Source organism: Rhinolophus hipposideros (assembly GCF_964194185.1).
Source record: "Rhinolophus hipposideros genome assembly, chromosome: 6".
NCBI lineage: Eukaryota > Metazoa > Chordata > Mammalia > Chiroptera > Rhinolophidae > Rhinolophus > Rhinolophus hipposideros.
Genome location: NC_138052.1, coordinates 52,540,740 through 53,117,455, shown reverse-complemented (window position 1 = coordinate 53,117,455; position 576,716 = coordinate 52,540,740). Strand labels below are relative to the sequence as shown.

General features: G+C 38.7%; 6 protein-coding genes across 38 annotated transcripts in view; 4 read left to right on the top strand and 2 right to left on the bottom strand.

Annotated features, from left to right (window-relative positions):
• PDE11A (phosphodiesterase 11A) overlaps positions 1-197,488 on the top strand; it is a gene marked incomplete at its 5' end in the record, with an annotated part of 327,465 nt that extends 129,977 nt beyond the window's left edge. Inside the window, 16 exons of one of the 3 annotated variants that reach the window (XM_081051499.1) lie at positions 4,563-4,627; positions 31,513-31,645; positions 44,407-44,482; positions 48,143-48,210; positions 49,150-49,242; positions 57,532-57,582; positions 101,873-102,019; positions 102,279-102,386; positions 116,882-116,991; positions 125,294-125,384; positions 128,915-129,015; positions 144,840-144,917; positions 150,431-150,494; positions 157,017-157,091; positions 161,619-161,702; positions 191,867-197,488. In XM_081051499.1, coding sequence (XP_080907625.1) covers positions 4,563-4,627; positions 31,513-31,645; positions 44,407-44,482; positions 48,143-48,210; positions 49,150-49,242; positions 57,532-57,582; positions 101,873-102,019; positions 102,279-102,386; positions 116,882-116,991; positions 125,294-125,384; positions 128,915-129,015; positions 144,840-144,917; positions 150,431-150,494; positions 157,017-157,091; positions 161,619-161,702; positions 191,867-192,013 — 1,491 coding nt within the window. In that variant the 3' untranslated portion in view covers positions 192,014-197,488. The remainder of the gene's footprint in view (positions 1-4,562; positions 4,628-31,512; positions 31,646-44,406; positions 44,483-48,142; positions 48,211-49,149; positions 49,243-57,531; positions 57,583-101,872; positions 102,020-102,278; positions 102,387-116,881; positions 116,992-125,293; positions 125,385-128,914; positions 129,016-144,839; positions 144,918-150,430; positions 150,495-157,016; positions 157,092-161,618; positions 161,703-191,866) is intronic. The other 2 variants (XM_081051501.1, XM_081051500.1) reach the window with 2 other exon arrangements.
• Positions 197,489-202,746: 5,258 nt separating this feature from the next.
• Positions 202,747-209,679, top strand: LOC308498817 (intraflagellar transport protein 70A). Its single transcript, XM_081051502.1, has one exon. The coding sequence runs from the start codon at positions 202,759-202,761 to the stop codon at positions 204,754-204,756; it is 1,998 nt and encodes a 665-aa protein (XP_080907628.1). The 5' UTR covers positions 202,747-202,758; the 3' UTR covers positions 204,757-209,679.
• A 40,846-nt stretch (positions 209,680-250,525) lies between these two features.
• On the top strand, positions 250,526-255,111 carry IFT70B (intraflagellar transport 70B). The gene has a single exon (XM_081051604.1). It carries the CDS (start codon positions 250,703-250,705, stop codon positions 252,698-252,700), a length of 1,998 nt encoding a protein of 665 aa, XP_080907730.1. The 5' UTR covers positions 250,526-250,702; the 3' UTR covers positions 252,701-255,111.
• A 3,735-nt stretch (positions 255,112-258,846) lies between these two features.
• AGPS (alkylglycerone phosphate synthase) lies at positions 258,847-382,925 on the bottom strand. Of its 3 annotated transcripts, XR_013993492.1 has the most exons (21): positions 382,572-382,924; positions 360,711-360,800; positions 351,034-351,124; positions 348,854-348,974; positions 348,684-348,758; positions 344,113-344,184; positions 342,494-342,573; positions 339,114-339,194; positions 327,552-327,677; positions 325,371-325,479; positions 312,715-312,842; positions 303,068-303,119; positions 298,667-298,743; positions 296,708-296,820; positions 291,870-291,939; positions 289,420-289,481; positions 285,835-285,924; positions 280,532-280,631; positions 278,312-278,369; positions 262,123-264,517; positions 258,847-260,410 (listed from the first exon to the last, which is right to left on the bottom strand). XR_013993492.1 is itself a non-coding variant. In XM_081050971.1 (20 exons), exons 1-20 carry the CDS (start codon positions 382,901-382,903, stop codon positions 264,396-264,398), a joined length of 2,049 nt encoding a protein of 682 aa, XP_080907097.1. In that variant the 5' UTR covers positions 382,904-382,925; the 3' UTR covers positions 260,657-264,395. The 3 variants fall into 3 exon arrangements, 2 of the variants coding, with proteins under 2 accessions (XP_080907097.1, XP_080907096.1); XM_081050971.1 differs by lacking the exon at positions 258,847-260,410 and having other exon boundaries at positions 260,657-264,517; positions 382,572-382,925; XM_081050970.1 differs by lacking the exons at positions 258,847-260,410; positions 262,123-264,517; positions 278,312-278,369; positions 280,532-280,631 and adding an exon at positions 285,303-285,474.
• On the top strand, positions 382,921-510,080 carry NFE2L2 (NFE2 like bZIP transcription factor 2). 22 transcript variants are annotated; one of them, XM_081050983.1, is made up of 8 exons: positions 382,921-383,044; positions 385,307-385,388; positions 420,083-420,206; positions 462,182-462,262; positions 506,067-506,333; positions 506,960-507,049; positions 507,770-507,961; positions 508,351-510,080. In XM_081050983.1, exons 4-8 carry the CDS (start codon positions 462,248-462,250, stop codon positions 509,578-509,580), a joined length of 1,794 nt encoding a protein of 597 aa, XP_080907109.1. In that variant the 5' UTR covers positions 382,921-383,044; positions 385,307-385,388; positions 420,083-420,206; positions 462,182-462,247; the 3' UTR covers positions 509,581-510,080. The 22 variants fall into 22 exon arrangements, with proteins under 22 accessions (XP_080907109.1, XP_080907115.1, XP_080907104.1 ...); XM_081050989.1 differs by lacking the exon at positions 462,182-462,262; XM_081050978.1 differs by lacking the exon at positions 506,960-507,049.
• A 5,437-nt stretch (positions 510,081-515,517) lies between these two features.
• Positions 515,518-524,643, bottom strand: HNRNPA3 (heterogeneous nuclear ribonucleoprotein A3). 8 transcript variants are annotated; one of them, XR_013993493.1, is made up of 12 exons: positions 524,473-524,643; positions 522,397-522,519; positions 522,163-522,309; positions 521,853-522,063; positions 521,450-521,539; positions 521,271-521,366; positions 521,103-521,180; positions 520,471-520,620; positions 519,469-519,591; positions 519,308-519,377; positions 516,633-519,215; positions 515,518-516,549 (listed from the first exon to the last, which is right to left on the bottom strand). XR_013993493.1 is itself a non-coding variant. In XM_081050995.1 (11 exons), the coding sequence occupies exons 1-10, from the start codon at positions 524,542-524,544 to the stop codon at positions 519,325-519,327; spliced, it is 1,143 nt and encodes a 380-aa protein (XP_080907121.1). In that variant the 5' UTR covers positions 524,545-524,643; the 3' UTR covers positions 515,518-519,215; positions 519,308-519,324. The 8 variants fall into 8 exon arrangements, 6 of the variants coding, with proteins under 6 accessions (XP_080907121.1, XP_080907122.1, XP_080907123.1 ...); XR_013993494.1 differs by lacking the exon at positions 515,518-516,549 and having other exon boundaries at positions 518,077-518,304; positions 518,352-519,215; XM_081050995.1 differs by having other exon boundaries at positions 515,518-519,215.
• Between the last annotated feature and the right edge of the window lie 52,073 nt (positions 524,644-576,716).

Genomic DNA, 576,716 nt, shown 5'->3' with positions numbered 1-576,716 from the left:
GAGTAAAAGTTCTAACATTTTAGAAAAAAGTGTTTCTTCCTTTTGGTAGTTTTTAAAGTGCTTTTATATTTCAAGCGTTTAAACATTCTGACATTTCATCAAGAAGTACTTGTTTATCTATCCATTTTTTTTTTTTTATGATTCTAGAGCTGCAAGTTTTATAGCTTTAAACTTCCGGGATTCTCTGGTCCACTTCCTTTCTTCTTGTAAGCCACAATCCCTCAGCAGCTTTTAAATATATATATATATATATATATATATATATATATATATATATATATATATATATATATATATATAAAAGATATTTATTCTCTTTTCATCTCTGAATATGTCCGACATTTGTTTTCTTAAGATGTGAAAAACAGTTCATGTATTATTTCAGGGCGCATTACTTTTGAGAAGCCAGGACAAATTAAGCTCCCTATTATAAGCTCCATGCATGTAGGTTGCTGTTGTTGTTTTTCTTTTACCTCCACATATGTAGCCCCAGTGCCTATTGCACTACTTGACACATATAAACACTTGGTACATATTTGTTGTGTCAAAAAACAGTTTTCCAAAAGTTAAAACCCTAACCCTTGCACAAATCTAAAGCAAAGCATGTATCAAAGATGTATTTAACTCAATAAAGAGAGAAGCCAGCCAGGTGGGAAGGTTAGCTCTAAAACAGGCGCTGAAAAAAATGCTGGCAAAAGATTGCTGGGTTAGATTTTAAAAATGGTTATTATCATGGAGCACAACAAAAGAATCTTTTCTACTAAACTGAAATCATTTGCATTTCTCCTTAGATAAAAATCCATTTGCATTGTGATAGGACAGAAATCATTTGTGTAATGGAATTTGTGTAATGTCAGGCTCCAAGAACAGCCTCTTGCCTCAGTGGCTCCAAGTGCTGGCAATCACCCTGCTTGTTTTGTACTTTTACTTAATTATTACCCATTTCTGGGTGCCTATCCCCAAACATGTGTGTTCAAGTGATAAGCCTCATGATGACTTCCTTATTTTACCCCTTCTCTTTCTTCCCTTTGATCCAGTTACGTTCAAATCACCCCATGATAATGCTCCCTGAGTGCCACAAGCTACCATTCCCATCACCCTCAAAGAAGGCATTAACCTATGGGTCCTTGCTTTGCTCTTTTCCTGCCTACAATGACCAAACTTTGGGCTGTGGGTGATTGTGTGCCTCTCTGGGCATGCCGTGCCCCCTCTCTAGGACCTGTGAGTATAATAAATCTTTTAATTCCACATGGCTTTTTGAGTGTAATTCCTGTGGCCATGTTAGAGTGATCCTTAAAGACCTCACAAGGGGAACGTATTCCCCCCTCACCCCCATTTACAACCCAACTTGCTTGCTATCACTTTTTCAGAAATTAACATCTATATTTTCAGAGTTGTAAAGTATTCAAATCAATAGTAAAAAGTAAGCCAAATGAAGTATTCTCAGTAATATGGGAGAGTCTAATCTCATCTATCAGGTCAGGAAATTAAAACATTTGTCCTTGATTTCTAAATACAGAAACAATAATAGCTTGTTTGGTTTTATATCACACCAAGTGTTTTGCTTCAAGTAACTTTTAGCCTATGTTTATTAAAATTCAGGCATGTAGTAGGTACTCAATAAATATTTGTAGAACTAGTAAGTAATGGCAGAGTTTATCTAACTATTCTGGCTTTGAAGGAGTTATGTCCAAATAATTTTCTGTTGCAATACCACCTGCTCATGCTTCTGAAAGCAGTGAGTAGTAGGAAAACTGGGGGCTGTGGAATCAGACGAACACGGTTCAAATCCCAATTCTGCAATATATTGGTTGTATAGTTTTCAGGAAACCACTTAATGCCTCTAAGCCTTAATTTTCTTTTAACGAAATAGAGGTAATAATATATACCTTGCTGGGATGTTGTAAGCGTTGATACATATGCAAAGAATTAGTCATAATGTGTGCAAAACGCCTCATATACATTTGTGGTAAACTGGTAGGATACAGTTGTCAGCTCAAAGTGCTATAACAAATCATCATAGACGGGGTGCTAAAACAACAAACACGTATTTCTCATAATTCTGGACTAAGAATTAGTCGGACTAAGAAGTCCAACATGAAGACACTGGCACGTCTAATGTCTGGTGAGAGAACTCGTCCTGGTTTGCAGATGGCCATCTGCTCACGTATCCTTACATAGCAGAGAAGAGAAGGAGAAGAAGCAAGTTCTCTCCATTTCTTCTTATAGAAGTACTAATCTCTTTATGAAGCTTCACATTCACAACCTAAAGCTCCCAGAAACCCTGTCTTGAAACGCCTTCACCTTGGGATTTAGGGATTCAACATATGAATTCATTCAGTCCATAGCAACAGCTTAACATATGATAAAAATAAGAGAAGAATTTACTGTCATCTAACAAAATAATGGAAAAAAATCACAAATGATGAGAGATCAAAGTGGAGATATAAGACAAACTCCCTCTTAAAATCTGTAACAATTTCCCATTCTATAAACATAAACAAAATCCTTCTACTTTTTATCCTATTATTGTTGTAATTTTAAGAATAATTAGGGTATAGTTTGAGGGATTTCTTATTTGGTGAGACCTAAGAATATTGCAGCTGATTCAAGATTTCTAAGTGATTGATTTCTGGTTAAGTCCTCAAGATAAGTGTTCCAGTTATTTTGCTGTGTAAAAAATAAACTTAAAACTTGGAGGCTTACACCAACCATATATGCTCACAGATCCTATAGAGCAGTAATTTGGAGAGGGTACAGAAAGGATGACTTACGTCTTTCTAGGATATCTGGGGCCACAGTTGGAAAAACATGGCAATCAGGGAGACGTAATGGTTGGGAATCAGAATCACCTGAAGGTTTGTTTCCTCATTGTCTGGTGCCTGGGCTGGGATAGCTTAAAGATTGGAGCTACTGAACAGAGCATCTACATGTGGCCTGTCTTTATGGTTTGGCTCCTTTTCAACATAATGTCCCCAGGGTAGTTGGACTTCTTACATGGTGGCTCAAGGCTCCAGGCACAGCTGTTCTATCAGATGAGGCAAGCTGCACTGCCTTTTGTGACCACCTCGAAAGGCACATAGCATCTCTTCCATCTACACTATTGGTCACAGTGGTCAGAAGCCCACCTAGATTCAGGAGAGAGAACATACGCCTACCACCTGGTAGGAGGGTGGCAGGGCCATATTGTAGAGAAGGATGTGGAATAGGAGATATTGTTGTGGCCATCTTCGGAACATAAAATTTGCCACAATGAGTTGAGGCTTAGTGCATATTAGAATATGAAATGAAATATGTTCTATAGTTGTCAAGAGTATTTCCTTGCAGCTGAGCTATTGTTACTACCCTGCATTCAGCTAGTCACACACACTTTCCTTTGTGATGGGCTTTGCTTCTATTTCCTAATGTTTCATTTTCTTAGTTTGGGTTCATTACCTCACTGATAAAGCTGTTTTAATGTTTAATCTATTTCCAAATCATTTTCTGTGGTGCCCATCAATTCCTTGTAAATAGTTAATTTAAAAGGCTTTTGAAGCATGACTGCATCTGGCTAAGGCAAATCTAAATGTCAACTTTGGAAGCAGCCAGTGACATTCAGATGACTCCTTTCAGTATAAGGAACTCGTCTATCTGTCAGGTAGCAAATCTTGTCAAAAGAGGGCCAGAAATGATGTCTTTCCTACCCAACATTTTTAGTGTTGCTGAAAGAGCTGGTGTTCTAGAATCATGCAGACTTACTTTAATCCCAGTTGCCCTATTTATTTGTGTGAAATTGAGTAATTTACTTAAAAATTATGGATTAATTTTCTCATTTTTGTACTAAGGATAAAAATCCCTACTTTGCAGAATTGTAATAAGTAAATTGAATAGTCCAAGAAGCTTCTGATGTAGGGCCTGCCTGGTTTATAGTAAGAACTCAATAGTAGCTAATACTATGAATAACTACTTTTACGTTTTCTGTGCCCATAAATTTCCTTTCAACATAATAAGTCTTGATCAGGCTCTTGCACTTGGTATGCTGGTTTCACTGGACAGGTAAGGGAGGAAGTGTCCACACTGGGCGTGATCTTTGAAAAAGGCAGCCTCCGCTTCTTTACCCTTTGGTCTGTGGCAACAAAAACGTTCACTTGAGAACAATGATAAGCCAGCCAGGGAAGGTAATGTCAGGAGCCTGGGATTGATGGAGGGCATCCTTTCTGAAGGGTGGTTTGTCTCCATGGACGGAGACTGGGTTTTTCAAAGGACAGTAAAAAAATATACTGTATTCAAATGAGATGCCCCTTTGCCTGACCACCACAGGCTAGTACACACCTCATGGTAAAAATATATACGTATTTAGTAAGATGTAATAAAACATTGGCAATGTGTGCTATGCGGGAAAAGATGCAAAATGTAGGATAGAATGTTCTTCTTTTGTCCCTTGGGATTTCTTCACTTAAAATCCCTCTTTAATCTCCAATTATTGTAATAGCCATTATAAAGATGAAAATTGTTGATTGCGCTGTTTTAAACTGTGAGAAAGCCTTAATTAACGTGGATTTATTATCTTTTTTGTGTGGCAGGTGGTGAAGTTTACCAAATCCTTTGAATTGATGTCCCCAAAGTGCAGTGCCGATGCTGAGAACAGGTAGGGCTTGTGAGTTTCAGGTTTGTCTTTCGGTCCTGTCTCCAGTCCTTTGTGTTGCCAGCATTGCATGTATTCTTTGAGGATAGTTGTTCTTTCTTTAGACCAGCAAGTGCAGCCAAATATCATCACTCTTCTGTATTTCAGGGCTCAAGTAAAAACTGTAATTTAAAAATATCTGTATATACATCTAACACTGCTAATGAATAAAGTCAATTTTTAGATATTTGCTACCTATATAGACAGCTTAATTTTCTGCTTTATTCTGGCCCTTCATTTCTCTTCTTCTGTTTTGTTTACTTACATCCGACCATTAACATCCTCTTGGGAAAAAAGAGTGAGAGTCCAGTAATTCATTTTTGTCCCCATTGGTAACTTGGAGACTATAAAAGGGTAAAAGTGAGGGTTAGGAACAATCAGTGAATTTCTGTTAGCTTTGCACTGCTCTGAATAAATAGCTAGGCTTCTATAAAAATGGATTCTCTTTGCTTTGGCCATCTCTAGAGGAAAGGCTAAAAATAGTGAAATTGACCAAAATGCAGAAATATGGAGAAAGACCAGTAAAGTGCTCAGGACAGCCTGCGGATGCTGGCAATTATGATGCTGATACCAGTGCTAGCAAGATGAACAGCTTCTGTTCACTGAGAGCTAAGTGTGCCAGGTTCTATGTGCATTTAATCCCCAGAAGAGTCCTATGAAGTAGGCATCGCACGCCTGCATAATAGAGCATAAAACCAAGATTCAGTGAGTGTAATTGACTTGTCCAAGGCCCTGCAGCCAGTAAGTGGTGGCCATATACAAGGACGAGATCACTTAGATAAGACTCCTTTCCCAGTCTCTGAACTTTGATCCCATCCCCACACATAATTTACAATCTGGTAGTTGATCTCATAGAGTGAATATCTATTGGGTTAACATTTCCCATCAGAATCTAGCTTGGAGAACTTGGTAAAAACTGAATTCCCAGGACCCACACAGAGAGATTTTGATTCAATACATTAAAAGTGAAGTCCTAGAAATCTATGTATTCAAAAGGCTCCCTGGGTAATACCTGTTTCAAGATGTGATATTCAAGGGTAATTTGATTATATATACCATTGCCAGAAAATAGAAATCAGTACATTAACATGACACTTTATTTAGTTACATTTTACCAAGTGCATGAAGCTTAAAAGAGGTTACATACTGTATAATTCCTTTTATAGGACATTCTTGAAAAGGTAAAATATAAGAACAGAAAGCAGATCAGCAGGTGTTAGACTATGGAAATGGAGAGAGAGGTTTAGTCCAAAAGGGTCCAGGGGAATTTTGGGTTGTGATGAAACTATTCTGTATTTTGTTTGTGGTAGTGGTTGTACAACTGCATTTGTCAAACTTGCAGAACTGTACATTTAAAAGGGTAAATTTTACTGTCTGTAAATCATACCTTAAAATAGGAAAAAAGAGACCTTTGTAAGAGGTTTTTGTTTTTATGCAAATGTATATATGCCCATGTCTATATCTAATGTTAACTAATCTATATTTTAAAAAGATATTTAGACATAGAAAATTACTAGTGGTGTACTCACAATTTTCCTAAAAATTTTAGGTAAAATTACATGAAATACATTAGAAAAAAATATCCATTCATGCTCGCTCCTTCAGCTCATCCTGGCCTCATATAAGTTACCTGTCTCACATATGAAGGGGAAAAGCTTTATGGCATTATTAAAACACAACCTTTGAAATCCTATTACTTCAATATTGTTCTTTTCTATACTGCTGAATGTGTATTCATGGTCACTGCAGAGTTAAATATTTCTGGCCTTTTGGTTATTTTTAATGCTGAAAGGACTTCCATGTCAAAATGAAATGGCCCAAGGCCCAGACTGCCCTTGGCAAACCCTCTGATAATAAAGAAAGAAAGGTCAGATTTTCTTTAAAGAGACATTTGAAAAGTGACTTTGAACTTTGACACTATGAGATAGTCCTCTTCATCATTCTATTTATGGCATTTAAATTAATGTAATGTGTTCATTTATCTCAGAAGAACCTTTCCTGCATTGTCTAGGAATTTTCCTCTTGTAGACGTGGGGTCCTTCCATCATTGATGGGAAGTTAAAGGAACAAAGACGAGTGGCTGTAGCATTTACTTCGCCAGGGGCCATGGAAGAGACATTGAAACAAGCTATGAGTCTACAAATCACAGCCTGCTCTCAACACCTAGTAAATTCTTTTCCTTTCGCCTTTCATCACTTCGTATTTTCACTATAGATAATGTCCATTGGATAGCTTAGTCCTCTGGGCATCCCTCAGAGTGATAATAGGATCGCCTGTGAAGATAATGTCTATGGCTTTGTGCAAAAATGTTTCAGGGTTCTATTTTAGTTCTGAGGAACTCTGGTTTAAGGCTTGCTGATTTTTACAGACAGTTCTTGAAGACTTTATTACATACCGATTTTGTGGCTGACTCATCATTTCTGCTTATTGTTTTATGTGGCTAACTTCTTTGTCATGGCCAGTCTCCTCTTGATCTCCATGTAATTAATATGAAACAATTTGAGAGTTGGAAATGATATGATCCCTCTCGCTCCATGAGGTGTGTTCCTCTTCTGTGATGCCCTTGACAACTCCTCCAGTGATAAGATTTTCCCTATTATGAAGGGCTACTTCCACTGAGAGGAGCTCCAATTGTTAGAAAGCTATGTTAGAAAGGCATTTGAATATATTCGTATAACTTCCACCAATTTGTTCTAAATTTGTTTGTTGCAGATATTCTTTGACTAACTTGATTTCTTCATTCAATAGCCATATATGCAGTACCTACTCTGCTGGATTCTCTAATAGGTAACAGGGCTACAGAGATTTTATTAAAAATCAATAGTCTCAGCCCTCAAGGCTCTCAAGGCCAGCAGTATGTGTAAGTTAAGAATATAACCATAACCAGCTTTCACCAGGCCTCCAGACCATGGCTATAAATAGAGTCCAATTAACAGTGCTAATTTATACTTTGTGGCTTGGTCATTTTTCCCTTGTAGTGTAAGACCCATGGCCCGTTGCAAAAGCCACTCTTTAAGTAGTTCTGAGAACCCCCAAGATTTAAAAACAAAAAACAAACAACGACAAAAACCCCAACCCATTTTCTTGCTAACTCATCGTTTCTCCCAAGTGCTCACCCCTAAATCCTCCTCCTCTAGACGTGGCAGAGCAGCAACTGCTGGACATGGGCTTCCTGGGCCGTTTCAGAATTCCTGTGGGCGTAACTGGACTCCTCACCAGTGCTGTGCACCAGCTCCCCACGCCCCCACACACTGTCTCAGGTGCACTGATGCCCTTTCCAAACCTGAGCAAGCCTGGGTAATTTGTGCAGAAGCGGGAAGAAAGCTCACTTTTCCTACCAGGTATTATCAATTGTGGCCTGGCCACTACACAGGCCTGCATGTTCCTCATTTTTCATAAGCCTTTTAGTTCCTCAAGCTTTTGTCGGCAGCCTTTCCTTCCCCACAGGACTCAGATTTAGTCCATGAAGCCAGGCTTAGGAACCAGACCCCAGGCTGAGAGCCAGCCACTCAGTTTTCTCTTGATTTCCCCAACTTTCTTCCATCGTAGCTACCAGGCCTAGATATTCAAAATCTCCTCCTCACAATCCCCTCCCCTCCATGCACATCAATTCATGCAAATAAATGCCGCCTCATGTATAGATGTGTCTCAGGTTAGGCCCATATGTCCTGCTATCAAGTAAATCAATGACTACAAAGCAATTCAATACTTGCTGTAAAAGGTTTGTGCTGGGTGGGATTTTATCGATTGGGGGCAGGGACACTTATTAACTCATCTGAGGATAAATGGAAGGTAATCCTTTGGGAAAGTTTTCAGAGGTGGTAAGGTTTCAGTTAGGTCCTATACGATGATGGGAAGTTATGGACTACCTCCTGGGGAGACGAAACATCGTAAAAGAGGCATAGAGGTGAGAGAGTGAACATGGCGTGTTTCAGGAACTGTAATGAGGGCTGTGAGTTGTCACAAGTGTCATCATAATGATGGTGATTGCCCTTAACTCTTCCTGAGGGCATCCAGCTGCCCAGAATGTCATCTGATTGGGGTAAGGTACCTCAAATATGCTCAAACTCTTTATTGGCCTGGAGACTGGCTACATGTCTGCTTGCTTATAGGGGAGTAATGACAGTTAGTGACATATTGAGATTTGTGTATTAAAAAATCATCTGGGCAGTAGTGTGGAAAAAGGACAAGGAATGGCAAACTAAAATCTATTGCCTCACAGCATGGCAATGGTTCAGTACTGGAAGACTGCCACAGAGCCACTCTTCTTACCTTTCCCAGGTCAGTAACTGCTATTCTTAGACTGTTTTCATATTTCATGGTACCCAAACTCTTCACCACCCTTTTTATTCTCCCCTGACATGCCCCAGCTTGCCAGAGTACTTCTTAAAGTGGCGTTTCCCAGAATGGAACATGATTTTTCATTTTTTTCCAGAATCAAAACAGATTAGAAAGAGACATGTATCTCTCTTTTTCCAAATATAATACTGTTAATGCCTTGATTATTTGTAATCATCGTAGGTTGTCAATACTGGCTTTTTTAAAAAAAATTAAGATTTAATGTGATCCATTTGACTCTCCACCTCTTTTCGGACCTTTCCTAAGAAGACTAATTTAAGAATATTTGGTGAATCAGCCTGAAAAAATTTTCTTTTATAATCATATATACTTTGAATAATCATATATACTTAGAAGGTAGTTTGAATAATCGTATATATTTAGAAATGGAAAAGAACGTTTATGGATTTCTTAATAGTTAGAAAATTTTCTTTAGTTTAAAATATATTTGACCAGAATCTGTTGATATAGCTCCAAGTACAAATATGAATACTTCAGAAATTGTACTTTCTCAGCTTTTCTACTTATGGTGAAAAAAAAGCCAAATGTGTATAATTTCTAGATGGTAACACTTGACTAAAGGAATTTTTCACATAATCATTAAATGGAATGTAGTGGAAATGTTGTTATTTAAAACCCAAGCTCTGTAACCATGTCAGCCTTCTGGGAATACAGGAGTTGAGGGGACAAAATTCATTTCAGTGGGAAACAATCTTTTTTTAACTTAAAGTTTACACTGTATTTTTTAGTTTGTTTTGGTTGGAAAGGGAAGGGGGAAACTAAAGCTAGAAATCTCAGAACAGCTCAAGAACAAGACCCTTTGTTTAAGAGTTTTTGAGCATGCAGGTCAGTCTGGAGGGTGAAGACCTAAAATGTTCTGCTTAAAAAGATGAGGGTATATGGTAAGCAGGAAAATGCCTACACACACACACACACACACACACACACACACACACACACACACACACACACACATACCTCAAGATATCCGTATTCTAATCCATGGAACCTGGGAACATTGCACAGCACAATGGACTTTGCAGATCTGATTAAGAATGTTGAAATGGGGAGATAATCCTGGATTATCTGATGGTCCAATGTAATTATAAGGGTCTTTATAAATTGAGGAGGTGTGATGACATAAGCAGAGAGGAGAGGGATGCAGTTTGAAAAAGACCTGCCAGTGCTGGCTTTGAAGGTGGGGGAATAAGGCCATGAGCCAAGGAATATGGTTAGCCTCCACAGGCTGGAAAAGACAAGGAAATGGATTTGCCCGTGGAGAATTGTCAGAATGTTAAGATTGTTACCAAACCAAAGTCCATGTGTCTGATGGTTCAGAAGGCCAAAAGTCAAAATGTCAAGAGTTTGGAGTACAGAAATGTTTATTGATCAAGAAGGCGTGGACCAAGACAATGGGAGACTTACTGGTGCCTGAAATCCATGTTACTCACTGCACTAGGATAAGGCTTTCTAAAAGGTAGCGAGGAACAGGTATGTGGAATTGCTAGTGGGAAAGGTTTTAATTGGAGGACATTGGAACTTGGTCATTTATGGCAAAGAAGCGTCCACAGCGGATCTTGCTGGACAATGGATCCTTAGCTTCTGAAAGGGTTCTGGTGTTCAAATTCCAGTTATGTCCTGGTCCTTTGGTTCCATGTGGGTGGGGGGCAGGGAGGAGGAGGCGAGACTGGTTCTGGGTGCAGCTGGATGTCAAAGTTCTCTCCACTGCACATGCTTCAGCTGCATTACTTGGTTTTGGTCTGTTGTCTCTGAAAAACAGCTCAGTGTCTCATTAAACTGGATAGGACCATTTTGAGCTGGTTCTGCAGTTACAAGATAACAACTTTATGCCATTTAAAGCCACTAAATTTATGGTAATGTGTTATAGCAGAAATAGGAAACTACATAGGTGTTTGAATTTAAAAGTAGTCCAAGAAGAGATTTCAGGAAAAAATGAAGGCATAAGAAGAGGCAAACAAAGTCTTCAAGGACCAAGGGGGGCAAGAAACATGCATAGAGGCTGAAAGTTGTGGGAAAAACATGGCCAGTGGGAAATTCCTGGGAATGGGGAGCTAAGGATTTGTATGAACTGTAAGTTATACTCAGTTTTAAATTATACTGGCTTTGTCCTTTGCGTGATATTCTGCTTGCTATCTTCAGTTGCTACTGGAGCTCTGATCTATTCCAAAGGCTTCTCTGTGCAGCCACTCAGAAGTGACTTGTACCTCACAAAACCAAAAATTCATGTTTTTATAGGGTACTTCTGAGAATATGCAGATAGAGAAAATTAAAGATCTTTTAAGACTCAAATAGGCATATTTAAGATTAGAAATTTGTTCTATTTTAAATGTTATTTCAGTAAAACCTGATTCTCCATGTACTGGGTTGAGCAGTGTCTCCTCAAAATGTATGTTCATTTGGAACCTCAGAATGGGACCTTATTTGGAGATACAGTCTTCATGTGTAACTAATTAAGGATCTGGAGATGAAATCATGCTGGATATAGGCTGAGCAGCAAATCCAAGAATGGGTATCCTCATAGGGAGAGGAGAGGACATAGAAAAACACAGAGGGGAAGACCAGGTGAAGACAGAGACAGAGACTACAGTGAGGTATCTACAATCCCAGGAACACTAGGAGCCACCAAAAGCTGGAAAAGGCAAGAAAAAGTTCTCCCCTAGCCCTTCTGGAGAGAGTATGGCTCTGCCAATACCTTGATTTTGATCTTCTGCCTCCAGAATTGTGAGAGAATAAATTTCTGTTGTAAACCACCAAGTTTGTGGTAATTTGTAATAGCAGCCCTAGGAGACTAATATACTTGGTTATTAAATGAGGAAGATAAAACTGATGATGTCTACTAAATGTCTTTTCCAGAAACAAAGTTTCAGGAAGCTCTGATTCTGTGACTCCACTATTGTACATTACAGTGATTTCTTATTTAATTAGGAAAAGAGAATTAACTGCTATTGAAAGTCTAGTATCTGTCAGATGTATGTTGTCTTATTTATCTCACAGATGTTACAGTCTGAGAGCAATACTTCCTGCCTTCCTGAAAGATTATGCTGGGAGGAAATTCTCTTTGCCATCCAAGGTTCAGTCTCTTAAGACCAAGGTCTTAATAGGGTTTAGATGCTGTTTAACGTCTTCAGCAACATTTTACTATGATCGGCATTGAAATGTAAAGTTATTGTTTTGCAAAAAACGCGGAAATAAGAGGTGGAGTATAAATTTGATATTAGTGATAAAAATATTTATTGTTGGAAAACTGACCACATATCTGTATATTCTTGCAAAGCAATAACCAAGGAAGAAACTCACAAGTAGATGAAGTTGTGCCATATATGTGTGTGTGTGTGTATATATATATATATATATATATATATAGTGTATATTCATATAAATACATATATAGTACATATTCATATATATTCACATATATACATATATATGTGAATATATACAAAAGAATCACCTACAATATGCAAAGATGCAGGTAAAGACAGGAAAAATTTCCAAAGCTCTCACAGGAAATGAAAGAAATTTCAAAAACAATAAGAGCCTGGTGTAACCAAATTCATGCATTATGCAGTACTGTTATTAAAGTGAAATGTCAATTTGTCAGAAACTTGCAATGTATTGCAATCTGCTTAACTTCTAGTGACAAGTGATCCAACTGAGGGGAAAAAAAAGGAAACTATGAATTTAGTCAAATAGAAAATGCTGAGAAAATCCCAATGTCTTTTGACATGCTTGTCAATGTCAAGGGTGCTGAAATGGTTGACATCAAGAACGTAGGTTACAAAATGTAGCATTCCAACATGATGACATGCATAATATGAAATGGTTAAAATTTGCCACCATCTTTAACTTAAACAACAAAATCAAACTAAATGATGTAGACAGAATTTTGGCCCCCATGATCTTCATCCTCTGCTGTCATGTCTATGACTATGGTACATTATATGGCCAAAGAGACTTTGCAAATGTAATTAAGGTTATTAATTAATTGGTGTTAAAATAGGGAAATTATTCTGGATTATCTAGGCAGGCCCAATGTAATCCAAGACCTTAAACATGGTTTCTCCCAGGTGAAGACAAAAAGGAAGTCAGAGACGTGGCAGAAGGGGGAAGTCAGAGAGGTTCAGAGCAGGAGCAGGATTCGACACATAATGCTGGCTTAAGTATAAAGTGTGCCACGTGTCAAGGAAACCAGGACCTCAGTGTTTTAACTACAGCAATTGAATTCTTCAAACAACCTGAATGACCTTGATTCTTCCCCAGAGCGCCCTGAAGGGAATGCAGTTCTGTCAATGCCATGATTTTGGCTTTGTGAGCTCCTGAGCAGTAAATCCAACTACTCCATGACAAACTTCTGATCTCCAGAATTGTGAGAATATAAACAGCTGTTGTTTTGCGCTGCTAACTTTGTAGTGGTTTCTTATGAAGAAATAGGAAACTAATACAATTATTAGTGTGTGAACCCAATCTCATTTGAGGATGAGATTGAACTCAATAATGTTACTGTATATGTGTGTGCACACACACACGACTGACAACTGAGCTGATGAATGAGCAATGTACAGCGTGTGGAAGAGCTGTCCAGGAGCCCTGAGTAAACTTCCTAGTTAGGTTAGGTCTTGACGCAGTTTTTAGACATGAATCTGCACAATTAAAGAATTGATGTTGACATGACTGGACAATAGCAACCCCTTAAAGTCTCTGTCAACAAACCAAGTACCACTTGATGAAAGGAATATGAGTCTGGTCGTTATCTAAAAAAAAATTGGAAGCAATGACACTGCCTACTAAGTTCAATAGATTGTTAGCATCAAAACTTGTAGGAGGACAGGCAGCTTGGAAGAGAGTCCTGGAGATGAGAGCAGAGTACTCTTCTAAGAAATGCTGCATCTTCAGTATCCTGATGGCTCAGAGGATATCTGCAAACATCCATGATGATTCTATATCAAAAAGTGGTTCAACAACATGGATGGATCTAGAGAACATTATGTTAAGTGAAATAAGTCAGAAAGAGAAAGACAAGTACCATATGATCTCACTTATATGCGAAATCTAAAGAAAATAATATGTGTATGAACTAATCAGAAACAGTTTTGGGGACACAAAAAACTGAGAGTTGTTAGATGGGCGGGGGGTGAGGGGGTTGGGGATGGGGGGAAAGGTGAAGGGATTGGAGGGCGGCTGGTGACCACAGGATGGCCTCAGGGTTTTTTGAGAATTACTTTGGGGAACTTACTCAATAGTGTTTGGGGATTTTGTTGGGTGTCCGATGGACATGTGTCCTGTTTGGGAGACCACCTCAGGGATGCTGTGGATGCTTGGTCATGGCATTGTACACCAGAGACTGGACATTAATGAATGCCAACTATAATTTTATATGTATAATGTGATGGCTCGGTGTGAGGTCGGGGTGGTGGTAGATGGGGGGAGGGGGGTTCACGGTGTGAGGGATGTAAAAATAAAATAAAATAAAATAAAACTATAAAAAAAAAAGAAAGAAAAACTGAGGCAAAGCACAAAAAAAAAAGTGGTTAGGACGAGTGGCACTGAATTGCAAGAAATTTTAGAAATGTTTTTTAGTCAATTTATTTCGTTTACAATTTTTCCTTTCATTATAATCACTTGTATAGTCTAAATTTTCCTTCAAGAATAGTATGTGATAAAATTTTTGTCTAATCTAAAAGATCTATTGAAATATTTAAGTGATAAGAACACATTGCCTCATAGCACCTTTTTTTTCTCTTTTTTTAGTGGTTCAAAAATAACAGTGCATCTTACAATCAGTGGTCTTGTGGATTCAATGAAATAATATCACCCTTCCACACATTGTTTTTCCTGTGGCTTTTCTCCCTCTTAGTTCATCTATGTTTACGCCTGAGAGAATATATATCTCAGCTTTGAGAAACACCTAGGAGACCTTAGGGTTTCTTTCAATTTTAAGATTGGACAGCTCTGTGATTCTTTTCATTACATATTTAGGTCAGAATACTGAGACTTATATTTCAGTAACTTATTGATTTTTTTTCCCTTTATAATTCTTTGTGGAATCTAGTTTTACAAACAAATGACTCCTTCCAGCAATGGTTTGCAACAATTGCTCACTTCTCTGTAACTCTTTCCTTTAGGCTTCTAGCACCCATGGCCCAAATCTGGCCATTTTTAAAAGGGGAACTGACTTCCTGAAATGTGACTACAATGAGAGAAAACTACAGGATGAGCTTTATTGTTTGTTCAAGAGTCTGTAAACAAGACTCCCAGAGATGCTCTTTGTTCTTATTCAGCAGCAATGATATATTCAGGAATAAAGTTGGAATCGACAGTGTTAGACTGGAGAGACTAAGTGTAACAAGTGAGGATTTTGTTTATTCGCAATTTACTGTGATTGTACCCTGCAATAATATTGTACATTTTAGAACTTTGAGATGTACCTGGTGATATCCAGCACTTATACAGATTATAAATGTGATTCTGGGCTCATGCTCCCAGAAAGTGGAACATGACTCACCTTCACTTGGTCGTTACCACTCAAGGTGTGAAATCTGGATGAGGCTTTTGGCAATCAGACACTCTGCTCCTAGCTTGGAAAATGTTGCCAAATATCCTTACTATTAATCCTAACTGTGCCAACTTTGTTGTTTATCCCTGAGTTCATGACTTTCAATCCTTTTTTATTGCAACCTACCACAAAACAATGCATTTTATCTCCAAACCTAGTCAATGTATATAAATTTAAACACAAATGCACATTCATATATCTAAACAAGTTTCATGAAACTATACTTACTTTTACTATGTATTTATATTCTGAGATTTATTCTATTCTTTCAAAAACAGAGTGTCCTGCCCCACAAACTTGATTTCATGATTCACTACTTTGTTGTGACCCAAGCATTCCAGAACTTTCTCAGTGAAATACATTTTGTACTTCCGATTAGGCACCTTGCTCAGGAAGTGGTTTATTTGTGTGTTTTACAATCATTTAGTACAAGTGAATGAAATGTGTTACATAATCTGATTTTGGAATCCTGGGACACATGGAAAAATGATGTCCCCGTGCTCTTTTTGCTATAGAGCAGACACATTCAGTCATACCAGGGCCTTTTAGCTACGTTCCTCAAATCTTGTACTAGTCATTCTTAGATGTACCTTAGTGGGTCAGTGCTTCTCCTCTACCTGTGTATATCCAGTTGCCTTTGTATCATTGCTTGAAAGGACTGTTCTTTCATCATTGAATTTTCTTGTCACCCTTGTGAAATCAATTGACTGTAGAGTTTATTTCCGGACTCTCAATTCTATTCCTTTGATATATGTGTCTATCCTTATGCCAGTACCACATTGTCTTGATTACTGTAGCTTTGAAATAAGCTACAACATATTCTTGTTTCAACTTTGTTCTTTTTAAAATTGCTTTAGCTATTCTGGATCTCTTGCATTTCCATATTAGTTTTAGTATCTGATTTTCAGTCTCTACAAAAATGGGAGCTGAGATTTTGATAGGAATTACATTAAACATGTCATTCAGTTTGGTGAGTATTGTAATCTTAATATGCCAATGCATGTATATAGGATGTCTGTCTATTTTTTAGGTTTTTTAAAATTACTTTCAATAATATTTTGTAGTTTTTAGTGTAAAAGTCTTGCATTTTTGTTAAATTTATTCCTATGTACTTTATTCTTTTTGATGCTATTTTAAATGAAATTATTTTCTTCATTTCGCTCTTGGATTGTTTGATGTTACTGTGTAGAAATACAAGTGATTTTTGTATATTGTTATCTTATCCCGTAATTTTGTTGAACTTATTTATTATATCTAATAGTTTTTTGAGGGTTTTGTGTGTAAGTGTGTAAGTGTGTAAGTGTTTCTTTTTCTTACCTAATTGTTTTGGCTAGAACCTCTAATACAATGTTAAATAGAAATGGCAAGAGTGAACATTCTTGTCTCATTCTTGATTTTAGAGGGAAAGCTTTCAGTCTTTCACTGTTAAATGTGATGCAAGCTATGGATTTTACATAAATGCCCTTTTTCAGTTTGAGTAAGTTCCCTTCTATGCCTAGTTTGTTGAGAGTTTTTGTCATGAAAGGGTATTGGATTTTGTCAAAGGTTTTTTCTGTGTCTATTGAGGTGACTGTGATTTCTTTTTTTGTCCTTTATTCTATCAATATGGTGTATTACATTAATTGATTATTGAATGTCAAACAAATCTTACATTATGGGTAAACCCCAGTTGGTCATTGTACATAATCCTTTTTAAGAGTTGTTGGATTAAGTCTATTAGTATTTTGTTGAGAATCTTTGCATATATATTTATAAGGGAGATTGGTCTGTAGTTTTCTTTCATTGTGATATCTTTATCAGTTTTGGTATCAAGGTAACAATGTACCTTAGGAAGTATTTCCTTCTACGTTTTAGATATGAAGGATTGGTTTTTAAAGGAAGATTTTTAAACAAAATTCCACCAAATGTTTATATTTTGTAGAACTCACCAATAAAGCCATCTAGTCTTGAGCATGTCTTTGTGGAAGATTTTTAATTATTAATTTAACCTCTTTACTTGTTACAGCTCTGTTTAGATCTTTTAATTCTTCCTGAGTCCATTTCAGTAGTCTGTGTCTTTCTAGAAATTTGTCGATTTTATCTAGGTTATCAACAACATTATTCATAGTATTTCCTTATCATCTTATTTTTAAAAAGTTGAGTAATGCACCCTTTTATTCCTGAGCTTAGTGATTTGAGTTTTCTCTCGTTTTTTTCTTGGTAAGATTCACTAAAGATTTATCAATTTTGTTGATCTTTTCAAAGAATGAATGAGTATTTGCTTTTGTCTATTTACTCTATTGTTTTTCTTTCTGTATTTTGTTTATTCCTCTTCTACTCTTTATTATGTCCTTCCTTCTGCTTGCTTTACATTTAGTTTACTATTATTTTTCTGGTATCTTAAGGTGGAAGGTGAGGTTATTGATTTGATATCTTTTTTCTATTTTAATGTAGGCATTTATAGCTATAAATTTCCTCCTAAGCATTGCTTTAGCGGCATCCAATGTATTGTGGTATTCTGGGTTTTGTTTTCATTCATCTCAAAATATCTTCTAATTTCCCTGTGATTTTTTCTTTGATTCATTGGTTCTTTTGGAGTCTATTGTTTTATTTCTAAATATTTATGAATTTCCCAAACTTCTTTCTGTTATTCAATTCTAATTTCATTTTATTGTTGTTGGAGAATACTTTTTATGTTATCAATCTTTTAAATTTATTGATATTTGTTTTATGACGTAATATGTACGTCGTACAGAATGCTCTATGTGCACTTGAGAAGAATGGTTTTCTTCTGTTGTTGAGTGGAGTTTTCTCTAGATGTCTATTATGTCTAGTCAGTGTATACTGTTATTCAAGTCTTTTACTTCTTTATTAATCTTCTGTGTAGTTGTTCTATCTGTTATTGAAAGTAAGATGTTAAATACTACAACCATAATTGCTGAAGTATCTATTTCTCCCTTCAGTTCTCTCAGTTTTTGTTTCATATATTTGGGGGCTCTGTTGTTAGGTATAATTTGTTTATAACTGTTGTATTTTCTTGATGATTTGATCCTTTTACCATTATAAAATATACTTCTTTGTCTTCAGTAACTGTTTTTTTTTTTTTAGTCTATTTTGTCTGATATTAATATAGCCAGTCCAACTCTCTTTTGGTTACTGTTTGCTTGGTATATAATTTTTCATCTTTTTTACTTTTAACCCATTTGTGTCTTTGGCCCTAAAGTGTGTCTCTTGTAGACAGCACACATATAGTTGAATCATGTTATTTTATCCATTCTGCCAATCTCTGGCTTTTAATTGCAGTTTTTAATCCATTTATATTTAATATAATTGCTCAAAAGGTAGGATTTTCATCTGCCTTGTTATTTGTTTTCCATGTCTTTTGTCTTTTTATCCCTCTTTCCCTCCATTACCACCTTCTTTTGTGTTAAACAGATATTTTCTAATATATTATTTTAATGATCTTGTCATTTCTTTTACCATATATATTTTCAGTGATATTCTTAGTAATTACCCTGGAGATTATAGTTAATATCTTAATTTGTAACAATCTAATTTGGATTAAGACCAATTTAATTTCTATAGTATACAAAAATTTTGCTTCTGTATAGTTGTTCCCTTCCCCCTCATTTGTATTATTGTTGTCTTACAAACTACATCTTTTTACATCATAAGCCCATCAACACAGTTCTATAATTGTTGCATTATGCAATTGTCTTTTAAATGAGATAGCACGAGAAAAGTGTTATAAATATAAAAGACATTACTGTCTTTTATATTTGCCTATAGAGTTAATTTTATCAGCGCTTTTTATTCCTTTGTGTGGATTCAAATTACTCTCTAATGCCCTTTCACTTCAGGTTTACTTGAGGTTTACAATGAATGTAGGTTTACAACGGCAACTTGAGGTTGGCAATGAATTTTCTCAGTTTTTGTTTATCTGAGGATGTCTTAATTTTGTCTTCATTTTTAAAGTGTAATTTTTCTGGGTATATAATTCTTGGTTGACAGTCTTTCTTTAGCTCTTTGAATCTGTCACTCAGCTGCTTTCTGGCCTCCCTGGTTTCTGATCATGGAGCTTTTAATCTTATTGAAGATCATTTGTACATGATGAATTAAGTCTCTCCTGTTGCTTTCAAGATTCTTTCTTTTTCACTGGATTTCAAAAGTTTGATCAAGATATGCCTAGGTGTAGATCCCTTTGAGTTTATCCTACATGAAGTTTGTTGAGCTCTTGAATATATAAATTTTAATCAATATGGGAAATTTTCAGTCATTATTTGTTCAAATATTCTTTCTGTCCCTTGTCCCTCTCTTTTCTCCTTCTGAGACTCCTATTGTGCACATTGTTCATATACCTGATGGAATCTTATATGTCTCTGAGACTCTATTCATTTTTGTTTGCTCTTTTTTCTTCCTGTTCCTAAAGCTAGCTATTCTCAATTAACCTATCTTCAAGTTTGGTGATTCTTGCTGTTGAACCCGCTCAGTGAAATTTTCATTTCACTGATTGTGCTTTTCAATTCCAGAACTATTATTTGGTTCTTTTATATAATTTTTATCTTTTTATTAATATTCTATATTGAGTGAGACATTGTTTTCATATTTTCCTTTAGTTCTTTAGGTATGGTTTTCTTTAGTATTTTTAACATGTTTATAAAAGCTCTTTTAAAGTCTGTGTCTTTTAGGTCCAACATCTGGGCTTATTCAGGGACAGTTTCTATTGACTACTCCCCCTTTGCCCTCCGTCCCCCCATGGGAAAAAAGTGTTTATTGACTGCTTTTCTTTCCTGTGTACTTTTCCGTTTCTTTGTATGTCTCATTATTTTTTGTTGCAAACTGAATATTTTAAATAACATAATGTGGAAGTTCTGGAAATCAGATCTACTCCTCACTCACTCCAACTAGGAATTGTTATTGTTTCTATTTGTTGCTATTATTGTTGTTTTTGCTGTTTGTTGTTTAATTCCTGAACTATTTGTTGTATGTGGCAATTGAATTCTCTTCTTGGTTAGCTTAATTGTCAGCTAATGATGTGATTAAGATTTCCTTGAAAGCCTTGAACCAGTAAGTCTCCCAGTCTTACTGAGAGGAACTATATGCATCTGGGGAATACCTTAAATTCTGACAAGAAGTTTACTTAGCTTTCACTTTCTGCTTACAGAACTTCAAGGTCAGAACTTTCCTGGACATACATACAATTCCACAAGTATGTATGTACAAGTACTTCTAGGTTTCCCAGAATATGTCAGAGTTTATCAAAGCCCCCTAAGAATATTTCATTCCTATGCTTCTCCTTTTAAGTTTTCTTGTCAGCTGCAATTGTTATCCCCCTAAGGCAGTTGCAATGTTAAGTAAGCAATTGCTGCTGGTTTTTTTCCACAAATGCCCAAGGGTAAAGGCTGTTCTTAGTGAGCAGGCTCCAAGCCATGTCAAATAAAGACAAGCTCTGCAAGTGGAGATTTTCATGGAGCTGCCAAACAGGTCAAATAATGACAGTTCTCTGGGGATAGGACTTGGGGGAAGCTCCATATTTGGTTTTTGTTGTTGTTGTTTGTTTGTTTGTATATTTGTTTTTCCTGCCAATGAGTGCTAAGCTGCAGTTTTTCACAGCTAACATGATTGTGAGGCTGTTAGTTTTCACAGCTACCCTATAGTTGGGGAGAGAGAAACTGGAATAAGTAAATTAAAATGCCACAAAACTTGCTGTCTTCACACAGATTCAACTGTTTTTCTTGAATAAACACTCCTTGGAATTTTGTAAGCCTTTCCTTAATTTCCAGAGTTGTCAAAAAGTTGATTTGGACAATTTTTGCTAGTGTTCCCACTACTTTTACGAAGGAACAGATTTTCAGTGGTTCTTACTCTGCCAATTTGGAAGGTTTCTCCTCTTCTTTTTACCTACTTTTTAATTTCTCTATCATCTAGAACAATAGGGAATGTTAGGCAATCCTATACACTGATGTAATATAGAATATTTCCACAGTATATCATGAATATATCTTCTTTCTTCTACTTTATTCTTCATGGATTTTCCTTCTTCTACTGTGCTAGGGAGGATATGCTAGGAAACATGTGGTGGGTGTTTTATACTGTGTTTCCCCGAAAATAAGACCTAGCCGGACCATCAGCTCTAATACATCTTTTGGAGCAAAAATTAATATAAGACCCTGTCTTCTTTTACTATAAGACTGGGTATTATATAATGTAATATAATATAATATAATATAATATGATATGATATGATATGATATGATATGATATATATAATATGATATAATATAAACTGGGTCTTATATTAATTTTTGCTCCAAAAGACGCATTAGAGCTGATGGTCTGGCTAGGTCTTATTTTCAGGGAAACATGGTATAAATAAAAATGTAATAACTTCTGATTTCAAGGAAATGAATAAAACATTTGAAACATTAAAAATTAAAATAGCTCCGTCATCACTACCACCAGTCATCTTGGAACACAAGCAAGATTTATTCTCCTATGTAACTTTAAGAAAGAACCTTAGAACATTCTTTTTAACTGTCCAGGGCCTAGCAAAGTCAGGGCTACTGAGCCTCCTTACGACAATATTTAATGTTACTAACTGAAGAAAAGAGATCCAGATGGCTCCGGAGGTTCATTTCTACCCTCTTTAATTTGTTTAGCAAGGAAGTGTCTCAGCAGGTCTGAGTTAGCTCAATACAAGACTAAACTAGTACCAGAGACTGAGCTCTGAGGCTCCCTCTTGGTATCAAGGCTACTTCTTTACCATGAAGTTCCATTGTACATAGTCACCTGGATATTTTCTGTCCCCAGAAATACACAATGTTATGAAGTTACGATGTTTCCATTGAATCACTTTACAGGTAACCTAAGCATACCTCTCAGGGAACCATGTCACTTTCAATACTTCCGGGCTTGCATGCTTTCCCCTGTAATAACTGCATTCTATAAATACCTTCCATTACACTTGTGGTGTGTGTGTCTATGCCCCATTTGTATGATGCTAATGATAAAAATTAAACATCAATGAAGGAGAGGAAATATTTGTAATGAAGTTATGTACCTTCCAAACTCTTAAGAAACTCAAGCATACATATTTCCCAAGCATCTAACCTTTACCTCGTAAACATATATAGTTTCTGGTTTTTTTTCTTTTTCCTGTCTTTGCACATGAAAACTCAAGTGAAAGAAAACCTTCTCATTATTTTTGTTTATTTCAGATCAGTGGGCTTGTCACTCTGGTAAAACTGTCACAGAGGAGAATGAAAGCTATAAAAGCATTCCATGAACAAGAAGACACATGAATAAGTACCGAGATCAAACATAATAAAGTAGCCTATGTAGGTCAGCTGTCCCTTGGATTGATGCTATGCAGTAAATAGAATTATGGCAACTCAAAAGCCTTAACAATTGGCTTTTATATTTGACTCTCTTACTTTTGTATGTCTCTCATTTAACATGCTTTAGTTAATATTTTAACACATTGAGTCTACTACTCCTTTCTTGCTATCTAGACAGATGCCCAGGACTCACTGGGACGGTATGCTGTCAATCCAGAACAGATGGATGGAGGTCACAAAACTCCCAAAGAGAGACTGTAGAGGGGCTATTTGAGCTATCTAACAGGGTAGAATTTTAACCGTGTGTTCTATTACCAACAATTTTGCCAACTAGCACATTTTCTCCTCAGCACCTTTCCAAATCCGACAATGATGGCACAGTCAAAAACAGTAACATCTCTGCTGCCTCAGGAAATAAGCAATTAAGCAAAGCATGTCTTCCCTTAACGTCTTTAATAAAAGAAATATCTTTGTGATATAAGGAACTGATATTTATTAAGAGGTTTCTATGTGCTGTGCCTTCTTCAACATTATTTTATGGTATCCTTAAAACAGCCCTGTAAACGAGTTTTATTTCCCCTATTTTTCCATTATGGAAACGGAGCATCAGAGTTATTAAAGCTTTATCTGTCATTTCATAGCTAAGAAATGTTTGACCAAGATACGAAAACAGAAGCAAACACAGAAAAATACCCTCTAGATTTGCTTGACTGTAAAAACAAGCAGTTGTCACTACATGATGCAAAATTGTAGACGCCAACCACTCACAACAATGCCGTTTGACACCCATCATACAGTCACTTTCCCAAAGTGACACCAACTCCTTGGGGTGAAAAATCTCATCCTAATTGTATAACTCGAGGAAATCCAGGATAGAAAATGTGTTCTTTGGTCCTTATGTCTTAATTTCTGGAAACATAGGATGCTTAAACTGAGAGAAATAAGAGGACGATGAAGTTTCCTCAGGCAAGACTTTAAAGGCAAATCTATTAATAGGTCCTGATAAGCTTCAGGGACTTCTGCAAGTTAGAGCACCTTCCTCTCTTACCATAGAGTAAGAAGTGACCAGCTGGTTCCGCTTGCTAATTACATGTTCCCTCATTACTTTTTATGACTAAAGACTTATTTGGTAATCTTCAAAGATATACGGAAGCCAGTAGGAGATTATTAATGCCCCAGTGCTGCGTGTTTGAGACTCTCCTGCTGGCGCCCTAGCTTTGAGTCCCACTGCTATTGACTTAGTTCCTTAATCTCTTAATTGAAAGATAACTTCAAATAATGTTGCACAAGCTTCAGGACAGGCTCAGGGATAGACAGGTTTACCTGAGAAGAAAAAGTAAGAAATGGAGTTTCTCTTTGTGAACCAAAGTTCAAACAGACCTCTAGTCAATGAAGCAAAACAGCAAATAGTGCCAAGCACAACCTATAGATCAAAACATCAGTTTTTATTTGCAAAGTGTAAAAAATGTCTGTCCTAAAGAGTTATTGGGCTTTCTGACTCTTCGCGTCTCTGAATCCTCCCCCAACGGGATAATACTCAAGCTGTCAGAGGGGGATTAACAATCGTTGCTCGACACTGACAACACAGATTGTGTCTACGTACAAGTATGTAGAAACTTCTATTCCTAATCCAACGATCTCTTTTTAGTTAATAGTAACAATTTTTATTAATGATTGTTAGCACATCAAGGAAAGTGTGTTAGTTCATTCGTGAAAATGTTGAATTTGAGGTGCCTGGGGATAATCAAGAGGAATGTCCAGAAAGTGCTCGGATATGTGTATGTAGGGAACTTGGGACTCAATGGGCTGCGGCTATGGATGTGGGTATCATCAGTATATATGTGGTTACAGATACAAACTATGTGCACGGACCCACGTAATGTATTGGTTGGCCCTTTCTATTGTAGCTTTACTCGTCACTTCCACCATGTTTCCTAAGTTTTAGCTCAACTATTTATCTTATCAATACAGAAAAAAACCTCACACTTGTAAAGCTTTACTCATGTGTGGTTACGTCTGAATTGTTTTTACTTTCTCTGCCAGATGAATTCTTACTAATGCTACAAAGACCAGTTTAGACCAACTTCCTTTGTGAAGTGTTTCCCCAAATGCCACTCCCAACCCAAACAGAACTGACCCTTCTTTTCTCTGTTCCAATAATATCTTGTACATCCTTCCATCAGGGTATTAATCACAATACATTCTCATTGTTAGGGAGCTCATTGAAGATATGGGCCTTTAGTTTCTGCCTGTACCTCTTTCTTTACAGGTAAGTGCAGGACTGAGCTGACCATCCGCATATAGATGGGTTCCCATGTGTCAACTCCTTTCAGCAAAAAGTCAAAACCCTTATTGATCACTTTATGGAAGAGTCATCCCCCTACTGTCTAGCATGTAGTAGGGGTCCAACCAATGCTCAGTCTTGAAAGAGTAAAGTCTTAGGAGTCTCTAGTGAAGACTAGAGTAAACTCTACTGTTGAGAACAAAAATGTCGATACAGACACCGTCAAATGATTAATGTCACTTCATTCAGATCTTTTGTTTTTCAATTTGGAGACTCGTTTTGAGAATTCTAAACAGTAATTTAAAGTTTATTTTCATGCAGTTCTCTGTGTTTGAACCTTTAGCTAAGACAGTTTTTTTTCAGACAGTTGAAGATGGTGAAGTTACTTGTCCTGAGGTATTTTATTTTGTCTTTTTGTTTTACTTGTATCGATTTTTGTACTATCCCACTCTGCAACTTGTCGACTCCGAGGTTTATATCTACTTCACTGACCCTCACTTCAGGGACAGCCACATTTCAGGAATTATGTGTTTTCTGTAATAGGGCAATTCTCTTTTATCCCTTCACCGTCAGTAAATTTGAGCTCATGAAACTCTGCTTGAAGTCAGTGTGTGTCTCACACTTGGAAGCAAGATGCCCCTGAAGGAGAATCTAAACTGCAGCCTTTTATAGGAAACTCACTTAAAAACTTACATCTTCTTATGCACCTGGTTCTAGTAAAATACAAGCTAAAGGATTTCTTTACAATTCATTTGTTATTTTAAATGAATCTGGATCTTAGGGAGTCTACTTCTTTAAGAGTTAAAAATAAGCTAAATGGTTAATTTTGCTTTTTAAGGAAGTTTCACTGAAGTTTACATGACCATTATATTTATTTTACTTTTCTCAGACTCTTATTTCAAGGATTTTTTTTTCTGATGTGTTTTCTTTTTTTCATTCAATCGCGTTAAAAAAAAAAAATATCCTCACAAGGGCCAAAATAGCAAATATTAAAACGGACATAAATGGACAGATATAAATGGACAGATATTAAAACAGACAAACTTTGGAAATATTTTAATGGTTTCTCAACCAACCTTTGGTTTCCATCAGCAAATGAATGTTGTCAAGAATTCTAAGCCATTTGTCCCTCTCTCTCTAGTGCTCTGGTGTGCAATAGCTTAGCAACATACATGCATACCTACCAACACTCACACCAGACGTCCACATGCATCAGATGACTGATAAGCATTTTTTTCTTTCTGCTGAGAGAAAGAGTTGGCCCACAGGAGCCCATCTGTACATAGACGGTCAGCTCACCCCTACCCCCTACCTATACAGAGAGGGCTATGGGCAGAAGCTAAAGGGGCTGTTTAATGAGGAAACTTGTGACAATGTAGACCACCAGGGGCCTAAATACTCTGTAGAGCTTGGGAACCAGTGCCTTGCCTCCCTCAGGTGGATTCGAAGCAGTGAGCTTTGACAAGGTGCCTCAAATGAAAGGAAGTCTCCCTATAGACTGGGGGTGAGGAGAGGACTTGGATGTGTCTATGGTCTTGCAGGGATGTGCATGGTAGCTGAGATCCACTGAGTTGACACGACTTCATTTGTACCCACAAGCTGCAGAGTAATCAAATCATTGATGTGTTTCCAAACTGTGGTGACTCTCCTTATCTTGGTTCTGGCACAAAATGAAAATCTCACTGTTGGATTTGTTGGTCTTTGTTATCTCTGGTCAGATTTGGGGAGCTCTACAAAGTTGGTTACTGCAATTTTGGATATTAATTTAAGCTTCCAAAAGCCTATTAAAAACATAAGACCTATTAGGAACTGTCAAGCCTGACCCTTTTAATTGGAAAGAAAATATACAGAATAAAAGGGCCCTCATAAGTCAGAAAGAGTTGACCTATAGGGTCAACTATAGGGTTAAGAAATAGCTGGTCCTTGAAGCCAGATGGGTCCCTCATAAGGAAGAAATAATTTGGACCCTTTCCTTTGTGATTAAATTCACAACACTACATTGATGAAATGTACAAAGGGATACTGTCACATGCAGAATTTACCTTAAAAGTTGTTAAAAACTTGATTCTTTAAAAAAATGTTTACTATGAGCTAGCTACCATGTTTCCCTGAAAATAAGACCTAGCTGGACAATCAACTCTAATGCGTCTTTTGGAGCAAAAATCAATTTAAGACCCAGTATTATATTATATTATATTATATTATATTATATTATATTATATTATATTATATTATATTATATTATTACTGGGTCTTATATTATAGTAAAATAAGAGTGGGTCTTATATTAATTTTTGCTCCAAAAGATGCATTAGAGTTGATTGTCCAGCTAGGTCTTATTTTCAGGGAAACACTTGCGTAAATTATTACCTTAATCTGCACGATATCTAAGTAGTAATGTTATACTTATGTTAAGATGGCATGTAAGTAACTTGTCTGAGATCATTTTGCTTGGAAGTGCCAAAATAGACATTTGAATCAGGTATATCTGACTCTAAAACTCATAGTCTTAATCATAAAACAAGATACTTTATTTTTTTAAGAAAAGAAGCAAGGTTTTGAAAGCTCTAACTCAGTGTCATGATTTGACATTACAATAAAACATTAGGATTTGGAATGTTGAACTGGTGCAAAAGCCAGAATGTAATATAAATACTAAAATGACAACTCAACCTTCCTGACTCTCTCTCTGAGCATTCTGTCACCCTGGGCCTTAATTTACGTGCCTGTGCAACATTCAGCAGAAGAAACGGAGAAGTGGTGTTCAGAACGTCTGTTTGCATTGTTGCAGGTACAGGTCGGTTCGTATCTCGCCTCCTCTGTGAAGCCCTGGCTAGATTACCACACCTCAAGTGGTTTCTTTCTCCCTGTACTGATTCCTCATTCATATTGGTACAGTTGACCTGGCAACTAGTCAACTAGCCATGTGACAACTAGCCGTGTGACAAATTTTTTATTTGAAAGTTGAACTAGGCATTTACATTGCACATTGTTTAAATGTCAGTATGTTTATCTCTCATCTCCCCATCCAGGTGGCCATCTCCATGAGAGCAGAGACGATAGCTTATGCTTTCTAGAAACCACCTCAATAGTGCCTGTGTGCAGTGCCTTGCATAGTTGGTCCTCTTACACTGTCCAACAATTTTCTAATGATATCTATATAAATGCAGCCTACACTAAACTAGATTCTAAGCATGTTTTACATTTAGAATGAGGCGTTCAGGAGCCCCTGCTCAGTGAGTATTCTCATCATCATCTTTTTTGGGAATTAAAGCTCTGGATTATTAAATCCAATGTATTTTCCTCCCTCTTCCTTTGACTGCAGTCTCAGACTGAAGTGTTTATTATCTGCAGCATCTCCCTGAAACTCTCTGTGATGTTTACTGGCCCTTCCTCCTATTCCTTCCTACTATTTTTGCTGTTCTCCTACCCATTAACTCTTTCCCTGAGAGGCAACAGGATAAACAGAAAAATCTGGGGCTTTGGAGTCACACTTAGCTGAAAACCCTATCTCCACTTAAGAAAATTATTTAGCATCTCTGAATCTCAGTTTGCTGATCTGTAACATGTAGAGAACTGTACCCATCTCAGGACTTATGTGAGTGAGGACAAAAAAATTAGGTAAAAGATTTAGTCTGACCCTTGGCCCACCATAGGTGATGATAAGTTTGTTTTTCCTTTTTTCCTTCTTCTCTATATCCTCTCTCCCTTTGTTACTGCTTTTCTTCTCCTTCCTTCTCCTATAGATTTCCCTGTACATTCTCTGAGCGATCTCATCAATTTTATTCTCCCAGAAGATAATCCTAACTCTGTATTAATATTTACAGTCTGAAAGACTTGCTATGGGTTCTGGTCCTGGATTTTTCACCATGAATAATGAGTTCTAGGCTGACAGAATATCTGTTATATTTCCTCATCTCCCTGCTCCTCAAAACAAGTCACTTCTGCTGATAATTCACAGGCATGCAGGAGCAAAATGTCAGCCACTGCTGCTTGCCCACCAACCCCTGCGGAATCTTCTGTGGTACCTTCTGAGTGGTCAGCGGCTCAGCTTCAGTGGTATAGAAGAACCTCTCCCACCTTTAGTCTCTCTTAACCAGTTCTTCTTGCTCTTTGTTCCTGGATAAGCTTCCTAAAATAACAGCTGGAATTGTGTTGCTTCCCTGCTCAGCACTCTTAAGTGGCTCCCCATTGCCTGTCACTAAGGTCTCAGCTCCTTGGTTACAGCCTTTACTTTTAAGCCCTGAACTCCTTTTCTGTCTTATTCGCCCACAGTATGTATCCTGTGCTGTCATCAAAGGGGATTACTCAGTGTCCCAAGAACACACCATTGTTCTCTGCTGCCTTTGTGTCTTTTGTTTCCGCTATTTTATCCTCCATCGGTGCTTTCCTCCTCACCCCTCCAATCCTTCTTGCTGAACTCTTGCCCATCCTGAAAGAACCGGTTTAAAGGTTTTTGACACTTGTTGGTAAAACTGGTTCCTTCTTTGCTCCCCCTTTGGAGGGCCTCTGCCTCCCCTTACCAAAACCCTTTCTCAGGTTCCTTCGCTGGCTCGTCCCCAGGTCCCGCTGCAGCTCTTCCTCCCACCACACACTAGGTCAGCATTTTGCACACTATTTTGTCACAGAACACTTTTCAAAAATGGTAGTGTGGAATAAAGTACACAGACAGCACAGAGTGAATTGACAGACCAATTCATTGCTGCAAGACATGATCAACATTCAATCCCACGCTTTTATAAACTCAGAAATGACTCCATTAAGTTGGATCCTCATATCAGGTGCATTCTCACGTTTCTTCCTCTATTTTGCTTTCACTGCAGCACGACATAAAGTTTCACTTGTCACAGGTATAATATAGCGAAGAGAAAATGAAACATGGACATTTTTCTTGCTACTTGTTTTTTCCAGAAAATACAAGCTTCATCTTATCTTTGAAGTCCTCGGTCTTTTTACTTCTTTGATTTAGACACCATCAGAGAAAGACAAGACTCAGCTTTTTATTAAAACTTCCATTTTTCAGGCAGTGATACATAGAGAATAAGTTTATGTGCTAGTAATGTTTAATATGCAATAAAGGATGAATAACACCACCAATATATGTTGAATTTAGCAGATACAGACCGCTGATCATTACAAATGAGATATATTAATGATGGCAAATAATGCCTCTTCTTCCCGCTCATTAATGCATCTGGTGGCTTCTCCATGCCAGTGCCTGGCATTCTCAGTGGGGCACAAATTCCTCATAGGCACATTATTGCATAACAACAATGACTCTGTACAGTGTTTAGTGTTTTTCTTACATATAATGCAGTTTGGATTTAAAAGCCAGAAGAGTTGTTGTTATTACTGCTGCTGTAGCATAGTTATTAACACCATCTCCTGGAATCCAGGGTTCCACAGAGTGTACTTTGGGAAACATTGCCCTGGTATTCTTGCATTCATTTACATAATTTTGGTTACTGCCTTGTAAGCCACAAATCTAATGTCCTCCATGAAAATTTACCTTGATACTGCTAATTTGCATTTCTACAACTCCTGGCGGTGTGTACCTAGGGCAGAAACAAAGTAAGGGAGAGAAGCAGTAGGGAATCCTACCAATTGTTACAATATTTCTGAAATTTGGTGTTCGTAGTGAAGGTGATACAAGGGCAAATTCACAAAATCATTTAGCATAAAATTCCTTGTTCAATCAAATGTGAATATAATTTGAATTATTAATGTCAGGGGTCAGTAGACTTAAAACAGGTTTCTAGTGAGATTTTATAAGTAGGAAATGATTGGGGTTTTTTTTATTGTTAAGAAACATGCTCTGACACTACCAAAATCAGTTAACATAATTTTAAGATTACACATCATCTAGATGTACTCTTTTGCTACATTTAAAAGTTTGTAAATTCTCAATTTATTTTCTGATTTTCCCCCCATTCTTGAGTTTAATTTTTCTGGGTGCCAGACATCTAGTCTGCTCAGTTACGGGGGGTGGGCTGGGGAGGCCAGTGGAACTTATGCCACTGCATTGACGTGCTCTTGTCAACTCCGATTATCTACTTTGTGTCTGCCTGCTTTGGGCCTAAACACAACCTAGAGCTGTTCTCTGGATCATAGACAATCTATCGTTTCTGCCCAGGTCTTTGATTATATTACACTATAGCAGGTGAGTCTTTTTGAAATAGCTACTGATAATTACCTCACTGTTGTTTTGTGACTGAAGTCACTTACCTCTTCTTAATGAGGATAGATAATCCTGCTCTGAGTGTAGTTGTATAGGGTTTGCTTTCAAACAGACTTATGTTTCTCTCTTTTCTTCCGGCCGGTGTTGGTGTTCTGACAGTTTCAAAGAAAGCATGGAGAAGTCCTCCTACTCTGACTGGCTGATAAACAACAGCGTTGCCGAGCTTGTGGCTTCTACAGGCCTCCCAGTGAATATCAGTGATGCCTACCAGGACCCTCGCTTTGATGCTGAGGTAAGAGGAGTCCTTTTGTACAGGAGCCTAAGGGTTCAGTTATCACCCTGTTGAGGGTCTGCTGGTTGGAACAAAAAAGGGACATCATACAGGTTAACAGTCCGAGTTGACTGGCAATTCTTTCACATCATTCCCCTGTGAGCTGATTTTTTGCACTGCCCACTGTTGACTGACTGAAAAAGTTCTTCTCTTTGTCTTACTTTATGGCAGAATGGCTATCTATTAGGTATTAGTCTGATGCTTTTTTACAATTGGGTACATGTAACATACAATGTACCCATAGACATGGACCTATGCATTAAATGTACCATGTACATTTTATATTTAACATAGTTTATATTAAACTATGAAATAGCTAATAATAATAAAAAGTGTATATAACATAGTTATTTCCCAATAGATGCTAGGACAACTACCATATTTTTCAAAATTGCTCCTGAGAAATAATAAGTTGGTTTCTTATTGTTTAATGTTAGTTATATAGGTACATTGTGCTGATATACAGAGTATATTAAAACAACATAGATTCTGACTTGCAGAAGTTTAAATTCTAGGGTAGAATAGAGTATCATGCAGATAAATGTACATGAACTTATAAAATATCTCTAATTGTCTGTGTGCACATATGTTCAATAAATTACAAGTTTCTTATTCTAGATTGCCAAGCTAATATCTAAAAAGTAACAGGAGTTTTATGGTGAGGAAGGGAAAGGAGACATCTGTTCAGGCCAAGCTGAGAGAGCATGGGGAGCTGGGGAACTAAGATGTGTTAATGTGGCTGAAAGGCCCGCTAGATGAGGCTGGAGAGGGAAGCAAGGGCCAGATCACTCAAAGACTTTGAAAGCCATGTTTAGCGGTTAGGAATCGATTGATTTTGGGGCAATGGGGATCTAGTAGTTGAGTTTTAAATAGGGGAGAAGCAGGAGTTGTATTTTAGAAAAGAAGATGACACTGGCTACAGAACAGAGGATAGATTAGTAATAACTGAACATTTAATCCTAAATGAGAGCTGGTCTAAGACTCTGGAGGCAGACATGGAGTCAGTCCTAGCCTCAGATTCCACAGCCCTTACTTTTAATCGTGCACTGTGCTGTCTCCAATGTCTGGTGTGGGACACAATGATGGTGAGGAGGCTGGAATCAAAGTCTGATACAAACTTCAGTCAGATCATCTTTGCAGATCTCTGCAGGGAAATTTTAAATTCCCAAATCTCAACCCCTCTCAAACTGCCTGGAAGTTTTCCCCCCCAGGCTACATCCTCGATGTATTTTCATTGTGACTTCTTCTCTATATTCCTACTTATAGGAGTTCTATTCAGCCAATCTTCAGGTGGTTCTCAAAGGTAGTTTTTCTATAATTTTGCTGTAATTTTGATGTGGTCATGAGAGGAGTCAGGCATAGCATTTACCTATTCTGCCATCTTGACCAGAAGTTACTCTATTCATTTTGAGCATCAGGCTGAGAGTCTCCTGTCTTGGAAATACTGTCATGAACTCCCAGTCTAGGTTGGGCATATCTCCAGTGTGTGCCTTTAGGTGTCCCAACGCTGACCACCCTCTAGCGCTCCTCAGTTCTGATACACGATTTCTGAACTTTAGTTACCTTCCTGGGAAAGCGCACCGTCCAAAGCTTCTTCAGCTCTCCTGAACACTACCACCTGAGTTCTGTGACTGACAGAGTGAAAATGATTTATAGATGTCAATAGTCATACACTTTAGCATTACGATTGTGTTAGGACTGATTTTATGAAGTTTTCCTTTTGCTATGTTTCATGCCTCCTTGATTTGAAAGGGAGAATACTGAAGAACAGATCTCTAGGCATACAGTTTTATGGAGAAGTGCTCTCAGTCCTCTATTATTAACATCGGTAATGACTGGAAAAACTGAAAGGCTTGCTATGCAGACAAATCATTAATTTCCAATTCATTGTTACAAAGTCAACCTATTCGATGAGATGTCAAGAGATCATGGTTGATTCCTACCCCAAGTTATAGGGCTAAATTTGGTATGGATTTCTAGTATCCTGTTCTTAGCTTTCGACCGTAGAGTCAAATTCTGGGGAAGCAAAAAGAATCAACAAATTATACCATTTAAAAAAGTTGTTTAATATGACACACGTAAAGGTATAATGAAACATAATGCAGTGAACATCCACCATCCAATTTAAGAAAAGGATTATGATCATTACTTTTGTATTAATCTTCCTTAATCCCATCTCCTTTATTTTCCACAGAGGTAACTACTATCCAATTTGAATTTAGCATTCCTTTGCTTTCTAGATAGTTTCACCACATATGTTTGAATCTCTGCCAAATATATTGTTATAGTTTGTGTGTCTCTGAAGTTTATATAAATTAATTATACTGTATGTATTCTCCTGTGGCTATATACATACTCGTGTATTCCTGAGTCACATGAATTTGTAATTCATTCATTTATTTTCACTGCTGCAGAGTATCCCATTGCATGAATAAGCCTCATTTTATTTATCCACTATAGTGTTGATGGATATTTGTATTAAATGTTTTGCTGTGACATACATAACTGCCAATGGCATTCTTGTGTATGGCTGTAAGTGCACAGGTGCAAGAGTTTTTCTGGCATCTATGCTTAGGACAATGACATGCTGGTCATAGGCTATAAGTATTTTCAACTTTATAAGAAATGGGAAATTACTTTCCAATCATTGCTTTTATTTTTAGCAGTACATGTAGCAAGCATGCTTAATAGCTCAAGACTACTTCTTGGTAATACCATATCGTGAGCTTGAATATACCATATCTTTATGTCTATGAGCAGACTCTTACTTCTTCTCTTCCTCAGTAGTGATACAGCCATTTTACATTTTTTTTCACACTCATAGTCTATTCCAATAATGCAGTCTGCCCCACTGATCATAAAAAGAACAGTGTGGACTCTCGAGCAAAAATGCAACAGTTATTTCTGTGGGATTGGGCATAAAAATTTCATGCCCTGATCCAGTAGTTAGAAGCAATGATGTCTGAAGACAGTAAACTGTGGTAGGTTAAGCAGTAACGGTTTCGTGAAATCACTTTTCTACCCTATGATAAAATAAAGCATGTATTTAGACCATCATTATTTCTTGACTTTCCATCTAAGTGCTTTCAATCTGCCACACAGCTAATATTGGATTTTAAATGCAAATTGAAGATGCATTATCCTGTGATTTTTACACATTTTCTTTGCGTGGTACTAGAATTTAAAGTTATGTTTTTCTTCTTATGCTGAGGGGTAAAAAAAGTTGTAAAGGAATTAATACAAATGGAGATGAGAGAAGGGGAGAGAAAAAGAGAGAGATCTTCCTGTATAAAAGCATTTAGTAGATAGTATGTTCACAAATGTGTGTGTATGTTGTGTGTGTGTGTGTTGTGTTGTGTATCACACCAGGAAAAGCAAAATTATTTATCTGATTATGCTTCTTCCCTTCTCAAGTATATTTTGCCTCAGTAACAATGTCAACTATTTATGTTAATAATGAAAGAAGCAGATATCAGACTGAGCCACAACACTCCCCCAAGAGGCTAAGAGGCTGGCAGCTTCTCCCCACAAAACCTGAGGGAAGATGGTGTAGGTCATAAAATAAAGGCAACCATTTTGAATATTTTTTATTAATGTATTATTTCCCTGAAAATTATAACATGTCAAAATGGAATTGCTTCATTCTTTCACTAAAGGTAATTCTAGAATCATCCTAGAGACAGAGGGTACCTTTTAGAACTGTGTTGTCTTCCTGCAAAGATTTGAATCCTCTCTTCTTGTGTCTGGTATATGGATCCATATTTTTTCCCAGTAATCATAACGGAGTCGTTATTTATCAGTGGTAAAATATAAGGGAACAGTTGTTTTTTAATACAGGATTAATGACTAATTGTTATCTCCACTGGGAAAAATGCTTGCTTTTTTTGTTCTCTGCACTCAGTGACTTCCCTGAATAGTTTGAGGTTGGTTAACAAAAATGATACTTTGGCAGAGGTAGCATGGGGAAACCTTTAAAAGCGTTTCTTATTTTTCCTACAGACTTTTCTCAACATAAGTCTACATAATGGATTTTAAAATGCCAGAAACACAATTACCCTAAACACTGGTATCTATGCTAAATTTCTCAATGGCTCAAAGGTGAATTCGGGCAACCTGAATTTTCTTTACTGAGTAGGAATAAGGACTCTAATTTATCAGACAATGTAGTGACCTAGGATAAAACACTCAAAAGTGGATTGGTCTTATTCTGAGACTTCATACTATAGATATGTCAACTTTCAGTTAATAGAAATATTAGAGATTTCTTTGATTTACAGATGAAAAAACCAGAGACTCAGAGAGCTGAAGTAACTTCTCTAAGGCCACACAGCTTTCTTGGGGCAGGGCGCAGAACAGACTCTGGACCTTCTAATTCTGAATTCAAGTCTCTCTCCCTGAGTGGCCTCTGAGGAGTGGGGGGTGGCGGACGCTGCTGAGGGGTTGCCTGGGCAATGGAGTGACCACCCCTTCCTTCCTCTCTCCATATGGGAAAATGGACTTACGGCCTGCAGACCTACCATTGTGTCCTGTCTGCTCCACTGCTTACACAAAGGTATATTATAACGTGTAAAATTCTGCATCAATGTTTTGTAAATCATACGGTCCCGTATAAATATCAGGTGAAGATATTCGTTTGATTGAGGACTAGTTTTTTTGTTCCAGGGAGGTACCAAAGGCAAATCCTTTTCTCTACATGAGGGGACCTTTACAGAGAGCTGCAGACCAGCAGATCTTGGATTGTGGACAAGCCACATTCAATGTCCCCTTCCTTCAAAGGCACAAAGGGCAAGGAAAAGGAAAGTCTCTACCCAGAGAGGGCCGTTAAGGGTGATGGTTTGTTGACAGTAAAGAAGAGATGTTGGCAATAATCTGACAACACATAAGTATTCGGGAAAGCCAGATCTTTCCTTCTCTGATCAGAGGAGGAGTGATAGCAGGCGTCAGCAGGTAGTGAAGGCTGGTATGTCCTGTGGCCGAGGGCTGCCCTGGGGAGATGGTCACCAGATCCTACCTTATAGGGGTGAGCAGTAGATTTCCAATTTCTGTGACTTCCCTGCCATGTCACAACATCTGGGAACTCCTCTGAAACTCTGCCCAAAGTTACACAGCCAGAGAATGATCTCAATTTCATAATCTGTTTTGAAATTGTTGGTCTTCTTTTTGATAGAAGCTACAAAGGGATGGTTTTAATGTGATATAAGGCTCATCCCAGGTGCTGTCAGGGGCTTGCTGCGAGGGCTATGGGGCAAGTAATCATAGTTGCCCACATGCTGGGTGTTCTCTCTGTGATTGTGTTAAATATTTAATGGTGTTCCCTCCTTGTGGTGAGCAGAGTGACTTAGCGGGCAGCCACAGTGATTACTTGCCTTCTGTCTGCCTATTTAAGTTGACTCTTAGGAGTGGTGCCTGCTGGGCTTGATAGTATGCCTGGTTTTATGGTCAAATTCATTGGTTCACGGGTGGAAAATTATGACAGAATAATATATAAGATAGTCACAGGGCCAGAACTAAATTTCTGAGCTTTAACTTTTGTAATCTTATGAAGATCAGGATATGTTTATTCTGCTACATGACTATGATCTTTGAAAAGGATGGAAGATGGAAATGACCCATTAAATATGACTGATTATGTTTATTTATAGTGGTTCAAGAAACACTCATGTACATGGGTTATCATGTTAGTGGGTTTAGTAATTTTGTTAGTCATTTGCTCCTTGGGACGTGGGGAATCCATGCTCGTTTCCTGAAGACATCGACAGGAATACCATGTATATTAATTTTCTGTTGCTGTATCACAAAACCCCACAAGTTCAACAGCTTAGGACAGACACCCACTTATTATCCCCTAGCTTCTGTAGGTCAGAAGTCAGGGCATGATATAACTGGGTTTTCCACTCAAGGTCTCACAAGGCTGAAATCAAGGTATAGGCTAGGTGGCGTTCTCATTTGGTTCTTGGTGTTCTTTCCAAAGCTCATTCAAGTTGTTGGCGGAATTGAATCCCTTGCAGTTGTAGACTGAGGTTCTTACTGGCTGTTGACCAAAGGTCTCCCTCCACCCCTAGAGATTGCCCTCAGGTCCTAGCCGCATGGCCTTCTCACAACATGCCAGCTTACTTTTTCAAAGCCAGCAAGAGAATCTGACTCCAGTTGGCTATGACAGGGGCTTACATAACGTCAGGAGTGACTTACAAAATCAAAATCACAGGAGTGGCGGTCCCAATACCTTTGCATATAATATAACCTAGACAAAGAAGTAGCCATCTTATTGCAGGTTTTGCTCATACTCAGTGGTGGGGGCTGGTATTATACAAGCCTTGTATAAAGTGGAGGGTGGGAATCTTAGAGGCCATTAGAATTTTGCCTAGCACATTATAATACTCAAATTGAGCCTATACAAAATGTCTCTATCCCATGAGATAATCTATATGTCCTGATAAGAAAAAATATCCACAAGAAAAAAAAAAGCCACAGAGAAGTATGTTTAGAATAATGTGTAGAAGTATGCATAGAATAATATCTGTGGGTATATATACATATATAGGCATATTTTTCTAATAGACATTTCAAACTTAACATTTCTGAAACAGAGCTCACAATCTTTTTTCCTCCCAAACCTGCTCTTCTCTCTGTTTCCCTATCTCTATTAAAGCAATTCAATCCTTCCTGATACCTATGCCAAAATTTTTACAGGCATGATTCTCTAATGTAGCACATCTAATTCAGCAGCATGTCCAAATGGCTCTACCTGCAAAATTCATCCAGAATCTGACCGCTTCTCACCCCTCAACTGCTACCACGTAGGTTTAAGCCACCATCATCGCTGTGCTATTTCATGGCCGTAACTTCTTCATCTCTCTCTGCTCCGTCTCTTCCCCTCTATACTCTGTTCTCAATACAATCGCCAGAGGCTTTTAAATTTTAAATCACATCATATCTCAAGTCTGCTCACAAATTCTTCAAAGTCTCCTTATTTCACTTAAAAGCCAAACTTGCAGTTTTTTTCAAGGGTTTACAATGTCCTTCACAATCTCATATCTCATTATCTACCCCCAGCTCTCACTCATACTTCTCCAGCCACACTGGTTTCCTTGTTATTCCTAACGCATGCCACTCACATACCTACCTCAGGGCCTTTGCACTGGCTACTCCCTCAGGTAAAATACTCTTCCTCCAATAGCTGCATGGCTCACAGCCTCACCTTTTTAAGGTGATCATGCAGATGTTACCTGTTAGTAAGGCCTGGCACACTTGGTATTCTTAATCCCCTTTATCTTGTTCTATTTTTTCTGCCTAATTCCTAACCCCTTCTAATAAATAATTTATTTATGTGTTTTTGTGTGGGGGGGGGGATATTGTTTACCATCTGTCTTCTCTCACTAGGATGTAAGTTCAGTGAAGGGGACGATTTTGCCAGTTTTGTTCACTGATGTATACCCAAAAATGAGAACAATGTTTAGTACACAATAGACATTATTTTGGAATATTATTCAGTATTGTTGAACATATTATCTATGTTATTTATAAATATATTAAATACTATTAAATATATTATAAACTGATGTGTGAATATATTATATATTTGTAGGAAAAGATCAGGAATAACTTAATAGTTGTTGTCTCTAGAGATGTCAAAATTAGAGCTTTCGATTTTATTTTTACTTAAAAATTTCACATGTGTTTATATTATTTTTGGAATCAGGCAACATTACAAAGATATTAAAATTTTTTAGACCCTTTATATTTTCTATTAAATTATACTTTACCAAGCTATTGTGAGCCCTCTAAAAACTATAAACCATTACTCAAAACCAGAATTGAAATAATGAAAGACCTAAGTAAATTAACTTGCCTAAGTGTATCTTTGGGGAATTCAGATGGATTATTTTCTATCGCCCTTGTCAGCATGGAGTGTTGCTTGGATTTTATTTTAAAGTCCTTGTCTGAAACTGCCCCAACAGTATGTACATAAACTGCATTTACAAATGACCTGCCACTGTATCAGGTAGCTTCTTGGAATGCATACACTGTTTACAAATACCTTCACCATGGAGCAATTATTCTGGCCTTGCTTCAGTTGGCATTGTACTTATGAATTCAACTCCCCATAGTTAATTGCACTGTAGTACATTGTCTGTGAAGCATCCTGCCCTTTATTTTCAACTAGATTCAAAAGGACACCTTGAAACAAATACACTAATGCACAAAAAGCCATTAGTTAGTCAACTCAAGATATAATATTCTATTGCTTTATTTGATATTTCCTTCCATTTGTATAGTTATGGGGCGAACTTGGATCCATTACATGCAAGGTTTGTTTTCTGGCTGCAACAGGAACAAACAATTGGACTCAACATTTAAATTGGGAAGGTTCCCCAAGGGGAATACAGAAAGTAACAAAAAAGTAGGGCAGGCCATACTCATGGATGGTTTGTGGTCTATGTATTTGTTACAAATTCAGGAGTGGTGGGAAATCCATCAGCACCCAGATCTCCTCCACCATGGGTGGGCGATGGTCAGAGTTACACAGTTAAATCTGTTTCCTAATCCTAAATCTGTCGTTCTTTAATCCCATGCCGTTCTGCCATATGAAGTTCTTTGTCTGTTTGTTTGTTTTTTGTTGTTGTTGTTGTTAAATTAAAGCCTATTATGGACAACTCAATAATTCTTACCCTTGTCATGTAGCACTTAAGGATAATAGGGCTCCAGGCTCTGAGATCCTTTGATGTAGAACATTAAAACCCGTTTTGCTTGTCAGATCTTAATAGCAAAACAATCCTGCAATCTGGGATGCTAAGTGCTAGCCTGGCAGGACAATTCGTTGTCTTTTCTCTATAATGCCTTCTATCAGCTATGCTTCTGTTAGAAAGAAGAAAGTGCAAAATTGAAACCATGAAAAGTTAGAGCTCTGTGGATCTGCTGAAGTGCGTTTGCTGCCAGTAATCTCTCAGTTGCTAATACTTAGGGTAAACCAATTGGAGATGATTTCTGGAGAGTAGCATTTGGTGGAGAAGACCGTACAGTGGGTATAATCCGATGACCAGGAGCGTAAGGAAGGTTAGGAGGACCACAAAGACGAGTAAGATACAGAAGGGAGGAGCTCTGAGTAGTGAAGAGAAGTGGTGATTTTACCCACTCAGTGAACACCAGAGGCTGATGACTTCAAGATTGTTATCTCTAGTCCCCCCTTTCTCTCTCCAGTTGCCATCTCAGTTGTAACGTGTGCCAGCTTGGACTCAGTATTGTTTTCCTCAAACGTCCTGTGTTCCCTGCCTCAAGGAACCCCACGACCCTTACTCAAACCAGAAACTTCAAGGTTATCCTGCATGGGAATGGGAGAACACATACTCCCACCTGCCCAGGATAAAAAATTATTTTGGGAAACTGCAACCATTTGAGGAGGGGAAAACATCTCTTTCATTTCACTGACAAATAGCCAAAGCTTTCTTTTTCTCTACCAGCCTCTCAAGCTATCTCTCTCCTTGTTTGTCTCACTCACTGCTTGTTCCCTTTCTTCTTGCACTGTGACTTCTTTCCCTACCTGCTTCAGATTTCCTGGGAGAGGTTAGACAGAGACTATGGGTGTCCCACCGTTGGCAGAGGTAATTGTGCCTACTGCTCAGTGCTGGTTCAGGATCACGACCATTGTATATGAGCCTCAGCAACAAAACCGACTCCACCATTCCGGTGCTGCTCTGGCTTGCCCAAGTCTGTAGATTATACCCCCCCGGAACGCCCTCACACCGACTTCCTTCTCTTCATGCTCACTAGCATTGCTAGAAGTTAGACATTATCCTTAGGGAGACGAAGAAAACCACTTTGTTCTTTTGGAAGATAACGTTGATGGATATGTTTGTCACTGTCTGGCTTCCTTTAAGCCAGTCTCTCCCTGGTCAAGGTATTCTCTCTACGTGTTACCTGATAAGGGAGGATATTAACAGTACCTATCTTAAATGGTTGTTTTAATGCGTATGTGACGTAATACACCTGGAAGCTCTGAAGAGGAGCCTGACAGGGAGTGAACATCCAGAAACATTAGATTATTATCATTATTGTCATCTTCTTCTTTGAAGACCCACTTTTAAGGATCTAAAGCTGCTCTTGATTTCTCTAAACACAGTCAGTTGCTGGCATTTCTATAGTGTTTTGAACATTCTTGAGTTGAGCACTTCTTTTATCTTAACCATTTCTATCTTTACTAGACTATGAGTGCCCCAAGGGTAATAACTGTTTGAATTCATTTTTATGTCCTTGACACCCAGCAATGTGTCTGGTACATTGGAGACGGTGAATACATACATGTTGGAAGAGTGCAGTGGATAGTGATTTATGCTCATGTTTTTGGTTTTGTTTGTTTGTGTATTGAATTCTCAAAAACCAATCAATATAATTCATCCTGTTAACAAAGAAAAAGAGGGGGGAAATCACATGATTAAAAGACATAAAATTTAAGTGTAACATGACATATGATGTGCCTAGAAAATTCCAAACACTACAGACGAGATATTAAAGTTAATAATTGAATTTAGCAAGATTGATGAATGCAAGTTCAGTATACAAAAACCAATTATATTTTTATATACCAATTGAAAACATTAGAAAATAAATTACTAACACCATTTACAATAACATGAACTTTTAAAACACCAAGTACAAATAGAACAAATTATGTGTAAGACTTCTGCATAGAAAACTATAAAAGTTTGCTTAGAGAAATTTTAAGAACCCTAAAGAGAGGGATGTTTATGGATTTAAAGACTCAATTTTGTAAAGATGTCAGTTCTTTCCCAAATTGATTGATAGATTCAATAGAATACCAATAAAAATCTCAGCCGTATATGTGTGTGTCTGTATCTGTGTTAAGTTCAAGTTGATTCTAAAATTAATATGGAAATGCCAATGGTCTTTCCATATTACCAGAAATCAGTGGTGAAAACAGTCTTAAAGAAGGACAAAGTTGGAAGATTTATACTACCTGATACCAAGATTTATTATAAGACTTTGTTATTTAAGGTAGTATGGCATTGGCATAAAAATAGACATATAGAGGGCTGCCAGTTGGCTCAGTGGTTAGAGCATGGTGCTCATAACACTAAGGTCGCTGGTTTGAGTCCCACATGGACCAGTGAGAAGCAACAGCTTGAGCTTGGAGCCAGTGGGCAGCCGGTTGCTCAGTGGTTAGAGCACGATGCTCATAACATCACGGTCGCCAGTTTGGGTCCCGCACAGGCCAAAGAGCTGCACCCTCCACAACTAGATTGAAAACAGTGATTTGACTTGGAGCTGAGCTGCGCCCCCTACAACTAAATTGAAGGACAACAACTTGACATGGAGCTGATGGGTCCTGGAAAAACCCACTGTTCCCCAATATTCTCCAATAAAAAAATTTTAAAAAAGATAGACACATAGATCAGTAAAGTAGAATAGAGAGTCGAGAAACAGATCCAAACATACGTGAACACTTGATTAATGAAAAGAGTGGTACTGCAGAGTGGCAGAGAGAGGTACACCTCCCACCCCAAATGGTGCTGGCTCAATTGGGTATCTACTAAAAAAAATAGAATCTTGACTCTTAGCTCACTCTATACCCCCAAAGCATCATCAGTTGGATTGTAGATTTAAATGGAAATGTTAAAAGCTAAAAAAGAAAGATTCTAGGAAAAGAATAAGAGAATATCTTTATGCGCTAGTAGCAGAGAAAGAGTAGTTGAACAAGACCAAAAAAGGAAAGTACTAAAAGAAACTAACATGCTGGTATCAAGACTAGAAGACATCTGAAAATTAATTTCTCAGAGAAAAACAACAACAGAAAGAAATATATAATTTAAGTATGTAAATTAACTTCCAATTTCAAATTGCTAAAATATGCAACTCTTTATTTCTACAATGAATATTTAAAAATATAATAATATCTTTTTATCCTGATTATCATGATCCAAAACCTTGATATATTATTTTTTCTCCTATAATATTGGGATGGCAGGTTTACCTTTTTCACTAGAAATCAAGGTCACATTAACTCACTGACACCCTTTCAGTCTTTAGTAGCTTTTATCTCATAGTTCAAATGTGAACAATTGGTTTTTAATATTAAGTGGAGCCTGCTATTGAACGATGTTTGTTTGATACAGAAAATTATACCTTCATATTTTAAATATATCATCTCCTGACAATCAGGGTACCGAAGAAAGATTTTTGAACTTCTACATTTATGTTATATTTTGCAACTTCAATTTTTTATATGATTTTACTACATACACAATAAATTAGTAATGTTAAAAATATAGAGTATTTAAAGTAAATATACATATGGCAGCATTACAGACTCAAGAGATGTGTTTAATCAAAGAGAAATATTGACCACTGGTTTTGTTAAAATGCTTTAAATATTCAGAACAGAAACTGTTGCCTGAATTCTTGTGTGATGGTGTGATCATGATCAAGACAGTTTTACATCCAGCTCTCTGTGGCTGCAGGGATTAGGGAGGTAGTGTTGGTGTGGGGTGTTTGGCTGATTCATACCTGGTTAGGGCTTAATTTTTCTGGACTGTTCGTTGTGATGTTTTAAACTAGCAGGGATAGGTGAGTATATGCAGTAAAAATGAAGTTATAATGTGTCTTTTTAAACTTTTTAAAAAATGTGTTTATTATGAAGAGTAGTAAGATATAAGTCAGAAATGGGTAGATAATATTTGATTTTAATAAACTACTTTTTTATATCCTAGGCTGACCAGATATCTGGTTTTCACATAAGATCGGTTCTCTGTGTGCCTATTTGGAATAGCAACCACCAAATAATTGGTAAGATATTACCTAAATGTTCAAACATCTTTTTTAAAGAAATACAAATTTACTTTAAAATACACTCATAACTTTTTTATCTGTCCCCCTTTTTATGCCTAGTACTCATCAACCTATGTCTCGTACTCTTGTATAATCTCAACGGTGCAGACTCCTGATAAATCAACAGGAATCAGAATAATGAGCAAATATTTATTCCTTTAAATAAGAACCAATAATTTTGAAGTGATAAGGGATCTCAAAAAGCAGCTAATAGAATTATCTTATTGCACCTGGTGGAAATTGAAGGGGGGTGGGGAGAGAAAACAAAATCAAAGAGTGAGTTTCTTGCAAGGTCAGGACTAAAACTCAGGCCTCCTGACTCCTAGTACAAACTTTCCCACTACATCTTCTATATTTACAACTATGCATTAACCATGGATTAAATACAAAGGAAGAAAGAACATGCATTATTAACATATACCAAACATACATCTTTCTGCCTGGATGGTTCTGAAATAGGCTACACTTTCTCCAGAATAGGGGAATTATGGGCCAAAGCAGCTTACAGTTTTTCTCTCCTTCCCTGTTTCTTTCACTACCCTCAAAAACTGAGTCAGGAAAATATCAAACCTAAGAAGTCTAAGCAAGAATAGATCAGTGGTTGAAGTAAAGAAGTCACGAAGGATGGAGGTATTAGTTAAAATTATTGAAACACAATGAAAATGTGTTGTTTTTCTAAGAGGCATAAGGTAACTAATGCATCTATTTGCCTCCCCCAATGTTGCCTCTTAAACTCTAAAACACTGCTACTTAATCAACGATTTAGTATTCTGTAAATTGTCAAGACTTGAATTTTAAGAGAACAGTTTTTTATCAGTTTGCTTAATTTGCAGAAATACATTGGTACATTATTGAACGTAAAGAATTTCTAAGATATGGGAATTTGAGCCCCTACCACAAAGCATTAAATTACATGTACAGTGTTTTAAATATGTGTAAGTTGAAAGAGAAGAGAAAGTTCATAAGAAATACCAGGTGTTATCTGTCGGTGTCCAATGGCAATCTCACATACAGACTTACATTTCATTCCTAACAGTAAACACTTATTGTTCTTTCAAAATTAAGACTGTACTTTGCCTGTTACATGCTAAAAGATTTGCGTTTCGTTATATATGTCTTATAACATATCATGACTTACCTCTCTGGTGGGAAATCGGGTGTTTTAAAAAATAATGACCATGCTTTAGAATTACAGCTATTTTTCGTTTGTATTAAATGGGTCATGAGAATGGTTTTTAAGATTGTTGAGTTTTTCTGGTTAAATTTGTGTGTTTTGATAGTCATGCCCAAAAGCAGCTAGTATAATGCTGGAAACGAACTTTGGAAAGAGGAGGCACAAGAAAATTAAGCTTGTTAGAACTATATGTAGTCCATGGGTAGCAGGCAACAGAACGAACCTTTCTTTGAACGTTAACTGTATCATAATTTTGGACATTTCTTGAATGTTCACTCCATGTGGAGCAATATGTTTTACATTCAAATATTATCTCATTTAACCTTCATAACCCTCTGAGATAGTTAACATTTTAACCCCTGTTTTACAGATGAGGAAATTCAGTACTAAAAAAAGTGCATAACTTTCTTAAGGTAACATCACTGATGGTGGAGTTGAAATTTGAACCAAGAGTCTAATTCCAGAGCCGATTTTCTTAATCACTATCTCATACTGCCTCACTGAAACGTCACGCTTCAGGGAATTGAAAAAACTTAAAAAATTATATATGTGTGCATGTCTCTCTCTCTCTCTCTCTCTCTCTCTCTCTGTATATATATACATATATACGTATATATATATATACATATACATATATGTATATGTATATGTATATATATATATATACACATATATGTATATATATGTATATATATATGAGGTGTGATCAAAAACTATGGTGAATGTTTACATAAGAAAATTTATTACAATAAAAGACACATTGCCATTAATCCCCCTCAAAATACTCCCCCTTGTTTCAAACACACTTATCCCATTGTTCTTGCCACTTTCTGAAGCAGTTCTGGAAGTCCTCTTTCATGAGTGTCTTTACTTCATCCTCCATCATGACAACGTTTCGTGTCATGCATCACTTCTGGTACGGCAATTTCTGTCAAGTAAAAACATTGCAGCATGTCCTCATCCACCTTATTCACCGAATCTGGCACCGTGTGACTTCTGGCTCTTCCCCAAAGTCAAAATGACCATGAAAGATAAACATTTTGAATCAATTCAGGACATCGAGGCAGCCACGGCAGTGCAACTAAAAACCCTCAGGAAAGAGGACTTCCAGGGGCCGGCCAGGTGGCTCAGGCAGTTAGAGCTCCATGCTCCTAACTCCGAAGGCTGCCGTTTGGATTCCCACATGGGCCAGTGGGCTCTCAACCACAAGGTTGCCGGTTGGACTCCTCGAGTCCCCCAAGGGATGGTGGGCAGCGCCCCCTGCAACTAAAATTGAACACAGCACCTTGAGCTGAGCTGCCACTGAGCTCCTGGATGACTCAGTTGGTTTGAGTGCGTTCTCTCAACCACAAGGTTGCCGGTTCAACTCCCGCCAGGGATGGTGGGCTGTGACCCCTGCAACTAGAAACAGCAACTGGACCTGGAGCTGAGCTGCGCCCTCCACAACTAAGACTGAAAGTTCAACAACTTGAAGCTGAACGGCACCCTCCACAACTAAGATTGAAAGGACAACAACTTGACTTGGAAAAAAGGCCTGGAAGTACACACTGTTCCCCAATAAAATCCTGTTCCCCTTGCCCAATAAAAATGTTTAAAAGAAAAAAAAAGAAAAAAGAGGACTTCCAGAACTGCTTCAGAAAGTGGCAAGAATGATGGGATAAGTGTGTTCGAAGAGAGGGGGGAGTAATTTGAGGGGGATTAATAGCAATGTGTCTTTTACTGTAATAACTTTTTTTTAATTTAAACCTTCACCGCATTTTTTGGTCACTCCTCATTTGTATATACATATATATATATATATATATATATATATATATATATATATATATATATATATATATATACACACAGAGGGTACCAAAAAAAGTGTACACATTTTAAGAAAGGAAAAAAACTATTAAAATTGTAATACTATATATCGATAACAAAAGATGAATACAACTCACGTTTGACTTCTGCAATTACAAGTGGTACTCACAATGGTTACCATCAGTGTCCAGACACTTCTGATTACAGCAAACTACTGTTTGAGCAACGTTGACCAAAGTGTCCATTTGTATACATTTTTTGGCACCCGCAGTACATATAGAGACACACAGTTATACATATTCAATTATATGTATGTGTGTGCATATAATGCCAGATTTATCAGAGTTATTGTGCACTCTGTCTCTTGAAAACCATTTTCAGAAATCAGACTTATGCTTGGTAGAACTCCAGGCTTCACTGAGACTACTCTGGATATCACAGCCTGAAAAGTAGAGGGCATTTCTGTTCACCTCAGATTTGCTGTCATGGAGACAGCAGGTACTAGAGAGACCAGAGATTAAACTGAGTATCTCAAGTTACCTAAAGGAGGTATAATGCTAGCTGGGTTTTACTATATTGTAGTAACACAGCATCCAGGGCTGAAAATGACCCTATATGCCCAACTCTTCCCACAGGAGTGGCCCAAGTGTTAAATAGACTTGATGGAAAACCTTTTGATGACGCAGATCAACGACTTTTTGAGGTAAGGTAATAAATGTGTGAAGCAAGGGTTATAGCTGAGACATGGTTGTAGCTTGCCCAAATTTCTAAGGATCAATAATTATTAATTAATTATCATTATACTTAAACAGTATGACAGAATTTAAAGGAAGATTTAAAGAATGTATTGATAATTAGGTAAGATTTGATTCTCTTTATCACTAGTTAGATTATTTTGTGACAATTGATTATTTTTATCCTGACTTTATTACAAAACTGAATAGCCCACTCTTCTCTCCAAAGTGTTAATTGTCTTATCCTTGTCTTGTATGGGTGTGTTCAGAGTCGTGAAAACTCACATCAGCTCGGCCAGGCATGGTGTCCTCACCTTTCTTACGTTTACAAGCTTCCTTTTACTCCAGTCTGCCCTCTAGCGAGAAAGGTTGGCCCTGCACAGGCTTCCTCACAGACCTCACACTAGTGACCACCTGAAAACCCCATGATTATTTTCCTCTAGCCAAGAATACCTCACAGCTTCTTTACTAACTGATTCTAAAACAGTCCTCCTTTCCCCTAAATATTTAATTTATGGGTACACTCACTTGACTTCTTTACCAAAATATTTTATAGGCTAGCTACTGAAAGAGGTTGCTTTTGGTTAAATGGAATGGAATTACCAAAATCAGTCCACAACCGAAATAAATTAAGAACACATTTAAACAGACTGTAAGCATGGTTTTAAATGTATGAAGTCGTTTCTTCACAATGACATTAAATTAACAATTTTTTCTGATGTGATGTGCAATGTGAGCTATAAAGCTGTTACATGACAATAGTAATTAAGAATTTTAATGTGCATATTTCCCCAAGGCCTAGCTCTGTGCACAATGAAATTACATTTTCAGGTCCATCCCTGATGACTGCCTGATTTCTTTCAGATGAGTTATTGCAATTTTTAATTAGTGGGCTTTCTCTTTATTAGGCTTTTGTCATCTTTTGTGGCCTTGGCATCAACAATACAATTATGTACGATCAAGTGAAGAAGTCCTGGGCCAAGCAATCTGTGGCTCTTGATGTAAGTACAGTATTTATGTCAGAATTGTATGCTTAAAAGCCCTAATTTTAGGAGGAGACAAAATCCTTGTTGTGGGGCTTAGTTTTTCAATTTTAGATTATCTATTCAATGGGTCTTAATCATTTTAGAGTCATAGGTTTGAATTTGATGAAAGCTGTAGCCCATCTCTATGAGAATGCACATATGCGCACAATTTTATACATAATTTCAGGGAGTTCACAGATTCCCTGAAGGCCATCCATATATGTTGTATGGTTAGATATAGATTTTAAATATTAGGTAATTAAAAGTGATAATACAAAAAATAATTTCTCAGAATTTTAAGTGGATTATAAGCTTATTTTGAATACATATAGATATTCTGGAAATTCACAACCTTTTTTTACCATTAGAGAAATCCTCACCATGAAGATATGTGACCCAGATAGGGGAAGCTGCTCCATCATTATCCAACTCCCCCTACGCCCCCAACACACATACCACCAGGAACTCTGACCTGTTTCCCCTATCTGTACCACATCTCCTCTCAAACCCACTAAGTCCTAAAAGACAGTTCTTATCTCCCATGAATCCCAGCTGGTTTTGACCCAAGACCTATTTTTTCCTGCACTGTAGCTATTATCAATGATTTTGTTTATATCTATGAAATACTTATTAAATAGGGCAGGTAAAATGTCGGAGTCGACATAACATTCTATAGAGCAGTGTGATATAATACATACCCAATCTTTAGAAGAGTCTGTCTACCATGTAAGTTATTGGTAGAAAGAGAAAACCAAGGGAGAGAATAAATAGTTGAGTACTCTGTAGTACTCTGTTTTGGGTTTGCAGGACATAAAATTATAGTTATCTATCTATTATATATATACTATTTTTCTCCATGGGACTGTGGACTCTACTGGCACAGAGATTTTTATCTTTTTTGCAGTCTTATTCCCAGTGCCTAGCAGGGTGCTTAGCACAGAGGACATATTTATTGAGTGGTTTTTTGGAGAGGGAGGGAGGACAAGAAGGAGGAAGGAAAAAATGGAAGAAGGGATTGTTTTTGCTCTTTCTCTGAGCGAGTCCTGCTTTCTTTATATGTAACATCTTTACAGTAAGGACTAAAAACAGTATCTACAGGATGAGTTAATACATAGGTGAATTGTAAACATGCAACTAGTTGACAAGCATCACTAGTGGACCACTAAGGTCTATGTACAGACTCTATTCAAATCCTGGCTCTGTCACCTACCTCAGTTATGACAATTAAATGAGATGATACATGTGAAGAGTTTAATATGCAGGCAATAAAACTATAGTAATAAGAATGATACTATATTATTACCTGTAGTAGTATATTTGTTACTGAGAAATCACCGTGGATTGGGAGAAAGAGCAAAAGACAGGAATTTGGAACAGCAAATGTTGAGTCATGCCTCTTCTCCATCATCAAATTCTGATCTCCACACAGTTGCCTCACCCATTGTTTCTGAGTTTCTGCAAATATGAAAAGGAGGACACACTATATACTAGCCCCTCCTATACCTTACTTCATATCTCCACAGTATAATTCACACAACACACACACACACACACACAGAACATCCCACATCTACCCATATTCTCCCTCCTCACCTCCCTCCTAGTGGATCTTTCTCCTGTTGAGAAGGGGCGAGTATAACTGCGTTGAAGCATGAATGGTCATTTACCAATGAAAGTTAGCATTCTCACTGGCACCACTTCCTCATCCCACCCCCGCCCAAGGAGCCACAAATCCCGTTACCTAGAAAGTACTAATCTAGTCACAGTTTCCCCATCCATGAATTGCTCAGTTGGGTTCATAGTTAACACCCTCTTTTTTGTGTAACTCAGATACTTTCTGTCCTTAGACAAAAATTATTACTGACACGTCCAAATTTCCAGCATGACTCTGAGTCTTGTGACAACCTCACCCTTTCAAAAGTTAACATATATGTATGGACCTATATGTCCTGTGAGCTTTATTTTGTGCCAGCGTCAAAAGTGGCATTCCTAGTCAGAATTCTGGCGTTGCCATGTCAGTTTTGTCCCTGCCACCTCCATTCAACCCCTACCTCAGCAGACATCAAATTGTTGGTTTAAGGATCAGGTGGCATCCACACCACCTCCCCTCTAACCCAGGAATCCATATGCAAGAATATCTGGAAAGATTTCTTATCTCAGGACTTTGTGAAGAAAAAAATGATTTGTTGAGAGCTATTAAACCCAAACTCTGGAATGAGATCCACATATACTGTAGTAACATTAACTTCTGAATGAATATACATACATATATAACATATATATATAATTTATGTATTTATAAATATTATACATGAACATGAATAATATATTTATGTAAATATTTCTATTAAAAGTATGATTTTATATCTATGTATTTGTAACCAACCTAGTCTAGTAAGGGACATAGGATATTTTATAGGAATATAAGTGATCCAGCAAATTTTTTTAAAGGGAAAATAACAACAACAACAACAGAGTTGAGAGAGAGAGAGAGCTTGCAAGTCAGTGGGGACAGAACCACGTACAATGCTATCCTTGTATCATCCCCATCACTCCCCTCAAAGACTTGAGATAACCTTCTCCCCTTTTGCACTGTGGCTAAGGGAAGATTCCCCACTGGGATCTGACAGGTTCTTCTCCTTGTTGTGTGTCTCATTTTTGTGTATTTTCTTCAGTTTTTGTGCTACTTGATCTTGCTCAAGATCTATGTCTAAATATAACTTTTTCATTCCCATTGTCTTATTGCAATGTCCTTTTTTCAGTTGGCAGCACAAGTACCCCCTGGCCCCAAGTGACAATAACCACCCTAGAAGCCTTCACGGCCTGGAGAGGTGATGTGAACACATTTCTTCTGCGTGTTCATGAGACTCTTGAGAGACAGCACAACATTCTCTTCTGTTTTAAAAATTCTTTCCCCTAGGCATTTTAAATAAAAATACCCCCTTGGTGCATTCTCTGTATGTAAATATTCTCCAGATAAATCCTTTCGGAAAGTTCATCCTCACAAATTCTGGTCAAAATGCTCAGAGCCCACTGGAAGTACACATTTAATGCAGGCCTCGCTTCCTTCACGGCAATAACCCCCGCAGAAGGAGGCTGCTGGCTTTATCCAAGAGTAAGGCTGTGCAGGGACAAGATTTGAAGCCTTGTCTTTTTGGTAGTCGTCTAATAAGTCTGGTTAGGATTAAATCCTGGTTGAGTAGTGTTGATCTTGGTCAAGCTACTTAACCTCTCACTCTCAGTCTTTTCATATAGTTAAATGGGTATGATAAGAAAGGTGTTTAAACAGTTAAATAAAATAATGCAGGGGAAGTGTTGAAAGAGTGTTTAGTTACAGTTAACACTTCATAAAAGTCAGCTGACCTATTAACCAGAGCACTGGCTGTCCTTCATTTGTACTGAGTCTGTCTGCTCAGCCCAAGATTTGCTGTGAAACTGGGCTAATTGAGGGGCTAGGAAGGAGATGTCATTTTTTCCTCTTTTATCAGGAAGATCATTTCCTACTTGAAGTTTGAGCTGTTCTAGTTCCTAGACACACCCTGTCTTACACCACTGAGCATCCCAGCAGAATTACAACCACAGCTGCTGTGCTCCAGCCCACGACGGCTCACTACTGTTCATTCAGTGTCACCCTGTTGTCTGGAGCCCATATTATCCTATGTGTTTCTGCAGAAAAGTCCAGGGCATGGAAATACAAAACGGCCCATGTCAAAAACAGCCATGCAGTTCTTCCACAGCCAGCCATCTCATGGGCCACACCTCCCAGAAGAGATTTGCCATGCTGGGGGAAGGGGGGTCCCTTCTCTGTTGCCGCATACTGGCAACCTCAATTCATTTTAGCCTAATCCGCAAACGGTAAAAAACAGAAATATAAAGATAAAACTATTTTCTACTATTCTGGCCTTTAAAAAAATGAAGTGACTAATACACTATCTGGATTTTGTTTAACCACTGAATTATAAACCATTATTTTTTTTTTTATTAGTTTCAGGTGTACAAGATAAGGTAATACTTAGACGTTCATCATTTATATCCCTCACACTGTGAACCCCCCTCCCCCCATCCATTATCCCTCCTACCTCACACCGAGCCATCACATTATATATATAAAATTATAGTTGGCATTCATTAATGTTTAGCTTCTGGTGTACAATGCCATGATCAGGCATCCACATTATCTCTGAGGTGGTCTCCCAAATATAAACCATTATTTTGATGATTGCTTTTCTTAATTTCTCATGATTTAGTTATGTAGTCCTATTGTTAAAGTCCTTTTTTCTAGCTATATAAAAACTAATACTCTAAGGCTCTTAGAAAGCGAGATGATCTTAAAACTAAATACTAGACCAATGAAAGAAATTCACTATCATTTTAATAACTTTAATTTTATGATCTTGATTTCCATTCTGCATGAGCAGCCCAGAGCTTCAATGAGAAATATACTAATGTTGAATATAAAGGGGAAGAACTTTTCCTGTAAGTCCAGAATACAGAGAAAATACAGTACGAGTGTTGATGTATAATATGACTTCTTCATTTTGAACATCAAGAATTGTCCTTTGGGTGTCTTTCATAGATATTACAAATGAAGCCTTACTTAATACTGATGAGAAATTTTCCAGGAAATATAACTCAGTGTATTAAGGGACACCTTACACACCTTTATGATCAGAAGAGGGAAGGACTGAGGGTCAAACAGAGAGTGTGGAAAGGGCATATGCAATCAGTATCCAAGCCCCATTTATTCTACCTCCCCAAAGCCTCTCCCATCCATTTTCTTCTTTCCCATTGCCACAGCAACCATCCTGCTCAAGGGCTTCATTACCTTTTGCAGTTTTAATAGCCTTCTATTTGTTCTTCCTAAGCCATAATTTAGATTGTTTCATTCATCCACTCATAGACCTTAAATTATTCCCCCATTACCTATCAGACTGCAAACTTCCTGGCCTTTGGGACCCTTAGACATCCCATACCAAACCATCTTCCTACCCCTCGCTTTCATTTATCTTCTCAAAGTATTCTATGCTACTTACAAACTCAACTACAGCTTGGTCTACAAATCAGCTTCCTGCTTCTCTACCATCTGATCTTCACTCTAACATTCTCTCCACTTCAGTTATTCTCTATTTCAATTATGGCGTCTCCCCTCAAAATTCTGCCATCATTCAAAACTTGATTTCAATGTTATCTTCTCTCTAAAGCTCTTAATCCTGTAGTTATCTGTTCCTCTCTTTGCCCTATATTGTAGTTATTGAGAGTCTGTGTGTTTTCCTCTGCTGGAAAAAAGTGGAGGTAGTATTTTCAAAATATATATTTAACAGAGGACTTGTATCTAAAATATACAAAGAATTACAACTCAATAACAATAAAACAAAAGAAAATTTTAAATGGGAATTAAGTCAATCTGTAATTGTCTGCTTCACTGATTCAAATACTTTCAATTTAGTGGCTTTAAGAGCTTTTTTTGTTTATTTAAATAATAAAGGAAGTGGTAAAAGTCAATTTAAACAAGGGGGGGTAGTATGCCTTCGATACCAAAAACCAGACTAAGCACCACCTGAGATTTTGAATTTCAACTTGAGTTTTCGTGGAAATTTTTATTAAGTAAATTATATCAATTTCTAACGATAAATTATGAAGATTGAATCAGCAATCTTCTACTTGTAAACAGTAATACATTTTAATAAGATGACAACCAAATTAAAGTTTACCATAGTAAAACTGAACCTAAAGAACAAAATCTATTCAGTTATTTTTGCAGTGAAAATACTCTGCCAAATATTTATATGGTATATTTGTAATTGAATATTAATTAATACAATAAAAATAAATTGATTTTTTTGTGTGCTGGGTATTGAACATATATTATTGTACTTAATCTTTCTAAGAACTATGTGAAGTACAGGCTCACACCACAGAATTTTCCCAGCAAAAATATCTCTTGGTTTTTGTTTACATTGGGAAGAATCATGTTTATGTCCCCAAAATTCTGTATAATTTTTTTGTAAAAAAATGAGATATGGGCTAAGTTTGATTTACATTCCAGATTAAATTGATCTAAATAACACTTAAATCATGTGTAGATATTTTGAGAACCACACGGAATTTAACAGTGAGGGTACACATCTGGACCTAAGAAAGGCAGCTTGTCCTGAATGTGTCACCACTATGCCTCTAATATTTAGCTCTTGCTTTTACTTAGTATTTGACAATGAGTCCCCGCCCAAAGATGAAAAAGTGTTGAGAAAGCTATGGGAAAAGAAGTGTGTGAGTACAGTATTTAAATGGAAGAGAACACACTACTGAATATAAAGAAACTTTTTATTAAGAACTATATTGGGTATAGAGTCAGCCTTTGATTATAACAAAACATCACTTTTTGTTCATACATACATATGAATTTTACTTTATTTCTGTAAGTTTTAAGAAGTGGTTTCAGGTCTTACAATACATTATAATTTTTCCTATTAAAAATAATGGGAAACAGGCTCCCTGTTGCTGTTTTAAGGTGGAACCTCTGATTTTCAAGAATAGATTACTGATATTAAGCAGGAAATACCTGTACAATGTTACTACTATACCATTTTAAAAATGAGACTTAACGAGATCAAAGCACTTGTCCAAAGTCCAGCAGCTGGGAAGTGTTGGAACTCTGGTAGGCTGGCTCTAGGGGCTGTGTTCTAACCACTGTGAGACACTGATTCCATGGTGGCCCTCTTTCTCTCACACGGATAGTACATGCTTTGGGTCAGTGTTTCTCAAAGTTCTTGGTGTATAGGCTATTAGGTTGGAAGATTAATATGTCACCTAAAATGGATTAATACTAGATTAATATGTCACCTAAAAGGGAGTTCTGTGGCAATTAGATTTGGGAAATGCTGAGTTTAACCAAATAAAACCTGTTACTTTACTTTTCAGAGCCAAATGCATACTGCAGTTCTCTAAAGTTGGTAATTGAAGAGGGATTTAACATGTTCCAGACTTATTTGTTTGAGATTTGTATAGATTAAGAGTGGGATTAGTAGCATAAAACATATAGTATGTATACATTATGTATGTGTGTGCATATGTAGGTATATGTCTTATAACATACAAATACTGACTTAAGCAAATGTGTGTTCATTTGTCGTGTATTACAAGAAGTCTGGGGCTGGGCAGTCCAGGACCAGTGTAATTTTTCTTTCCCTTTCTCCTCTACTATCCATAACAAGCTGTCATTCATACTCGTGGTTGTCGCCTCATAGACACCAGATTTTGCTGTATCTCCAGGCCTTACAGCTGTTTTCCAGGGAGGGAGAGAAAGGAAAGAGGCAACCCCAACACTCCCACTTATATTTCATTGACCAGAGCATTGTCACCTGGCCACCCCATATGACCACTCCTAGCTGTAGGCAGCCTTTGAACCGGGTTTTTGAGTTTTAATCCTCTGTCTCAGTAAGTTATGATGTGGTGATAAAACCCAAAGGTTGATTTCTTGCTCACATGACATGTCATCAGATGCACGTCAGCTGTGGCTCTGCTCAATGCATTGTCTTCATTTTGGGGCTCAGACTGAGTGAGCCACCCCCTCGGAGCCATGTAGTCCCCATGGTAGAGGGGAAACAGGAGGCAGAACCACATGATGGCTCTTAAAGACTGCTCAAAAGTGGCATCCGTCACTTTCCCCCACATTCCATTGGCTAAAACCAGACATATACTAAGGCATATATGACATCAGTCATATACTAATGTCAATAGGAGAGAGAAATACAATCCTCTTACAAAAAGCATTGCAGATGGTTGGGCGTAACAATATAATCTTTCCTATGCAATAAAAGCATGCAAGTGAGAATAGACCAGAGATGGAAATTGAGTCATCAGTCTAGTGTCTGCCACAGGACACACACACACATATACACACCACCTCCACCACCACCTTTTTATTTATTTATGTTCCAGAGCATTTCACATCCTTTGGGAACTGTGGTCTTGAGCCACATCATCACCGTTTGATAAAACAACTACCTATGAAAACATCCTGGTTAAAATACTTAGCCTATAATGTGGACTGTAGTCCCATTCATCATTATAATAGATTCCACTGTAATTGCACAGATGACAATCTGTGTCACAGATTGTTACCAGAAATTTTTTGTCACACATTAAAATCCACTATTTTGTCAAGGTGATATACAGGAGCAATGTTTATTTTTAAGCCATGAGAATTTCAGAACATAGAGTTGTGTCTGGTTATTAAAGTTCTTTTTTTCTTTTCTTCTGAATCAGGTGCTATCATACCATGCGACATGTTCAAAAGCTGAAGTTGACAAGTTTAAGGTAAGGAAGCAAGTGGTACCCTATTGGGGCATAAAGATAAACTTTACATGGCTTTCTGACCCTTTGTCACTTGCCTCTGTACAATCAGTCCTGCCCACTAGCTGTGTTTGTATGTTTTAGTCTAAGAGTGGAAGAGAGACATATACAACTGAGTAGTCCCTTCATGATCATTTGAATGGTTCGGTATTTGTTTCTTTCCAATTGTTCAATAGGAGGATATCAGAAAAAAAAAAAACTGAGTAATATGATGAGAATCAGCATGCCTGCTTTTGGCATTGGTTTTAGCTCTCACTTTCTTTTTTTGTTGTTCTGTTTTGTTTTGTTAATTAAAGTTTATTGGGGTGACAATTGTTAGGAAAGTTACATAGGTTTCAGGTGTACAATTCCATAATACATCATCTATATATCACATTGTGTGTTCACCACCCAGAGTCAGTTCTCCTTCCATCACCATATATTTGACCCCATTTATCCTCATCTAACACCTCCTTCCCTCTCACCCTCCCACTACATTACTGTCTATGTCTATGAGTTTTTGTCTCTTCATTTGTTTGTCTTGTTCCTTTGTTATTTTCAGTTTTATATACCACATATCAGTGAAATCATATTACCTCTAACTTTTTAATCTTAGGGCCTATATCTAATCTTAGGGCCTATATCTTCATCTGTAACATAGATGAAGAAGTTAGGATAATTATAGGTAACATTTACTAAGAGTTTACTATGGACCCGGCATAATATAAAGCATTTTACCTGTATTAATTCATTTGAGTGTCATTATCCTATGAAGTACATACTATTTTACAGGTGAGTAAACTGAGGCACAGAGATGCTGAGTAGACAGGCCAAGGTCAAATGATTGTAAGGAGTGTAGCCGTGTAAGTCTGGCCCCAGAACTGGAGTTCTTCACTGCCAGGTTTAACCGCTCAGCATGACCTGCTTCCATCTGCAAAGGCCTATGAGGCTGTGAATGAGTCTTAGATATTCTTTTTCACCTCAGTCACCACTATTCCCTTAAAGCCAGCTCAGAATTCTTGCTCGTCTCTCAGCACTTCTACAGGTCATGGTCAAAACCTGGGAGTATGAAGAACCTGATTTTTCTCCCTTTTGAAAGTTTTGGTGTCTGCCTTTTTAAGTTTTTGTGGAGGTTCACAGAATTATCAAGCAAGCTACCGCAACTGTAAGGAAAATAACGTATTGTAATATTTGTATGTAATAACACTTAATGATGACTACACTTCTAAGAGTTTCATTTGCATGTAGCTGCATTTGTCTGCGCAGGAGTAATGGCACAGAGACCTTTGGGCCCGATAATTGAATCAGATCATTATAATTGAGTCACACTTTCATGAAGAAAGGAGACAAGGGAAGACCCCAAACTCACAGTAGTGATGAAGGAATTGCTCGGAAGGGCAGTGAGCATACAGTGGGCATAGGTGAGCTGTTGGGGCTCCATCCAGGGGTGTGGCTTCACATTGGCTTAGAAAGATACTTAGGAAAGACCTGCGGTGGTGATCCAGATCACAAGGAGAGGCGTGGTGCCAGCAGGAGGTGACACCTAACAATAGAGGAAGGAGACAGAACAACCAAAACCCAGGAGTCAGGGCTTATTTGTTGTGGAGATAAACATCCTAAACACATCCAGATTGTGAGTGCTGTCAGCGCAGCACTATTTGTATGTTTTCCCACTGCCCTATCGCTACTGTCTTTTCTACTACCTTTCATAGTTCTTGGGACATAGTAGCACTCAGTAAATAACTTGTTGAATGGATGAATGAGTGAATGAATGAATGGCTAAATAAATCCAAAAAACATCGGTGTTCCACAACTCAAAACAATTGTTCATTAAGAAAATGTTAAAACTGTGACTGCATATATTTATATTTTTAATATCTTACATATATTTTATTATTATTTTCATAAAAATATTTACAGCTCTTTTACTTTTATAAAGTTCAGTTACCTAGAAACTCTCTTCATGGAAATAACTTTCCATAATTAGTTTACTGTTTTATATTTTTACTGTTACTATGATTATCATCATGGCTAAAAGAGGGAACGGGCAGACAGGGAGAAAGATAGCAAAGCTCACAATGGACTAAATATGACCTTGAAAGCTATTTGATGGGACACGTCCAGAGCTTTAGCAGGGCAATATCAATAGCTGTCTACTCTATAAGGTATTGCCCTGTGTTCAGGCTTAACTCTTTGCTAAAGTAACACTATTGTCTTGGATTCTACCATGCTTTTCTATTGTTAGCTCCCAAACATACTAAAAATATGAAGTATTTAAATTTGAGAACAAAGGTTATTTCATCTTAAAATTATCAAGATTATTAGCTTAACTAATTTATTCCAGATTTTATCCTGAAAGATATTAGCTAGTATCTTATTACAGTATAATTGAGATATAGTAGATAATTTTAACCTAATGGCTTTTTTCTTGATATATAAAGTAAATAAAATATTATCATAATTGGTAGCTGATGTCTTATAATTGTAGCAATAACATTAAAATGTAGTGAGCTTAAAATAATCCTGTACAGACACTGAAAAGTATTTACTGAAATTTCATGCTAGAGTATGTGCAATGGCAGTTTCCTAACATAGTAGCTAAATAACTGTAAATAAATACTTTGGGTGGTTTTTTTTTCTGACCAATATGTACAGACAAACCATACTTACATTCAAATATATTGTAAACTTTGCTATCTACAATACCTTTTTAACAGAAATTTATATATATATATATATATATATATACACATATGTATATATATATGAGAGAGAGAGAAAGAGAAAGAGAGAGAGAGAGAGAGAGAGAGAGAGAGAGAGAGAGAACGAGAGAGATATGAAATCTGGAATCAGAGTTATCCATGAGATTTCACAAGTTAAAGGATGGCTGAGTCTCAATGTATTGGATTATGCCCAGCTGGAACCGAGCTAGTGATCAGTGATTCAGAGATTAAGCCAGAGTTTGGGAAGAAATTGACTTTTTCTTCTAGTGCGAAAAAGCATCTGGAGGTCAAATACATGCATACACAAGCCAGACTCCAGTTGCAGCCCAAGCTGTACCACATCTAGGATTCAGACATGTCTAGAAGACCAATGAGATGTGGTCTGTTTACCTGAGAGACTAAGAGGCCTTCTGAGTCAAGAACTCTTCCTAATGGAAGTTAAGGCCACATGCCTCAGTGTCTGGATGATTCCAAGTTCAGCATGGGGTTTGTCTCTTGGATTTGTCCCTTACCCTAGCCTTCTGTGGATGCACATTCTCAGCTAAGGACATGAGTGGACATAAAAGGCATGAACTTCCTACAGTTTCAGTGCATTAAATGCCCCTGTGGGCACAGGGCTCAGGAGTGTCAATAGCACACAACACAAGGCAACAGCCCAGGGAAAGGAAACATCACTATGGACCAGAGGCCAGGCACCTTCCTACCAATATGACCAGCAGAGGTTGAAGGAATCCGTGCAGGCTGAGCAGTCATATTTTAAGGACAACTAAGGTATACCCTAAGAACTCCCAGAAATGAGTAGGGGAGATAATATTGGGGAGCGTGACATATGCCTTTAATTACTTCAGTTCACTACAACTTGTACTCCTAGGTGGCGTGGCCTAAAAGAACACAGATTTTATATATGAGAAACCTGTAATGAATCTTTAATAATCCTTAAAGGTGGCTGATACCACCTTATCTTTCCTCATATCTTGTCTTCCCATGTCATATCCCTCCATGTTTAGGGATTTCTTTTCCTAATTTAGAATGCCATAGGAGAGGGGTAGGGTGTTTTTGTTTTGTTCTAGTAACCCTATTTCTCCTATTGGGAAAAATCTCCTTGAGGGGTGTGTAGTGGTGAGTGGGTGAATGGTGGTAAGAGTGCGAAAACCCTTCTAGAAGTGTCCCTGGATGGTCTGACCAGAACAAGTAAGTGAAATAACATGTAATTGATCATCCAAGAATGTCAGAACTTAAGCTTATTTTTTGTGGTTCTGGTGTATCATTTATACCTTGGAAAATAGTCCTTTTTATGGGGCTACCTATATACAAAAAAATCACAGAACTTTCTGGAAATGATGAATCAACGTTTTAAAAGTCTGATTCTGATTATAATGTTAATTATTTATCCCTTATGAGTTGGTTGTCCCATGCCTCAAGTAAGGAAACCAGGTTCTAAAGAATGGTTTTTATCCTCATTAATAATTACTGATCTTCCTTGAACTTGAAATAAGGTGTGCCCAAAAAATTTGCCCAGACTTTAGTGCCCGTTTATATCTCTTTTGCACTGTGCTAAGAGGAATAATCTATCAAGACCATATTGACAATTAGAGCTCTTTGAAGATGACTGCTTTAAAGGCTTTTAATAACCTGAAGATGCCAGGTATGATAACAGAGAGAATGAGTTCACTACAGCAATTATATGCTCCTGTAATTTTATGCACTTTTCTAAGATTCCAGTGTGGTGGACAGACCAAACAGTGATTACCATATATGCCAGTTTACCAATTAAAATCAACTCATGGACATTCTCATGTTATATTGCCACCTTCTATTCCCCCTTCTTTCAATTCCAAACTGCATGGGTTACGGCTACAATCAAAGATGGGCTTGTTTACAGCACTGTTTCACTGCCTCAGTAATGAAACACTGATAACTCATGTTGGGTGTTTGGGTTTGGACGACCTCTTGCATATTTCAAGTTTTCAATGTTAATGCCTAGGCCACAGATTAATATCCTGGTAAAGTAAATAAAGTACCATTGAACAGGTATGCCCTGTGTCCTTTCCGTACCAAACTAAGAATGGCTACATCAAAAATAGCATCTGGCATCCCCCTCTGTGAGACAGATGGCAGGGGACAAGCCGAGCAATGGGATGTGATGTCCTCAGCTTTTTGTTTTTTAAGTCGTTAAGTTTGGAGAGACATGTTTGATGCATGAACTATTCAAATGTTATCATTAGAAGCCTCCGCCCTCAGAATGGCCCCTGCTGTTGTGATGGTAGATGTCTGTCAGAGGCCCTACACAAGGGTCCCTGACAAGGAGGCAGGAGTTGGGGCTGATCCCCATTTGGCTGGCCAAGTGCATGCAATGCCTTGTATTAATTGATCCTCCATAAGGTGCACCTTTTTCTAACTGCAAAAAGGCAACACAAATGCTGCCCCACCCACTCTATTTCCAAAGCCATGGAAAAGCCCAATCCTTGCAGCTGTTTCTTTCAGAGGAAAAGTGCACTGTTTATAGAGGGGGTCACACGGTGGCATTTACCCAAATCCAGGTGATGTGGCCACCATAAAGGAGGAAGAGGTAGGGCAGGCACTGTGTGGCAGAGGATCGGGGAGTTTGTGTTCCCCACCCCAGTCAGTGGGAGCACCTTCCAGCTCCTCTCCTACAGGCCAGGTGCTCCAACAGCCCTGGAGGATTATCTGGACCTCGAGGTGCCAGGGAGGGAAGAAGAGCTTTCCACTGTTTCTCTAGTCTCAGCCCACACAGCCTTCTTACAATGCTCCCTTTGGAAATCTCAACAACTAATGCCTTTCCAGTTCACCTCAGCTTATTTCTAAAGCTGTTAAAAAAATGACCTTGAAGCAATATACACAGAATGCAGGTATCTTCTTACACCTAATCTATTCTGGCTCTTCGCTTGTCCCTGCCTCCTGAATTGAGGGGCTTGTTTTGACTTTAAATAGTATTTATGCCAAGTTTAACATCTGAGCTTTTTTTTTTTATCATCAGGGGAAGTTATTGAACCTCCAGCAGGAAATTGACTGCAGGGAAAACAGCTGAGTCAGCATTCTAAAGGGCATCTTCTGCCCCTAAGGCAGCAGCTGAGCCGGGAGGGCTGCACTGCTTAGGACATGTCCATAAATATGTGGAGTGCTTTGTGTTCAAATGTCCACAGGTTCCTAAGGACTATGAACTGTGTCTTAATCGAGTGCCACATCAGAAAAAGGATGGCTGTACTTTGTCACTCTTGAGTATTGAAAATGTTGGTGGGGTGGGGGAGGGGAGCCAGGGCTGCAAGTCCAGCCTGGCCTTTCCTACAGCTGAACTAAGCAACTATGAGCCGAGGGCTCTTCAAGGACCCACCTGGCCCAAATACATCCTGTGGTGACCCTGGCCTCCTCTCTGATCAATTTAAATAGCCACTATTTGTCACTTCTTCCGCTTTGAAAACAAAACAGGAACGCTATCTCCAAAAGGTCACTCGAGCGTCTACTTCCCCTGGGAGGAAGATTGGCCTGGAAGGCTTTCTCCACCTTGCTTACATACATTGACACAGCTGGGCTTACTGCATTCCCTAAGTGTCACACTTAAAGGCCCAGGGAGTCTGAGCCGGAAGGAATGAAATAAAAGGAAGTTCATTTTTTGTTTCAGAATAGTGCTGGGTCCTGAAGGTCCAGGGAAGCAGGAATGGAGGGCAGTAGTGTGGCCCATTTATAGCCCTGACCCCTGAACAGTAAAATGAACTGTAAAGGCCAAAGGAGTAAGACCCTTCCAGAACACTAGGGCATCTGAGACTGTCACGCTCCCTTCTTTCTGGTTTTCCTTTAGTTAGAGCCATCTATAACCATAGATACGGCTGAGAAATAAAGAACCAATAACCCCTCATCTCAATGATATGGGTTTGTTTTAGCAATCATAATGGTTGGTTTTCTCTTCAGTACATATAGAAGCTATATGTACATTGCTTCAATACATATAGAAGCTACAAACTCCTGGCTGTTCTGCTTTGCTCACCCTCCTCTCCAGAGGCACACTTTGGATAAAACTATACAGTCATCTTTGAGCCCTCACACCCTCTCACTCCCACATGCTGTCCCCTCCATCTGACTTCAGAACGTCTTGCAGGCTCCCCTCACTCTCACGGTCTCCACTGGTTCAAATCCTCCTTCTGTCTTGTGCAGACAGTGGTTACGCAGTGCTCTCTTAGCCCATCTCCTTTTCTTGACCTACTCCCAAATCCGTCCTGTACACAGCTGCTAGATGAACAGCACTCATCTGTGTTGGTGCCAGTTTCCTTCTCACAAAGCTTCATATCCTCTATAAGTCTCTAGATTCCATCATTTCAGATTCTTGAACTGGACATTAAAAGTGCTCTGAACGGTAACTTCCAGTTCACTTTTTCATCCCGCTTCCCAAGCTCTCACTTACCCACCCTTCACAAGAGTTTCATTTGCTATCTTCTGTCCTTTCTCTTCCCTTCCCTATCTTTGGCCCCATCCCTATTCCTATGTCTGCATATTTAAAGTCCTAATAATCCATCTGATCCTGTTCCATTGCCCCTCCTCCATGAAGTTGTTCTCACTGTCCTTCAGACAGAAGTGATCTGCTTATTTGCCATTTTTTTATAATATTTATCAGTTTCTAGCTTGTGATATATATCTTTGTGCACCTGCCTAATCACCTCGTTAAACTAGGAGCATTTTTAGGGAAGAATCCTCATCTTAGTCATTTTTGTAACCCTTATATCACCGAAAGCCGTGCCTCACACCTGGGTGCTGGTGAGATGTCTACCAAGTGACCAAAATCATTGAACTGGTTGAGATTTCGATGGCAGAGGAAGCTACAACATGTGAACAGAATTTTGAAGCAAAAATCTATGACAATGAGAGGGTCTGCAAAGCGGTTTCAACGTCTTGTTTTAAGTTCTTAGTTGTTAGTTTTCTGTGTTTCCAAAGAAGCCTATCTAAATAAAGGGATTCATTTTCTTTGTTTAGGATATTCTCTTTGGAGTGGTCACTGTGATAGGATCTGTCCTTCCCTGCTGCTGGCAAAGGCCCCTCGCCGTGAATTCCTAGTTGGTGCAGCAACTAGGAAATAAGATCCTTCACTCATGTGTCCTGCTACCTCCACCCGGCTGACGAAATTTTTTAAAACTATTATTTTCTTGAATCTCAAGATCCCTTTCTAATTCTTTTTATTTGTGTGGTCCTATAATCTGTCCCTTATTCCCGTTTTTGAAATTATGTACTGTTTTCGTAGTTCTGCATGTTTTTTCTCTGTCTTGGTAGTTCTGCATGTTTTGAAAATGGATCCATCCAAAATTCTGAGAAATGTGCGTGAATCTTGATTCTGTTGGTCCCAAGGCACTATATGAAATACGAAATTAGGTGAGAATGTCTGATCTAACGGCTTTCTGCAGTCTCAGTAGCCAGAGCTGCCCGTTTGTAAGCAGTCTTTGTAAGGCCAGAGACACAGTCAGATAGGAAACAGCAAACATGTAAATAGACAAAGCAGCCAAAGGCCTCATTTAAAATGTCTAAGCCTCAGGTTTCCTCATCTGCAAACCAAAGCCATTTCCAGCTGTAAAATGCTATAATTTTATGAGCCTATAAAATTTATCTCTAGGGAGTAAGGGGAAAATAACACACAAAGCAACATAAAGTTAACAAAACATCATGAGGTCCTTATTATTTCTGAATACCAAAGCTTTAAATTTAAACTCTGTTTACAAACTCGGGTATTTGGTGGAAGAGTTGGCTCAGCTTGATTTAATTACAGATTATAAATGATTTCCAAAGCCCACCATGCCTATGTTATATTTCAAGGGTAATATAATACAATAATACTCATGAGGAAGATAAGTGATTACTTTAGGTAAAATGAGAGTCTTAATCTAAGTATAAAAACTATATACTAATGCTACCTATAAATGTTTACATAATAATAATGTCTTAAATAATATAACTCAGCAGTATATAAAAACCTCAGACCCATTATCTCAGTTGAGCCTCCAGCCTTTTGGTGAATACAGGGCTATTATACCATGTTTCCCCGAAAATAAGACCTAATTGGAAAATTATCCTTAGCATGATTTTTCAGGATGACATCCTCTGAACATAAGCCCTAATGCATCTTTTAGAGCAAAAGTTAATATAAGACTCGGTCTTATTTTCAGGGAAACACGGTAGCTCCATTTTACATATGAGCCAACCAAGAACCAAAGAACCACCAAGAAAAATGCACATATTTAGCTTTGATTTTTCCTCTCCAATGTTTTGTTTTGACCTTGAATACAATACTTCTCCTTCAAGTGGCTGAATAGGAAAATGTAAGCAATATCATGGAATTTTATCCTGAAGCCATTTTTTTTGAGTTAAGTATTGTTCTTGGAACGTTTGTGGCATTTAACAGTTTGGGAGCCAAATAAGCCTAGTGATGATGTCCGAGAAAAACAGAATTTTTGGCTGACTGTAACGGACATTTTAAAAGAGACTTTTCATGGTTACTCTTTGGGCCATCAATATATAATGATATTTTATTAGAAACTTCTTTTTGTATTGTAGTTGTGCCATCTCTGTGACTTCTTGCCCTGGGGTTTCAGACCGCTTAGAAACCTAAGGAAATTGGAAACAGCAAACGTTATGAAGATATTGCATCATTCTTAGCAAGAGAGCATATGATCCATTATTCTGACATCTTGCTTGTCTTCCTTACAGTCTGATTGGCTATCTCGCTGTATGGAAATCCCTCGACATCTGGAAAGCTCAAAGGAAAAAGAGCAGTCCCTCTTTATTATCTTGTGCTCTCCAGGCCTGCCAAGTACCTTGTAAGAAAGATAACAAGGATATGAGATTGCGAACATCAGTTTAATGATAAAGCACTTGTCAGGAGATAAAGTCTTGTGTTTAAGGCATGAGAACTCATAAACTAGAGACTATTTGGGGAGGATATGAGAAATGTGAAATGGAGTTTATATTTGTATAGTATTTCCTATAGTCATGCCGATATTAGGGACCTCATGCACAATAATCTGCGTATGTGAAATATGATGTCTTTAACATAAGAGTGTTGTGGTAGATTTTTAAGGATTTTTAAAGTTATTAGATTGGTGCAAAACTAATTGTGGTGTAAACGGTTTACAATAATTGCAAAAACCACAATTACAATTGTGAGAGAGACAGAGAGCTTTAGCTCCAAAGGACAGTCGAGTGATTTGGAGTTTAGAAAAGGATCTTATGGTAATTCATTGTCTCCATAGACAAGCAATGGAAAATCTGTGAGAAAACAAGATCTGAGATGAAACACTTTGGCCACTGGGTGCCATCCTTGCTCCACGTAAAGATTTGCTGAGCCACATTTCTAGGAAAATGGTTAAAACCTGAAAGGCAGTCATTTAAAAGTAATTTCAAGATGTAATAATGTTTGTGTGTGCGCATGACCTGGAATATGTTAGCGACACAGGCAGCGTATTGATTTGCCCAGGCACGAGGCAGGACTGAGGAAATCTCCCCTCTGCTTCAGCCGCATCAGCAAAGCCTGGGTAAAACCCTCTTGCTTGCTGTATCCCAATGAGCCAGCCAGTGGGTGGCAGGAGCGGCACGATGGAAGGGCTGGGAGTAGTTGATGAGCTGGCTTGCCAGGTATGCGGAGGGGAGCAGGGCAGACGCTCCATTAATTATTTTTATTATTGCATATATTACAGCATGCGTGTAACAAGACTGGAACCCAGCCTACGGGGTGCCTGTGCTCTGCCCCTTCAAACACATTCCTTTCATTATCAGAGCTGGTGGATCTGTGAAGCTCTCTTCCCTTTGCTAGGAAAGCTGCATGTTGGTGGAAAAGTAACTGTTTCAGGTACTTTCTGTTTCCCTAGAAGCAATTCATGGAGTTTGAGAAGACACCACTCAGCCAGGTGTCAGAAGGTCCACAGCCAAGGACACAACATCTGTGCAGGATTTTGCTATCTTTGGATCTGACAGTCATGTACACAAAACCAAGAAATTACACTCAGCATTTATGAACCTAGGTCACCAGAGAGAATATTCCAAGACTGTCATGTAACACAGGCTGATGTTTCCTTCTTGGGCCTCAAACATTTGGTTGGGACTAAGAAGAATTAGGGTGTGAACAAGTAAGAATTTTAATAAAAATTGAGACCTGTTACAGTCTCACAATAACAGAAAACTCTGGAATCCTTTATACAAGATTACCTTGTAGAAGGGATCCAAACTCAGAATAAATTTTAGTGCACATTCCCAGGTTGAGGGCCTCGCTGGCCTCATAGTTGGCCCGAGAAAGGGGCCCTGATTTGTGCCCCAGGTATTTCTTTAGACTCAATGTAATCAAATCCACATGCCCATGAAAAGAGGAAGTGTGAGGAGGGCTGGCAAGAACTGATAAAAGTGCAGGCTTTTTCAACTTATCCAGGGATAAAAGGCTTACATACTATTCTGCTATTTATCATCTACAGGTGGGTGGACTTTAAAATACATTTTCTGGGCTTACTGTAGGATAACATGATACCCATCATTTTATATTTTAAATATTGCTACTCATAAGAGTAGTGCTATGATAGCTAGAGCATTCTTGCTGATTCAAAGTGCTTTCATAGCTCTTATTTCATTGAATGTGAACAGAAGCCTTTAAAGGAGGAATCAGTGGCTACATATCGCATCTATGGGTCAGGCAGCTGAGGGAGACAGCACGCTGCCTGTTTGGAGGTGGAGGTCCTTTCCTTGGACCCTCCTACCCAGTATGCTTGCTCAGTCTGCTCAATGTGATGGTCACCTGGAAAATCCAAAACTTTTAATGAACACTTTACCACGTGCCAGGTCTGTTTTCAGTAGCTTATCTTTATTAACTCATTTAATCCTCACAAAAACCCTACTATTATTTTTCTTATTTTATAGGTGGTGAAACATTTCAAAGAAATGCCCAATTAATTACAGTGTACAAACTAAGAAATTGTGGTATGGGTAGGTACGTAGAATTTGTAATGGTCCCTTTCAAAATGACATGGAACCCTTTTTGATTTAGGTCCTTCTGGTCCTGGCGTGGCCCTATACTTATAAGCCCTTCTATAATCATGGCTTAGTTCTCCAATAGCATTCGCAGTTCAGCAGACTCTACTAAGGGTGTTTTTGTTTGTTTGTTTTTTAGCTTACATAGTTTGTAAGTTAATCCAGCCCTACTACTTAACAGGTGTACTTTCTCAGCCTTCAACATACTGGCATATCAACTTCAAGGGATGGGTTTGTGGGATCTAAAAGCAATTTTCCCACCAAAGGATAAATCCCAGACAACTCCTATGCTGAATGATCTTATTCCTCTCTTTACTAGGCTCCTTTTCCTAACATATATTATTCATCTTAGGTCTTTCCGGAGACAGAGGAGAGCTCTGTGAAAACCAGGCTTTTTGATCGTTTCTACAGAAACAGGTGGCCATCCTCACCACTGGGCTTAAATTTGTCAAACAACCCCATGAAACACTGAAGCTGGGTTTTAAGGAAGGACACTTTGTACTCTTCCCCTCACCACCACCAGGAAAGCCGCAGCATTCAGAAAAGACAGAAAAGAGGGAGAGAGGCTTTCTATGATGACATTGTTCTAAAATGAAAAATCATAGGAATTGTGCTCCCTTTAAAACCATGGAGAAATTTATGTTCTGCCTGAAATATCTTTCAAACCATCAGTGATCTCCTTGAAAATAGTTTTTCTCTGGTCCTCTGAGGAGTGATGTACATGAGCAAAGGCTGGTCATTTGGATACCCGCCTTAAAACCAAAGGTCCAAATATTCTATTGTTAGGACTGTCCCTCTCTGCACTGGGCTGTGATCAAGCATCTGTCGCGCAGGGCGTCCGGCGGGGTCTCTGGTCCCGCTCCCCACATAAGAACGCAGGACATGGTAAGGCTAAAAAGGAACACCCACGAAGCCATAGATAAAGGAGTCAAACCAATATATTCTCACTGGCGGCTGGGCTGGAGACATAGGAAGCAGGAGCTATATAATCTGCAACCCGCCATCCTAACAACAGTCTGCGTTTGCCAGCCACCATCTTCTTGCTAGCCCCACTCTTTTCTGCTAGCGTAGCCACAGCCGTTATATTAGTGGCCAATGGCTTACAGGTTACAGCTGACAGCCAACTAGCCACAGCTGCTGGCCATCTGATCACAGTTGATGGCCATTTACTACCTGAGCCAGCACCTTTCTATTGTGAGGCCAAGAGCCTGGAAACTGTTTTTTGGGGGCTTTGTCCCCACACTCCACCCCTACAGGGTCTCACCTCACAATCTACGCGACAAGTGTCTTCCGCGAGGGTCCCTGTGCGAGGAGCCTGGAGGTGAATGTAATATCCTGGACACAGCCAGGCTCTCTGAGCACAGCCAGGGTTTCTCAGGGCACCACCAGTACTTCTGGGCACAGCCAGACTCCCTGGGCTTCTTAGAGTACCACCTGTCTCCCCAGGCACAGCCAGGGTTTCTCAGGGCACCACCGCAGTACTTCTGGGCACAGCCAGACTCCCTGGGCTTCTTAGAGTACCACCTGTCTCCCCGGGCACAGCCAGGGCCTCTCAGGGCACCACCCCAGTACTTCTGGGCACAGCCAGACTTCCTGGACACAGCCAGGGCTCTCAGGGCACTGCCACTCTCTCTGGACACAGCCAGACTTCCCGGACACAGCCAGGGCTCTCAGGGCACTGCCACTCTCTCTCTGGGCCTCTCCGGGTACTGTGCTGGAACAACAGCAGCTCACATCAAGGTGCTTACATATTATCAATGGCGGCCAGTCAAGACACAAAAGCAAACATCCGCCAGTCCCACTACATGGTGGTATGTTCCCAAACAGTCAAGTAGTCCATTAAATTAGGGATGGAAGGCAATTCCCCATAGTCCATAGTCATTCGCCAGGGCTGTCCTGGGGGTGAGGGATGACCTTGACCTCACCCTCATCTCCCACGGAGGACTCAGCAAGCGTTTCCTCCTAGGACTAAAAGTCCTGCATCTGGGCTGCCTCAGCAAGCAGTTCCCAGCCCCAGGGCAGCAACAACCTCCGCTTTCTCCAGCCTCTGCTGGTTGGGGAACCGTCCACGTCTTCCCACCCCTCCACGGGGATCGAGCTCTCCGGCAGCTGCTCCTCCTGGTCTACCTCAGACTGAGCTTTCATACACACAAACTGCTCTATTGCCCTTTGGAAAGCTTTGGCCAGCACCGTATCGTGCCAACTATGCCATGTGTCGTGCGGTGGACCCTGCTCGCTGCGCCATTTGTCATGCGGGGTCTCTGGTCCCGCTCCCCACATAAGAACGCAGGACATGGTGAGGCCAAAAAGGAACACCCATGGAGCCATAAGTAGGGGAGTCAAACCAATATATTCTCGCTGGCGGCTGGGCTGGAGACACAGGAAGCAGTATCTACATAATCTGCAACCCGTCATCCTAACAGCAGTCCGCGTTTGCCAGCCACCATCTTCTTGCTAGCCCCCATTCCTTTCTGCTAGCGTAGCCACAGCCGTTATATTAGTGGCCAATGGCTTACAGGTTACAGCTGACAGCCAACTAGCCACAGCTGCTGGCCATCTGATCACAGTTGATGGCCATTTACTACCCGAGCCAGCACCTTTCTATGTGAGGCCGAGAGCCTGGAAACTGTTTTTTGGGCCTTTGTCCCCACAGCATCTCTCTCTACATGAGCTTTTTTACCTGATGAATAATTTACTCATGAGAAGGCAGGATTGAGTAGGTTGCAAAGTTCCAGTAGTAAAATCTTCTGCCGCTATATGATATACACAAGCCCAGAGTTCCTCCCAGGAAGAGTTACAAATGGGAGTACGCTGAGTACCAAAAGGAAAACCTGCCCCATGGAATGTGCTCCTGCAAAGCCAACTGCTGCAGGCAGAGCCACCTCACCACTTCCAGAGCCAGCTCCAGCAAGCACCTTGTTGGTCCCTTAAGCCAAATGTGTGCAAAGCCATATCATTGCAGCATTGAGCTCCCAGGTGTGCCCACTGCAGCCTGGCTTTCCTTAGAATGAGGTAAACATGGCCTGTGTCAGGGCCTAACTTTCTCATCTTTCAGTAACCTCCTCTAGGAAGAACAAGTCTCAAGTTCCAGTTTGGAGAATCTCAGGAAAGTTTTCTGATTGGTGCAGTTTGGGTCACGTGCCCATCCCTGGACCAATCAACTATGACAGGGTTGTGGTCATTGAAGAATATGTCAGCTCCCAGTGGGAACACATGGTTGGAGTGGAAGAAGGACTACTTCCCCTAAAGAGGGAGAGAGTACTATGCAGATAGTATCATAGCTGCCCTTCACAGGTGAGGTATACATGCATGTAATGTTCAGATAATGACTTTCGGTCCCTATCAAACCTGCCCATGACCTCTCTTGTGGAAAGCACACATTTCCTGGGGCACAGGTGAGATACTCATAACAGCCCCTTCCTAATTTATCATTTGTAGACACTAGGTGATACCCACCGGTGATCTATCTGCTGAAGTGATTTCCCAAGCAACTTTGTTTAAATCACGTTATTGAAAAGAATATTCTATTGTGTCCTTTTTAAAGCAACTCTATTTCCACTGATGGTCACCTTGATTTGGCTCTCAAACTCACCCACACCTTATAAGGCAAATCAATATAATTTCCAGAAATGTGCCAATTAAATTGGCCCAGGAACTGCTCCTTAACTACTTCATCTGGTCCTATCAGAGCAGTATCGTTCTATTGTGTTGGAACTCTGGAGGCTCTGATGTATCACCAGAAAAGCCCCTTTCAACTGGATCAACCAGTAACTCACAGATTCCTTCTGGAGTAATCATTTCTTTGTGAACTAATTAGGACCTACCGGAGAAGTATGAAGATCAAATAGGCCAAACATCCCTATATATGATGTCTGAAACTCACAGAAAAATAGCTCAATTCCTGATCTACGTCCTGGCCTCATTAGAATTCAGTTAGTAGAAGGACATTCTTTCCTAGAGGCTCTTTGGCAGATTTGTGTATGAACAGTTAACCCAGTGTTAGCAAAAGCAGTTACTTGTATCCAAACAGCTTTCTCTGGCTGCAAAGAGAATCCCAAAGCTGTTTAGACAAGACTTTGCTTATCCTCCCACCAGGATACAAATGTTTTAAATGGACAGAGAGAGATAAAATGCAGCCAGCGCTGGCCCCAACAGTGACCACATCCTGTGGCTGCTAGATTTTTGGACTTGAAGGTCAGGGGGGGAAGGTGAAGAAGGGGACACTGGAGACAAGGAGACAAAGAAAAAATTTAAAGGCCTTCTTGACATTGTTTAACATTATTTCCCTCAATAAACAAGTTTGTACTTTAAAATGTATCAATACAAAACTACGAAAGGTATGTAGAAATACACATATATTTCTAGGACAGGTAAAACTGCTAATCAGACCATGAAACGCAGGATATTTGAGGGTAAGACAACCTTGAGTTGGTTTCTTTTTTTTTTTTCCCTGCAGTATTCCCGTAACTGTTCTTCAGATGCCTAAATGTAGACTTAGGGAGATTTATTTTTCTTCTAACAGGGTATGTTATAGTTGTCACTCAGCCTTGAAATAGTTTTCCTCTCCAGTGGAACGTCAGGCCAGTAATATATTTGCATAGCTATTCCCACCTGTCACTCTTCTACCAGCCTAATGAGTCAGCATTGCTGGAACCCTCAGCCAATAGCAGGCTTCTAAGCTGCTACATTTATGAGACTGTTTTCAAAATATTCGCAGTCACCCAGCAACAGGAATAGGTATTTCATTGGCTCTCTTGCTGTCAGCTAGAAAGGAGGACAGACAATTGGATGGACTTCAGCTGTTAAGGTCAAGATGAGGCAGTGGAAAGGGGGAGGCCAGATGTTTGCACACAGGGGCCTCTCAGTGGTGAATGTGGTATTTTATAAGTATCATATAAAGCACAATGTTTTCATCACCCCTGATAAGAATTGAATGTTAAAGAATAATACTGTAATGGGGCAGGTTGTTTTCATCTGCAGTGTCGGAGGATGCGTAAATGATCAGTCTTGGCCCCCAGTCTTATCTGCCTGATCAAAGAAAGTGCTGTTGAATGTAAGAAATAAATTAGAGCTTTTGGTGTGGAAACCAATTAAGCCACCCTGTGCTAGAGGTGAGATGCCATGTTGAGTGGGTATTCTAAATGCCTAATAAATCCCGTAAGTTACTTTATCAATATCTGATCTTGTGAATTATCTTGCCCTTAAAAAAGTCTACCTCTACTCTTGAAACTGATTTTCTCCCCAGAAAAAAACCCAAGGAGAGAGCCAAGGAGCAAGTCAAGGTTACCCAGGCCTTGAATCATAGGCTATCACATACCCCCTCCCCCGGACTCCTTTAATTTCTCCTTCAGGTGGTCCCATGCAATCCATACAGGAAAACAAGTTTTCCTCTTTCTTTTTGTACTCCCTTTGTGTTACTATAGGACAGAAAATTAACACTGATTTGGTGCGTATGTGAACTCAAAGCAATTAGGGAATGCTCTGAAAAGAATGTGCTGTAAATTCTTACAGACAAGAAAAAAAATAAATTCTTAAACTGATGACACTCAGTCCTTGCCTAGGACCTGGGGTCTCGGCACTTCAGGCTGTATGATAGACATTATTTCTCGATAATTAAGAGTGAGCCTCTAAAACTTCAATACCAAGAACATGTACATATCCTGTCATTGGTTAAGGACTTTGGTCTAACGAGGAGCAGTCAGTTTGATTATAAGAGCTCACTCAGTGTAAACTCTTCACTGCGGTTCACAAAGGCAGCTGCTCTTTGTGAGGGAAGGGGTTGCCAGCTTTTGCAGAGAGTTAGACAGACTGGCATTAACCATAATTATTAGTATATATAATTAACAACGGGCAACACATTAACTACAGATTCAATACTATTTTACGCATGTTAATTTTAGACTCACATTAGTACATTAGTATGTGAATATCATTCCTGTGTATCTCTAATGAGTATAAAAATGATACCATTAAATTTGGTATTTAACTAGACTCTAAGCTACTTGACAATTGCTGTGCCTCCAAGTGTCTAACACAATGCCTGGCATATGGTAGATGCTCAATAAATATTTCTTGAGTGACTAAAGCAATAAATGGAGGACTGAATTGATGAATCAATAAATGACACAAAACTTGCGAATCTGCCTGAGTTTCACAAATGACAAGCCTTAGAAAGTTCTGAAACACTTCTGTCTTATTTGACATATGCGTCCAATGAAAACTAAACTCAGGTGATATGAGTTGAAATCTTGTTCAGTCACACATCTATGAAATGGATATTATTATTACCTCATTTTGTGGATGAGGAAACTGAGGGCAAGAGGTAAAGTAATTCACCCAAGGGCAGAGTTAATAGGTCACAAGTACAAGATTTGAACTCAGTACTGTTTTAAATACTGAAGTATGAACTTATGGAGCAGAACACGCTGACTTTCCCCACAGCATTAACCTTTCTTCTGCTTCAAAGCACAGAGTAGAACATTGAGGAGAAAACGCTTGTGGGATTCAGATACCATTTTGGAGAAGATACAAAATACACTGAGAGTCAAGAGGCAGGAAGTTCCTCATGGAATTTTCTGAGCTAAACATGCAGAGGTGGGGAAAGGGTTTGCGTGGGTTCAGTTTTGCCATCACCATCACTAGACCTGGGTTCAATCCCAGCTCTACCTCATACTTCCAGTGAGACCATGGGCAGTGCCTTATCCCCTGTGAACCTCCATTTCCACAGACAGAAAAGTGGAATAATAGAACCACCCCAAGGGGCTGTGTAAAGATTAAATGAGATGACAATATGGAAAGAACTGTATTTATCCTGGCACATTGCGGATGCTCAATAAACATTAAATGCCTTTTCTGTTTCTCCTATACCCTTATATGAAAAGGATGGAGAATCTCATTTGTTTAGCAGGTTATAAAAAGAGCCCATAAAATTATGCAGTTTTTCTCTGTGATCTTATTTAATCAGTAAATGTTGATTTCTTTTTAAGGAGGAAGAGAAATGTATTTTCTATTCCAATAAACTCTAGAAAAGTTCAGAGATAGGTGCAAATTTAAGCTGGAAATTTACGTTAAGTAAGGCTTTCCATGGTTCTAGCTACCAGGCGATTGCCCAACTTTCATTTCCCAGGTAACCTGCACTATGGATGGTCATTTCAGTGGTTCTATCCCCTACCAGCTCAAGTGGGAGACAGAGAAAGTCTTGGAAGGTTTACTTACAGCAGAGGTTCTCACCATTTTTTGTAAGGAAGAGCAATTTCTCACCTATCTAAAGTTATGATATTAGCATGTGTGGGTTTTCAAGGAGAGATTCTGGATGAAGCAGGTAGCCTGTCCATTCCCACTGGAAATAGTGACAACCAAGGCGAAGGAAGTGGGATAAGGAGTGGGCCTGTGAAACCAGCATATCAACATACCAGCTAAACTTCACGATCAATTGGTGATCCATATCTGACTCCAGAGAAAGCTTCTTTCTCTGACACATCAGAGCTTTGGGGATTTTTTTCTCTCACTCACTATGGCTCTGTGCACTAAAAATGGGATAATAAGTGTCACTAGTGGCAAGCCTAGGTCAGAGGTTCTCAGTCCTGGCTAGACATTAGATTCACCCAGGAAAGGGAAACTTTAAAAACAATACCAATACCTGGATATAACTCCATACCATTTGAAAAGAAGTGAGGCAGAGGGCTAGCGTTGTAATGTTTTCTGAAGCACCCAGGAGATTCTGTTATGGAGTTAGGAATGGGAAGCGCAGGTCTAGCTAATGTTTCCCCAACTGGTCTCGTAGGGCACTGTTGCACAGAATATTAATAGATGTGCCACATACCCACAAAAGGTGTTGTGGTAAATAAATATTCGATCAAATAAAGTTAAATAGGTGACTGTACTGCACCATTTCTGAGAATGTGTATCCTCACGTGCCTCAGATGTAGAGTACCAACTTTGCCCAGTTATTTTTGTCCGCACCTTTTTCAAAGCCCATCTGCTAAATGGCTTCTCTAACAGGGTGCCAGGGAACCCAGTCTGAGTACCTGCTGGCCTGGGTCCATGCGTGGTCAAAAGAAAGGCACAGAGAATCCTGAGAGGAAGGAGTCGAGGCATCCACCTCTCTACCACAGGATATGCAGTTCCTGGCATGGAGACTCTTCTGAGAATGAGCCTTTAATTATGTGCTCATCCTTAAATAATAGTTGCAATAAAGACTTGTCTCAGGAATTTCCAAAAAGCAAGTCACTTTAATTATAGTAATGTGTATTTCAAAGCCGCTCCATTTTTATTATCAATATTTCTACCCGGAAAAGAAAATGCGTTGCTGTTTTGAGTTGTAAATTGCCATAAAGAAGGGGAGCTCCTGAAGATTCATATTGCCTTGGAATACCCAGAGACACTCAGAGAGCAGGTCTTTACCTCCAGCCAGGGATCTCGGAAAGGAGGTGGAAATAAAACGGAACTGACAGTGATATTGAGCTTGAGTATGTGCAGGAATTAATGATGTACTAACTATCTAACTACCTAAAATAAAAATGGGTAGTCAGTGATTTGTATTTTACTGGGCAGAGGTGGCAGGGTTTCTTACGTGCAGCTGAGATTATGCTCTGCTGCAAATGAAACCTCAACTCCAGTTTTCAGGATCTGAGAAGGGAGCTCGCTGAGCATGCATCTTCCCTCTGCCCAGGACATTCTCTGAATATGTGGCCTGTTCGTTCTTCCAACGACCTCACCATTTTTCCATTTGTAGTTGGTAATATATAACAATTAGCAATTTCTAAGTCACAGTAAAATAGTGGCCATACTCCATGCCAAACCGCCAAGGGCCTCAGGAGTTATTCAAGTCAGGTATAATGAACATAATAGTAATAACAATTATTTGTTGAGCACCTACTATGTGCCAGGCACATGTGTTACCTTAATGTAATCATCAGAACAACTCTCTGAGATTAGCGATTTGGGCTTTCTTGACCTGATGGAGAGCTACAGCTCAGAGAGGTAAAGTGACGTGTTCAAGTCAGTGTTGAAGCTGGGATTGGAGCTACCATCTATAAATGCTCTTTGCAGTAAGCCTTGCTCTTCAATGTGTGGTATACCGTGTTCCACCAGTGAAGGGAAGTGACAATTAATATGGAGGAGAGAACAACACACGTTTATAACTTCCTATGTGAACTATTTCAGTATATTGAGATTTGAATCTCTATACTATTTTTAAAGCATTTTTCCATTTGTAAAGAATATTTGGCAATCATATTATGCATTTGTGGTTCTTATTTGCAAAATGACTTATGGGACTTAAAATGGCAGATTAGTGAACATGTATATATTTATGTAGATATAGACAGATACACACACATATGCCAGCTTCTATTTTGTCTAATCAGCATCCTTTGATGTCTTTATTATGAGAAGATGACTTCCCAGACTCATTTCTGTGGCATATTAACTCCTAGTTGTTTGGGGAGCTGTGATATTGGATTTGCTTTATCCGGCCATATTCCTTTAATGAGCCCCTTCATGACACATTTATTGGTAAGAAAGTTGGCTGGAGTGAGGATCACAGTCTGTGGCCATAGAAAATAACAAAGCTAACTAGCTTCTTAATTCCACAATCACTACCCTGAAAGAGAACAATAATTTTTGACATGCTTAATCTGACTGAAATATGAATCTAATGTTTGGCGACCTCTGGGTAGAAAGTGTAAAGACAGAACAATAACACCCCCACCCACCAAAAAAAGGCAGTTAAAAGATGAACTCCTTTATCTCCAGCAAAAATAATGGTAGGTGGTTGCTAAAATATATTATGTCTGATGGGAAAGTAGTCCACTCTGGCGTATACTTGCGATAGCATACCCTGTATTTGACTCAAAGAAAATAGCTTTTGGCATTTTTCCACATTATTTTTCACCCCCTAATTTGAAAGCAGAGAAGTTCTAGTTCTGACAAAAGGCTATTTCGATATTTTATTTTTATTCCCCGGAAAACAGCTTCCAATGCCAAAGAATAATTTTATCAATATAAATAATCTACCTTCAGGTGTTTTATATCATAGTCAATGACAAACTAGGAAATGTAACATTTTTTGCTTTGACAGCCCGTGAAATCCATCATCTATTTTCATAGATCTTTCATTCAGAAAAAGATTTGGATTTTAAAGAGTTATGGTCTGATCAGAAATATTTGAATAAAAGATTTGCAGCTTTTCAAATCAATATCAGGATTTACTAGTAAAAACCTAGAGTCAGTTGGTGAAATGTTATTGTAGTCATTTATCCTTTGTGACCTTTAAAAGATTACAAAAAATAACTGCTGTCTCATCCCCATAGTTTATACCCAGCAACCCTGGATAAGAGCAAGGAGCTTTTTTCCTTCACCCTGCAGTTCATGACTCTTCAAGAATTACCCATATGCTGTTACTAGGAGGTAGAGGGCACTGCATGATTTCAGATTTAATAAGACATGAATAGATATGACAGGAAAAGGGCTTTATTCACCTGGTGTGTCTTTACAAGAGGACCCGGAATGATGAGAAATCATTACTTGATTCATTTTCAGAATATAAATATAAATTTCAGAATATAAATTTACAATGTGTCTACTCTCTTTCTTAGATGGGTTAGTGTGCATTTCTCCTATATGGGTTCATAAAATGGACTCATTCTAAAATTTCCATTTAATTGGATCATCATCATAAAGGAAAACTACTTCCTCTCAGTGGTAATTACAATTTTAAGGATGTTCTCTCTTGGATAAATGTTATTATTTATCATTTATTATATTTATTTAAAATGTTTCCATGTGCTGGAATTTTCTTGGTATAGCACTATAAATGTGATCATTATGTTAAATGCATGATCTGAAATGCCTCACACTCAAGGCAAAGCCACAGAATACTGCTAGTCAGAGTCCTAGCTAAGAGAGATTGGGCAGAGCACCCGGAATGTTGATAACTTCTGCCTCAAATGTGGAGGGGAACTTGGAACGGGCAGCAGGGTCTGGTAGAGAGAGCCCTGGTCTGGGTATAAGGAGATTCTGATCCCAGCATTAGACTGGAAGGCACCAGCCTTCTGTCATTTTCAGACCTTCTGAGTGATATCCAGAGGCCCACCCCATCCTCCTTCGTTCCTAATGAGCTGAGCTGAGGATGAGACAGAAATCTCTCAAATGCTTTTCTGAAATCCCTGAAAGCTACAGGCAATCCAGTTAGAGGCAGGCCTCACTTTGGGTTCAAAGAACCCAAAGATTCAAAATGGAGCTCAGAATTAGAAGGTACTTGGGTGGGGGTGGGGGTGGGATAGGAAAGAAGAAAGGTGAATAGACTCATTACAGCATCCCAAAGGATTTAAGTTAATCCAAGAGAGCTATTTGGAGTACTATCCAAAACACCTCCAGCATCAACTTCTATTCTTTCCTTCAACAGTTCAGCCATCTTGGACTTGGCCCAGACTCTCCTTAGCAAACTACCTAGACTGCTCGCAGCCCATCTAACAGTGAAATGTGGTGGCTTAGGTGCAGGGAGGGCAGGAGCCCAGACTTCTGGGAGCTCAGGGCCCAACGTGAGTGAGTGCAAAGTGCAGCACTGAACCAAACTCAGAGCAGGGTAGTTCCCAGAGCAGGGGCTGATTTAGAAATGGAAACCAAATTGCCAAAACAGGGCACAGATGAGGGGACGTTAGATGTTATTTCAGGAGCAGTGAAGCAGCTGTCTGACACAATCTTTAGTGCTCTCAAGCTACTCTTTCTCCTCCACTAACGAGAATTCTACCCAGAGCACCTTGTATGGAGGCACCAAGTCAACCATTTCCCCATGGCTTCTTTCTTCTCCCACCACCTCAGTAAACCTTCAGACATTTCTACCCCCAGCCTTTAACCAGCTGAGATCCTGGGATGTTTTCCTTCCCTTCTCATCTCCTCTCCTGTGCAGACCCACCTCATATCTGTCCCCAACCCTTAGTTTGGCTTGCCATAGTTTCATACTTTCTCTTCTAGATGGTTATTAGGTTTCCCCAGCAGTTAATATCTACCTTATTTTAGTAAGCCTTATTTGATATTGATATTAGGTCATCCCAATCAATCTTTTATACCTCCCGCTTAGATTTAGCTCTCTATATTGCAAGTTTCATTGTTCACCACCTTTTTTCCTCTTCATCTTTCATTCTCTCAGAATCTCTATTCAGACTCACTTGTTTGGTTCAAAGCTCTGAAGCCTTACCTACCCATAGACATCTGTCTCTCACACTGGCAGATAAAGCCCATTTTTGCTGGGCGTAGGAACCTAGGATTACATGTGCATAGATGTTATCTTTTTGCTTTCAAGGTTACATTGTGAAATCAAATACCAATCTGATTCTTTCTCCTCTTTAAGTTATTCAATATTTCTGTTTGTCAGCTTGTAGCTTTTCTTTCTTCTACCTTAGATTTCAGGAATTTTATCAGAATATCCCTGCCTGTAGGGCATTTTTCATCATTTCTACAGACTCCAGTCTTTCTTCAATTTAGGGAAGTGGGCTATTTTGGTTGTTTAATTATTTTCTTTCCTCAGTAGGTCTCTTTGCCCCTTCTGGAATTCCTGGTGTTTGCTCATTTTGCTCCTCGATTTATCCTCGAAGTATTTTGTCTTTTCCCTCCAGATTTCCAAATGCTTATATTTTTCTTCGTGCTTCAATATATTTCTTCCACTTGGTCTTCCAACTCATTACTTTGGACCTCAACAGAAACCATCTTCTTCCTTACCTACTGATCTTTTGTTTTTAAGTCATGTTTTCAGTCCCGTTTTTCTGCTGTAACCCATAGATGTGATAGAGATGAGAGAGATGCACAAATTCACTCTGTCTCCTCCAGCAGCTTTATTTCTCTCTGGTGTCTGAGTCCCTTCTTATGCATTGTTCTTTTCCTTTGTTCACTGGGGCTCGGGTCCAGCTCCTGGGAGATTTCCGTGGCAGCAGTCTAAGGAGCATGGGACGGCATAGAAGCCCCATGGGTAAGCAGTGAGCTAACAGGCAGGCTGCCCACCTCTATGGAGACCTCAGCAAAAGAACAGGGTCACGTGGCAGTGCGAGGGCATGTAGAATCTTCTCATATGGAGGGGAGGGAATAATCAGGAATAAAAATACCATTCATCATAGTCACTGAGTAGGAAAGCATTCCTTTCAGAAGTTATCCCCATAAAGAAGCCCAATAAGGAAAATCACCAGATAGAATAAGGTAATCTGGACCAATGTCCAATTGCACCTCCTGACTGGTGGATCTTCTGTAATTCAGGAAACGGGGAGATGTTCTTTCTCTGCCTGCCTTCCATAGTGTGAATGTACGAAAAAGGAATTCAAAGGAAGTTCCAACACACTTTAGGTTCGTGCTGATCTACTTAATGTTACAGAGTCAAAAAAAGCACAGAACATTCAGAGTGGTCCAACACTCTCCCCCAGCACAGAGCACCACTGTCAGACCTCAGGGGCAGCCTTCTAGGATGTGTATTTTTCCTCCTACCTCCCACTCAGAGCTCTCCCACACTCTCCTTTTTCCCCGTCCCCCATTGTCTCAGTCTTTTTCTATCTCTAGCCCTTCGAAGTTCCCTCCTCCCTCTATTTCCTGAGCTGGAGTCCCTCTTTGGTCTTAGAAATTTTTAAGTCACCAGCTCAGCTATTCCCTTCTTGCTTGGTTTCACTGCTGGGCAGAGGCAGAAGGGGACAGAGGGGAGGACAACCCCAGTGTGGTCTGGACGCCAGGTGGCAGCTAACTTATTTTTCTTTCTGAATGATCCAGGTGCCTAAAAAACACAAGCTATCCCACCCAACCAAGGCTGACATGGATTTCAGGCTCCCCTGCCCACAAATTCTCTCATTGTGAATTTGAATTTCATGCATGGGCCTACTCAATGATCCCTTCCTGATTCCTGGGCATTAGAGTTGTAAAATTGTCCAAATCATTAGGTCACCATCCTCTCTCCCTCTTCTCTTTTGATTTTTCATATCTTTTTAATGTATTCAAGCTTTTACCAGCATGTTGGTTAGCCTTGCTGAGCCTCACAGGGGTGTAAATATTCAATGAGAAACTAGCTGCAGGTGGTAGCCACTCAAAAAACGCTAGTTCCCTTTCTTTTTATTTCTCTTCAAAGGCTCTGAGTGCTCTATTATGTCTTGGCCATCCTAAATTAGGTGAGAGTGATTTGGGAGGCATTTCTACACTGTGCCCGCCTATCCGATGCTTGCACAGTTGAAAGCATACAGTAGGTGCTCAGTAAGCACTTAATGACCCAGCTTCCTTCCTTCAGTTCCCTACACCTCACCTTGTAAGTTCCATGCCATCTGCATACGTCCTGTTCCTGTCTGCTTTCTCTCACAGACAAAACCAAGAGAGCAGCATTTGTACATTTAACTCTTGTGTGGGGCTAATGACCAATGATCCTAGTAATCGTAGACTGTGAGTGTTTAACAGAAAATAAGGACAACAGCAAAGTAACACTATTTAAAACTTAAGTTCTACTTGTGGTATCTGTCATCAGCATCTGTTTTAGCTTTGACCCTTCTATCCCTCTCCTTGTCCCAAAGAGAAGTAAAGGAAAACAATTATAAATGGCTTTATCAAATGACTCTTCACATCATTAAATCACTTTGCTGTTTATGCAGAAGCAGGATGGGAATTCAGAAACACATTACCCACAAATTACAGAAACAGCAGAGGAGGAAAAGAGCAGCAGATACAGAGCTGCTTGGTAATTTCCCTTGTGACGAGGTTCATCCCTAGCACTGCCCTCATGCTGGCTCTGCCGTGTCCCCTCTTACGTGGGGGGGGCCCTCTCTCAGGAGAGAGGTTGAGCGTTCAAACCTCTGTTACTCTCTGCTGCCCATTGGAGATGGAGCTTTTCTTCAAACCTCGAGAGACTGCTTCCTCTTACTTTTCTAACCACTTCTTTCTTGTGAGGAAAGTGTTCTCAGAGAAGGTATCCTTTTACATCTGTCAGTGGATTTAGCTAACATCACGGAAAGCCTGCCAAGTGGCAGGCCCACTGGGTGGTTCAAAAATGGAGCAGACACAGTTTCTGTTCTGTCCTGTTCTTCAGGGAGTCCCTGTCTAGTAGGATAAACGGATACTTACAGCACTCTGCAAATTACCTGGCACATAGTAAGCCCTCACGAAGTATTTGTTGAATGAATGAGTGAAAGAATGAACTACCCAGTAACAGAGAGCAGACTGTGGTAAATGCTATAGGAGAGAAACAGACAAACTATAGTGGGAGAGTTAATGCAAGAGACTGCCAGCAGTTAGAAGCACTGAGGAGGGCCTCACAGGGGAAGACAGGGAAGAGCAAAGCCTTGTAGATGGAAGAGTTCTGTTGAGCCCAGTGGGGTGAGACAAACTGAGGTTGGCACACCAGGGCTCTCTGGGAATGAGAAATCTTTCCTAGGCCTTTCCTCAACAGCATAGCCATGCAGTCATTTTCTACCTAAGGGAAGTACAATGACAGAGACACAGGAATGGCAAAGGCTCATTCAACAAGATACTGGGCTGAAGAATGACTCGGTTGCCAGCTCTCCGGAAGAGGATCTCTTTCCCTGGCAGAATGGGGAACTGATTTCATATTAAATAAGTTTATAGACCCCCGATCCTTATCTTTTGAGGTGTTTAACCTGAGCTTGATGAGTCCTGTTTTCCTCCAGTGAATCTTGGATACCCCTACACTGAATATATTTCTTTCTAAGAATGAATATTGTGCCGTTTGCTGAGGAGAGAAAGTCTTTTTAGATTGCTTTTCTAAGGAACCAGGGAGAGGAAGGACTAGAATTGTAATCAGGATACTTTTGAAGGGGACCACGATGCTTGAGTCTGACATGAGTCACTTGTTTTGAATTCCTGGAAAGACAGTATTTGGTTAGCCTGCAATAATGACAGTTGTCTACTATGGATGGAATTGTGTTCCCACAAAATTCATATGTTGAAACCCAACCCTAGTGCCTTAATGTGACTGTGATAGAGATAAGGCTTTTAAAGAAGTAATTAAGGCTCAATAAGAACATTTAGAGTGGGGCTCTAATCCAAAATAACTGGTGTCCTTATGAGAAATAGACAAGGAGTCAGGGACGCCTACACACAGAGAAAAGGCCCTGTGAGGGCACAGCAAGTGGCAGCCCTCCGCAAGCCGAGGAGAGACGCGCAGGAGACAAACAAGCCAACATCTTGCTCCTGGACTTCCAGCCTCCAGAATTGGGAGAAAATAAACTCCTGTTTGCTTAAGCCACCCAGCCTGTGATATTTTGTTATGGCAGCTCTAGTAAACTAATATGCTGCTGCCATAGTATATTGAGGGCCTACTATGAGCCCAGCACTGTACCAAGTGTATAATCTCACTTAACATTTTTAATGACTGGAGAGAGATTCCTTTTTCAGAAGAGGAAATAATAGATACCCAACCACAGTTCTAGCAAGTGGCAAAACTCAGATTCAAAGGCACATCTGTTTGTCTCCAGACATTATGCTCTTAGCATACCACCAATCTACATGTATTAAGTACTAGCCGTGAAAGTAGAGCTAGGCTATAATAATTGCTGGTGTCTGAGTATATTAGTCCTTTCTTTATGGAACTTATAAATGATGAGAGGCAGACTTACAAAGATAAATACATACATACGTACATACATACATACATACTACATGGACAAGAACATCTGCAATTAATAATGCCATGGCAATGCCACAGTGAATCAAAGCTAAGAGAACAGTAAAATGATTATAAAGACGACATAGGGTAGAGGTTATAAACATAGGGGACAAGAGGCAGATTCAGCAGTTTTCTAGTCATATCTTGGGCAAGTGACTTATGTTCTTAACCTGAGTTTCCTCATCTGTGCTAGGGGGGCTAAACTGGTACTAATAATGGAACATCACCCATGGGGTTGTTGGAGGATTGAGAGGGATACTATAAAGTGCTTTGCATGATGCTTGGTGCATAGTACCTCTCAATAAATGCATCACAACGAAAAAAATCATTCTTCTAATGCGCAGTCTACTAAACACTAACAATAGCTAACCTGTCTTAACATGGTTGAGTTTCTTCATTGTTTAAATAAAAATTATTAATGTTGAATATTTGACTATTTTCACTGACCCTTATATATGGGTTTCTAAATTTATAATTCTATTTCCAAAATAGTTTTTTCCTGTCTCCAGCACACTCAGCTTAAGTCAAATACCAACAATACAGTCAGGGAAAAATTAAACTGTCCATGTGGATGGACAATCTGACAGAATGGCAAGAATTAAAAATAAACTGTGCATGTGTGTGCACACGTGCGTGCATGTGCACACACACACATACATAGATGTACGTATGAGCATATTTTTAGGAACACCTCCCTCCATCCGAGACTAACTCCAGTTATGAGTCAAGGCAGGGAATCGTGGCTGAGGGGTCGGCCTTGCACCCCTCTGCCTCACCTGACAGATAGCTTCTTCACTCCAGGTGATTGCTTCATTCTGCCCTAAGGGGAACTTGTTTTTATAATACTTCATATGCTTGTATGGCACAAACCAATATAAATATTTACAGGATCTATCAGAAAAATATATAAATTCTTATTCATCTTGCATAGAGGAACCATGAAGAACATGTGGAAGGTTGAGTCTATGTTTCTCCAGGAAGACAACTGACTCCATACTGAGGCCAAAGCAGAGAGATGCTTAGTTTCTGAAGTGACAAAGAGGCTCTACTATACTTTTTTGATGCACAGGATGGGAAATAATTTCTATTGAATGCATGAATGTTGAAATATTTTTTTCTCACCAACTCACTGGAAAGTGATGATTGGGTGGCCAGCCACATATGCTTGTGGTGACAGATTGCACTCTTAACCCCAACTGCCAAGACGAAAAGATGGGTCAGGGTATGGAACAAGGGGAGAGAGAGCATGGGATCAGGCCAGTGATGTGAAGGGAAAACCCAAATAAAACCATGTCCTGGTCAGTGACTCTGCACCATCATCTTCACCCCCAGGGTGGCTCACTCTTGCCATTAGCTACTAATTCTAATCCCAGTGTTCATCTTTTGCCCCTCCCTGGCTCTGCTCCCAAGGAGGGGTGTGGAACTTTGGACCAGAGCATTGGGACCCACCATCCCAGCACACACAGGACAGGACCAGGCGGAGTTTTACCAAAACCATAAAGAAGGGAAGTTGAGCTTCAAGTTCGCTTTGGTCTCCCCAACACTGTTCTTCTCTATGACATCACAGGTCCCCAGGCCGCATGCCCCTTGCTGTCTCCTGTGCCTTAGGCCTCGTGGTTCATTATCAGTGTTTGCTTGTTCCTGTGAATTCTTATTAGTGGTAATTCTGTTATAAACCTGTAATTTCAAACTACAGAAACAAAGGAGTATGATGTTCCTTAGTCTTTAGCTGTTTTTAATAAAGTGAAGAACAAAGTCACCTGGTCCTTATTACCAGGGGCTGATGGCCTGGACAGCCTCTCCTCCTACTGGTGCAAAAGCTCCTGGTGCCAAAGCTCTCTCACCTTCTTTCTCCTTTCATCTTTTTTTGTTCCAGTTGCCAAAACAATTGTCAAATTGTTGTCTCATTTCTTAGGGTATTATTCTCACTTTCTGCCCTGCTTTCTGAGTCTTTCCTTCCGCCCCATTGCATCAAAGGTGTTTTCATTTTAATCGGGAAGAATGATCTACATTGATGAAACTCTAAAGGTGACTTTTCATACAGACAAGAGAGAGAGCTCACCTGGAATTGTGGATCTTCCTTATAGCCTAACACATAGACAGTTACCTGTTCAATCCACGTGGAACTCATATTTGTGCATAAAGTTACATTTTTTCTTTGCACAGTTTCACCAAGAATTGGGAATTTCTGGCATTTTTTTCTACAAGTTTCTGTGTGTGAAATTAACATCTAAGCCTTCTCATTAAATCCATACCTTTAGAATAATTACAGCAGGCCAAGGCCAATAGCAGAAAAGTTAAGTGTTGGGTGAAGTTGTTTTATTTGTTTTCTTAGATACCTAGATTGTTCTAAATCTAATAGAGTGGCTGTTGGTCGGAATAGATGGCACTTAAGCTGTAAGAAGCTGACATTTAAAGTGTTTTTATTCTTTTAAATGGAAACAATGTGATTAAATCTTTATTACCTATTATAGAATCTGTATTATTTCCTAAATGATTACCTCAGTTATCTCCTATAAATTTCTTTTGTAATATTGTTTAACTTCCCATTCCTCTTTTAGTACTCTTCAGGTGGACTTGAGTACTTAAATAAAGAGTTTACCCTCATTTAGTACACAGGTATAGAGTCCCTACGGTGTGTCCTGTAAGCTACCAGGCACTGTGGAGTATGGAAGAAGCATTGAGGCAACAAGTTCAGGTTGAGGTGGGCAGAAAGCTTTGAAGATTCAACAGAGTATTGCGTCAGAGAAGGAGTAATACCAAGGAGACAGTGGCTCTGGCAGGGCCAAGACCAGAGGCCGCAATTTGTGGATGAGCAGCACTTGCTTTAGGGTGTTCATCTCTCGCATCTCTAATGCAATCAGCACAGACTTGGTGCAAATATACACCATCTTCCCATGATTAAGACATGAGGAGAAGGATGCTAACAGAAGAAGTTCATGACAACCTCATGGGGCCGCCATGTTGCACTCATGCACCCACACAACAAGGATCCATCTCCTTCTTGGAGGGGGGATGAAGCAGGCTATCTTCCAATTCTGAGTCACACAGTGAGTAAGCTCAGATGGGATCCTGAAGACCGTGGCCACAGGGTTAGGGGCTCCTCTGTGTGTCTCCTGCTACAAATAGCTCCAGTGACATGGAGACAAATAATGTATTAGGTTCAAAGTTCGAAGGCCACTTGACTTACTTATATTACCTGATCTTGCATTTCTGTGCGTGTGTGTGTGTGTGTGTGTGTGTCTGTCAAGTGTGAAGTATTCACAGGGGTGGTTGGCAAAAAGTCCTACAACCTCAAATCCACCAGGGAATTTGGTGGCATGGCTTTTGGAGAACTGGTGAAATAACTTCAGTGAGATTATCAGGCCTTCATTCACTTATCCAATAAATATTTAATGAGTTTCTTCCATGTGCCAGCTATTGCCCACAGTGGTAGACTGTGCTGGGCATTTAGGACACAACAATAAACAAGGTAGACACGAGCCCCACCATCCTCTATCAGACCTTTAATAAATATTTACACACGCTAATACTGGTTGAGCAGGGATGTCATTCTCCACTGCTCCAGATCTCAGGGTGTCTTGAGTTGGTTCATTTCAGCTTTCACTCAAGTTTAGGTGTGCAGGGCTCCCCCACCAGCGCTCCTCTGGGTACGTAGGATCCTGGCCCTTTTTCTTGGCTTTATTGGTATCTTTTAGGTGTTGTGTGTTTTGGGATTGAGCAAAAGTGCATTGCCCAGACAGGTGTGACTCCGATTGGGTGGTCAGTGTGTGAGGTGCTAGACATTGAAAGTCTTCACCAGTCTTCCAGTGGGGGAGGAATAGCTGGTGAGTCCCCAGGAGCAAGCAGTGGGAGGTATCTACTTGAGCAAAGGTAAGACAGTCCTGATTCAACTACCATGTAGCTCGTGGGAGCTCAGACAATGCTTCCATGGTGGTCCTTGGCTAGGTGCATCTATTTCCTAGGTATGTCCCCTGGATCAACTGCCATGCTCCCGGGGGCTCTCTCCTTTCTCTTTTATCCCATTTTCCGACCTCTGTGAAGTGAGGATATTCTTCTTTCCCCTTCTCTTAACTCCCCCAGAAGCACACTCTGTTCTCCTCTGGTTCTTTCAAAATAGATCCTGATCGCCCATTGACTCAGAGCCCAACTCAACCAAAAACAGGTTCCCTTTCCTGGAGGATGGAGAGCTTCTTGGTCTTCAAATTCTCCCAAAAGAGGAGGGAAAAGGTTTGCTGCTGAGTGCAGCAAAGAAAAATGGAAAAGGAAACAAAGAGGATTGCTTTTCCATGTGAAGAATCCATACATCTATCAACTGCCACAATAAAAACTGAGCTTCGAAGGGGAGGTTCTGGGAGTTGTGCCCACAGAGGGCAGAGACTGGTCACTGCCAGGGGACAAGGAAGCAGTTGAAGGGAAGTCAATCCTGGAGTCGTAGGCAAGGCAGGGTCCTGGGCTGTGGTCCAAGGCCATTGATGGGAGCTGCAAGCTGATGCCTGCAAGGCTCTGAAGGCCCATTACGGCAAGTCCTGAATCAAGCAGCATTTTCATAAACTCTGGGGTCTCTAGGTCTGAGTGTCATGGTATTGTGCCATCTTCCAGTGAGATGGAACTCCGCTCTGCTCATGCTGTTCCGTCTGCCTGGAATAGTCCGTGTTTCCTAATTCCCCGGGTGAGCGTATACTCATCCTTCAACGTCCGCATCAGAGGATCCTCCTCGAGTATTTCTTGGCCTCCTATATGCTCCCTCCTCCTGTGGCATCAGAACTTTATGCTTCTGTTTTCTCACTAATCATTCTGTTTACTCTTCTTTCTCCTTGAGTAGACCATGAGCATCTCAGGAATGGAGTCAACAACTTTTCTTAGATCTTTTCAACATCTCCATATAAGCTCTATACATATAATCTTGAGAAACGTTTGATAGAGTAACTATTTTAAATTATTCTAAATATACTTTATAAAGGTGAAATTTAATGATGATTTAGAATTTATGCAAGGACACTAAGCTAGAGGTATTCCATCAAACTCTCCTATGGGTTCCTACAGGGCCCTGCGTTTCCCCCATCACAGCACTTACCACACTGTACTTATGGTGATTACGTATTCACTCTGTCCTCCAATAGACTGAGAACACAGAAAGCATACTGACTTCACAAATGTACCCATGGTACAGTGCAGAGCCTCTTGTAGAGTTAGGCATGCAATACACATGTGTTGAATTAAATTGAGTTAAATGTAGATATCTCCTAAGGGAGTGGGTAGAGTTGATTCTTCGGAGTCTAGTCATTGAAATTTCCCATTTCCATCCTTGAGGCTGACGTCAGTATAAAAATGAGTGTAATACTGACATGCCAACAATAACCATAATTCATAACAGTCACTATTATTCAGTATTTCCTATGTCCAAGCCCTGTGATAGACTCTTCATGTTTGTTATTTCATTTATTCCTTGTAACAACTGCACAACACAGTTTTATTATTGTCTACATGAAGAACGCTCAATCCAAGGCTTACTTCAGTTTCTTACCCACGGCCACTTTGCAAGGAGGTGTCGGAGGTAGGATTAGAGCCCATATCTGTTGTGAAGAGTGTTCTAGGCAACTACAGGGAAAATTTAATAAATATCTTTAAGAGAAAATAATTACTGAAAGAATTGAGATCATACTTTCTAGTAACATCCCTGCACAAATCCCTGAGAAATTCAAACCCTTTTCTTGGAGGCTGTTTTTTTTAGTCTGATGCTTCATCACATGTGGGCAGTGAATTAATTTTTTCCCAACATTTTATTATGAAAATTTCCAACCATTCAATGTGTCAAAAGCATTGCACAGTGAACCCTCCTCAGTCAGTGGCTTTTCACTTCCTTAAAGAACCTCTTATAACTCTGCCTTTCATCCCCAAAATTTGCACACCACCCAAAGCCACCCCAGCTCTGAGTAATTCGCTTCTGTGCTGACTGAGGAGATAATGCTTAGCGCAATGGTTCTCAAACGTTAGTGGCACCGGAATCAGCTGGAGGGCTGGCTAAACACAGGTTGAGTTTCCGATTCAGAATGAGCATTTGTAACAAGTTCCCAGGCGATGTTGATGTAGCTGGTCCGGGGTCCACACTTTGAAAACCACTGGCTTGGGAAATTTTTCCCTGGAAAACACAAGAGACATTTCTCTCTAGACTCAGAGATAGTATAGCTGTGTCTCTACGGGTTTCCTTAGCCCCCGCTTTTTTTTAGTGTTATAGACACTGTAAATCATCTAATACATCAGATTCTCTTTGTGGTGGTTGCTAGGAAGCTGACAAACTTCTGGCTGTTCTTACAAATGCACTGATACCATGGCATACATTTTGTCTAGTAACTTCATTTCTGGTTGTGTTTTGTATTCCTATCCTGAATTCCCTTTGATTTCTCTTTCTGGCCTATGTTTATTTTCCTTTATTCTTCTGTTATTGCATTGATCTTTGAAATCCACATTAAACATTTTTGGGGGGAACAAAGCAGGTTATATATGCCACTATCACCAGCAACAACAAAATAACACTTTGATGTACCATATTGACTTCATTTTCATCACAAAGCGGTAAACTTTTGTAAAAAAAAAAAAAAATAGAGATTTTTTTTAAAAGAAAAACTCCTTCGAGTACCCAACTCACTAGGGACCATAGGACCATTTTAAATGAAAGATTCTACACATCATCATCTTAGCTGATTCCCTTTCACCTTCCACACTGCCTTTAAGATCATTGTAATGTACACACTGCAAAATGGATTAATCTTATAATCTTACTTTTAAACAGTTTTCTTTCACAAAGTAACTTTCTTTCACAGTTTTCTTTCACAAATAAAACAGAAATATATAAACACGTATTACATCACCTGCCTTGGGATATGTGCATGTGTGTAAGAAGAAACACTTGATGCCTTTTCTTTAAAAATAACTTATACTAAATTGGTTTTAATTTAATTTTAAAAGTTATGTACTGGAAAAAGAAAATCACTTTAAAAATCACCTGTTTTGCTGAAATTCAGTATTTAAATTTTCAGTGCCGCTAAGAACTGTTTCATTGATAAACATAAACAAAGAGGGCATATTAGAAACATCAGAGCCAGGTTTGAAAAGACAGTCCCCTAGGAGAAAGTTTTTCTATTTGAAAGAGGGATAGTCACTATGTTGTTTCTTTTTCTTTTAGTTTTTACCATGACAAGAAAATAAGTGGGAACAGTCTTCCCACGAGGCTTTATGTTGCTGCATGAAAGATTACAAAGGCAGTCTCTGAGATTAATAGGAAACAGTTCTGGATATGATTGTTTCACTAGAAGAGTTCAAACAGAAATAAAAGGAAAGCCATTCGATTTTTAACTTCTGGTGAAATTTCTGAAATTCACATATAAAGAGGGAATAACAGTTTCATTTTCCTATTAAGAGATTCAAAGTAATCAAGGTTGGAACACCAAAGTGAATTAAGCAATAATTGGGAATTAAAGGTTAGTAAGAAGGGAGGTATGTTGTACTGAGGAGATTGTATTTCTTTCAACTTTCCTCTCTTTTTTAATATAATCATTATTGCCTACTAATATTCCTTGCTTTTACTTGGTTAGCCATTTAATGGGAAGCTGTGCATTCTCAGGGTGAAACAGGTATTCACGGCTACGAAGATCCTAAGAGCAAACAGCTCATGGGAAGTTCTTCTCAAATCTGAGTGTACATAAAGATCACCTAGGAAGGTTATCCAGCTACAGAATCCCTGGTAAACCACAGCGGACTCAGAAGAAAGCTATGGTCCCCTCCCCCAAATCACACATAAAGCCACTCAAGGCACTCTGTGTACATGATTCAGGGACCAAATTCCTGCTCTAATGGTGAAAACCCTAGAGTATATGCTTGAAAACCCTAGAGTATAAAGCGACTATAAATATTACAGGGATTTATACAACTGCAGAGAAGGAAAGGTCACCAGAGGATAAGATAGGAATGAATGAATGGGAATGAACTTGTAAAGAAGATGGGGTTTAAATTTCCAGTGGCACTTCTTCCTTCCAGAGAGAGGAAGAAGTCAAACCCAACGGATGTGGGGGTAGAACAATCTAAAGCCATAGAGGGAGAGACAAGAATGAAAATTATAAATTGCCCAGCCTGATGCTTCCATAGAAGACTAGAAGGTGTTAGCCCTGAATTGGCAACGTGAAGCCAGTTTATGAAGAGCCTTGAATGCCGAGCTAAGGAATTTGACTTTATTCAGCAAGCCACATTGAGCCCTTTAAAAGCATTGAAAGAGAGCATGACATAATAAAAATGGTATGCGCTGACTTAAAGGGAAAAAGTCTATGTTTTCACTTATAAGCATATACTGTTTGTTATATATTTTAATATGAGATAGGATAAGGCCTTATTATTCTTCTTTTAGACATATTTCTTGGCAATTCTTGGATGTTTATATTCACTGTTACGTTCTACACTGCACTACTTCTGTGTATAAATTTAACCCATGAGCTGAAGAGTTGAATCATCTCATTGTATGACCAGCCCCAGGGACAAGACTCTGGTCTTCACATCACTCCTACACATGGCACCAGGTGGCGTCACAGCCCTTCCTAGTTTCCGGTGTTGTCTGTACAAGCCAGTATAGGCTGTACGCGCTGGGGGCCAGCACCTTCTTTGTCAGCTGACAGAGCAGTACCAGCACTTTATTGCTCTCTCTTGCCTTGGAATTCTGTATCTTTCCCCATACGTTTCATATGTGGTGGATAAAACTGTGAGGCACCTAAATATCCCAGCTTTCCCTGGTTGGAAGGTGGCACAGGTACTGGGATTCATAAGAAGCTGTGTCCTCCTTTCCTGAGCAAGAATAGAAATTAGTGAGTTTCACTCTTCACCGCTGGAAATGTCACTGTATGCTGTCTAAACTACTAGTTATTGCTACGACTCCTAGTCCCTCTAAAGCCAGTGTGCATATTCGTGTTGAAGCATTTCTCAGCCGTGTCCCAGATATCCAGAGAAACCTTCACAGAATTCCATCTGGACAGAAGGATCTCTTAACTCCCTGCTCTCCACTTTACCACATCACCTTTTACCCGCTTCCTTTTTTTACCAAGTTATCTTACCTGGCCAAAGGTGGTGTTGGAGCAGAATGCTCTGCTGGCCTGTCTGAGCTAACGTCATCCTCTGCCTGAAGTCTGCCTCTGCTCCCTCAGAGGACAGGTTATTTTTTCAGGGTGGCCTTGGGAATTCTGAGCTGATTCTGTGTTCGCTCTAATCAAAACAAAACTAACCACTGGGGCTTATTTCATAGTCAGTTGTAAGTTTAGATTTCCCCAAATGGATTCATTTAAGACCAAAACTATGTCCCCTCAAATGGATCCAGGCTACTGATCATAAAAGAAAAAAAAATGGATTGATAAGTTAATCATTTGGCTCTAAATCCCAAACGCAGCCCATGGTACACCCCAGTTAGTTTATATAATGCAGGAATGGAGAACCCTTTGGCTTGGCAGCAGCCCACTTTTAGAAATAGTGTAGTGGTTAGGAGGCAGTCTCTAAAACCGGACTCTCCAGGTTCAAATCCATCTCTGCCAATCACAACTGTACAAATTTGAACAAATCGCCTATCATCTGTTTTAGTTGCCTCATCTGTAACATGGGATTAAAAATATTACCTACCTCTTAGGGTCCTTGTGAAGATCAAACGATTTAATAGGCAGAAAGTGTGAGAAGAGTCCCAGGCATGTAGTAAGTGCTATAACAGTGCTGGTGAAACAACGAAGTTTGTAGTCCCTTTCACCTCACCACAGCCCAGTCTCCTGTCTTGAATCCGAGAATCCTAAAGGCCCCACTTCTGCTTCTGTTCAGAGGGGTAAGTGAATGAGTGGGCTAGATTGGCAACAAGTCAATTCTTCTTTGAATGGCGAGGGTCAGACCACTGCCCATTTTGTTGTTTTCCTTCCGTTTCCTGAGCATCACAAAATGTAATATTGACGTGTCAAAGGATCCAGGATTGTATTTTAACATTTACAGCTTCTTTGTGAGGCTACCTTTTCAATTTTAGAGGAGGCAGTTTTATGACTCCCTTTGATAACCATTTAACTATTAAGACTCAAACAAAGAAGAGAATGGCCAAAGGATATCAGGTAGTCCCAGCCTGCTAAAGTCCTACTTCTTGAACATTATTCAAATTAGCTCCCAGACTCATAATTCTGTGTTTTCATTTATTGCTGCTGTAAAGTAAATGGTTCTTTTATCCAAATGTTATTTCCTGGCTATTAATTCAGTAGTTATTTTGGATTGTAGCACTCTTCTTTGATTTAGGGATATGGTACCTTATAAATATTTAAAAGTTAAAACACTGACACTTGGAGAAATTGACTTTGATTTGTATTGTTAATATTCTATGGCTAGAGTAATTATAGCTTTGGAAGATACAGTCCCATTCTCTATTAACCAGAAGAGATGGGGAGCTGTGTGTCCATAACAAGGAAATTTGGCAACAGAAGGCCTTTCCCAAATCTTTTACAGACTAGGCCTTCATGCACACCTCTTCAGGACACACACTACTCTTTATTCTTCATAGTTTTCTCCAAAAACTGCTCTTGAATTCAGGAATGTGGATGAAAACTATCCATACATCTCAAAATAGCTGTAAAATGGTCATTCCTGAAAGGCTTGGACTTTCTCTGCATCTACAAGTGCCAGCAAGGGTTTACGACAGGGCTCAGGGTGATCTATAGACTGGTATGATTTAACTGTGGATCAATCAACCTATTAGGGGAAAAAAGACAAGGTCAATAAGGATGGGTCTTGGTGAACCAGAGATCATCCTACATTTTTCAACCTAATGTTCTTATTTCCTTTCCATTAACATTTCATAATGAAAAAATGCCTATATTCTTTAATTTTTAAGATAATTAAGTGAATTTAGTGCCTTTGAAGGGTAGAGGATTTATAATGGTATCAGGGAATACACTATTAATAACCTACGAGACAGGGGCCACCTGGAGAGCAGCAATGCCATTTCCATCGCTAGTTCTGCTCCTTGGTCACAGTCAGACCTCCTTTGCCAATTCAGAACCAGTCTCTTCTCCTGAAACCAGGAGGACTTGTGTCTTCTGGGACAGGGCTTCTACCCTTTGGAAAGTGGTTTTCCAATTATATTTGAGTTTGAATGTAAACAATTACAACAAGCACAGACCATTCTAAGTGCATGGCATTCTCTGTTTGCAAAGCCTTGAAACGTGGGAAGTAGAGTCATTTTGGAGCTTCCCTAAGGGAAAGAAACATGGCATCTGCCTCTAAGATTGTTACAACCTAATAAGCGAGGTCAGGATTGACACATGTGAACACGCAGGGGCTCATAACAAGTGAAAGAGGTCTACATGGTTGCAGCCAGGCCCATGCACATGGAAACAAAAGGACTAAAGATCAAAGGCTAACTTAGTTCTGAGTTCTCCTAGCTGGTCATTTAAGGCATCATTTAATAAAGATCCTTTCCATAATTTTTAAATAAAGATGATACACACACACGCTTTCTTTTCTTCCTTACCCAAACCACACTAAAACAACAATAAAGGGATATTTTTTAAGGCATAAATTCTCAAAGACAAAGCAATGGATAAATATCAAGCCCTTTAATGGATAAATATTAAGTGATTTAGCAAACCGAAGAAAGCCAAAGTAAGCTAGCCATGGGAAAAACTGAGGGGCAAACAGATTTATACCATAGACCTCTACCCCCAAATAGCTCAGGAATTGACTAATTCAGTACCTTTAGAAGTGGGGATGAAGGTGGGGCAATAAACAGGGAAATAGAGAATCTAAGAAGCAGTTAGATCTCCAGATACTTTGTCTCATTCCTCCGCTCCATAAAGACTGGTGGCTTATCCTTTAAAGAGAGTATGTATAATGGCACATCTTTGAGTTAGGGGAACACCAGTGCAGAGCTTTAGGGTAGGCATACAGGGGGATTGAATGAAGAGTTGTAGACCATTGCTGAGGCTCCTTCTTCACCCTCCCTTACCCACCAGCTTCATCCAGCAGATTCTTCTCTGAGGAATCTGAGTAGCTATAGAGCAAAGACCTAAAGATACCAACATTTGGTGGCTTTCCCAAAGAAACAGTCAGTCAGATCTCCTTAGATAGAAGCCCCCAAAAGCTCTAATAGAAGCTTTTAAACAGGAGTAGAAAACCAAAGATCCCCACACAGCCAGGGAAAACCTCTAGTACTGATAAAGGCGCTACTAAATTAAAATGACTTAATGAAGGATAAGCTGATTAAGAAAAAGAGTAGACCATTGACAGATGAATGCGCAAAGAACTGTAGTATACATAAACAATTAAATATTATTCAGCCTTGGGGGGATAAAAGGAAATACTGTCATATGGTACAACATGGATGAACCTTGAAGACGTTATTCTGAATGAAATAAACCAATCACAAGAAGACAAATACTGCATAATTCCACTTATATGAGGTACCAAAAGTAGTCAGAGTCATAGAAACAGAAAGGTAGAATGATGGTTGCCAAAGCCCTGGGGGGAGGAGGAAATGGGGAGTTGTTGTTCATTAGGTGCAGAGTTTCAGTCATGCCAAATGAAAAGTTCTAGAGATCTGTCATACAACCGTGTGCCTATAGTTAACAATTGTCTGTACACTTAAAAATTGTTGACAGGATAAATTTAGGTTATGTGTTTTTTACCATAATAAAAAAGAGACTAAGACAAAGTGAAGGGTGTGAAGTAAATTATTAAGGGAAAAGAAAATGTCAAGTAGAATTATCATTAACATTCTCAGAGAGGTAAGAGAAGATACTGCATTCATGAAACAAAATTAGGATGCTATTTTTAAAAATTACAAAGGAATATCCAGACAAGAAAAGAAGAACCCCTAAAAATAAAAACTATAATATTAAATATCAAGAATAGGAGAGAGGATACTTCCTAGAAAATAGAGCAAAAAGAAAATAAATAGAATATAGGAGAAAAAAGAAAAACCAGTTCAAAGATCAATAAAAGGAATTCCAGAAAAATAAGAGGGAAAGTTTTTTTGATTTTTATCAAAGAATTTTTAACTTTTTACTAGAATTAAAGAACATGATTTTCAAGATTAAAGGGTTCACAAAGTACCAAGGATTATAGATGAAAATAAACTCACACTGAGGTACATTTTCATGAAATTTCAAAACTCTGAAAACCAAAAAGCAGATCCTACAAAAATGCTCCAGGAGAGGGAGTTATTTTCAAAGGATTAGTACTCTGAATAGCTTCTGACTATTAGATATCCCAATGTAACATCTAAAGCTAAAACAGCAATGCCTTCCAAATTCTAATGGGATTATTTCCATCCTAGAAATCTGTATCTAGACAAACTATCAATCAAATGTGACAATAATATGAAAACAATTTAAGACATGCAAGGTTTCACAAATTTTTCTACCATACACTTGCTTTTTTTGGAAGCAGCGGGAGGATGTATCTCACCATAATTAGGAAAGAAACCAAGAAAAGAGAAAGATGTGGGATAAAAGAGAGATGAAGGCACCCCCAGAGTTATGGTGAAAAAGACATCCTAGGATCAAAGCTATCTACCAGACATTGAAGACGGCCAGTCCAAATTGCAGAAGCTCAAAAAGTTCCAGGAGAGATTTCTTCATGAAATTTGATGGAATACCCAAAGTATTTGAACATTTTCAGATGAGACTTAGATAACTGGGGGAGAATTTAAGGGTTGAATTAGTGATAAGCACATTGAAAATGAAGCACGTGTTAAAGAAGACGGTTATTAACTCTACAGAATACAAAATTCTATCAAGGAAAGGAAAAATAATCATGGTAAATTACATGAGTTAGCGATGAATGTCTTTTACATAGTCATGATAATATAACCCTGAATAGTTTTCTAAACAAAGTTATCATATTTTGATGTTGGGGAGTGAGAAAGGTTAGTGTATGAGGCAGCAGAGATTGGCAGATACAGTGTAAGACAGCTTAGTCTTCACCTTCAATGATGGAAAACTAATAAAAAATGCTTAGAACAGAAAATATTCAGAAAACAAAATTGCAAGCATCTTACTTTACCAAATACAAAAAAATAAAGTATCTAGATGATTTGAAAGTGGTCACTTCTGGGTAAGGGAAAATTTTAGTACAACAAGAGTTCTGGAGTGTGTGTGTGTGTGTGTGTGTGTGTGTGTGTGTGTCTAGCCTTGCAGACCTAATTTACTCTTTTTAAATATATTTTAAAATATATTTAAAGCAAAAAACAAAGTAGTAAAGAGCTTAGCATAAGGCTAGAAACTCTGAATAAGGACATATTTCTAGTACCACCATGTTTGAATTTCCAAGGAGCTAGATTCTACAGACATGTTAACATATTAAAATGATTCACTGGAGGATAAGCTAATTAAATTTTAATGAAAATAAACAATCTGCAGAATGTAACTTGTCCTGTAACTTATGTGTTTGCTCATTGTTCTTCCATGTTGTGGAGACTAACCAGTGTCTGGATTTTAGCCTAGAGATGTAAACTCCTGTGGAGGAGCATAGAGGTAGAAAGAAAGGATTGATTATATGGTTTCAGGGATGTTTAGAGTGACCAGAGTTAGATTTTGTCGCTCAGCCAAAGTAGTTCCAGCGTATACTCGTAAATTACTGCCTGGGTAATTTACACTTGGCGAACAGGCTGGGAATATGAATACAGAATGGTCTTGATAATCTGAAAACATAGAAATGATTCCCTTATAAGAGTGACCCAAGGGATGTGGTAAACCCAATTAAATCAGCAAAAAAATTATTCCCATAGATTTTTCTTCCCCTCTAAATTTATATAGGACAACTGATTGACAGCTGCCTACCAAGAGTGTTTTGAAAACACTGAATACAGTCAGCCCTCCATATCCACAGTTTCCACATCTGAGAAGATTCAACCAATGGCAGATCAAAAATATTTTGTAAAAAGTGTTACATTATTGCTGACATGTACTATGTAGTTAGGCCTATGATGGCTGCATCTGTGCTGAACATGTACAGACTTTTTGTTATTCCTTAAGCAATACAGTATCACAACTCTTTATATAGCATTTACATTATATTATATTTATTATATTATATTAGTAATCTAGAGATATTTAAAGGTGTACAAGAGGATGTGGTTAGATTATATGCAAATTCTATGACATTTTAATTAAGGGACATGAGCATCCACGAATCTTGATATCGACTGGGGACCTGGAACCAATCCCCCAGGGATACAGAGGGACGACTGCATATATGACCCGTATTGTAATTATGTTGTGATGTTCATAGATAATGAAGCTGAAAAATACTGCAAATTTATTCCTTCAATGAAACACAGGCTTAAACTAACCCTCCAAATATCTGTTTTATTAAGAAAACATATTTTGCACCAGAGATGTGTTGTCTGATCCTTTCCATCCTTCTCAATATACAGAACATGTATGTAACAAAGAGCACGTGCACAGGATGTAAGGATACAAGAAACAAGGCAAAATGGTGTATACCCATGTCCTTCTGCTGAATAGCAACAATTAGAATTCACAGCTGCTGGCTGCCCAGATGTTTCTTGCATTTAGTGTTCTGTACTGTGTATCAGAATGTATTATATGACTGTGGTTTCAGTAAACTAGACAGCTTTGTATTCTAAATTATGCAGGCTAGATCCAGTGCGTATATTTTTTTCTTCAGATTAGCTTCTCTCTCTCATCCCCCTTCATTTGCTTGGGGCATTTGCAGTTCAGAAACAAAAGACATTTCCAGCTCAGAGTTTAGCTGTATCAGAGTGTAAGTGTAGGTCAGGTCTGATTTATGTGGCATGTCTGATAAGCAGGAGAGGAAAGCAAGATGAGGGGTCTGGGAAAGCTGGTGAACTTGGCTTGACTTATGCCTTTTGCTTTTGTAGGCAGCCAACATCCCTTTGGTGTCAGAACTTGCCATTGATGACATACATTTTGATGACTTTTCTCTTGACGTTGACGCCATGATCACAGCTGCTCTTCGGATGTTCATGGAGCTGGGGATGGTACAGAAATTTAAAATCGACTATGAGGTAAGATGTTATGTGTTGGGTGATTCCAGGAGTGCACCTGGAACAACGTGGTAGCCACTCTGAGCCTCAGGTTTCCCAAACACAAACTAGGGATGGTGATATTTTCTCTGCACACCGCGTGAGATTACTGTAAAAATTACATGAGATGTCCCGGGAAGGACTTTGATCATTAAGGGTTACTCAGACATAAGGCATCGTTTTGATAATGGTCCATTGGAGACATACAACTGCCTGATTCACCTCCCCGTTCCCATTTCAGACACTGTGTAGGTGGCTTTTAACAGTGAGGAAAAATTATCGAATGGTTCTGTACCACAACTGGAGACACGCCTTCAACGTGTGCCAGCTGATGTTTGCGATGTTAACTGTAAGTGTGTTTAGTGATGGTGGAAGTTCATTTGTCATTATGTGGCCCTACGTGCCTTCTTTCCATTTCTGTGTCTGTGACAAATTGCCATGTGATTTATTTTGCATTGGAACTTACCTACCCCGGTTATTTCACAGCAATGTCTGAGCTTTAAAGCTGTAGCACCACTGACATCTTGAAGTAGCATAGTCTTGGAATGATTGCTTGAGCCTCTTTTTAATGTTTTATTTTGGGAAACTGTTCTTTTTACAAAAGAAATGCTTAGATTTTCAAGGTAATCTTTCTGCAGAGGATATGGGGATAAGTAACTAAACCAAGAGATCTCCAGATAAGACTCCCTAGGCAGGTGGAAAACCAAAGTAGGGAGGCGTGAACATTACCCACAGAGACACGGGAATCCTGAGAGAATGCTTCTCTGGGAGAATGCCTGGGGAGGCCAAGGGGAGAGAATGCTCTCAGGCTTTAGGGATGCTCCAGGCTTAAAGTCTCTGTTCCAGGGGCTGTAATCCAGTGAAGATGGCCAGTCTTTGTTATAGAAATAGCTAGGGCAGCTGGCCAGAAATAAACCTTGGAATTTAATCTAAAAGCAAACATTGTTGCAAAGATTGAAGCAAAATCCTCTATTCATCTCCACTTGCTGCCAAGAAATAAGGCTTACTTTGGCCTTATTTGTACTTAGATGGTTAAACTATCATCTAGTAAAATGTTTCCTGGCTCAAATTTATTGATTTTTATTAGCCTCATGGTTATATATGCATACAGATGTATACATACATGTGGGTATATATGTGTGTAAACATATTTACTATACAGAAAAAAAGAGAACACAAGTTTTGGATTCTCATAACATAAATCTAAATACCATACATCACTTCACCCAGATTAAAAATTAAACCCAAAATAGGGAACTCCAAATGACATACATTTTTCTTAGGTCCAAATGAACGAAGACTATTCTGCTCCCTCCTCATGAAATTCTCTGCCCTATTCTCTGCCTATTAAAATTTTACTCATCCTTTAAGGCATTGATCTAATGCCAGTTTTTCCACTAAGTCTTCCCTTTTCTCCCCAAGCATCAATAATTACTTATTTCTCTGCACAGTGTCTGGTACAACACATCTTTCTTTCTGCCATGTATTTTAAGTTACAGTCTCTTATTCTCCTATAGAGTAGGCTGCTTGAGCCTGAAGAGATAATTTCTTGTTCTGTCAATAACCTTCACTTATTTGTTCAACATCCATTTATTGAGAGTCTTACCAGCGCCTGGCACTCTATCATGCACTTCGTAGGTTTTCAACAAATACATGTTGGATTGACTTGGACTCAAATGTGCATATAGCAGAGAAGATAGGACCATAATGTCTTCACTGTTATACTCAAGGTCTTGGGTTTCTTTGAATCCTCAACTGCTTAAGGGAGCAAGCAGGCTAACCTGGAAAAACTGGACTGGTCCCGTCCTTCGGTAATATATGCCAAGAAAGCAGTCAGCCAGTCAAGTGAGGAAGAAAGGTGCTTTGAACTGTGAGCCTTAATTGCTCAAGTGCCAATGTTGCTTGAAAATATTAGGTTGGTGCAAAAGTAATTGTGGTTTTTGTAATGGTTTTTAACCTTTTAAACTGCAATTACTTTTGCATCAACCTAATAAATAAATAAAGAACCACGTTCATCTTGCTTTTTCATATAAAATCTCAGGAGACGAGGAATAACTTTCTTGTGCGACATTCATGTGTCTGGCACACAGAGGACGTTCAATAAAGAAATTATTAACCTATTATTTTGGAGAACCTACGGATTTAAGGTGAATTGCCAAAATAAGTAAGCAGGAAACTTTTTCAAGGAAGGAAAAGGAATGGCTATGACACTGTGAGTTAGAGATGTCAAAGACAGAAACAGACTTTATGAAAAGCCTTAAAATTGTTGGGATGGGGAAAGCTGGCAAGAGCAGCAGGATGAAGGTGGTTCATTTTACTGAGGAGTAAAAGGGAATGCGTACCCCGTTGTCTTCAGTAAATGTTTCCATAACATGGACAAACTTGATCCTTTCAAGAAATTGAAGAAAACAAGACTCACAAACTATGTCACCACAATGGAGGTACTCAATGCCAGAATATTTCAAGGGTATGGTTATTTTTGCAAGTCTACAATCTTTTTGCAAGTGTGCAACCTTGAAGAGTATCACTGTTTAGAAGATTTGGGTTCTGTTTTTGTATTAATGCCAGCACCAAAAGAGAAGAATTAACTGTTAGAGTTCTCTTGGAGGTGGAGGGGGGAGGGACTGCAAAATAACAAAATATATTGGTCAATGTTATTTTTTTCTCCCTCACATTGAACTGAGTAGCCACATCTGGAAAAGATATTATTTTCTGCTCATTAAATTTTGTTGAACTTGACCAAGGGCTACAATAGGTTGAAAATGTCAACTTGCGTTTGTCCTAACAAGCCGTCTCTTCTCCAGCTTGACCATGGGCAATCTGGTTAATCAGAATTTTTTAAGAAATAAAATAATTATTGAGTTACCAAAGATTACTTGATCAGTGAAGGAAAACATGAACTTAATTCATTCATCAATTCTAATTTCTGGAATACCACCTCAGTTTATGGCAAAATGATAACCTACTTTTTTCCATGAATGGATACTAATGCGTTCCATGAATGGACTATTAGGGTATTTCACTGTTTTGTGCTCGTCAGTGGTTCTATTTCTATTCTAGTTATATCATATTCTATTTCAATGTGTTGAGATAGAATCAAAATCTGTATTAATCTGGAAAAAAAAATCACCTTACACCAACCACTCAGCCCGTCACAAAGCTAAGAAAGCATGACACATGTACATGGAATTTCCTCTAGATGGCACTCCAAGGCAAAGTTTCCCAGCCAGTTGCCAGAAAAGGGAAAAAAACCTTACCAACCTTCCCTGGAAGTGTTCTTTTCCTTCTAGGACAGGAGCTACTGAGGCACACCCCCCCACACTCTTTTCTTAAAAGAGACACCAACAAAGCCAGTCCGTACAAAAAACGTCAAAAAATGCCCCTCCTGTCAGACGAGACTTGTATTATAACTGCCTCCTTGCCCACTGAGCCGTTAGCATGAATAATAAGGCATGCTCCCTGTGACTTGACATCTGGGGTGTGTTATGTTTCTAAGCCCATTGTCTCTGGGAACGGGAAAATGCACAGTTGTGTGTCATTGCTGAGCAAATTATGACACCATGTACACCAGGACAAACAAATTATAAATATATGTACCAGCTTCCTACCATTTAACCTTAAAATTATTTCACACACAGAACATAAATTTATTGATTGGAAATTACATTTTGCAAAAATAGTCAACCTTACATCCAGGTAACAAAGCAGTTTTGTTCCTTTGGAAACATTTTTTTAAAAAGAATGAACTGCTTTGTAGGATAGGCAATTTTGTATAAAATGATGGAAATTTAGTTCACTGGGAACCCTATTAATGACTTACTCATTTATTCCATGCCTCTGGCCTAAAATTCCAGATTTTTGAAATGAAAGCTTCAACATTGTTCTTTGCTTCTAAGGAGATATTTAGGTAGCTAAAATTTAATATTTAAAATAAATACAATATGTATGCCAGTTTCTGTTAATAAAAACCTGCAAATCAAGAATAATTATACAGATTCTTTTTTTATGGAAGCCTGTGGAATAAATATTCCATCAAGCACGCACATAATGAAAGATGCTAAACACATTTCTTATATTCACAGTGCAGACCAGATAAAGGAAACAGCTATGCTTTTGTTTGTATTCTGTAAAATAAAAGGCACGTAGTGATGCCAAGGTTGCAGAGACATTTTTCGGTTTTATAAATGATGTATGAGCACTGACAGATTTTCCAGGGGGGAAAAAAGGTTTCCTTAAGAGTCAGTATTCTTTACTATCCCATAAATGTACTCCTTAGCACGTTGGGCCCTGCCCTGCATCCTATATGGCTCAATAAAGATTCACTGAATGAGTGGATTTAGTTTAGGGTAATATTATTAAGGGAACCATGTTGCTCAGCGTCCAGGTTTTTTAAAAAACTATACAATGATGAACTATCACTGCTAGAAATCTTGTTCTTTCTTCATATCACACCAAGGTTCAGCTAGGGTTCATATAGAATATTATGATCTTGCAGAATTCACTGGATATGAAAAGAGAAGAGCACATGATCACATTAAAATTTATGGTGGTGCTGGCAGCATGGCACTGGTGGGGAAATGCAGTTAAACACTAATAATAACCAAGTATCACAGCAAACACATTGACACCCCCTGACATTTACTAGGGGCTTCTTAAATCTTAAATGTGGAGGTAGCATGTTTAAGTCCATATTTGTGTTGTCACCAAGGTTATTTTCAGAGATAAGCCAAGTCGTTTTATTGATAATTCAAACTAGAGAGCAGAAGGGACATTTAGGAAGAAAAATCTGTCCTATTCACCAGCTTGAGGATAATGCACTGTCTGCAGTCTGCCGTGTTCAGGAAAGTCCTTGATTTTTGAGGCAGAAAATTTCCTCGGAAAGATCTTAGAAGCACAGCAGGAACTGTTTTTCCCCCACCCCAAGGATAGAACCAATTGAATTTTAAAGTAAAATGTTTTGCTCGATAACCAGAATCCTGATTTCAACAGAAATAGAATTTCTTTTAGACTGTAACATTGGAAGGTACAAAGAGATCTACATGTTTTGTTCTATAACTGACTACAATAAAGTAACAAACAATAATCATTTATCATCACCAAACATAATTTTACATTGCATTTCCTTATAGATGTAAGTGGTAACTAGTTATATTTGTTCTTAAATAAATGGCATCATTATCATAATAATAAAATAAAATCTGCATATTAGAAAAACCAATTATTTAATCTTGTAGGTATACCTTGATTTCTAGTGTAACTTCAAAAATGGCAAATTTTTAATTTAGGGAAGAAGTGATTTTTAATGTTATGTTTTTGCAGAACATCAGCACTGGGCACTACAAATTAACTATGGAACTAATCAATTTGACCACAGTGTGTATATTTTAGACTCTTGCCTTTTAATCTTTAAGAAGGTTTTTATTTTTATTCTTTCTGGCCACATCTCAGAGCCCCAATCAGGTACTCCATGTTTCTAGCTGACATTCCTTTTATCTGCATTTATTTTACAAAAGGAAAAAGGCAAAGCCACACATAATTAAGAACCCGGTGTGCTAATAACCAAACATACAATTGGGCAGAAGGATAATCCAATCCATTTCCTCACACAGGAGAGTAACCTCCATAACTCACTTTAAGCGCTGCCATTCATGAGTTATGGGTCATTCCCTTTCTAGTGAAAATAAATTCTTCCACACCATCAGCCAGAGCTGAATATTTTCCTTTGGACATGTAAATTATAAAAGGGTATGAACATAATCATGTCCGGCATTTTGGGGAAAGTGTAAGCTCTTGCTCACGGACAGAGGCTTATAAGGAAATCTATGTGGTTTCGGGACCGAGGCTGCCTACTTACAATACAGGATTTTTTATTAAAGGGAATTTATTCCTGAGATTTTTATGGTGTTGGTAAACTGCTTAATCTGTCACTTTGTGTTTTATGACACCAGCCGAATCTGCCAGGTCAGGGAGACCCAGCCACACAGCCATGGTCTGTCACAACCTCCATATTCTGTGGTTTATGACTTAGTAGTGGCACTTTCTTGGGGCTGAAACCTAAGGGTGTCAAGTTGGGAGCTTTAAAAAGTTTTAATTTTTCATGAATCTCATGTTTAATTTTGGCTCAATGATGGCTAATAAAAATTTCAGTTAGTTTTGAAGAGGCCTTATATCCTTGAAATTCATCAGCCTGGACTCTCATGGCACTTGGAGAGGGCTGTCACTCTGCCCATGTTGACCAAATGGCGTGCGTCATTTTCTATAGTCACAGACCACAAGTCATATTATATATTCAGTTCACTAATAATTTATCATAAAATATAAACTTTATCTGTGAAATGAACAAAACATGCTATCTTTGTCCTCAAAAAAATCCTATAGCACATATATCCTTAGTGTTGAGAGCTAAGTCCTTAAGACTATAATATGCATTTTCTTGTTTCTTTTTGAAATACAGTAGGTGTGCTACATACATAGAGCTATATTTATTGTATTATCCAATTTGAAGTAGAAACCCCATTTTTTTCATATCTTATTAAGATATTTACGCTGAAATTTTTCTTGTACCATTTGTATATCTTTATGCACATTTTATCAAAATATGAGAGCAGAGGTAAATTGGTCGATTTTTATTTGACCACATCAGGACTTCTTGAGAATGAAATTAAGAGTATTGACAGATGCTAGAGGTTTGTTTTGAAATACTCTAGCAAACAAACAAAACAATGCATGTGAAGATATAGATGAAACAAGACTGGCCAAACATGGATTCCTGTTGAAGTTAGGTAATGAATACATGGAGGTTCATTATAGTATTCTGTTTTGTGTATGCTTTTAACTTTCCAAGATAATGTTTTAAAAATTATGATAACTAGTATGTAGGATAAAAATTAAGTCATAGAAATGGTTAAAAAATAACTCAATAAAATTGATTAAAATCAACTCAATTTTTTTATTCATGCATCATTTACCCAACATATATAATTGTACCAGATGCACCATTAAATTTGTGCTGCTTTGCCATTCTGAGATTTACACGGGCAAGCATTTGCAATATGATTTGAGGTCGAGAGACAAGATATGTCCAAAACATGACTTATGCTTTACAATTTGATAATAAGTGTCTCAGAAACTTCTGGTTGTAAAAGGAAGTATTCAAGTGTAAACTGTAAGGTCTTCCCAACTCTGAGCTTGATAAGGAAAGGATCATTATAGACTTAAATCAATATTTAATCAATGCCAAATCAATATTTGCTTGCATTCATCTTGAGAAGAAAGAGAAGCAAATTTGATCAAAACTATCCTAGTCCTGTGGATAACTAAACCAACTACAGCTGCTTTGTATTGTATTGCATGCTTTGGTGAGGGAAACATATAAACGTGGTGCTGGATGGTGGTCTCCTAATAGCTGGACAGGTTCTGGTGTCTGGACCATAAAATGGGGCTGACGTGACTCTTGTTCAGCCTAGCAGACCCAAATATTGACAGACAAACATTACCTTAAACACCAAGGGAGTATAACCATTAAATCTAGATGTTACGGTTTGTCCAGACGGTTATAGTCACAATAGAGGATTGTAGTTGTGAACACCTGTACTTCTCCTGGTGCTTTCATCACACACTATGTCTGGTTGGCAAAGATAAGATCTTTTTTTTGAAAAGAAGATAGGATATGGCGTCAAGTAGTATACATTTATTTGTAAGCCCTATTGGTAAGCAACTGAAATCTATTTCCACCTTAAACTTGATCAAGTCCTCTGCCTAAAATCATTGCTTTGGAGCATATTGAATAGGTTGATATCCATCAGCCTGATCCTCAGATTTGCATTTTGAGAGGTGGACATTCCATTTTGAAGCAAACAAAATAGAGTCCCAGAAAGAAACATGCTGGGCTTACTGTAAATGCCCATGACGCCCAAACATGTGCCTTAACAATTCTCTCACCACTCTGATCCACTCACAACTGGGATATGTGCTGGATTGAGTGGGTGATTGAGGGCACCTTTCTCATAGAAAGGTGGGTCCTTGTTAGGAGATTTAAATTTCGCAGATAGACAGTTCATGTAAAGGACGGTCTAGCGGAACTGGGCAGCCACCAACATTACAATTTGGGGCATTTTTTTTTTCTTTTAGAAAACACGAGCACCTTATATATGACATTTTATAGTGAAGCCTTCAGAGAGCAACCTTTGGCTAAAATCAATTTGATTTTAATACTATACCAAACAAAGGCCCCAGACAGTGACCCTGCAACACTGCATAGCAGAAATTAAGAAATGCCATAAATTAAATGCTTCCTCTGTAAATTTCACCTTTCAGCCCCAAGCTCACATCACTTTTGAGTTGAAGCCACCTACAGATCAGTGGAGACATAATGACACAGATTAGGGATATGGTATGCAGATTCTTCTAGATGAAGCACTTCCTCGAGAAACCATGTTCTTCAATACCCCTCAGTATGGTCTGAATCATTCTCTTTGCTCTTTCTATCCAGAAGAAAGAGAAAGATGATGGGGAGAAGAAAGACTCTACCAAAAAGCCATCATGCTCTCTCTCAACCTGAGCTAGTCCACTGAGGGCTCCATTGCAGTGCCTGGCCATCAGCATCCATGGAGGAACATTCAGAGCCAAGATCCTTTTTTGCTTTGGGATTTCTGGGAATTTCCAGGACATCATTAGATTCCCTCTCTCTTAGTCTGCCATCTGCCAGACCTCAGAATCAACAGCACGAATTCAAAAAATTCCTCATCGTTCAGTACGTCTGACAGCCAAGTTCAAAAAGAAATGTGAAGGCAGAATTTCTGGCTTCACTTTCTTGGATTCCCAGGCCATTGCCACATACATGGCAAAGGGATATAGCCCATGATACATCTTCTCCAGAAACAAAAGAGGGGCAGCTAGCCACTTTCACCATTACTTTCTTCCACAAATTGCAACCAATGTTGTGGTGGCTTCTCACTAGAAAAGGGCGCCCATGGCACTGTTCTGGTTAGCTAGAAGTGTGACAGACTATGCATTCAACAAGGGTAACCACGCCTGTCTTCCACAGTGTTCTGTTCCAAGTGTGTGAACGGAGTAAAGGCTTAATAAATACTTTCTCAACGAACAAATGAATGGATGGACACTTTTCAGGATGTCACTATTTTATTCCAAGCTAGGATAGTTTGATTAAACATGGGTTTATTCTTTAAAAAAGAATTCACACACAAACACACACACACACACACACACACACACACATACTATATATATATATATATATATATATATATATATATATATATATATATATATATGAATAAATGTTCTTCGTGGAAATTTTTGGCACAAAGGAAAAATTTTTAAGTCACCTGTGATCCCACTATTGGTAACATTTTGATGTGCATCCTGACAGTCATTTTCTGCATATATTGAGACATTTTTAAGTTGGGATGGTACATACAAACCATTGTATCTGTCTTTCCTCTCTATTATCTCATTTGTAAAGCACTGTTTATTATCAGTTACATCTTGATGCACAAGAACCATTTTTAGGCTCAAAATGCCCAATGGCTTGCAATATCAACCTCTTACTATTCAAGGATGACATCCTTCATAGAATAAAGCACAGACCAAGTGGTTCTTTAAAGCCCTGTTATCTAACATCCTGTCATCACAAGTGTTAGGCTGCACAATGGCACCTGCACCCTCACCTGAGCAGCGAATAGCACAGTGGATAAGAACAGACTGAGGAGCCGGCTCGCATGGGGGCCAAGACTACCTCTGTGACCTTCTAGCAGTGTAATCTAGTGCCTCCATAGCCTCATGCATAAAAGGGGGAAGAGAAAAAATATCACCCTCACAGGACTATACTAAGTGCTACAGAAGTGTTAACTTCTATCAGTATTATCCTGAGCCTCTTTTGTCAGATACAACAATTGCTTGATACACAATAAGCGCCTAATAACATTTTTGTTAAATAAACAAAGCTTCTCTAGCATCATCTAATATTTACATTATGGATTTTACAGAGCCACAAAGCAGCAGTCATTTTTCTCTGGCCATGATAGTCCTCCATTCACTGACACAGTACAGGATCAGCTTTGATTTAGGGACATATCCTAGCTGGTTTAAATTTTGTGTTGACTAAGTGATAGGAAAGTACTGGGCAGTCTAGGGGACCCTATGAAGCAATGTTACTGTTTGGGAGGAGTTCCAGTGATTATATGCTACAGAGGCTGGGGGTAGGGTTATCCCAGCATATGTGTTAGCCCAGCAAAGGGCTGTCATTGGAGGCCTGCTCACAGGGTCGTCACAGGCTTCTCTGGAGAGGGTGACGTGGGAACTAGGCCTATCTGCCTTAACTGTCTCTTTACCTAGACATATTGTATTCACTGCTGTACGTTTCTGATATGTGGGAATACAGGTGAGAAGATAAATGAACATTAAGGTCAATAGAATCCATAATTGGATGAGAAGCAGAAAAGATAGTTTATTTGAAAATAAAAGAATAAAATAGAGTCAAGAATAGAACAAATGCATTAAAATATACCTTTGTTGCCACTCTGTTCTCCTTTGAAAATATATTGTCTTCAGTAGGCAGTTGATTTTTTTCTCAATGTGAGTAAGTGTAGGTCGGAACAGATAGGACCAGAAAGAAGATGGATGAGGGTGGGGGAGGGGCAAATGGACACTTAGTGGCAGGTGGACTCTTTTCAGGCCTGACGACTCTCAGAAACCATTTACCAGGCAGCTCTAAATCACAGTCAAGAGATAGGTGCTGCTTCAGTAACTCAGGTATCACAGTCGAGAGAGGTAAATATGTTTTGTATGACTGGGTGTGTGCTGTACTTCAGGGTTTCTTTATTCTGAGGATTCAGAGGTAGGCTCCATGGACTTTGAACACCATAAAAACATAGAATAATTTCTGGGAAGAGGGTCCATGGCTTTCACCAAATTCTCAAAAGTATCCATGATACAAATAGTTTAAGAACTAGATGCTGGATTTTCAGGAAGGGAGGCTGGGAAGGAAGGTGGTTGTCTTCCCAAGAACATTATAGTACAATATATACCATCATATTATACCATAAAATATATACCATCATGTTAGATAATGCGTGATGACTGATAGCTTAAAAATGAATTGGGATTTTGATCTTGGGTCTATTACATGGCATTCAATTTTAACTTTTAATTAAATCCATAATCAAATTACCTTAGTTTACCATTATCCCCATCCCTATTCGTACTGTTCTAATTCATCAGCTAGTTCTAATCAATAGCATTTTCAAAGGTAACATCTTTTCAAATTTCTGTGCTGTTTCATTGTTGTTCACAGCACTAATTTCTGTAGTATTGTTGATAATTTCTTAGTTGATAGACTTCCAGGATTTACTTAGTATTTGCAAGATCTAAACCCAAGTGAACTGACTTACAGTTTCAAGATGACAAAGATATTGATCTCCTCTTCGCCTTTCAAGTCACCCCCAAATAACAGGGAGAACAAGAAATAGACACAAATTCCAGCTGTCATGGCACTATAATATATAAAGGCAGAAAATGGAGGAAGGATAGTCCACAGCTTAGCAGAGAAAAGGGAGGTCCAACCCCAGGGCCTTAAGGGTGAGTGAGTAGAAGAAGGGGTACACATGAGAAACAGTGTCCCCCCAGAAGCTGTCAAAGCGCAGGAACTGAAGGCATCAGATGCCACAGAAGTGGGATGAGGTGAGGCGAGTCCACAGTCCACACCCCCTATCCATGTAGTCAGAGGGCTACTGTTCCCTTCATCTACTTAGGAAACCAAAGTATCTGCTGGATACTCAGAGTATCTGTTGGAGAAACTGCCCCCCAGACTTGGGGACATCAGCAAAAGAAAAGTTAGGGTGAGATACATCCTGAAAATAAGAGAATTAAGGGAACGTCTACATCCTCAAAGGTGAGACACTCCATTCTCTTTTCTCAGAATGCTAACACCTGTGTTTATGCCATTTCCAAGCAAGAGACTGAAAAGGCCAGAGGAAATGAGTTTAGATACCAACATTTGGGGGTCTCCAGCAAAAAACCAGCTGTCCATCTGCTCACCCTGTGTCAAGGGCCCAACAATCTACGCACCATCCCTGTGCACTGGTGTGTGATGAACACTGCAATGCTTTACTCTCGTGTGAGTGAACTACCAGGCACTTGAGGAAACCACCAAACACAAAGAAAAAGTTCAGAGGAAACAGGCAATCAGGAAGCAAAAGATAATTTCAGAGGAATTATAATTAATATCCTCAACAGACAAGAGACAACAATGCATTAATGAGAGAAGAATAGTATGCTATTAGAAAAAGAGCAGCAGATAAGAAAATGCTTATAAGTGAAAAATATTATTACTCCTAGGATATAAGAGAGAAAAACTAATCATGGACAATGGAAACAAAAAGGTAGGAGAACAAGGAAATCAATACAAGAAGTCCAATGTCCAACCAGTTGGACTTCTACTCAAATAGGACAGAAAAAAAAATAATGAAGAGGAAATTATTAATAAAAAAGAAAGATTACAAGAATGTTGTACTGAAGAAAAAGCGAATCAAGCAAAATGGGGAGAAAAGTCCCAAACCAAAGCATATCTTTGTGAAATTACTAAACCCCAGAGATAGATGATTCTAAGAGAAAAAAAATCAAGTAACAAAGTATTAGAAAGAAAAATGACATATGTTTTTCTAAAGTAACTTCAGAAGTTAGAAAACAATAGAGCAATCCTTCAAAATTTGGAGTGAAAATGTTGCCCCCAAAAATTATTGGGCAAGCTAACAATTGAGTAGGAGAATAGGTTAAAGACATTTTCAGTCATGCAAAACCTCCAAAAAATAAAAAATTAACTCCCCTACTGTTAAAAAAATTAACACCCTTCCTCGTGAAGCCACTGGCAGAAGTATTCCTGAAAACTGGAGAGTAAATGAAGAGAGGTTTGGGATGCAGGAGATAGGAGATCGCAAGAGAGGAAAGCTGGCAGCAGAGAGAATGCTCAGACTATATAAAGCAGGGTCCCCAGTACAAGAAGGGATTTCTGACTGGTTGCAGAGTTGTGTAAGATGTGAGAAGACGTATATGTTCAAAGAAATCTTAACTCCAGGGAAAGAAAACATTTACATAAGAAAGGAAACAATTATCAGATACTAGCTGACTTTGCAGTGAAAAGTATTTATAGAGTGATCATCAGGAAAGCACTGTATGAGACCGTGGGCACACAGCATCTCTGTGCCTGTTTCCTCATCTGTACCTGAGGGTAATGATAGTTCCTACCTCACAGGTCTGTTATGAGAATCGAATAAGTTACATAGTTGTAAAGCTCAAAGGAGTGTGTCAGGTACATGGGAAGGACTATATAAATACTTGATGAATAACTAAGTGTTAATAACACATTGAATACTATTTAGAAATGTGGTGGAAAATACCTACCAAATTAGGTAAAGAAGAAAATGGAAAGTGGTTGCCTTTGGGAATCAGGAAAGAGAAAGGATGAGGGACTGCTGTTCTTGGTTCTAAGTCTCTTACAACAATTTGAATTTTTTAAAAACTATTGCATGTAATACTTTAAGTAAAATAAAATTAACTTAAAACCAGCAGCTACTTCCAAATTTTAAAACAAAAGAGCACATGTAACTTTGATATGGGCTATTTCATCCCCTCCCAGACAATTTAACATTCGTATTTAGTATGCAAATGAAATTACACATTTCTAAATGTAGCAGTGGACCCAACTCAACTTTTAAAAATAAAATTGTCAGCACAGAAACTTCTTGAATTAATTCTACAATAAAATCGCAATTAATTAAAAAACAAAGTTTTTATTGATGTAAAAGAAGTGTCTTACACATACTAGCTAGTGATCCTAGATTTGGGGGAAAAACACACGTGAAAACGGAAGTGATGTGAACCCTCCCTTTCCCTTATTCTTGCTCTCTGATGGAGATTTTAGTAAGTAATGAAATGGGAGACTTACAAAGTAAAAGGAAGGAGACATGATGGCCTTGGAACAAGATCATGCATAAGACCTTTTTCAGAGGTTTGCTTCCTCCTCCAAGCTGATCGAGGGAGAGCAGGAAGCAAAGAAGCACTGCTGCTGTGGGTTGCACAGTGACATCACACTACGCCCCAAATAAATCATACCACGCCTGTACGTTTCACAAGCACGCTCCCACAGGATAATAAAGAAAAAGAATTCCATGTAATGGACGCTCCAACTTCAGGTGGCTAATCCTCTGCCAAATTCTAGTTTTCAAGACATGCACTGCCTTATTATCTGTATGAATTTAATCTGTCCTCCAGGCTACTATGAGTTCTGGTATTTACAAGATAACTTCCAGAATAGTATCATGTAACAATTTCAGTACTTCTAAGTTGCTTCTCTAATGCAAAACACAAAAAACAAAACAAAACAAAAAACTGTGTTTTCTTTGGCCGGCTTTCGTTTGAGTGGCAGCCCATGGATATAGCATTCAGTTCTTAATTCACCCCTTTTTCCTCCACCACTAGATGCTTATCAATGAAATGTAGATTCACAAAACACATTTTGCTCTGGGCCTTTGCCAGACTGTCACTGTGTCTGGATAGCACCGCCTCTTCTCTAAAAATACAACAAACCCCGAAGTTTGTTCTGGTGTGCCAGCGTGAGCCACTGTGACAGTGAGCTAATTCATCACTGCGGGGGACCTTAGGCTGTGCAACTGACCACCCAACTCACTGTCATCGAAGGGAGTGGCAGTTAATCATTTCCTTAAATGATGTGGGTATGAAAACAGAGCTGACTGTCGCTCAACCGACAAACCTTATCCATCCTCCTTGCCCTGAGTCGTGACTGTTGCCATTTTCTCTTCTTCCCAGACCGCTGGGTTTCAAGAGATTCTGACCGAAGTGGAAATTTTAGCGGTGATTGTGGGATGCCTGTGTCATGACCTTGACCACAGGGGAACCAACAATGCCTTCCAAGCTAAGTAAGTGTTCTAATTGTTGTTATTTTAATGCATTTGCCTTTCGGTTCCGAGCCAAAGGTGACGAGTGCTAAAGAGTAAAGCATTAATTTCTGGCATCTGAGGCCAAGGCCAGGCCGGCTTGGGCGTGCGTGTCATGGGGCCCATCCATCTTTATAATTCCCTATTCTTCTTTTAATTGCAAATTTGCCCTTCATGTCCTGCTTGTTGATTTGGTCTGTCTCTGTTGACCTCAGTCAGATGACAAAGCTCAGATTTTAGAGGGCCTATTTTTTTTTGTCCTTCCAGAATATTTGCTTTCATGGCATTTATAAGCTTCTTGGATTTGCTACTCTCAAATCCAAGAATAGTTTTAAGATTATTAAAATCAAAGTGGTCTTAGAAATTTTATGAAGCAAAATATCTCTTCCTTCCCCAATAGAATCTCTTCCAGGTTCTTTTCATGCTGAATCTCATATGATCGGCAGAGAAGTAATGATGCACGAGGAATAAGGTCTCTGCTCCTCCCCTGCCTCCTCCCACGGAAAGGTGGGAAACAAAGGAATTACATCAACACTGGGATGTGTAGGTTCATGATGTGCTCAGACAGAATCATTTGTCCCTAAGCAAGCTGAACTGGACAAGCTATCCGTTGCTTGGTGACTCACACTGAGGCCAAGCCATAGAATTTATGGGTGCCAGAAATAAGACCAAAACCTAGATCTCCTAACTCTGGTATTGAGGGTCCAGTTTTAATGTTCTTTTTAGTACCTGTCTGCAAACAAAATATGTGAGTTCAGAGGCTGCAGAAAAAAGTTTGGGGGTGGAGAAGTAAAGGAAGTCTTCAACAATGTGGTAACGATTTCAAAGCCCCCATATAACAGGTGTACTTCCATAATTTGCGACATCAACAGATCACTGTGTGTCAACAGCTCACCACTCTTTTTTGTTCCACCAAAGCACCTGCCTATTAAAGCCGTGGGGTCCTGGCTGCTTGTGTTTGCTTCTGATCTAGGAAATGAATTTGATTGTGTGCCCTTCTCTGTCCATCCTGGATCTTACAGCCCATCACATCAACTCGCTCTTCTCAATAGCCTATAATTTCTTGGCCCTCTAACCCTTCTGTGACATCCACTCTGCAAACACTCAGCCCCAATTCAAGTTAATGGTTTAATTTCTTGCTCCTCTGCCTAGACTTTTAAAGGTTTCAGGAGAAAATGCCACCGTTGTGAAAGTCTGAGATACACCAAGTATACATTCTCCCAAGTCAGCCAGATGCTCAGTACTCCCCAGATTCTCTGTCTCTAGCCAGCTCTGCCCCCCATTGCTCTTAGCAGTTACATACAGTGAATGCTCTCCCTTCTAAACCGTTTCCTATCTACCACCTCCCCTGTTCCACTCAGCAGATCACCTTGCCTCCTCCTTCACTGAGAAAATTGAGGCCATCAATCGAGAACTCTCTCAATTTCCTCCCCTGCCACATACAAACTTATCTGTCTGGCTCCATCCTTTCCTCCTAACCTCCTATCTCAGTGAAAGCGCTGTCCTTCCTCTTGTCTGAGGCTAATCCCTCCACCTCAGCTTTGGATCCCTTCCTTGCTCCCTCCTCTGAGACCTTCCTCCATCAATCTTCCTCTCTCTGCCCTGTATCTTCCTTCCCCTTTCTACTAGCTCTGAACATCCTATTCATATGAACAATTCTCGTCCATCTTAAAACACCCACCCCAATCCCTACTTCTCCCTCTAGCATCTGTTCCGTTTCTCTTCTGTCCTTTTAGTCAATCTTCTTGGAAAGTTGTCTGTTCTTTGCCTTCACTTTCAGAACCCCTGCCCTCCCACATGGCTTTGAGTTTGGCCTTGTCAGGGCAACTGCCCTCAGTGATCCTGTCAGCATTCCCTTTTCTCAGAGCTCTGGACACTCTTATTGTCCCTCTTGCTTGACTCTTCTTGCCATGAGACCTATTTTCCACTCCGTCCTTCCTAGAACTGTCTCTCTTCCATTGTCTTCCAGACAAAGGATTTCATCTAGGCTTCTCTCCTCCTGCTGTAGCCGGCACTGCTGACGTCCTCTCCCTTTGCCCTCCTGCTCCACACGATCCTTCATGCAGGGTCTCCACCGCTCTGCTGAAGCCCCAATCCCAGACCGTTGTGCCTCATGCATAAAAAAAAGATAAATGTGTTAGAATTGTGTCTGTAAAACAAGAGCAAGAACCTTGTGTGTTCCTATAAGGGTCAAGTGTACAATACTTGTACTGGGATACCCAGCACCACCTCCCCAGCGGGAGCCTCTGTATCACACTGAGAGGAGCAGCCCTTCTTACTAGTTGACCTCTCAGCTCTTTGGACCAAGAGTACACACCTAATCAAAATCCATCTAATCGTATTTTATCGCTCAGGAATTTGAAGCTGGATTACCATGATAATTGACTCAGTTAGCTGTTGCGATCCAAGCCGCAGATCCGTGTAGACTTGAGAAGTGAGGCTACCTTTTAGGAAAAGCTATGAATGACCACATCCCAAGTGGATAAGAGAAATAAAAAAGCGAATCTTCAGAGAGAAGAAAGTAGATACTCGGAGAGAAGCAGAAAGAAGAGACTATACAACCTTAGAGAAACAGAGATAAAGCAGACCTGATTCCTGGCTTTCCATATCTCTACTCCTATTTCCAGGAGACCCAGCCATACTTGTGATAACTGAGCTCCCTCAGAGTTCCTGGCACCATTTAATCAACCATTTTTTAGTGAAGCTGGTTCTAATTCATTTCTGCCCTTTGCAACTAACAGGCCCTGAGACAATGAGAAGAACTACAATTTACTTGTTCTTTGCTATCTTAAGCACCCACCCACATACGTGGAGGGTAGGTATTTTCGTCTCCGTTTTAGGAGGAACTTAAGGGAGGAACTAAACTTCAGGAAGTAAATAACTCGCCCAAATTCGTACATCCAGAATATGGCAGAGTGGTGTTTAGAGCCGAGCTAATTCCAAAAGCCATTCTTTAACCACCACATCATACTATCTCCCATGACCAGTGATATTTATTTTGGGCCTTTGAGCTTCCAGTTTATTGGCTGATTTGCCATATACATGAGCTATGAAAAACTAAAATATGTTTTGAGATCCAGAAAATCAAGATGTGGAACTATAAAAATCATTAGAATTAAACTAGACCTTGGTACTAATATTTTTCAACACCTTAATTTTACAAAAATGAAACTGAGATACCCAAATCCTAGGTTACTTGCATAAGATTAAACTGTTTTCATACATATTAGATAGGTATTAAGTCGCTGGTATGAAAACTCAAATTTCATTTCATTTGTTTATTTTTTGCATCCTCACACCATACGATCAAGTCTGCTTATTCCAAGATGGTCTGATGTATATCCTCAAGATGACTAAGGAATGGGATATCCATTAGTCCTGCCTCTATCTGTTGGAACTTATACCCCTCGTGCCACCGCCAACCAACCACAGTTATTAGGTTGGTGCAAAAGTAATTGCAGTTTAAAAGGTAAAACATAATTGCAAAACCTCAATTATAAAATTTCCTTTGACGATGTATGCTGATAAAGACCTTTTTTGTCATGGTAAAGGAGATATCTCTGTATTGATTAGAGTAAGATTTATTCGGTAAGTGTGCCACTGTTTAGAAAATCCCTAGGAAGAAATCTATATCTTTATTTCCTTTCTTATTCCCCAATAATTGAGTGCTTTCTATTTCCAAGGCACTGTGCTAGGCATTGTGGGAGAAATAAAGATGGATAACAAACAGTGCCTTCCCTGAAATTATTCACAGTCTGATTCCCACCTTTCAACTGATTTGGAAATGGAATTTAAATGCACCAATTATTATGTAAAGCAAAACATATGCTACCTTTTTTTTCATATATAAGACTACAAAAAAAAAACAGGAGACATTTAGCAAGGGACAAATTACTATATAAAAGGCAAAATGCCCGTACAATAAAAAGTTGTGACTTTAGTTATAGCACGATATGATTTATTCTCTTAGCCTTTCTGATAAGTGAACCTTTGCATTTTCATATTTTGTTCTTAATTTTTAAGTATTGGAGTACGTGCAATGAATGATCAATAAGAGAGGGCAGCGATCCCACAGTGCTTTGAAATTGCTGTTAACACCTCTCTCCTGTTTTCTCCAGGGACAGCATTTCCCACTCATCCCCCTCTCTATTACAGCTGCCCCTGATGATTAAATATCAGTACCAAGCAGCTTTGTAGTATATTCTCCTAGGAGACTTCTTCTATTCATTTCTAGCATAATCTCTTATACTCATTTCTTGGGAATGAAAACCCATCTTGTCGCTTTCGGCCAGGTCCCAGAAGTGAAATACTGGGGCACATTAATCTGCAATGACAGCCTAATCCCATTGCTCGCCACCTCCCAACAATTCTCAATTTCCTAATTACCTTTCATAGTTTTCCTTCTTAAAGTTTCCTGTTAAGTCATGGCTGCACATTTCCGTTAAGTCACTTTTTCAAAGCATATGCATAGCTCGGGAAGTTATGAAGGTACATTTCCATTTGCACACTTCTTTTTTTGGTGCCTGTGCAAAGTGCTGAATGCCTGTAGGGACAGAATTTTCACTCTGACTTTTCTTTTCAATAAGTTTCCCCGCAGTGTGCTGCCTGTCTGGAAAGGAAAACCTTTAGTATGTTCGGATGACCTAATCAATAATAAGCATCATGAATAATTGCATGCATAAATATTCCTGTGCTGATGGAATTTGGAGACTCTTCTCTTCCTCCTCTCTCCTCTCTACACACACACACACACACCTGTGAATATGAATATATATATATATATATATATATATATATATATATATTTACTATTAAAGTGTGTTTGCCCCAAAGCTACTTATATGATGGATATACTTACCACAGACAATTAAAATGAGGTGTGGTGTTAAAGTCAATTTTTTCCATAGGTTGATTTGGGGCAGTTTGGGTTTTTTTTTTTCATATTTTACATGAAAAAGTGGAAGTATGCCTTTACACAAAGTATACTGGGAAATTCTACAGTGAGGAAACAGTTTAACTTTTTAAACCCAGCATTTCCCAAACATATTTGACCATGGGACCCTTTTTATTTCTGCTCATAATGCCATTTGACATACCAAAGAACTAGTATTCTGTAGAATACTTTTTGACAAAGTTTATCCTAACAGATACGTTTTTGCCACTTAAAACAATTTTTATCAGTGTAGACTTCACTCTTGCCATCCCAGGAAATTCACAGCGTGTGTGTATACCTCAGGTACAGGCAGAATGCTCAGTGAGACTTGGCCTCAGAGAAAAAGCACCAAAAGGTTTTGCAGTCTTAGAAAATCTGACAGAAACCAACTCTAATAGTGTATATAAAGAATCCATAAAGAAATGGAAGCATTCTTCCTTAGATGATTTTATTCTAGAAAAGTCAAAGTAGAGTTAGGGCCATGTTCCATTCTATGAATGCTAAGATGGCACCTTGCTTGCAGAAAGGTGAGCCTTGTTAGTGTAAGTCTGGTCAGAGAAAGTCTCCTACACAGTTATAGGAGACTGTGAACTTCCTGAGGGCAAGACGATGTCTTCCTTATCTTGGTAATCCACATGCTTGCAGCCTGGCATCAGAAGTCATCAATACTTGTTGGTTGAATGAACGTTAGATGAATGACTGAATGTATTAGTTAATTCATCACAGTGTCCTCCTGAACTTTCATAGCATTTGTCTGGTTCAGTGGCAAAGTTTTATTTTTGTGATTAACTCAGTATTGTGTGAGGGTGAGGAGAACATACGATGGAATTGAAAAAGGGAACAAAGAGGGAGTCTGAGGCTGAAAATGCTCAAATCACAGGCAGTCACCAGCTGCATTTGTACAAACACCCTAAGAGTCCTTCTGATGAAATGCAGCAGTTCAGAAGCCATGTGGACCTGGGGAAGAGGGAGAAGGGCAGCATAAGAGGCACCAGTGTATTTGTTATAAGCTGTTCCCCAATTAAGGAGGAAACATCCTACGCATCCTGAAAAACTACATATAAAATGATTTGTGGTCGTCTAGCTGATTTAACTTTATCAGATCTGCTAAACCAATGCGATAAAGGAAGAGGTCAAGATGCAAAAATATTACCCTTCTTTACACCAATGACTCTGTTATCAGGATTCACACCAGTAAGAGAGACATCTGGGGATGGATGATTAGTAGAAACAAATCACAGAAGTCTGAGCCTGTGGTTAGCAGTTACCCCAATAGAATTCTGAATTATGAAATCTTCTTTTATTGATGACAACCATCTTGGCAAAAATTGAGAATGGAATATCAGAAATGTATGAGTTATAATTAGTTTTCTCTTTATGTAATGAGAAGAAGCTTAAAAACTTGGATTCTAATCCAGAGCTTTACTTACTAGCTTTATGACCTTGGAAAAGTAGCAGAACTTCTCTGAGCCTTGGTTTCCTCATCTGTAAAGTGAGAAGACAATACTATTTCATGGTCATTGTCAGGACTAGATGAAATAACATATGAAGTTGTTAATCCGTTGCCTAGTGCATGATAGGTACTTACTCAGGATAGCTATTATTATTAATAACATTATTATAAAATATGTTAACACACTTATTACTGCCAACCTTCCAATTTTAACTATAATCTCTAGACATACTACTGCAAGCTTATTAGCCAAGCAGCTAATATTCTTTTAAGCACCTACTCCGTGCCAAGCATTAGGATGTGATATGCGTATAAAACATCCTAGAAATTCAAAAGCCAAGACAAATATAGCCAAGACATAATATAGTGTGCTTTTTGAAAAACGTATTTTCATAAAAATGAACTCCATGTTAGAAAAATAGTAACTAACATTAAATATTAATCACCGATTACTAAGATTAGCCTAACAAATGTTCACTTATTAAATGATATAGATTAAGGTAAGATTTAAAGAAATAACACATGCCTAATTAAAATCTAGTGCCCTTTTTAAGAACCCCTATTCATAATAATCCCTACAGAACCTACCCGGCTGTGTGTTTTCCAACACGTGGTCAGTTCTGAGTCTTTCCAACTGGCCACGACCTTGGGCCACCTCACACTAGAGGGCAGCTGGTGACTCTGTGAAATCCTTCACAGAGCATTTAGATACAGTGTTTGCTCCTCTCACTAGCAGAGCAGACTGTGAGCTGTCAATCTCCAGTGTTTCCAAGTTAAGGCTAAATTGCCCTTTCAATGTCCAAACTCCTTGCAATGAGTAAGAAAGAACACAAGAACTTGGATATGTCTTCAACAGAGTCCTATGATTGCACTTTAAACCCTAGGCGTCTCTGGGTCTCTTTTGAGTCTTAAGATGATTTTAATCCCACACCAATAGAATTGGAAATGAATACACTTGAATGTTTTAAATAAACACTTTGCCGAACTGACATTGTTGAGGAATGGTTTGTTCTACGTAAGCAAAATGTAAAGATAATTCAGAATAATACTTTCAAGGATCAACTAACATTTTATTTATTTAAAATGGAAAAATCTATATGAGTTTTAACTATTAATATAGACTACAATCTACTACATGCCAGGTACTGTGATAGGCACTTTCAGATATTTTATTGTATTCTCATAAATAACAGGTGAGGTGGATAGTATTATCATAATTTTAGAGACAAAGAAACTGAAGCTTAACATGACCAACTAACTGCCCAAAGCTATAATCAAGAACGGAGGTCTGACTCCAAATTTAGGAAACTTTCCAGAGTTCTACCCTGAGATATTACAGTGGGACTGTGGGCTGGAAAACCTTAGGAGAAGCTTGTAAACCTTACATGTAAAGTTGATAAAATGTAAAATATTCACAAGGTCTTTTCCCATGAAGAGTCAAATACATTTGGTAAAAGACAATTGTTCTGGACACTCAGAAGTTGTGTAAGATTTAGTGTATGCAGCCTATCCTGATCCCCAAAGCCAGAAATTATGTCTCTTGTCTTCAAATCACCCACTGAGCATGGAACACTTTGTGTGGTATTTGTATTGTGTGTTATGTGCATTATTTTCCCTATGATCACATTTCATCTCCTTTACTATTAAATTTCTTAGAGTCATGAACTATGTCTTATTCACTTTTGTATCATCCACAACATCTAGCCTAACACATAGAAGGTTCCTGAAAGGTTGATTTAACAGATTAGTGAACTACACAAGCAGTCACCTGAGAGTGTATCTGCTCATGTATCGGCCCTTGGCCAAAGCACGAGAAGCAGTTTGATCCAAAGAGCAGGTGTTGGGTGATCATTGACAGGTAACGGGACTCCATCACTGACCCTTCTGGTCTCTTTCAGGAGTGGCTCTGCCCTGGCTCAACTCTACGGAACCTCTGCTACCTTAGAGCACCACCATTTCAACCACGCCGTGATGATCCTTCAAAGTGAGGTACAGACCTAATGTCCTGCTTCTTTCCTTGACACAAAGCCAATGGAACTATGTTTCCAACCTCTCTTTCTTTGTAGTGTCACAGGTAGACACAGAGAAGTGGAACAAGATTTTTAAGCCCAACTAAAGACCTTTCTTTCATGGCTTTTTATATTCATTCAGATGCCTGAACAAGGATCTCATTCCATTTCTACCTGAGCTGATTCATTTGGATTTTATTATTTGTTTGGAGGCTTTTCAGATTCACTTGGCAGAGGTGACTGCCAAGGGCGTGTCACCTTCTGTAAGGGGGACAGATCCCACTAACTCAGTGACTCAATCCAAGCAGTGAGTGGCCCAACCTTCCCATTTTGTGAAACCCGAAGCCATTTTGAAAGATGGCAGAAGCAGAAACAGGGTGAGAAAGTTACACTTTATTAGCACAATTGAGAAACCTATAAAAAATAAAAACTTTAAATTGCTGGTGGGACTAGTTTGAAAGTGTGAAGTGCAGCTAAACTTGAGACCCAGGGCTAAGGCCATATGCCTTATTTTGCTGCATGTGGCATTGCAGGCCTTGGAAATACTTTTATACTTTTAGCTCTCCATAGAGAAAAAGAAAAACCACTTACTGACTCTGGCTGAGGCATGTATAAGTTTGAAATTGCCAGGAAAGGATCTGTTTAATTTTCTACAGGCGTACAGACTTTCTTTCCTTTTTTTTCTTTGAGGCCAGGAAGGGATCATCTGTTCCCCATTATTTGTCAGTTCTCTAGCTGTGCCATTAATTATTATTATTATCATCATTAAGGCCCTGCTTCGCTAGAATAGCATCATTAAATATGGAGGTTTTTTTTCTTCCAGTCTATCTTGAGAAAGCATGTCTTTTGCAATACCATGAAAGCTTTCTTCGACCCCATAAAGGAGAGTCAGCACTCCGGAACCTGGATACAGCTGGGGAAGGATGATCCCACCGGGGGAGATATATTTTCAGTTGGGAAGGAAACATCATGGGTCAGACTCTCGGGAACTCTGACAGAAACCAGCATCCCGGCATCTGTGGCTCAGGAATTTTCCTATGAAAACCTGTGTTAGCTAAGTGCTGTGAAAGAGGGAAGTAGGAACAGGAGGAATTGGGTTCAGACTATGTCTTCTGTGCTACTAATAAGATGGGTTTTTACCTCGGACCCCAGAAACTCCCCCCTTTGTTTGTAATAATAGGGATTATAAACATGATGTCAATGTTTTCTCAAAAGATCATTTGTGTGTCTGGAAACAAACCCCACTAACTCAGAATGTGTTTCCATACAAACAAAATACGTCCAGCTGCCCTTCACTTCAAAGTTCCCTATGAAGAATGCAGGTTAGTAAAAACAGAAGCACGCAGTGCGCCACTGGGGCATGCAGGCCCTGCCCCAGCACTTCCCCCACCACCACCACCCCACCCTCACGCTGCCTATCAGAAAGGCAAAAAGTGCAGAAGTCATTATCAACCCACTTTCCCAATGAGGCGAAGGCACAGAGAGGTTAGATGACTTCGTGAAAGTTGCCCCAGACCTTTCTTCCTCCATTTGGTTCTTTTTCCATCAGTGCCACACTCCTCCAAAAACAAGTGAAAGCAGTATTTCAGGGAGACAAATCTATTTCAGGGAGCAAACCCTTGAGGCACTGGAGGAGGCCAATTGCATCTAAACAATACACTGATTGTCAATTAACTTTTTTATTATTATTAAGGTTGATCTGGCTCGCTTTGTCACTCTGTTAGCTGTAACTTGTATTAGTTACTACCTGTCCTTGAAAAGTAGTCAAATGCACACTCTCACAGAAGAATCAAGATCCTCAAATTCAGACCAGCTTTCTCCTGGACCTCACGTTAGTGTTTACTGTAACTCGCTCATAAGAGCTATGTAGGCATACCTTGGAGATTTTGCAGGTTCAGGTCCAGACCACCGCAATAAAGTGAGTATTGCAATAGAGTGAGTCTTAATCTTTTTGCTGAAGAGGGTCTCTTGCCTTCAGTTTGTAAAAAATGCAACATCTGTGAAGCGTAATAAAGTGAAGTGTAATAAAGTGAGATGTGCCTGTGTTTCTTTCCTGGGAGACAGTAGACATGTGACTACAGTTCCATAGCTTCCAACCAATTCTTCCCAGGCCCCAGTGCACCAGTCTGTGATTGATCCGTGGGACAAGGCTCCGGCAAAGAAACCCAGGCAGAATTATGGTGTGGCATTCGTTTAGTTATTTGTCTTCTTCCTAAATGACTGAATTAAGGGTCTGGAAGAGTTCATTTGAAAATTATTATTAATATTGGACCTGCTCCTTGGTAGAACCAATATACTCTAGTCTTTAAGGAGTGGCGGGTTCACCCAATGAGATAAATTAACTCAGGGAGCAGATTATCATCTGGTGCCTGGTAGGTGGTAATTTGCTAATTGATATTCTGTTTCCCTGAAAGAATTAATTTACCTCTCATTGGAGAATAGTTTATTCTCAGGCAGTCATTCCACCCACTTCTTTCTGCACCATCTTCTGGCTCTCAACACTACGGTTAAAGCTGGTCAGTTCCCAGGCCACATGTTTATGAGTTGGTATTTCATGCTAAGAAAACCTGATAAATAAAAAAGTCCTTGACTATCAAAGCAAATTAAGTGGATTTTCAGCCACTTCATAGAAAGATTTTTCACTTTACTAAAGACATTGTAGAGCTGCCTAGTGTGACTAAAACAAATTTTGATGAAAAGAAGTGTGCTTTTCAAAGGTATGGAGAGAGAGCTGTATTTGCAAGTTTTGTTAGGTCAAAGGCCTCTTTAGAGTTCCAAGAACTATGCCAAGAACAGTATCTTATACATTCTAGCTACTCAGTAATTATGTACTGAATTTAATCTATCACACACTTCATCAAGATGGATCTTTAAAGGGTTGCTCAATTTTAGTAGTTTGAACGTGTTGGGCCATGTAAATCTTTGTGGTTCGGACTGCCTTGCGCATTGTGAGATGTTCAGTACCATCCCTGGCCTTTTCCCCAGGTTCCAGTAGCACCCCCCTGAGTGTGACAATCAAAAATGTCTCTAACATTGCCAAAAGCCCCCATTGCTCAAGTCTCCTCCAGTTAGGAACCACTAGTCTAATATTTTTTCTCCTCTTTGAAGTCATTTTTTGCCATAGCAGGTACTTCCAAAATGGCAACTAAAGTCCTTAATAATGAAGCTAGGATTTTTTTTTAGGGCCGGAAAGATTTGTCAGCTTCTATACTCAGTAATTCCACAGGAAATTGTGTCCCTTCGTTGTCCTCCTCAGAAATGATTGCACTTTCTGGCTTTGCTGTGTTTGCCAGGGAGTCAGTTTGTATTTGTGCACAGTTTCATTAAGCATTTTTTAAATTGTTTTATCATGTTCCCATATACAAATATATATATATTTGTATATACATATATATATGTGTGTGTATATATATTTATTTATTTATTTATTTATTTAATATAGGAAAAACATGTACTCAACAACCTCAGATTTAATGTTGTCTTTTGTGACTTTTCACTTTCTCATTACAGGGTCACAACATCTTTGCTAATTTGTCCTCCAAGGAATATAGTGACCTTATGCAACTTTTGAAGCAGTCAATACTCGCAACAGACCTCACGCTGTACTTTGAGTAGGTATTGGCATTTGATCTCTTTGACAAATGGATATCTAAAATTTCAACCGGTAATTAATTTTCAGGTCCATATTGGGGATTGCTTGTTATTCTAGCACTGATATCAATGTGTTTTTCTTGTTTTTTTTCTCACCTAAATGAACTTCATTAACGTGGTATCTGTAAAACAAGCAAATTAGGACTACAATCAAGAGATTTATATCTTTTTTCCGTGTTACGAGCCTTGTTTGAGATTTTTGACTCTGAAACTAAGTGATGGCCATTTTTATTTTAAAGACTAAGATTGCTATTTTAAACTATTATTTCTTCTGGTCAGATCTATAATAGAATTGATGGTGCTAATTGAAAAAGATTTGTTGCTAAAAGGTTGACTAGAAATCCAAGCCTTCATTTCTTGCCTCTCCACTAGCTCTCTTTCTCAGAAGGCTGTTCCCCTTTTGACTCCAATTTCAGGCCCTCATCTGAACTGGAAATTCCATCTCTCTCATTTCCTGTTAGACCTGCTCCATCAGGTACCTTGTCTTTTGGCAGCCTGGAAATCTCTTCCTTCACTGATATGCACAGTTTTCTCTTAAAGACCAACTTCCCTTCCTTAAAAAATTATTTCACTTGACCTGATGGAGATCTTTAATTGCTTTTCAATTTACCTTTCTTTTACTGCCTACCTTTTAAAATAAATGGAGCACATTAATACCTTTATTTTTCTAACACACATTTACGCCTTAACGAGCCACATCCACCTTCACATTCTATCAAAATTGTACTTTCAGAAGTCACCAGAGACTTCCTTGTCCCCAAATTCGATGATCTTTACTCATGTCTGCTATTTTCTAGCTTCTTTGAGACATCTGAAGGTTTACTGACTTCTCATTGTCAATTTCTACTCTCTTTTCTTCCTCAACATCCAGCTGCCTTTCTCCTTTTCTGGATCCTTTGCGAATTTCTTTTCTCCTTCCTCCCATGTATGAGTTCTTGAACCCGTGTTCTTCTTTTTTTACTGTACTTAGGTTCACTCCCCTAACTTCATCTCTATAATACCTTTACATAAATAAGTATATAGAAGACTCTGAAATTCTTCTCTCTAAGCTTCCCTCACATTCAAGACCTGTGTCTCCATCTTCCATTTGAAAAGACTTCAGTAGTTTCATTGCTTTCAAAGCAACCTCTAAACTTGGTTTGACTTTCAAGGCCCTCCATAAACTGCCTTCAACCTTTTTGCATTTTTATCTTCCACTTCTTTCCTACACGATTTGTCTACTTCAACCAGACAGGTCTACATGTTACCCTTTGAAAATTCCTTATGCAGTGCCCTTCTTGCCCCAATCATATTACTGTCCCAATATAGAATCTTATCCCTCCACTTCCCCATCTGGCTGAATTATCCTTTAAGGTTCATCTTTTCTACCACCTTTTCTAGGAAACATGTGTTGGTATTTTATTACTGCACTTTGGCATTGTATCAGTTAGAGTTAGATTTAACTGTAAGGGACAGAAAAACCCCAAATAACAGTGGCTTACTTTTTTGTCATGTAAAAAAAGTCTGGAGATAAGTAATCTGCAGTTGGTATAGTAACTATGTTAAGTCTTCAGGGACCCAGTCTACTTCTTTCTTTCCGTACTGCCACCTTCAACACATGGTCTCCACCTTAGTCCAAGATAGCGGCTCAAGCTCCAGGCATAATATCCACATTCTACCTAGCAGAAAGAAGGAAGGGACAAAGAAGAAAGAAACCAAATGGTGATGCAAGATATCTTTTAAAAGAATTTTCTGGAAACTCCACGTAACACTTCCACTTATATTTCATTCATCACAATTTAGTCATTGGCCATACCTTGGTTGAAGGAAGGTTGGGAAAGGAAGCCTTTATTCTGGATGTAGTCATATGCTACGTAATGTTTGGTGAATACGGACCACATATACAACAATGGTATACCGTATAGCCTAGATGTGGTAGGCTATACCATCTAGGTTTGTGTAAGTGTACTCCATGATGTTCACACGATGATGGAATCACTTAACGATGGGTTTCACATGACATATCCCCATCGTTAAGCAGCACGTATCTGTAATCACATGCCCCACTAAAAACCAAGGATTCTGTTACTAAGAAAAAATGGGAGGAGAGATACGCGAGTAGATAACTCGCATATGCCACACGTATTTATCATTGGCTTCTGCTACATGGGTTATTACATGGTAACAGTGGAAGCAGTAAAGGCTTTGGAATTATTGGTCTGGATTTAAATCTCCTTCTGTCATTCTAGTTAAACCTGGCATAGTGAGCCCAAGTGTCTATGTCTTCTCCCTCCTGAAACTTTGCTGAAATGGTAAATGAATTTAAAAGGCATAAATCTACAAGGAGGAAGAGAAAGGGTACATAACAACTGATATAACATACATGATCCATAACATGTCAATACATTTGTGAAAAGTGGAAGGCCAACTGGTGAATGATAACTGATCTAGCCGAGTAGAAGAGAAAAGTAGGACCCACGGAGGAGCGCAACTCTGAAAGAAAAGCCAGTTTGCCTTGCGGAACTTGCTTGGGGCTCAGAGACAAAAAGTGCCGTGAAAAGTAGATGTGACACTCTTAAAGGCTTAAAACAAGAAGATTATTAGAAAGTCAGTTACAGAACACTCAGAGCCTATGAAGTTCTCCACCAACATAGCCAGAGAACCACCTTTCTCCTATCCCTGGAGAAGGCCAGAGGTCTATTCTCTGGAAAAATGGGAGAAAGAACCCTGTGAGTGTCTGCATTAAAAACCCATAGGCCATAGCCTAGTCACCCAGAAGCTAGAAGTCCATAATCCACACACCCAGGGTTGTCAGATTTAGCAAACAGAAATACAAGAAGCCCAGTTAAATTTGCATTTCAGATAAACAATGAATAATGTTTTAGTATAAACATGTCTCCTGCAATGAGTTTGTGCGACACATACATACAACTCCTGCTTAGTCTTTTAATGTCTTGCTATTACACACAAACAGATACCTAGGATCGCAGATCATGGATGAAACCCTCCCATATGAAACACAGAGGCCGAAACTAACAACAAAAAGTGGAATCAGAGAAAACAGGGAGTGGAAGAAATCACAAAAACTATTGTTACTATCTTTAGGAAGTAAGATATTACATCCATGAAACAAGAACAGGATGCTTTAAAAAATAATAGGGACACCACAGGAGAAGCAAGAGCTGTGTAAATTAAAAACATGGTGGCCAAACTAAAAAAATCCTATGAAAGCATTGAGAAATACAGTCAAAGGATAAGAAAGCAGCAATATTGAAAACACTGCTTTATTTTATAATACAGTTGACCCTTGAACGACACAGGCTTGCACTATGCAGTTCCCTCGTACAGATTTTTTTCAATAAATACAGTCAGCCCTGTGTATTGGGGGTTTTCACATCCATGGATTCAACCAACCATGGATCAAAAACAGTATTGGGACTCCGCGGTGGCAGAGGGCTGGCTGCATGCATTGTTCTACACCGTTTCATATAAAGGATTTGAGCATCCATGGATTTTGGTATCTTCAGGGGTCCTGGAACCAATCCACCACAGATACTGAGGGGTGGTGGAAGTTTTTGGAGAGTCAAAAGTTATGTGTGGGTTTTCGACTACATGGGATTGATCCTTAACCTCCATATTACTCAAGGGTCAACTGTATGCTTTTTAATACTGTTTGATTTATTAACTATGCGTGTATTACTTTGATAAGTACAAATTTTAATTAGTTTTAAAAACATTTAAAAAATTAAAATCCCCGCTCTGCCATTACCTAGCTGTGTGTCATCAGACAAATCATTTACCTCTCTGAGCCCCTTTTCTTCATGTGTAAAATGGAGATTACAATACCTATGTTATTTATCTTATAAACATCTTATATCTTGTAAATGTCTTGTATGTCTTAGAAATGGCTACATCTACAACCTCATTTGCTTTATAGCCTATTTATTTTGCATGTTTTGTGGCTCTCATGTTTGACTTAACTACTATGATCTTCCCTCTTTTTCTGAATTGAGCTTTCATTTGAAACTTATAGAAGCCTATATGCCTTTAATGTTTTTATTTCCTGTCTCTAACACTTGCAAGAATTTGTCAAATTTTCCTTAAAGTAGAAGCATTTTGCCAAGCCACGTTTCCAAGTAACTTCTAAGGGAGAAAAAAATCTCGATGGTTGGAGTCCATTTATTAAGCCCTGTTAGGGATGTGACGAATGACTGAGTAACCGCTGGAATGCAGTCGAGGAAGTTGGTTGCAACTCGTTTTCTCATTACTCTGTTCTTATCTTAATGCTGCAGCCCCTGCTAATGTCTGCTGACTCCCAAAGAAGCTGGCTGGTTCTCTTTTTGTCAGCGTTATTGTTTTTTGAGGTTCTGAATAGCTGCTCATTCTCTAATCTAGACCTTCAGGAGGGTGATTCACTTGCCTGTCTGAAGTTGCATTAACGTGTTGCCATATTTTTAGCCAAAACAACTCCTAGGGTTAATGAGGGGGAAAGCAGCTAGTGCAAACTGTCACCCAGATGCTTTTATTTCACAAATATACAGTGTGGAACTGGAAGGGATGTTAGAAATGATGTAATCTAAGTCATCTTTTTTTGTAGATCACACACTGAGCTTGAAAAGGTTAAATAGTATAGTTTGGATCACATATAATTAGTGGCTAAACTGGAACCCATACCTCTTTGGGGGCTTTTTCCATCATCATTATATTCCCTCTCTAATGGAAAAATCAAGAAATTGTTGTCACTTGAATTGGGGATAAATTACATGGCCATAGTGACCTTCCCAGGCATGCATGAATTGGTTTAATACGAGAACCAGCGTGAGTTCCCTGTGCCCTGTCCTGAAGCAGAGCTGAGACAAGGGCTTACCAGCGGTACGTGGTAAGTGACCATCTTAGAAGTGACCTCATAAATAGGAGACTGGAGACTGTAGGGGACTGGGACAGTGAAACGGCAAGTAGGAAAGCTATTGTAAGGACACAGTCCCTTGTTGGTCACCACTGTAGGCCACCAAGCTTGATCCTGCAGGGACTGTCTGAAATCTTGTCTGCTGCACCTCAAAATTATCCCCAGCCTCCATCTTCTATCAGCCAAGGTTATTCCATGGGGGTTAACTCCCACCCTTTCAGGACATGCACGCCTGCGGGCTGGGGATTCCTGCAGCATCCAGTCCCACACATGGAGTCAGAGCAGCACCAGGACAGAAAGTAAGCAAGGCACAGGGCCAGCAAGGCAGGAGCTGTGGCACTGGTTGAAGCAGCGCTGGTTGAAGAAGCGATGGCTGGACAAAGGCTGGCCAATAGGATGTGAGGCAGCTCCATACAACTACTATCTACAAGTCTGGATTGGCATCGGTCCTTCTGCCCTGACTACTCAAATCAAAAGTCGTGATACAGCTGAGGTCAATCAAAGAGGCAGCTCACTGCTTCCTCCCAGGAAGCTGACAGCCGGAGCTGTCAGGAAGAAAGGCTAGGCCTTTTGGAGAGGGGTTTATGACTCATTGCTCGGGGCACGATCTCCTGCCATGTAAAAATGTAAGATTCCTGGAAACATGGAACCCCTTTCAAAATAACCACAAAAACGTGTAACTAATTTCTAATGACTTTAGGTGACCTCAGGATTCTGTCCTACATATGACAGATAAAAGCAGACTTCACCAAGGTTTAAAAACAAAACAAAACAAGACAAAACATGTCAGTGTGAATTTCTAGGCTTCACGACCTAAGTCTGGGGGTTAATTCTTCAGTCTGGTTTTCCAACTCACTGAAAACATTTTTCAGTTTCTGCTGAGTGATTTTCTAAAAATGATTTCTGTGCCTATTCCCGAGTCCCTGCAGTGAATAAGGCTTTGATAATTAAATAGTAATTTCAGCGTCTCAAGCAGGAATTAGATGTACCTTATCAGTCACCAGACATGTGACTTTGAGGGAGTCACTCAATCTCCCTTTCCCTTGGTTTCCTGGTCAGCAACCTGGGGATAAACATATCACCCAAACCAATCCCTGCGGGTTGTCCTTGTGGTGGCCAAAGGAGATTACCTATTTGAAAGACAATTTGGTAATTTAAATAATTAAAATTTAAATAATCTAAATAATTAAAATTTAATAATATTAATCGTGTAAAATATCTTATAAATAAAGGAATCATTTAGCCAGAACATTTTTTTAAATTTAAAACATAAAAGATGAAGCTTGTTAGGGTGGACAGAGAGAGAAATCCAAAATTACATGCTTTAAAATTTCAAATAGCGGGTGGCTAGTTAGCTCAGTTGGTTAGAGTGTAGTGCTAATAACACCAAGTTTGCCAGTTCGATCACCACATGGGCCACCATGAGCTGCACTCTCCTTAAAAAAAAAAAAAAAAATCAAATAGAAGTCACAAATGTCCTGTAATATTTATCTGCATATAAGTCAACAAAAATGACCTATGCAACTTGCACAGTTCACAATAAAAACAACTCCTACTATTTCCTGCGTGCTTACTTAGGAGGTTTATCGCTTTACACCTTATCCCATTTAATACTAGGAGCTGTCTCATTAGAATAGATACTATGCTTGACCTCACGTGCACATGAGGAAACAGGTTTGGAGAGATGCAATAGATTGCTCACAATGTGAAATGGTAAAGCTGAGAGTTGAGCCAAGTAGTTGGACTCCAAAATGTCTTAACTATTCTGCCGTGCTCTCTGCAGTCATATAACTGTTACCTTAAGACTACTAAAGGGGAAACTGAGGCCAATCCTGGGAACATTCATGCATTCAGGGCAGCAGTAACTTGAGTATGCCCCTGTCTGAGGCCAGTGCCAAGCACACTAGGAAGCAAGCCAGTAACAATTCAACTAACTGCAGACTCTGCCAGCAGAATGGAGCACTGGTGTGGAGGCCCCAGGTTAGAGCTGCTCAGGAACCTAACTGGTGTAGCAGAGACTGCAGTTAGAGGCTCCATGCTTGCAGCTGAGCTAAGCTGGGGCATCAGAGGTTGGCAGTTCTCGAGCTTTCATACAGTGGTGGAGGGTGTTGCTGTCAGGTAGCAGTTATAATTTAGCATCCATCCCCAACAGGTTGTGATCACACAACACTATCTCTCGTCTGCCAGGTGCCTGTTCCGTGCCCAGTGCTGTTGTAGGCACTGCGGTATCTCCCTATGTTGCCACTAGAATGGGAGCCCCATAAACGCAGACATCTCACTCTTGGAGCCCCCAAACTTGGCGCACTGCCTGACATAACAAGTTCTCAAAATATAAACTTTTTTGGTATTTACTTTTCAGATCAACCTATAAAGTAGTTACTGTTATCCCCATGCTATAGATAAGGATACCTAGGCTTAGAGTGGGTAAGAATTTGCCCAAAGTCAAGTTTCTGTGCTCTTGTCTCCATACCACCTTGCCTTAGACAACTATCTAAACCAAGAATTATCCAATAGTTCAGATTTTATAAATTCATTTATAAATGTCTTTTGGGTTGGTTTTTTAAAATTAATCAGATTAATCTTCAAATTGAAAATTTTTCATTCCCTTTGTGCTCTACAAATATTCATCAGCAATTAGGAAAAATGATCAGTCCAATGGTTTCTTTGTCTTTCCAAAGGTATGCAATAAGTAGTATTTCTCAAAAGCATCTGATAGTGACAGCAAAATGTACTAAATTATCTAGGATTGTTGGAGCCACAGTTTGACCATCCTTTTAAAATTAGGTTAATATCTTGAGCAATTTATTTAAAAAAATACAAGAGGATCTCAACAAATATTTCTACTTCTATGCAGACAGGAATATACATTTATTCATCATTCAACAAATATTTATTAAGTGTTTCAACTTCCACAGTTGCCTGCACTCAACTAACGACCATACTGGGAAAGAAGACAATAAATTATGGCATAGAAAGGTGTGATGATTTATAGGGATTAATCCGTTGCTCTTTCCCAAACATTCTTATATTTTAACAGCACCTTGATTAATTAATCCATTGAAATTGTTATAATGTTAGAACAACAGGCCCTGGGGTAGGTTGATGATAGAAATATTTTGGTACTTCTTGATGCATTTCAAAGTATTTTTACAACTATTCATCCTTGTAGCCCCATTCAAATATCAGTTGATATTGCAACTGAATTTAAAAAATGAGACATTCATCCACTAGCACCTTTTGATGCCTTCTTTATGTTAGGTTCTGTGCTAGCTGCTGGGGAGATAGAGGTAGGTTAACACTCAAAGTCAGGGGGGAAGAGAGAACAGTAACACCATAGCGTCACGAGTGCTGTGGCCAAAGTTAACACAGGGGCTACAGGGGCACATGCCATCTAGCAACACCCTAAACCACTTCTTGGCCTGGTGATTATGGTTTGACTGAACTGATGGTTAGGGCCTTGTGTTGTCTAATCTTCCACCATTTTCAAACTTCAGAGTCATTCTAATCTTTCCATGTTCTGCATTTTCCCAATTTTATTCATGCTGTCAACCTCAGCCCACCATCACATAGGTCATTGTATTCGTACCTGGCCGTTGTGTTATCGGTGCTAGTTTAAGCAGGGAGATAATTCATTTTCCAAATTAAATATGTAACTTTTTTTTCCTTTAGTCTTAAGTACTGGAGTTAACATGTATATATTAATTTTCTATTCTTCTCCGGTAATTTTACACCCAAAGTCCAAAATCTCTCCAGAATCTTCATTTAACAATCAATTGCAGATGTCTGATTGGCCTTTTACATGAGCTGTGAGAACACTGCAAGAACAAATCTGCTGCTCCCCTCTGCACCCACTCCCGCCCATCCACACACGCACTCCTGCCACCTCTGTCTGAGAATTCTAAAGTTGAAATTGTGGGAAAATCACAATCATGATTTGTTACCTCAGCAGCAAAACCTTCCTAACATTCATGGACTTTTAGTGGATTCAGAACAGTTAGATAAATAGCTAGATAAAGAATATACATGCACGCATATATATGCATAGATATATAAATTTACAAAAAATATTCCTGATTAAAATATACACAGGAATGGGGATTTCTTGCTTTACAAATAAAAGGTGACTTGCAGATAAATTACAAACCAGAAAGATTTGCAGTGTAGTGATGGGTGACTGGTACCAATCTTTAGAATTATTTTTTAGGATAATTTTAGCAATTCTGTTCAAATGATGCTTTTGTAAAGACTGCTATTTTTCTGAGTGGCTCATGTGTCAGGAGAGCTGGATAAAAGCCTAATAAAAACATATCTGATTATAAATAAGATTTTCCAGTAGGTTGCTTTTCACTAGCCGAGGTATTTGCCATTGTCCTTGAAAATCAAGGTTCCCAGTGATCCGCTTGAGAAGTTAATGATATACGTAGTTCCTCATGACAGGGAGTCCGGATCCAAGGAGTATTATATAATTTTGTGGATTTTCAACTGTTCATTTTATCAGTCCCATAATTTTAAAAGAGCTCCTATCTTTAGCATATTCGCAGATGCTCATGCTGTTGATCCTGTAATCTACATACGTGTACACATATAGATGCTAAAAGGAGCAGCTGTGTGAACAAATTTACTTCTCAAAAGCACAGTAATTTTCACATTGTTGTTTTGTTAATGATGATCACCAAGGAGGATGTCAGAAATAAGCTACCTGGAGCTGTGAACCACCAACCTGGCCTGGGCCACCTGCAGCTCTTCTTTGGAACATCCCCTGTTGATAATGGAAAGACCTGTCTGGTGCCTGCCATGGTACTCAGTACTGGGTACTGCCTTGGTAGAGCAGCCTGCAATGCCATGGCAGCTCATGAAGGGGTTCAGCTTCTGCTGTCCATCTTCTCACCACATACAAGGCTATCTGGCCCCCAAGGTTCATGCTACACACGGTTTACAAAGATGGTCTCATGGGCTAGAACTGGTAGGCTGGGGACCTGAAGTCCACCTAGATCTTCCCATAACTTCCCTGGGACTCAGAGCAAATCAACTTCACCTTCCTTTACCTTGAGTTTCCTCACTTATAAACTGAGAGAATTACAGCAGATTTTTCTCAAAGGTCCCATCCCATATACCTTTAACAGTCTGTAATTATAATGAAAACTCAAGTTAAATATAGAAAAGAAATCATTCTACGACCCAGCAATTTTCTATATACACATATATGGAATTTTCCATATATATATATACATATATATATGAAGAAAGAGACAGACAGACAAACACACACACACACACACACACACACACAGAGACAGAGACAGAAAGGAAAAAACAGACAGGCAGAGATAGGAGACTCACACAAATTCCCAGAGACATATACAAAGATGTTCATAACAGCACTGTATATAACAGCAAAAAAAATTGGAAATAATCTACATTTTCATCAGCAGGGAAAGGGTAAATCACCATGGATATGCTGATATGTGAACTGCCATGCAGCAGTGACAAGGAGTGGCCTAGCTCTATACATAGCCAGCTGGATGAATCTCATAAACACTGAGAAGAAGCAAAATGCCAAAGAACACAGTCGCTATGATGATACCTTTTATAAAATATAAAACATGCAGAGCAACATTATGCATAATCTACCTAGTAAAATTACAAGGCTACATATGAAGATGACTTATGCAAGATTTAGAAACTGGCCATCTTGTGATGGGAGGGAGGCAGAATCAGCAGGGCAGAGACGCCAGGGGCCTCCACGGGACGCGTAAAGCATTTATTTCTAGGCTGGAGGGTGAACAGAGAGATCGATTCTATATGTCCATTGTGCAATTTTATACCTTTTAAAATGTATTAAATAGGCGTAATAAATTTGTTATGTGAACTTTGCACATCATCACTTCAAAAATCCTTTTGCAGCCTTATGAAAATGATTAACCCCATCTCTTGATCTTTCAAGACGTTAATTTCAGAAACTTAAAAAAAAATTAAATGTACTTTGGTTTAAACTTCAAAGCATCTATTTGGCATTTAAAATGACCAGATATATTACCAGATGTGTGATGTACCATGGTTCCACCAGTGACTAGGCTTTTCCCGTGTTTATTTTGATACAACTATGGTGTGTAGGAGGTCCTCTGTTACCTTCTGAGGTCACAGCCAGACCATGGGACTCCAGAATAAATAGAACCTATTATGAAATTGCATACTTTTGTTAGTAGAGGAAAAATAAAATTAGTATGCCGCATTTTTCTGTGCCCTGTGAAAAAAAATCCTCCCACCTTCCTCTATCCACCATTCCCTCAGGAGAGTAGATATTCCCTCTGGTCCTGATACAATAAAATCTAGTTTTGTTATAATGTGAGATGAAGCCTATGACTGATTTGGGATTTAATAGATTTAAGACTTTCACACCAGCAACTCTAGCTATTAAACTTTTCTGTCATTGGGGAATTTATTCTTATGGTGCTATTTTGTTCGCAGATCATAGATTTGTTGTTGTTTTTTTAAAATTATTTTCTGCATCGAGTTAGCTACCTAGGTAATATGCCTCCACTTTGCATCAAAGATGTTATATCTCATGTATCAAACATAATCTCAGCAGATATAACAATTATCAGTGGACGGAAGATCAGACATTGGATGGGAATGGTGTTTAAATTTCCCACCACTTTTAATGTTGTCCACTTGATTCAGGTTGCAATCTAGTATTCAAGAATCTGACAGTGTTTTTCTTGGATAGATTTCATGTTGTTTTGTTTTTCAAAATAAGAATTTATTTTTCTCTTTTTCTAATATTTGTATTTTTCAATTACAATTGACATTCAATATTATTTTGTATTAACATGGTGATGGAAAAGGAACTGACTGGGTGGTGAACACACAATGGGATTTATAGATGATGTAATACAGAATTGTACACCTGAAATCTATGTAACTTTACTAACAATTATCACCCCAATAAACTTTAATTTAAAAAAATATATATTATATTAATTTTAGGTATACGGTATTGTGGTTAGACATTTATATAACTTACAAGTGATCACCCTGATAAATTTAGTACCCATCTGGCACCATACATAGTTATCACAATATTATTGACTACCCTGTTTCCCCAAAAATAAGACCTAGCCAGACAATCAGTTCTAATGCGTCTTTTAGAGCAAAAATTAATATAAGACCCGGTATTATATTATATTATATTATATTATATTATATTATATTATATTATATTATATTATATTATACCCAGTCTTATATTATAGTAAAATAAGACCGGGTCTTATATTAAGGTTTGCTCCAAAAGATGCATTAGAGTTGATTGTCCGCTAGGTCTTATTTTCGGTGAAACACGATATATTCCCTATGTCGTACTTTACATCCCATGACTATTTTGTAACTACCAATTTGTACTTCTCAATCCTTTCACCTTTTTTCACCCAGCCCTCCAACTTCCTCCCACCTGGCAACCGTCAGTTTGTTCTCTGTATCTATAAGTCTGTTTCTGTTTTGCTTGTTTATTTGTTTTGTTCTTTAGACTCCACATTTAAGTGAAATCATATGGTATTTGTCTTTGTCTGACTTACTTCACTTAGCATAATACCTTCTAGGTCCACCCATGTTGTTGCAAATGGTAAAATTTCATTATTTTTTATGGCCAAGTAATATTCCACCGTGTATATATCGTTTTTCTTTTGTTGTTTTTCTTATCTTAATCTCTCCAAATAGCAACTTTGAAGATCCCAGAACAGGTAGAATCTAGATGAAACCAGTCGCTGAAGAGTGATTTTTTTTTTAATGAATAGCTTTATGAGATAACCTTTTTAATTCATTCATCAATTCAACAAATATTTATTAAGCTCCTATTACATGTCATTACTGTTTGTAGGCACTGGGGATCCAGGAGTGAACAAAAACTGTCCAGGCCCTTGTCCTCATGGAGCTTACATTCTAGTGATTTCTTAGAATAACTCACAGGATTGAAATGACACCCAGGTGCCCGTGATGACAGGGATGAAGACTGACAAGCCCTCTAAGAAAGCCTTCCATGGTCTCCCATCATTTTCCAAGTTAAGCTAAGTGCCTTTGTCAGTGCTCCCAGGACACCCAGGGTATATGTAGCTGCTTGGGACAGCCGTTATTCCAACAGGTTCTTTGTGACCCAGCTCTGCCACTCACCAGCTATGAAAACTTCCTCCAGGTAACACTTCTGAGCTTAATCACAGTAGTTAATCCTTACTGAACACCTACTGAGTGCCAGGCACTCTCTGAAGTCTTTTTCAGAAATCATTTTATTTAATCTTCCCACCAACCCTAACAAAGTAGATCCCATTAATGTTACTCTTTACTGATGAGAAAACTGAAGCCCTGCAAGGGTCAGGAGCTTCCCTAAGGTGAGTAATGTGGGTCGCTGGTGGCCAAACGCAGGAAGTCTGCCTGGAACACCGTAAGCACCCATTAAATATTAGCTTCATCAGGACAAGGGACTAAGGAGAGGCAAGTGAGGTGAGCCATGTGAGTGGTGTCAGGTCCTGTCTTTAAATTGTTGATATTTTGTTCATGGATTTTTTGTGTTTGTGTTGATTTTTTAAAATATTGCATTAAAATATTATTTGCATTGATTCCTGAGGTTTGGGCACCCACTTAAACTTTGTGCCCAAGGTGAGTGCCTGCCTCACCTCAGTCTAGTCCCTGTATCATTAGTATCACCTTTGAAGGGGAATAAGCAATTTGTCAATTGCCCCTGCTAAACTCAGAGATGTTTAAAGATTGTACCCATATCCTGTCCGTAAAGCCTAGTAAAGAGGTGGCACAGAGTAAGTGTTTAATAAATATTTGCTGAACCAAACTTTCTCCTCCACAATTATTCAAAAGAAGACTGATATCCATTCAGGGAGAAGAAAAAAGTAGATGACATCTTCAATTTCCATGTAATCCAATTAGTCCATTGTGTATTGTTGTTGGTAGTAATATTACTGATAGTATTTACATATTAAAGATGACTGTCAGGTATGGAGTATCTACCAGTGCAAAACGCTTAATGGACCTCATCTCAAAGCTGGAGGTCCAAAGCTCAGCAATGTGGAATCACTTGCCCAGGACCACACAGTTAGTAAATGATAATCAGCATTAAGCCCAGGTCAGTGTGAGTCTGAGCTCTTTCATTCCATCACTTCCCTTTCTATTTCAGTTCATAGTCGTGGTAGTGATATGGAAAAGGTCTGACTGTGGTCATAAAGAAGGGAGAGGATGATTGAAAAACATGGTAAAGTTATAAGAAGAAAAGATATGTAATATACTTGCACACCCAAAGGGGAGAGGAGCTGCTAGGTCCTTCCATGTACCTGTGCAATGCCATCTTTGCCAGTTGCTATGAGATTGTTGTAGAGATTATTCCATTCTGTCCTTTGACCTTGACCTGTAACCACTTGAAGCAATAAATCCAGGGCCTGTCTTTGTGTCTCGAATAAGGAAGTGAGCCACATATCCTGCTGACCTACTCCCTTTGGAGTAGTAAATGGAGTTGAATCTGATTGGATAACAAGAAGTCCATACAGCTGGTCAGCAGTGATGGGCAACCCAGACCAGGAGAGCCAGTTGCATTCAGCATTTTGTCCTTTGATTTCCAAACTCCAATGAGTCAACACTAAGTATCTAAGATCCTACTCTGATTTCCACCATAAATGACATGGTAGTATTTTCTAAAGGTTATTCCTGAAAACATCGGTATGTACTATGGAATGCTGTGCTTTAAGTAAGGTTAAGTAAGCCTTTTCTATCTCAGTATTTCTCAGAGCTCTCAAAAGGCTAATATGGCCTGTGAAACTCTGAGAGAGAGAGATTACAGGCAGCATTTCACAAACCCACTTGACCAGGAAATCCCTTTATATGGAATACCTCCTAAAACTAGCATGTTGTGGGATGCACTTTGGGAAACGGTGTGCCAGAATCCTTTAAATAATCTCTCACTAGGAAGTGCCAAGATGGGAAATGATTCTTAAAAAATCAAAATAGTGATGTTTCTTTTTTCCTTTCTCACTATACTAATGAAAACTAGATTTAAACTAGATTTTAACTAGATTTAAAAAGTTTTGAAAATAGATATAGATCGCCCTTATATTTACAACTTGAGGATATTCCCTCCTCTTTTCCATATCTATACATCTCCAAATGTGTATCCATACGTGTGCGTATCCAGCATTTACAATGTGCAGACACTATACGAAATGCTTGGCATATGTCATCTCATTTTATCCTCACAATAACTGTGAGTTAGCACATCTATTCCTCATGTTAGAGGTTAGGAAATGAGGCTCAGAGGTTTTAAGTGACTTTCCAAGGTTGCAGAACAAGTAGGTGACTGACCTATTGTTTAAACAGTTATTTTTCCTTCATAGCTCATATCTTTAAGCACTGAAATACTGAAATAGTTATTTTAGTTATTTTCTTACCTAGAAAAAAGTATTTCTCCTGAATTTACTACCAGGGAGTTTATCTTATCTTGGATTATCATACAGTTCAGTTCTATATTGAATGACAAAAGAACATTCCAGAATTGTGCCTACTTTTTATTTGTCCTTGCTATTCTCTGATTTTCAATAAGTGCCAAAAGGGCTTCACAGCAAGTAATCCTAAATGCAGGACCACATTGTTTTCTGTTTTATGTCTCAATAATCTCTGTTGTAAATACATTCAGAAATGATTGTGGCTTTTTCTTGAAGCCTCAACATTTTTTTTTAAAGTGATTTATTTTGATAGTGTTTTACCTCATGATTTCATATATTAAGTTACGTGGTTCAGGTGGTCTTATATTTTCCCATAAATGTATTTATGTCACCCTGCAGACTGAGAAATTTCATTCCAGGTGTTTTTTTTCTTTCTTTCTTTCTTTCTTCATTTGATTTCGTGCAGGAGGAGAACTGAATTCTTTGAACTTGTCAGTAAAGGAGAATGTGATTGGAACCTCAAAAATCATCGTGATATATTTCGGTAAGAAAAAAGTTCTTGTTAATGTGTTTCTTCATTATTTAAAGATTTAGCCATGCTTTTCTGACAGTGCTAAGAGCACACAAATGATTTTTAAAGTAACAAATCTTAGCTTACATTCAAAGTTAGAGATTAGTTGAATAATTAGACAAAAGATAGAGACTGTCTTTTCGTCTTCTAATTTATTATATTTTTGCCTCCTTTCCATAAATTTGCATTTAAAATTAGAAAATGATATTCAAATTGGTTCAGTTTCAGCAAGCTATGACGTTCTCTTTTTCCAGAGAAGGCAGCATGCAAATTGGTGGAGAGAGGGGATTTTTGAACCTCAGAATACAAAGTTACACAGAATAAAGGAAAGTGGAGAGTTAACTTTTGTTTTTCTTTACAGACAACAGGTATTATAGATAGAAAACCAACGGGAACAACTTTGGTGATGGAAATAAGGAGTCTGTTCTAGACTTTTCACAAGAGTTCCTCCCAGTTGTTTAGAAAAGACAGCAGCAAACCATCATTTTTATTTGTCCCATTTTAACCCTCGATTGCAGCCAGTCCAGCTGCTAAGGCACTGTTCCTCTTTCTGTGATGCCCTGGCTTTCCACTGTCCCCTCCTCACACATCCTCAAACCTTTTGCTGTCTTATTCCTGTTCAAAGCTTTTAAGTATTCCTAGGAAAGCTTGTGAGGCCAGGATTCTGGGCTCCCTGTGTCTGCCCCACAGCCACACAGCCACTGGAATCACCCCGAGAGGGATCCCTGTCATAGTTCCCATCTCCCATGTTTGCCCTACGGTGTATAACCTCTGTCACCAGCTTCAGAACTCAGAGCTCTGCCTGCCCCTTCCTTGTGCACCTGACCTCTCTTCATACTCTCTCACCAGAGGACCCCCTTTTCTCCCCTTTCTGCATTAATATTTCTCTGTGTTATCTTTGCAGACTTTTTTCTTTGTCCTTTCCTGAGGGTGAGAGGGAACCTTCCCCTCCTCAAGACTAGTACCTCCACTTGTGTCCTAATTCCATTCCCTCCACCTCCCCCACCCCTTACCCCCCAAACTCACTATATCAGTTGTACTCCTTTGGCTTATATTTTCACAATCTGGGTTTGTTTGTTTGTTTTCATTATGACCTCTCTAGGCCCAAATATATGCTTCCCTCTCCTTAGCCAAAAAAATCGTCTCTAAAATCTGCCTTCTTCTCAAGGTCCATTCTTAGTTCTCTCCTTCCCTTCAATTCCACGCTTCACTCTCACTCCTCCTAACTTCTTGCAAGGCAATTATTTAAAAATAGTTTTTAATACCGCAAGTAATTATAAGAATATATTTTTCTGTAACAAATTGAAACATTGCAGACAAAGCCCCCTTTCTCCTTTGAGCTTTCCTCCCAGTTCCCATACTGCTACGCAGTTATGCTCTGTTATCAGTTAGCTGCATCTTTCCAGATCATTTCCAAAGCGTGTACATCCCATAGGAAAACTACCATCTAGTGTGAATTTGTCTTAACATGTAATATTATAGATTTACATATCAATCTGAACTTGCTTGTTTGCTCAACTATATGCCTTGCAATTGTTTCCATGTCCATAACTCATCATCTTTTACTGTTGCATAGTATTCCAAAGTATAGAGTCACCACAGAGTAGTTAGTCATTCCTCTATGGGGGTAGTTAGCCTGTGAAATGTGATTTCTGCTCCTTTTGAAAGTCACTGGTCACCTCCCAAGGATCTAGCTTCTTTGATCTCTTCACAAACCTCTAATGGCGTTGGCTTTTCCTTTCTTAAAACCCTCTCCTGCCTTGGATTCTGCAAAGCCGTGCTCTTCTGGATATCCTACTTTCTTTCTCACTCTTCCGTCTTCTCTTCGTCCCTGGGCAGCCCTTGCTCCTCCCCACTACATCCTAAATGTAACTAGCCGCCATGGACCTGTTTTTTGATATTCTTCTCTTGTTGCTCAGCATCCTCATGGTGTCAGCTACCATCTCTTCTCAAATGTCTCCCACCACTTTCTTGGGCCTGGCCTCTTCTAAACAAAACTCCTAAAATGCCAGTGCTTATTCTACATCTCCACCTAGACATTTTCCTGCAGAGGCTTTCAAACATTTTTGGCAGGGACCCCATATGATAAAAAAAAAAAAATCTTATTTGGAAGCACAGTATGTAAAATAGAGGTGCTCCAGGAGCTCTCCACGTCCCCCCAGCTCTGCCTTCCCTCCCGGTTTCATGGTTAGGCTCTGACCACGCGCACCAGCTGGGGGGCTCTGAGGGAGCTCTGTCTTCGAGAATTTTAAAATAGTAATCAAACCAAGTAAAAGTCTGTCTGTTTTTTGTCATTGCTGTGGGCCTACAATCTAAACAATGTCGATGATGAGATACTCTTCCCTGAAAAAAATCTTTTTGTTGGTATACATTGTGAAGAATTGCTGAGGTTACTGTTGAGTACCCAAATAATTGATATGAAAGCTTCGAATTAGCATGTTATCACTTATCCTTTAATTGTACATGTACTGGACACGTAAGCTAATTCCAAGGACGCCCAGTTATACAGTCAGCCCCTGGCAAAGGTGGACGCAGTTCACACTTTCAAAGTAAGTTCCTAATGGTTCAGAACCTTTTGCACTGGCTCCGGGTGTAGTTTGTGTCTCCAACATTCGGGAATGTCACATTCCTGCTTTTAAGCAGTGTGTTCAGAGTAAGCAATGATAACACAGTGATGGTAAGGACGAAGAAACATAACTCAAGTTACATCTATTCTGTCATTTATGTGACCATTCGGGGGTTTTGTCTTTGAAATTTAAAACAGTGAAAGTGCAAAATGTGAGGTGTGATATTTTTGTTCAATAAATGCAAAATTCAGTTCATACAGGAAATCTTTTACTGAATTGGAATATATCTTTAAAATTAAGTTTATTCCTTTTAAGAAGCTAATTGTTTTAAAACTAGAGAACAAATCAAGAAAATAACCATTATCACAACATTTTTATTGAACTACTTTTGGCATATAGAGGAGAGACATGACAAAAGTAATCTGCTGTGGTACCAGGTTCTCTATGTACAGCACCGTTCTTTACCCACCCACGCAGAGGGAGTGTGCCCTCCTCATTCCTGACCAGTCATTCATTCCATTGCACCACTTAACAGTAAATTGGACTAGAATTACGTGGACCTCGAGACAAAAACAGTTGGTAAAACTCCCTCCCTGCTGCTCTCTTCCTCTAGAAAAGACCTTGCACTTCTTGCAGAGACTTGATCTAAAAAATAAGATGAAGCTGCTTATTTGCCTCCTTCAGTCCTTTCTGTGGAATCTCCCACCCTAATCTCACCTTTCCATTCTTCCTGCCCTGCGTTTCAGGCCCTTCTCAATGAAGGATTTCCAACTGGTCTCTCTGCTTCCGTTCTTTCCTTCTTCAGACTAGTTTCACACCTACCACCTAAAGTTATCTCCTTAAAGGTGTAGCCACCTGAGCTCCAGCCCCCCACCCACCCAGCTCCCAACCTTAATGAATTCCCAGTGCCAATCAGATAAAGGTTTCAGACACTCTACCATCCTCCCTCCCAGCCTTTTCCTGTCTTCCTTCTCTATAAAGACATTCTGCTCCACTGTAAAATATTCACTGAAAGTAGAGACTCTTCCGTCAGATTTTATGAATTCCAGTCCTCTCTTTGATACTTGCTAGCTGTGTAACCTTGGGCAATCGACCTAACCTCTCTGTTCAAGGAATGCAAAGCACTATTTCTTTTATAAAATGGAGATAATATTCCTATCTCATATGGAGACTATGTAAATCACCCTGTAGTACCTGCTCAATAAATGGTTGCTGTAGAATTGTCATCATCTCGGCACCTAGCAGATCGATAAACTTATTGATTCACTGATTAATGATGGTATGAATATGAATTTGAAAAGTCAGCTTCAAATTATCAGGTAAATGGAGCCTAAGTAACTATCCAAACTACAATACAAGTAGGCAACCTCACAGAGATTACTTCCTGTCCAGGAGAGAGACTGCAAAGTCCAGTGCTTTTCGCGCAGTCTTGTCCCACTCTGGTACCAGCACAACCTAAGATGAGAAGCATCAGAGTGTAGCAAGAGGGAGTCCGGTAGCTTTGTGAGAAGCACAGAATCCTGAATCCTTTTCTCGCTTTGGGACAGCGACTTACCCTCTCCATGTTTCCATTTACCTCTCTGTAAAATAGGAATCAGAGCACCCACCTCCAAAGCTTACGATGAGGATTCATTTAGTTAGGAATGAGTGGTTAGTTGGAAGCACCTAGCACAAAGGCAGGCACTGTGCACTGCAGAAGTACTCGTTACAGAAGATGGAGTATGAAGACTAGACAGATGTGTCTCTCTTCATAGCGTTTACCTAGCCCAGGGGTGTGGGGGCTTCCGTGAGAGGGCAGCCAATGCTGGTATGCCTGGTGGTGCTCTGAATGACCTGTTGTTACCTGCCGCTCTGCCTCGCTCCCTGGAGGGGTCTCTGGGGGAAGTTACACAAACCCCACTGCGATCCAGGCATGCTCTGCCATCTGGGAAGCAGACATGTTTCCAAGGCAGTGGAATGTGGTGGGGTATGAAATGTGAACACCTGACATCAGGACAGCTCTTGACCTTTAACAACACACCCTTTCTTCCTGCAGGAGTTAGCCAAGATATGTTTTCCCAACTTAGATCTGGCACTACTTTTCATCACCAATTGCTGCTTTTACAAAAAAAGCAAATTTGGAACAAAGAGTGTGTCTTATTTTTTCCTTTTCCCACTACATCAAATTATAAGCACCAGAGCTCTGTACATTTTGAATGTTCCCTCTGTTTCTGTGTCCCCAGTTCAGTGTGGATTCTGGTTAAACCCAATAGAAATCTGCCCCTCAGAAATCTGATTTAGATCCTTCCTGTGGTTTCTTGCCTGCTCCAATTAAGGGAAGCTGTAGCTGAATATGTTTCTTCATAATGCTTATAGAACATGGTTGTAGCCAGGTAGTAAACTGGAGTGAAACAGTATGGCTCTCCCCCGTAAATCCACGGAGCAGAGGTAAAGCTCCATGGAGCAGAGGAAAAAGGAGCAGCTAACATGGCGTGTGCCTTGACTCCTGGGTATAGATTTTCTTCCATTCCTATCAATGAATGGTAAGCTGGTAAATAGATTCATCAGCCATGTTTACACTATTATACACTGATCTCCTTGCTGATAGTTAAAAATAAAAAGCAATGTGCGTTACAAATTATTGTAGGCAGAGCTTGCTTAGCTCAGGTATAGAGAATGCCAGGCTTTTCTTTCCCTGATCTGCCACAGACAAAACAAAAGGGCCACCCGGGGTGTGTGCGCGCTTTGTCTTCCCTAAGCAATGTGGCCACAGGATGGAGATGCCAAACCTGGGGACCATAAACAGTGCTACCCTTGTTGAGGAAAAGAAGATGTGAGCTGGCTTTCACCACATTTTGTTTATTTATGTATCTAGGACGGGTTTGTTTAAGAATGCAACAAAAGATTATTCAGGCTGTTTTGTTTGGTTCTGTTTTTCAGATCAATGTTAATGACAGCCTGTGACCTTGGAGCCGTGACCAAACCGTGGGAGATCTCAAGACAGGCAAGTGGTGATTAATGGCAGGGTTTAGCAGAAGAAGGACTGGGGGCAACGATATTCCCAGAGTCCCCACTATCAGGCACTGAAACCTAGTCAATTTGCATCAGTATTAACATGGTGTAAAAAGTAGCGGGAGACTTAGTTAGGCTCTGCACGGCTTATTGCCCAGCCTCTCTTTATTGGACTTCCACTCACTAATAATATTTCTGACTCTGTAAGATTTTTTTTAACACACTAAACCCAAATAACACTATAACCATTTCTTAAGGCCAGAGTTTCAAAAAATAGTGTTTTTGAATAGGTAATCATGTTTTAGCACAAGGTTTGGGTTTTTTACGTCTGAAAAAAACCAACAGAGAAACCAAGGAGGTAAAAAGGAAATTCTGTGTTTCCCTTTAAAGACTGTTTAGAGATCACAGGGTTCTCTGGCCAAACTGTGCAGTATCCAAATTAACCTGTACCCAGAAGTCATACCTTTACCACCTATCTGGTTTCACTGCCAAAAAGCATTAGTTCTGAATCAAGAATAGTTTTCAAGCTGTAACTACAGAATTTGAGATTCTTGATTACTGATAGTATTTGAAGTTAATATTTCTTTAAGTTTTATGTGTCACCTACTGTGTGGGCGGTGGGGTCTAAAATAGGAACTTGGTATCTTAAGACTTGACATTTTAGGGCGGTAAGCTACATTCGTATGACAATGCCTCGCTAATATTATTGGTTGAAGAAGCAAATAATATTAAATGACTGCTTTATCTGTATTATATATTTATATATCTGTATTTATATATCTGTATATATTTAAATTCTCAAAACCCTCTTTGAGGTAGGTGTAGTTACTGTAGGTTGCTGAAGAATGGCAACCTACATTCTTCAGCAAGAATGTAGATATTTGGTCCTAATCCCCGGAACTGTAAACATTACCTTAGAAGGAAAAGGGGTCTTTGCAGATGTGAGGAAAAACCATCACTGTCGTTGTCATTCTCATCACCATTATCCTGGATTGTCCAGGATTATCCAGGGGAGCCCTAAATCCTATCTGAAGTGTTGTTATAAGAGAGGCACAGGGTGATGACACGTTCAGAGGAGGAGAAAGCGAAGTGACACGGCAGAGACTGCAGTGATGCCGCCAGAGCAAGGGTATGCTGACGGCCACCAGCCACTGGAAGAGACAAAGGAAGGAGTGGCCCCCAGAGCCGTCCCGGAGGGTGGCCCTGCCAGCACCTTGATTTCTGTCCAGTGAACTGACGTTAAATTCCTGGCCTCCAGGACTGTGAGAGCAATTCCTGTTGCTGTAAGCAACCAAGTTTGCGGGCATTTCTGGCAGCCCCAGGCAACGCATACAGTGATTATCCCTGTTTCACAAATGGGAAAAATGAGGCTTAGCAAGGATAATAGCCTGAGATCATAGAGCTAGTAAGTGGTGGAGCCAGGGGTTTAAATCCTAGCAGATTAGGCTCCCAAGCCTTCATTCTTCACAGGGCTTTATGCTTTCTTACACAGAATGCAGCAGTCAGCGGTTTGAAGGGGTGCCAGTGTCTCAGCAGAATAGGCGAGGTTGTCACTAAACCCAAAATCTCAGTGGCTTAAACCAACCAATGTCTCCCGAATGTGTTCATCCAGGGTGGGCTGGCACCTCTTTGTCCTCATTCTGGACTGGGGTTGAAGGAGCAGCCCCATCTGGATCATTCCAGCAGAGGTCCTGGAGGGTCTAGCACTGTCAATTAAATGCCTCCCTCCCAACCATTCATTGGCAAGAACTTGTCCCAAATCCCCGCCCAGCCGGGAAATATAATCCTTCCATGTGCCCAGAAAGTAGAAAGCCAGAAATAATTGATGAAAACATGACTACCAAAATTTGCCCTTTTAATCGTCGAAAACATGACTCACACTCCTTCTCGCCGGCAAAATATGCTCATCCTCTCCCCAAGGGAGATGACCCAAATGTCCCCTAAGTTGTAGCCTCAGGCTCGAAGTCCAGGATCTCTGGGTGATATGTGCTGGTCTCTACATGAGGCCAGGGTGCACATTAAAAACTGCACACACCCAAAATACAGCATCTAACATACACCCAAACCGCAAAATATTCATTTTAACACTCCATTCAGAAAGGGAAGAGATGGCAACGCTTGGCAGTTAGGGATCCACAGCAATTCCAGAATCCCACCGGGCATTTACTGTGAGAGGCCCTGATTCTCTGGAAGATGCCCCCAAATTCATTATTTTCCATGGTCTTTAGATCCAACTGGGACCTTACTCCTTTTCCATCATTCTCCTTGCCTACATCCGAAGGCCAAGCAGCTTTCTCAGCCTGCTTCCCACCTAAAGAAAGTTGAGGGCCCAAGGCTTCTTTTAAGTTTCATGTAGTCACAGATTTTTTGGTTAATTTTGGTATCAAACATCTCTTAAACATCTGTTCAGCTTCTATGTCTTTGATTCCAGTTATTTCCATTTGCCAATAAACACAACCACAGCTCTAGTGTATACAAACTGTTTAGATCTGCTGTATTTCTGTACTTTCTAATACTCGGGAACAAAGAAATATACATACATACATCTTTCATTCTCTCTCATTCCTAGTCCTTTGAACCTAATAGGTGCCAGTGAGAGACCATGTAGTTAAATCATTTCTCTGGGCCATTTTGTCCACTTGAAAGAGTGTGGTGTGTAGCAGCTGATTCATTCAGAGTTTTTAACTATGGATGTACTGGCCATACCTTCCATTTGATTCTTGTTCTGAAGCTGTCTTGATCAGCCTTTGTCATTCAAAACATATCTCAATTTTTATTTTTACAGTATGGGGTGAAGAATCAGCTTCATCTTTTCTCTCTATAAGACCCTGAATCTGTGACTTTCTCTATTCTCTTTCATTCCCGGTTAGAAACCCACCAATCCATTTCTGAGCTCACTTCTTATAGCACCTAGAAAAACACAGTCACAGCGACCATCACACGCTACTAACGTTGTTTTCCAGTCTCTTCCCCTAAGGCTATAAGTTCATTATTTGCTTTATTTCAATGAGAATTGTACAGAATATTTTGCCATTGTGTAAGATGAATCATCATCCTTATAGCCTCTAACAACCATTTCCTCACTATTTATAGCTGGCCCCCAAGCTACTACCACATATTTTAGGGTCTTTTCCTTTCTTTCGATGTTTTTCTTCCCTTCCCCTCCGCTTTCTTTCTAATGGCAGCACCTCACTTTCATACCAATTTTTGTGTTAACCAAAGCTAGGCTCGGCTTTGCAGCAATAACAGATACATTCTCAAATTTCAGTTCCTTAACACAAAAAAAAGTGTATTTCTTGTTCACATCCCAGACCAGTGCAGATTGGACAGTTCCTGTAGGACTGTCCTTCAATAAATTGCTCTCTTCCAGTTGAGCTTTGGTCTTCATTTTAGTGTGACATATTTTTTTTTTTTATTATTAATTAATTTATTTATTAGTTTCAGGTGTACAAAACAAGGTAATACTTAGACGTTCATCATTTATATCCCTCATACTGTGAACCCCCCTCCCCCCATCCACTATCCCTCCGACCTCACACTGAACCATCACATTATATATATAAAATTATAGTTGGCATTCATTAATGTTTAGCTTCTGATGTACAATTAGTGTGACATATTTGAAGTTACCCAAAGCAGGGTAACGGTGAAGAATCTGTGTGGCTGAGTAGCTGAGTTTTACATCTCTGCCCACCGTTGACTTCCCCGGTGTGGGACAGACTCCCTTGCAGTAAAGTCTGAGAGTAAACTGCAGAGAAGAGGTAGGTGGCTCTTCCAGGTATTGGGGAAAAGTGTAGGACTGTGGGTGGCCACTAAGGCAAGGAGGGAAGGGGGGTGGGGTGGTGAGTGGGAGAGAGTGAGGGGGGCTGGGGGAAAAAAACAGGGAAGATGGGAAAGGGCATGGAATGAGGTATGATATGCCAAGGCCTTCAGTGAAATACACGTCAAGAACTAAAGGGCCAGCAGCCCACTTGGGCGCAGGACAGTGTCAGGACAAAGTACTTGGAAGGAAAAGATGTTTCTGCATTGGTGTTTTAAACCAAAGAGGCTGATGGCCACCACTTGTAGGTGGTCACCAATCTTCTTGGTCACTGATGTAAGTATTATTGTTGTTATCATTATTATTATTATCATTATTTAGGATGCAAACCTCTGCTGTTAAGTGCAGAAACTCAAGAGTTCAAGAAAATAAAACACCAACCCATGTTGTCCCAAATGCTTCCATCAGAAATCTTGTTACAGCTCTCAACTGGACATCTCATTTGTGTTTGTCTCCAAATTGAACAGGTTCAGGTATTTTCAAAAACAAAATCACTTCTATGATTTTAGGAAACATTTGGACAAAAGCAACGGAAACTTCTTATAAAAATATAAATATATTTCTAATTTCTTGGACATTGACTTCTTAAATTCCCTTTCAAAACGTTTTTTTTCACTGGAGTCTCCCCCCACGTTTCCTTCCTCACAAACAGGATTCTAAGCGTGTGGTTTCCCCATTGATCCCCCAAGGCCTGATTAGCATCTCAATTTCCTTCTTTAGTAAAAATTCAATCCGGAGCCACTTAGTGTTCCCGATTGGGTTTTTAAGTACAAACAAAACAGTGGTACAAATTGAGCTGTGAAAGAAGCACAGCGGAGATACCCGGGACCACTTTAGAAAGATCAAGGACAGGGTTTTGTCTTCATTTCTTGGCTTTCCAGGAGCTACAGACCTTGCAGGACTCCCACCTTTGGGGTGACCTGATTGCACATTTGTATTCTTTAGTGGCAAAGGACCCACCTCAAAGCAATCTGAAGAAGAGATCTGGAAACTGAATAAATAAGGCCAGGCCCTTAGGGGACCAGCCCTTCTTTTAAAAGGCCAGAGAGGGGAAGAAGAAGGCCTGGCGAGCTAAAGGGAAAGGTAGTGGCCAAGACTAGAGAAAAGAGTGAAACAACTCTTAGAGAACACACAGGAGATCTCCAAGCTTTCTGATGAAAAGATATTTGGGAAAACAGATTATTTGTGTTTTATTTTCTTGAACTCTTTATTTCCTTGAGTTTCTGCCCTTATCAGCAGAGGTTTACCTCCTAAAAACAAAATAATACAGCAGTGACCAAGAAGACAGAAACCCCCCTACAAGGGGCCATTGGCCTCTGTGGTCTAAAATATCAGTGCCGAAACTTTTTCCTTTCTAAGTACTTTGTCCTGTGTCAGTTCAAGCTAGTTTTATACTGTTGAATTTTTTTAGATATTTAAAATCCAAACTGACTAGACATTCTATTGCTTTATAAATGACTTTATACTTGCTACTTTAAAATTTGTGTGTGTCTGTGTGTGTATGATGTTTTTACGCTTTGTCGATTTATGGTTGGCAAAAAAGCTCTTGAAAGATACGCTTAGGTAAATTATCTTGATTCTGTTCACTTAATCAAAATTAAGCCATTCTAGTCTTTGCCAGGCCTAAGAACCTCATCTTTGTAAGAGCCTGAAATAGGGGAAAATTAGTCTGGGGATCCGGATTGTCTTGCCATGAAGTTCTCTAGGATTTTTTCCTGCTCTCTACTATTTAGTAAATCTGGCTAGTTCATCTCAGACATTTCCTAGAGGCACACCGCAGTGTTGTTGAAAAGACCTGCTCAACACTTACCTGTTATATCAATTTGCTTCCCATAAAGCTATCCTTAGAGACAGAGGGCTTGGAAAAGAAACAAGTCTCTTTAGGCTGACCATGAACAATAGCTTCTGATCATCCACACTAACGGGTAAAAAGTGGAAAAATACAAGTCCTTACTTAGGAAAAATATCTATGCTTTAGGGTAGAATAGCCATCCCATTGTGCTTGTACCAACTAGAACCTACCATAGGTGAGTGCTTTCCGTACATAGATTCAGACAGCCTGAAGAGCAGATCATGTTCTTCGAACTATATGGTGACATACTGTAAAAGTCTGCTAGGAACAGTGAATCTGCCCCTTGTCTGATTACTCCCAACAGATGCCGAGCTGTGCCCTGGGGGTACCCTGTCCAGAGTGCACACAGATGTCCTTAGGGCAAGGTGGTTCAGGAGTTTTTGTGAGGGCAAGATGAAACCAGGTTACGATAAGAGTATGCAGCAATGTAACAAATCTACATAGAAACAACCAAAAGTGGGCTAAATTATTATTACGAATATACTACAATAACATAAACTACTGTTAGGTTTTCTTTGCTTCATTTTTCTGGATAAGAACATTTCCTACTTTGAAGCTAGCAACCTGGGTACCTCACCCCAAATATTCAGGCTACACTGTTGGAAATTATATGTTGGCATGCATCTAAAAATACATTGCACGCATTCTTCTGCTTAAAAGGAAATCAGTTTCATTGAGTAGATTGTGTAATACCGTCGAACACAAAAAGTTAATGTATTTCCTTGTAATCTTTTTAAATGATTATGTGTGTTGAAGATAATTGCTGTACACATAAGCCAGAAATAACTTCTGAGTCTTGTGATAAATTACACATAACCAAAATTAAAATATTTATGTTTCAGGTGGCTGAACTTGTAACCAGTGAGTTCTTTGAACAAGGAGATCGGGAGAGATCAGAACTCAAACTCACTCCTTCAGTAAGTTCATCCTTTTATTATGACGTGTTTACTCTTTTGAACGTCGTTTTTTAAAATGACTCCAAATCATAACTTGAAAATGGGAAAGGCAGAGAATGGATTTAAGGAAGCACTCCTGAAAGTTTAAAACTTTAATTAAACTTAGATGCTCAACACTCTTATTCCCAGGTTTCTGGTTAAGAGTGATGAGCTCCTTAACAAGAATTTCCTGAGCACCCACAGCGGGACAACTAGGGAAAAGGAGGGATTTGCAGAGTGGCATTTGAATAACTCAAAGCCCGTGCTGGCATTTCAGATGTGGTCAATGGCTACTTTGAAATAGAAATACAGAAAAAAATATTAAAGGCAAGCTGTTCAGATTTGAGGAGTTAGAACAGACAGCTGCCAGAAGTAGTGGAGAGTTCTAGATTTTATTTTCCAATTTTGAACATTCCAAAATCTCTGAAGCAAATCCTTGCCAGTCTGTTTCTTTCCTTGTTTGCAAAATGAAAAGTTTCACCTGGGGAATTAGGTTCTACTGATTGCAATGCTGTTTACATGGGATTCGTCCATTGAAATATTTGGAAATGCTTACTGTAGGCTCAGGATGATGCTGTTTTAACTCATCAGGATACTAAAGATATAAATGCCTTTGTCACTACCCTCAAGAAGGGAGCAGCTTCTTTATTTTTAATGAATGGTCAGCTAAAAACCCAACAACTCTAAGAATGGTGCAAAGTATTTTAATGCCTGGTACAGCACAGTACATTCAACGAAATTCAAGAAATGTGTCAGTTGTCAAGAGTATCTGTTTATGAGGATTCAAATCAACTGAGTTTTGAACATTGGGAGGTATTTATAAGATCTTTACATTTTAAGACACCTTTCTTTGCCGATATTTAAAAGCAAAGAAAAGTAGCAGAACTAGCTCCTACCTTAGTTTCACCTATTTGAAGTCAGAACTGACAGTCTTACTAATTTTGACTGTTCTTAATTTGCCTACCTATGAAAGGTCAGAAGACTCCATAGATTATAACACTCCCCGATTATTTTAGTTTCCAAAGCCACGTCTATACTGTTTTCAAAACATGCCTTTATTCCTTTTTGGTTATAAAATTTTGGTCACCAAAATTTGGTCACCAAATTTTGGTTATAAAAATAAAGATACTAGATTGGAATACATAGTTAATGTGTAAAACCTAGTCCAACCAAATTTCTCTCAGCTATCTATCTATTTTCAAATAAAAGTTTTTCCCTTCTTTAAAAAGTTATTTCAGAGGCATCCTCAGAAGGGAAAGTATTTACCATGCGGCAATACTATAGGTCATTTAATTAAATGAAAAAAAAGGAAATGTGAGTCAGTTGCCAGCATTGGTGAGCTGGCAGATGCAGTGGCTCAGCACTGAGAGCCTTTGTCTGCAGGCTCAGGTAAGGCAGACGTATGTTTTCTGAAGACGTAAATGAAACTGATTTTGCGATGGAAGATAGCTCTAAATGCTACTCTCTCCTCACAAAGGTCTACTTAACGTAGCTGATGGCTGGATCCTGGCTGCTGTGGCAGAGGTATCCCTTATTAGTCCTCCTTCAAAGATGTGTAGAAATGCAGGCACCCAGAGCCTACACCTACTGTGCCCATTATTCTTTGATACTTAGGGAGAAAATTGTCCAGGAGCCACCTTGAGAGGTCATAGCTCTAACTCGATGACGATGAAGGCTCATCTAGACCACAGACTAAGGGTTAATAGTAGAATTAGTAGAATAGTAGAATAGCAGGACCAGTGAGTTAGTGACTAGGATATGCTGCAGCACAGCCAGGTGCCAAGCACGAAGCTGGACACTCTGCATCCAGCCATAAGCATGGCACCATCTTGCTCTCCCTCAGAAAGCTTGTCAACTGGTGGGAAATAGAGACATTAAAGAACTAATCACTAGTCATCAATTCCATGATGCCAAACGCTAGAAAGGGAAAGCACGGGACAGTGTGTTCTCTCACACTTCCACTCATCAGACATTTATGAAGAAGTGACTAGTCCAGAAGTGAACCCTTACAGTTATGGTTAACTTTTTGACAAGGATGTCAAAACAATGCAATGGGGGGAAAAATAGTCTTTTCACCAAATGTTGCAGGGGCTATGGGATATCATATACAAATGAATTTGGAACCCTATCTCTCATCATACCCCAAAATAACCTCAAAATGGATCATGGACATGAATGTTGGAGCCAAAACTATAAAACTTTTAGAAGAAAACAAGGTATAAACCTTTTGGATTGGATTTGGCCATGATGTCTTATATATAATACCAAAAGCACAAGAGACAAAATATAAAATAGATAAATTGGACTTCATAAAAATTGAAAACTGTGTATGTCAAAGGACACTATCAAGAAACTAAAACGACAACCCACAGAATGGGAGACATTATTTGCAAATCATATACCTGATATCAGCCTAGTATCTAAGAATATATAAAAACGATTACAACTTACCATAAAAAGTCAAATAACCCAATTTTTAAAATGGACAAAGGATCTGAATAGACATTTCTCCGGAGAAGATATATATAAATGGCCAATAAGCACATGAAAAGAGGCTCAAAATCATTAGTACCTTGGCAATAAGAATTAAAAGTATAGTGCAATACCACCTTGCACCCACTAAGATGGCTATAAACAAAAAGTTAGACAGTAGCAAGAGTTGGCAAGGACATGGAGAAATTGGAACTTTATCCGTCGCTGATGGGAATGTAAAATGATGCAGCTGCGTGAGAAAACATTAAACATTAGAGTTGCCATAGCAACGGGCCCAGCAATTCTACCTTTAGGTGTATCCCCAAGAGAAATGAAAACATATATCCAAACAAAAACTTGTACATGAATGTTCATAGCAGCATTATTCATAATAACCAAAAAGTGGAAACAACTCAAATGCCCATCCATTGATGAACCTGTAAATAATATATGGTTTATCTGTATAATGGAATATCATTTGGCAATAAAAATGAAGTGCTGATGCATAGTATGGAAATAAACCTTGAAAACATTGTGCTAAGTGAAAGAAGCCAGTCCCAGAAGACCACATAGCATATAATTCCATTTATATGAAATGTGCAGAATAGGCAAATCTATAGAGACAGAAAGTAGATTAGTGGCTGCCCAAGGCTGGGGTGTTTTGGGGAAGATGGGGGTGACTGTTCATAGGTATGGGATTTCTTTTTAGGGTGATAAAAAGTGTTCTGAAATTGTTAATAGCTGTACAACTAATTGTGAATATACTAAAAACCACTGAATTTTTAAAAAGGTAATTATACTATGCACCAGAAACTGAGTAATTAAATAAATAAGAAAATTGCAGATAACAATGAGAGCTGTAGAGAAGGTAAAACAAAATATTTTTTAAAGGAACATTGTGGACCAAGACTCATGGTTCCCCAAGAAACATCCCTTTTTCCAGCATTTCACAGTCCTCTCTAAATTATAGTCTTCTTTCCTAATATTTAACATTTCACATTACAAGACAAGGACGTGCGGAGCCTGTGGGAGTCAGTCAAATTCTCCATAATTTGCAGATATTTTCCTCAGCAGTGCCCTTCTACCTTCTCATGAGCCTTGGCAGCTAGGGATTTCTGCCCCACCCACACCACCCTTTTTCATAAGACTGAAGGCTGCAGGATTTTTCAGGATCTCTGGACCAAGGGGATGTCTTGCATCTGCCTGAGGACGTATGTGAATGCCAGAATGATGTGGATGGCACATTTTGTATAGAAGAAAGACCGTAAGGCAGGGTCACTGGTTTCTTAGACCCTGGCCTTAGTCCTTAAGAACAAAGGGAGAGGCATTTTCAGTGGCAGTATTTGTTCAAGGAATCCATTTTAGCCCTCCGATGGTAATGGATTGTTTCCCTTTTTACATCTCTCCAACAGAACTATGTCACTTCTTTTTCTCAAAAATATACCTAAATTTTCCAAATATTAAAATATTATAAAGTTTAAAGGCTGGGAATAAGGAGAGCTAAGCACCTTCCACCATCATCTATCCAGTGATTGATAAAAAATTAGGAACTTATTCATGACAGATAGAACCTTATTGAAAAACACACAGAACTGCCAACACCCCACCCTGAAAAAGTAATACAAGTAGTTTATTTTTAAACTGCTTTTAAGGATCTTTTCTAATCTATCCCACCCTCTTTCACCATAAAAATAAAAACCTGCGTTATTTTTCTGGCAATAAAACATTGGCTTGAACCCAATCCCCAGTGACCTGATGGCTTGATTTAGTGGCAGTTACCTATATATCAGAAGACAGATTTTGTCCCCAAGGAGTTGTTTGCTATAAAGTTCAAGTAAGTTTGCTTACAAATTTCATAAAAAGAGGTGAAAATCCTTTATTTCTCATCATAGATAAAGGAAAAGAAAGTACGTGTAAAAATTGATCATGATTTGTGAAGTGTTCAGTTAGTAACAATTGGATCATTGCGGCAAAGTGTTAGACAAAGCCCCTGTAAAATACTTTAGTGTATTAAAGCAAGTTTCTCCGCCATTCTAGGCTATTTTTGATCGGAACCGGAAAGATGAACTACCGCGGTTGCAGCTGGAGTGGATTGATAGCATCTGCATGCCTCTGTATCAGGTACTCATTCGTGATTGGGGAGGGTCTGTGCGTTCTGACTGAGCCAGAAGAGTGTGTGTACCATACTGTCAGAAGTGTTAGTTTTAGGAGACCCTTCCTGGTGTGCATGTTTCTAAGAACTACGGTTACAGCTTCTCTTTTCTCAGCTTCCTGACCACTCCCTGGGAAAAGTTGGGCCTAGAAGGTTTGAGACCTGAGTTCTCCTCCTACCACGTTTCCCCGAAAATAAGACCTAGCTGGTCAATCAGCTCTAATGTGTCTTTTTGAGCAAAAATTAATATAAGACCTGGTCTTATATTGCTATAATATAAGACCCAGTCTTGTAGAATAGAACAGAACAGAACAGAACAGAACAGAACAGAACAGAACAGAATAGAATAGAATAGAATAGAATAGAATAGAATATCGGGTCTTATAACATAACATAACATAACATAACATAACATAACATAACAACATAACACCACGTCTTATGTTAATTTTTGCTCCAAAAGATGCATTAGAGCTGATTGTCTGGCTAGGTCTTATTTTCGGGGAAACAAGGTAGGACATAATCACCATGGGCCTCAATGCCCTCAACTATAAGTTAGGGATCATAATGTTTTTCTCAGTGCTTCCCAAACTGTGGCCCATGGTACACAAGTATCCAGTCTCAGACTAATAGGTATCTCTTCAAAAAGGGCCCTCAGGCCTGATAACTAGGTAAACTTTAATGCACATCAAAATAATAAATGAAGGCTCAGAGAAGTCCTTCAGGAAAGAAATATGTTAAACCTTGATTAACTCTGAATTTCTTAAATATTTAACCATGGAAATCTTTTTCATTTTTTCCCATTTTTTCTTTTACTTTTATTAATATCATGAGAGACACACGGGTTCCATGAATCATGGCTTTCTGTTCAGACCCCATGGTCTGAGCCACGGAGTTTTATGAAGTACGTTCCATCTTAAAAACCTGCCTCTCTGAGATGCAGGTGACAAACGCCGACCACTGAGACCACTGACTTCTGAGCAAAAGATGCACTAATGGTTTCTAGCTCTGCTGCCTGGTGTTCTGGCAAAGAGACAAGTATCATCAGCTTTGAATGTTCACACTCCACTTTTTGAGTATAGTTTAGGGCTGGCACCAGTTAACTCTAACAGTTTAGTGTACATTGGCTTTTAATTCTTCTTCTAAGCATTTGCTTTCATGTGTAAAACCTGGCGAGTTCTTTACCCCCCACCTAGCTCAATCAGACTGAACTTCTTTTCTAACTTCAAATGAGAAACACACGCAGGGAAAGTAAAACCGCTTTACTTTCTCACTCTGCGTAACTCCATTAAAAACACAGTATTGTTTTTTAAGGACCTCACCACCATTAAGTGTCAGGCTTATCTACCACTTCGTTTTCAGGACTTTTAGGAACTGCTGAGCCCTGTCACACTACCCTAACATAATAAAAGCTTTAGAATACTGTCTTGAAGATGGAAATGTAATGTTTAATGATTATAAATAACAAAAGTAAATTCATTTTTTGTTTTATATTATCCATTAACTACATGATAGTATAAAATCAAAGTTTAAAATAATCTAAAGTAGATTATTTCAGTTATGAATGGAATAGAATGTTCTTTTATTTAATAATGCAAGGTCAGATGGAAAAAAATCAAGAATTATGTACCCTTTTATTCTAAGAGGATCCTCAACTCTCTTTTATTCCTTTTTGCTCCTCCATCCTCAATCCTTTCGTGTCTCTGAATAAGATGAGCCCCCATGTGTAAAGCCCATCACTGTTGGGTCAAGTTTATCTTCCTTTGCTAAATTGACCTTGACAATATATGTTGAATTACTTTTTCTGTGTTATTCAGTTTCCTGTGCACATATGGGCAATAAATGGAATGAATAAATTATTCTTTCAATTAATAAATTCCTTCTATGTGGGTAAAGCTTAGGAAGATGAAGACATGTAGGTGTGGAGCTGATAAATTTTTGGTACCAGTTTGCAAAGCTACCTTGGAATGAACCAAAAAGTCAATACAGCCTTCCTATATGATTTCAGGAAATGCTGGAAAGGACTCTCATGTGCTTTTCCATGTTAATGAAATTGTTTCATTACTGACTCATAATCATTTGGGCTTATAGTTCCTAGTGAATACTTTGAAAGCTTCAGGTGAAAATGGAAGTTACTTGGATTTAAACTGAAAATGGCAATTTCCAGAATGTAGGGAGTACCACATCACATTATCTATCATTCCTGACTTTTCACATCTGTTTTACTTTACGACTTATCTGTAATGTTAGATACACCTGCTATTTTTATCCACATGAAATTAACATAGAGAAAAGTTAAGTGACACTCCCACCAAATTAGAGTTGTGTCTCACTCACCTGGGGCTTTGGTGTGATGGCCTTTCTACTGCCCCATTCCACTTCTGCTCATTCGTTCTCCTAGGCTTTTCTTACTAAACTAAGTGGGGAGAGTCATTACACTCCAAAGAGGAATGTGGAAAGAGCTGTATATAAAAGTGCATATTTACACCTGCTCTTGTATCTTCTTGGTTAACAAAGCATGAAAATCATGTTCTTTTTCAAATTCCTTATCATCACTCATTTTTGAAACTTTCTCATGGATTTCATTTGTAAATTCTTTATAAGGTTGTGAAGCCAACATTTCAAAGAGCCCACAAACTGAAACTTTGTAGAGTGATTTTAAGTATCATCTCTAAGTTGGGTCCCTATTTTGTTCTATCTCATGCAGTGGGTTTTTCCTTATTGCACATGAACTGTTGGTGCGTCAGGACTAAAATGGAATCAGTCAGCGGACAGGAATCACCATTAGTGCAAAGATAGAAAATATCGAGGAAATGACTCATCAAACAAGGAAACACTGATGTGGCACTAGTCACAGAAGTAAAATGTCTGCTGGAACTCAAGCAGCTGTTGAAAGGCCAGTTTGGGGTTTTGGACATGAAAGTGCAATAATAAAGAGTCTGAGAGGATTGAAGGCAAATGGGAAAGTATGCAGGTGGCAGGAATCCCAAATGTGATTGATCTGAAATGGCATGGCCCGAATCATAGAGCATAAGAATTCATCGTGGCCTTGCTAAGGCAGTCTGGGCACAGAGCAAGAGGATATAGAATAGTACACCTAAGACAAAGAATGTCACTTTCAATGGCCAGGGTGGTGACCTGAAGGTGGGCCTGTTTGGGTGGCAGGAAACCTCATGTAGAGCCTGAGGTTACTTACACAGAGAGCTGGAATCCCCTTGCAGGAGGGGTAGTGTGGAGAGATGCAGTCTGGCGGGATACGCCACCACGGAGGCTGATGCCATTGTAGGGCAGGACTGGAGTTTGGTGGGGGAGGGTGGAGATGCAGCTGGGCAATAGGTACAAATATGGTTTTAAGACAGCTTTTGACTCCATTGACTTCACAGGGTAACTCAGTTTTACTTGATGGTTCTGAACGGGTCTTGCTTGTCAAATATCAAAATAGATCCTGTGCTCTCCACGTGAGCTCCAGTTTGCTGAGTTTTGTTTCTCCTCCAAGCAAAGGGTAAAGACAATAGCTGCTCTTGGGTGCCTGAAGGGCTACTTCTTTGTGTGCTGAGGTGGGAACTCACAAAAAGTATACTGGTTCATTGTGGGTGCCCTTTACACTTAAAATTGAAAATCTCATCTGTGGGACCACTTCAGTTTCCAACCAGTTTGTATGTTGAGGTAAAACAACGAGAACCCTTTCTCTCCAAAAATCTGCTCATTAGGAAGTGACTTCAGTAATTGAATGATTGACTGAAATTCATTGACAGAAAATACATAAAAATATAGAAAGAAAGCAGTGGGAAAGGAAGGAACCTGTAAAGAATCGTCCCAGATACAGATAGTTATGTAATATGACATGTTTATAGGTGAGTATGTGATTCTTTAGAACTTGCTCATCTTTTTAATATTAAGCTTCCAAACTTTTCTTTAAAAAAAAGAAAAGTAGAAAGTAGTCCTAATAGGCAGAAGTCATGATTTATCTGTGACAGCATTTTAATCAGGAAGCATATAGGGAGCCCAGAGTGGGCAAGGAACCAGCAAAGCGTGATCCCCCAGAGAGGACGAATGCCTGCTTAGTTAGCTCTGTCCTAGCAGGGTATCTGGGAGGAATACATTGACATCTGATTCCCGTGCTTTCTGCTGTCTTTGCACCCTGCTGGGGACCCATTAGCCTGCTGCTCAACATCTTTAGTGAGAGAAAAAATAGAAAAGAAAAAGAAAGAATTAAAGGGAAAAAAAAGACACCATCAAACTTCGAAATCATTGCTGTGCCAGCCTTAGGGATAAACAGAAAGCTGATCTCTCAGCATCATACTGGGCATCTCTGCACAGGAGCGAGCTAGGTTTTTGCCCTTTATTTTCATTCTCAACTTAATCAAACCTCACCGTACCTAGAATGTCAATGATGCACAGAGGCATTCTAAATCTTCTGTTTGTTAAGGATTGAGGGATTTAATTTTGCTCGGAACATTGTATTTTCAGCTCATGCCAAAGTGGTTCTTGATTTTGGAGTGGGTTTTTCTCACAGATTATGCAAAAGAGCTTGACTTGGACGGGATCTGGCCAGAGTAATTGTCTCTCCATAAAAGAAGGAAAAGTTTGACAAGAGTCTTTCCCCTTTATAAAAATGTCAGGGCCTTCTGCAAGGCAGGGCTTCTAATGTTACAAGTATGGGAACTTGACTTTTTTTCTGCCTTCAGTTGTAATGGTTGTTATAGAAAACATGTTCCACCTGATGCAATTATTAATATGCTCTCTGGAAAAGGGAGAGAAAAAGCTTTAAAATGTAGTTGGAATTGTAAAACCTGGGAGTTAGAATTGATAAACTGAAAAGAAGGGTGTAAGACAATTTTTCTGGATCTCAGTAAATGTACCTGAAAAATAACTCAGTGTTCCCCAGATGGTTCATGTGTCCAGTTTTTTTAAAAAAGAATAAGTAATGAACTACTGGGTAGCTAGTTAGAATATAAGATCATATCCTTTTAAAAGCCTACAAGGAATGGGATATGAGTAGGGAAAAGAACAATTTTGTCAGATGCTTAAAAAAATGGATACCATCCAAGTTAGTATGCTATAAAACCATCCAAGTTAGTATGCTATAAATGCTTTCCCTATGACATTTAGCGTTCTTATGAATGAGACAAAGAAATAGTTGCAGCTAATTTCTTGTCCTTACAAAGCGGGGACCTACATGGAATGATACCATATATAGCTCAGAACACTAAAGAAAAAATGAAGGAAGAAAAGGGGAGTTGGGAGGGGTGAAATCATTTCCTATATTCTCTATAATTAATCTATCTGGCTCTATATTTTCTTGGTGATGGGGGGCATTCAGGGAATGTTACCTAAACTTGACAACTACAATCTCTTCTGGTCAAAACAGACCTTCGGGAAGACTAAGATGTGACTTGTTCCCAACGAGAGCTTTTTCTTCTCTCCAGCTAACATATAGGTGCCAAGATAGCTCAGCTGTACCATTCTCTGACGGTGGAGGAGAAGGACCCAAGTACACATTCTGCCTGTTGGGTCTTACCGGGTTCATTGAGAGGCAGCTGAGCAGTGTTCCTATGAGTCTGGGTACGATGCCATGCTGGCTTCTGTGTGACTGTGGGTGTGAGTGTGATGAGCCCCTCGTGCAGGCGCTGGCCACCAGCTCTGGCTGCTGACTTCCATGGTCCTTGTCGTGGTCTCTTGGGGGAAGCCCCTCCAACTTCCTGGGCAGTTCTAGTCAGCTGGTTCTCTTACCATTTGCACAGCCCCTGTGGGACACCCATGAATTCCTAGTTACTTTCTCTTCATCATGCCATCCATGCAGTTTCCTCAGTTCTTTGTTATATGCTATCTGAGTAACACCAACTTGTTCTCGGGAAATTCTGTCATTTTCCTGAATTCAGCTCAGAGATTCAAGATACTATTCCTCTCCCACCCCCCAGGCTTTGACCCCAAAGAACACGGAGCATAGACACTCTTCTGAGCTCATTCTCCCTCTCTCTCCCCCACCCCTTTCTATCTCCTTCTCCTCCCCCTTCCTTCTCTCCCCGCTTCCCTGACTCGCACAGTGGAAAGTTTTAAAATGTCCTTCTCCTTTCCCGATGGGAACTACCCTTATATGGTTTCCTCTGGACTCTCCAGCTAGAGCTTTGCAGTAAAACTTGATGATCTGATTTAGCCAGGTTTGGTTCTTACTAGGTAAAGGAGAGTTCTGGAATTTCGAAACCCCCTTTCTTACCACACAGACCTGCCCCTGAAGGTCATCCTCTCTCCAAGATGAATATGGACAACGTGCTGTTTCTAGCCAGGAGCCACCATTTGCCAAAAGGAGAGAAGCCAACTGACTTAATGGGTCGGAAGCCACAGGCATCACCATTGAAGCAGAACAAAAATACAGCGGTTTAGTATTTTTAAGACATTGACCTTGTTACTTGTACTATACCCAACTCTGAGTGCTCATAGTCAACGTGTTTAAGTTTGAAGTAAACATTCAAAATTTTCTATGTACTATTAGTCATATATGAATGGAAGAAAAATACAAACATTCAGGTGTCAATTTCATATAGTTTATAGGCTACAGTCTGTCTCCCAAACTTTCACCAAAATGATCTTCCTTAAAAAAAAAAAAAAAAAATGGATCATGGCATCCCCCTGCTTAAAAACCTCAGGTTACGAGCACCAACTATAAGATACTTTCCGGATCCCTTAGTTTAGCCTTCTAGGGCCCCCTTGTATGAGGCCGCTGCCTCCCCACTTCCTCACCCATGCACCAGTGGCCCCAAAGCACAGGACCCTCTCACCCTTTGGTCGGTCTTCCCTTGCCTTTGGGAAACTTCCCTCCCTCTTCTTTCTGCCTGAAAGACAGCAGCCCAAACTTTAATCTCTCCCATTAAGCCTTTACTCCCCCCTCAACACTTCTACAGCACTCTATCCATCTCTTCATAATCACACGTAGCACTCTGTACGGTGATTATCTTTCTGTGTGTCAGTCTCTTTTCCACCTCAGACTAGTTTCTTGGGACCATCATACGCCTGATACCTACCACAGTGCCTAGCATATTCGAACTGCTCAGTAAACGTATGATGAACAAATGAATGGAGAAACAGAAGAGTGACTGATGGGATGCAATACCGTGGAATTAATTATAAGCACTGGAATGAATGTATGAAGTTGGGTTATAAGGTCATTTTAAATTATCATCTATAAATATATAAAACCTTTCATCAGAGTATATGTGCTGTTATATTTCTGCCCATAATCTGAAGTATATGGTCTATGATATCTTTTTTAGAAAGTGGTTTAGTTCTCATCGTGGGTGAATTGGCCCTTAATTCTAATGTAAAAGACCAGTTTATAGCCATGAATTTTTCAGGGCTTTTACTTTTTCAACTACGAAATACATGAAATTTTCTTGTAGTCAGCATTACCAGAAAGTGTAGTCTTCTAGTTATTTTAATACCGAAGTTAACAGAGAGAGCTATCACTTACACATAGATTTCAAGAAATTATATTGTGTACATAATTTCAAGAAATTATAATACAATCAAGCACACTAAGTGTATCATGATGAAAATTAATCTTTCTTTGACTTAGAGGACTTTTCAGATCCCACAGTACCTAACAGTTATCAATACAAACATCAAATAATAATGTGCTATGTAGGAGAAGTGCTGACTAGCAAAGAGGATTCGTTAACAGAACAGCATTGAGGTTCAGGCCACTTCCTACATCGCTCTTGATGAGTGGCAGGCAAAGACATCTCCCTCCCTTAGCTACATCTCAAAGTTCTTCCTGAATGCCTGACATACCAGGATGTTTAATTTTGTAGTGAATTTTCCACCTCCAAATAATGTTTTCCTTTATAAAGCAACCAGTTCTATGTACATCTCTAATAAATAACAGGGACTTTAGTTTTATTTCATGCAAGTGAAGAGAAAGAAAAAAACTCTTCTTTAGATAGTAGCACTTAATCCATTCCTACTCAAATGCATTTTATGAGCTCAAAACTTCCGTCATGAATCCATATTAAAATGCTGGAATCTGGTTTTAAAAAAATGATAATATACTCCATACATACTAAGGCCTTTGAAGGTAGAATTCAAGGTAAGATCTACTTCTCCTTATCCAATTGACCAGCATACATAATTCTTTTTAAAAGTGTTTCTGGTTTGGAATTATGAAACAACGAATCACTTAACCCCAAGTCCATACAAGGCTTGGAATGTTGTCTTAAGTTACTTTCCAGCACTTCTAGATAGCATATCTTAGAAGCTAATTTACCTCTTCTTTGTGGTGTTTTCTTCTTTGACTCTCTTCAGAAGAAACAGGGACGAAGGGAGGGAGGAAGGAAGGGAGATAGAAGAGGAAAACTGCATTTTTTTTTTAACCAAGAAGTGAATCAAGGCCTCTTTCAAAGATTGTTTTTGCAAAGTAAGTGCCTCTTCAAAATTTCTGCACATTTGAAGGGTGAGCATGATTTGAGCTCCTGGGAAGTGAGGCATGAGATAAAGAAAGCATTCTGATTGTTATTGCCGAATAATCTGTACCATTCTAAATATTTTCTAAGAGAATTCAAGGAGGCACTACCTGAATCCTCAGCTGTCAGCACTCTTATTTAATTATCTAATTTAATTATCTGAGCTGCAGCGTTAAAAATATTAAGTAAATCACTCAAGTCACATTGCCTCCTTTTAGCAAGCAGATACTATATGGCAATGTGATCAGAGAGCCCCCCACCTCATGCAACAATCAGTATGGTAGCCCAACAGCTGAGTCTGTTAGCCAGAGTCTCAAACAAAATTAGAGGCTATTGTCAGACTGAAGTTTTGGAAAAGAAGTTCTGGATCACAGTCCTACAGACACAAGGATATCTTTATGCATACTTTTTCAGTAAGCAGACATTTATTGAATACTGTTTGTCACTGGATAAGGGCTTAAATTTTAAAATGTGCATGGTGCTTTTACATACAGAATTAAATTTGACCCTAACTCTGTAAAGGAAGAAAATGCTTCATTCTGGATCCTGTAATATCTAACGACCTAAGTTTTACATATGAGGAAACTGAAGCCCAAAGGAGCTAATGGACTTATTTTCAGAGCAAAGCCGTTAATACATAGCCAGAATTTCAAAGCCAAGTCCTCTAGGTCTTACTTTGCTGCTTTTTATCTCTGCACTGTCCTAAGAAAGTGAAAGACGATTTCAGTTTGTCCAGCAGTGCTCTTCCTTTTTAAACCTCCCATTTACAAAATAAAACTAAAAATCCTTCTGGGAGAAGGATACAGGGACCAGTGTAGAGATTCTAGGGAGAGCAATTCCTAGAGGACTGAATGGGCTAATAGACTGTTTAGCTGGTTACTATAGAAAACTTTCTCAGAAATATTTTATGTCAAGTTTTCCTTGATCTAGCACTTTTACCTGTAAAGTGGATTGATGTTGCCAATAAAACTTCAGTAGTTTATTTTCTCATCCTCCTGAGAATGCCATTAATATAATAATAAAGGAATTTTTTAAAAGACAGACTTTCTTGGGCAATGGGAAGAGGCCAAAAAAATTCTGAAGAGCTTGATAGAAAAAACCTAGATCGCCTCGAACAGACTACACTGTTAGGAGAAACAGAGACCTCACATTCTCCTAATTCTACAATGCCCCTTCATGCTATTATTCACATGCAAACATATCTTTACCCAGGTACGCCAATGTATTCTGCTCTGATCAATTAACATAGAGTTCATAACATTGCTAACATAATTTTCATATTATCCTTTGAAACGGCAGCCAAGTATTTCAATCAGTTGACTTGCATTTATTCATTCATTCCCTACTTTTCCCTTTTCGATTTTTTTCCTTTTCTTTTCTTTTTTTTTCTTTTTCTTTTTTTTTTTTTTTGCTATTTTAGAATTAGAATTGCTTTTATTTTTTGCTATTTTTTTTTTGCGTTTTAGAATTAGAGATAATTCTAAAACGAACACCTTTGGTCAATATTTTATTGACATATTTAATACTATTAAGTGTGATTAGAAATAATGAAGTTGCATTTCCTTAAAAACAAAAAAGATAGAAACTCTCAAGAACAACAGAATGTAAGAGGAGATAAGATATCGTCAAGTCTTAGAAGGTGTAAAGGAAGTAACTTCCCAGAAAGAGTGCAGAAGGGGACACCAACAGGAAGTGAGCAGATTTGTCTTTTAAAAGGAACTCCTGAGAGGCTGAGGACTCGGAGGGGCCAAGTCCAGCCAAGAGGGGGTGTATTAGTTTCCCAGGGCTGCCTAACAAAATACAGAGTGGCTTAAAACAACAGAAATCTATTCTCTGAGAGATTTAGAGGCTAGACGTCTGAAATGAAGGTGTGACGGGGTTGGGTCCTACTGGAGGCTCTGAGAGGTAATCTGTTCCATTCCTCTTTCCTAGCTTCCGGTAGTTGCCAGCAATCCTTGGCATTCCTTGGCTTATAGATGTATCACTAATTTCTACCTCTGTCTTCACGTGTTCCTGTGTTTTTACATGGTCTTCTTATAAGGATACTAGCCATTGGATTTAAAGTGCACTCTAATCAGATATGACTTCATCTTAACTTGATTACATCCAAGAAGACCCTATTTCCAAATAAGACCACATTCTCAGGTACCAGGGGTTAGGACCTCAGCATATCTTTTGTGGATGCAATTTGATTCATGACACTGAGGTTGAGAATTGAGTCTGGATATAAGAGGAAAGGTTGCAAGTCAGTAAAGGGGTCTTGGGGAATCTCCCACAACCCACATAGCCCGGTAGGTAAACAGTCTCTGCAACCACTGCCAAGGAGACCGGAGAGCTCTTCTATCGGAGCACTAATTGGGAGAACTCATGATTGAAATTAAAAGCCCGTGGATTGGCTTGACTTTCAGATACCCTCCTACTCTGTATGCAGGACACCAGTAGCCAGATACTCCCAGAAGCAGCTCAGTAGGATTTCTGGCTAGGAAAAACAGAACAGCCTCAGAGAAAAATTCTGCATGGACTTGCACGTGGGACTCTCTCCATGAAAGAGTCAACTCCCTGCAGGATGACCTTACAATGAAGTCCACCAGTCAATCTCCACTTCTTCCACGACCCTCCCCACTTTACACACTGCCTTGAGTAAATCTTTCAGTGCCTTGCACTTAAAATATATGCAAACAGATGAGGGCCACGGATTGTTTGAGGGAAGCCTACCACATGAAGGAATGGAGGAAGTAAGTCAAAAAACAGGAAGGAAAAAGGAAGTCAGAGCACACAATAAAAGCAACACCACAAAACAGCTTCAAGAAACCTCTAATATCATCACAAAGACAAGGAATATGTTATAAAACAAGACCAAATGCCTGGTTTTTTTCTTCTCTATTGTTTTCTCCATTTCATGAACTTTGTCACTCCTCTAGGTCCCCTGTGCTGGAAGGGCTCCCCTGACTTGGTCTCCACAGCGAGCAGCCTCCACTCAGACCCTTGTCACGCCCAGTAGCCCTTCCCCAGTTTTACCCCTCAATCCTATTGTCGACGCTAACACTAGAGTTATTTTCCGAAAGCAGACCTGAGTGTGGGTCCTTCAGAGCCTCCCTCCCCATTTACTAGAGGAAATAACATCTAAGTTGGTACATTTGACCTTCCCTTGCTCACGTACTCTCCCTCCTTCCTTTGGAGCCTCTGCTCTTGACGTAACTGGCCACTCGCCATTTCCGAAATTGCTGCCCCATTAGTACCAACCAGTTGGCTTGTCATCATTTACATAACGAATGTTTCACACCCCCATGCCTTTGCTCACAAGCTCTCTGTGCCAGGCCTGCCTTCCCCTCTTCTCCCCCAGAAAATCCTATTTCTACTTTAGGAACATGTTCAGATGTCCTGCAAAACCGTTCCTCACCCCCAGGAGATAGATATTCCAGCCTCTGGGACCCTCTGCATTTTCCCTTCTTAGCACTTTATACTTATTTGCATTCATTGTCTCTGTTAGTCAGCCCCAGTAAGTGCCACAGCCCCCACCCTCATCCAAGCTGGAGCAGTGGTGTTTAAGTGGTTACTCAGCTGCTGGGAGACCCCTCGGGATTGCCTCAGCAAGACAGCCTGAGTCCTGTGTGACAGAAACAGAAAGGAGTGGGTTAGCACATTGCTGCTGGGAAGACTTTGCATTCCCTCTGCCTCTTGTGCTTTCACTGTGCCCTGAAATAACCCACAATTCCTGAGTTGCCCTGTGGCAGGCGTCAGCATTTGTCTTTATTTCACAGTCGAGAAACCAGGGAGGTTATACTTGCTGCTCCAAAATGCCCCAGTGAGTCAGGGGGAGTTTCAGCATGGGAACCAATGCCTCCTACCAGCAAAGGGAGGGCTAAACTACAGAACCATAAAATAACAGAAAAGCAAGAAGTCCAAGCGCTTGACTTAATATGTCATCTCTGATCTCAGGGCTATAGATGGTCTGAAAAGCTGGAAGATCTAAGGAGGAAAAAATAAAGAGAGAAACAGAGCCAGATGGAGAAGAGTCAGAGAAAAAGAGAAAAGAGACCTAAGATGAGGCAGTAAGGGCTAAGTGTTTTTCTAAGCGTCCTTTCAAACCTGCCCTCCGAACTCATAAAACCTAAAGCTCATTATCCTCAGCTATCCTTTTATGGTGGTCACCACTGACTTGTAGGTTTGACTGAAAGCAGCTCCTCTCTGCTACCTTGTTAAGGTCTCTGGCCTTTCAAAGTGACTTTCTTCTTGGAACAAATGGAACTGATGGTAGTTAATATCAACCCTTCCAAGCGTTGGAGCCTAAGGGGGATGAAGTATGTGGAAACACTTTAACATTATATGTCAAAGCCCTCCATACAAGTGAGTCATTATTATTGTTATCATCATTAATATGTTCTCTAAGCTCCAGTAGCCTCTGTTAATAAATTTGGATAAAAGTAGCCAAACCGCCCTTCTGACTGTGATACGGTGAGTCTACAACATTTCTTGAGCCCTTACTATGTTCCAGGCTCCAGACTGACTTTCCACCATCTGATTTGATTCTTTTAGCAATATCAACTTAGATGCTATTATTGTCCCCCTTTTTAGATGTGAAGACTGAGGCTAGTGAGTTTTTGGAGACTAAGGCCAAGAGTACATTAAGTGACAGAACTTAGATTCTTTCTGCTTCCACTTCTGGGCTCCTCACCAGTACAACCTCCTGCCACCTGAGACAATGTATGTGTAGGCATTAGCATTACATAAATCTCATGTTTTATTGAGTCACCTTAAACAGAAGCAGCATGCTGTTGTAATCTGTCGTATAAAACGTTTCACCAGAAGAGAACTGGCAGGTCATCTGTAGGTGAAGAAGCGAACCCTTGAAAGGTCACTCGATAGTAGCAAAGCTGGGTTGAGAACCAAGACTTCTGACTTTTATTTTAGGGTTTGTCCCAGTACACCCCTGACATCTATGTATAAAATTTGAAACCTTTTGTCTCCAAGTTTTCAAAGCTATCTGGAAGGGACAAAACTTGAATGCAGATTTCGAACAGAAAGCAGACTGAGTCAGGGAGTTGGTTTTGAAGGACAGCTTGGTAAACCAAGATGCCTCCAAGAATGGGGGGAAATGGAATGAAAAGTCAGCAAACAAGGTAGAAAAGACAGCCCTGAGAGGGCCTGAGAAACTGAACAGAAAATCTGAAGGAAGATAAATGGATAATTTAACAGCCATTCAGTTTTTAAGAAAGACAAAGAATAAGCTACATTGCATCAGAAAAGGCCTAGAAATGATGATGGATGGGGCCCTTCAAATGAGTGGTGAACACAACAGAATCACAGTTGCCTGCACAATACCCAGCTGAGGGCAAATTTGAGGAACTAAATAAGGATACGAGACTGATACGGATTGAAGAGTTTTTCAAAATCTATTTAATGGCCAGGCAGGAGACATTGATCTCTTTTCAGAGGAAATGTTTAGGATCAGTGAGGTAGTCAGCCCTCATTTGGGATGGATGGGTGACTGGGGTGGGGGAGGGGTTTATACACGTCGTTACAAACATTGAAGTACTAAAATAATCTTTTAATTATGGTGGTAAAGCACTACATTATTTTGATTGTTATGAAATAAGACATTTCTCCTTTTTATCCTTGTACCTGTAACCTTATTTAACTATGAACAATCAGATGACTTGTTATTTAATGATTCTAACACATGATCAAAGATTGCTAGCTGTTTTATCACATTAAACTTTTACATAAAATATTTTATTGTTAAATAGTTTACACACACCCAGGGAACAGAATTCAAAAGGTGCAAAAGGCACAAAAGTATTAGAGAAAAGTTGTCTTTACTTAAGTTACTTTCCAGACACTCAGTTCCTCTCCTTCAGGACAACCACTGTTAACCAATTTCTCATGTACGTGTCTAAAGACAATCTACATAACAGCATAAATACTGAGTGTTTTTACAGTTTTTGTACATAAGGTTTACACTTTGTTTTATAGAGTATATATATATGTGTTTATGCTCACATACATATGTACATATACATGTATTTACACAGATAAATGTATTTACACAGATATACATGTATTTACACAGATACATGTATATGTGTGTACAAGGGTATATATGTATGTATACACGTATATGAGTATAGTGTATATCTCGCTCCATATCTTGTTTTTTTACACTTAGTATATTTGTGAGATCATTCCTTTTCAGTCTCCATATAGCAACTGTCTCATTCTTTTTGATAGCTGCAAAGTATTAGATTTTTATAGATGAAGAATAAATTATTTAACCAATAATTAATTATTTAATTATTTACAGACAATGGGGTTGTTTCTAACACTTTGCTATCATAAACAATGTGCAAGAAATATTCTTGTAAATGCAAGGATAGAAATGGATTACTGGGCATTTCGCATATGGACATTTAAAATTTTGATAGATATTGGCCAACTTTCCTTCTGTGGATTTTAATGAATTTCTGTTCCCACCAGCAACGTCTAAGCTGCCTATTTCTGCACACCCTAATTAACACAATGTTATCAAACTTCTTGAATTTTGCCAATAAGATAAGTGTCAAATCTGTCTTTGTAGTTTTAATTTGTATTTTCCATATCATAAATGAGTCTGATCATATTTTTAGTATAGATTTATTTACTTAGGATCTATTTGTTGTTGTTGTTTTTGTAAACTCTTCACATTTTTGTGTTTTTCTGTTGGGCTGGTGATCTTTTCTTACTGATTTGTAGGAGATCACTATATGTTAAAGAAATAAATCTTCATCTGTAGCAAAAGTGGCAACTATTCTTCCCAAATTGTCATTTATCTTTTCATTACGTTATGCTATACAGAAATACATTGATTTTACATAGTCAAATTCATGAATCCTTTCTTTTATGGCTTTCGGATTTTATGTCATACATAGAATGACTTTCTCATTCCAAAATCACAAAATTTAAAAAACTCTCAGAACTTATTTTCCTATTTCATGGTTTCAGTTTTTATATTTATATCTGTTATTCATTTGTCTTTGCTTTATTTTATTGGATGTACAGTACGAGGTCAGAATCCAACTTTAGGTTTTTTAGATCGCTACCCAGTTTTCCCATCAGTTTTTGGCTAATCTTTTTCCTTATGATTTAAAAGGTCATCTTTATCATATACTAAATTCCCTTGAATTTAATTCTATTTTTACTCTTTCTATTCTGTTCTATTGATCTGCCTGCCTAGTCATACTATCATAATTTATATTGCTTTATAATATATTTTAACGATAAGCCTAGTTTCACCTTCCCCACCATTCTTTCAGTATTTTCTGGATATTCTTGTTTAGTTTTCCATATAAACTTTATAATTTAGTTCAAAAACAAATCTAGTGTGTCTTTTTACTCAGATGCTTATTTAATTTTAGCTGGTCAATGTTTGAAAATTAAATTACTATAAAACTTCCCAACACCGAATAGATAGAAAATGTTGCCAGTTAGGAAGTTTTTGTTCATACAATTCTAATGCTCTCTTCCTTCAACTGCACTTCAAAAATGTAATAGAAAATATTCAGGATATTGGTCCTGCTATCCACACACATACAGACTTTTTCCGTATCTTAGTTAGCCGTTGGGTGTTAGCAATGTCATTAGAGAAAAGCCACAATAATAAACCCTCAACAAGGTCTTAGAGTAGACAGATTGGCCCTTTTATATGGACAAAGAGAAGGCCAGCTAATAATACCCCATCCTCCTCATACACCCATGGTATATGTAAAATATTCCTTTCTTGTCTTTTCTTTCTCTCCAAAATCTCACTTTCTTTATTATATTGTAAAATTAAGAAAAAGGAGGTTTTCTTACCATGCAAAGTGAAACCACCAAAATAATTGAGGATTTTTGTCCCCAAAAGTCTTGACCTAAAGACAGAGTACTTCTCATGGACGCTATAGTTCTGGTCCTCTGTAAATCTGGGGCATTGGGGTGCCGGGCTTTGATGGCTTCTGCTTGTCTCACATCTGGGCACTGTCTGATGCTGAGCATGAGGACCACCTTTTAACTCTCACAAGAAATGCCCAGTAATCATTAGATTTGCATGGTACCAACTACGCAGTTCATTAGTACAAAGAATTAGTCTTTTGACCCTTTTTGGACTCTCAAATACAGTCAGCCCTTCATATGCATGGGTTCCACATTTGCAGGTTTAACCAACCTTCGATTGAAAATATTCAAATAGTCTAAAACAGGTTTCATTGTTGCTGACATGTACTATACGTAGTTAGGCCTACTATCTTTTAGTCTGCACTGAACATGTGCAGACTTTTGCTCTTGTTATTATTCCCTAAGCCATACAGTCTAACAACTATTTGCATAGCATTTGCATTGTATGAGGCATTATAAGAAACCTAGACATGATTTAAAGAATGCGGGAGGATGTACATAGTTTATACGCAACTACCGTGCCATTTTATATAAGAGCCTTGAGCATCCTCAGATTTCGGTAACTGCAGGGGCCCTAGAATCCCCTGTGGATCCTGAGGGATGATTGTTTACAGGAAAAAACAGAAGGGCAAATGCTAATAGAGTATTCTAGAATCCATTCTTAAACGTCCTGCAATACCTTACTCAGAACACTATTCACAATCAAGACATGGAATTGCAGTTCCACATTTATACAGCCCTCTCCACACAGGCATTGTATCCATTGTGTTGGTAGAACCCTAGGACTCAGAAGTGTCCACTCTATAGTAAATGAATTTGTACGGCTCAGTATAGTCCTTTTTACACATTGAACTTTGCAAAAATAATAGATTTTATATACTACAATAAAATCTCAGATGCATAGTTTTACCAGAAAACATTCTGGTGTGTGAAGAGGTTGATTGTTACCATGTAGCTGTGTTTTAGTTACATGTTCCAACCACCTCTTATATGAAGCCCCATTCATCAAAGGCTGTAGCTTTTGGGTCAGCAGCGTTCCTTCCAAGTCAGATGTTGCCTACGCAGTAAGGGTGATTGATTAGCTACCAATCGGCTCTGAAAACCCAACCAACAGGATAACCTATGACAGTATCCTAGAGGGGCTCATTATAACAGAAGAGATGGTTCTCTTTGCTGCCACTTACACAAGCTATCTTTAAACCTGCCTGTTATTTACTATTTGAAACCCTTATTTTCTTTTCCCAGGGCAGCATAGACTAGATGAGTCACAAATAAACGATTCACTGTCTACACCTAATGTTTGGGAGGTGGTGTTCCTTCATTCCTCAGTGAGGCCACCTCCCTCCTGTGAATTTCTCTTGAAACAGTGTCGTGATCACTAGAACTAAAGAGCTGCTCCACTGTCCCGACACGGCGGTTCAGTGTGGGACACCTGTCATTATCAATGTCCCAGCTGAGAGCTCTCATGTGAAGACACCGGGCCTTTGTCCACAGGCCTGGACTGACAACCAGCTCTGCTGTACACTTCACCATGCCAAGTGTGGCTCTTCTAACCTAATTTCCCCAATCTCAGGCTCCTCATCTCAAAACACCTACCTCACAGCATTGCTGTGAGGTTAATCAGCTCACATATGGAAAGGTCCTGGTATGCTGTGTCCTGGAACACAGGACACATTCCATACTCAGTAGTTAGTTCATTTTGGCAAGATGTGTTTTACTGTCTGTCACAGTGAGCAAACAGTAGCCCATGGAATAGATTCAGCCCACAGACATATTTCGTTCAGCTGAACGCTGTTTTTAAAATGGTAAGAGGTCCAGTTTGCCATAGGCTCCACCACTCCCAACTGTATCATGCAGACCCTATATTATGGAAACAATAATGCTGTTAACCCAGGGAGACTAAAATCCCTGCCTCATAAGTTCAGAACATTAATGTCATTTGCTAATATCATTTTCCACAAAGGAATAGCATATAAAATAAGTTAAACAAGCAACCTGAGAGGTTGGGAAGAAAATGGAAATGGAAAGAAAAGAGGGAGAGAAAATTACTGTAAAAGTTTGTTGCGCTTTTACTTTTATAGGCACTACTAAGCTGCTTCAAACCTTGGAAAGAAAATGATCTCTTTCTAAGTTATCACTACTGCCGTAATTAGCTTTCAGGATATGACATCCATGCTGCAAACCTCCATGTTGTAACTTGGCTAGACTATGCCCGTAGGATTCCGATTACAGAGCTGCAGCATTCTTGCCATGTGTTCTAATGAGCTGGCTACCCTCATACTAAGCATTACCTCTGTGGCTTTATCATCTTTACTGCTATTTGGGTACCTGTCTCACATTACTTAGATTTTAAAATCTCAAATATCACTAACAAACAAGTTCTGACACTCTTTTGGCATTTGCAAAACTCTGACACAGCTCACCTGTTACTGCAGAATGGTAACAGATCCACAGAGTAAATATCATATATAGAAAAATCACTTTCTCAACTGGAGAAATCATCTCGCCCCATATGATAAACATGGAATAATAATGAACTCTAAGGAGAAAATAACATCTGGTTGCTGTGTTTCCTTCCTGTCTGAGTTCACTTGGTCCAGGCTAAACAAATGCTGCCACTCAACGCCTTTGAGTCCCCCTTCCTTGGAGAAGGCCTGCTGACTCTGCCAGCAGAAAGCGTTGGCCTCCTCCATTAGTATTTTCTGAGTCCCTATAACACGGCAGGCTAAGAATGAGCAACCTTTTTAAACCTTTTAAAGAGTCTGGCAGACTCGGGGAGTTCACAGAGGGAGATAACTGCTAGCTGGTCCCTGACTCTCATTAATTTGGGTAAAGAGGGCTACCCAGCGAGTGTTAGCAGCAACTTTTTATGTTGAGCAAGTTGAGACTCCTCATGTCAGCCAGCAGTTCAAAGTCTGGTGGGGGTTTCAGTCTCAAGTAATTCCTGGGGGTGACAGAGATCCATAAGTGACAATAGCATAAGACTCCTTATTTGGAGCTCAGACACTCACTCAAGTTAGTTTGATCAGAAATGGAAAACTTGAGCTCAAGTAACTGGGGAGCTTAGAGATACAGTTGGCTGGTGGCCTTCAGCTGGATCCAGGGGATTCAAAGGCTGCCACAAGACAGCTGTCCCCTTTTCCCTGCCTCCTAGTTACGTTTTGACTTCAGCCAGTCAGGCTTTCCTCACATGTCTTGGCAGCTCTAAGGTCACATGCTTATTACAGGAGTTATTCACACCAAAAAAAACAAAACAAAACAAAAAAAGCACACCTCATTTTCAGTAGTTCCAGTAAAATCTAGAGAGAGCTCTGATTGCCTTAGTGTGGGCCTCATGCCATCCCTCCACCAATCACAGGGGTTTCCTGTTAGTCAGTCATGAATTACATGCCAACTCAGAGCACATGGAACGGATTGTTACCAGGGGAAGGGTAAGGGGACAGTGTCTAGTTTCTGCTATCTACTAGGGTTTGCTTATAACGTTCTGCCAAAATACATGAACTCATAACTGCCCAAGGAATTTGTTCAAGTATAAAAATGCCAAGAATCCTCTGACGCCTGCACAGGTAGACAGAAAATAAAGACCTACAAAATGACATCAATTCATTCAATTAAGAATTGCATACAGCTACTAGTAACAGACATCTGAAATCACAATAGCTTAGACAAAATAGAAATTTGTTTTTCTCTCTGATAAAAATAATCCAGACAAGTCAATTCGAGGCTGCTACAACAGGGCAGTTCCATAGCCGTCAGAGACCCAGTCCCTGTGTCACGCGGGGGACCCTGCTCGGTGTGCCATTTGTCACACAGGGCGTCCGGTGGGGTGTAAGGTGGGGTCTATTCTCCTGCTCCCCACATAAGAACACAGGACATGGTGAGGCCAAAAAGGAACACCCACGGAGCCATAGGTAGGGAAGTCATACCACTATATTCTCGCCAGCGGCATCCGCCTCTCTGCAATCCACTCTTGCTAGCCCCCATTCTTTTCTGCTAGTGTAGCCAGTAGCGTAGCAGTTACATTAGTGGCCAATGGCTCACGGGATACAGCTCACGGCCAACTAGCCACAGCTGCTGGCCATCTGATCACAGTTGATGGCCATTTACTACCCGAGCCAGCACCTTTCTATGTGAGGCCGAGAGCCTGGAAACTGCTTTTGGGGGCTTTGTCCCCACACTCCAACCCTACAGGGTCTCGCCTCACAATCTACGCGACAAGTGTCTTCCGCGAGGGTCCCTGTGCGAGGAGCCTGGAGGTGAATGCAATATCCTGGACACAGCCAGGCTCTCTGAGTACAGCCAGGGTTTCTCAGGGCACCACCAGTAATTCTGGGCACAGCCAGACTTCCTGGGCTTCTTAGGGTACCACCTGTCTCCCCGGGCACAGCCGGGGTTTCTCAGGGCACCACCGCAGTACTTCTGGGCACAGCCAGACTTCCTGGGCTTCTTGGGGTACCACCAGTCTCCCCGGGCACAGCCAGGGCCTCTCAGGGCATTGCCACTCTCTCTGGGCACAGCCAGACTTCCCGGACACAGCCAGGGCTCTCAGGGCACTGCCAATCTCTCTCTGGGCCTCTCGGAGTGCTGTGCTGGACCAACAGCAGCTCACATCAAGGTGCTTACATATTATCAATGGCGGCCAGTCAAGACACAAAAGCAAACATTTGCCAGTCCCACTACATGGTGGTATGTTCCCAAACAGTCAAGAGTCCATTAAATTAGGATTGGAAGGCAATTCCCCATAGTCCAGAGTCATTCGCCAGGGCTGTCCTGGGGGTGAGGGATGACCTTGACCTCACCCTCATCTCCCAAGGAGGACTCAGCAAGCGTTTCCTCCTGGGACAAGTCCCACATCCAGGCTGCGTCAGCAAGCAGTTCCCAGCCCACAGGGCGGCAACAACCTTCGCTTTCTCCGGCCTCTGCTGGTTGGGGAACCGTCCACGTCTTCCCACCCCTCCACGGGAATCGAGCTCTCCGGCAGCTGCTCCTCCTGGTCTTCCTCAGACTGAGCTTTCATACGCACAAACTGCTCCACTGCCCTTCGGAGAGCTCTGGCCAGCACCGTATCCTGTAGACTACGCCATGTGTCATGTAGGGGACCCTGCTCGGTGTGCCATTTGTCACACAGGGCGTCCGGCGGGGTGTAAGGTGGGGTCTCTTCTCCCGCTCCCCACATAAGAACACAGGACATGGTGAGGCCAAACAGGAACACCCACGGAGCCATAGGTAGGGGAGTCATATCACTATATTCTCACCGGCGGCATCTGCCTCTCTGCAATCCGCTCTTGCTAGCCCCCATTCCTTTCTGCTAGCATAGCCAAGGCAGTTACATTAGTGGGCAATAGCTCACTGGTTACAGCTGACGGCCAACTAGCCACAGCTGCTGGCCATCTGATCACAGTTGATGGCCATTTACTACCCGAGCCAGCACCTTTCTATGTGAGGCCGAGAGCCTGGAAACTGCTTTTGGGGGGCTCTGTCCCCACACTCCAACCCTACAGGGTCTCGCCTCACAATCTACGCGACAAGTGTCTTCCGCGAGGGTCCCTGTGCGAGGAGCCCTGAGGTGAATGCAATATCCTGGACACAGCCAGGCTCTCTGAGTACAGCCAGGGTTTCTCAGGGCACCACCAGTACTTCTGGGCACAGCCAGACTTCCTGGGCTTCTTAGGGTACCACCTGTTTCCCCGGGCACAGCCAGGGCCTCTCAGGGCACTGCCACTCTCTCTCTGGGCCTCTCGGGGTACTGTGCTGGAACAACAGCGGCTCACAGTCAAGGTGCTTACATATTATCAATGGCGGCCAGTCAAGACACAAAAGCAAACATTGGCCAGTCCCACTACATGGTGGTATGTTCCCAAACAGTCAATTTAAAGTCCATTAAATTAGGATTGGAAGGCAATTCCCCATAGTCCAGAGTCATTCGCCAGGGCTGTCCTGGGGGTGAGGGATGACCTTGACCTCACCCTCATCTCCCAAGGAGGACTCAGCAAGCGTTTCCTCCTGGGACAAGTCCCGCATCCAGGCTGTGTCACCAAACAGTTCCCAGCCCACAGGGCGGCAACAACCTTCGCTTTCTCCGGCCTCTGCTGGTTGGGGAACCGTCCACGTCTTTCCCATCCCTCCACAGGATCGAGCTCTCCGGCAGCCGCTGCTCCTGGTCTTCCTCAGACTGAGCTTTCATACGCACAAACTGCTCCACTGTCCTTCGGAAAGCTTTGGCCAGCACCGTATCCTGCAGACTACGCCATGTGTCATGCGGGGGACCTTGCTCGGTGCGCCATTTGTCACGCCGGGCGTCCGGCGGGGTGTAAGGTGGGGTCTCTTCTCCCGCTCCCCACATAAGAACACAGGACATGGTGAGGCCAAACAGGAACACCCACGGAGCCATAAGTAGGGGAGTCATATCACTATATTCTCACCGGCGGCATCTGCCTCTCTGCAATCCGCTCTTGCTAGCCCCCATTCCTTTCTGCTAGCGTAGCCACAGCCGTTATATTAGTGGCCAATGGCTTACGGGTTACAGCTGACGGCCAACTAGCCACAGCTGCTGGCATCTGATCACAGTTGATGGCCATTTACTACCCGAGCCAGCACCTTTCTATGTGAGGCCGAGAGCCTGGAAACTGCTTTTTGGGGCTTTGTCCCCACACCCTGTTTATACTCAAGGGTGTCTCATAGTCACAAGGTAGTCACCGTAGCTCCAGCCATCATGTCAATATTTCAGCAATTATAGAAAGAAAGAAATTGGAGCAAGGGCAGAAAGATGCACTTCCCAGCTGAATAAACTCCCATTTAAGATTTTTCTCAGAAGCTCATCCTTATGAATTCTGCTTGCTTACACCTCCCTGGCCATTCCTAAGTTCAAAGAAGGTTAAAATGCAAACTGGGAAGGCAAAATAGTGATCTCTGTTAGAAACACCACAGTCCTGGTGTCCCCAAATAAGACAGAAGTCATAAGGCTAGAGCCCTTTCAACGCTATTCCGTCCTAGCCTGGAAAGAACCCAATAGCACCCAGTGCCTGGCACAGTAATATGGGTAACGTGTGTAAACAATTATTAATGTTCTAATTTTAGCAGTTAGACACTGGAGATTTATTTTAAAGCCGGTTTCTTTAATGTGAATGTTTAAAAACATTTATCCAAAGAGGTCTTGGCTTCTGTGTTCACCATTAGTGGTTGATTATTTGTTTTTCAAATCAAGTTTTAAAAACTGCGGGAAGCCTCCAGTGGTAGTTAATACATTATCTTAAGCAATTTAATGCAAATTAATTTTTACACAACCTTGAGTTTCAAAGGCCATTGAACTGGGGAGGGAAGGAATGACGTTTCGGAGGAATCTGTTTGCTGCTTCCCATCTGGACCCCACAGCCAGTTCCATCTGCCCTCACATGTCGTAACTAACGCTTCGGCTACTCCGCTGCCAAACACACCATGTGGAGTTCAGCTTGTGTTTTTCTTCACTCAGAAAAATGTTAAAATGCATAGACAGATGTATATTTCAGATTTTCCAGAAAACTTGATGGGATTATTTTGTGTATTTCAAAATTCTGGTTTTGTACCATACCCCAAGTTTTCTATCGGATTTTATGTTTTTCTTCCTCTTCTGTATTTTTTCTGGATTTCATTCTCTTTTAGTAGTACTGCAATTCTCCTTTTCCGGTCAGGTCTTATAGCACATTCCTATCAAATGGGAGCCGCTGCAGGGTTCTGGATAGAGTGACGAGCTTGGATACGTGATTTTGATTGACCCCTCTAGGGTGGCTACACTGTGGAGAGCTGATTGGCCAGGAGCAAAGGGAAGGCAGGGAACCCAGCGAGGGGGCTGCAGCAGGTTAAAGCAATAGAGAAGATGATGGTAGTCTGAACGAGGGTTGTAGAAATGGCAATAGACTGACTCATAAAGATACTTTGGAAGTAGGATTGAGAAGACCTGGTGCTAGTTTGGCTGTGGGGAGAAAAGGGAGATGTCCGGGATGACCCATTGATTTCTGGGCCGGGCAGTGGGTGAATGTGATAATGCTCAGACCCCTGAGTGAGTAAACCTGAGAGCAGAGGAAGGTTTGGAAGAAGGTGGTGAGTTCAGTTGTGGGCAATCATTTCACTGTCTGGCCTTTACAACACAATGGAAGGGTAGATTGTTGGCAAGCCAAACATGATTCTTAGCCAACTGCCTCATTGCAGCAGGGCATGTAAAATTCCAGAATATGTCATATTAAATCATGAATAATCTTAACCTTTGGGAACCAAGAAAGATTAGCAATTCAACAGTTCACTAATTTAAAGTTTGGGTTTGCTCCCAGAACAGGCCACTTCTGTCTGAGGTCACATACCTTCAGCGGAAGCCTCATCTGTTTCTCAGTTATGCCCTTTGCACACGTGACTGGCCAGCCACGTGAATTCCTGAGAATTTCAGGGCCTGCCACCACTGGCATGCTCTGCTGCCCCTCCCGTCAGAGATCTGGGCAAAGATGACACCAGCTGGTCCTATCAACAATGATTTTCCATTTCAAAATACCAACCCCCAAATGAGCTTTTTGACATTTTCACTAAGAAGGTAAATAATTACAGTACTAAACCGATCATATCTTCGTATGAGGAAAATTGCCTCGAACAGATATTTGAGATGGTCTCCAAGTCTATTTTTATATTTTACCAAAGAATGGATATTTAGTTATACTTTAAATTCTGTCTTCTCTGTCATGCATTGTATATTTTAGTTTCTGATTATTTCTCTTGGGTGAGGTGGAGATGGGGGAAGGCAGGAAAATCACTGTCTTATTGCCAACACTCTGGAAATATATAATTCAACAGTGGGACATGAAAACCATCTCCTTTCTTTGGCCATAAAAATAAATAAATAAATGGTCAGCTCAGAAAATTTCCTCAACATCTTTAAAAGGTGTTAGTAACACAGGTGAACATTTTGGGGTTCATTCAGTGGGGTTCCTCTCGCCCCCTCCCAACAACAGAGCATAAGAGTAGTGACTTGTTCTAAGCACATGGCTCTCTCTGTGTGTGTCCCCTTGTCCCACATCTGCCCCATCTAGCCAGCAGCGGAGTTCCAAGAAGTGATTATGGTCAGCTAATAAGCCCACACCGGGCCAGATGATAGCAGGTGTGGGTCATAATGACAGAGGGAAAGCAAGGGCAGAATCTGACTCCTAGCAGCTTGGTGAACTGATAAAAACAAGGTCTCAGGAATAATGGTAATAAGAGAGAAGACTGTGTTCATTTCCCAAGGGGGTCATTCTGGGTTTGTTTTTACAGCAGGATTTTGTAGCAGGTCAGAACGTCCTGACCCTCCACTCCACCACTGGCAGCTGTTCTCGCCTTACCCCTTCCTCCTGCCACTATTCTGTGGGTGGAGTAGAGGAGGGGCTGTTGATCCTTGGGGTCACTGTGCTAGGAACAGAGATGCAAAGAAGAAAGGCCTTATTTCCCCTCTCCCTGGGAGCTCTTGGGATAGTATCCCAAAACAGGACAGTTTAAAACCAATGATAAGAGACTTCTGGTGCTGGCCATGAGGAGGCAGAGCCAAGAGTCTGGGGAGGCCAAAGAGGTATAGCTCCCAGGGAAGCATACAGAGAAGAGAGGGGCACGGGAGCTGTGCAGGGCCCCCTCGAGTCTTCAGTGCTCTTCACCACACGCATGTGAGGAAACTACGGAGGCTGAGGCAAGAACCAGAAAAACGGAGCAAGTAGAACAATCCTCAGAGCTCACTCAGGCTGAGGAATAGTCTCTGCTCCCACCAGCCAGAATATGAAAGAAAAATCTTGTAATATGTGAAGTACTGGATACGATTCTCAGAAAATTATTGTCTCAGTGGTGGGGCCCAAAGAAGACTTAGGTTAAAGGCTGCTCTGGACCCACCTACAAAGCTTAAAAGCAAGCCTGAAAAGGATCAAATTATTTCCAAGTAACCTGCCTGCTTTCCAGAACAAAACTGAAAAATGTTCAAAGAAATGCAAAAAAAACAAAAACAAACAAACAAACAAAACAAAAGAGTACCCAACAACGCAAAATTCCCAATGTCTGATATCCAATCAAAAGTTACCAGGTATTCAAAAAAGCAAGAAAATTTGACCCATAATAATGAGAAAAATCAATCAATACTGACTCAGAAATTATACAGATTATAGAATTGATAGAGAGGACATTAAGACATTTATTATATTTTATATATTCTAGAGGGTAGAGGAAGGATTGAGCATGACAGAGTCGTGGAAAATATTTTTGAAAAGACCCAAATCAAACTTCTACAACTGAAAACTACAACTTTGAGAGGAAAACTACAGTAGATGGGAGTCACAGCAGATTAAGCTCTGCAGAAGAAAAAGTTAGTGACATAGCAGTGGAAAATTGGAATTTGGTCCCTCTCCTCTCTACATACTCCAGATACTCACGTTACACAGTATACTTGTTCTCACTCAAGCATGATAATAATGTTGTTACACAAGGTTTTGATTTCACTCCCTCTCTGAGGGAAACACCTAAAATGGTGAGGGAATCAAGTTAATTGTGCATATACACATATATACATTAAACATGTATAATGTATCATACATATACATTATATACATCTACATATGTACATTGTATACATATGTATACATACTTACATATACATAAAATATTTCTTGAAAGATGCAAGTTGCCTCTAGGGAAAGAATCTAGGTGTCTGGGGAAGGGCATGAAGGGAAATTTTACCCTATACTTTTTATACCCTTTGCATCCATTGGGTTCTGTGAATATATTGCTTATTCAGAACACAAATAAAATATGGAATACACAGTACATCATGGTCAGAAGTGGGCACAACAATGGAGTGCCAATGGAATCAGGAAGGAAGTGGAGTGCCCCAGCCACCTGGACGACTAGATGCCCAAGGCTGTGTCCCCTGGTGGAGTAAGTATCCCAGGTGCTGTCTGTGAAGGGCCAGGATGGAGCTGGAGGGAGCTTGGGAGCCCCACTGATACACACCTTAAGCTGGGTGGTTAGGTCATGTCCGCTGTAACCCATCCTGGAGCAGCACACGAGTCATCAGTGCCACACTGCCTGAGTGGATTCTGGTTTAAAGGGGAGAGCAGCCCAACGACTAGAACCATTAGCTAGAAGTTACAGGGATATCGATTTCAGCTCAATATAAGGAACAACATTCTAAAATCAGAGCAAAGAGTAAACCGGACCCCCCTGGGAGGTAGTGAGTTCACTGCCTCTGAACACATTCTAACACTGAATGGCCATGCCATGGGGACGCCACAGAGATCCAACAGCCGCAGCTGATGGCCCCATGTACATAACCTTTAGAGTCCCTCTGTGTGTACACAGAGAGTGAGCAGACGGGTGAGAAGTATCCCCTTTCTCTTTCGCTAAGGGAACAGCAAGTCAAACAAGACAGACATTAGTAGCATTCGCACAGAAGTCATCAGGTGTCACTCGTTGATGAGAAGTTTTGTAGGGATACCCATACCTTTCTAAATACTGGGAGCCACTATCTTCCTGATGGTACATAACCATCGTAAGCCTTGGAATTTAGGCTTGTGGGTAATCTCTTGTTCTCTTAATATTCTAATATTCCATAGTCTCTCAGTTAACTGCATTTGTGTAACAGATTTATGGGGTAAGAGTAATTCTTCGGGGTGGGATTTTTGCTACCTTTGTGTAGAGCCAGCACCTGCCAGGGGAAACAATAGCCTAGTGAATCAGTTGTGTTTGGGGAGAATAAAAACAAAGAGAAGGAATTCTGAGAAATATGTAGCCCCCCCCCAATTTTTTTTTCAACACAAAGGAAGCAAGACCTAGATAAAGGAAAGAAACCTCTTTTGGAGGGCAAAGCCAAATAAACTTAAATGGTTTATGGAATAAATTGGTGGAATAATTCGAATCATGGGCAGGTGCATGAATGTAATTTAGTAAATGCTCAGGAACCTGCCAAGAAAAAGAAAAATGTGTTGTTTTTGAGATCATTTCCCAGCAGCTTCATAAAAGAAAACTGATTACAGGAATTTAATAAGTAAAACAGAGCCAGAAATACAGTAATCAAATGAGTTTTTAATTACATTTCAGGCAGGAAAAAAAATTCCAATTTGTGCTCCTGGGATTTAAAAAAAAAGAAAAAGTTTTAGAGAAATGCTTTTGTAGCAGGAAAATAACGTAAACACTAATTTCCATAGAAATTATAGTAGTCAGTTTAATTAAAAGGCTTGATCAGAGTGAAGAGGAGCTAGTGCCAAACTCTACTACATAAAACCACGGCCTTCACTGCTGCCTCACACTCTTGTCTAAATAAAAGCACCGCGCATGGAGCAGAAACAGGCACCTGCATTTTTCTCATGGAAATAAAGGGGATTTTGATCACTGCCTGAGCTATTATGTTTTATTTTCATATGGAGCAACTAATACATCTGGTTTAAAATTAGATGTTGTTGCTTGGTGTGATGTATACCACTTTTAAGGGAGAGAATATGTTCTATTTAAGGGACATGGATGTAAAGGGCCACCACCTCAGCCAGGTGGGAGAGCTCACTGCTCAGTAAGACACCTGATTCTTTCTGGTCTTTTCAACCCCCACTTAACTTACATCCGGTTGTATTCTATTTGTATCCCCGTAAGTACCTGGAGTGAACGGTTATTTGTGGGGATACACAGGTAGCCTGTAGTCGTGCTCAGGGAAGACCATCCTCAGCTGGAAGAGCCGTTCTTCCTATTGGGGGACTTTGCTCTGAACCACCCCCCATCACATGTCATGCTTGGAGACAGCTTTTGAGGAGGTGCACTGAAATTGCAGTGGTTTTGCTCCCCTGGTAGTGAATGGGACACACCCGCAAGGTATCTGCATGGAACTTGGGGGTGTGATCTGTGGCCACAGAACACTGACCCAAGGCATAAAGTGGGAACGTTAAGTGTTCCCTTTCCATGGGCCAGCACTCCATGGCTCCACAATCCTTGCTTTAGTCATTGTTTGTTCCACTATAGGGGCGATCCAAGTTTGATGAGGCCAGAAGTTTGTACCATTTGAGAGTAGGAGCCTTTTAACACACACACACACACACACACACACACACACACACACACAATTAAGTCCAAAAGAAAATATTTAGAAGAGTATCCTGTAAGACCTTGAATATGACCACCCCTACTTTTCCTCTTCCTTCATTTCTCCCACACCCCTCCATCCCTCTCTTCCACATTCTTTTCTTTTCTCTTATGTCTATTTTTCCATTCTTGTTCTCATGGTGATCTGTACATTTGGCACAGCTCTCAGATCCTTAGCTTTAAAAATGAGCACCTCCTCGTTTCAGGATTTTACCTGGCTTTTCTTGTTCCGATAAGTTTACCCACAGTCACGTTTGGTGGAGCAAATGGTAGGTGTATTTCTGTAAAAATTTAATTTCATGGTCTATTGAGATCTGGAGGCCTCCATGGCAGGCAAAGATACACATATTAGTAGATATGTGTGAGCTGGATATTTTGTTTGTTTCCTGTCTTGTTTGATGTGGATTTAAAACAGGATTGTAATCTAATTAGCTGGTACCTCCTGGAGTACTACACAGCCACCTGTCTTATTTTTTCATTTTCTGCAGAGGCTCCCTTAATATAAAACCATGGCATTAAATGCATATTTACTTCTTGTAAATAGCTCACGATTACCAAAATAATTATCACTTTCATTTCTTACAGACGGTTTCCATTGTCATAAGTGAAAGCTGGAAAATCATGTCAGTGACTCCAGTTCCTCTCTCCCACACCATTTTATTGTTTTATTTTAGGCATTGGTGAAGGTCAATGAGAAACTGAAGCCAATGGTGGATTCGGTAGCTGCGAACAGAAGGAAGTGGGAAGAGTTGCACCAGAAAAGGCTACTAGTCTCACCCTCCTCTGCCAGCCTCACGGTGGCCGGGGCCCACAGTGACTAACTAACCCACCAGGTCAGCCGCTGCTGCCAAGGGACTGCATCCTAAAGGCAGCCTTGGTCCAGCCATATCATCCTTTTGTCCCTTTACACTCAGACAGACAGAAAGTCTTGAGGATGCTCTGGAAGGATGCCTGGGCTTTCACCTTGGAGTACAGTCAGCAGGAAGGACAGAAGGAAGGACAGAAGAGGTGGCAAGGGCACACTCCAGGACCCTCGGCTTCCCCCGATGCCCAGACATGGCTGAGATGGACACGAGACCGCGCTGGGCAGAGGACTGTTGTGGGTCCCGGACCCAAGGCCAGTCAGCCCTGCTCCTTCTGAGCCAGGGGAACACACAACAGTAAAGGTGTCATTCGCGCTGCTTCATTTTGTATGTGGCTCTTTTATCTGTTACAAGTCAAACAATGCCTGCCTTTGCAGCCTCTCCAGAGCACCCTTTTTGTGCCAGGCTGTCCCAAGAATCCCAATTTGGATTCTGTAGAGGTATTTTATTTTTCTCCTAAAGCTTCTTAATGATAGCTCAGAGCCTTTGGACTTGCCTACCTAAAAGATAAACTGTATTATCCTTACAAATACCAGCCATTCCCAGTTTTCCCCTAAAAAGGTTCCTATTAGAAATACAGATGTGTTTTTCTGATTGGTGTTTATCCAGGACTCACAACACCACATTGGGATTGCGATCCCCTTTTTGAAGTTTTTAATTCAACCTTTATTGTAGACCAAGTCTACTCCCAGAAAGAATGGATTAATAGACTTTAAGGAAGGATGAAAGGAAAAGGATTTACCACAGGTGGCATATGAATGTTTAGGAACGATTTCCAACGGTGAGACATTTCACAGGTCACAGCAGAGCCATGGAGAACGATCACTGACTACCTTGGTTCTCCCAGTGATGGTTTTGGTATAAAATTTAAAGTGACTGTCAGTACCAACCTACAGCCAAATTCAGGAGTTCCCAATTTTGGATTTTTCCTTACGTACAAGAAATAATGCTTGAAAGGTTAAGAAATAATGGTCTGTGCAAAGAACAAATATACTATTGAAAGCCAGGCTTATAATGGGTAAAAATAAACTACAGTAAATGGATGCAATGACTAGAAAGCTACTTGCTCCCCGTTTTACAAGAATGAGGATGGGATATGCCTTATCCACATTAAGCAAGAAGCTAGACTTATAGCTTGGGCATGATTAACTGGATGATTTTGGACAAGTCACTTAACTACTCCCAGCCTGTCTCATTTGTCAACTGAGATTACACTAGGAAATGATTTTCAAACATGTTTTAACCTTAGAACTCTTTGTTCAAATCAATCTTACAAGGATTGCCCAAGATATAATATGTAAAAGCCCAAGTCCTCTGTCTGAAGCTGGGTAAGGAGATACAGAGTTAAAGGATTTAGGTAGTAGGACCCCTCTTCACCCCTACTCCTGACTCCTGCTCTTGAGGCAACCACTGTTGATTTTTTTAGTTGTTTTCCCAATTTACCTCCATCTTTCCAAATAAAATACTTATACTGCTAAAAAAAAAAAACCCAAACAAACAAAACACACACACACACCTCATCTCTTTGATTTCATACATGGTGGTCCATAGAAGGGCTCTGAGGAGTTTCAAAATCCCTGGACCAGAAGAACTTTGAAGTCCATTCCAGCTCTAAAAAAATCTAAAATTTACAAACCACCTTTTGCTCTTGTTGTCACTGGTCAGTGTCAGCTATTAACTTTATTACTCAAATGCTAAAGGGGCCAAGTTCCACAGACAGCATTGTTTTCCTGACACATAGTAGACATTCAGGAAACGTTTAAAAAATGGGTAAATTAAGGTACCAAAATGGAGGTGGGGGAAGAGTAGGTATTCATATGGAATAGTCTACGTGACAAGAATAAAGAGAAAATTGTAAACCAAGCGGAGGGGTAAAAGGAGGGGGGGAGGGGGAAGAGGAAGAGGAGAAACAAAAGAAGATGAGCAAGTAAAGCTAGGGACCAAGGCAGGTGATAAGAAAACTGCCGAAGGGAAGGTGAAAGTCAATCCAAACAAAGAAAAATGGCACTTCTAACCAAAAAAATGCGGGTACAGAATCCTGTTGTCAACTGCTTAGAAAAGAGAGATACTTGAGCAGGGAGGGGTTTGACAAAAGAGAGAAGGAAGAAGTGGGAGCCCTAAAAAATAATGTTCCTAGCTACCCTTTACAGCTGTCTCTGCAGGGAAGAATGGAGAAACTAGAGGAGAAGATGAATGCAGGAAAAATTGCCTCCGCAGGGCAGGTAAGAGGAGGTTGTTCAGATTTATGGATTTTATTAAGCCAGTTTTCTGAATCACTCTGCTATAAAGGAAAATAGCTGGAGCCGGGCTGTGTCTCCTCCTCAGGTAAGGAACAAAGGGTGGGTGGAGTTAGGGTGTCTGCAGCTCAGAAGCAGGACGCCGGTGTTTCTGTCTGTTGTGTCACATGTTTATATAACAAAGGGGAATTGAAAATCAGTCCATGTGAGGCAGAGATGAACCCACATCTGTTATCCTCCCCAACAATAAATAAACACATAGCCCAGACAGACGGATGCCAGTCTATCTAGAGCAAAATTTTAAAGCATGTGCTTTATGAGAAAACTAGACCCAGGGTCTGAGGGAGACTGCAGGCAGCTCGCTAAAGCCACCCTGAACACTAATGCTGCGTATTGCTAAGGGGAACATAATTTATAGCACAAACCCTACCGGCTTCCACTAAGGTTGAGTTTTCCTCTCATTTTCTTGCTTTTTTATTGGCTTCACTGCACAGTTGCCAATAGCAACATCCAGTGGTGGCAAGGGGAGTGCAACACCATTGCAATTTGCCATACAGTGGAGCCCTGACAATGTCAACCATCAATCAAGTAGCTATTTGTAATTGCCTCCATCTATTTTTCCTGTCTCAAAGTATCTTTCCTATTGTGGGTCAAAATTCAGAAACCGCTGACTAATGCCATGGGTCTGTTCCTTGGAGACCAAGAAGCAGTAGAAAAGGAGGGTCACAGCCTCTGGTGCCAACAACCGAGGGGGTTAGAGGTTGAAAACGGGAGTTTGAGATATTTTTAATCCCTTTTCTAAGTAACATATAATTTTCCAAGAATGTGAGGTATGTATAATTATCCATATATTCTGCTTTCCCAAAAGAGAGAAAGTTCCCAATCCTTATTATTGATGCTTATTTCCTGTTGGTGGAAGGCATTTAAAATGTGAGCCTTCTCATAAAACCTCCAACTGACCAGACTATTTGCTTCCTCAGGTGTCTTGGCATTCATGGTTGAAATGACTTCATCCTACTTTCTCCATGAGATGCAATTTTTTTCCCCAGAGATGCTGTTTATTCTCTTCTTGGTCAGTATGTACATAATACACACACAACCTGAAATGTAGCTGGCAATCCTGGCCGGTAGGGACCTCTTGGCAAACTGTAAAAGGTGCCATGCAGTGCACATTAGGCCTGGGGCTCCATCCTGGCATGACCACCAGCTGGACCTGTTATCTCCAGGTCTCAGGTTTTCTGTCTGTAAAATAAAAGCGCTGACTTTTCTTCAGTTCCTTTCTACACCAAAGGGCCAAGCAGTATTTAACTTTTAAAATGTTTTCCAGATAACTGCCTTGTCTACTCTTCTCAAATAAATTAGGAACATACCTAAAAAAGATCCTAGAAAAAGGTCATTTTCTCATTGAAGACAAAATAAAAAGTTACATATATGGGGCGGATATAAAAACCTTATCACAGGTTGTCTGAGCCTGCCTCCAGTGATCATGAAAGATATGGTCATCAGTACAATTCTTTAATATACCTTTTCATTTCATAAAGGACAATTTTAAGTGATCTCGTATCATAGATCCCATAAATGGGAGTCAATTTAATTTAGAAATAAATTTATAAAGTGAGTCAAAAGAAGTTAAAATTGCATGTGTGTTTTGTTTCTAAAATCTGAGATGTCTATACATTTGCAGGTATATTTACGTACATGTTGAGTTAGAAATACTCTTTAAATTTTTGTTAGTGTAATAACAATATCGCTACAGAAATTCAATTGCTTTTTTCATGTATCAAAATTTTTCATACTTCATCCACTTACCTTAGGTCATTAAAAGTCTGCTCAATTTACTTTGCAGCATAATTATTTTAAAATCCATTCCTCCTGCTGACACTTAATGAATTGCGGAAAGATAAAATACAGTTTATCCCCAGTAATCGTGTGAAACAATTTCCTTTACGCAGGACCAAAATATGAACATATTAAGGGAAGATTTTTCTAAAGAAAAATGTTCTGGCTGGTAAAAAGAAAAACTCAAAAAGCATTTCATTAAAGCAACAGAACAGTGGACAGAACAGAACAGAACAGAACAGTGGACAGGTGGCTCAGTTGGTTAGAGCGAGAGCTCTGGGCAACAGGGCTGCCGGTTCGATTCCCACATGGGTCAGCGAGCCGTGCCCTCCACAACTAGAATGAAGTCAATGAGCTCCAGCTCAGCTCCCAGGTGGCCAGATGACTCAGTGGATTGGAGCATGGGCTCTCAACCACAAGGTTGCCAGTTCGACTCCCACAAGGGATGGTGGGCTGCCCCCGCCCCCCACAACTAAGATTTAACATGGCACCTTGAGCAGAGCTGCAACTGAGCTCCCGGATGGCTCAGTTGGTTGGAGCGTGGGCTACAAGAAGGCCAAAATTTCCTAAGTTTCATAAGTGAGCAATAATAGAATAAAACACACAGCTGGCAGAAATAAAATGAAGTGTGTGTGGAGTATTTCATGATGAGCACATGGATTCAGCAGTGCCTAATGTCCTCTTTACATTGTCTGTGTTACTACCTTTTCCTCAGCTAGTAGTTTGGGGTTGTATATCTTCTCCACTTTCATTTTGAATGTTCTTGCATATTTGTTACATCTCTCTACAGTACTAAAGATAAGTTGTTTATCTGTGTAATACATACACACACACACACACCAATGTCATTGAATGTATGCACTGGTACAAAAATATGTTTTATCAAGTAGATAACCTATTTGCTGTGAAAAAACATTATTTGAGGCCATCTTTTATCTTTGTGTACATGTACGTTTATTAGAATCACATTTTTTGTCTTCAGATTAGACTAAATCATATCTGGATGAATTTTTTTAAAAAAAAAGAAACAGCACAGTGTGGAAATAGGCTAGGTTTTGTTGAGTCTCATTCCCTTAGGGGAAAATTGCATTTGCATTTTATTTTGATGTACAATAATCTAAAAAGTATCCCTTACTGATTTACTTCCTAATTATTATTGTTTTACACAAAAGAAGGAAAATGTTTTAAATTGAGCTCTTTTAAGTCACTTCCTTTGTGTACATTTCCCAGGCTGATGTTTCTTGTAAGAATACTACATTATAGTCTGGTTGGCCATTTCATAAGCAACTAATTCATTATTTTGAAACAATCAGCTTTAAGAGACGTAAATATCTTTTTTTAATAAAATGCTTAAAATTTGACTAAAGATCTAGAATAACCTTTATTTCTCTAGAGAAGGGTGATTTGAGGGCTGAAAAGAGGCAAGCATGCATCCAAATGCCAACAATTTAAATTCTGACTGTCACGTTAGCCCATTAACCCTGTCTCGATCTGTGGTGTTCCTATGTGAGAGAAATACTGGGACAGCTAGTATTTCAAGTGACAAAATGTTCTTCGAATTATTGAAGTTTTTCTAGAGGGAGAAGACTCTGCAGCCAATGCAGGTTCCTGCGTCCTTACAGATTGCTCAAATTTACATGGGCAATTACACAGGGGGATGGCATCAATGCAGGGCTGCCAGCCACACTGATGCCATACAATTACACAACGGCTTCGGTGCTTAAACTTTAAAATTCTTACACCATTGTGCCTCTTCTATTAGAACAAACTGCAGCAAATGATCCAAAGCCAATTCAAATGACTGGAGAGGAGGTGCCAGGGGGAGACAGAGAAGAGGTGTAGTGTGGCCCCTACTGGCCAGCTGAAGCAATCACCAGTCCCCGGGTGCTGGCTAGCAACCACCAGTTTCTTTGTGCTTTGCAGTCCATGCTTTTCAAGTGGGGCCAACAATAAGAATCACCTAATTCACAGAACAGCTGTAAGGATTAATGAGAGAAGTTAGGCAAAGCAGGCCCCGGTCTTGAAAATACCCTTTATAAACACATGGGCTAGAGTCGCTTTTTGTTTGGATGGTTGGTTGATTTTTTTTTTAAATGCCAGTATCCACAGTTGTGCCTTCCCTGCTAATTCCTTTTATAAACCATATGCTACTGTGCTCTCCCTGATATGTTAATTTAGATCATAACACCATAAGCTCCAAAATATAAACTACTTGATAAAAAGCAAGGTATATCCAAGAAGAAAATCTAATTAAAATATTAATAAAACGAATTACAAGGGAAAGGAGAGTTCATAATGAGGTTAAATGTCTCACCATCTAAGGATAAATGTTCCCAGGTGTTGATCTGGTATACAATCTTTCCAAAAGTCTTAAAAGATTGAACAGATGCTCCTAAAAATCAGTCAACTAGATTACCTATTTGGCACTAATTTATTCTTTTCTTCCCTGTTTATGGTGGGAGATGGCGGGGAGAGGAAGCAAGGTAACTAAGTTCCCCCCCGCCCACACTATCCCCCAAACTGGCCATCCTGCAGAAAATGGCCTGGAATGAAAGGGGAAAAGAAAGAAGAATTGGGAAATGGTTTTGCAGGAATTTCTTCCTTTAGCAAGGAAGATGTCTGACCATAGCTGTGGTTGTTGAGATGTTAATAAATTATCAATGGTTACCAACAGGAAGTAGTCACATTTATAGGATAAATAAGACAGCACACCTTCCAACTAGTTTTAAAAGTTAATAACAAATAGATTATACATACAAATTGAATGTGGGATTTCATCATCTCACATTTTGGCAGGCAGAAACAAACATGTTAAAGAACCAAACATGCTTTTAGCTTCTATACATTTTGCCTAAATAGAATTCTACGTGGTAAAAATGCCTCCTCTTACGCAGCAAAATCCACCCTGAGTCCAACGTCATTTTCCCAAAACCTAATTCCTTTCAATAGGCACTAAATCATTTTATTACAACCAGTAAATGCTTTCTTATTGCTAGGAATGGTAGGGTACACTTACTTTTTGATATATGCTCCAGCTTTTCAAGATTCTGTTGGAAACAAAATGATCCTATGACATTTTATAATATTCCACCCCATTTTTTGCTTTCCAGAATTTCTATCATGAATTTAAAGGCTTTCTTTCACGATCACCCGACACCCACACAGACACACACACACAAACAAACAAACAAAAGAACGGAATCTATTCCCCGACTGCCTATCAGAGACTAAATAAAAGTCGGTCTATCACAGCAGCAATGATGGTCATGCCAATTTCACAGTGTGATTTGTGCACTCATTTCATTTTGAAAATGACCCTGCCCTCCATCTGTCTAAGCCGAATGTCCTGTTTTTCCAAGCCAGACCTCAGGAGCAGCAGCACATGAAATATGGAGGAAGACACAGAAGGGCCTCCCTCTTGTCCCCTTCAGCTGCCACATTCACAGATAGGTGCCAACACAAAGAGGGGAACCTCAACTAATGCCTGTAGGGATCAGAGAAATTTGGGGGAAAGCTGACAGTCCTTCCATTTTTCATACATTTCCAGGAAGGTATTTGAAAGTGAATGTTTTCACGATGCAAATATAACTCTCAGAAACAGTGAGACAGACTAAAGACATACAAGGTAATTTCCTGTTTCCAGATTCTATCATCTTACCTTCATTTAATAGCAATTTTACCCAAGGGAACAGTTCATACATAAGGATTTTAAAATAGTGAGCCTGAGTTTCCCAGGGACAAGTGTAGTCACGCAGCCAGAGGTGAAGATCTGCCCGACTCACCCTCGATTATTGAGCAGCACTAGCAGCAACCCTCAACCTCTCTGGGTTGAAGGCCCTTCAAGGGTACACTCAGGGACTGGGCTGTAAGAAGCCTCCAAGTAGGGTTATACTGGTCCTAATCAACTGCTTTCTCTGGGCAACTTTGGTGGCCCAGAGCCCCACTCACTCCTGAAATGGGCATGGTTTGTCCCTGTATTGGTATTCATGCAGTGGGAGTTTCCTTTTCTGGTTCCACCCATAAGAACACAGCTCTGCCAAGAGAAAAGACTGAATGAGTACATAAAGTCAGTTGTTTTATGATGGGAGTAATCACACACCCGCAGAAGTTTCCTCCTAGCTATTCCAGGTGACTAGGAATAGCACTCCCAGTAGCTACTTCCTAATATCTGCTCACAGCTGCAATTCAGGCCAAAGTTCAAATTTCTACTGCCCACACCAACTTGGTTGGGTTTTTTTAATGAAGAAAAAAACACACCAATCTTCCATCATATAATTTAGCACCAAACACTCATCTATAGGAAGTATATAGAGTTGGTTATTCAGCAGTCACTATTTCCCACTGAAATTAGCTCTTGGTTATCATGACACAGACACTAACTATTTTCTGTGTGAACTTGAGAAAATTATTTGAATCTTTCTCGAACACAGATTCTTCATCTATAATATACAGAATATAGGGTGGATATTAAGATTAGAATTAATATATGTAAATGGTCTAATAGAATACCATACAATATAGTTGACATTGGCTCTGAAATTTATATATAAAAAAGATGTCTGGGCAGCAAACTATAAAGGCAGACTTACATTGAAGTCTTTAAGTGTATAACAAAGACATGCTTTTATTCAGACACCATTTATCTTGGGTACTAGACAGGCCAATTCAGATCATGAAAACTCAGTGGAGCAGTAGGGCGATAAAGGAAGACTGCTTTCTTATTTTCAGTGAAAGTTGGAGGGCTGGCCTGGTGGTTCAGGTGGTTGGAGCACCGTGCTCTTAATGGTGAGGTCGCTGGTTCAATTCCCACATGGGCCAGTGAGCTGTGCCCTCTATAGCTAAGATTGTGAACAACAGTTCTCGTGAGCAGCCGCAGGCTAGCATAGGTTGGCGTAAGCTACCAAGTGCTGCTAAGTGCTGCCAAGGGCTGCCAAGGGCTACTGTGTGCCACCGTGAGTGGGACAGCAGCCATTATGACCTACAGCCTCCGTTGGGGGGAGCACAAGACTCAAAATACCAGCATGGGCCAGGGAGCTGTGTCCTGCACAACTAAACTGAGAAACAGTAAGGCTTGAACCGGAGTTGGGGGCGAGGTGGAAGAAGGGGGTAAAAAGTTGGAGGGCCAGGGCAGTAAACATGGCCAGGTTTAAATGCCAATATCTGCTCAGTAATAATTATTTATTAAAAAGTAAAGCGGAAGACAGTTGGTTCTAAAATTGAGTCTCACTGCACTGTACACCTGAAGCTGATGTAGGATAATACTGAATGTCAACTATAATTTCATATACACACACACACACACACACACACACACACACACACACACGGGGTGCCAAAAAATGCATACAAATTTTAAGAAAGGAAAACTGTATTAAAATTGTAATATTCAATAAATACCAATAACAAAAGATGAATACAGGTCACATTTGACTTCTGCAATTACAAGAGGTGCTCAAAGTGGTTACCATCAGCGTCCAGACACTTCTGATTACGATGAGCTACTGCTTGAGCAACTGTGATCAAGGTGTCTACTTGTATACATTTTTTTGGCACCCCCTATATGTGCATATATATGGTCACGGGATGTAAAGTACAGCATAGGGAATATAATCAGTGGTAATGTAACAGCTATATATGATGTCAGAGGGGTAGTAGACCTGGGGGGAGGGTCATCACTTTGTGAGGGGTATAAGTGTCTGATCATTATGCTGTTTTGTACACATAAACTAATATAAAAAAAATAAAAGTAAACTGAAAACATAATAAAATAAAGGGGGTCAAATATTTGGTGATGGAAGGAGAACTGATTCAGTGGTGAACACACAATGTGATATATAGATAATGTATTACAGAAATGCACACTTGAAATCTATGTAATTTTACTAACCATTGTCACCCTAATAAACTTAAAAAATGGAAAAACTAATAAAATAAAATAAAATTGAAGATCTCCCAGTACAAGATTCAGAAAACCATATCCTATTGTCAACCTTGGAAATGACAAAAGTAAGGACTCTCGGCCTCTGCATATTATGTTCTTGGAAAGTATGCCATCAAGGCAACTTAGAAACAGAACCTACTCTAATTCTACAATTCCAAGGAAATATTCCAGCTTTCCCTTTCCATTAATTTACAAAAACAAAACGCGAAACGACACCATATGTATGAAGCACACAGTGTATAAGGCTCAAAAATGCAAGGCACATAAGACCCTAAACTTTCCTACACCGCCTGAGACCAAGGTTACACTACAAGCAGCCAGCAACTCTCACCTACTACAGGAACAGGCCAGTGAAACCCTACCGGTCCTTCCCGTAGAGACTACATGTCCCAGTAAGCAGCGCGCGCACTCACATACCGGTGCATGCCGGGAGGTAGTTTCCTTCTGTGAACTACCAGGAAGACTTTCCTCTCTCTTCTGTGATTCACGACCTCCGCAGCCTGTCTTGGAGGATTGCATCAGTAATCGAAAAACCCAACCTTCCTTTTTATTCCTAAAAAGGAATAAAAACCATTCCTTTTTATTACTAACGGTTTCCTTCCGTGGCAAGAAATCTCCGGTCAGCTTTCCGTTTCCGGTTGGTTTTGTTGCCTTGGTAACTAGGACGCACACCCTCCGCGGCGGTTATGGCGGGGCTGGGCAGTACTCAGATCCCCGACGGGGAGTTCACCGCCGTCGTGTACCGGCTAATCCGGGATAACCGCTACGCCGAAGCGGTGCAGCTGCTGGGCGGAGAGCTCCAGCGGAGCCCGAGGAGCCGCGCCGGCCTGTCGCTGCTGGGCTACTGCTACTACCGCCTGCAGGAGTTCGCTCTGGCGGCCGAGTGCTATGAGCAGCTGAGCCAGCTGCACCCGGAACTGGAGCAGTACCGCCTGTACCAGGCCCAGGCCCTCTACAAGGCCTGCCTTTATCCAGAGGCCACCCGGGTGTCCTTCCTCCTCTTGGACAACCCCACCTACCACAGCCGGGTCCTCCATCTACAAGCTGCTATCAAGTACAGCGAGGGCGATCTGCCCGGGGCCAGGAGCCTGGTGGAGCAGCTACTGAGTGGGGAAGGGGGAGAAGACGGTGGGGGCGAGAATGAGCCCGATGGCCAGGTCAACCTGGGATGTTTGCTCTACAAGGAGGGACAGTATGAAGCCGCGTGTTCCAAGTTCTTTGCAGCCTTGCAGGCCTCGGGCTACCGGCCTGACCTTTCCTACAACCTGGCTTTAGCCTATTACAGCAACCGGCAGTATGCCTCGGCTCTGAAGTACATCGCAGACATTATTGAGCATGGCATCCGCCAGCACCCAGAGCTGGGTGTGGGCATGACCACCGAAGGCATTGATGTTTGCAGTGTTGGCAACACTTTAGTCCTTCACCAGACTGCTGTGGTGGAAGCCTTCAACCTCAAGGCCGCCATAGAATACCAACTGAGAAACTGTGAGGTGGCCCAGGAAACCCTCACTGACATGCCACCTAGGGCAGAGGAGGAGTTAGACCCTGTGACCCTGCACAACCAGGCATTGATGAACATGGATGCCAAGCCTACAGAAGGGTTTGAAAAGCTACAGTTTTTGCTCCAACAGAACCCCTTCCCCCCAGAGACCTTTGGCAACCTGTTGTTGCTCTACTGTAAGTATGAGTATTTTGACCTGGCAGCAGATGTCCTGGCAGAGAATGCTCATTTGACTTATAAGTTCCTCACACCCTATCTCTATGACTTCTTGGATGCCATGATCACTTGTCAGACAGCTCCTGAAGAGGCATTCATTAAGCTTGATGGACTAGCAGGGATGCTGACGGAGCAGCTCCGGAGACTCACCAAAGAAGTGCAGGAAGCAAGACACAGTAGAGATGATGAAGCTGTCAAAAAGGCAGTGAATGAATACGACGACATCGTGGAAAAATACATTCCTGTGTTGATGGCCCAGGCGAAAATCTACTGGAACCTTGAAAATTACCCAATGGTAGAAAAGATCTTCCGCAAATCTGTGGAATTCTGCAATGACCATGATGTGTGGAAGCTGAATGTGGCTCATGTTCTGTTCATGCAGGAAAACAAATACAAAGAAGCCATCGGTTTTTATGAGCCCATAGTCAAGAAGCATTATAACAACATCCTGAATGTCAGTGCTATTGTACTGGCTAACCTCTGTGTTTCATATATTATGACAAGTCAAAATGAAGAAGCCGAGGAATTGATGAGAAAAATTGAGAAGGAGGAAGAACAGCTCTCCTATAATGACCCAAATAAGAAAATTTACCATCTCTGCATTGTGAATTTGGTGATTGGGACACTTTATTGTGCCAAAGGAAATTACGACTTTGGGATTTCTCGAGTTATCAAAAGCTTAGAACCTTATAATAAAAAACTGGGAACTGATACCTGGTATTATGCCAAAAGATGCTTCCTGTCCTTGTTAGAAAACATGTCAAAACATATGACTGTGCTTTGTGACAGTGTTATTCAAGAATGTATCCAGTTTCTAGAACACTGTGAACTTTATGGTAGGAACGTACCTGCCGTTATTGAACAACCCCTGGAAGAAGAAAGAATGCATACTGGAAAGAATACAGTCACCTATGAATCCAGACAGTTAAAAGCTTTGATTTATGAGATTATAGGATGGAATATGTAGTCATGTGTTATATTGGCTTTGGCTTTGTTAACTCTATTTCACTCTTTAAATCTTACTGATCCTTGGCATCTTTACATTTGTTACATGTGGAGCTTTGTACACTTAAAATTATAATAACAAATACTGTTTGAGAAAGTTTCCCATTTAATTTAGAGGAGCATGGAGCATACAGTATGAGCTAAATCAGTTTTGCATTCTCTCTGCCAGTAACAGTCTCCATGTCTTTCCCTCAAACAACAATTGCCAGAATGGCATCTTTATATAAGCAGGTAACCCTAAATCGCCATTTATGTTCTACGTTAGGCTGTAAAAAAGAGTGTGGCATGAGACAAGGAACTGTTGGGAGTGGGTGTGTTTGCATTCCTCTGGTGAGTAAATGATTGCAGCCCATGGCTGGACCATTTCTCAACCAACAAAGACAGGTTCAGTGTGCCATTTTAAGATAGACTGTGCTGTCCAATAAGACCAATTCTGACCTTAACAGTATGAATCCACTCCATTTTTTCAGTCCTTTAACCTCCGGTCTCAACACAGTCGACTTTGGATCCTGACCTAAGCTCTTTGTGAAGTACCAGTATTAAATGGATGATTTTTTCCTTGGTTCTTCTCAGGTTATGAGATGTGGTTTGTGACTTAATTTTTCTTCCGTAACTTGGTTGATTGGTTGGTCTTTAGTTTTATAATCAATAGTTCTCTTCATTTTCCAATTTTGATTTTCCAGAATTGACTGTGCCTCCTTGTGAATACTACAAGTATGAAAGCTTTCTAATATGTTCAATGTAGGGGAAAATAAGCACTGAACTGACAACAAAAAGACTAAGGTATGAATTTCAGACCTTCCAGTCAAATTTTAGGCCATAAGAAATTCATTTACCCCTTGAGGTTTCAGATATTTGAACTACTAGGTGCTCTTAACAGTTATATCTGGCTGTAACATCTGATTCTGTATAAGCCATATAGAACAAAGTTGCCTTCTTTTATGACCTGGATGTACAAAAACAAGTCAGTAAGGAAATGAAATATATAATTGTATTTCAAATGAATTTTTTCTGTTACTTTGGATTATATAATAGTAAATGTTAACACCTAAGCTAAATGTTAGTTGTGATTGTTGGATGCTATAACATTGATTACTACTAAGAAATTTGGATTTTTGCCCGTTTTTACTTGAAGCTTTTGCTTACAACTCAAGCTATGAAATGTATATAAGGCAGGCCTCGTTCTCTGCTGTGATTTTTCAGTTAAAATTTTTGTAAATATTTATTAATTCTTTAATTCTTTTAACTTCCCCTTTTAGTTTACTAATGTATATATTTGGGGGAAAGGGGAGATTTGCTTTTAATTCTTCCAAAAAAATGATATCCCCCAAATGATATAAATGATATATATGCAGGCTATTGTAATAGGCATTTGTTATCACTTACTCTTGAACTAATTAGAGCCTCTCCTGCCCCTGAGGAGGAGAACTCCAGCTGCCAGTCTGCCAGAAATCTGGAAACAGGAACAGGTGAGGTGAAGATGAAGTGAAGATTTAGCTATGTGATTTACTTCACAACCTACCTTGGATTCCCTTCATGTCCAAATCTCAGTAGTTAATCAAATGTCTGCTGCCGTTAACAGAACAGAAATAATGGATAACAGAGTGGAAGTAATAGATGCCAGAGCTACTTCTGTACCTAACTCACCTAATCAAATCATCAGTCTTTACACCCTTGTTTTATTTAATACAAGGAGGAGAGGTCACACAGACTTTCCCAAAGGACAAAGCCACAATGAACAGGAAGACAGTCCCCAGGTTATAAAGCTTTCTCTAAGAGTGTTTCCTTTTTCTGCCTTCAAAGGATCTATTTAGGAGATAGTAGTGTTTACTAGTAATATACTCTTAGAGGACACTTGCTTTTCTGTATCCATAATCATTTTATATTGAAAAGTAGAGCCAGGCATTAGCCATGTATCACAAGATAAGAAATGAAAAATCTACCTGCCTTACCACCTTTTGTCAATTATAGGGACTCTTCTCTGATAGCTGGCAGTTGAAACCACAAGCAGGTGTAAAAGGTACATAACAACCTTTTAACAAGTATTAGGTAAGAGAGCACTGGTTACCAAAGTGACTTTAGAAACCATATAACCATGCATTTTTACAAATGAGGTAACATTTGTCAATTAAAAGTGTCTCTCAAATTGTTAAAGGCAGAGAAAATTTTAAGAGCACTCACAGAAAGCATTGTATATATGTATATAATTTGTAGAATACAATGAGGTTTATTTGGATACTTGCCATAATCTCTTTTTCTTTTAAACTCTATTTGACCACAATAGAAAAACCATGACAGATTTTAAAGATGTGCAATATACTTATTTAAAATGTCCTATGACATTGGGAATTAAATATACTCTTAGAGGACACTTGCCTTTCTGTATCCATAATCATTTTATATTGAAAAGTAGAGCCAGGCATTAGCCAGAAAGTAATTAATTAGCCATAGGTAGAGTGTGGTCTTATTTTAATATTCTCCTGGCTGGGCAGGGGGATGGGGAAGGTCTTTACAAGGCGATTATTTTATACTTAGGTCCACAATTAATTGAGGTTCTTTGGGTTGCTTAATTAAATCAGCTCCCTTGGATTTGGGCCAAGACTGATCCATCACATACTGAAATCCTGTCTACAACATCATAATGTTTATATATTAGAAAAGGAATTGCCTTCATAGGGAAAAATTATTTGAAAATAGAGAATTCTATGTGCACTTCAAGCATGAAAGATATGCATTTGTTAATTTAAGTAGGACCACCAATAATTTGATTATGAATATTAGGTAAACATGTAAACTGAGTCCAAGTCCTTTGTTCAAAAGTGAAATTTCCACGTTTGTGAAAATGAACACATCATTATCAATGACTAGGTACCTCAATTCAAAATAACAAATGGCTAAAATCGTACTGTGCAAACGGGAACCAAGAAAGGTGAATGAGAAAGCATTTATTATTATTTTGTTTCCAATTATTTTAGTACAAGAACCAAATGCTTAAGACAAAAGACACATGACTAAAGGTTTCACCAGCACTCATGGCAACTGCTCTAGAAAGTATGTCCACAGTGTCCAGACTCCTGAATTCACCAGGAAATCGGTTTAACAAGTATTTCCCAAAGTACACTTAGTGAGCACATTCCTGGGCTGGCCTAAATTATACGATAGTTTTCAAAAGTGCCAAAGGGAATTTGAGTAGGCACCATATATTGTTTGCAGCAGGCACAGATTTAGCTGTGGTACACGCTGGGTTGGACAAAGATTATAGACCCACCTGTTGTTTCATCATCTCTCTCTTTTTTTTTAATCACTTTTTATGATCCTTCTTCAAGTTAGTGATGTTCTTCTCTCCACGATAGTCTCTAGCCACCGACCATAGTAAGAGCAGCTGTCAGAAGGCTTCTCTGCACCTCAAGTGCAAAGGGCTATTCTTTAACCAGTAAAATCTCTTAAAAAAATTTTTTTTACTGTCATGCATTCATGAATTCTTAAGAAATATTTGGCTTTCAAAGAAGGAATCTGAAAAATTCTGAAGTATCCAAAGCTATGAACTTTGATAGTGGAAACTTTTTCAAAAGGGTTTCCAGAATTTAAGAGTATTCTCATACTTTTTTTTCCTTCAAAGGCTCCTAAGTATCATTTACTCTCATCACTTTTTAGTTCATTGTGCTTTGATAAATTTAAAAGTAACGCTATATATGTATTATCATAACCATCCTCATAAATGATTTTGATTGGCTTTGGATGTATCCAATTTGTTCTCCTAATACAGACCACACTCATCTGGTCTCCTTGTAGATACGGATTCCTCCAAACCTGACTCCAATACCATGCATTTATACATGCACATACATCTTTTTAAAATTACACTGAAAATATAACAATATTCAATGGTTATGATGGTTTATAATCCAACATCCTTTCCTTTATCTCTTCTTCACTCCCACTCCAGATGTTTAAATTTATGGTTCTCAAATGCTCTGTTCACATTAGAATCACCAGGGGAAGCTTTCAAAACTCTCAATGCCCCAGGCTGCATCCCAGAATATCTATGGGTGGTACTCAGGTGTCAATATTTTTCTCAACTTCCAACATGCACCCAAGGCTGAGTACCATTGGTCTAAACCCACTGTTGTAATCTCTTTTTTTCTGTGATTGATGTAGAAATAAGCATGTGACCCAATCTTTCCCACGGCATGAGAAGGCTTCCTTGAAAAGCTGCTGAGAAAGCTTTCTTCACCTCTTTAAAAAATAAATAAATAAAAAGGATCTAAGAAGGATTCTTTCTTTGTCTGGGCGTTGTTAATCTTACTCTGCTGCCACCATTTTATGACCACGACAGAAATCACCCTACGGGTGAAAGTGAACTTTGAAGATAACGAGAAAGAGAAAGAACTTGAGTCTTTGATGACATCTTTGAGCCTCTGTATTACCTACCCAAGAGCCTAAGCAACCTCTGGGTCTCCTACAAAAATGGAAACAATAAGTTATCTTATTGTTTAAACTTGCTTGAGCTGGATTTTTATGTTACTTGTGTCTGAAAGCACTCACACCACACTCTACCAAGATCATACATTTTGAGCGTTGTCCCGGAGGTGATGAATTCTTACGCATATTCTCAACAATTTAGTCATCCAGTCTTCTTTGAGAATCAGCATCACTCCTGAGGTTGTAGTAAGCAGGACAAACTTCGTTGATCTTTGCGAAGACTTTGCTTGAGACGTTGACTTCATTAGTCTTAACTGCTCTCCAGTCATTTGAAATTGCAGCAGCTACTCATGAGGTTGGGTACACTTTCACCTTCTTGGTGAAAGCATTCACTTATGTAGAAGTAAATGGAGAGTTCAAGCGCTCTGCCCAAATGAGCTGCCCCGAAGTCTAAGCCTTGCTCACTGCTTCTTGGCAAAGCTACAAGGTAAGCAATACACATCGTTGACTCATATGGAAAATGTATTCTTCAATTTTAGAATTTCCTCCACATTCATGTAAGGTTGTTTCAGTAAAAGCTCCATAATAATAGAAGAATAAAAATGAAAATGAAAACAACAGAAGCATTTATTTATGTATAGGACCTAAGTTTTAAAGTCACGCAACCTAATGTCTCCAGTGAGAAATGCTAACCTATGTACTGCACTATTTCAGCTTTGGCCCTTTCCAGTCATAAACCTGGTTATAGAAAAAGCTTCATAAAAAATAAACACTTTAGTTCTTGATAACCCCCACAGCACTGTATTTCACATATCAGGCCCAACTTATTTTGAGTTGTTGACTTACATTGGTTCTCTGGAAGAAAGAGGAAAGAAACTCAAATTCAAACCGGATGGTCCATATCACATCAGGGCATTGGGACAGTTGATTTACTCATATAATCTCTTTAAACATCTACCAGAAGAGGTTCTAAGACAGAATTTATTGCCTCTGCCTGCCATCTTTGGGCCTACAAAAAGCAAAGCAAAATCCTTCTATGAAATCTGAAACTCCAGTCACTGATTTCCTGACTGATGTCATTTCAAAGGCACGATGTAGCCCTGTGATAGTTGCAGCGGAAATCTGCCTGTCTCTGGGGTTTCCATCTGGTTGCCATCAGAAAGAACTTCTTCGGGGAGCCACAGCAAATAGAGCACCCAGTCCTCCCCATGGGTCCTGGAGTCTTGTATTACTGTTTTTAATATCAACTGTTACCAGGATTGAATTTGCTTAGATTTTCCCAGAATAAGAACATACACAGAATTATATTGCTATAACTTTAGTTTTCATTCATGTCTGGCTTATCATAAGCTATTTTGTAAAAATTTCCCATATAGTTCTGAAATAACTATGCAAATGTTACCAAAAATGAAAATTCACTCACTGAAATTCTTTCCTTTTGGAGAAAAGTTTTCTAACTTTATGTAGTGCACTTCTTATTCTAAACCAGCCTGCATTTGAAGCAACTCTTCCTGAGCTCTTTCAGTCTAAAGTTGCTTAAAATATAAGTATCAAAAGGCTATTTATTCACTTCTCATTGAGGGTCAACAGAGAACACATAAGAGGTTAAAGCAAGAAAAATAGCTTATAATAATAAGAGGTTCCAAAAGTGGTCTTTTACTGAACAGCATATATATATTCCACTGCATATAGATAGATAGATAGATAGATAGATAGATAGATAGATAGATAGATAGATATATTCCACTGCAAATATATATATATGTATATATATGTATATGTACACATATACATATATATATAATTCCACTGTAAATAATTGGGGATCCACAGTGGTACGAAGCTATAAGTAACTGGGAATTGAATGTATTCATCCAGCAACAAATGCATAATGGTTGCCTTTATTACTGAAGAAACAAAGCTTGAATTAATTCCAGGGGAATGTTTAATAAGGGAAAAAATTTAATGACGATCAGACTTTTTCTCATCTCCATCTCCCCTACAGGTATTACAATTTTCACCGTGCTTGAACAAAAACAGACGCTCCATTATACTCTTCAAGGAATAATTTATTAAACATGTTTTTATAAATTGGATTTTCTGTGTTTATGTGTCATTTCCTCAGAGAAGGCTGACTAGAAGGATGAAATAGAAATAACATCACTTTTCAATATTCCTTAAGCCTGAATTCCTAGAAAAAGACAAGAATACAATGGTTTCTTTATTCATTCTGTCAAATACCAGTTTGTTTCAATATGGTTTCCTGGAGTTCAGTATCAAACGAGACACAGTCTCCAGTGGGCACTAGAGAGGGAAAGTTTTCCTCACCTCACTGGGGAAAAGGAAATATGCATACTGATCCAAAGGACTGTGAAAAGATGGAAAGGGGATGAAGGAAGAAGTAAAAGTAGCGGGAAAAGCACAAGGGAGAGACCAGGTGAAGAAAAGCAATAAACAACTTACCGTAATTTAAACCTGAGGTATATTTACCTCAGTATTTTCTAAAGCATGGTAAACACATCATTAAATGAGATGAATTTAATTGGCACACTCTTAAAAGAACATTTTTAAATAGCCATGTATTTATTTTATTGTGTGCATGTACACACCCACACATATACACATGTCAAACCTAATATTTCATGTTTTCTATTGAATGGGATGAGGCTAAAATAAAACATGACCTGACTGAAAGAAAAATAGTAAGACACACAGTACTTGGCTGATGGCAAGAAGCTTGTCAGTGATACTTGAATGACAAGAGTTTAAGAAACCTTGGTTTAATCAATCGAACCCAGAATTTCATGTGAGAGAGTGGGAGAAAGTGGAATTTTTACCCATTATTGATTCAGTAAGTATTTGTCGAGGGGCTTCTATTTTCAGAAAGCTAACTGCACATTTTAACATAGAGATTTTTGCCACCTAGTGTGAAAATTTCCTCAGTAGAATATTGCCTAACAAATTTATAAGAAAATAAGTTTAAACGTTTGAGATTTCTGTTTCCTTGTCTGAAAAGTTGGGATTTTAGACTAGATATTTATGTTTCCTCAATCTGTTTTGATCCTGTGTTATTTTTTTCCATTTCCCACAACCCTAAGTTCTGGCTTTTGGTGGATGACAAATCCTACCAGTAGAGGGGGCCTCACTCTGCTTGAAAAAATGTTCTGAAAAGCCCACTTCACGGTTACTGCACTCGGAAAGAGGACTGTCAGTCCATTTTTTTGTTGTTGCTTTCCACCCTATCGTTTTCCTCTGAGTTAGAAATTTTAAAATGAGACGGCTGGCCTGTGGATCAGGCTGGTCGCGGACGCGCTATCACAATTCAGTCTCAGATCCAGTCTTAAGTTTTCCTAAGGATCTGGTGAGCCACTGCACAATGCATCTTTCTAAAACAGTGAATGCTCTAATCGTTACCACATTTTTCATTATGTGTGTAGTAGTTCTGAGCTGACGAGGCAGGGGTCCAGTTGTGTTTGTTATGAGTTGGATTCAAAGTTTCAGAGTTAAAAGAATTTTTAAGAGCATCTGTTCCAGCTCTCTTGCATCACAAATGAAAGATAGACACTCAAAGCACTTAGGTCCCACATAATGATACTAGTGTGGAAATAGGACTATTTCGCTTATGTATAAAAAATAAAATAAAAACGTCATTTGCAGGCTGTTTAGTCTTGACTGTCCTTAGGAGCTATGTGCCAGGTCATTTAACCTCTGGGCCTCAGTTTCCTTTTCTGTAAAATGAAGACACAGAACCAGGTAACCACTAAGATCACTTCAGCTCTATCTTACTGGGCTCTCTACCTCTAAAGAATGATTGCTTTGGCTTCCATTTGCAGGCAATTCTAAGACTTCTTGTTTGCCTGACGGTTCATTCATCTTCTTTAAGTTTATAAATGTGTTTTACCTTTATGAGTACAAAGGGATTAAAATTCAACTATAGAACAAAAAGTTATAACTGCATTAGGAATACAACCATTAAAAATATAATCCAGGACAATAAGAGAATGTAGAAAAGAGCAAACAGTTGGAGTATTAAGGTTGTAGAATTATGATTTGTCTTTTTCTAAAAAAAAAATGTTTATAATCATTGTGTAATAAACGTAATTCAGGAGGACAGAAAGGTCCATCTAAAAGGCAAAGTGGAAGTTAATGATATGAAACCATGGCCAGCCAGGGATTTTTAGGAGGTGGAATGAAAGTAATCAGCAGAGCCACAGCCTCTCAGCCCCACGTCCCCCACTGCTGGTGTACTTCGGCCCTGCAATAAAGCTTCCCATTTTTCAGGATATTAAATTTGAGTTCAGGGAAAGCCAGACATCATGTAATCACAGTTTGGAATTACAGTATATATCTAATAAAAGCCCATAGAACTTGCCAAAAAAAAAATTTCAGAATCTTTTAAAGAGCTATGTGTTTGCTAAGAAGGAGGGAGGTGGGAAAGAAATCATGTGTAAGGGAAACCTTTTCACAGAACCCAGGTGACTCCAGACCAGGCATATATACTGGCAGACAGATTAAAATTAGACAGATTAAAATAAAATTAGGACTCCTTTCCCCACCCCCTTTGAAGGAAAGGAGGGAAGAGGGGCGGGAATAGTCTCCATTGCAAAGTGAAGACACCTTGGTTCTGACAGGACCATAGGGAAGCCCACCACACCTCTCCGCCTGCTGGCACTGCTGTTGTGTGGAGATGCAAAGGTCTCTGAGTGCTTGTAAAATGAAGGCAGCAGAGGGATTCCGTGATGTGCTCTACACATTACTTCTGCTGGAAGCAGGGCTGGCTTCATGGGCAGCTGTGCCATCACACTGGCCTCTACACACAGAAGGGCCCCAAGCTGGGCTCAATCTTCTGCTCTCACTGCTGTGAAATGCTTAATAACTTAGGAACAAGGGACCCCACATTTTCCTTTTGCACTGGGCTTTGAAAATGATGTAGCCGTTGGGGCAGGGCATTTTTGTGAGGCTGTTCACATTACTGCATACATTTCTTACATCGCTGCTCCATGGTCCTGTCGACATTTTGTATGTGCCCAGCCGTAGCCTACTGTGCATCGAGAGTGTCTTCCTATGTGTCCACACTGCAGCCTGTGGGCCTTTTCCGGAAGAATCAGTCCTTTCTCCCCTTCTAAACTCCAGGCTAGAGCCCAAGTCTTGTCATATGCCTTCCAGCCTGCCTTTTATCTCTTCCCCAGTTCCCAGAGTCCCTGTAAGGATATACTACCCTCTTAGAACCAACAGTAAGAGCAGCTGAGGCCTTCTTAAAACTTTGCCTGGGGCAAAGGTTCACGTAAACTCCTGCTATTGAGGGTACTCCGCAGCACCTTAATCAGGCCAGTGTGTGGCAAACAGCAGAGCGCCCCCCCACCATGTTGCACCCCCTCCCCACCCACTGCATCTTGCTCAAACCTCTTTTGACCCTTAACACTTGGTCTTGTGCAGGTCAGGGGCTGCTTCAAGACTGAAAGTGGTTCTTTCACGTGGGTAAAATACAACGATTTAACTACAACTCGAATTATTTCTGCAGCCCCAAACCCATGGGCTTCTCCAAGAACTGGGCACTTTGCGAGGCTGTTCCCAGTACTCTGTCCTTGAGTCCTTTCCACCCCATCCCCACACACAAAAGGCCTGAGGAGGATGGGAATGGCCCTGGGTGATGCAATTTTTTTATTATTCCAGCTATCTTTTCCTTCCTGCCCCTCCACACCCCCACCCTGCCCCAGGGCAGAACAGAATAGAAACCAAACACTGTTCTGCACAAAAAAAAAAATGGGGCTCATTGCCTCAAAGAGACAGAAGAGGGAAGAAAGTAGGAGAGAAGAGGAAAGGCATCTTGCAAATTTGGAAAATACTTCTCAATATCAATTTAGACTGTATTGGCCCTGAAAATCAACGTGGCCACTGGTGACTGGCAGACACAACTACATAAGAGGTGAAGTGGTGAGCATGTTTATAGCTCACCCTGGTAGAAATAATAACCAATGGACTTCCGGTCTACTACCCTTCACCAGACAACAAGGAGCCCTCGTCCCTGGATGTTTTGTGAAGTTTAAACATCCAGCGGCACCACTAACCATTTTACTGAAGTCGCAGATGGTTTCTGCAGACAAAATGACTGAGATGGGAGTGGAGTGGAGTTTTTGCAAAGGAAATGGGGTGCAGCTGAGGGCTGGTGAGCTAGCTGGGACCTCAGTTGGAAATGGGACGCCACCAGGGATTGTCTGCCTTTGAAGTGCTGGGCAAAGTCCAAATGAGCTAAGTCCTGACTTTCCCTCTGCTGTTGGGGTGGGAACATGTCACCCTTCTCCCCTTCTAGGTTCTTTGGCTGCTCTAATAATTAATTTGACTTAAGACATTAAAGGAGAAAAACAAATTTAAGTTTGTACATACGAGAGCTCCATGAATATACCAGACTCGACTGCAAGTTGGCCAATTGAGGCTAATATGCCATCCTGAGGTAAAGAACAAGATAAGGGTCTGGGGATTCAAAGGGGAAGAGGGCAATTCTCAAGAAGATAAGAGTAGATGTTTGGTAATTAGATGTTTAATCTGCTATGCAGATAAGTCTTTCAGATAAAAATCGTTATATCTAGTAATAATTCTCTTTCTGATACAGGCCCCCTATCTAAAGTCTTTCAGGCAGCTAAGGGAGAGGTAAAAGTTTTTCCTGAGTCTGCTGGGTCTTCATTGCCTTCAGCTCAAAATAATCCACATGCCAAAGTGGCACATTTTGGGGTGGCATATTCTGCTCCCCTTCACTCTGTAGTTCTTCCCCAAATCATGGAGCTTTGGATGCACTCAAGGACAGACAGTTGATCTCTGGTCCAGGGGAGGGACATCACTTTCTCAAGTGAACCAGGACTCAGAGGGCTCAAGACAGAAAATAAACTCAGGCTCTTTCCTTCCTCCATCAGTGAGAGCTAGCTGTCCTCTGAAAAAGGGAAGGGCTGAGATTGGACACTTAGGTAACCAAGACACGGGGCCACGGTCATGGCCTAGCAGGGAACCTGCAATGCTTCTGTTCACCTTCCAAAAGAACTCTGTGCATAACACCGCCATCCGTTCCTAAAGGACCGATGACCAAGCCGGCCTTCACGTTTCCCTCAGCTTGACAAAACTTTGGGTAGGCTTCTCCCCAACTCTAGGCCCTGCTCTCCCTTTTCCTAGAGTATTTTCTCTAGAAAATTTGTAATTGGAATTCTTTCTCTGTCTCTTTGAAATATATATATGTATATATCTTTTAAGAAGTTTCTTGCCAGCTTTACATTCCAAGAATGTCTTTCTCAAGTACTTGCAAGCAATCTATTTGAAATGGAATCATCAAAGGATGATTCATCAAAGGGATCATCAGCAGCACTAGCTGTGCTCTCCCAGTTCTTTGGGAGAGTAGGAGCCTAACTTCTGCAGGCCCTTTGCTCCAAGTTGTAAGACTACCTCCCGTTGTAAAGATACAAGAAATTTACTCTCCCTTGAGTCAATCCAATTAGCAAACACAGACGGCCCATGATAATTTTCTCACTCCAATGCTTAAAAACCCTAACACTTTTTGTTTCAGTGGAGTTGGGTTCAGACTGAGTTCTGACCTCTCTCCCCTACTGCAAAAACCTTGAAAAAAGTCTGGCTCACATGTTTAACTTTTGTGCTATTTTTGCTTTGACACTAACCATGTAAATACTGTCAAACAAAATGTGTTGTGTTCCTGCAAACCCTGACTGCTTTCTGTGTTCCTGAAAAACCTGATTGCCTTACAGCATGAAAAGATCGGTGACTAAATTGTATGAGGCAAAGTGTCTCTTGGTTTGTGCATCTCCCTGGGAGATCCTGGGAAGACTCCTCTGGGTCAAAGCTGACATGGGAAGGAGGACTGTCACCAACTAGTCTCCATAACTAGAACATTGTCAGGGAGCAGGAAGGCGTTGGCTGGAGCCAGGCGGCTGCTGCCCACTGGATTTAACACAACCTGACAGAGCACTCACCTCACACCAGGCACTGCTCTAAGAGCCTTACAAATAATAGTCATTTAATTCTTATGATAACCCCATGAAACAGAGTTTACTAAAAGCCCCATGTTTCCAGCTAAGGCACAGTTCCGGCACCACAGAAATCTGAAGTAAACTTGTTCAAGTTCACACTGCTGATAAGCACAGATCCCTGGCATTTCAGTTCCAGTGGCTGTGTTTTAATGCCAGATTCTGTGGCTGGAACCAAAGAGCAAGATATCCCCAGGCATGGTAGCAGGCCCCTGAGACCTGATCAGGAAACCAGGTACCTGCCAGAGAAGTCTCCAAGTCACTACCAGAGAGCAGCTCCCTATTTCAGTATTAAAGCAGCCCATGACAGCTGCTACAGCCTCCACCTACGTCCTATACCCCATAGGAGAGGACGGTTATGTTGCAGTATCCCATCATTCCCTGCAGTTAGGCGATTCCTGTATAGCAGGAGCTGCAGATCCTTCCTGTAAATCTGCTTTCACAATGAGCACAAGTGGGCAGTTCCAGGAGCAAAACCTGTTTTTCTGTAAAGGGATGTACAGAGGTGTCAGTGTCTGAGAACAACAGAACAATATCCAAATTCTTTCCTCCCTGCAGTTGGGAAGGTCCGAGGGACCTTGGCTGATCTTTGCAGTATATGCTGAAAATGCAACAGTGGCTTTGATTGCCACCAAGGGCAAACCAGATTCCACATTTAGTGTGAAGAGTAGCTTTTCTCCTCCCCCAGTGCACCTTTCCAATCTACTTACTTCCCTTGCTGCTTCAGAAAGCGCAGGAGAAGACGTTTGGCAGAGGGAGCTGATGCTTGCACATAGGAAAGTGCAGCTTGCACACACAAAAAAACACATACACAAAACAAACGAAAAACCAGATACCTTCCCTGGGTCCCCATCCCCCTAAGGAGCCCAGGAGATCTGCCAGGCAGCTCTGGGGTAGACAGGCGCAGACCCCGGCTGTGGCGCCCAGCTCACCAGCATTCTCTGAACCTTCCTTTTTCCATCCGTAAAAAGCGAATCACAATATCTGCGCTTTGTGCTCTCCAGAGCTGTTATGAGGCTCAAATGAGATAATGTATGTAAAGCGCTTTGTAAACTGTAAAATGCTCTACAAATGTAAGGGATTATGATAAACCACAATACAGCCATGTTTTATGCTTTTATAAAACTACTGGCTGGAATTACAGGAAGGGGAATCCCAGTGGTGATTTTTATTTTGGAAACAGGAGGCCTTGGTTTGCCTCCTGGCCAGGAATTGGATTCCTGGCAGCAGCTGTTTATTCCATTTCGCGGGGCGCCGCGCATATGGCCGCCGCGCGCCCCCCGCCGAGCAGCCAACACGCACTACTTTGTTTGAGCAGATCAGGAAAAGCGTCTTTTCGCCTCCCTCGCGGTTCCTGACTTGCCAAGTCTAACACCTAGGAAATAGAGACTTGCAAGTCGCACTTCACCACCGCAGCATTTGTTTTTTAAGACGAGATCTTTTTTCCTCCTTAGCAACCAGAAATTTACAGCCGGACTCTCACCATAAAAAAAAAAAAAAAAAACAACCAGCCTTGCCTTGAGCAGATTTTAAAAACTCGGATGCTGCTTTTATAAAGCTTGGCCGTGGTTGAAATGAACATGATAGTAATATTTGTCCTGGGACGGAGTTTGGAACAGCTGAAAAGGATTAAGCCACGAGCAGGGTTTCTTCTCCGCGTCTCTGCAGAGCAAGGGCAGGAGGGGGGGGTGGGGGGCCGCGGGGAGCAGGGCGCCCCCCAGCGCCGCGCAGGAGCCTGCGCCCGCCCTCGGTTGCAAGTAGCCCCTCGCTGCAACCTGGGGTGTTTTGAGATCACGCCGCATCTAAGAACTACTACTTGCTTGTAAATGTCAAGAGGAATTATGAACCTTTGTAGAAAAGTAACTGTTCGACTAATTTCCGGTTCCACGGAGCACATACACTCCCTATGTATTTAGAATCGGGTGCTGACAACCAGGCCGTGGCAAGTTTCAAGGTTATGGGATCATAAATGGGATTAGATAACCCAGACAGTGTGGCTCAGACTCCGGCACTTTAAACGTATTATTAAAACCCCAGAAAACGGCAAACAATTTTGAAGGGGAAGATAGAACAGACCCCAACAAAGAGAAAGGAAACCTGGAAATGGTACTACGGAGCGACTTGGAAACCCCAGAGCATTTCTAGAGTACATGTTAGAATAAATGAATATTTTACAATATAAAAATATAAAGAAACAGGTGGTGATTTATAGCTGAGAAAGATTTTTCTCTCAGATTTGAGGCATGGTGAAAAGAAAAAAAAGGAAAGAAAAGGATGAGAGAAACTTACTGAGAAGACCAGAACTGACAGCGGTAATTTGCACACCCAGACAGCAGAATGCAGTGCACCACCTGGAAGCCTTTGCATTTTAAATGATCTATTTCTTTTTAATTGACTAGATTAATTATTTCCACCTTGCCACTTGGCAGGTAGGTCACTGTTCCTTTTCACAGCATTAATGAACCCATTCACTTTTTCTCCATGTAATTAAGACTGTGAGTTACAGATCACATTCTTAAATTGGCTTAGTGTACAGCCAACTCAGTCTTTATTAAACAAAATATATGACATCAGGTATTTCTCATTGAAAAAGTGTTGAATTTCTACTGAGTTTTCCTCCAGTTGTTGTGAGAGGGGTGACTTTGTTCTTTTTATTTTTTGGAAAAGAAATACAGACCTATAAAGGTTATAGCATCCAGCATCCAGGATGGTGTTTCATTCTTAATGTACTTAAAGTCTGGAGACTTAAAGGGCAGCTGATGGATTCATGTTCAAGTATTTCTATTGCCACCAAATTTTGACCAAGGCCTTTCATGAGCTATTTAAAAAGAAATAACTTTGGGTATGCTGTTAAAGTTAGTTAAGTGAAATATATTGCTCTCTTCTGTTAGCTTTATTTCTAGGCTATTTAGGAAACCCTAGGAACATTAAGAGTTACTCATTGCACTGAATACAGTAGCAGAACACAGTAAGAGAAAGCTTTGTCTATAGCCCTCAAGAGAGCAAGCCTTAATTTAAGCCAACCCAAGCTGTCTCCCAAAGCATTCGGTTTCACTCAGAACTTCTGGATCTCAACTTGCTTCCCAGAGGAACTAAATTTAGAACTAAAGGTTAAGGTGCTTTAATCTTTCCAGGATCTGAATGGGTGAAAATGAGTCTGGTGGAGCACCTAATCGAGAGGAAAACTGTTGGATAGATATCTTAAGGGTGGGCATCTCTGCTGCTGGCAAAAGACTAGCAACACGAATTCAAAATATCAGTAATACCAAGCATTGTTTTTCATATTGAAAGCTTGTGAGAACTTGTGTGCATTGTCTGAATACAATGGGATTGAGATCAAAGATATAACAACTGATGTTTTTCCAATTCTTACTCCATTTCTTTGTGGAAATGGAATCTTCTAGTCACAGGTAATAACTAAACTCTACTAATCATTGTGACAAACCTACTCAAGTATGTAACATAACTTATTTCCTAATTTTTTTAATGGAACCTACATTTTGCAATCTTTTGTCCCACAGTTGTAAAACTTTATGGCGTTCTCCTTTTGTCTACTGAGATTTCAGGTGGTTAACTGCTGTATTTCCTTCCACCCTAAAATGCAAGTGTAATAATGATATCCATGTGCTCCAACTAAGGCACGCTGGGCTGTGGTTATGTTTTAAATCAGTGCCCGAACACACATACTCACACAGAGTCAGAGTCGGCTGGAATGGCATTTCATCTTGGTCTCACATATAGCAGACTATGGTCGTGACAAAAAACATACAAAGCTAACTGCAGCATGGCTTAGCGTAGCTCTGTCATGAGCTAAAAGGGAGAGCTTAAATGCATTTTACCCATTGTTGGGATGGCTTGAAACAGTGTGCAGTCTTACAGGGCATTTCAAATTCATGTCACAGGCATGTGTGAGAATAGAGGTAACGGAAAAAGAAACACACCTATTTCAGGAACTGGAGTGCTTATACACGCTGTTGGAGTCCTCTTTGGAGACTGTACCCAAATTGTTTTGTGCTGGTTAAAGCTGAAGGCTGGGGCCCTGGTAGCACAATACTTAAAGGAAAACCTGCTCAGAGAAATGAGGCTTTCAACTTCCAGTAAGCAAACCAAACTAGGGAACCACCGCAACACATTACAACTCCTAGCTGGACAACTTTCACCATGGGGATAGAGTCATTCTACATGAGGACAAGCCCATGTCTATGCTTCTCCCCCCTCCCCATTCACTCACCCCCAAGAATAGGCTGCCAAGAAGCAAAGACATTTCCCTTGGGGAAATCTTTGGGCATCGTAAAAGTTCCCCCTGCTCCCCCTTCAGCTACATTTTACTTCTGTGCCAGCACAGAGGGCTTCCAGACACAGCACTCGGGAAATCTGCGTATTGTAAGGGCCAGCTCAGCTGCCCTCGTTTCTAGCTCGGTTCTCTGGAGCCATATCCTGGCCAACACCTCCCTTCTTGCCTCCCTCCACCCCCTTACCAGAATTAGCTGATCTCATTCCAGGCTGGAGTTTGAATCAGGAGTCTTGGGGACTGAAAGGAGAGAGAAATGGGAATCATGACTGGACTAGGTCTCACTGTATAAAATACAGGATTTGCCATTTAAAAAATAATAATCATGAGGGATCTATCCAGTGATTGCAATACTGATTTTCAATTTTGTGGTGTTTGGTATACTATGCTATTTTACGTTCAGAAATACTGGTATTTCTATTGTATATTGTAGTAATGTTATTTTGGTCATCAGTTAACTTAGATCTCCAATTCCAACCCTACCTGCCCCCTACCTCTCTCCCACCATTATCACCGATACCCTCACCATAAGCCCTACCAGCCCCTCTTTACCATTCAGCTTTGTAAGCCCCCTGTTCCCCTCTTCCTTTCCCAAAAACCAATGGCTTAGCTGGAGTTGGTGGAAACAGCCAGATCTCTCTCTGCTAGGAAAGGGCCTGGATAGACCCCAAGTGGGCTCCTCCCTCCTGGTCACTGGGAGAGAAGTCACACTGCAACAACTGCAAATTACTGGCCAGAGCAACCCGAGTGAGTGGCAGAGGGGCACAGCAATTCTCAGTGACGACCCTCTGGACTCTCACACCCAGACTTAGCTCTGAGCTGCATGCTCGCTGACGAGAAGGTGGGATCCTAGTTGCAGACTGCTTCCATAACAGCTCCTGCCGTTAACTGGAGCCAGTGTAGCCCGTGCTAACATGCCCTCAGTGGCTCTCTGCCCTCTCCCCATTGGAGATGTGAGGATACTTCATTGGAAACATCCCTGTAGAAACCCACCATCTTGCAGAGCCTGACTGTTCCTTTGCATGCATTAAGCCCATTGTCACATATCCCAGATCCCCTTTGGAGGTAACTGGTTTTGAGGAGGAAGTCTAAAGCTTTGCCCTAAGCAAAGATGAAGCTCACTGAGATGCATGGGTATGAAATAACTGAAATACATACCAGGCCAGGAGAATGGGTCCAAGGTAAAAATGCCTCTAAGACTAACTGAAGGACCCTGCCCCATCAGGATGAGGGGACACACAGTGGTAGATATGCAGCTATGCCAGCTACCACTATGCAATGGATCATAGGGGTCCATCATTTTTATTTTTAAAATACTTACCTGCTCAGTCACCTTCCAAAACATACCCTGTCTTCTGGAAGGAGTTCAACTCCACTGGCCAGAGGAGTGGGAAATGTGACACAGTTTGGCCCAATCATAGTACCTCATACACTCATTTCCAAAAATTGGTCAGACAATCCAGCCAGGACTAAACAGAACCTTCCCTGAGATTTTTCAATGATAACTTGCCTCCTGGATCACTGAACGAGGCCTCCACTTGAGGGTGGCTCATTTGATCTTGTTCTTGCCAAGATATTCAATGGCACTGACAGCTACTGAACTCAAGTGTGGCTGAGCCACCTGGGTTTCAGGGTTTGTGGACAATGTACTGTAACCTGCTACTTAATGACAACAAACTTAGCCACTTCCCTGCAGTTATGAAGTACATTTTATGTCTACTCGTCCTGACCGATGCTCCTTGTATTTCACCACTCTTCTTCAAAACCACTGGCACTTCTTGACCCTGACTATTCACCATTCAGAAGGCAAGGGCTATAGGAAGTTCCATCTCAGGCTCCTCTAGCTGGAAATGTCCCTCTGCCATTTCTATCTTCCGGTATCAGGGCGGAAGTGGGGCAATGCCTCTCATGAGTCGCCTGAGAGGTATACAGCCTTTTCAGATGTTTGTGAAGATGCAAGGAATAACCATGTTCTTAGATAACCCTCAAGCCCATCTGGATGTTTCTCCTACAACAGCACCCCCAAAGGTTGAACCCCAAGTGGAGGAAGAGTTGAGAATACTCAAGTCTGACCTATCACGTTTTTCCCTCTCTCTTGCCTCAGATGAGCGTCCTACTTCCCCTTCCTCTTTAATAGGAACTCCCCTTAGTCATGTCCTCATTCTCCTTTCCTAAGTGGCATCTGCTCTTCCCTTCCCTGAGAAAATGATGTTGGGGAGGCTGCAGAGAAAGAAAGTGAATTTCCAAGATGGGAAAACACAAGAGAAGTAGCACCCCTGTTATTCCAGCAAAAACTCAACAATCTTAGATGAGTTTCCTCATATTTTATTCATTCAAGAACTATTTGCTGAGGAGACAAAGACACAGTCCTTGTCTGCAATAAAATTACTTAGTTTGTGGGAAGGCCAATGAGTATCCAACAATTACAAAGCTCTCAGCACCTGTAATACTGGATTACACACTCTAAATTCCATGTCTTCCCTTGAAAAACGAGGAGACCTTTGGCCAAAATCTGTAGCTTACTCTGTAGCACCTAACACATAGCCTAAAACAATGGTGGTGTTTTTAAAAAAATGTTGTTGACTAGATGAATCACTGAATGAATGAAAAGGATAGTGTTGTCAGAGCATATGCAGAAGCCATTCTATGAATGCACAGAAAGGCTCCCCACTTTCACTGCGTTGGGGGATGTGAATGAGTTAAGGAAAGGAACCTGGAGAAGATGGCGCATGAGCTGAGCCTTGCTGTGGAGCAGATGTGCAGAGGTGGAGAAGGCACACTTCACACAGATGTACTGTGATGGGGGAGATCCCGCCACTTCCAGCAACTGCATGTTGTTGCAGGATCTGCACATTGCAACGGTCCTAGAATGCATGTTGGTGAGTGGGCAAGACCTAGACTATGCAGAGCCTTATGCCATACAAGCATCATCTAAAAGATTGTTATTCTGTGAGGAGAGAGATTTTCTCTATTTGTTCACCATCATATCCCTTGTTCTTTCATCGCTTCTTCCCCATCATTTCAGCTTACTCATGGTTTCAATCAGCCTTACAGCTTATGTTCCTGGACTACCTCCATCTCTCCACTTTTCCCAATTCAAACATCCACAAGCATGGATTGGATTGACACAACCCATATTTTACCACCAGGCCACATTATGGGTCAGCCAATTGGATCGCTGCTCTGGGTGAGGTGCCCAGCCAGGTCTAATCAGCCTGGGCTGCAGGGGCAGGTCACATGATACTACATTTGGCCACCTTGGCAGGAGGGCTGTGAACATGGTATTTCTTTAGAGGATTGGGGGTAAGTCAGTGAAGCAGGCACAGGACTGATACATATAGCACAGGTCTAAAGAGAGAAAGAAAAAAGCAAGGCCACGTCTTCCTCTTACGTGTGTCCCCAATACCTATACAGTGTTCCACATATGTTCAATGAATGGATAAATGAATGAATGAACATATGAGGGAATAAATGAAATTAATGAAGCAGAAGCAAGTGCTACTCAGCAGACAATTATTCTAACACCAGGACCAGAGGGAATCAGGACACCGCTCAGCAGCACTCCTGAACCAGAGCTGTTCCTGGCACATACTTGTGTGCCCCAACCCCAGATCTGCCCCTCCTAGGATGCCCTCTCAGAGAGTGAGCAAGGAAAAGCCCTGTCTGCCAGATGTTTCACCCTGAACCTCCCTCTGGCTGTGAAAACTCCCCCCGTGCCAATGACAGGAGCTTGACCCACGGGGCCTAAGGAATGAGAGAGCATTTGAGTTGCACTGCCTAATTAATCTCAGGTTTGGCAAGAGTGACTGGAGTGTCAACAATCGCCAGTCACAGATGCTTCTCCTGAGCTCTAACAACAAAGTTGTCAACTATGTTGAGGAACGGGAAGCCATAATATTATTTAAGAGTCCAGTGCCCTTGTTTGAGAGACGTGTAAGGAAAAGTACTGGGCTTGGACCCAAAAGGAGTGAGTTTGGGTTTGCGTTTGACCTTGAATGAGACACATGACGTCCAAGGCCCTAACTTTCCTTTAGGAATAATCACTTCTGTCCTCCTCACACCTCATTGGGTTGTAGTGAAGACCAAGATAGATGACATTTGTGAAAAGAGTTTGTGAATGGTGAAATGCTGTATAGATGTGAGAGACTGTTACTAGCATCAACAAGCAATTAGCAAACAAATGGAGTAGCGGTGGGAAAATGTGAAGGTAAAAGGTGAGGAGGCCTCTGTAGTCACCAGCTCCAAGCCATGCTAACGTGAACAAAGGCAGAAGCAGTGGGAATGGAGAGAAGGTACAGGGATCCCCTCTTAATTTTCTGGCCCCTATGAAGCATCTACGTTGCTTAATGAATGAATGAATGGAGTATAAGCAGGGATTCTTTATAGAGAAATCATCTTACTTATCAAAACATTATCTGTTACAGTAATTTTTGAATTCTGAATTTCACCCCTATTTTTGTAGCGCCCGTGAACTTAGCACTTGTATTATTATTGCAGTTACCACCCTGATTTAATGTATTTGTCAAATTATCCATCTTCTCTTCTAGACTTGAATCCCTGCAGGACAAGGGCCATGTTTTATCATAGTTGAAACCATTCTTGTTGCCTTGCACACTGCTTAATGTATAATAAACATGTAATGTGTGATGGAAAAGTAAATGATTAAATCACATCACTGTCGATGAATCTATTACTTCAAATCTTCAAAGTACTCTTGCAAGGAAGGTATTTTCATTCCTATTTTATAGATGAAAAAACGAGGACTCAGAGAAGTTAAGTAAGTAAGATACCCAAGGTCCCGTAGCTGGTAGAGTCTGGATTCAAATGGCCTGCTTCAGAGCCCACACCACCTCTGCTTGTTTCCAGTGCCCTGCTAATATTAGCAGCTCTGGATAGGGGTCTTTGTGATTTTGCATTTGTCTTCATATTGCTGAACTCTTATCCAACCCTGTAGTTGTCTTAGTTTGGACACACATTTCACTTTTGGGGAGAAGTGAAAGGACCTCTGGGAGTAAGACCATGAGAATGGAAGAGATCTTATATACTCAGTCATTCTCAAGGTCTTACTCCCAGAGGCCCTTTCACTTCTCCCCAAAAGTGAAATGTGTGTCCAAACTAAGACAACTACAGGGATTGTCCCCAGGGATAAAGTTTGATACAAACTTTCAAACAAAAATAAGGGAACTGCACACAACACTGAGCTTGATGAAACCTGGCATGTCCCATTTTGTCTATGGCGTCTCTGTCATTTCAGGACAAGGAGAGCATGCAGAGGGTGTCTAACTAGGAAGGCGGCTAACAAAGATTATTGAGGGAGAAAAGGAGGTGTCTAGCACCACAGTAATCCAGATACATTCTAGTAATCCAGAATGTATAATGTTTGAAGGCTGCTTGTCATTGATACGGAAAACCAAACTGCTATTCTATGCTTGTTATGTCCCTGTTTTGTGGTGTGTTTTTTTTTACATATCATAAGCACATTCAACTTGCCTGGTCCAGCTAATGCACTACTGCTCAAACATGTTCCTTTAATAGAGGACCCAGATTTCATTGTGCTCTTTGTAGAACACCATTAAAAACTGCTCTACTGAATTTCATCATGCAAATAGAGATTTAAGGATATTTCACTAAACATAGAGAGTACAGAAGGCATAAAATGATGAGTAAATGTCTCCTTCCTAAACTGTCATCCCCAGAGAGAATTACTGTTGACAGTTTCTTAGTATCCTTTCAGAAATCTTTCCATGTCTATATAAGTGTACACAGAATACGTATAACCTTTTTCAAAAAAAAAATAATAGGGAGTTCATATTATAGATGCTATTCATACTTTGGTATATCCACAAAATTCATGCTATAAATCATCATATAAATTATTATTAAATGGTTTTGAATGAAATAAGAAATGAATTATGAAAGAATAAATGAGTGAGACATACTATATGCCATGATATGGCCCTGAAATGATCATCTAGCTGTGAATTATCCATGGACCCTGCTCTTATTTCCCAATCAGCCCCATCTTCTGGTTTTTGAGAGGCGCCCTTCCCTAATCAGTCAAGTAGAAGCATTTGTGAGCATTGGCGTCCACCCCACCTTCCAGAAATCCCAACCAAATGGGCCTGGGAAAGAGAGGAGAAGCAGGTTTGTTTTTTCTTTGACATCCTAAGCACACAACTCTAAAACCTCACTGATTTATTTGAAATGAGCCTGAGTTACAGGATAATTCTATACATAGATTTTCATTGAGACTAAAAACTTTTTTTTTTTCCAATAAAGTTCAGGCTAAGCCTGCCTTAATTAAGGAAAAAGCAAGAGTCATATGCTGTTTACTCGGAGGCTTGCATACCATATCAAGTACAGATTCTCTAAAGCCCTTACATCAGATTCCTATTAATTACGGTAGCAAACATCTTCTGGGCAGCTGGAAAAAAGACCAACTTCATTCCAAATGGGTCAGTGTGAAGGGAAGGAGTGTGACCACATTCCTGGGTGGCACAGGAGCTCTCAGGGCCTAGGACACCCCCGCCCCACTGCTGCTTCACTCCAGCCTCTCTACCCCAGGTCCACAGCAGGGAGCTGGAGGGCGGGCTAAGCCAGGGAGGGTGCTGACCTGCAGCGGGTCCCTTCCGCGGTACAAAGAACCATGGAAATCCCTAGAATCCAACCTGCCTCTGGGGATCCCCAAACCACTGTTAGAGGACCATGAAATCAGTCCTGGGTAAGCCCATGTATTAAATGATGTGACATTTAACTGAGCCATGCCTGGAACTTTGAAACCCAGATAGAGCCCTACAGAGACCCCTGAAAACCCTGAGTTTGTCTGAGCCAACAAGTCCGTCAATCGTGCACTTTTTGAGGCGTGAGATCAAAGATGAGTCTCTCCCTTGTAAATGGAGAGATACCCACATACCTACAAGGACAGGGGACCATTCAAGGCGGTGTGGAAGTGCCAAAGAGTGGCACATGCAATACTCTGATGGTACAGAACATCTTACTATAGAGCACAGGGACTTTAGAATCAGCCCTTCCCTACCACAACTTTCGTGTTCTGAGCTGAACCCGAGCTGAGCTTTCGACCTTGAGGTACGTTATTTATGACCTTGTCTTTGTCCCCACAAGAAAGACAACCACATTCCGCAAAGGCTTTCCCAATGGCACTTAGCACAATGTTTGGAACATAGTAGGTACTCAATAAATGATAAAGTAAATTCACACTTAAGGTTATCAGTTTTCTGCTTTTTAGACCAGGTGTGCATAACGGGGTAAAGAGTGGGTGCAACTGCTCAGGACAATTGGCACTGTAATTGTTATTGCTGCCCTTGAAATTTCTTTGTAGACATATAAGACAGAAACATCAGTGTATTAATGTTGTTTGACAGCTGAATTTTGGAGGTGGGATGGGGATGGGGAAGGAAGTGGGAGGCCTCTTTGTTTAAAGGAAACTCAAAGGATTGTAGAGAGACAGAAGTGAGTCCTGATCCAACTACTGACAGATGTTCTACAATCGCTCCTGGCTGCCAGAGACACTGAGAGCTGAAGTTCCTAGTTGGCTGCAGAACTGCCCGAATGTGACCAGGAGGACCATTCATTAGAGCCCCCAAACCATTGCCATAGGCTACTTTCAGGGTTTGGGGTTGGGTCTGCTGGTGTGGGCATGCCACCTGGGCCATGAGGCCTGGAAAATTACCTTGACGGCCACATCAATTTGGCAGAAATGAAAAGGCACTGAGGTATCGGGCAAGCTGCTATAAGTGGCTGTGTTTGTGATCTTCTGGCACTTGCAGCCCAGGCTGGCTGGCTTTCCAGCTTGCCCTGGCAGTCAGGCCTGGTATTTCAGCAAGTTCTGGCAGCAGAACCTAGAAAATAGTGCTTTAAAAAAAAAAAAAAGTGGGAAAAGCTAATGTCATGTTGGCTAAGCTCACCTGGGGCCGCCTCCATCTGTCGTTCCCTCTCTTTACGGCTCTCCATTTTCACTTTCTCTTTAGTGGTCAGAGCCTCTATTGTCCTTTCCATGCCCTTGCTGGAGAGAGGACTGTGGATGGTCTTCCCCTGTCCACTGGTTTATGACCCCCTACTTCTTACAGCTTGACAGGTGGGCAAGACAGCTGAAGCAATTCCCATAAGAGTTGTCATCCAAGACTGCGATGGAGGGAAAATGGTTTAGACGTGCAGCGTACCAACCTAACTCCCTGCCACAGATGGGCACAGGGGCCTGTGACGAGCATGAGATAGCCACAGTGGGCAGCAGGAGGGGTCTCAGGTCTCCTGTACCCCAAGGCAGGCTAAACAGACAGTGGTAGACTATAGCCTCTCCTGACACACTCTGGGTGGGCATCGGCTAGGATTCCTCAGTTGCAAGCAACAGATACCATGTATGTTAAGTGTTAAAAGAGGAATTTGCTGAAAGGATATAGGGTAGCTCAAGAAATCAAAGGAAGGGTGAAGAGCTTAGCCTTAAAAAGGGCAGGAAGAAGGGAAGGTCTTGGGATCAAGGTAACAGGGCATAAGCATATATTAATCCCTTCAGAACATTTTTTTGTCCCAGTATCAAGCTGTTCAAGATTCCTGGTGAATCTGATTGGTTATGCTTGGATCAAGTGACCCAAACAAATCCAATCAGATTGGCTCAATTTGACTAACAGACCCAACAAGATGTCACAGAGCACAGGGGAGGGCTTGTTCCCAAAGGGAAACCAGGACTCTACCAGGAGAGGGTTGGACAACAACTGAGTGGCCAATCCCAACAGGTGTCCACAATGTCAAACCGACCGAATACCTTTCTTTCTCTTCATTTCCATGTTTGCTCTAAATTGTCAACAACAGATTTTACTGTGAGAAAATGGTGGAGAAGTTAGGAAGTCAAAGACAGAAGGGGGCCTGATTATCATTGGTAAGTCAGACAGACCTTGAGAGGGGAGTCCTGAATCTGTTTCCATTTTCTTGAAAACCTGAGGAGAGAAACCTCATTCATCTAAGTCAAAACACCTGGGAGTCACTCAGATGCCTCCATTTTCTTCCCTCTTTCTCGCAAATCAAATCAGGCACCAATTTCTTCCACTTTATCCCCTGAATATTTCTCATCTTTACACAACCCTTCAGACCTCCATCAGCTTGTCACCTGCCCAGGGCCAGAGCCTCCTAACCAGCCTCCTTACCTCCAGGCTGCTCCCTCCAATACTCTCCCACACTGCGGCCACATGGATCTTTTGGAAACCCAAATATGATCACGTCTCTACCTCTCAGGGGCTTCCACTGCATTCAAGAAAGCCTTAGCACACACACAGGGTTAGTCTCTGGTTTACTTCTCCAGCCTTCTTGCGTTTCTCCTTCCTTCATGACTTTCACATGAAATTTCTTGGAGCACCATTAATGCCTGCTAAGTGTTTGCATTGAAGAGGAGAGTTAAAGAACTGTTTTCCCTCACTGCCTAGATTCAGAGTACTATGGCCTGAATTGTCTCTCAAAATTCATATGTTGACGTCCTAATCCCCTGTGCGACAGTATTTGGAGAAAGGGCCTACAAGGAGGAAATAAAGGTTAAGTGAAGTTATAAGTATAAAACCCTAATACAATAGGATTGGTGTCCTTAAAGGTGAGGAAGAGAGACTAAAACTCCCTGAGTGCCATGTGAGGACACAGCAAGAAGGCAACCATATGCAAGCCAGAAAGAAAGCCCTCACCAGAAATCGATCTTGCCAGACTTTAATCTGGGACTTCTAGCTTCCAGAATTGTGAGAAATAAATTTCTGTTATTTAAGCCACTCAATCTATTGCATTTTGTTATGGCAGCCTGAGCTAAGACAGGGGGAATACTGTGAAACAGTTTCCATAAACCTTGACATCTCTTTCAAGTCTTCTGTTTTACAGTAAATTTTGATATTTTTGCATTCTGTCTCATAATAGTCTTATTTGCTTTGATATAAGTATGTTTTAAATCACGTACATAGGGAATCAGGCCATTGTGATCTCCTGACTTCTTGTATCCCCAGCCCATCACACACTACCACACCACACCCAGGAGCTTTAGAACCAGTTTTAAAGCCCACAGCAGCTGTCTCCCCCTCAAGGCTTTTGTGCACTCTGCTCTCTGCTGGAACCGCCTCTCCCTCATTCCCTTTTCCACCTGGTGAATCCTTTAAAGCAAACACTCAGTTGTCACGTCCTCTTTTCAGATGCTCCTGGCCTCACCCCTCAGAGTGAAGCTGACATTCTCCTTTGTGCATTCACTATGCCTTTTGCCGATGGACAGCCCGCGGTTACTTGTGTGCACGTTTATATGTTTGATGCCTACTGAATTGTAAGCTCCTTGAGAGCAGGCAGGCGGTTTGATTTATCAGCAAATCCCCAGGGCCTACCAGAGCGCCACGTACAAAGTATATGCTTGGTAATTGTTGAAGAACGAATGAATGAGTGGGTAAGTAAACGAATGATTTCATAAATCAGCCTAAAGTAAAGCAGGAGTCATTTCTGTGGGACATACTGGGGACGGTGGTAAAATATAAAATGTCCCACAAAAATTGGCAGTGATATCTCATGGCTCAAGGGTTTCAGCAGTGAGACAAGGAGAGGTCTTCCCCAGAGGCACTTCCTGTCTGAGAAGTAGGGATATAGGTGAAAGGGTCTTCCGAGATTTCTGCACATTATATTGGTGAGCCTGCTCCCTAAACCCTCTCACACATGGAGCCCCCCTTTCTGAGCTCCCTCTAACCTAGTTGAACCCCTTAATATCTTATGCTTGTATTATCACATTTGTTTTTTAAAAGCAGCCCCCTCTTCCATCACTCTGCATCTATCACCTGCCAGGAGTACTCACCCCCCACCACCCAACCCTCTGCAAGCTCTTCCAGTTTCTAGCCTCAATTTACCTCACAACCACACTCAACAAAGTACATTGGCAACGCAGACTCTAGGGCCACAGCAGTGAATTCAGTGGACAAAACCACCTGCCCTGGAGGACCTCACCGTCGGTCCTCCAGCCCACACCTCCTACGCACACCTACGCATGCCCATTCCCTTGCCTTTGCTCCTGCTCTTCCCTGGCTTGGAATGTCCTGTCTGAGATGCACTTATCTTAATCTCAGGCAAGTTTCTCCCATCTATGAAAACTTTTCTGGATACCTCCGTCCATAGCCAGCTTTCTTGCCTCCTCTGAACCCCTGAGGCACTCGTCACCCCTTTGCTGCCACTTATATTATGCGGGCCTTGCTTGTGTGGCTTTGGGTGGATGTGCCACATCTGTGCATGTGTGTGACTTTTCCACCACTAGACTGTAGACTACCTGAAGCAGAAATGGTTTCTGTCTCCTTCTGGGTCTGGCTCAGTGCTCTGCACATGGGACTCAGTAAGAACTGACAGGAGCAGGGAAGTTCATTGGCGGCCGATAGCTCTGCGGGGCTCTCCCTGACCTCGGGGGCTTCATTTCCTGCTTCCCACGATGCCCACTTTTCTGTGTCCCTCTGCCTGGCTCCTGGGGCACCTGTGGGGATCTGTCCGGCACCAGGGTGCTGGTCATGAGAGGACATAAATTGTGAAGGTGTCATAGGACACATTTCCCTTGATGCTTGATAGAACTGCCCAGGTCCTTTTCCCCTTTCACAACTTTAGACACTGTGTATATACTCTGAGACATATTCTAAACAGTGGCTGTTCTCTTTTTATACAAGGATGTTAGAGCAGAGAGGAAAAATAAGGCAGCAAGAGGACCTCCAAAGAGCTGGGGTGCCCTCTCAGGAACTCCGTTACATACATGTGCACACGTGTGTGCACACACATGCACAGCAGCACACAATCTAGGCAGCCCCCAGCTTGCACTGCTGCTAGAATGCTCTCAGCAGGGTCATATCCAGATGGTTGCCCTTGCACAGTCACACAGGGCCTGCTCCAAACATGCAGGTTGTCTCTAGTCTCTCCTGCACAGCAGAATCCATAGCCACCCCCATTTCCCACTGTCTCCAGCCACTCCTACTGCAATCTGCCAAAAGGGGAGAAAGGGAAGCGGTTCACAGACATCATTATCATCACTTGCTCAGCAACGCGGACTCCTCTAAACTGGCTTTTTTGCCTGCCAAACATGGTAGCCAAGACAGTTCCTGCCCTAGACCAAATCAAAAAAGAGAGAAATTTAAGGGGGAAAAAATTAAAATCCTTCTAGACAGCAAGATCCACAATGCTCTGGGGCCACATCTAATTAACTTACAGCCTCTGATGTCAACAGCTTCCAAGACTGGTGTGGTGCATTCACAAACACATTCCAGAAGAATCAACATGATCTGGTGTTGACACAGGCTTATAACTGTCAGAGGCAGTAGTTTTCAATTTATGGATGCTGTAAAGCTTTGGCAATCTGATTGCTACAATGTGTGGTCTGATTTTGACAGTAAGCAGGAGGAGGGGGATAGGGAGTATTGGCTCCACATTTGGCTATGGACTTGGGCTCCTGAGGGCAAATCTGTAGTGATTTCTGCTATGGCAAAGCAACTGCAATAGTACCTCCAAACAGTGAACTTTAGAATGTTATGTGGTTCTTTACTAGCAAACTCTAAACTCCTGTATTAGATCAAAAGTACACTATTCATTCAATAAACATTGTTGCCACCTAAACTGTGTTGCCAGGCACACAGTACAGCACCGTGGGAGTACAAGAAATGGGGGGGTAAGTTTACATCCAGGGGCTTCAATAGATGTTTGTTCTCTTCCCTTCCACAAACCTTTTGGAAGAACAATGGTGGAAGAAAAAAGAAAACGGAGACCAATGGTGAACACAGCTGTCCTCAGCCTTCACTCCTATCATCTTGCTGTTAGTGCCCATAGATGCAGGTGTGTGACTTGTTCAGGTGGGCTGCAATAGGAAACGTGGCTCTTTCATTGTCTAAAACCCAAAGATAATGCTGCACCTGATTACTGACCCCAATCAAATATCACCAAAACTATTCCTCACTTATTATCACTTGTAAACCAAGGCCAACATTTGGAGGTACTCTGAGTCCGGGCTCAAAGGCCTGGGCAATATGGTCTGAAGCCAGTGCAGAAGAGTGCCTGTGGCTGTGGGGTGTGTGTGCGTGTGTGTGTGTGCGTGTGTGTGTGTGTGTGTGTGTGCATGGGGCACATTTACGTATGTGCTAGTCTGAATCTCGCCAAATAGATGTCTTACGGTTCTCAAACACAGAGGCAGCCAGGTCATCGGCAGCCATGCATCCAGCAAATAGTTACTGAGCACCTCCAGGGTGCCAAGCATGCTGCTGAAAGAGAGGAACTAATGGGCAAAGTGTGTCGTTCTCACAAGTTAGTGCATATCTGCTTAGGATAGAGAGGAGATAAACTATTTAGATTCATATTCACAGGCAATTCCAAGTAGGAAAGGCAGAGAGAGAGAGAGAGAGAGAGAGAGAGAGACAGAGACAGAGACAGAGAGACACAGAGAGAGACACAGAGAGAGAGAGAGACAGAGAGAGAGAGAGAGAGAGAGAGAGAGAGAGAGAGAAAGCCAAAGAGAGAGAGAGAGAGACACAGAGAGAGACACAGAGAGAGAGAGAGACAGAGAGAGAGAGAGAGAGAGAGAGAGAGAGAGAGAGACAGAGACAGAGAGACAGAGAGAACTACCTATTGGAATGGCTAAAATCCAAACCACTGACAACACCAAGTGTTGCCAGGGATGTGAAACAACAGAAACTCATTCATTGCTGGTGGTGCAGTCACTTTGGAAGACAGGTTAGTAATTTCTTACAAAACTCAACATTCTACCAGTCATGCTCCTTGATATTTACCCAAAAGAGGTGGAAACTTATGTCCACACAAAAACGTGCACACAGATGTTTAAGGCAGCTTTACTCATATTTTGCCAAAACTTGGAAGTAATCACGATGTCCTTCAGTAGACCACTGGATAAATAAACAGTGGTTCATCCATCCAGACAACAGATTATTCAGTGCTAAAAAGAAATGAGCTACAAAGCCATAAAAAAAGACATGGAAGAAACTTAAATGCATATTACTAAGTGAAAGAAGCCAATCTGAAAAGGCTACATATTGTATGATTCCAACTACATGACATTCTGGAAAAGGCAAAACTGGAGACAGCAAAAAAGATCAGTGGTTGCCAGGGGTTTAGGGGGAGGGAGGGATGAATATGTGAGGCACAAGGGGTATTTAGGACAGTGAATCTACTCCGTATGATGCTATAATAGTGGCTACATGTCATCATACATTTGTCAACACCCATGAAAGGTACACCTCCAAGAGTGAATTCTGGTTTAAACTATGGGCCTTGGTTGACAATATGTCAGTGTGGATTCACTGACTGCAACAAGTGTACCATTCTGGTGGGAACCGTTAGTGGTGGGGGAGGGTGGAGCGCGGGGGCGGGGGGATGATATATGGGAACTCTACACTTTCTGCTCAACTTTTGTGAACCTACAACTGCTTTAAGAAACAAAGTCTAAACAGATAAATAAATAAGAGAAAAGGGCATTCCAAGCTGTGGCCACCTGAAAACACATCTAAGATCTGACGCTTAAGTTTCTCAGCTAGGACCCTGAGCAGATTTCCTGGGTTCTTCCGAACATAGAAACGTTTTACATTTTATGCTGACATTATTCCATCTGTGCGTGTATTGCCATATTCAGAACTGGGGTAGTGGATCCAGTGAGCCTACCCCCAGCCCCAAGAGTTGGGCTATTGAGTCCACCCCAGGAGCCAGACAGAGGAGCTGGTGCACGCAGACGCTCTCGGTGACCTGTGGCCAGGAAGAATTGTGCTGAACAGTGAGAACGCTTCACCAGGCGTAATAACATGGCTGTAACATTAAGTGAAAAACAGGACTTTGCAAAAGAGCATAAATGGGATGGTCCTAATTCCATTGGATCTCAGACGAAAGACATGAATTGTTAACAACAGTTGTCTTGGTATGTGTGCCTTTTGTGTTCTGCTTCGTGCAACTCTATGTTCTACATTTTTTCAACAGATACATGTTATTTTTTAATCAAAGGCAAGAGAGAAAATATGAGAGCATGATCATCCATTCTCAGAGGTGCACTGAGGGTTTATCAAAATAAAAAGTGACCAGCAGGAAAGCACTCCTTCATCTGACCCAGAACAAGCTTCTGAAGGATTAGGGCACACTTGGGTTACAACGGAAATTGTGTGCTTGAGACCAGAAACACATATGTGTTGTTTTTAAGTCAACCATCTGGGCCATAGCAGTGGATCTGCCCAGTTTGTGGCCACTCCCAGAAGAGGATCAAAACAGTGCCAAATACTTGAACATGGCAGGTTTTCTCATCAATGCCCAGCCTCTTCATGCATAGAAAGAAAAGGCTCCCTTTAAAGCTACAAAGGGCAAAAATGGTAGTGTCTGTAGCCTTGAAACAGATACAAAAAGGGTAACTGGAGTTACCGGACCAAGTGAGTGTAGGGAGGTGGGGGGAGAAGACAGAAATTACATAAACACGAACCACTGCCAAGGATCAAAAGCTAACACCTTCTACTTGATGTGATGGCTCTTCCAGGAGCCTGTTAACACCTCATAACTTAACTGACACCCACAAAAGAAACCATTCCACAGGGGAAACACACAACAATCCACACTGCCAGAAGCGATCACAGCCCCTGGAGCAGAACAGACAATTTTTTTTCCAAAAAGACTCAGCTATGAAGGAGTAAAACAAAATGGGGCATTTCTTTAAGGTCCCTCAGCATTTGCCAGGTGTGGTTTGTCTGTTCAAATCCTTAGGAAATGCACCTTTTTGTGTTTCAGCAAAGGGCTCCTGTTTGACGTGCGAGGTGGTGTGTTTCCAAATCTCATCGCGGCGGGGCTGGATGACAACTTGAGGATGGGCCATGAGTTCCTCCCTAAGAGCTGCTAGATCCATTAATGTGGTGAGAAACATCCTGAGGCAAGGCCACTGCTGAGCTCAGGGGCACAGTTGAAGGTTAGGTCATGCAAGGTCGAGCAGGTGTCATTCCCATCCTGGGCCACCACCACCTCCCCTTTTTTTTAAATGACTAGAGCTTAAAAATTCGCAGAAGTCATGTGACTTGGCAGATATCTCACCAGGGGTTAGAGAAGTAGGGTTAGGGTTAAGTATGTGTTTAATAATGGCCATTCTCGATTTTTATGGTGTATAATATGAATAACACCGATATTCACATCTCCTTTATCCTTCACAACAAAGCTGTATGGTAAGTAATACTGTCACTCCCATTTTACACGAAGAAACTGAGCCTGAGGAAAAATGACTTGCCCAAGATGGTAAGCTAGGAAGTGACAGAGCTAGGATTTGAACCAAGATCTCACTCAGCACTGTGCACGATGCCTAACCTAGGGCAGCTCGCACAGTACTGAGCCTACAGCTACACAGGAACTTGCCGGCAGCACTTGGAATGGGAGCCTGGAGTCTGAGAGTCTTTTCAGGACAGGGATCATGTCTACTGTCTTCAGGACAGTAGCTCTGTCTCAGGGGTTGGTGTGTGGAAGATGCTCATCACATACGGTAAAGGGAAGAGGAAGAGGGGTCAAGAAGATTTGGGGCACTTGAGGGACTCAGTGCAAGCTCACAGACTGATGGCTTTGGATGAAGCAATGTCCTGCCCATGATGGGCTCCATCAGAAGTTAAAGCAATGACATTTTTTAGAGCATCTCCAAGTGACTGCAGCTGTGGGCATATGTGAACCTGCCTCCCCGCCATTTGGAAACTTTTGGAAACAAGCTTGGGCCGCTTGTAAGGTCAGGGCATGGGGTCCCACTGAAGGAGGCAGAAAGGGAGGAGGGAGACAAGCCACTGAAGGTTGAAGCATGTGGTATTTAAATTATTTTTGTATTTAAAGATAGGATAATACCAGTTTTTATCTTATCAATTTATAGTGGGCATCTTTCTAAATCAGTATATAGAACTATATCATCATAGTTATTAGCTATATTCTTCTCCACAATATGCAAGAATACAGTAATTCGTTTAACTGACACCCTATTCATGGTCATGTATATTGCTTCCCATTTTTTTTTTTTTTTTTTTTTTGCTATTATAGCTATGCTGCAGTGAACATCGCTGCAAAGACAATTTTTGCTCTTAATAAAGAGGATCAGATAGTCAGAAGAGAAAAGGTGGCTTCCAGCTTGGGGAGCAGGATCAGGATGGGCTTCATGGCACCTGTGAAATTTGAGCTGGACTTGATGGTTAAGTGCAGAATACGAGATAAGGATGTAGGAATCGTCTAAGTAAACAATGGACCTAGAGCAAATGTGCAGAGGTGGGAAAGCATGGGGTGTGCACGGGGAAAGAGAATGATGTGTAATGAGACTGGGTGAAGCTGAGGGACTAGAAATACGATTCACAAGTAGGTTTGAACAGGACTGAGGGGGGCTTTGACTGCCAGGCAAAGGGACCTATTGTTGTAGGTCAACAAGATGGTGAATCACTCATCTTAGAGATCATCCATCCATCCAGGCTTCAGTACTCAATGGGTAATTCAAAGTCAATTGTCTTGTTCCTGGTTATAAAGGAAAAAGAATGCCCTTGATTCCAGATTGGAAGATCTGAAAACAAAATTCACAGACTCAGAAGTTCAGTGAGATATGCATGAAAGAACTTTGCATAGACGTGTCACCCAGTAACTATTCAATAAAAGTTATTAGCACGAACAATCATAGCAAGAGGTCATTTTTAAATCCTGGGGCTCTGCAATTAGAAAGTTAGCTTTTTTCATGTTGACTTTGCTCTGCCTACATTTGTGTTTATCGTTTCCAAGGAGAAGGTAAGCCTGCTTCAAGGAGAGCAAAGGAGAAAACCCACACATTCAGGTGGCTACCGGAATTAGTTTTCAGATGGCTTTACCTCTTTACTATTCAAACCTTCACCATCTGATCACCAAATTCACTCCAGTCTAAAATGGGTATGATTTTTTTTTCTGTGTTTGGAGTTTATATTAGAAATTAAGATTTACTGCATTTGCAGACCATTTTTAGCCTTTTTATGAAAAAAGTGGAGGCAATAGAGACCCACTTGTCCAATGTGTCATTTTAAACATGGTGGGCACGCGGAGGGTGGCAGCTTTATTTATCACCACACGCTTGCTGGAATGCTGGTAAATGGAATTGCTTGCTCTGCCAAGCACACAGGGAATAAGCACAGCAGTGAGGCTGGGTTTTTACAGCAGCTCTGTGATCTTGAATTATGAAAGGCTTAGACTAGTTTTGAGAGAAGGGAGGCTCTGTTGTTTTTCTTCCTTCTTTTGTAAAGATTTGAGGGTGAGGAGAAGCCTAGAATAAAGACAATAAAAAGTCCACCACATGATGCTCATTAGAAAATGGGTTGGAAGATTTATGATTTATCCCCTCTGGTTATTTGCCAAGTCAGAAATCATGATGCAAATGATGACTTCTCTCTCTGGAGTGAGAATTCATTAGTTAGACCCAAAGCCTCGCTGGGGCCCAGAAGCATTTGCTTTCACCAACCTTAAAGGACACACAGTATTCCATTTCCATGAATTTAGGAGTTGAAGCCCATGTCTGCTTCATGTGTTTGGTAAGGGGACTGCATTTTTTGGAGCTGCTTATTTTTCTCTTTGCTGCTAAACTATCAAATCCAACTGCTCTGCAAGCTGATAGCATTTGGATATCCTCTTCATTAAAGAATCTATGGATACCAGTAGTACCATTTCTAGGCCAAGCCCTTACTTCTCTTTGCCTGCTAACATTTAGACCATGTCCCCAGGTCCCTCTCTCTGCTCATCCCATCATCCTCAAGTGCCACAGAAATGCGTGTGCCTGACAACAGCCATCTTTCCAGAAACCGTATTCAAAGGTCTTAGTGTAACAGGAATCTCTCCCTGCAGAGCCAACCTCAGTTTAACTCTATCCTCACTGGCAGCCACCAAGCTCCTTGAATGGGTCATGTTCTCTCTGATTTCTGGCTGTTTGCAAAGGGTGGTAACTTGGAAAGAAATACTCATCTGTCTCAGTCAGCAAGAACTGTCATAACATACCACAGACTGGGTGGTGTATGTAACAGAAATCGATTTCTCAGGGGGCCAGCATGGTTAGGTACTGATGAGGACTCTGCTTGACTTGCAGATGGCTGCCTTCTCACTGTGTCCTCACAGAGAGAGAGGATTTCTCTTTTCTTCCTCATTTTATAAGGACACTAATCCCATCATGAGGGCCCCATTTTCATGATCTCATCCAACTCTAGTTGCCACCCAAATGCTTCATCTCCAAGTACTACCACATTGAGGGGTAGAGCTTCAACTTAGGAATTTGGGGGGAATACAAACATTCAGCTCATAACACCAACCTACCATTTACTAGTCTTCGCTACAGATCTTGATTTCAATGCTACCTTTGCTGGGAGTATTTCCTGAACTGCCCAAGGTTATGTTCTCTCATAGCATCGCATGTTTATCTGGTACTTATCACACTGTACTGCAATTGTTGCTATACCTACGTCTTCTATCAGGCTGAACTATAAGAGCACAGGAACTGTGTGCTATTCACTGATGGACCCCTACTACTCAATCTAATACCATGCATACAGTAAGCACTTAAATGCCTGTTGCCTGACTACATTAGTCGGGGTAATGTTAACTGTTTCTGCAACAACAAAATCTAAGACATAGACGTTTATTTTTCATACATGTAACAGTCTAGTGCAGTTGTTCTACAGCGTGTTTCAGGGACTCAGGTTCCTTCTATCTTATGGTTTTAGCATATCCTGGGGCTTGAGAGTCCTATTTCAGTAGGCAGATGGGAAAGAAAGGATGAAAATGACGCATGTAATCACTTCTGCCTGGAAATGACATGCTCCTCTTCCAATCACATCCCATTGGTAAGAAATGGACCCAAGGGGTGAGAGGGCATGGGGAGCAGGGTGAGAAATATGATCCTTAATAGGCAGCTGCTTCTAAACAACCACTCCTTACTATGGAATGAATGAATGAATGAATGAATGAATGAATGAAATCAAAGATAGAGTACAGTGGGAATAACACAGGAATGTTGGAACCAAGAGGGAAACCATAATCCTGTGATTTTACAGGAGAAGCAAGAGGTCCAGAGTAGGTAAATGACTGGCCCCGAATCACACTAGGGGAAAACCTGGGGTTTGAATTCAAGTGACTTTGGTTCTTGCCCTAATTTACTGAATGGAAAAGTCACCCCTACACACACCTCTCTGAACATCAGTTTTGTCATCTGTAAAATGGAAGTTTTATGCCAAATGCTCCCTAAGATCCAGCCAGCAAACAGGCTACAATCAAGATCCTAGAGATTTGTCAAGTCCCTTGACATCAAGAAATGAAAATACGACATCGATCATTTGTTTTATCTGCACATCATCTGTTGATCAGAAACCATCTTTCAATGAGTTGAATCACATTGTGAGGGTTTTTAGAATCAGCCCGATGGAACGCTGTCCACGTTCCTTTATCCATCCAGAATTGGCCTGGGTTTGCTCCCGAGGTCAGTGAAGTGTCCTATTCCTCGGGCAGACCTGAGACTATCACACAGCAAGAATGAGAGTGAGACTGTTTCACAGTTCTCTGAGATGTAATTGGACATCTGATGGTGTTTGTGTTATGATCAACCCTATCCTCTCTTTTTAAACAGTTCTAACCAGGCACTTCATACTATCCAGATGTGCTCTGAATCTCGAGTTTTAAAACAACTGGGCAGAACAAAAGAGGACTGACTAGTATGCTGACTTCATTAGGAGCCTATTTTGGGAAAAATAAAATAAATAAAAATAAACTTGAATGATAGGAGTTTTCAGAAATGAACTTCAAATGGAGATACACTTAGTTATCTGAGAAACTCCCCCCCCCTTTTTTTTTTTGGCCCCAGGACTTTCTTTTAACTATGACTTTCTAGACTCTCACATAACTAAATGACTTAGGCTTAAATACTCAGAATGCAAACCAGTAAGAATGTATCCTAGAAATCTTGTTTTTATTTTCAATTAGCCCATTGTATTCCTTCAGGAGAAAATGAAAGGGATTGACCCAATGCTCTGAAAGCTGTGTTGCTATGCATGCAGCTCAATAAACAATCATAATCCTCTTTTACACCTCCTAACTGCAGTTCTTTCACTGAGAAATCCTAATACGCCTCACCTCCTAGTCCTATTTCGCCCCCCCCCCTCCCTTTTCTGTATATCCCTTGGGAAGAATGTCTACTTCCCGAGGGTGGCAGAGAAATGATCCTGCTTTGAAAGTTACTGGCAAAGCACTTCCTAGGTTTAACTTGGCAAGGGAGACCTCCCCAGCCCACCACTGCCATTTAACACAATTTACCTTCCACCGGTCTAATCTGGAGCACTGGTCTATAAAGAAGAAAGGGAATAGCAAGCTCTGAAGAGTCTTAATTCTTCTTCATGGAATAAAGCAACATGTTACTGTGGCTTTTGACCTCCAGGGGTTGGATTAGATGATTTTCCACATGGTTTATTGTGAAAGGTTTTATTGTGCATTCACCTCACAGATCCCCCAACAATTTAATTGCCATAAAAATAGCTAACATATGTGGCAGGTTTTAAAAATGTCCATCCACCAAGTGGATTTGCTTCTCGTGCGGCCACCCAGAGCTGGCAGCTTTTCTTCCACAAACCTCCCTAAGGTTCTAAGGTTAGAGTCACCCTGATGAGCTGTAATGAATGTGGCTCCCAGGAGAGAGAAGATGGACTCTGTTTCTACAACCCTCAGAGACATGTCTAGGTTGCCATTTTTCTTTTTCCGTACTGGTGGGAATTTTCTTTGTTTGCTTCTTTTCCTTCTTTGGTAGGTGAGTTTTTAAAGCCACTTCTCTGTGGGCCACCCAGTTTGAAGTCCTAGATTCTATGAACATAGAATGAACTAACATGGTCTACGGTCAGTGTCTCCGTGGGCTAGTCGGATCCTCACACTCTTCCAAGTGTTCTCATTTGTAAGCCACCAGCATTACTAACCTCTCTGTTAGAAACACAGGGAGAAAATCTATCCGACTCTATTAGAGGCAATGTAGTAATTTCCTTGGCAGGAAGTCATGGTCTTTGTATCCCATTAACTAGTAACAACAATACACTTCTCTTTACGTAACAGATGTTACTCCTCAAAGTTAGGCTGCCTATTGAGAAATCCTTGAAGTCTAGTTACTAATGCCTCCCCCATAGGCCCAATAACCAGGTGTGATTTCTCCTTGGACCCCTCTTTTGTCACTTGTCATAGTGTCCCCTAGCTGTTCCTGGGGGCCTTATAGGGGTCTGAGAACCAGCCTGCTCAAAGCAGTAGCCCATCCTTCTTCAGTAGTGGTTCTCCCTCCACCTGTCTATAACCCATCCTGAGGAGCAGATGCCCTTTGGAAGAATGACATTATCTGTCCCAAATGCCAGCAAATTTTCCTGTGCTTCGGATACCAGAAGGAAGCTGGGGAAGGTCAAGGAAGGCCTCCTCCTGTCCCCTCAGATCCGTGCTGTCACCTGGCTCAGGAATCTCTGTCTAGGCCCAGTGAAATCTCTCTTGGGCAGCTCCATCAGCTTCTGATTTTCACCCCTCTTTCCACAGTAGCTCAAAATGAATCCAAAGGACCATGGAGGGTCCCTCCATTCTTCATCCTTCTGCTTCAACTGGCATTATTGATCCCCATCTCTCTCCCCTGTAGTAACAGCAGAGGAGAGGGAAACATTAGGAGCTGATGGCAGAATTCGTCTGGTAGAGACTTGACTTTTGTTTAGTAAAACATTCTGATAAACCACGTGGGCTATAGCAAGATGGTCCTTAGGACATGGGCTGGATGAAACAAGGTGTATAAAGCGAGAAGAATTTTTGAATTTCCAGGAACAGTGCTAGAGGAAAAGGGGGCCTGAGAAAGGAGATAAGCTAGAAAAGATGAGAAAAGGTTATGGGAAGGATGGCTCAGCAGAATACTGAGGAATCTGTGGCTCAAAGAGAAGAGAAAAGGAGTGAGAAATTCCCAGTGTAGGATACGACAGATGGACTCTTTACGAATAGCTAGTCTTTTCAGTATCAAAGTTGTTTATTCTGCCATGGAAACTAGTCTTATAGTAAAAGGAGCTGAATTCAAAGCATTTAATGAAAGCTAGAGGTTTATAACTAATGAAGATCATTATTAATTAATGAAGATCATATTAACTAGTTCAATATATATCAAAATATGTTGCATATATAGCCACCAATGAAGTTTTTTCACACAAAGCTACATACTGTATCTGGGATAAGAGATATGTTTTTACTGCTTCTCTAACATGATTATTACATCCCCAATGTTACTCCTACTCAGTACCTGGTGGGAACAATATTTGGAAAAGAGTAAGGAAAATGAGTGTCTTTCATATTTGTATAGCTCTAAGAGGGGATATCCAACAAGAAGTAATGTGTAAGAGAAATTGAAAATTTAGTGGAAAATAAAATTATTTGAGTATGAAATATTGAGGTGGGGTAGGGTTGCCAGATAAAATACAGAATGCCCAGTTAAATTTGAATTTCAGATAAAAACCTTTTAATATATGTCCCAAATATCCTTCTCCTTATACTAGATGTCCTGTAGTTTTATTTGCAAAAGCTGGCAAGCCTAGAGTGGGGGAATGCTGAAATATGTTAGCAGTAAAAAACATTTTACATGTCATAAAAGAATATGATTTCAGTACAGTGAACATCTGGATTAAATAGTATTGTACATTTTTTTAGAGATACTGTGTTTGGAATCAGGCTCAAGACCCTTCACAAACTGGCATTAGTTACATCGTTTTTCAGACTATGAAACACATATTCTGAATATACTCTTCCAACATCAACAGTGGCTGAGACCTTAAGGAGGTCCTAACACTACTGTCTGATTGTCTAAAAAAATAGCTATCCTATCTTTAAACGGAATCTTTAAACTTAGAAACAAATTACTACAGAGGCGAATGAATAGCTTCCCCCTCAAATCTCTACCTACAGGGTCAACAGAATGAAATGAAGCCTGGGGACCCCTACCTCACAAAGATGGCAATTGTCACGAGGCCCACTTAGTCACCACATAATCGAGTTGGGGCCCTTTTCCCACTCTCCTACGACCTAGCTTTATTGGGAAACAACAATCATGCTCTTAAAATGTCCAAATGTTGTTTTACAAAAGATCTAAGCCATCCACAGAAGCAAAGTGAAACAATAGGAAAATCTTTTCAATTAAAAAGAAAAAAAAAAAGGTTATTACAAAGGTGCTTAATAAAATACAAGGTAAATGTGCTTAATAAAGTTACGGCTTAAAGTGAAATGTGGGAACCTGTTTCATTTTTATTAAAGCTGAATTTATTGCTTTGGTTTACTGGTTTATGTTCTCAGAACTTAATTTAGTCTCTCGATGATTTGCCCAAAGAAAAGCAGATGGGTCGGCTGTGTGTTGGACTACATGAGCCAGGGAGCGTGAGGTAAGTAGTCACTAACCTTAGCCTGTGTCAGCGCCCCGCAAACAAACAAAAACACATTCAAAAAAATCTTTCCAACTTACTCCCAACCTTGTCAGGATGAATTTTCTACAAACATACCCGTACTTGTTTAACGTAATGTTTAACTTGAGTACATAAAGCCAAACTGTTTTCCAGTGAGAGTCACTGGGGTGAATAACATTCTACACACCTGTGCCAGAAACTCTTAGGAAGAGAAGTCAATGCGAGTTCTATTTTGCACAAGGATCTCATGATCTCCTGGGAGAAATGGTGAAGTATCTTTAAAAGCTTAATGAAGTCTCCAAAGTAAAACAAAGGAGGGAGATAAAGTGCCTTGAAATTTTCAGAAGTGTCCCAGGAAGAGATTAGGGGAAGCTATGTAGGAAAATTGATGCAAATCCAGGAGAGAGATGGTGGCACCAGCAGTAGAATTTGGAGAGGACTATATGGAGTTGAACTATTTCAGAGGCAGAACTGTCAGAACTTGCCTCCCTGGGTGTGGGGAGTGTGGGCGCAGAGGCTTGAAGGACAGGCTTGGTTTCTGAGTCCGTCCCGTGGTCGACTAGCACAGGCTCTGGGAGTGTGGTCCATAACTCTCCACAGTTAGAAGAAAACCTTAAAAACTAGTATAGGACTTTTCAGACAATTGGATGGCTTGTTAGCAAAGCCTTCATGGGTCACTGTCTGACAGAAAAACAGTTTGGAGGCTTTGTAAGCCAGAAAGCATGTTCAGAGACTGATGACATCGTTCTTTCAGGAATATCATTTTCTGACCATGGACTTCAAAGACCTTTCCCATCCAATTTATTATTTTCATGGCTGGATTACAAAAATGAAAACAAGCACAGCCAGGATTATCTGACTATGAAATGTACCACTCTTTAAAGAAAGAAGTGATACTACGAACCATCTCTTACCTGTTGGAAACGAATGCAGTGAAAAATACTCAGATGAAGAGATTTGAGGAACAGCCCCAGCGGCGCATTCGATACCACATTCTAACTGTGGGGAATAAATTTTTCATTGGCAGTACCCACAATTGTGGCTTCTCTGCTAATCCCTTTTTATAAACCATAATGTTACTGTGTTCTACCTAATAAATTGGTTTGGATAATAACACCATAAACCTTGAAATAGAAAATATTTGATCAAAGCAAGATACATCAAGAAGGAAATATAATACTATATAAAATATTAATAGAGCTGGAAGTACCAGAGGAAAAAAAATTGAGCTCTCAATGAGGTTTTAAATTTCTCACCATCTGAGCATAAATATTCCCAAGTGTTGATACAGTCTTTTCCTAAAGTCTTAAAAGATTGAACAGATGCTCCTATCAGTGAACTATATTACAAATTTGACACTTATTTATTTTTTTCTCCCGTTTATGGGGGTGGGGATAGCAAGGAAGAGGTGACAGCTATTGGAAGGAGGGTTACCGGTACTTCTATCATCAATGGACACACAGGGACAAAAACCATCAAGATGGACTCAAGAGGAAGCAAGGAAACTGAACATCTCAATTGTGCCATCTTGCAGAAAATGGCCTGGAATGAACAAAAGACAGAAATAACAACTTGGAAAATGATTTTGCAGAATGTCTCCTTTCACCAAGGAAGATATTTAACCACAGCTGTCACTGAAATACTCATAAATAATGCGTGCCAAAAAGAAGTGGTTATTTTTACAAGACAAATAAGAAATAATTACCATTTAGTCTGAAAAGACAATGCCAAGTAGAATATACATGGGATTTCATCATCTCACATTTTGGCAGGCAGAAACATAAGCATGTGAAGAACCAAACATCATGCTTTTAGCTTCTGTACATTTTGCCTAAATGGAATTCTATGTGGTAAAAATGCCTCTTCTTACGCAGCAAAATCCGCCCTGAGTCTAACATCATTTTCCCAAAGCCTAATTCCTTTCAATAAAGCAATAAATCATTTTATTTCAACCACCAAATGCTTTCTTATTGCTAGGAATGGTAAGGTACACTTACTTTTTGATATATGCTCCAGCTTTGCAAAATTCTGTTGGAAACAAAACGAATCTTTATGGCATTTTATAATATCCCATCCAGTTTATTATTTTTATTGCTTTCCAGAATTTCTATCATTAATTAAAGGGCCTCTTTCACCATCTCCTCATCCCCCACTCCCCCCAAAAAAAACCCGAATCTATTCCCCGACTGCCTATCAGAGACTAAATAAAAATCGGTCTATCACAGCAGCAATGATGGTCATGCCAATTTCACAGTGTGATTTGTGCACTCATTTCATTTTGAAAATGACCCTGCCCTCCATCTGTCTAAGCCGAATGTCCTCCTTTTTTCAGGCCAGGCCTCAGGAGCAGCAGCACATGAAATATGGAGGAAGACACAGAACGGCCTCCCTCCTGCCCCTTTCAGCTGCCACATTCACAGATCGGTGCCAACACAAAGAGGAGAACCTCAACTGATGCCTCTAGGGATCAGAGAAATTTGGGGGAGAGCAGACAGCCCTTCCATTTTTCATACATTTCCAGGAAGCCATTTGAAGGTGAATGCTTTCATGATGCAAATACAACTCTCAGAAACAGTGAGACAGACTAAAGACATACAAGGTAATTTCCCATTTTCATGTTCTGTCATACCTTGATTCATAGCAACTTATCCAAGGTAATAGCTCAACACATAAGGATTTTAACTATGTAAGAATTTTAAAATATTGACCCTTTTGGATAATTATTTTTTCCAAGAGGTAAGTCTCAATTAGGCAGGTATAAAAGACACCTATTCCCTGTTTACTGGGCAGTGCTAGCCAGAAAGTGTGATTCATCAGTTACTAATGAACTTACCTTTTGGATATGATGGCTCAGCTGCTTCTTTTCTCCATCTGTAATATGCAGGATATAGCGTGATTTTTAAGATTAGAGATAATACATGTGAATAGTCTAATAGAGTGCCATGTAATATGGTTGACGTTGGCACCAAAATTTATATATAGGTAAGATTTACTGGCAGCAATACTATCAATAAGGCAGATAAGGGATTTGTATTAAAGTCTTTAATTATATAGCAAAGACATGTTTTTACTTGAGCTATGTTTATCTTGGGTGGTTGCAAAACTGATGAAAATCATGACAGATTATGAAAGACAACCCCTACACCCCAGGCCACCAGCAGAGGCACTGCATATCATAGATATTCATAAATTACAGCCAGTTTTATATTCTTGAAAACTGCACATTTACCCTTATCTCACTGGGATAAGCCAGTTTTGTTTTTTGCGATCTTTCTACTTCTCTAATGCTTGACTGAAAAATTGTATTCATCTCCCACAAATTGTACAGTCTCCAGGTCAGTCTACAGTATGGGTATGTTTTTTTTATTAGTGATCTAATATAATTTTTTAAGATAATTAAGTCCTCAGTTTTTCACTGCCCCGTCACGGGCTTTATTAAATTAAAAAGAATTTATATAAAAATAGCCCTGAGGTAGTAACATGGAAGCTAGAGCACCTATTCCAAATCTATGACAAATGAACTAAAAAAAAAAAAAAACCAGATGGTTTCTGTACAGTCCAGCAAATCTCCAGAGATCTTCAAACTAAGAATCTAAGGAAAAAGATTAAAGTGTAGGCAATTTAAAAAATTTTTAACTTACAGAAAATCCAATTTTCGTCATTTCAATAATATCCACAAACATTAAAGCCTACCAATAGAGACTGGGTATCTTCCTCTCTGTCACACACACACACACACACACACACACACACACACACACGCACAGCCCACAAACTGGCTGATTAAGTAGATCTAGAGTTAGAAGAGTAACAGTGCATAGAAAAAGGAACACTTTTGGTCGTGGAATTTTTTTGGTTGTTTTCATCCTTGGAAAAGACGAGGTCATAGATTTCTCTAATGTTTCCACTTGCAGTGAAATTTGGAGGCTCATGGCAGGTTGCAGGGCCAAGTTTAAACTCTACAATGTGCTCAGTAATATTCTTTGTTATGGACAAGTTGGAGCAGGAGACACTTGGAACTAAAGCCGATCGTCTCCCAGTACTAGGTAATATCCATAGCACTCTTTCCTTCTGTTCATCTCTGGAAACGACGAAATAAGAACACCTGGTTGCTGCACTACTCTAGTCTTAGAAAGGGTGCCCACAGATTGGCCGGAAAACGGAACCTATTCTAACTCCGGAAAAAAACCATGTTGACATTCCGCCTTTTCCATCCCCGTTTCTTTCACTAAAATAACATGGAACCACACCATTTGGAAGCTGCACAGTGTAGATGGCTCAAAAATGCAAAACGCAAACCTTCCTCTCCCACGCCAGAGACCCAGCAGAAACAGAAAGCCAGCAATGCTGACCAATGATAGGAAAAAGCGACGAGTCAAGGCTCTTACCCTGACTGGGGAGCGTCGGTCCCGCAGAGACTACGTCTCCCGCCATGCAGCGCGAACGCGTAAGGGGCGGTGCGATTGCACCGGTGCATGCCGGGAAGTAGAGTTTCCGCCTCTGAACTAGCGGGAGGCGTTTCCTTTTCCCTCGCAGGCTAACGCCACTCACATTCTTGGACTTTTCGGGGACCTGACCAGCTACAGAGACCCAGAGACCCACATTAGTGACTTCTTTCCAACATAGTCTGGTTGGTCCGCTGCAAAGTAAATTTGGGAGCATGCAAAAAACAAACCAACCCAAACATTCTTTAGTCTTCCGTTTCCGGTTGGCTTATTGCCTTGGTAACTAGGACGCACACCCTCCGCGGCGGTTATGGCGGGGCTGGGCAGTACTCAGATCCCCGACGGGGAGTTCACCGCCGTCGTGTACCGGCTAATCCGGGATAACCGCTACGCCGAAGCGGTGCAGCTGCTGGGCGGAGAGCTCCAGCGGAGCCCGAGGAGCCGCGCCGGCCTGTCGCTGCTGGGCTACTGCTACTACCGCCTGCAGGAGTTCGCTCTGGCGGCCGAGTGCTATGAGCAGCTGAGCCAGCTGCACCCGGAACTGGAGCAGTACCGCCTGTACCAGGCCCAGGCCCTCTACAAGGCCTGCCTTTATCCAGAGGCCACCCGGGTGTCCTTCCTCCTCTTGGACAACCCCACCTACCACAGCCGGGTCCTCCATCTACAAGCTGCTATCAAGTACAGCGAGGGCGATCTGCCCGGGGCCAGGAGCCTGGTGGAGCAGCTACTGAGTGGGGAAGGGGGAGAAGACGGTGGGGGCGAGAATGAGCCCGATGGCCAGGTCAACCTGGGATGTTTGCTCTACAAGGAGGGACAGTATGAAGCCGCGTGTTCCAAGTTCTTTGCAGCCTTGCAGGCCTCGGGCTACCGGCCTGACCTTTCCTACAACCTGGCTTTAGCCTATTACAGCAACCGACGCTATGCCCCAGCGCTGAAGCATATCGCCGACATTGTTGAGCGTGGCATCCGCCAGCACCCAGAGCTAGGTGTGGGCATGACCACCGAAGGCATTGATGTTCGCAGTGTTGGCAACACTTTAGTCCTTCACCAGACTGCTCTGGTGGAAGCCTTCAATCTCAAGGCAGCCATAGAATACCAACTGAGAAACTATGAGGCGGCCCAGGAAGCCCTCACTGACATGCCACCTAGGGCAGAGGAGGAGTTAGACCCTGTGACCCTGCACAACCAGGCATTGATGAATATGGATGCCAGGCCTACAGAAGGGTTTGAAAAGCTACAGTTTTTGCTCCAACAGAACCCCTTCCCCCCAGAGACCTTTGGCAACCTGTTGTTGCTCTACTGTAAGTATGAGTATTTTGACCTGGCAGCAGATGTCCTGGCAGAGAATGCTCATTTGACTTATAAGTTCCTCACACCCTATCTCTATGACTTCTTGGATGCCATGATCACTTGTCCGACAGCTCCTGAAGAGGCATTCATTAAGCTTGATGGACTAGCAGGGATGCTGACGGAGCAGCTCAGGAAACTCACTATACAAATGCAGGAAGCAAGACACAGTAGAGATGATGAAGCTGTCAAAAAGGCAGTGAATGAATACGACGACATCGTGGAAAAATACATTCCTGTGTTGATGGCCCAGGCGAAAATCTACTGGAACCTTGAAAATTACCCAATGGTAGAAAAGATCTTCCGCAAATCTGTGGAATTCTGCAATGACCATGATGTGTGGAAGCTGAATGTGGCTCATGTTCTGTTCATGCAGGAAAACAAATACAAAGAAGCCATCGGTTTTTATGAGCCCATAGTCAAGAAGCATTATAACAACATCCTGAATGTCAGTGCTATTGTACTGGCTAACCTCTGTGTTTCATATATTATGACAAGTCAAAATGAAGAAGCCGAGGAATTGATGAGAAAAATTGAGAAGGAGGAAGAGCAGCTCTCCTATAATGACCCAGATAAGAAAATCTACCATCTCTGCATTGTGAATTTGGTGATTGGGACACTTTACTGTGCCAAAGGAAATTATGACTTTGGGATTTCTCGAGTTATCAAAAGCTTAGAACCTTATAATAAAAAACTGGGAACTGATACCTGGTATTATGCCAAAAGATGCTTCCTGTCCTTGTTAGAAAACATGTCAAAACACACGATCATGCTTCGTGACAGTGTTATTCAAGAATGTATCCAGTTTCTAGAACACTGTGAACTTCATGGCAGGAATGTACCTGCCATTATTGAACAACCCCTGGAAGAAGAAAGAATGCATATTGGAAAGAATACAGTCACCTATGAATCCAGACAGTTAAAAGCTTTGATTTATGAGATTATAGGATGGAATATGTAGTCATGTGTTAATGTTGGCTTTTATAATGGCTTTATGTATTTTGTACTCTGTTTTATCTGTGTTAGCAATTGGCAGCTTTACTTTGTTATATGTTGAAATTTGTACACTTCAAAATTATAACATTTTGATTTATCTTTTGTTTTTAAAATATTCACTAAGTGAAATATAAGAATTTTGACCCCTACGAAGATCTTTGAAAAATTCAAAAGTGAATGGGGAAACTGTGTCTACTAGAACTTGTAATGCCTGTGTTCCCTCTCCTTTCTTTTTTTTTTTTATCATTTGTGCTTTGTTGTATTTTGAGAGTCCTCTGCATAAGGACTGTATTACCCAGCAACTTAGCACCATCAAACCTAGAACTCAGTGATTAATGTATAGAATGTCTAGGCTTTTAATGATAATTTTAGGGATTTCATGTTCTCACAATTTACCCTCATATTAATTTGTAATGCATACATTTTACAGAGTTTAGGATGTTTTGGCAGGGTTTTTCAATGTAGGTGTAATGCTTTGTGTAACCAAAATTACTTAGGTTATGGATTTTTTGTTTGTTTTTATGTGCATGATTCAGTGGGAAATCTTGTGCCCTTAACAGAATTATGGTGCTATGTTGTAGAGACAATAAACAATAGTCAAAGAAACAATTTTACATGGTTTTCTTTTGTTCCATTTGTTAACTTGAATATATGAACAAGATAGAAATACTGTTAGTTTTTCCTAACTCTGCTCTAATTTATGCCTAACAGTGAGTAATAGTAAAGGTACCCAGAGAACTCAGTTCTTAATTCTACCTTTGTGTTTGCAGCTTAGGATATGTTAATGCTGGAGTTGTTTGCATGTTGTAGCCTCTCAGGTAAGGAAAAGTCTACACCATTCCCATGATCCCACCAAACTCTTCTCCTGCCTCCATCACAAATGAAAAAGTAAATTTTGAAACCTTATCATAGGTAGCTTCATAATGCTAGTTTCACATCCACAACCCTCCCAATGAAAAACCCACTCATTCTGCTTAGGTATTTTACTTTCCGTACCATACAAGATCTTTACTATTTGTTTCCCTACCCCTTTTCTCTCCATAAATCTGTCAACCCCAACTTGACCTGGCTTAAGGGAAAAAAAAAGTATCAGGCTGAATTATATGAAATTGCTCATTTTGAGAGTTTTTGACATACAGAGCTAGCACCTTCCCATGGCTCAATCTAATAGTTTTCTACTGATAGTTAGTGAACCCCTGCCATAAGATGATTTTTCTTTTCCTTGAAGGAGAAATCACTTAGCCACATAGATACCCAGATGAGTAGGTGCTCAGCATGAATCCTCTGTAACATGACCTCCTGGGTGCTCAAATTCTATTACATCTATCAGAAATTTTGGCTTATTATGAAGTCCAATGGTCTTGAATTTAAGCATTTTAACCTTCAGGTTAAAACCTTAAATTTAACCTTAATCATTTCTTATTGATGTTTGACCCATATTTGGAGGACAATCAATGTTTAATGACCTTTTCAGTGCATCCCATTACACAATTCTATTTCTGGGATGTATTCAACAAGTTTTGTACTAAAAGTATTGCTGCTGCTTTGTGTAGTAGCTCTGTGCACCTCTCAATCTTCATAGCCTCTTAACAGTTGGAAAGTAAATGAACTGAAATCTTATTTTCAACAAGCATGTTAAAAAAAAATTTTTTGGACATTTCCTCTATTTTTTCTCAAGAAAGAAAAAGCATAAAGTGTAAGTAATGTTAACCACCCAAAAGCAAATGTTTTCCAGATTCCCTTTTGCAAATAACCCAGCCTTTATTCAGTCACACTTTATTTACCCAGGTGCTCTGTGTTTGTGGTTTGCATCTATGTGTAATTTAGCTTTTCAGAACATAAAAAGCTTTCAGAACAGTTTTTAACCCCTTGCCGCTGGGCAGTTGGGATTTCCTGGTGAGTAATGCATCAGGAAATCCTGACTGCTCCTACCACTGAGTAAAGGAAGAAAGGTCAGTCATGGTATTTGTCCCCTTCCTTACTTCGGCTCTCTAGAGAGGCACCCACCAGGATTGATAGATTGCTACCTAGTGACAGCAAAGACTCATGAACCATGCCATCAGAGCACTGGAGGAGACAAAGAAGGGTGAGGACATTTCTAACTCCCCAGGAACTTTTTGTCCTTTATTTTTAGGATGTGCTTCTTTTCAACTCACCTTCAAAGTACTCAGCTTATTGATACTAACAGGCAAATGACTTTACAATGTCTCCATATTTTGCCGTTTGAATGAAAGCTTTCATTCCTAAAGTTCTAATGAAAAGCTTTGTTCTATGCTCCTGGGACTTTATGTACTCAACGCTAAAAGCACTTTTCTTCATCAAAAGAGATTTCCCTGTATTTCTAAAGCTTTTATTCCTTTAAGATTTCTTCATATCTGCATATTTTTAATAGATCAAATATTCTCAGTATTTCACATTCGCAGACTCCTTTGATCAGTGACATGAGAAAGGCTTCATATTCCACATGACAGCCCTTTTGAATTTGGCCTCAGCTGTGGCATGGATGTCCACACTAATGCCATTTATGAAGGTCAGGTGTACAGCGGCTAACCCTGACCCATTCAGAAGCACACAACCAGTAACTGGGAAACTGTGGGGATGGAGGTGCGTCACCGGGCAATGAGATGACTGTAATCATAGATGACCCTCCCTCCCACGATGGGGGATATAGGAACATATAGGTGTGGCCTCTCAGAGCTCAGAGGAGCACCTCAGATGGAATTCGTAGAGAATTGTCAGTGACAGGTTTGGCCAGAGGTTAGAACAATTGGTTTGTTCATAGAGGGCTGTAGGGTAGATGCCCACGTGAATAAGCTTACTAGGAAAAGTGAGGTAAGAACAGGTAATGGGTTGGAGGGGAAGGTGGAAGGGAGGAATTTTCTAACCCCTCTGCCCTATTATCTTTGCTTGGGCTCATTTCCACTGGCATATGGAGGATTAGCAGTACTGGAAGTCTGTCCAGGTAAGCAAAGTGTGGCTATCTAAAATATCCGATTTTAAAGGGATAACATCACCAAAGAAAACTTTCATTTCAAGTGAACATCAGTGTTTTCTAATACAAAATTTTTCTTAGGTTCCTTAGTCTGTCTTCATTAATGACTACTGGTGGTCTGGCACCACCTGGGAGTTCATGCTTTCCTGAAGGGATTCTCTTGCCACACTGATTGGCTTCCTAGCAATAGTGTGACTTGTAGCTCACTATCTACCATTCACTAACTGCCTCTTATCCCTTGTCGACCTACCACTGGAATTAGTGACATTTGGGTTTTTCTGTATTCACTATTGAGCTATACCCTCGTATTAGTCAAACAGCACGTTTTGTGATGAGCCAGTAACTGGATTCTTGGTTGTCCAACCACATAATTACCACTACTGTAACCACCAGATTCTAAACCTATATTTCCATTTTAGCTGTAAGCTATATGCAACTTCTTGAGTACCCTAATGTAGCTCAAATCCTTCAGCAGCAACCTTTATTCTTAAGTTAGCAGTTTTAAGGAAGTATGACTTTCCAAAGATCTAGGTTGGCTCTATATTTCTTTAAACAGTTCTTCCAATTTCCAGCCTCTCTATAGGAAGATGTGTAACTTATAGTAACATGTTATTCTTACATTTTTAAGTGCAGCTCAAAGGAATACAATATTAAAGTTATAAAAATGCAAATTTATTAAGCCCATCAAATACAGCACTTCCTTTTATGAACTTCATATTAAACCTACAAAGGCATCAATGGACTAAACACTTACAGAGAAAGACAGCATCTGAGACAAAAGGCTTCCTGGTATTTCTGTGGTGAGTAGTCATGAAAACTGCGGCTTCCACTCCATAGTTGGGAGACTCTGTTTCCTTACTTGTGCCCTTATGCAGAGGGCAGTGACCAATAATCTACTATAAAAAGAAGAAATTCTGTAAACATCAGACTGACTCCCCAACACAAGCAGCCCAGAGCTGTGCAGCAGACAGCAGAGGTACTGGATTATTCAGATGTGGCTCCGTATCTCAGCAATGCCACTTACCCAGCTATCAACACTGGGTGTTACTCGACCTCGCTAAACCTCAGTTATTAGGTTGCTGCAAAAGTAATTGCCGTTTTTGCAATTATTTTTAACCTTTTAAACCGCAGTTACTTTTGTACCAACCTAGTATTTCAGCAGTAAAAGGGGAATGATACACTCACCTCACAGGGTTGTTACAAAAACAATCATCACTTCTTGTCTAGGGTTAAGTGCCCAGCAGTGTCTGGCTAATAAGGGGTGAATTTAAAAGTAAATTATTAATGCAATAATCAGTTCTAGGGTAATGTTCAGCAAAAATACATAGACTCAATCAGAATTACTGAGACCCGAGTGAGAAGGGACCTTGGAGATTTTCATCTTACAGGAGAAGAAATTAGGCCCCAAAAGGGAAAGTGACTTGTAATTGGTAGGAAAAAAATGAAGCTTACAAAATTTCCAGAACAGAACTTTCAACTGTGCTCTTAGACTTTAAAACTTCACATTCTCCTAAGCTATTTTACAGCTTTACAGTGACAAATATGTCATTTTTAAGAGTTATCTTCCCAACTCTAATGTGGGTACAATGAGGTACAAAGGATGTGACAGAACTATGCAATGGATTTCAGAGGTTGTTCATCAGCCAATACTAGGCCAAATCAACGTATCACATCAGAAAATGTAGCAGAAAATGCATTTATAAGTATATTGAAGAGAAATGCCCGAGGGCAAACACAGGCAACAGTAAACATGATGGCATAAGACCTCATTTGTTTTTCTGATAGGGTAGCACAGGAAATCTGGGCAACAAGCTTTACTAAGGGATTTGTTTGGCAGCTGGCAATGTTAAATTAAGGAAACATAATTGCATGTTTAATATTTGTCTGGCATAAATGTTGATTCCCTGGAGAAAAGCCTATTTGTGGACAAAATATAAGGTGGACAACAGCGTGTCAAATGGAAGTGTAGCTGCCTGAAGCCTGACTGCTCTTTCATGGACGTTATCCAGCAAGCCCTTGTTGTACTACAGACACCTGCCATTACTTGGATGAGAATCCAAGCCAATATGAGATGTCTTAGTTCTGCTGATGACCCAGACCTGGATGGGACAAAATGTATTCTGGGTAAGAGTCAAGATTCTAAGAATTTTGAAAACCGAGAACTAAATTCACTAAGATACAAATATTAGTGAGGATAAATATAAGTAATGAGGCTTTAAAAAATCAGCCTCCAGGGAGATGTGGACAGAAAGGCACATGCAGAAATGACAAGCTTTGTTCAAGTTCAGTGTGAAGTGACAGTACAATGTCTACCAAATGTGCATTTATTAGTGACTAGAATAAGGAAATCACTGGTATGACTCTGGAACATTCAGGCCTAGACACCTCCTTTTTATCAAATGGGCATATATGTTGACAGATTAAGATGGTGAAGGATCCGTAACTGACAGGAGCAAAGGTTGACAGATCTGGGGAAACATGAGCTGTCTTTAAACACCTGACGAGCTGCCCTTCAGCGGAGCAACTGGACAATCCTTTATGACTACTGAAGTTACATTAATGGATAGAAGAGGGAGACCGATTTCAGTCTAATAAGCAAAAACCTCTTAATATAACCTGAAAATTTCAGAAGTTGCAAAAGGCTTCTTGGAAGGGCAATGAATTCCCATTTGGTCACAACACATGTTCAGGAAGACCGGTTATTTGTTTATGGCCTGGGGGATGGGGGAGGTTAGACAGCAATTCTATGTTTGGGAAAAAATAAGATGAGATGATTTCTAAGGTTCATTCAATGTGAGCTTATACAAGCCAGGTAGAAAATTGCTTTCTTTAAATAGCGAGTTAAAATCTTAGTGCAGCAAGTGATTATTGAAATGTATCAAATAAACTGGGTTCAATGCGTCTCATTCTCAGTCACTCCAGAACCCAGATAGCTACAAGCTTTCTGCCGGTGTGGGTGCCACAGGCAAGGCCACCTCAGCGTCCGCACACTCGTCCCTCTCTAGTAGAGAGGCTGCCCATGGCTACAGACTGTATCCCATTCATTCTCTGAGCACAGCAGGATGTCAACAGAGGTTAGAGGTAATCAACATGAAATAAGCAACGATTTCTATAACAATGAGCGGTTTTGGTATTGTTTTATTTTTTTCCCAGCACATCTTAAAAATCACACATGGGTAGTTACTTATAGAACAGTACAGTCTAGGAAAAGCAATTAAAGGAGAATCCAAACATACACTGAAAGCACAATATAGAGACTATGTGTTGAGCCCTTGTGGAAAACAGTATGGCTCAGTCTGAATTGACAAAGCTATGCTGGAATCTCGCAGGAATTTTCCTTCCCACTACATACCCACTTTTTAGACTATGAGTGTGAAGAGAAGAATTGTTTGTATGCATTAGTTACAGCAGAATAATGGCTTACATACAAGTGCTTACCCACATGTAGTTCCCAAAAGATTACTACAGTACTGACAGGAATATGTACTGCCTTGGAGGAAGACTCAGGATAAGATATTATTCAAGTCAAGTTGTATCAGAGCCAAAGAATTTCACAGGCTTAGCAAAAAAGGACAAAAATTAAGGAATATAACCTATACATACTTCTCATAAGATTTATCATTGTCCAGGAACAGAAATATTCATTATTCTGAAGGCACCATCACACAAAAAAGGACTAACGTACAACAGAAGGAATAGAAACCCCTCTCACAAGCTCAGTTCCTCAGGGAGCTGTGTGAGCAAACATCTGAAAACGTGTGGTGTGTGTCTCAGCGGCTGAATGCGCCACATCCACCGAGCCACACCTCAGGCTACTAAGTTGGGACAGAAGGAATGAAAATGTAAGAATGAAAGTAGACACAAAGCCCATTGGCTGAATAGATGTATGTGGGGTACAGGTGAAATATGCCGGAATAGGAGATCCACACCAACACTGCGGAAAAGGATTTCAGTGTTTCTACATACAACTACTTACTTCCTGGTATGTTCTTGAGGAGGAACAGTCTTGAACTGCTGAATAATCCATCTGTAACGACTTATCCTCTCCCACTCACTTTAAATAATGGCTATTTCATGAAAAAAAAGAAAAATTCCAACAAGGCACTGTGATCTTTTGGGGGATATTCTTTAAGCAGCTAAAAAGATAATTATTTATAGAAACTGTATACCAGTACAAGCATTTCATGTCGTTTTGGACATGTGAACAAGATTAAGGGTTAGACAACATTTTCATAGAATGCTCATGTTGTTCATGAAAAACACTAAGATAAGTTAGCCAACAATAAGATGCCTTAAAAACATATATACGAGTGTATGCTGCTTAGAAATTCAAACTAAAACCTTTTTTTCCCCTTCTCTCTCTCTCTTAGATTTGGAAGTTCAGAGTCTCTAAAAAAATGTTCTTAATGATACTTAATGTATTATTTTTCTTCCTTGTGGAAAAAAAATATGATAATAATCTCTTTTGAGAACCAAAAAAGAAATCTTTCCACAGTCACAGAACTAAAGGTACTTAATTCTGTGATGGTTCTTTGGCACGACTGTTCTATATATCAGTGGTCCTTACTCACGTTTGTTAAGGAATTGTTGTGGTTAGAAGAGCACAAGAGTGCTCACTCTTTGAGGATCTTCCTTGGAAGTTCAAATGGGAATGCTTCAGGTTCACAGGAGACTAAACACCTCCTAGGAACATAACATTGATTTAAATAATTAGAGAGTGATAAAACCTAGTTAATATACTCAGCTATAAATCCAAAGGGATTTAGTTATATTTAGGTTGCACTTCACTATGCTTCATTAATAAAATTATAAAAGTTAATTGTTTTCAAAACTGAAAATATGAAAATGAAAAATTAAAATTGAAAAACCCACATGCAAACAAGAAGAACCAACAGCTCCATACTCCCTTTGAAGAAAAAAAACCCTTTTAGACCCAGGTCCATTTTATTAGTTTCTATAATCTGTTGATATTACAAGTAGTTTTTACAGTTAAATTTTACACTAAAGACAAACACTGTTTGGCTTAAAGGAGCAGAAATCTGAGTAACTTACATCCTTCATAGTAGATGAACTACATTTCAGTAGTTTTAAAAAAAGAACTTTTATACTTTATAGGTTTTAGCATCAAAATGTATGTTGTTTCTCTTTTAGGGAACTGAAATATTAATAAGAATAAAATGAATATATTGACATGTGGCTCATTTAGGAACAGGAAACCTTGAGCAAAGCCAAGCTTCCATAACTTATAAAGCCAAAGGCAATTCTGCATTTACAATCCTGCAGTGGCACTTGTTATCTTCGGCTTTTCTCCCACCATCGGCTAAGCCCTAACTAAAATCAAAGTTGCTAAAAAGTGGTAAACAAAAAGTTATTAAAGCTGTCCTTAACTCCTGTCCTGATGTTTCTTAAAATGTAGATATGCTTTCCACAGAATTTCACTTTGGCTGCCTCAAGCACCAGTATATGCAGTTTGTGAATCAATCCAAATTATTATAAATAACCGTTTGTATTCTACATTATATAGAATAGATGTTCAACAAACCCAGCCCCATTTGAACAGCTGAGATTACACGCTTTAATTTGGGACTACAGGGCTCCTCTGATCAGCTATGGTTAAGCAGCTGTGGTTATAAAAGACTATAACAAAGAAAAATCTCTGGAGCCAACATGCAGAAAGACATGTTCAAAAATGCAAGCTAGAATTTAGCAATTAAGAGAATATTCTGAAAAACAGGTATCCTTGCAACCATCTGTATCTGGTATAGTACAACACACTGATGGAAGCTCATCCTTGACTGCACTTTTGTTTTCCAAAATACATCAACACAGCTATGCACACCAGAAGGCTTCCAGCTTCACGAATGATGTTTAAGTAACAGTACTATAACATGTAAGCATTTAGGAAGAGAACTCTCATATCCCCAGAAGAGGAAAGAATTTTATCCTCTTTCTTTGAGGTAAAATGCTGGGCACAATAAACATGGGGCTTTTACAATTCTTACTAACCTAAAAAAGCTCAAGTTACTCAGCATAAGACAAAATTCACTTATGTACTGTAAATTGCACCAAACATTAAGGCAACAGTTACTCTAAGGGTCTATAAAGCCTGTTCATATTGAGTTTTTAATATTCAATGCCATTTCTCATAGCATAAACTTCCCATTCCCACTAAAACCACAACCCAAATGTGATGTCATCAAATATTAGAAATATGACTAATTTAAGAAAGGTAAGTCAGTGTTAATGCAGAAAACCAAACAGGCTACAACCTTTTGAAATGTTAAATAAATGATTCAAAATGAGTTAAGAAGCCTCACGTAAACAATGCTCTACAGGTTTTAACTTTATGAGGCCATTTTCAGATATTTCAGAAATATGAAGCAAGGCTTACGTACTTCTGTGCACATTCAAAAACTCAGCTCTTCACAGACACCAAGAATATGCTGAGGTACCTCTCAGAAGCAGGCGTGTGACAGCAGGGGAAAGGCTTTCTGATTTACTAAATCAGACTGAAATAGCACTGATGAGTGTTCATGGGTTTCAAAGAATCCCTGTAGAAATGATTCCAACTACGAAATGTAGTCATTACTATAAAATCAAGGTTGAGGAGTCCCAAATACATGAAAGAAAAACAAAGACATAAATCACTAATGTCCACAAGGTTCATGTAGAATAGTGAACACAACAATTTTCAGGTGTTACATTTACAGTTTCCTAGTATCACATACAGATTTCTGAGGTTGAAATCTGAACTCCCTGGGAAAGAATGTTATAACAATCACATGCAAAGGAATGGAATGGATCTGCTTATAAATCTTTAAGTTTTATTTAAAAAAAATTACCCTGAAACATGTATACACTCCAGTGAGATATTAGTACCATGTTAAATGTTACATTTTGATCACCAATTAGAGAAATTACCTTCATGAAGAGATGCATTTTATAAAGCTGAGATTTTTATAATTCTAGAGGCAAGGGTAATTTCCTCATCAATATCCAACTATTTCAAATACAAAGGGCTTTTTAAGCAAAGATCTGCTGAAAATTTTATAATTAAAAATAAATCACCAATGAAGAGGCAGCTTCTAATGAATCAATATTTAGTTTTATTGTTAAATCAATATTTAATTTTGATTTATCTATAGATTTAAATTTATTAGTTTGAGGCCAATTTTATTTATTAGAAATTATTTATCATTTTGAAGTCTTAAAAATAGCATTTTGTCAATTTAAAATTTTTACTTTTTTGGTTAAGGTTACTTCAGATATAAAACGTATCAAACTGCCCCAAAATACTTTGGAGCTGTTGCTAGACAGACAGTGTATTCTTTTACAGGATCATCTGCATTTTGTCTTACATTATCTGATCAAATATTGATTTTAAAAAATTATCAAAAGTTAGGTATTGCATTAAGAAAAGAATCCATCTTAAAATGTGAATCATGAACCTTGACAGACAGTGATTCAAAGTAATCATTTCACTGATTTTAATATCTAGGTTTAAATGTAAAAATGTTTGCTAAATGTGATTAATGTTCTCCCTATTAAGAAATATGACATTTCAAACTTTAGTCATGCTATGTGCAGTAAAACATCAGTTTTTTAAAAAAATGTAGGTTAAACCAGTAATTCAAAGAAAGGCATTAAACCATTGTTAAAAACTAATTGAAACTTTTATATGAAAATTTATACTGTTTGGGTTAATTTTAAAAAAAGATTTCTTATTATTGAGGCTTTCAAATTCAAAAGCTGAATGATAACTGTGTTACTTTAGCCAAACGATTCTTTGAACTGAAGACATGAAGTGGAAGGAGTCTTCCTTCTTCTCTCCTGTTGCGGCTTCTTCATCTCAGCAACAAGAATGTGAAATCAGAAACATTAAGATTCTGTGCTTGATTAAAGGCTTTCATTTCATGGTAAACCTGTTTTCCATGTATAATGAGTGATAAGTCAGCTTTTCTTATAAAACATATTATGAATGAAATAGGCTATAACAATAGGTTATCTCAGTGATACAAATACAACTCATACTTCAGTAGAAACAGAAACATGGAAAACAAAAACATGTCCCTTAATAGAATAATTTGTATATTGATGATTTAAGGTTTTATAACTGTATACTAATGTTAAAAGAAAAAGTAGGCCAACTACATCACAGAACTGAAAGCATCCTAAATAACAGGCTGCCTCCGTTGTTTCATGAGTACCCTCCCTCAATGCCTACTCACACAACAATACACTCTTAAAAAGCCACGCGTGTGTATCACTCCCCAGTGGAATCCTTCCCTAGATATCTGCTTCCCAGAAACTTTCTTTAAAAAAGAGACTACATAAGCAATAGAGGACACCCAAACCTGCCTTTGTTCCCAAGAGGAAGCATCAATACAAAACAGCTGGCAGCATCCTCCTCTGAAACAACTGGCAGCCTGCGCTTCCTGACTAAAATTTGAAATGACAACCAGTTGGCTGTAAAGTGATGCACCCACAATGAGAGCGATTTAGAAATACCGTCTGTCAATCGGTAAATGTAGTAACAAAACAAACTATAGAATGAAATAAACAATATAGCCAAAACACAGTCCATGGTATATGTGATTACTGGTATAACCATAGCTGAAGACTTAAAAAAAAAAAAAAAGTAACATTTTTCGTAACAATAGTAATGTATTTATAAAAGGTTTCTGTTTCCAAAGATGTTATTGGGGTCCACATATTCCTTGACAGACTTCAGCATCCCGAAGCCGACATCAGAGATGCTTTCCTTTAGCCATTGCTTCCGTAACTTGCCCACTGGAAAAACAAAATCAAAAATGCTTCAATATACACTCTGATGCTGGGAACCAATCAATCTTGTGACCACGAATGAACAAACACTGTGTGATAAATGCTTTTATTCAAAAATGAGAAATGTTTTGCTTTATTTGATTTATTGAGCCCACCAGACTATCAAGCTCATTAAGCCCAATGTATTCCCACGGGAAGCCTGTGCTCCACAGCGTCTCCTTTTTCTATAAACTATGAAATGGAGATGAAGAAAGCTTGGACTGAGATGATGGCCCATTTTACAAATAACAAAATGAGAAAAACATGCATTTCAAAAGAACCCACCTCCTGTCTCAACGACCAAAACAGCCCAAGTTTCAGAGAAAATAAAGTTAACTCAAGAAAAACATCATATCTAGCTGAATTTGTTGGGTATACTATAACAAAAGTGGGATACATGTCCATAAAAAATTTTAAGGAGAACAAAAATTTAAGAAAATCTGAACTTTGGGTTTAGGAAAAAATTCTGGTTATGAAACTTTACATTTGCATTTTCTTTTTGTATTAATTTTAAGTAAATTTGCATGTTTTCAAATAATGGTTACTTTCTTCCTATTGTTTTCTTAGAATTAGAGATTCTTTTAGACACTAAATAAATCCAACACCTAATCCATCTTAAAACTTAATCTTCTGCTTTTATACACCGTATAATGTTCTCCTCCTTTGTTCTAGGTCTTGCTAATTTTTTCTGAGAATAACGAAGTAATGTAATGGCTAACAGCATAAATTATATTTTAAAAGGCACTAAATGAAAAACACAACCTTTTCTAAGTAGAACTTTTATAAGAAAGGATATGTAGTTAATTTGTAAAAGAATTCTAAAATGTCAACTTGCTTTGGCATTACAAAGCAAAGCAATATGCTGACTTATCTGTGGTGAAATGGATAAATCTTTTAATTTACGAACAGTATTATTTGTGGTTAGTATTTTTCAAACGTATTATTGTAATAATTGAATTCAAATGGTCATTTTCCACAAATGTTCATTAATGATCCAAAGTCATCAACAGTGATTTAATTGGCCAACTGAAATGGGAAACCTTCTTTCATGAACGTATTCAGCCTGTCATTCTAAAATGCACTCCCATTTATCAGGCTGCAGTGATACACCATAGCATCTGCCTTTTGGAAACCTTAAATACCATTTCAAGCTCAACTCAACATCTTTTGTATCCAGTTCTCCAGGAAACCATCAAATTGTCATTAAAATAATAAATAGTGTGTTATCTTGAGAAAGTAAAATCTCTCTGTTTAGCTTCTAGAAATAAAAAAAGACAGCACTGTTGGTCTTAAGATGAGGAAAAATGAGGTACAGCAGGAGAAAAAAATCTTAAATTCAAAAAAGAAAACTTCTGTGTAAAAGAGCTCTAAAACTAGAAGCCAAACAGTGCAAATCCTAGTCATGAAATCTCTACCACCTAAAAGATGTTCCACCAGGTTCTCCTACTATCTCCCTAAGGGCCAACTCACCACAATGCTTCAGCCTCAGTTTTCTCATCTGCATAGGGATTAACATCTATTAAACTCTTTTCACCTCAAATATCCTATGATTTTAAGAACTTTAAAAAAGTTACAAATCACTTATTTCTAGACTAGCTTCAAAGGATTAAAAAAAGAAAAAAGGAACTACTCTGTGAGTGGTAGAAGTAGCATTATTATAAGCTATCCACACTGAGGCAGCTCAAGACAGGGGTGGAAAGCAGTCAATGCCAGTCTCCACTGTTATCTGTAATATAGTTTCACTGAATGTATCCTGTGGTTATGGATCTAATTGTCCTGAAAAGACTGCAAACAACTGCTCCAACAAGATGGAGCACATTAGAACCTCAGCAGGATGCCCAACAGCTAGCTTGTCTGCCTGGTTTTACACCTCTAGTAAAAATGCAATTCCACAAGGAACTGAACCATCATTTGAGAAGCCACCCAATAGCCATTGCATATTTAATGAAGTCGCTCACCAAGCGCTGGAAAACAGAAGGTGCTGGGAGTGCATCATTAGTTCTGTCAGAAGGATAATTTACACATCTATCTTGTCAAATTTTCTATGGTTTATACTTTTACAATAATCAATCTAACATACATTTGATTAGTGAACTAGAAAGTTAAAAAAAAAAAGGCAGTACAGGCAGCATAGCTGTGGCCCCTTATAAACATATTTAATCAAATTTAACCCCTTCATGGCAGAGGTCTGTGAGCTCCTGTCAGTGATAACGGAATGTGAACTGAGGTCAGAAATCATGGCTTATGTGATTAAAGGGACTAGGATTCTTTTTGGTTTTGCTTAACAATTTAAGTCAACTATATTGTAGGATAAGTGTACAAACAAATAACATTGTTTAAGTAAAAAGGTTCAATGAGTTGTTGTAATAAGAAAGCTATTGGAAATAATCTTCATAAAATTCTAGAGAACCTTCTCTGTCTGGCTGTCTCAGATGAATCAATAAATTTAAAACAAAACAAACAAAACCAGAGGCTCTAATCCCAAAGAGGGATCACAATTCAAAGTAGAAGATTTTTATTCCAGAGCTAACGATCAACAGCAATAACAATGATGCCATTTGTACAATCTTTATTTGCACTGCTAGGCATTTAGAAAGGAGCTGACTATACTGATCTGGACACACGTAACACACGAGTGCACAACTATAACGTAGCTGCATAAACATTTGTAGAGTTCCTTTTTCAAAATTGCAAACGATACTCTGCCCTTCATGTTCCATGCATATTGGAGGAGGGGACAATGGATGAATAAAAACAGCAAAAATAGGTGGCCTAAGACTATTTCAACATTACCCGTGAAAAGGCATGTGTACATTCATACCACATGAAGCCTAAATGCTCTTTCTAGACCTGGATTATCTGATGTGGGATATTCATGACTACTGAGTCAACCACATTCCTTTAACTTCTGATTCTCTGGAAGTATAAATCTAGCCTGACAATCAACACGAGAGCTACAAAAAGCCAATTCTATCACCTCTGAAAACAAGATACGGACCCTGTGCTCCACAGTTCAGAATTATTCTAAATACACAATGCCCAAAGTACTAATGCCAGGTATTCAAGAGTCTAAGAAATACTTTTAAGGATGAAAACAACAACAACAACAAACACAGACCAGCCAAACATTAAACATAGAAAACAAAGGAGGGGAAATTCTTTATCTGCTTAAAGTTGAGTTCACTTTTTTACAATTTAATTTCTAATAATGTATATACAGACTGGATATACAGATTTTGTGTTCTTCCACAACATCCAGTATATTTTTAAAAACTTACTTGTGGAACAGAGAAATGAAGCTTTCAGGGATACTCTTTAAATCACAGGCTCAATAACCCCTTTTGGATGCTAACATCTCCAAGAAAGAATGCATTTTGTGGTATGAGCAATGGTATAAAAGAATGAACAGACACATATGCAAGGGCAGGTGGTAAGTGCTGTGAGGGAAAAGGTGGTCATGTGGCTCAAGCTAGCCATCAAAACTTATCTGGAACTACTCTTTGTGGTCTAAGTGACTCAAGACTTAGCAGAAACTACCCAACAGCACGCTACCTTAAAAGTGATAAATCTAGGGTATGCTGACCAGACTTTTTAGCTAAGTTTAAAACTTTCTGAATTATGAATTTGATTACAAAGTTGAAAAGATTTATTATATACTTATTTAAAAAACAAATTATGAAGTCGACTGTACATTGAGAAGATTACTAACGCTCAGAAGTAGAATTAAGCCAACAGTAAAAGCACCTAACCATTATTGTAACTCTATTTTGGAAATTCTCGTTTGAGCATACTGGATACCGTTAGCACTAGGTCAGGTTTAGAAAGAAAATCTTAGACTTAGCTGCTATGAGTCATCTGAGCATTGACTTTGTATTTCAAGACTTAATTAATCCAACTAAACTACTGGTGGAGTATGTAAACTAAAGCTTGGAGGGACACCCAATCTTGCCAGATGAGGTTCTGGCTCCAAGACACTTGTTAGGTGCTAATGAAAGCAGAGAAGGACAATGGACAATTTCCACTCTTTGAGGTACCTGGTGATCTGACTATGATGATATTTCTTTAGAGGGGGTAAGGGGGTCTCAACCTGAAAAGAGGATTCAGTTGTCCATTCGTGTTTGTCTGATAATGGTGGAGGTACACGCTAAATGTTAGCCAACAGATCTCCAATTGAGGGATGCTAACATCCAGCCTTTAAAAGAGTATGAAATGGAATTATGACTGTCCAAGAGTCTAATTTAATGCTTAGTGGATAATTAAAGTCATGTTTGACTTCTTTAAGTGATCTGACTTATTTTCTACTAATGAAACTTACAATATTAAGATGACAAATTCATGGATGCCCTGGACTTTAACAAAGCAATTAAAATCTGATTTTATGAGATTTTTCTCTTATTAAATATTTAAAATATCTGTTTTCTTTATGCTAACGTTTCATCTGTACAGTTTATATAACAGTTCTAAGATCTTATAGATCCTGAAATAGGTCCTTAGAGATTATAAAACAGAAAAAGTTTAATTACTAGGGTAATAGATCGCAAGAGTTGGATTTTATCTGTCTTTAGAACACAGTCATGTTTTAATTCTGCTATAAGTGCCCCAAAAAACGACTTGACATACTTGAAATTTAAGCTCAGTGGCAATTAATGTCTATATAACAGAGTCAAAAGCAATTGAACAAGTCAAACAACATAAGGTATAAGGACAGAAAAGGATAAAAAACATCATATGCTCCTGGAAGACTAGGGCCATGTTTTATTCATTTTTGTAGCCCTGTTGCATAAAATAGTGTATGCCACACAGTAAGAATTCAATAAATGTTAGTTCAAATAAAAAATAAACACTGAACCACAGTTATCTATAAACCATTTTAGATAAGGGCTAGGGATTCAAATATTTAGGAAAAGCAACCTGGTTTCCTTAATTTACCTTGGTTGTATCTGCCTTGCATTCCCATCATTCTGACATCATTTCTTGGATATACTCAGAGCTACTCTATAGGAGCTGAGACAAGAGAAGATATGGCATGCAACCTAAACTCTCATTTCCTTCAAATCTGTAGGACTCTCTGGGCTATACCAGTGGTTCTCAATGGAGGTAATTTTGCCCCCCAGGGGACAATTAGAAATGTCTGGAGACATTTTTGGTGATCACAACTGGGGCGATATTACCAGGGGGTAGTGAGTAGAGGCCAGGCATGCTGCGAAACATCCCACAATGCACAGGATAGCTCTCACAGCAAAGAATGGTCTGGCCCAAAATGTCAACAGTGCCAAGACCAAGAAATCCTGGGTTATATGCTTTCAAGTCCATCTCCTAGGAGCCCAAACAATTTTCATAAAGGCAACATACCTTCCGTGCTACAAGCAACTGGATTAGCAGCAAATGGTTTATTGCCATTGCAAGGTGACCTTGCTCTACATTTGAGGCTATTGACCAAATTAAGTTTTGGAAAAAGTGGTGGAGTAGATAGAAGTTACACTGAGAAAAAGCAACCATTCATGACAAACGCTACTTTAAACGTTAACTCTCAAAGACTTGAATCTAATGCCCACTGAAAAAAACTTGTAAGTCATATTTTTTGGCCATCTTTCCAGCCATGTGTGGAAATCTGTAAGAAATAAAGCTTCACAGCACTGTCCAACGGAACTTTCTGTGATGACAGAAATATTGTGTATCTACACTGTTTATTTAACACAGCACCCTAACCATATGTGGATATTAAGCACTTGAGAGGTGGCTACTGTAAATGAGGAAATGGATTTTAATTTTAATTAATTTTAATTTAAATAGTCACATGTAGCCTCATGGCTTGTGGTTGACAACACAGAACATTAAAAATAAATTTTACTTAAAGTCACTTTAAACAGATGTTACACTTGGAAGTATCTATTAGGATTAACTGCTAATCACATGAAGCTAACTATAAAAAGTTAATTATTCTGTGACAATTTTAATAATGTAGTACAGGCATTCCCCGACTAAGAAACATCTAGTACTTAGAAGAGTCTTAGACATAAAATTGCTGGGAATAAAAAGTTCTCTTTCGAGACCCAGAGGGAAGAAGTATTTCCCAAGCCAGCTATTCTCCCCAGCGATGCGCCTGAGGCAGGAGGCCGCGACGGCGCACAGCAGAGGGAAGAGGGAGCAAACAGGGCTCCCCTACCCTTTGTCTTGGATGGGGCGTCTGTAACTGCGTGGGTGGGAAGGCATAGCGATCACCACGCTCTTACAACAGATTTTCTGCCAGGTCTCAAATCTGTTTATACTATGATAGAGCTGAAGTTGTTAAATGTTCAGCTCAATTATGGGTTCAGTTGGCTTTTATAGTCGGGTCTTGGGATCTATTTACAACATTGCTTCAGTGGAAAAATATTATAATCAACTTACAAGTTTTGTGGGAAAAAGCCAGACACAAAGAAGAAACCAAAGGAAAAAAAAAGAAACATAAAGGACAAAACAAACTTTCTGCTATCTTATGGCAGTCTGATAAAGATTCAATATTGGAAAGGCTGTACTCACCAAAAGACCAAAATCTCAAAGAGGATACTGACACTGATATTGTTAAGACACCACAAGGATCCGTGCTGCCTGTTTAAGTCATCCCCTCCCCATACCTGGCCCTTGGAAACGACTCATCTGTCCTCTATAATTGTATCATTTCAAAATGCCATAGAAACAGAATCACAACAGTATGTAATCTTTTGGGGGTTGGTTTTTTTTCATTCAGTAAAATTCCCCAGAGATTCATTCAAGTTGTTGCATGCATTGATAGTTCATTGCTTCTTAGTGCTGAGTAATAGGCCATAGTATGGATGTACCATTGGTTAGCCATTTACAGTAGTCCCCCCTTATTTGCAGGTGATACAAACAAGACCCCCAGTGGAAGCCTGAAGCCACACATAATACCAAACCCTTTATACACTACGTTTTTTCCTATACATACACACTTTTTCACTTAAAGGAAGCACGTCACGGCTTTCCTTTGGCACATCTGGATTGCCAGCATCACCTACTCTTGTGCTTTGAGGCCATTACAAGTCAAATAAGGATGACTTGAACACAAGCATTACAAAACCAATACCACAATAACTGAGATGGCTACTGAGGGGGAGAGTATACAGTGTGGGTAAGCTGGCCAACAGAATGATTCACGTCCTGGGCAGGATGGAGCAGAATGGCACCAGATTTCATCACGCGACTCACAATGGCATGCAATATAAAACTTATACATTGTTTATTTTGGTTTTTTTTCCTAAAAGTTTTATTATTCCATATTTTACATGTAAGTCCATTATCTATTTTGAGCTAATTTTTGTATAAGGTTTGGGACAAGGTTTGTTTTTTTGTTTTTTGTGGGTTTTTTTTTGCTTACCGATGTCCAGCACCATTTGTTGAACAATCTACATACTTCCTCCATTTTGCTTTTATACCTTATAGCTTTGTCAAAATCAGTTGGGCATAATTGTGGGGATCTATTTCTGGCCTCTCTATTCTGTTCCACTGATCAATGTATCTCTCCTCCAATACCACAATCTTTATTGCTATAGCTATAAGTCTTGAAATCAGGTAGATTAATTCCCATGACTTGATTTTTTTTTACAAAACTGTGTTAGCTGTCTAGTTCCTTTGCCTTACCATGTAAATTTTAGAATAATCCTTCTGTATGTACTTAAAATCTTGCTAAAATTTTTATAGGAATTGCATTAAACAGACAGATCAACCCAGGGAGAACTGACATCTTTATAATGTCCAGTTTTCTACTAATCTGTGAACACGGTCTTACCATTTATTTAAGTCTTCCTTGATTATTTTTATCAGCATTCTGTAATTTTCAAAATATAGATCCAATATATATTTTGTTTTTATGCTTAACTATGTGCTTATTTTATTAGATCTGTGCCTATTTCATTTTCTTTGGAGATATTGTAAATGGTATTTTAAGTTGCAGTTTCTATGTTTGTTGTTAATATATAGAAATGTGATTGATTTCTGTGTGTTCTCTTGTATTCTGTAATCTTGCTGATCTTGTTTTTGTAGATTCTTTGGGATTATCTACGAAGACAATCATATCATCCATAAATAGTGAGAGTTTTATTTCTTCCTTTCCAATCTGTATGTTGTTTATTTCAGGTTTTATAAAATACAAGTTTTTAAGAAATGGCCACAAAGTTGATCTTTTGCTCATTCATGTGAGTAGTCTCTTTGTATGTTTAAAGTTTCCGATACTATTACATTCTATTAAGACTACAAAAAAAAGCTAAGAGCAGCTGCCCCATAATTATTCTCTAAACAATAGGAAATAATTTTGGTTAGGTAAAGACACCAATATTTAAACTAAGACTGGCTATATTTAATCAACGCTTTTTACTTCCTGACAAGGACTTAGGTATAATTTTAGCAAATGAACAACTTAAAAACTTAAGTCACAAACTGAAATTAAATCCGTGGCTGACACAAACTCTACTGTTTAAACTGACCAGCTCGTCAGTTACAAAAACAAGCACTATGAAGATTAAGTTAAGCAGGCTTTATATTTCCTATAGCCTCCAGTCCCAGACTACATCTGTTTTCTTTGATACACAAAACCAGAGTTAAAATAGCTCCATTTATCACAGCATGATTGTAGGCAGACAAACCAGCCTGTCTGTTTCCAGATAGTGAAAGCAACTGTTATTAATCACAATTACAGGCCAAACCCTCTAAGAGAAATTGCATCAATATTCTCCCAACCCCCAGTCCTTCTACTCTTGAACTCAAAAATGGGACTGAGGGTGTCACGACACTGCCTGAAGGTCAGTAAATAAAGATGCTACTATGAGGTCATTTGAGTTTTAAGTTCAGGATGCAAATTAAGGAAAATCTTTTTTATACATAAAAAGTGGTCTCTCAAAAGCTCTATTATTGATTAAGTTTAGTAGGACAATTAAACCCACCCTATTTAAAATTTATATGGAAAGGTTTCTGTTTTATGAACCTATACCGAATAGCACAGGATATTTGAAATCTACAAATTAGATGATTAACTTTAAGCAGAAAAGCACTTACGAAAATAGACATTTTTCTATACCAAATTATATAGCCAATAGCGTGAAGGAAATTTCTTTCATACAGATTGTAACAACTTCCTACACACTGAGACCAACTGAAGGTCATACTGATGAAACTATGTTAAGACAATTGTTGAATCATATCCTTTGAATACTCATATATATTTTTTTCAAATAAACTGTAACCCTTTCTTCAATGGTTAGGTTAAAGGTTTAAGAATACAAACCAGACTTATCAAGGTGATCACATTGTAAATAATGTAAATATCTCATCAGTATACCTGAAACTAATATAATATTGCATGTCAACTGTAATTCAAAAATTTTAAAAATTAAAAAAAAGCATACAAACCATAGTTTCACTTGATACTGTCTATTGCTTTTATTTTTTAAAGCTACTGTTTTTTAAGCACCTAAAGCCAGCAGCCACCTCTAAGATGGTGACATTTTTATCAGAGATCTAAATGAAGGAGAAAGAGCCATACAAATATGGGGGGTGGGGTGGGAGTAGGAGGGAGAGGAACCAAAAAAAGGAACATCAGGAAAAGAGGGAAGAAATAGCAAAGGCCTACAAGGGGATAGGGCGTTGATATGTCTCAGAAAGAGCAAGAAAGCCAATCCTGAGAGAGGTAAAAAGTAGTAAGAGATGAGGACAAAGAGACAAACATACCACGTATATCCTTGAAGGTTCAGATAAGGACTTTGCACTTTATTCTGAATGCAAGGAAAAAACACTGAGTTTTTAAAAAATTGCCCTGGAAGCAAGAGAACTAACAGTAGGGGAGCTAGCCTGGAAGCAGACAGACCAGTTAGGGGGAGGCTTTTGCAGAAGTCCCAGGGGTCAGTGGTGGTGCAGTCTGCTATTTGGGAGTCATCAGCTTGTAGACGGTATTTTAAGTCCTGGGACTGAGGAAATGACTGAGGAGGGACTGAGCGAACACCCAGGCACAAACAGGCTCTGGCTGAGTCCCGGAGCACTCCCACCTTTACTAGCAGCTTAGAGGCAGAGAAGCTAGCAGACGGAAAGCATCTTCAATTTCCCAGCACACATGAAATATATTTTGTATTCAGGCTTACCTAATTTCTTATTCTAAGCAACAGAGGTAACCAGGTAGCTTAGCTTGTTTCCATGCAGTCATATTTTTGATCACACAGAATAAAAATGAGAAATATGATAGAAATAAAAGACTTCTATTTAAATGAGGCAGAACCTCTCAATAAATATGCAATCAAACCTTGCTACATTCAAGTTAAACCTAGTAATTTCTAAAAATAAATTATTTCCTCAAACTTGAGAATCTTCAGCAAATAAAAGGCCTATTAAGCCTAGAACCTGAAAATGCACATAAATTATACAAGTTTTCCTGTAACATCATCTGATTTGCATTCGTTTTATTACCTGATACTGCCTATATGTTACAAACGTACAATTAGAAACTATGAAGACAAACAGAAAGTCAAACTGACTATGTGTAAGAATTGAGAAAACAACGAAACACCTATGATGAGGAAATTAAAATGCCGATGCATTGTTTTAACATCTAAAGCAGGGCAAATAATTAATGTAGTGTCAAAATTAAACAAATACAGGTTTTATATTTTAAAAGAAAAACAGTAATGTTTAGTATTTCTTTTCATATACTTTTTAAATGGTGTCTCTTTTCAAATGCTGCCAATTTCAATCTTTTTAGCTTTTTGCCTATTTTCTCTGTTTTAGGCTCTCAAAGCCAGAGGACAAGGACACTGAAGCTGGAAGACCTGAGTTGAAATTCACGTTCTGGCACTCATAATTACTGCTGGTACATTTGAGCAACTTACTTACACTCAGAGCCTTCAGATATCTTTTTGAAAGACAATAATAATATCTACTCCACAGCATTTGGAGCGAGATTAAAGGAGATTAAATTGTACAGAACACCTGGCACATATTTACAGCTTTTAAATTAATTTTTCGCCTATTCTATGTCCCTTCTCTTCACTGTTTGAACATCTATGGCATTTACATGTTTATTAAAGTTACCTTTTGGGTGCTTTTCAAAGAAAATGAGAGACTTTTACTTGGTTAAAGTGGTAGTGATACCATAACCCTACCAGTTTTGATCATGGCCTTTTGAAATACTATAATATTTTATTTTACTGGACTATAAGGTTCTCCTGGGAAAGAATTACAATTCTTTGAAACCCTACTACCTAGCGGACCAATAATATTTAAAATATGGAAAACACATTATACAACAATATTAAAAACTACTAAGAATACCTTGTATAAAAAAATATCACAGGGAGCTATTTACATTGTTTGCTTTGGGATCAACAATTGCATCATGCATCATAATTTTATAGGTTAATTAAGGCTTACATCTTTCTATTATTTTTTATTAAGTTCTATTTGTGTGTGTTGATTAATACAAGGGACTAGCACTATAGCTTTCACAAGTAACAAAATTCAAGTTTCAAATAAATTTGTAGTAGAGTGACTATTATTTCAAGTTTGTGTGTATTTTCTTTTTTCTGTAATGGGAGCTTTACAGATAAATCAATGGTCATGTAGGTTCTGTCAGAGCCCACTGAGCTCTCAGCGTCTGTGGCGTATCTGAATAAATAACACCAGCAGTTCTGCCATATTAGACTCTAGCATCTCACATGTAGACGCTACTGGAGGGACTTGAATAGCCTCATAGATCCTAAAGGAGGAAAGCGCCTTGGCAAGAAAAAACTTGACTGGTCTTTCCTCTGCAATGTTGCAGGTCACTTGGTCATTTACAACTTCTACAGAATTCCTGACACTGTAAAGCTTGAGTAAACTGAGAAAAGCCTCTCACAATTAACGAAAGAGCTTATGTAAAACCCAATTACCTATATAACAATTAAGCCACTAACTCCTCCTATATACAAGATTCAGCTATTCTCACCCTCTCGCAGAATCACACCTCTCTCATATTTACCATCATGAACGTGGAACCTACAGCTCCTGACCTTAAAGGAAAAAGTGCACTGCTGGCTGCTGATGTGTATGAAAAGGCAAAATTGTTGGCTATAGAAAGGAACTTTTTTTCTTCAAACAAGTAATTATAGCTCAATTATTTTGCCTCCTCCCTCCATGTAATCAATTTAGAAGAACATATTATCACTTCATGATAGTATCTACTTTTACAAGTTCCTTACATATTAATATAGTGCATCCTGAAATAGAATATATACAAATGATTTTATACATATATACATATACATAATGTATATGGCTTTCTGAATATTTTAGAAGAAGGTGCTAAAAATCTAAATATTTTTATGAAATATCTCCTGTTTAAATTTTCAAAATTAGGTGCAGACTTTCAGATTAATCAGAAGCCTTTAGTTGTATGTGAGAGCTTTCTAGTATCTATTTTGCTCCCTTCATTTTTGTCATTCTAACATTTATTACAATCTCAATCAAAAAATAATAAAAGATGAGGAAAAAATAAATTTGTTCATTTTAATGCTTATCAGCCAGCTAAGTTAGAAATTTATTTGTGGGGCTTAAGAAAAAAAGTAAGGTGATAGCAAAAGATGATAATGATACAAGGATGCTGGGAACCGTCTCCTTTTACCTCATTCACCCACATTGTCAGTCTTCCCCAGGCTGGATGCAGGACTGTTATATGGACACAGATCCTCAAGAGCCCACCCTTCCTTCTACCAAAACTCTTTCATTCATCCTATACGTGTGCATGGAGGGTTGATTGGGGGCAGGGGGAGCACTGTTCTAGATGCTGGTACATTAGCAACAAACAAAACAGGTCCCTGCCCTGTGCAGCCTCACTTTCCAGTAGAAGGAAATAGTTAATGTTAAGAAGTACAAATATATAGGATATTAGATAATGTTAAATGCTATGATGAAAAATCGAACAGGGAAAGAGGGATATGGAGAATGCAAGAGTAGGAACTGAATTTTTTAATTCAGTGGTCATTTATCCTCACGCTCCTCCCTAGAAAATATGTCTTTTAATTCAAAAATTTACATATACTATTTTTCTAAGTACCAAATTATATTGAGGCATATGTTCAGCACATATTTCTATTAAGGGGAACAGGTGGATAACCTCAAAAATTACAAGTTTAATAACAGAATAGCCACTGTTTCACTTTTAAAAACTGCCTTTCATAAGAGTGTTAATAACATAGATATGTGTTAATTCTTATTAGTGATGGGATCAATTCTCTGATAAAATCAATCTTAGTACTTACCACAATGATCACAAAGTAATAACAAAACAGCATTAAAATCTTGAAAAAAGATTATTTTCATATAGCGTCTTGATTCATTTGCTAAATTTTGGGTGGGCAAAACTAACAGCTCTTCAGTATATGGTACAACTGATACCCAGCTGCATTCCAATAGTGGCTGAGAAACATTTATGTTGTTTTGCTGCTATCCCTTTAAAAACTTCGCGGTGATGGTCAAAGAGTTGCCAGGCGAGCTGGGCTCTTCCTGGGTAACGGGCCAGCCGTATGAGCACTAGAAGGTTGTCTAGCTCTGCCCCCAGGCAGCCTTGTCAGGTCCGCTGTCTGCTGGTCACTGCCACAGCCTCGCCTCCCTCAGGGACCGACAAAAACTTCCAAGAAATCGCACATGCTTTCATATTATTCGTATTATGACTCTCCCCAGCATTTTACCAAACTAAATATTTTTTACATTAGGAATACTACAAATTCTACCCCCAAACAAGAATACCTCCGTGGTGGTGTGACAGACTCCCTCCATTAGCCAGGATTTCTTCTCTAGCAGCTGCCTGTATTTGGAAACAACACAACAGATAGTTGCTACTTAGATTCCACTTTGAAGTAGAGTGAGACCCAGTTCCCAAGGAGGCACAGACCGTGTTTCCCCGAAAATAAGACCTCACTGGAAGATAAGCCCTAGCATAATTTTTCAGGAGGACATCCCCTGAACACAAGCCCTAACGCGTTTTTTGGAACAAACCTTAATATAAGACCCGGTCTTATTTTCAGGGAAACACGGTACTTCCTGGACTAAATAATAAACCAGAAGCCTAATTTTCCTTTCTTGTAGGTTTACTGCATTTAAAATATACAGTCTAGCTCTACAGTTTTTTCCAGTAAATAGTCACAATATCTACAATAGTCACGTCAAGATTCTAGAAAAGAAAAAGAAGGTAAAATAATCAATTCAGCAGCACTAAATAGTTAATGAAAAAAGGTTTTATAAAGACAGAACCAGGTTCTACTCTGAAGTAAACATCTCAATATAACAAAAAACATTAGTAACTAACATTTATTGACTGCTTATTATATGTCCAGAAAAGCACTAAGCAATTTACCTGCAGTAATGCATTTGTTTTTACTATGTAGCATCACGGAATAATTACAATGACTCCTATTTCACAGATAACGAAAATTAGGCTTAGATGGTTACATTACTCACCTAACATCATACAGGAGCATCAGACTCAAGTTGACTTACAAAGCTATCAGGGATCGACCATAAAAGCCCTTATGGAGAACATTTCTTAGGTGATTATCATGGGACACATTACCTGTCAGACCTACGGATATCTAAGTATGAAAAATAAAAAAACAACTCTTGTTTTATCCTCCTAACATGCTCAGCCCTGACTATACTCCTTATAGAACACTAAGGTTAGAAAGATTAAACATGTACACCGAAATAAAGAATCAATGGGGTGCAAGGTGAAAGAGTAACAGAAACTGCAATTACATCTAATTTCTGAGTGCCATAAGGTAAAATATCTCGAGTGTCTGAACCTCTGGGAATTACACAGGTGTGTACAAACCACGGGGAGTGAGGCCAGGGTAGAAAAGTGTCCAGCTGGGACGGATGGACCACATCTCACTATAAAGTAATTACCCTCATCACTTAGGATTTAGAATTTTTGAAATGAATCATAAATATGCAAATCCTGCTGTAAAAGAGGATATCTTCTAACAAATTATTTCAAATAAAGCAATAACTACTTGAAATCAGGAGCACTTAGAGAATGGCAGTTTGAAGTGGGAAAGAAGGCATAATTCTATTCTTGTGGCACAGGGAAGGGGCAGTAGGTAGCCAAAGGGCAATACAAAAATACTAAAAGGCTATGGTGATGGGAAAGTACTTGAACTTTGGAGGAGGATGGATAAGTTCATTATTCTGATTGGGGTGATGATTTCACTGGTGTGTATTTACTTCAAATTCATCAAACTGCACATTTGAAATATGTGCACTTCACTGTATTTCAATTTCACTTCCAAAAAGCTCTTAAGGGGGATGTACCACTGAAAATCATCTTGTAGCACTATCTTTGGCAGGCGTGCAATAGAGTGAAAACACCAGGACATCTGAGGTTTTTAACACACCTCGGTCTCTCCCTGATTCCTCCTCAATCTAGTCTGTTTCTTCAACTATAGGCGTGATAAATGTTGACCTTCAAACAGAAGGCCTTATAAAAACTAGAAGCAACTGCTAGCAAATGAACCCCGATGGCCTACATAGAGCCTTAGCAAACGAAAGAATTGTAAACCTAGAATAAGGGTGTTACAGCAACACGAAGCCAGAGCATCAGGGCTGCTGACCTCAGCGGCAGCCACCATTTGGAGAGGAGTGGGCTGCCAGAGTGACCTCAAGGACTCCTACAGTCCTTTGTTATTTAATTTCAATTTAATTTCATCAGGTATTATGGACTACAAGTAACAACCAAGAAAACCACATGCTTAAATCAGAAGATGAATTCTAACATACACAGAGAATATTAATTCTAGACTAACAATTCAGTATACAGCCCAGTGCAACAAATACGCTTCTCATTTCTATGGGTTATCAGCCAGGTAGGCCACAAGTAATGAAAGAGAGTGAAACTAAAATCATCAATTGATGGTGAAGTTTACTTAAATTAATAAAAGAATGTAATAGCTATAGTCATGTATGCAAAATTACCTCGGTTTGTTCAAACACAGTCAGTGGGTCACTTATTCCCCTGTAGTTAAAGGCAAAGTAGAAATAGATACATGCACCTGCATCATACGTCTGCGTCACCCTAAAAAGAAACAGACAAAATCCCCACAAGGCTGTAAGTTAAGTGAAATAAGATTTAACATCTAGAAACTTAAAGGCAAGATCATCTGAATGATTTGCTTGGGCCATAATCTCATTCTCTACCCAGCCTCCCACTTCATGGAAGGAACAGAGATGGGTGTATGGGTGTGTGTGTGTGTGGGGGGGGGGTGGGTGTGTGTGTACGTACATACACACAGAGAGGAACTATCTACTACTTTTACAATTTTGGAGGGTAAGTCTGAATTATTACCCCCTCAAAATTTTAAAAGTTTAAAAACAATGTGCTTCTCCAACTGGTCTGAAACAAACAAAAACTTCACCTCCTCAGAAGGGATGTATTTATTTACTTATTTATTTATTTTTTTTTACTAAGTATATTGTAGTTAAAGACAGCCCCAAACAGACTAGAAGGAACTTGGTGATCCACTCTAAGTCTTTGGAACTTCCTCAAAGTTTTAACAGGACTAAGTATGAGAACTTAAAACTAGGAAACGAGAGGTGGTCAAATACCAAAAATGAGCAGAATAGGTATAAAACAGCATCTTCACTAAGTTCACATTAATAATTAGTAAGGACTTTGAAAACAAACTGAATGATCATATCAAATACACTGACATGACCTTAAAATAGTGTCTCCGAAGGTTACACACGTTTTATGTGTGTTTACAAAAAAGACCAAGAACATTAGCTTATCAAATCATATACACAGAGGGTGCCAAAAAAATGTATACACATTTTAAGAAAGGAAAAAACTGTATTAAAATTGTAATACTCTATACCGATAACAAAAGATGAATACAAGTCACGTGTATAAATTTTTTGGTACCTTCAGAGGGTGTGTGTGGGTGTCTGTGTGTGGTGTGTGTGTGTGTGTGTGTGTGTGTGTATCTGGGCTTTCAAAATGCAATTAGGTGAAGCATTTAAAGGGGGGAACTAAGGTAATCATAGTCAAATCTCTGATTGCAATTTACAGAGGTTCCCACAAAGAATTTAATTTAACAGAAGGAGCAAATACAGAGAAAACACTCTTTTTACTACACAGTACAAATAGAATCTAATCTAAAATTTTAATGGCCTTTTAGGCCAAATGTTAGGTGCCTCAGAACAGGAGAAATGAACTGTTTAACAATGCTACTGTCAATTTGCCAGCTGTGTTTTTCTTCTAGTGTTAATTCACACTCATAAAAAAGATCCCCTGAATGTTTACATTTGAAGTACCAGATTTATAAAGTTTAAGAAAACCTGGAGAACCATTTTAACTATCATTAGGAATAATCAAATTTAAATAAAGTTTAAAAATACAGGAATGAAATGAGTTTACAGCAATTAGTAAAATATTACGTGTGCATCATTCATATAAGAACTATTAATCTCAATAAATAGAAAATGTAAATGAATACTAATAGAGCATTGCCACCTTCCAACAAGCCAGGATCAATATTACACAACTTAATTTTGGGTAGATAAGTAGGCTTCTAAAGTCACAAGGCTTGACTGATCAGTAGCTCAAAGAAAAACAAGGTAGAAATAATAAAAATATCTTTTGGAAAACCTTGATTTGGGTTCATTTCAGAAAGTGACTCAAATCTAACACTGTAACACGTGAAGATCAATGCTACCATTTAAGACAAACACGAACCTCTTCCAAAATCATCTTGACAGTGATAGTGTGGCTGCCAAAGTCATTCTACTAGTATTCTTTAATTTCTGAAAAGTGTTTGTGCTTTATGCTTTTTGGAGTATTTTACATATGTCAGACTCTGGCTAGGAGTTCCTTCCCATAAAACTTCTTGAGAAAATTTAGGGTTGGAATATCTATTCCAACATACAAAGTACCTTTTAATGGACAGAAATGAAATAAACTCAATAAATGTACCCTACAGCTAAATTATTTTCTTTGGTATCTCTGATGTCAATGAGATGTGTAACTATTTTAAATTAATTTTAAAATAACTTTTTAAAAAACTAGTTTAAAAAATATATCTCATACATTCAACATTTGCATTCTACAGAGAATAATCTCCTTAGCCACTATTAAGCAGCTCATATCAAACTAAACTAAAATCAAACTCCAGTTAAATGTTAGTTTAATCAAGTATGAGCTATAAGAACTATATTTAAAACTCCTATTTATCAAAATAATTCAAATAACTAGACTTTGCCCATTTTAAACTTTGGTTTTGTAAGATCATCATAGAAGTTGAGCATTTCAACTTTTGTCAGAAAATCATTCCTTAAAAAATAGCTACTTAATTAATGACATATGGACAATTCAGTCTCAAGTACACCAATTTTATCTAACTATAATACATGATGATAGTCCACAGCACCTTATGAAGAACCAAGACTTCTGTAAGTGTCATTACAGAAGGTGGCTGAGGGCAGAATATTTTACTTCCCAATCACTTTCAATAAGCAGTGGTTTATCACAATGGTATTTTCATAATGGAAGGGGAAAAGTCTCCAGAGACATTGAAGAGTGAGGTGAGACAGAAGGAGGAAGAAGGGATACATTTTGTTAGGTTGCTACTTGTCAAAAGAATAAGAACTTCTCAACTACCCAAGAACAGATTCTATTATTTAAAATGTTTCATATTTCACTGGTAACAAATGACTTCTGGATCAGTAGGCCTGATTTGTTTTCAGTATTATAATAAGAGGCTTGACAGTCTAGACTGTCAAAAGAAGTATAGCAGGTCCTTGGATAACATTGTTTCATGCAACATTGTTTCATTTTAACATTGATAAGATGCCCTAGGAACTTAACTCTTGTTTATATCAATTAGCCTATGGTAAAATTGGTTTCATCATACCTCATTTCACTTAAGGTAGCAGAACCTATCAATGTTAAGTGAGGACTTACCGTATCAATTTGGATTGATAATGACAAAAGTTTCATTTTTAAAGATGGTTCCAAATTAAAAAAAAAAAAAAGTACCTTCTTATATCTTCATTTGGAAAGATTCTCTCCATGATCAGTCACTAAGCCACCAGTAACTTTACCAAATTATAGCTTTTTATTATATATAACAAGGCCTCTATTTCCCCTTCTTTCAGATATACCAAGTGCCCAGCCAATAATTTCTAAATCCGCATTTTTAGTTTTTATATTTTTTGATTCTATTCCAAATACACTTGTTCTGAAACATGTTAATACACACACTTGACTTGGTACTTCCTGAAATGCTCTTCAAATCCTGCCTCTCCCATATACAGAAAGGCTATTTCAAGGAGATCCCAATGGACACGAACAGTTAACGTAAAAAAGATGCTTTTCTCACATCTCACGTTAGAATTTTACTTTCTTACTCAAGAGAAGCACAATTCATCAAATTCTAAAAGATATCCGTTTCAATGGGAGCAACAAGTAGAACTAAGAAACACAAGATGGTAGTAGGAAAATATAAGAGGATGTAAAAGAGGAAAAAAAAATCACAGAAGAGATGGCAATTTAAAGAGTACAGAAGTATTTCTAGTCTTGCAAAGCATATATATGCAAATTACCATGCTATGTCAAAATATCAAGAGGGTTTAACAACTGGATGCCTTCATGAGGATCTGTCTTGGGAAGAAAAACTAATATCCAAATTCTTACCAACGCTGGTATGAACTCTGTCAACTTTAATGTAATTACATCATGATAATACAACAGCATTTATACAGCTCTTCATATGCTTTCTCATTTCATTCTTACAATAGTCCCATCAAAGAGATGGTCTTACCACTACTTTTCTAATGATCAACTTAGAGCTCAAAAACATTAAATTACCAATAGGCAGCAGAAAAATGCCTTCATTGTTCAGACACACGTAGTGTCACAAAACAAAGAAATGAAAAACTAAGCAGGAACTTGCCATGCTGAGACAGTTAGGTAGGACCTAGTTCTTAGGCTGGTGATGCAGTTGGTAAGTAGGGCCTGGTTCTTGAGGTCTAGGCTTAGGTCTGCCTTCCCAGTTTGAGATTAAGTGATTCCAGGCAAATAGTAAGAACAAACATCATGAACAGAAATACATAGAAATGCTGTTTTGCTGAAGCGTAACTGTTGTTTCAGAATCCTGCATCTGGTGCACTGAACAAAAAAAGCTATTACATTACTTCCAAAATTACTTCACTTATATTCATGCTTATATTGTTTGTTTTTGTTTCTATAATAAATATTGGAATTATATTCTTGAAAACCACATACACATACACAGAAAAAAAGAGGGGCAGTCAGTTACATAATACAGAATGCTCAGTAAATTTTAAAGTGCTAGATTACTACTGTATCATTTACTCTAAGGTTCCCTGGCTCATGATCTGTCCTAATTTCCCTTTATTCTCCTTTCACATTAATTCTGTAACTTTTTAGAGAAGTCAAAAGCTCAATTCAATCTTGAACATTTAACCCTCTGGTGTTTACACAGAATATATCAAAACATTGAATACAAAGTGCCCCTTCTCAAGAAAACCTCTATTTGGGCTGCTGCTATTTAACAAAGGATAAGATCATCTGTTAACCATGACCCAATGTGGATCATAACTGTCCAATGTGGAAGACACTAGCCAAACGTGGTGTACTAAATTTAAATTACTTGAAATTAAATAAAATGGAAAACTCAGTTGCACAGTCACACCAGCCCCATTTCAACAAGTCAACAGCCACACGTGCCTTGTGGCAGCCTCACCAGGCAGGGCAGATACAGAACATTCCCATCACTGCAGAAAGATCTACTGGAAAGCAATGAGTTGCTCCTCACGTGGGTCTTTTGCTCCATTCATTTCTTTATTCTACACCCATTCGTTTAATCAACGACTGATGAAACGGCTCAAGTGCGTTTTCGCTGTTGAAGAAAGAGCTATGTTGACTGATAATGCAACTTCGAGTTCCTTGGGGAGATTTATAGTTTCGGTGAATGAAGAAGGAGGTCTCCTCCGATTCCCAGAGCTCAAACATTTGGGTCTTCACTGGCACGCTGTCCTGGTAGGGCAGAGGGCTCACTCACGGAAGGGCAGCCTGCTCCTAATGGGCTCAGGGCTGCTGTAACATGCTCTTGGCACAACCCTAACAAGGTGGCAAGTGAAGTTCAGGAAAGCCTGCCAGGTGAAACAGACTGGCCAATTATACGTCTCCATTAATAAAAACGTGGTGGGGTTTTTTTTGGTTTGTTTGTTTGAGAATAAATATAAGAATAAAAACTCACCTGCATGTAGCAAGAGGAGCAAACTGAACACCCTTCTCTTTGCATTCCCTTGTTATTCTTTCTTTTACATTTCTACAGAGATCTACAACCCTAGAAAACATAATTAAATACAATATTTAGTTTTCAAATAAATTATAAAAATTCTAATAAATTTTCATTTACCTGGCATTCTTCAAATTAGAAATTCTCTGAACAGAAACTTTCATACTTATTCATTCAGAATGAACAAGAGCCTTTATCATTCAAACTGAACCTTCCATTCATTACTTCAAGGGAGCAAAGTCCTTTCTGTTTTTTTATTTTTTGCCATAGGAAAAGACAGAAGTCAGAACATCATACTCAAGTCTCCTGAAGACAGTTTCCTACACTTAGGAAAAGCCAATTTCAAAATAAATGTAATTAGAATATTTTAAAAGCTATAAAGCTATAAAGAACATGTTAATGAAAATTTAATTCTAGGTTAAATATAAAAATAAATAATCATGATGTTATGACAAATGTTCAATAGACTATTCTCAAGCATTGGGTTAAAAATCCAGTTCAACAAAGGCTTGCTGGACATGTAACCTTGTGGAAAACTATGCTAGGCTGTTTTACATTACAAGTCAATGAAAACAGTGGGGGGATTGGTAATATTAACAATATTAATATATCTTTTAATGGGAGCTGTATGTAAAATATTGTTATAACTAGTTTCATCTGGAAAATAAAACTCTTAAGGTATGTAGAAGCCATTTTATTCTCCAATAAATATCCTGGCTACGTACTGACACTGATTTTGTGTTTTAAACATTGGTTTGTTTAGAATCATGAGAACAGAAAAAAATACCAAAGAAACTCAAAGCCTGGCCTAACTCTAATCTCAAGATTGATTTGACTGTGTGAGAACCAATTTGATGTAAATAATAACATTAAATGTTTTATGAAATACATTAAAATTATCTATATTTCCAGTAAGAACAAAGAATATGATTAAATTATAAATGTAAAAGATTTTAATATTTTATTAGCATGTCAAATTTTATTTTTATAAATACATCTGGAAGTTTTATAAATTCTAATTTTGCAAAACAGTGCTCTTAAGTTAAATTCTGCTTTATTCTATGAGAGCTGCACACAAGTACGATTTTTCAATGTTATCTATACCTCGTTTATGGAACGGTAAGAATGCATGTTTTTTAAAAAATCTCTTCTAAAAGATTATTGAAATAATCTTTTAGATTACTGAAATATAACATTTTTATTTTGAAAATCCAAGTTATAAAACAATTCTTTAAATATAAATAAATCCTACTAAGCTTTAATATCTACAGGGGTTAATGAATATTGCAAATATATAAAAGTAACAAGCTCTTTATCATGACTCTATAAAATGGAGTTTAAGTACTACATCATAATAATACATAATAAAAACGAAGAAGAGATGGGACAAAGAACAAAACAGGTCTGTTAATAACCCTTAATTAGAATACTTTCTAGAAATGATTTATAGAAAGGGAGGTCTAAAAGCATTCTCTCACAGAACTTGCACAAGTTCAATACAATCCACTTGGACCAATCATATAGGAAAATAAACATAGATGTGTATACTCTTAAATTCTTAACTGACCTATTAGCAAATTTAACACTGTTGACCATTTCCTCTTTAAATAAAATTTTCCTGGGCTTCGGGCTTTTCTCACATTACTGGTTTTCCTCTAAATCCCCCAGGTATTATTCCTCGGTCTCCTTTGCTCTTGTTTGTATGACTATCCCTTAAATATTGGGGTTCCCTGGACTTCTTTCTTAGGCCCTCTTTTTTTCTCTTCATCCATACTATCTGTAAGTGTTTGTAGATATATCTGTTCCCTTGGTTTCAATCACAGTCTAATGCTAGTGTATCCAAAATCGTTCCATCTCCTACTTGGACCTCTTAGATAGCTATTTTAATAGGCTGCATTCTTACACTATTTTAGAGTTCCTCCATAAGACTCCATGTAGAGTATTCACTGACCAGGTGTACCTGTCGTGCCAGGGCCATGAAGGAATACAGAAAAACTAGTTAAGACCGACAATCCCTTAAGAGATTTATACATGTAAATGCCAAGTGACCTAATAATGTGTGAGGGTTGAAGACCCTGATCCCATGGGCTGCTGATAACATACAAGGTCTCCACCCAGCTAAAGGTTTGAAAGAAAAAGCATTGCTAAATGGGTAACAAGCAAATTTCATGTCAGGAATGTAGCTGCTTTCCCTTCATTTTATTTATTAAAACTTCACCTGAAGTTTTATTAAAAACAAACCAAACATGTAGCCCTGTATAAAAAAGATAGTGCCAGTGAGTCAATTAAATGAATATGTAAGTATATACAAGGAAAGGATAATGAAAAATTAAAAAATAGAGAATATGTTTAGGTTCCACTGTTGAAAGAACAAAAAGACAATGATAATCATCAGTTAGTAATAATTGAGAACAAAGAAATACATAATACTTTAGAAGTAACACTACACTAAGCCACATTTCCCAGCAAGGAAAGGTATTAAAGACTAAAATGGCCTTTGAGACAACTATGAACAGCTGCCAAACTGTATATGTTGTTCAAAAGTGTCAGATGTTGACGAGTTGACAATTCTTTTTATTTACAAGATTTATTCTCCTTAGAATTAAATTAAATTTAGCATCAAAATTGGTGAATAACAGATTGATACTATAACTTTGGTTATTATTTTACAATGCATGAAATATGAGCATCAATACACCAAAAGTCATAACCCATAGTAGATGAAGACTGAATAAAGTAAAGTAAAAAGATTTCTGGGGGAGAAAACAAAGAGGGTAGGGTAAAACAAAAACGTTAAGATATGTAATATCTAAGAGGTGGATTCATGGGGATTTGTTATATCCTATATACTTTATAGTGGATTAAAATAACTTGTTAACTTTATAAAGAAGAAGTAAAATGTAAAGCATACTAGAATAAAATGGACTAACAATTTCCTTAAGAATTTTTTATTACTGAATGTACTCAAGAGTCTGTTTTAATAAAACCACTTCACATTTCCTAATCAGTTTTTACTATTAATTCCCTAACCAATATCTATACGTGTATGTGTATGTAATTTAAAAATAAAAATTGTACATAATTTCTTAAATTGGATATCTTTCAGAAATCGCTGAAATGCAAGTTAAAATTTTGCTTAGTAGGACCACACAAATATTAAAAGCTAACTGATATATTACAAAAGAAGGTTAACTTTTTTTAATTTGGGGGCACGTTTTAGAGAATACTTTAGCATATTAAACATTTAACAATTTAAATCAAAGCCAAAGAAAAACCACACAGTGACACTTAGTGTTCGATAAGACTTTTTAAAATGTAAACTTCAATAACACCTTCTTCCTTCTCTGGGACACAAACAAATTTGCTTCCAACCAAAAAAGTGGCTTACAAATATAACATTCTGATGAAGATACTAATTTAAATAAGAATGATCACCTTGTTTCTTTATAGAATTTTGAAAGTTTACATATTCACACACAAAGATACATTACTTGAGCAACTCATATAGCATATTTTAATGTAAGGCATTTTATTTCATTTTACCTGTCCCAAGGAGCAGAAGTCTCAAAAGATTCTCCTAATACATAGTATTCCAAACCCAAGTCCTGTTAAGACACATACACAAAAACCAAGACATTACAACAGATGTAGAAGAATCAATAATATTGTGAGCATTTCATGTTCATTGTTAGTATTTCATGCAATTGTTTCATCCCATGTTCCTACTTCAACCCCTCTACGGCTCTTTGCTACCCACCTCATAAAAACAGTGGGAAGTGGTGCAGAGATAGAGCCTGCGGGAGTATAGGAACTTTGTCTTGTTCTCCTCTCCACTCGCGGCACTGGGCAGAGGGCCTGACACATGATAGGAACACAACTGTTTTTCCAACGAATGGAGTCTCTATCTAGGAACTGTCCATGTACATGGAGAGAATACCACCAGCACAGCTTTTTAGTGGCCTATACAGCAAATGAGCCAATACCAAAAAGTGACCATCGGCATTGAAGGAGCAGAGAAGTAGGAAAGTTGGGGGAGGAGAGACTAGAGGAAGGAGAGGCTATCTCTTTCTTCAAAGCAACTTTTCTTTATGAAACAAATTAAAAAATACAGTGCCTCTCTTTGTAGTGACTGAATAGACAGAACATTTGAAAGCACCTCTGCTAGGAAAATATATTTTATAGCATATAAGTAACTTAGAACACGAATTTCTTTACCCAAAGTATAATTCTGTAATTTTAAAACTGAAAAGAGCAACACACAAGCCACCAGGCATATAAATATATGAAAGAAAATTTTATAAGGTAGAAAAGTCAACACATCTTAAGTCTTCACTTCTAGTAAAATGAATCACTTCAACCCTACCATTGGTTAACAAGAAAAATTCTGAAATTACTCACCTAAAATGTGTGTTTTTCCCTTATGCATTCATTTATTCAGTAAACATATATTTGGTGACAATAGTATTAAGCATAGGGAAAATATAAAATAAGATAAAACTAATAATCTCCCCTCCCCCAAAAAATCTCTAACTTGCTTTTGATTGTTTCAACAATCTGGAATTTTAATAGTTAAGAAACTTTGAACCGTGTCTATGCTGTACTTCTTGCAGTTACATTTCATTTTCTAGAATTCTAAGGGTAGTATTATGGGAAAATGATCAATATCCTCAGAGAAAAGGCTGAACAAAATTTTATGCATACGCAAATGCTTTCTATGGGAGAACTTGGGGTACTGACAGTCTGTGGAGGTAAAAATTATAAGACCTAAAATCATCTATTACCTTTTAATAAACTGTAAATCTGTTAAACACAACTTCTAACACAGCACACAGGCAATAAATATACTTCTTGTTATCAGCATGGGGGAAGGGGATGGCAGCAAGACCTACATTCTTCAAATTCATTGCAATCTGAAATTTAGATCTTACCCAGGATTAAATTATTTATAAAATGAGAACACAACTCAAGATTTCTTAGAGAAGTAAAAACAAATTTTATATGTTTATGTAAGTATTTCCTTCGAATAATTTCCAAGTGAAAAAATAGAAAATTCAGTTTGAGGAAACCAAATTCTTAATAGGATAGCTGAGAAATGATCTTTTAAAACAAGACCCTTCAAATTACATAACAAGCAATATTTTTAAAAAGTAACCCTAGCAATAATAGCAGAAAACAATTAAGAAACTTTACTGGCTGTTGTTTGTTACAGCCAACGTAGAGAAACAAAACAAAATGAGTGAACAAATGAATAAACTTTTAGAAGAACACCTTCATATCAGTAGGTAGAGAACACTCTTGAGGTTAATATGACTAATAAAGTTTTTCATAAATAAAAAATTTAGAATTAGAAAAATTTTAGAACTCAAATATACTCAAATTATTTCTTTAATTCTATACAGCAATCATCACCAATGAATCAATAACTATTTGGAATCAAGTTAAATATCAACTTTTAAAGACAGTTAAAGAAACATTTATACATCTTTAAAACAGATTATGGATCACGTGAGGAATGCTGCTAAATAAGACAGCTTGATTCTAACTAAATAATGTTAGAAATGGCCTGCTCAACTCTGAGACAGAGAAAGGCTCCATTCTCCTAAAGAACAGAAAGACCTATTAAAAATCTTTAAATTCCTCAAAAGAATATATGGAAGATTTAATTCAGAATCTGTAAATCTGTTCACAATTCCTAACACAGCACACAAGCAATACATATACTTTTTCTTATCAGCATGGGGGGGAGGTAGCAGTAAGACCTACATGCTTCAAATTCACTGCAATCTAAAATTTAGATCTTACCTAGGATTACATTAAAATGCTTACTGTGAGAGAACTTGGAGTAGATTTATAGCTAATTCTGGATTTCTGTAAAATGATGTGCTGAGTCACAGTAGGTTAAAATTTAAGAAAATAAATAATTCTATTCACTCAAAGTAAAAAAAAGTATTGTTTGCAACATAAATTGACAAGGAAAATATGAGACAACTTACTCGAATGTATGCAATGACATAGGTCAGCAAATAACCTCTCTGTCCATTATCTTCTCCAGCTGCCAATCCACTGTAATTAAAGAACTGTTAATAAATATCAAATGAACTATTAAAAATACATATAACTAACAAAACTGATTATGATACCCCAAGATAACGGCTTAAAAGATTAACATATATTACATTGCATCCCATTTTTAGTTTACTCTCATTTACCATAAATATATCAAAGAGCTGTCAAGAGAATAAGCTTGGATAACAAGAATCTGAAAGCACTTTTAATATTTCAGTTTGGTCATTAATTTCAAACTTTTATCCACCCAACTAATAAAACTGACTCATGAACTCAACTACTTTTATCCATATTGTCAAAAGAATAGAAAATTAGACATGAGAAACAAACTTAAATAATCTTCACAAGCATAAGATATTTAAAATACTCTCATTATATTGATATTATATTCTTATTCATGTATTACTATAGCCTTATTCATATATAAAGATGTGCAGTGAATGACTAGGATTTGCCAAATACCAAGACATTTCTTCAATACTTGAGCACATAGTATTTGGAGTATTAGACATGGTGTTTATTTTATGAAACTTAAGACTTAAACGAGAGACAAAACATACTTACACAGAAATACCAAACTTTATGAAGCAACATATAGACAAGCATAAGACCAATAGGTCAGGTCTTATTACTATGAACACATGAACTATCCATTTCAATTTGAAAGTAGTTTTATCCATAGAAATTGTATTTGGTGATCTAGTTAGAATCAATCACACGTAACACAGAATTCAGTACAAGTCCTCTGCTTTGTAAAAGTCATTCTTCTTTTAAAAGACTGAATCATTATTAATTTCCACTACCTTCAGTAAAGAGTTTTTAATTTTGCTTCTTTCCACCATCAGGAAGAATTAAATTTTAACTATTCTTAGCCAACTAAATAAAACTTACCCCAAACTCTCGAAGTACTCACCTAAAAATTCCTCCATAAAACCAGATAAAAAGAAAAGTATCTTTCTTAGGTCATGCCTGGTGACTACCTTTTACGTCTGTCTTCTCAATACCCTACCTGTACTTCCTTATCTCAAGATGCTGAGCCCCTAACCATGGTGTCACCTAAGACCAGGTTTAGAGCCTCTGTGATTTGAGCCTCTTCTAGAAGAATCATTTCTCTTACGGCTTCCATTAATATTTTATAGTGAAGTCCTTTCCCCCCTGAAGTTCTGCTTGCTTTTGGAAGTAAGTAAATAATACAATGTAGTTGTAGCCTCGTTCCATACATATACTGTAAGGTAATTTTAGGCTAGGAAATATGGGTTGATTTTAAATCAGATTTGCTGACTTAGTATTATAGCTGGATCAACATGAACCAGTGTCATCCAAAAGGAGTGACAAATACTTGATAGGAGCAGCTGTAGTCTAAAATTACTTGGGGACAGAGTATATTGAAATGAAGGAGGTTGTTGTATGGTTAGAACGTTAATGAGTGAAGACGACAGAACTTAGGTCAAACAGTTGAAAATGGAAAGTAAGGAATAGACAATTCTGGGTTCAGTGTGTATGGATGTGAGGTTGGGGTAGGGAGTCAAATAAAGTTCCAAAGCAGAAAGGAAACTAGTGAGAAAATTGCTGTAGAAGTGCTTGGAGGAAAGTAACTGAGCCCATACTCCAGGTGGGTATGACACAGTCAGACACTAAGTCCAAGAAAGCAAAAACACTACTAATCCAGGAAACAAAAACAGTTCATCACGAAAATAGTGATAGAAGGAAAGGGAAGGGAAGGGGAGGGGAGGGGAGGGGAAAGGAGGGAAGGGAAGGGAAAGGGAGAGGAGGGAAGGGAAGGGAAGGGGAGGGGAGGGGAGGGGAGGGGAGGGGAGGGGAGGGGAGGGGAGGGGAGGGGAGGGGAGGGGAGGGAAGGGAAGGGAAGGGAAGGGAAGGGAAGGGAAGGGAAGGGAAGGGAAGGGAAGGGAAGGGAAGGGAAGGCAAGGCAAGACAAGGCAAGGCAAGGCAAGGCAACGGAAGGCAAGGGAAGGGAAGGAGAGTGAAGACTAGAAAATGGTTGAAAAGACCTGCACTGGGGAATCTTTGAGAAGGTGCATTCTAAACATGTTTTTGGTGAGAAGTTAACAGGTGTGAACATTTAGTAGGCCTGTCTCTCTTACATGAGGATGAGAAAAAGTCCTACTTTGCTGTCCCAGGTCAAGCCATTTTTCTTTAGACCCTCTTCTATTATCTGGTGTGTGTGGGGGGGGGGGGTTCTGTTCCACTTTGGAATCCAGTTTGACAAACCACACAGAAACATACACTCTCTTATCTAAAGCAGGAAGAAATTGATGTCCATTCTAAATTCATAAGCCCCAAAGGTGGGCTGGCCGGGTGGCGCAGGTGGTTGGAGCTCCATGCTCCTAACTCCGAAGGCTGCCGGTTCGATTCCCACATGGGCCAATGGGCTCTCAACCAAAAAAAAACCCAAAAAAAAACATAAGCCCCAAAGGAGAAGAAAAGTCTCTGGGTTTGCTTTTCTGAATCACTGGTTTCCCCGTGAATATAGCCTTTTCGAACTTCTCTTTTTTTTTTTAGCTTTCAGAACTCTGGATCTTCTAGCCAGAGTTACCTTAAGATAAGATACAATATGTAACAAATAGTAGGGCTTGGAAATTAAATGCTTCTAACTTGCCACTTTTGCAGCCACTCCAAAACACTATACTTAGATTTAAACTGTTTTATGTTAAAATAGCAACATCCATACCCTACTTCCTACTCCCCATCACAAATTTCAAACATCAATTAACAAGGTTCTTAAACAAATTTAAACCTGTTTCATGAGGACAGACTAGGAAGACTAATGATCGAGAAATGAGAGACAATCTTTTTACACAAAAGAGCCATCTGGTGAACCTAATCACTCTCATGTTGAATTACATTAAACAACTTAAGCACACACTTTAAAAATAATGATAACATATTACCTCAAGTTCTATGGTAAATGTCAATACATTTGTTATGATTGCTGACAGATCATGTTTATTCGGCTTAGCGATGTTTATTCTGCTTAGTATATTAGCAAACATAGGAAAACAACCAAAGTATGATTATTCAACATTTGGCTATTATGTTCTGTTGGATTATATGTGTACAAAGGTATATATGTGTACAAAGGTATATAACAGTGTTAGGGTAGGAGTGGCAGGCAAGGAGGAGAAATGGCTTAGATAACAAAAATGTTGTAAACTGTTGGGAACACTGCATTAAAAAGCAACCATTTTAAAGCCAATGAGGTGGTGGGAACAGAGGCTAAACCAAAAGGACGGAAAATGAAGGAGACTAATAATGCCCTAACTCAAAATAAAATACAGGAGCTAAACTAACTTAATGGAAACTTTAACAGGAAGAAATTTAGTGGTGCTTTCCTCCAAGCCATTGTGCAGAAGGAGAAATGATTGAAGAGTAAGGATTGAAAGAGTGGAATCTTAAATAAGGAAACTATCCATGAATCTTTCAGTGATTAAAACAAAGAATTAGTGCCTAGAAAGACTGGGGTCGGGTGCAGGGGTGGGTGTGGGTGTGGGAAACAGGACTTCTGCTAGAAAACCACACAAAGATATTTCCAAATATCAAAAAATCAAAATAGCTCTAAGTCATCTGCCTAATGACAGCCTGGATTGTTCAACACAGATTTTTGCATCTAAATGAAGGGAGCCAGGATGAAAGTACGTTAAGAAACTAATTGTATGTGGCAAACAGTAATAGCAAACAATGAAACCTCAATCAGGGTCCAAGTTTTTAATGCTTTATCCTTGCTTTAAACGGATACTTCATCTCCCATAATTTATTTTAATGGATGAATTTAACACAGGTTTTGTTTAGTATAAGCAAACTACTAGAATTAAATCAATAGCTCTAAAAATGAAGGGCCTCGGTATCAGTATCTATGAAGTATCTAAAGTATCTAAAAAGACCTAGATTCATTTTAAGGATGATTCCGTCTTACTTTTAAGTTGTGAATGGCTGGTGTTACAAGAGAAAAACAGAACTTGCATTACATGAAAAGACAGTTCATGACGGTTGGTTACTCAAATGAAATAAAACTGACAAAACGGTTCTGACAAATACCTAAAGATTAAAATACACCAGGAATAAAAGTAAACATTCACAAAGAATGCAGATTAAGCATAATGTGTATGGTACATTTCAAGCTCTGAAATAAAAAAAGAAGACGAGTATCCAGAAAACTGTTAGTTTGCGTACTTAAGAAAGAAAGAAAAAAATGTGCTCCTGATAAATGGCATTTGCACTAGAATTCCCATTGATCAATCTTATAATCCATCAAGCAGACAGACAGAAACCACCCAATCATTATTCAGTTGGTTATAAATGTGAAATGTTTTCTGTTTCTTTATACCGGCACAAAACAGTAAGTGACAGGGGGTGGAGTATACGTAATTTATCAAACATTTTGATTAAACACAATTTCCTTTTAAAAACATACTCATAGCATGTTTTATACATATACTATTACCACTAAATAGTAACACGATTATGAATTTTTTTCATATTTCACTCTAGCACGACAAACAGCAAACGTTATACAATTAGCATTAATGGAAAAATACAATAAAATATTCAATATATCATATATATATGATTAGACAAGAGCAACATACCAATCTAACTTCCTGCAAATTTTGAGAGTAAACCAACACAACATTTTAAGCTGTGATATATTACCATAAATTTAATACTAGAAAGGGTACATTAACAACTGCTTGGAGATATCAGAATTTTAGCTGAACTTTCTCTTGGCATTATGAACTTAAAGCCATACCCAAATTTCGCAGCAATGTCATACACTTGTTTTTCATGTTGAAGAACCTTTTCACGGTCTCCTTCAAACAATAACGTAGCAACACTTAGCTGATTTGGATCAAATCCTTTAAACTACAAAAGGGGAAAAAAAGAAAGAAAAAAGAAAATAATTATTACAGATAAGTCTTATCCTACAAAATACTACATCAAAACACATTTTGCTCTTTTTACCTTCTGATCTGGGCTCAAACACACCAACTCTTTAAAAGTTGACCTTTGGAACTTTAGATGCCAATCAAAAAGAATGCTTAATGCACCTTTTTAGGTCATTACAATATAATAAAACTATGAAAAAACACTTCATTTCAAAGTATGCCACAGTGTCAATTGTAATGACATACTGATACGTAACACAATAACTTATGAAAACTATAACTGTAATGAAGAATCAAAACTACCAAAATGATAGAATATAATAGAGTAGCAGAATGTCGAGGGGGAAAAAAGCAATAGCATCCTTACATACTACAGTAAGTTCTTATTAAACAATATATTCAAAGGAGATCTTATGCATAAACTTAAAATACAAAATATCTAAGAATACTTTGAAAGGAAATATATAACTTCACTATGAAAACATGTCTAAAAAAAATTGAGAAAGACGTATGTTCCTGAAGGCACAAACTAAGTATTATAAACCTGTCAATTCTTGCTGAAATTAATTAACTAGTTTTTTCCAATGCTAATAAAATCTTGATGGACTTTCTAAAATGGGGAAGAGTTTCTAAAATTTTTCTAAGATAATAATAAACAGGTAGGTGATGGTGACAAGGAAAATTCAAAAAAAAAAAAAAAACAATAGGGAGAACTAGGCCTACAGTAATTAAATCTATTTACTTTTTTAAGAACAAAAGCTCATTTAAAAAAATCTGATATATTAAAATGGAGCCCATTTCTTGGATAAGTAATCAATGTCAGAGAAGCAAAGATTAGTTAGTTAATAGTGCTGTGCCAACTGGTTACCAATTGTGGGTGGGAGAGATAAAGATTAATTTAGATCTTTAGCTCACATCATCAAAGTGAAAAAATTCAAATAGTAATAAAGATTTAAAAAAGTCTTTTAAATTCCCATTTAACAAAAAAGCAAGAGAAGAAAATGGTTCTAGTCATAGTTCTGGAGGAAGGCTTTTTCTAAGCACAGTAGTAATTAAATCATCACAGGAAAGACAAAAATTTGAAACTTTTGCATCAAAAAGAGTAACTCTTATTTTAAAGGGAGTTATCTGACTGGAAAAATTTTTTACAACCTTTATGACAAAGGCATCTAAGAATTCCATTACTTCAAGGGCACACACTGAAGCACCAAGTAAAAAAACATGAAGCTGTCACACCTGGAGAAATAACCACATTCCACTAATTCACACAAAAATTTTATCTAGGAAATACAGGGAAATGGTCAGTCTCATTGGAGTTTCAAGAAACATCAACTAAAATAAAGTACTATCTCCCCCCCAAGATTCAGTACATTTAAAACAGAACAGAACCAAAACCACACAAGCAACAGGAAGGACACACCACAAAACGGCACGCGTGTACTGCAGTAGCAGCTGGTGTAAACCTTTAGGAAGGGATTCAGCAATCAACAGTATAAAAAAACCTATACTTTTATTTCACTTCCAGATATCTACTATAGAGGAAAAAATGCAAACTATAGAAGATGTTACAGGCATGAAACTGTTCAATACAGTGTTATTTTTAGGAACTTCAAACCTGCAAAAAATTTAAAATTTTTGAAATTAAATATATCATTGATTTACTTAAATATTTATTCCACCATGAAAAATAATAATTATGAAATGTACACTGCAACATGCAAAAACATATAATAGGTTCATTATATGAAGGGGGAGATGGCAAGAAACCAAAAGGGTTACTATCCTAACGATTTAAAAATTTAGCATTTTATAAAAATTCTTACCTTTGTAATATAAAACTTTTTTAATCCATCCAAAAACGATGTAAAAATAGAGGAAACCTGAGGTTTTAGAGCATGACCTAAAAAAAAAAAGTTAATATTTTAAATTAACCAATTCTGTATTTTTCAGAAGATCAACAGGCTACTTTAACTTCGCATCCTAAACGAAAGCGAACATTTTCAATACTTTAATTTTTCAAATCTCCCTGTTATATATATAACATATGTATATGTTATATATATAACATGTTACATGTTATATATATGTTATATATGTTATATATATCCCTATGTTACATATATAAATATATATGTGTGTATATATATATATATAACATTGATTCTAGATCTACATCTTTTACCTTTATCTCCTTTCAAAAGTCACAACTTTTTGTTTACACAACCTTCTTGGTTATTTTATTTTTAACTCAAATTACTATATGTAATTAATACTACAGGGAATTTAGATTACCTTTCAATGGTATAGTTTATACACAGTAAAATCACTTCATTAATTTTTATTTCATTAAGACCACCCAATGGTGACTGGTTTTACTTTTATTTTTTTTAATTATGCAGAAACCATTCAGAACTATAACCAAATATTGAGTCAATACCATGTTTAAGGTTGTTTCTTAATTAACTCTTATTTCATCCAGAATTCTTGGTGTAAAACTAGTAATTGCTTCCTTAATCACACCCAGAGTTAAAATTGCGAAAATAACATAAATGGTGTCTCAGAGTCTTTTAAATTAACATCTTTGCCTGCGGATTGAGCTTAATTGAATGAAAGTCTTTTACTGTTTTCTCACTGTTTTCAGAGTAGGAACTTCTTAACGCCTGTGACTGTTACATTTAAGAGTCATGCATCTGGCCTTAGTGCTATGTGACCAATTCAGAAAAATGTGGCACACCACTTGTATACAATTTTTATAAAGAATTTTAAAGCCTCTAGTAAATCTAAAATTATCTCCAAATAAAAAGTTTATTATTGAAAAAGACTTAAGGTTTGGGGTTTTGTTTGTTTGATTCAAAGACTGGTCTCATCTTTAAAATAGGTATAAACAGCAAACTAGTTTTTTTGGGGGGAAAAGATTTCTAGGGTAAAAAAACTATAACTTGCAGTCTTTCTTTTCTATTCATCTTTCTTTTAACTGAGTATGAATCTGTGATATGTATTACATTTGTATTGCTTATAATAGGAAACTGCATTACATAGAAGACCAACTAATACTAAATCTTCACCAGAGGCTAAAAGTTAGATATCCATATTATAATTGAACAAAAATCAAAAATGAAGGGCACATTAGATAGAGATCAACCTAGCAATTTTGTGAATTCCTAAATCAGAAGTAAGAGGTTTGTTTGGTTACTGTTTTGTCTTTTACTGTAAATTATCAGAGATACTTCTCTAGCATAACCAGTGCTTTAACAGATACCATTTCTAGTTTGTATAAAATTAGAAATAACCTCAAAATGTTCACTTCCTGTCATTAATGGAATTCATCTTACTTTAACAATTGGAAATATATAAACATAAATGACTGAGTTTGTGTGTTGCGTTCTTATAAGAAATTGAAATTATATGTTCCTCATACACATCTTCTAATCCATATAATCTTTACATAGGTACGAGGACTCCAAATGCTATTTCTCTGATGTGGAATAATCCTTACGAGTATTATGTTATTTTAACACACTGAAACTCATATACATAATTTCCATTAACATTATTAGGAGGAAGTCACATATATCCCTGATACTGAGTTAAGGTGATAGCTTTGAAGCATAATTATTATAAGAGAATCTAACTTTTAAGTGGGTGAGGCATTAGTATTAAATGAATATATTAGTTTTTACTTATTCTTAAATTAATGTTGCTTATCAAATTAATTATATTCTAAATATATTCCAGCTACATAGTGTTTTATATTTTATGATAAACAACGGAACTAGTTTCCAAATTTACTGGCTGGACAGTTTGATTAGGGAATTTTGTGTTGATACAGTGTTAATTAAATAATTTTCAAGAATTTAACAAATATCTGTTTCAAAGAAGTGAGCTGAGATAGTAGAAAAAGTCTTGGTTGTTACTGTCATACAGATATGAGTTCAAACCCAGCTCTACCACACATGCCTTGTGGACTTTGGCTGAAATATTTAGTTTTTGAGTCGTCTATAACAGGGATAACACTTGAGGAATAGTTGTGAGGAGATATATGATAAATCGTGTTATTGATAATGTGCTTAATATTAGCACTACACTATGTGCTAGCCAACATTTGTTCACCCTCGTGCTATTTTAATAACTAAAATCAACACATAAGTGCCTATTATGTGATAGGTGCAGGAGACATAAAAATGAATGAGAAACACTAAATTTGGCAAACTAGTTTACAGAGGAAATCTGTAGATCATATCAATATACTAAAAACATTTCATTTCAATATAATGTTTAGGGTTGTATCAGAGGAGTGATATTAAAAACATGAACATCTAATAATAAGGCCTTTGCTTTGTTAACAACCAACAGGGTACAAACACTGACCAATCAGCCATGTAGCTGGGTCCAAGTCCTGGATACCCCTTACTGTGCTAAGCTTACTCTTCAATTGCTTGATCATGGAGCCAGGGCAGGCTACATAGACAGAAAGGCTTCAATGAGTACTAAGAAACCTAAAAGATTATTGACTGCTAAGAAGCATGATCAGATCTGTATTTCGAAAGGATCACCTTGGTGGCCAAGTAAAGGGCAGAGGGAAAAGAGACATAGTCAAGACTGGAGAGGATAGAACCTACCTTACAGCACACCCCTCAGAACAGTAATGAAAACGTGGAAGAGGGATGACACACAACCAGAGGATCTTTTCTTTAAAGCTTCACTTTAAATTATTATAGACCCGAAGTATAAAGTCTGGCCAAACCATAGTTAATTTTACAAAAGTGTCTATGTCTAACATAATTCACTACAATAATGGCACATAAATGGATAATAACGTAGTCTTATTAATCAGATACATAGGTCTCTTCAGATCTAAATCTCTGCAGGAGGCTTGATTTTCATTTGATTTAACTATTACATTTGTGGGACCCATTTATCTTAAACTTTAATCATTAGTACAGTACTTTGAAAGTAATTTACTTAAAGAGATAAAAGCCTGTGACCAATGTAGAAGACTTTAATTTAAAAGTAACTCTTGATATGTTATGTACCTGACTTTCTTAGTTAAGTTTTCCATAACTATAAGAAGCATTCTAACTTAAAATCTAAGCTACTCTTAGAACAAACAAAAGCCTGCCTCTGTTAGCCTTTAGTATTTATTATTGAGAAATCATTCCCAGAATTTCAGAGACTGTTTTGAGGGTAAATTCTATAAACTTAAATCCCAACTAAATCTCAGCACATCGAAAATACAGAAAAGCAATAAAATTAGAATTGAAAAGATGATGTGTAATACTTGTCAGAAAGTTTAACACTTTAAGCAAAATTGGGAGAAAAAGAAGCACATTTAAATATTACCGAATTCTCTACCTGAATATTCCAAGGGCACCTTAAATACAACCCATTGTAATGTCTTTTTCCCAAAATCATCATCTCTTCTAGACTATTATTCAACTAATCCAATTAGTCAAACCAGAAATCCGGGAGTTGCCCTCAACTCTTGCTTTTATTGAACCTTCTGCATCCAGTTGGCAAACTGGTCTTTGAAAAATCTATCCCTCACTCTCTATCTCCACTGCTGCTGCCTTGGTCAAGGACCCCCAAATCTGCCTCGTTTCAACTTCTCCTCCATGCTCGCACCATTCTAATCCACTCTGCATAACGCTAGCAGAACGAGCTTTCTAAAATGTTGATTTATTTTATTCCCTCTACAAAGAAACCCCTCTGCTGACAAAATCCAAATCTGTCCTGCAAAGCCTTAGTTCACCCATACAACTTATCTCTTGTAACAACTCTCTCCCCACCATCTATTTGAGCCACAAAGAACTAAAATATGCCACTGAGGTTTTACAACTTTGTATTTTCTGCTGACAAATTAACAAATTTAGGAAGAGAAAAGAGACCATCTCAGGTAGATTTCTATTCACCTTTTAAGATTTAGTGCAAGCACCAGTCTCCTTTAAGGAGCCCTTCTTGACCTTCCACCCAAACTCAACCAAAATCCAGCAGGATCAACCAGCCCAGGGCAGCTAGCGCAGTCTTCTTTCACAGTGCCTCCAACGCTCCTGCACTCATTCATTTATATAATCGTCTGTCCCATTAGACGAAGAGTTTCCTGAAGGATAGGAACTATGACATTACATCTTTCTAGCTCTGCGCTCAGTATTCCTGTTGGCACATAACTGATGTTTCACACATTTTTGTGGTTTAATGAGATTTTTACATTACCACTTCTTACTTACCAAACTGAAACTGCTGGTTGTCCATGAGGCGAATAGATGCAGGAGCACATCTCTGTTTTTAAAAGAAAAAAATGTATTACAAATTTAATATGGTAAAGAAGTTAGACAGGTTGAATGTCATCTTTCTGTATTTGGGATCAAGAGCTTAGTTCCTAAGGATATATACAGGAAACAGTCTTAACTTTTTATATGATTTTATGAAGACAAATAAAATATCAGCGGGTTCTATGAAATATTCGGATAGGAGAAATCTACATACACAAAACATACACATATCCATATGTTGCCAGATCTTTATCTGCAACAAGACTTGCTTAATGCTTAACAAAGACCTATGGAAACATCTAAAAGAAATACTAGGCCTTAAAGTGAATTAGTTTAAAACAAAGTAGAAATTTTAAAGCCTAATATCAATGCCTATAGCATTATGCCATTTATGAATTCTAATGTGTCATCAGGTTCTTATACACGTTTAAAATAAGAATGATGACAGTGGAATTTTTGTGGGCCAAAGCACTTTAAAAACTTTTCACAGTGTCTTCATAGATAAGTCTAGGAATTGCTCCTTTTTAATCCCTTCTCATAATCCATTTTAAATAGAAAAACTATCCAGCAGTGTCCAGAATTCTAAGATCTTTCAAAGTTATTTGTATGAAAACAGCAACAAAATTTTGAAGCATAACATTATGTATTTATACATATAAAAATGCACCAGTGTCACATTTATTTAGGCACGCGATAAAAACTGCAAAGAAAGAAAAACAAGGAAAGATATTCATACTACTTTTGTGATGCTAAAACACTACAATACAAACACTAGCAAAGTTTAAGTTAGCTACATTTTTTTTCCATAGAATTAAAAAGAATTGCATCCTAAATGGGATTTTTATTTCCTATGCAAATTTTTAACTTGGTTAAACTGCTACCAAGAGGTTGCTTTCAGATCACAAAATTTTGAATAATTTCATAAACTTTTTTATCTTATAAATATCATTTATTAATAAAATTTGTACCAACATAATGTTGAGATAACGAGAATCATTCAAAATAACAAAATTTAATACATACCTTAACTATGTTATAGCAATTTTGCTATCACTTGCTTTAATTGAACAAATACTTAATTTTTAAACAACTCATAATACACATTTTACTTCACCCAACAAAATGACTAGTTAGATTCTTATTCTGCATACTATACAAATCTCATCTTTGCTACTAAAGATGAGATAATTCAACCTACATTTTTAAAAGTCACTGACAAATTTAAAGAAACAGTATTAGAGAATTTTATATATATAGTATTAAAACCTGTTGTGTTATATTTTATAGAATCCTATGGTTTCCAAACTGCTTTCTAAGTCTTTATTTAATATTAGGTTGATGCAAAAGTAATTGCGGTTTAAAAGGTTAAAATTTGCAAAAACTGCAATTACTTTTACATCAACTGAATATTAATATAAGAAACAATCCTGTCAGGATAGCAGAACTAGTATTATTTTACTAGTACCCATTTTACAGGTGAGGACATAAGAAACCAGAGAGGTTAAATGACTTGTTAGAGGTAACTGTTAAATAGTAAAGACTGAACTAGAACCAAGATATTCTGACTGCTAGATAAGCAATATTTCAAATATACCACACAACCTCCAAAAAAATTACTTAAAACACACACAAATGCACACATACAGAGAGAGAGAGAGAGAGAGAGAGAGAGAGAGAGAGAGAGAGAGAGAGAAAGAGAGAGCTAAAGTCGTATTTGAAACAAAAAATTACATGAAAATGATCTTATTTGCTATTTCCTGATCTTATTAAAAGTATAGTTATAAAATAAAATATCTACAACATGAGCAATGTGAAATCTTGGTATAAAGGTATCTGTAGCTTCTAAAAATGTTACCAGTTTTCCAACACAAAGGAGAATCACTTTTCCTAAAATGTTTTTATTAAAATGTGCACATTAATTTCTATTAAAATATATGAAGTCTGACTAGACCAAGTTTCATTTTTTCATAAAATAAGTAGAATATCATGTAATATATATATTTATGTGTTTTGGCATAAGCACATCAGTAAAACATGAGAAAGAATTCAGAGCCATTCTGTCATTATTAGGGGAGAAAGAAAACTTTTTAAATTCCTACCAACAACTTGTAAATTCCATCTCCTACTGCCACCCAGATTCTACGTCACCTGTATCTACAGCAGGTGTTACTAGTGAAAACAATAAGCATAGCCACACATACAACAGAAAATGGGGGAAAACATATATTGCATTTAGTATAGTAAATTTCTAGTGGAATTCAATCTCTGAAACAACTAAAATACAATACGTAGGCTTTGATAAAATCTTGGTTTGAAAACACTACCCACAAAATACATCTTGGGGAAAAATGAAATAAACTGATTATAGAATATTAGATGGCCTTAAGAAATTACTGATTATCTTAGACATGATAACGGTATTGTGGTTATAAAGAACACCTTTATTTTTAAAAGTTTTTAGAGGTCAAGTGTAATGATGTCTCCAACTTAATTTCAAATGATACAGAAAACATAATACACAAACATAAAACAAAGCAAAAAGTTAACAACTACTGAATATACAAGATGGATATACAGATGACCACTATACTAGTCTTTCAAAGTTTCTGTATGCTTAAAATCTACAAATTTAAAAGTTGGAAAAGTAAGTAAGAAAGCTTCAGGGCCCTTGCTACATACAGCAGCCCACATTCAATTACATTGAGCATGAATTTAACTTGACAGCTGAGTCAGTCCTCCACTGCTCCTACTTCCATCAAGGCAGAGTAGATGCTTACAGACTTATTATACTATAAAAGAAGAATAAGAAATTTAAGAAAGTCTTTTGTATTTAGATAATACATATTAAACTAGTTTTCAACACTGACTTTTAACAAATTATCAAAATCAAACCATCAGCTTTATTAAGTCTCATGTTTTAATAATGCCGCATATTTTTTAAAAGTCAGTAAATGGAGTTTTTCAGTTATTGCCACAAGTAAATTCTCAGAGGTAAAGCACTCAAATTAAAAAAGAGAATCTAGGTTGCTTCATGAGCCTCTGGAAATTGTGCATCATTCTAAAAATACAGAGGAAAAAAAGTTTCTTAGAATTTTAAATTGAAAGTTGTCAGTACAGAGCTAATTAAATAGAAGTTCCTATAATCAAAACACCAAAGTAATGTTATTATAATTTAAAAAGAACAACAGTCTGGGTTTCTATACCTATAGTTAAGATTAAGTTATGTTTCAATTGCTATAAAACTAATTTCTTAGGTAGTATAACCTTGAAATATTTCCTTTAAAAGTTAGAGACATCAAAAATTCTGAGTCTGAACTCTACTTTCACTCCCATGCTATTCAATTATGCTTCACTAAGAGTATTCCACAGATTAGGAAAGTCGGAAAGGGGTCCTTGACTTAAAGTGACCCCTGGTGGTAGGTGATCAGAACTAATCTGAGAGGGAATACTTTCACCACGTTTAATGGGAGGTTAACGATAGATACAGGGAATTTAAGGAACACTCAAACAAAAATTGCTTACTTGAACTGAAGTTAGTGAAATAATTGATTTCTTTCACTCTTTCTTACTATGATAAATGTGCCCTTACTAGAATCTCTAATATCACTTGACTTGTACCTAAACTGTACTTTATACTTAGTAAATAGTCTAAAAATATATGAGAAACTCATTATGGACTAATAAAGAACTGTCAGTTATCTTTGTTTCATCTGCACAAAGAAGAAATAAAAAATCACACTGTCCTCAAAGCGTGGGTATAAGACTAAATCAAATTGCTAGCAATTTCTTCCCTTTAATGATGGGAATATAAAACCAGGAATTTACTTGAATATAAAACCTGAAAAATAAAAAACAACCACTTTGATTAGTCTTGTTTACTTAGTAGAATTCTCTGAACTAACTTCAAAAGCAACAGATTTCTCAACCTAACCATTTTCTCCAAAAATTGGTCCTTATAAGAAATACATTAAAAGATTTCTGCAAAATCTGTTTCTACAGAGCCAAGTCATATCTCTTTCTCATCACAGAAAAAACTGAAACATACACTTCAGATGAGATATATTAATTATTCAAGAAAGTATCTCTTGGTTTACTAGTTACTGTCAAAAGAAATTCAGTATTAACATATTTTAATTGTCTGTAGGACTTTTACTATTCTAATTTCATTAAGAATAAACTATAAAATATAAGCACTGAATGGTAGTACTATACCTCTGGTATTTTGGTTAAGGAATAAACTGCCTTTGAATTGAAAAGGTTTGTTTCTTCAAGGAGTAAATCAAACTTTCTATGCAGATTCTACAACAGCCCAAATTTGTGAGCTATATGACTATTCTGGAGATAGTCTAGTAATCTCATACTGTTCCAAAAGCCAATGTATCAAAGCCAAACCCTTTATACACAGTTATACAAAAATTTAAACACAGAATATTTATCATAATAGGCAATATCCTTAGTAATTATTAGAAGACAGGAACTATTTAACTTAATATCCTTTTATGTAGTATATTGCACAGTGTTGGATATAAGGTTAAGACCATGCTATTTCATATAAAAATAGATAATAAAACAAAACTAAGAAGTTCAAAAAGGGTCTGTGAAAAAAGAGAATTTTGTTAAATGAAAATTTCTAGATATAAAAACTAAAAAAGTAGACAGAATTAATTCTTCCACTAACTAATAGATCAGAATTGATACTATAAATCATACAATATTTAAGGCTATTGGTATAACTGGTTAGTCCTACTGGAAATGACATAATGGCTTACGGTGAGGAGTCTACATTGTAAACAACAAGACCTCTTTTTACCAATAAAATTATCTCTTGGTTGTAAAGAATGAAATAATATATAGTTTAGGTAGATATTTCCCTCCTCTTATATTAAGGGAAGATCCAAGAGATAATGACAAACACACTGAGTGTCCTAGTCATAATTTTGTATTTTCAGTTTAGTAAAGGTGTAATGACTTGTTCTAAGTAGCTCCTGGTCAAGAGCATGTCGTAACTGTCTGTAAGTTTAATACATTTTGCTGGGTCACACGAGAAAGAATCCAATTGATCAAACATTTGGCTAGGTTATTCTCTGCTTTAGAGGGAGAAAAACATAATTATTTTCCAAAAAAAAAATTTAAAATAACAATTCCACTTTCTATATGTAATAAATTATTTGCAAGAATTACTGTTGAATATGAGAAGTTTTAAATGTTTTAACTCCTTTCAATTTATTTGAACCCCTCCAGAATAAATCAAGTTGAAAACAGAACAATTCAAAATTGAGATAAAACATTCTGAGGTGTCAGACATGAACTATGTATTTCTTCCCAAATTATCGTCTACACTCACTAGGAAAAAACACCCCATCAGTTTAAAATTGTTTAAAATGAAAGTGGTCATATATATAGAAAGGGCCACCCCTTGTCCAAAGGTAGTGAGAGATAAAGCTGCCTTTTAATCTTTAATTCTAAAAACCTAGTTCTGATATTGAAAAAGATAGTTTTCAGAGTAACGCATACTAATTTATGCCACACACACGGTCACTGTACCTTGTTAATGGAACACATGTTCCTCTCTGAATACCATTGGGCGTAAGTCCTAAGTTTTACAGAGGGGAGGAAAACCTCAAACTTCAAAAATTGCTTTTGAGCTCATTTCAACACTCAGCTCTCCTGTCAAGTCATTTGAAAACCAACAACCGATTATAAGAGAATAATAAAATATATCTGACATTCTGATTAAAAAACACAATTTTCTCCTTCTTGAGCGGCTACAGTAGGAAATCTACTTTCTGAGAAAGTCTTTTTTTTCTTCAATTTTTGTAAGATTTTATTTGAGCCAAACTGACATGCTGAGAAGCAAGATCTCAAATGTTTTGTCTGAGAAAGTCTTAAAAGTCACTTACCCATCTACTGAGTAAAGCTGGAGATTATACTGGACTGCCACTTATGAGATAGAATCACATTAATCTTCCACTAAATCTTCCTTTCTAGCTCTTCACAAGGTAGTGAAGTACTGAAAGAGGGTAATTCCTCACATGGACAAAGATCAGAGGAGAGACCTTAGCAGAATCCTGCTGCAGCCAGTATAAGGTTGTTCAATTTATTCCCTTCAGCAAGAACAGTGATGAAAATAAACACAGAGCCCACGCTGCTATTTGTGAACAATCACAGATGCTCCTTTCCAAAAGGTACTCATCCAAAATACAGTTTCCCATTTCCAAAGCAACTTGAGTCTGAAATTACTGCAAAAATGGAAGTGCTATGAAATGACAGTGAGGAATTACAAGCAGCCAACTCATTATTCAATCAGGAATTTGGCACAATCATAAAGTATGTACTGTCGTCTATTTTAATGGATCTTAATTCCTCTGCTATCAGATGAAAATCCGAATCGCAAATTGAACAATGACTAGTGCCAAAACTTGGTAATTTCCTCAATTTTCCTACCTGAGAATTCTGTTATGAAGCAAGGCAGCACATACAGTACCATTCTTGACATGTAAGATTTGTACATTCTATAAATTAGTATGTGAATGTCCCTAAACCATAATGCTAGCATTTACTCATTTCCAGAGAAGGTAAACATTAATACTTCTCTCCATGTGCATTATAATATTAATAGGTTCCCCAAATAGTGAGATATTTCATCTGTTTCATTCATAAGAGCAGTATTTGAGAATACAATATCTATCTAGGCTTTTTAAATCAGCTTCAACTAATACAAGCTTCCTAGTTGTATGGTACTTATCTCTAAAAATTGTCTATTATTAAATACAAAGAATCAAAATTTTAAAGCTATAGATTAAAAATAAGCTTTCTTTTTGATCTGCTTTTTAACCACAGGGTGGCACTTTCTAGCAATCATCACCTTTATTTATTCCAAGGAAATTCAACATAGTTTTGTGTAGTGAATTTAGATTATGGTTATTGTGTGACTATCTAAATAATTTTTTAAAACAAACAAAAGGGCAATGTTTACTGATTTATTCAAGGATGAAGGAAAATTTCACAATTCTTCTCTATTACTTTCTATCAGGGGCATATTAATCTCTGACAAAAACGACATCAAATTGTACCAACTATTTATGTTTAAATCCAACATTTTCACTGTCATAAAATTATGAATTTAAGATTTTGATACATTTGTACATTATTTCTCATTAATGAAACCTAAAATATATTTAGATGTATTTGCAATGTGGAAAAGCAGATGGAACACTCAGTGATGCATTAAATGTTTATCTCTACTCCAAAGATCGTATAACAACACTTTTAAACAAATTATTAAATCTTTTTTCTACAGAGTAGAGGTACTGTGCAGGGGTAGAATTGGCCAACACAGACCGAATGTGACCTCATTAAGACCTTTTGTTGAAAATACATACAAATCAGACTAGTTTTATAAATTCTATAATTATGTTTTAAAACCTAATTGGGCATTCATGTTTATTTTGCTAAATAAAAATGCAGGCAATAATGGTCAATTAAAAAGACGTCATTCAAAACTTGAACAAGAGACATAATCTGAACTATATCTTTAATAAAGCTTTTTGGGTGGGGAATAGTCAAGTTTGACAAAGGTAAAAAGTAAATAAATATAAAAGTACTTAACACAAAGAATAAATTACAATACAAAGTAAAAACACTGGAATAAAACAAAATCACTCATTAAGGAATATTTTAAATTAACAAGAAAATATAATCTAATCATGAAAAATGTTTGCTTTCGTTTTGATTTTTAATTGGTGAACTTATGGTTATTTTCTTTAAAAAAAAAAAAAAAACCTAGCTTCCCATTTTTCTAGGCATAAATCATAAAACTCTGCAGGTAGTTATTTTATTTCTTAATACTTAGAATATCTTAAATTTGAAGTTAACTTTTCTTGGCATTTAAGTGAGCAAAGGGTTTAGCAACATATATCAGAACACACTTGTACTTTCCTGCCCAATGCTCAGATATTCACTCCTAAAACTTGTCTCCATTCCTCCTTTACTCAATCATTCTGCTTTTAAATATTGCTGCCATCTCATTATTTTAGCAAACATAGCAGAATACTTACTACATAACAGCTTCCTAACCACAATACAATATCCCCAAAGTTCTTGTCAATTAGAAGCTCTTTTATGTAAGGATTTCAACTCTTAACATTTACTTCTACTTTAACTCCATCCAAGTAACCTGCCACAAACTCAAGTTGTTCATTCCAGGACTATACTTCTTAAACTCTCTCCGCATCCACCCAGGAGTAAAACAATTAAGATTAAGGGGCCTACAGCTAACTCTTGATAGGAGAAACAATCTAACTGATACATAACTGAAGCTACTTGAAAATGATAAAAATTATCCTTGTGAACTGTTAGATTAGGTGATCACATAGCTGGTCTTCCTAAAAGTGCCAACTGTCAGAAAGAATGAATGTCTCAGAAAGCAAAAGTGAGTGTATGAGATAAAGAGCACAGAAAATGATAAATAAATACGTGGGTAAACATACCATTTTTTGTGTGCCTATTTTAAATTTCTTTAAAACATCAACAGCGGTTCTCTTAGGATGGTGGGAAGATAAGACTATTTACCAATTTCCATCTCAGTACCTTACAAAGCACACAGTGAACATGGAGTACTAGCTGGACAGAACCCCTTTGCCTCATCACATCCTCCCTCCGCTCTGACAGCCTGAAGCTAATCTACCTGGGCCACATGAGAAAGCCCCTGTGCGCTCAAGGTCCTCATCTAGTATAGTGCAGCTGGTGGGAAGTACAAACTCCAGGAGTCTGGAGACAGCAAGAAGAGGTCCAAGCATAGTCTCTTAACTTCCTCCCTGCTGGGGAATGTTGAAACAAGGATTTTGTTTTCACAAACCACTGTAGTTTAAACAATGAAGCAAATGCCTAAAGAAATGAAAAAATTTCCACACTGATACACAGAACTAAATACAGAAATGAAATTACCTGCCATTATCTATTCTTCTAAAAAACCTTGATAATATTAATATATCCCTTTTTTTAAGTAGGGAAGAGAAAATGGGAATTCATTTTAGCTTATAGCTAAATATATTATATTATGCTATACTATATTATATTACTTAATTTAAGCTATAGCTTCAGTAATATTATAAAACAAAGTAGGGCATAGTAGCAGCACATTCTAAGAACTGATAAAGTTTGATTACCTATATATAATTTCTAAATTTTGGGGACACTGATATTCAGCCATTAATTTCAATAAATGTCTTAATTTAAGAAAAATTAAATATTACTTCAATTAATCACAAAATATATTACCCAAAAATAACTTAAGAAAACATTCAATAAAAGGCAGAGTCATTGGAAGCCATCAACCCAAATACGTATCTTACCTTGGCTTACAATTGTACAGCACTCTTTAAACCAAGAAATAGGTGTATAATTACTGAAAGAAATAGCAACTGCACTTGAAGGAATGATTTTACAACATTACCTTTTCATATAGGGCTGGGTAAAAACCACAAATATAACACAACTAAATATGAAGATTATATGTGACATACCAAAATCAATTATGCAGTAGAATTTAAGAAATGTAAATATATATGGGTGGGTTTTTTGTTTTTGTTTTTGTTTTTTACCTGTTTTGCAATTTCTCTTAAACAGGCTACTCCTTGTTCAAAATTAGGGAAAGCTACTGAGCCATACTTTTGGTATTCAGGGATTGGTCTGATTTTTATTGTAGCTTCTGTTATCACACCAAGAGTTCCTGAAAAAGAAGGGGGAATAATCCAATATGTCACATGCCAATTTTCTAAACATATCTAAATCTACTTTAGCTATTTATTCAATTAATGTATTCTATTGTTCATATTTAAATCTATTTAATATATTCTGTTTGGGAATAATGGCTACCCAAGCTTTTCTAGAAAAACTAAGCAAATTTTGTAATTTCTAAAAAAGGTTTTTAGAATACATTTTTCTTAGTTATGTATGTATATATATACATATATATGTGTGTGCATATATATATATATTTTAAAACATTTTTAAGGTAACTTTTCTCCAAGAAGATTATTTTTAAATAGTTTTAAAAGTATTACAACTTATTAAAAGAAATATAAATATTTGAAAAGCAACAGGTTTTTATACCTCATATGCATTCAGACAAAAGTATGTTTTGATACTTGCCTATTTTTACTGTAAGAACAATTTATTGGGGCAAAAAGAACCTAACTCCCATGAGAACTTAAGATGATAGAAGAAATCGAGGGGCTATTTACACCTTGCCTTTTGCCTTAGGAATTCATACAAAGACAAAGGCAACACTGAGATGCCCTTGTAAGAAACAAGAAAACAGATATTTCAGAGACAAAAGTTATAAACATACAGCACAAGAGGACCACCAAAGAAACAAATATTCTTTGTTTATTACATGGAGCAGTGGGGGACAAATCAAAGAAAAAGAAAACAAGTTCAATATAATTGTATGATCTAAATATTAAATAGCTATGCTAAAAATATTTGAAGAGACGTGGTTAAAAACAATTGTATTCATAAGCCAAGCTTTTCAAATTGGTTTCTGATGTACAAATGGTAGAAATTAATACTATTAGTAAACTTTCTGAGAATCATTAAAAAAAAAGAACACAGAGGGCAATCTGTGAAATTGTAGAACTTAATTACAACACTAGAAATAAATGAAAAGCATCACAAAAATCAAAGCTTCCAATAAATTTATAATATACCTAAAATAAAATGTCAATATATAATACAAGATTAAAAACTACTGAGTGCATAAAAAGCAACTTACATTAGATCAAAAAATGTTCATTACATACACAAATAATTTCATACTGAGATATCAAATATGACCCTAATATGACGTGCAAAATCACAAAAGTTCTGCAATTTGGCCCAATTAATATTTGAATAAAAAATAGATATATCTTGTACATTTTAAAAGATAACTAAAGCAACTAAACTTTCTCTTTTATTTTAGTATCTTTTTTAAGATATAATTCACAGACCATAAAATTCACCCACTTGAAGTATAAAATTCAATGGTTTTTAGTATATTCACAGATATATGCAACTATCACTACAGTCTAAGCTTAGAACATTTTCATTACCCACAAAAAGAAACCCTATATCCATGAAACAGTCATTCCCCATTCCCTTCCCACACACCTCAGGCCTCGACAACCACCAATCAATTTTCTGTCTCTATAAATTTGCCTATTCTGTACATTGCACATAAACAGAATTTTTAAATATGGTCTGTTGTGATTGGCTTCTTTCACTTTGAAAATGTTTTCAAGGTTCATCCATGTTATATAGTATGTATTAAGTACTTCATTCTTTTTTAATTGCTGAATATTGTTCTATTTTATGGTATAACGCATGATTGCTTAACCATTCATTAGTTGATGGACATTTGGGTTTCTATTTTTTTTTTTTATTAGATTACCAGTTTATCATAAAAGGATCCAACTCAAAAATAGCCAGATGGAAGAGCTGTGTAGGGCAAAGTATAGGGGAAGAGGTCAGAGTTTCCATGTTCTCTCCAGGCACAATACCTTCTCAGCATTTCCTTGTGTTCACCAACCAGGAAGCTCTCCGAAACCCACATTTTGGGATTTTTATGGAGGTTTCATTATATAGGCATGATCAAATAAACCACTGGCCATTGGGACAAATTCAACATCCAGCCCCTCTCCCCTCCCCAGAGGTCAGGGATAGGGCTGAAAGTTCCATAGGTTTCCACTTTTAGGCTGCTATGAATAATGTTATTATGAATATATGTGTACAAGTTTTTGTGTGGACATGTGTTTTCCTTTTTCTTGGATGCATACATGAAGACTTTCTTCATTTCAGAAAAACCTTTGATCCTATTCCATGTAATACTTGACTGGCTCTGCTACCTTTGACTGAGGTTAAGTTCCAGGTGAGTGCAGCCAAAAGGTGGTGGGGGTCTCATCTCTTGCACCCAGCCTTAAATGGTGGGACAGAGTCTCTACTTTGAGTGTGCACTAATACTGGGGTCACAACTGCCCTAATGCTGGCTGGTAAAGGGCTGGTATCTTGTCAGAACAAGCCAATTGAGAAGACCTACTCTCTTTCCTCCTTCCTCCTAGCAATCAGCTTCTAAAGCAGGGGTGCCTCAGAGAAAAGCATGCCATTGTCCCCACCCCTACCTCCAGAGCATGGCTCAGAGATTTTTGTCTGAGAAACAAGCCATAAAACAGCTCTTATGTCTTTCCAAAAGAAATTATTTGCAACAGAGCATGGAGAAGTTCAAGCCTAAGAATACTCTCTAAAATAACAAAGAATGTGGTAAAAGGCCATTGGGAGATCATAAATTTATTAGCGATGTACGTAAAACTATAGGCCAGCTAGTTTGCCTGCACAGAAACAGTGGGGACATTGGAAGTCCTAGTTAGAGCAATCAGACGAGGAAAAAAAAAAAAGTCATTGAAATTGGAAAGGAAGAAATAAAACTGTCTATTTTAAGATGATATGGTTTTATATTTAAAAAAATCCTAGACTCAACCAAAAAACTGTTAGAACTAGTCAATGAATTCAGTAAAGTTATAAGACACAAAATTAACATACAAAATCAGTAGCACTTTTATACACTAATTATGAATTTTCTGAAAAAGAAATAAATCGATCCCATTTTACAACAGCATCAAAAACAATAAAATACTTAGGAATAAATTTAATCAACATGGTGAAAGATCTCTACTCTGAAAACTACAAAACACTGATAAATCAAGAAGACACAAGTACAGTAAATAGAAAGCTATCCCATGTTCTTGGATGGGAAAAATTAATAATGTAAAAATGTCAATACTAGCAAAAGCTATCTATAGATTCAATGCAATCCCTACCAAGATTCCAATGGCATTTTTTAGAGAAATAGAAAAAAACACTCCTAAAATTTATGGTGGTGGGAACCACAAAAGACCCTGAACGGCCAAAGAAATCCTGAGCTGAAGGCGTCACACTTCTTGATTTCAAGCTATATTATAAAGCTATAGTAATCAAAATAGTACAGTACTGGCATTAAAACAAATAGACCAGTGGAATAGAATCAAGAGCCCAGAAATAACCCCAAGTATATATAGTCAACTAGTATTTGACAAGCCAAGAATACTCAATGAAGAATAGTCTCTTTAATAAATAGTGCTGGGAAAACTGGATATTAATGTTAAAAGAATGAAACTTGACCCCTATCTTATCTACTCACAAAAGTTGAATAAAGACTTAATGAATAAAGACTTAAAGACTAAATAAATAAAGACTTAAATAATGTAAGACCAAAAACATTAAATTTGTAAAAGAAAATATAGGAAGAAACCTCCTTGACATGAATCATGGTAATTATTTTTTGGAACTCACACCTAAAGCACAAACAACAAAATCAAAATAAACAAATATATCAAACTGAAAAGTTTCTGCAGAGCAAAAGAAACCATCAATAACATGAAAAGACAACCTACGGAATGGGAAAAAATATTTGCAAACCATATATCTGATAAGGGGTTAATATCTAAAATGCATGAAGAACTCATACAACTTAATAGCAAAAAAAGAAGAAAAAAATGGGCAAACAACCCGAACAGACATTTTTCCGAAGAAGAAATATGAATGGCCAACAAGTACATCAAAGATGCTCAACATCGCTAATCATTACAGAAATACAAATTAAAACTACAAGAAAATGTCACCTCATACTTGTTAGAATGGCTATAATCAGAAAGACAAGAAATAACAAATGCTGGAGTGGATGTGGAAAAAAGGGAGTCCTTGTGCACCGTTAGTGGGATAGTAAATTGTTGCAGCCACTATGGAAAACGTATGGAGGTTCCTCAAAAAATTAAAAATAGAACTACCTACCATATGATCCAGCAATTTAACTTTTGGGAATATATCTAAAGGAAATGAAAACACTAACTCGAAAAGATATCTGTACCCCATGCTCATAGCACCATTATTTACAACAGACAAGACATGGAAGCAACCTAGGCGCCCATCAATAGATGAGTGAACAAAGAAGTTGTGGTATATATATATTTGTGTGCGCACACACACACACACACACACACACACACACAATGGAATATTATTCAGCCATAAAAAAAAAACGAGGAAATCCTATCTTTTATAACAACTTGGATGGACCTGGAAGGCATTACGCTAAGTGAAATGAGATAGAGAAAGTCAAATACTGTATGATCTCACTTATATGTCAATCTAATAAAAACAAACAAAAACAATAAAAACACACCAAACTCACAGAAAAAGAAATCAGACTGTGGTTACAAGAGGTGGGAAGTTGGGGGAGGAGGGTTTAGAGAGAGGTGCTCAAAAAGTACAAATTTCCAGTTACAAGATAAATAAGTCCCAGGAATGTAACGTGCATAATGACTATACTTAACACTGCTACATGGTACATGTATAGGAAAGCTGTTAAGAGAGTAAATCCTAAGAATTCTCATCACAAGGAGAAAATGTTATCTTTTCTTTTTATTGTATCTATATGAGATGATGGATGTTAACTAAACCTATTTGTGGTAATCATTTTACAAAATATGTAAATCAAACCGTGATGCTATACACTTTAAACTTACACAATGATGCATAGCAATTATTTCTCAATAAAACTAGGGGAAAAAGAGAAAGAAAAAACAGCGGGGAGGACCCTGCCTAGGCTCAGGAAGAAATCTCAAACACTAACCTCATGAACTATTCTAAGGGATATACTTTAAATATGTGAATTTTATGGTGTATGAACTATATCTTAATAAAGCTGCTAAAACATAGGGATAACCATTATAAGTTATTTAATTCTCAGAATAAATTACAAAGGAAACTTCAGAGTTACTTCCTTAAATATAAGCCATACATTTACCAATAGGGAAATTTTTAGAAATAGATATCTTAGACAATAGAAAAGAGTCTAAAAGACTTTCTAAACCCTTGCCAGAAAAAAAGGCAAACGGCTGACAGGTAAACTATTAGTATGATGCTGTCTCCTCCTCATCTGCTAGCACAGAATTATCTATCAACTTATTCTGTTTTACCGAAACAGTAATATAACTTTAATTTTTAAAGTTGCTAATTTTCCTACCACTATACGGACAGCGTCAATAAGCTTATCTGTAATTCTTTCTACCATTTTCAACATTTTTAGAAGTTCCTGGCAGTCTTGGAATTAACGCTTCAACTGAAAGTTGTTTCTATAAATAAACTGAAATTTGTCAGCCATAAATTCCTAAAGACACGAATCGTCTTTTCTATTTACTCTAATCTGCCACAAACTACAGAAAACTTTAATAAATACTTGCTCAAACTTAAAAGTCACCAGATTGAAATTTATTAAGGAAAAGAAGGTCAAGATAATCCTTGATTTTAAGTTCCCAGCTTTTTATGAAATGTTTTCTTCCATCTGAAAATACAGCCATTGAAAATATTTCTTTGAATTATAGCGTATAATATAATCCAATCTAAATATAATCTAAAGAAAAATTAGAAACCATTTAAATGCCAATTAATCAATGAGCATCTGGTTAAATACAAGCACATTCAAGGAAAGGAATATCAGATAGCTGTCAAAAAGAATGAAGGGGCTCTAAATGTAATGTTATGGTGAAAGCTTTATGAAATTAAGTGTAAAGAAAAGAACAGCAAACTCCCATTTGTGTTTTTAAAAATACATACAGTCAGTATATGCTTATATATAGCAATAGTGTTTACTCTGGGCAAGGGAGACGCCTGAAAGACAGGGATAGGAGGCAGATTTTCCCCTGTGTATCCTTCAGCACCTTCTGAATTTTGCATATATTTGTACATATTTTAATTGTGTAGTACATGTAATTACCTATTCAAAATGTTAATTAAAGAATGTATATATATACACACATATATATACTTTTACATTAGTAGACTTTCTTTAAAATTCTAATTTATTTACATAAAAATTCCAACATACCAGTAAGAAGCGACCATATCTTAAATTTCTGTATACCTATATTCCTCATTTGTATAGTAGGTACTTTAAGGTGGTAAACCACAGCATAATACTATAAGTGACGTTAAAAAAAATAAAAATTAGTTAAATGAGACCCTGAATGATTGCAAAGTTAATGAAATAACCAAGTACAACTATCCAGCTATGAGTTTTGCAGGGAGGTCCCACTGTGAAACCAAAATCCATCTGGGTCCCAAATGCAGATTGACAGAGGGCAGCTTCCGTTAAGATATATTCAAATTAAGCCAATCACAAATGGATACATTTGAATTCACTTCGTCAAAAGGTTCGTGTTGAGTTTTACTATATTAATATTTATTGATTCTTTTGCTCTGAAAATATTATGTCAGTGGAGTAACGTAAAACACTTAGATTACTTATCACTTATTTATATGTACATGACACCAATATTTTAGATCCACTTTATGTAAGTTTTTACAAGTAACTCCATTAGCAGTAAGACATCACAGAGGCTAATATGTCATTCACTTTTTTTGTTGTTTTAATAAAAATCTGTTACAATAAATTTAAGAATTTTCTGGTTTATAAGTTTCAAATATAACGTTTGTTCTCAAGAAAATTAAAAGCTTCAATTGCTATTCAATATAAAACGCCAAGTATTTCTTTCTGAGCTGCCTTGTGACCTTGGTTATTCATAGTAACTAAAGGATTTGCTTGAAGTAAATAAAATCTTTCGTAATTTGAAAATATGTTTTCAGGTGACTTCAGGACTGAGAAGAATGGCTGTCATTTGAATCTGCATCTTTCTTCTCCCTCTACTTTTCCAAAAAATAAAAAATAAAAATAAAAATCAACAATAAGGAAAACAAAACCACAAAGCACCTAAACCTTCAGTATTACTCAGGAAAAAAAAAACACAAAAAAAAACACTATGACCTTCCAATTACATGTAAATAGAGATAAAAAGAAAAAATTCCCACAGACTTTCTATAGCCTTCCAACGGCTGCAAGCTTGTAAGGGCAGAGAGTGAGTGAGGGGAGACTTAAAACGATTCCATAAGAAAGAGTAGAGAGTAGCAGAGGCTTGGAGGAATGACAGACAAAATCAACCCTGGAAGCGAAAGTGTAACAGAAATGGCATAATATTGTACAAGGCTTGGTACTTCATAGCGTTGGCTATGAGCAAGGGTTTGAAAATAGGAGGAACCAGAAATGGCAGCCCTGGAGAAGCAAGGGGAGTATCTTCAGGAAGCATGACATTTAGAGAAGTGTAGTCCTGGGTAGTCCTGGGAGACAAGGCAGAGAAGGGGAAGAATAAGAGAGGGAAATTACAGATCCCACAGAAATAAAAGCGAAACAAGACATTCCGTGCCTTCTCCTACCAAAACCACCACTATCCATAAAACAAATAGCTCAAAAGAGGGTAGAAATGACAGAAAAGAACACTTTCAAACTAGGAACCCTTTCCAAGTAATAAACAGGAACAGAAAAAAGCAGACCAAATCCATAAAAAATACTGCAAAAAGTCAGAAAATATAAAAGCTTTTCTGTGGATGAAAAGTCTCCCCTAAAACCAACCATGATCCTGAAAAAAACTGTAACACATTTCAAATTAAATTAAATAATGTCAAACAAGAATTTGGGGACATGAAAAAATACCTGAATCAAAAATATAAACACTAAAAACATAAATGGACAAAAAACAAGAGGAAATAAGAGATGACCAAACTCAGGTAAGAAATAGAACAGCAGCAACAACAATAGAAACATAAAAAATGAAACTTAAGTTATAAGGTATCGAAATGAGAACAGAAAATACAAGAAAGATCAAACAATACGGTGAATGTTTAAGTAAAAAAAAAAAATTATTACAGTAAAAGACATGTTGACATTAACCCTGTATAAGTACTCCCCCTCGCTTCGAACACATTATCCCATGGTGCTTGCCACTTTCTGAAGCAGTTCTGGAAGTCCTCTTTCGTGAGTGTCTTTAGTTGCATTGTTATGGCTGCCAGATGTCCTGAAAAGATTGTTTACCTTTCATGGTCATTTTGACTTTGAGGAAGAGCCAGAAGTTTCACAGTACTTGATCTGGTGAGTAAGGTGGATGAGGACACACCGTAACGTTTTTATTTGACAGAAATTGCTATACCAGACCCAATGGATGACACAAAGCCTTTTGTGATCACAAAATACGGTGAATGCTGCTGCTGAGTGCCATCTGACCGAAAGACAAGGATCTTCAATACAGGAAGCAGCGTGTCGAACCTTAGTGACAGTGTGTGCCAAGTTTCAACTTGTTCGATGCAGTCAGTTGGGTGTGAGCTATGGTTGAAAGGAGGTGTGTTTTAAGTGTGCTGTAAATCATCCTCCATCATAACAACGCTCCATATCACACATCACATTTGGTACAGCAATTTCTGTCAAATAAAAACATTACGGTGTGTCCTCATCCACCTTATTCACGGGATCTGGCCCCATGCGACTTCTGGCTCTCCCCCAAAGTTAAAATCACCATGAAAGGTAAATGTTTTCAATAAATTCAGGACATCAAGGCAGCCACGACAGCGCAACTAAAGGCACTTATGAAAGAGGACTTCCAGAACTGCTTCAAAAAGAGGCAAGAATGATGTGATAAGTGTGTTCTAAGAGAAGGGGAGTATTTTGAGGGGAATTAATGTGTACTTTACTGTAACAAATTTTTTTAAATTTAAACATTCACCATATTGTTTGATCATACCTTATAGGTTCAAATGAAAACTTAACAAAGGGCATTGAAGAAAAGCAGGAAAATAACCAAAAAACTGAAAATGAAATTAAAAAAGAAGTTGAGATAAAGGTCAGAAAAAAAATAGTTGAAATGAAAAACAAGCAAAGGAAGTCACACATAGGTATAATTGGTGTCCCTGAGGAAGAAAAATCAAAACAATGGTCAAAAAAACAAATATTTAACACAATTAAAAAGAAAAAAACAATAAAAGAAGACCTGAATATACACATAGAAAGGGTTCACTGGGTATCATAGCAAAATGACCCAGGACAATAAACTCTGAGTTGTAAAGAAGTAAATTTGAACAATAAAGAAAAAAAAATCCTCAGGGCCACCAAGCAAAAAGAGGAAGCAAGCTAAAATGGCAAGAGAACTGGCATCAGATTTCTTTAAAACAACATATAAAATCAAAACAACAGTGGAGCACCATTTTCAAAAAACAAGGAAGGAAAGTGTGACGCAAGGATATTATAATATATCCACTCAAGCTGTCCTGCAAGTATCAGGCCATAGGAAAACAGTTTAGAACATTCCAGAACTCATGGGATATACAAATGTGCCTCTTCTCAAGAATCTACTAAACGATGAGATTTATTTAACCTAAAGAGGACTAGTAAAACTACACAAAAGAACTGATAGTAAACATTTCATCTACTATTTCATTCTAGAGCAAAGGCTAAAAGGTTGGGTCACAGATTACAAAAAGAACTGTACTTTCAACCATTTTTCAAATAAAAGAGCAAATCATTATAAGTTACTAGTAAATTCCATACATAGGGAAAAAAATGCAAAGCCTTTCAAATCCTTTGGCTATTTATTGCAATTTTATTATGCTGATCATGTTACAGAATCTAAAATGAGAAGCTGCTTGTTGAAAAAAAATATGAAAATTCGTAACACAAAACAAGACAAAAACATTACAAAACAAGACAAAAACATTAAACTTAATGTGGTTAATCACATGTGAAACTTAGTAGGGAAAACAGGATTTTTAATGATAATGCGGTCAAGATTGCCCTCAAATGATTTAACTACAGCAAAAGAAAGTATTTTTAAAACTGAATAAAAAGTTTTATGATTCACATTTAAGGCAGGAGGTTATTATTTAGATAGTTCAACATAGCAGATAAAAATACATTTTACAAAAGAATATGATTTCACATAAATTGACTTTTTCAATTATGCTGTCTCCTGACTTATATTAAGATAACTCTATATCACATACAGAAATGGGGAATTAGGAACCATAAATACACTTGTAAAAATCATTAATGCCAAAATAATAAAGTCACAACAATAGTGATAAATTTAACATTTGTTAAATACTTACTACATGCTTATAAACTTCTTAGCATAATCTCATTTAGTCCTCACAAAAAGTTTATGAAGATGGATACTTTTATTATCTCCATTTTATATCTGAGGACATTGGGCAAAGAGAATTACCTAATTTACACTAAGTCACAGAACTGTAAGTGGTAAAAACAGGACTGAAATCCAGATCTGAAAGATTTTATGGTTCATGCTCTTCAGTTTCATGCTCTTAAATCATTGTATCATTCTGCTTGTATATTTATAATAAAATCTTATTTAGATACAGTAATTTACCCTATTTACACACATATTTCTTTGCTTACTTTATTATAACGAGTTTGCCTTTCTTAAATTTATTCAATAATTTACTATTGAGGGAAGTAGTGCAGTCTTTTAGATTAAATTCAAACTATTTTAAAAGGCATGAAAAACCACATTATGTCTCCAACCACCCTTACCATTCTGCTGCCCACTCCAGCCTACAATTAAATCTTATGTTCCCATTATACTGAAAAACTGGCAGTTTCATGAAACAGACATGGCTCTCTCTCTCTTCTAAGCCTGCCCACATGCAGTTCTCTCTGCAGGGCAACTCTCTCCCCACTTCATTCCTTCAACTGTGTCAGGAATTATTTTGTCCTTATCAACCTTTTAGAACTACTTGAGGTGTGGCCCCTCTGGGGAAGACTTCTTAAGTATGTATGAATGTGACCTTTGTCTGTATTATTCTTGTGTTTATTTCTATCATAGAATTGATCATACTGTATTATCATGGTCTGTTATTTCCTGTGTCCTGAGTGTGTCAGCACAGGACTCGGCAACCAGAATTTTTCAAATTCTAATCAATGGGATAAAATGTTTGATGTGTTTACTTGAAAAGATAATTTATATTTATCGGGTTGGCTCCAACTATATATATCATTAGTATAATCGGTAATTATCAGTTTTGTTATTCGATTTGATGGCAAAAAGTTGTATTTTTACTTTCAGTTAACTTTTAGATAATGCAATAGTACAAGACGTTCCAGAATAATATTTATGGAAGACTATAATATTTAAAAGAATTTAACATATTATTTTTCTCTTTAAAATTGTTCTGGTTTTCCATAGAAGAGTGTACTGATCAGAAAAGGAACAAGAGAGTAAAATGGGGCAATATCTTAACAAAGGTTTGTCACTGGTTATCACGGAAAAGATCTAAGCTATCCCACTGGTCATCAACTCAGTGGTTGATGACCTCTGGCATGTCACTAAACGACATAGTTTGCCACTTTTTTCCCTCCTTGATGTTAGTGTTAAAGGTTAAAATTTATGCCCTAACATCCTAGTTTATTATGTAACTGCTTTTTTATCCATGCACATAGCTAAATGTTTCAAAAATCTTTTTTTTCAGTTTGTTCTATCTTCTGAAATTAGTAATGTATTCCTCTGTTAATTGAGAAACACTTGTTAATTTTCTGAATGTAAGCGGTATCCCACTCTACCATTCTAGGAATTAAAAAAAGAAGCCCATGTTCATTTGACCCACACAATCCACAGTGCCTCTGTAACAGTTTGCAACAGAGAAAGGTTTTTGGGTTTTTTTGTTTTATTTTTCTGATTGGTATAGAATTAAATATATTGGATAAAATAAAGAACTACACACTAATCTACCCAGCATCAAGTAGCCAAGAAAAGGATACTACTTAAGTAGTAAAAACATAAAAGACAAACATAAGTTTTAAAAGATATGTGAATCAACGGAATTTTAAATTCCACTTCTTAAAAAAATCAAATAGCAGTAACAAAAGATATAATTATAGAAAGACAAGACAATAAAACAATACTTTATCAGTGCTTTCCCCCTAATTATTCAGACAAGATTAAAGGATATTATAGTATAAAATGTTAAAGCAAACTGTTATAAACCCAAACAACTACCTTTCCTAATACTACTGTTTAAAAACTCTAAAACAAAAATCAAATAAAACCAAAAAGACCAAGCTGTCTCTAAAACTATAAAAAAGCAAAATGTAAGAGGAAGTTTAATAAGATGTTCGCATAATAAAAACTTTATGAAGTACTAAATTAAAGTAATAAAACTTTTTAAAAATCACCATTCTTTAAATATATAAAACGTCTTTCTTTCAAAGATCTGATATCACAACATCACAGATTTTCACAAAACTGAGTCACTAACCTGTAGTTTTTCATAATAAATTTGCAGTTATATTTACCTTCAGATCCCATGATGAAGTGATGGATATCAGGGCCTGTTGACATACGAGGTCCTTGACAGCTTTTTTCTATTATACCTCTAGGTGTTACCATTTTTATATGAACCACCTGTTTAATACAATGCACGATGTAAATTCTACACATTTGTCAGTGAATGTTTTGTGTGTGTGTACACACATGCATATATATAGATAGATACATATATATATATATATATATATATATATATATATATATATATATATATAAAACACTACTTTTTAAATATTGGGTTAAGTGATAAACGGTGATGCCCTTCAGAATTCTAATACCTTTTAGTAATTCTTGCACTAAAAATAAATTATATAAACTTTAAAAGAGGGACAAATCAATCTATGACTCCTATTGGTTTAGGTATATTCATCATCTTAAGAACTGAAAAACATTTCTTTAAACCAAATTTAGTCTATCCATGTGGCAAAGAATTAAAGGACGAAAAAAATAAGTAATGGTCATATTTTAATGGGTTCATTCTTTCACTTACATAACAATATTTATGAAACACTCTTATTCATGTCAAGCAATGCTCTAGATGCTTAGAATTCCAAGAAAAAAATTCTTCTTGCCTTATCCCCTCCTCCAACTTACCTAATCTGTCCACTTCTAGGAAAAAGTGAAAGGAATAAGTTATTAATTATGATCAGGTCAAATCTGGGATGAAGAGGGAGACCCAGTGAATGAGCTGAACAGAGGGAGAAGACATGTGTGATGTATGTATAAGATATGTCTCACACAGGTGAGAGAGTAAGTATACTGGGGGCGGGGGGTCACTCAGAAATAGCTCCTGAGGTCTGAATCAGAAATGGTGAGGTAAAAATCCAACACATGTTTAGAATGGCTTTTGGACAAATGAGTAAAAACAGTCTATGTATTGTTGAAGAAAATGAGCAGAAGACATCAATGAACAATGTACAAATAAGAAATAAAAATTGCCAATGAGATCATTTAAAAAGTTTACATTCACTAGCAATTAAAGAAATAAAAATTAAAAGACAAAATATAAATAAAGAGTCCAATAAAATAAAGATTCTCACAGTGCTAGTGGGTATGTCAACTGGCACAGAATTTCTGTACAGCAATTTGGCTGTAAGGATCCAAAGACTGAAAAAATGTATAAACATCTTGATCCAGAATAATGTACACATTTAAAAAGTGTTCATAACATAGATACCTAAAGTGTTAAATTACTGTGTGTTAACTATAAAGCACCAAAATTTTCATTAAAGATTTGCTATTTCTAGCAATAAAGATACTGATGAAAATGTTGAAACTTTAGATTTGAAAAGCAAAGCTAACTAACTCTAAGAGTAATGTTAGGGACATCACTTCACAGTCTCATAAATTAAAGTTATTTTAAGTTGTTGTTACAATATTGATGATAAGGGAACCAACATTTATGAAGCACATACTACACACCAGGGACTCTACTAGCTTTCATTTTATGTCCTTTACTTACTTATAATAATTCTACACAGTGGTTATCATTACTCTATTTTACATAGGAGGAAACTAAAGTTTAGAAAGGTGAACCAATTAGCACAAGGTCACACAACGAATCACTGGAAAAGCTACAAACGGAACAAATGATACCTAAATCCTTACCGGGATGCCCATAGTTACACTATTCTCACAATTACTCCTAGAACATTGGCACCAGATCAGCTAAAACAAAATGGTGTGCACATAAAACTAAATTAGAGGTCATACTGCCACTTACTACAACCTTTTCATTCGGGCCCCTTAATTCCATATAGAAAAAAATGTTTTCCCCAGAAATATAAAATCTCCTAAGGCAAAAGATGTAGCAACGACAAGATCACCTAAATAAACTGGACTAACGTCTTGTTGGAGTTGAAGGCCGAGGCTCCATGAGGCTTACAGAAAACGACATATTTTGTAAGTCAGATACTATGAAACATCTACAAAGCTTAAAGATCAGTCACTTAAAAAGGAGCACCCTTAAGCAGTGACCACGGTTGTGTCTTTCAACTGCTTCCACTATACAAAGTCCACGTTACTATAATCAAAAGGGGTATACTTCTGGGGGGACTCAACCCAACTCAATTTTTAAAGGCTTTAATCACTGTATGATAATCTCTATAGGCTAATCAAACATTTTACAATAACTAGAGAACATTTACCAGGTCTTCAATATTGCCGTAGATATTCTTCTTCATGCCTGATGCCCGAGTAGAGACCCATCCTCCCACAGTACTGAATTCCAGGGAATCTGGTTCATGACCTGTACAATAACCACTTTCTTTAAGCTGAAAAACAAAAACGTAATGTTTTACTAGTGAAAATGGTTCCATTTCACACAGCACTCAACACATTAACTCTTCCTACTTTAAAAATTCCCATATGTCACTGGAATTTGGACCCATTAAAACCTATATAGAAAAAGAAATACTTTTATCATACTTGTCCAAAAATTTTTTTAAGCTTTTGCCTAGAGGAAAACTTTACAAAACTGAAAAACGTGGTCTAAAAGACAGCTGAATTTTCCACAGGTTCACTAGACAAACGTACTCCTTATATCCTTTTATTTTTAAAGTCAACTACCCTCCCTACTTTTTTTTTTCCACAAAGAGACCATTTAAATACTTACGGAGATCAGATTATGCTTAAATAACTGCCAACTTCACCAAAACACTTTCAATAAATAAAGCACTTAATCTCTTGTTCTCCCTACCCTAATATAATATGCAGCAGGCCTGCAGAAAATCCAAGCAAATTGCCTGTACTTAATTCTCTCAAGGAGTCATGTGTTTTAATGTACAGCCATCTGGCTAGGTTTCCTGCATGTAATACTGCCATGTATTTGTGATGCAGATCATGCAATCCTGTACATTAAATAGTCACTTGTTTCTCATTTTTCTATATTAGCTGGGCTGTGCCATCTGCACAGCACCTGAGGTTGAATGCTGCCCTTTACTGCAACACCACCAAAGCCATTCCACTGAAATCATTTTAAAGACTCAGTCATCGCATGTCAAACACTACAGATACCACCATCTGCATACCCACTGTCTACTGCACTCAAGCCCATCAATCTGTGTTGACCATTTGATAATCAATCATTAGGCAACTGCTTCTATTTTTCAAATAAGCCATGCAGAGACGTAGAATATGTCAGCTAGGTTTGTATTCATGTATTTAAATATGGTATGAAAGTTGTAATCCAAAAATTGAGAGCCCGTTAGGATAAATATAATTTGTTAGCTTTCGCACCCAAGCAATGGAAATTATTTACTTTTCTAGCTTTGTTGCTAGGAAAACAAAGTTTAAAAATGTGTCAGTTGTTACATAACAGGACTTTTTGCACTAAATATTCAATAAAATTATTTAATTTTAAGAGGTTAATAACTACCCATAAGTAAGTAGGTTAAATATATGACTGAACAGGTTAAAATAAAGATTATCACTGGTACATTACATTTTTCCCTAACTCCCGAACAATCTATATTTATATTACTTACTCTCAAAAGACTACTTTCACTAAAATCTTCTAAAATTAGATAGGAGAAGACAAAGAAAAGACATTCATGGAGAACTTAGGTGAGCTCGGCACTGACCAGGGAGTTTCCACATATTCTCATGAAAAAATCTCCACATTATCTATACAGAAGCAAATCATTAAATACACATTTAAACTATTTCTATAAGTGCATCCAGAGTGCTGAAAAGTACATACAAGAGAGGAAACTACCCAGAACCAGAGAAAAAAAATAAAAGGATCAGAGAACAGACTGGGAGAAAATATTTGCAAAAGATACATCTGATAAAGGACTATTACCCAAAATATACAAAGAACTCTTAAAGCCAACAATAAGGAAACAAACAACCCAACTGAAAAATTGGCCAAAGACCTTAACAGACACCTCACCATAGATAGCAAAGAATATAAAAAGCTGCTCCACATACGTTATCAGGGAAATGTAAATTAAAACAACAGTGAGATTCCATCACACAACTATATGAAGAGCCAAACTCCAAACACTGGCAAGGATATGAAGCAATAGCAACTCTCCTAAAATGCTGGTGGGAATGCAAAGAGGTACAGCCGCTTTGGAAAGACAGTTTGGCAGATTCTTACACTGCTAAACATCTCTTAACATACAATCCAGCAGTTGGGCACCTTGGTATTTACTCAAAGGAGTTGAAAACTTATGTTCACATAAAAAACTGCGCATAGATGTTTACAGCAGCTTCATTCCTATATTGCCACAAAGTGGAAGCAACTAAGATGTCTTTTAGTGGGTGAGTGGATAAATGAACTGTGGTCCATTCAGACAATGGATTATTATTATTCAGCGCTAAAAAGAAAGGAGCTATCAAGCCATGAAAAGACATGGAGACCCCTTAAATGCATATTACTAAATGAAAGAGGCCAACCTGAAATGGCTACATCTGTGATTCTAACTATACAACATTCTAAAAAAAAGGCAAAACTATGGAGATAATAAAAAGATCAGTAGTTGCCAGGGGTAGAGGAGGAGAGATGAATAGGCAGAGCACAAAAGAATGTTAGGGTAGTAAAAATACTCTGTATATTACAATGATAGATGCATGTCATTATACATTTGTCCAAAACCAAACAATGTACAACACCATGAGTTAACTCTAAGATAAACTATGGACTTTGAGTAATTATGTGTCAGTGTAGGTTCATTCTTGGTAAACTATCTACCATTATGGTGAGTGATATTGTTAATGGGGGAAGCTACGCATGTATGGGGCACATGGAAAATCTTTGACAGTTGCTCTCCCTTTTTGTTGTAAACCTAAAACTGCTCCTGAAAAAAGAGGTATTAAAAAAAAAAAAAGGATGAAATAAAGACATTTTCAGATAAATCAGAAAGAATTCATCAACAGTAAAGATATGTTATTGTCTTGTACACCTGAAACTAATAAATAAAAAAATTAAATAAATAAATAAATAAATAAAATAATAAAAAAATAAAATAAAATAAAATAAATTAAAAAAAAATAAAAAAAAAGAAATAACTTTACATATAACAAAGAAATGATTGTAAGACTCATACTCTTATATTTACTATAGCTGGATAGGAAAATGGAGGAAAAAATTCATTTGTTAACAGTCCCATTTTCAATACAACATGCCTGCTACATGAAATCATTAACTAATCCCACTGAGATACTGAAAAACATTAGAAGCTCAGAGGTGAAACATATAAGGCAGGTCTGCCTTAAAAATACTGAAAGGATGAACACCATCCTTTGCTTCCATAGCAATCATTTCAGGAATCTGACTTGTATTTTCATACCTCAGGATTATTGTGATACCATATTTCTTTTAAATTAAACCTGGTCAGTAAGGTGCCTATAACCTGGCCATTTCTAAATTTATTTCATATTAGCTCCCAAAGTTTTCTCAGAAATTTCCTTCAACTGAGGTTGTTTTAAATATTAAAACATTGAAATTCAAAAATCAACATTGAATTCTTTAACATGAAATCAGGATCTTTTTTTTTTTTTTTAACTTTTTTTTTTTATTAATTTTATTGGGGTGACAATTGTTAGTAAATTTACATAGATTTCAGGTGTACAATTCTGTATTACATCGTCTATAAATCCCATTGTGTGTTCACCACCCAGAGTCAGTTCTCCTTCCATCACCATATATTTGATCCCCTTTACCCTCATCACCCACCCCCCACCCCCTTACCCTCTGGTAACCACTAAATTATTGTCTGTGTCTATGAGTTTTTGTTTCTCATTTGTTTGTCTTGTTCTTTTTGGTTTATATACCACATATCAGTGAAATCATAGGGTTCTCTGCTTTTTCTGTCTGACTTATTTCACTTAGCATTATTCTCTCGAGATCCATCCATGTTGTCACAAATGCTCCTATATCATCTTTCCTTAACGCCGAATAGTATTCCATTGTGTATATGTACCACAACTTCTTTATCCATTCATCTATCGAAGGACATTTTGGTTGTTTCCATGTCTTGTCCACCGTAAACAAAGCTGCAATGAACATTGGCGTACACGTGTCTCTATAGAGAAATGCTTTTATATTTTTGGGGTAGATACCCAGGAGAGCGATTGCTGGGTCATATGGTAATTCTATTCGTAATTTCTTGAGGAACCTCCACACTGCCTTCCATAGCGGCTGCACCAGTCTGCATTCCCACCAACAGTGTATGAGAGTTCCTTTTTCTCCACAGCCTCTCCAACACTTGTTACTATTTGTTTTGTTGATGAAAGCCATTCTGACTGGGGTGAGGTGATATCTCATTGTGGTTTTCATTTGCATTTCTCTGATGATTAGCAATGTTGAGCATTTTTTCATATGTCTATTTGCCATTTGTATATCCTCTTTGGAGAAATGTCTCTTCAGGTCCTCTGTCCATTTTTCAATTGGGTTGTTTGTTTTTTTGTTGTTGAGTTTCATGAGTTCCTTGTATATTTTGGATATTAGCCCCTTATCAGAGGAACTGTTTGCGAAAATCTTCTCCCATTCAGTTGGTTGCCTCATTATTTTGTCAATAGTTTCTTTTGCTGTGCAGAAGCTTTTCAGTTTCATATAATCCCATTCGTTTATTTTAGTTTTTACTTCCATTGCCTTTGGAGTCAAATTCATAAAATGCTCTTTGAACCCAAGGTCCATAAGTTTAGTACCTATGTTTTCTTCAATGCAGTTTATTGTGTCAGGTCTTATGCTTAAGTCTTTGATCCATTTTGAATTAATTTTGGTACATGGTGACAGATAGCAGTCCAGTTTCATTCTTTTGCACGTAGCTATCCAATTCTGCCAGCACCAAAATCAGGATCTTTATCTCGGGCTCTTCTAAACTTCAATGACATATTTGATAGAAATACAAAATTGTCTCATTTATATATGGCTTTAAACTACTTGTTTTTATTCTCTGATTATTATCTTGTATTTATAATGTATATATTATGTAATTTTATATTATGTTATTTTCATTTATAATTTAAGTTTTTTTTTATCACAGATATTCTGTAAATTGCTTTAAACATTTGTGGTGGAAGACAAGGAATAATAAAGTAGATATGTAAATAAAAAAAAAAAAGATATGTTAAAAGAAGTCCTTCAAGGGCGGCCGGATGGCTCAGTTGGTTAGAGCGCGAGCTCTGAACAAGGTTGCCGGTTCGATTCCCACATGGGCCAGTGAGCTACACTCCCTGCAACTAAAGATTGAAAACGGCGACTGGACTTGGAGCTGAGCTGCGCCCTCCACAACTAGACTGAAGGCCAACGACTTGGAGCTGATGGGCCCTGGAGAAACACACTGTTCCCCAATATTCCCCAATAAATTTTTTTTAAAAAAAAAGAAGTCCTTCAAGCAATAGGTGAATAATAACTGGATGGAATTGAGGGTACCGGAAAGGGTAACCAAATGGGTAAATACCATATAAATTATTTTTTATTATTTAAATATCTTTAAAAGATAATTGACTGTTTCAACAAAAATAATAATCTATTGTAGGCTTCACAACATATGTAAAAGTAGAAAGTATGACAATAAGAGCACAAAGGAGGCAAGGGGAGAGGGAAGTATAACATGTAAGGTTTTTATACTAAACTCTGAAGCGTTGTATTATAACTTGAAGGTAAACTGTTTTAAGTTAAAGATGTATACTATAAGCCCTAAAAAACCCTTAAAATAACAAAACAAAAAGTTATAGCTAGTAAAACAAAGGCAATAAAATGGTATTGTAAAAAATATTCAATCCAAAAAAAGGGCAGTAAAAGTGGAAAAGAATGACAAAAAAAAACAGATGGGAAATATAGAAAACAAAAAAGCAAGATGCCAGATTTAAATAGAACCATATCAATAAACAACATTAAAAGTAAATGATGTAAACACCCCAATTAAAAAGTGAAGATCGTCAGGTTAGATAAAAAGGAAAGACCCAATTTTATGCTGTTCACAAAAAAAGCATTTTAAGTATAAAGACACAAATTAGTTAAAACAATGAAAAAAAAGGAAAAAGATATACCATGCTAACAACAGTCAAAAAAAATGGAATGGCTGTTTTACTATCAGATGAAATAGATTTCATGCCAAAGAATATTATCAGGAAGAAAAAAGGTCATTTCATAATGACAAAATGTTTCATTCATCAAGAAGACAAAACAATCCTAAGCATTTATTCCCCTAATAATAGAGCTTTAAAATATATGAAGTAAAAACTCATAGAACTGCAAGAAAAAAATAGATCTACAATGATAGGTGGATGTTTTAATACCCCCCTCAATAATTAATAGTATAGGTAGACAGAAAATAAGAAAAAATATCAAAGGCCTGAACAGCACTATAAATCAATTTGACCTAATAGACATTTATAGCAGAAGACACACTCTTTTCAACTCGTACATGGAACATTACAAGATAGATCACATTGTGGGCCATAAAACAAGTATCAATTAATTTGAAAGAATTCAAGTCATATAAAGTATGTTTTCTGAACACAACGGAATTAATGCAGAAATCAGTAACAGAATGATGTCTGGAAAAATCCCCCAATCATTGGAAACTATATAATTATTTGTTTAAGTACCCATGGGTCAAAGAGAAAAATCAAAAGGGAAGTAGAAAATATTTTGAAATGAATGAAAATGGACATATCAACTTGTAGGATGCCACAAAAGCAGTAGTTAGGAGAAATTTATAGTACTGAAAACCTATATTAGAAAATAAACGTGATAAATTACCCCATTTCCCACTTTAAGACACAAAAAGCATTTAACAATATCCAACATCCATTCCTAATAAAAACTCTGTAAAACTAAGATAGAAGGAACTTCCTCAACTTAATAAAGAGCATCTATTTTATTTTAAAAAACTTAGAGTTAACCACATAATTAATGGTAAAGGACTGAATGCATCTCTCCTAAAGCAGGAACAAGACAATGATGTTCACTTTCACTTCTTTTCAACATTGCATTAGAAGTACTACCCAGTGCAATCAGGCAGGGAAAAAATGAAGGCATACAGAAAGGAAAGGAAGGCGTACAGTTGTCTTTATTCACAAAGAACATGATCATATATGTAGAAAATCTAATGAGAGCTACAAGAAAATTTTTAGAACTTGTTAGTGAATTTAGCAAAGTTGCTAGATACAAGTTCTTCTATACAAAAATCCATTGTATTTCTATACTAATAAAGCACACTCAGAAATTGAAAGCTTTTTAAAGTACCATTTACTGTCGTACCCAATATATATATAATACTTAGAGACAAATCTGATTTAAAAAATATGAAAGATCTATACACTGGAAACCAAAAGACACTGCAGAGAGAAATTATATACCTTAAACAAACATACGAACAAAAACTAGCACATTCCATGTTCATGAGTCAGAAGAATCAACATTGTTAAAGATGTCAGTTCTCCCCAAACTGATGTATAGAATCGATGCTATTCCAATCAAAATCCCAACAGGCTTTTTCTTTTTCAGATATTGACAGCTGATTATAAACTGCATATTGAAATAAAAAGTACTTAGAATTGCCAAAACAACTTTGAAAAAGATTTATCATAAAGCTACAATAATCCAAATAGTATGGTACTGGCGTAAAGACAGACAATAGATCAAGAACAACGTAGGGTCCAGAACCAGATGCAAACACATATGGACAACATAATTTTTTTTTATGATGGTGCAAAGTCAATTCAGTGAAGAAAAGACAGACTTCTCAATAAACAGTGCTGGAATAACTAGATATTCATATGCACACACACAGAAAAAGAACTTTAATCCATCCGTGGCACCATACGCAAACATTAACCCCAAAATCTCCAAAACATCATATAGAAAGAACCTAAATGCCCATCAATGGATGAATAAAAAAGATGCGATTACACACGCGTGCGCACACACACACACACACACACACACACACAGGAATATTACTGAGTCATGAGAAAGGAGGATTTCCTGCCATATGTGACAACATGAATGGACCATGAGCACGTTACGCTGAGACAAAACAGACCAAGACAAGTACTGTAAGATACAATTATATGTGGAATCTAAAAAAGTCAAACTTGTAAAAAATAGAGTAAAATGGTAGTTACCAGGGGATGGGACGTAGACGGATAAGACCAATGTTGCTTAAGGTTACAAACTTACAATAAGTAGTAAACAACCCATAGAGATCGAATGCACAACAGAGCGAATATAGACAATAATACTGCACTACCATCACAAACCTGCTAAAAGACCAAAACTTAATTATCCCAACCACTAAAAAGAAGGGACAATTATGGAATTGGATAGAGGTGCTAAATATTGTTACAATGACAATCATATTACAATATATAAATGTATCAAATTAACACATTGTACAACTCAAATTTACAACATGTCAAATATATTCAATTAAAAAAACTCATCAGAGACTTGAACGTGAACTGAAAACTATAAAACTCAAATGAAAGAAAATCTTTTTCATAACCTTAGGTTAACCAAAGGTTTCTATTAGGTTGGTGCAAAAGTAATTGCGGTTTTTGGAATTTTTTTTTAAATTTTTTAAACCGCAATTACTTTTGTACCAACCTAATATTAGATATGACAGCAGAAGAATGATATGTAAATTAATACATTGGACTTCATCAAAATTACAAACATTTACCCTTCAAAAGACTCTTAAGAGGATGAAAAGACAAGGCACAGACTGGGAAAAATATTTGCAAAGCGTGTATCTGAAAAACGACTTATACCCATAGTACACTTTTTTAAAAACTCTCAAAACTTAATAGTAAGAAAACAACCCAATTTACAATTTGGGCAAATAACACGAACAGACACTTCTCCAAAGAAGATATATGGATGGCAAACATAATAGCACTTGAAAAGATGTTCAACATCAGAAGTCATTAGAGAAATGCAAATGAAAATTACAATGAGATACATAACACATCTACTAGAATGACAAGTAATGGTGAGGTTTTAGAGAAACTTGAACTCTTATACTCTGCTAATGGGAATATAATATGATGCAATCAGTCTGGAAAACGTTTGGTAGTTTTCCAAACAGGTAAACATATACCTACCACTTGATTTAGCCACTTCATTTCTAGATATTTACTCAAGAGAAATGAAAGTGTTGTCCATTCAAGGACCTGCACATGAATGTTCACAGTAGCTTTATTGTAACAGCCAAAAACTGGAAGTAATCCAAGTGTTCAACAATAAGTGAATGGATAAACAAACAGTGGTGTATCTATACAATGGAATACTACTGAGCAATAAAAAGAAAAGGACTATTGATACATGCAACAAGATGAGTGAATCTCAAAATAATTATGCCTAGTAAAAGTAGCCATACCCTCAGCCCCCACCAAAAATCCATGTATAATTAGATTTTAATAAAATTGTAGGACATTTAAACAAATCTACAGCGACAGAAAGCAGATCACTGACTACCAGGGACAGGACAAGGGAAGGCTGGAGAGAATTCTAAAGAGGCAAGAGGAAACTTCTGGGGTTGGTGCATGTGTTATCTTGATTATGATGATGGTTTCATGGTTGTATTAATATATCAAAATTTATCAAGTTGTACATTTTAAATGAGTGCAATATATTGCATGACAACAATACCTCAATGAAACTAGGTCACACAGCCCCAGACTATTAACTAATAAAACAAAGTAGTCAAAGATTTAATAAGACTAGAAACAAATCCCCACAATCCATTAATTGACATATTAGTAACCCCCTTCATATATATCACAATCAATGTAATCAACAAGTTTAAAAAGATTAAAATTAATGCTACCCAAGTACTATATTTGTGTCATTTTAAAACTTCTAGCAGGAAAAAAGAGGGACATTTTAAATTGGGTACCTCAGCTGATGTAGAAACTGAAGGACACAGAAGTTTAATGAGGAAGAACTTGAACTGGGATCAAACAGATGTAGAAACTATATTATGGTCTACCAGAGGCAAAAAAGGAAGTTCTGTATTGACATTTAGAGAAATGAACTAGTAGGTAAAATATCAAGTTCCTACTCTAGGCAAATGTCATTTAAATTTCAAGGAAATACATTCCTTGAATTTTAATTCTAACCTTTTAAAAAAAGAAAAAGAAAACTCGGAAAGGTTAAAATACTACATCAAACACTATAATAAAGGATATGAAATTGGAGACACGAAAGGCCATCTTTTGTTTCAAAAAACTGCTATGTTGGTAATGCCTCATTCAGGCATATTGGAAGGCTAATACAGGACTTTATACAGGTTTCCCCCCATCAATACTATTATTCTGCCCACTGAAATTCATTACAAACTATAATAATTAACAAATCTAATTACCTTGACTTATATAAAATCTTGACTTATTGAAGATCTTTAACACTGCCTCAACAAATATGTTCAATTTTATTCCAGTTCTCTGTATCTTACTGCATTAAATAAAAAATAAAGACAATAAACGGTTTAATAACTTTTTTCAAAGCCTTTCATCTAGAATTATTCACTGGCATATGAACTTCATTCAACTCTTTACCAAAAAAGAAGTAAAAAAATAAAAGTAAGATCAACAAGCATGTCACATATCCCTTAGAGTCCTGTTAAAAAGAGGAAAAGGTCTCAGTAACCCAAGTTGAACAAAGTAGTAAGTACATCAACAAACGTGACATTCTTATTTTTGTTTAGAAAAGCTGAGTTACAGTAATCTTAATCATGTTTGAGGAGGTTGAAGGAACCAATACTTTTAATAATTACCTGCTTAGAATCCAGAATTTAGTTTTCAAAAAATTAATATGAGTTCCAAAAATAGTGTATAAGGACTCCAAGAGTTTCTCTAACATATGAGATGACCAGTTTTCAATGAAATTAAACATTGAAAAGTTCAACAAATAGCAAATATCAACATCTACCCACTTGATACAATTTACCATCAACTTCTGAGAATTCTATGTCCAATTTGTTCCATTTTGCTCCATTCTTACTACTTTATTTCAGGTCACTGTCAGCAATTGCCTGAATCATTGCAGCACCCTCTTAATCTACACCTAACGTGCCCCATCCTTCCTCCACACAGTAGCCGGAACTATCTAACTACAAAGCTAAAGTTCAAACTTCTAAAACGGGCTTTATCAGGCCCTTTATGATCTGATCTCTTCATGTTTTCCTGTCTTCATCCTTTCCCATAACTATAGGTACAACCTTCCAATATATAAACACCAAGAATATGTGTTCTCCAATATACACACACTAGACCTCACCCACATTCAACTCTCTGTAGGCCCCCCCAAAGCAAGGTGCTTTTAAAGCCTCTGCATGTGCTATTTTCTAACTGGATTGTTCTCCCCCTTTCCCCCCCACCTCCTTTTTTGCTAACTCTCACTCATCCTGAAGTCTCATTTTAAATGTTGCGTTCTCTGTGATACCTTCTTTGTCCAACTCCTTTCCTCCTAACCCCTTTTGATGAGTCACAACACCTCACATTTAGTCTCCACCTAGCAATTCTCACTCTGAATCATAATTGTCTATTCAACCTAACTTTCTGTTGTAATAGAACATAAGCTATCCAAAAGTAGGGGATGGTGTCTTATTCATTACTGTGTCCTCAGCATCTAGCTCAATGCCCGACCCACAACAGAAACTGAACAAACTAGCTCAGTGAATATATTGTGAAAGGTGTTTCATTCAGAGTGAACACACAGCAGTTTTGAAAATCTTAAAGAATTAACATACCTGTCTTTCCAACTCTTGTCCTGTTATGCCAGCCTCTACATGAGCTGTCAGATTGTTCTCATCAACCCAGAGGATTCGATTCTGTTGCAAAGGAAGGAAAAAGTTTCATCTCCATGAACTGTTAACATTTTCTCAAGAAATTCAACTTCCTAACTCAAAGCAACAAGTCATGAGAGTAAGCAAGTAGGGTTAGTTACCAAGGCCAGAAAGCTGCACTTGTCCCTGATTATACAACATGACAGACACAGTAACAAAGGCAGTACATTACACGGGAGTTGGTTTAAAACATAGATTCTATCTGTATTCAGATATTAATTCAAATTAAACTCTACCTCTTATCTTAGGCAAATTATTTAACTGTCTACATTTAGTGTTTCCGCATTTGTAAAGTGTGGATAGTAATACCTACTCACAGGGTTGCTGTAAATATTAAATGAGACACTACACATAAAAAGCTCAGCATACACAGTTTTTAGCATTCTGTAAATACTATCTGCACTACTGTTAATAGTTAGCAATCATATCTAATTTAAGAATATCAGAAGCTGGACTCCATGAGATTAGAAAAAGACACCTACAAAGACATTTGAATATACTAAATGGCATCGCTGCCTTACTTTTAATCCAAAATAGGACTAGAGAACCTAGGTAGAAAATAAAGCACAATCCTGCCTCCTGCAGAAAAGAGAGTATCACCTGGCTCAACTTAACAAATGTGTTAACTGTCAAAAAAAATGTTTTTAGCATTCTTATTTGACCTAATATTTATAGATATAGAATCTTGATGAATTGCTTTCTGCTATTAAAAGCAGATTTCTTTCCCCTTCTATTTACCAGTCAGATAACATATAGAATCTTCTTCTAGATCCCAGAGAAGATTTCTTTGCACTTTGATATGTCCAATTTCATTGCAATAAGTAACGCAGATAAGTTTCATTAATAATAAAAAGGAAAGAATGCAGTAGATAAGAAAATAACAGCCTGCCTGTATTCCAGATCTGAACACATACAAATAACTTCACTGCTTAATTCACAGGGTACGATAAACATCAAATAAGATGTTGTATGCAAATGTACTTCTTGCTTTACATTATATAAAACTATCATTGTAATTATACTCTCAAAAGATGACAGTAGTGATTTCAATATAACTGTGGCAAAATCAGGCTTTTGGTCTTATGGTAGCTAAACAAAAGGAATTACTAATCTGTAAAGTAAAAAGACAGAATTCAGTAATCTGATAGTACCTTATATTATAATAACTTATATGTGTGTATATATGCATATATATGTGTGTGTCTGTGTGTATATATGTATGTGTATATATACATATATATACAAATATATGTGTGTGTATGTGTGTGTGTATATATATATCTTCTCCAACAGTAGACTTGTTCTTGAAGCAACTACATTTGCTAATTGTATGCCTTATATCTACCAAGGGTCCAAACATATTTTTGGTAGAACAAAGAAACTAAAGGAGACAGGAAAAAAAAACACCTTATGGGCACTCACAGAGAAACCTTAAGAAAATGTACTGGCTACTCTGTTACATCCACTATACACTATCCTATACAATTTAACAATAAAACAAAAGCTTTTAAGGCCAATAGGTCTTAGTATTATCATATATATTTACGCAGAAAACTGGCACAACTAACTCTTGTCATGTTTTGCACATACAGTATTAGAAGTACACTGTGTAGTACCATGGTCAGATATAGCTTACTGACTGTAATGCAAATTACAAGTATAATAATTCAGAGAGTTGAATGTCAAAAGCAGTGAACATGCAAAGTTTTCCTACAAAATAAATAGTTAAAAACTTGGCATTTAAAATTCTGTCAAGGAATTCTAAGCATCTATTCAATGTAAAAACTTTTACGTATCTCATTTAATCTTCACAATAACCTTCTGCAGTATTACTGTCTCTATTTTATATATTCTGTAACAGATTTAGAGGTAAATCTGTACATAGTGAGATAAAGAGCCAGAAATTCAAACACATTCCAATTCCTATTCCAGAATAGGCTACTTTTAAGCTAAGTTCGAAGGAAACTGCCTTTTCTTAAACTCTGGGATAAAAACAAAGATCGGTGGGTAACTTTATAGTAGAATAATCATCAGGCTATCACTATCTGAACTTGCTAATCAATTTCAGCAACACTAAAAGTAGACAATCAACTATAACGTACCCCTGATGTGCTGACATAGGAAAACACATCATCATCTATGAGACATTCTTGCTTAAAAAAGTATTAAAAGCTATGCCTGAATCTAACTAGACTTTATATCTAACTTTAGGTTTAGAGGACAAACAGGGCCTAGAGGAAGAGTTAAATGACACCAAGAAGCAACAAGCAAATTCAAATTATGACGTATTTTATACTACAAATAACCGCGTTTCTCTAAGTCAGTAGCATTCAAAAAAGGAGAATAGTGCTTCAGATAAAATGAGACTTAAGGAAACAACCAAAAGTTAACATGGGCCTTGTCTGAATCCCCATTTGAACAAATGAACTGTAAAATAAAGACAATTTTGAGACAACTAAAAAATTTGAATATGGACTGGATATTAAATGATAGAAGGATTTACTTTTAACTTTGCTAGGAGTGACAATAATATAGTAAAAAAATGTCCTTTCTAAAAGCGATAACACAGAAATGTCTAGGTGTAAAGTAGTATAATACCAGGACTTGCTTTAAAACTAGTACAGAAAAAAGGCCAATACGGAAAAAATATTAATAATTATTTAATCTAGAGAATGAATATATTATTCTACTTTACTATTTGAAATAATTTCAACTACAACAGTTACAAAAAATTTCTTTTTTATTGTAATGGAGGAATATGTAGCCAGAATACTGTTGACTATACGAAGGTTGAGTTCATACCCAAATTAAAACTTTAACATGTCACACTGTCCAACGCTTGGACCACAATGAGCCAAAATTTTGAAAACTAATCCTAACATTAAAATTAGCTCCTCTATTCTCCCACAAGCAAAATGCAAAAGCACTGGTAAAAATTTGGGGAACAAGTAAGTTTGGGTGATTCAAATTAACCTTAACTAATATTATTTGCTTTGTTTTTTAACAACACAAATCAGATCAAGTATTGTATCAATATTCCAGTCCATTCTTCTCAAATCATCAGTTTCACATGTCAATTTGGTAGACTTCATCAAGAGATATACCTTAGAGTAAGAGTGAGCTTAGTTTTTGGAGACCTGAAAACAAGGGTAAAAATATAACGATAAAATTAATTTAAAACAAAATGGGCACTGTGCCCTTTTGTAATGACAACTAAAAAAGAGCCAGAAAGACATTTTTTAAACCAAACACTATTTTCAAATACTTCTTAAATGATCATATACCATTTGTGAAGTGTCCAAAGAAATAATTGTTCTTGTCTCATCTGCAGGACACATCAGGCCATATGAGACACTTGTTCCTCCTGCCAAAATAGGAAACAACTTTATGTTTAAATATTTTAGTTCTAGTTACGTATCTAGGGCAAATTCCTAATACAAAGTATACAGGTAGGCCTGCTAGGAAAGTAATAGCTATTTCTGCTTGGCAAAATGTAATTTGTAAGTGCTAACACACTAAAAGCAAGCACCTTTATTTTATGCTGCATGCCAAAATGAAGAATTATTATGGAGCTAACAGCAAATGGGATATCGCTCCATCCCCTGGGCACACTCAAGTGAAGCCCCCAGCAATTTGTGAAACTCCAAAAACATGATTAGAAAGGTTCTAAGCTAATGATTATTGCAGAAAGATAGCTTAAAAGAAAAAAATACCCACCCTACAAAACTAGAGACACCATTACCTTTCCACTATAATTATGAGATTCATTTACCACTTAAAATAGTATCTCATATTCTCATACAAAAAGGCTTTAATAAATTAGAATATAAACAAGTTAAAATTGCCCAATTTACATGATATTCAAAAACAGATTTGTATGTTCTTTGGTGAAAATGTGATTTTCATGTAAAATAAATAATACAGAGAAGTATTTAAAAAATGTACCCGTTTTCCATTAACATTTGTTGTCAAAGGAAAAATGAGTTCTTGAAACCAATACAGAATACAGTGTTCTTAGTTCTTAACCATCTGTATCATCATACATCAGAATAAACTCCTAACTGGTACTTCCATATGTTTTGGACAGAAAATATGTGGAAGTCACCTTAATACAGGTAAGACTTATTGGGGGTGCTGATCTATTAGGTTCAACTTAATGTACAAGGTGAGAACACAAGTTGTCAGTTAAGAACATGTCTGTGCTCAGTAACCACTACTTGCTTGCTGCAATTATTTGAAATCAGGAAAATATTTCATTAAAAGTAACATTTTAGCGCCTTTTTTCCACGAATTCAACAGAAAGTGTCAGCTGAAGAAGCAATGTGGAGCTTCTGATTTGTTGGGGTCCTATTTCCATTCCATCACTGCCCATTCAGTCAGTGAAGGCAATTTCCTTCCTTTGTCTTGTATATATTGTTAAAACAATGTGATTGATGAAAGATCAAGAGAGATTAAACTTGTCTTAAAATGCAAAACAATGTCAGTTTTCAGTATTAAAAGATATTATTGATTTGGTCATCAGATCTTTTACTCTGCACTGTATTCCTTCTTAAAGGTTTATGTTGGGTTTATTTAGCCTTTGGAAAATATTTTCCACAAGGATGATGGTTAGAAAGTAATTACTATAGCAGGAACATGTTCTTATTTAGGCCTTGAAATCAGTTTCAACAAGGATCCATATGGGAAAGAAGCCAGGAACTAAGGGTACATCACATCTCAAACAGTTTAGGTAAATCTACTCCAAACAGAAATGAACAACATAAACCAACTTTTCAGATTAGCCTTTTCATAATTGCAGCAATATTTGCTTTCAGTGAGATGGCACAAATATTTAAAATACAAATATTTTAAACAGAAAAAACAAATTTACATCATATTGAAATTCAAAGGGCACAATACCTACCACCAATTGGTATGATACAAAGGTTATATCTGCAAGCTAGGTTCACAATCTTAACTACATCATCATGACATGCTGTTGAAAAAAGGGAAAATAAATTAATCACAGGAATATGAGTAAAATCTGGTTAACCTTGCAAAATATGTGTCTACAAAAGTTCTCTAATGTTTAAACTTTTTCTTCATTTATTCACCCATTAACACATGAAATAGCTATATTAAAATGACGCTTTATTATTCATTTTTTAAACTTTTCATTTTGAAATAATTTCATACTTACAAAATAGTTCCAAAATGGTACAAAAAATTTCCTTCACTGAGCATCCAAATACTAATATCTCACATAACTATAGTTCAATTACCACAACCAAGCAATTGACACTGATATAATACTATTAACCAATCTACAGACCTTATTCAAATTTTGCCCATTGTTCCACTAATGCCCTCTTTTCTGGACCAGGATCATACACTACATGTAGTGTCATGTCTCCTTAGTCTTCTTTAATCTGAGATAGTTTCTCAGTATATCTTTGCCTTTCATGACTCTGACACTTTTGAAGAGCACTAGTCAGTTATTTCATAAAATGTCCCTCGATTTGGGTTTGTATGATGTCTCCTCATGATTAAATTCAGGTTATACATTTCAGCAGGGATTCCACAGAAGTGATGCTGTGCCTTTCTCTGTGTTACCTCTGGAGGTGCATGATGTAGACGACTCTCACTTCTCGTAATGGTAACTTTCAGTGTTTGGTTAGATGGCACCTGCTAGGTTTCTCCACTCTAAGATTATTATAATTCATAAGTATCTTCTAGGGAGATACTTAGACTATGTAAATATCATGTTTCTCATCACATTTTCACCCACTAATTTTTGTATCCATTAATGATTCTTTATTCTGTTCTTTGAACAAATTTTAAAATATTATATAATATACTGCATATGAACTCCTTTCTATTGTACATAACTAATGGGGACCTTTATTGGAGTAAGGATTATATAAGTAACAAAACTTGACTGAGGAAGACTTTAAATATCAAGCAAGAGGTGCGAAGACTAAATCTGACTAGCAACAGTGCATTAAGGAGGGGAACAATGTGGCAAAGAGAGTATTTTAGAAAAATCAATCTTATAGGATATGGAATAGCATGGAGGAGAAAGAGACTTGAGGTAAGGAAACCATGCAAAAATCTAGTATTCTTACTAAGGGCGTTTAAAAGGAAGTAAGGATGCTCGTCTCCTGGAAATACATGTGGCCAAAAATTACCTCCCTCAGGGATTTACTTGAATTTCACCTCACTTGAGACTCAGGAACATTCTATTTAGTACTACAACCTGCCCTCCTGATGCTTTGTACCTTGATCTATGTTTTCTCTTTCCACAGCATCATCTCCCTGCTAGAGATCAGTGGTATCCAATACAATATTTCATGGTATATATGTACCACATCTTTGCTCGGTGATATCCCGAGGCCCTACAGGAGTGCCTGACACATACCATGCACTCAATAAATAATATTTGTTTAATGAAAAAAATAATAATAAAAAAAAATAAAATAAAATAAAAGGAAGTAAGGATGCAAAGAAAAATACACAAAAGAATACCTATTTATAAATATAAAAACACTGTTCTATAAAAGCTGTAATTATCATTTCTCAGGATTGCTTAAAACTAGGCACATGTCATATGTATCACTCCAAGCTTTAAGGAAAATCCATTTTCAAGCTTTCAGATTAAGCTTATAAAGCTTACTCTTTGTGGCAAAATTTTTACTAAATGGAATGAATACTAGTTCATTCAATAATAAATAAAATACCCAAAGATGTCTATTAAAAACCTTTAACAAGGCAAAACTATTTCTAGGACTGTCACCCAATCAGAAGCTATCTTTGCCGTGTTACCTGACACAGCGCTCCCTCATCCCACCACCAACCCTCTTCTGCTACCTTCTTACTGTGTCTTATTTGTCTTTATAACACTTATCACTAATCAATACATTTTATATTTATTGTTCTGTCTCTTCCCAATTAAACTTACAACTGAGAACAAGGATTTTTGTTTTGTTCACTACCTATTCTCAATACCTAGAACAGTACCTAGCACATATTTTCACCGACCTAAAGTTCTGGTATTTATACCATTGAAAATAATACATGAATACTAAATTAATATGTGAAGTAATTTTTAAAATGTTATTGTGAAAGACTTTATTTTTACAAGCATATTTACTGCAGACAACATATATTGTATGAGTGACTAACTACTTGTCCAAACTAAATGAAAGGCTGAGACATCGACACTGTGTAAAGGTCACAATGGTGACAAATCCCGGTTTAAAGAATACTCTAAATCAGAGAAGTTATATAAATTCCAAGTTTACTCTTAGACAAGCACTAAACAAACTACTAAAGCAACACGTAGAAGTCAAATTCAGATTACAGCCAGATTTAAAGACATTCACAATGACAGATTTTTCTAAACGCGTTTGTGTTTATGTGTGTGTATGTGTGTGTTTGTGTGTGTATTATGTATACGGTATATATCTATTCAAACAGCCACGTCCAATGTACGTAATACACATTGTCTCAAATTGTTACATTATGTCAAAACTTGCCCCCATGCAAAGAAAACCTTGAACTGTATCACTAATAGAAAATTTACATTAAAGCCAAATAAAGGCCTCAGTGAATTGATAACCCGCTGGGAGACAAACTATTTTCATGAAGTCCTTATACTGGAAGGCTCAACATAATAAAATTATAAATTTGATTCAGGTACCAATACACTATTTATATAGATTCTTGAGATATGGAACAAGATGGCAAAGGGACTATTTTAGAAAAGTTAACCTTTCAAGAGTGTATGGGAGGCTTGGAAGGACAAGAAACTTGAGGCATGAGAACCTTTAAAGCTCCTGCAAAATTTCAGATATGCACTAAGGGCCTCAATTAAAAATTGGAATGGAAAAAGAAAAAATGGAAGGGCAAATTTGTGAAAGAAGGATTTTACAGCATAAGGAAATTTTTCTTTAACAATTGACTAACTCCATATGCTTCCAAAATCTGAATTTTAAAATCATTTGGATTTCTTAAAGTAAGACATATAGTCCTAAAGTAAGACGTATATTCATTATGGTAATTCTCTTAGCATTTAAATATTCAGAAACACAAAGAAAATACTTAAAAGGTACAGTTGAAAGTTCTATTCAAGATATATCAAAGGGTCTAATACATGGTGATGGAAGGAGAACTGACTGGGTGGTGAGCACACAATGTGATCTATAGATGATGTAATATGGCACTGTACACCTGAAATCTAGGTAACTTTGCTAACAATTGTCACCCCGATAAACTTTAATTTTAAAAAAGATGTATCAAAGCATAGCATATTAGATTTCCTATGGGAAATGAAAATTGACAAATTTTGCTTTCATTTTTTTTTTCAGTAAAATATGGATACGGAATTAACCTGCTCCAAATCTTGGTAGAGAACTAGCCTAAAACTACTAAAAAACAGATAAGTGAAACAAAAGCATTTCTTCTTTTTCAGTGTATCTTTTCTTTTTTTTCTGGAACTGCTAAATTTCTATAGTGGACTAACAGAGACAAAAAGACTTGCTTCACACTATTCCAAATACACAGGAAAAAAATCTACATCACAAGTATCAGGAAAGTAATTTCATCTCAACTACGTATGCTCTTGGATTTTCCTCCTATGTATGTCACCTCCCTCATACCCCCATAATTAAAGTATGATTTTTCCCTCAGATAATCCCTGCAAAATAGAAGGATTTCATGTAAGAACTGAGTCCAATTCTTTTGAAAAATAAAATTATATACTCCTTTTCTAGACTCTGAAGAGGAAAAAGGATCAGTAATTATGGACAGTAAGGAACAATATACCTGTTCTGCTTTAAATTTTCTGATAGGAGATGAGTTATAAATATAAAGATATAAAGACTATATACAGATATATAAAGATTGTATATATAGAGAGAGAGCCTCAGCAAAGCAAAATAACAGAAAGCTCATCCATCCTCTACCTCAAGACAAATCCCTGAAATTAATTTCTCAAAATTTAATTATTTACATCAAAGACAACATGCATGTTAAATAACTTGTTTTGCCATCTGAACATCATGCTTTTTTAGCCCACAAGTTGCAATCAACAAATTACTATTATTACTTTGCAATAATCAATTATTTTAATTAAAAGTTTAATTATTTTAAAGATCTGAATATATCATTGATACTAATTTCATTAAGTTCTCAAATTAACCAAAAATACATTTTTCTACTGATCTCCCAATACAGTATTTGTTTATTTATTTAAAATTAAGACTAAATTATCAACAACAAAATCAACTGTGAAAACCAACAGTTCAGGATGATCAGATCAAGAATTATATAACTGTTAGCAAAACTTTAAAAATACAGCTACATATATTTTTTACAACTCATGTTAAACACTACCTATGTCCAATACTAAATTTAACAGTAATTTACTTAATTTGACAATTAATTTACTTAATTTAACAATACTAAATTAAGGATACAAAGAAAAAAAGAACTCACTTGGCCATAAAACTATATCAGGAATTCGTTGAAACATTCCTTCCCTGAGCAAAAATATCTCATGAAGACAATGACCTGTTTTGTGGTTTCAAAAAGAAAATGCAAAAATATCTTAAGTTACAGGAAATTTAAAAAATAAAAATAAATAGCATTTATATAAAATTGCTTACCATGAGCTCTAAATACTCGATCGTCTGCTTCTTGTGAATATGAAATATTAGTTTTTTTAAGCTCATGAAGAAAATCTTCATTTACAATAGAAGGAGGTGTATCATTAGGATTTAAGGATGCCTAGGAAATAAAATTGGGTTCTTTGATTTATTTCTAGAAAACAAATTTTGAATACGTCTGTTAGGGAGAATGACTATAAAATGTAAAATATTTTTGTATCCGAACTAAGACAGAAGCATAGGAAAATACCAAATAATACACACGGAAACCAACTTTGTGACAGTAACAAATTACAAGTGGTCTGGTTAATCACATTCTGTAACATAAGTTATAGAAGTCTTATGTTTTCCTCTTTTGTATCTATGGCCCACATTTTTCTAATTTCTAAAGAAGGCAGTCAAGAACAATGAAAACAGCAAAGGCTCAAATCTTCAATTTTAGATTAAGGAAACTGGGGGAAAGCTACTTGGCTTTTGCATTATCTACATTTTCACCTGTAGATAAAATTTATCATTTCCTATGCTCCAATTACCAATTTTAAATGAACACCAAAAAGCCTCATAAGTAATAAACCCATTTTACAGAAGTGCTTTAAAACTCACAAGTAGTTATAAACTTGATACTTAATTTCAACTAGAAGGTAACATGAAAAATAAATCTTCAAATTTAAAGCTTTGTGACACTAGGCAAGTCACTCAACTTCTGTGAGCTTTGGCCACTGCATCTGTTAAATGGCATTATCACCACCAAATTTATACAGCTGCCAAAAAGGAAGGCTGAATGTGACAATTTTTGTGAAAAGCACCTAATATTTCCTAGCATATAGGAAGAGATCTATAAATGGCTGCCATAAAAAAATCTCTTATAAAAAGAAAAATATAATATACTACTTGAAAAAAGGAAAATATAAAAATTTGTAAAGAAAAATATGATATTTACATAGTCTTTTAGTATCTTATTAAGGATCTGTATTTAATATTCAATTACTGTTGCCCTTCTGTATCTGTGGGTTTCACATCCACAGATTCAATGAATGACAGATTGAAAAAAAAAAAAATTCCAGAAAGTGTCAAAAAGCAAAATTTGAATTTGCCACATGCCAAGCACTACGCTGAATCCACAAAAATGAATTTATGGGTAGGTACACCCTGCTGTAGCTTATACGCAAAAAAAAAAAATAGGTTACATGAAAATATATACACCATTTTATATAAAAGACTTGAGCACTCACAGATTTTGGTATCCGTGGGGGGTTTTGGAACCAATTCCCTTCAGATTATTATATAGCTATATAATAAGTATTTACTGAATGCATGGTATAAGCCAAACACTGTTCTAAGCCCTAGAGAGACAGTGGCGAATTAAACATGAAAAAAAATCTTGACCTCATGGAATCTACCCCATAGCACCAGTGGAAGGAAATGACCAAAAGAACACCAACAAAACATACAGATTTCTAGTTTGTTAAATTATTGAAAATTGAAAAGGGCTAAAACAGAAAAAAAGAAGTGCATTAAAAACGTGAAATTTCTGAAGATGGTATGTAGATTGCATCAATGTCAAAAAAATTATTAGATTGGTGCAAAAGTAATTGCAGTTTTTGTAATTTTTTTTTTTTACCTTTTAAATCACAATTACTTTTGCACAAACCTAATACAAAGAGTCAAAAGAGAGAAATTAAGGAGAAGAAAAAAGATTTTTTTAAAGAAATGTTAAAAGAATTTAGTTTCAGGGGGACAGAAATTAGTTGTTTGACCTAATTTAATTACCCAAATAAAATGTAACTGGATTTATAAATAAACCAAACAAGTACTCACTGAATACTTAGTCCTTAATAACATTTTGGATATACTGGAGAATATAGTGTTAGCCATAGCCCCTGTACTTATGCAACTTATATCCAGTTAGAGGGACATGCAGAATACCATGCCATAGCGAACCATAATAAATAAAAAATCACAATAATATAAATATTAACAATTTCATTAGTTTGATATATACACAGTTTAAAGTTTTCTAGTCCCATTTTCAGAAAAGTGAAACTGCACACTAACGAGGCCAATATAACTTAACAAGAAAAAAAATGACAAATTAGAAAGATAAGTCTAATTAATTTCACACACACACACACACACACACACACACACACACACACACGTCATCATTCTTATTTGCTTACTTTAGAGGTAGTTTTATGCTCCAGGCTTACTCCAAGGGTATTTTGGATCCATTCTTTAAAAGTTGGTAAAATCATGCCACTAAGAGGGTACCTAAGGTACAAAGAAAGTAAAACATTAGAGTGAGGTATCTTCATTTAAATTTAAATTTTAGATTCAGCTTCTAGTAATTCTGCTCCTATCAAACCAACCCTCTATCTATAAACCCTGGACAAAATGCAAAACAAACAAAACCCAATTATCTGAAGGTAGTATAGACAGGACAAAAGCAGGCAAAAACTGAGTGTGTTACGTTTGGAAGAAGGAAACAGCACTACATGAGTTTCCAGTTTTGCTTTGTTTTTACACAGATTTTAGCCTGAGGGAAAGCCTGGTACCACAAAAAGAAACAAAAATGTAGAAAACCTACAGTCTTCCTGGCTTGAAGAACCAGAGGACAGTGTTTGCAGCAAGCGCAGCACCTAGAAAGAGTACAGGGAAATCACGGAAAAGGAGAGTCAGAGAGGGATCTATGTATAAATTCTGTCCAAATGTCTGGTTGACCTTGAATTACACATCAATGGAGCAGACGCTAAGCAGCCCACCTAAGCTTAAAAGAACTGAACAGATAACTCAGCTGCTCGCTACCCCAGAGGGAAACTTGAAGTTTGAAATCAGTCAAGCTAATTTCTTGATGGGGGTTGCAGGGAGGCAGGAATAAAAGCCTCTTCAGAAGAATATAACAGAATCCAGAGTCTCTACAACACATCATTAACAATGTCCACGATATACTCTAAAATTACTGAACAGGAACAAACAAGAAAGTATGATCCATAATCAAGAGAAAGGGCAATTACTAGGGACTTACCCCAAGATGATCCAAGATACTGCAAATAGCACACAAAGATTTTAAGGCAGCTATAACTATGCTAAAGGACAAAAGGGAAAATATATTCCCAGTGAGTAACAGAAAAGAAATCTCACCAAAGAAATAGAAACTTATTAAAAAGAACAAAGTAGAAATTCTATAATTAAAACTGTGAAATAGGGGTGGCCAGTTGGATCAGTTGGTTAGAGCACAGTGCTCATAACACCCAGGTCACCGGTTCGATTCCCACATGGGCCAGTGAGCTGCTCCCTCCACAACTAGATTGAAAACAACAACTTGACTTGGAGCTGATGGTTCCTGGAAAAACACACTACTCCCCAATATTCCCCAATAAAAATTAAAAGAAAATACTGTGAAATAAAAATTAGAAAAATTTAAGATTGGAGATTTTGTGATGTTAACAAGCAATAAAACATCTACAACCTGAAGAACAAAGAAAAAGTTTGAAAAAATAGAGCTTCATAGAATCTATGGAACAATAACGAAACACCATACATATAAATGTAGTCCCAAGAAGGAGAGAAAAAAGGAAAAGGGGATGTTTAAAAGAAGAAATAATGGCTGAAAGTTCCCAAATTTTATGAAAGACAAAAATTTACAAATTTAGGAAATTCAAAGAACTAAAAAAATATATAAATACAAAATACTCACAAAAGGCACAATGTAGTCAAATTGTAATTAGAGAGAGGGCAAAAGGAAATCTTAAAAGCATCTTGAGAAAAATGATACATTACATAAAATGTGTTAATAAAAATTATGATTAACTTCACATCAGAAACAATGAAGTCAGGAAACAACTGAACAACATTTTTAAGGTGCTCAAAGGGAAAAAATATCAATCTAGAAATCTACATCTGGTGAAAATATCCTTTAAAACATAAAATGAAATAAAGACCTTTGCCGATGAAAACTAAGAGAACTTGAGAACTTAGTGCCAGCAGACCTAGGCTACAAGGAATGCTAAAGGAATTTCTATGGGCTGAAGGGAAACTAACAATAAATGTAAACTCAAATCTATAAGATGGAATAAATATCAGAAAGAGTAAATATATGGGTAAATATAAATGACTTTTTTCTTAATTTCTTTAAAATATACATGACTGTTAAAAATTGTAACGTTGTATTATATAGAGTTTACGATGTGACAATTATAATAAGAACTAGGAATAGAATATAAACCTGTAGATGTGCAAGGTTCTTAGATTTTACATGAAGTGGTACAATACATTTAAAACACACAAAAGAGCACTACAGATTGGGTACAGTATGAAGAAACTGGATTTGCTACTCAGATTTTGTTTCCTACATCTTTCATCCCAATCCCTATTTACATAGTTTATATGCAACATCAACATTATTTGATATACACAGGAGACCCTAAATTATATATATATGAGAAGATTGATGCAGAAAACTCAAGTACTTAGAGATCCAACTTTTCAGTTTTGGAAATACTTCTCAGAGGTGACAAAATACTAAACAGCAATAAGATAAAGAGATAAAATAGGTATGCTACTCTAGTGTAGTGAAGAAGGCTGATATGCAAACAATAATAATCCAATGTGTAATAATAGCAGTAATATAATAGCTCTTTGAAAAGATCAAAACAAATTTTTAAATGTTTCAAATCAGTACTTTTAAATTTTTATTAAGTAAACACACTGCATCATCATGTGCCAGGCACTGTTCTAAGTGTTTTATGTATATTAACTTAAAATAATGTTGTGAGCTTGGTACTATTACCACCTTTCTAAAGATGAAGAAGCTAAAGCACCGAAAATTTAACTTAAGAAATTAAGTAAGTTCAGTAACTCACTCAAGGTCACAGAGCTAGTAAGTTACAAACCAGGCCCTGAACCAGGTAATAAATAACGTTTCAGTGCATCCTCTTAACCACTACATGATGCTGTCTCTAGTCTGATTCTTCCCTTACCACCATTCCAGGTGAGATCATTAATCTAAAATCTTTACGAATGATATTTATGAAATCACAGTAGCTACATTCAGTCATTTTTTTTCTCTACAATGTTCTTTCTTGCATCTTGACTCCACCACCCCCACCAAAAATGACGATGGGACAGCCAAACAAAACTACTATACTATATAAGAGATCTTATTTTTGATTTTATAAATATTTGATTTGTAAAATATTGAAGTATAACACATAAAAAGATAAATAAGTGTTCAGCTGGATGAATTTTAACAAAGTAAACCTCCCATGTAATCAGCATTTAGGTCCAGAAACAGAATATTACCAGCACCCAGAAACACCCCAGCACACAAGCACGTGCACGCACGCTCACGTACACACACACAACACCCCACCAATGCCCCTTTCCAGAAACTACCCTCTTTCCTTACACCAAAGGAATCACTATCTTGACTGTTAAGATCACAGGATAATTTTGACTGTTTCTGAACTTTACATTAAAAAAAACAACATACAAAATATACTCTTTTGTGTCTGCCTTCTTTTGCTCAATAATATGTCTGTGAGATTCACCTATGTTGTTACATGTAGTTGCAGCTCACTCATTTCCTGGCTAAATTCCATTGTGTGAGTATAGCACAATTTCTTTATCCACTGTTGTATTGCTGACAGACAGTTGAGCTGTTTACAGTTTGGAGTGCATGCAGGGACATTCCTCAACTTGTTTTCTGAAGAACGCATTACATGTTTCTGATGCATACGAGTATAAGTAGGTACAATTGCTAAGTTATAGTCTATGCATATGTTTAGTTTTAGAAGATGCTGGAAGGCATTTTCCAACATGTTCCTTCTTTTGCTCAATAATATGTCTGTGAGATTCACCTATGTTGTTACATGTAGTTGCAGCTCACTCATCTCCTGGCTAAATTCCATTGTGTGAGTATAGCACAATTTCTTTATCCACTGTTGTATTGCTGACAGACAGTTGAGCTGTTTACAGTTTGGAGTGCATGCAGGGACATTCCTCAACTTGTTTTCTGAAGAACGCATTACATGTTTCTGATGCATACGAGTATAAGTAGGTACAATTGCTAAGTTATAGTCTATGCATATGTTTAGTTTTAGAAGATGCTGGAAGGCATTTTCCAACATGTTTACCACTAGCAACGTATAAAGAGTTCTACTTGTTCCACATCCTCCCCACACTTGGTGGTGTTGTTTTTTTTTTAATATGAGACATTCTACTGGTAATCTCTTAACAATTTAAATTTGCACTTGACTGATTACCTATGTGATTGAGCTTCTATTCATATATCTACTGTCTATTTGGATATCCTCTGCTTTTAATGCCAGTTCATCTTTTGCTCGTGTTCCTATTGGGATATTACTGTTTTCTCATTGATGTATAGGAATTCTTCATATATTCTGGAATCAAGAATATAATGGGGGTTCCAAAAAATGTATACACGTGACTTGTATTCATCTTTTGTTATTGGTATATATGGACTATTACAATTGTAATAGTTTTTTTAAATGTGTATACATTTTTTGGCACCCTCTGTATGTATTAAATATTTTGTCTTACTCCAGGATTTGTCTTTTGACTCTCTTAAAGGAGTCTTTTGATGAAAAGTTCTATATTTTAATGTCTGATTGCTTCATTTTTTCCTTTATAGTTAATATTTTTTGCTCTCTGCTTTGCCTACCTCAAATTCAGAAATACATTCTGTATATTCTTCTAGCAGTTTTATAGTTTTAGTTTATACATTTAGGTCTATAATATATCTAGAATTGATCTCTGTATTTGGTATAAAGATCAAAATTAATTTTTTTCCAAGATGGTAGTTTAGGTCCTCCTATAGCTTTTTTATTTGAGGGTGTGTGTGTGTGTGTTTAAATGGAGAAAAGAAGAGATATATACTCTAGTAGTCACTATTTATTCCAGATCAAATAACAATTAAACCAATACCGGTATCAAATTAGAATAGACTATAAATTGGTCTTATCATCTATGTCATGCGAGTTACTTAAAATGTTCAAAGTACAATACTTTTGCTCAAGATTATTTTCCACTCATTTCATCCAAACCTGAATAACTGCAAAAGCTTTTAGCAACTAGACTCAAGATTACTTTGATATCACAAAGATGGCCAAAAAAAAAAAAAAAAGTCAGCAGGTAGCACATAAAACTCTGCACTGAAATTAAATATATGTTTATAATAATGCAGCATTCAATATTAAAACAGCCATTATTGGGCCCTATCCAAAGGCATTTTTAATTGGAAGTGACAAAAAGCACTCATTCTGTCACGTGATTTTAACAGTTATACAACATGAGCTGACTGGATGTCACCCCTTATGTTAATTTAATTTCACATGATACAACAAAAATACTATCTAAAATTCTCAAACCAATCTTTACATAAATGTTAGCAAAGCACAAATGACAGTGGAAAGAAAAAATAAACAAATATTTTAATCAAACAAGTTCCTCTTTTATAGTAAAATCACCAGGGCTAAAAATTAAACTGAAGTATTATATAATAATATCTTTTTCATAAATCTAAAGAAATTGGAATGAAAGTATGGGATCTAGAGCGAAAACAACTAAAGAGAATCATTCAGCGTATAAAATGTTCTTCATTTTGGCTAAGGTAAAGGTATAAATTCTGGGAAGTTGGTTAAAACACATATGGTACGAAGTCGTGTCCTACAAAAAGACCAATTTAGAACTATTAGGGTTTTAATGCTGGGCTCTTATATTTTAACTGTACTATTACTTTGGGTCTCTGTAAAATACAGTGGACCGTTGATCTTCAGACCTTTGTGAATTCATTAATTAAAGGGTTAGTGTTACTGATTTGTATAAAATTTAAAACTACATTCTACCACTAAGATAAATACAATCTACCTCTACATCTGAATGCACAATATTTCAGATTTTGAAGACATATCTTGCTTGGCAGAAGCTTGCATTTAAGACTTTGCTCCATTACCTACAATCACGGCACAAAACCTACACAGCTCTTAAAGAGTTCCATGCCAGAATGGAAGCTTCTCAACTGTACTTTTTCTTGCATCTAATGTCCTGGGATTTGAAAAACATTAAAGAAAACCTACTTAATAATCATAAAGCCTAGCATACTGCTAAAGGCTCCAAAAATCTCATAAAATATCACGAAGTAAAAGTAAAAACTTTGATCTAAGAAGTAAATGGATAGAAAAGAAACATTATAAGAAAAGTTCAAGGAATCAGAGGTATTTAAATTAAGAAATAGCTATGAATGACTTATTATAGCAATATAATTTGGCTTTACATCTAGAACTATAAACAAGCATTTATTTAACACTCATAAGACTATACTATGCATTGTGGGACACAATGAATTGGTATTTTATGACTCTTGTTTTTAAGAAATTTACAATCTAGTTCAGTCAAAGCTGCAAAGACATTTAATTTGTAGGGTGAAGATATGGGCAAGAAACATGCAAATTTTACCAGAAATGTGGTAAGAGGAAAGCCACATGCCTATACCAATTGTTGAAACAGGCTGACTACTAAATGGATCTTTACCATGACTGAGGATTAGATTGAGAACTTGAGGGTCTTTTTGTAAAATTTAAGGTGAGATCAAATTAATGCCTTTCCTTAGAACCGAGGTAGAATATACTGTAAAAGATACAAAACCAGAACAAGCCTTCAAGACCAATGAAATCACTCTACATGGAAAGAAAACTCTGCAGACATAAATATGCAAGAAAGAAGTACACATCTGGAGTTAAGGTGACTAAAGACAAAGTGACACGCACTCTGGGGCAATGCAGAGGCAGTAAAGTATTAGTAGACACAACCATCTATTCTCAGAGTTCCACAAATGCTAAGCAATTGAGTACCCTTTTTAAAATTGAAGATAAAACTTTTTTTTTTTTGTTTTTTTTTTTGAAGATAAAACTTTAATGAAAAATTATGCCACTGAAAAAACAAAGTGTAACAAACCCAAACCAATTCTTTCCATTTAAATACTAATTTGTGTTTTGTAAGCATCAATTAATGTACAATACCTTTAAAGTCAAAGAATGACACTTTTTTCAAAAATTTTAGTTTATAGGAATCTATAGCATTAACTCTGAAGTATTGCCATCTGCTGCTTAAAACCAAAAGCACTCAATTCATCTACATCTACAAGGAATAACAATGACAAGATTTATAAGTCTAGAGGTTTATAAACAAATTACAAATCTGTTCAGAAGACAGACTAAACTTCTGATTTTCCCCCTAAGATCGATAATAGCTTGTTAATAATTGCTTCTAATGGCTAGGTTTGAAATGTTCAAGTTACTGTCCCAAAAATGTATGCACACAACCAACCACATTTCCTTATAAAAATTCCCTACCCTTTCAATGTTCATTGGATCAGAAAGAAGGGAACCCCCATAAATTTTCACTGAGAGTCACTCAGTTTCTGGCACCTAGCAGTTTCCCTCTCTTTCCGGGACTTATATTTCTTTTTGGGGGTATTCTCTCCACTTTTTCTATGTGGTTATTGAGGGCAAAGGGTATGTATTTGTTCAGTACACCACAAAGCCAGAACAGAAAGTCTTTACAAAAATTGTCCTTATAACGTAGTATTAACACAAAAGGGTGAATTAATACTGAATTAATACTGTTCAGCCAAATCAGTATATTCTTGTACTCATCCTTTCTAGCCACAAATTCCATTTTCTCTTTCAGGAATATCACAACCTTCTTATGCTTCTGCCCTTTGCCTTTCACTGGAGCAATAGAAATTTTGGTCACAGGATCACTTTCTATAATACGCCTAACTTTACTGTGCTGGTGTATAGAATACAGAAATGCTCCCAGTTTTGAGAGAGAACAGAACGGATACAATGGATGAGTATGGTGACCTGCAGAAGTACCTCAGAAGCACAGCATAATGGAAACAGCCTAAGAATGAACCTTAAAAACACTTGGTTTTTTAATCCCAGGTTCCCATTGAACAGGTGGCCTCAAGTAAGCTATTTAACCTCTCTCATCCTCAATCTCCTAATTATTTTTAAGAAAACACCACTATCCATCTTAGGGTTATTTTAAGATAACTCAGTAGGCACGGAATAAGTAATAGCTGTCATTGTCTTAAAGAATTTTGTACATGTTTTCTCATTAAAAAAAAGAGAAATCTACTAATTGAACTACTAGGAAACTAGACTAGATACAGAGAAAAGCTATGATCCAGTTCAATCAGTTTATCCTATCTGATAAAGTAATGGTGCTTCTGGAAGCACCAAAATGGGAACTGAGTATTATTTAGTTAATATTTAGTTTTAGTTATTAAATTGTTTACGCAGTACATATTTAATCCGAGAGCTTCTAAATTCCATTCCTGTGTTTGGAGAATTACCTCTGGATGAGTACCAGTGGGAACCAAAGGCTGCCTTCCACTAAATCAAACACGCTCGACATCTACTTTCCCAGTCTCCCTTTGCAGGCTCTGCCAGTCAGATACACCTCCCCCTCTCCGCTACCCTCCACCCTCCACTTCCCCCACTTCCCTCACTGTACTTGAACTCAGGAGTCAACCATGCAAAGAAATGAAGTATTTAAGGAATCCATTCTAGTTAGAATGGCAGCAGTGGCAATCTTCCAATGTATGCTACCAACAAATAAATTCTGTGGTTCTATTATAACCTGGACAAAAATCTCTTTCAAGATCACTGAATCCCCTTTGCTCCTGAATGTATGTTCTCCAAACAATATCTAAATAACTAATTTTGTTTTCTACCTATCTGAGTATCAAGAAGGGCATTAACAAGTGTCTTATATACTGAAAAAGGAATCATCTAATCATAAGTGAATACACTGGGGTTCTAATTTTTTAAAATAAGTATCTTATGTGTGCAGCACATGTGTCAGAACCCTACAACCTGATCCTCTCTGGGAAAACTAACAAATCAAGTGCCAGAACACCCAAAGTAAGAACCAGATTTGGCCCTTATGAGTCCACTCATGCTATTTTCTGTGACTAATTATTTCACATACATGCACTTCTAACACAAACCAGTACATGGCCTACAGTACTCCACAGAACACTGCAGATGTCTTATGCTTTCAATGGCACTGTGCTGAAGAAGTACAAATTGACTACTTGCCCCCCTGCCATAAGACAAAGATGCTGTATCTTCAAGGTCCAGAGAGAGAAAGAGAAATGAAGCCACTGAGAGGAGAGAAAAGTGGTTTTCTAAGTTCAAAAGACTCACTTATTCCCCCCAGAAGATTTTGTAAAGTCAATCTCTACATAGATGAGTTTCTACTGTATTAGGCATTATTCTCTTTAAAACATAAAACACTCAACATTTAGAACACTGGTACATTGAATTTTAATCAGAAATTCCTTCTACCTGAATTACACAATTTATCAACTAAGCCTCCACCAACATGCTGCCCAGTCACATTTAAGAGTAGGAATGAGAATGCAGATAAAATTTCGTTTTCCTATTAAAAAGCATATGTCAAATACCCATCTTCAAACCTTTATTAAAATTAGTTCCTAATTACTAGTGAATGTGGACTAGATGATCAGATATAAACTTTCTGTTGTTTTAGGTATGATAATGGTATTATATGTTTGGTTATATTAAATCCTCATTTTTTTAAGGGATACATATGTAAATATTTAAAAGTGACACAAAAATGTCAGAATTTCAAATACTACAGAAAAAAGCAATTATAGCAAAACACTGATAACTTTTTAATTGAGGGAGGAGGCATATTATTCTATTTTTATGTCTATTATTGAACATGTTACGTTTGTTATTTAGGTTTAAAATTTTTCATAGAAAGAGAAAAAACGAAACAAAAGAAAAAAACAAAGCACAGTTACCTTTTCCCAGTCAATTCAATTTGACCTTTCTTATTGAAGAAGAACTTGGAATCATTATATCCCCATCCATTCCATTTCATAACTTCTTGCCTAATAAGAAAAAAATACATAAATGAGACATATGCTAAATCTCAAAACTGAACAGTTTATCATTGACTATTAACTTTCACAATCATTTAAAGCAAGACCATACCCCATTAACATTATATTTGTTTAAATAAATATACCCTTTTTCCCCGGAAAAAAAAAAAAAAGACCTAGCCAGACAATCAGCTCTAATAAATCTTTTGGAGCAAAAATTAATATAAGACCCAGTCTTAATTTTTGCTCCAAAAGACGCATTAGAGCTGACTGTCCAGCTAGGTCTTTTTTTCGGGGAAACACGTTATATCAAAATGTCTAGGTATAAATATTGTCAAGTATAGAATCACTCTAATGAGCAGCACCTGCTTCACAAAGGGCTACAACCACTAAATTTAAGGCAGAGAAAAAGGAAGAAGAACAAACAAGAAAAACATGCTGAGAGTAAAATATGCTTCATTTTGCACATGTTACTGAGTTCACATTATAGGATGACCTAAAAAAATTGAAATTAAAATAAATTCACCTGAACAGGAAACAGATTTTTGCATATATTAGAAAAATCACAGTAATTAATCTTCTGCTACAATGAAAAAGACCAATTTACAAAGTAGGTTCACTAGTAATGACACCACTAGTATTCGATACTTTTAATAAAGTAAATTAAAAATCTGAGTGCTGGGTTTACAAACATTCTAAATCCTTCAATTTCCACGTAACTACCAATCTCTACCGTGACCTACACATTAACGTTAACATAACAATGACTACACCAATTTTCAGTATTTCAAAACAGGATGGTATTTTTAATTTCCAAAATGTCAGCATTTCACTGAATTTTGCACATTGCATAAGAATAGATAGTTCTGGGTCTGCGCAGAACACAGTAAGTTACCACATTTAAGTGTGCCAGATTTTATTACGTTTTAGCACAGAGCTCTAGTATATGTGGGTTACTGAAATAAACTGGTGAATCTTCTTAATGCAAACTCTTCTCTATACATAAATTTATTTACTACATTAAGATTTCAAAATACATCACAAGAAAAAAATATCTGTAACAATGTGTGGTAATGGATGTTAACTAGACTTACTGTGGTGATCATTTCACAATACATACAAATATCAACCCATTATGACATGAAACTAATATAATGTTACATGCCAATTATATCTCAATTTTTTTTTAAATTTCATAATAAACAAAGGGTACATACATTAGAAAGCATTCTTATTCTCCATAATTGTCAAGGAAGAAGAAAATGACAACAGACAAGCAAATGTTTTATTACCATCATAACTCTTTATCTAGTTCTAAGGCTTTCATATAAGTGCAATGAATCAAATCACAATGCAATTGAATCAAATATAGGTTATTAACTGAAATCTCCATCTATATATAAAATTAAGAAAAAAACTAGGAATACTCTCTTTAAAATTACAGTTTGCTATCAATAAAAACTATAGTCCCTAAACAAAAACAAACTGTTCAAAAATATCTCAAGTATCAATCCAGAGGTTAGATTTGTAGGTGAGCTTATTACAAACTATTGCCCAATATTTTCTTCTAATTTCACATTCCAACTTCATTGTAGAGGGAGGTTTTAAAAGAAACCTTTTGGAAAAAATCTCTACAGATAAACCTCATGACCAATCTCACCACTAACACACTTGTTTTCTGAAGATTATACTTTCTAAAAACAAATTAGGTTATTTTTTCATGATTATAGTCTCTTCACTTTTATGAAGTATAATTTACTTAATGTTTCATTTTTATTATATTTCCATAATTTATATTTTAAGGATATGTACATTTTAATTAGATAATATCTTTAATGTTTTATAATACGTACATACATTTTTGTATGTAAAATGTATTTTATCAATGAATATAAACATTTGTCATGAAGTCTCTACAAAATAGTAGTTTGGCATTATACAAATAAATGCAAAAATACCAATGTAGTCATTTTGCTTTGGTATTACTACCCTATGCATTGGGAAATTATTTCAGTACAGATGTTGAATTTAGCATGTTTATATAGCTTAATGATAAAAATCATTTTTCTTAAAATTATGCCTAGAATTAAAAAAAATTATTCCCAGATGGCCTCCAAGTCAAAAGCTAAACCTGATTCCATGTGTTCATTCTTAGCACTTCATGAGAAACATGAATCAAGATAAGCAGGAAATATTTGCTACTGTACACTAAAAAATGAAGATATTTACATACTGAAGAATCTTCGGCCTTAAATTTTCAATTGGGTAATGTCCTAGAGAAATTCCAAGTTTTTCACTATAGGCCAAAGTACTTTTCTCTCTTTTCATCTCAGTCTGAAAATTCTGCCTGTGATATGGGCCTTATCGTATTTATACCAACCTTTGGAGCCTTCCCCAAAGTTGAAAGGTAGTCATTTGGAATGCATTTGTTATGTTGCTTAATAGTATATAATTAAAATCTAGGTTACTCCAAAACCAATCTTGAAGTACCCCTTGTGTTAAATAAAAAGTAGGCAAATTTCCTAGGCTTCTGATTTTAAATTTTTATACACATGTATCCCCTCAAATTACTATTATATTCTATGACAGTTAAATACAGCTATGTGATTACATTAAACTTTAAAATAGCTTCTTATAAAAAAGAGTTTAATGAGTACACTGAAGGGCGTTATAGCATTAACATTTTAAAAATTAGAATAAAACTTTACAGTCATATAATTCTAAAGCTAAAAAGGTCCTGAGAAAACCTAGTTCCACTGCTCATTTTTCAGATGAAGAACCTTGTGCTCAGAGAAGCGCTCATGATTACACAACTAAGCTAGCTGAGAGCATCAGAAAGCGAACTCCCGGTCTCACAGTTCTTACTGTTTAGAGAGGTAATACCTAAAACCCATTAAGCCATGTCCTCAGGTAATCAAAATGATTTAAAGGAACCCTTTTTTCATCACATCAATATTTTTCAAAGCACTATTACATGTCATTGTTACAGTTATTCTTCTGAACTTAACCAAAAGGAAAACACTTAAAAATCAAGGAATATGGTTGTGTTGGGACGCCCAGTGCCCTGTACTTCCTTTCCCTATAGTATAATGAATTCTGCAGTTCAGAATAATGATCCCAAAGCATTGAAATGAAGAATGGTAAAAGAATTGCCAACTATCAATAAAATTCAAATAAAAGGATTCAATTCTCAACCAACTCCAGGTATCAATTAACCAGACTGATACCTCAGACTTTCCAGTTCTTAAAGCTAATTATACTAAATTCAACATCTTCAAAATTCAAGAACCCTCCTCCTGGCAAGAAAAAAAGAATTTGGCTTGACTGCACTACATGAAAAAAAAACGTTTTACACATTTACACATCTGAACACAGTACCAAAAACCGCATTGTATTAGGGGGCTAACAAAAGACAGGGGAGACATAAAATAGCACCACATATACACAAGGTGGCAGTGTTCTCCCATGATACATATACGCATATTCAGTATTCGTCTTTCCCAGGGCTGCTGTTTGCACCATTCTGAACTGAAATATTTAAATTTAAAATTATTATTATTATGAAACCATAGATAGTTCCTTTCTTTATTCTTAAAATGGGAAATTTTCACTTTTAAACCTCTGCACATACATAACTATTCCTCTAATAATGAATTGCAAGCATCCTGATAAAAATGCATGATTTCTACCATAACTATTTGTAATCATGGTATTTTTCATTAAAAAAAAAGAGAAAGGAAATATGCTTTAACCTCCTTTTATTTAAATAATAAAAAGTTCAGCTAGCTGACAACTTTAAAATACGAATTTTTTCCAATAATTCCATTAATCAAAATTCAAATAAAAGATGTTCAGATGAAAATCTGAACAAAAGATTTTCATCTATCTTTTCCAACTTAAACGAGAGAAAGATCGTATAATCTCAGAGCTTTTGAAAAATAAAAACTAAAGTATGAAACTTAAGACCCCAAACTGTCTTTCTAACTAGCCATGCTCAGTATTGGTTAAATTCAAATTAATTCCATAAGTAGTACAATATGTAGATGTTAACAATAAAAAATCTTTCAAGGACTTTTTTGTGCTAATTAAAATCCTTATTATCTGGTTGTGTGTCTAATTATTTCAAGATCCAGATGACCTAAACAAATCATGAAAGTGAAGCAAAAAATAAAAGTGATGAGAAAGATACCAAGATTTGATCAATAAAACAGATACATCCCTGAAAAGCTATGCTACATAAAATTCCTATAAATCAAATAATATTCCCACTGGCTTATTTTTTTTAAATACTGAAACTGAATTCTCATTAAGAGATATAAAGAAAGGCCCAATGAGGAGAGAAAACTAAAGAACATTGTTTTAATTCTAAATTTAATTTAAAATGTATATGCTTTAAAGTAAATCCAAAACAATGCTCTTATCTAGTCTACAAGTCCTACAAAATTATTTCTAAAAACTCAATACCAAATTCCCATAAAACTAATTACAATGCTTACTGCCTCGATCTAACAGTGCAATTAATTCCCTTTCAAATAGTTTAGTTAATCTAAATAGCTTAGTTATAAGTGCAATAATTTATGTGCACTGTAACAGAAAGCCTGTTTATAAAACATAGAAAAAATCAAATAAAAGACATGGATAGATTAGCACCACTTAATTAACACAGCTACAAATCTCATGGTTCCAAGATTGTTAAAATACCCAACTTAGAAAATAGATAAATACCATCAGGTTTTGTAGCTTGACACCATGAAACATCTGAAATCATAGAATATTTTCTCTTACCCTGATTAAAATTCACCGAGCTACCTCTTCTAATTATACTTTACTCCCTACAGAGAAAAACTGGCCAACTGAAATGGCCAGGAGGCTCGACAATTTTATTTTCTCATCATGAATTAGTCGATGAGCATTTTAATTAAGTTTGGTCACTAGTGAGGGTAGTTAACGTGAGTCACACTACCTGAATATGACTGACTTCGGACCCTAACAAAATCAGCCTTGTGGACACGGCAAGATATATCCCCGCCCTCTAGACAGTAAGATGTTGTGCAAAACCAGGACATTATCATGCAACACTTTGAACTTCAGCATGCATTTCAATCTTCCCTCAATATCCTCATTGTAAGTTTTGAAATTCTAGTTGCCATAATAAAAATGTGGCCCTTCTGTGTAATAAATTATTAATCAACTTTCTAATTTTTTTCCAATGTGATAGTATAAAATGGATTAAATATAAGATTTAAGACACAGAAAGTTCTTAGCCAGCACACGGAGAATAGGAACCCACATGCATTTCCGGTAAACCATTCCACAGAGAAATCATGTGCTATGTTCTCACAGGTAATGCCTTTTCTATGACCCACCTGTACAGCTGCTCAGTATGTATTTAGGACATATTCACACACAATTCTATAAGGGAACATGTTTGATATGTGAAGCATCGTTTGTCAGAGTAGCTAGAGACATCACTAGAGGAATGAATAAATGGTAAGTAAATGTCCGTGAAACACTATGCAGCACTCAGAAGCACTGAGAGGTAGACAGATATATACATACAGGAACATGAAGAGATTTTTTATACAGTGGTGAACACAAAAGGAGAAACAGTAAGGTCTACAGCATAATACCATTTAAGCAAACCAAAAATATACACACTAAATATAATAACAGGGAATATTTTACAAAATACATATACACATATTCAAGAACATTCACGGGTGCCCATGGGAGGGGGCTGTCACAATGCCTAGGTCACACACCTGCCTTCATCTCATCACGTGGGCACTGTATCATCCCACATCATCACAAGAAGGGTGAGTACAGTATGCTATTTTGAGAGAGTGGCCTTGGTGGCCAATATATGTGGCCACATTCACATAACTATATAAGGCCACATTCACATAACTTACTACAGTATATTGTTGTTAATTGTTTTTATTATTGTTGTTGTTAATCTTACTGTGCCTCATTTGTAAATTAAACTTTGTCATAGGTATGTGTGCATAGGAAAAAACAGCATATACTGTTTTTTCAGTATATGAACCCCGGTTCAGTACTATCCGAGGTTTCAGGTAACCACTGGGGGTCTTGGAATGTGTTCCCCATGGATAAGGGGGGCTATTATACATACTGTTAGTCAGTCGTGCTTGTTGTAGGTATATATTTGAAATATTTTGTGCTAGAGCAGGCATGTACACACGCACATACTCACACAAGCTTGGTACCTGTCATTCTGGAGGCCTAGAAAGGCACAACCATACTATCGGTTACCCTCATCATGTACTGGGCTACGTAAATGAGGAAAACAACCCAAATCAGTGTCACAGAGTTGTCTTAGCAAAAGACAAAGAACAAGGAGGCATACTTCCCTTGACCATTTGTGGTCCCTGGACTATAGTTTAAATGTCATGATTTGTTCCTCCTCTGTCCACTTGTAATCTAATTAATGTGACAATTTAGGCAACCAGTTCCAGACTATACTACCAACTGCGAAAATGCCAATTCGCTTTCATTGTTCCCTCCCTGCTTGCTAGTAATTGGAAGAGGAATTCTATTTACAAGTTTATTATACTGACCAATCTATAAGTGACCAAATATCATTTCTGGTACAAAAATATGAATGTCTCCAAACCTGTCATTTTAACACAGAAACCAAGCCCCTGAGTCCCCTTTTCAGCTGTCCTCCAGGGGACAGCCCACCAAAACTCTTGGCATGACCCTAAAAAGGACAAAACTGATATCCACACCTGCTTGACATACACAGTATTCTTGCTGTAACAAGATTTTGTTCGTCTGTTTTACTTAAAACAAGCAGCAGCAGCCCTTTCTACTTTAAATGACAGTAGTTGGAATTGTTACCTTTGCTTCCGGGAAACCCACAGAAAAAAAATGAACCCAACAAAGTTTGGGGAGAAAAAGAAAAATTAAAAACAGGCCCTAATCATAACAAAGGAGGTTCCCAAACTTCTTGGGAGTATAATAATCCCCTTGGGTTCTCCTTGTAAAAGTAGAGTCCCGGATGTCACTACAGACCTAGCTAATAATTAGAATCTCTGGCAGTGGGGGTGTCAGAATCTACATTTTAAACAAGCACCCCCAGAAAATTCTCATGCAGGCCATCCAAAGACCATTCAAAGGCCATCCAAAGACCACACCTGGGTAAGCACAAGAAGGGTGAGTACAGTATGCTTAAGGCGTGAGGAAAAACTAAGAGCAGAAGCCTCATCTGTGAATAGCAAAAAGAGATATAAAGCCTGAATGTAATAAAATCAAGTTGCTCTCACCCAAACTTCATCAAAATCAGGAGGGACTAGGATTGAGGGGAAGAACAAAAAAAGAAAGAAAGAAAAACTATAAACTCACTGCAGTACAGCAATGGACGGATCTGAGTTGAGTTTTGCAAGCTATACCAGGACAGCAAGGGGGAAGGTAGGGGCACTCACATGTGGAAGATGGGGAGACGGGTAACAGGGAATGGAGATTTAGTTACATGCCAGGGGAGGTAGACAGGTCTACACCCAAATTTTACAAAGAATGATCCTGGAAGGGGGAATGAAGGCAATACAGAGATATTCTCTGATCCAAATTTCAGGAAAGTTGATCTGTTATAAAATTCTTCCTAGCTCATACATAATGTTAAAAGGGTTACAAAGCATAAAAACGAAAACAATGATTTATCAAATAACTTGGCTTTAGCACAATAATATATTTACTCAAATTCCAATATACGTGGCCACCAAGGCCACATACCAAGCGGAGGCAGCAGTAGCCATGACCCCTAAGAGCCATGGAAAGAGCTGCAAATGAGAAATGGCACAGCGGTGACGGTCGTGTGTGCATGCTATTGACAAGCAGCCTATCACACAATATGAGAAATTGCTGATGAATGTCTCCAAAAATCTCTCCACTCTTTGGTTTCATCCCTTCCTCCCTAATGTATAAGGTGACAGTTATTAGAAATGTGTTCTGCTAAAATGCCATGGTCGCCATTGAGTACCTCCTACTTCTTACTGTGCTTTCACCTTCAGGAACTGTTTCAGCCCTGGATTCATATTACTCCTTTCTATACAGTTTATTGCAATAGTAATCGTATTGCAAAATATGTAACGCTAGGGGTTTTACAATTATTTCATTTCCTTCTCACATTAATCCAATGAGGTAGGTGTTACTATCCCTACTTAAAACTGTGAGAAAACAGGTTCAGAAAGATTCAGTAAATTGTCCAGGATCACACAAACAGTACATGAAAGAACAAGGATTTAAATCTTGGTCTTTGGCTCCACACACCTTAACTACCAAGCTATGAGTTCAATATACTCACTGACTGGCACACAAGGAGTACAAATATTTTAAAAGCTCAGTGTTCATCTCTAGCTGAGAGGAGGTTTCACTGTAAGTGGCATCTAAACTTGCAATTGCTTTGGAAGATGGTAGAAATTCAATAATCAGGCAGAAACAGAAAAGCTCAAGGCTTTCCCATGCTAGTAAATGGCCCAAGTTGGCTGAAGCATAAAGCGAATACAAGAAAGTCATGGAGGACAGCAGAGTGCCTTGAATACCGAATTAAAGGCACTGAGCTTTAGTACTTCAATAATTGATAGGGAACAATAGGATCAAAACAGTATTTTCCATGTTCCATGCTGCCACCAAAAGAAAAAATCTAACAGTATCTGCATTAAAATGTTGCTGCTCTCCAATGTGGATGAAATTCCAATTCTTTAACATAGCATACAATGTCCTTTGCAATCTGGTTCCAAACTATATTTTCACCTTCCTTAACAGCTATTCTTCCAGCCACACTAAAGGTTATCAGAATTCCTTATACATACCATGCCCTTTTAGGTCTGTCTGTCTTTGTTCTTCGTATATAGCCCTGTCTGAAATGCCCTTCTCTCTCTAGAGAACTATTTATCCATCAAGAACCAGTCCAAAAGTCCCTTTTCCTATAAAGCCTTTCCTACCTTCCTGAAGAAAAATGTCTGGCTCCTTCTGTGTACGTTGATTACAGCATTTACTACATCGTATCTCCCACACATGTCTGTATATATCCCCTGGACTGTCCATCAGTTTTGCAATGTTAGAATGTTAGCACAGCATCAGCAGGCAGCAAGTACTCACACTTTCTCTGAACAAAAGATTGGTCTGGTAATGGAACGAAGAATCATTTGAAGGGGTGAAAATAAAGAAAGGGAGACTAAACAAGATGGGAGACAATTAAGATTTCATCTAGGTTGGTGTCAATGGGGAAAAAACGTGTCTTGAGAATCTAAACTAATAGAATCTGTCTGATTTGTCAATGAATTGGATAAAGGAGAGGGAATGGAGCTCGGTAAGACCTATGACTGAGATGAGTGTCTGTGATGGTGGAAGTAAACAGAAAGAGTGGAGGACTGGGGTTGAAGGCTACAATAATGGCTTTATACATGCATGCCAAGTTGGAAAAACCAGCAAGACCTTTAGATACAAAATCTAACATTTTAAAATGTGAAAATGGATATTGAGTTAGAAATATTAAGTTAAAAGTTCCCCCAATAGTGGTAAAAGCTAATATAGTCCTAATAGATGAGATTATTAAGGAATAAAATGCAAAAGAAAGGACTGAAAATTAACCTGAAGGATTTGTAAATTTGGAAATCAGAAAAAAGAAAAGTCAGCAAATGCATGGCCAGAAAAGCAGGAAGGGTGGAAAGAAAATCAAGATAGTGCAATAGTATGGGAGCTAAGGAAAGAGATAAGAATATCTACCAGGTACTGGGAATTGGTCAAGAGTATGACTAAGGATTTTATAATTAGGTTGTTGATAGCTTTTAAGAGGGCCGTTTCAAAGAGTGACATAGGCAGAAAACAATTTCAAAAGCTTACCTGCCTATGCTTTTTAAAAAGCAGGAAAAGTCAGCACAGAAAAAAAGAATGATGATCCAAAAGAAAAAATAAGTAAGATAAACTCATGGAGCAAGATTCTGGAGAGAAAATCATCAAAAAAGATGCACAGATGATCTGGCTGTGACATTTTTCAATGCATGCTAACCAGAGTTAGTTCAGCTCATCTGGCTACCTGGGCAATGTCTGTCCTAAGATCACCACCCCGTCTTTACAGGCAATAGCTGACTGGAGCAATGTAGACTGACCCAGCTACCGAAAACAAGAGGGTTCAATTCGTCGCTACTGGCTGAATATCCTGGAGGAGTTGGATGACTACCTTGTACCATTTGGACAGGAGAGCGGAAAAGGCTGACATGGTTAAAGAAACATGCAGCACATACTAGCAAGAAACCTGCTGGCAATCTGGATCTTGGTTCTAATTCCATCTGGAGGCCAAGCTCCATTCCTATCCTTGGGTTCTTTGGTGCCTCTGTACTCTAATGATAAATTCTCCTCTTCTGTTTTAACCTAGCTCAACTTCATATTTGTAACTAAAAGTCCTCATTAATACACATACTAACGAACAAGAATTCCTTTTTAAAATGATAACCACTTGAATAAAATCTGAAGGTAGGCATAGCAAACTAGAATGTACTTTCTGAAAATAATGGCAGATGGCAGAAAGAATTTGGAAATAAAACCAGAATCAAACTAGCAGTCTAAAAATTATGTTGTGAAGTTACAAATACTTTGCGAAGACAAAGCAGACAAAAATACTACCTGGAAATCAAGACCAATATACAAGAATGAAAGTAGAACCTTTGACTTCAAAAATACGGATTTTTTTTTTTAATTTTACTTCAAAAATAGATTGCCACTGTGTCAAAATATCAAGACATTCAGATCGAAACGTCCAATAATTAAAAATGTATAAATGGGGATTAAAGAGTTAGATATTAACTTGAAATTCCCCCAACAATGGTAAAAGATAATGTAGATTTTACTTTAAAAATGAAATTACTGATTTTCTTTAAAATTCATAAAAAATGAGATGGACTAATATTGGATGGAGAAAAGGCTTACTGGTTAGATATGTAATAAGCAAAATGTCAATGGTAGACTTTAGGTTGTTGGTATGTAAGAGTTTATTATAAAACTCAACTTTGCAATATGTTTAAATTTTTTCAAAATAGTATGACGGGGAAAAGAAAACTGCTGACACTATAATCCTAAAAGTGCACCACCGCACAGAGCACGATTACCCAAACAGGAAGTACGAGCTATCCGAGCAAGTGTGGCATGTACATTACTTACTGATAATAATGGTTCGGATCGGCACCTCTAAGCCAGTTGCCTCCACGCTCTCTCCCTCTCATCAATTCGAAGGCCCAGAGAGGGTTAAGCACCGTTTCCTAGACTCCCTGTCGTCATGTTTTGGTTTCCCCTTAGCAACTCAGGCCAAAACATCTAATTTCCTTTTATCTGAATTTCTGAAAAGCTGCTTTCTTAAATTATAAGATATAAATCCACTCAAACATGATGGCAATCTTTTTCCTAGGATCTTTTTCCTAGGAATCATTTCAAATTCTTTATTCTTGGTCAGAATTAAGTCCAAACAAGCAGTTGTCCTTTATTTCTCCCGCTGCCCATAAAGATAAATAAATGATGTATTCCAATGCTCTTTGGCCCATTAAAGTGCTTTTGAAAAATGTGCCATAAGAAAAGTTTTAAAGATTTAATTGTAAAAAGCTTATAACATTCTTTATAATAGAAAAAAGTTGAAAACAATTAAATGTAACACAGTACAAGTTAAATTTGTAGTACCTACATATAATACAATACTTGCTGATTCACTGAACATGATGTTGCACTTTAATTCTTGACATGAAAAGTTATACACAAGACAGTGAGTAAAAAATGGTTTCAAGAGCCAGCCCCCAACTGAGCCTGCAGGTGAAAGCAGGCACCAAATCTGAATCTGCATCAAAAACACCCCACCCAGATGATTCCCTGAGAATCACCCCAATCGACTCGTGCACAGACCAGAATCTCTTTCAATGGTTGTTACTCACAAGCAGCCGGCCTCAGACCACACTGTGGATTTCCCACAAGTCTCTGAAACGTCCAAAACCCCAAACAAGCAACAGCTGACCTCAGCATGTCCTGTACCTCTTGCTAAGCGGCCCCCAGCTCAACACTAGCAGCAGCCAACCTCAGTTTGCAGCTTAGCCTCTCCCAGGCACCTCCAAGCCCAGCACAGGCAGCTACCAATTGCAGCTCACTTTGTAGGACGTACCATGAGGCCCCAGGCCGGGCACACACAGCAGCTGACCTGGGCCTGCACCAGAGCCCTTCTAAGAGCTCTCAGAACCAATACACCTGGCGGCTGGCTTCAGACCACACCAAAGCACCACCTAATTGAGCTCCACAACAACACATCCAAAGGGTGGACTCAGCAGGCACCAGAGCCCAATAAAGTGAATCCTGCTCCATGGGGTCAGCCCCACACAACAGCTCATCTACTGTAGTCATGGCCTGCCCTCATAGCCAGTCCGCCTAAGGGTCAATCCCACCCACTGACATGCCAACAACAATCGAGGCTCAGCTGCAACAGGCGTGCAGACACAGCCTACACAAGGGACACCCCTGGAGTACCTGGCTCAGGTGACCAGGGAGACTGTGCCATTGGGCCCCATGGGACACCTACTACATAAGGCCACCCTGCCAAGACTGGGAGACGTAGCAAATCTACCTAATACATAAAAATAAACAAAGGGAGGCGGCCAAAATGAGGAAATGAAGAAACATGTCCCAAATGAAAGAACAGGTAAACTCCAGAAAAATAAATAAAATGGAGGCAAGCAATCCATCAGATGCAGAGTTCAAAACACTGGTTATAAGGATGCTCAATGAACTTAGAGGAAGAATAGAAGAAATCAGTGAGAACTTACACAGAGATAGAAACCATAAAAAAGAACCAGTCAGAATTCAAGAATACAATAACTGAAATGAAGACTACATTAGATGGAATCAATAGCAGATTAAATGAAGCAGAGCACTGAATTAGTGATCTGTGATACAAAGTAGCAGAAAACACCCAATCATAACAGAACAGCAAAAAGGAAAACGAATAAAAAAAAAAAATGAAAAGAGTTTAAGGAACCTCTGGGACAACATCAAGCATACCAACATTCATATCATAGGGATACCAGAGAGGGAAGAGAGAGAGCAAGGAATTTGAAGAAATAATGACAGAAAACTCCCCTAACTTGGTGAAGGAAATAAACATACAAGTACAGGAAATGCAGAGAGTCCCAAACAAGATGAATCCCAAGAGGCTCACACTAAGACACATCATAATTAAAATGTAAAGGTTAAAAACAAAGAGAGAATCTTAAAAACAGCAAAAGAAAAGCAGTTAGTTACATACATGGGAGCTCCTATAAGACTGTCAGCTGATTTCTCAACAGAAACTTTGCAGGCCAAAAGGCATTGGCACGAAATATTCAATGTGATGAAAAGTAATGACCTACAACTAAGATTACTCTACTCAGCAAGGCTGTCATTTAGAATCGAAGGAGACATAAAAAGCTTCCCAGGCAAGAAAAAGCTAAAGGAGTTCATCACCAACTAACCAGTATTTACAAGAAATGTTAAAGGGATTTCTTTACAAAGAAAAAGATAAAAATAGGACTAATAAAATGGCAATAACCACATACCTACCAATTATTACTTTAAATATAAACAGATTAAATGCTCCAATCAAAAGACATAAGGTCACTGAATGCAGAACAAAACAAGATGTATGTATGTGCTGTCTACAAGAGACCCATTTCAGATCAAAAGATGCACACAGACTGAAAGTAAAGGGATGAAAAAAGATATTTCATGTAAATGTAAATGAAAAAAAGCTGGGGTAGCAATACTTATATCAGACAAAACAGACTTTAAAGCAAAGGCAATAACAAAGGAGGATGTCTTATATACAATGGCCAAGATATGAAAGCAACCTAGGTGTCCATCAATAGATGATTGATAAAGAAGATGTAGTGTATATGTACAATGGGATATTACTCAGCCATAAAAAAGAACGAAATCTTACCATTTGCAACAACATGGATACACCTAAAGGGTATTATGACAAGTGAAATAAGTGACACAGAGAAAGACAAATATCACATGGTTTGTCTTACATGTGGAGCCTAAAGAACAGAATAAATGAACAAACAAAACAGTAGCAATCTCATAGATATAGAGAACAAACTGGTGGTTGCCAGAAGGGAAGAGGAGGGCTGGGTGAAAAAGGTGAAGGAATTAAGAAGCAAAGATTAGCAGTTACAAAATAGTAACAAGGATATAAACTACAGCATAGGGAATAGTCAATAATATTGTAATAACTATGTATGGTGCCAGGAAAGTACACGTACTGGGAAATCACTTCATAAGGTATACAAATGTCTAACCGCTATGCTGTAAACCTGAAATTAATATAATATGGAATGTCAACTGTGACTTAAATTTTTTTTAATTAAAACAAAAACGTCTTAAATATAAATGGAGTTTTTATATTCAAGACATTATTATAGCATGACATTACACATACATGTGTCATATCCGAAAAATGCCAAAATACTATAGTGGTTATCTCTTAATTAGTCCAGATGTTTGTCTTCATTTTATCTATTATTTTCTATTTTTTTCTGCAACAAAGATGTATAGCATTTCAGAGTAAATAGTTTATCCTTCTACTTCTTTATAATTGTAAAATAACTGCCAGATATTCTGCTTCTATCAGAATAAGACTTCTCAAATTTGTCCAGATAGTTGAAGGCTCCCATCATTACTATAGTCAACTGCCATACCAGTTTTATAAACTTTATTATGTTGTCCACATTCTTCTACCATAATATTTCTGTTTATATTGTCATCCAAATGCTTTCATCAATGCTGTCAGATTTAAGATTTTTTGCATAACATCTTGACACAGAATGGTGTTCTCCCAACCCTTCTGTTTCTTTGAAATGAAGCTGCCTTCCGTTGCTTTACCAGTCACCATTCCCTTCCCGTACCTGTTACAGCGCCTAGCACCTTGCAGTAATAGACGACACCTCAATCTTCCTTAGTAGACCTGGAAGCTCCTGACGGCAAAGCCAATGTGCTAATCCTCCCCAGTGCTTAGCACATAGAAAACACTGACTAAATTGCCAACAAACTTGGGTAGATGAACAAGTGAGGAGATGGCAAAAGAGTATCTAACTGATTTAAATAAATTAAAGGCTCCAGACCTAGATATTACAACACATGATACTTAACAGTATGATTTTAAAGTTACTATTCATAATATGATAAATCATGGGGAAGAGATAAGAGACAATAGTCTAATGCCCCCTCCCCATGATTCTCAAAAAAAAAAAAAAAGATCCCCAAGACAATTGACCCTGAAGACGAGTGTCATACAAGCAAAGGTCTTCCAGAGAGTGGCACAAAGAAATGTGTGAAAGCTAGAAAATGTGTCGTAAATAAAAGACCTTGCCTAAAACAGAAGTGGCAGGTAAATTAAAAGCTGAGGTTGAAAGGCTGAAACAGAGGTTGGGGTTGGGGAGTTATGACGTGACTCCTGCTACACCGGTCTCCTTGCTGCTCTCCTAACATGCGCCGTGTGCCTCCCAGGGCATGTGCACACACTATTCCTGTGCCTGGAACACTCCTTCAGCTAGACTTCCACATAGCTAAACTCTCTCATCCCCTTCAAATATCTGCTCAAATGTCATGTTCTCCAGTGACTTCCTATTTAAAATTTAAACTCAACCTCCTTACTCTGCTCCACTTTTTCTTTTTTCCATAGCACTTATCACCTTCTCACAAACTTACTTTACTTATTACGTTTACTTATTCATTTGACCATTAGAATGTAAGCTCCATGAGAGCAGAGATATTTGTCCATTTTGTTCACTAATGTAGCCCAAGCACCTAGAACATAAGTGACTGATAAATTACTTCTGAATTCACAAATTGGATGTGACAAAGATTGTGAAGGAAAAAAATGAATAGGACTTGGTGATATCAGTACAGTGTCAAGGAAAAAGCTCTAGACTTGAAATAAAAGATCTGGATTCAAACCCAAGCTCTACCACTATTTTCTGGCAAGTGTCTATGAACTTCAGTTACTGATCTGTAAAATGGGTGTTTGTGAGGATCAGATGAGATACACAGGAGCAGCAGGGTGATTACAGAACTAATTGTTAATTTGAGTAAATTAATTCAAAGCAAGTTCAATCGTAACAGAAAAGAATGAAGCTCAAGAGTTAGGGCTGGGGGTGGCCGGTTAGCTCAGTTGGTTAGAGCGCGGTGCTCTTAACAAGGTTGCCGGTTCGATCCCCACATGGGCCACTGTGAGCTGCGCCCTCCACAACTAGATTGAAACAACTACTTGACTTGGAGCTGATGAGTCCTGGGAAAACACACTTAAAATAAATAAAAGTTTAAAAAGTACATATTTTTAAAAAAAGGGGGCTGAAGGACTCTAGGACTGATACTAAAAGAAATAAGAAAACCCAGAAAAGTAACTTCATCTGGGAATGAAAAAGGATAGATAATGAGTTAGATTTTAACGTATAGCTGTGCTGTCCAACATGGTATCTCTGGCCACATATACCTATTTAAATTTTAATTAAAATAAAATAAAAAATTCAGCTGCTCTGTTACACTAGCCGTATTTCAAGTGCTTAATGGCCACGTGTTTAGTGGCTACCACGTTGGACAGCGCAGGTTACAGAACAGTTCCATCAGCACAGAAAGCTCTAGTGGACACAGTTGATTTATAAAATTTGAGCTGACAGCAGAATAGAATTCAAGTAGGTATATTTTAATATCCCTGGTGCTGCATTCCTGTAAACTTCAAATATCATTAGAAGAAATGCAAAATCTAACCACATAATCAATCTGAGTGGGAGTTGCAAACTGTGAATATAACAAATAATTCACATTATTACGAGGGCCTGTGATACATGAACACTCCCCATTTGATGGCATGAGGTCACTGACATATAGGCCATCGACATGGCAACTATAAATAGAATTTAGAAAGTCCCAGTGAAGTTGCCGACAAGAATTTGGTCATCATCCTGGCCAATCTCTGGTTAGTAACTTCCGATATCCTGGCAAGGCCAAATATTACACACAATACAACAGTTTTCTTAGTGAGTGGTAAGATAATACCTAGAGCTCCAAATCTCATCTGAGGGGGCAAAACTTACTTGTCAAAAGTAACTGTGATTACCTAGAATGGCAATATCCATCCCTAATGAATGAACCTATTTCAGCTACAGAAAGATCCAGAATGAAATATGCAAATGCTTAAAAGACTCAAAGTTAGATGTTAATGTGTTTGTTTTAAAGAAAGCTATGCAAAAGTTGATCTTTTACATATGCACAAAATTTACTAGAATCTGGTCTGTAAGAATGATTGACTTGTAACAAATTTAAAATATACAATTGAGTAATAGACTTTAAACTTGTGATTTTAAGCTGAAATATTTTAAATTCATAAATAACATTTGAACATTGAAAAGACTTTAAGGTCACTGTGTTTACAAATTCAATTTCATACGTTCATAAGAATGATTTAATACCTAGGAGCACTTTGCTTATTACTTCAGACAATTGATGTACTTAAAATTGAACATACTAAATACTATTTTAATTATGTTAGCCTATTTCTATGCAGTAATATTTGCGAACACTGGTTTGATATGTACTTCATATTACAATAATAAATAGCATGTATAAAACACAGTAAATTAAACAATTAGTAACATTCTTAATCAGATATTCTTCTAATCTGAACCAGAAGAATTTACAACGTCTGGAAAAAGTGCCATAGAATAGTTATGACTAATGCAAACCACATGAGGTTGGAGTCAAAATTTCCAACTGAGAAAGCGGTTATCAGTATGAAGGGACAGATGTCCACTAGGGATTTTTTTCTTCTATTTTTCATAACATTACGATAGCTTTGAAAAAATCCAAAACCAAGGCATAAAAATGTCACATACCTAACTGATATTCACTATGATTTTTAAGAATCTAAAACTACATTCACAAGCAAGAGCAAAAAGAAACTGTTCATGGAATAACATGCACTTAAAGGAAAACGAGGATCCAAAAGTATACTATCACCCTCAAAACTCTGCTCAGAAACTTCAAATGATGAGAATGTATGTTCCTGGATAGAAGTAATTAGGACCAACTCATAGGAAACCATGTGACAAGCGCAACAAGTTTTGGCAGGTCAGCCCTCTTAAGTGTCTACATTCCTCAGGGCTCTGTCATCCCTTTTCTATTTTCACCATCCCAAACCCCATGGCATTTAGTCACATAATTTTAAGTATCACCTAAGGCACTAACTTCCAAAACCAAATCCATCCTTTCCCCTTGATTCTCACTGCCATCATCTTGGTTTTATCCTTCATTATTTCTCACCTGTTCTGCTACAACTGCCTCCCCTAACTGATATCCCTATGTTCCTCCTCATCCCTTTCCAGTCCTTTCTTAGCACTCAGCTGGAGTGATTTCTCTCACATCCAAACCCAGTCTGATTAGGTCCCTTCCCAGTTCAATTCCTTCGAGGGCTCTCCATCGCCTAGCCTTCAGCTGCTTCATTCTTCCTCATTACATCAAACACCACCTGACATACAGTACTTCATGACTTGTTTGTTCACTAACTCCACTACAACATAGAATACGAAGTCCATAATGGCAGAGTTTTTGTTCACTGCTATATGTTGCATAGTAAGCATTCAAACATGCATGCATGAGTAAGTGAATAAATGAGTGAATGAATGAATGGATTGATGACCTAAAGGCCAAAGGCCTCCTCGACTTGCCAGAGCCCTTCTCTTTTCACTTTACTCCCACCTTTACCTATACTGAATTGTAGTTACCTGCATATGCCTTTGCTTTTGCTACTCCCTTTGCCTGAATACAAAACTCTCCTCACCATCCAATGAACCTGCTATAGTATCATCCGTATTTAAAAACCATCTCCAGAAAGCTTCCTGCAACTCCCTAGAGAAAGTATATCACTTTCTTTCCTTTGTGCTACATCTGTACCTATATCTACAGTGGCTCTACTCAGACTATACTGGAATGTGATTGTGTCCCTTGCTAGATTGTGAATTCTGAGGCCAAGGCCTATTATTCATCTCTTTATCTCCAGTGCCTAGGACGATACCTGTCATAAAACAACTACTCTACGAATGTTGAGTAAATTAACATAAGCATGACTATTCTGTGAGAGAAAGGAAAACATGGAATTTCAAAAAGTCACTCTTCCAATTTCATGATGATAACCAGCCATGAGATGAAAGAATTAGCAACCAATGACATCACCCAAGGTAACTAAAGAGAAGGAGTTATACAAAGAACACACATCACCAAACAATCCGAAATAACTGACACCCTCATATTTTATTACATATACATGCCGGCTTCTTCTTGCTCCATCATTTGCCTTCCCTAAAAGGGAGACCTGGGTTCCCCATGAACAATGTATTAAGTAGATCACTTTCTGAGGAAGCTTTTGATGTTCCATCTAATACAAGTTTTTGTGTTCCTTCATATTTTGATTCAAACTTCAAAATAGTTGTATAGGACTAGATTTTAGAACTAATCATATACCCCTGAACTAGAGCTTTATAATCTGCCATCAATGGGTTACAGCTGTGCCTTCAGACCATGGAGCAACCACACAGGGGCCCCCCCGACCAATCACCTTCAGCCATGGGAAGCCTCATCCATTTTCCCAATGTGCCTTACAAACCTCAGTATAGACCAAGCCCCCTAAATCCAACCATAAGGAACATATCTGCCCTACATAATTAGTTCTAAGGAACCTGAATATAAATGTACGATCACACAGATGCATACAAATGAACAGAAATAAATGTACATGAAACCATTTAGAAAATTTAAGTTTTAAACCCAGTGACGGCTAATGTAATATCAAGTGAAGCCAGAGGCCAAGATGTGATCCTTGATTTCTCCCTCCCCCACCGTTCAGTAACCAAGCTATGGAAAAATTACCCCCTATTATTTTTTCAAATAGGTTGCCTACTCTCGATACTATGCCTTAGTTCAGAATCGTAGCATTTCTCATTGGAATAACCATCTCCTGATTGATCTCCCAGTCTCTGGACTCAATGAAAATTTATCTACCATTTGTTGAGGGGTTTATGTAACCAGCATTGCACTTAATCGCTAAGCACTTAATCACTTAACTCTATATTTTCCAATTCTCACAGCAACACTGCCAAGCAGAAATTACTATCCTCCTTTTCACAGATGAGAGGACAGAGGCTCTGAGAGAAGTGGCGTGCCCAAGGTCATGCAGCTGGAATTGTGCAGTGGAAATTCAAGCTCAGGTCTATGTTCCCATATGTTTAGCCTTCTTCAATTAAGCCCCAAGGTCATCTTTCTAAAAGGTAAAATGTAATCATGTTTCGCCCAACATAAAATCCTGGAAAGATCATATCTCCAGCCCATATCCCCTGCCATCCTCACCCTTTCTGTCACACTTCACTCCCAGCTGTTCCCTAATATGTCCCTGCTTTGCCTGTAAACACACTTTTTCTGACAAGAACACTTGGCAGGCTACTTCCAACACAAACTTCAAGATTTACTCAGATAATCCTTATCCTGGAAAGCCTTTGCCCTAACAAATTCATACCTAAAACTGGGTTAAGTAACCATTTCCTATAGTTACTACCAGCTAGTTTCTTGTATTATAACTTTACCCTATTAGGCTATTAGTGCTTTAAGAGTAAACACTAAATTTTTAAATCTCTGTATTCCTAGTACAATGTGTATATAGCAAAGACTCAATGAGCGCTGAACTAATGCATCAATCAGAAGCAGTGTGCAGCTTAAGAACTTGGCCCTAGAGTTAATTTGATGTGCTCTCGAATTCTACCCTGCCACACAATATATACCTGCCAAGCCTGCAGCAGGCTTGTAAAAATCTCTTTAATTTCTTCATTTGTAAAAAGGGAGACAACTGCACCTACCTCATAGTTTAGAGGGGAGTAAAATAAATAATAGATTTAGCACAACCTCTGGCACATTGAAAGTACGCATTAAACATGAGCAACATTTTCGTCACTCTCAAAGTTTATCCACACTGACAAAGTCACATCTCCGGAAAAAAAAAAGAGCTTATCCTAGCAGCTTCCATCAGAGCTTATGTTTTCTCCAAAAAGTCAGAAGTCAAGATCACGAGAACATCCTCATGCACAGACAAGGGTGTTTCAGCTTCTGGTTACACAAGAGTTCAGGCGCTACCATCACCCGCTCGAATCACTAACTATGTCTGCAGTTTACTGCTTCCTACCCACACCTCGGTTTCTCCCCTCAAAGTCTAACACCGTGCCCCTAAGCAAGCAGAAGCCGGCCCCACAGAAACCTGTCATGCCTTCTTCCCCGCAGCCAGGCTTGGGCGAAGTGGAAGAGATCCATCATCTAGCACAAACTTAAAACTCCTCGAAGAATCATAATAGAACCCCTTGTATCCATCCCGAGACCTTAGCCCCCAAAGTACTAATTCAAGAGAGAGAATAAATTCCTGGTATGAGGAATCCAAGAAAAGGTCCCCTTAAAGGTTCCCCAATAGGAGTTCTTCGGGTCTGTTCCTCTCAAATAGTTGCCCAAATCCAGCACTCCACCCCGCGCCCTTCCTGACTACTCCTAAATCCAGAGTCTCGTCCACTCCCTCTCGAGAGAGAGATGGCTCAGTACTTTCAGGGACCGGGGCGCCTTCCGCCCACGCGTGTCACCTCTCCTCCCAGCCCGTCCGTGCCCTCCCGCAGCACACGCGCGGCCTGGTCCCTCGCCGCCGGCTCGCCGCACAGAGCCGCGACTCACCGCTTCTTGGGGATGGTACCCGACTCCTGCGCGGCGGGAGTGGCCGTGGGCGCCGCCGTGGCAGCCGACGCGGCTTTCCGCGCTTTGCACTCATTGGTACTCAGCGCCTCCCGGGGCTGGCCCAGCAGATGGCCCGAGAGAACCCGCAGCCTCCGCCCGGCGCGGTCCGGTTCCGGGTCCCGGTCCCGATCCGCTGCAGAGCCGGGGCCCGCGCCAGTCCCGCCGGCTGCACCCGCCGCCTCCGCCTCCGCCATGGCTTCCGCCTTGTGCCGCCGCCCGGGACCGCTGGGCGCGGGTGAAAGGTCACTCAGAGCGGCGCCCGGCGCGACCATTCGCTGCGGCGCATCCCGGCAGCCACCGCGGCGCCTGGGCGGCGGGTGCCATGCGCCTGAAGCTCCACATTCTCAGCTCCCGCCCACCGCGCCCGCCTTCCTCTGCGGTCACGCCTCCGGCGGTGTGCACCTGCCGAGCAGGTGAGTTCCAACTGTCCCCGAGCTGGCTCAACTCGGGCTGGGCTGGACCAGGAGCCAAACCACAAGCGTCCCCGAAGTGCCCTAGTAACCCCGGGTGGTGTTCTCGGCTGTGGCCTGGGCCTCTGGAGTAGCTTTCGGGGGCAGAAGCCTAGAGCGAGAGGCGTGAGCGGCGCTGCTAGAGGGGACAGCAGAACTAGCGCATCCTTTCCCTGGAAGAGTTCCTCCTGCTCCACCTCTGCCCCCAACCCCTAAAGTAGCTCCAACTGACTCCTTGCCTATAACCATTAGAGAAAAGAGTTATCATTTTCTCATCGCCTGCTTCGTACCTGGCTGTACTTAGTGCTGGATCTCAAGTTAGTAATCTCCATTTTACTGATGAACAAAGAAAAGAAGACGCGCAGAGACACTAACTTGCCCAAGGGCGTGCAGCTAGTAAATGCTAAAGCAATCTAAGTTCTCTATACATTTGTTATGGGATGCCAGGCCCTTCCTTACCCTAATGGAGGCAAAGGTTTTTATTGCTACAGGTAAAATTACCCAAGAGCTCTTCTTAAGACTTCTCGCTTATCTACATATTGACTTCGTTTGTGGCGAATAGCACTTGGTGAAAGGAGGAGGATCTCATAGGACAGTGCTCCTCAGCCGTTTGCAGCCAGTGGATTAGATTGCAGACCTAACCATCAGGTGTAAAGTTCCTTTTTGCGTAATGTCCAATTCAGAGATGCCTTGGAAATGATAAGAAAAAGGACTGCCATAAGGATTCCAAACCCAATGAAGTCACCTCCTTTCTGAATAATCACCTTCTTTCTACCACTGACTGTGAAAAAGACACTTGAGGAGTTATTTGACTAATACAAAAGAACTCTTTACTAGTTATGAAAAAATTCAGGCAATAGGAGGACTTGATTTGGATGTCGGATCTCCAGATCTTAAGAGAGAGTTCAGCATTAAATATTTAGTCTTGCTCTACAATCACTGAGCCCAACTCCTGTTTAGCTGCTGCGTCTAACCATCGTGCTCTTCCTAGAGGAAGTCATTGACTATTTCAAATTAACTAGCAGTGAAGAAAAAGGACAGGAGTAGGAGTAAATTGCTAAGTGCTCTAAGAAGAAAGGCTCCTCAAGTTCAAGAATTCAGCAACTCTAAGTCATCGACCTTCCCACACCCTTTCTAGATGGTACTAGAAATAGCGTTAAAACACCAACTAGCATGTTTGCTTCCATTCATGTAAAATTAGTAGATTTTTGCCAAAATACTATATAAGCAACACCAAATCTTTTTGGAATGAAACAGGTCTATTAATTTTTGCTGGACTTCCAGAGAGCTTAGTCTACCATGACCGGCAAGCTTTAAATGTAAATGTAGTTAACTGACATCTTTAGTCTTGTCCAAACTGAAGTAGGGCTGTGCTTCTTGCCAGCTCTCAGGAGCCAAATTTATAAAATTTGCAGATATCAACAGAATAAAAAAAATCCTCTGGGTGATGAAAAGTTTGATGTAAACCATAATTATATACCAGTGGAAAAACTACTGATTACATTTCAAATATGTGTAATAAAATACATATAGGCAGTAAAAGCATTTGTTGAGATTCTGTTATATACCTAATTCATTACTATGCGCTATGACATAGAAAGTATTAAAGCCAGTGCTTCATCTATATGATATAATCAGGCTAATTAGGAGTTAGGATATATGTGGGGGAAAACTGTGATACTATTGGGTAGAATAAGTGTGATGCAGCTGGCCTTAGTGAAAGGTTTCCTACCCCTAACACTTACAAGAACAAAGCCCAAGCAGAGTGCCCTGAAATTTATTTCATGCTACCTAAGAAGAATGAATGTTTCACTTATAGCATGGTCCATTGAGATGCTTATGATTCCCACAAAAAGCAAAACTTCAGGATGGCCTCAATGAACCTCTGGAACACTTGGCCTTTGATAAACCCATATCCATGGAGAGCTTACCACATGTACAGAAACGGGTGAACCGGTGACATGTGGAATTTTAAATGGAGTGACCTTTATTTGCATTTATGACATCTCTTCTAAAATGAAGCACAAGGAAGTCTAAATAGGATAGGTTAATTCCTAAAACATGCACCAATTTTTTTTACTGATTTTCATCACTCCTTGAGCTTCTAAGTGATCCCTGAATAAAGGAAATCTTGCATTTTTACATATCTTTATTATAAAATATAATGCAGAGAATAGTGAAACGTGTAAATTATCACAGATCAAACACCCTGTAACTTCCATCTAGGTCAAGAAATAGAACACTGCCAGCACCCCAGAGATCCCCCTGTGCCCTCTCCCAACCACTTCATCCTCCCTACTTGCCAAAGGTAACTACTGTTTTGAGTTTTATGATATGCATTTCCTGTTTTTCTTTATGGTTTTAACAATTTAGCATGCATTCCTTATTTGTTTGCATTTATATAAATAGAATCATATAGTATTATTTTGTGTCTGATTTCTTTCACTCAACATTGCGTTTATGAGATTCATCCATGTTGTTGCATGTAGTTGTAGTACATTCATTTTCTTTGATACATATATATGTATATAAGTAGTAGTATAGTTATACTTATAAGTAGTATACTTATATATATATAAGTAGTATTCCATTGAAGGCATATACCAAGGTTTATTCTACAATTAATGGACATTTGAGTTATTTCCAGTTTGGGGCTATTGTGAATAGGTTTGTATAAATATTCTTGCATATGTCCAGATGGACATGTAGATGAATTTTTGTTGAGTAGCCATCTAAGAGTGGAATCGCTAGGTCATAGAGTATGCATATGTTTAATAGATAATAAAATGCCAAACTGTTTTCCAAAAGAATTGTACAAAACCTGCCATCCCAGCAGCATATGAGAGTTCCCATTGCTTTGACGTGTGTTATTGCCAGTCTCGTTGGTTTTAGCTATTATATACTATTATCTTATTGTGGATTTAATTTGCGTTTCCCTGATTACTAGTGCAGTCAAGTATCTTTTTTGTGTGTTTGTCGGCCATTTGTATAGCATCATTTATGAATGTGTAATGGATAAATCTGTGTTACCTTCTAGAGGCCTTATTGTTTTTCTTTCATATTTATATCTACAGTTTACCTGGAATTGATTGTTTATGGTGTAGATCACTTTTTTCCATATGAGTATACAGTTGTCTCAGCACTACTTGTTGAAAAGATCTTGTTCTACTTTGCCACCTTTGTCATAAATCAAGTGTTCATAGAGCATTGGTCTATTTCTGGGCTCTCTATTCTATTGGTCTATTTATCTCCCTTAGGCCAGTATTACACTGTTCTAACTATTGTATACATATTCTTTTAGATCTTTTACATATATCATTTGTGAATAATAGCAGTCGATTTCTTCCTTTACAGCCCTTGTACTTCTTTTTCTTCCCTTACAAACCTTGTGTAGTACTGTTTTTCCTTATCTTATCCAACTGACTCGGACCTCCAATGCAATGTTGAATAGAAGTTGTGATAGTGGACCCATTTCCTTCTTCCTAATTTCAAAAGGAAATTTCTCAACATTTCATCATTGTTTGAAGTGGGTTGCTTTAAAAAAAGTAAACCTTTTAACAGGTTAAGCAACTCCCCTTCAAATCCTAGTTTGCTGAGAATTTTCATCATGAATGGATTTTGAATTTTATTAGATGTTTTTTCTGCATCTGTCGAGAAAATCATGTGATTTTTCTCCTTTATTTTGTTAGTATGGCAAATTACATGGATTAATTGTTCACTGTTCAACCAACCTTGCAATTCTGGCCATTTTATATATTACTGAATATAGAGTATCAAAATTTTGTTTAATATTTTGTATCTGTGTTTATATGTAAAGTCGGTCTATTATTTTCCTTTTCTAACAAGGAACATGTCAGGTTTTGTTGGCCTCGTGAGACAGGCTAGTGAGGACTCCCTTGTTTTCTAATCTCAGGAAGAGTTTACCATGTAAGACTCATCATTATTTCTTAAATTTTTGTTAGAATTCACCAAAGATGGTCGGTTAGCTCAGTTGGTTAGAGCGTGGTGCTGGTAGCACTAAGATTGCCAGTTCAAACCCTGAATGGGCCACTGTGAGCCGCTCCCTCCTTAAAAAAAAAAAAAAAAAAGAATTCACCAAAGAAAACTCAAGGTTTTTTATGGGAAGGTTTTTATTTATGGATTAAATAGTTTAATACTATTTGGATTTTCTATTTCTATTTGTTTCAGTTTTTCAGTATTTTTCTAGCAAATTGTTTGCTTCATTTACGTTTTCAAATTTACTGATAAAGTATCTTTTATTATTGTTTTAATGTCCATAGAATCTGTGGTAATTTTTCATTCCCTACGTTGGTTATTTCTCTCTCTCTCTCTCTTTTTTCTTTCTCTCTCTCGTTCAATCAGTTTGCTAGGCATTAATCAATTTTATTACTTTTTCAAAGGACCAGCTTTTGACTTTGTTGATCTTATTATATGCATGCTTTTTAAAATTAATTTCTGCTATTCCTTGTCATTTGTATCTTCTACCTTTTTTTTCTAATTTCTTGAAATGAACGCTTAGTTCGTTGATTTCTCAGACTTTTGTGTGTGTGTTTGTTTTCTGATATATGTATTTATGGCTATAAATTTCTCTCTAATCAATTAATTTCATTCATGCAAGTTTTAATAACAGTATCTTCATTATTATTCAGTTCCAAATAGTTTGTATTTGAAAAGAGTAAGTATTCTCTCTTGTTTTGGGGTACAGTGTTCCCCAAATACAAATGGCTGACCTAATGGTTATGTTTTCCAAGTTTTTTATATCCTAACTGGTATTTTGTCAATTTATTTTATCAGTTATTGAAGTATGTTAAACTCTCCCACTATTATGGATTTATTTATTTTTCTTGTACTGCTAGTTTTTGCTTTCTATACTTTGAAGTTATATATTAGATATGTCCAAATTATATTTTCCTGATAAATTGAACCTTCTAAAATTACTAAATGTCCCTCTTGTCTATAATGCTTATCTTAAAATTTATCTATACCATGTGTGAGTGTGTGTGTGTTCCTATCCTATAGCTTTTAATCTTTCTGTAGCCAGATATTTTAAATGTGTTTCTTATAAACAGCATTTAGTTGTTTTCTTTTAAGCAGTCTAAGCATAAAATCCTGGATCATTTAGCCCAGTTAAATTTAATTGACGTACTAATATATTTGGTGTAGGATCACTAGCCTCATTGCCAGACAGATTCGGGTTCTAAGATTGTCTCTACCGTTGACCTGATGTGTTGTCTAGAGTTTGTCACATTAATATCTCTGGGCTTGGCTCCTTATCTGTAAAATCAGGATAGTAATGACTACTTCACAGGTGTATTAAAGAATTAATGAGGAAAGCTATAATAAATTGTAAGGGCTGTTATAGAAATAGGAGTAAGGCTGGTGTCAAGAAGATAGCCTCTGGAAAAAAATAATCCATATTAGGAGGAAAAGAAATAAGGTTAAATAGGTAATGGAAAACAAAATTATGGGAACATTGAAAACATATCAGAGAAGTGAAAACTTGATGTGGTGGGAGCTATTATAAGTTCTTGAGCAGGGGATTAGCATGACAAGCTGTAAAGACCACTACTTTGGAATTCATTCTGAAGTGGAAGTCAGCCTGTCAGGGATACCTGAGAAATTGTTAGCAGTCGGAAAAACAAGCTGTACCAGCAAATGATAAAGACCTAAAGAACTTCTACAAAAAGAAGTTAACAATATTTTTAAATGACAGAAAAGCATTGAATTGTGGTTAGCTGTCTGCTCCAGTAAAAGGCACTGAGTTAGCTGCTAAGTAAAGATGGTTAATGTGAAAGTGGCTAGAGATGATTCTGTGTTCTGTTGTTACACTATTCTATTTCAGGATGTCACAATCACACTAATGTATATACGATAAGGAGAAACTGACTTAATTAGCCAAATCATTGGGGTAAAGTTGAAAGTGCTTTATATTCTTTTACTGCTGTGCTACTAACTTATGCTAAAAACCAAAGTTCTTTGTGTCTTGATTAGTTCATATTTTAGGTAGGAATAATTTCTGATGCCCTACCTCTCTGATTTATTGTAAAATGATAAATATGCAAGTATTTTGGAAACCAAAGTCAAAAGTCACTTTAAAATAATTATTTTCAGCTGGCCCCATGGCTCAGAAGGTTGGAGCTCTGTGCTTCTAATGTCGAAGATCATTGGTTTGATTCCCACATGGGCCAGTGGGCTCTCAACCACAAAGTTGCCCGTTGGACTCCTTGAGTCCTGCAAGGGATGGTGGGCTCCGCCCACTGCAACTAACAAGGGCAACTGGACCTGGAGCTGAGCTGCACCCTCCACAACTATGATTGAAAGGACAACAACTTGACTTGTAAAAAGTCCTGGAAGTACATACTGTTCCCCAATAAAGTCCTGTTCCCCTTCCCTAATAAAATCTTTAAAATATATATATATATTATTTTCTTTGGAATATATTAGATTAAGATTTGATATTTATCAGTTAGTACTCTGAAGCAGTAAACTTTCAAGTAAACTTTTTAAGTTTTTAAGTAAACAAACTTTTTGGTCTCTAGGATTCCTTTATAGTCTTAAAAATTGATACCCCTAAAGAACTTTTGTTTATGTTTATATCTACCTACCCACCTATCTATACCATATTAGAAATTAAAATTGAAAAGTATTTAAAATATTTCTTCATCAATTTATTTTAAAAGAATAATGATAAACTAATCAATACATATTAATATAAATATATTTTTATTAAAAATTACTATATTTTCCATGAAAAAAGAGAATAGAATGCCATTACATTTTTGCAAACCTAATGCCTATCACGCTTAATACAAGACAGCTGGATTCTCATATCTGCTTCCAAATTCAATCTGTTGAGTTAGCACATGCCATGTCACTGCTGGAAAACTCCACTTTACACTCATGAGCAAATGAGAGTGGAAAAGCCAAATAACTTCTTACTTTTATTATGAAAATAGTTTTGATTTTGCTGACCCCTCCCTGAAAGAGTGTCAAGGACCCACAAGGGTTTCCAGACCTCATCTTGAGAACTGCTGCTTTAGAGTATTTCTATAGATGTCTGCTAAAATGATCACTAGGAAAGCTCTAGATAACTGGATGCTAAAAGTAGTTAATGCTGTTGCCACAAAGAAGTAGTATGCAATGCCACCAAACAAAGTTGTCAAAAATATTTCAGGCATAATTTCATATTTTAGTATGCTCTATCTGCAATATGTATATTTTTAATTTCATACAATCACATTTGGAAGGTGATTCCTACATTTTAAAATCAAATTTCCAAATCCAATTCATGTATGAGGGGGCAGAGTTGAAATTCATATTACTGAAAATTTAATTATAGTCAGTTCTAACACTTTTTAGTTATGATGAGCATATGATCCATAAGCAATTTTTAAAACCATTTAATCGCAGTTCAGGTTAGAAGTTGCCTGCGTAGAGTCATAGGATGAGCCTCCAGAGAGCAGGCAGGAGGATGATAGACGGATGACCATCAAGAAACCTCCTACAGGGAAGAAGTGCACCAGCTGGAAAACCGCGACACCAGATGCAACAATAATCAGGGAGAGAGCGAGGCCTCACAGCAAACGGGGGCTCTTCAAAAGGGCGGAGATGTTTGAGTGAATGAGCCACTTTGTATGCTGGTTCCTGGTTCTGCTTCTAAAGCACTAGGGGTCAGGAAAAGCAGCCTTCAGTGACTACCCGCTGGTCTGCCCTTTTGCACCTTAACTACAAGTACATTTGTAGTCATAGGAAGCACCATCCCAAGTTCTAACCATGACTTTCTAAAGACTACCTCATAGTTGAGGGAGTTTGTTTATTGTAACCAACTTACGGTTCTCCCAGCTCCCCAGCAGATCTTAAAATGTCAGGAAAAACATTGCAGAAACCCAGAGTTCAGGATGTGAAGACATTAAACCTCCATTAAAATGTGTGAAAATTCTGTTTTACCTTATGAGAAATCATAAAATATAGGTTGATGGCCAGTTATGCAACTTGCCTAAAATAAAAACACATTTCAGCTAAATCACATTTCCTTAGACCCAATTGGTGAGAACAACTGCTCCAGCTTTGAAATGAGATTGTTAAAATTACTTTGCCTTATGAAAGAATATGATGTTTTAGATTTGCATCTAAATAATCCATTGTGAGCAGCGAGGCAGCAAGAGGACTGGAGAGTAGATCAAACAAAATTGGCCTTGTTAAAGCTGGGTTGATGGCTGCATGAAGGTCCATATACTCTAATTTTGTATGTTTCAAATTTTCTGTAATAAAAATGTATGAATTATATTTAAAATTTTAACTTTTCCTTTTTTATTACTATTTCAAAACAGTCAATGCAGATTATAAAAAAACCTAGAAAGTGTAAAGAAGGGGGGAAAATTCTAGTATGCGCTACCTTTCCCAATATTCAAAGACCAAATATGCTAGTAATGTCACTCCATAAATGAAAATTGATCAGTGGTCCTAGCATCTTCAACTAGTCCTTAACTTTAATGCCATGATTTCTCCAGTAGCATCTCGGAAACTGGTATTATCCCTTGTTTTTGAAAGTGAGGAATGATTAAAAAAAAAAAAAAAGCAAAAAAACAGCTATGGAACACATTGTGTTACTTAACCATCCAGCAATTGTAATAATTGGAAGGTCAAGTTAACCAATGTGAGTAAACATTAATAGATATCTTAGAGTGATATGTTTATCCTCCTCGATTTGAATGAACTCCATCAGGTAACATCATCAGGTCAATTATTTTCTGCAGTAGCTTTGCAAAGCACCTTGAAAAGCTCTGGTGAGCAATTAACTGCCACCTGCAGAGACAGCAAAAGAGGTCGTTTCTTGAACATAATGTAACCAGTATTTCACATGTCAATACAGTTGTCATGTGTTGGTTATCTATTGCTGGCTAACAAATCACCTCAAAATTTAGCAGCTTAAAACAATAAACATTTATTATCTCGCACTCTTTCCGAGGGTCAAGAACTCACAAGTGGCTTAGGCAGGTGCTTCTGGTTCAGGATCTCCTAAGAAGTTGCACTCATCTCAAGGCTTCCCTGTAGCTGAAGAGCCCACTTCTAAGTTCACTCACGAGATTGTTAGCCAGCGTCAGTTTCTTACCACAAAGTCTCACCAAAGACTGCCTGAGTGTCCTCATGACATGTTTCTCACAAAGTATTCAGAGAGAGAGAGAGAGAGAGAGAAACAGAGACAGAGAAAGAAGAGAGCAAACGAATGAAAGTATGCCCAAGATAGAAGCCATGGGCATTTATAATCTAGTCTTGGAAGTAACATACCATCATTTCTACCTTATTATGTTGGTCATGCAGACCAAACCTAGTATTTCATGGAAGGGGAAACACAAGGATGTGACTACCAGGCGGCTGGGATCATTGGGGACCATTTTGGAAACGCTACTACATGTGGGATAGAAGAAGAGAAATAATGTTTTAATATTAGAGATAAGATCTATGAAAATGGATTTGCAAGGGTTATCTTTAAGTGAAGTTTGACCACAATCCATCTAGGATGGTTTTGTTACCAAAGAGGTAGCCAAATGGTAATTTCCAATCATTTAAAACTTTCAAAATACCATAACACTGTAAATCTCTGTATAAAAGCAGAATTCCCCATCAAGCACTCAAACCAGGGGATTGCTGAGTTTATCTACATTCAGATCTGAAAAGAACAATGATAGCAATTGTTGCTAAATTCTGTTTAATTCTCACAGTTCCCAAGTGGGGTCATGTGTGCTTCTGCCAAAGCTCAGGTCCTGGTTTCTAGTCCCATTCTGGTGGACTTCAATCTGATTTTTCTCAAAATGCTATAGTCTGGCTTTTTTGTTTATTTGTAACCTTACCCATCCCAACCAAAGAATCATGTAGAAGAGAAAGATACTGTAGTGTATGTTGTTTGCCTTCAACAAATTTAAAATTGTTATAAACTGACAATCCCTAGTATCCTTAGGCCGCAGTTTATACATACCAAATTGAAAGTTATGCTGCAGTCTCTTTCTCCATGTTCATCTCCAAATCAATACTTATGTGTTGATTTCTAACACCAGTAGTTTTGAAAAATATTTTAGGCCATCCTACCATATTTTCAAAATGCAAATCACCATTGTAAATAACTCAAAAACTTCATACATGGGTAACCAATTGAAATAGTAGATAAATTCCACAGTCCACCACAGAATCATATTTTTTCAACTGTGTTGTTGGTTAGATTATAATAAAGTATGCGATCTATTGGCAAGTAGATATCTTCTCATCAAAAATAGACTAATACACTCAAAAGTAGCTCTAAAATCAGTATACTGTGCAAACTCAAGAATGATTATTTAGGTACAGTAGAAAGGAAAGGGAAAGATGAGTGACATCTTTTCACTTTCATAATAGCTATCATGAAAGAAATAGGCTTTATAATAATTTTGCTCTTTGGTAAAAGAGAGATATAATCATTTTTATGCTCAGTTGAATAATAAATTAACTCTCCTTCGTGGACAGACTTTGATGCATGTGACCATTCATTCTGAGTCTAATAGTCACTATTAATCATTATCTCCTCCCAACCCAATGTACTCTCAATATCCTACAGTTCTGAGGTACAGATTCCTTTTTGAGTCTTCTCTTGATGTTATCAGAACATGTGGAATTATATTGTTGTCAGATATTTTCTTCTTGTCAAGATAATTCATTGGTATCTCTTCAAAGAGTTTTTTTCTTTTTTTTTGGTACCACTCTAAAGAATAAATCACCTACACTACCTCACCCCCAAAATAAAAATAGATATTTGTTATTCTTTAACAGAGAGTTGCATAGTTTAGGATGAAGAGATTCTGTCTTGTGTTTCATTCTCTATGAGTTATTATGTTTATACAGCCAAGTTATGTGGATTTTCTTTCTAGGTTCCTTTTACTAGACACTTTTTCCCAGGGAAAATCTGTTGTTGATCATAGCAGTATGTCTAATTCCTTTCTCATATGTTTATTTTTGAGGAACTCCCACAGACTGGCTTGGCCTTAACCATAGATATAAGTTTATTTTGTATGATTTGTGTGTGTGTGTGTTAAGTAGGGGGCAACTGGTGTAGTATAGAAAATAAATCTTGTCTTATACAAACATGTAAGAGAACCCTCAAATACTCACCAAAGAATAAATGATTGATATCATATTTTTTCCTAAGAGCATGTTTTGATGTGCCAGGAATAGACATACCACAAGAATACCAGGCACCTAAACGGGGGTTAGGAGAGGTCAGGCAAAATATGCCTACACCCAAGATTAGTCACCTGTCCTATCCAAATTCTGCCTAAGGGCAGACCTCCCCCAATGACTTCCATAGGAATTAAAATGAATATATGCATATATTTAAAAAGAAACTAGTTTCACAATTACTCTCGTATTTCAGGGAATTGTCCCTGATACCTTGAGAATGAATTGCCTCAGAGTAACATAAAGGATTGTCGTCATTTTATAGGGATAACATGAGAGACAGATAAATAAGAAATGAGATGTAATCTAAAATGGATATAAAGGTTAACAACAGAAAAGCATTCTCCAGTTACATATATTAAAGGGGGAGAGAGGAAAATCTCACACATGCTCCCAAATGGAAGGAAACGTGATCACAATTAACCACATAAAGATAATTGCTTTTCTTTTTTTTTAAAATAGTTTCTGAGTGGTGGGTGTTTTATAAAATAATTTAGTTAGGTACAACAGTTGGTCTTGATTTCAAGTGGAGTAGAAAGCCAAACTCGTTGGGTACGAGATGGAAATGGCTGATCTGCAGAGGATGCCAAAAAAAGTAACACATTTTAAGAAAGGAACAAGTATTAAAACTGTGGTACTGTGGGTGGTGAACACACAATGGGATTTATAGATGATGTAATACAGAATTGTACACCTGAAATTATGTAATTTCATTAACAATTGTCACCCCAATAAATTTTTAAAAAACCAAAAAAAAACCTGTAATACTCAATATAGACCGATAACAAAAGACGAATACAAGTCACATTTGACTTCTGCAATTACAAGAGGTGCTCAAAGTGGTTACCATCAGTGTCCAGACACTTCTGATTACAGCAAACTACTGCCTGAGCAAAATTGACCAAAGTGTCCACTTGTATACATTTTTTTGGCACCCTGGTGCCAAAAATATATTGCTGAATATATTTAGCACGAGGACCTGATGGTATACACCTCACAGTACTGGAGAGGGAGAAAAACCTCCTGCTCCTGTAGAAATACTCAAAACTGTGAATCAGGAACCATGGATTGAAGTTCTGGTTGTACCACTTAACTAGTGTATGATCTTAAGCAAAACCTTTGCTCTTTCTTCAATCCTTACCTTTCTTCACCTTGTTTACCTTTTGGGTGGGGATCTTAATCTCTGTTCATCTTGTAGGATATTGTTAGGGTCAAATGAAATAATACATATAAAAGTACTGTTAAAGTTATGAGTCCTGGAGAAATATCAGTATTCATAAGTACACATTGTCATTTGTCATTCTATTTTACACCTTGGAAGATAAAACTTCCTAAAAATAGCAAAAGACTAAATGTAATTCCTAACTCTAGAAATAAGAGAAAGGACAAACCCAATTTAGTTTAGTTTTGATACACATACGAATATTAAAACAAATTAATAAAATAGTATATTAATCCTCAGGAAAGTGCCAATTCCTGACTCAGCAATGAATATGACTTCTTGAAGAGAAATGACATCACATAAGTTCTTTTTGTTACCTAAGAATAAGCTAGCCATATAAGGGGGAATAACAGGTAAGTCTGCTTCAGCCATAGGTCAAATGCTCACAAATATTTAATATGATATTGGAGGAAAAACTAATAAGGCATTTCTCGGTCTATGACTAATTATTGTTCCTTAGTTTAGGCAAAGCTTTTGGCTTTAGTCTTAAGCTAGACAGGGAAGAAGGAATGATTTAAAATTTCTAAGTATTAAAAAAATACTTGTTCATGTATTTTTTTTTTAAGTGGTTGATGGTAGGCATTATTGTGGTATTTAGAGTCTACTGGATACATTTAAAAGTAATCATTTTTCAGAAATTACCACTATTTTTAGAATGACAGAATTAAATCCTTTGCAACAATTATGTTAAAGAAATTTGTCAACTAGAAAATTATACAAAGGAGTACATAGATTTTAACAACTATTTGTACTTGAACAAAAAAATTTAACCATTACTGCTGTCAGTCATAGCAAAACTACAGATTATGTTGATTCATTTCCTTATTCTTTTGGGGCAAAGCTATAGGTCTTTCATATGTGAATCTTCATCATCTCCTGGTTTCTTAATTGCCCTGTACCATTACCTTCTCCCTTGCCCCAGTTAGAAGACATAAAGAAAATTAAATTTGCTATAATTTTGATTCAGGAACACTAATAGATGGTAAAGATTTGCAAAAACCAATTTGTATAGATGTATTTTGAGACATGATTTATAATGTTTCTGTGCATTATAATTAACTATAATTTTAAGTTAAGCTAATTTTTCATTTTATTGCAGAACCTTATTCCGGTCTAAAAAAATTAACCCCTTATCTATTTTTAAGAAAACATAGCTTTAGCCATTACATATTTTATCAGAGATTATTGCATGCTTTTAGACATTTTTACTGTCATAAGGCTTGTAAGTGTCTAAATTCTCCAGATTTGCATACTTTTAGGAAGCATATAAAACAAAAATTCATGAACTTAGTATTTTGGAAGTCATTTTTGAAAATTTTCTATTATACAATGGACCTTTTGAAGAAATAGCCAGCCCACGGAGTCATTGGACTCTTACCAAGAAGTCAAAATAAATTACTCTTGGAAAGGTGACCTATAAACATTTTTTTCCTTAAGAACTAAGTATTTATAAACATTTTGAACTTATTTTTTAAATATTCTAAAATCTAGAATATTCTAAAATATTCTAAATATTATAAATATTATATAAATAAATATATAAATAAAATTATATTGTTATATTATATACATTAAATATTATATATATTTAATGTATATAATATATAAATATATTATATATTATATATAAATATAATTATATAAATAATTTATATATTATATATTTATATAATATATATAAATTATATAAATAATATATATTTATACAAATATATTATATATTAAATATTATATAAATAAAAATATTATATAAATAAATATTATATAAGTAAAATATTATAAATATTAAAATACTCTAAAATATTCTAAAATCTAGGGGGTATCTAGAGTGATAAATGGAAAATTAAATATAAAATAATTTTTAAAGTTGAGGATTCAATACAATTGTAAAGTACACACACACACACACACACACACACACACACACACACACACCAAAGAACCAAGTGTAATAAGAACTGATTACATTAAGAGTCAGTATTATTGCATTCCATCCTAGAATTAGTTAAGTGACCAGACTCTAGTTTGATAGTTGTACATCTGGTTCTGGTTCTCTGCCAAGAGTTGGTCAAACCCCAGATAGCAATTGAGCATTTTCCAGAGGTCTATGACATATTCTGCACTTTGCTCTTGTGGGAAAGAGAACAGAAGAATGTGGTTTACAGGAATCTGCCACTTCAGAAATTTAGCCAGTTTAAAGTTTCCCAATGTAAATTCTGTAGGATACTAGTTCTTTTGGGGGAGTGTTTCTCTGGTTGTGCTGTCATAAATTTGGGAAACACCACTATAATTCTGCCCTCTTGAAAAGTCATATTGTCCATTACGTTATTACAGTTGTGAAAATTCTTTGTAACCTTGTATAATGCAGTATGTTTGCCCACAAAATGGTTTTCCCCATAACACCTACTTATATCCCTTTGGATACATTGGCTTAAATTATAAGGTTCTACAGAGCAAGCGCTCAAGATACAAATACCCAAGGCCAGCACCCAAAGGACAGTGATCATTGATGAACCATTCTGTGAATGGTGACCCAAAGTGGTCAGTCGAAATTTGAATTGTTAATGTCCTGGTGAAGGTCAGGGGAGCATGTTCTTAATGTTTGAATATGATACTTAAGCTAAATCTACATAATAAATATTTCTCTTAGCCATAAGGTAAGCTCAGTCAACTGGGCAGAATTGAGCCTTTTTAAACAGACCTAGAAAGTTTATTGCACACACAAACACTCACAAGTACACATATAAATTCAGTGTTTCTATACATGGAGCCATAATTTAGACGGGTGGCTAAGGTTTGTGAGCTTACATATTCCTTGGGTGAAAGTACTAGAACTCAAGATGATACTTGAGTAGAGTGAGTAGTAGAATGAGTAGAAGCAGCAAGGAGTTGGGACTTCTTAGTTAGGATGAGGGAGGGGTGCAGATTTACAAGAACATTGTTAAAAGGAAAGGAGGGAATCTAATAATATCTCAGTACATGGAAAGAATCATGATGCTTCCAAATGTATTCCTAGTTTCTTATATGAGAGGATGATGCTTGCTGTGAAAGGAAAGTTGTATACGGTGGAAAATGAGAAGATTAGCAGCCCTGCCTTTGTCTTTGATATTTAACTTGAATTGGCAATACTGTGTTTCCCTGAAAATAAGACCTAGCCGGACAATCAGCTCTAATGCATCTTTTGGAGCAAAAATTAATGTAAGACCAAGTAATATAATATAATATAATATAATATAATATAATATAATATAATATAATATAATATATAATGCAATACAATATAATATATAACATAACAAAGCAGCATAACATATAACATAACATAATAATATAATACCGGGTCTTATGTATGACCGGGTCTTATATTAATTTTTGCTCCAAAACACGTATTAGAGCTGATTGTCCTGCTAGGATTTATTTTGGGGGAAACAGGGTAGCTTTATAGACAGAATGGGGTTCAGAAGTGGATAAAGTATCATGTTTGTATAAAATGGACAAACTATCCCCTACCCTAAATTCCATGAATAATAATTCATTATCCCCTTTCAGCTTTTTTATCCAGAAAAAGAAAATCATCTGTGGGCATTTATCCCTTTTTTTAATAAAGTGACCTTCTCGAACTGCATCTCGGCATGCTCTGAGTGGGTGTACGCATCCCGCAGGTGTTTAATGATGGCGAAGAAGCTTAGATGAAGAGCACAAAGTCATACTGAATGTCAATAAGGTCCATTTCAGGATTCCTAACACCTGAGTTTCCAGCAAAGCCAAATCTTACGTGCATCACTTTTAAACTGTGTCTGGGTTTTTAATCATATTGATTTTGTTTCCTTCAAGTAATTTGCTCAAGTAGTTCAGTTATGTATTGACTTGCAGTTCCAGCAAGTCTCATTGTGCTTAGTTATGGAAATACCAAATATTTTGAAGACATGTACGGTCAAAGACATGTTTTGCTCTATTATCTCTCCCTTGGCTGGGGGAAAAGAGGACTTGCTACCTATAGCAGGATTAGTGGACCACAAAATGATTTCACGTGAGTGAAAAAACATGAACTTCTCATTACTGTTTTCATGATTTGTCATGCATAACATTTTTAGCAAGCCTAGCCTGAAATTTATACAAATTATTAGTCATTCTTATCCACAGGCCTTATCAAATCAGTGATGTCTGCTGTCTTGTTGAATATGTTCTTTAAATTTACAATCAAGGTTTCTCTATAGTGTATGACTTGCACAGTAATTAGTTCTACATTCGTCTTGGTATGTTCTAGAGTTGTGACTTTCAAGAGTTTGGATTGGCTGCACCTACAATTGCTAATTTCTCCAAATCTGCTGGCGCTACCACCGTTCTCCCAATGTCAGATGGAAATCTGAAGGCTCTCCTTGATTTCTCTCTTGTCCTTCCAATTCTATTCCAACCATCACCAAGTTATACCAGAAAAGGAATTGCCTTTTCCTCACTATTCCCACTATTGTAACCTACACTAGGCTGCATCTCCTCACTCCTGACCAATCTAACTTTCTCCAGGCTCCCTCTCCTGAATAACTCTTACATACATTCCTGCCAGAAGAATCCAGTTACTAAAGTACTATGTGTAAAACCCTCTAGCAAATCTGACCTCTAGACCTCAGTAATCTCTACAGACTCAGAGTACTCAGAGTACTTACAGTCAGGCCCTAATAGCTTAGCGCGAGCATTCTCAGATAGTTTGATTTGAATTCATTTTGTCTTCCTTGAGGAAAGAGAGTGTGTCTCACATTTCTAGTCAGAACACAAGCTTGTTCAAGACCAACCCTCAGGGTCAAGTCCCGCTCAGTCAGTACAGCTTTAAATGTGCCTTAGAATATTCTGTGCTGTGCCAGGAGAAGATAGATTACCATTCATTCACTCAGACATTTTCAAGCAAACTCTGTATGCCAGACACTGCAATGAATACAGAGATCAAATCCTTGCCTTCAAAAAGCGAGTCAGACAAGTGCAATGTGGTGAGGACTAGAATAGAAGTATACACAGGTGCTGTGGGTACCCAGAGGAGACGTAATGAAATCAGACTAGGAATAGTAGGGAAGGAACATCATTGGCGAAAGTGTGTTTCCCAGAGCACTAGTCCTCTGAGAGTCTCCATTAAAAAACAAGAGGGAAACAACAAGATTCCAAGGCCAAGTAAGTGTGGGAAACTCTGGATATTGTCACTCCCTGTCCCAAAGAGTTACAAAATCCATTAGCACTCTAACACCTTAGAGGAGTCCTGCAGTAAAGAAACCTGTAGGGAACCCCGGTATGAAGTAGAGATTTCCCAGTCATCAGGAGGAACATGGTGGTTGCAACCTTCTGGATGGGTGAGGACACCGCGAGTCTGATGGAGAGCAGAGGGCTGGGGCCCAGGACAAGGAGAATATCGACACTGAAGCATGGAATGGACTAAGAGTCCACAAGGGAGACTGAGATGAACTGGCCAACAATGTAGAAAGAAACCCAACACAAAGTGGAAAAACAGGAGCAGAGAGAGAGGAGCGTCCAGGAGGAGTCAGCCAGAAACATCAGAGCCCCCGAGGAAGTCATTAGAATGTCCCCTGGATTTAGCAATCAAGAGATTATTAGGGACGTTGGCAAGAGTGTTACAAGGGAATAGTGGGAGGAAAGGGATATCAGTGCATTGAGGCAGTGAGGAAATGAAGACACTAAGTGTAGGCTGGCCTTTTGAGAAATTTGGCTGCGAAGGGTTGGAGTAATATAGGAAGGGAGAAAAAGAGATGCAGCATTGAAGGAGGGTTATTTTACAATGAGGAGATTTGAACTTTTCCTCTTTTCCCACTGAGGGAAAAGAATGAAGTAAAGAGGAAAGATTAAGATACAGGAGAATTGGGGTGAGGCTGGATAGCTGAGCAGACGGGGCGGAGGGGATAAATCTCAGATGAAGTAGAATTAGCTACAGACAGAAAGAGGGCAGCCTTTTCTACTCGGCAGGAAACAAAGACAGGCTTAGAGAGGGAGAAAGTTGTTAATAGCAACATTAATTCATATTGAGGACCTACTCTGTGCCACGCACTGTGCTAAGTGGTTTGTATATGTTGTCTCATTTAATCCTTACAGTAACCCTTTAGGGTTTTACAGATAAAGAAATTGCCGTATTAGGGGTGGCCGGTTAGCTCAGTTGTTATAGAGTGTGGTGTTAATAACACCACGGTTGCTGGTTCGATCCTGGAATAACACCCACTGTGAGCTGCGCCCTCCTTAAAAAAACAAAAGAGAGAGAGAGAAAGAAAAGAAGAGAAAAGGAGAGAGAGAGAGAGAAAGAGAGAGAGAGAGAGAGAGAGAGAGAGAGAGAGAGAGAGAGAGAGAGAAGGAAAGAAGGAAGGAAGGAAGGAAGGAAAGAAGGAAGGAAGGAAAGAAAGAGGAAATTGCTGTATAAGAGAGTGAGTAGTTCATTGTATAGTGAAGTCAGGATACAAAGCCAGGTGAGAAACAATCTCTTGCCTAATGAGTACTTTCTAAGACAGAAGTTCTTCCTTAGAGTTCTCAGTTTTGCAGAATGAAGTAGGAGGCAAGGCTATTTCCTGAGAGTGAGCCAAGGAAGCGGAAAGGTAAGGGTCTGTGCGGAACGGGCACTAACAATTGAAATAGCTACAGGGAAGAATCGGAAAGAGGTAACTAAGGACATAATGACAGCCTAGCTAAACTTGAGGCGCATGCTTTAGTTCCCATAGTTAGTGACACCCCACCCCACCCACCACTTCTATGCCAGGGCCTAGATTAGGGCAGGTAAAAGTTCGGTGAAGATTTACAGCCTCAGAAGTGACCAGCCGTAGATATAAGGTGGTTTACTCTCCTATAGATGTAAACAAAGGGCTGTCAGGGTACAGGGGTCACAGTCGGAGAGGGATCTACTCTGAGGGAATTGGAGAAATCTGAGGGTATGGGGAAAATTTAAACTAGGCTTTGCTGTATAAAGTTGAGCACATATCAAACCTAGTCTACTAAGAAATGAATTGACAGAGCATAAAATGAAGCGCAAGTTTTGGGGGAAACCGTAAGTTCAGTTTCAGACACGTTGATTTTCAAGATGGTTCCAGTTTTACCACATGGAGATGTTCAGACTTGGAAGTCAGCACCTAAAGAGAAGAGGTCAAGATTTCACATACCAAGTTGCTGGCACACAGACAGAGTGAAAAGCTATCAGAGAGCTATCTCAGTTTCCTCACAAATAAGGGCAAAAAGATAATAAATATGGCGACCTGGTGTACAGTCAGAGTAACACAATGATACCACTAGGCACCAGAACAGAGTTCTTGGGCAATGAAACCAAGATGGAAGAGGAGAAAAGGCCTGGGATGCTGTCAGTGCATGGAGTGGGTAGAGAACTGCTGATGTAACCCTTAGGAGTGATTAGGAAATTGCATAAGGGGCCTAGGAAGGATTTAAGGTTATGCAGAGGGAATTGGCACCAGGAGAACTGCAAAAACAAGGCTCACTTCCTTCACAAGCTTGTCTGGATCCAGTCTTGCAGGAGATTATAGCAAGGTCAAGAGGCCTTGAGGCAACAGTGGTATCTTCTAACTTTTTTTCATACCCTCATCTCCTGTATCCACCGTACTACATGTACAGTACTCTTCTAGTCTCACTGACATTGCCTCATATCCCTCTTTACCCTTAAAATCTATTTTAAATGTAAAGAAAACCCAAAACTATCAAATTTTAAAAAAGAAAATTACTGTTTCGCAATTCCAAACCCTGTGCATGCATGTTTGTGGCTGGTTAAATCCTGGACTTCCATCTTAAAATTCAAATGTGCAGAGGCAACTGTTTTGCATGAAACCCAACTTTGCAGAAAAATGCTTATGGCTGCTTTTTTTTAACACTCTAAATAAAATATTTTTCTTTTATTAAATCCCTTGAGGAAAATGTGTATATTTTTATAATACATATTTTATAATATATATTATGTAACATATATGCTATAATATATAATCTACATATAAAATATATTTTATAATACATATTTCTATTAAATAGAAAAATGTCAGTGAGCAAATTGACACAGCTTCTTGGGCATTTAGTTGTTAATATCTGGGCGTAGCTGAAAAGTAGCAAAGCAGATGTTTTGGGATTTTTTTATTTTGATTAGCAGCATAGGGAAACCAGTATGATGAGGGTAGTTGGGGTTCAGAAAAGGATAAGAGGGGAAAGGAACAATGCATCAAATAGTTTTTGAAAGATTCAAATTTTCCATATTTCCTCTCTGGAAGAAACTCACAGAGTTTAACTTTTGTATGATTTCATAGATTTTTTTGTTGGTGCTGGTGGATGCAGAAAAACACCTTAAAACATACCCAGGCTGACCTATCCTTACTCCAAACCTTTCTCCTGATCCTTCTCTCCTCAACCAGTTCCACTTTAATCTAGGAATCCAGTGTTTTGAATTTCCATTTCCTATGAAAACCTGTTGGAAAGTGGTAGATATGAATCATTTATAGCTTAATGTGTTTTTCCAAGAATATTTGTACTAAATTTTTTTATATGTAATTGTTTAATAAAAGGCTTTTCTCCCTATTGAAGGAATTTCATATATCAATGAGTAGGTGGAGAAAGGTTTATTTAGAGTCAAGACAAAAGGATTTTCCTCGATCCCTGAATTCATACCAACACCGTCCTGTCTCTAATATGGATCATTCCCCAAATGTCATAAGGACCTCTTCTTCCCCTGTCCCTCACTTTGAGCTACATTTGAATATAGTTTAACTTTTTAACAATTTACAGAAAGACCATCCAAATTACTACAAGCCCTAAAAGAAATGTAGTATCAAGCATTATTTTAAGAGACGTAGAGGAGATTGTTTGCTTTTTTCCTTCTGTTTTTGTAGAGGCTAAAAGAATTTAGGAAGTGTCTCTTGATTTAGATGAATTACTAATTGAATCAGTAGTTGATATATTTACAAAGAAGTGGTTCTTCTAGATGAGTGGTGTCCCATAGAACTTCTGTAATGATGGAAATACTCTAAACTGCCCCATTCAATAGACAGCCAACAGCCCCACGTGGTTATTGAGCACTTGAAATTCAGAAACTGAATTTTTAATTTTTATTTAATTTTCACTAAATTTAAATAGCCGGCATGTGGCTAATGGATACCATATTGTCGCAGTTCTAGATGATTCTTTGTGGAAGGTGGTTGGATGCCAAATTCACTATTCTGATGCTGACAAGGAAACTTACTCCAAGCAGGGTGATTATGTCTTTAGAATCTCATGTCTATCGTACTTATATTAGTTGCCAAGTCAAAGGCAGTTACTATTGACAAACCAGAAAATCTACAGAATTGCCATGGAAACCCTATTGGAGAAACAGAGGGCAAACCAGTATAGTTAGATTCACGCCTGACCCTACCTCTCAAAGTGATCCAAATAAAGCCAACTTAATGCTTTTCATTTCCTTAAATTTGTGTCTACTGAGAATTTTTCATGTTTCTATATCAACCCTCGTTTGTAGGATTCCTTGAAAAGATCTGTGACCAAAGGTCTCCTGAAATCACAGTTTTTTCTGACCAAAGGAACTAGGAGACAATGACTATTGTCTGTTGTTCTTCGGCAAGACCTCTTTCTGGCCATTTCAAGAAGCAGCTTAAAAACTTATCTGTTAGGAGGAAGGCGAATTATACAATGTCTAAAGGCCCTTTGTTGAAAATTTGGTTTTTGATAATTCTGTTTTTATCTAAAAGCTCTTTGTCAAAAATTCCTCTTTGAGAATTATGCTTGCTGATTCCTCTCATATGAGTTTCTATTAGAAAGAAAGAGAGAGAGAGAGAGAGAGAGAGAGAGAGAGAGAGAGAGAGAGAGAGAAAGAGAGAAAGAAAGAAAGAAGAGGGAAAACCTTGCCCATCAGTGCTTCAGATAATATTATGATGAGATGTTACCACTGACCCTTAAATTCTACCCTGATGGAAACATTAAAGGGGTCCCACCGTTGCCCCCACCCTCTATAGAATGTTAAGTTTGCCAGGGCCTCAGTTACCTGTTTCTTGTAGCCCAAAATCCAGTGAGCTTTACTGGCTATAGAGGCCACTCTTTGCATTAGCAGGTATGCATGGATATTCCTGGCCAACCTCACTATACCTACCCTCATTGCCACATGGAAATAATAGAATGCATTAGAAGTTATAAAATTGTATGCATTTCCATAGTTAAAAATACAAGTTTTTCCTTTGGTTATAAAAAACTAAGGAGCCCGGAAAGAAGGCCTGAGGCTTGGCCACCCTGGGTAAGGGCCCTAGGAGGCTAAGGTTGCAACTTAGATGAACCCAAGTCCTTGGCAAAGCTGCTGGGTTTCCTGTGTTGTGAGGAAAGTTGTTGGGAAACAGGGCTTTAGTGAAGAAAGAATACTTGTTTTAGACAGTAATAGTTGTTGGGATGAATGAAAACAGGTGATAGGAATCACTTCCTAGTCAGTAGCCAAGAGAGAGGAATCTGCATTTGGATCCTGTCTCAGTTTAAGATTGAAATGTATGTAGCAGAGAAGTCTCCGTAGTTGCCTTCTATAATTGGTTTGCTTTGTTTTCTTTCCTCATTCAAATCTATGTAAGGTTTTGGGCCTTGCTTTGCATACTACCTTAGACTAAAAATTTTACTTCAAGCCCATATTATATAACACCTTTACTTCAAAACTGAGAAAACAAAGACACACTTGTCAAGGGTCAACTAGTGATTACTAGAATTCCTGGCCCAGAGCTTACTTCATATGCCACAAGGTTCCTGTTTCCACATCAGTAACCAAGCTCTCATGTGTTCCCTATTTTCTTCTATAATGAAACGATAGGAATTGGACACTAAATTGTGCTGAGAATATATAGCCCTCAGGATCTTGGGATAGCCCTGTCTTACACTTTGCTGTACTTATGCTTCAATTCAACAAATATTAAGTGACTGCAAGGTCCAAGCCCAGGTACTAGATATTGTTGCAGCAGATAAGAGTGGGCTTAAAGACGACTGCAGCTAGCATTCACTCTGAAGAGTGCTTTCATCTCCACCCAGAACAGGAAGGCCTGGGGAACTTGTACCAATATTTAACTCAGTATAGTTAACCCATATTTACTCATCTTTGTTTTCATTGGCTGGTTATAGATTTCCTCTTTCCTCTTATCACTTCCTAGCACCTTTGCCTGTTGTATGTTAAAAGCTGAGCACAAGATTCTGGGAAAGGAGTGAGAAAGCTTAGGGTGTGACCCCACAAGCCACATCTTGCACAGTTTCTGTATATGGGGATTAGGAGAAGAATGACTGATGCTTGAAGTTGTAGTCCAACCTTGGGCCTGGTGTGGGAGTTGTGGGGATTCTGTCATGAAGGAAAAGAGTATAACTGAAAATGCAGAATTGTTCATGTAAAATCTGGTCCCTGCTTATAGAGGTAGATGATTGCTCTCACTGCAGTGGGATACACGTGCCCGCACACACTGGCATTGTCTACTACACCCTCTCTCTTCAAATCGTGCTCTCCTCCCGACCTTTCTGGATTCTCTCCACTGTCTCCACCCCAGTCCAAGTCACCCGCATTTATTTGCCTGGACTCTAGGCCGGCCTCACGAGCTTGCTGACTGGCCTTTCCACACCCCTGTTTATCTCACTTTGATCCTTTCTCTATTCTGTACTCAGAATGACCTTTCAAAAATGTGTTGCTTCCTGGTGTGCAGGGTTAATGACCCAAATCATGCATGGGGCTCACAAGGACAGGCGCAAGGAGGCTTTCGCCCGTCTACTTAGCCTTCTCCGTCTTTGGGGGCCTCCCACAGTGGCGCTACCACCAGCCTTTCCCCCTGCCCTCCACCCGAGCCCCAGCCCCTGCTCCCCTACTTTTCCTTCAGAGCTCAGCTCAAGTGTCACTTGTTCAAGGATGATTACCCTAATATGCCAGACTAAGGGAGGATCCCCATCAGAAGTTTCCGTGGCATCTCGCACTTTTCCTGAAACAATGCTTATATCGGTTGCAGTTACATAGTTGTTTAAAGACTGTCTCCCTCATCAGAATAGGAACTTAGTGAAGTCAGAGAACATGTTGGCTATCTTGTCCACTGCCCTTTCCCCAGCCTCTGTCACAGTGCTCAGCACAAGGGGATTCTCACTCAATATTTATTGAATGAATGGCCACACTAGTGTTCTGGAGCAGAGAGAAACTGTCCTGTTCTTATTGTGGCCTGTATTGTCATTCTTTTAACTTGGATTTGGTTTGATTATTTTTATCCTTCGTGCTTTTCCATTTTATTTCCAAAGGGTGAGAAGGAACTCTTAGGTGGAGCTGTAGCTCGCAGTTGCAGCCACACCAGTGTTCTCAGAACACATCATATCCTTTCCCATTTCCTTTCTATACTGAAACCACCAACAGTTTTGAGTGACAAGTCTTGAATTCTGGTTCTCAGTCAGCTGAAGTAAGATCCCTCAAGGTCCCAGTCCCACTCCTCTTTCTCTAGGAAAGCCTGCCTGTTCCTGTCAGAGCTTCTCTTGCCAAAGCATTTCATTTTTACCCCTCTTCACTGGTTATATTCTGGCTTTTTATAATATTATAGTTGTTTTTTTACCCATCTATCGAACCTACCAAAATCTATTCTCCTGAGGGTAGGTACACTGAACTGATATGTTGTCTGAATCATCTTTGTATGTCAGCATCTACTATAATGTTAAATGTTTATTAAATTACATTGATTTTTTTATTGGTATAGAACCAGAGTGACCGCGGCAAAGTCCTTTATTCTCATCAGTTCCATTCATTGATTTCATCATGTATTCTCCCTTTCTTCCATGAAAAAGTACAGAGAATAAAGACATCCTGTCCTCTTTGCCTTTCCTATGAAAGGCTTCTAAAATTAAAGGGGAAGATGAAAGAAGAGGCTTATAGAAATTTAGAACAAACCAAGTAATGAATACATATACTTGGATATGGTACGGTACATGTGTATAGCTTTAGAGCTCTTCCTCAGATCTGTTCATAAGAAGCTTAAAATGCCAGGGGTATTTGATATCTTGGAGAAGGAGAAGAAATTGTCCACATGCTGGTCAATAGAACAGGCCTTATTTTTGATCCTTAGAAGTGCGTTATGTGTGCTGTAATGGGAATGATCCTCTCTAACGTTTAAACATCTGAAAATGGTGTATTCACTGAAACCAAACATAGAGACCTGGAAATTTAGGTTCTAATCCCATTTCTGCTCCTATCTAGCAGGGTGACATCTTGGAAAGGTCCGATTACCATAGGTAATTACCATAGTTGTGCTGCAGCTGGCGCCTCATGTCACAGATTTTAAAAAGCCTCCTAAAGGAACTTTGTTTTATGTAGAGAAATCATGTGTGGACTTGGGGGAGGATTAAATCAGGCCACGACTGTCAGGTGAGAAACTAGATATTTTGCCATTATCAAAGACATATGCTATCTAAGAAAATTAATCTTTTCCAGATAAAACCTCTTTTTGCCAATTGCCACTTAATTTCCATTCAGGTGTTTCTCTTTTTTTCTTAAGTTCAACTGGAATTTATTTAAAAGTCTCTTACTCAAAAAAGAAAATATTACAGAACTACAGAAAAATGAAATGTTACAGAACTATTCATCAGGAAACCTGTGCTCTAGAGCTGGTTGTGTGATCTTAGGTGCTGAACGATAGTGGCAATTGCCACTTATGAGCATCCACCCCGCTCACTGCTACGTACTTTGCATGTATAATTTCCTTTAATTCTCAGAAAATTCTACATGACACGTGTTATTAGCTTTATTACACAGATTATTAAATTGAGGTTCAGAGAAGTATAGTTACCTGCCTAAAGTCAAACAGCTTGTACTATAGTGAGAGTCCAAAGTCCTTACTTTTTCCACTGACTTAATTCTTTAGATCTCAGGTTTTTCCCTCTGTAAAACTGAGGAATTTAATTGTGTAACCTCCAGGGACAATATTAAATTTAACCTTTTTTTTTAACTTAACTTTTTTGTTGACTTTTTATTACGGAGAATTACAAACTTGCAGGAGAGTAGAGAAACTAGCACAGTGACCCATCCCCCAGCCACAGCAGTCAGCGCCTCGTGGCCACTCTTGTCGAATCTCTTCTCCACTGACTTTCCTCCCCACCTCTGCCCCCACTGAATTCCTGTGAAGCAGTCTAGGTATAGTGTTTGATATGCAAATATTTCAGTATTTATCACTAAAGGGAAAGATTTATAAAAACAACTCGATACCATTAACACACCTAAAATGTTAAAAATAATTCCTTAATATCATAAATATCCAGTGTTTAATTTCCCGATTTTTTTTTTTTTTGACAATTGGTTTGTTTAAATCAGAACCCAAAGTCTTCACATTGTATTTGGCTCATATGTCCTTTAAGTCTCTTTTAACTTATGCTTTTCTCATCTCCCTTTTGTCATCTTTGTTTTCCTTGTAACATAATTGTTGAAGAAACTGGGTTGTTCATCCTAAAGAATTTCCCACATCTGGATTTGGTTGCATTCCTGTGGCATCAATTAACATGTATTCTGTTCCCTTTACCACCTGTAAACTTCTAGTTAGGGCTAGAGGTTTGATCTGATTTTGGTTTGATTTGGTGGTGGGGGATGTCAAGAACACTTTATAAAGGGTAATAAGTACTTCCATCGGGAGAGTGATGTCCAGTTGTCATTCTTTTTAAGTTTACAGTCCTTGATAATTGCCTAGTTCCATTAATTGCCATCGGTGTTTACAAAAAGGTAATATTCTAATTATATTTTTTCTTCATCATTCATTAGCTAGACTCTTTCTATAATATCTATTTCTATAATTTCCCTGACCTCAAGTATTTAATTACTATGAGTTACAGCTCATAAAAGACAAGCTTAATGCTTGTTTCTTTCCCTTTATTTACCAGTTTTCAGAATAAGTTGGCTCACTAGCATCTTCTAAAGGTGACCAACGAAATTATTTAAAAAGTATCATTATAATCTCATGGATTTTAACATATTTGATGTGTTTGATCAATTGCAGTTATTCTTATTGATGCTCAAATTTAGGAACCTCCTCAGGTTGGCATGTCCTTTGATACGTTTTTGATATGTCATTTTTGACATGTCTTATCAAGCTTCCTCACTTTTTGGTATGACAAGATGTTCAGGTTCATTTTATACATTTCTTGCCCCAGATCTCAAATCAACCATTTCCCTAAGAAGCCCTAGAGACCACAATCTGGGTAGTTGTAGTATTTATTTCTATGAGGTTGTTCACTGTTTCTGAGCTTTTTTAGTCAACAAAACTAGGAAATGCCCCTTTTTAACGAGAAAAATGCACTATGAGGTCATACTGATATTTTCACTTCAAAGAGTTTCACTTCTTTGATTTTATAGTTTTTATATTCTTTTTGCTAAAAATCGAGGTCCTTCCTTTTAGAATACTATAATATTTCAGAATTTTTACTGACAATTTGGTCAATAAAGATAATGTAACATTTTTTTTTTGCTGTTTTTTTTTTTCTTTCCTTGAGGTTATGTCCCACTAGGGGTCAAGTTGCAAATCCCACAGTCAAATTACTAGGCTTTAATATCTCTGCTACTCAAAATATTAAACAATCAGTTGGAGCCAATCAGCCCCCTACTTGCTATGATCTAACTCTTTAGTTGCTGGAGTGTGGAGAGATTGAGGGAGGGTATTATCTCAGTTCACCTACCCATATAAAACTGTTCCAATTTTTTAAAAACTGGGAATGCCGTACTTTGCATATTGGCTTATTACAAGTCTTAAAATCTTTGAGTTCCCTTCCAGATCCAACAGGAATCTATACACTCTATTGAGCTGCCCTTTTCCAGCTTCTTTACCTTATTAGGCTTTATTTATACATATATCTGAAAATTTTACAATAACACAAATGACTATTTTACATGGCTTTGGAACTTCTGATTAATAAAACAAGCAACAAAACAGAAATATGAGTTATGACTATAAGGAAATAAAATTAACAGTATTTGGAACCAGTATGCTTAGATACCCAAAGCAAAACGAAAGAAGAAATTCTTAGACAAAATAGCAAATTGTGAGTGCAAATTTGTTAGGCAAGCAGATCTAAAAATCTATTGTGGAGCCAGCTATAGTGTTAGTAGGCCTGGATCAATTAATTCTAATTGAAATGAAATATAATTAACTATACTATTTTCAGCTGTTTTGATTTAATATCACTAAAGTTACTTAAGAATTACTATAGTAGATGTCAGCGATACTGCCTTCCCCAGAATCTCTTTCCTAAAAACTGGTATCCTCCTCACCCGCTACCACCCGCACAGCTATAGGCAGAACTTTCTGTGCTTCCATGACACCCCCACCCATCACACCTGATGGATCCAAGGATAGGTACCTGGCATAGCCAGTACAGTCTAGAGGCTTTCCTCTGGATTTTTCAAACTGGAATTAAGAAAGAGAGTCAACACATAGCTCTTAAAGGGCACTGACCCAAAATGCTGTCTGTGTCCATGTTTTCTGCTTTGTGGGGAAATCCTGTCTGCAGTGAGAGCAGATGAAGCCGGTGTGCAGACAGGAGCCTAGCCAACTGTCAAAGGGAATTTTGAAGGCAGTGGTGTTTCTGAAGTTGTTCTGAGGCCCAACTGCAGCCCTGCCCATCTCTTAGGCTGTTTTTTTAACTCTGCCTTGGAATCCACAAGCCAATAATTTCTATGCCAAAGCTAATTCAAATTTGATTTCTGTTACTTGCTATCAAAAGAATTCCCACTTCACTGACAAAAGGAAATGCATATAATATATTTCCCATAAGTAATAGATTTATATTTGATTAATGTCTATTTTATTGTATCATACACAAATCCTCCCAGTTCCCCCACTATTAGCAATAAAAAAAGAAATTCAGAATGTTAATGGATTTTAGATTACGTGATTTTTTTTAAACTTAGATATTCATAGTCTAGCATGTGGTGGAAGAAGGCAGAACATAAATCTGGAAAGGTAAATTGAGATTAGAACGTATAGGGTCTTAAATGTCATGTTAAGGAGTTTGGGTATTATCTTGTAGGTAGAGGGGATCAAGCGAGAGAGTTTTTCAAGCTGAGAACTGATATGTTCGGATCTTTAGGATATTTGGATGGGTAACTCTGGTGGCAATGTGCAACTTAAAATGGGAACAAAGTTGGAAACAGTTTAATAGGTCCTCATTCTGGAGACCTAATCACTCACTTACAGGCTATTTCAGGTATCCAAGATCTAATTGATAAAGGATTCACCTACGTCGGAAAGTTATCCTGTAAATGGTTGAGAGACAGAAGGCTTCAAGAGACAGTTCAAAATTAGACGTGGCACTACCTAATGAGCACTTGGACACAGGGAATGGAAGTGAGAAAATGTAGAAGGATGGTGAATATGGTGATACCATCAAAACAGGGGAAGGAGGAGGAAGAGATGTGAGAAGACACTAATTTAACTGCTCATCACCACTGATGTTTATGGTCCATTTTAGCAGGTACGGGTGCTATGCGTCCATGTAGCACTCAGCCTCTATATTTCAAAGACAGCTATAATATGATTGTATCTTGGCAGGTTGCTTGTACTTTATTGGAATTCCCCCACAATTAGAAGGCCAAGGAAATCATTAAATTCTAGAAATAGGATTCCTACTTGGTCTCTGATAAGAAAGACATTATTTTGGTTTTGTCATGCTGGTATGTATTGGTCTGGTAGACACCTTTGACTTAATGAATGTAATTAAAATAATAATTATAGCCAAACCTAAAATTTTGTATATCACGCATCAGAATGAATACCATCAACTCATTGTCTACTTTGCTTTCCTCCGCCTTCATGGTTAGAGGTAAAGGAATTACAATTTTAAATTAAATTGAAAAGAACATGATAGGTAATACGAGGCTCAGATTTTCAAAGTAAATATTTCTATGTTCAAAGCAATTGACCAGAAGGTCCACATCACCAAACCTTTTCTGAGGAACTAATACATTTTGTCCACTTGGTTTCTAAAACAAAATTATCAAATGCTATCAATGTAACTAGTTATGTGTTAAAAACAGAATTAGACACAATCCCGATTTGCTTACTGCCATTCCAGTATTTTTTGAAAAGTGCAAAATTCCAATTTGTGAATGGTGATTTTGCCAAAAATGAAATCTCAGCCCCTCATAGACTGGTGAAATAACTGACTTCTTTATAGTTCCTACAACTCTAATGAGCTACAGGAAACATTGGCCAAATTCTACTTGGTTTGATTTGCTTTCCTTAAATCAGCCTGATTAAGAGAAATAGAAAGCAAACTATGCGTGTAATTGAAAATTTTCTAGTAGTCATGTTAAGAAAAAAGTAAAAAGAAACATATGACATTAATTTCTTTATCAATTTATGTGATGTCCTGTAATGAGGAGATAAGCAAGCTTTCTGCTTAATCATTATCCTGAGCCTTAAAGGTGATGTAATCCTGTGGCAAGAAGGTGAAGCTGTACTGTTGTTCTTACCAGGTGAAAGCCAAACTATTTCTGTTGCATCATTCACAGTTATCCTAATAAATGGCTACATGTCCCTTTGCATGACTGAAGGAGAATTCAAATAGGCAATTCCTCAAGAATCCCCAAATTTCCTTAAACTATGTCTGAGAACTGATTCATATCTGGAAATTGGATAATGTCTCTCTTTTCTAGACCTGAAAGTTTTTTGTTTGTTTGCTTGTTTGATATATAAATCAAGTAAGACCTTAGTGGGCTCATCTACTTTGATTGTAGGGACTCCATGAACCAATGGGTCAGATTATTCGGATTTTCACTGATCCTACTACCTTTCAAGTTAGCCACATGGGAGTGTTAAATGCTACTATTTGGATCACGCCACTCTGGGGTCCCCCCATTCCCTTGTAACTCTATAAACCAAGTTCTACTTTAGCCTCTTTCACCATCATCCCTGGTCTACAGAGAACATTTTCCAAAGCACTTTCAAATATACTGACCCTCTCCTTATAGATTTGATTCTCAAGGTCTTTGTGAAGAACGTCTTTTGGACCTTTCTAAAAGTTACATTTGAGGTGGGTGGATAGGTGACAAATGATAAATCCACTCCAGCATTCCTGTCTCCTGAAAATTTTTAATTTGTTCTTTTATATGTTACCGATGAGATTTGCATATCAACTTCATTTTGCATGAGTCACCACCATTGTGTCCAGATTTCAATCAACCTTTAGCACAACCAAGAATTATCACCAGCTTCTCAAGCTAAAACAGTTAATCTAGAATCTCTTATAAGCCTTATTTGCAGAATCAGTTCAGTCTAAAATTGTGTCCTCCTCTTCTTCACTCAGCATTCTTTTAATTGGCACAGCTCTTCAATTTCTTTGATACTTGAACTAACTCGTCCTGAATTTCACTTTATAGCTGACCTCGTGAAGCGTAGTAGAATATGACTCTAATTAAAGATCTGAAGATAGAGCAAGGTAAGAACAGGGCATTGGCTTCCTCCTCTTATATGGTAACTCCTTCAAACTAGGGTGCTTCAGTATCTTCCAACAAAGGAAAAAGTGCCTCATAAGCTAAAGGAGATACTGGTTCAGCTGGCGAGGATGGCTCAGTGGAGTTTGGATGGGAGTTCTCTAAGTTCTCCAAATCCTCCCCTTTATAGCACTTTCATTTTAAAGATGTAACTCTTTTTGGACCAGCACCTTAACATATGGTCATATAAGACCCCAGTAAGGAGTTGAATTCAACTAATTTGCAAGTCAGCAAGTACAAATATTGGCTTATAGCTATCTAACTTCTAGGGCTATACAAGTTTTTTGTTTTGTTTTTAACAAATTCACAGTTTGGGTTTCAGTTCTTGTTTAAAATGAGAATCTAGAAATTTCCACATGTTAATATCTTCAACTGAAGCGGGTAACCTCAGCACACAGCTCTTGAATTCCTCATACCGTTCTTACTGCTCTGTGGCAACAACAGTTAAATCTTCCACAGTCTTATCTACACTGCCCACGTTAGCCCCAATGTTCACAGGCATTCATTTCTTTAGCTGTTTCACTGTAACAGTTCATGGCTTCCCAACAGTCCACCTCTCAATATTAATTGGGTCTTTATTATCTTCAAACATCATAAGTAGTCTGGATAACTAAAGTCTCCTGATTTCCCTAAAAGTCTGTTCTTCGTAACCAACTCCTCATTATCAGCTTCTGTACAAGTCAAGATTAGTAGTTGCAAGCATTAGAAACCAACTCTAGGTAGCTTACACAGAACGGAATTCGTTGGAAGAACACCAGCTATCTCACACAATCTATGGGAAAGTCAAAAACCAGGCTCATGTAAGAAGAGCCGAAAGAGGCTGGCAACAGAAAACTCATCCAAGGCCCACCGTAGGAACAATCTGGTTAGAATGCTGCCAGAACTTGGGCAAGAGCTGTCACAGGAAGAGTCAAGGCAGAATGGTTCCAGTGACACTGCCACCACCGGGCATTCTCTTCTCCTCGATTATTGACATCACCACTATCTCTCAATAACTTGCTGGACCCTTACCCTTGCATCCCCTCCTTCTGGATTCAATGTCAAAATCCCCCTAAACAAACCTCAGTGATATGCTACTGGCCTTGCTATCTAAAAGTGGGAGGAGCTCAGCTTCTTCAGCTTCTACACTGGGAGAAGTGCTGGGATACTAGGTAACCAACACACACACACACACACACACACTCACTCACTCAAACACTCGCATACATATGCACACACATCCAGCCCACCACACTTGTGTTTGCTTCTGGACTTGCTATTCTGTTTTACTGATCAGTCTGTTCGTTTAGTTTGTTGCCACTATCATACTGTTTTAATTTCAGCCATTTTATAATTTATTTTAAAATCTGATTGGTTCAAATCCTCTTCTCCTCAAAAGGTTAAAAAGTTTTTTCTTGGCTCTCCTCAGCTTAATTTTTCTCAGTGAATGCAAGAACTCCCTCATATGCTTCCATGAATATCCCATTGGGATTTTGATTGGAATTGTATTACATTTATGAATACATTTGGGGAATTATTTAAAATTTTAACAATGTTGAGTCTTCTCATCCAGAACGTGATATATTTCTTCATTTAAGACTTTTTCATTCCTGAGTAGTTATATGGTTGTCTCAACGTAGATTTGGCACACTTCTTAAGTTTATTTTTTTGTTGTTAGGGTAGATGGAATTAGTTCCATTTTATTTTTCTTTAAAAGAGTTTCAAGGCCCTCCTTTGACCCAAGCAAAATCTTAGCATCTCATAACTTTACTGTGCCAATAGCTCTATGATTCTAATTTCCTCGCTAAGCTATGTGAGTCATTGAGCTAAATTATTTCTAGGTTTATTCAACTTTCATTACCAAATTAAATCTTATACTTTGTAGTATAAATTTGAGTTTGAAAGCTAAAAGTAGCAATGTTTTTCAGGGGAATAAACTAAGGAAAAAATATCAAAACAGAATTGGGTAAATTGGAAGATGGTAGCCATTGCACTAGTACCACAGTACCCCCCCAGTGGACACAACGAAACGTGGTCTTTACACCAGAATGACCCCAGTCTCTTCCACAGGCAGTTAGAATCTGGAGGAACCTTAGGGATCAACTTGGTCAACATCTCTGCCTTCCAGATAAGGAAACTGAGGAACAAAAAGGAGAAATGATTGGCCCAAGTTCGCATAGCCAACTGAAAGCTAAAATCCAAGATTTCTAACTTTTTTCTTCCCTTCTTTCTTTCTTCTTTCTTTTTTAATATGTACTATGCATCTATTATGAAGCAAGGTGCTAAGAATATATACATAAAAAATATTCAGTCTTTGCCTTCAAGTCTAGTTTTCTTTTTTTTTTTTTAAGGAGGGCACAGCTCACCGTGGCCTATGCGGGGATCAAACCGGTAACCTTGGTATTATTAGCACCACGCTCTAACCAACTGAGCTAACTGGCCACACCCCCAAGTCTAGTTTTCTTTCAAACCTACTTCTTTTATCCATTTTCAGGGAATTAATTTGTTAGAGAGTGATCAAACAACAATGCAGGGGAAGGTTCTCAGTCATCCATAAGTTGACTCATAATGTGATTAAATTATTGAGATTTGACTGGAAAATACATTTGCAAATGTGGAAACTGTGATTTGACCAGATTTGTATCATTTCATGAAGAGACAAGACTTAACAAATGCATAACTGAATTCTACTGCAAAAAAAAAAAAAAAAAAGACAGTAGGATATTGAAGTATTCATGTGTGCCCACCACCTATCTCCAAGCATTATTATTTGTGTGTACTTCACTGAGCAAATCTTTACTGAGGACCTACATACCAAGTATGTACCAAGCCCTGGGTTTAGTATGGTAAAGAGAACAAATATTATCCCATGGTCTGTGCTCTCATAAAGCTTCCTTTCTACTGTATATGTGTGTGTATAATTCTCTTAACTCTCACGTAAACTTTTTCCTATTTCACTTTGGCAAGTCATATTTTTAGGTTATAGAAATAAGGGAGTAAACAAACATTTTCTAAAATTACTCTGCCCTACCATAAGGGAAATAAGTAATACAGATTTGGTGCCAGACAGGACTGGAATTAAATCCCAACCCCACCATTTACAAGCTATTAAATAAACTGATTTGCTTCTCTGAAACCCAGTTGCTTCTATAAAATGAAAATAATGTGTATCCCATTTGAGGGGTGATGTTTTATCATCATCCTTATTAATTCATAAACATAGCCATTATTTCTTGATTCAAAAGTATGAATTATATATTCCTTTTCCTAAAGTGCAGAAAAATTATCAAAAGAGAAGCATTAATATTGTTCAGTTAGTTTCACTAAGAATGTCATTTTCTAGAATTAACACAAAAATATTCATGACCATTGACATTTTAATTAAAAAAATAAATAAGGTGAAATCCTCTAATTATGGTTGCTACTACAATAGCTTTACTTTAAAGCTATTTTCTTCCGTGGGTGAGTCTGACCTTATTCCACAGAAACAAAGTCCTGTTGTTTCAGTTATGATGAAAAGTTCTGGTTTGACCATTATTTATCTGTATAAGGGATTGCTTAAAAAGAGACAACAGACCCAAAATGGAGTAACTTGTGCTAAGACCCCACATCAGCAAACTGAAAGTTAATACCTAACCTAATTGTAATTTCAGCCTCTCCCAGAAATGTAATCTTAATTGATCAGTCTGGAATTTTCTCGTCAGCACTAGTGAGGTAATCCGCCTGTTAGACTTCTTTCATCCCCTAAAGGAAGATGACTGCCTGAAAGTATTTGCTCTTTTCCGTATGCCTCCTTCTTTTCTGTCTATAAAAAAGCCTTTCATTCCGTACAACTCCTCAGAGCATCTCTCTATTTGCTAGACAGGATGCTGCCCAATCCATGAATCATTGAACAAAGCCAATTTGATCTTTAAATATACTCAGTTGAATTTTGTTTTCTAACAGGATCTTTTAGTAAATTGCATCTAAATTTATCTCTCCACATATTTAATGATTTGACAAAGGCAAGAGTCAGGTTTATCTCAGCTCTCCCTGTTCTACATACCCAATGGTAGCTTGTACAGAATTAGAGCATGCTAAGTAGGTGCTAAGTGAAAAGACCATCTTATGTTCTATTTGACATGTAAACTCAGAGAGAAAATCTTGCCTAAGTTACAGGTAAAATTATTTTGTTTTACCTTGAAGTAGTAATTATCAAACAAATCCTATTCTTATAACTTTCCTGCTAGGAAAAAAAAAAGTAGTTAAATTCCTCAATCTTTATTCAAACCAAAGCAAAGCTTCAAAAATATTTAGACACAGAGAGAAGAAATAGGGCAGATTAGGGGAGGACTGGTGTGTTTGCACATGCTGCGCATGCATAGCTCAGCTTTCCTTCCCTGTTGTAATGTTTCCTGAAGTTTGCTCCACACAACACCAGTTCTATGAAAAGCCAAGAGTTTCAAGGTCAGATAAGTTTGGGAAACTTTGCCCAGCCTTTTCATCTCTTGCAAGTTCACAGTGTACATTGGTGAATTAAAAGTTATCAGAAGTCCTGACTGTACTAAAGAAAACTGTTTAAAATTATTTTACCTAGCATTCCCCAAATGTGTTTGACCAATATTTTACCTGTAAATATCCTGCAAAACTAGTAGGTTCTGTGGAACACACTGACTTCAAGAAACTGCCCCAGTGTGTTCAAAGGACCCCTTGTTAAATTACAAAAATGAAACAAAACAAAAACTGTTATTTTATATACAAATTCTTCAAGACTGAGAACGTGAGCATTTCCAGCAATGTTTTAACTAGTGGAAAAAATGACACCACTTTGGAGGTCCCAGACATTAACACAATTTAATTTTACTTGTGTAAGAAGAGGTCAGTTTGAATCCAGGAAATGGCTCCCCAGCAATGCCTGGAATGTTGTCATAAAAAACGATAAACAGATATCCAAATCCTATTTTGTATCTGAGAAGGATAGAGAGCCGGGGGCGGGGGGGGTGGTTAAAAACATAAAATTATCACCACCAGATCTCACTGATGTTTGTTATAGTTTCCTACAAATCAGTATACAGTATCCATTTTCCCTCTACTCCATCTTGGGACTTCCAGTTTATTTTTGTGTGTTTCCAATTCTTCTCTCTAGATGGCAGCACAGATGGAAAAATCCCAGAAAACCTCGGAGCCGGCAGGCTTCAGCAGCAGCAAACAGCTATCAACAGCCTGCCCCCAACTCACCTTTCCTTTTTTCAAAATGAACACAACCTAAGGTAAGAAGGTTGAAACTTTTTTCAAATAGATTTAATCAGTTATGTGGGGATGGAAAGAATGACCAACTGAAATCAATAAATGAGGGAACTGACCACTAAGCAGAGTCTCTCCTATGCTGATGCGTTTTCTGTATCTTAAAGATGTCATCAATATTCCTGTCATTCAGAGCGCCGTATAAGCATGGTTATTTGCAACATTACATGGGCATCTAATACAGCCAAACACCAAGCCACCTGCTGTTCAGTACGTATTGGATTCACGTAAGATATACAATGACGCTATTACTGACCCTTTTGTCAACCAGTGCTTTGAACCTGCTGTAAAGTGATCACCTTGTCACCAGATCCTGCACTGAAGCTTAGGAAGTTAGCATGGAGGCAACACTTCATTAAAAGCATGTAACTTATGGATAAATTTATAATGCAAGAGAAAAGGAGTGGAACACACTTAGAAGATCGTTAGTTTACATCAAAGCCCCACTAAGGATTTTTTAAAACCTTTAATTTTCATGGCATCGTTGAATCTCTTCATTAAACAATAAAAATGGAGTCTACCAGCAAGATGTTCACAACAAAATCTGCTGACAGGGAGAACATAAGGAAGCTGACCTCTTCAACGTATGGCATTTCAAGGGCTCCAGAGCACTTCAAAGAACACTAAATTTGTTCATGTGTAATGAACTGGGCAGAAGCTAAAGTGTGACCTTTGCCTTTTAAGCAAACTAAAAAACCTACCATGGGGAGTGAAAATAAACATACTAAATGAACCAACCTCAGGCCAAGTGGATTATGGTTCATATTTAAGAGGAAATCAATTTGCAATATATCAGAATCCTTTATAAATTCTCTCTCTCTCTCTCTCTCTCTCTCTCTCTCTCTCTCTCTCTCTCTCTCTCTCTCTCTCTCAATGAAAGCAAATGTTCCAAGAAATGACTCTAAAGATCACATCTTTCCTTGAAGGAATGCCTTTGATACTCCTTGGGTTGGAATTAGTTAATGTTATGGTGAGTCTGGCTGTCTGCCTTTCCCAAAGCAACTCCTGGTGCTCGAAGGTTACTGACTACATTTAGAGACAAAATCAAGCCCTAAAAATGAACAGGCCGAGAGGTAGTGAGGTAGGCGGAATATGAGGGAGTGAAGGAAGCTGGGATGCTGAGTATCACCCAGCCCCTGGCCTGTGTGGGTCTCAAGGACCATAGCATCCCATACGAGCCAGAGCTGCAGGCCAGCAGCCTGAGCTCTGAGCTTTTCCCTGGCCTTGACTCTGCCCACTCCTTCCTGAGACCAGGAGTCGTGGAGGTGTGACACACCTGGGACATCAATGAATCCTGAGAGGCCAGACCCAGTAATTCTCATGCATCTTTGCAGCTGCCAAAACCACCACTCCTCAGACCCTTCATGTCCCTGAGGTGTGTCCAGGAGGGAAGCCCTTTCAGCGAGTGATCCCGTTATGAACTCTAAGCCTCCTGCTTCACTCAGCCCCCACTCCTCCCTATCCTCCTAAATGCTTCCTCCGTGACCTCAACAATCCCATGCCATCATCAGCAAAGTCGCTGATACCCCCAGACTCTTCACTAAACATGGTTTAGTTTTCTAGCCCTAAGAAACCTGGCTTTCACCGCAAACACTGCTTTTTCTGCAGCCCTGACCAGTGGGGCTGCTGAGTCAGGTTCTTTGTGCCATTTCTGTGGATCTCAATTCTCTGCCTTCTGTGACCCAGGCTACAGCGCCAGTGTGTCACACTCTGTACCCCAGCTGTCATCTACTGACTGCCTGTCTGTGTCTTTTATTTATTGAAAACATTGGCAATGGACCCACAGTATTCCTTTTCATGGCAGTTCTGCCAACAACTTGGCATCTTTGGGAGGTCCATGAGGCATGCTTGCCTTCTCATTTCCTTCATTCCATATCTGATTATCTTCTCCATTTTGTTTCAATCACCCAGTCCCACGGCCACCCCCAGATTTTGTCATCAAGAAACCACAACCCATGGGTACCTCTCAACCCATGACTTTCTGTTCCTCTAGTTCTTCTCATTTGTTTCCACTGTCGATTTTCCAAACTCACTAAGACCTCTACTCTTTCTGTTTTCTTCTTTATCCTTATCTATCATCCATTTGCCATCTCCTTTTCCTTCTCTGCCCAGGAAGGATTTATTGCTTCATAATGTTAGCCTCTGACTCGTGTCCTCAATTCCATTTCTTCATCATTCTTCTATTTCATCTGCCTGACAAAACTTGGAACATGTACCTTGAATCCCGTTGTCTGCCTAGGCCACTTCTTTGCCTGGACTGCTGGAGAAAACCACTCCATCATACAGGTGGGTCTGCTCTAATATGCTCAGCACATCAGGTGGGACCTCGGTGCTGCCTGCAATCCTGCCACATTTCCCTGACCTACTTACTCTTTCTTTCCAATCTCCAGAGCGGCTATTTCAGGAATTCTCTCTTTCCAGACCCCTATGTTTGTTCTCTCTACCATTCTCTGTAAGGGGTTTTATTTCTCATTCTATCATTCTCTGTAGGTGATTTTATTTCCCACTTAACAAGGTGAAGGTGATAGAAGTTATGGGGTATGAACAGCCTCAGTTTTCCACGACAACCTATAAGCTTACTTGCATTTTTACCCACCTTGCCTCTTTACTCGACCTTACCTCTTATTATGAAAGATGGCCCGGCCCCCATCTAAGGCCCATCTCTTGACCTGTGCTCTGGATCCCATCTGCTCCTGACTTTTCATTGACCTCACTCTCCGTAATTCTTTCTCACTCTTGTCTATTCAAGCTCTTCCTCTCTACTGGCTCCTTCCTTCTCCGGTTAAAAAAAAAAAAAGCCACATTCCTCTCAGTCTACAGCTCTCTCTCCCCTTGCCAGCTAAACTTCTCGGAAAAGTTATCTCCACTCACTGTTTTAACTTTCTCACTTCCCACACCCTCTCCAACATTGCTTCCTCCAAGGTAACCAGTGATCTCCATGTAGCTAAATTTAAGAGATGCTTTTCAGTTCTCTCTTTATGTGAACTTAGGCAACATTTGATATGTCCTTAATACTCTCTCTTTCCTCGGCCATTTATGACACCATCTACATGCTCCCAGATGTTTCTCTCTCTCCCAGACCTTTCTCTGAAGCTTCAGACCCAGAGAGCTACCTTTTAGTCAGTTCTGCCTATATGTTCCATAGGTGTCTTAAACTGAAACTGAACTCATGTGCTCTTCAAACCCACACCTCTTCCTGAATTTCCCCTCACGAGTGCCGAGCACTATCATCGACACACTGACGCAGCTGGAAACAACTTGTGTCTTGTCCCTGACTGCTTTCTTTAGTCATCTTTCACATCCAATCATATCACTATGAAATATTTATTTATTTATTTTTAATTTTTTATTGAGGAACCGTGTGTTTCTCCAGGGCCCATCAGCTCCAAGTCATTGTCCTTCAATCTAGTTGTGGAGGGCGCAGCTCAGCTCCAAGTCCAGTCGCTGTTTTCAGTCTTTAGTTGGAGGGGGCACAGCCCACCATCCCATGCGGGAATTGAACCAGCAACCTTGTTGTTGCGAGCTTGCACTCTAACTGACTGAGCCATCTGGCCGCCCCTCTGGAAGCTCAGAGGCAGCTCATTGTCTTCAATCTAGTTGTGGAGGACGCAGCTCACTGGCCCCTGTGGGAAGTGAACCTGCAACCCTGTTGTTCGGAGCTTGCACTCTAACCAACTGAGCCCGTCTCACCCCCATCACCCTATGAATTCTTGATTGTGTTTCTTCTGTCCTTTTGCTTATCTCCTCTCTCTGCTACCATCACGCCTTGCCTAAACCCCTGGTCTTCCTGTTCTCATTCTTTCTCTCAAACCATTTCCCCAAATGAAGAAAAATAAAAGGCATTTCCCCACACAGTTGCCATGTCATTGAAGCGAGAAACCTCGCTTGTTACGAGGGTCCCCAAACACTCAGGTATGCAAAAATGGAGCAGTTTTTCCTAGAGTAAATTAATGTCTGAATCTGAACCTCCAGCCTTCTTCCTGGAGGACAACTTATTCTCGATTCTGAAGTGAATTCAGTGATTCATCTGAAACTGAGATTACATAAGTATTTCAGTTCAGAATTCCATTTCAGACCCTCCCTCCCCTCTTCCTGTCTCTGACTCTTTGTTCTCCTTGAGCTGGCCGCCAAGGGAAGTGGAGAAGAGGCTGGAAGTCCATGTGTGGCTGCGTGTTGTGATGGACAGGGAGCTCTCTGTCTAGTCTCGTCGGGCTGGTCCTAATGTTGGCAGGAGCTACTAGTGCCGTTCTTGTCTGTCCTCCCAGCAAAGGCCACTTGATTTGGGGGCCCTGCTGGCTCTTATGGGTGGTGATGGGTTAGCAGTTGTCATGTGGCTTCATCTCTCCGAGGGGCAGCCGCGTCCCCTGCATCCACAGCAAGCAATTCAAGAACATCTCTCTGTCGTTGAGCACGTCTTCTCAATCGGGTCATTGCTTCTCCCCTCTCAGCACAGAGGGGAAATACACAGTTCACATTTACACATTTGTGTGAATAGTTTGATTTCATCAATTCTGAGTTAAATTGTATTTGAATTTTGTAAGGTAGAGTCCCGGTCTCTCTCAGCAACAGACTATCTCCACAATAATGAATGTGCTTTCCACTCTACTGACAAAAGAGTCTGGCAGTGTGTGTGTGTGTGTGTGTGTGTTGGTGGGGGTGCCAGTGTGCAGGTTGGCAGCTGAGAGCCCAAGGAGAGAGATGAATGGAGAGAGTACGTTTCATTAATACTTCACGTATCATCCTGTCACATGCTGTGTCAAAATCATAAATCTGATCAGGTCATTCATTGCTTAAAGCCTGCCCATCGCTTCCCGTTGCCTTTAGGATAAAGTCTAAACTTTTAAACTTACAAGTTAAGATGTGTCTCCAGTTTACCTCTCCTGCCTCATTTCCTGCAGTTTCCCCTCTTCTTTCAGTTCTATGAGCTCACCATGGTCTTTCTTGCCTCTGGACTTTCTCACATTCCTAGAACATTTTCTCCAACTTTTCCCTGTACCTGGCTAATCCTGCACATTCCTCCAGTCTCAGGTGAAAGGCCACCTTCCCAGGGAAGTTCAAACCCACACCTCCCTCCCACCCCTTTCTATGCACTCCCATAAACCTCCTCACGTCACAGCGCTTATCATATTTTAATTTGTTTGATTTGTCTGCTCTCCCACTAGACTGTAAATGCTTTTAAGGCAAGGCTGTTTCTGTTTGATCACTGTTCACCCTCCAACACCTAGCCTGACATACGCTCAGTGTTCAATAAATATTTGTTAAATAAAAAAATGAATGAATGAAGAAAAATTTAACACGCAAGCCAGATATTAGCAGGCCTCCTGTGTACTATCTTTTGCTTTAAAGCAGAACTCAGTACTTTATTTTTTCTCCAAAAGCAAATCAATTCCATAAAGCAGAGGTGAGCAATGTAAATTTGATTGAAGATTTAATGAAGAAACAGAGGAGGGGATTTAAATGGCAAAAATTTCTATTCTCCCTTTAATATCCCTCTTTGGCTTCCAAACTTTGAGTCTTCCTCTCTTTTGTTGCTCCCTTCTCCCCCACCCCCAACTCACTCTCTACTTCCCTTCCCTAAGGAAGTATCCCTCTGAAAGGACTGTCTAGGATGAACTGGAAAGAGATAAGGCTAGTATCAATGAATACCATTTGGGAGACAATTGAATGAGGCCAGGCAGAGATAAAGGCCTCATTAAGAAAATGACAAAATGAAGAGGAGAGGGTGGGTTTAGGTGTTTGGGAGGGAAGATCAACAAGATGTGGTTACTGAATGGACTGGGGTAGAAGAGAAAGGAAAGAAAAATATAAGGTGCATATAGGTATTGGTGACTGTGAAAGAGGGAGGACGGGAGGGTGGGAGGGAAGGAGGGGAGAGGGAGGGAGAGAGGGAGAGAGAGAGGGAGGCAGGGAGGGAGGGAGAAAAGTTGGTTGGTTAGAAGATAATGAGTGAAAGAGTAAGGATTAAGAGTGCCATAGGATTAGAATTATTAACAAGGGAAGTAGGAGAAGGTATAAGCAAGGAAGAACAAATGTAAGGATTATTACCTCTTGAGAGTCTGAGATTAGAGACCAAAAGTGGTACTGGCACTAGTCGACATAACTGTGTGATTTTCTTTAATATCTTGGGTTATGAATAGCAAGAGCTGAGAAAATGAGTGATGGATTGATCCAAGACTTGGGATTTGCTGTTTAGGTTGGGCAGAAGGACCAAAAGGCAAGGGGATTGATAATGCGATGACATGTTCAAAGTGATGGACAATGACATCTAGGCTCAACAGTGACAGAAGCGAGCCAGGATGGTGCTGATAGATTGCAGAGAAGGAGAGTAGAAGATTGGTCCAGAAATTGTATGTTTCGATCTAGTGAAGAGTAAGTAAGAAAAGTAGCCTACTAAGAAACAGAAGATGTAGAACAAAGAAGGGACCATGCACGATGCAATGTTTGTAGGGAGTAGGAATCCCCTGACTCCAGGACCCAACAGGAAAACAAACACTGGAAAGGAGAGGGTTCCCTTTTTCCTCTGAAGTGAGAGGGAAGGAGAAGAGGAAATGTCTTGTTTAACTGTCTCTGAGCAGAGAGAGGGGGTTCACGTTGTAGATTTTTATTTCTTCTATTAAGCAAGATGGGAACGTGATATGTGCAGGAGGTGGGATCGGGGCTTGAGAGAAGTAGGAAAGATTTAGAAAAGGAGCCATGGGGAATGTGGTAGGAAGGCACCTGCCTTGACTGAACAATTAGAGAATTAACTTTTAGTAGTGAGGACTCAGCTGGAATCACCAGCTGACATTGGCTTAGATCAGATTTCTAATTTTCTCCAGCAATGTCTTCTGTCTTGGAGCAGAAACAGAAAGTACTGCATGGCGAATTTCATTCAGGTCTGAGGATTAGGAAGACAGGAATGGATGAAGGACCAAGGAAATGAGGACATCTATCAGGATTATTGCTGAAATTGTCAACACTAGTAATAGGCTGAGAGGATGGCAAGAAAGGGCTGATGGGTCCTTAGCAGTATAACAGTGACGGGTGAGGTAGCAGGGTCTCAACAAGGAGGATAAACACCAGAATCTTCCAGACATTTTCTCCATGAAGTGAATTCCCCTTGAACTCATTAACTAAACTGGCGTTTAAATCCGGCTGTTCGGCTTTGCTGAGCATTGATAAGCTTCTGTGAACCCTCCAGGGCAAGTGAGACATGATGCATCTTCCTTGTCTGGACAAGCTGGGTCTGGCCTCCCTTCTCCTGCAGCAGCAGGCCTGAGCTACGTGCCAGGATTATGCATCTTAGACTGCTTACCGCATTCCAGAATGTGTGGCTCCCCCTGATCCCATCTTTTCGGCTTTTAGGGCCCTGCCTGACTCTTCCTGCTGTGCCCCTCGCCACAGGGTACAGGGTCGAGAGGATGCGCCCACTCAGAACCCATGTCCGTCCCTTCCAGACCACGCGCTGGATACCTGGGACCACCTCAGAGCGCCTTACCCAGATGCCCCAAGCCCACTTCCAAGGCCTGCCTCCACTTCTTCCCCAGCCCCGTGTTCCCAAGGGCAGACTGTGCCACTAGTGTGTGCATGCCTCTGCCTGATGATGGCCAAGGGGAGCCTGGGAAGTGGGCACAGAGCATGGACATGTGGGCTGGGGCATCACACTCGTGCATGTGAGGTCCTTCTCAGTCAGAGCCGGGGGTGGGAAGAGAACGGGAGCAGCTTCCGCTTAGGCTCCAGCCCCCCTCATGCCTCCATATCCTGGTGCAGAACTCCAAGGACTCCAAGAATTCCACATTCATACTTGGCCTTCAGGTCGTCAGGAAGATAGAGTTATCAAGTTAGGAGAACAGGACATATTTTATTTATAACTTTACATACTTAGAGAGGTGGAATGCAGAGTTCTATTTGACTCTTGCCCTTGGTCCCTCGGTTAGAGGCAGACCTGGCTCCCGCAATGTGTTCTTTACCTGTTGTGAAGAGAAGCTCTTCAAAATTATTATTCTGAGTTTATTTGACATATAGTTACACCCAAATTGCATCCCAAGATGGTAAAAAATAAAAATCCATTAAAAATCCTGTTTGGATTTCTAAAAAGTTTTGGTAGCCTAAGCCCTTTCTCCAGTTTTTAATATCTTTGAATATCCATTGATAGAGTGTGTGTCCCTGTTTTACTAATGTTGATATTTAAGCTGCATTTCCTAAAAGAATCTGTGAACATTTTTATCCTACTATGACATTCGGGGTCCACAGCTGGTCCTTAAGTATGAGCCCTATCAGATAAGCAAACACTGGAACAGAGCTTCACATATCCTTTTTGATCCTGAAAATGCTATCACATCTTTTTCATGTGTTCCAGATGCTTACTGACACATTCAGTCTGACTAAGGCTAGATTTGAGGCCTGTTCTGCAATTCCGTGCACTATATCTTCATTCCTTCATTATCAGGACTTAATTAGAGGAGTAGAATCAGGTAAAGCTGAAAATGCACAGTCATTAAACTACAGAGAAGAAGGGGAGCGAGCCTCCGGATTGCTTTACATGCCTGCTCCTATCGCTCCAGTTTTACCTTGACACGCCCTCTTACTACATCTTGAATCTCAGAATAGGAGGTGACCTCTTGGGAGAGTCTGTGCTAGGACCTTCCTAATAGTAGTTTGCAATCTGCCAACAAATCATTTATTGAGCTTACTGGTTTCCAAACTTACTAAACTCTGAAACCCTTTTCTTCTGCATCAAGGGGCAAAACCAATAATCTAAGGAACACTCTTTGGGAAATGTTAGACTAAGTCAGTGGTTCTCCACAGGCAAGGGGAACAGGGATTTTGCCCCACCCCTAGCTGCCACCCTCAGGGGACATTTGGCGAAGTCTAGAGACATTTTTGTTTGTCACAACTGGAGGCTGCCAGGCATTCTGCTACGCTTCCTACAGTGAGTGCTTAGGACAGCTCCCCACGACAGAGAGTTATCCAACCCAAATTATCAATAATACTAAGGAGCTGAGAATCCCTAGACTAAGTAAATGATCTCTAAATCTTCTTTCAACTTTAAAATCCAGATGAGGTACAGTTTGTTTTTTTTAAACACAAAATTTTATTTCTCTTTCACTCAGAGTCAGCTGTAGGTCTGGGTGACTCTCCAGAACAGTTTCCTTTCTTGTGTTTTCTCCGTATTTAAGCTGCTTTGGTCTTACAGCGCCTTCCTTTCCATATGTGCTCCTATGATTGATTGGCTTGGCGGAGAAAGAGAAAGCATAAAGAATCATGCACTGGATCTTAAATAACTTATTTGGATGTGAAAAAATGTCTCTTCTACTTTTTTTTCAATAAGCAGCTTTACTGAGATATAATTCACATACCATACAATTCACCCAAAGAATAAAACTCAGTGGTTTTTAGTATATTTACAGGTATGTGCAATCATCACACAGTGACTTTTAGAACATTTTCATCATACCCAAAAGCAACCCTGTCCCTGTGTTTATCAATCAGTCCCAATTTTCCAATACCCCCTTCCCCGGCCTTAGACAACTACTGATCTATTTTCTATCTCTATAGATTTGCCTACTTCAGACATTACATATAAATGGAATCTTAGGTGGTCCTTTGTGACCGGCTTCTTTCATTTAGCATTAATGTTTTCAAGGGTCCTCCATGTTTTAGCATGTATCAGTACATTGCTGAATAATATTTCATTGCATGGATGTAACACATTGTATTTATCCATTCATCAGTTGATGGAATTTATGCTATTTCCACTTTTCAGATGTGATGAATAATGCTGCTATGAACATTTGTATACAAGTTTTTTGTGTGGACATATGGTTTCATTTTTCTTGGGTTATATACCTAAAATGGAAATTGCTAAATCATATTGTGACTCTGTGTTTAGCCGTTTGAAAAGCTGCCCGGATGTTTTCCTAAAGGGTCGTGCCATTTTACATTTTCACAAACAATGAATGAAAGTTTCAATTTCTCCACTTCCTTGTCAACACTTGTTATTATCTGTCTTTTTCATTCTAGCCATCCTAGTGGGTGTGAAGTCGTATCTCATTGTGGTTTTGATGACCATTTCCCTGAACGCTAATGATGCTGTGCATATCTTTTCGTGTGCTTATTGGCCATTTGTATTATCTTCTTTGCAGAAATGTCTATGCAAATCCTTTACCCATCTTTACATTGGGTTATTTGTCTTTTCATTATTGAGCTATAAAAGTTCCTTATGTATTCTAGACACAAATCTAGTATCAGACATTTGATTTGCAAATATTGTCTCCCATTCTATAGCTTTCTTGCTGGTGTCCTTTGAAACAAAAAAGGTTTTATTCCGATGAAGTCAAATTTGTTTATGTTTTCTTTTGTTGCTTATGCTTTTGGTGTCATATCCAAGCAGATCATAGACTAACCTAAGGTCACAAAGATTTATGCCTATGTTTTCTTCTAAACTTTTATAGCTTTAGCTCTTACATTTAGGTCTTTATTCCACTTTGTGTTAACTTTTATATTTGGTGTGAGGTAAAGGTCCAACTTTATCCTTGTGCATGGGATATCCAGTGGTCCCAAACCATTGTTGAAATGACTATTTTCCACCATTGGATTATCTTGGAACCCTTTTCAAGAATCAATTGACCATAAGTGTGAGGTTGTATGAGTTTTTAAAATACCTCTTTCCTGATATCTATAATTTCTTTTCTAACAGGATAAGCAATAGGTCATATCTCAGGTTACTATGACTTTTACATCAAAAACTTCAGAATAAAAGCTCCTTTTACAATTGTATTCTTCTCCTACAGCCATTTAGAAAAATTCTACTTGCAGCTAAAAGCACTCTTTTCCTTTAGAGGCATTTCACTCACACAGGGAACAGAAATCTAAATAAACTGAGAAACTGAAGACACACAAAAAATCTTAATGCCTGGGTATGTGTTCTAATTCTCTCTTTTTGTCCTATTTTTTTTTCTTCTTATGCAAAAGAGTAATGCTAACTTTATAAAATTCATGAAGATTGGTCATCTCTCTAGTGTTCGGGCCCACAATGTATTTCTCTGCTAAAAGATCTCTTTCCCCACTTGCACATGGAGAAAGAACTAAAACATGGGACTATAATCTTCCACATGAGACACACAAATTGTTTCCTCAAAAGAGACAAGGGCTTAGGCTGAGAACATGTTTTGGGTTGAGGTGGTTTTTGTAAATCCAATTAGCTCCGATTCTAGGCTTATTTTACTGCTCACTGTACTTTGTTCCCATTTATACTGATGAATAATAGACTTAATTGTGTTCTATCATTTATATCATTAATATTTCCTCTAGGTTTGAGTGCTATGTAGTTCTTTAAACTTGTATGGAAATTAAACTTGGCAAGGATTTAAGCTAATTAATTCATATGTCAGTTGTTAGCAAGATCTAGTAATTAAAGTCTACTTTAGAGTAAGTTATTAACTCTCCAATAAGAAAAGCACTTTATCAACTTATCAGTTTTAGCTATTTATTCTCGTTGACAGATGAGATAGGAAAGTTATTGACTGTACATAATCACCTCTGTACTTTCACCAGTAAATAAACGGGGTCAAATGGAAATCTGAGTTGTTCAAGGTCATAGTTTAAATCTAGAATAAACCAGTTCGGGTTGATGCCGGTGGGGGAAGGTGCCTTTGGATCTCGTTACCTTTGCAACACTGTCTCCTTAAATTTTGCAAAGTCTGTTTTTGTTCTGTTCAACATTCTCAAATATCTAAACTAAAAACAGCCTAGACCAAGGTGTTCAGATTGCGATCTGAGATGTTAACTTGCTTTACTATTTATGTTTTATTTTTATCATACCTAAGAAAAATAACCTTTTAGATGCTCTCCTTATGAAAAGGCTAGAGGAAGGAACTCTAGTTCAAGTGTAATGCCTGGGACCTAGCAGGTGGAGGCTTTTTATTTTCAGGCGTACACCGCTCACAAGTTCCCATCTCCTGAGAGCAGGTTCCTTTCATTCTGCTTTGTTTCTTGGCCTGCCGTCTAGTTACTTGTATTCAGCGCAAGGACTTGCCGCGATGGGCCCTTTGCTTTCACCTTGTTGGCTTGTGATGAGCTACTACCCAGGTTACGTCCAGGTTCACTCTTTCATGTGGCCAGTGTGTCTATGATAGGGGTTCCCCAATCCAGCTGATCGTGAGAATTACCTGGGGAGGTTTTCACAGAAGTTTTCAGGCCTCACCCCAAACGAACTACTTGTGGCTCTCTAGGGTGGAGCCAGTGAACCTGTATGTTTCAAACCTTCCCCAGGTGACTGTGAAGTTCAGCCAGGTTTGGGACATGGTCCAGAACGCTCTCCAGGTGCTTGGAGTTCCCATGGGCTTAGCCTTAGGGCATTGCCACTGAGACTCTGCCTTTACTCACCGGAAGATTCTAAAAAGACTAGCTGTACCTATTTGCAGTCTGCCCTTAATGACCACCTACTACCTTGGCCAAGAGCCCTGCGTTCCTTCTCTGTCCACTCTGACTCCCTCGAGCTGTTCTCATAACTTACTAACTTTTTCAGGCTGCCCAGAACTGGCACTGGTGAAAATAATACAGGCTTTGGTCCTCCGAGACCTGACATGGACTCTCAGCTTAGCCTCACCTATCTGTGGGTGCCGTTTGCCTCATCCGTAAGGTGGACATCATGTTGTCTTCCCGCGGATGTTAGGAAGACCAGCAGGATGTGTTTGCATAGCATCCAGAACACAGTGCACCCTGCATGAGGCATTATTACTTGTTTGCTTGTGCTTTTCCACCTTTGCGAATGAATATGCTGAGTTAATGAAGCTTGCTCATCAGTTTTCCCTGATGGTAGCTCCCTCGATGGCTCTGGGCAGTGTTTCTCAAAGTAAGGGACAGAGACCAACTACATCTGAATACGAGGAAGAGAAGATAGAAATCTGCTCTTGTGCAACTCTAACTTTCTGCACTTTTTAATGTTTTTATTGAAGCATAACATACATATAGAACAGTGTATCTTTTCTAAGTGAACAGCTCAGTGAATTTTCACAAACTGAACACACCCAGGTAACCTTAGCACACAGATCAAGAAACAGAACATTGCCAGCACCCAGAAGCCCTCCTCTGCATGGCAACGTTCAGAGCCACTGCTGTAGGAAGAGCCTAGCTGTGGAGCACTCCTTTGCCCAGTTCCACCCTCCCCTCACGGGCCAAATCTGCAGGCCAGGGGAGCCCTCCCCAGCCTGAGGGGCTGGGCCTGTGGCACATCCCTTGCAACTCAACAGTGACACGACTTCCTTTGTGAGAAGGGTCACAAAGGGTGTTTCCATCATTTATATTCCTAGTATACACCCTAAACTGCTTAAAGTAAATGAATTCAGGTCCTGGCCAACAAGGAATGGAGATCAGTCATTGCCTGAAAGCATCAGCAACTCCAGCATTTTCTCACGGAAGGGTGAATGAGGTGGATTCTAGGGTAATTACCTTCGTGTAATTGAAAACTAAATCACTGATGACTGCATTGTGTAAATATCCATTTAAATACTTTCACTTTATTGCACTTATTTTTGTAGGACATGCTACCACCAAATAGGCTATTAATTTTTCTAGCAGATTAAAATCTGAATGGGTACATTTAAAAACTAGCACAGCTCAAATAGGCCCTCTTTTTCCAGAGATCTGTAGAAAGAGTTTTTTCTTTTTCTTTAATCTAGCTATTGAAACAATCTAATAGACCAGGACCTGTAATAACACAGGCCGAGCCCAAAGGAGATCAGGTTTTCTATGTAATATAATTTTGGTAAGATTTTATACAGTCGAACAAGAACCTGTGGTGCTTTTGCCCATATCTTCTCAGATGTTAACATGCATACAAGTGGGGGTCTGGTTAAAATGCAGATTCTGATTTGGGTCCTGAAGAGCCCTGCAGTTCTGTATTTCTAACAAGCTCCCAGGTGGTGCTGGTGCTGTTGGTTTGGAAGCCACACCTTGAGCAGCAGGAATATTCAGACTAAGCGCTGACTAGAAGCTGTATAAATACCTGAGTTTCAGTTTCTTAGGACACCGGGGGTGCCAAAACAATGTATACAAGCGTTCACTTTAGTCAGCATTGCTCAAGCTGTAGTTAGTCGTAATCAAAAGTGTCTGCATACTGATGGTAACCACTTTGAGCACCTCTTGTAATTGCAGCAGGCAAATGTGACTTGTATTTATCTTTTGTTATTGGTATATATTGTTACAATTTTAATAGTTTTTTTCCTTTTGTGGGAACAGAGCCCCAGAAAACAGTTTCAAGGCTCTTGGCCTCACATAGAAAGGTGCTGGCTCAGGTAGTAAATGGCCATCAACTGTGATTGGATGGCCATCAGCTGTGGCTAGTTGGCTGTCAGCTGTAACCAGTGAGCCATTGCCCACTAATATAACTGCTGTGGCTACGCTAGCAGAAAAATTGGGGCTAGCAAGAAGATGGTGGCTGAGCCTGCAAGCGGAACAGTGAGGGTTGTGAACAGTGTGGTTCCTGCTTCCTGTGTCTCCAACCCAGCCGCCAGCGAGAATATAGTGATATGACTCCCCTACTTATGGCTCCGTGGGTGTTCCTGTTTGGCCTCATCATGTCCTGCGTTCTTGTGTGGGGAGCGGGAGCTGAGACCCGCATGACAAATGGCGCAGCGAGCAGGGTCCCCTGCATGACACCTTTCTTAAAATGTTTATACTTTTTTTTGGCACCCTTTGTGTATAGACTATTTCTGAAGTCCCTTCTAACTGTATAATTCCACAATTCAGTAATCCCTCTTCGCCTGTTAACTAAGTTTTCTTTAGGCTGCTGATTCTCATTGTTTATAAGCTGTTATATTTGATATTGTTCTGTATTAGAAGGCCAGGTAGACATTCTTGCTTGTGGCTAGCAAGTTTCATTTTTCAATCTTCTACAAGTCTACCTCAATCCATGGGAAGTTTTGGCTAACAATGACATGATACTGGACTTGGACCATAAGCCAAACTTGAGTCAGCAGTGCTGGGCTTTGGTTAGATAAGCAAGTATGAACCTGGGCATGTAACCAGAAGAAACGGACAGCTAATCCTACCAGAGTAGGCAGTCCTTACATGAGTACTTTACTCAAATAGCCACATCTAGGAAGAACTGCAAATCATAAAGAAAAATTCAAGGAACTGGTGACTTTAGCTTGTGAAGAAAGGACAAAGGATGCCTTATGAATCATTTTTGAATTGCAGCAGAAATTAATATATCCTCTGAAGTAAATGACTTTACAGTGCATTGGAATAAATTTAGGTTAGCTCTAAGACAGAACTTTATCGTGATAACGATGACCCTAGGTGATAGGATTGCCATTGGTAATACTGCTTTTTAAACACTTTTAAAACCAACTGTACTCCTACTCCATTGCCTATCACTTGTGTTATTAGTTGATCTATCAGCTGGGATTCAGTGAAGACACCATTCCAGGCATTGAATACAAGGAATTATACGCTTACAGAGCCATTAGGAGGGCTAGAAGAACAGAGTTAGAGAGAACTGCCCTTGGGCTTCCACGTCCTACAACACAGCAACAATGTAGAGGCCCACAAGCTATGGAGACCACTGCCAACATCACAGCCACTTCTCACCAATGGAATTGGTGGCAATACGGAGACACAGAAAGTCTGATCCCTGAAAGTCACATCTAATGTAGCACGCACACCAACAACTAACAGGGAAAACTAATAGGCAGTGAAAGTAGCCTTTGTCTTCCTTTTACCTTCCAAATTTCATATCGTCATATCTGATTGGCAAAATCTATACAGAATCCTACTAGCAGGGAAGTCTAAGAATTACAGTTGTTGGGTGTGTTTCTTTTTTAAACTCTAAGTCAATTTTTATTGAAGTAGAACATACATACAGAAGAAAGCACAAATCATAATCAAACAGCTTGATGAATTTTCATAAAGTGAACACATCCATGTAACCAGCACCCAGACTGGGAGCCAGAAATGACTAGCACAACAGAAGCCCCCTCATGCTCTTCTCTAGGCATTATCCTCCCTGAAAGTAACTGCCACCTTGGCTTCTAAATGCCATAGAGCGATTTTTCCTATTTGAACCTTGCACACAGTGGGGTGATAAGTATGTACTCCTTTGTGACTGGCTCTTCTCACTCAACATTGTGTTTGTGAGAATCACCCATATTGTGTATAGCAACAGTCTCCTCATTTTCATTGCTGTATAGTGTTCCTTTGGATGAGTAACACAATTTATGCACTCTCCCGCAGGTAGACGTTTGGGTCGTTTCCAGTTTGGGAGTATTATAAATAGTGTCACTACGAACATTGGTGGACATAAGTGTGCATTTCCACTGGGTATATGAGAGTGTAATTTCTGGAATATAGGGAATGCATCTGTTCAGCTCAAATAGATATGGCCAAACAGTTTTATTGTAATTGTAGCAGAGTATTTTTATTATTCAACTCAATTATTCAACTCAATTTCATGCCTCCATATCTCTGGGCTATTAGGAAAAGTAACACTACTCATTTCAGGTCATACTGAAATGGTCATTTCCAAGCCATGCTATACAGTTTCAGGATCTTCTATAGTGCTAAAGCTTTTGGAATAGGGTGGGTTTCCTAGCTGGTCCATAACAAATTCGCAGTGATATACGTGGAGGGCCCCTTTATGGCGAGGAACCTTCTATTGTTTCTGGGTCGCCTAGAGGTCTGACCATGCTGTATGCATAGATGCACCTGATAGCCTTTGCCCCTAGGTTCTCCCAATTCCTATTTGTCAACCACTCCTCTAATTACTCTATATGCATTGTCTCATTTAAGCCTCATAATAACCATATATTATAGTTTCTATTATTACCTACCTTTTATAGATGAAGACATTGAGTTTAGGTAATACACGTATGCCCAAAGCTCTTGTATCTCATTAGTGATGAAGCTTTTGCTATGGATTAATTTTCTTCTTTTGTGTGAATGCTCATTTATAATCCACCGGCCCACCCTTGCCCTGCCTCTCAGATCTTAGACAAACATCTCATTGTCGTCTCCACTTGCCTCCAGAATTTATCTTTGCAAAGACCCATCACACCAAGGCATGTCAGTCACCTTATTAATCTTATTCAATTCATGAAGCAAGTATTTCTAGGCACCAGCTATATGTCCAACACAAGTCTTAATGATTAAATGGGATAAGGAGCAAAAGAAGTACAAGAGTTCATAGGAAACACAAATGGAATTTAACTTAATTAGAAAGAAAAGTAAGTCCTTCAGTCCCTAACCCATTAGTTCAATACGTTGGACTCCGACATATGAACAGTTATTGTTTTTGATGGTCCTGTTTTCTGGGTCATCTCCCAGAAATAGCAAGTTTCCCTTATGCTCATTTGAGAGCTATTGACCCGTGGAGGGCCCACCTCCACCCACACTCCTCCTCAGGACTCTGTGGGTCTCGTCTCAATTTCCCAATTCTCCAGTACACTCAGGGCTTCCACAGGGATTAGAACGAGGATGGAATTGGGGGGAGTTGAAAGTACCATTTTAGAGTCAGCATAGTTTTGATAGGTTTTAGAGATGAACCTGGCACTTGACCATTATATATAAGATTTTTATAGAAAAACATGTACATATCCTCCAAAAAAAACCACTTTTGGAACTCAGTCTGGTGACACTCCTTGATTACCATGTGACCATGTTACATTCTTTGCATTTCTTAGGTACCTTAACTTATAAACCTGGCTATTTTAAAGCGGAACTTCTGGTATTTCCTCTATTCTTCACTCTTTCAGATGGAAGTAAAAGTTTCTTCCTGACCCCAGGTTTCAACTTGAGCAAATTAGTGCCTCTTGCCACCTCAGGGAAAACAGCTCTCTGGAAGCAATCATTTAAGACCTTATAGCATTGTTTTTCAAAGTTCTAACTACCTTTGTGTATCTGGAGTGCCCTGAAAATTAATCCCTCATGAGCTGAAAGTAAGATGGCCTACTGTGAGAACTAGGAGACTGGAACGTTTCATCCTAGAGTTCTGTGACCATGAGTTTAGTCCTACAGAAGCGAAAATCAGCGCCATTTTCTCTGCTGCAGCAAGTCAGTCAGGTGTAGAAGCCTGGTCCCCAAGGGAAGCAGAATGTCAGGGCTTCATGAGAAGGAACAGAATCCCTAACCCCAGAGAGTCATCAGCTCGTCTTATTGCTTCCTCCTCAGATTAAGAGCAGTTTCAGTGGGATGAGACCCCTGGGCATGGCACCTACAGGAAAGAGAGAGTACTGAAATAAAAGGGAACCCTAAACTTGTCTTGAGGAATTTTTAAACCTCCTCAGGTTTGTTATTTGTTAAATATACCTATTTAATAGGAATATTATGAGATGACATGAGATATGTGAAAGTACTTTATAAATTTTAAAGCAGCATACATATATCTATGTTATAGATAATTAATATTTATTAATGATATATATATATATATATATATATATATATATCACTATAGATTTTGAAAATTTACTTCTATATTTCCTTTGAGAAAATACGCTGACCAGCCAGCTGTATGATCACATTACATATTTTAAAACCGTTGCTAGACTTTGGCGGTGGTGGTGGGCATAGCAGGAAAAACAGAAAGAGGAGTGTGGGTGGTAGGGTTTGTGTGTGCGCGCCCGAGTGCTGGGTTTTCTTCCTGCCCAGGAAGGTCTGTGAAACCTGTCAGGTGTTCAAGTGGGAAGGAACACAGATCAGATGGCGAATCTCCCCAGGTATCAAAGAATCGACATTAATCTTACTGTCAAAATAACTGTCCATCCCAAATTTATTTCATTTCTTTTTAAAAAACAATAGCAATTTTTATTGCTAATAATTTTTAAAGACTTGTGGAGAATTTTTTTTACTTTGTTATAATGGTTAAGATTTCTTAAATTAGCTCTTAAAATAACAGCTTATATTAAAATAGCTCTATTTTAAGAGATGAAGTAAATTCCAATCTGAAAGCAAGAATGACCTAGAACAGATGCCTTTTTCCAGTTTCACTCCATTGGAACCCTTAGGTTGGATTCCATGTCTTTAAAAAAAGGGTAGGGGGTGCTGGCCCGGTGGCTCAGGTGGTTAGAGCTCCGTGTGCCTAACTCCGAAGGCTGCCGGTTGGATTCCCACATGGGCCAGTGGGCTCTCAACCACAAGGTTGCCAGTTCAATTCCTCCAGTCTCGCAAGGGATGGTGGGCTGCGCCCCCTGCAACTAGCAATGGCAACTGGACCTGGAGCTGAGCTGTGCCCTCCACAACTAAGAGTGAAAGGACAACAACTTGATTTGGAAAAAAGTCCTGGAAGTACACACTGTTCCCCAATAAAATCCTGTTCCCCTTCCCCAATTAAAAAAAAAAAAAAGTCAGGGATGTGTACGGACTGAGTAAGGGCGGAGAAAGGAAAGCTGATAGTGACTCACGCCAGTTTTTAGAAAGAGGAGGATTATGTTTCCACTACCACAAGCCTGATGCTGGGAACTCCCACTTTGGAAGAGGAGGCAGATCTTGACACGAAAGCAGGCTGAAGTAGTGACCCACCCTAGAAAAGAAGCTAAATTCATTGTTAGGTTCCAGACTGCACAGTTAAAATGTAAGAACAGTAGTGCAACTGTGCCCAGTGCACTCAAAGGCCTTTAAAATGTACATATGTTTTTGTGAGCAATTTCAATTTTAGGACTCTATGCTTAGGAAGTAATTAAGTAAATATGCAAAGATTGAGTTACTAGGCAGATCATCCAACCTATGTTCATCATACAGAGTAGTAAAAGCAACCTAAGTATCCAACTATAAGAGTTTAGTTAAATAAAGACATCCATATAATACATACTATTTATATTTGAAGCAATATTATAGATAAATATTTATGTGATAGGGTGTCTAAGAATTATTAAGGACAAACACAGGTAACCAACTGAAATGTGCTCAATGATTCCATTTTTGTAAAGTAAATAAATGTGTGAATGTAAGTGTAGCTTTAAAAACTGCTAAAGGGCTTCTAGTGTAATATGGTGGACTGAGCATATGTATTAATCTCCTCTTGCTCTCCAAATCCCACTGAAATGATTTTAAAACACACACTCACAAAGAACACAGTTTATAAAAAGTACAAGAAGCAACTCCACTTTGACTTCACCCCCCAGCCCAACTCTGGGTCTTGCTTCCACTTCTCAAAGTGGAAGAATGCTGAGGAGTGAGAGAAGATGGGAAAAGGAGATTTTTACTTTTTATTTTATATTTCTGTACTATTTGAATTCTTTCACTTGTATGGATGTATTTTGGTAACTTTAAAAGTTATTGAAGGATAGATACAAATGTGTTAATATAGTATCTTCACACCCTTTTGCACTTAGTTTCATAGGATTCTCCTAAACTCGATAAGGGCAAAAGGCAAAAGAGAAAGAATAGAGGAAGAAGGAAAGGGGAGAAAGAGAGAAGGAGCGGAAGAGCAAGAAAACAGTTTCAATGGTGTGGTGATTTCAGCCTGACTTTTCTTTCAATTAGCTTGAACTTAACCCAAAGTAAATCTGAAAGAAGTGATGTGAATGTGACCCATTTCCGGTCCGGAGTGCTTTTCATATTTTCAGTATCTAATCATGCGGAATGTGATTCTAGTCTTAACAGATCTCTTTACTTTTCTTTCTTTACATTTAAATAACATGGCTTTTAAATACAACTACCTCATTTAGATGCCCAGCTTAGGAAGAAACATTCTATTCCAACACTGAGTGACTTAACGTACTCTCAAGGTTAATTCTCATTCCTCCCTTAATTTAGACATTAATTCCTAAAACTATAGAAAGCCAGTGCAGAAGTTAGTAATCAGTGGCAGTACTAAGGTGTTTTTTACTTTCTCCCCCTCTCTCTTTAGTCATATTTCATTTGAATAATGAGGACCCATTCCTCTTGTAATATAGAAAACTATATTTAAAATAAAAAAAAATTAATCGTATCTGTAGTTGTCATTCTACCTTCACCTGGCTGGTAGGCACCCAGTGGTTCATTCTCTTTTCCAAAGGCAACAAGATTTCATGACTGAACTTTATTTCTTAGCGCCATCTCATTTCCTCCCCAAATGGAGCACTTTTTAGTGACCAGATACCACAGCATCAAATTTTATTATCTTACAAAACTCACCCAATACCAGTCTGTGTCAAATGGCACTAATAACGAGCTCCTCAATTGTTTTTCTTTTTCCTTGTGTAAAACACTTTTTGAAACTCAAACTTTTATTCATTTGTAAGAACGCTTTTTTTAGAGTTTGAAATATACTTAGAAAATGCCATTTGTAGCATTTTAGCAAATGCTGTTTGTAGCAAATAGGCTACTACTTTATTGTATAAATTAAAAAGTCATTCAAGAAACCGCAGATAACGTAGAAAAGGAACTCACGTACTGATGTTTAGTCCACACTTCTGCCTGCAAACATTGAGTAATTAGGTTGGGCTGTCCCCAGAGAACAACTTTCAAACCTGGGAGGACAATCAAATATTTATCTCAGAGGCCTGTGGGATAACCAAATCCTTTGGCTACTTTGGAAGTTAGAGAATAAGATGCAGCTCAGGGCTGCTTTAAGGGGGCCTACCCCTGTGGAAATCTGTTCCAACTGGTAGCCTGGCCAGGTTTCAGGGTTAATGGTTCCGATCTATAGAAAATGAGACTCTAAGACTGTATGTTCTCTGTGGAGGGTGGATACTTGGATACATATCCAATTACAAGGTAGGAATCCAGTTTTAATGCCTTCGTATGTGATGCATAATAATGTATTTAATCTCCTAGACTCCTTTATTTTTTACAGATTTAAAATGGGAATCCTACTCTGTTCATTTTGCAAATGAAATGAGAGACTCCCTATGGGTGTACAGTGCAGAGGTTCAAAGGTATAAGAACAAGCTTTAAAATATTTATGAAGAAAAAACACATGCTATCTACTGCAGAGTTGTTGGGCTGGAGTGTGGGAAGCAGATACACAGTTCCTGATGAGCCCAGTGGGAAGCTTGGAGACATCTTCATGTTCTCCTTTAACATTTTGCAACTTGTTTACTTGTTAAATTAGTACCTTGGCAACAAGAATTGCATTTCTCTTGCATGGAATCCATCTCTAAGAAAACACACACCTGAAATCTGTCAACAACAATATGCTTGCCAAGTCAGAGTAAGCCCATTGACAGGGTTGGCATGGATTAGCCTTAATCCTTTCTCAGGGCATTGAAGCACAGGACCCAGGAGAGTACCTGCCAGGCGTGTTCCGCTGAATCCCATTCCGCTGGACCATTCGTCCACAAGAGGCCTGCACCAGAGCCGCCTCCCTGTCCTCTGATGCTAAGACTGCTGAGCGTGCATTATAACAAGCTTGGAAGAACCGTACTCGGGAAATCTCAAACAGCTACAAATCCAGGTATAAGTTCTGAAAATCCTTCTTGAGACAAAGGTCTGTCTCAGATCCACTGAGATGCCTGACAACACCCCAACCTGGGCCTCTGTGTTCATCACCTCCAAGCTCTCGGACTTGCTGCTAAGCCACTTACCTGGTACCCATCTGCACCCCCAAACTCACCACAACTTTCCTAAGATGCTTTGTCCATTGCACCACTTTACCCAGAACTCTTAGGTACGCTAAAACTTCCCTCCAGTTTTGACTGCTCAGCAATTCTAAGGATTATCCCATGCCCCACACCCACCAAGCCTGCTGGGTTGAGCTTATCCTGGATCTCCAACCACCCTCACCCACTCCTCTCTACCCACCATCTTATTCATTGGATCAGGGCTGTCTTGCAAAAGGCCAAAGTGTAGACCCTGCTAGTCGGTACCACTCTTTTGGGCCCTTGATCACATATGATGGACTTTGGACATGTCCCTTAGACTGTACAGTATTTGATAATAAAAGGGATGCTGGTGGCATATTTTCTGCTCCTCCTGCTTTTTAATTCCTCCTTATTTTCGTACTTCTGAGATGGGGACTAAATAGGGAGGTACTAAATTGATCTGGAGAAGGTGAATTAGATGCTCTTAGATTACGGAGCTTGGCCTCAGTGGGGAGGAATTGGAATCCTAACCTACCAGTCTAACCATGATATCCAGTTGTAAATTGAAAATAAGACTAGTTATGAAAAGACCACCAACCTTCTTGTGAGAGGGAAATCGAATGAGGTAAAGCATATGAAAACACTTGCCAATTGTAAACCATTCAAAACAAATAAACCATGTAGTGATTCTTTTTTTTTTTTTAATTAATTTTATTGGGGTGACAATTGTTAGTAAATTTATATAGATTTCAGGTGTACAATTCTGTATTACATCGTCTATAAATCCCATGTAGTGATTCTTTTCAAAGGGAAACAGCCAAGACCTTGAGTGGAAAAGTCAGTGCATCTCCCACGTCCTGCCTTCTTCTCCCTGGCCTTGCCCGTCATGTCCCAGCACTCAGCGCCTTGTATCAGACCCAAATCTCCCACTCCCTTTTCCTCATCCCGTATTTCCTCATACCCTGCAGCACCAGTGCAAACTTTGCAACTAGCTGCTGAGCTCATTATCAGATTATAGAAATTCACAACGAGGCATGAATAAGGATTAATTCTTCTGGAATACATTTACATTTTAAAAGAGTTTGTGAATCAAAAGATTTTTATATTGATGGAATGATCTGTAGAGAAAAAAGGGAAACTTTTTAAATGTGGTTTAGGCTTAGTTTTCAGCTTTTTAAAATAATGCATATGAGTCCGCAGAAATGTATTTGTATTTTCACTAAAAAATATGTACAAAAATATTTGTAATAGCCTCCAAACAGAAACCATCTGAATGCCCATCAGCATAGATCAGAATAGATCAATTATAATGTATTCATATAATGGAATACCACATTGCAGTAAGGATGAATGAACTAAAATTTCATGTAACAACCTGCATGAATCTCACAAACATGATGGTGAGTGAAGAAAACCAGGCACAGATGAGTACAGATCATATGGTTCCATTTATAGAAAGTTAAAAATCAGACAAAATGAATCTCTGATGTTAAAAGTCAGAGTAATATTTATCTATTTGTTGGGGAGGTAATAGTAATTAGGAAGGAGGCACAGGGGCAACTTCTAGGGCAGAATTAATTTTCTGTTCCATGAGCTGAGGATTGGTTACACAGGTGTATTGATTTTATGAAAATTCATGAGCTATAAACCTATGTATACATATGTACTAAATTAAAACATTTTAAAGTTAAAACATGTTTTAATTTAGTAAGTATGCATGTATACTTACATTTAAATTTAAATGTGCATGCATATTGTATTTAAAAGTTTATTAAAATTTAGCAACATATGTTTACTGTAGAAAATCTAGGCTATAGGAAATACATAGTGTTGAAGGAGAGCTTTCAAAAAAGGTAAAATCATGACTAATTTAAATATTAAATGAACACATATCAAACATTTTATGTAACTAATTAATTAATGAGGAAACCAGTAAGATGTTATAGCCAGTTCAAGTGGGTATGATTTACAGAAATTTATATTATCTACCAGACAGAATTCATTTGCATTGCATTAATAGGAATCATTTTATAGAGATGGACAGAAAACGTTTGCCTTACTATCAATTTTCTGCATGTTAACCTCTTTGTCTACAGACTTGTAAAACAGTCTAGTCAAAGACAGTGAAAGAAGAAATAACCAGAATGGATGAACTATATTTCACCCACTAAATTTCAGAGATTTTATTACATTAGAGTAAAATCAAAATAACCCGTAATCTTTCCATTCAGGGATAACCTCTATATACAAATTTTGTGCCACATTTTTTTAAGAGAATGTGAGAATTGTCTTATATCCTTAGCAAAAAAAATGTTTCCCTTTTTTTTTCTATAGATGCTCCTTGAAGGCAAAACACTTAACTGTTTCCATATTGTACAGATTTTCCCCTTTGTTCCAGAAAGCATTTGTTCACATTTCTGATTGCTTCCTTAGCATACTTTCTTCGAAGAAAATTTCTGGATCAAAAGATGTGACAATTTTGAGACTCTGGATACATATTGCCAAATATTATAAGAATACCTTGAAGCTCATAGTGGGGTTGGGGGGAGGGAGGAGGATAAAACCTTTCTAAGCCACTTGCATACTCCTGGGATTGCTCCTGCCCATAAAACTTTGAGTAACATGCTATGTTTATCGTCTTTCAGCTACCCAGATCTGCCTTCTTCTTTTCTTTTGCTTTTGGACTGCACCAAGCATGAGCAAAAACTCAGTCATTGACTGAGGAAAAGGTGTGCTGGGATACAGCAAACTGCAAAAACCCCAACTTCAAATACAAATTCAAGACCAGAAGAGATATCCCTGTACTATGGCTTCATCTGTATTGTTATAAATCCCCTAAGGGATTTCCCAAAGCAGAACTCAAACCCCACTTCCTCCATAGGACTTCCTGTGTTCACACATATTTTCTGATGTTTTGCCAGCCTGGATTTTAAATATTTTATAAGCTACATATATCTAACCAAGAGCTCAATTATTCAGTAGTGTTTATCAATTGCCTACTAAGTGCCAGGCACTGGTATGATAGGCCTGGGGTAACTGGTAAGCAAAACAGACTTGCTTCTGCTCTGTGAGTCCAAAAAGTATGGTTACCATATAATATGTAAAATATACCATATGTTTGGCATGAATATCAGCCATCATAATGTCAAACTATTTATTGTTTCATTGCATTTGCTGATTGTTTTCAGTATGTAGGTCTTCTGTTTCCACCCAAATAAGATGCTTCTTGAAGGCAGGGATTATGCGTTCTCTGGCATCTTCCAAAGTATCGTGTCCTTAATAGGCACCAAGTAGAGAGCAACTGAATTGAAAACATTAGTGCCTCTTGTCTGCATGGCCCAAGTGAGCTATTCCTTCCAGTTTCTCAGTTACTCTTAGAATCTCTGTGGGAATAAGTAACAAGTGATTGGGAAACATCAAGTAATTTATTACATAAATGATCATTTTATGTTTTATATCTTGACCAGTAGGTGGCATCATCAATTTTGAAATTATATTTTGTATTGTTTTAGCCCCAAATTTTAAGTATGGAGCTCATTCAAAAAATATTTATTGGGTAATTTCTATGTGGAAGCTGCCCAACTGGCCACCACAGACAGATTAAAAATTAAAATCCTATAGATATGCTTTATCATACTTCCTTTTTCAGTAATGCCCTAAAGAACATTCCACTTTCAGATTTCATCCTTGTTTTATAAAATAACATCTAAATCTTGTGTAATGACTCAAAAACAACAGTTTAATGTGTGCGCTTGCGCGTTTTAACCCAGCCTAATACGTATCTTATTTAAAAAGGACAGGGGGATGCAAAATTAAAAAGTAAACCAGAAAAATCTGGATGGGATGGGCGGTTCAATCTGCAGAATTTAGTCCAAATTGGCTTCTTAATTTACACAAGTTACCACTTCTCAATGAAAGGCACTTTCTTTCCCTCTGGAAGATAACAAGAAATCCAATCCAGGCATAGCAGAATTATTTCTACATCGTCCAAGGCTGCACCGTCCCATCTGGAGATAATAAAAGGTCCATTCCTCTGTGTTTATTTCAAAAGGTTCATTCTCTGGAATGACCTGAGGTTACAAACTAGAACATTTGCCAGTTAAAGAAGGCTGCTGCATGAAATCTACTCTGGAAGCCTCTGGTCCCCAGAACTCTAAGACTCCTTAGAGTAGAAAGAGGCCCCTTCTTCCCTTCCTGATAGCATTGACTTCTCCACAGACTGAAGGGAGAAAAGGGACAAAAAGACAGAAATGGAGGGGGAGCAGTGGGGAAATGGAACTACGACATTTGCATCAAATACCATGGAATAATCACTGGTTTACCCACCTATATGAGAGAAACGGAATCTTTGACCCAGTCTGTGCCTGTTTTTGCTGAGCTCCTTTAAAGTGTAATTAATGGCATTATGTGCTTTGGAAGATACAAAGGTGGAGAGTACAAGGATTTGGCCATCCAGGAGCTCCTTGTCTAGTGACCACATAGTGGCTTGTGTAGTAGTTGTTAGAAGTGTGGGCTCTTGGGCTCTATTCATTTGAACCCTGGCTTCACCACTTACACATTCTTGGAAAAGTTGTTTACTCTGTCCATGCTTCAGTTTCCTAACCTGCAACAGGAAGATAATAGTAGCTGCGTCATAGAGTCATTAGGATTCAATGAAATGATGCATTCAGATTTTAACAAAGGATGTCTATTGTTATTAATACAAGTAACTAACACACAAAGGAAATCTTTGGTGTTAGAGGAGAGGTCTAGATAAAGAGCTATGAAAACTCAGAGTCCAGAGTGGTACCTTCTAGTTAATGGGGCAGGGCAGAGCAAAGCATTCATTGATGGCTTTATGAAAGTGGCATTGTAAATGAGCTTTGAAGAATAAGTAGGATTTGGAGATGCAGAGATGGGGGAACAGAGGGTACTCCAGGAAGATGGACTGTAAGCAAAAGGTGATGGGAAAGGAGGTGAGACGGTGTGGAGTGTTTGTAGCAGAAATAGATCATTTTGGCGGGTGTTGAAAGGCACCCAAAGGGAATGAATTGTGCAGATTTTAGCTGTAAAACTAGATTGAAGTTATGTGCAGGGCATATATCAGGCAGTGGAGTTTGAGCTTTATAGTTTGGGCAGTCGGAAGCCACTGAAGGTTTTTGAGCAGGAACGTGGCATGCTCACCACCATGCTTTCAAAACTGAGTTGGCAATTATGTGTGACCCGTATTTATACGAGTAGGAAGGAAGAGAGGTGGGTGTGACAGCAATGGCTACCAATTGCTGAGTGCTAATCTATTTATATGGTGAGAGTAACAAAGTCAAAGATGGCAGTGGGAACTGAGGGAGAAAAGAGATATGAGATACTGAGGTGGTTTGAATTTACTGAATTTGACATTTGACATGTGACACATGTGGAAGACAAGACAAAGGGAGGCCTCTCTGGCTTGGGTGAGTGGAGAGATAGAAGTAAGGATCTGGCAGTGCTGGGGGAGAAACTCAATGAGTTTATTTTTTGACACATTGAGTTTAAAGTAGAGACAGTTGAGCAGTCATGTCCAGTAGGCAGCTAGAGATGTGGACCTTGAGAGAAAACTCAGGGCTAGAAAGATTTTCAGTGGCCCTTGCAGATTATGCCAGTAGATGGCAAAACAGGAGATCGGATGAAATTAGCAAGAGAGAGCAGAGAGAGGGACAAAAGATGGCCAAGGATGAGACTGGGAGGCACACCCACATTAGGGAAGGTGAGGAGGAAGCAGAGCCAGAGGAGAAACAATTGATAAGAGGAAAGACGCTGAAGAGACAATTCAAGAAAGAAGAGAAAGTCATCGATTTCGAATGCTAAAGAGGAGTTGAGAACAAAGATGAGAAAAGAAAAGATCTATAGAGTTGGCAACGAAGTGGCCACCGGTGATCTTTCAAAGAGCAGTTTCACTAGAGTGAAGGGACAAGAAGCTGGGCTGTGCAACAGGATGGAGAGAGCAGTGCCTGTAGTCGGGCAGACCTGGATTCAATCCAGTTTTCCTACTTAGTAACCTCACGCAAGTGACACAAGAGGAAATGTGATGGACCTTTACACTCCTTTGCAAAGCATAAAAATCCCTTGTCCTCCTCTACTGTTTTTAGAAATTCAAATTACATTTTAAATGACGTAAAACAATGAGGCAAAGTGTTTACTTCAAACCACGAGCCCTTCTCACCGTCCCCTCCCCCTCCCCTGCCCAGCTGAGAATCTCTGTGATGCTTAGTTCAGTGTGATGAAAGGTTGCTCATGATCACACAGTGACAAGGGTGGTTGGAGGCAGTGGCTTTGCAGCATAACCAACTTATCAAATGTCACTATCACCCTGATAGCCTGTGGACAGGCACAGAGAAATTAGCTGGTGTGTTCTATCCAGAGTTAGGATTGGCTGCACAGGAAGAAGGGCAGGGGTGATGGAACCAGGGCTTTGGCCTTGCTGAAATGTCTCCCTATGAAGCTCAGACTCTGAAAGGGCTTTCTAGCCTTGTACAGTAGTAACACCTTATCCGTGGCTTCACTTCCTGCGGTTTCAGTTACCTGTGGTCAACCACAGTCCGAAAATATTAAATGGAAAATTCCAACAATAAATGATTCATAAATTTTAAATTGCACACCCTTCTGGTACCGTGATGAAATATTGTGCTGTCCTGCTGTGTGTCACCCAGGATGTGAATCACCCCTTTCTTTGTTCAGCATATCCACACTGTGTATGCTACCTACTTTTGTCACCTCATAGCGGTCTGTGGTATCAGATCAACTTTCCCGGTATCGCCGTGCTTGTGTTCAGGTCACCCTTATTTTACTTAATAACGGCCCCAAAGCACAAGAGTAGTGATGCTGGCAATTTGGATATACCAAAGTGAGCTGTAAAGTGCTTTCTTCAAGTGAAAATATGAACGTTCTCGACTTAAAAAGGAAAGAAAACAGATTGTGTGCTGAGGTGGCTGAGATCTATGGTAAGAACAAATCTTCTATCCATGAAATTGTGAGTAAGGAAAAAGAAATTTGGGCCAGTTTTGCTGTCACACCTCAAACTGCAAAAGTTACAGCCACAGTGTATGATAAATGCTTAGGTTAAAATGAAAAAGCATTAAATTTATGGGTGGAAGACATGAACAGAAAACATGTCCCAATAGATGGTAACATGTTGCACCAGGAAGCTTGAGCCTATAGGAAGACTTACTTCAGCGAGGGGTCCCCTGAAACAAAAGCCATTTACTGTAAGTAAGGGATGGTTACGTAGATTCGGGAATCGTTTTGGAGTAAAAAATACAAAAATTACTGGAGAGAGAAAAACCACATTTACATGACTTATTACAGTATATTATTACAGTTGCTCTACTTTATTATTGTTGTTAATCTCTTACTGGGCCTAATTTATAAATTAAACTTTACCATAAGTATGTATGCATATATATAGAGAGAAAACATAGTATATATACGATTCAGTACTCTCTGTGGTTTCAGGCATCCACGGGGGTCTTGGAACTTATCCTTCACAGATAAGAGGGGACTATTGTACTAGTTTTCTAGGACTGCCATAACAAAGTACCACAAGCTGAGTGGCTTAGAGCAGTAGAACTGTATACTCTTCCGGTTCTGGAAGCTAGAGTCCCAAATCAGGGTGCTGGCGGGGTTGCTTCCTTATGAGAACTGTGTGGAAAAAAATCTATTCCATGCCTCTTTCATAGCTTCTGGCACCCCAGGTGTTCCTTGGTTTGTAAATGCATCAGTCGATCTCTGCCCCCATTTTCACATGGCATCCCCCCGTGTTTCTGTATCTTCACAGGCCCTGTTCTCATAAGGACACCAGTCATGTGAGGCTAAGGGCCCATCCTACTTTGTGTGACCCCATTTTAACTCACCTGCAATGACCCTGTTCTGAATAAGGTCACATTCTGAGGTACTAGGAGTTAGGACTCCAACATATCTTCTGGGGGGACACAATTCAACCTATAGCAGGCCTGATGGCAGGAAAGAGAGTAAAGGAAGGTAGGGGGATAAGGGGAGGAGGGGGCTACTCAGTATGGCAGGGGTGCAGATGAGGTTTCTGAACACTGGAGAACGGTAGAGATGCTTTGGGCCTCAAACAGCTCTGAGTTTGGGATGACTATTGGTTCCTACAGATTGGATTACGCCTCTGGCTTTAGGACATTATTCTTTTAACTGTCAGGAATTGACTTGGATGTATGAATTAGGTGCTTTACTAAAGCTCCAGTCCTGGGGTGCTGACCTGGTTGCAAGTGGAAGACAAGCCCATCATGTTTACATGGTTTGTTATTATTTGGGGTGACCTGGGTTTAGGAGAGCAAATGGACATAAGTGGGGCCAGACTTCCAAGCAGCCCTTGGACTTCCATTGGTCTCGAGCTTATGCTTTCATCTTGCTGGCCTTTCAAGATGTATTGTAACTACATTAACCCAAACGTGTTAGTTGTAAATGGAACCAAGACTATGGGATTTCCATGCTCTCGGACTCACCTGCTGGCTTCACGCTCATGGAGAGAAAGAGCAGCGTGCTAGTCAACTCTGCTCGTCAGGTAGTTCAGGTCTCTTAGGGTATCCGATGGCAGCAGCAGTCTTAACACAGGCCTCCGCCGCCCTTGGAAGAGAGGATAAGAAATTGTACACAACAACACAACCTGTGTATGACACAGATTTTACAACAGTTCACACAAACACCAGGATGTACATTAAGTACAGTAGAATGGTTGCTTCTAGACAGGGGGAAGAGAATGGGAGGAGGCACAAATAAAATGAGATAGATGATAGACAAAGCAAATCAGAAAGGGGCCATGCAGAGACAAATGAGGAGAGGGTACTAAGGAGCGTGATTCTTCATGAGGAACTAAGGAGTGTGATTAATACATCTTCCTCTACTTGAAGTTTATAAAAGCAAACAAAAAACAGCCAGAATATCTGGGTCATAACTGAACCTGTGACTCACTAGCTTTTTGTAATTTTGCTAACCTCTCTATCCCTCAGCTCATCATCTATACCATGGAAATTCTATCAGTACCTACCTCGTGGGGTGGCTGTGAGAACGAAATGAATCCAAATGTGAAGAGCAGCTGGCACATCCTAGTAAGCACTCAACCATAGTGTCGTGAGAATTAAGTAAAATAATCCATGTAAAATGCTGAGCACACAACTGGTCCGTGGTAACTTAGCTGCCGTCATCATGGTCATCACAATTATCACTGTCATTTCTTTACGTGGCCAACACCATTCCTGTAGAGAGAGGGAGAGCAGGGAATTGTTTTGCACAGTGGGAAGGCAATGATTCCTCCTGTGCTAGTTCCACCTCCAACATTCCCTTTTGTGTAATCTTTGGCAAGTAGCTTTTCCCCAGGTAAACATCCTGTACCTGTTGTCAGCATTAATCCCACTCTTGACGTATCGCTCCTGTGAAGCCTCTAGTGTTGGAACCCCACACTTAGTCTGTGTTAGTTTTGGTGACAGGACCCAAGGCAAAACAAAGGCCGGTGCCTCAGGGAAGTCACGTTGGTCCTGGTGAAATTGCCAGACCCCTTAGGCACACTATGTCCTGTTACACAAGCCCCATTGGTCCAGGCTGCATGTGTAGCCCGGATGTGGGGTCATTGGGAACCTTTGTGCCACATGGAGTCAGCGAGCCAAACCAAGATGGAATAATCTCGGTCCCCCACCATTGTCAGCGATTCTACTTGTCCTGTCTTTTTGTTTTCTGTTTTGTGTCAGAGTTACCCAGGACTTGCTTTGTGTCACATGTACTGTTTCATGTGTATTCTCTCACTTAGTCCTCATAACAGCGCTGTGAGGAAAGAACTGCTAGTCTCATCATTTTATGGATGAGGAAACTGAGGCACAGAAGTCTGGAATATAATTGCCCCAGGTTACACAACTAGTAAGTGGCTAAGCCAGTAGCTGACCCCAAACAGCCTGGCAGCAGAACGTTTGCAATTATACTGCGTCTTGGAAATTCCTAGAGAATTTGGCAGTTTGGATCAAAATGGACGTCGAACATAATCTTAGCCCCGCGATGTCACCTTAATGAACTTATCTGACAGATCTCTTTGTCCTGCTGTTTGAATGCTTGTAATGGCAAAAGAAAAAAATGTAAACATCCATTTATACTGTTTCCGCGAAAATAAGACCTAACCTGACAATCAGCTCTAATGCGTCTTTTGGAGCAAAAAACTAGTATAAGACCCAGTATTATATTATATTATATCATATCATATCATATCATATCATATCATATCATATCATATCATATCATATCATATATTATCATATCATATCATATCATAAGACATAGCAAGACAATTACCTGGTCTTATATTATAGTAAAATAAGACCTGGTCTTACATTAATTTTTGCTCCAAAAGACACATTAGAGCTGATTGTCTTGCTATGTCTTATTTTCGGGAAAACACGGTAGGAGACTAGTTAAGCAACTTACAGTATATAATTGCAATGGGGTGATGACAAAAAGAATAATGCAAGTTTAGATACATTCATATGAAGCTATCCTCAAGACACAGACTTAAGTAATATACAGCAATGTATATTTTTATAAAAGATTGCCAAACATGATCTAGCATGCTATCGTACTATATACCCCTCCAGAGCTAATCAAAACCTAGAATAGGCCTCCCCGCTACTGCCCTGCCCCATTCCATTCAGTTAGGAATGCTGAGGGTCTCCTAGACCAGTGGTTCTCAAAATGGGGTCTCCAGACCAGTAGCATCATTATCACCTGGGAACTTGTTGGAAATGCAAATTCTCAGGCCCTATGCCAGAACCATTGACTCACAAACTCTGGAGGTGGGACCCAGAAATCTGTGTTTTAACAAGCCTTCCAGGTGAGTCTGATGCATGTTAAAATGTGAGAACCATGGTCCCAGGCCACTGGCTTCTCCTGGGAAACATTAAAAAATATCAATGCCTGAGTCTCACCCCACCCCTGAGGTTCTGATTTAATTGGTTCAGGATGTGGCCAAGGCATGGGTTTTCCAGTGCTCCACAGATGTTTGAGACCACTGTGACCTACATCTTTGGAAGCTGCCACTTGGATCTGGGAACAACTAATGGCACACTATGGCACAAAATTAAACTGCAGGGACTAGCAAGTATGTAAGAGCACCATCCCTTTCCAATTGTAAGTCCGGTTCCCTCCCCCTGACACAGCACCTAATCCAGGAGGCAGGGCTGTGGATGGCGATGCTGTTGGGCTAAGCAGGCGTGAGCTTATTAGTCTGAGGACTTTAATAATGTTACTTACGTTAAGCCTCTAAATTCAGTCTTTAATGAATGTTGAGAACAGGCAGGAGAGAAAATATCAAGTTGCCCACAAAATAATTTAATAGAGGAAATGAGACCTGTAAATGTCATAGTAAAAGCCTCATATTACCAGCTCACTATTTCTTGGACTTACATATGTTGTCCTGAAAGTCGCATCCTATCACATAGCGCATCTCCAGCACCATAGGGGTTCAATCAGCATTTGTTTAATAAAGGAATCCATTAATAAATGAATGAATGGATATTATTGGAGGAGAAGCTGATTCTGTCTTTAATATCCACTGTCCAGCTTACTACCAGTGCTGTTCTTGGAGTGGAGCAGGGGGAACAAAAGTCCATTGACAATAAATGTGCTAGGATCAGGTGCTAGAGCTGAGCGTCACTTGAGGAACTATAAACCCAGATGGGGGGGCAGGAAGAGCAAAGCAGGTGCAGTGGTCCATTGAGCTCAACCAAATAGTTCCAGGTCTCCTCTCCCAGATATAGTGGGGATGACACATGCCTCCCCCTTGGAGTTCTCTGTGGCCATGTGACTTGCTTGAGTCACTGAAATGAGCAGAAGTGTTGTGTTTTGCTTCTACACAGAAGCTTTAAGAGCCAGTGTGTGATTTGTCCTGCTTCTCTATAAGGTGACCAACCTTCCTGGTTTGCCTGAGATTGAGGAGTTGCCCAAGGTGTGGGGATTTCAGTGCTAAAATTGGGAGAGTTCCAGGGATCAATGTTTAAGGTAGTGATCAGCTTGGGTCCCGGAGTGAGGGTGATTTGAAGCATCGCCCACATCCCACTGAGACCCAGCGCGTGGGGATAACCTACCTGTGTCCACAGCGCTACCAGTACGATCAGAGATGGGTTGTGCCTGACTTCAGAGTCCATAGTCGGGCACCCCTCCACCCATGTGGAGGTAGTCTTTATTACAGGTTATCTTTTTTTATTTTATTTTCTAACTTGGAGACTCTGGTCCACAAAGGGAGGTGAAAATGCCAACTTTTCTAAATTAATTGAATGGCATTCATTCTGCAAATATTTGTTGTATTCTACTATATCACAGGCTCTATGTCTAGGTGTTATGGGCTACACAGAAATGGAAACAGCTATGATTTCTTCCCTCAAGACACACATACTGTAGAGGGAGATAGACATATGCATGGCTAACTATATCACAAGGCAGAAGCTGATAGATGTCAGTAAAACATTTTGTGGACCCTTCTCTACTTTGCAAATTTACTATGAGCACATTAATTTTATGATTTTAAAAGCATTTATTTTAGAAAGCAGCAATTAAAAACAAAGTATCTTTATTTTTCAGGTTACTGATTCTCAGAATAATAATATCTAGAGAAAGTATATGGAGGCTGTCTCTTTCTGAAGGTCAGTACCATTTATTCAGGGATGATGGTACAGTTGCCCTTACCAGCGTTCAGTCGGATGGAAGTTTTTAGTTGCCTTCATCTGTACGGACAGACTTCCCATTGTATCCATGGTTCTTCATTTGCTCTCTGTGACCGTGGCCCACGTCTGCATGCCCGCCTGGCAGGATTTTCCACCATGGATCAGAGCCAGCTCACTGGTCGAAAGGAGGTCCTTTTTGTTAAGGAATGAAGTGACCAGCCCTCCTTAGGGATCCTTCCCACAGGTCCAAAGGCTTTAGACTAAAGCCTTACCCAGAGAGGGGGTGGTGACCAGGCATGTGGCAAAGGAAATTTGAAGCCCAGGGCCTCAAAGATAACTGGCCTTTCTTGCCAGCTGTAGACAAAGAAAGTATGGTTTCTGGGGAAAGCTTCACTATCCGGCTGTCAGCAGTTGGACAACCTCCAGGGCTGCAGTAAGGTTTTGTTATCTTAGTACGGACACTAGTACCAATGCACTGATGGCTTGAACAGAAGGTAAGCTGCAAATGTGTGTGTGTTGAAACTGTTTGGGGAATGGAGGGAGCAATGAGCAAATATACAAAACCCACTCCTTTGAGATGTTTGGTGATAGCCCTGCTCCCTATAGAACAAGTTTCCTAGATCCAAGAGCGTCTCCTGGGCTCCCCTTGTTAGAATGCTGGGTGTCCATGGGGAGTTGGAGCTGGGAGGGAGGGGCTGTCTCCTAGCTCGGCAGCAGTCATGCAACGGAAAACCTCAGCAGCTACCATGACGCAATGCAGAGGGCCTGGGGTCTGTCTACTCCAGGGCACAGGTTTCCCCCAGCTTTATAGGTGAATGTGCTTCCACCGAGCAAGTCATAGAGCTGAATGTTACTGTAACTCATGCTGGTGACATCTTTGCCCAAGAACAGCACAAACTGAACATTTATGGTCTTCATCATATGGAAGGAAAGACATAAACTGAGCCACTTAATATCTTGAGACATCTTATACTATACGTACACCTACATGACATGTGTGTATATATTATGTTATAATAATATATTATCCAATTATTATAGCACTATGCTAGGCAGGGTAGGCTACAAGCTCTCCAAAATAATTACATTCATTTGTACTGGCAAATAAAAAAGGCAGATGTTATCTCCTTATACTGATAGGTGCCACTGAATGTGCTAATCCACATGGGTTCCTCCTTATACAAGACACACTGTATTATATTCAGAGATTTGACACATTAACCCAAAAATATATTGATTTAATTTGATAAAAGTTTACATTACAATCTACTCTAGGTAGGGGGCTCTCCTGAGCAACTCCTTCAAGCAGTGAATGAAACTCTTAAAATGCCGTCATCTTCAACATTTGGCCTCAACAGTTGCCACAGAGGGAGAAGAGAGTACAGTACATATAAGACCACACGGCAGGCTTTGTGGCTCAGTCTACAAGCACTGTCAATTACTTCTGCCACATCCCACTGACAGAGCCCAACCACATCCTAAAATGAGGAGGCAAGAAAAGGCTGTCTTTTGTGTGCCAGGAAGAGAAAATGAAATCGACAAGTATGTAACCAGTCTTTTTTCCAAGTTCCTACAGGTTGGAGTTATTATGTAGTCTTTTTCTTCTAATCATGCTTCACACTTGATACTATTAAGGCTGCCTCCTTGCTTGGCACGGTATTCTATGACGTCCACATGCAGCATGCCATTTCTTAACAGCAGCACTTTGAGTTGTCAGGACAGGTGTTCTTACACACACGTAATAGATCAAGGACCCTGAGATCCAGAGTGTTTACGTGGCTTGTCCAAAGTCACACAGTACTAAACGATAGCTCTCTCTTCAGGTTAGTGGTTCTCCGTTATACACACTGTTTTCCCCAGGAGCTCAAACTAGATGAGGCACAGATCTCAGTATACCAACTCAAGTATGCGAGAAGTATGTCTTTAATCCACCCTAATTCAACCTAATTTATCTTTTAAGACCCTGCTGTCCGTTGGCAGATGCCCGAGATTACTTCCCTCGTTTTGGTATTTCCCCAGCTTTGAGGGTGTATCTAAGTTTGGAGTGGGACTAGATGGAGGTGCCCAGGTGAGTGCCAAGGTATTGGGAGAGCCGTTTGTCTTTCAAGTTATCTCCTTGAGGAGGCACCAGCCAAATTGTCTACTGTTCCCTCTACTCTTCCTTTACTGATACTGATACATCTCTGCCTTCTTCCTGTTCACACGGCCCATTTGTGTTCAGCAGCTCCCTGCTGCCTAGGTACCAATACAGGATCTCGAAAGTTCTGTAGGCCCACATCACATAGCCATTCTTCTTCCCAGGCTCGCTGCCTTCCTGAGGTAGAGAGTAGGGGAAGAGAGAAGGACCTACTCCTGCCTTTGCTCTCCCACTTTTCATTCACCTCTCCTCTGACCTCAGTGGAGGCAAGTGTTACTAGTCTTCCAGGGAGGCCCCACTCTCCTTAAACCTTTCCTTCCAAATACTTTGGCCATAATCCAAATCCTCTCCAGTCCTCTGAGGGCGTATATAACACAAATCACAACTCACAAACGTTTTTTTGTTTTGCTTTTTATCCTGTTACATCATTCCCCTACCTTGAGGCAATGAGATAGGGGCCTGCTGTCTATGGCATGGAGGTAGGGATAGGGGAAAACCAAGAAAAAAACCATTCTCCATCACATGTATATCACATTTAACATCATCAGGTCCTTGTGAGACCAAGCCTTTGTCATTTTCCTGAAACTAATAGTGAGGGGAAGAGGCATTAATGGGAGTTTTTATATTTGAGAATTAGCAGATTAAGCCCCCTCCTGCCTGAATGGTCTTTAAATGTACCATTTCCCCTTCCCCAATCTCAGTCCCTATGGTTCCAACACAGACACACACACACACACACACACACACACACACACACACAGCTTGATCTTACAATCTTGGTAACCAAGCTTTCACTTAAGTATTGGGAACCTGGTCTTCTCAGAGGAAAACCCACAGCTGAGAAAGCCTGTCCATAGATGATTTACTAGATTTCTAAATATGGAAAAGATGATTTGTTTCTTTTGGTGTTTAAGTGTTTGTCACTTCCTCTACCTCAGTTATGTTCACGCACCCTAGAGTAAATCTGTTCCCGGGGGGACGTCTCATTGTACAGTACATCCACAGTTATGAAGGGAAAAGGGAGCATTAAGACGGCTTAAATGGAAAGATCACATACTACTTTTAAGAGCTGACAGAACTCAGACCGAGTGACAGGCAAAGAGATGCTGCATTAAAGCAAAACATCACTTTAAAAAGATATGACTTGTATCAAATCCTGTTTGTGAAGTATATTTTAAAATCATTTGAAAGCGCTCTAATCTTTCAAAAGATGTTTGTTTTAAAGAACACAGTTGGCTTTTGGTCAAAAAATGAAGTTTCGGTAATGTACAGTAACAATTGTAGTATAATTAGCGGCCACAAAATACCAGGTGCCCAACCAAGCCTTTTCTATCTATTTAAGAGAGCCAAGCCAAACAAAAATGCCCTGCCTAGCCATACCCAGTAGTTCAAAAACTCGGTCTTTGTCACCAGGAAGGAATTAATTCAAAGAGCAAAGTCATTATGGGGCACGGCCAGGCATTTCTGTTGTAAACACCTTTTGTTAATACATGTTGAGAGCTGAACTTTCTCACATTTGAAAGAGATCAGCTTGAGAGAGAATTTAAACCAAGCCAAGTTCACGGTTCTTTTTCTTTTCTCTTCTTTTGTTTTCTTTTCTTTTTTAGATTTCTGACATCATATCTTTGGGATCTACACAGAAAGGAAGTGCTGGCCTTGGAGTCCAAATGCTCCCCCAGCTATCGTTTGACCTAAGTATTACAGTGTTCCCTGTTCTGTGAACAGACTGCTTTAGCGCCAAGGGAATAAACTAGAAGAGAACAGACAAAACACAGGAGTGTTATAGGGAAGAAACATTAAGAGACCTAAAGCTGCACTTCCTCATTATATTTATATTTCCTAGATTCCTTGAGCTATAAAAAGCCAAGTGAATTTGCTTAAGTTAATAAATTTTATTTAATTATGATAATAATGCCACAGCAAAATGTTTTATGTTTCCTCTCTTTTTATTGCTTCCTGCTAGTTATTGAGAGAAAAAATCCAGTGTAACTTTTTGTACTCTGATAATGATGAGGGTATCTAATTTGTTTTGTATGTGCTTCATAATGTATGTGCACGTGTGTGTCTATAATTAAATTGAATAAGACAGCTACATTTTGTAGTTTCTACAAACACAGATGTAAGGCTAACAATGAGGCCCAATTTTGTTAGAGCAAAACCCCATCATAAAAGCCTTCTACAATGCTTTGGAACCGATTGTTCTGTACTAAGATGAAAAACAAAATTCAGTTCTCAGAACAACTTGAAGAAAATGTATGGTATGTATGAGGTCAGATAATTAAGTTAACGAACTTCATTGCAACGATGTTGCTAACCTTTTTTGATATCAGAGAGATTATTCATTATGAATTTGTACGAACTGGACAAACAGTTAACCAAGATTACTATTTAGAAGTGCTGAAAAGGCTACATGAAAAAGTTACACAACCTGAACTTTTCACCAACAATTCATGGCTCTTGCATCACGACAATGCACCAGCTCACAGGGCACTGTCTGTGAGGGAGTTTTTATTAACTGTATTGGAACACCCTCCCTACTCACCTGATCTGGCCCCAATGACTTCTTTCTTCACCTGAAGATAAAGGAAATACTCCAAGGAAAACATTTTTATGAGACTCAGAACATCAAGGGTAATATGATGACAGCTCTGATGGTCATTCCAGAAAAAGGGTTCCAAAATTGCTTTGAAGGATGGGCTAGGCACGGTCATTGGTGCATAGCTTCCCAAGGGGAGGACTTCAAAGGTGACCGTCGTGATATTCAGCAATGAGGTATGTAGCATTTTTTCTAGGGTGAGTTCGTGAACTTAATTGTCACACCTCATTCTCCTTTCCTAACCCTGGGATTACAAGGGAGTTCAGCCTTCAGCCGAGGTGACCCATCCATCTTGGTGACACTTTGTCAGCAGTGTCCCACGCCCCAGACAGTCTGCCCCGCCCCCAGGTTCAGCTGGTGGAGTCTCTGGGCCCTGGATGCTTCTTTGCCTGTAGCCGTGAAGGAGGTGGTGCAGTGTAGACACCCCTGAGCAGGGAGTGTGAGTCAGTGTCTGTTCTGAGCACCTGCAATGCAGGTCTTCACACACTTGTCTTCTCTCTGTTCTATCTGCACTTCAAGAAAAAGAGAAAACAAGTTATTAGACTTAACCATGTGACATTCCTGTTTTTGCAGGTCATAAAAGGTCGAATATCTGCAAGTCTGTGGGATTCCACCTAGGACTTGCCCAGAATTACATAGTTAGTAGGTGGTGAGCCCCGAGTTTGGGTAGTGAACTCTCAACTACCCCAAAATGATAACTGTATATCTGTATTTCAGATGACAGACTGAGACTGAGAGCAAATGCATTTAAAAGAAATCAGTAGTGCTGTCAGTAGACTACTTTCTTGTCTCTGCTGTCTCTGGTTTCAACTACTGACTTGATTCATGTCACAGTGTGAAAGTTGGCTCAAGTCAGGCCGACTGCCCTGCGTGTGGCCATTGTTTCTGCTGTGCAGCTGAAACCAACCCATGAAACCAGCTCTCTCAGGCTGGTTGCCTCCAAACCCGCCTGCCTAAGAATGTCTTCCTCTCAGGATGGCTCAGAGCCACACACCCCAGCTCCCCAGCAGAACTCGCACCATTGAGCCACTCAGCTGCTGCCACATGCCTTCCTCCCAGAGACGTTGTTAAAATTCCTTTGTGAATCTTATCAACCTTTCCTGTTAACACACCAGTGATTAGTTTATCCTCAGATTAAGTAAACTGACTTGGGTCAAGTGAATTTTGTTTAGGAGCTGATGGGTGAGGTCAGGAGTGTGAAGGTAAATCATAGACTGTAAGATGCAGCAATGACGTTACAAACTGTATTGACCAATCCCAGTATTTTACAGCTGAGGAAACTGACATTCACGTGCCAGAATGTTGGCATCTTGATGTAAGGTTGACCAATCACCCCAATTTGCCTGGAACTGATGGGTTTCCTGGGGTGTGAGACTTTCAGTGCGGAAACCTGGAAAGTCCTGAACAAACCAGGATGAGCTGACCACGCTACTCGATTGGAGCCCAAAACTCTTCTGCTTCTCTTTACAGGTTGGACTTGAGCAGGGGCTTGTAGAGTGAGCCTCAAGATTGCTTGGTATGGTGGGGAAATGACAGCAAACACAGATTTATACCTGAGTTTAACCAAAACTGGCTCCCCTCAATGATCAGTCTGCAGGCAGGAACTTGGGTGCCACGTGGAAGCTTGGTCTGCCTCATGACTAACTGAACTCTTAGCCTCTTGGGCCACAACATTTGGGAAAGCTGGTTAGGTCAAGTTAGTCTCAGAAAAAAAGGCTGTGGTCTGGCTTTTTCACTCCATTGACATAGGGCTGCTGTGTCAGCCGCAGCCGTGAGGTTCAGAGCCTGCAAGGAGAGGGCGGCAGCTGTTTGTCTCAGATCCGTGTTGCTGTGTAGAGTCCGGAATGGAGAAGTATAGGCAGGGAGCAGGGTCAGCAGGGTGCCCCGTGCTCCCATCACTTCCTGTTTCAGAAGTTTGATCATTCAGAGGTTTTGAATCCTGCAATAAGCAGTCGTTGTTGGCTAACTTTGGACTTTTTTCTTAAATGTCTAGCACCTAAGTTTTAAAATAGTTATTGGTTTTATTTCTTCTCCTGGCTTATTTTGCCCCCAGAGCTTGGCAGTCGTTTCCTCCACCAGGCCTTCTGCTTCTGTTCTGCTAGGACCCAGCCTCTAGCTCATGCCCTGCCCCTGGGTGAGTACCTGTGGAATAAATAAGGGAAAGAAAGGGGGAAGCGACGAAGGAATAATGCAGGGATCCCAGTCAGGCAAAACTGTCAGATAGTACAAGTTCTGTCCAACATTACCTTCCCTGTGTGCATACCTTTAAACTATGCCAGACACCCCCACTCCCATCCCTACCCCTACACACACCTGCTGGAATCTAAATGTTTCATGATCCACCCTTGTTCTCAACTACCACGGAAATGTCCTCCTTGGTGCCCAAATAACTCATTTATTGATCAGATAAATTAACCACTGCTAATGGGAGTCAAAGTCAGAAGCAGAGGCCTCAGACGTGAATCTTAACTGTGACCTGTATAGGTATAAGTAACACCCCTCCTAGGTTGTCTTAACACTTTAGTGAACCTACTTGCAGTGGAGGGATTTTGAGATTTGGGGAGAGGGCAGGAAGCATAGTGGAGGATTATTTGGGGACAAGGTCTGTGATGAGGGTTGCCAGATTTATCAAAGAAAAATATGGGATGACCAGTTGAATTTGAATTTCACATAAACAATGAATAACTTTTTTGGTATAAGGATGTCCCTTGCAATATTTGTGATATATTTATACTAAAAATTATTTGTTGCTTATCTGAAATTCAAGTTTAAATGCATGTCCTGTGTTTTATCTGGCAACCCCATGACCCACGATGTTTCCGATAAATGCAGCCTGTGCAGTAGAAAGCCAGGGCTGCTGTAGAGTTTGAACAGTTTCAATGTCTGGCAGAAGGGAACCAGCCAATTCAACAGGCATCGTGTGGTACAGTCTGGTGGAATCTCTGCTCCTACAGCCAGACCTGCTGATTGATGCAGGGGGGCATCTGAGGGAAGCCTGAACAGACACCCCTGGAGACTGGCCAAGGTGCCCATAAAAGGGTATGTTCTGCTGAACCCTTCCCCGAAGACACAGTGTCTGGTTCCGGTGCTGACAACAGATCCATCTGATATCCATCACACGACAATATTATTTTTAAGTCTGAGGAAAGAGTGACAAGGTTTTCAAAATAAAGTACGAGACATGGGGGAAACTATTACATTCAAGAAGCTCAATCCTGACCAGGAAATGCAATCCATGGGCCTGCTCACATTAGACTTAGAAAAAGTTAGGACCAGCAGCTCTTCATGAAAAAATGCCTAAGACAGAGAGCACCACACGTTTCTTTCACTTTGTTTTATAAGCAAAGGTGATGCTTCTGGCTTCAAGAAAATTGCTCTTGCCACCTATAATAATTGTTCTGTTTTCAACTAATGAAGAGAGAAGCTTTCTGTGACCTATTATTGGCATTGGGCATACTGTGTTTGCTCTTCCAACTCTATCTTCTAACCTTCTCCACCCTGCTCTGTGCCCTGGAGCTGACCCTTACCGACGCCCTTCTCCTCTGGCTTCCGGTTAGTTCCAGCCAATGGGAGACATCAGCAAGAGGTTGGAGGTTGGGAGGACAGATAGGTGAGAAGAATAGCTTTATTGTGGTTGGTATTTAGTGACATGCTCATGGTTTCAATAACCTTATAAAAAGCACTCAAAATACGAACAGACGAATACCTCTTTAAGATGGTAAAATATGTCTCTGTTATCCCAAAAGACAGCATTCTGCTTGATGGGGAAATGCCAGAGACAGCCCCAATAAAGTTAGGAATAAAAGAGAAGTACTCACTATCACCATTATTATTTAAAATTTTACTGATGGTACCAGCCATCACAATTAGACATGATAAAGACTTCAAGTATAAGAATGAAAAAGGAAGACAAATACACTATTTGCAAATGATACGATTATATGCCTTTGAACCCCCAAAATTCAACTGAAAAATTATAAACAATGAGAGAATTCAGTAAAGTAGAAACATGCAAAATTAATAAACAGAAACCAATCAATTTCATATATACAAACAATAATCGGTTAGAAGATAGAAGAGTAACATAACTTATTCAAAGTAGAACAAAAAAGAGAAAATACTTAGGAATAAATTTAACAAGAAATGTACAAGCCATATATATACAAACCTTTTTTAAAAAAAACAAAGGACCCTAAAAAGGTTTGAACAAGTAGAGAGACATACCAGGATAGAAAAATTAAAAATAGTTAAAATGTCACTTCTCGATACGTTATTTACAGTTTAACACAATCTCAATAAAAATATCAACTGTTTTTCCTTCAAACTTGACAAGATAATTCTCAAATTTATATTGGGGAAAGGGGGAGGCAAATAGACAAGAAACTTGTGAAAGTACAAAAATATGTATGTCCGTGTGTGGGAGAAGGTGGAATGGTGAGCCCCACCAGATATTAAAACACATCATAAAGCTGCAGTAATTAAAACAATGTGGGATAGTCCATAAATGAACATACAGATGAATGGAATAGGTGAAAATGTTCTGATATAGACCCACACAGATACAGGAATTAGTATGTGATGAAGGTGACACTGCAAATCACCAGGGAAAAGAGAGACTGTTCAGTAAGTGGTGTTGGTAGAACCAGATAACCATCGGGAGTAAAACTGGATTCATACTTCTCACTCCACAATAAGTTAAGTTACAAAGATATCATATATTTAAATGTAAAAGATCATACTAAAATTACTAGACGAGAACTATGGGAGAATAACTTTATAACCTTGGAAGGTCTTTGTTAATGTGACGCAAAATCTAGAAGCCATTTAATAAGGGCTTGATAAATTGAATTATGTAAAAATGAAAAAATACTGAGTGGCAAAAAAAATTACCATAATTAAAGTTAAAAGACAAATGGCAAATAGGGAAAAAGTATTTTCAACTCATTACAAAGTACTACTATCACGTACAAAGCACTACTAGAAATAAATAAGGCAAAAAAATTGACAACACAAAATGGGCAATGGAAATTATTAAACAACCAAATGGTTCTGGTACCAATTCCAATGTGTGGGTGAGGGAGTTTTCCCACACCACTAAGCAATTTTCAGAAACCAGCTGGATGGCCTACAATTCAACTCAACTCTACATTATATACCTGATCCCACAGGTTAAGGGTTCAGTCCTACAAGACTGCCCACTCTCCACTTCAGATGCCAATCATTAGTCCAGGTTCTCACCGTGCTTCCAGCGAGGGGCGGCTATAGATTGGAAGTTCTAACGACTCCCTCCTTGAATTTGATTTATCTGCTAGAGTGGTTCACAGAACTCAGAGAAACATTTTACTTAACTAGATTATCAACTTATTATAAAAGGGTATAACTCAGGAATAGCCAGATGGCAGAGAGGCACAGAGCAAAGAATGAGGAAAGATCTGGGAGCTTCCATGTTCTCCAAGAGCCCCACTCTCCCTCGATCTCCAAATGTCCACCAACCAAAAGTTCTCTGAACCTGCCCTTTTGGGTCTTTATGGAGGCCTAATTACATAGGCATAATTGATTAAATCATTGGCCATTGTTGATTGAACTCAATCCTCAGTCCCTCTCCCCCCAGGTTGGGGAGTGGGACTAACAGTTCCAACCCTCTGCTCACACATTTGCCACCTCTGACAATCAGACTCCATCCTTGGATGCTTCCCAAAAGTCACCTCGTTAACACAACAAAAGACACCTTTACTGCTCTCCTCACTTAGGAAATTCCAAGGATTTTAGGAGCTCTGTGCCAGAAAAGGGACAAAAACCGAAGTGTTTACTTAAGATTGAAGAATTACAATTTGGGGTACACAGATTTAAGTAGAAATACAAATAGTTTCTCAATTACAGGGTGAAAGTAAGAGGTTTTCATGAGAAAAGGGAAAGGAATAATTATATGAAAAGAAAGAAAAATCCTATTGGTGCTGATAAGCTTAGCTATACGTGACTGGTTACTGATTCTGTCTTTAACTAGAAGGTCCATAGTCATCAGTCCTTATGATCAGGATGTCTGCTTTCCTGCTGACTTTCCGAACAATAAGAGACTTTTTTTAAAAATTATGTATTAGGCAAGGAAGGCACTATTTTCTAAGTCCTTGGAATCATGTTGCTGTGGCAATACCAGATTTGCTTAGATCAAAGAAATGCATATGCAGTAAATATTGATCCCCTTCTGCATGCTCACTGTGAGCTGATGGGCTTACATAGCACGCTCAATCCTATGTGAGTTCAGGTATTTGTAAAAGGGGAATTGGAAAATAATTCTGAATTAGGTCACAATGTAAAAGGGAATGGCAGAGGTCATAGCTCTAATGAACTAAGTATTATGTGGATTTGAAATTAAGACATTAACATTTCAGTAAATGAAAATGTGTATGCAGTATGCAAATTCTGGGCAGTAGAAGCACAGAATTCAGCGAGCGAAGGCTCCTGATTTATAAACATAAAAAGTTACAAAGAACACTAAGAATTATTCCTTATTTTCCACTGCCATTATTTAAAATTATTAAAAATATTTTCTTTTTTTAGTGTTTTATTCTGTTTTTTTAAAAATTTATTGGGGTCACATTTGTTAGTAAAATTACATAGATTTCAGGTGTACAATTCTGTATTACATCATCTATAAATCCCATTGTGTGTTCACCACCCAGAGGCAGTTCTCCTTCCATCACCATATATTTGATCCCCCTTACCCTCATCTCCCACCCCCCAACCCCCTTTACCCTCTGGTAACCACTAAACTGTCTGTGTCTATGAGTTTTTGTTTCTCATTTGTTTGTCTTGTTCTTTTGTTGTTTTTGGTTTATATATCACATATCAGTGAAATCATATGATTCTCTGCTTTTTCTGTCTGACTTATTTCACTTAACAATCTCAAGATCCATCCATGTTGTCACAAATGTTTCTATATCATCTTTTCTTACTGCCGAATAGTATTCCATTGTGTATATATACCACAACTTCTTTATCCATTCATCTATCGAAGGACATTTTGGTTGTTTCCATGTCTTGGCCACCGTAAACAAAGCTGCAATGAACATTGGAGCACACGTGTCTTTACGTATAAATGTTTTCAAATTTTTGGGGTACATATCCAGGAGAGGGATTGCTGGGTCATGTGGTAATTCTATTCGTAATTTTTTTTTTTTTTTTTTTTTTTTTTTTTTTTTTTTTTTTGTTGAGAGCCCACTGGCCCATGTGGGAATCAAACCGGCAGCCTTCGGAGTTAGGAGCACAGAGCTCCAACCGCCTGCGCCACCGGGCCGGCCCCTCTATTCGTAATTTTTTGAGGAACCTCCACACTGCCTTCCATAGCGGCTGCACCAGCCTGCTTTCCCACCAACAGTGGGAATGTTCCTAAAAATTCCTAAAAATTTTAGAGGGTTCCTAAAAATATTTTCTAACTGGAGTCTGACATTTTAGTGCAATAAAGCAAACCTCACATTACAAGACCCTGTCAAGATCATATTCCTTTCACTCTGAATAAATAATTCCTTGATGAGTAGAATATGAATATTTTAAGTATGTATTTTAAAAATGTATAAAATAACATATACAGCCTCCCCATTTCAATATAAATACCAAGGTCTCTAGCCAAACTAGCAGTTGATGTTTTTAATACATGTACCCTAACACAAAACCACTAAACAGTGTTTATACAATGTACTCTCTTTCCTATCATCTTCTTATAAAGCAGTGTGTTAATTTTGGAAAGAATCTTACAAATCAACAAGTCTACTTATGCAACCATTCATTTAACAAATATGTATTGAGTGTCTCTACATATTATTATGTAAAGTAAAAAGTAATAGGATATGATGAATAACAGCCCCTGGCCCTTGAGAAGCTTAAGTCTAAGCCAACCCCTTTATTTTTTTTAAGAATCTCTAGGTCTCTCAAGTTCAGATCAATACTTCTTTTCATTATGCCAAATATCAAGCATTTATGAAAAGAACTAAGTAGTTTATATTTATGGATTGGCAGTGGTCTATTATTACTTCAATGCTTTTCATATAGTATTTTTTTTTTTTTTTTTTTTTTTTTTTTTTGGTTTTGGATGATCATTTCAGAGGATCTAACCGTTCTGCATCTTCACAAGTAACTTTATATGCATTATGCCTCACAACAACCTTCATGCTACAGATGAGGAAACTGATGTCAGTGAGATTAATCAACTTCCCCAGGATCACACAGCCAATAAGTAAGCAATTCCAGATCTGTTTGTCTCAAGTGCTTATATTCTGTCTACCATAGTTCTTGGCAGGATTTGTCAAAATGGGGGTTAGAGACATTGTGATTAATGTTAATTTAAGAGCGATTATCATTTGACTTTTAAATCCTATGTTGCTTCACAGAGAATTTCTTGGACAAAAGCACTCTATAGCTATAAATACAATGTATTTCTGAGGGTGTTCATGACAGCTCATGAAGACCACAAAATTATACTGGGCCATTGCTAGTCTTGGTCATTACAATACTCTGCATTCAAATGATTAGTGTCATAAATGAAGTTACTGTTTTTTTTCCTTTTTATCTACAAACTTTCCTGTAGCCTTCTTTTGTTCATTTGAACTGCTTTGCTCTATGGTTTTTGAATATCCATATTAAGTCTGCCAAATTTTTAAAGATACTATAATATTTTATATTATTATGTTTTTTAAGGGATACCTGATTTTTTTTCTAGCCATATTGGTGCAGATTTCCTAACATACACACTCCTCTATGTAAGTCTTCCAAGAAGTAAGACATTCACTCTATAGTGCACGGTTAATGCATAGCTCACTCAGAACAAAGTAAAAATTACTGCAATCATGAAGGTGATTTGTAGTAAGAGATAATTTGGGTAACGTCCCATATTTGTATCTGACACTGACTGGCATTTAGCTTTGAAGACCTTAAAGCATGGAATCATATTATAAAATCTGAATCGTGTTCCTTAGAGTGATACTCTTCAAATTTAACCCTGAGCTACTAGCAGATACAGGTTTCTAGGCATTATTATAATTTCTTTTTTATGAATTACAGATTTCGATCAATAGCAGCGCTGAAGAAAGAAAAACAAATACATGAAAATCTTAATTTGAATTTCAACATGAAAATTATGGCACAGTTTAAACAACTTTACTATATCTCAATAGCATAAAATTATGCTTTATTCTTCAAAGATTGTCATACACTTAAATAATGTCCATGACAAAAATTATAGTATAGATCATAATCCCTACGTTAATTATTCACAAAGCACTGGGTGGTATCTTGGGACCTAGCTTGGCCCAGTGAATAGAACAAAGGTTTTGGAATGAGTTAAACCTAAGATTTCACATGAACTCTGCCGTGGAACCTTAGCCAAGTTACTGTATCATGAAACTGTGTGACCTTGGCCAAGTTACTGTATCAGATGGAATTTAGCTTCATCACCTGTAAAGTGGGTGTTGTGAGGATTAGTAATGACGCATATAAAGTGTCTGGAAGTATAGCCTCCTACATAGTAGGTGTTCAATAAACTCAAATCTCACAGGGGCACTTCACACAATACATACAGTGATTTTTTTATTAAATTGAATTGATTATAAGGAGATTAAATGCTGGTATTATATGACCTTCCTCCTGGAGTGGACAATTGAAATTGAAAGACATATTCCTTGCTGCTGACAATACAGTACTTACTTCCCCAAGAGACAGAATAGGCAAACTTTAGCAAGAAATGTCTCCATAATGTTCCCTTATGGAGAAGTCTATAGTGTATAACAAAAATGTCCTCTGTATTTTAAATCTGTATTGTCATAAAATATCTATGTATTCAGTGTTTATGGCCTTTAAAAAAAAATAAAACTGCAACGATCTTGTCAGAGTAGTTAACAGATGATTTTTACCAATTTAATTAAAATTGTTTATGGTAACAACTAAGGTGTCTAAGGAAGAGGAATCAAAGAGGAAAAAGAAACAAGTAATTTGTTGCTTGTTGATGCAGTTAGGAAACACAAGTAAAGCTTAGTATTTCATAGTTTCTTTTTTTAAGAATTCAAATATCCATTAAAGTGCATATTTTATATTTTCTGAAATTTTCATGTCTTTTAAATCAATAGTTAACTATATTTTCTTGCCATACGTCCTCCTCTTTGATTATCTAATAGCAAAGTTTCTAACAATGAAGCATATTGTAGGGATATATCACTTCCTCTCGGTCAACATATAGAAAACATTACATTACACATTAAAACTACTGTGCCACGAAAAGATAGTCAACATCTTTAGTTACCAGGGGAATGAAAATGAAATGCAATTACAAGTACAATGATATGTGTGTGTGTGTGTGTGTGTGTGTGTGTGTGTGTGTATTAGAATGACTATACCAAGTAGTCCTGGCAAGGTTATGGAGGAACTAGAACTCTTGACAGGTTGCTGCTGGGAATGTAAATGGGATAACCACTAGGAAAAGGCCTAGCAGATTCTTATAAAGTTAAACATACTTCTACCATATGACCCAGCCATTCTGCTCCTACGTATTTACCAAAGAGAAATGAAATGCATATCTGTACAAAGACTTGTACATCAATGTTCAGCAGCTATATTTGTAAGAATTAAAAAAATGGAAACAACCCAATGTCCATCAATATGTGAGTGGATAAGCAAATTGTGGTATATCCAGAGAATGAAGACTACTCAACAATAAAAAGGAATTAACTATTGATACATGAAACCAAATATATGACTCTCAATTATTCAGAGTGAAAGAAGGCAGATGTTTTTTTTAAAAAAGAGTACATGCTATATGATTCCATTCATAATATTGTAGAACATGCGAACTAATAGTTACAGAAAGTAGATTGGTGGTTGCCTGCAGATGGAATGGGGGACAGGGAGGAGCAGGATTAAAATGAGGCACAAGCAAACTTTTGGAAGTGTTAGATATGTTCATTATTTTGATTATGTAGTTGGTTTCACACACATATATATATATCAAAACTTATCAAATTATATGCTTTAAATATGTGCTATTTATTGTATTAGGTCGGTGCAAAACTGTGGTTTTTGCAATTATTTTTAGCCTTTTAAACCTCAATTACTTTTCCACCAAACTAATATGTCAATTATACCTCAACATGACTGTTTTTCATAAAAATGGAGAGACAACCCTGACCCTCTGCCATTAGATTGGTTAGATCAACTGCCTTCTTCTTCTGTGGCATTCACCACTTCCGACTATGAGCAATTGCGATGTTTTATTCCTGGACTGCAAAGGCTTGAGAGTAGAAACCATGTTTAACTCATCTTGGTCTTGCCCCAGCAGGGTACCCTTCATCAACTGTTGTGTGTTTTTTGTTGTTTGTTTTGTTTTTTGTTTTTTAAGTGTGTTTTTCCAGGACCCATCAGCTCCAAGTCAAGTAGGTGTTTCTATCTAGTTGTGGAGGGCACAGCTCACAGGGCCCATGTCGGGATCGAACCTGCAACCTTGTTGTTAAGAGCACCGCGCTCTAACCAGCTGAGCTAACCAGCCTCCCCAACTGTTGTTTTTTAAAGGAATAAATTGTCTGGATAATTCAGGCAAAATATTTCTACCGAATTCCCTAATCAACCTTCGCCATTTTTAAAAACATCAATGGGAGGCAGCAAATCTTCATGCTTAAGAACTTTAGAGCTAGATTGACCTGCTCAGGTACTTAATAACTGCTTGACTATAGATAAAATTATAGCTAGCCTCTCCAAACCTCAGTTTCTTCATTTCTAAAGGGGTAATAATATATTAGGTTGGTGCAAAAGTAGTTGCGGTTTTTGCAATTATTTTTAACCTTTTAAACCTTTTGCACCAACCTAATAGTTATGTCATTGGTTTTCTGAGAGGATTAAATGAAATAATCCATATAAAGTGCATGGCCCATAGTCAAATGTCATTTTTTAAAAGGCAAGTGAATTCATACATTTACCATCACAAACTTTTGACAGTTTATGAACCCCAAAGACTGAAATATTTTATTTTCCATTTAGGAGAAAGGAAATGTAATGAACAGATACCTGAATCTTACAAGGAAAGATAGCTCTAAACTGGCATTAAAGTTACCTGTATCTTAGTCTTTTTAGAAGCATGACCAGAGGGCTTTAATTGTTATAAGTGCAAGAATTACAATAGCTTATATTCTTGTCAGTACATTTTATACTTTGTTCCTAGACCTCTTCATTAAAATAGAAAGATAAAAACCCTGCCATTAGGTAGAGGGGCTGAAGTTGCAAACAGCCCATTTAGTTTCTCCCTACTCTTCACTTGGAGCTTCTTCAATGTAGAATCCTGTTCCCATATTTGTTTGTAAGTTTTCTCTCTAGTGAAAAATACTTTATCATTCTGTCCATGGGGAATTAATTAAACAGAATGTGGAAAAATGTAATCTTCAGGGAGCTTTGCTGTGAGTAGTCTTAGTAAATACAGCACAGCCAAAGAACTCTACAGAGACCTGACCTCGAGTGGACTGAGGCTAGGTTTTAGAACCAGCCAGTTTCAGATAATAATTTTCTTGAGCTTTGAGCAATTCATTTAACTGTTTTGTAGCCTTCTGATTTATAATATTGGATCTAATCACATCTCATGATTTGTGGGGAACTTTACAAAATACATGAAATAATTATTACCCTTAATAAATCAGGTTATTGATCTCCTCCAAAAATGAGGTGCTAACATGTCAATAAAATTTACACCTGACCCTTTAGTTCTGGCCCAGTACTAGATTTGCCTTCAAAACTCCAAGTCAATTTGTTATATGGGAAGAACATAATACCAGGAGTCAAGAAATGTTTTACTCCTGGCTCTGCCAATAGCTAATTCTGTGATCATTGGTTACCACTTCACCCCTCAGTTTCCTCGAATGTAAAAGTAGAGAGTTGGACTAGATCAGAGAGGGAAAACATCTGATACAGGACACCACTCTGCCATTCGGTGTCCATGGCAGACATTGTTAATCAATCACTGAAAATTTTCTACCAAATTAGGAAGCTGCTTCTGAATTCTTCTCAGCAAAACATTGTAAACAGCCTTGCCAATCAACTGGAGTTGGCAAAGTAAATCTTACTTGCCATCATTAGGTCAGAAGATCTCCAAGGGTTCTTTTAATTCTAATACTGCATATTAGGCTAAAATGAGAGTCCGTGGTATAACAAATGCCAGTAAACAAATATCTCGGCAAATCTTATTTCCCTTTTTTATATTCCAGCCTCAAGAATGTTAAAGGCTTTGTTTGCAAGCCTTGCCTGTGAGGATGCTCTGCTCTTCTATCATTGCATCTTGCTTTCTGTTTGCCCAAAATGAAAAGAATTTAACTGATTTCCTCCCGAATTCTAAAAATGTGTACTAGAAAAACTTGAACAATGCAGAAAAGTACAAAGAAAGTGAAAATTATCTGATATTTGACACCCATTATCAATATTTGGTAACCAGCCTTGAAGGCATAGCTCTAGGTATACTGTGTTTCCCTGAAAATTAGACCTAGCTGGACTATCAGCTCTAATGCATCTTTTGGAGCAAAAACTAATATAAGACCCAGTCTTATAATAACAAGACCAGGTAAAATATAATATAATATAATAATATAAAATATAATATAATATAGGGTATAATATAATATTGGGTATAATATAATATAAATAATATAATTAATATAAATAATATAATACCAGGTATTATATAATATAATTTAAGACCAGGTCTTATATTAAATTTTGTTCCAAAAGACAGATTAGAGCTGATGGTCTGGCTAGGTCTTGTTTTCGGGGAAACACGGTGTTTTTTTGTGTGTCTGTGCACTCTATTTTCCCCACACAGTGATGTTATGTATGAGCCACTTTGCACATCACTCCAATGCTATAGTTCTTATTCTCTACTTGATGTATTCATAAAATTCCATCTTTGGAATTCCATCTATTCTACTGGAAAATATAGAAAATTCCATTTATTCTACTTTGCAAATATAGCAATAGATTAAAAGGGCAAAGGATTTTTAGACCCTTACCACAACCACACTTAAAGATCTGATCAGGCCGGCCCGTTGGATCAGGCGGTTAGAGCTCCATACTCCTAACTCCGCAGGCTGCCGGTTCGATTCCCACATGGGCCAGTGGGCTCTCAACCACAAGGTTGCCGGTTCAATTCCTCGAGTCCCACAAGGGATGGTGGGCAGTGCCCCCTGCAACTAGAAAACGGCAACTGGACCTGGAGCTGAGCTGCATCCTCCACAACTAAGACTGAAAGGACAACAACTTGACTTGGAAAACAGGCCTGGAAGGACACACTGTTCCCCAATAAAGTCCTATTCCCCTTCCCCAATAAAATCTTTAATTTAAAAAAAAAAAGATCGGATCAAATTCTCCAGGTTCCACTTTAGTAGATACAGAATAGAAAGATTTCCAAAGCTTGTGGTTAAAATTCAATTTGAAAATGAAGTGGACTCAGTAGATTGGTAGAAAGCTAATACCCCCCTTATACTCCTACCCCCACTTTTGTTTTGCTTATTATTATAAAAGTAATATATGTTCATTTAGGAAAATGCAGGTAGACAAAATGAGGAAAATAAAATCATCACTAATCAGAACAACTATGTTTACCATTTTTGAGCATATATGTTCAGTATTTTTTTCCTGTGCATATATATTTAAGTAGATGTCAACACATATCGTTCAGAAGCACTCTTTTAAACTTCTGGATGTTTTTCTTTACTCATTGCACTGTGGCTCCTGCAGAGCACATTTCTCTTATGAGCAGGAAACTATGAGATAAAACTGGCTTTAGAGATTGATAGTTCTTTGTGTCAGTAGTTTGCATAATGAGATGTGCACACCAAGGAACCAAGTTTATGGGTGTGTTTTGAAATTAATACACTAATTATGTTGAACACTGCTATACTGGAGTTCAGTTTATCCACTAGGCACGCTGCTCCTGAAGTTCAAATTCCCTCAGCAGATATTCAGAAAGTATCTTACAAAACTGGTATAAATGAGGTTATGTCAGGGCCAGAATCTCTGTATGCATTTATTCCTCCATCTACTTAATTGCTGAAATGTCTGTGTTCCTTAAGTGTATTTTGATAAGGAGAAGATCTCACCATCATCCATCTAATGGTATGATACTGACGCATGCTGTGATGAGGTGATTTACTTTGTACGTAGCAACAAGCATATATTATAGGAAAGACACCTTCCTCTTTCACAGGGAAGTCAATTTGCTTCTGAGCGTTTGCAAAGTACCAATCCTATATGTGCTCCCAGTAATGGATAACAAACAAAAAGCAGCCAGGAGAAATCTTGATATTCAATATACACTGTTTTGGTTATCTATTGCTGTGAAACAAGCCACAGCAAAACGTAGTGCCTGAAAACAATTTATTATAATCTCTCACACACAGTTCTTTATGTTCCCTAAGCTCAGCCAGGCAGGCTTCTGCGGGTCTCTTTAGAGTCTTTATATGTGGTTGCAGTCAGATAGCAGCTGGGACTGCCGTCCTCTAGGGCTTGACTAGGTGGGCTGGAAGGTCCAGAATGGTTTCCTCACTCACCCGTCTGATGCCTTGGTTCCTATAGCCTCTCTCTCTACTTGGAGTCTCATCCCCCAGTGCTTTTCCCTATGGCCTCTCTTCCCATGAACATAGTCAGACTTCTTATGTGATGGCTGACTTCTAAGAGTATAAAATTAAGAGTGGTCAGATCTTTTTACAGCTTAGATGGAGACCTGACACTGTGTCATTTCCAGCCTCCTTCCCGTAAGTTAAAGCAAGTCAGAGGGCCAGCCTTGATTCAGTGTCAGGAGATTACATGGGTATCAGAACGCTGATTCCTTAGGTGCCATCTTTAAAAACCAGCTACTTGATAGGCTCCAACAGAAAGCTGAACAAATTCAGAATTTCAGCTATAATTCCAATAGAATCTCGGTATTTCCTGGCTCAAACATGGATTACAGTTAAGGAGAAGTGAAAAGAAGAGTGAAGAAAACTCAAGATGAGGAAGGATTTTGAAACAGTAGGTACTTTCTTGGACCTTACAAAGTTGGCAGCTTAGATCAAGGAGAAGAAAGTGAAATAAAAAGTTGGCAGCTTAGATCAAGGAGAAGAAAGTGAAATAAATTGGTCATTGCATTACCATTATCCAAACTGTGTGCTCAGAAGGCTTACTTGATGATGCTTAATTTTTGTGAGAACTCTAGAGCAAAGTATTACAATACTGACACATTTCAAGCATATATGGAGGGTTGTCTTTCCAAAGACATCAAAGAATTCAGACATTAATGTACAAGGATCAGTAGAATGTGAAACCAATTGGGGGGGAAAAATAAAGCAGTAGCTAGGAGAGCCTGGCAGTAAAAAGGGCTCGCATGGCACCAGGACAGGAGAGAAAAACCAGCATCATCTTTCCATTTCTTCTGGAGCTTCTCAACATGTTGAATCTGTGCGCCCACAGCACAATATGTAAGTTTGGAAGGCAACGCCTAACATAAAGACAATGTTTCAATATCTGCAAAGACTGGGAAACTGCTTTATGTCGGGGGTATGAGACTGGGGTTCCCTTTTCTTATGCCAAACAGCTTTTCCCTAGCGTTTATTTTTCTTAAACATGTTCAGACTCTTATCATATTGTTCTACTCCCTTTGAAAATATGTACTCTGCAGGTGCCTAAAATAATATACTCCCAGCAGTTTCACTTCTGTAAAACTAAAGGTTATTTCATTGAGTCTAAAGTCAATGGCAATTTGTTGCTTAACAAGGAAATACCAAACACTTTACAAACTCCTTGGGGAGTTTGTGTATGTTATATATGCCTTTGGTATCTCCTACCTCCTGGGCTCATTGTCTACCTTCTCCAATGTAGTAGTTTCAATAAGTAACTCCAATTGTTAACAATATACTCTTTGCCCTTCTTTGACGCAGAAATGTCATTTCATTATATCTCTGCATGTTTCATGTCAGGTTCATTGTAAATAATTTCTCCTGTTTGTTTTCAGTGTGCAGATTATTTTGCAGGCTTTTCACATAACAGCTAAAAAGGTTTAATTCAAGTTGAAGAAACTTGCTTCAATTACAAGCAATTAATGTAGGCTTCACTTACCCCAAGGACTATTTGAACATATAAATTTACAGATAAATCCTGGGAATGTCAAATTATGCAACCAAGAGAAAGTAAGTTCTTTGGGCGTTGCTCTGTGATAGCCAAGGGGCTGTGTGTGTGGTTTTTGAATGAAATAGTAAAACCACTGCTGGCATCACTTCACCTGGTTTTGCATAATTCCAAGAAGCTAAAATCTGGAAACCAGTATTGTGAAAGAGTTATGTTAATGCATAAGAGAAAATAAATAATTTATCAATTCTTTTTTAAATCTTGTAAGATTTCACAGTATTCCTGTTTTCCAGAACTTGAAGTTTTCTGTGGGTAGCGATTAATTTTTAAGTAATTGTTTTTCATGTAAAACGTTAAAACATTGCGAATTGAAAACATTTAAAATAACAAAGATAAAAATCATTCATGAGCCTACAACTATTAATATTTGGTGGACAACTTGGAATTCTTTTTCTAGGCAACCCGGATCCATACGATACAAACTATAACTTTGTTGTTTTCTTTTTTCTTTTTAAATTCATCCTGAGTACCTGAAAAGAAAACTTGTAAAGATTATGGCATGTCGTAGGACTGCAGAGTGTTAAAGGACGCCATCTGTGCTCTCGCGTGTGTGCTTTGGTGGGAAAACGAAGCTGTTGCTGCCTCCTCTCCAACCAAAAGAGACTTCTTCGTTTGCCCTTGGCGTCCTGCGCTCAGCGAGAATGCAGGCGCGTGGGAGTAGGTGGAGGGCGTTCAGGGTGACCGCGAGCACGAGCTCCCCGCGCGGTCCACACTTCCCCTGGGCAAGTCCCGGCTGGGGCCGAGGGCGAGAGGGCAGCTGCCGGGGCTCGGGGCCGGGTCCAAGCCTTTGCCCCCGTCCCCGGGCTGGCGCCGCTCTCGGGCGGTGGGGCGAGATAAAGCGGGGCAAGGTTCTGCAGCTCCGAGTCAGGGAGGCGCGGCTCCGACACCAGCGCCCTTGCCGGGGCTCCAGGAGTGTTTGTTCCAACTGTTTAAACTGTCTCAAAGCGCCCGCACCCGAGCGACCTTCGGCAAACAACTGCTAATCTCGCGGGCGGAGAGTGTGGGTTTTATGTGCGGGAAGGGTACACGGAGCGCGGGGACCGGGAGCTAAAGCAGCCCCCCCCCTGGCACCCCCCCCGCCGCCGCCCACGGGACCCCCGCTCACGGCCCTTTCCCGCCCCAGGACCGCGAGCTGCTGGCGTCAGCCGGGGCGGGGGTGGGGGATTTTCGGCACCTCCGCCCCGGCGGCCACTCAGGGAAGGAAAGGCCCGGCTCTTGCCCCGCCTTCGGGGGCGGGAGGCGTGTCGGGGCAGGAGCCCGGCCGGCTGTTCGGGCCGCGTCGGCGAGAAGCGAGTGCCCGAGCGCCCGCCGCCGTCAGTGCCGCCTGGTCCGCACCGCGTCCCGGCAGCCCGGACCCGGCCGCCGCCGTCGGGGAGCCCAGAGCACAGTCCCGAACTCAGCATGATGGACTTGGAGCTGCCGCCGCCAGGACTGCCGTCCCAGCAGGTGCTGCCCGGCCTCGGGGCCCCACTGTGGTACCAGGACGCGGCCAGGGGCGCGAGGGGGCCGCGGCCGGCACGGACAGACAGCCGCAGCCGGCTTCCCCGCCCGTCTGGGGCCGGAGCCTGGCGGCGGCGGCCGCGCACCGGAGTCGCTGCGCGTGCGCCGGGGCGGGGGGGGCGGGGGGCGGGAGCGGGGACCCCGGGGCGGTGAGGGCAGCCGGGGCGCCACCGGGTGGTCCGACCGACGACGTGACTGCGGCCTCGGAAGGCGGCTGGCGGGGGCTTGGGACTACGCCCGCGTGCGTGCGTGGGGTGAACGGGAACCTCTAGCTGCGTCCCCGGCCACCAGGCTGGCACCCAGGCGCCCCACGCGGCCCCCCGAGTTGGAGCGGCCCCGAGGCCGCGGGTAGGAGGGGGCGGACGCTGGCGGTCTGAGCCGGCGCGGCCCGGCCCTTCCGGGGCCGCGCGTCTCCCCCGCCTTGCAGCGGGCAAAAATGTGCCTAGTCACGGGGCCACTCTCGGGGGAGCTGAGGTCTCCTCCGCGCCGGGACGCGGAGCCCCTCCTCTGCCGCCGCCGACCCCGGCCCCGCAACCTGCGCGGCCTGCGGCACTGCGTGCTCGTCCCGCTGGGCCGTCTAAGGCTGTTCCTTTGCAAAACAGTCAGCGTGTCCGTCGGATCACGCTCTGAGGCAGTTTGGCCAGAAAGCCCAGCCCCTGGTGGGGGACGGGGGAGGTCCCCAAGTGCGCAGAGCGCTCGGGTGCCCCGACGTGCGGCGGCCGAAGTGGGCCTCGCGCACTCGGAAAGGTGCAGGCTCGACGCACCCGGGTCCCCGCTCGACGCGCCGGGAGGAGTGGGTGGGGCTGAGGACCGCAGCCCGACCTGTCGATTCCCGCGGGATTCCTCCCCGCGGCGCACGCGGCGTGCGTGGCCTTGGCCCCGGTGACAGAGGCCGGTTGGTTGTCACGGCGGCCCTCGGTTGGCCCTTTCCTGCTTTATAGCGTGCAAACCTTGCCGCGCCGAGGCCAAGGGACAAGTTGGAGCTGTTCATCTGTTGCGCAATTGTTATTTTTCCCCAGGGCGGCTTTGTCTTTGGATTTAGCGTTTCAGAATTGCAATTCCAAAATGTGTAAGGCAGGATATTGTGTTTTGTGCTGTCAACGGTAAGTGTAGCGAGTGTAGATTAGAATTTTTGTTGCTTTTAGGCTGTTACTAAGTTTTTGGCTTTCGTGTATTATTTCTCCTTTGGGTGCTGTGTATAATTTTCCTTTTCTGTTGAGAATTTGCCTCGATTTCTTAGCATGTTGCTTCTTTTGCAACGGCAGAGAGAGGGTGAAACACCTGTGTTACATAATATTGTGCTATAAAGTTCTTTAAATTGTGGTAAAAGTGAAAAGTTTCTATTCATACTTTGTAGGGACTTTTAAAGGTGTAGATATTTATATTTCCAATGTTTTGGTAATTGGGTTCTGAGGAAAAAATATTTGGTTCAAGGAAATGTATTACTTAATAAGTACAGTAAATATCTTTATGCCCATAAACCTAATGTTTTAGACTGATCCTGAAGATGTAAAAAAAGGGTTTAAGTCATTAGCAATGTATTAATTATGCTGTTTTTTCCTTGAAGCTGTTTACAGTCTTGAACTTTCCCCCAGTAATAATAGGGAATGTATTCCCCTGGTTTTCACCAGTATGAAGAAGTATGCTTTCGGACTTACAAGCTGTTCAAGAGTAATCTATATAGCCATCTATATGACAAAAGCATGTATAATGCTAATGGCCTTTAGCTTTCCTAAATTCAGGAATTGTAACCTGGAGCTCTCCATTATTTTGTTTTTCCTTTTACTTTTTTTTGCTATGTAATTTAACGTTCCATAAGCAGAAGCATACGGCATATATACTGCTTTCTCGTTTAAATGTGAATTTTTCAGTTTTGTTTGGTAAGGTAACTCCTTTTCTGTCTTTGTAATCAGACATCAATAGTATACATTTGAAGACTATGGAAAAAGAAAATGGAGTAAAATTTAGAATCAATTTCATGCCTGTGATTCATATTAAATCACTGTTTGTAGTCCAGAAAGATTTGAACAAAGAGTGGATTCTGTACTTTGGTCAGAGAAACTCCAGGTGTGATGTGGTACTAAGATCCTGGTTTTCACCTCTGTACAGAAAAGGTGTTCATGAACAGGTCAGTAAGGAGAGCCTTAGATTCTTTCTCCAACAGGTGGAAGGAACCATGAACTCTTTTCAAGGGTGTCTTGGAGAGACAAAGTACTTTGTGTATGAGAGATGAAGTTGATCTTGGACTACATAGATTATTTTTAAAAAGAAAAATGGGACAGATCTCTCATTTCCTGAATGAATATTAACCAAAGACCAACTTGACTTTTTGGATGTGAAAAATTTCTTGAGATTGTGGAAGCAGCATATAGGATGGTAAATACACAATTCACATCTGTCTTTCTGCATTAGAAAATAACTTAGGCCATTTTGGAATCTTTCTTTTTTGTTAACTTGGGTTTTTATAAACAATGCTGGGGGGGGGATCTCATCTCTCTTTAAGATGAGTTAATATTTATTTTTATTCAGGATGAATTATACTTACAGAGCTGCATGAGCAAAGGAACCCTCTGGACCATACACACTTTTTTTCCCCTGGGAATTTGCTGTCTACTGGCTGAACACATTTATTTAAAGGGGTTTTTGCATAAATAATATTTCCTCTTTAATTTTTCCTTGACTTGAGGTTAAGGTTTCAGTGTGAAGTCTGGCGCAGGAAGAATTTGGCACTAAGACGATAATAGATGAGTTCTTGGGCACTTCCTTATGCACCAGGCAGTGTGATAATTGCTTCACATGCGTAATGTCACAGTAACACCATGAGAAATACTATTATCTGCAGTTTCCAGGTGAGAAAAGAGGCACAGAGAGGCCAGGAGTCCTGCATAAAGTGACCCAACTCTTGAGTCGCAGGTGGGATTCAGACTGAGGTAATCTGACTGTCACATTTCTTAATCACCACTTCCAGATTGGACCAGGACTAGTTAAACTTTGAATAGGAGGAATGCTCACACTTAAAAAGTGGAAAAAATGAGCAAAACTGGGGAGAGGCAGGAATGAAAAAGATTAGCCTTTTTTACTTCCCAAGAAATTCTGTAACTGTGTATGTGAGAGGGGAGGTGGACTTCAATACAGTGAGAGTCAATACACCTGTCAATGGAATTGTCCTATTTCAATTTTAAGGCCTTTTAAGGAAGACCCAGGCGTGGCTGGAAGGGGAGGTTAATTTAGAGAGGCAGGATCATTTCTTAATATAATGATCGTTTTTAAAATTTCTGGGATTCCAGGAGTGTCTGAGATTCTGCCTCGCGTTTTTCAGGGACCGGATTTTCCTTTTCCTTTTTCTTAATTAAATCTCTTAGCTAGTGAGTCTCTGTTCACCTTTGTTTGCGTTAGTTGGTGCATTCGCCTATTCTGTTGGCTCTCTTCATTTTGAGGTAGCGATCCAAAGTAAGTTCGGTGGTGAAGAGTGGGACAGATGGATTAACCCAGGTTGAAGGAAAGTGATTAGAATGGAGAGAATTTGAGTTGAAAACAGCCAGCAAAAACCTTTGGTTCAAATTTTGGCATTTCTGAATTGAAGCAAGAGTTAAGGGCTCAAATCTATCCAATTAAAGGCTTATCTGGAATTTTGAAAATAGTACATTTCAAATTTAAATACTTTATTTTGTAGTTCTTATCATTAAACCGATTGTTTTCAGAATTGTTCTTACTCATCTGCATTAAGGACCCTATAATAACTGTATGTTACAAAGTCTCAGATGTGAAAGTCTCTGTGTGTGTGAGAGTTTGTAAACTCTGCTAGTAGTAAAGACGAATCCAGGGCATAGGAAGGATTTAGAGTCTCACGTCTGTTTTTCAAAGGCCCTGTGGATAAATGACTTTTGAGGGTCATTATAATCCATCACCAGCCTGTATTCTGAAGCATTAAAAATATATTTTTTTAGTAATCCTAAGTAGTCATTCCTTTCCCACAAGCTTGGAAATTGAGACTTTGTGCCTGTATTATCAGCAACATACTAAAGAGATCTGAACTCTCCATTGCTTTTTTACAAATCAGAGATGGATTGGATAAGCAGAAAAATATCAGATCATTTTGACTTTGAAGCCTCCTTCTGAACTTAAAGAGTTTTTATTTTCTGCAGTAGGCAATTCTCTTTAATGGCCTTTGGAAAAAATATATTGATGCTTGTCTTATCTGTGTATCCTTTATTCCCCCCTCTACAGCTAGATTGTAAATTCCTTGAAAGCTAGGCATAGAATTTATATTTCGTTCTCTCTTTAACAGCCTTAAGAGATAATTCAAATACCATACAGTCCACCCTTTAAAGTGGACAGTTCAGTGGTTTAGTATATTCAGAATTGTATAGCCATCACCACAATCAATTTTAGAACATTTTCATTACCCTAAAAAGAAACCCTATACATTAACAGTCACTCAGTATTTCTCTCTAACTTCCTTAGTCCCTGGTAACCACTCAACTATTTTCTCTCTCTATGAAGTTGTCCGTTCTGGATATTTCATGTAAATGGAATCATAACATACGTAGTTTTGTGTGAATGCCTTCTTTCACCTAACATAATGTGGGTAAGGTTTGACCACGTTGTAGCATATATCAGGACTCCATCTTTATTGCTGAATACTATTCCATTGTATGACACACAACATTTTATTTATCCACTTATGCAGTTGATGGATATTTGAGTTGTTTCCACTTTATATATTTCTTTCTATTCCATATAGCAATGGTTTGGTTTGCTGTCTATTAGAATCTATTTTAAAATACTGATGCCCAGGCCATATCCCTCATTAAATCAAAGTCTCTGGGGGTGGGACCCAGACGTCAGTATTTTTTCAAGCTTCCGAAGAGACTCCAGTATGCAGTCTGATTGGAGAATCAGTGCCCTAGAGAACCTGGCTCAGTGCTTGGTGCCCATTGATGAGATTTCTGTAGTGGCTTAGAAAATCTGGTTAGGACGTCTTAAATCATGAAAGGAACTGTTGCTATATTTGATCACTGACCTTCACAGCCTTAAGAGTAACACCACAAATCTGGGAACTGTGTTTTAAAGTGCCTGGCAAATATTTGAAATTCAGTAAATATTACTTGAGCTCTTGAATACCTCATGGAGATTTGGGTGATAATTTTTTTTTTTTTTTTTTTTTTTTTTGAGAGCCCACCTGGCCTATGTGGGAATCCAACCGGCAGCCTTTCGGAGTTAGGAGCACGGAGCTCTAACCGCCTGCGCCACCAGGCCGGCCCGCTGGGTGATAATTTTTCAATCAAAAGGTTTTTTCCCAAATTAGTCAGCAGAATTTTTCTGTGTTGTGTCTGGACTGTGGCGTGTGCTAGGCTGCAGTCTAGATTATTTGGGATAGCATGGAAAAGGCATGTGTTTGGGATAGGTGTCAGAGAGCCTGGAAGCTAGGGCAGAACTCAGCCTTCCTCTAAGAAGTTCTGTGCTCTGCATTTCTGAGCCTCATTATCTTTTCCCATTAAAAATCAAGCAAACAAACAGACAAAACACAACTTAAATCTGCAAGGCATCTGTTAGCAACTCAATTTTTTGATTCCGTATCTGCCTGACAAAGTCAACTTTGTATTCTGACCACATACCATTTGTATGTACCTGAATGGCTTGCTGGTTTACATATTTGGAAACGGGCTAACTTCTGAATTGTTCTTGACGAGAGACAGACAGATAGACAGACTTGAGGGTGAGGTTCAGGGCCTGCTGACGCTGGCTTAGCCCCACCTTGCAGGCAGGGTGGGAACAGGTCCAGAAGGGAGTGGGCATCCCCGTGCCAGCCACGGCCTGTCTCCAGTGTTGCCTGGCAGAGCTTGGGCAGCCCAACTCCAATATTGCCCCGACCATCGTCCCATTGGGGGATACATTTGTCACCCCTAGGAAGCTGTCTGCTTTTCTAACTCAAATCATCAGTGTTTGAAATACTTTTAACCCACCATCTTCTATTGCTTTAAGATTTAAAAAACAGTATCCTATTTTTTTTTTTACTTGTGTTGTGCTGAATGATTTACATAATATGTGTTTACCTCAAAACAGAAGGATTTCAGTGTTAACGTTTAGGCTATATGCAGTGCATATTTGTATTTTAATGAATCATTTTCCTCATTAAGTGCCCTTTTCCTTTTTTGCTGGAATGTAGCCAACATTCAGGGTGGGTTAGTACCTCCCCCGCCCCTCCAATGTCTGTGAGACGCAGGGCAATATTGACTTGGTATGTAGGCAGCCTACTGATAAAAGGTGTGGAATTTTGCTTTACTCCAGACTTGACAATCTTATCTGCTCTGCTTCAGCACAAAATTATAATACCACTCATGGATGTAGAATCCAGCCTATTCCCAGCCTAAAGGAAGTAGAGTAGAAGGAAAAACTGTCATGCTTTGTTGCTTTCTATGAACAGAATAGAAATAGGTATATGATGGAACTATATACTCCTTCTTCAGGTGCTTGCGGATGACTTTTTGCTGGTTTGTTTTACAGCACCAGAGTCTCGCTTCTGTGTCTAGAGAGTGTTGAAGAACCATGAATTTTTTTGACCTAGCAAAAAAAAAAATTTTTTTAAACCTTGAAAATCCTAGTAATGAAAACCACCAAAATTTAAAGTTATCATTTTTTAACCTTTTTTTAAATTTTTTTTTTTAATTGGGGAACAGCGTGTTTCTCCAGAGCCCATCAGCTCCAAGTCGTTGTCCTTCAGTCTAGTTGTGGAGGGCGCAGCTCGGCTCCAAGTCCAATTGCCATTTTCAATCTTTAGTTGCAGGGGATGTGGGCCAACATCAAACGGAGGGAATTGAACCTGCCACCTTGATGTTGAGAGCTCACGCTCTAACCAACTGACCCATCCGGCCACCCCTCTGGAAGCTCAGCGGCAGCTCATTGTCTCCAGTCTAGTTGTGGAGGGTGCAGCTCACTGGCCCATGACGGAATTGAACCAGCAACCCTGTTGTTCAGAGCTCTAACCAACTAAGCCATCTGCCCATCCCTCATTTTATTTATTTATTTTTTTACTTTCAATAGGAAATATTGCCAATTTTCGAAGAAGTTATTTTTGTTGGTAATTCCCAATGAAACATAATTCAAATCTACATTGAGAAACCATCCCCAGAGAACAGGAACAGGGCTGCTTTGTGCTGGTTAGGTCCTCCCTCACCGCTGGCCGTATGTTGTTCTTCACTGGTACCCAAGCTGAGACCAGGCCAAGAAGGAGAACCATCTTCTGGGTTCAGAGTCTTTCTTTTCCAGAGACAGGCTCACCCTCTGCTAGAAACCTCTTTACCTGCATGTTTGGGAGAATCCTCGGGGCAGTGGATTGAGAGTGAGGATGGTGACTCCAAGAGGGGCGATTCCCCGTTAGGGGTCGCCTGGAAGAAGAGTTCTGTAATTAAAAGGAGAGGGGCCGGGAGGAAAAAGGAAACGGGCCCGCAGGCTTCCTGTTAGAGAACCCAGGAGGAATGTTGCCTTTTTGGACTCTTGCTGAGGGTTTGGACTCAGCCTCAGGTTGACTCAGAATTTTCACCTGAGGAACTCCTAAATCTACGGTAATACTTCGGCTTGCTCTTCAGCATGCAGCTTCACTCAGGTTCTCCATGTGAGAAAAGGCAAGGCATTTTTGAGTATTTACACACATTATTATCTTTAATTCTTTCAACAGCCCTGTTAGGTAAGTTTTGTCTTTATTGAGAAAACTCTTTGGAGAGGTTAAGAAACAGTCCAGAGTTTGGTTTAGAAAATAAGACACCACACGAGATATTTCAAACAGGGAATTTAGTATAGGAAATTAATTACATAGGTGACGGAAGAGCTGAAAAGCCAAACAGCCTCCGGACGCCACCGGCATCCCTGGGGCTTGAGGGGCGAGGGAGGCGATGGAATACCAGGATCTGCCCCTCCCTCCTGAAATTGGAAGCTGGCCGGGCTTCAGGAACTGGGACCCCTGAGAGAGGTGCCCTTCCTCCCCACCTCCAGCCTCTCTCCAGTGCCCGCCCCCATCCTTGGTGGAATGTCGTTGGAAGCTAGTTGGCAAGGGAGCCTGAGAACAGAGCAGGAGCAGCTGTCACTCCTGCTTGTGGGTGAGTTGTATGGGAATCCCACGTGCCATAGGATTCACGGTTCCCCTTTTGCAGGTAGAATGAGACCGTAATGCCCACTTTTATTTTACTTGCATGGAACATTTTATAGTTACATATTCCCTCTAGTTAACGGAGCACACGTATGTGACCACAGTAATTCATTAAGCATGTAACCTTAGGAATTCCTCTGAAGAGTGCAGATGGAAGCTCCATTAGGGGAGTTCCCAATTTAGATACGTATTCCCATTGTTGGTAGGTTCTGTGCTTTCCCTTTCCCCAGAGGTGGCCCTGGGATGCCAGGGCAATATTGATTATGTGTGGATGTTTTGGGTTTTGCTGAAGGACTTGGGCTTCTGAGTCTTGAAGTTGGGAGGCGGTTCAGAAAGGAGGGAAAGCATGTTAAGAACAGCTGGGGTGTACCTCACAGCTCTTCTCACATAGCTCTTCTCGTTGATCCTGATAAATACAGCCTTTTCTCCCTAGAGAGAGGTGGGTAGAAATGACTCCCCTAGCTAGAAACTCATTCATCTCCCTTCTGTCACTGAGGGTCCCTTGGAAGTCTGGGGTCCAGGAACAGAGATCTCTTGCCTTGCCCTACAGGTTTCCAAAGTTCACTTGCTAACAGTACAATTGTGCTGTCAAGCTTTGGTGGTTGTGGGTGCACTGTCACAGATAATAATGGAGATGGAGGGAACAATTCGTCTTTCATTTCGGTTCACGTTCTCAACTCACTTCCTTCCTACTTGTGGAGAGAACCAGCCTGTTGTTGTTATAAGACATCTGAATACAGACAACTGGCAATTTCTTGGGGAAGAAAAGTGGCAGGGGGACTAGCATCTACTGAACACCTGCTAGTACTGTAGTCGGTCCTACATGTTCTCTTACTTGATCTTGATAATGAATCTATGCTGGTGAGGGCTATTATTTCCATTTTACAGACAATTAAACCTATTCAAAGAGGTAAAATAGTAACTTGTCCAGGGCCATGCCACTCACGATGGCATTGAGCTGTCTGTCATAATCCCTGCTCTCCCCTCTTTTCCTCCTTTGTTCCCTTCTTTCCTTCCTTCTCTAATGACTATGGGTGTTTTGTTAGATGCTAAAGAATAAGGGGCTCCTTTACAAAAGTTAGTTAAGACAGAATCCCACCACTAAGGAGTAAGTTTTTGTCCAAGGGGCAGCTACTGGCACATGGTCTGGATTTCTCTTTGGAGTGGAGGACAGTCCTACATTACAAGATTTTTTGAGACAACCAGAAAGTGGGCCCTATCTGCCCCAGTACAATTCTACACCCTCTGAAGTGGTGTTACCAGCCCAGTGGAACCACTGTGATGCATTGACTTCTAGAATACTACTGCTTGTTCTCAGGAAAACCTCAGGATATTACTTCCTTGGTCTCTGTTGGGAGGCCCACCATCTCCTCACATGGCAGCCCATTCTCGCCTTGTATTCTAAACTGAAAGGGGGGATGGGAGAGAGATCACAGAAAGTGATGAAAGCTCTAGAAACCAGAAGGACCAGGTACATTTCATTTACTCGGGTAGAGTATCTAGTCCAGTTTCCTTAACAGAGAGCAATGTTATTTGATAGTGATTGTTACCACTATTTACTATTTCTTGGGCCTGCAGCTGCAAGAAATTGGTCTTGAAAAGAAACAGTATTTTTAATTTTCAAGATTAAGTTAAAAGTGACATGCCGTATCTCTCTGGGTCTTGACTGCCTTTTCTGCTGGGTACTTTTTGAAGACCTCTGAGAACTGAGGTAAGCAAGTAAGGGAAGTTATAGAATAGCTGAAGAAGTTGAGATACTATGGTAATTGATTGATGCTTTGGGAAAAATGTCTGGAATATGGGAGAAAAGTGAGGTTGCCCATTTCTTGTCCTTTTTCTGACCATCAGCCTGAGGGAAATAACAAGTCTCTTCTAACAAAATATACTTAATTAATCTTCGTTGATTGATTGATTGTTATATTACCCAAATTGCAAAATTTTTTAATGGATATTTGAAAATACTATCATGTTTGTTCTCTTAAAAAATTAACTGTATTGTTTACTTGGAGTGTGTGTTTATAATTCTTAAAATGTAATACTTTGTTTTTAGTAGAGTAGTCAAAGAATAATTTGAAATATTGTTACTGTGAATTAAGTTACATAATTTTATATGACTAGTAATTGGGTTGTAAATGACCTTTAACATGATATCTTTGTTGCTTCAGTAATTAGAATTTTTTAACCCCAGACATCTTAGGTATGCAACGAAAATACTGAATTCTGAGCATAAATGTACACTTAATTCATTCCACAAATATTTTTAGATATTTACATACCCTGGGGAACTTGCAGGGCACGAAGTTGCTTTACTCTTCCAAGATAGTGCCGCAACTCTGTTGTCCTTCTTGGAGGACATTTGCTTTTCAAATTGCCCCTCCTAAGTACTCGATCCCTTTGTACACCTGGATTATAGGGCACACTTCATATCATAATGAGGATAAATTACTTGACATCTTTATCCTTTCTGCGTAAGGTATGACTTCCTCTAGGGTAGGGACTGTCTTTAATTCATTTTTATAACTGATGTCTGGCACCTTGCCTGGTTCTTAATATTGTAGTCACTCATTATACGTGAGAGGGAGTCTGGTACTGCATTTTGTGAGCTTGGTGTTTATCCAAGCCTATCTGTGATATATGACAGCTCCGTGATGGTGCAGAGGAGAGGTAGCATTTCAATGAGACACTTTTTTTAAGCCAGGGATTTTACTTGGCTCAAGTTTTGGAAGCCTGCAAAAAGGCACAGGCATGAGCTGGATGGACGGTGGTAGCATATTGGTCTGCTAGGGCTGAAAAGGTGAACTTGTGGCTATCTGTTGAGGGCCCCCAACGGGCCTGTGTGTGGCATTTCAAGTTTGGACAAGGCAGCTGGAAATCATGGAAGGTTTTGGAAAGGGCAAGATCTATGAGCTGGATGTGGATAGGAAGTTACGGCCCGTGAATGGGAAGATGGACGGGTTGGAGGCAGAGAGAGTGAGGGGGCTCTTCTGTGGTGTGAGTGTAGTTGAGTCGGTTTGGCATCAGTACATGTACTGAGGACCCGTAATAGTAACTCTAAACTGTACCTTTTGTTGGCTGTTTAAAAAGATGTTCTTTTTAAGTTTGGAGGGGCAGTAGATTTCCTTCTTCTGGCACCATCATGCAGCCATTTGTGCTCAAGTTTGTACGCCCTGTTATTCCTGTGTTTTATCAGAAATCCATCTGCCAGTGTATTAATTCCATTGATGACAGGAGAGGAAAACGCGCCAGAAGCTGCCGTTTTGCTGTACGGATGGATCGTTTTCTTCCCCAACGTGGCACAGGGGGCGTCTCTTTCTTTCTGCCCTTTTCTAAAATCAGTGTACTTGTCCTGTCTGCAGTCACTTGTAATGAGCTTATCCTTGGCTTCCGGTCCCAGTGATGAGCAGTATTCACCCAAGGAAAGAAAAAACAGTATCTTCTCTTTCCTCCCCCATGGGATTTGCTTGCGAGTCCGAGCTCACAGAGGTGGGCATCTGACAATGTTGGTGATGGCAGCTGCCGTCCCTCAGGCGCTTGCCAAGGCGGGGCAGGGTGGTAAGTGCTTTCACAAGCTGGCTTTGTCGTGTGTGCTCCTTACTCCACCCTGTGAGGTAAGAAGCATTATCCCTGTTTTATCGGCTGAGAACAGAGGCCGCAACAGGTGAAGCTGATAGATTTTACAGTGGGATGTGCTTCTGTTTCGTCATCTTCAGGATGTGGCTGATAGCTCTAACACAGCGTTCCTCAGTGAAGAAAAGAACTGGATACAAGATCTGGCACATGGTACACATTCAGCCAATGGTGACTGATTGTTGTTACAATTACGTTTCTTCTCTGTCAGGGATATTGGAATGTATGGGGATCTGAGATGTCCTTGGCCCGCTTGAAAAACATCTCTCCATGAATTCTGGCTGTGTAACGGCATAACGTTCATGGCCCTTCTTGCTCTTTGCGCTAAACGTCTCGTCCTCCTGTGGTCTTCCTTGTCACGGCCTGGCTGTTGGGGTGACTGAAGCTTCCATGGCAACACCTTCACATGTGCCCTAGGGCAGCAGAGGGTGACGCATGGCCCCACTTCCTCTGTGGAACCCTCCGGCCTCTCCACTGGATTCCCTGGACTTAGGTGGATAGATAAGCTGTCTCACTGAACTCCTTCCCAGACACTCTCCTTCACTTGTGGCAGAATTTCTTATCCTGGAAACAGGACCTAGAAACAGAGCCATTCCCTCAGGTCAGTGTACGAACAGTTTGGGGAGTGGAAGTGCATTGGTGGAAGGCTAACTCTGAACATGAACCGAGCTGACCCCAGCAGCCTTGCCTTCTTCCGAAGCCCACGTCCTTCTGTTAGTCTTTAAAGACTGAAATATTTCTTTAGTAATAACTGCCCCTAAGTAACTCTAGCCTTAAGGAAAAAAAGCAGAGTGGTGAAAGAAAAGAACCTCCTAAGTCCCTGGGGGAGATAACACAGCTGAAAACTTGACATTTACTACCCTTTATTGTTGCTGTGCACATGTCTGACACATAAACAAGTTAGGGCTTCACCTTCTAATTTTCAGTCGTACATAGTTAGACACCAGAAGCCTAAAGATTAGACGCTTCTCCTGTTCATTTGACATCTGCAACAGGAGCTGAATTTATTGATAGTATTAATACCTCGCCCCTGAGTTGTCCGCTGCATTTTGAAGGGGCATTCACATACTTTTTTCATACGAAAACCAATTCTGTGAGGACAGATATATTGTCTCTGTTTCCCCTTACGGGAGCAGCACAGCGAGGTCACCTGGGTAGGCCAAAGCTACCCCTACAGCTACGTCAGCAGCAGAGCGCCATGGCACCCCGTCTATCTAAGCCTTGGTTCTTTGTCAACCTCCCTTAAAGAGCCCTAGGTCATTCTGAAGTAAGCGCCTGTGTTATTTGAGTGCGTCTGTAATATAAACCGGGATCGGATCTCACTGTCACCATTTGTTAGATGGAGGTCTTCAGGCAAAATTACTTAACCTCTCCGTGCTGCGGGTTCCTTGCTCCAAAGGAAGATTATAATGGTGCTGCCCGCCTTGCAGTTTGGTGTGCGTATAAACAGATAATGAACACACGTGCCTGCAATAGAGCTGAGCTCATAGAAAGTGCACAGTAAGTGGCAGCCATCATTATTCGTACTTAGTTTGTGTCATACCTATCTTTATCTGGCCTTAGAATATTGGCACTGTGATCTTCCATTCTCTGGTCTTAATGTGAAGGCTTACCAGGAGACAGCCGCCATCCTTACATGTTTATTTAGTGGGTTAATCGAAAAGATTTACATTAAGGAAAAGAAAAGATTCCTATACTGATGTTTAAGAGAATGTAATATGATGTGTACACTAATTATAACTTCCTTTTTAATAGGTCCAAATTGCTGCCTGGCAATTGGCACCAACAGTGAGGACTGTGCGTTTTCAAGTGTATACATCTGAAAGGGGTTGAAATATAATTTCTGAACTGAGGGTTATGCAAATCCTTAGTTGGAACAGATACTACTTTTCCGTCACTTAAGGCCTGTTATTTCTGCCCGTTCTTCAGATGACCTTTGCAGTAATCATGGTAATTGTGTGGCATCTGGACCACAACATTGCTTAATCATATCAACATGATCCATTTAGTCCTTTTGAGCCCTCTTAGTAATTCAGACTCACACTAGCACTTTCAGGTAGCTTTTTATAAAGAATTGCTGAAAGTATAAATACTGACTAGTGTTTCTTGGAAGGGTTACTGTTCCCAGGGTATCCTCAGAAAGTAATTTGAAAAACAGAAGAGTTTGGTCCAGTAGCATCCCCGGAAGGAGAGTGGAGGGCTGGCTTTGTAGGCTCTGGCAGAGCTGCCCTGTCCATTGGCATTGCAGTGACGAGCCACTCGTCACTTCTAAGTTCTTGAAATGGGGCTAATGCAGCTGAAGAACTGAATTTTTAAATTTAATGAATTTACATGTGAAAACACAAGCAGTATAAGATTTTTTCCTGGTAAATATTAATAGAACTTGTTGTTCTGGTAGGACTACATTTCATGTGACTGTGTCGGGTGAGATTTGTTGTAATATATGTTGAATGTATCCATCACTTGTCATATCTCAATAAATGTAAATTGATTACACATTAAAAGAATTTTTTGACATATTGAGTTCAATAAGTATATTGTTAAAATTAAATCCACTTGTTTCATTTTTTTTTTTTTCAGTAAGGCTACTAAGAGTTTTTATGTTACACATGCGGCTTGCATTGTATTTCTGGTGGACAGCGCTTCTTTAGGGCATCTGTCACAGGTAGCTGAAATTAGTCTGTTTGAAAATTCAGAATTGGTTTTCAGACTTGTATTTCGGACTCATAGAATCAGAGGTATATTTGGAGGAAGGGGTCTTAGGAGTCACCTAATCCAACCCTATCCTTTGGCAGATGAAGAAACTGAGGTTAACAGTTACCGTAACGTGGCATGACCTACTTCCAAATGGGGACTGGGACCTCATGTTCTCTGTAGTCTATTACTTTGTGTTCTGGGTGTACTTGGCATTGGAAACGTGGTGGGCGTCAGGGCTGTCAAGAACTTAAACTTCTACCAGATCCAGACTAAAGAAAAGGCCTTTGAAAAGAAGCTATTTCAGACACTAAGGAAAAATAACCTTTGTACTTTGCCTACCAGTGAACAGTGTGATCAGTTACGTGTTTGGCATGTATTTTTGTTGGTGTAATGATACTTTCATGGGGAATAGTAATAAGGTAAAAATAATTCCCATGCTTTGTGTGAGTGCTTACTTTGGAAAACTCGATACAGCTGGCTTTCAGATTCTAACATAAGTCCTTTTCCCAAAGCCAGAGATTTTAAAGCACACAGACCCACAGCTTTTGTCCTTGAAGAGACGACTAAGAGCTTGACTTGATGTGTTTATTATTCATTTAGATTGAGATCATTTAGTAAAAGTTTAGACCTGTTTTATGGTATTGTTTTTTTATGCTTGTGGCAAAACTGATTTAAAGGAAGAAGCCACCAGCAACTGCAGTGAATACCCTTAGAGCCAACCAGAATCTTATTTACATTTTGAGGAGCAGAGAACGAGAAGGAGGCATTATGATTCACTAAGTGGTAATTTGATTTATGGGTATATGTCCATCAGATTTAGAGGAGGGCTGTTCCAGCCACCACTGCCACATCAGTTTTCATCTCACTAATCTTCACACAGAGCAATGTGAGGATGAAATGACATCATGATGTAAGTGAAAGTGTTTTGTGCTCTTAAAGCAGTATACAGGCAAGGGCTGATGTCTGTCTCCAAGGGCTTTCTTTCTCTGAGGAGATGGAGAACTATGGCTTGGGTTGCACTTGGTCTTAGTGAGCCCTTGCATGAGTCAGTCAGTTTGGAATGTGCATTTGGTGGGTACATGACTGTGACCCTACCATTTAGGGGTTCTCAGGGCTCCACATTAATTTTGAGCTACTTTTGCTCTTGGAAGCAGAGATGATCTGCCTGAAGGGGCTTAGAACTAGGAACTCTTAGTCTGATTGTATTGAGCACAGGCACAGTCTTTAGAGAAGTACACAGTACCCAGAGTTTAGCAGGGGGGATAGGGGGAAAAGAAAGTTCTCTACAGAAAAGTGCAGGTCAAACATTGGTCATTTTCTCCTGATGACAAAGTTTCATAGGCCATTAATTTGGCTACCAGATTGAATGCCACAACAGTTTTATAAAGGTCTATTTTCAAAGTAATTCCTAATAGTTTGTGAATTTTTAAGTAATATTACAGAAATTGCAATGGGAAAGTCTAGTTTCAAATCTAATTTTTATTAGGTTGACCAGATGACCCCTCCTGGGTTCTGCTCAATTGGGTGAGACCTAGGGCCAGTTACCCATTTTGCATCTCTGGGCCTCAGGATCCTCGTAAACCCAGGGTTGGGACTGTGATCTCCAAGGTCACTGTCAGCTTTCCTTAATCCATTGTGTGTTCTACATGTGATATAATGGCCAACAGACATCTGGTCCTGAGAGACACATCCCTAGAACGAATGTCTTTTCCTGGTCTTTTAAGTAGCTGGTAGACCGCGCAGCCAGGCTGGACTTGACTTATCTTGAAAGTTTACCTTGTCTGTTAGAAGGGCTGAGGTTGTTGATTTTGCCTGTGATGCTTGAGTGTTCCACCTATTGGGACTTTGCCCATCCTCTGCCATATCTGTGTGCACCACAGACTGCTTTTCTTGCCCCTTCCAGCTCCAAAGGCACCAACCAAGCTTAGCTTATCTAGAGCAAGGCTGGGTATCAAATGGTTGTTAAAGAAATGCTGTCTTCTGGCCAACTGACATTTCTGTATATGAAGTCTATTCTCTTGGTTAGCCTTAATTTTATTGTTAAAAGATAGTGGGAAGGGCTGATTTTGAAATGATTCTGGAATTAACATAGGAGACCTTGTGCAGTTAATGTATATTTATTTATTTAGTGGGTACCATGTGCCAGTATGATGCAAGGTGTGATGGACACGTGAGTTAGGAAAAGAGTAAGGAAATGGGCACTCACACATTGTTGATGGGAATGTAAAACCTCTATGTAGAACTATTTGGCAGTATCTGTCATAATTAAAAATACATATACTCTGACCCAGCAATTTCACTTCTAAGTATTTATCCTACAGATAGCCTTACACATTTGTGAAATGACTTATGTACAGGATATTTGTCATAGTGTTATTTGTAATAGCCAAAGATTAGAAATAACTTAAAAGCTCAACAAGGGACTGATTAAATAATTATATTATTAAATAATAGCACATCTTTACAATAAAATTAAATTATTAAATAAATAGTACATCTTTATAGTAGAATGCTGCTCAACCATTAAAAATAATGGGACATTGGGTCACCCTAAATGTACATGGACTGAACTCACCAATAAAAAGGCACAGAGTAGTAGATTGGATCAAAAAACTAAACCCAACCATATGCTGCCTCCCACAGACACATCTCAGCTACAAGGACAAATATAGACTCAAAGTGAAAGGATGGAAATTGACACTCCAAGCTAATGGTACCCAGAGAAAATCAGGTGTAGCCATACTGATATCAGATGAAACAGATTTCAGGGTGAAAAAGGTAACTAGAGACAAAGATGGACATTTCATAATGGTAAAGGGGACTATACCACAGGAAGACATAACAGTCATCAATATTTATGCCTCAAATCAGGGAACACTGAAATATACCAAACAACTACTAACAGGACTAAAGGGAGAAATTGACCAAAACACAATTATAGTAGGGGACCTAAATACGTCATTGACAGCTATGGATAGATCATCCAAACAGAAAGTAAATAATGAAATAGCAGCCCTAAATGACACATTAGATGAAAAAAATAAAAATAAAAAAAATAATGGGACATCGGGGTGGCTGGTTAGCTCAGTTGGTTAGAGTGTGGTGCTGATAACACCAAGGTTGCTGGTTCGATCCCTGCATGGGCAACTGTGAGCTGCGCCCTCCTTAATAAAAATAATGGGACAACTCTGTGTCCTGATGTAGAACCATTTCTAAAATATATTAAATAGAGAGAAATAAGGGTAGAACACTATGATTACTTGTATGTGCTACTTGTGTGTGTGTCTGTGTGTATTTAATAGAATATCTTCATAAGAAAACACAAAAAACTGATGCCAGTGGTTGCCTTGGGGAAGGTAACTTGGAGATTACTTTTGCAGTTTTTAAATTTTGTACTATTTCCATGTGTTACCTATTTACAAAAGACATAATGAGGAGTTTCCAGTTTAGTCAGACCATTGTAAGGAAGCCCAGCTAAGACATACAAAATACAGGGTAATACTGGCTTTGTGGAACGACTCATTTAAATGCTAACGCTCTCCTTGTGCAGTTCAGTTGACCTGATTTACCCTTGAGTTGTCAGGACAGGCAGGTCTGAGTGTCAAGAGAGCTGACTTCCAACTCTTAGTGTCCTGCCTGGGGAGAGGGCACTGGGGCTAATGCAGTTTCCATACCTTGTCCTGCGGTGGTGTGAATGCCAAGGAGACAGCACCGTGGTGTGTGAAGAGCCTGCCAGGCTCAGAAAGAGTTCCGGGTTGGAGTCCTGGCTCTGCTACTTGTGTAACATGTGATTTGGGGCAGGGTTGCCCTATGCCCAAAGCCTAAATGTGCTCATCTATAAATAAAGCACCTCCCTCGTGCTACTGCAGTGAAGCTCAAATGAGATACTGCCTGCAAGCACGCCTGTAAACCATGTAGACACCAGCTGTAATATAAGCTGTTGGGTTGGCAATATAACCTGCAGGTTGGCAAGCTGGAGCAAGAGATGCTAATTCAAAAATTAAAATGAAGCAAACACATCTTTTCCCCTCTGCCAACTAACTTGGCAGGAGTTGTAAAATTAGAAAAGTAGACCAAAGGTAGTTTTGGAATCCTTGACCTCAAACCTGGGGGCAAGTCATTTCACCTTCTATACCTGTTTCCTTCTTTGAAAAATGAAAGGAGCTGTCTGTCTGAGTCCTATTGTCCCTTCCCGTTGTAGCATTCCGTGACAGTGTGGCATTAGCTATAATTCCCGTCTCGGCTGAAATGAGTCATACTGACCGAAAAGTCTAAATACAAGGAGGAAGTCGCTTTGAGTATGAGAATTTTCCCTGCGCTGGAAATCTGAGCCTCTGTGGGGAAAACATTGCCACCACCAGGAGGGGAGACCAAGAATGCATTGTTTCATGTTCTCTCCACCTCCGTGACCTTTGCTTTCAAATGTTCACTTGCACTAGTTCTTTGGGAACCGGGTTGAAGCCTTGGCTTATTGGGTTGGATGCTCGTAATTGTGACTGGTATACTTTATGTCAGTTGTCATTCCTGTGGGGTCTGTCCGTGCAGTTTACTTACACTTCTGCCATGCTGCTTTAGCTCCTACATGCTTCTCAACACATCTCAAAACTAAGATCAGAGACTGTTTATCATTGTGTCCCCAGCATCTAGCACAGTTCCTGGAACCTGAGAGGTGATCTACGCATATGTGTTAGATGGGTAGATGGATTAATGAGCCTTTAGGGTAGTATATACACTAATGTTGTTGATCTTGACCACTACCTTTATTATAACTGCCACCATTCTGGTAAAATTAAGTTTTAGCCATTGGTAGGTTATTATTTCAAGAAATAGTTCATGCTTTAGAAAGTTCACACTAAAGAAATTAAATAAACCCTTGGAATATATTTTAACAGGATCTGCAGTTTTTTGGCTTTTTTTGGAGGGGCGGGTGATTTTTTTCCTAAGGAAGCTAAGTGTTTTAAATAGTGTCTACATAGTAAAATATATAATTTCCATATCTAAAATTCATTACCACCACCAGTGTTCACACCACCACGGGCACACAAGTCTTTGGCCAGCAGAACAAACACCATACAGTACTTACTCAGCCCCCCAGCCTGAATGACTGTCCTGACTTACTTTTTTAAGCTAATTGTAGGTAGTTAAATCTGAGGAGCTTTAAGATTGAAATAAATAATTGCGTTTTACAAATGCAGGACCCAAACTGGGTAAAGAATGACTCAGGGAGTTCACGTGCTGGAGCGCCGGCCTCCCTCTCCAGGATGCAGGGTAGCAGAATACACAGGGACGGGCAAGCAGAGCTGTTTGTCCTCCCGCGCGGCTCTCTGCGCCACCTGGTTAGTCCACGCCCAGTTAATTTCAGTGTATGTAAGGTCAAGTAGGTTAGGGAGTTGGAGCCAATGCTCCTGAAGGTTCTGTTGCTAAGAATGGTGCACGCATGTGTGTGTTTCCCTGTGGAATCATTCTAATAGTAATGGAAGACCTGCTCATAGATGAGAAGTCCTTTCATGTGTGGAAGACAGCACCCAGAACTGAATATATTCATGGCTTGTTCAAAAATGGGGAAGAGATTAACAAAACGTATCCTTAAGTTTGCTTATCAAACCAAGCCGTTCTCTTGGCAAAGTAATGACAGCCCTTGCATAAACCCATTGAGGCCTAGCAGCAGCTTCCTGCTCAGATACAAACCACCAAAAAATAACTCGGTTGGGATCCAGGCATGAAACTTCTCATGGAAAAATCAGATCCATGCACTTTTGGTAGCTGGTGGGAGCACCTACTATTTCGGAAATTCACTTTCTAATTTCTTTTTGGCCAAATATCTGTGTATCTCTTGAGAAAAGAAATAATCTGAGTTCCTGTTCTATTTACTTTCCAGTCTTGCTTTATCTTTGCATCATGCTTTGCAGTTTGCAGACAAGCGTAATGGGTGAGTTCCAGTAAACTGGCAGGATCATATTTCTTAGATTGAGTCATTGCCAAGAAACTTGTTTGTGAACAGGAAGCAGCCCATGAAAGTGTCTGTACGGAGTAACATGTCAGACTGAGGAGACTGGATCACTTTCTCGTTGAAAGACAAAACGATAGAAGGTTGGCTCTCCAAAGCAGGGAATAGCAAGTTTGTGGTCTAGGGTTTTAACTTGTTGAATAATAACTCTTCTCTGGGTTTGTGTTTGAGATTTTTTATACTGGTAAAAATTGCTAGTTGTTAAAGATTATGGAAGTAATCCTTAGTGAGATTTCTCTAGAAGGAAACCTGGATTACTGATAACTACTACTACCTATGAGGAGTCAAGTGCTGATATCTATAACTGGTTGTTAGGCCAGTTATTTTTTAAAATGGAGCTGTAGTTACACAGAAATGAACCCAGTGACATTTACATTTGGCCTACATGGCTGGAAGGCCATTCCATCGCTGACATTGTGATTCTGTGTGTGTGTGTGTGTGTCTGTGTGTCTGTGTGTGTGTGTACATGTGATTTCTTTGTTTTTAATCACCTACTTTACAGTTATTGTAGAAACATATTCAAAAGTTAGCAAATAAGTCCAGTAGAACCAGAAGTACTCGAATGTGGGCAAACTATAAAGAATAACCTGTTATCTGCCTTCACTGAGAAAATAATTGCCATTGTGTTGTGTATCTTCTTGTAATGAAGCACTGGAAGAGAAGCAAAGAGAAGTAAGTGGGTAAATAAATATTTATGAAATATAATAGCCATCAGCAAGATGTATTTTAAAAACACACCTGCTTGGTGTCATTTTACTTTAGTAAGGATTTTGACTGCAAAGTAGAGCCTTGTGAATCAAGATCACTTTTGTTGTTTTATCAGTTCTTCACGATTTCAGGTTTTTGTAGCCTCTTGTAAGCTCTTCATTTGGTTTATATGTTAACATGGTAGGATGTGATTCATGTTCCATCCGGTTTTGCTCAAAAATGTTTGAGCAGCTTTTATGGAAAAAATATTAAACCAGATTTAGCTTTTAGGTAAATAATATAACCATCTAGGCATAATATAAAGACTGAAATGTGTAAAAGGTAAACATTACCAGGTATAACTTAGACTCTTAGTGCTAGTAATTAATATTTAGATGACGAAGAGATTTCAGGGGAATAAACTTTAAGACTTTTATTTTCTTAATGGAAATACACGATTTTAAGAAGGAATAACTTGAGATATTGTCTTAACCCTTATACTGTAAAACTGGAAGTGAGGATCAATTTTCATTTTCTGTTTACAAAGTTAGCGATTTGCAATTTATTTTTTCTAACAGTTTATTGGTAAAATTTATTTTTAGGAGGAAACCTCCTACCACCTTCCTGTCATTAGGGCAAAAATAGAGAGTGGGAGAAGGAAGGGGGAGGAAAGAAGGTTTTGGGGGTGCAAGCCTTGTTTGCACATTTGAGTGTATAATAGAAACCACTTTATTTTTCATTTCCAATATTTTCCCAAAGCCTTGGTTTACTGAGTTGTTTTAATTTAGGAGGAGATCTTGATATCTTTTCTGGCATTTTTGCTTTTGCTTTCTCTTTTCTGATTTGGGGGGATAATCTGAGCATGATAAATGCTGGTTTGTTCAAGGCACTACAATCGGCTTGCAAAAGACCTATTTAATATGGGATTCTGTGTCCAGGCCTTTTTTCTTTGTTTATCCTGGAACAAAGATGTTTGTTTTAAAGTGGTATGAGTTAATCATCCAACTTCAGATTTCCCATAAAACATGTAACATTACCCAGATGGCAAATGACGACATATACATTTTCAATATGAATATTTCCGTTGGGCCAGATGGTGATTTAATGCGAATTGTCGAACATTTATGTTTCTTATTAAATTGTCTTTTGTCTAAGCCAAGCTAGCAACATAATTTGAAACACATTCAGGAATCACTAAAGGACAACAACAAAAAATTCAGACACTAAGTAGCTGGCAGCATTTGCCCCATGTGGCATGTGAAGGCTCACAGCCTGCGCCTGCCTTGCCCTGGGAAGTTTTCATGTCTTATGAAAATACCTGTTGGAATGCTGTACAAACCATCCCGCTGTCCTCTCCCTCCCTGACCCTTATCTACCATTTTGCACGGCAGCTTTCCTCACAGAGGTTTGGAGGAGGGGTTCAGGAAGCTGTAACTTCCTCAGAGCCTCGGATTTCTGTGCAGAAGAGCAGTTTTAGTTTTCCTCGGGCATTTCCCTTCCCCACTGTGCAGTGTCATGTTGTTTGTTGTGGGCTCCACCCGGACAACTTCCTCTGAGATGGTGTTGGAGTTTTGCAGGGTTGGGTCATTTGTGGAAGAAGTCACAGGTCGGGTCATGTGCTCCTTAGAGGAAACACTCACTGCCTGTTACGTTAGTTAGCACAGGACAAGCATGTGTGGCTCCTCAGCTCTGAGTCTTGGCTGGACAGACTTCTACGGTTCTCATTTGCAACAGAAAGCTTTTGAGTATTTCGTACGGCATCAAATCCCCACAGGTTTTTTTCTTTTTGAAACTTAGGTGAAAATCTGAGTAACAAGATTAAGGCCATGACAAGAAACCGATTTTTGCTGCATTCTAAATTTGATCAGAATGAGTTTTAAGGAATTCAAAGTAGTTAAAACTCGGGGGTTTTCTGTTGTTGTTTTTTAAGGCATAAGTTTTCTTTTAGAGACCGCTCAGAGCAAGAATAAACATTACATAAACATAAACAAAAATAGAGAAGAAAACCTCTGGAAACATTTTGAAATGTGGGCGGGGCCCATTATGATCTCGTTGAAGGCTGCCCAGCCTGCATTAAAAACGATTAGATGTTGTCACTTGCAGTGTCTTTTGGTGGCATTCTTGGTAAGCTACAGCTGTAGGAGCCCTCTGACCCGCAGCGTCCAGCATTGTTTCAGATCAGATAATGAGAACAGGTGCTCAAGAGCTGATCCAAATGATACCATGTTTTATATTTCCTGTTTGTTGATAAGGATCCATTCAAGTGTCCTTTTCCGATCCTGTTATGGGAAATTTTTTAAAAATTAAATTGCTTTGAGCTGTGCATGAAAGGGCAGTCCCATCAGGACCTGAGTGGCAGCTGAATGGGTGTGTGTACATAAAAGTGTATGTTATGTATTTTTATTTACTACATATGTTGCACATGCCTCGTAGTCAATTTCAGACCTTCCCTGGGGAGGAACCAAACAGCTTCATTGCTTTATTTCGCGTTCCCACTACAGGTAGGTCCACGACTTCATTATCCAGTGGCCTGGTTTGGTCTCGCTTACAGCTAGTAGGAGGGCCCACCACTGTCAGCATGCACAACACTATTTGCATATTCTTTACATTTATAGACAGAGTAGTTTCACAGGTCTCATTTAATTCACCAACATATATGTGATAAGGGTAGGACTGAATAGTTTTACTAAATTCATAGCTAAACCGTCTCAACCCACTCAAGTCATCTCATCTGGGGGGGAGGAAAAGGAGAAAAAATAAAGAACAGAGTTAATATCAACTCTTCGTATGATTGCCACTGCTAATTTTAGAGTAAATTACATTTGAAATTTTCCTCCAACTATTTTGGGGGTACTTTGAAATAGTCAGATTTGTGAGCAGCTGTTTCCAACATAAATTGCTTCAGTGCCCTTTCAGTTCTTTTATGAAAAAGTCAAAACTGGATACTGGTTTTTATCCAGGGATCTCTTAACAAGGAGAAACCCCAAGCCGAGGCAGTCTGGGGGTGTGAGGGCTCTCCCAGAGTGGTCCCCACGTGCAGGCACAAGCATTTGGGTTTCTCTTTCATTGATCGTCTGGGTAGCCCAGTAACAGGAAATGATAGGGAAAAGATAAACCAATGTAGGAAAGACCAAAAAAGGGTTGCAATTTCACAACTACTAAACTGACAATTACTTGAGTTTTCCCTCCTTTGTAAACTAGATATTCGCTGAGCAAGTTTAGAAACATTTCTATGGTGCCAGCCCGGTGGCTCGGGTGGCTGGAGCACCGTGCTCCTAACACTGGTTCGATTCCCCCATGGTCCAGTGAGCTACGCCCTCTACAGATAAGATTGTGAACAACAGCTCTCCCTGGAGCTGGGCTGCCATGAGCAGCTGGAGGTCGGTGTGAGCTGCTGTGTGCTGCTGTGGGCGGCCATGAGTGGCCAGTGGCCAGTGTGAGCGGCCGGCAGCGGCAAGAGCTGCCGTGAGCTGCTGTGACTGGCCAACCGATGACCAGTGACCGACTGCCTCAGCCAGGGGAGCACAAGGCTCATAATACCAGCATGGGCCACAGAGCTGTGTCCTACACAACTACACTGAGAAACAACGGTTTGAACCAGAGTGAGGAGAGGGGAAAGGGGGGGGGGATTTCTATGTATTCAAAACATGTTTTCCACACCAGTTTTTGAGACCAGTAGGAATAGGTACTAATTTATAGATACTCGAGTTCAATTGAGATTGCGAGATCATGCATTCCTTTAATTTTCAGTGCTAGTATCTAGTACGTGTGCCTGTACTGAACACCTCCTTAATACCTTGTTTGGATAGCTCCAGTTGGGAAAAAAGACTAGATAGGATACTCTGCTTTATCTAGATTCACCAGGATGTGGCCCAACCTAAATGTAATTTTAAAGGAGGTTTCTCTATACCTTGGGCCTTTCTCTTTTTCTTTCTCTTTCACATGACCTTTCGGTAAACATGCACCTTAAAATGGAAACAAATAATTTTTAAAATGGAAATTATTCTCATGTTTTACTTTAGTGGGTACCTACCTGAAAAGACAGTCATGAATGCTTCTATGGTTGCTATTGTCTTGGTTGTTGTTTTGTTGCTTGTGGCCAGGAAAAAATGATTCAGGTGACATGAGCTTACTCCAACCTTTCTGTAGACTGGGCATTTCTTCACACCAAGATGTCAAAACAAAGTATACATGAGACAATGGATTTTACATCCTGCCCAATTTAGGAACTACTGGCCAATGATCAGATTTTATATTTTCAGTGTAGGCGAGGGGTTATAAAAAAGAATGAGTCCATGATTGAGACTGCCCAGTGAGTTTCCCTGTTCAGCCACTTTCTAGTTGTCTCCCTCTTTCTAAACGTCATTATACTTATCTGTAAAGTAGGAGTATCTTTATATGGTTGTTTTGAGGATGTTTGTATATGTGAAGTAACAATGCCTGGCATATAGAAAGCCTTTACTAGATGTTGGTCTAAACCCGGATACCCTGTACAATTCTAAAGAGCTACAAGTGTTGCTTTATGCCTATTCTGTGTCCTTTATAGTATATATTATACTGTTCAAGGCTAGAATGATGATGAACCCCATGAGCAAACACAGCATTTAAGATTCCAACACCAACTTTCGATCAAGGCTAGATAGACAGAGGTGGCTATATGTCAGCTAGCTTGCCGCCTCTCGGCTGGGTAGCCTGCTCCTCCCTTGTTGGATAAAAATAGTCTGACTGCTCACTGAAGCAACCACCATTCTATTTTTGTCCTTGGGAAGCTGAAATTAGGAGAGCTCTAGACATCCTGGGCCAGCGTGGCGCTGCCAGCGATCAGAACTGAAATACAAAGTTTGACGCTGTCACCCTACATCTGCTGGCTTTCAGGCCCAACTCCTTTTCTCCTAACTCTTGATTTCTCCAATCTCAATCTCACTTTATTATTTTCACTATAGATGATTTGTTAAATGGAAACCAACTGATATTTCCTACCTGTTTATACTTTTCCAAAAAGTTGTAAGTCAGAAAAAAAAATTGGGACACATTTTTGTGTTTGTGAAAATCTAGATGGACATAACTAAGCCTTGTTATATATGATCGTAAATCAAAAAACTATTCCCTCATTGTAAGATTCACCCTATACCTTAACACGGAATAAGGAGCCATGTTTTCTTTTTAATTTAATTTTAATTTAATTTAATTTTAATTTGCTATTTTTAAATTATTCATGATTTATCAGGAATGAATCTAGTAGGCACTACCCCTTTCCCAGCTGTTTTGGTAGCAACAAGCAGTCCGTCACTTCACACACATCACAAGATAACCATTAGCTATGCCTTTTCTTTATCAGTTTGCTCCTATCTCAGGAGATAAAACTCAAGTCAAGGTGAAATTGTTTTAAGAAGTGAGCCACAGAGTAGCAGGAAATGATGGGGAAAAGAGAAAACAGTGTAGGAGAGACCAAAACAATAGTGCTATTTCACAGCTGCTAAACTGACAATTTAACTTGGGGTTTACCCCTCCTATGTAAACTGGGTATTTGCTGAGCAAGTTTAGAAAAATTTCTACGTATTCAATCATGTTTTCCAAATCCCATTTCTTTTTTTTCCTTTTTTTTTATAATTATGAGTAAAGCATTTATTTACTTGAAGTACCAATTTTCCTGTCAGTTTGGTTCATGGCAAAGAAGCCGGCAAGATAACTCTTCGGATTCCAAATCCCATTTCTGATAAGCCAGTAGCTTGGCTCTAATTTCTGTATTCCATTAAACATGCATGGAATTTCTTTAATTCAAGAACTTTAATGTGCAGTATTTGTTAACTTTGCTCGTTAGTGACCTCTGCCATCACCCAATTGATTATATAATACAGTAAAAGGGGATTAGAGTGGATGGCTGTGTTTGTAGATTTTTTTTTTTTAATGAATAGATTCACTGAGTGGAATTAACTGAGTGCCCTTCCGGAACCTTGGATGTGTGTTCCCATTCAGATTTTGTTTGTAATCTCCCCACACCCATCATCAGTGGCATAAGGTGAATTATGTGGTATCTGCCATTTTAAACCCATCTTAACCATGGTCTATCTCCTTCCCTTTTTGTTTTGAACAACACAGGACATGGATTTGATTGACATACTTTGGAGACAAGATATAGATCTTGGGGTGAGTCGAGAAGTATTTGACTTCAGTCAACGGCGGAAAGAGCATGAGCTGGAAAAACAGAAAAAACTTGAAAAGGAAAGGCAAGAACAACTTGAAAAGGAGCAAGAGAAAGCCTTTTTCGCTCAGTTACAATTAGACGAAGAGACGGGGGAATTCCTCCCAATTCAGCCAGCCCCACACATCGCGTCCAAAACCAGTGGATCTGCCAGCTACTCCCAGGTAGAGTACTCGGTTCTTGGAAAGTTGTATGGCAGAGTTTAAGGAAAGAACGTTGACCCAGGAGTTAAAACATCTGGATGAGTTCCAGCTTTGCCTTTTACTGTGTCTTCATGAACTTATCAACTTCCCAATCTCAGCCTCCTAACGAGTTCAATACCTCACAGAGTTATTACAAGGATTAGAAGGACACAAATTACATAAAAGAGCTTTGTCAGCTATAGAAACATCACGTAAGGATCAAGCAGCAGTGCTGGTGGCAGTAGTGGAGGTAGTGGGAGGGATAATTTATGGCACTAACTGGGAGGCACTGTGGATCAATCTACAGCATTTCACATATACTGATTGGTTTATCAGTGCAACTCTATGAATTAGGTGCCATTATCCCCATTTTATCTACAGATGAGCAACTGAAGCTCAAAGATGTTAATTTGCCAAGAGCACTCAAGAAATTGGGGGAGCCAGTTTGAACCCAGACAGTTTGTGCTCTTTAGTACGGCACTAAACTAACTTCCAAACTAAGATTAACCAGATTGTAAACATTTAAAAACATCAATCATGAACCATTAGCTTGGGAATGAAACATTAAATAATTATTTTCTTCCTTTATGTCTTTCCCTTTTATCCAGGTTGCCCACATTCCCAAACCAGATGCTTTGTACTTTGATGACTGCATGCAGCTTCTGGCAGATACATTCCCATTTGTAGATGACAATGAGGTATAACATTTGCTTCACAGCAAAACTCCACAGCTACATCTAATACATCCTACATGGGTCCCTTTAATGTGTCTCCATTTTTAAGAGAGAATGAAAAGCATCTTAGGAAATTTTATCAGTGAAACTTTATCCTATACATAAGTTTACAGACCCTCACACAATACAAAACCCAAAACATTTATTACTGAAGAGCCAGAAGCATGGATCAGCATAACCTTGGAAACAACTCATTTGTTAAAGGTATTAAAAAATGAATTTCAAAGAGTAAAGAGCAAGACTTGTCCGATTAACAATTTTAATAAACTTACTGTGTTTGAAGCACTCTAGGAGGTATTATATAAAGATACAAATTACATCCTGAAGTTTTTTTCTTCGGCATGCAGCTTCTGGCAGATACATTCCCATTTGTAGATGACAATGAGGTATAACATTTGGTTCGCACCAAACTCCACAGCTACATCTAATACATCCTACATGGGTCCCTTTAATGTGTCTGCTTTCAAAGGCATAGGATAAAACAAACAGGTAGATAAAAAGAAATTGAGTCAGTTGGCTAGGAAAACACAGATGTTTCATTATATAGAAATAGGGGTCATAAGTAGTTACAAGGACAGGAATACAGAAATGCAGCCAGTTCCAGCTCCCGGGGTTGTACAAGGCGGTGCTTTGAAGCGCGCTCATCCGACAGACTCACGCAGATAAATGCCTTTTCCATTGCAGGTTTCTCCGGCTCCATTTCCATCCCTTGTTCCTGATATTCCCAGCCACATGGAGAGCCCAGTCTTCACTGCTCCTAATCAGACTCAGTCACCTGAACCTCTTGTCCTTCAGCTAACCAGTACTGACTTAGATAATATGCAGCAGGACATTGAGCAAGTTTGGGAAGAGCTACTATCCATTCCAGAATTACAGGTAACGAAGATCTAATATGATAAAGACCAATGATGCCTTTAAATTAGTCAAACTGGTTATTTATCTGCCACCTACTTACAGGATTAGAGTATGCTTTTAAATTAGTCATGAGAGCTGTCCATGCTCATTTAAGTGCAATTTTGTTAGTTAAACGGGCTAGATGTCTTGAGGATAGATCAAGTTAATAAACCTGAAGTCTGATCTAGGAACTGAAAATAGCACAGATGCTTAGGCATAAGAATCTGCTGGAAATGGGAATTATCTCAGAATTATAGGAGAACAGCTTGGAGAGAATAGGGGTGGGAAGAGAGTTTTTGTCATCAGATGTAGATTATCATCTATTAAAAACATTTAACCTTGATTCACATAGTATAAACTTTTCCATGCAGTGTCTTAATATTCAAAATGACAAGCTGGTTGAGAATAGCACGGTTCCAAGTCCAGAAACCAAACTGACGGAAATTGACAACAGTTATCATTTCTACTCATCGATCCCCTCACTGGAAAAAGAAGTAGGTAACTGCAGTCCACATTTTCTCAGTGCTTTTGAGGATTCCTTCAGCAGCATCCTCTCCACAGAAGACCCAAGCCAGTTGACAGTGAACTCATTAAATTCAAGTGCCACAATAAACACAGATTTTGGTGATGAATTTTATTCTGCTTTCATAGCAGAGCCCAGTATCAGCAACAGCATGCCCCCCTCTGCTACTTTCAACCAGTCACTTTCTGAACTTCTAAATGGGCCCATTGATGTATCTGATCTCTCACTTTGTAAAGCCTTCAATCCAAACCACCCTGAAAGCACAGCAGAATTCAATGACTCTGACTCTGGCATTTCACTGAACACAAGTCCCAGTGTGGCATCTCCAGAACACTCAGTGGAATCTTCTACCTATGGAGACACACCGCTTGGCTTCAGTGATTCTGAAATGGAAGAAATAGATAGTGCCCCTGGAAGCGTCAAACAGAATGGCCCTAAAACACAGCCAGTACAGTCTTCTGGGGATACAACCCAACCCCTGTCACCATCTCGGGGGCACTGTGCTCCAGTGCATGATGCCCAGTGTGAAAACACACCAAAGAAAGAATTGCCTGTAAGTCCTGGTCATCGCAAAACCCTCTTTACAAAAGACAAACATTCAAGCCGCTTGGAGGCTCATCTCACAAGAGATGAGCTAAGGGCAAAAGCTCTCCATATCCCATTCCCTGTAGAAAAAATCATTAACCTTCCTGTTGATGACTTCAATGAAATGATGTCCAAGGAACAATTCAACGAGGCTCAACTTGCATTAATTCGAGATATACGTAGGAGGGGTAAGAATAAAGTGGCTGCTCAGAATTGCAGAAAACGAAAACTGGAAAATATAGTGGAACTGGAACAAGATTTGGATCATTTAAAAGATGAAAAAGAAAAATTGCTCAAAGAAAAAGGAGAGAATGACAAAAGCCTCCATTTACTGAAAAAACAACTCAGCACGTTGTATCTCGAAGTCTTCAGCATGCTACGGGATGAAGATGGAAAACCCTACTCTCCTAGTGAATACTCCCTGCAGCAAACGAGAGATGGCAATGTATTCCTTGTTCCCAAGAGTAAGAAGCCAGATGTTAAGAAAAACTAGATTTGGGAAGATCTGACCTTTCTGAGCTAGTGGGTTTTTTTTTTTTTTTGTACTGTTATACTAAAAGCTCCTACTGTGATGTGAAATGCAGAAATATATACTTTGTAATTCTATGCAAAAGTATAGTCAAAACTAGTGTAGAGAATATAAAACTTTGAAAAGCATTAAAGTAACTTAACAGTATGCTGAAATCAGTTTCACTGTAACTGCAAAGTTAATTTCTTAGAACACCATTTGGGCTAATTTCTGTATACGTGTAAATACTACAAAAACTTATTTATACTGTTCTTATCTCATTTGTTACATTCATAGATTTATATGTTTTGACATCTGGCTAAAAGCAAATTGTTCCAAAACTAACCACTATGTACTTTTTTATAAATATGTATGAACAAAAAAAATGGCGTTTTTTTATATTGTTTAGCTCTGGCAAGAAAAAAAAAACCACCACCCAATTTAGTTGAAAAGCTGGTACTAATAAAGGAATATTATGATTGTTACTTTTCTTGAGTTTATTCACAGTATTTTCCATGATATTAATATTACATTTAACACATTTAGATGTTTTGCATTTTCAGAATGTTTTCACTAAAAATACGCATTTTATACTAACCTTTTGGTGCCAAACCAAGGATGATGTATCTTGATATGAAAACATTTATTCATTTATTCAATCAGTAGATGTATGCCTAAGCATTGTTCAAAGGACAAAATGGAAACCCGTCCTAGAACTAGTGGGGAAAGATAGCAAACTCACTATGCCAGAAAAAGGACTGGGAAGACCAGTAAAATGAAAGCGTTACAATTTAAAATAGGGTTCTAAGTAGGAGAAGCCTTACTGAGTGGCAGTATTGGAAGGTGTGAGAAACCCATTATCATTTCAGACAGAACACAGGAAATACAAAGTCTCTGAGGCCCATCTGAGGAAAAAGGATTATCTGGCTGAAAAAGTAGGGGGAGGAAAAAGGTGGGTGGGTAGAGTAGGCCATGGCACAAAGCCTTGTTAAACCTTCCTAAGGACTTTTTGGCGTTTACCTAGCCAAGCGTGGAGCTACTGCAGGTGCTAACGTCATTTCTAAGTTTCTTCTGCCTTGTGTGTTGAGAAGAGTAAAAGTGGGAGCAGGGAAACCAGTGGGGAGTCTGCCGTATCACGCGGGATTTGGTGTGTTGGTGTGCAGGGCTGTCCAAACTGCGGCCCGCAAGCCATTGTTAATTGGCCCGCAGCAAATTCCAAAAATATATTTCGTTTACTTAAATTAACCAGGTGAGGCAATACGTACTTCACCTTGAGTAAGTGGCCCTGCTGTTTGTGTATTTTACCGCATATGGCCCTTGGTAAAAAACGTTGAAAAAAGTTTGTACACTGCTGAGAGTGATAGCAGTAGTGTGAAGGCATTGGATTCTGCATGTTTCAGAGAATGAAAAGGATTGTGACAGAATGAGGTGGGGGGAAGGTGGAGTCAAGGACCTGGTAACATCTTTAAGAACCATGTTGCCCGAAGACTGAGAAGACTGAGAAGACTGGTTAGAGAGCTAGGTGGGAAAATCAGTTCACTTTGGAACAGAGATTAAATAAACAAGTTCAATTAGGAAGTACAAAATCAAGGTCCTTCAAAATTCTGAAAATCTGCATGCTGCCCAATAAACCATTCACAACATTCACTATTTCTCCACCTAATGTCTTGTTCACGTTTTGTTTTAAAGTGGGGAAATGGAGACTCACCTGAGGGTTAAGCATGTTTAGAATAAGCACTGCATGCAAATTACTGAGTCCTATTTAGGAGCAACTAGTGCAGAGGTCCCCAGGCCCTAGAGCCAGCCGGTCTGGACTTGCTGCTGCCATTTTCCTAGAACGACCTCCAGTAACTCAATACAATCAGGCTTGTTTCTTCATCTGTAAAGCAATAGTTCACTCAAATACCATACCTACACACTCTGTTAAATGTGCCTTTTTTCCTTCTCTTTAACCTTGTATTAAGATGCCTTTTGGTTGTAAGTGAAACTAAAGTCAAACTAGCTTAGTAAGAGACGTTGACTGATGACTGGAAAACTCCAGGTTGAAAAATGACTTAAAGGACTAATGTACCCAGGCCTTCAGATGTGAAGTTTCTGCTGCTGGCTTTCTTCCTGTGGTCAAGAATTCCCGCTTGCAGTGGTGATGAGATCCCTGGAGGAGACAGGACTTTCATCTTAAGACAAAAATCTCAAATCTTGACTCAAATGCCCCACCCTAAACAAAATCACGGGTGGGGCCTGGGGGTGGTGGCTGTTTTCCCAGCAGCCCCACCTGAAGCACCTACATTAGCTGGCACCACGCAGAGCACTGCTGGGCAGACCACACTTCCACTAGCCTGACAGAAGCCTTGCTCACGTGCACTTTTAAAAATCAAATTTCAAAATATTTTGCCAAGTTCTTTCAAGGTAACGTCATAGAACCTTACAGTACCTAAAATTACTCTGAACTACTCGATTGCACGTTATTAGAACTTAAATAAGGTATACTTTGTTTTATTGCGCTAGTTGTTACTGTTTCACAGATGTTTTACAAATTGAACCACCACCACCACTTATACTGTGATGCTGTGTAACCAACAGTACCTGAGGTTCACCTGTACAAGAAATCCTAACTTACCCATGATCTAAAAAAAATAAAGCAAGGTTTTCACCTCGACCTGGACTTGAAATATTAAAGTTTTATGTCCTGAGATTAAATTTGGTTACCTAATTGTTAAACCTTACTTAAATCAGTTTCTAGTTTTAAAATATATACTTACACCTTTTACATTAAGGTGTATCAAGCATTTTGTTAAGAATTTTAATAGCATGATACTGCATGTTATATGTTTTCTTGCAGATTTCCACTAAAGTCCATTTTTGAGGGATAGGACAGCTGCTGTAATGTATCTTACACTACTGCCCATTCCCACACTTTTAACCTTCAGAACATACCAGGGGTGCTAAAAAAATGTATACAAGTGGACACTTTGGTCAACGTTGCTCAAGCAGTAGTTCGCCTTAATCAGAGGTGTCCGGACGCTGATGGTAACCACTTTGAGAACCTCTTGTAATTGCAGAAGACGTTTGTATTCATCTTTTGTTCTAGGTATATATCAGTTTTAATAGTTTTCCTTTCTTAAAATATGCACATTTTGGCACCCTCTGTATATAAGGCAAAATCATCAGGCCAATTTCAGCTTTCAGTTGATGTTTTTTAATACTTTTTATTACTTTTTGCGAACTGGAAAAATTTAAAGACCATAAAAACTTTAATCCTTTGTGGAGAAAAAAAATTGACTGGCATAATTTTATTGGCACCCACTAACTTCAGATATGCTCCAGGGCATGTAACAGTACTCGTGACTACCACCAAAAATATAATTAGGGACCATGAACCAGACACTAGGTTAAGATTTCAATTCCATTACATTTAACCTTCAGATTCAATGCGGGCACGTATTATTGTATCTCCATTTTACAAAAAAGGAGTTAGGTAAAAATGAGTTTTTAATCTGGATAGAGTTTAGGTCAAATAATTTTGATTGGAACAATGTTACTTTATTTTCACTAACATTCAGTGAAATTTAACATTCCTTCAATGTTACAGGCAGCAAACCACAACGGTAGTCATTAAAATGTGACTCATTAAAATCACTACATCAGATTACTGTTGCCAAGTATCTCAAATGCATCACTTCCAAGTTAGGAGTCAGAGCCACCACTAACCATCAAATGTTTAAGTATTACTGAATTAAAATTTAGTAACTATTTCCAATGAAATGTTTAATTCTACATATTTAATGCATGTGAAACAAAACATTAAGGGGTCAGTTGCATCACCAAACTGCAAAAGCCATTTTTTATGCATGGCATAAATAAACTTTAATAGTCCCAATCAACTCGCCCAAGCTCACAAAACATACTTTAAGTTCTGTACTTAAACTTCTTACTGCAAAACCTAACTGCATTTTCTTCCAGGACCTATTAAATAAGGGTTAAGACAACTGAGATTAATCGGATAGAAAACTGAACCAGAGTTTTGGTAAGTACATAAAGGATGCTTACTAAACTGTTGACAATGCATGGGCTAATACAATGTATTTAATGAATTACCTTGTAAATTTCAGGTAGAACTAGTTAGTGTACAATTCTTGTCCTTGTGATTATAAGCCCTTCAACTAATTGTAATGGTTACATAGACGTAGTAAAATTGAACCATTTCCTTTTATTTTAAAACTCAACACCCTTACGTATCTATCCATTAGTAAATTTTGTAGTTGAATGAGTAAATCCATTTCCTAGTTAGCTTTCAGTACTGTGCCCATTGAAGGGCACAGTACTGAAAACCACCACTTGAGTGCAGCTCTCCATACACCTTTGCCATTATCTTTGAAAATGTTGATAGGCAAAAATGGTGTTTCACCTATTACCTTATTCTCCTAACCCTTGGTACTTGCTATTCAATTTAAGTTAAACCAAGCTAACATATTAACAGGATCCCATTTTTGCAAAAGAAAACCCACTCTTCAAAAATTTAACTGGTCTGTTGCCTCAATGTTAGTTTCATTTAACAAATGTATTTTTATTCTGAGAAAGTGTACTTATTTTGGTGGAAATGAAATCCACTTGTCCTGAATTATTTTGGTATTAAAGTGTTAAAGTAGAATTATAAGGTTCTTACACAGCTGCAGAATATAAAACCACTATATATAGATACACACACACACACACACACACAGAAATGAAGTGTTGAATACAAGCAAAATGTGTTGCAATCCTGTTAACACCTAAAAATTCCATGGCTTCACCTGTTTCCCTTATATTAACAGCTATTAATGCCAAGAATCCATGCTTGTTACAAAAATTTTTCAAATCACATTTCTCAAAACCCCACCTCACAAATTTGTAGAACTTTAATATAACTATTAGGTTGGTGCACAAGTAATTATGGTTTTCCCAATTATTTTTAACCTTTTAAACTGCAATTGCTTTTGTACCAACCTAGTATCACCTTTACTTGGTTTAAATTGCAGCACTTTAGTTTGACTAGATTTCATGAAGGCTTTTTTCCCAACCCACAGCACAAAATGCTCAACCAATCAATACAATGCCTTTCTTAAGAAACCCAATATTTCCATGTGTAAGGAACCACCTTTTATCCTCTCGAACTGTTTTCACTTAATCCATCCTTACCTTTTCTCCCCAAAATATTGATTCCTTACTCATCATCCAAGACTGAATTCCTTAAATGGCCATAGCTTCGTGTGTAAGATTTTTTTTTTCCACACCTATTTCCAACATCGTGTTTTCCATTGAATAGAATCCATTCTTTAAATTAACTGACATGTGAAGGCTCATTCCAAGTTTCCCATTTTATTACTCACTGGTAAAGTAATATTCACCTAATAACATTTACGTCACATGAACATTGTGAAGCGACAAAACAACACACACATTTCTAAAAATATTTTAATGAAAAAATTATCTTTCTGTAAACATTTCATTATACTACAAATGAAACATTTGAATCCATTACAGGCCACCTCTTACACCTTAAAAATCAGGAAACATTTAAATTTTAAACTTACATAGGCTAACAATCCTTACATTACCCCCTGCACATTAGCATGCTTATTCCTTACTTTGTGACATTACTGGAACTCCAAGAGATACTGTGTCATTAACTGGAAATGTTTCGAATTGTGGCTTCTACGCTGGAACTCTTAAAACCAAGCTTATTTCAGTTGTTCAGTTCTGTAACAAATTATCTTCTTTAGGACACTGAGTGTAAACCAAGGTTTTTTGTGTTTTTTGAACAGTGTGGTGAGTTGCTTTGACAAAAAAATCAGTGCAGAAGTTTGTCTTGACCACTTCCCTCAGGAACTTGTTTACTGGCGCTGTGACTTAAAAGCATCTTATTTTCAGAAATGACAGTGAAACTACATTTAAATAAAATCACTTTATTTCATAAAGAAATGGACTGTAAAGAACAATGCCTTTAAAACAAGTGTTTCCTAGCTTTATGAAATTCGCTTCACTAAAACCACGCAGTAAAGAAAATTTACCAATAAAAGGCTAATTACGTTGTTCAACACCTCATGCTATGGTGATGTGTAGAAATTCAGTCCTGATTTAGATAAACAGAGAGCCAACCAGTCATTTTCTGACAAACTCTGGCAAACTGACTACTGCTGTTTATATAAAGATGTCGTAATTTAGAACCTATTTTTTAGCATCTATTTCAAGTGTTTTAAAAACTTAATTTACATCAAATCTCAATTTTTAACAAACCCTTGTGGGGCAGCAGTAATAGCCCTTATGGTATCAGCAACTTATTTGAATAGTAATAGTTTATTCTTTGGGAAAAGTCTTTTAAAAGGGAACGTAACTGCAATTAGGCCCCCACTGCTTCTTGTTAACAGGTTAAACCACCAAAAAGAACCCCTAAAAGAAAATTTATCCAATTTAGTCCAAATAAATCCAACTTTATATGCAAGGGAACTTTATATGAGGCCAGTTGAATGAAAACCATTTTTACATCTGTATCAAACCCCAAGGTTTTTCCTAGAACGAGGATTGGCAGCTTAATCCTGTTATAACTAAATCATTCTTGTTACAAAAACTGCAAAATTTGAGGTCACTCCTTTTCTCATCAAAAAATGACTACCCTAAAGACACCAACAATGAACTGTGTACAAGGAGCCACATCTCAATACTGAACACTTGCGGTTATTGCAGGGAAATGTAAAAACCTGTTTAAAACGTGTTGGATATGATTCCAAGGTAAAGTTTTGACTGAATAATTCTCCTTATATTAGCTAATAGTTTAAAATGTGTAATATAAATTTGTAGGGAAACAAATGGTGTCATCAGATTTTACTGTGTGCTACAAACCTTACCCAGCCAGAAACCTTCGTATTTAAGATGGTAGAAAAGACATTCCTCATTTAGGCAAGTGGGTTCTCATTCAACCTGCAAATCAAAAAGATTACTCTTACCTTGCTTTACAAAAAAAACCTCTTTAATTAGTGAAAAAATTCAAATTCAATCCTTACCTAATGCTTATTGCCCTTCCTCGCAGGTCTAAATGCTAGACCTAGTGACTGTGGCAACTAGCTCTCATTGATGTTCCAAAAGACGAAGAGCTCCTTCCTGCTAGACTTTCTTCGATATTTCAGTTGCAATAAGCAGATTTAACTAGCTTTTGGAAAGTTGCTCACTATCACCATAGTATCTTATGCCTTCACTTCTCTGTAGTTGAAGCTCTTGCTGCTGCCTTGTCATTCTTTATTTATGCTGACTTGTCCATACTCAAAAGGCTGCTGAAGTCCTGTCTTAGTGAGTCTCGTTTGATCCACTGTGCTTAAAAAGCACATCTTAGGTCCTTTAAAGCTGGTTAATCGCTCTCCTCATGGCTGACTTTTCCACACTCTTCACAAGAACTAAGCTAATACAACTTATAAACAGGTCACACACACAGATTTCACCTGCTTATAGGTTGCAAACATCAACTTACTGAAAATATTTTCACTATTAAACTAGTTCCAGAACATAGAAAGTTTGTTAACAGTACAATTAACTTCATATGCCATTAAAGGATACTGTCAAGGTTGTGTCAAACAAGTCCACAAACATAGAAACAAGAAATGTTAATCTCCCCCACTCCTTCAATCTTTATTATGTGAATAAAAGAACTTGAGACAATTTAGCTCAATTTTAATAAAATGTTTCCCAAGCATTATTTTGACCAGGTACCCAGGTTTAAGTTCTAAACATTGACAGTGTCCATTTATATAACCACACTTGAAGTTGTTGAAGACTTAACCAGTTTCTAGTATTTGCCTATTTTCTACACTGCTTATACATATGTCCATTAACAAATGGCATGTTGTCTGTTACATTTATTGGTTTGTGAGTGTTTTCTGGAAAACTGCAGTATCTGTGAAGACCGATTTCCATGCTGGCATTGCATGCATCCAAATATTAATGCAGAGGCACAGAATTAGAGCAACAAGAGAGCATATGCAAACACTAGCACGCCCCATTCCCCTTTTTATTGCTTGTTTTGCTTAGTACCTCTTAAAACAAAAATAATCTTGAATTCAATGTTCAACTGCCAAGAAATAGTAACAGCAGGGCACATACTTAGGGCTCGAATGAAATTGTAAGCAATAGGCTGGCGCAACAGTAGACATTGATTTATATATATATATGACCTCGTTACCTAAAAATCTCAACCAGGGTCTTCCAAACAAATTAGCTCATACCAACATGATTTAGGTTCAAGCATACACGTGGAGTAACAGTGTGTTCTCTGGGATTTTGAGTAAGAACTGACCATCCAAATTTGAATCCATGTCTTTGGGAAGTGAGAAGCTTGTCCTAAGGAAGTGTGGTACATTTCTACCGCATTAAGTCATTTGGGACGATTACACCTAGGCTGCCCTTGGTTCATCCAGTAAAATGTAGAGGGTACAAACAGTAAAGCATGCCAGCCAGTTAAGGGTTCAACAATGCATGATTTTTATTCTCTTGCTTTGAGAGCTTGTATCAAAAAAATATATTATTAAACCAAGGAAAATAACTGAAGATTTGTGGGTCTCTTGTGCTTTAAAAAGGAAAAAAAGGTAGCCACTAATGTGCTCAGATACAGCAGGCTTAGTGGTCCTATTACTTCGAAGTTTTTTAAAGAATGTTTTTAATGTAGGAGGAAAGGGAAAACATCCACTACCCCTTTCCAGAATCTAAAGAGGGCAGTAGACATTTTCTTACACCCAAATAAAACTATGGCAGCAGTTCACATGTGACCAAGGTGAATGTAGGATGGAGATATTCTAAACACAGCTAGGACTCGCAGCAAATCTAACACACTAAAATTGTCATTACATTTTAAAAGAAAATGCACAAAACCAAAACGGAATTTTGAGATTTTTCATTTGAAGGTAAATCTTAATGCTACTGAAGTCACAAATATGCTAATTTAAATACCCAATTCTATTTATCTAAAACACACATTGCAAACATACAAATGTCTATTCTCTCCACATGTCAGAGCCCATTTATTTCATGGTTTGGAAATGGGGAGAATAGATTCCCCTTAACTGCAAGTCAGCAGGTGTTTCTTTACAGTTAACTTTAGCAAAATTCATACAAAATAGTAATTAACAATGATCTTCTTTACTTGTTAACTCACAAGGAAACACCTTCAAAACTGCATTTTGTTAAAGTTTCTGTACTAAAATGTAGAAAAACTGAACTACACAAATATTGAAAAGTTAAAAATTCCTTAATTTTTTATTCCTGGTACCACTACCACAATTTACAGGGCAATATACCTGATGTAATGAAAAGAAAAAGAAAAAGACAAAGCTACAACAGATAAAAGACCTCAGGAATGTACATCTAATTGACACTACATTGCATTAATCAATAGCTGCACTTTTTGCAAACTGTGGCTATGACAGTCCTGAACAAGAAGGGTTTCCTGTTTAAGCTGCAGTAACTTTTCTGACTATGGATCATCGTTCCTTCTGTGGCAGATTTTTACAGTTCCTCTAATGCATTTGGGACGACTGTCTCAAAGTAACCTGCAGCTTTCCTGACAACTCCTCGCTCTCTCTCCTGCTAAGAACTGTAGCCTGTTGAATAATACAGGATAAAAAAATTATTACACTCAGTGAACAGTTCCACATATGCTTTATCATCATGATTAAAATTTAAAGATACCTACCCTTTTCTGCTGAGTTTTTAGAACCTTCTGCTACCATATCCACCACTTCCACCACCAGATCCATAACCACCTGGAAATATACACATAACAAGTTTTTAAAGAAATATACGTGAGTGTTTAAATTAAGAAGGCTATGAAAAATTTTGAAAAAATTTATTTACCACCATAGGGACTGCCCGAGCTTCTTCCACCAAAACTGCCCCCCTTCATGGGTCCATAATTTGATTGTTGTTGTCCACTATAATTTCCAAAATCATTGTAGTTCCCACCACCACCATAGTTACCTGTAATTACAAAGGTTTTATTTGTGGTGGACTCACACAATAATTATTTCCCTCTTCTAATATATGTACTTATTTTTTGACAACCACAGACAGCAGCATACTCTACAATACTCATATGCAACCATTTGAAGAGGTTTTTAGAGCTACCAAACTCTACCACAAACAAGAAGTTCATTAGCAGACATCAAGCATGGGTAGGAAAAGTAAAGACAAAAGGTGGAGGATAGTCCCAAGAGTACGTATCTACACAGTTGCCGTGTTTTGTGTTTGATGCCGCACTCTAGCACATGTTCTCTCCTTCATACCATTAACACTGTCAAACTGTTAGTTTGATTCACTCTAATTCTGATGCAGTACAACTTTGAAATCAGTAACAAGGTTATTCTAAATGGACTGTTAAAACCTGAACCGTAATTTTAATAAAAGCAATATATGCACGTTAAAAAAAGTAAAAGCTGTTCTTGATACATTAATACAGTCTAACGAAACTCAGTACATTCATAACAAAGCTCTCTAAAACACAGTATCACGGAACAAAATGTATCTGAGACACATTCAGACTCAAAGTAACTTAGACGCCAGATGACACCCTTTTCATTTTAACATGTGTGCACATTCAAGTTATAGTTCCCATTATGTCCAGCTTAGAAGTGCTTAGAGTTAAAATCCTGGCAATACATTAATGCCCATTTCGACTGCAAAACAGAGTTGAATACATTTTACCAATTTACTAATTAACCAGCAAAGTAAGAAAAATCAGTTTAATTACCCATCGAGTATTTTCTACAACATGAAATCTGACCAAATACTGTTTTAACACTTTCAAACATCTGTAACAGAATTATAAATAAGGAACATTAAAAACAAGTGAAAACCTACCGCCAAAATTCCCTTCATTGTAACCGTCATATCCTCCTCCACCGCCGCCGCCGCCATATCCACCGCCTCCTTGGTTTCCATAGCCTGGCCCTCCTCCTCCACCATAGCCTCCTCTACTGCTATAGCCAGGACCACCGCCATAGTTGCCACCTAAAAAGTTAGGTCACACAGAAAAACAAACATACAGAGGGTGAAGTTGTTGAGCTCTAGTTTATATTAATTTAAACCAATGGAAAATAAGCCAGTAAGTTGACTTAACACTAAAGCCTGGTTAAAAGAACCCTAAGAAACTGAGCTGGTAAGAAATTTAACATGAATACTTACGTATCTTTTGACATTAAAAACTTTTTTCTTTAAAGTTCACTAAGAAAAGTAGTGGAGTCTCCTCTGAGACATGATGCCTGCTCAACTAACTAGTACAATAAATCTTATATGCCAGAAATGACTGGCTAATGTTAAAATCTTAAGAGGAAAAAAAGGCTAATCTTCTATAGTAGTAACTCAGAACATACTTTAACTGTCAAACCATGAAAAGCTTTGACTGAAATTAGAAAAATAAAAATACTTAATTTTCAATAAAGCATAGGAAACAAAGTCAAAACATCAAACAGCAATATTTTTTAAAAACTTACCATCACCTCCAAATCCATTATATCCACCATCACCTCCTCCGTAACTACCTCTGCTGCCACCGCCACCACCATAGCCTCCTGGGGAAGAGGTATGAATTACAAGTACACATTCAACTTACCGATAAATTTTATGTAGATATGTACTTAGAAATAAGAGAACCATCCTACCTCTTCCACCAAAGTTTCCACCGCGACCAAAGTTACCCCCACCACCTCCAAAGTTTCCTCCGCGACCCATAAAGTTGCCAGATCCACCTCCACGACCTTTAACACAGGCAAGGAAGATATTTAAGAACCTTACAAACACCACTCACATTTAGTGTGTAAGTACATACGGTACTACTCACCTCTTTGTGATCCAGCAGACTGCATTTCTTGTTTAGAAAGAGCCTTTTTCACTTCACAATTATGCCCATTAATAGTGTGGTATTTCTGAACTAAAAATTTTTTTAAATCAAACAAACATGTTATTTGATGTTTGAAAAAGCACATATGATATCCTTTAGCACTACATAATTAATTAATGTATCATCAATAAAGTAGTGACTTGAGTGGGGATATGGGATTATTAACACATTTCTTGATCTGGATACTTGTCACAAGTGTAATCACTTTATGTAAACTGAACTACATACACTTTATATGCTATTATGCACAATACAAAATTATAAGCAATTGAGCAAGTTTAGTGTAGAACACCAGAAAGCCATTTCTACTTCCTCATTCAAGTTATGAAAAATTGCTACTTACCAACAATTTTATCAACTGTATCATGATCATCAAAAGTTACAAAAGCAAATCCTCTTTTTTTCCCACTCTGCCTGTCTTCCATAACTTCTATGGTTTCAATCTTGCCATACTTTTCAAAGTAGTCTCTCAAATTATATTCTTCTGTATCTTCTTTAATACCACCAACAAAAATTTTCTTCACTGTTAGATGGGCACCAGGCTTTACAGAATCCTACAAGTAAAAAAATATATATATATACATATATATATATATCAAAAGAACAACTTTTTACAACAGTTTCATGTTATACAACGTGGTACTAACAAATACCTCTCTAGAAACAGCTCTCTTTGGTTCCACTACACGCCCATCAACCTTGTGTGGTCGAGCACACATCGCTGCATCCACCTCTTCAACACAAGAGTAAGTAACAAAACCAAAGCCCCTGGAACGTTTTGTTTGGGGATCTCTCATCACCTACAAAATAAAAATTTTAAACATAAAAGCACGTCCACAAGTCCTCTGCCCCAAAGAAACTTTTTTTTGTTCCTTTTAGTAACTTACCACACAATCCGTGAGTGTGCCCCATTTCTCAAAATGTTCTCTTAAACTATCATCTGTAGTTTCAAAGCTCAGACCACCAATAAACAGTTTTCTCAACTGCTCTGGTTCCTTTGGATCATGGCCCTGAGGAAACAAACCAGTAAATTTTAATTATTTTTAGTATGAATTGATAAGAAAGATGTAAGGCCTTTGATCTGCTACAAATAAATTCAGTATCAACTTCTGTACCCTTTAACACTTTGTGCAGTTAAAGACTGGAATAGAATCACACAAATCACATCAACTTAGTAAAGGAACCAAAATACCAAGAAAACCTATAACCAGACTTTCAAAAATGCCAACATCACTACAACTAAATTGAAGTCCAAGGGAATCCCAGAATCAAAAGTCCTGTAATTTTAAGCTACAAAAGTACCTGGGATAGATTGTTTTTCAGATGTTGCTACTGAGAAATCATTTTCTAAGAAACCAAAGTGTTGCAGTGTTTCAACCATCTATTTCTTTTCATGTCTTCCCTCCTCAGTCTAAACCCCAACAAGCATTTAATATTAAACCACAAAGCTGTAAGATACAACTTAAAAGTCTTGCATGGCAAATTTAGAGAAATTCTCCAGTTTCAGGCAAATCAAGATGTTAAGATAGCTAAACTAACACCTCCCCCCCAAAATATGAAAAAATCCAACACACATCTTAATAGCTTCCTGTAGCCAATTTGTTCTAGGTCACGTGCTGCAAAAATTACCTATTGGCACTGTATCTATCACATGGCAAAATCTTCAAATACAACATCTTATGGGATCACAAAAAGGGCAAGTTGGACTAATAGCTTGAAAAGAATAGAACACAACAAAACAAATGGAGATTTTCTTTTTAAAAAGTTAAGATGTGGACTGAATTGTTTTACAATTTAACCAGTTCTTTAACAAATTACATGAATCGCCGTTTAACCCATGCAATGTACCGTTCGTCCAGTCCTTAAATAGGCTCGTTTACATTCTAATGTCTTCCTGTGTCTTCTAAAAGAGATGTTAAAGCATTTAATGTGAAGACTGTCGCATGTTACAAAAAAAAAAGTTAAATGATTAACGCATTAATTCACTTACTCTCATCTTTTCACATCTTGGTTAAATACATTTAATAAACACACAAAATTGCCTAAAAAAACACTATAAGCCACATAAACATCTCAAATACATGAAAAATTCAACCGTAGTTTCAGTCCTCTAAAACAAAAATCAAGGAAGGTATTACCAGCGCCGACCCATCAGAAAAATGGGGAAAATGGAGATAAAAAATTCTCAAGTTCCCGTTTTACATCCACACCTAAATTCTTAGTGAGAATCGCGAGGAGATAGGTATATTTCTAAGTTTTTTTAGCAACGATAGCAGATCGGGAAGTATTTATAAAGGAACAAACTTTTTAAAAAATTTATTTTCAACTGGATACCGCAAAGAAAAGGCAGAGAATTAAATTCTAGACGCCTGAAAGATGGAAGGCCTACAACGCGACCACCGAACTTCGGAGAAAGCACGGGCGCCCCAAGCTTGGAGGCCATTTGCGGCATTTTCTGCCGGGCCGCCTTCCTCCCTCTTCCTTCCAATCCGCGCTCTTTCCTGGTGGCGGAGTGAGGCGGCGGCCATTGCGGGCCAATGCGCCATTTCGTAACGCGGCGGCGGATCAATGTCAATGTGGCCTCCGCCCGCCTGCTCGCCCGGATGTGCCTGCTCGTCCCCTCCCCTCCCCCACCGCCTCCTCTCAACCGCTCCCGCGCAGGCCCGCCATGCCGCCCTCGGCCTCACATCCAAGGCCGCACGGCCGGCGAGCCGACTGCCCTCGCGAGGTCTCCCGAGCCAAGCTGTACCTCCAAGGAGCCACCTGTGCAGCCGAAGGAGAAAGCGATCCGGGCGAGGGACCCAGAGCAGGCCGCCCAGGGTCGGCTCCCCTCCCCCTCCCACCGCCCGTCTCAACGCAGAGCGCGGGATGGCCAACCCGTCCACCCGGCCTCCCCGCTCCCACCGAGCCAGGCCCCCCCATGCGGGCCACTACCCATCAACCCCCCGCTCTCCCCCTAATACCTCCTCCCCCCGGCGGCGGCGGCGACGGCCGGAGTCGGGCTGGGGGCGACCGGGCGGCGGTTTTACCTCCATTTTGAGACCGGACTCGCCTCTTCCAACTCGAGTTCAATATGGGACCGAGAGGAAGAGGCGGGGCCAGTCGTCACGTGACGCGCTTTCCGCGCGCCGCCGGTCTGATGGAGGAGGGGCGAGTTAGGAAAGGGGCGTGGCCGGTTGGGCGCGAAGTGGGACTGGAGGAGCGGGTTGGCGGGCGGAGGGCGGGGGCGTGGCAGAGCGCGGGAGCGCGCGCGACTCGCCAACTTGCAGAGCGGCGCCACCCTTGCCGTCGTTCGCGCCAGGGCTGCTGCGGGAACGTCAGCTCGGGCTTAGCCAATGGGAAGCGCCCACGTCGGGAGAACGCCTCGTGACCGCGCGTCACCGGAGAAAAAGGTCTTTCCCTTTCTTCTCGGGCTGGCTTTCCCCTCCCCCACAGAGGCCTCGCGGTCTCCATTTCCGAATTCGTTCCGTGCGGTGCCTGAGTAAAACCACACGTTTCTCTCCCGTCCTTTAAAGTCGCAGAAAGACCTTTGGCTCCCCGGCTTCCCGCATGTTTCCAAATGCCAGGGACCGGTTTCCGTGACTGCCGCCTACTACCGTAGTGAAAAATCCCTGCGACAGCGACATACATGAGTCACGAGCCCTTTGGAAAGGCCTCAAAAGGCGGCTGACATACTGAAACGTGACCCTCTAACGAGCTGAGGCGGGCCTGGCGGAGGGCTGTTCCGCAGGCACTCACTGGTCCCAAATCGGTCGACACTATTGTCTTAACGCTTTTCCAGTTTCTGTGAAGAAAGCGGAAGCAACTTTCCTCGCGAATGGAATGGAAGGAATTGAATGATTTACAAACTTGAAGAAGCAGAGTCGCCAGCTGTGCTGCCTATTTGCGAGTAATTGTTACCTTAAAGTTTGTGTTGTGAAGCATAATGAGCAAGACCATCTAAAGAGTTCAAAGCTAGCGATGCAATCGTTTCTCGACCTAGCTACGTGATTGAAACTCGTGTGGCCCTGCTGAGCTTCAGAGTTCTGTTTTTGTCTTTTAATGAGAGATTAGGTTATCTCCAACACCCGTGACAGCCCTCAATCTGTGGATCCATGTTTAAACAAAGATACTGATGAAAGTGACCACAGCTGAAAAGTCTCCCTCCCCTGCTAAGAAATGCCCTTGATTTTAATGTAGCAATCCATACAAAAGCTCCTTTAAAGTTCTGTCCTTCCCTTGGAAAGATTAGAAATTTGATCAATGATAGTGTAAATTGTTTAAAAACCAGTTTGCGTTAATGAATGGGGAATGGTCTGCTTGGAGCTTGAAAAAGGGGAGCACAAAAAAATAAGAATTTGTTAATGTTTATCTAGCATTACCCAAGCGGAAGAGGGTTTTTATTTGGCAGACATGAATAAAAGGTACTGTGTTCCCGGGTAGAAACCAGTCAGCAAGCCTTAATGTAACTTGAATGAAATAACCCTCCAAACGGGCCTCCTCCTGTCTCTCTGATTCCAATATCACAAGCAAACTGATGTGTTCTACTTATCCTTAGTGTCAGTAACATAACAAGGCTTTGTGAGTTGGATTGCTTTGAAATAGTCATGGATAACTTGATTTCTGATTCAATTCTGAGTAGGTCTAAAAACGCAAAGTTAAAGATCCTAGGAAGATGGTATTCAGTATTCACACCCAAGTCACTGCAAAGGTTATCAGGAAGACTCATCACTTGGCTTCGCTTTAGGGCATGTCTGTCTAGATGTTTTCTAACCAAGATTTAGAATCAGTTACTTCTGTTATCCTTTCTTCTTTGAGTTGTATTAAATTCTTTCCTTCGGAGTTAAGAGCATGGAGCTCTAACCGCCTGAGCCACCGGGCCGGCCGAGTTGTATTAAATTCTTACATTAAGTTGACACATGATAGGGGATGGGATACTAAGCACTTCTACCCAGGAACACGGTCAGTCCATTTATTCAAGTCTTTTGTCCATTAGTAAAATGTGGATTCTTCCCCCTTGGATTCATCTAGATGTGGTGTTCACCCAGACTCTGTTTTTCAGACATTAGCTACTATTTAGGCTTTTGTCTGAGTTTACCTGGGCCACATGGTATCTGCTTGAGTTCTTGACCCTGTTAGACGCAAACTTGAACCTTGGCTGCTGTTTGTCCTTGTAGCCCTGACTTTCTGCGATGTGGGAGATAGGAGAGAGCGTACGGGGTAGGAAGCAGGGTCAAGGATCCTAAGGTGGGATGGAGTGGCAGATAGACTATAAATCATCTATATCAGGGCCTCTCAACTTCTCTCACATCACAGCACATACAGAAAATTACAGTTTTTGTACAACACCCTAGGTTACATAAACAAAGAGATTTGGAGGCATCTAAATGATAGTTAAAAAGATTCATAACATTTTTTAATTATATAAAATAAATTGAATTTGAATAAAACTTCAAGATAAAAATTTTCCACATATTTTAATGACCGGCTTGAACTTGGTCCTAGGAGTATGTATGGATACTAGGTTTTATGGTTGAATTGGCTTTATGTAGTTTCTGATCTTAATGATAATCTCATATTCTGAATAGTGATTATCAGTGAGGGACTCTGATCACAAAAGTGGGTGATAAAATATTTAAAAGCATTTTATACCATCATTCAAAATTTATAATTATAATCATTTAAAGAATAACAACTCTTCTTTTATTGTCAAATGTAGTGTTCCAATTTCATACAATTTCATATGGTAATGCAAATGGATTTCAAACTAACAGAACATTTTTACATCAAGATTTTGACAGTGAAACTCAAACTTTCAGAACATGCATGCATTGTCAACAGCTAATCTGGGGTTATTAAAAGACTGCATGGCTACAAAGGGTAGCAATAGCCACTACATATTAAGCCAAATATTGAGGGCATTGCCTGGAGCTGAGCCTACCAGCAACCCCACTCTGTCCAGACTCCTCTCCCACCCTCTGACAGATTACCCTGAGGCACCTGGATCACAAACTTACACATTGGCTCCAGAATGTGTCTGGTGCATGTTGAGCAGTGGGGTGCTTGGCAGATAGGTGCCCATATGGCAGTCTTCCTTGGCCACACACAGACAGCAGAATTGTGAGTGTTGGTTGTTGTCCACGGTGCTTTGCTGCATCTTTGGCGTCCACCCCAGGCTGCTCTGCACAGGCTGCCCTGAGGCACCTTAAACAAGGCTGTTCATTACCAAAGGTGCTGTCCCAGGCTGCTCTGGCTGCCCCTGACCCCGCTCAGATGCTCCATTGAAGGAAGGGTCAATTATCTCACCACATTGCGAAGACCAGCATGCCATAGTCCACTAGCTGGGAAGCACTGTCTGGATTCTGTGCTTTATTTTACGAATGAGGAAGTTGTAATGCGGATCAAGGAGTTGATTTTTTCAAGATTAATAGCAAATTATGACAGATTCAGAACTAAAAAACAAAGAATGGAAATTGAATGAAAATAGTTTCGACGGGACAGTAATTCTTAGAAGGGAAAAATTGTAATAGACTATAAGCTTTGTTATCTGCCACTATATTCATTCAGATGATACGCCAAAAGCTTTATTTTTCTAAAATCTTGTTTTTTAAATAAGGAGTGTGTAAAGTAAAAAACAAAGCAAAAATTGCTTCCCTCAAATCCTATTACACAGATTTAACCATAGTCAACAATTTAGTATATCTGTATGTCCTTTTACATTTTCTTCTAGGGCTAATCAATGCTTTAAGTATGAATGTGTGTGTGTGTGTGTGTGTGTGTGTGTATCCATATCTGCTTAATTTATGGGAAAATATATAAAACTGTCTACATTGATCTGAAATTTCCTTTTTACTTCCACTTAACAAACTACTCATTTATTGAACACTTACTATGTACCAGGCAACTCTAGGTGCTGGAAATGCATTGTAGTAACTCACATTATTAAACACTTAAAATATTGTACTGGTCTAAGTACCTTATGTCCCTGATCTCATTTAATTCCCCTATCAACCTTAGGAGTAGGTCCTATTATTCTCATTTTTTAGATGATATTAAAAAGAAAAGCCACAGGCCCAAAATGGCATCACTTGTGCTAAAAAGCCATGATACGTAACCCAGATTTAATACCTAACCTAAGTGCAGTTTCGGTCTCTCCCAAGAGTGGAATTTTAAACCAATCAGTCTGGAATTTCCTGAGCCACACTAGTAGGTAATCTGCTTGATAAAATTCCCTGCTTTCCCCTAAAGGAAGGTATCGTTGCCTGAAATAATCCACTCTTAACTTCTTCATTCCACCCTCTTTCTGCCTATAAAAACCTTCCATTTTGTACAACCCTTGGAGTGCCCTTCCAGTTGTTAGATGGGATGCTGCCTGATTATGAATCACTTAATAAAGCCTATTAGATTAGGTTGAATTTTGTTTGGGTAAACTAGATTTCAGGGAAGTTGAATAAATTTACCAGGATTATATAGGCCATACAACAAAGGAAGTGAGGGGGAATGTCATGTCATAGCTAGCTATATTTACATTTTAATATTCTTGAAAGTACGGTAACAAACTTTCCTTAAGATTTTTGTCATGCAGCTGCCATGCTCACTGCCTTTTTCATTATGTCTGCAAAGACTACTAGAGCGCCTGACTTGTAGTAGGCAATTCATTTATTTGTTAAATAAATAAGTGAATGAACGATGAGTGAAATATTTTGGGTCCCCTTCACTGCCCTGCTTGTCCTGCATAATTTGTGGGCTTAGTGCAAACCGAAGTTCAAATGTATTAAGAATTTTAAGGCGTGACATCTGAGCATTAAGCCACCCAGGACCCCTCTGATCGCAGGGTCCTGTGTGATGCAAAAGTCATATCCTATGGAGCTGGCCCTGGTTCCTAGTGTAGTGGCCTGTTCCGAGAGCAGGCTCTCAGTCTCTTGAGCAATTTATTCATTTACCATTTTGTGATTTACCTCCACTTCCTCATTAACCACTCATGTGTTAAGTGTTCATAATTTAGTTTCTGCCTCAGGCTAAGGAAACTCTTTCTCCAAGGTCACAAAATAATTATCTAACTGTCAAATTAATTTTCCTATTCTCAATGTAATCGTCCTGTCTCAGTTCAGGCTGCTTTAGCAAAATCCCACAACCCGGGTGAATTAAAAAAACACTTCTCACAGTTCTGGAGACTGGGAAGTCTGTCGGGGTTCCAGGATGGTCGCATTCTGGTGAGAGCCCTCTTCCTAGTTTACAGATGGCGGTATTCTTGCTGTGTCCTCACATGACAGAGAGGGCTCACACTAGCTAGTTCTTGTGTTTCTTCTTTGTAAGGACACTCATCCCATTATAGGCATTCCACCTTAATGGCCTTATTACCCCCCAAAGGCCCCGTCTCCCAATACCATCATATTGGGGACTATGGTTTCAACATGAGTTTTGCAGGGTGACACAAACGTGCAGTCCATAACTCTCTAACCCAGGGATTGACATTCCTGCCGGTCCCTCTTTTTTGATGCTCTCTTCCCTTGTTTTTATTAAGGACATTGATTCTCCCATTCAGTGCTGTCTGTGCTTCCTTTGGATCCTTCTTTGTTTCACTTCTTCTGCCTTCTCTTGCCATAAGGCTTTGTAACATTGAGGTATGGAACCTCCTGAGGGACTTTGTGAAATGCACCCATTGCTGTCTCTGGAGTGGTTACTTTCCTGGGAAAGAAGGTGTGAGAGAGGTACATGAATCCTTAGGGAATTCATATAAGCCTCCTGAGAGGCTGAAGTAATGGTCAGGTCTGATGTGTATTGAGATGATGGAAGAGGTCACACCCTCCTTCACACACACAGACGCGCACACACACACACACACACACACACACACAATGGCTGGGTGATGTAAAAGGTGGGGATGTAATTTGATACTAGAAGTATTGATGAGTCCTACACAATGACTATATTGTTTCTCAGATAGGTCCCAACTTGGATGTTTGAAAAGGCTAAAATCTTTGTATTAGGATTTTTACAATGACTTCCTTGTATTTCCCTAGTTACATCTTTTGAGATGAATATCTGTGATTTTGCCTCCCTAGCATCTAGTAATAACACTCTGATTTTCTTATGGAACCACCCACTTCTCATTCTTAGACCATGTGGTTCAGGGAGAGCTCATCCAATCCCTGAACACAGGGGCAGCATTTGACTTAGGCCTGGTCAACTAGAACATTGTATCCCTCTAGCTATAATTGGTTCAAGATTGGGCAAGTGACTTATTATTTATAGTCATTGACTCATTCAACAAATATTTACTGAGTACCAGCCATATGCCGAACAATGTTTTGAGTGCTAGAGATATGTCACCAGGAAAAAAAAAAAAAAAGACAAAAGTCCTTGCTGTAGAGATTCAGAATGAGTCACCCCAAGATGTGCCACTGTGGTGTGCTGATTATTTTGAGCTGAAGTCAGTTGAGACCCTGTGAGCTCAAGAGAAACTTCTGCCCTTCACTTAACTATCTAGGAGAATTTGAGTTAGAGGCCTTGTCCATAATAAGAGATTATCAGAGATTAGCTTTTTGGACTATCTACATGACAGGGGAAACTACTAATTCTGAACATCTGCTGTGACTTTCCTCTTCTATGAAGCCCCAAGGTGCTGGCCGCATCCTTAGCTGAGAATGCCATATATACCTCATTTTCCCTTTTTGTCTCTGAACCTCTCATGTCTGTGGGGTTCCCATACATACATATGCAATTAAATGTGGTTGTTTTCTCTTATAAATCTATCTCATGTAGATTTAATTATTAGACCAGATGAAAGAACCTTGAAGGGTACAGAAAAGTTTCTTGCCTACATTGTTTTCATGAAGTTTATATTCAAACTGAAGGAAGCAGACAAAGAAAGAAAAAGAAAAAAATGAAAGAGAAAGGAGAGCGAGAGCGAGAGCGAGAGAGAGAGAGAGAGAGAGAGAGAGAGAGAGAGAGAGAGAGAAAGAGAGAGAGGAATGGAAGGAAGGAAGGAAGAAAGGAAGGAAGGCAGGAAGGAAGAAGTTACCAGGTGATAAATGCTGTGGAGTAGAACAAAATAGGGAAGTTGGTAGGGAGCTCTGGGTGCGAAAGGAGAAAATGCATTTGGGTTCCAACATGGTCTAATTGAGAAAGTTAACATTTGAGCAAAGACTATAGGACATGAGGATTGAGTGGATATTTGGGAGAATAAGGAATGAGAATAAGAAAGATAGCATAACAAGTACAGAGACCCTGAAGCAAGATCAAGTCTGGAGTGTTGTAGCAAGGAAGCCAGTCTGGTCGAAGCAGAAGGAGTGATGGGGGAAGACAACTGGGGCAAGGTCAGGTAATAGGGCATGTGATCATGTGGACTTACAGGACTTTGTAAAAATTCTGGTCTTTACTGTGACAGGATCTCTTTTTATACGGAACTCTTTATCAGGTAAATCACTTATCTTTGTTTTATTAAGGTCTGCCTCTGCGATTTTATCTATTCTTTCCTTTGGAACATACTTGTTTCTTCATTTTTCTTGACTATCTGTGTGTGTTTCTATGCACTAGATAAAATAGCCACCTCTGTAGCCCTGAAGGAGTGGTGTCCTATAGGAGATGAATCTTACTGTTCAGCCCTGTCCATGCTCTTGGTTGTGTTTCAAACCTTTGTGATTTTCCAAGCCATCTTCTTTGTTCTTAGTGGTTGATGGTGTCCTAAGACAAGTCAGTGTCCCAAAGGGGGGGATCTCAGTCAGCACCTAGTTGAAGGCTGATTGAAAGCTAGACCCTCCAACAGCAGCTTTGAAAGTATGCAAATAGGCCTCTTTCAGGGAAAGTGTAGGAGATGAGCATTTCCCCTTACTCCTCCTGCACTGAGCCCTGGGGGGATAGCCAGTTAAGAACTGTTTGTTACAGTTTACAGGATTGCTCTGGTTGCTTACAGAGAATGGAGTATAAAGGGGCAAGGATAGAAATAGAGATACTCTGAGGAGATTACTACAATAATCCAATTTAGATATGATGGGGGCTCAGACCTCCTGGATAGCTGAGGAGATGGTGAGAAATGGTTGGATTCTGGTTATGTTTTGATGATAGAGCCAGTGGAATTTTCCTATCAGCTGTTGTGAAAGAACTGGTTAGGTCCCCCGGAAACCCAGTTTGAGGGCAGGGAACTCAGGGGTGGCTTCAATCTCTTTAGCTGGGTAATTTTCTCCAGCAGGTCTCAGTGTACTGAGAGTGTGAACAAGAAGTCGGCTAGTCAGTTTGGTCCAGGCTTGTGAAATTGGATCTGAGGCCTTAGGGAGAAAGGGAGTTAAGAGTGTTGACAAGAGTGGTTGAGGTCGTGGATGATGAAAACTAGATTAAAAGTGGAGACTGGGATGGATTGGGAGAAAACTGAACAATCAAGGGCCCAGATATTGAAAAAGAAGTGTGGAAATAACTGGACAAGACAGTTAGAAGGATGAAAGGTTGTTGTCAGGTGTGGCATATGAGCGTAAGATATCAGAGGTGGAGGAATCCTCTGTGATGACAAAGTACATGGAACTGGGCGGAGGGAATAGAGGAGAGATGATGTTTCCTGAGGGTGAAAGGATTGGGAAACGTGAAGCCAGAGTGTTAGGTTGGCTGCACAAGGACGTCGGACTTATCCCTGATGATAGGCTTGGAGTAGAGAGGAAAATAATGTTGGATGCCTTCAGTTAGTACGGGGAAGTGAGAAAACCTCTTAATGGCTCGGGATAAAATGTATAGAGAAAAATAAGATGACTTTTTAAGGGATTCGATGCTGGGTAGTTGAAAGAAGATTGAGGGTGAACTTTCAAGTCAGCAGAGCCAGCTTATGATACTTAGTAGCTGTGGAAATAGTATTTTCTTTAAAGGGTGAAATGAGATAATATTACGAGATAATATGCATAAGTGTACTTACAATGCAGTGCCTACATGGCATTCTACTAGATATAAGAGACTTGGAAATCCTTAGGTCTTTAAAGGAGACCACAACCCAGTAGAATGTTAGTGTTGATCTCTGATCAGTGTAATTCATATCCCAGCACAAATGGTAGGGAGAGCTGAAATAAACTAGGAGTGAAGGGGCTCAGACCTGGAGAAGCCAAAGGTGAACTGTCAGCATCAGTCCTGAGAGCAAGGGATAAAATTTTGAATGGAACTAAGAGCAATCTCAACATGAAATGGGAGCCAAATATTGGGAAGGAGCCAGGTAGGTAAAGCAAGAGGAAAGAGGTGGGAGCCTCGAAAGGGGATGGACCTAATTTTGGTGTACAGGTTCCCTAGCTCAGGATTACCTCCATACTACTGCAAGTGCTCTATGTACCATCTTGGATTTGGCATTTCTTACCATGGTATCTTCGTAGCCATCACTGGCCAGTCCTCAGTTTTATCTTCACTTCTCAACCTCGGTTCTCCAGAACCAACACCACCAACACCACCATCTCCATCACCTTAATTTTGATTTACTTTTACTGTAACTTTAACATCATGCAGCAACCTGGCTTCAACGTGGCTGGGAAAGGTCAGAGCTCACACTGAATGAAAATAGTATGAAATGTAAGACTGTGAAGAAAAGGAATTTTGGTGTTGGCGTTGCTTAAAGTACCGTTGATTTCAGCTACTGTTTGGAAGAAAGTAATCTGATTGAAAGAAATGAGACTAACATCCATATTAACTGACAGGCCTTTAATTCTCTCTGGGCTACTTTTTTCCCCATTTTTTTTTTTATTGTAGATGATTTCAATAATACAGAAAAGTCGAGAGAATTGGATAAAAATCACATTTATACCCATCAGCTAGGTTCAACAATTGATAATAATTTGCCATATACTTTTGATGTATCTGTATGGAAATGCATTGCAAACTTCATGACACTTTCCCTCTTATAGTTTAGTCTGCATTCTCTTACCACATTACCATTTTTAATTTTATTTAATGTTTTATTTATTAAGTGTTTTATAATCAATGGCAGTCATTATGCCTTTTCATATTTATATTGTCCCAATTTGATTTATTTGTCATGCCCCCATTAGTCTTAAAGAGCTTTCCTGAATTCTCTCAGGTGCATTTGAATTTTATAAATCAAAACAAACTCCATAAGGTAGAATTTTAGGCAATACACAAAGGGGACTTGGGGGTGAAGAGAAGAGGGAAAGACTGGCTTGTATATAGATAGGCAGCGAGATTGTCCTTGGAATCAGCCCACTTAGGCTTATCTTGACCTGGGGAGTCTTCCCTTCCTTCATATTTGAGTCCCAGATTCATGCAAAGCTCCACTGTTTTTCAGAATTTATTAGAAGTAGGAGGCCGAAATTACGATATGAATATTTTGCTTGTTTGTAAAATGAGAACTGCTGCTTTGGGGGCAGATGGGCGGCTCAGTCTGTTAGAACGTGAGCTCTGGGCAATAGGGTTGCCAGTATTATTCCCAGTGCAGCTCCCTCTGCAACTAGAATAAAGACAACGAGCTGCCACTGAGCTCCTGGGCGGCCAATAGCTCACTTGGAACGTGTGTTCTCAACAACAAGGTTGCCAGTTCGACTCCTGCAAGGGATGGTGGGCTGTGCCCCCTGCAACTAAGATTACACAACGGCAACTGGACTTGAAGCTGAGCTGTGTCCTCCACAACTAAGATCGAAAGGACAACTTGGAGCTGATGGATCCTGGGAAAAACACACTGTTCCCTAATAAAGTCCTGTTCTCCCTTCCCCGATAAAATATTTAAAAAACCTAAAAAACACACATTAAAAAATAAACAAACAACTGCTTGCTTTTATGTGTAGGAAGAGTGAAGATAACTCTGATCCAAGTATAATTACTTATAATTAAAGGGAAATACTCATCAGTAGCAATATGGGATATTAAATGAGGAAAGCATGTTAGCGTGAATAGTGACGTGAGACTTCTGATTGAGACACTGCGAGAGCTGAGACTTATGGGACCCTCCACACACAAAAATTTACCTGTGTTGTGTCTTGCTCCTTAATGGCCTTCTGAGCTAACATTGACACATGAATCCCATAAGCTTTGGGTTATGTGAGAGTTATTTGTTCAGAAAATATCTTGTGACAATAATAACTTAACCCAAAGCAAACATTTTCAAAAGGTGGGACTTGGGTCACTGAATCAAATCAGTGGAGGAACTGATTTTGGACAGAGGCTCTTTCACTAAGCCACACCGTAATGGCTACTTCCTATTCTGCTCCCTGTCTCTGGCCTTGACTGTAATCTTACTACTACATGGCTGCGAACATGTAGAAGGAAGAGAAGAATAAATTATCCTGAGTGACAGTTATGAAATCTCCTTTCTTGTAAAAGCAAGGACAAATGCTTCCTTACATGTTGCTGTGAATATACTAATACTCCAGATATAGTCAATATAGGAAATTTAATACCCTGTGAAGACTTAGAGAATGGAAAAGACTCAAGATTGCCAGTTTTTTCAGTTATCCCCCAACCTCTTTTCATTCTATTTATTTAAATCCCCATTTATATTTTAGAATACTTTTGTTTTATTTGTTGATTTTAATTTCCTTGTATTTTTTTTTCTTTGGGTTCATCTGGTACTTCTACTATCATTGCCTTAGTTAATATCCTGGGACATAGTGTCATTTTGCTTCCCATCAAGGACTTTTTTTTTTTCCCAATACTTTAGATTTCCTAACGAGGAGCTTGGGGATTTCTTGAATTAGTTTAGTCTTTCCTGCAGACATAAATATGAAGGAGATTTGCTAATCCTATACACTGTAAAATTACACACAATCTTAGAGGACATATAATTTGTAAGTTAATCAAGGATGTAGGTTTGACAGGTTTAAATAAAATTCAGGTATCCCCTCTCTCTTTTGTTATAGTAATGTTGTCCCCAGCTCAGGTTCCCTTTCACCTCAGAGCTTTGCTCAAATAAACTCCCTCTCAGTAAAAGGAATCTTGGTAGGAGCTGCTGAGAAGTTACTTATCCTGCCCCCATGTCATTAAATATAAATAGAGGAAACCATGTACTAAGAAAAGTGCTTTTATACACAAGTATTCAGCTAAGCAAACAAAATATTCTGGTTACCATTGAACCATATCTTAGACACACTCTTTAACCTCCAAAAGTGCACATAAAAATTAGAAAACAGAATTTCAAAAACTAGGTGTAGGTAGAGATAGATTATTATAAAGCTTTAGGAGTGGGCATCATTTTCTCCACTCCCTTGATAGACTTTTTTTTTCTGGCATTTTATTTGTTTATTTTTATTGTGGTAAGATATATATAACATAAAATATGCCATTTTAGCCATTTTAAATGTACAATTCAGTGACATTAATTACATTTACAACGTTGTGTAACCATCACAGCTATCTCCAAAATTTTTGGATTATGGCAAATAGAAACTCTCTATCCACTAAGCAATAATCGCCCATTTCCCCTCCTCTCAGCCATGATAACCTCTAATCTACTTTCTGTCTCTCTGAATCTGTCATTTTTAAAAGATGAACTTTGGTGGCTATGTGAGTGGGAAATGACTTAAGGAATGCAAAGAAACAAGACTTAGCTCTTTTTCCTTAGGTAACTTAACAGGAGAATATTTGAAAACCATTATTGTGATGTTCTCTTGCTTTTCTCAGAGCACAGTCTTTGCTCTAGTTGGCAGAAGTGTTGATCTAGCTGGCAGACTGGGAAATTGGCATTTGAGATGGAAAGGATGCAAAAAGAAAAAGTTGTCTGATAGTTTGTGAAAGCAAAACAGTATTGTGCATGTCAGTAGTCTTGCAAGCTGAGTTTTTAAGAGAGGGTTTTTCCAAATTCCTTTAATATGCACTGGCTGAATCAGGAGGGACCAGCTCAAAAAGTTCTGTGGTATAGAGAGGATACTCTTCTGTTTATATTAGCAAAGCCACAAATCTTGTTGCTCAATAACAGAAAGAGGGGGAATGGTTAAATTAATGTTGCCTGCAAGTAACAAAATACTCCAGACAACAGTAAACAAGGTAGAAATTTGTTTCTCCATCATATTCCAGAAGTCTTTTTAGTTCATGAGGTTGTCAGTCCATGTCTGGCATGGCATTCCATGAAACTCAGAAATGTAGACTCCTGTCATGCCAGAAATTAAATCTACATCGCAGCCAGCAGGCAGGACGAAAGGGAGAAAGAAGGATTACATCACTTTTCTTTAAAGACTTTTCCTGTAAATTGCACACACAATGTATGTTCATATCCTATTGGGCAAAACTTAGTCACATGGCCATAACTAACTGTAAGGGAACCAGAAAATGGGAGTTCTATCATTATGGAAGAAGGGACAGACAAATATTGGGGGAAGAACTAGCACTTTCTGCCACAGAAAGAGAGGTAGTTTGGAGAACGAGACTTCTAGATAGAGGGAAGTACTGAATGAAAGCTCATACTAACGTAATAAGGGCCTCTGGACAGCCCCAAAACAACCCAGTGTGAAGGTATTCAGTGTCAGGAGAGATCAGTTCTGAGTACACGAAGAGGCTAGGAAATGGGTTTGGCTAGCTGAGAAAGTAACAAGGAAATGTCCTCTATCTTGTAATTCTAGCTAAGACTGGTCCTGTCCCAACTTCACTACAAACTACTATGTGCAGAATGGCTTCTTCCTTCAGAAAATGCGTCCCAAGAGGGAAGGGGTCCTGATGGATATCTCTCTTTGTCGTGCTGCCTGAAAAGCCTAGAGGTAAGGCTGAGGGGACTAGGAAAGGCCTTAAGGAGAAACTCTAATACAGGACCTTCATCTCTGCCTGCTGAGGGATCTGGCTCTGGTGAGTAGCAGCAGGGGAAGGTATATACTTTGGGACATGCACAGCTCTGATGCCTTCTGTTTCAGAGCGGACTTTGCTCTGGCCTTCTATTCATGACACATGGGCGCAGAAGCCACATAATATGGTGATTTACAGCAAGTATCTGGGAGCCAGACTGTCCAGATTTGAACCCCAGCACAACCCTTTGCTATCTCTGTAACTTCGGGCAAATTACTTAATCACTCCTATATAAAAGGAGATAATAATACTGGTACCTTCCTCATACTACATACATGACTACAGGATGTAAACAAGACCAGAGATATATTAGCATTGTAAAATTCAATATGGTTTGGTCCTACCAAATGGAGATTGTTTGCCTATACCTTACCAAAAAAATAAAAAATAAAAAAATGACATTTGAGGTATCTATTTTGTCCCTACAGCGTTGTATATTGACTCTCCTGTCATGTCAGACTTCTTACCAGTGGTCTGTGTTTGGGTTTTTAAAACGGTGTTTATAAGGTTTTTATAAGGATTAAATTAATTAAAATATGTGACATATTAAAAAAACTCAAAAAATTTAGCTATTATTATTATTATGACTCATAGAGCAATATGGAGAAATGACTGAAAAAATAGAACTCTAAGAAGTCTACTTAGGCTCAGAAAATAGGGGTTTATTGATTCTTTGTAGATGTTGATGTAACATGATGTAGATGGTGATAACCCATAATACTTTCAAAAGTTAGTGGATGAATAAGTATGCTTTCAATTGTGTTACCAATTCATGCAATGGGAATAGCCTTAAATCTATAGGAAATGACAGACAAATGCTTGAAGGCAGAGTTAATGAATTACTTTTACAGTTGAGCAATATTAAATCCAAACAGTGTTATTCTGCTATTCTTTTTTTGTTTTTTTCAAGATTTTATTGGGGAAGGGAAACAGGACTTTATTGGGGAACAATGTGTACTTCAAGGACTTTTTTTCCAAGTCAAATTGTTGTCCTTTCAATCTTAGTTGTGGAGGGTGGCGTTCAGCTTCAAATTGTTGTCCTTTCAGTCTTAGTTGTGGAGGGCCTAGCTAAGCTCCAAGTCCAGTTGCCCTTTTCTAGTTGCAGGGGGGCGCAGCCCATTATCCCTTGTGGGAGTCGAACTGGCAACCTTGTGGTTGAGAGGACGCACTCCAACCAACTGAGCCATCCGGGAGCTCAGCAGCAGCTCAGCTCAAGGTGCCATGTTCAATCTTAGTTGCAGGGGGCGCTGCCCATCATCCCTTGCGGGACTCGAGGAGTTGAACTGGCAACCTTGTGGTTGAGAGCCTACTGGCCCATGTGGGAATTGAACTGGCAGCCTTCGGAGTTAGGAGCACGGAGCTCCAACCGCCTGAGCCACCAGGCCGGTCCTATTCTGCTATTTATATGACAGATCTATGCTTTTGGTTAGTCCCTTGAAGCAATTATGCCGATCTTAAAATTGAAAGTAGAAAACAAAGTGCAATTCAGATCATTCTTAGGAGTAAACATACGAGAACAAAGCAGGACCAGTAGTAGAAATTTGATGTAATAGTAGAAACGTTCTAAAAGGTTGTAGGGACAGAGTAGATAGAACCCTGAATATCTTTTTTTTTTTCCTTTTTGAAAGATGCAAGGAATCTCCATTTGGCAGGACTAATTATTTTGGATTTACAATGATACTGCATCTCTAGTCTTGTTTGTATCCTGTGGCTTATTCATAGTGTGCTAACTAGCAGATGCTTTGTGTTTACTTCAAGTTTACAATATCAACTGTGAATTCTGTTCAGTCCAAATACTGCTATGGTCTTTTAAAGTTGTAGTTATAATATTTTAAACACTATTAGATATACTAGGAAAGTCAGATTAATTCTTTTCAGTTTATATCTCAGATTTTTTCAATTTTTATTATTTTAATTATCTACATGTAATTATATTCCTACTGTAACCTTTTTTTTCAGCAGGTTAATTATGTGTTAGTGAATGACCTTTAAATCAAATGATATCATATGAACCATATAAAAGAATAATGATAAATATCCTAATATGCAGTGATTTAGATTTAAAGTACTTTTTTTTTTTTTAGATTTAAAGTACTTTTAATGAGTTCTGGAAATAAAATTTATATATCACTTCATTAATATTGTTTTAAATTTGGATTTATCTTAAGCATTACCTATTACTATTAGGTATGAAACAATTTAAAAAGCAGAAAGTATTTTTATTAAATAATACAGCAATAAAAATGTTTTTTTGGGAGACCCCAGCACTACCCTTTTGGGGGGAAGGAGGAAGGAAGTTTCAAATATACCCAAGCAGCCTAATAAAACATAATTTATCATTAAGCACCTCGGAATGTGCCAACATGTTCAGAACACTTGATTCCACATATCTGAGGGAGAATTGTCGCAAATTTTGATCCTCCAATTGGAAATAATTTTGAGTTTTTTCTCCTTTTGGCTAAAAAATTGATCATGAATTCTCAGTTTTAAAATTACACAATCCTTGATATAGACCTTATAATAAGTAACAAAGTCAAACTGGTCACATGCTGGTGTAACTGCTAAAGTTAGAACTGTTTGAGATAGTTAATCTAAGTTTCTAAAATGTAGAAAACTGACTCTCCTTTGATGAGTATTGCTATTTACTGAAAGGTAAAACAGTGTTACAGGGTGTAGCAGGTGGACTGGGTAAGCACATCTGCTGGTGGGTGCTCACTGCTCCACTGAATCAGACTCCCCCACCCCAAGTCTCTTTGGGTCTCCAGCATGCTCTCAGGAAACACTTTGAGTCAATGAATTCCAGGCTAGGAATTAATACTAACTCATATTAACTCATATCACTGTTACTAGTAAACTAGTAAACATATACCTTTGTTAAACCAAGAGATTAGATGGTCCACGAAGTCCTTTCAAGCGCTACTTCCTATTCACTGCCTATCAGAGATCAAGCAAGCCCTACACATACATCCCCAGTTGTTTTAGACTCAGCTCTTTCTGTAAAGAGCAGAAATCTATTTAAATTAGTTCAAATAAAAGGGGTGAGGACATGTGATAATAAAGATCTCACAAAAATCAAATATGTCAGTCTTCATGAGAAATAAGGCTGTAAGCTGTGAAGCTGTTCTCAGCAACCAAAGAATCTATGTTCTCTCTTTTTGTCTCACTGGGGCCAAGTAGGGTCTCCTCTTCTACACCATTTTCTCCTCTTTCATGTAGCTGGCACATTAATGTACATGTTCCCCAAATGGCAGACGGCTTCCAAGTTTATAAGAACCTTTCAGTATGACCACCTTCAGGTTTTAGGTGTATGTTTAAAATCTTGGGGAAGGGTGGAGACAGAATACCATTTCATATAGGAAAGCCAACAGATGGACACCTTTACCTCAGGTGTCTATCTTTGATCCAATCAACCTTAGTTGTAGGGCTCCCAGATGTTAAAGATTAATCTTATTCATCAACACCAAAAAAAGTGGAATATTAAAATCAAAACAAACAGGATGATCAGTAACATTTGAAAATAGTATTAATTACTACATTTTCACACTCTCCGACATTTTCTTGTAGTATGTTAGCTAGATTTTATGATATCCAATTGGTAAGAGTTTAAAATAATCTGTAGGAGCAACTTTTCAGTGTGGATAGAGCTAGGGAACCAACTATCACTTTTTTATACTGTGTATTTGTTTCTATGTATGTCTTTTTCTTCTTTATTTTATTTTCATTAAAACAAATGTAAATACCAAGTTTCTAATTATAGCCCTAAGTCTGCTAGAGAGGCATTTGATAAACCCAAATTTTGGAAAATATTTAGAACTTCCAAAAGTATCAAATCCTCATGGTGGTAATTACAGTATTTTAGAGCTGGCAGGGGCTTTACAGGTCATTTATTTCAATTCCACACTTTTACAGAAGAGTAAATTAAAACACAGACAAAGAAAGTGTGTGATGCAAAGCCACCCAGCTTTCTGGAGATGGAGCTGGACTCAATTTCCTATCATTGTACTTCTGTGTTTCCTCGAGAATAAGACTTAGCCGGACAATCAGCTCTAATATGTCTTTTGGAGCAAAAATTAATATAAGACCTGGTATTATTTTACTATAAGACCGGGTTTTATATAATATAAGACAGGGTCTTATATTAATTCCCTCCCCCCCACTCCTGCTTCCCCCCCCACTCCTGTTCAAGCCATTGTTTCTCAGTCTAGGTCTGTAGGACACAGCTCCCTGGCCCATGCTGGTATTATGAGCCTTGCGCTCCCCTGGCTGACAGAGTCGGTCGCCGGTCATCGGTCATCGGTTGGCTGCTCACAGCAGCTCACGGCAGCTCTCTGCTGCCAGCTGCTCACGCTGGCCACCGGCCACTCATGGCAGCACATGGTGGCCCATGGCATCACACAGCAGCCACTGGGCTGGCCCACTTATATTAATTTTTGCCCCAAAAGGTGCATTAGAACTGATTGTCCGGCTAAGTCCTATTTTTGGGGAAACACGGTATCCTAAATTCAAGTATTTCTCAAGAATACTATTTAGCAAACAGCTCACATTAACAAAAAGAACTGTTATGGACTGAATGATTGTGTCCCCCACCCCCCATTCATAATTTGAATCCCTGATTCCCAATGTGTTGGTATTTGGAGGTAGGCTTTTGGGAGTAATGTAGTCATGAGGGTAGGACCCCTTGTAAGAAGAGTCACAAGAGAGGTGATATGTCTTTCTCCGCCATGTGAGAATACAGCAAGAAGGCTGCCATCTGCGACCCAGGAAGAGGGTCCTTACCAGATGTGGAATCTGTCTTGATCTTGGACTTCCCTATCTCTAGAACTGTAACAAATAACTATTTGTTATTTCAGCTGCCAACTCTACGGTATTTGTTCTAATAGTCCAAACTGACTAAGAGAGACAAATAAAATCTAGTAAGATTATTTAAAGATTTTTCTCTTGATATTTGATCATTTTAACAAATTTACACTGGATTGGCATGTGACCGTGAGTGTGTTGCTTAGTCTCTAGGGACCACAGTTCTTTTATGTTATTATAATTCACTTTATAATAATGAAGTTCCATGTATATTCAAACCCATGAAAAAAGAATGGCCTGATCAGATTATAGGAAGGATTCTACATCTCAGATGTTTCAATTTGTTCATGTTTCTATGTTGATGTTATTCTCCTCTACTTCTCTTTATATTATTTATGAAATTTTATTATAATAGAATTTAAAATATTAGACCTGGAGGAAATATTAGAAGTCATGTAGTTCAACTCCCTCCTACATTCATAAAACCTCAACTATACACAGACATTAAATATATCATTGATGTTGATATATCTGAAGACAAACCTGAAAATTTAAGTTTTATGATAAATTTTTGCTAGTCTTTATGCTATTTGATAACAAAAGAATTAGTTCTATAATATATTTTTAATATTTGCAGTGCTCTGATGGATAAGGCACCATCTCAGGTCTAAGGGATATGTGTTCTGAAGGCTCAAGCTAGTTCTGTATCAAACACTTAAGTGTTGTTCATGTTTCATGACCACACACCTTGGAGAACTGAAAGGAGTCTTTCAGCATAGCGATGGAAAGGACAGACACCACGCTATTTTTAGTTGCCAAGAATATCACATTCTAGCCAACACACTTTTTTTTACATGGTAGTATGAGCCAAGTCCAAGGGTGTCATTAGAGTATCCCTTAATGTGTGGAGCAAAGGTTGTTTCTAAAAAGTGTTCACAAAGTCAAATTCCTGAATAGTAAAAAAATTTAATATATATATATATATATATATATTTTTTTTTTTTAATTCTTGTTCATTCCTTTGGGAACCTGTTTCGCTAGAGTTAAATAATTCTCAGGTAAGAATGGTGCAGCTATCTCCCCCATTCCTGGCTCTCTGTCAATTTCCACATTAGATTCTGTGCTATTTCCTGTGGTGTGAGCTTGAATTTCTAGGCAATAAAGATAACAAGGTAGGAACAGTGTGGCTTCTGCTTTCCACCTATATTTAAAACATAGAAGGTGACTGGAAACATACATAGATTAAGAGCCCATTAGTTGCCTGAAGTGTTTGAAAACGTTTCAATAAATCCTTTTCTCGGTCATATGTAGATTTATTATCTCCATTTTAGAGACTGGGACACTATGTGTCAGAGAAACTGTCATTTGCCTAAGATCTTATGTCTAAGAAGAGTAAGACTGGAGGAGAATAACAGGTCTGACTGGAAACAGAGATACTGTGAGATAAATATAGCGACTCACCCATGTCTTTCTTCTTGGCGGGTCCACACTAAGTGTCAGTAGCAATACCCAGGCAGCTCTCAGCCTCTGTGCAGGAGGAAGGCAACTACCATTCCATAGAAGCTTTAATGTTCTGAAATAAAGCCCAGGACCTGCCAAGATGCTGTGTGTAAAATGCCATAAAAAATTTAAGGTATAATATTGAATTCCTTCTTTATTAGCAGTTTTATAGTGAAAATTCTCCATATGGCGTCGCTCACCATGCAAAGTGATATGGGTCACCTGTACTGGTGACCTCAAATAAGGCTTACAGACTTATTTTGTGCTTTCAAACCTTTCCCCATTTGATTCTCTCAATTAGTGGGCAATCCATTTCTTAAGACTCAGAATTGGCTTTTAGTAAAGATTTTTTTTCTTCCCATAATTGTGTGAAATGTAGATGCTAATTATGTTTTGCTCATCTAATTAGATATGTGAGTTAAGAGGTATAAAATAAGCCACTAGCTACTTTCTCACAGCTTACAATAAATCTCTCAGATTGCAGAGCAAAATGGCATAAATTGTAATCAAAATAGTGTATGATATCATTTCATGCCAGAAGAATGAATTATTTCCAAGGGCTTTCTCCCTGAGAAATTACTTTGGGAAAATGGCTAAATCCTCAAATTCTCCCTGTCTCCTCATCCACAAGAGAAACAAAGCAGTTTGCAATACACAATTTAAAGTGGAACTATAATTATCACCTAGTAATCTCTCACCGTGTAATTCCTAACTTCTTCACCCACGCTGCTTCAGCAGTTCTCTGCTCAAAATTAGCTCTGCAGTGTAAGCTATTGAAAGTCAATAATCAATTCCTTGGCTAGATTACATAATAGCATAACAAAACAAAAAATTACCACACAAGAAACAAAGCTTTTGATCTCTCATGAGAAATATACTCAGCCGCTTACTGTAAATGCCAGTATGTCATCTGCAGATAATGAGCAGTAGGGACACCACCCCTAGAAACAAGTGGGAGCCTCCAGGCTTAAAAGCAGAGCCAGACCGTTGTCCTCAACCACCTTTAGCAAGATACGCACTTCTGTGATTTTCTTAGGACAGTCCCCCTTCTAGACCATGCTCCAGCTTCCTGGGATCCCCAAATTCCTTGCCCAAACAGCCCAGAGCACACAACAGAGCCTGCAGTGTCCCTTGTCTATATCCCCCTAAGGTGCGCCATTCTGTGGGCTACTTAGACGAATAGGCTGGAGAGGAAGACTCCCGAGGCCTCTCCTCGTTAGGGTCTTAGCAGGAAGTGGGAAGAGACAGTGCGGGTGGCTTGCAGGCACTGGCCTCCATTTGTATTCTTGCCCCAGGCTCTGCAAATACTACTATGTTTCCCTGAAAATATGACCTAGCCGGACAATCAGCTCTAATGTGTCTTTTGGAGCAAAAATTAATATAAGGCCCAGTCTTATTTTACTATAAGACTGGGTCTTATATAACGTAACATAATGTAACATAACGTAACGTAACGTAACAACATAACATAACATAACATAACATAACATAACATAACATAACATAACATAATATGATATAATATCGGGTCTTATATTAATTTTTGCTCCAAAAGACGCATTAGAGCTGATTGTCCAGGTAGGTCTTATTTTTTGGGAAACATGGTACCTGTTTCCCTGGATGGACCTAGAGTGGGCTTACCCCATCCTTCCTGGGGCCTGGTCTACAGTGGAAAGTGGTGGTTGCATGTGGAAACTAAAACATGTTGCTCTCTATTAGAATTCGTGTGAAGAGCAATTTTGCCAATAGCCCATTTCGTTGTGGAAGCTGTACATTTGAGTCCCCTGACAAATTTATGCAATTGCCATAGGATACATTTTCATTTAAGCCATAGATTATTTATATATCATGTGTTACATGGAAAAGAGAGAAGCTGGTTCCCGCTGCTCATCGCTATATGGTGTAGCTGGCAGAAGGAATGCCTCTGTATCTCAGACACACTCTAACATAATTCCATTGAAGTGAGCAAAGATCCTTGTTCTATGCACACAGAATGATTAGCTGGGGCATTCTATTTGATTACTGTAATGAACATATCATTCTGCTTTGAGATTTCAGGGAAAGAATTCTCAGAGAAAATGGGAGATGGTCTTCTTGTCCTCTGAACTTATGCTACACTATAGCAGAGACATCTTCTGCATTTCCTCAGATTCTCTCCTCCCCCACAGGGCTGAATGCTTTGTCTGAACCTGAACATAACTGACTGGGGCTCGCCCGCATGGTTCTGCTGCTAGGGCTGGCTGGTTGCTTGTCCAGGACGTTGGTTCTTCCTGGAAGCTGCTGTGCTAGTCATGAGGCTTCTGGCTCCTACCACTTTGAGACTTGGATAAAACACTACACTAAAGAGCATGGTATTGGCTTCCCAAATGGCTGCCAAAGGATCTGGGTGATGCAGTGCAAAGGGCTGGGGTGTTAACTACACATGGGATGAACTTTGATCCACAGAAATAGGAGAGTGTGGCAGGTCAGTAATCACCCTCTTCTCTCCCTTTTATTGACTGATTAGCTCACGGCACAGTTTTCCCATACGGCCTACCTGTGCATTGCTTCCCATTCTTTCCTCCCTCTCCACTCTCTCACTGCCCTGAATTTACATCTACCAAATAAAGCAAGAGCACTCAATCTCCCTCAGACTCTGTTTTCCAGTAAACTGCGCTACATAGGCCGTCTGTATGAATCAGAAAAATGAAATCCTGGGAGTATGTAAAGTACAACTCAGGTGGTCTTAGGAATAACGGATAAAGACCTAATCCATACCAATATCTTCAAATTGCATGCACAATAAGTAATTATTTCAATATGAATTTGGAGATACTATAGTGTGTGAATATAAATTTCATCTCTTTTCCCTCAGACTCCTAACACTCTTCCCCTATATCATAATTAATCAAGAATTCATTGAGAATCAAGTATATGTGCAGCACTATGCAAAGCTTTGGAAACACTCAAAGGTCTTAAGACACCTCTGTCCTCTATCCTCAAAATATATACCCTGTTTCCCCAAAAATAAGACCTAACCAGACAATCAGCTCTAATGCGTCTTTTGGAGCGAAAATTAATATAAGACCTAGTATTGTACTGTATTATATTATTATATTATATACTATAAAAGACCCAGTTTTATTTTAAAATAAGATTGGCTCTTATATTAATTTTTGCTCCAAAAGATGCATTAGAGCCAATCGTCTGGCTAGGTTTTATTTTTGGGGAAACATGGTAGTTAGGGCAGAGAGATAATAGACAGGTACTGACTTGTGTGGTCTAGATTGGAGTGCTGTGCCTCTGTGAAGTGGGGAAATAATTGAAGGTCTCAATGGTCTAGAAAGATTTCATGACGGACAGGTTTGGGTTCTGCACCCAAACCCAACATGGGAGGGAGTTTCCCTGTATCAACAAGCAATTCTCGGGCATCAGCTGCACTACAGTTAGATCAATGCTGACACTATCTATCAACCCTGAGATAGCATTGGATGCCACAGGTTAAGGACTCAGTCCTGCAAGGCTGCCCAACCGCCCACTGGAGGCATCTAAACAATATTCTGCCCAAGGAACAGGTTTGAATTTTTTACTTTGAAAAAGAAATCCTTTTGATAGGAACTACACCTTGATATATTAAAAAGTATCCTTCTCTTAGATTTGTTTGTCTGTGTAGTCTCCTATGGGCAGCCTCAGGAAGAACCTCTGGCTAGCACCATGTTGCTAAGCAAATGTTTTCAGGATTAAGAAATTAAATGTTTAATTTACATGTAATCACCAAAAAACCCACAAAATAAAAACTACCAAACCTTGATCATGTTGGTATTTAGTAATGAGGTGTTTTACAACAATTTATTATCATTTCCTCCCAACTTAGTCAAAATTTCTGTCTCCTCATTGTGGGTTGAGTAATTTGACCAAAGTCGAATTGCTAAACATGGGCAAAGTCCAAGTTAAAATTCCACGTTTTTATGCCTTATCCCTTTTACCTTATCTTTTTTTTCCCCAAATCTCCGCAGCAGTTATAAAGTCATAAAACCATGTTCATGACAGAACCAGTGGCAGATAGTGTTTCTCTGCTGAGCTCCATGTAACAGGTCAGAATCAGAGCTCCTTCTCCTTCCGGTGGTACCTTCACCAAGTTCTTCTCATAACAGAATATCCTCTCTGCTGCTTACTTCCCTTCAGTTCATTTGCCCCTCTCTTGTAAGCTAAACAAAGAAATTTCAGTAGATTATGTAAGTATATTTGTATGGTAGCTTCCTCTTCACTCCATCCCAGGACAAATTTCCAGCACTAACCAGACACCTCTTCTGCTTTCCTTAAAGATAAAGAATTTTGTGAATATTTTACTTGTTATTAGGTAAAACATAAAATGTGACTTTTCAGATTAATTTCCTTTTTTAGTTTATCCAGTTTTCCACAAACTACTCCACTCTTGACTTAACTGGATCACTCCTAAAATAAAGAGCTTTTTTTAAACTTTTGCATTTATTTTGCCTTAGGTATTTTCCCCCTGAGACTGCTGGTTAAGGGTCCAATCAAAGTTAAGGAAGATTAGAGTGTCTTTTGGTTGTGGACAATTCTATTCTTAAAGTTGCCTTGAGGTCTTATCATCTGATTGGCCACATGAAACAGAGATGGCTGAGAACCTGCATCAGGTTACCAATTGATCTAGTGTCATGGAAAAGAGAGGGGATCGTGACCTTTAAACACACAGTGAATCTGTTCAACAGTAAACTTGGCCTAATTTGATGTCTTAGGCTCAGATCAATCATCTACATTTCCTCTGGCGGTTGGTTTGGGCAAATGCAAGAACGAAAATTAGGAGAAAGAAGCACAGACCTCAACTTGTCTAAACCTAAGGAAACAGAATCCAATATGGTTTTGGTGAGAGTGAAAGCCTATAGGTGACACTATCAGAGATAATGTGGTAATGACCAGCTTGGGGAAGGCAACGTAGTGGGATTCCTGCACATCAAAGAGAAACCCCAAGAAGTGAAGAAGCATATTACCTGCTGTGGACCTTTCCATCCAGCTGAAGGGCATCTTTTTTTTTTCCCAATTATAGTTCATACACGATATTACATTAATTTCAGGTGTACAACTAGTGATTAGACATTTATATAACTTACAAAGTGATCATCCTGTTAAGTTTTGTACCCATCTGACACCATAATAGTTATTATAATATTATCGACTATATTCCCTATGAAGGGCATCTTTATGGAGATGGCATTGCCCACAGATGTACTCTCCGGGTGGAGCCCATGATGTAGAACTTTGTGTCCGGGTAGCGTGCTATGGAAAGATTGCCCTGTGAGCTATATGTTAGTCTTAAGGGCCCTTCACGGTTCTACATAGTAAATCAGGTCTCCTTTAATTAGTGCAGGTTCATAATTTCAAAAGGAGACAGCCTATCTTTGCAAAAGGGACTAGATTTTAGGCTGAGCGATACCAAGGGAAGAGCCTTAGGCCAAGGCAAATTAAAGGAGACTGTGAGTTTTGCCGGTTGAGTTTTGATTACCCTCATAGTCCATTATTTGCGACTGGAGAACTGGGGATAAGAAGCACAATGAAAAGGTTGCAAAACTGGCCAGATCTTACAGATTGTATAGTTTGTCCTACAAAATGAGTTCCCCAAACGGGGAAGATCTTTTCTAGGAGTATTTTATTTACTGCTGAGGCCGTGTCTCTGAGGCATGGGAATGCTTCTAGCCAATGAGAAAACATACAGATCGTCACTAATACACATTTGATCCTTGAGAAGGGGCAACTGAATAAAGTTCATTTGCCAGACCTCAAAGTGTCCTAAAGGCAAGGGAAAATGCCCCATAGGCATTTTGATATGAACGAGCTTTCTAGGATTGTGCTTTTGGCAGATTTGGCATTAATGGTAAAAGAGGGAAGTCGTCTGTGGAGATGGCTTCCAGTAGTATTGTTTTCCCATGAAACCGTTTTGTCAGTGCTCCAGTGAGTTAAGTTCAGGTACATACTGTAACGTATAATGTTGTACACAATCGGGGAGAACTGGTGGATCATTTGGACTTACCCATAAATTTCTTTTAGAGTCAAATTTGCAGTCTTATTTTAAACATTTCTTTCCATTTTGTTGAACAGCTAAATGCTGTGCTTCCCTAATATTGCCTTTTAAATCCCCAATTGCTTCAGCCGATAGCAAAGGTTAAAACTGCATGGATTGGATAGGTTAAAGCTCATCGTAGTTTACTAAATCATGGATTTGCCTGGTAGCCCATTAGAGGCTGAGACTGTTTTAAAATTGCTAATTTATCAGTGTCAGCCAAATGATTACTTTCCTCTGTTTTTGCCATTGAATGTTGAGAAATTTTTATGATTGCCAAAGATTTAGGTAATTGGATTGCCTCTAAGAGTTCTAAAACAGAAGAACTCTTTTTTATCCTTTGTCTGGAAGAATCAAGAGTTCTCTCTGTTTCCAGAGCATACCAAAGTCCTGGGCAACAACAAAGGATTACCTGTTATCAGCGTAAAGGTTAGCCATTTTACCTTTGGCCAACCTGCAAGCTCAAATTAACGCATAGAGCTCTGCTTGTTGAGCAGAAGTTGCCTGAAGCATTAGACTGGTCAGTGGTTTCATTTAGAGAAACAATTGCATAGCCACTGCTTGATAGGGGCCTATTTCATCTTTTAGGTAAAAGCCATCAGTAATCCAAACTAATTTAGCATTTTCAAGAGGTGTTTCCTGTAAATTGATTAGAGGAATCAGTCATTGGTCTGTTAACATTGGATAGTCAATGAAGGGTTTTGTCAGAGGGCAGAGGGAAGACAGTAGCAGGGTTCAGAGTATTATAGAGAGCAATAGTCACATTAGATGAAGACAATAAAAGACCTTTGTAGGAGGTTAGTCTGCTAGCAGAGAGGTGCTGAGTATGATGAAATTTAAGTAAGGCTCCCACTGAATGGGGCACATTAAGAGTCAGTGGAGAGATCATTATTATCTCTTACATATTGTAGTAAATTAGCAATGGCCACAATAGCTCTCATACAGGGAAGGAGACCTTTAGCCACTGAATCTATAGCATCCATTGGGCCTATGTTGGCTTCCATGTCATTGGGTCGACACCTAAGGCATTTCCCTCTTTCATGGACAAAAAGGAAAAAGGGTAATTGATAATTAGGAGGTCCAGAAGCAGGTGGAACATGAAGACTGTCTTTTATTTCATCAAAAGCATTCTGGGATTCCTTTGTCCACGTGAAGGGTTCTGTCTGGCCAGCCCTGAGGAGAGAGCATAAAGGTTGATCTGTGACAGAAAATTAGGAATCCAGTTTCTGCAATATCTCGCCAAACCTAGGAATCCCATGAATTGCCTTTTAGTCTTGGGGAGAGGAAAAGTTAAAATGCCCTGGATCCTATCAGAATCCCAAAGGAGACTTTTATCAGTAACTGAATGTCCCAGATATTTGAGTTTTACAGAACTGAAGCTTCTCTTTGGGTACCTTATGTCCATTTTTACCAGTTCTCAAAGGAGGTGGAGGCTATTTTCAAGGGATGCTTCCTCGGAGGGTAAGCAGGGGAAGAGATCGTCCAAATATTGTACACAGATGAACTGGTAAGGGAATTCTATATGGGCAATATCTGCCTTTAAAATGTTGGAAGAGCAAGTCAGACTTTCAGTGTAGCCCTGAGGCATTACTGTCTAAGTATATTGTAGTCCTTCCCATGTGAAATCGAGTAAGAATTCGCTTTCAGGATCAACAGGGATGCTAAAGAAAGCACTACAAGCATCTGTAATTGAAACGAATTTTCTTTCTGGTATGGCTGAGAGTTAGGAATGAGAATTAGGCATGACTGGGTGCTGAGGCATGGCGTTACTTAAGGCTCTTACATCTTGATCAAATCTCCATCCCTTCCCCAAGGTTTTTAACAAGGATTGGAAGGGATTTGGAGACAGTCATGGGTTGGTTGGAAACTCCCACTATTTGTATGGTTTCAGTACTCCTAGGAAAGGGAATGGAGATGCTGGTGGAGTTAAGAACTGATAAGGTGTCTCTGGTATCTACCAGGGCCTGGGTTACCTCATTCCTAATAGTTAGGTCAATTTCTCCTAAATAATTAATTAGGAGCATTGGAAAAATCCTCTTTGAATCCTCGGAACAACCCTATTGCTGAGAAGACTTGGGTTAGACTCCTTGAGAAGGAGTTGCAAATTTTATGGGCTGTTGACCTTTTGTGCTTTAAATAATCTTTCTTCCAATGTCCAGGCCTTTTGCAATAAATACAAACCCATTTGAATGGTGGTTTGCCTTACGGCAGATTTAGCCAACACCTGCTGCAATTGTAGGCTCATTACTTAGGTAGCCTGAAATTTGGGCATTTAGGGCTTGTTTAGCTTTATTTTTGGTATCGTTTTTTGGATAGTTTGAGAGAGCATCTCAGCATAGTTTACTAAATCATAGTTTACTCAGCATAGTTTACGTAATTTACTAAATGCATGGTGGCCCAATGAGTTGTAATTTTTTTCTACTAGTTCAAGTTTATCTGATAGACCCTTAACAAAGGCTGAATTAAAAAGCACTGAGGTGTCATCATTGACTTCATCTATGCTGAAATACTGTTTAAAAACTTTTTCAAATCTATCATAATAATCAAAAACAGTTTCTTCAAGTTTTTGAACTAATTTTTGAATTTTCTTCCAATCAGTAATTTGAAGAAAAGCCTGGGGTATCTTATCATGAAGCCATTGAGCCAGCTTTGAGGCTTCGTTCATGGCTTCTCGTCCTCAGAAGAAAAGTCTCTCGTAGGGTTTTGCCATTCTCTGGCACATCCTTCTCATGCAAGCATATGCATAAGCTGATAGAGGTCAGAGAACCTTAGCTTCTATGTTTGGATAGTGAGCAGACATTCTCTAGCAAAAACCAATGGAGTCCTCTATGGGACTCGGGAAATCTTTAGTGGCATGAAGCTCAGCTTTAATCCGTGAGGTATAAAAAATAATGGTTGAGTCCTGGGCCCAGCCCAAGTGATAGTTTAACTTTAAATAGGGTGATAAGAACAGGGGGATCTAATAGAGCCTCGGGTTCATTGTTATAAAAAGGGAATTCAGCAAGTGAACGGTAAAGAGTGGGAAAGACAGGCAGGCAGCAAAGGAGCAGAAGGTGCAGATAATGAGACATCAGGAGGACATTTAGAAGTTTCCTCAAGTTTAGTAAGCCTCAGAGATAACTCAGAATTTGTTAGAATTTGTGTTTTGGAGGGAAGCAATTTTTGACTCACTTTTGTATTTGGGGGCCTCAAAATGGCAATTAAAATATTTACACAGATATCTATAATGCAAGACATGTCCTTTCACATGTTATGAATTATTTTTATAATCAAAATGATGGGCGATCGATGTAAACATAGAAGGAAGCTAACACACCAGTGTTGGAATTGCTCCCTGGTGATTCCTGCTTGTGAAAGTTCATCCTCTGATCAGTATCCCTGTGGCGAGCGTCCTATTAGCGAGTGTTCCTTTTCTGTCCTTTCCTACCCTTGCTTCTTGCTGGAGCTCTTTTCCTCAAAATTAGTACATTCTAGATCTATTAGCTTCTGGAAGTCATCAGCCCTTTACAAAGCCCTCTCTCCAAGTCTTCAATATGCCTAACCTGATCCAGACAACATATCTGCCTCTCTTCCCTCCTTTCCTTTCCCAGGACACCACCTCTGACTCCCTTCTAGGCGGAGGGAACAGTCACTCTGGTGGACATGTGCTTGGAATCTCAGATAAGTCCCTGTGGGGTGTATGCAACGTAATTAAGTATTGCCTGGAATGAAAAAAGACTGCCCAGCTCCCTGCCCCCACAGAAAACCAAACAAACACAATAAAATGAGGGTAAACTGGAGCTCTTGGATAACAACAAATTTCCAGAGCCTCCGTACCTAGCAAGTGCCTCTCCCATAGTAATTGTTCTATAACTATGTATGGGACACGTGAACAGGCTCAGCCTCTCAGCCTGGCCGCAGTCTGGGGCAAATGGCCATCTCGGGCTCCTCTCTACTGAACCTGGCCCTGCCTCCTCCTTTGTTTGGTTAACTTGATCTGTGGAGGAGACACCTGCAAGTATTTCACTGTGGATTCCGAGCATGTACGAGGAAATGTTCATTTCTTGTCCCCTGATAGCATAACCCAGCAATATTAAAAAAAAAAAAAAATGTAGCTAGAGAGAGTCATGAAAAGAAGAAAAAAATGGGGAGGTTATTTGCTAACAAGACAGCAAACATAAAAAGAGGGGAGAAAACATAGGTATTGCTAAGAAGTGGCAAAAGCTGGGATTGCTCATCGATTTCTCCTTTTATTCTTTTATCTATAGGTGACTGTCATGTTTCCTGAAGCATTCTCTAATTGGGCATTTGTCTCTCACATGACTCCAGCTGACTGGACTTCTTGGGCTTTCTGAGACAGAAACACTAGAAGGAAGGTCATTGGCTTCTGGCCTTCTCCCTAGACTCCCCCAAATCTAAAGGCCCATGTCCTTCAACTCTCAGTCTCGGAGGGTAAAGGATTGAAACCTGCTCTACTTCTGTGCAAATTCCTCATTCAACCAGGCTGGATGTCTCCAAATTTATCATAACTTTTGGAGAGAGAGAGTGAAGGACAGGAAGTGGGGAAGGGAGATGAGAGAGAATCTGAGAGAAAGTGTTAAGGAAAAGTACAGGGAGGGAAAGTGGGAGTTAGATAATGTCTGTGTGCTCTGACTTTTATCATTTTAGAAGCAAAATTTTAAGAATTTGTGTGCCCTCTTTAGAATTCCACATTGCCTTAAATTCAAGACGATGTATTATTTATTGAGAATGTCATAGGATGATGGTCAAATGGTTATTTAAAATGAGTTGGGGGAAGTTGTCTTTTGATGGTTACTAAATTCCTGTGTATTTTTTTAATGAATAATTTTTTAAAAAGATTTTATTGCTGAAGGGGAACAGGACTTTATTGGGAAACAGTGTGTACTTCCAAGACTTTTTTTCAAGTCAAGTTGTTGTCCTTTCAGTCTTAGTTGTGGGGAGGCACAGCTCAGCTCCAGGTCCATTTGCCATTGCTAGTTGCAGAGGGCACAGCCCACCATCCCTTACGGGAGTCAAACCGGCAACCTTGTGGTTGAGAGCCCACTGGCCCATGGGAATCAAACTGGCAGCCTTCGGAGTTAGGAACATGGAGTTCTAACCGCCTGAGCCACCGGGCTGGCCCGTATTCCTGTGTATTTTTAAAGTTCCATCATTGAATCATAAGATATGACTAGGAAAACAGGATTTCTAAATATTGCAATCAGCAATTTTGCAATCTTAGAGATAATCACCAAAACTTTTCCCTGGACAAAGTTATATTACTACAAGTTTTCAAACTGTGCCCCTGGGGGCATTAAGGTGAGAGGAATGAACACTGGGGGTGGTGCCGAGGTTTCAGAGGAGGGCTGCTCACAGAGCAGATTGTGTGCATCTCTTCCCAAGTCTATATTCAGGGCCGGACCGTGGGAGCATTTACACTGCAGAAAGCAGCAAACCTCCAAGTCAGGTTTTCCTGGAGAACGCCTTGTTAAACATTTACCAGCAAACCCCTGGAGCAGATCTGATTTTACTTGTATTTATAGAGAATGTCTATGTAAAATACAGCTTTTGAAAAAGGTTTTATGGGTTGCAAAGTTTGAAAATCATGCCTCAGTTGGATATTTTCTTCCTTTCTGAGTTAAGTACAGAGTGAATATTATAATTTGAAGAACCATGAATCATTTTATTATTTTATGTCACTATTACTTTTGAGACGGCATTAATTTTATTATTTACTAAAACTAAAACAGTTATATTACCATTAGCTTTCTAATAAATCTGTATGAAATGACAGTTCGAAGTATTTAAAATGTTTTAAGATGTATCAAAAGAAAGAAAAACCCTTGGTTGTGAGCTTGGAGTTTAGTAAACTTAGGCTTCATTGGATTAGCTAGTTAAGTAATTACAGAAATGGATGTGTTCCAGAAAAATGCCACTACTCTATGTTTTATGTGCCAGGGAGCAGTGTTAATATTTCTTTAAGTTCTTGTTAACATGTTTGTTCCTTCTAGGTTATGGTATTGCAATGCTATATTGATTTTATTCCACATTACTTGTGGTGCCTTGACTTTTTTTCTCACCGGCTTGCTGTATGTAGTGGCTCCTTAAAATTGCACTTTGAGACTATTAGGGTCAACCGAGGTATCATAAAGTGTTGGTGATTTAAGCATTAGATCACTCTCCCCAGGTCTCTGCCCCAGTTCCTCTTGCCGTTCCTTTCTCAGGCTTTGTTAGGTCAGATTTCAGGTCATTATTTGGTCAGATATCAGGTCATTTCACTTTGGTCTCTTATCCCATGAGGCTAGCTGGCTTGAGGAATGGAAGATGCCAGTTAGGCTTAAGGAGAGAGAGAGAACTCATTTTGAGTTAAGCCTAAACCATGTGTTTAGCCTATTAACTAGAGAGCTCTGTGTTGGGATTTTAGGAGTATGGTTTTTTGATTTCCCATTTCCCGTTGCCTCTAAATATCTTTCCCAGGACCCATGGGGAGGAGAGGTGGCTAGGCCAGTGCAGGAGTTGGGTACTTTTGGGCCTCTTGGTTTAATAGCACGAACTTCATTCCAGACAGGGCCTCCATGTATGTCTGTCTGGTTTTGAAGTGCAGTTACGTGCCCTAGCGTCTCCTTTCGCCAGGCTCTCATGCTGGGCATCTTTCCCTGATGTATGCAAAGGAACCCTTCATGCTTGTTTTTTGACCTGATAGCAAATACTGCTTTAGCCTCTAGCAGTAATTATTCCATTAGGTATGTGAATTTGACCCTGTGTGTCGATTTCCTAGGCTGAAAAACAATCATAAGAATTATTTTGAGTGTTTGCTTTGTCAGCACATATACTAAAATTGTACTGATCCACAGAAGATTAGAATTATTGGTGGTTGCCAGTAGCTGGAAGTGGGGGTTGGACAAAATGGGTAAAGGGAGTCAAAAGATACAAACTTCCAGTTATAAGATACGTAAGTCATGGGGATGTAATGTACAGCATGGTGACTATAGTTTATAATACTGTATTGTATATTTGAAAATTGTTAAGAGAGTATATCTTTAATTATTAAAAATTTTTCAGTTACAGTTGACACACAGTATTATATTAGTTTCAGATGTACAACATAATAATTAGACATTTATATAACTTACACAGTGGTCATTCAGATAAATCTAGTACTCATTTGACACCATACGAGAGTAAATCTTAAAAGTTTTCATCACAAGAAAAAAAATTCTGTAACTATGTACAGTGGGGGATGTTAACTAGACTCATTATGGTGATCATTTCACAATATATACAAATATCGAATCATTTTGTTATACACTTAAAACTAATAAAATGTTGTATTAAAAAAAATTATTTTGAGAGAGGAAAATAAATCAGTCCTGGTGTCATGCAAACAGGCTCTTCCTCTTCCCTGAGAAAGAGTTCTTTTGTTGGGAGACTTTTCTGCATCTCACACATATCCCTTCTTTTACCCCCTACTAATTTGCTAGACTTGTCTGGATGTGTTTGAATGTAAGTAGCAGACTCAGTTTGAATCCATTGCCTCTGGCCCCTCAGGCTTCTCTGCTAGGCCTGCCCCACCAGTTTGACAAACATTTTCAGGCATGCTAGAATCCCACCAAAGGACAATAAATTTTCCACTGTGTAAATTAAATAAAGTAAGGAAGCAGGAAAAGAAGCAGATTCAAAGAAAGGAGAATGAAAGAAGAGTGTAACACTGCTGCCTTCCTCAGGTCCTGTTTTGATTTATATTTTGATGGTAAATTTGGTACAAAAATTGCTGTACAGCCACTCGTCTGCCTTTCTTCTCCCCACATCTGGGACCATAAATACTCTGTTGGGCTCGTTCCTTCTGGCCTCGGTGTAGTACTCATCAAAAATGCTTAAGAAATATTTTTGACAATTAAAAAAATGAAAAAATTGTGTACAATGAATGGTGACCAAAAATGAACTTAGGTGTGAAACCAAAACAAAAAGCTTTTCACTTGCATTGAACTGAGTACATTGTTAATAGAACAAGGCTCTTTTTGCAGTGACAATTCTACTGTGACCAGTTTCACCAAGCTTATTCAACAACTGTCTTGGGAAGTGGATCAATTGTGCTGTGTACCTTTAAAGATGGCAGCAGCACTAATTCCTGCTGCCATCTTCAGCTCAGACACAATGGGAAAACAACTCCCCAAAGCTAGAATTGATCATGTTGATCGATTTTTCTTTAGCGATGGTCTTTGCAAGAAACAATGAATATGCAGCCTAATTCACCATCCTCGTATCTTATATTTCTGGGACTATTAAGGAAATATCATAGCGGATAATATAAATTTGATTTTTGTGGTGTTTCTTTAAAAGCAGCCAGATGAGCAAGTACATGGCATTAATACAAATATTGTCATGTCAAATCTTGTTGAAGGCTATAATGACTGTTGTCTCAGAATCTCCCACCAACAGAGATGTCGGGGAAGAAAAAAACAACAAAATAAATTCAGGTGGCCTCAATCTCTCATCGTCCACATGGATCAATATTCTAGTTACTTCTGCATTTTTATAAAATGTGGTGGTGGTGGTGGCGGTGGCGGTGGAGGGGGTGTGGTCTTATCACCAGCCTCCATTTACAAAAGGAGTTTTTGAGAGTTCAGAGCAGAGTGGCAGTACCCTGTCTCTCCTTATGTAGTGAAACGGCCCACGGTTGTTTGGCTGAGCCTCATGCAGTCTTCATCCATTCCTCTGCCCTTGCAGCTCTAGGTGTGGTCATGTGACCAGATTCTGCCCAGGGGGATCTCTGTGGAAGGGAGACCACTTCAGGGAGCTTCCTGCTTCCTGCTGCTGGGGATCCTAGAACATGAGCACAAGGCCATGCATACCTGAACAGCCATTCAGAAGAGTGTGGGTCCCTAATACCATGGCTCATTATATCAGTTCTTGCCTTCCCACCCACACTTTTATGTGAGAAAGAGATTTAATCTGTGGCTTAACACAATGAAAGTTTATTTCTTGATCTCACCATTTGTCCAATGTTGGTCAGCAGGGGGACTCTGCTGGTACCCAGAGACCCAGGTTGAAGCATTCCATCTCAGCCACTGCTTCTATTACTTCGGAGACAGGCAAAGGGAATGTAGTGAATTGTATCCTCTTAAACCTTCCACTGAAAACGACACGTATTTCACTTCCTTGGGGACATATGCAAGTCACATCACCATGCCTAATCTCAAAGATGATGGGGAAGTACAGTTCTACCACATGCCCTAAAGGGAGGATCAGAATATGTGAACCATCCTATTATAACAACTACTACAATTTCTGTCTTCTTTAAGCCACTGTTCTTTTGGGTTTTCAGTTACTTGCAGCTTCACAGAATCCCAAACAATACAGAATGATCACGTCAATGCTGTGACTAGTAGGTTTAAACCAAGCCCCATGTGAGAGGTTGCTGCTGAGTGTCTTCCCCGTACTCTGCAGGATTTTACATGGGTCATTTTCTGCCAGGATTTTTCGGGGAAGGAAGAAGCCACATCTTTCTTAAAACTTCCTGACTCCTCCCCACCCCTCACCCCAATCTCATTTGAATCATAAAGATCTCATATGTTGGAGACAATTGTCTAAATCTCTTGAATTCCCTGGAAACATGCTTTTATATATTTCATATGGCTTAACAACAGTCATAGGTTTAATAAAACACAGGAACACCTCATTAGCGTCTGAGTAGTTTAGGAATGTATTCTGACCTGATTCAGGTAAAATCACGTGTCTGCTCCTGACCCCAAACACAGCATCCATTGCAACAGAACGCTGACATAGATATTTATTGCAGTAGACCAGCTCTATTCTGCAACACGTGCATTAGATCCGTAACCCACAGTGTTTATTTACTGTGCGTGGGTGTCACCTACTGTGTTTCCCCCAAAATAAGACCTAGCCGGACAATCAGCTCTAATGTGTCTTTTGGAGCAAAAATTAATATAAGACTCGGTCTTATTTTACTATAAGACCAGGTCTAATATAATATAATCCTGGGTCTCATATTAATTTTTGCTCCAAAAGACCCATTAGAGCTGATTGTCCGGCTAGGTCTTATTTTTGGGGATATACGATAGAAGCAGACATAGTTCATTAATTTTTTTTTTTTTTAAATCAGGTTAGTCTCATGGGTAAAAATTCTGTAGAAGTCTTTTTTGTTACAGGAAAGCTAGCCCACACACAGAATGGACCATGCTTGCTCTTTTGCAGTCGCATTCTTAAGCAGGAAAGCAGAGCTGTATCAGATATGAATATGAAGGACAAAAGCAGCTCTGGAGACACCAAGCAAGAGTCTCTGTTATAGACTTTGTCTGTGTTATAGGTTTAACACACTCATTTAATTTCATTGGAAAAAATAATGAAACTGGTGAAAAGTATTTATGGAACCAGAGGAGAGCATATTTTGCTGGTTTTACTTTATGTTCGAAGTTTTGGGTATAGCTCTGCCCATAAATACTGAAATGCCTAGCATAAAGAATGCAGCCTGGGGCATACCCCATAAAACTTACAGTGCAATTAAATGAGCAATTTCCACTGCAAATAAAACGGGCATGTTGAGTAGAATATGAATTAAACTGCATAGGACTCAGGCTTGCACCAGGCTTTGGAGACGGACCTGCTGGTTTTAGTAGCAACTGATGCAGTCCATCTATTAGGTCAAGGCCAGTAAGTAACAAAAGATAACTGTAGTAAGCATGAAGATCAGGGCATTCCAAATTGTGGTTAATGTAGGTGCCTTGTCATTATGTCTCAGAAAGGCCCAGCAAAATTACGACTGATGGCAAAGGATTAAGTCTGACCCCCCTTATAGGGCAGGCACACTGAGCTCCTCCCCTGTGTTCTGCTTGCTAGGCACAAATTTTGATGCGTCCCTCAAATTTCATTTTCACCTCCTGAATGTTCCCTCCTACATCAAAGTCACGCAGGTGTCATTAGAGAAGAGTTCATAAAGATTTCAACTGGAAAGTCAAAGAGGCATCAAAACAAACATCAATTGGTATTACAGACCACACTTCCTGGTTCATTTCTGGGACCTTATTTGGCGACTAAAGGACAATGATTCCCTTATCCTAAGGAAAAACCCAGCTCACTAAAAGATTTAGAACTGCAGCTCTGAGAGGCACCACATGTATACATTTGGCTCATAGAGAGACTAGCTTGTACAGAAAACATGTTTATCTCATTTTAATGTAGGGTAAAGCAAGTTCCCCCAAGATAAAGCTTAACATTCTTTTCTTTGAGGCATTAGGGTAAAGGTAAGTGAAGGAAAGCTTCAAGTTTTTCTGCCTGTGAAAGCCAGAGGAAAGTTCAGGGAAATCAGTTCCTCCCCTTGCACTCTTCCCCCAAGCATACCACCCCAACTGTCCCTAGGAAATGAGGGATGGGTCTGGGTAATAAACCACGTGATTCGAATGAGTATTGTCAGCCATTTACAACGTTCACAAGTTAAACTATAAAGTATTTCTTTTTAAAATTATGGTATTTCACTGCAATTTTGTCTGAATTCACCTTCTGTCAAAATAATCCGTGTCTGTCATTTTTCTAATTGTAACAATGTGCTACATACATGAAATTTTTCCAAATGAAAAAATTATTTTCCATGGCAGCATGTACTTTGAATTTTTCGCTTATGATTTTGTTGTATCCAGATCTAAATCTCAGCATATCTTACTTGATGATAATTTATGTCGTGAACCATACATAGTTTCCTGCTCTTTGTCTAAAGGCCATCTTTCCCTAAAATGAGCAATTACACGCATTTAGATGTCTGGCCAGCTCCTCCCCACAGATCTGCAGCCATGGAAGTGTCTGGAAGGTCAATGTTCTGCTTGTACAAAAAAGGCAAGGGCAGGACGAGAAAAAGCTGGTGTTTTGGAGTGTATATGCCAAGAGGGGAAAGCTGAAGCTCGTTACAAGGAAAGCGGGTGTAGGACTGAATTAGGAGCGAACGCAGTAAAGTCGCTTTCTCTGTGTGACCCTGATGTGTCGGACATTTCTGTCTTAGACTAAAGGCATAATAAAAAAAGGTACTTTATTCAGGTTAACAGAGCATTATATAACCGCAAATTTTTACCGTTTTATATGTATAGTAAATAGTTTGCGGAGGAAAAAAAGACTCCCTATTGGTTTATTATTTGGATAAAAAAAAAAGCTTCACGAATTCTTTAATGTTGCATTTCTTTCTCTTTTTTTGAAGACAAAAGCTTGGAGGCATAAAATGGAGGTATTTCAATCGGAGTGGCAAATACTGCTGCTGCTTTACTACATTTTCAATATTAAAATGTTTCATGTTTTCCTCCGTGGAATAACGACCGTCAGTTTGAAAACAGCTTTGTTAATTAGCAAGGTAAGACGCCATATATCACTGCATCTTTAGAGCTCTGGCGCCAGCTAGAGGTAGGAGGTGGGAGTCGCGGTGTCGCTCTCAAATCAGAGAAGACATCTGTCATCTTGTTGCCTCCCCTTAGCCCTCATACTTCCCCATTCCCCCCACCCCCATTAATATAATGGGGGATCATTGCAGTGTGACCAGAGAGGGGCAGACGGGATTATAGATGAAAGTAGAGAAAAATGGTGGGCAGGGGCGTGGAGAGGAAAGGCCAGACAAATGCAATCGTTCTTCCAAAGAATTTGAGAAGAGATCATTTATTTGAAATATTTCTGCCATGTTGATGGAGCAGCTCAATCTTTTGCCAGGGGATGTTTACCTTTTTATTCTTCATTTATAGATATATTTGAATGTATACCTAGGACATGTAATAACTATGGAACCTCACCACAAATACAGCACTGAAAACAGACAGGTTGTAAGTCTAAATTTGTGTTCATTTTTAAGTAGCAAATATTTCTGCTGTGAACTGCCTTTGCTATCTTCTCACTACTAGTACAACTTTAAGATGAATAACTCTCACATGGTTCATAAAGCAGAAACCTCGTAAGACAATATTTGTAGCTGGTACACAATGAAAAAAATTCTAGGCCAAAAACACCTTATTTGGGAGGTATGAAGTAAATTTAGGCCTGGAGCCCAATCCTCAAATTGAAATAGGTTATGATAATTTACAGGAAAACTGAAAACATACGGTATTTATTTTAAGAACAAAGAATCTCTGGCGGGCCATTTTTCTCGTTTAATTAAGCCATAACTGATCTTACTAGGGTAATGGAGGGACTTCAAATGCTAATAAATAAAATCAGAAGCTGAGATATTTCTTTCATTAAATAGTGAGAGCTGTTTATAACTCTATTACTTATTGCTAAAATCAATTATTGGTACTAATATTCAAGGTGGAATTTATTATGAAAACAAGCTGAAGCTTGTAAAGAAGAACTTTTTAAATGTCATTCGTGTATCTATATCTGTGTTAGTTACAGAGGAAAAGGATGATCTGAACTGAAATTTCTTGTAATAATATTTTTGGAAAGCAGATCTAATTTAAGAGGAGGTTTCAGGCAGGAAGAATTGTTAGTCTTACCTGGCAGTCTACTTTATATTACTCTGCTGTAACAGAGTTACATTTTAAATACTTTTAAAATCTTCTCTATTAGATGTTAAAAAAGCTGGTCATGGTGCTGTTGTGTGAGATTTACATAAACTGTAATACTATTTTAAATGTATTTTACACTTTTGCTAAAAGCTGCACATTTCACATTAAAAATTCATCTAACCTTATTACCAACCAATTTAAACTGTGGACATTTTCTCTTTGGTTTTAAGCATCTTGTAACTTTGGTATATTATAAGGCCGTGGTTGAATATCTTTAAATCTTCTGTTTATCTGGTCTCCTCTGTGTCTCTTTTATTTCTCATTTGAGATGAAAGCTGAGCCTATATAACTGAATAACAGTTTCAAATCTGGACCTGAAAAGGAGCATCATTATTATTATTATTAATTATTATTTTTGGAAAAAGAAAATTTTTAACAAGGCTCTTTCAATGACAGTAGATTAATTGAAATGGAATTGAATGATAGAGTTGAATTGCTATAAAATTTTGATAATTACAGCAAGATAAAATAATTTATGCTTTTTTAAAATGGCTTTGTAGCATGTAAGCACTTATTTTAAATGCTGAGTTTGTGATTAGGTCTATCTTTAAAACTGTTTAATGAATGCCTTAAAATATTTTGATGCCTACTATAATCCTTATGTAATTTCCCATATGCTGCCAAATAAATGCTTTGAAATGTCATTCCATCATAATTTGAAATTTACTCATAAAGATTTTAAGATTTATCATTTGAGTTTAATTTCTTATTACTTTTTGATATTATAAAATTAGAAATTAACTCTGACTGCAAAATGAACACATTTAAAGGAAGGAAAACATACCTGAGTGTGTATATATATTTTTGGAGATTTTTCTGATGACTTTGACATAGTGGTATCAGCAAATAACTGGTTGACTCAATAAATTTTTTTGAGTTGACCATAAAATTTTTACAAAAGAAACATAGGGTATCATTTGTACTTGTGAGTGTTTCTGAATGTGACAACATAAAAGCAAACTTTCAAATAAATACACACACACATCTTTCTGATATTCACATTTGAAAAAAAAAGGCATACTAAAGTGCATATATACACATATTTAAATATTTGTTTGGCCTCTAGGTTACGCGGTTGCTATATAGCACAATTTTCCCTCATGGAGTGATACTGGAGTCCTCTACAGATTTCCCCATTAGGAGATGTTGGCACAGTATGAGGGGGGCACATCTGCCGGCAAAGTACTACAGATGGTTCCCCTCATTAGCCTACAGAACTCCAAGCAGCCATCACGGAGGAGGCCTGGGATCTCACTTGGACAAGACGTTAAGCTAGCCTCCTGTTCAATGTCATTATGGTTTCTCCAAAATAATCTCCTTAGTGGGCCCTGTTGGGCTTGGGCTGGTCTGCTTGTCGCACTTGCTGAGATTTGAGATGGGGGCACTGTGTCCAAGATGCTAATGGGCATTACATAATTTTCAAATTTGACAAAGTTCCACAGCAAGTCAGACTTGCAAAAGTTCTTCATCTAAATGCAGTGGCAGGACAAACTTCATGCTCCCCAGAAGCTCATTCGCGTAGCTTTTGGAATTCCAGACAATGCTCATGTTCATATACATGCCTACTTATTACACTAACTGCGCTGACAATCTCATTTCTCTTCCTTCCCTTGACCCACTGATTTATTGACATAATGGCATTTTAATTTTGTTTTGTTTACCCTTTGTTTATGAATCAGCCTTAAAATCAGGGCACCGAGCCCTGGCAACCGGAAATGTTAGTTAAGTTTAGCAGTGGAAACAGCAGGGGGCGCCCATACTGTTTTATGCTCCACTGTTTTTCTGGCTGGATTATTAATATAATAATTATAGTTATTTTACATTTATCACAAAGATGTTTACAATCTATGCACATTTATAATGTAGATAATTAGAATACTGATAATCACCATGTGGTAGGCTACTACAATTTTAAGTCAAAGAGGGACAGTCTTTATTCTTTAATTTTATAAAGTTGTTAGGATACCACTAAGAATAATTGATAGGCAAGAACTTGGCAGTTAAGAGTTTTTTCTCTGTATTTAAATCCAGGGAAAAACCTATTCAGAATTTTATTTCACAAAAAAAAGGAATCAGCTAAAATCTGTGGCTGTTCTCTGGCACTTCACAACTTTTTTTTTTTTGAAACAAAATATAGAAGGTAAAATATACCATCTGACATAGTTTTGAGATGGTGATAGTGAGGGGAGATCCCACCACAATCACTGGCTGTTCTAATGTGACTCAGACTTAATTTTCAATTTTGAGGTTAATAAAATGCAAAAGCCCAGTGGCCTTTAATATTGTGTTCTTATGCTTGATGAGGTCTTTGGGTCAGTAGGTTTTCACTATCGTAAAATAATTCAGAATATCCGAATGACTTTTTGCTCTCTAAATAAGCCTTTGTAATGTCTCTTGGCATACATTTTATATATTGTAGCCCAATCTAGATTATTCTGCTCTACTGGAGGGGAAGGAACTCTCAAGTGATACATACCTGCATTGGTGATTTTGTCTATAACATCCAAAAAGTCACCTCACAATGAGAGGTTTCATAATTATGTTGAGAAGGGTTTTGTAAATTTAAACAATTTCTACTGAATAATTTTTGAATTTCATAATAAATAGTGTAAAGCAAAGCAACTTTACATTGCTAAGGACATTGAATATTGGTATGAAATATACAATTTTTTAAAAATTAAGAAAGAATTTTATTGATTTATTTATTTCCAAAATAATATAAGACTTAAAATTCTGTGATGGATCAACAATTCTGTGGACCTACATTTCTGGTTCCCTCCATGTTGAAATAAAAAAATGCAATCTCAGAGTGATCAGAAAACTTTAGGGGAGGAATAGCATTTGATCAGAAACTTGAAGGTTGGAAAGAACTTTAAGGGGATGGTGGTGGGCTGGAGTTTGTAGTTGTGGTGAGAAAGATTTTTCAGGCAGAAAGAAGATCCTACACAACGGGGTGGGGCTGGAAAGAGCCCAGTTAGACCAGAACATAGTAATCTTGGGTACCTGCTGGGGATTGTGAGGCTATCTGTGAAGTTCTGATGTGCAGTTAAGCAGTCAGGGCTTTATTCTGGGGGCAGAAGTAGTCAGGGAGAGTTTCAGAGGGAAACGTAATAGGAATAATATTCCAGGGAGATTGATTTGGTGACAGGGAATGGGATCCTTGAAGATTTAATCAAATTGATTTAGCATCAGCATTAGAAAGCAAAATAAGGAACTTATAATTTAAAGTCACTGTTCACATAATTTTAGAATATGATTTAAAGTGTTTTTATATCATCTTCCTTGATTAATACAAGTCAATGCGAAAATCCAGGAGAAAAAGCCTGAGTATAGCACCATGTGGGTACTTTCTTTCCATGAATATTAATAATGACATCTTGTATTTGGGGAGCATATTTTATTATTCCAAATGCTAACATATTATTTTGTTCTTCCATCAACTTGGTGAGGTTAACGGATACGTATAAAAATAACGGTATATAGGTATTAAAGGTATTACAAGCCGCTCTCTCTGCCCCATAGTCTTCTTTTGATTTGCATACGCGTATGTAAGTGTAGCTTTGTAGATTAGACTGAAGTTTATGGCTGTTTCAGTTTTTCTGTGAAGAGCTGAGAATGTCATTCTATGGCTACTTGTTTTAAATAAGCTTTGACTAAAAAGATAAAATAAATAAAATAAATAAGCTTTGACTTTCATTTTGTAGGTGTCTTACACTGGCTACCATAGTTGATTCCATTATACACTCATAGGAAACAGTTTTTGGAGGGAAATAAATTACAGTGTCATCCATTTATATGTAAATGTGGTTCAGTAATGTCTTTCTTTTTCTAAAAAATACTTATTATTTATAGACATACCATATTAATAGATATTAATACTGTATTTTACTTGATCCAGAAAGAAAGAGAACAGGTATAATAACATGAAAAAGGGGAGGCCTAATTACAGAGAAGATTTTAAAAATTTAAGTAAAATCCAATGTTTAAAAACGTTTTGAAGAAAATGCAATGTACATCAATAAATTTAAAAGCCATATAATATAGTTTTAAAAGTATCAATATATTGGGGGGGGGCAGCTTAACAAGACAACCATTTTCTTGTAAACCAATTGACAGAAAGTTTAGCTGCTCAGTGTTCAAACTCTTTTAATGCAGCAAATGTGTTTATCTGTTGAACCAATAGTACCACCCTTCAAGCAACACATGTAGCTTATGTGGCCGTAATTGTCACCTGTGACTTCCATGTCAGTGCTTGCTTCCATCTAACTTTATATAAATATATAGGGCTCTTTAGACCCCGTGTTTGGCATTATCACAATTTTTGCTTGGCTCCGACAGGGCAGGTTGATTATTATTAAAGTGTTATTTATTTCTATTTTATTAAGCCCCTTTTACATTCATGTTACAGGTTAATTTATACTTTTATTTCATGCACTACTTGGCTTTACTGATTAATATGCCCCTTGGCATTCAATAAAGTCAGGCAGTGGAGGAAATAAGAGTGGTATTAATTTCTAACATTGCTATAAATTTGCCTTAATGAAACTAGCTCAATAACATTGCAGAAGTAATACAATGGGTGCTTCCAGATTGTTAACAAAGGTGTGACTTACACAGTTTTTCTTCCTAAACATAGCATAACTCTACTACTTTTTCTCTCAAGTGTTGAAATGAAATCTGCCATACATGTTTTCCCTTTTTAAAAGGTACTCTAATAGTTGACATAATACTACAGTACATAGCTCTCCATTTAACGTATTCCAATGCCTCATTCAGACTTTAGGTTACAAACTGCAAATTAACACAGACCCACAGGCTCCTGGGGCAAAAAACTTTATTTATGCAAGATTTTTCATACAGATTAAAATGTCTCAGCATCAGTTATTTGTCCTCCTGTAGAGTATTAATGCTCCATCCCAATAATAAATATTATTACTGTGAAATCTGATAATAGGGAGGGGTAGTAAAAATCTAGTTGTTGCAATTATTTTTTGTTGGTTAACCCATTACTGCCTCCCAAACTGCTCAGTTAAATAAGGTTAGAATTATGATTTATAGGGATTCACAAAGACAAGGACACACTACTACCCGCTGGTTTTTGGGTCACAAAATTTTGATGATAAAGAATGTACTCCATTATTAAGTAACCAAATTCATGTATTAGAAGAGACTATTTATTCTCTCCTCTTTGTTTAGTAGCTTGTAGCCAGGTTGGCTAAAATATGGTCACAAGTCAGAAATTTCCTCTCATCTCCATTATTCCAAAAGAATAAATACACTTTATTCAACCCAAAGTTTCACCTTTCTTAGCTTTTTAGTGCTTTAAGTTGTAGCATTTATGGACTGGAAAGAGATTTGATAAGAGAAAAAAGGAACAGACAACATTTAAAAATCCTCCTTTACATAAAAAAGTCAGGAAATGTGTTCATTCAACAGATATTTCTGGATCAGCCTGTGTGCCAGGCTTGTCCTGGGGATAGGACTGTGAGACAGGCACGAACTCTGTCCCCTTGGAATATATAGACTTGCTCTTTTATTGACTTTAATAGAAGGGAGAAATCTCACACATTAGTAAGGACGATATTTTGGGACAGCAAAAAAAAAAGTTTTGTTTTTTTTTTTTTGGTTTGTTTTTTGAATAGATGAGGAACTTCTAGATTCCTTAAATCCTCCTCACATCACACCAAAGTAACAGGCATTTTTGCCCATGAGTCAGTTCAAGAAACAGTGGAAGAGTGTGGGTACGCTATGGTCAGGGACGTATTTCTTAGCTTTTACTAAACCAACTTAATAGAGTGATTCCCCCCCCACACATCCCATTGAACCCAAGTCTATTAGATAGATGGATTTGATGTTACCACATTTTCTCTTGCTTGGCTTTTGGTTAAAACATATTTAGGTAATTCACATAAAAAATGTGCCTTTTCTTGTGGATGTATTTATGCAAGCTCTAGCTTTATGGAAAAATAAAATTCCATCTTTGCTGTTTCTGTTAACAAGCCAGAATTCATTATCGAATGAGCAAAGAATAAGTATTTCTAAACCACTCTTCAAACCAGTTTTTAGTAAAAAGTAATCTACATCCCAGATCATAAGAATGCTGATTCAAAAGGAAAACAACAATTTTGCAGACTTGGGAGTGTTCCATTTTAGAAAGTTAGTTTTTGCAAATAAAGTACTGTTTGTTTCCAGAGACCAACTTATATCCTGAGGCTTGAAAATAAGGGGCTTCCATTGGGTTCACAGTCTTCATATAACCATTTGTTCACAAACATGCTGACTCTATGAACTGACTCAATCCATTGAGACGGTCTCTATTCTAGCATCCATTGGCTCCAGGAAATCTGTTTGTTAGCTACTTTGGAAAAAGAACTTGGAATATTTGACCCAAACTCATTAATTCTGATGGGTTTTGATGGATTTTATGAAGTAGACAGACACAATCTAGTTTATTGTATTTAAGGATCATTTGACAATGCCTTTAATTGACCAGTAGCTGGTCAACACAAAAGGAACTTAAAACACACACAGACAGACACACACACACACACACACACACACACACACACACACACACCCTCAACTAGACCAAAACTAAAGTTTTGCCTTATAATCAAAGGGGAAATTTTATTCAGGTAAGAATGGGAAAATCAGACCTGTTGGTGAAATGAGTTAGGCAGTGAATTGAAACAGAATATATGGTTATATGTTTTTAGCTAATAGGAAATTAAAATATACTGTTTATAACACCTCAGGACTTTGAATCTCTGTACAGTTACATTGCTTGGAACTCCACCTCCTCCCCATACTATCTAAGCAAAAGTAGTTGCAAATAAAATACAAATTAAACAATGCCCAAACTGTTTCCATCTTAAATTTCTGTTATGCACATAAATCTAAAAACTTTAGGAGTCTGTAAAAATGTATTTTAATAAGTCATTCTTTGCAGAGCTTTCTGGGGTATGATGGTTAACAGAATGGATTAATTGCAAAAATATGGTAGTTTTGCAAATGTTGATGTAAAAATATATGTATAAAACAAAGAGAACTTATTTGGTGAGAACTAGAGAATATTGTTGCAAGTTTAAATTTCAGATCATTTCAACTTAAATCTTTAGTCAAATCACATAATCAGAATTCAGCAAAATATATGCAAATGTGAGACGAAGGGTGCCAAGGTTTCCCCCACTCCTGTATTTATTTTTTAAACAATTACGTTAAAGAATCACTACCCTTTGAGGATACGGATATTATTTTCTTTTTGAAGGGAAACATTGTACTCTATAGATTGACTTGTACTGTGTTTTGGGCCATTATTAATACATTTCCTGTTTAAGGAAATGACTTTTTTTTTTTAACACGATAGTTTAAACTTCAAACTAAGTGCTATTGACTTTTAAAATGTCTTATCTTACCAATGTCATTCTGGACATGAAGAATAAAGTGTGGAAAACACTTATCATAATAATTTTATTGTCATGAGATTGTCCTTTTTGAATAAAGTGGCTCACATTGGTGCTTCTTTTTCAGGGGACAATTGGGAGAGGGAAAATAAGTTTTGTAGATAACAGAAACACACCCACACATTTCATTTTTAGATTAGTGACTTTTTCGAGATGCAATATATAATATACCTATAATACAAATTAAAGATCAGGAATATCTTCCAAAGATCTTGTCCTCATATTTACAAAGGCTGTACAAGTGTCTTCATATAGTTCTGTCTAATCAATTCTGTTTTCCTTCACTTCTATTTTCCTGTTCTTACTACAGTCTTCAAATTCATTTTAAATTTAACATTATTCGAATTGCAATATTAAGTGGAGAAAATAAGAACAGCAAAGGTCAAGTTTTGTGGTATTAGATTTTCATGTTCAGTACTTAAAGCATGTTTTACCAATGAATAACATATGATTAATATGTACTTAATAAAAGATGTAGATTCCACTGTGAAAATACTAACATTTATATATGTCTATATCTATCTATCTATCTATCTATCTATCTATCTATCTATCTATCAAATTTGTCTCTAGGTAGATAGACAGAGAGAGAGAAAGAATTATTGAGGCCTTTATCTTAAAACCAAGGTGAGCCTTAGTTTTGAAAAGTACAGAACCCTGTAATAAATGCTTAGCAAATTGTAGTCTGTAAGGTAACTCTTAATTGTACATTAATAATAATAGATAATATTTATTGCATACTTATTTGTGCTAGGCAATGTGCAAAGTGCTTTATGTATATTAGTTTATTTAGTCTCACAAGAAAGCCATGGGTTAGGTATTTTACCCTCATTTTATAGGTGAAAAAACAAACTTGGCGTTGAGTGGCCTAGGATTTAAACCCATGCGGTGCAATTATACACACAGTGAATTGAACAAGATCAAATAGGTTTAATTTCCCTGTAAAGCTTTTGATTAGTTAAATATGCTGTGGAAAAAAATATAATAATTATGACAAGACCAAGAAATGTTAGAAGACAGAGTTTAAAGGACAAGGATTTGATTGATACATAACTCTTTTTCCTTTGAGAAGAAGGAGTGAGTGAGAGAGTTATGGTAGAGGAGATGGCAGTGGTAGTCCTGTAAAACTGTGAAGTAAGCATTGATTATTTGCCCGATTCTTTAATTCACTTAACTAGGTGTTTCTTGGTCACTATGTTGGGTGGCAGTGTACAGAGGTAAGTAAGAAATAGTATCTACCTTTAAGGAGTTTACAGTTTTATGAGGACATGGACCATTCACAAAATAGTGCAGCAGCTCAAGAATAATCAGGGATTGTATGGATTACAAAGGAAGGTACGTAATCTAGGACGGGGTAGGTTGTGGGTGGGAAAGAGATTTGTCCTGAGTTTTGAAGATTTATAAGTGAGGCAGGCCATATAGTGAAGAGTGGGATGGGAGGGCAGAGTTTTCCAGGTGGCGTAAAAGCAAAATGAGTTTGGGTCGGTTACATGGCAACAGATGAGCCTAAAGACAGACAGATCAGCTCCTCCAGGGCTAAGGATCATAGAGGTTCATCTGAAGGCTCTGGAGAAGAGGTAGGATGAGGATTACCTGTTAGGAAAACACTCTGGCTAAAGTGTGGGGAGGGCCCACGCTGGAAAGGGCACGTTAGGAGGCTGTTGGAGGCCAGGAGGGCAATGGCAATGGGTTTGGCAAGAAAGGAACAGCTCAGTGCCTTGAAGAAACCAAGGGAAGAAAAGTTTCAAGGAGGAAGGACAGTCAACAATGTCCAGTAATGCAGAGAACAGATGTTCATTGGGTGTAGTGAGTGGTTCACAAAGCGGGGCCACAGAGTAGCCAAGGAGCAGTCGAAAGGAAATGCAGTGAGTGCAGTCTCTGAGCTTTCTCCTTTTCTACTATTGCTTGTGATGATTTCCTCCTCTACTTCCAATCTCGGGGAAAGAAAAAGACATTTATTGGGCAATTAATGAAAACCAGTACATTTTCTAAGTCTCATAATGACCCTATGATGAAGGGCCTACTCTAATCTTCATTTTATAGGTGGAGAGTGGAGGGTTTGAGAAGTTTATACACCGGCCCGTGGCCCACACTTGGCAAGCAGCAGTCGTCTAGTTCAAATCCAGGTTGTCTGATTCCAGAGCTCACAATCCAACCATTACCCTCTTCTAAAATTTAGTCTTCACTCTTGCTCTTTACTCCTCTTCTACCAATTCTTCCTGCAATCACAGAGCTAATAAATTCATTCTCACAAAAACATAAATGATGGAAAAAGTTAAATGTGTTCTTTTTCCTGAGCGATTTTTGAATGACCATTAAATGCGCTTATTTACACCTTTATTGTGAAATAGAACATAGAAACAGAAAAGTGAACACAGCATGAGTGTACAGTTTGATGGGGCATTGCCAAACCTCCAGAAATTGCCTGTGACTCCTTCCCTGTCCCATTCACTCCCCTCAGAGGCAACTACACTAGCCCAACTTTTGTGGCATTATTTCCATGCATTTCTTTGTAGTTTTCCCATCTGAATTATGCATCCCCAAACAATAGAGTTTAATTTTGCCCTTCTTGGCACTTTATGTAAATGGATTATGTGTATTCTTCTGTGTCTTGCTTCTTTAGTTCAAAATAATATTTTGTGTTATGTGTGGCATTAGTGCATTCATTTTCAATGCTGAATAATATTTCATTGTATGAATTGACCATGTTATTTATTCATTTTATTGTTCAGGGATATGTGCATTTATGCTAGTTTTGAACAATTATGACCAATGTTGTCCCTTTTCCAATTAAGTCAAAGTCAAGAAGCTCTAAAAATGCAATTTTAAACATCTTTGCATATTTTCAAGGGTTGGGAGCCCTTTCCAATTCCCTTGAAATGAACCCCCACAGGTGGTTCCGGTGGGGTTCCCGATTTGCTTACTCATAAGGCCGAGCCCGAGGACTGTGAGGAGCATTTTGAAATTACTGTGTTTAAAGAGGTCAGGTGAACTGAAAAAACAAAGGCACAGTTATTACCAGATCTCCCATTTCCTCTAGCTCTTCCACTTCATTGTTGCAGTCTGAGCTACATGCAGTCAGCTTGCAGATTTTCCTACATCAGTCCTTTGATCAGCAAAGTAATTTCTTTTCCTTCCTCTGTACAAATCTTTTGATTATAGTAAGCTCATTCTTTGAAGAACAAACATGGTAAAAAATATGAACAACTTGAATAATTTTAGCAACTATGTAAAAGAACTGATTTTGCATGGGATGAAATAACTTTGATTTTTGTAAAGTGAATCATTGAATATAACACAACCAGTAATAAGATCATAATGTGTCATCTCTTTAATAACAACATAGAAGATAGACTTGGTGGAGCAGAATATAGGCTCTGAGATTGGGTTCTAACTCTGCCTCCTATGACCTGTGTCAACTGGGTGAATTTCTTAACCTTTCAGATTTAGCTTTCACGAACCATAAAAATAATAGAAGCACTTATTTTATAGGGCGGTTTGAGCATCCAATAAGAAAATGTATAAATACTTAAAGCAGGGCCTGCTTTGTAAAAGCTCAATAAATGTTAGTTATTGTTGATATATTTAGCCCATCAAAAGGGCAGAATAACCGGAGTATTTATTAACGGAGCTTGACAGAGACAGTCATCTACTTATGTCATAGCTATTTATTCAATATTTAATAGTCTTCTCTCCTGCAGCAGAGGCTGAGGATTACACAGAAATAGTATTTGTGGAGATGAGCAATTAGGAGATCATAGACAGGTGGCAGCGTTAAATAATAAGACATGTTCGGAAACAAAGTAGGAAGTGACTGTGGATCGATCAGTCAGGGGTACAACTTTCCAGGAGTTGTAATTTGAATTTGATCGTAAACTGAGTAATAGACACAACTTTGCCAAGAAGAAAGTTGAAGTCCTTTCATCCCAAAAATGTGTTGTGTGAAGAATACAGTGGTGAAGGAGTAAGAGCTTTTTTGGAGATGTTAAGAATGGGTGGCGTGGGGTGAAAAGAGGAATAGTTGGCGGAGTTTGTAAGTGGCATCCCCAAGATTCATGTATTTATTAGATGGTAGGAAAAATAAGGATTCATTTCTACTTAGATTGGTTTACTGAATTATAAACCCTTAAGGTAAAATGTAACCGTACGGTATCCAAGCAGATTATAGGAAAGTGGTAATGTTTTGGCAAAATAAGCTCTTCATATTTTCCTTCTCGTACTAAATATATAAATAATGAAGCACTTTGACATTTCAAAATCTTAAAATTCGTATTGAAACTCCGGTTGTGAAGTTCCTAAAAGAGCGTCGTTTGAGTATATATATATATATATATATATATATATATATACTCTCTATATACATATTTATATATATAAAATATATGTATATATATTTATATATACTCAATATATATGTATTTATATATATAAAGTTATTTATATATATATATATACACATATATATATATATTCCTCTTTTCTTGTGTCATTAGATAAGGCTCCTTCCCCACAGCTTCGACTGCAGTTTGAAGAAAATCACGTTTTATAGGTAGGCTGTAAGGATTGCTCCCAGAATCTTTTCTGTGACCCCCACAGTCTCTTGGAGACTCCTCCAGCTCGGGAGAATCCACTAGATGGCGCCCAGGTCCACTGCTGCACCTCGCCTCCGCTGGGCGCAGAGCTGGCACCCGCTGGGGGTTTCTAAGAATGGCCGGAGAGATCAGTGCGACCCGTGTGGAGCAGCTTCCATAAGGTTTGCTCCGAAATGCTGTAAGTGTGGTGCTCCTTCAAACAGTTACCGTAATGGAATCACCAAATATGGGCAATGATGGTGTGGTTTTGAATGCGAGAAATCCTGCAATTTTGCTCTATGACATTTAGCCACCAGCAGGCAGGCGGGCAGGCTTTGAGCGGCAGTTCACAGCCTATTCACCTGCCAGCTAGCGACTTAGAAGCTACATAGAGGATACTCCTTGATGCTCACATACTGATTTAGGCAAAGACACTGCTATTTATGGGAAAGGCGAAAAAAAGACAAGGTATCAAAGAGGGAGACATTATTTTAATACTAGCATTCATGCAGACACAAGCCTCTCTCATTTCTGTCAGACAATTGAACACTGCTTGATATG

What these genes read in the sequence shown, in the direction of transcription:
- LOC308498817 (XM_081051502.1), top strand. Translation starts at nt 202,759, where the DNA reads ATGGCGGGGCTGGGCAGTACTCAGATCCCCGACGGGGAGTTCACCGCC.
- IFT70B (XM_081051604.1), top strand. Translation starts at nt 250,703, where the DNA reads ATGGCGGGGCTGGGCAGTACTCAGATCCCCGACGGGGAGTTCACCGCC.
- AGPS (XM_081050971.1), bottom strand. Translation starts at nt 382,903, where the DNA reads ATGGTCGCGCCGGGCGCCGCTCTGAGTGACCTTTCACCCGCGCCCAGC. An exon ending in AGCATAAAACTACCTCTAAA is followed by an intron (nt 348,975 to 351,033) that starts GTAAGCAAATAA and finishes TTTATTTCCTAG; the next exon opens with GCATCCTTAAATCCTAATGA. An exon ending in GCTCCTCTTGCTACATGCAG is followed by an intron (nt 280,632 to 285,834) that starts GTGAGTTTTTAT and finishes GTTTCTTTTTAG; the next exon opens with GGTGACGCAGACGTATGATG.
- NFE2L2 (XM_081050972.1), top strand. Translation starts at nt 478,705, where the DNA reads ATGATGGACTTGGAGCTGCCGCCGCCAGGACTGCCGTCCCAGCAG. An exon ending in GATCTGCCAGCTACTCCCAG is followed by an intron (nt 506,334 to 506,959) that starts GTAGAGTACTCG and finishes CCTTTTATCCAG; the next exon opens with GTTGCCCACATTCCCAAACC. An exon ending in TATCCATTCCAGAATTACAG is followed by an intron (nt 507,962 to 508,350) that starts GTAACGAAGATC and finishes TTTTCCATGCAG; the next exon opens with TGTCTTAATATTCAAAATGA.
- HNRNPA3 (XM_081050995.1), bottom strand. Translation starts at nt 524,544, where the DNA reads ATGGAGGTAAAACCGCCGCCCGGTCGCCCCCAGCCCGACTCCGGCCGT. An exon ending in GCCGCCGCCGGGGGGAGGAG is followed by an intron (nt 522,520 to 524,472) that starts GTATTAGGGGGA and finishes TTGTTTCCTCAG; the next exon opens with GGCCATGATCCAAAGGAACC. An exon ending in CAATGAAGGGAATTTTGGCG is followed by an intron (nt 519,592 to 520,470) that starts GTAGGTTTTCAC and finishes TTGTAATTACAG; the next exon opens with GTAACTATGGTGGTGGTGGG.